Raw genomic sequence first — 576,716 nt, 5'->3', positions numbered from 1 at the left:
ATTTGCCACTCCTTCCACAGCTCTCCAAGCCAGGAGCTTAAACCAAAGTGCAAGGCTTGGCTGCCTGCTTTGTGCTGCTCTGCCAAGGTTTGCAGATGACTTCTGTGCCTGTCCCCATGCTGGTAAGGTGAAGCCAGGATGTGAGTAACATCCTATATGGAAGAGGTGTGCAGGTAGGAAAGGTGTGCCATTCTCTCATTCCAGGGAGAAAACTGGAAGCAGCTGCTTCAGGGTGTGGACAGCCTGTTCTAGGACTCAACTTTCTGCTCCCTCCCAGTTCTGCCAAAGTCATCACATTCTTGCAGGCTCTGCAGTGCACAGCTGCTGTGGAAAATCCAGCCTCGGGTACTGGAACCACCAACATAATTTAAATTAAATGTAGTAACATTATCATGATTCTTTCATTGTCAGACTCAGAAATACGCTTCACTTGTGTTTGGATTTATTTTTCAGTATTAAGGAATAACATATGTTAATTTTTTTCCTCTGATGAAGAAATACTAAGAAAAAAACAAGCAGATAAAATGAGGCAAGTATTTGTGTGGGCATGAAGAAGTATCTAGGTGTTAATTTTTTTTTTAAATCAGCACTTTAAATCCAGGGAAATCTGAATTTAGGTTTTGCTACAAGCAAATCTTCTTATGTTAAGATGAATAGCATACATTCTATAATTTCCTCTGGCTTATACTGCCATCATGAGTGGGGGGTACTGGGAAGGAAGAATGCAAATGCCAATCTCGAGACTTTAAAAGTCTAATTTAATACCATGAGCAATGCCTTAATCACAGTTATACATGGATCATAACCCATAAAATTATTATGGGGTGAGTGCATCACTGCTCCAAACTGCTGTCAAAGAGTGATTACAGGATTTTGTCAAACTAGAGGACATATCAAGGAGGGGCCCACAAGTCTCTCTTCTTGACTCAGTAATAGGCAATACCAGCATTAAAGTCAGGATGATGGACAATAATCTTCAAAAATCTACAGGTGACACCAAAGGGGAAAACAACTGCAAATGCTTTTTAAAAAGTGTCCAATTCAAAGTGATCTTGATAACTTGGAGATATAGTAGCCCCAAACCACTGAGGTGATATTCCGTAAAGCTGAGTACAAAGTACTGAGTTTAAAAAGAATGACAGAAGTAAAAATAGTAGAAAAAAAATGATCAGGATGCAGGAAGTGTGGAAGGGATGAGTGTTTATTGTGGACTAGAGACTAAAAACAAGTTGAATAATGCAATGCATATGCAGAAATTGGAAACTCATTTTATATTCTCAGCATTAGTGATTTCTCAGATGGAACACTGACATCCACCTGCTCAGAGAAAAGCCAGACAAATTCACAGAGAATAATGTTTCTAAGAAAAGACAAAGAACAAAAACTTTAAAAAATAAAAGTTGATAAATAATCTGATTTTTATCTCCTAAAGCACCAAGAATAAAGCATGACCTATATGGAAACTTGGAGGAAACAGTTTTATTAAGTGATAAAAAAAGGGAAAAAATGTGACTGGGAGCATGTTTTACAATATTTTAGGATGTAGAAGACTCCTACAAAGGAGGTAGGACCTTATGTCCATACAGAGTAAAACAAGAGATAGTAGGTCTTAACCAAAACTGGAAAAGTTGAAGACCAGCTTGCAGAAAAAAAAAAATTTAGGCTATCTCACTGGTTAGCAAGAAACAGAGATCTTTGATTGAGAGGTCATGAAAGGAAACTGGAGATACATAGGAAGTACCTGCAAAATATCCCTGAACCTGTCTCAGACCAGAAGAATATTCTGAATGGTATCTTAATATCCCAGTGTTCTTGGGATGTCCTGTGCAGGGTTTTTCCTCCCAATGACTCCATAAAGATTTTAACCCAAGGGTCTCTAAGCCTGAGTGTACCTCAGAGAAATCACAGATTCTGCAAATCTATTTCAACATTTTTAGCTTGAATACAAGGTACAAATCAAATTTGTTGCTTCCATCAAATTGTTGGTAGGCTAGCTCTCCTTCTATAAATGGTTCCTATAAATGTTTCTTCTTGGTATGTGAGGATTGGGTCCAGAGATTAATTTTTCTTCTCGACAGTTTGCCTGAGGTTTTGGTAGAGGAGATGTATGGAAGCAGGAACCACCTGGCCAAATCAAAGGGCAAATGCAAGTCCCAGCTCCTTTCCCTAATGCGTCTTTGCACTCACCTGTAGGAATGCTTTGCCAGAGATTTACATTCAAAGAACCTTTGGGGAATTTTGTGCTTGCATGTGGATACAAGTCTTTTTTCATTAATAGTGGACTGATTACTCCTAAATATTTTTACACAAAGTTATATGGCCCAACTAATTTTCAAGGAGACAAGTCACTAAATGTTTGAGTGAAAAATATCAAAATGAAAACATTTTCTTCCAGAGTATCAGTGCATCCGATCACAAACCACTGGTGGTTCATGTCTGTGGTAATCAATGCTACAAGTAATTTCTTGCTACTCTCAAAGTTCTAATGACTTAAGCATAACAAAATTTTAAAAGTAATTTCTGGGCAATTTGATAATGAAAAAAATCCATTATTGAAAAAGTTTGCCTATGTACAGTTGTGTATCACCAGCTGTTTCCTTTCATTTGTATTCAAAGGGCCTGCAGCCCTGCTGTTTAAATTACTCATGGTATTGGCTAAATGGATGGAATGGGACATGCTATTTGCATATTGATTTGTTTTGTATGGAAATAATTTTGATGAGTTTTTACCTTATTAGATTGTGCATTATCATAGTGTGTATATGAATACAACAATCTCAGATTGGGGAGAAGTTTTGAAAAATAGAAATGCAAACACATAAATTTTATTTAATTAAAAAGCATTTAATATTTAATTAATAAACTCTCATGAGTTTAGGGACTGGAAATTAGAAAAACACAAGATTTAAGAACTTGTAGGTATGAGGTGTGAGCCTATGTCCTCGATAGGTAGTCATCAGCTACCCTTAGCTTAGCTCAAAGACACAGGCTGAGGTCTTTTGGACTGCCAGCAAAGGGTTTTGCAGTCTGGGTGCTGGGTGCTGGGTGCTTAGTTCTCATCCAGCATGCTCTGTATTCCTGCTCATGAAAATTTTAAACCTTTACTTAAAGAACTAACCACTCCAGAAGTCTATGAAGGGCAGCATATTGATAGTAATACCTGGGGATCAGATTTGACTAACAAGTTGTTCTCCTGATTTCTTCTATGGAAATAAAAAAAAATAGCAGCAGTTTAATCTTGAAAGTAACTCATTACTTTATGTGTATAAATATATATCACACTTTTGGCATTCCAGAGGTAGATGCATTAGTGACTGTTTAGCTATAAATGTCTTTCCACATAAAGCCAATGAGTGCTTGCTTCAATGAGCACTGACTCAAGGCTCCTGGGGATTTAAGGACCATACCCACAGCTCTTTCTGTCCCTAGTCACAGTTGTCAGGGGGACCATCTAATGCTGTCATGTCCAAGGCACAGCCAGTCCGGCTAATTAGCTAGTCTGGCAGAAATCCCTCCTCAATGAAGTTTCAGTACAGCTTGTCTTACTTTCAAGAAGCAAGTCTGATACAATTTCGCCAGCAGTGATCATTTGCATGTTTGCAGGGCATTGTAAGAGCCATATTTATTGCTTTATAAGGCTTCTGTCAGACATCAAAGGGTAACTGACCAATTGCATTTTACTGTTTTGCAGAGATACACCTCAGTAAAACATCAGAAGATGGAAACTCCAGTCACACATTGTAGAAAAAAAAGAGAGTTTATTAATACTAAATAGATCCTTCCATTCTCTAGGCTTCCTAATTTTTTTTGTCATTAATGTGAAGCTTCAGCATTTATTAGTAGAACCTCTGCATTTCTATTGTTGTATTTTTTAACCGATTAACCAATCACATAACTGATGCAGAGTTCAGAAATACATATTTTGTATAATTTGAAGAGCAACTCTGAAGGTCAACAAAGTGCAAAGCTCAAAGATCTGCCGGATGGTCCAAGCAGAAGTACACTACTCCTGCACTTTTCGCAAATACATTGAAATAGTGGGATTTGGAATTGATCTGAAATGACCTCTTGGGTTCCAAAGAGGTTTCTTACACAGAAAAAATAAATTCATTGTTAATAAATCAGTATTGCTGTTGTACTCCATAGCAACATACACTTCTACCACTGACAATTTTTTGAGAGAGAACAATAAAGCTTGAAATTGTATATTACAAATTGGCCTGCTCAAAATCCAAAGGCCCATGCCTTTAACCTGGTAGAAATTTGTTCTAGAACCTCACAGTCTGCCCCTCCAGAAATTTATGGAAGTGTGCTTATGCCTCTTGGGGAGCACTCTGGTACTCACCTCTGATGACAGGAGAATCAAGAAGGGTGTTGATGGGTTGATGCTGGCTGGATGCCAGGCATCCACCAAAGCCTCTCTATCACTCTTCTCCACATATGGACAGGGACAGAAAGTATGGAGGTTCCTGGATTGAGATAAGGACTGGGAGACGTCACTTACCAAATACCATCATAGGAAAATCAGACTCAAATTTGGGATATTAATTGAATTCATTATTAACCAAATCAGAGCAGGATAACAAGAAATAAAATAAACCTTCTTCTCTCACTCCTCCATCTTACCTGGGCTCCACCTTCTTCCCTGCAGTGAGGCAGGGAGATGTGGAATGGGGCTTATGGTCAGTTCATCAAACGCGGTTCCTGCCCACTGCTCAGGGAGAAAAGTCCTTCCTCTGCTCCAGTATAGGGTCCTTCCCATGGGAGACAGTCCACCATGAATTTCTCCAGTGTGAGCCCATGCCACAGGCAACAGTTCTCCATGATCTGCGGCAATGCTCATGGGGTCAGTACTTCAAGGATAGGCTGCCTCATTATGGGTCTCCCACGAGGTCACAACTCCTACCAGGAGATTTGCTCCAGTGTGGGCTCCTCTTTCTATGGATCTGCAGGTCCCAGTCAGGACTCTGTTCCAGCATGGGCTTCCCATGGTGTCACAGTCTCCACTTAGGTGTTCACCTGCTCCAGCATGGGGCTCCTCATAGGCTGTGGATGGATCTCTGCATCCGTGTGATCCTCCATGGGCAGCAGGAGCACAGCTGCTTCACCACGGTCTGCTTCACCATGGGCTGCAGGGGAACCTCATCTTCAGTACCTGGAGCAGCTCTTCCCCCTCCTTCTGTGCTGACCTTGGTGTCTGCAGGGTTGCTCTTCTCATGTAGTCTCACTCTAGTCTTCTCTGGCCACAATTACATCTGTGCAATAACTTTTTTCCTTCTTAAATATGTTATTGCAGAGGTGTTACCACCATCACTGCTGGGCTCAGCCTTGGCCTGCACATTCTCCTTGGAGCCACCTGGCATTGTCTCTGTCAGACATGGAGCAAGTTTCCAGCAGCTTCTCTCAAAAACAGCCCTGTATCACCCTCCAATGTGTGGCCATACAAACCCAATATAGAGTGAAAACATAGGATGAACTGCAGGTTCCTCTTTCCAAAGGTTTCCGTGTTGGTGTTCTTCACAAACGCAGGGCTGCTTTGGAAAATGTTCAGGGATAGAATAAAGACTTTTGGTGTCTACTTTACCAGTCTTTGAAATCAATGGGAGCTTTGTCCACTTATTTCAAAGATTTTTAAACTACAGCTCTAAGTTAGTTCAATAATGGAAGTTATCTGCATTTTTGAAAGTACAGGGATTTGTGCCAGATCATCAGATGAGTTCTGGAGATACAGTCTAGTTATTAATGGTTCTCACCTAGAAGACTGTTTGGGAATTTATATATTATCACCTCAGAATGAAGAAAAGAAATTTACAATGGTCTGAAGTTCAGAAATGGCTAATATAAAGAAGTAGTTTTTTTTCTCTTTACCTTGAAAAGGCGTTTCAAAATGTGTTTTTAGTTTCAAATTAAAATATCCTATACTAGAAAGCAACCTGAGATAGTAGCCTGAAGCTATCAGAAAAATACTGAAATGTAACTCCATCTTCAGCTCTGCCATAATAATGTCATTTCAAGGACATACCTGCATGATGAAAAACTAGTGAAAGAAAAACTGCCAAAAGCTCTTAATGAATCAACAAATGAAGAGTCCAATTCTTCAATTCTAAATAACAGCACAATGATAGTGATCAATATAACAGATAATTCAGTGTGCAGGACAGTCTGACTTTTGAAGCTCATATTTGAATGTGGAAAACAAATTGGGACTAATGATTACTGTGAAGTTCTGTACATAACTTAGGACACCCAGCATGATTTATCACTTCTTATCTGCACCTGGTCTCAATGTAGGCTCAATCAATTTAGAAAATAAATGAACCAGGCTCACCTCACACTGCGCCTATCATGGCCAGACTAGTATGCTGCAGTCTGCACTGAAGACAAGCTATTATTTATTTCTCCTAACCAGCTTCCTCTTTTAATACAAAATCCAAAACATGGCAGTTTTTCTATGCTGACATCAGCTGAGGAATATGTGTGTCATATTCCTTATGTCATTCTTGTTTTCTAGCTCTTGTGAGGCAGTTTCATTGACCATGTGCCTGATTCATAACAGTCCAGTCTTCAATATTTCATTCAGTAGAAATATTAGGAAACATATCATCTAATATATTGGAGCTTTAAGACATTGATACCTGAGACATAGGCCTCAACTTTTACTGGCAAAAAGCCTCTAAGGCAGTTGATGAACTGTATATTCCAGGTTTAAGAAATGTCAGTAAATAGAGATAGTGTGTTTAAGTTCTCAATTATTTGAGCACTATGCAATTTTGCTTTTATATGTATTGAAAGCATTACGTAAGCCCTCACCAGAAAATGAGGCTGATATACTAGATGGCACATGGTGGGAAGGGCATAAAGTAAACAAAAGCATGAGCTGCAGCACACTGATGGCTCAGATCATGGAGGGGATATGACCTATGAGATTCCCCTTGCGAGCCACCAGGTCACTCAATGTGCAGTGCAGGCAGAAGGGCTTCCTCCTTCCCTTTGTTTCCCCCCCTCCTGTCTCGAATGAAATTTTGTAGGATTTGGGGCTCTTTTTTTTCAGTATTGAATTTGTAGGATCTGTTTCTTTGAAACCTTTAGGAGAAACTAAAATGCAGTTAGCATATTCTACATTTTGCTCCTGTGTGGTAATGCTAATTACATACTGTTACAGTGCTACCCTCCAGTGCCCAGCCACAAAAAGGGAATAGATGCAAAGAGATAATTTTGCCTTCTTTGCTGAAAATTGCAGTCAACATTTTTGTTATTTTTTGTAACATTATCATACTTGTTGCTTTCTAGCCAAGTAATATGATTCTACTGAGCTGTACACATGGATGTATGTGCCCATTGTAACTTCTATCACAAGAGGATGTCTGATGAGAGTCACAACTCAAATTTCTGCCAGCTTCCCATCAGGAGTTGTACGTGAGGAGTTGCAAGAATCAGTAGGAAGTACAAGACCATACAAGACCAGTACAAGGAGCAGGCAGACTGGTGGATGTACAGTGTCTCATTCTCACACCTGTACCCTGCAGTCAACGGAAATCATTTGACTGAATTAAATAGTGATATCAATACATCTGTCTTCTCTATTTCAATATGATTTCAGTAGGCTACTTTGCAGTGTGCAGATTTCTGTTGGAAGTTACAAACATAAAACATTATTGAAATTAAAGAAAAAGCAGGAGCCAGAAGTACTTTAAGTTTCCTCTTCCTTAAAGAATGACTATCATGCTCGTGATGAAAGACCACCATATTAATTGTCTCGAGACTTTTTTTTTTTTTGTCTTTTACTCTGAATTTTCCTACTGTGATAGGACTGGGATCATAGAATTAATCTTCAGAAAAACTGAACCCTTTAAAAGCAGTTGCAAATGGAGACAAGATAAGAAACCTATTAGTTTCTTACTCTGGGTTTAGATACAGCTGACATAATAGAATCAAGTTTTCCAAGACAGAAAATGAAGTTTCTTTGTGTGATAGAGGCAATATCAAATTGATTGAAATAATCTGACAAATGTTAACAAAGGGCTATATTCTTATAGCATCACTTTGAAGTGCAGTGTTTGTGCAGGCACAATTTCACAAAGGACTTCAGGTATGAAGACACAGGAACTACTGGGGGCCTGAAGAGTACTCAAATTTGATCCAAGAGAACAACAGTGTTTAACATCCATAATCTATTAGATGAAAAACAGTTTGCCATGCTTTGTGATTTTTCCCAAATAGTTTGTTTTATTTGTATATTCATTTTCTCAAATTATTTGTTAGGCAGCTTTCATATGTGTAGTTGAGCTATGTTTGCATACTTTCCATCACAGAAAATTTTGTACATCAATTGTAAAATCTTTTTGTTTGTTTGTTTTGGAGTTTACTACTTTGAATTTGTGACTTTAATATCAGCCACGTTTCAAGATACAGAACTCTTCAGAGTAGGGCTCAGCCCACTTGAGGTCTGCAGCTTTCACTGCCCATGCAGGACTCCAGGGAAGTGTTGAAACATACAAGTTAGACATGTGTTATAAATCTGGAACCTGGTGATACTTTAGTTCTCTGGATGGTGTTATCATTATCAAAGTTTTTTACTGAAACAGTTTCTTCTGTTTGTCTGAAGAAACACTGTGTTGTTGGTTCTATTAAATACACATATTTCTAGGGGCTTAAAAGTCCCTAGCTTCATACTAAGCAAAATTTTGTCTTAGTACCTGACCTTGCTTTAAATTCATAAAACAGCATGACAGTGCATGGCAGTGTAAGTACAGGAAGGACCTGACAAAAAAAGACAAAATACTGATCACTGAGGAATTTAATTATTCTGACATTTCTTCTGAGAGCACTAATGGGAATAGTAATGCAGAATATATATTTTTTCTATAACTGATAAAACAAAGCAATCAGATAAAATAGAATAATCAGTGGTAAGCATTAGGGGACCTTTTTATTACAATGAATGAAGAGTGAAATATTCATGTCTCTCTAACAGAAGAGGCAGATACTATATCTATTGTTCCTCTTGCACATCATCCCAGAATAATGTACCTCTAGATGTTTTGTTCTGCCTGATTTTCATTCAAGTGGTTTCTGCATATTATGATATAATTTAAAAATGACCTTCGTAAATCCCTTGGGAACAATTATTTTAACACTGCACAAAAATTACATACTGTAATGTCCTATGCTTCATGTTTGAATAAAATAATGCATCCTCATCAATTTAAGTAATATAACCTGTATAAAATCAAAGGCATCAGCGACTCAAGTGATTTTTTTTTAACCTAAATATTTGTAAGATAAATTTAAATTTTCAAAGAACCAGAATCATTATATCATAAATCTTCTCAGAATAATTTTCAGATTTTTAGTTCATGTGGCTCTTAGAGTACCTGCTATAATTTTTTCCATCTATATGGCCTTGTAAAATTATTTATATGGTGAAAATATAAATATTTTATTTTATCTGTCTAGCCTTCACTTTGACATCCACAGATTACTTTAAATTTAGATCTGATAGAGAGTGATATAGACCCAAGTATTTTGTGATATAAAATTAGATCTTGCACAGGCAGCCTAAAGAGCTATTTTACTTAGCGTTTGCTATGCTTGTCATTATTTATTCTAAATGTGCTTTATGTTTTTTTTCTTAAACCATTAGACACTGTCTTGCTAACTGTTGTGCAGACTGTCCTTCCCTTAGATTTTTCATAAATCAGCCCCTAAAATCTTGCTAATCCCTTTCATTATTTCTTTCCATGCTCCCAACACTGAGAGTACATTTCCAGAACAATACACTGTGAGTTGTGCACATCATCCCAGTGCAGGAGCATTTCAGGTCTTGGTTCTGCAACTCTGCTTAGACAAGCTCAAAACAGCCTGTACAAGTCTGGCAGAGTTTGTGAGGCATCATGATAACCTGGGTGGCATTACTTTGTTATAATATACGTGACAATTATGTGTAATAATACAGCAATTTACAAAGACTATTTTGGGTTTTTTTAGAATGATATTATATTAATTTCCACACTTCAGACAATATTTCATTTTCAGAGGAAGCCTGCAAAGTGTCTTGTCAATTGGCATGCTGAAGACAACAAATGGGGAGGAAAGGTGTGCCTCTGGAAGTATTTAGTGGAGCCATGGCTTTAGACCCCTCTCTGATTGTCAGCACGACACAGAACTGTTTGTTGGCAGCAGCTGGTACTTTTTGCAAGGAATATGTTCAGCTTTCAGTTCTGTTCATCTCTCCAGAACGATCAATATGCTGCACAAAGAACTGTCTTGCAGGCAGCCGTGAGTGTAGTAGGGATAAGTATATGACCACAATGAAGATGGAGAAATTATTGGCCTAAGCCCCATCTCTATTAAGCAGAAGAGATACAAGATCTTTGGTGGGAGAGGGAGATGCGAAGGTGGGCTGTAAATAATCAAAATTCTCAAAAGGTATAAAACAGGACAAGGCAGAAAAATGGGCAGAATGTACACCATGGTTAGGAAAGAGAAAATGAAAAAGGAGTCGTGTGATACAGGCTGCACAAACAGAGGAACATCCTAGCAGTAAGTGAGAGATGGGAATGGTGCAGCCTCTGCTTGGAGCAGCAGAGAGAGAAGGTGCAGGTGGTAACAAAATATTCCAGGTACATCCTCAGGAGATGGAGCTAGAGACAAGGTACAGCATTCAAAGAGGAAAGCGAGTTTGGGAGGGAGTTTTTGGGTTGCACAACAGAGTCCTTGAAGACGGTAGTGTTCTCAACCACTGGAAGCTCGGTGTGCAGCCATCATTTTATTCTGTCTCACTACTCTCATATGCATCTCAGTCATGACAGGGCACCCTGGTTCTGGTCTGGGAAAGAATCTAAATGGTAGTTTAGCTCCAAATGTAAATGTTCACTATTTTATTTGTCTTTACTGAATTAGCTGTCATCTGCACACCCATTCCTTTGATAAATTTGTTTCCTAAATCACAGAGCTGAATTGATGAAATTTTTGGAGTAGAAGCAGTTTGAGTTGAACTGTGATTCATTTATTTCTCATAAATGCTCATTATAGGGTGATAATTGACCCAATACTTTCCATCAAATTTGAATTAAATCACACCAGAAATCAGTTACCCAAATTCCCAAGGGTATTTTTACTTTGTAGGAAAATAATTAAAAGAGATTGCTCAAAGAACAATTCTGTAATTTGATATTTGTGAAAAGTGCAGGTTTCTCCACCTCGTTCTTCTCCACCTGAGTGTTTGAAGAAAATAATGAATGCAAGTATTTCATATGTGTAGCACTATTTTACTTTAGGAATTATGAAACAAATAATTTGTTTAGAGCTTTCTAAATTATGGAAATCCTGTGGAACCATAGAAATGCAGGGGAGGAGATTAAAAAATGCAAATTTCTGTTTCAGTTGTCAGCTCTGTTGTTTTGAGCATGGCCTCAGTTAAATTAACAGCAGCCATGAATCATCCAAATGCTGAACAACTTTTGGATGCAGAAGTTCCAGAGGGCTGGAGGTAGTGATGATTGTCTCCTTCCAATCTGATCTTGCTGAGATTTGGAACCCAGCCTCAAACGTCATCACATCATAACAGAGGATATCTTGAAAGGAAACTGAATGGGGACTTGGGCCACTATGGCCTCTCCGGTGTGATCCAGCCCTCTTCCTAACATGAGACAAAGACTTTCCTCACTCTCCTCCCCTCCTCTGATCCATGAATTCACTCTGAGCTCATGTCAGAGGATCTACTGGGGTGATAGAGAAGCATGGTACAAGAAACATGGGAAACAGATGCTGATGTCCCTGTTTCTTGAATGAAGAGGAAATTTTAATTTGTACATTCCTCCTGCTAGTTATGTTGGTTCTGCAGTAAACAAAAAAGCATCCAGGTTAATTACTTAATGCCAAAGTCCTCCCATCTCAACACATACAGTTCTGCAAACACAACTTGACCACTACTGTGAAAAAGAAATATTGTACTTGAGGAAAATAGCTCATGTTCAGCTGACTGTAAATCTGCTTCAAAGGTTACACTGTTCACTCTACCTTGTCAGTTTCCAGTTGAAACATTTTTATTGGTGGGAAGAAATATTTGTTTTAGTTAAGTTTATATTCAAGAAAGCATCCACCTGAACTTCAAAATCAAAACTTAGGGTCAGACTGAGAAAAACTAACAGATTTTTTTAGTTTGTGGGAGTTCCGTTCAGCACCTCTCTTTCTTTCTGCAAAATGATGTACTTCTCTCTAGATTTCTCTCTTCTTTGACTGAGTAGATGAGTTTCAGACAATTTCTCATTGTATTACTTGGCAGGTTTTCTATTTAGATATTTTTTCAGCTTTGCACATTTTGGATATCTCTAATTTCCCATGTACTATACCTCTGCTCTCAGAGGTATTTACAGTTTCTGTCCAATTGTTTTGAGGAAATATCATTAAGGTTTTTATTTGATCTAGTCCCTAAATCACTAAGGCTAACTTGCCATATTCCCAATACATATTTTGCCCTGCATTACTTTCCTGCTTGAAAAGTCCATTTGCATCACAGGTTTTCAGTTATACGCTGGTGATCTTACAAAGACTGAATAAGAATTAGTTTTGAGGCAAGTTTTAAATTATAACAAACTCGAGGAGTTTTCATATAATCTCCCATATTTGCTGTCAATTCTTTAAAAAAAAATCAAGTTTAGCTGAAGAATTTACTTTTTTTTAAAGCTTTCTGTTTCCACCAATGATTCATTCTTAGACTTACCTTTTGGTCAGTCACTGGAGACCTTGAAAGTGAAGACTATGATACAGTTGTTTAATTCTTAATTTCTTTTTGAATTACACCAATATTGCCTCTCTCTCTCTGTGTGTGTGTATATGCATGTTTGTTTGCCTGAATCCATGATATTCTCCTGTACTAAATCTGCCCTGGTGCTCCTGCAGATGGTGATGGCCAACAGCAGGTACTTTGGCTAGAACACAACGACAAGGCCAACAAGTAAAGTTGCTTTCCCATCACACCCTCTCAGCCTCCAGCAAGCTACTTCTCAGGGGCTTCCTGGGAGAGAGATGTCTTGAATTGAAAAGTCTCAAAGCTCTTCTCTCGGAGCTTTGTCCAATTGCTTTTTCAACTCATGCATTCACAAAATCCTGTAGCAGAAGTTTGAAAACATTAGATATGTATTACATGATGGATATTTCAGCCCAATTATCTTGGATAGAAGTATACCCAGGTACTCAATTAAACTGACAAGTATTTTCCTTTCATTTCTTGTCTGTTTTCCCTGTTTCTTGGCCTTTTCCCCCCTTAAAATAGCTTTGTTTTATAACTACTTCAAGGAGGTAAAAGCCCTGAGGAGAACCCAGCTGAGGAAAGCGATTTAGACAGTTTATGAAGCTGACAATATTAAAAAAAGTAACCCAGACAATTACCTGAAAGGAATCTATACTTCTGCTCCTTAATGTAGTCACACAAACATACTATTGAAGAATAGATTAAGATATGAAATACTATTAAGCTGTAATGAAATATTAACATTAGTTTTCACCAGAATATATTTCGTTTACTTCTTCTAAATGGATGTTACATGGACACAGCACTCAACCAATGACATGCCATAAATTATCCGTCCCAAGAGGGACACCAGACTGGGCCAGGTTTGGAGACAGCCTGCCAGCCACAGAGCTGCCTCCTGTTCCCTCCTGAGTTTGGTGGAAGCAGAGGCTACTTGGAAAGTTAAAAATATATTGTTGCCTCTCCCAGTGAATCAAAATAAGTCATGAACACCAGCTGCTGCTTCCTCACTTCCCACCTCTTCTGGTGCATATCCTGATCAAGCTGGAAATCTGGCCAGCTCTTATAGGAGTACTCCTATTTGCTGCCTGTATACTTGAGCTACTACTGTTTCCACCAGCTTTTGGCATCACAGTCAGCTCCCAGTTTAAACCTCGGAGCACTGAACAATCTCTCCTTATATAACATTAGCTTGGACTTGTTAATATACTGAGTTTTTATCTTGTCTGCAAAGAATGATTAATCAATTCACAGAAAACTATACCTGTTTGGAGAGGGAAATTTTTGCCCTATATTCTTGCAAATTATGAAATATTTTTCCATTGTCGGACTTGAGGTATTTCTGGGTAGGTGGCAAAAGGAAGGGAGAAATTATATGAGCAGTATAAAGTATATTTTAATGGGTTAGGAAATAAAAACAAATGAAACTTTGTCTATAATATTTGAGTTTCTTCTAAAAATATGTCTTGCTGTAATTTCTAGTTTCACTGGTTACAGGGATTTCAATGTACTCCATTTACTGCCTTTTAGAAAAAGATTACAGCAGCCTTGGGATAATTAGAAAGTGATGAAAAAGACCCTGCAGAATCTTCCTTTCAAATATTAAGTATACATGGTCCAATCAGATTAGCTTTAAAGCAAACCTCCAATGCTTCACCTTTTACAGCTTTTTTTATCTACCTGAACATGCAGATCTTCTTAAAGAGAGAATAAGTTTCCTTTTGTCTGAGTATAAAACCTTTTATGGTAATGAATGATGCCATACAGTTAGTAACATAAGTCCTTTATATGCACTTTAAATCATTGCACAGCATAAGAATCAGATCCTACACCAGGTTCTTTTGCCTGCATAACAAAACCAAATTTTTGATTGCTATATGCACTCGTTATGCTCTCCAGACATACAGTTTTGTAAGAGTCTAACCAGAGACAGAGAGTACAGGATAATCTGAAAATGATTAACCACAGGATGGAACTGAACCTGCACAATGAAAGCCAATGATACTTCCCCAAAGACAAATTGCCATTGTATTAAGGGACTGGAAAACACCCATTATTCTGGTGTGTGTGTGTATGGGAGACAAAGATTAATAAAAACACTGATTTTATTACTGGTATGATGTTTCCAAGTATTTAGAAATAGTAAACACCTATTTTATATTTTTTTCCAGGAAAAGATGAGGGCAAAAGTTTCATAAATCAGTGACTAGACTCCCAAGGACAGTATATGAAGAACATGATCATAAGTTAACCGTAAAATGAGTGAATGATAGAGATTAGAAACCACTTAAATTGATGGGCCACTTTATCTAGAAAGTATATGGAGCAGCAAGAAGTACTCAGAAGTGAATAAAAAAACCCCAAATGTATTGCTTATGCAAACATTTATGCAGTTCATGGGAACCATCAAGGATAAGAAGATGGCTGAAGTATTACATACCACCATTATTTCAGAAAGCCTTGGGATATACCATAAAACTGTAAACAAGATATATGAGAGGCTTCACTTATTTTTGGAAAGGCCTGCCTTTGAAGCAACTGAAATCTGGGTAGGGAGCTGCAGCAATATATTAACATTCACTTAGTGTCCAGTCTGTAAATTAAGTGGAAATTGAAACACATTCTCTATGACACAGTAGTTACATTAAAGAAAAGGAATCCACTAAACAGGCTTGTGCATTCAACAAGACATTAAGTCAAAGAATTAGTCATCTTACAACATCTGTCAGTTTAAGGGGCTGATGTGCTCTCTTGGGTCCTGCTGATTCTTTCTGATGTGATTACCTCGTCTCATTCTTGCTGCATACCTATAGAGGGATATCAGCTCAGGAAAGGCTTACTGGAATGAAAGGGCAAAAGGGGGGTACAAAATGAACATTTTCTTTTTACCATGAGGAATAGTATAAGATAAGGGAAGTCATGGTATAAGGATTTAATATTTGAATTTCTAGATTCTATCTCCAGTATGTCTATCAGCATCACCCTGTACCACACATTTGCTAATAGCTTATGAACACAACTCTCTCGCTGCAGTTAAATTACTTGTAATATATCAAGGTAGAAATAAGTCTTCAGGAAGCTCTGAGAAGAGGGAACAGAGAGCATGATAAAAAGGCAACGAAAATTTTGCTAGGAGCACTGGCTAGCTCTGAAATTACTTTCCAATTTAGTTGTTCATACATTTTTTTATAGATAAGCTGAAAAGTTTATACAGGATCTGATTCAGAGAAGACAACCTTGGGACACTTGGAACTAAGGCCAGAGGAGAAAAAAATCACTGGGTAATGAATAATCAATAAGGGTTTACTTGTAATATTCCAGTCACTATAATTTTTGGAGTAAGGGCTAGAAATATTGTTTGGAGGAGCAACAACTTTTTAATGAGGAGTGCACTATTTTTTGCCCACCAAATCTGACAACATGAAGGGAACTGTGAGCACTCAAGGCGTGAAAAAATACTCAGCTAATGTTGTGGAAAAGAAAAAAACCTGTGACAGAGACCCTGATGAAATGTGAATGGCTATGCCATCAAACCAGAATCTGTATAACAAGTCTGAGGTATGCAGGTTGGCACTGAACTAGAATGAGGTCTCAAGGACTTGGGTCTGGAACTTTCCTCATTTTATATTTTTATAGCTGGCTGAGCATACTTCAGTTGGCACCTTATCCACACCAAACTCTGCCTTGCTTTAAAGACTCGGACTATCGGTCTTAAAGACCCAGCTTTCTAATGATTTTTCCATCTGCTTTTCAGCAGTTTTATCTAAACCATGTTTCCTTGGCTCATTGGGGACATCATCCCTGTACATGACCAACATAAGTAGAACCTGAATTCTGTGATTACATTCTTACTTTTTGCATGGATTCCAATCTCTCTTTGCACACCAAATTCTGCTTTAGGGATGAATTCCAAGTGCGTGTTGAAACAGGCCTATTGTTTTGAAGGATTCTTGCTTCAGTTGTAGCAAATGCTAAAAGCTGTGTAGAGAATGGAAAAGAAACTGGGGGAAAAGAATGAGTAATGGTCTCCTGGCTGGGGATGTTGAATTTCCTCTAAGAGACTGGATTATAAATGTACATATGCCAAAAATTTCTCAGTGTGTTCCTGGGCATGTCATTCACCCAAACTTCTCACAGGTGTTCTGTGATTGTGTTTTTTACCCACTGTTAGGTATCAGTATGGCTGGGCTCATGATGTTTTGTTGCAGAAGTGCCAAGTAGTGACAAGTCAGACTGCAGGAAATTTTATTATTTAAAGGACTCAAAGATTTTGAAAAACAGATTTGTTCTAAATCAGTGTATATTCCTTAGATTAGGTAATTTCTCGTGGGTCAGTTTTTATTGAGCAAGGGATTTCACACTGTTTAAACAGAGTAGTTAATTTTGAGGTTGTACTATCATACAAGAAATCTATCAGCTTTTTAAACTTCTGAAGCAACATAAAAAAAAAAAAATCAAACATCAGTTTAGGCATTGGATATTCTCAAAATTCAGTGTTCCTGTCAAGAAGAAATTTCAGTGTGTACTGAAAAGAATCACATTGCAAAATCCTGCATTCAAGATAAATATTGATTTTAGAGGATGGGATTTCATTTGTTTCCATCACTGGTACTCTTCACAATGATAAGCCAATGGTATGTCAAAGACACATTGATTTAGAGTATAGATCTTCTGAAAATGTAGGGCCCTGAAGTCTCAAACTGGCCACTGTCAATTAATGGATTTTATTACCTTAATGGATCTGTGCCTTGGCTCTCCAGCCAAAAAGTGAGGATAGCAAACTCTTACGATTTTTCTGTGAATATTCAGAGATAACAGCAACTGTAATGGAAGCACCTAAGAAAATATTATTTCTAACTCTTAGTAGGATTTGGATGTTGTGCAATAAATAAGACCTGGGACCATTCTCTGTAAAACTGAAAGGGCCAAGTAGCTCATTAGTAATTAGGTATCCGTTTTTTTGTGCCCTGATGCAGCTGAAATGGCACAGACAATGCAGAGGATAATCATGCACTAAAACAATATCATAAATAATAACCCCAAGAAACCAAGTTGAGATTTTACAAGGAAGCAAATTCTGGTCTCTGCTCTGTGAGAGTTCACAAATTAGGAGAGATTGCAAAATATTAAGATTAATATTGCTGCCTGAAGAATAATTGCAAAAATTATTTCAATTAAGTTCAGGTTGCCACAGACTCTCCTGCAATTTTAGTAAATTTGAAGGAATATATATCTATAAATTATTTTGAGAGAAAATTGTATTTATTTATTTATTTATAGTATGCTTGCTTTTTGAACCAAATTTTTGCAGGCTAATTAATGAAATCTACACTCTCCTTATGTTTCCAGTGCCAGCAGATTTCAGGGGAATTCTTTTCTCTCTGCAAATCTTTATTTATTAATTCTAGGTCCTGCTGTAGGCAATGCAAAGCAGTTGCAGAATTTCTCATATGGTATAATAGCCAAAAAAAATTTTCATCTTATTGAAAAGAAAGCAGTGAATTCTGTCTATAACAAATCCTCAAAATGAAAGTTTTACCAGGTTTTTAAGTTGTAAATTGAGTATAACTGCTGAAGAACTGTTGAGAACAGGCAAAATCTTAAATTAAATTAAATGCAAGATACTCCTCTGTAAAGCCTCTCTACCTTCCTAATGAACAAAAAAGAAGAAACTTTCAGGGAATCCCAAAAAACCAGTGCTCAGATTTTCAATGCCATCCAAACCTAAGAGGCAAAGATCCTTTTTTCCTACTCTCCCATGTCTCTTTCTGAAGCAACAGAAAAATTCCATTTGAGCCTTAGCTAAGAGTTAAGAATACTCTCAAAAGATAAAGATTATTTTTACAAGAACATTGAAAATTTAAGGAAGATTTTAAAAGAAACTATATACATATTTCAAAAAAAAATTAACTATCAAAACTTTATTAATATAATTTTTGGTTTTATTACTAGTGTTATTAATACTGTGTTAACATTTTCAAATTTGTTAAATGAAAACCAGCTTTAGTAGAGAATATTTATGCAGAAGACCTTCAAAAATATGATAGACAATACTCTTCTGAATTTTTAAGAACTGCATGTATGTCTGTGGGGACTGCTTTAAAACTATAAAAAAATATTGAATGCCTAATTTGAATTACTTATTCATAAAAACATGCGTGTTTGGACTAACTTTAAACAGAACCTGAACTTCTGTCAAAAGTTAATTGACCAATATAAATATCTGAGAAAGAGCAATGAATACAGGAAAGACCTGAAATTGGAAGTATCCTGACATGGAGCACCTGTATCCCCCTGTAAGAACACAAATTGAAGAAGCTGCCAACACTGCACTAACAAAGGACAGCAGCAGCTCACATGCAAATCTGGGGGGTCCTGGACAGATGTTCTCTCTTTTCTGAAATTATGGAACCAGATAGATAAATTATCTTCAAATGAAACAAGGAAAGTTAAGCACAGTTCTTATGTTTCACCATCAGTTCTTTTGCTATCTCAGCACTCTCCCCAGACTTTTTCAAGTAAAGAATCAAGAAAAGCAAGGAAGGAGGTGACTGACACCATTGTGGAATGCTACCTGCTATTCTGCTGTAAATTTGGCAATATTAGTATCACCTTAACACCATCACCAAAGTAAAAAGAGCCAAAGAAATATTATTAAAATCTACTGATTACATTTATCTCTCTCATCTAATGATCTAAGCATTAGTAGAAAAATATCATTTTGTTTTCAACACTAGCAGAATTTCCTGCTGAACAGCAAAATAACCCAGACTATAATTTGTAGTAGATGTTACAGTAAATTGATTTTCATCATATAAGATTTTCTGACTTAAGGCAGTTACTCAGACAACTGAAGAACTAAACTTAAATATTCCTTTTGACTTTGCCTATCTTATTTAGAATCTTTTCATGTGAGTTTTATACATAATGTCTGAGAGGAACTGACTGACACTAAATGGGTTTCTCGTGGCTGACTGCAAACTGTGCTGCTACTCCACAAAACAGAAGCCAGGTCACAATTTGAGTGAAATGCACTTCATTGACTTAGATGGAAAAGACTTCCCCCTCTCAGAGGTCACATCTCCAAACTGTGTCTTTTATTATATCAGGGAACTCAGTAGCAAATGCTTTTGATAAAAAAACTGTTGGCATACCTTACTGATTTTTTGCTTTTTCACTTACAATTTCCCTCTAAACATGGAAAAGAAGTTAATTAACTAGTGAGTCACACTTCTGAGTGGCTTTTCTGAAAAGTAGTGTTTAGGACCCTGTCTGACACTTTCTGTTTCTCCACATGGTTAGGTGACTTCTTGGTATGGTGCTAGGTTAAAACTACACTTTGTGCTCTGCCAAGGCAATTTTAATGGGATATTGTCCATATGTAGCATACACAGGGGCTAACAGAAGGGCTCAGAGCAGCCTGGCTTACTTTTTACTTTATATGATTAACATTTTAAGCTGATTTAGTGCTGCTAGGTTCTGTGGGAAAAATCCCATTGCGCTCTGACAAGTGTTTCATAGCTGCTTGTGCTGACATCCAGCACTAATTGGTTTTTGGCACTTTGGAGGACGTTTGAATTCAACCATCCACTCTGTAGATTTGTCTGGGAGAGTACTCTGGAGCGCCATGCAGACTACACACAGATAGCCCCTAATTAGCCTCTCCGGAGGAACTTTCCCACAGGTACCAGGCTGAGCATGATGCTGTCTGTGTAAGCAGAAAGCCCCAGGCTGATTTAAAGTGTTTTTTCTCAATACAGAGAGTATCTCAGAATTTACTTTTGCTTCAGAGCTGGACTTCTGCTAATGAATACATTTAAAAACACAACTACTTTGTTTATTTGTTAGAGAAAAGTCTATCTAAAATCTTCTTGGTGCTTTAAAGGCAGGACTTTTTAGGTTGACTTCAGATCACCTAAACCTGCCAGGTAAGTAATATTCTATATCTTTACTCAATGCCACAGAAGGAGACTGACAATGCCAGTTAAAGGACAAGACAATGTGGGCTATGTGCATGTGGGAGGTGTTACTCACGATGAACACATGAGAAATTTTACATTTAACTTTCCAATGTAAGAGTAGTGCTTTGAGATTCATCTGGCTATGTCTAGAGCCATGAAGAGATTACAGGTATCACAGGGGGCTGTTCAGGGCATCTGCAAGAGGTTCCTCCACTCATCTGCCTTTTAGCCTGTCATATTACATGCTGTATACAGGCATCCTGGGAAGACTATTCTCCAAAGGTGTCTTATATGAACCAGTGTAAAGATTTATTTCTCAACTCTTCCCACCCTGTGTCAGTGCCAAGGCAAAGAATTCAAGTTAGTGAACATGACTTTGTGACTCCTAGAGGAGAGGTTATTCACAGAACAGGAAGAGGATAAGAGCTCTGGGATTAAACCTGTGCCTTCTGGCTGATATGCCATATCAAGGGACATAACAGAAGTAGGAAGTAAAGCTAAGAGTAAATGAGGGGGATTATGTTCCCATGTCACCAGCCTGCCTACTGAAAAATAAAGTCAAGCCTTTGGTTAGGCTGATGGTGGTTGCTCAAAGTGGTGTGGGTCAGCTGTGCAGCAGGTATTTGGCTTGAGGACATATCGAGGCACAGATGGGAGCAAAATTTTTGCATGCAAAATGTTCCACTTGTAACAAAGCCAAATTGTACTGCTTTTCACTGGGGAAGGGACACAGTGTTTATAGAGTAGCCAAGAGTGGAGGCCAGAAACTTCAGCATTGTCCTGCTGACTGTCCAGATCTTCAGTGATGTAATGGCATATATCTTCTCTTAAGAATTAGCTCTTTTGCTGCTTGATCTTCTATTTCCATCATATGTGTAGCATGAAGCATATGCTGTGGGAACAGAAACAAGAAACAAATCTGTTTTCTTCATTTTAGATGCTATTTCCGATTCTCTTCAGGGGAATGCAGCTGCAGATGCAGGTATACTCAGTAAGGGGTGTGAAGAAATGGAAGCTTCCCACGTTGCAAGTGATGGAGAGCTCTTGTTTTCCCCAAAGTCTGCAGATGATGAAGCAATAGCAGTGTGAGGAACTGAGAAAGAGTTTCTGCTTTGTTCGAACAAAATATTTTCATTCCATACGCGTGAATCTACTTAAACTCAGCAGAGAAAGCACAAATCCTAACGAAAACAAAGTAGAAGTATGGAAAATTCTAATTCAGACTTTAATTGTGCTGCATTTGCAACAGTTGTAATGTGGATGCCACAGAAAATTATTTACTTCCATTCTCTGAGCTGAACTTCTTTTTCATTCTCAGTTTTGCATTAAAAAATATGGATACAGTTTTCTTGTTCTGAATGCAGATATTGTCACTGAAATACCTCCAAATTCACTCAATTCACTGGGCACTGGAACAGCTGTTTACAAAGCAGTCTTTATCATCCAAAACCTCATTAGACAATCAGGAAAATTTTGTTTCTATTCACAGCTGGAAAAAAGGCATGCTTGCAAAATGTAGAAAAAAAATGCCCTTTAATAGAAGCCATTTCTTCTCAACAATATGACTGTTCAGAGTTAAGTGTTTCAAAGGAAATCTAAGAACCCTGGTATAGTTACTTGCAAATTGTACATTTTGCCCTTCTTTCCTTTTCAAGGTGTGTGGAGGACAAAGTCTCCTCTTTCCAAGTGGCAAGGATGACTCAGAAGGAAGGGTGTCCACTTAGGATCTGACACACCTGAGTCATGTGCCTTACTGTGTTGCAGATTTATTGCAGGAGTTTGCATACAGCATCCAGACCCAACTTGAAACTAATGTCAAAATGCAGCCCTGAGGCATCACTAACATAAAGTCCCTGCAGAGTTTTAAGCTCTGATAGCTTTTGCCTGTGCATAGGTGATATTCTCAAGTGGTGATTGGAACATTGAATACCTATGGAAAGGAGCAGCTGCAGAACAAAACTTTCTGGGATGGCTATGTGTGTTTTTAAATGTAATAAAACAATGTTTAGAGTATCATGCTGGCATTAGATTATCACTGTGCCTTATTAAAAGTAAAAAAGTTGACCTATATCTCCTATAAATTGAGAGATCAGTGTGTTGCTCACAGTCCATTTTTGGTGGTGTTCTGTTTGTTCATTTTTTTCTCTAAATAATTAAAGTATTAATTACGTCTAAGAATGAAGAAAGAAATCAAGAAGCTGACTCTCTAAGCCACTTGGCAGGCAAGAGAACTAAAATGAAAGTCTCATTTTATTCTGTGTACTTTCCAGCTGGCTGTTCTATACATCTTCACAGAATTACAGGATTATTGAGGTTGGGAAGGACCTCTAGAGACGAGTAAGAAGAGGTCTTTGAAATTATAGATTTTACTCACAGGCTATACCTAAACTGCAGGAAATGCAGACCTCTCATACCCTTTGTTCAGTCTACCTGCATTCTGATTCAATGTTAGGGTGAGATTTAGGTGTGTACTTTTTTCATCCTCACTTGTCATTTACTCAGGAGGAACCCCTCAGAATAGCACAGGCTGAAAGGACCCTGGATCCTCATTTATGAAGTGAGGAAAGTGCAACTTTACAAAACAGCAACACTTAGCATGTTTTCCAAGGATTTAGCCCTTATGAAAGTGTCAGAGGAGCAATCATTTCTGCTCAATTCATTTCTTTCACTTCATAGTAAGTAGTACATAACAAACTTAGTTTAATCTTTGAGCAGCCCACGTTTCATAACATGGAGGTTTTCTGTAAGTCCGGCTCTTACGTGTTCTGCTCTCCATCTGATTTCTACACTTTGATGCCACTGTACACGCAGTCACCGGGAAATGAGGGAGAGCTGAGGGGGGACATTTGTCTTCATCCTGCTGAGGAGGCTTTCCTGTGAGACTGCGAGCTGCAGCACAGGCACAGCCCTTCCCAGAGCAGCGAGGGCTGCCATGACCCTGCCTCTCCCAGCATCGCTGGAACACAAACAGCACCAAGATTCCTCCTTCCAAGGATAACCTCTTTTCTTCCAAATACAGGCTGATGATAGCTTCATATACGATACATTGTAAATCTACACATCACCGGCCAGAATGAAGTCCCAGAAGGGAATTCTTTTTGTGGGAAAAGAGTGAGAGAGCTGTGCTCTTTCTCAGGGGAGAGGAAAACATTTCATGCTGAGCTAAAATCTTGCATTTGTTATTTTTAGTTGAACTAATAAATGTTTCGTTTTGGCAAAGATAAAAGCAAGGACATGAGAAAAAAATACATGGAAAAAATACCATGGCATGTTGAGGGAAGAAATAGGTAGAGTATAGAAAGGCTCTAGGAGAGTAAAAAACCAAACACTTGCTTGCATTTTATGGGAATATTCTTTTTGTTGATTTTATTCCAGTACTGAGTAAAACTGAAAATAAGCACTATTTGTTTATGAGAGAGGGCTAGCACTCCTTCCAGTTCTTCTAGACAGCACATTTTCTGTCTGCAGTTACAAAATTCAGACTGAATATGGTTTTGATTTAAAAAAATACTGATGGGAGAAGGAAGAAGGAAGGAATATGACCACCAGTAATATTTGCTGCACTAAAGTGCACACAGTGAAAGGGATGTTGCCAAGAGATGTAGCAAATCTGTGTCAAAAGAGCTCATAATGAAATGCTGCAGAGGAAAAAACATCTGCTGGGAAGGCTGGTGGGAAAACTTCTGCCATAGCATAAGGTGCATAGAGAAAGAATGTTTGCTTGCTGAATGAGTACAATGAGAAAAGAAGAAAAGGTGAATATATGACTATAGGAGGGAAAGGAGCTTTGCATTATGGTCACTGATAAAACAAATGTTTGTCAGGTATGCATTCCAGAAAAACGTGAAGGCTTGTCCAGTCAGGCAATTCTAATTAGATCACCTGATATATTTCACAAATTGCATCCAAGAAACAGCTAAATTTTACAGTCAGGCTTTGAAAAATACATATAAAAGATTGAAAGATTGATTCAGTCTAAAATAATTATTTAAAATGTGCTATCTATAGTGTGTGAGGACATTCCATGAATGGGGAAAGTCTTCAATAGAGCAATTAATTGGTCAAGTAAATTTCTGGTCTTCAGGGTTAAAAACGTAAAAGTTCACTTCAATAGTTTCTTTGATAAAAAAATATCCTTAGTGAGTTACAAAATGGAAGAATTATATAAAAAGTCATAATTTTAATTTATAACAAGACCACAGCTATGGATTATTAACATAAGCAAGATATTTTTCACACTTTTACAGAGTCAAACATATGAAAATTGAAGCTTTATAGGTTAGAAGAATATGAAATTGCTTTAAAAAAAATCTTAAAGGTCTAAAGACCAAAAGTCATATTTCAGGACATTCCTTTAAAGCCATTCCAGGTTCAGAACTATTCAGTTTTCCAATTACAATCTACACTGACCTCAGGGGATAATTATGGGGAGACTTTCCAAAGTTGAAAAGATTACTAATGCTTGGAAAGATAGAAATAAATCAAATAATTAGGATGATACTCAACAAAAGAAACATTATTTCCCCAAACAGGATATATGGCCATTACAAATGAAATAATTTAATCAATCAGATACTTCCTGTTGACCCACTGGATAGAATTGCTTACGAATATAACAATCTATTTGAGTAAGAAGCTGTGATTGCAAATGTATAACATATGATGACCTAGTACTTGTAATCTTATTCCAGGCAAAATTCACACACTAATTTAATAATGCAAATTAGGTTTGTGAAAGAACTCATTCTGCAGTCCAGATTATGAATATTGAATATTCTTTTTATTACCAGGTGATATAAAAGGAGATAAAATTATAACAGGCGGGAAAATTTCTTGTAAAATCCAACATACATGCAATCTAGTGAGTGGAATGTGGCAGGCCAAGGAAGCATATATGATGAAAAAGTAGGGATATCTTAATGAGGTGCACCATTTTATTTTTCTGGTTTGCAAAGAGCAGAACAGAACCATGCAAATTTGAGATAATTGCTTATGATTTTAATTTGATCAGTGAAATATTTTAATACACAATCATATCTTGCATCCCACCTGTACCACAAGCATTCATTTAATTAAATCTTGTCAAAAGAGGAATTTTACCCTACTTCACTCTAAAAAAAGATCTGACCCCAGGTTGGAGACACCATAAACTAGAGAGCAAACAGTGGTATAGGTAATTAATATTTGTCAAAGGTAAAGACCACAAAATATTTATTACTTGGATGTCACTTGTTTTCTTCCTCCAGCAGCTCAGAGCCCATGTAGTTAAGTACCAGCAGAATGATGGATACACGTGCCACTCTCAGCATTTACACCCAGGCAGTGATTGATTAGGCATGAGAAAGGAAATGAGCAGATAAGTCTCACACCCAGACAAAGCCATTCAATTTAGGAAGCAATGAGAGCAAGAAGAAATTCAGTGGGTCAAAGTGGGTTTTTGATTAAATTCACAAAAATAAAGAGATAAAGAGCAAAGTCCATACTTTTTCTAAAAAGTTCAGAATTGGAGGAAAGGCATCTTTATGCTGAGGATGATGGGAAGGATTAGTAAATTAAATGTTTCTTGAAGACAATCAGATACAAAAAAAGAAGAAAAAAGAGAAAGTTTATGTAACTTTTTATTTATATGATGAAATAATAAGAATTAGTTTTTGCATGCTATAAAGACATTCTTTAGAATATTCTTTCCCCCCTCCCCTTATTCCCTTTGAGTTCATTATAAGCCACTGGAAAACTAGTAAATTTATGACATCAGATGAAATGCAGGTGTTTCCTTGAGGGAGAAATAATTATTGAACTACCACCTAGTTTTTAATATATGAGGGACTAGAAAAAATAACACTATTAAAATTTTTGTTTTCTATTTTTAACACTTTAATGAATTACAATTAAATCTAATACCTGGAATAGCAGCTGCGAGGAAAAAAAATAGTGTCTATTAGAGACCTGACTGTCTGCTCTATTTACAAAAAGCCTGAGGTAGCTCCCCAGCCAGTTCTTACTTAACCACAGAAACTTTTCTAACTGAGCCAGGAATTCCTAAACTTGACACTAAAGATATGTAAAGTGTATAGTAAAATACTATAATCCTTTTACCACCCAGAAATTGCATTTAAAATAATTAATAGTTTATTTTGGAAGGGTCCTCTAGAGGCCATCTGATCCAAACTACACTCAAAGCAAGACTAGCTTTGAAGGTTAGTCCAAATTTAAATTCAGATTAGGTTGCTTGGAACCTTGGCTGTCAAGCTGTTGATTCCAACTCTGGTTTACTCATTCCACAAAGTACAGCATGCATCATTAATGCCCTGAAGAAGTGTTAACACAAATTTAAAGTCTCTTAAGTGTTACTTTTAACTCTATTCTTCAGATGCAACAAAATTATGGGAGATCAGGAGGGAACAAATCTGTTGCCGAAATAATCACCAGAAGTCTGCTTGGGGTAATTCACAGTCATGCAGGATTTAAGTGGTAATTGTGTCCTTCCTGGCAGAGGACACATCACAGCAATACTGTGCCTAGCTCTCTAAGGGGGATTGTGAACTGTATATCCCCATCCTCTTCTCTAGAACCCTGTGCCAAACCTAAACTAGCTGAACCCCTTGTCATCTCCTGTAGCCCAACTGCAGTCACTCTTCAGAATGCTCCAGAACATGCAGGGAGAGGCAATTGCCATGATCACAGCACTCCATGTGTTTCTCTCCCAGAGATGCTGACATGCCTTTCTGGAGTGGGATGGCCAGTCTTTACTCTAGAAGTAGCTTCTTTTAGAGCATTTATCAAAATTTTAATTTAGGCAAAGAATGTGATCTACCTCCTTGATCTTCTGTGCCTATCCATGGAGTAGATTTTGTGTCTCAGCCATATTGCCAATAGTTAGCTCTCTTTAGATATACCTAATTGAATTGCTTTAAAATCCCTCTGTAATATATCCTGTGTCATCTGAATGGCTTCTACCGCCTTATTAATTGAAATTACTCCTCTCACTTACTGGGCCAGTATTTATCTTCCTTTACAATTTTCAAGCAACAGTACAAGAAGGTTGTTATTTTTAAAAGGGTCCAAAAACCTGTGTGCATATATTTCTGCATGCTAAGAAGCTATCTGCTTTCACTGGGTATCCACAAAATAGGAACTTAGCGGCAGTGCTGTCTCAGCTGATCTAAGGAGATCCAGCAAACATTTGCTATAGCTGTAAGGCTGTCCCTGGTTTGTTCTTTACTGACTGTCCATTCCTAAATGGACAAATGCTTGTGTTTTTAATTCCAAATGCTATTGATTTTTATCTGATATCTAAGAGGGTACAAAGTCCAGCGCCTCTCGGATTGTATCTTCAGCTCTCAGCTGGCTATATTGTGTGAGTTGTATTGATTTGAAGGAAAAGAAGCTAACAGCAGCATTGTTTTAAAATCAAAAGTAGTATGAAATTCTATTCCATTTCATGGAAAGAAAAGATGTGAGCTGAAAATTTATTTATTTATTTATTTATTTGTTTGTTTGTTTGTTTATTTATTTTCTACAGCAGTCTTGGTGAAAACAGAGTCAAACTGTGTTCTGTGAGATGATGAACAGCAATAGCTCATGCTCCAATCATCTCCAATTATTTGCACCTATGGAACAGGACAAGTGCTGAGGGTTACATGGGAGAGTACACTCTTAATGGACAAAATCTACTATTCTCTTAATGAATACAGTATTTGGTTACATGAAAGCTTTCATACTACTTCAGGTAATTAGTAGTGTGCTAGAAGTGGATGAAATAATAATTAGAGAGAAATAAACAATGCTGAGACTTCTGTTAAAGTGGAATAGCTATTTATGTTCTTTGTTCAAGCCTTATCACACATTAACTCTACTGAACAAAAAAATATAAGCCACTGATCTCACATGGTGCAAAGTACTTCATAGTGGCAGTGCTACCTTCTCATAGGGAATTCTGGAGGAAAAGTGTGAATGAGTGATGCAGCTGTAGTTTGCATCGATATCCAAAGCAGAAAAACAGAAAAGTAATTTACAGCCTCTGATTACATATGTTCTATGTAGAATTGAAAAAATCTGTAACAGAAAGCAGTTTTCAAAATGCTGATGCAAATAAGGTAAGAGTTCAAAGAAACAGTAAGAAACAGTCTGGATGATATTACTGGTGCCTGTTCTGCAAGAAATACCCTGCCTCACATTCTAAGCAGGGCTGCTTTCTGCCACTGGATTTAATTGGAACCATCTTGTAGGCAACATCAACTTCTGAGCTGGAACTTCAACCTCCCACTGGAAAAACACCTCAGCCAGAGCTTGTACAACTGACCACTTACAGCTCTGGGCTCCTGGAACAAAGTGCTTTGTGCTTCCAACCTACTGTCACTTCGTGCCTGAACCCAGCAGTTCCTTTAGCCCAGGCTGGAGTCAAGGCTGGGTGGCCCAGCCGTCCTGGGAAGGACACTCCTGAGGATGGAGCAGAGGAGCAGCACCATGTAAGCCCCAGCTCTCTGAACAACAACCACATTTTTTAGAAGAGAAGAAGCTGAGGCAATTCAGGAAGCATTGTAATATTTCAGATGATTTTTACCTTCTTTGTAGGATAAAGTGCTCATGAAAAGAGAAGACATTAGTGTTCACACAGCTCTGGAGAAGCTGGGAATATTTCAGCTGTTCAGAGAGAACCCCTAAACACATTTGGTTGTGAATATTCAAATTTCTTTAGCGGTGCTTTTGAATGTATTTATTAATTCTCACACAAATGCTTATAAAAGAATAAATTAACTAAGTGCAATTGTTTGTAAATATCTTTTGCACAGTTTCCTTGGCTATATCATATCCATATTAATATCCATAATTTTAATCTGCAATACCAGTTGCTTTGGCTCTTTCTATGTCAGAAAATCAATTGATTTATTATAGACACATCAACTGGAAGGCAGGAAAGCATTTACTATACTTTTTTAAATTGTTTCCATTTCCTATCTTATTTCATACCAAATGCAATAAAAAAAATTTTGCTTTTAAAAATAAAAAACTATAAATGCCAAAATAAACTTATTTCCCAGAACCATTCTATATTCTCCTGAACATTCATGGTATACCTCTAGATTGAATGTCAGATGGAGAGCAGGATGTTCAGAAAGCTCAGCTTTGCAGAATTTTTCTGAACAGTATTTAAAGATAAAAACAGAAAAGAGGAAATCTTAAACTAGAGCCTCCAGATCTAGCTTCTTCCTTCTGTTTCTCTTTCTGGACCACTCTGAAATATTCTTTAAGCTTGAGTGTTCTCAAGGTGTAGAGTCCCAGCTTCTGCAGAATCACAGAGACCTGTCAATTTTGAGATTGTTAATTTTTCAATTACAATAGGATACTGTCTGCTAAAAAGCATGTCTGTTTTTCCTCTCTTTTACTTTTATCAAAATTTTCTGTGTTGCTCTATGGTGCCTGTGAACCATTTCAAGACTTGTTCTGTGGTTTGTATGACTTAAGGACTTTTCCACAACATGCATCCTTTTTCCTCTGCAGAAAGCCTTCATTAATGTCTACCAGCTCAGTTGGTCACCTTCACAAACTTGTGTGTACAGACAAAGAGATTAACTATGGCCCATTTTCCCCAATGCTCCAAAAACATTAAAGGTTTCTTTACCACAACCTTGTGTTCTGCTTCCTTACAGACACATATCGACACATAACAGTATCATACTATTAACTTTCTAACATCAACTAGCTACTCTAAGAGTTCTCAGTCACTACAATGCCCTCAGTATTTCATTATCTGTGGAGTTGCGTTATGTATATGTTTTATTATCCCTGTATTATGTATTGGTTTATTCCTTTGTACCCCCGTGTGCAACTTGGTTTATCCCCAGTTTTCCCGCCTTGTCCGCCCTTCCCGCCTTCCCAGCATCTATCCATCACCCTGAAAGAGGCATTTTACCCCCCCCGGGTGCCTTGTCTATCACTCGGTGCCCCTTCCCATCCATCCAGAAGCTTCTACTCAGGGCACCGGGTGATTGGGCGAGAACCTGGGGCTCCCCCCATATCCTTCCCCCATTGGACCCCACCATATCCCCCCATCCCGGAGCCACCCCCTATCCCTATCCCCATTGGTCGTTGGATACCCCTCCCTTACAGTTTATAAGCCAGTGCAAGCACCTTGTGCTTGTTCCTGTTGGCTGGCATCGTTCTAGGACATTTAGCCCCGTTGGGCTACAATAAACTCGGACTTAGCCCCCAGCAGGATCCGCTCTTCATTTACCACCGCGAGGCTTGCTAGCGCTGCTCGGGACCCACAAAGGCACTCTCCAAACCCCAGCTGGGAGCGGCGGAGGGTGCCTCCATCGCCCGCCCAGGATGAGAGCTAGCCGGGGCTGAGACAAAGGGAACCGGGGCGGGAGCGCGGCAGCTGGCGCCCAACGTGGGGCCCCGTTTTCGCGGCGTTGGACCCTTGTTTGAGGATTTTAGGGTCGCGCAGACCTGAAGAATCGTCCTCCTGGCCGTCAGCTACCCCGGCGAGAGCAGACCCACGTTTTAGTGGGTGGCACTCTTGGGGACAGGATCGGCAGCTCTGGAAAGCACCTCCGGAGTCGATTCTCTCGCGGAGAAGCCCTGCGATTGGTTTTTCTTTTCCACCCTTCCCTCTCGGACCTCTGTAGTTTGTGAGTATAGGGGCCCCTGGGGCTTTCCCGGTCCTTTTTTTTTTGGTTGGTTCCTTTCCCCTAGGTTTTAGGGGAAGGATCCCTTTTTGGTGGGTTTCTTTTTCCCCGGGGTTCGGGGAAAAAATTCCTGTTTTTGGTGCTTCCCTTTCCGGGCGGGAAGCTTAAGGACCACGACAAAGCCGGAAGTGTGGTCTTTTGTTTTTCGTTCGTGTTTTCCCAATCGTAGGCGCTGCAGCACGATTTAACATCTAACAGCCATGGGTGCAAGGCTGTCCGTGCCGCAGAAGAGCATTTATTCCCAAGTTGTGGGTATCCTTTTAGTGGGGGGAATTAAGGTTAAAAAATCTGAAGTAAAACGGTTCGTTCAGTGGTTGTCGCAAACTTTCCCTGACATTTCGCCAGCTAAATTATACCAAGCCCCTTTTTGGGAACAGGTAGCGGGGAAGATCCTGCGACAGTCAGATCTCTCTCTCTCCATATTCACCCATTTGGCTCTCCAAATTCGCGATATAATTAAATATCGCTACGAAAGTCTGCCACAGCCAGCCGCAAACAAACCGATCCCCAGTTCGGCGGGTAGTTCATATAACCCTACTCCGCTTCCCTGTCCCTCAGCCCGGTCGCTGCAGTACGATGCAGCGCTCGCCGCTGCAGCGGGGTGCAGGGCAGCTGCTGTCGCTGCTCCCGAGGCTGCGGCTGCGGCGGGCGCTGCGGGAAAACTGCGGCAAAACTCTCCCTCTCTCCCGAAGTCGGGTATTATCAGACAGGCATCCCGGCATTGCCCGCAGGCAGATTCTGGCCCCTCTGAAAATACCCTAGACACCCCGCAGAGCGGTGCAGGCACTGTCTCTGCTTCTACCCGTTCCCCTTCTTCCCCGCGCTGTACAGCCCCGTCCCGTAGAAACTCCGTTCGTTTTCAGTTATCCCAGACCCCCGAAGATCCCTCATCCCCCATCCTCCATCCCCAAACCCCACGAAATGGCTCCCCTTCTTCCCCCTTCCCCAGGACACAAGATGGAGGTGACCGCGTGGGTTTTCCCGCCACTCGTGCTCCTTCTTCCCATGATCCCTGTCCTCCCCCCTCCCATAATCCCTTCCGGCAGACCAACCCCTTCTGCTCCCCGGATTTCTCCGCCCACCTCCCTCCTCCACCCCCCGTCAACTCCCCCTCCCTTGAATTATTCAACACCCCACCCCTCAGCTCCACCCCCGGGGAGGAGAGTCCCCACCAAACCACTCCTCCTGCTCCAGACCACGCCTCGTCCCCTGGTTCCCACGACCCCACTTCCAGTTCCCACGCTTTCGGTTCCGGGGGGGGGGAGCGTGGGAACCCCGATCCACCCCAGTCCCTACCTGCCTTCTCGGCCGCACCTGTCACCTGTACCCCGCGGCAGGGGGGTAGGCCCCTTGCACAGTGGTCCCCCATCCCCCAGCAGACCATCAAAGAGCTCTGCAAGGCCAAGAAGGGGTTCGAGATAGAAAGCGAATACTTCCGAGGCTTATTAAAAGCAACCCTCTCCTCCAAAGAATATGTCCCAGCAGACATGCGAACTCTCTTCTCCTGTTTAATTACCCACGGAGAATTCCTCATCTGGGAGTCCGAGTGGAAGCGGGAGATCAGAGAGGTGTTACCTGACCTCTGGGCCAATGCAGATAGCTCTAGGGATGAGGATGGGGCTGTAATATCGCTAGACCACTTGTGCGGGGAGGGGGATTGGAAAATGGGGACCAAGCAGGCGGAAAAAATCCCCAGAGAGGCGCTGCAAGTCAGCACTAGGGCAGCAGAAAAGGCGTTTTTTAAGTTAAGACCCAGCGGTACGGTTATTAACTTCTTGTCCCTAAAGCAGGAATCCCTAGAACCTTTTGTCGCGTTCGTGGATCGCTTGCATCACGCGATGGAGGCTCAGGTCCCGGACGAGAGGCTGCGAGAGGGGATGCTTGCCACAGTTGCGAGGCAGAACGCTAACGACGCGTGCCGGCAAGCAATCCTCAGTCTGCCCCTGGACCCTGAGCCTACCCTTCAAAGCATGCTACAAGTCTGTGCGAGGAAGGTGACAGTTCCTGCTAAAGACATTCCAGAGACTCCTAAGCCACCAACAAAGAGAGTAGCCTTCGTTGAAGCCGTGACACCGCCAGCCACCCCTTCTCCAGATCGCCGCCCTACAGGAGCACCCCCGAGGGGACAACAGCACCATCAGGCCTGCAATCTATGTAGGCAGAAGGGACATTGGGCTTCCCAATGCCCGCTGAGGGACGAGTTTTTTAGGTTTAAACAGCAGCGACAAGAAAAGAGTGCCCCCAACTCGGGGGGAAAACAAAAAAACTGAGTCATCAGCGCAGTCCCTCCCTGCGCGAGGACATAAATATGGTGGGTTCTATAACATCAGAGGAGGGGAGGGACGACTACCTGCAATGCCCACCTGAGGACATTTCACTGGACTTGACACACCAGATTATGGCTGACAAACCAGCCTATATGAGAGAAGATGTGGATTTCATTCCCACTGCTTGGCTGGGTCGAGGCCCGAACCAGCCCAAGCCGATACTTAACATCGTATCTGGTTTCTCCCCATATAGGTTGGCCCTGACTGAGGCTCTGCACCTAAGGGACAGCGACTGGCACTCCATCGCTGTCGACACAGAGGACCCAGGAACCTGGAGGAACCTCCACAGTAAGTACATCGTTCTTGGGGACACAAAATTCACGCCTCTCGAAGTCACTATTGCACCATCCCTGACATCCAGGAACACCGAGCGATTAGTGGTGTGGCTGCACTGCCCCCATCCTCCAGTCTTCCTTCCCAAGGGCCAAATCATCGCCCAAGCCATTCCAGCATCTGGGCCTCCGGCACACCCTGAGGATCTATGGAAGAAGTCAGCGAAGAAGAGCTACCAGGTGTGCCAGGCCCAGGTCATAGGGAAGGAAAGACCAAAGCTCTCCTGCTATATGCGGAAGGATGGGGAGTACAAACACCTAAGCGGTCTCCTAGATACAGGAGCAGACGTGACAGTCATTCCCGCACGGGATTGGCCGTCACGCTGGGAATTGCAAAACGTGGCGGGGAAAATTCAAGGTGTAGGGGGTTCTCAATTAGCAAAGCAATCAAAAAACATCGTAAAATTTGAGGGGCCGAACGGACAATCGGCCTATTTACGCCCGTTCGTATTAGATTACACAGAACCCTTATGGGGGAGAGACCTGATGGCCCAGTGGGGGGTCACAATTAACATCCCGACCCCCCAGGTCTTTTGGGCAACGGTCACTGAGGAGCGTCCTACCCGGAAACTTAATTGGCTCACAGACACACCAGTGTGGGTAGAGCAGTGGCCGCTCAATAAACAAAAATTAAAAGCGCTCCGAGATCTCGTGAAGGAGCAACTCGCCAAAGGAAATATCCAGGAAACAACATCTCCCTGGAATTCCCCTGTCTTTGTCCTGAAAAAACCTGGCAAAGACGAGTGGCGCCTCCTTCATGACCTTCGCGCCATCAACAATGTAATAGAAGACATGGGTCCTCTCCAGCCAGGGATGCCGTCCCCCACGATGTTACCAGAAAATTGGGAATTAGCTGTCATTGACATCAAAAATTGTTTTTTCCAAATTCCCCTACACCCTGATGACGCACCACGGTTCGCCTTCTCGGTTCCTTCCATCAACCGAGAAGCCCCAATGGAGAGATACCACTGGAAAGTTCTTCCCCAAGGCATGAAAGTCAGCCCAAGCATTTGCCAGTGGTACGTCTCTTCATTGCTGTCCCCTGTGCGTGCAGCCACCGAGGGCGTGATCATCCAGCACTATATGGATGATATTCTTATTTGTGCCCCCAACAGCGATCTACTTACACACGCGCTTGAACTGACAACCAGTGCGTTGGTTGCTGTAAGGTTCGAGCTGCGAGAGGATAAGATTCAAAGAATGCCACCTTGGAAGTACCTGGGTTTAGAAATAAACAAGCGGACCATTGTTCCGCAGAAATTGGCCATAAAAAATTCAATTCGGACTCTAGCCGACGTGCAGCAGCTGTGTGGGTCTTTAAACTGGGTGAGACCCTGGTTAGGTATTAACAACGAAGACCTAGCCCCTCTTTTCAATTTATTGAAAGGGGGGGAAGAGCCTAGTTCTCCCAGGGAACTCACTCCAGAGGCCAAAGCTGCTTTGCAGAAGGTTCAGGAGGCAATGTCTGCCAGGCAGGCCCACAGGTACGATCCGGGCCTGCCCTTCAGATTCATCATATTGGGCAGACTGCCACACCTCCACGGTGTCATCTTCCAATGGGCAGACACCCTAGGAAAGGGCAAGGATCAGGACAAAAGGGACCCACTCTCCATCATAGAGTGGGTATTCCTGAGTCATTCACGATCCAAAAGGTTGACACGGCCACAAGAGCTGGTGGCAGAGCTAATCCGCAAAGCGAGAACGCGGATTCGGGAGCTGGCGGGGTGTGACTTTGATCACATCCACATTCCTTTGAAATTAGAATCGGGCCAATTCACAAAGGCAATGTTAGAACACCTGCTGCAAGAGAATGAATCATTGCAGTTTGCACTGGACAGCTACACCGGAAAAATTTCTGTTTTGAGACCGGCCCACAAAATTTTCAATTCCGAAATCCAATTCACTCTGTCAACAAAACAAATTCAGAGCAAAAAACCCTTAAAGGCTCTAACAGTTTTTACGGACGCATCCGGAGGGTCCCACAAGTCAGTAGTGACTTGGAAAGATCCTCAAACTCAGCAGTGGGAGGCAGATGTTGTTGAAGTAGAAGGATCCCCTCAAGTAGCTGAGTTGGCCGCAGTCGTTAGAGCTTTTGAGCGGTTCTCTGAACCTTTTAATTTGGTAACTGATTCGGCCTATGTAGCAAGTGTAGTGTCTAGAGCACAGGATGCAATCCTGCAAGGTGTCTCCAACGATGCCCTTAGCAGGTTGCTCTCTAAGCTGATAAGGCTAGTCTCCCACCGAGAGCAACCGTTTTATGTGATGCATATCAGGTCACACACCGACCTGCCGGGGTTCTTGGCCGAGGGCAATCGCCGTGCCGATTCCCTCGCTGCCGCCCCCGCACAGCTGGCGCCGCTCCCGGACAAGTTCCAGCAAGCCAAAATAAGCCACCAGCTTTACCATCAAAATGCGCCTGGTCTGGTCCGGCAGTTCCATCTAACCCGGGACCAGGCCAAGGCCATTGTGGCCACATGCCCGTCCTGTAAGTCGCTCCCACTACCATCGGTGAGCGCAGGGGCTAACCCTAGGGGTCTGAAGTCCTGTAAGGTGTGGCAGATGGACGTTACTCATATCCCCTCCTTCGGGAGGATGAAGTACGTCCATGTCTCCGTGGACACCTTCTCTGGAGCAGTTTTCGCCTCTGCCCACACAGGGGAGAAGGCCAAAGAAGTAGAGAAACACCTGATACAAGCCTTCTCCATGCTAGGCGTCCCAAAACAGATAAAAACAGACAATGCCCCCGGGTACACGTCCAAGGAATTCGCAGGCTTCCTGCAGCAATGGGGAATAGAACATAAAACTGGCATCGCCTATTCCCCGACAGGTCAAGCCGTGGTAGAGAGGACTCATCAAAGCATCAAAAGGATGCTTAAACAACAACAGTCGTCAGCTAAAAATGAGTCCCCCCAGGTTCAGTTAGCGCAGGCCCTTTTTACCATCAATTTCTTAAACTATTCCTTCGAGTGCCTCAACCCCCCCATCGCGAGGCACTTTAATTCCTACGAGCAGAGCAAGGTCAGGGAAAAGCCGCCAGTTCTCATTAAAAACCCTGAGACCTGGCGGCAGGAAGGACCCTATGACTTGGTCACCTGGGGACGGGGGTACGCTTGCGTATCCACGCCCTCAGGCCTGAGATGGGTCCCTTCCAAATTCGTCAGACCATATGTCCCTAAGACCCAGAAGAGAAAACCGGACAGTCCTCAAGTTGGGTACGCCGCCCTCCGACGGCGGAAAAGGTCCCCCTCACCTGGTCCCCCCTCTTCCCTCCCTGGCTCCTGGGATTCTCTGTTCCCCTTTGAGTTAGACCTCCCCTACCTCGACTATTAATTTCAGTTGCTTTCTAAAGAAACAGGACTTTTGCTGCTGCTGAGACTCATTGTGTTTATTACAAGCTTTAACATAGTGATGAACTGAAACCCTTGAACAAAGAAGGGTTTCAAGAAGAAGAATTTCCAGAAAAAGGAAACATCTAGTTTCAAAATGAGCCCAGTGACTGTGAAGCCCCCGTTTAAAGACTTACTTTATCCTCTTCACCTTTCTTTCTTTTTAAACAAAAAAAGGAGGAGATGTGGAGTTGCGTTATGTATATGTTTTATTATCCCTGTATTATGTATTGGTTTATTCCTTTGTACCCCCGTGTGCAACTTGGTTTATCCCCAGTTTTCCCGCCTTGTCCGCCCTTCCCGCCTTCCCAGTATCTATCCATCACCCTGAAAGAGGCATTTTACCCCCCCCGGGTGCCTTGTCTATCACTCGGTGCCCCTTCCCATCCATCCAGAAGCTTCTACTCAGGGCACCGGGTGATTGGGCGAGGACCTGGGGCTCCCCCCATATCCTTCCCCCATTGGACCCCACCATATCCCCCCATCCCGGAGCCACCCCCTATCCCTATCCCCATTGGTCGTTGGATACCCCTCCCTTACAGTTTATAAGCCAGTGCAAGCACCTTGTGCTTGTTCCTGTTGGCTGGCATCGTTCTAGGACATTTAGCCCCGTTGGGCTACAATAAACTCGGACTTAGCCCCCAGCAGGATCCGCTCTTCATTTACCACCGCGAGGCTTGCTAGCGCTGCTCGGGACCCACAAAGGCACTCTCCAAACCCCAGCTGGGAGCGGCGGAGGGTGCCTCCATCGCCCGCCCTCGCCCCAGGATGAGAGCTAGCCGGGGCTGAGACAAAGGGAACTGGGGCGGGAGCGCGGCAATTATCTCTGCTTTTCATTAAGTTCTTCTGGTTTGGACAGATCTGTATTCCATCTCAAAAATTATTTCCTTTCCTCTTTTCCTTTCTCGGCCTTTCTCCACTTTGATATGTCATATAAGCTTTATCAAAATTAATCTCCACAGAAAACAAAGAAATCTAAAAGATAATTTTATATGTTGCAAAATATGTAGCCAAACTACATGATAAACTAAGTCTTTATGGAGTTGAATACCAAAAATTAGTTGTTAATTTTCTGCCTCTCCCTCCTTGCTTAGATTTCAGAGAGATTTTTAGCAATACATAACAGTGTCTCAAAAGACATATTCCACATTCTTTGTTACGTGTCTTTTAACCTCATACATCTCAGATTTTTCTCATATCCCCTCTGCAAAACAAATTATGTTAAAAGCAAAGCTTTGTTTCTGCCTGTGATTTTACAAATTTCTGGTGACTTCAGCATGCAGGACTGCAGGCATTCTCTCACTTGATTAGTTTTCATTGATTGTTTTGAAGGTCTTGCTTACCAGTAGGAGCACAGTACTTCAGTGCACAGTCATCTAAAGTAAGGCAAAATTACTGTCCATGTCCATAGGAAGGACTCTTCCATCATATGAGACACATGATCTTTTGGTTAAGGCTGTTATTGAAATCTGCTCGTATAAGAAATTGGTAGTGCACTCTTTTCTTTTTTTTTTTTCTTGGTTGGTTTTGGTTTTGTTTGGTTTTTTGTTTTTGTTTTTATTGGCTAGGAGCAGTATTGTGCCCCATTAAGAAGATACAAACTGTGCTAGGTTAACCTGTCTGGCATAAAGATGAAATTGTTAGGGGAAAATTCTTGGAGAAGGAGACCTACTAAGGGAGGCAGCAGAATCCCAACATACCATGGTGTCCTAGGGTGACGTTATGGTGTTTGTATCTCCAATCGTGTGTTCTGTTTATGTTTGATATTATGTTTTGTGATTTCAGAATTGACTCTGAAAGTGAAGGTTTGTTTTGCATTGTTATCAGCTGGTTCACCTCCCCCATGGTCTGCTGTCTAGAAAAGGCTGGTGCTGGCTGGCTTGCTTTTGCTTGCTTGCTTTGCTTGCTTCTGCTTTTGCCTTTGCTTCCTAGTTAGTATAGATAAGCAGTCCAATTCTTTCCCTGGACGGTTTCCTTTCCTTTCCTTTTCCTTAATACCATCCAACCAGCTCCGGACTGGGATCTGGAAACACCGAGGAACACCCAGAGCCTGCATTTTGTGATCTGTAGCAGCCATCCCCAGTGAAGGAGAGCAATCCCCAGCGTCCAGACCCGGGCGATCACCCCCAGGAAAGACTTTCTGGATTTGTTCATCTCTTCAGAGTGGTGAAAGAGTTTTGTTGTCATCTGGTGTTGTTATTTTCTTTGGTGCTGGGGAGTGCTTTGTTTGTTAAATAAACAGGTTCTTTTCCACTTCTCTCAGAGAAATTTGTTTTTCCCGAACCAGGTGGATGAGGAGGGGCTGTAGGCGTCTGTTTTCTGAGGCTCCTTCCAGAGGGTTTTCCCCAAATTTGCCCTAAACTAGAACACATGGGTTCTTGCAGTTGATACCAAGAGAGAACGTATTAAAAGCAACAGGGAGCTTGCATATGCTTCTTCCTTAGTGCTTCTTCCTTAGTAGCAATTTTTTTAAATTCCACATCTAAAGTGGAATTTAAAGTTATGGATTTGATTCTACAGTTGCTCTTTCTTTCAACCCTCAAACCCACATTTCAGTTTGTCTGTGCTCTGCAACCTAGTAAGCAGGTAAAACACCCAAAAAATGATGTTTGTGCATTTTTAAATAAGTTTCTAGTTTGCCATAACTGTATGCTACTCATTCATGAACTGCCTAAATATGTACTCTGATCTGAAATCTTTACTATCAGCAGAAAATTGCTTTAGAAATACTTCACTTAGACTCGTGAGTCTTGAGGACAGATAAGATCTGTGATATCTGCATCTTTTATCAGTTTTATATTTTCAAAGGTTCCTGCTTCACTCTGGCAAAAGGAGCCACTTTCACTAACTTTTTGAAACCAGACTGGCATGAAAATCAATGAGAACTAGGTAATCCAGGTCTTGGCACATGTTTAATAGTTTTAAGATCAGAAGGAACTTGGCCTTTACAAACCTCATTTCAGAACGATTCATTATGTTTCTTCCTGCTTCAGCAAATAGCTAATGTCAATCAGTCAAATGCACACCTAAATGTGCAGCTAAGCCATGAAAAATATATCTGTCAAAAGAGAGACTGAATATTATGATTTTGTCTATTTGTCTTTAAATACTAGTGTTGATGCAGGAGCCTTTCTCCAAATATTGCCTGAAATGAAGCTTTTATATTTTCTTGTCTTTTTGGACAGGCAATGCTATTTTTTCCATTGAATAGAAGCAGGGTAAACCAAGACTGTACTGAAAGTTACTGAGAGTTGGGTGTCAGTTGTTTGAAAGAATCCTTGGGAAAATATTCAGGTTTTTTGAGGGGCATTTCATGGGACATAAAGGTTACTGTTTCTGACTAAAAGAGGGAAATATAAGTTTAGTGAAGGAAAGAGTGGGGAAAGGTACATATTAAGACCATTAGAGTAGAAGGCATAGTACCATCAAATAAGGGGGTTGGTAATTTTCAGAGGTTTTTTGAAGAGCTTCAACTAATTTCTTTTGAGTGGAAGCCATAGCAAAATCCCTAGATACTTTTGTACAAAGTCATTTCCTGAAAGATTTTCATCGTACAAATTTTCAAGAACGGGTTTCAATCATTTACCATAGCTTTTATACTTGCAGGCTATCTTTGTGCCCAAACATTGCCTGTACAATCTTTTGATGAACAAGAAACATCACTCAGAGATAAATTGCAGAAAATTGTTTTTCCATTAGCTGATAATGTTGAACTGACAATTTTGATGGCTAAAGGATAAAACTAGGAATGAAAACAAGTGCTTCACGCTACAACAAAGAGCAAGTGAAAAGAAAGTGTCACTCTTCATTTGTTGAAAATCACCCATTTCTCACCAAACTGGATTTGCAAACACATGGATGTCAGCAGCTGAAGATTGAGCACTTCTATGCTTTCCATCAGATAATTTTTTTTATTGATGGAATTGGATAGGAGAAAAAGAATGGCAGCAAGGACTAATGTAAGATTAAAAAAAACCTTTTTGAAGCTGCTCAGAGGTTTTAAGTCTTCAAAATAATCCTGCTAGGAGGGAGTTAGTGTGCAGAAAACTGGCCAACAGCATTCTAAAATTCTGCCAGTGTGCAATACAGAAAGAATGTGACTGTTATATCTTCCCATAACACCTGCAGTGAAGATTATCTGCCGCTTTCTAGGTCAGAGAGCCTCTTCATTATTTAATATACTATAAACATTTTAACCTTCGTAAAGGTTTGATAAAGTATCCTTCATGTGGTGCCTGGCATTATTTTTTCTAAGTTTGAAAAAAAATATGACTGTTGTGTTAAATGACTAATGGCATAATATTTTGTCATTACCATACATCACAGGATTTTATTTTACAAGATTCTATTTAATCAATTAAAGAAAATATTTTAAATTAATCACATGAAGATACTAAAGTTTGCATATTTGTATACAACCTGAGGGAGAGCAATTTCAAATGGTAAATATTAAGAGTATGAAAACACATTTATATGCTTTCATAATTTAATTTTGTCGTATATTTCAGTGCTGTTTTGGAGCACACTGTGTGCAAGCAAAAACAATGAACAAAAATTCACTGTTTGAATCTTATGATTATACATTAATGCAATGAAAAAAATAATTGTTTCTTTCACTTTAAATTACAATTCCCTAACAATTAGTAATTTTGTCCTGTTTTGTCAGGTTCTGCCAATAGTACCTCTCTTTGCTGCTGTCTTAACATAAATTTTTGACTGATGTTTCCTCCCATTAATAACTAACTACTGACAAAGCTCAATCAGAAAGCATCAAACATAAGGCAAGATTATTACCTATGAACAAATCGACTATCACCACTTTCTATAAGTCTCTTTGGGATTTATCAAGAGTGTTCTTGTCCGTCAGACACAGAAAAAAAAAAATGTTCCTGGTTTCATTTTTATTCTGTATGCACTGTGGAGTTTGGCATCATAAACGAAAACTTCTCAAAGCATATTTAAATCAAAGGTAACTTTCTACTATTGCTGTAGTTAAATTACACTAATTCCTCCTTTTTTCTTGACAGCCTAGGAATGCTGAGAAATTACATTACTTTCCTTCAAACTATTAAAGTGCAATTTGCTGAATATCACATTTTATAATATTCAATGCAATCTGTATTATTTAATTGTCAGGAAAGAAGGCATTTAAAGCACAGACCTTCAAGCAACAAAGTCCAATGGGCCAAAGGGGAAAGAGAATTAGGTAGAAAGGGAACATAATTTGATATCTGAAATACTGACTGTGCATAAAAAGGTGAATAATTCTTGTCACATTCTCTGTGTTCCACTTGAGTTCCAGCAGCCTGAGTTTTATGTTATTAAAAAAAAAGGAGAAAAAACAATATTTTCAGATTATTAATATTTCTGAAGTATTTCAAACAAGTCAGACAGAAAATTAAACATAAGGTGAAAAATATACTGGAAACGAGATGTGATTAGAGAACATTATTTTTTTACAGGGAAGAATTATAAGCTTTAGGGAAGGGAGAAAGTTTGCTCATGAAAGTCCTGTGTTTGAGGGGGTCTACAGGATTAATTAATATCTGTTGATCATGTAGTCACGAAAGCATTGATGTTGGAAGTGACTTCTGGAGTTCAGCTGATTCAAGCAGGACTATTCAGAGCTGGTTGCACAAGACCATGTTGAGTTAGATGGCTTTTGAGAATCTCCAAAGAGAGAGGTGTTATGTGTTCCATTTCCTCTGGTCCTGTCTCTCGGCACCACTGAAAAGAGCCTGGCTTCTTCTCATCAACCTTCCTTCATGTGTTTATACACAGGTATACACTTATAAGAACCCATCTTTGATGCCAGATAACATTCACTGTATCACTCATCCTATTTTCCTATAAAGCAGACAGCAAAGAAAGTAATCTCCTTTAACAATAATCATTTAACATGGCAAATAAAAGAATTTTCAGGTAAGGATCCATGAAAAATACAGAAGCAAAGGTTTTGGAGTAGCTACTAAAGAAATTTCAATGCAAACACAAAAGCAAAATCTAGAAAGTTGGGGGCAAATGACAGATACTTGGAAAGAATTGTAATTATCAGTGAAAATATATGCAATGCTTGAGACCAACCATTAACCAGGCACGACAGTCCTGACATAAAGTAACAGCAGTTTCTAGTGATGAAGAAATAAAAGTGCAATAAATCAAAACAAGAGACAAAAAAATGCAAAGGAAGATGGAGATCAAACTAAGCCTAATGTCATGAAGCCTATTCTCATAGAAACAGTTTTTACAATTCTCTTCTTTTGTTCACATAACCCATTGGACATGAGCCATGGAAGGATACTAGCCTATTTCAACGATGTGTATAATTCCAACCCATTTTCTGCCCACAGGCAACAGTGGAAACAAATTTGTCAGCTATGAGAATTCCTTGATTTCCACTGCAGGCTGACTCTAAGTATAAGGATAGAAAAAATGAAAGCTGTTTGAAGAAATGGAGTCATTCTAGCTGGTGGATTCTCAAACTCTAAGTTTCTCTATTTCCTTCTTTAAACTTCCTGTCACAACCTTTAATAAAATACTCAAGGTTTTCTTTTTAATATTTATCTTGAGGATCAGTCCCTGAAATTGATGAAGAAGAAACAGGGTGGTAAGATAAAACCACTGAGAAAATATTACTTGGATGAGTGATATTTTCCACCTAATAAAATAAAACTTCGGTATCTGGTGTTTGGTTACTCAGGGAAAGAAATTATTGACTTTAACTAAAGAGAAGCAGGTAACCAAAGCACCATATGCCAGCTTGTTTAAATTTTATTTTTGAATTTGGGAATCCTTTTCTGAACAGTGTGATACTTGGCTCTTAAAAGAACTAAGGATTGTACTGTACCTTTTTTTAAGATTTAAGTGTAGACTGAATGCTGCAGAAATAGACAGTTCAAATTCTTGCAGTTCATGGAGGTTATGTTCTGAAAGACACATTTGGAACTTTCCTATTGATTCTATCTATTGTAAAGAAATACAAATAGTTATTTATCTATATATTAAAATTGTATAAACTGAAGAAAGTGAACCCATAATTTTGAAGTGGGCTGTGGCCACCAGCTTTATCACTTACAGCAGCAACACATCTCACACATACAGGAAACACACCTCACACAGGGACAGACTGGGCACTGAATAATGTAAAATAGACTTTTACAAAATTTACAAAGTTATATCAGGGATTTTTTTTGTTGTTGTTGTTCTTTCTGCTACAGAAGTTCAGAATAGTTGGTATGTGTCCAATTAAATAACATGAGAAGAAAAATATTCTGCTGTACTCATCCTTCCCTATGGGAAGACATTGAAAAAACAAACATATGGCTCATGCTAAGCACTTTCCTTCAGACTTTATTTCAGAAGTTTTTTAAGGAGATGAATATGACATAAAAACTTATGGAACAGAATATGTTTGATGGAAGGATTAGTGTGTAGAAACCACAATTTATGCTTAATATGTTTTTAAAATTCTGTATAAGCTAGAAGACACACTGCTATTAAAAAATAATAATTTTAAATACATGAGGAGTTGATGAGACTAAAATATGAAACAAAGATTGAGAGAAAGCATGTTTTAGCATTCATTCTTAGCATTTTCAAAGTCTGTGATGATTTCTTCCCACAAAGTTCTTTGTTTCCTGTCAAAACAATCAAATATGGATAATAGAATGAAAAAAAGTCTTTTAGAACACTGGTTTGAAAGCACACAGTAGTCATTTCCATAAGTAAGATGGATCTTCCAGGATACTGTCTTGAGTAGCCCTAAAAAAAAGGGTGGCATGCCCAGAGGACAATTTTGATATTTCAGATTCAGGATTTGGCTAAACACTGCTTGGAAAGCCCCTTGGAGTCTTAGAAACTTGTGCCCAATACAACAATCACTGGACTAACTCCTGGGTGGGTAGAAGCTGCAATTATTTGTAATAGTGTATTACTGTAGAGTCAAATGCCCTGTATAATGGGTATGGCTTACAGACACTACAACCTTGCTCCTTTAGAATCCTGCAGCAGCATAATACAAATGTATGAAAGTAAACCAGATTCTCAAGAAAATAAATGTTTTAAATAACAAATTTCTATAAGATAAACCAACCAAATTTAACCTATATTTAATTGCCCTTCTTTGGTTGTGATTTTGAATGTCCCCTTACAAGACTTTAAAATATCTACAATTTAAGAAAGACAACACTAGCAAGCAGATTAAAATAGTAATTTTGTACAAGTGTCACTATGCTGCCGTGAATATTTTTAAATTATCTGGTCCAATTTTCTGCGTGTAGCTCCCATGAATAGGAGCAAGTTTTCTGGAAGAATTAGGATTTTTGCTTCATATTTCTAATCTGCAAGTGGCTCAGCTTCTTCTCAGAGAAGAAAAAAGCAATGGAACAACAACCCAAGTCCCCCTCAAAAAATAAACAAACAAACAAAAAATACACCATAAGAAAGAAAGAACTTCAGAAGGGCATGGGTATTGTGAGCTAGTTAAAATTTAGGTCTCATATTTTTGTGTCTGCACCTGGGTGAGTGCACCAACACAAGCAGTGTGCTCAGATAAAAAGCTAGAGTAGTCACTGCTATATGTAGGGTCTTTGGTCTCTTCCACTCTTAGGAGGAATTCTCCCTTTCTTGTCTGTAAAATGTAAGGCATGTCAGGGGGAAATGCCTTTTTATGTAGTCATCCATGGAGCAGAAGTGAGTGAATTACTTTTTTACCTTTTTTTTTGCTGGGCAGTGACCTAAGGCTGCATCACATACTCTCTTGGGAAAAGACCTAAATGCCAAAGGTATGGACAAAGCTAGGATAGAATTTCTTAGTTTGGCTGAGGTGAGTAAATAGAGTTTTAAGGAGACAAAGGCAGCACAAAAGTCAGCAGACAAATGATTGAGCTAGAACATAATTTACCTGAGGATAGTATTACCAGGAATGGTAAAATCCCGCCCTCATGGTAAGAATTCTGAACACATTGGGCCATATTGTTGCTATGGTGGCAAGTCTGAGTACAGCTGATAATGTTCAGGGCTCATTTTCTCACAAGAGAAACATGGATGTTGATGCCAAAAGATGAGATGTTCAAGAAATTTAGGTGCCTCAAGAGGCAGATGGGTCTGGCTACAAAAGGCTCTAAAGACTTACACCCTGAGCATTTAAATTGTCATTTGAATGTCACCTTAGACATCTGAATTCCAGTCTGGATATGGACCTATGTCCATATTACTGCTAGGCCAATCAGAGTCTCTCTCAAACACATCAGTGCAAACAGAGTTACATGAAAGGCATCCTGATATAAGTCCCAGTCTGCCACAGAAGCAAGATACTGCTATTCAGCTGATTTACAGTATCTCACAACTCTGAAAGACAGATATTTGATGCAATAACTGCAGACATGTTTGCCTTTCTACTGGCTATGACACCGTGGGCATAGAAGGAAAGAATATATGTGATTTATTTGAGAAGCCAGTTGCCATCATTCTAGAGTTCTCTGATTAACACAGTGGTGTTACACTGTGGTCTTACACTGAAGATTTCAAACAAATTTGAGGCTGCCACCATACCACAGTAAAAAATTCCAGATTTATATGTAATAAGGCAAGAAAAAAATATTAATTGCAGGATCACTAGTATATTTCCAACAGGAATAAACAGATTTTGAAGGAAAAATAAGTGAAGCCATGGAGGTAAAGCAAAAATGGAAATAGAATTTTTTGCCAAAGCTACAATATACCACATAATCCAACATCTTCTTATCTTACTGTAACTGATTTTCCAGACTAAGAAAAACAAATTTAAATCAAATGACAATACTTGAACCAATCAAGTCGATAAATGGCCATTATTAAATTATACCCAGAAACTGGATGACATTTTCTTTTGCTAAGTTTCCTAACAAAGTTCAGGACTGAACTTTTTGTTTAGGACTTTAAACTTGGTTTTCCTGTAGTGGTCCTCAAATATTTCTTACATGGCTATTTCAATTAGCAAATCTAATTGCCAAATAAGTATGTGAGCATCAAGTAAAATTTCAGAAGCTTCTTTGTCAGTTGAAAAAAGATTGGGCAACTTAAATCAGGAAACTTAATGTTGTAGCCTAATTTTTCTGTGAACTTTGAACACTCTAAATAATTAAGACAACTGATGACCAAGTGGTAGGATTATATTATTAAGGGAAAATGTAATTTTGCAGATAGACCCCTCAGTTTCTCAAAAGGCATTGAATAAATGTGGTTTTCTACAAACAATGGTAAAATTCCCATACATTCTTGTAGTCTCATTAGTGAGTTATTAAGCTGCAGGGATGGAATTTAACAGCTAACGTAGATTCTACAACCCATGTGCTACCTCAGTGTTTTGGACGAAACAGGAGAGAGAGAAGAGGGAAAACTGGTTTTAGGTTTCTCTTGGAAATTCTTGCTAACTTAGAAACTAAGTTAGCAATTTTCTAAAATTATAGAGTTCCATCGGACACAGTTATTTCTAAGGTTCTAGACCCTTTCACACTTTCACAGTCTTAGACATCTCAAAGACGAAAGTATAAGGAGATCAGCAAGGTGATTAAACAAACAAGCAAGCAGACAATAGGTATTGGGAAAAAATCACCTATCTAGTTACATAAACTCCACTGAACAAAAGGTTGCTATCTCATTTAAGCTGTTAGGCTACTTTTTATTAATTGCTTTTTTCCTTCATCAAATACTAATGTGTTAAAGAAAAAATGTTAATGAAGTATCTTGGAAGTAATTAAAAGGTATCAATAGTTCTGCATTGTATTACTTATAAAATCAGGTTCATCATTGCAGTGATGCTGTAAAGAAGGAATATTAAAATACCCATTTTGCAAGATTACAGAACTGCAGCATTATTTATGAGGAAGAGACAACATGAATTTACAGAACAAACAAATCATAGGCAGTCACAAAATGAGCCTCTTCCTCACTTTGAATTGTAGATTATGTCAAATTCAAGCACTTATTAAGTATCTGAGCCCCAGTCTGTATGCCCACTAAACAAACAATACAGGCTGAGATAAATTGGTTGAGGCAGAAGAAATATCCCCACTGAAATCAACAGGCAGAGATGCAACACTTGTTGTGTGACAAACATTAATGTATAAGCACACTCTTGTTCCCTGTCATTGAGTCTGTCAGGCATCCCCCAGAGGCGCATGGAATGCTTGCTACTGCCACAGTACATAAAACAAGTCTGAGCATCCATGTTTCCCTAGGACACTCCATAATTAATACCTCATTGGAGGTCTGCAGGTCTGACTCTCTGACAGGGTTGGGGTGCTCCAGATTTTATGGACAATACTTGGATTCTCAAGTGTCTTGTTGTGAGACTGCTTTAGAACTGCTCTAGGACTTCCAGGCTACCCCAGCTGTCATTGTGCATTAGATTTCTAATAAATGCTTCTGATTAATGTCCTCCCAGACACAGCTTGTGAACTCTTGCTGCAGCACCACAATCAGTAACAGGCCCTATAGATTCACAGAGAAGACACAGTTGAGACTACCAACATTATCATTATATGGACAAAAATAAACAGCTCAGATTCTGTGCTATTATACTATTAATAAATTTAATAGTAATTACACTTGTCAGGTAAAGAAGTCATCCCCAGCATGCTCCTTGGGGCAATAAAGTTAAAAACAACACTCAAATATTCTGAAATTTTTAATTTATTGCTGCAAAATAAATCACTGTTACGAAGTAATAAAAACTCTATCTTACCTTGGAGAGAGAAGTAAAAAGTCTCGACAGAGAAGAGTTTTGTTGCTTGTTTGGTTGGTTTTTTTCCCTCTTTCCCTTCAGTACAGAGGCTTTATTTATTTTAACTGCACCTAACTACACATGTAATTGGTAATTTTATCCTGACCATTCTTCTAGGAGCATCTTTCTTCTCTTCCATTTAGTTCCAGTTAAATGACTAGTGTCCTGTGTATTTTAGAAGGACTGAATCCATGCAGCAAGAAGACATCAACTGTCATGGCACAGCAAATATAGAGTCCAATACAAACATGAAAGCTCTCACAAAGAATTTTAGATCATAAGGCTTGGCTCATTAATTGTTTATTCAGGCTAGAAGGCCATTCTGCAATTGTCAGATTGACAGATAAATAAGCACAATAACATCTGATAAATTTTGAGCACAGCAAGAATTGAAACTTTCTGATCTGGTTTTCATTTTCAATCATATTTTTCATCATTTGGTGGTGCCAGAACTGTTGTTGATTGTAATGACCTTAACTAGTATTGCGAAAAAATGTGTCTCTCAAAAAGAACTTTCATTTTATATAGCCATCTTAATTACTAGATTGAGCTTCAAATGCTAGATGTTAAGTAGGTTTTCCCAAATAGGTTTAAATCATCAGATTTTTAAATCATCAGTTGTTTAAATCATCAGCTGAGCAGATTATTTTCTCTACTTTCCCCCTGCTTCCAAGTAACTTCCCTCCTCCACAAACCTCTCTATAAGAATCACAGGGATTGTAGCCCTGAAAAAAATACTGTTGTCTTTTGAAACAAAGAAGTTTCTGGTGAAAATAAAAGTGCAAGTTAACAAAGAGAAGAATTAACATAATAGACACATAGATAGGTATGATCTCTCCTCAATGGATAAGAGTTAACAGTATATCTATAAACCAAAGTCCTCCTTCTTAAACCCATTAGAGTTCTTGAAGGGATTAAAAGAAAATGGATAAAATCCAGTTGTTTTAAAGTAAACTAAGCAGTGCAATGCTCTGTAAACCAGGAAGTAAGACCCTTACTTGCACACAAGTCAGGAAATACACAATGTGATGGACCAGACTACAAGGAAGTTCTTCAAGGAAGGAAAGAACGCCAACTTTAGGATTTGTGCTCTTCTTCATATTTATAAGCAAACTGGAAAAAAAATACATAAGAGGTGGCTAAATACATTATTGATACTAAATTATTTGAAGCAGCAAAACCAAAGAGGGCAAATTTTAAAGATGTCTTCAGAGAATAAATTACATTATAATAATTTGTATTTGAATTTTACTGTAGATAAGCTTGAAATGATACGCATATATAAAATGATTATAAGCTTTGAATTGCTGTTATCAGTCAAGACAACAAGAACCTTACAATTAAAATGTTTATTCAGTAGCACTATGGTCTTTTCTGTATTTCTTCCCACATATTTTTGAACGGTGCCTATGAGTGACATGGTTCACCAACAGCTTGAATTCTGATTCCTTCATCTCCATAAGGGTATTAACAAAGTTCAGAGAAGGAAAATAAATTACACAGATCCAGAATGAAGAGCAGGTCAGCTAAGTGGAACTGATCAATTTGGACAGGAGGTAAGTGAAGACAAACATGACACATGTCAGCAAAACCAGCAGTGTCACACAGCAGTTGGGTTCCAATTCAAGATCCAGGAGACATAAAATAAAAACAGTATGAGAAACTTTAAAACAAGCACAAAGAGAAAGTTCTTCCCACAAGTGAAGATAGATCTGTAGAAGTTTTTGACACAGGATGTTGTAGGTGCTATAGTTTTCCTTGGATTCCAAGAGACAGTTTGACAAGTCCACAGAAGAGCAATCTGTCTGGTGGTGTTAAACAGAAAAAAAATTTCTCTTGGAAAAATCCTTTAGAAAGATATTAGGGCTAAATATATAATATACAGTTCCCCTATTCCTTAGCAATTTCCTGTGGCAGTTGTTGAAGGCAAGAAATAGATCTTGGTGTGCTGTTTTTGGTAAACACAAACAGTGGGTTGCTCACAACAAGTGTTCCCATCAGTGCCAGATCTGTATTCGAATGTCCAGACAACCTGGAAGAGGCCTCCATACCCTCAGCTCTTGTGATTGAAGGAATGGTGATAATTTTTTCAAATTGATAAATTACTTCTGCATACCAGATTAATTTAACAGATCTCCATCTAATTCACCTAGTAACCTACTATAATCCTGAATTTTGTCCTAGAATTCATTTATCCCTAGGAGCTGGCTGGTTCATGAATCACCAAAAAGTACATTGCCACACTGACCAATGAGCATCCATTCCCTGTATTTTCATAGCCTTCTAACAGGCTGCAAATTTTGGATTTGCATATGTGTGTGACTTGAATCACTGTGATAAAAACTTTTTACAAACACTTTTGAGTTAAAAGTTTTTTCTTTCCCAAATGTTTAGCTTGTTTGGTATAATGAAACAAATAGTTTGAACCTAATAAGTCTTATGCAAAAAGGTAATGACATGATGATAGTTGTTGTATGTTGGTGCTCCAAGCCAGACATTTTATAATTGAGTTTCAAGTATTTTCCTTTAATGACTTTTGCTTTATTTCAGAAAATGCATAATGCTATTAATTTAGTTTTCTTCCTCAAAAAGGTACTGTGTAAAAAGACTGCTTTTTAAAAAGAAAAAAAACTGATATGAATATTAATGATTATTAAAGCTAGAATAAAGATATTTTGTTCCCAAAGACCCTACGGGAGGGGGAAAAAAAAGCATATTATATGAAACAATATTACAAGAAATATTGTTAAAATTAGTTCCAGTACTCTTTACTAGCCATTTGAAATGAACAGCACAAAAATATTTTCCATTTGGATGTATCAGGCTCGATGAATAGATGAGGTAGTAAACTGTTTGAATGGAAAGAGATTTTCTTTTCCATGGACCTGCTCTTCTGTGTGCCTGTGCCTGACAACAACACATCAGAAAGCAGCTTTAACAATCTAGACTGAAATGTTGAGTATTTTCAAATCAGGATGTAAATACTTAGAAACTATTCAAGAATTTGGTACCTGCAGTAAAGAAGACAGGAAGAGAAATTTGTTTTAAGACTGTAAGAAAGAAAAGATTAGATGTTTTCTCTGGTCACTCTTTTTTAGTGTCTTTATTTAACTAAGTACATCAAGTAAAAGAAAATTTACATACTAGACCTCCCTCCTTCCAAATTAGAGTAGTTCACAAAATCTTTTTAAACATAAATAAATCTAAAAAAAAAAAACCCACAAAAAAAACAAAAACCAAAAGAAACAAAAAAGTAAAACAAAATAAAAAAACAAAGGCAGACACAAACAATTCTGACAAAAATTGAAAAACCATTTTCTAGCAGTTCATGGTTTACATACCAGTGTGACAGAAGGGCAACCATTTTTGTTCTGATAGAAAAAGTGAATAAGAAAAAATAATATTAAAACATACATGAAACACTGCTGTGAAATACCTATTTTCCTTTTTGTTATAGCTGGAAAATCCATCTACTTGAATATGCAGAGATTAAAAATTACTATTCTACCTCAAAACTAGAGACTGTAGTTCAGCAGTTATCTTCAGCTTAATGTATTAAGACATTGTCAAAGATTGTGAGCCAAAATATGACTTGTTTCTGTTCTGCTTCCAATCAAATAGATGTTTGGTTCCTTTTTTCTCTTTTGTTGTTTTACACTGATGCTTCTCATTAGGTGTTAGCCTTGATCTATATATGTCATCTGGTGTACATGCTCTGCCATGTAGATGAGGTATTCCTTTGTAATTTACCATGGTTAGTCGTAATGTAGAACACAACAGGAAATAGCTTCCATTTGGCTAGGCACATTCTTCAGCTGTTTAAGTATTTGGGAATTGTTACCAGAAATGCTGATACAATTCCTCCAGAAAAATAACTTCTGCTATCTGTGTAATAATTTGGCTTGTACTTCAAGTTCTACTGTATGTTGAAGGTGACATACTATCATGACATATTCTGCCTTTGTTTTTTAAGAGTTAAGCAATTTCTTCACCTTTTTCTAATTGTGGTTTATACATTTGTTGCTTTGCACGACATGGAAATGCTGTGTAAGAGCCTGCACTGAACTAACAGACAAGAGATACACCACACTAAAAGACGTAATTCTGCCTCTGTATTTCAGTAGAAAAATTAACTGCAAGCATTCTAATGTAGCTTACAGGAGGTGGAGTTGGTAAAATTCCTCTTTACTACAGCTTTTGTCTATTTTTTTTTTTTTTTGTAAGGGGGGGTGTGTCTTTTCAGAAGTATTTGGTATTTTGTTTTTGTTTTTGTTTTTAATAGTGTAGTTTCACAAAAGCAAAGGAATGCAGTTTGCCAGCTGGGATGCAATGTTTTCATCTTTGAAACCTGTTTCAAAAGTGTAGTTTTATTCAGGCATCTACTGACCCACAAGCCACTATTTAAAAACAGAGTTAAAATTCTAGTTCTTTGTTTGTCTGTTCTAAAAACAGGGAAAGTGAAGGAAGGAAACAGGTTAATCAAAAGAAGATTTCCAGAGAATGTGAGGGAAAGATACACCACCTTTAGCATATTTCTCTTCTGAGGAAATCAACAATGCAAACCAGCAGTGAACCTGATATGTTATCAGACATTGGGTCTTGGAGGATGAAAGATGCAGCTCCTTACTTTAGGAGAAGCATCAAGGTCACTTCATGACAAGAGAAGAAATGAGAAAGATTATCATGACCATCACACATCTGCAAATCAGACTAGCCAGGAGCTTTAATTGTGAGGTTACTAGAGACAAACCAGCTTTATTGATCAGTAGCTACTCGGAAAGAGTGGAGTCATGAATGTAAAACCATAATCCTGATGGCTGCACCTCTCCAGAGGGTATAGTGAGGATTCATTTCAAGCTGTTCATGTCCAATTGTGATCGCAGAGGGAGTGTTAACAGTGGTTTTTTTTCATTTTACTATCAGTTTACAAGGCAAGGTATAAATTAAATTGAATATCTTCAATATATTTAAAAAGACAAGCTGGCTGTTGATCCCCTAGTTCTGAAATTTCTCTGTGTTATATGCCTGTACATGCCTACAATTGTAGGAAAAGGAAAGGGGAATCTCAAATCTAGCTTATTTTTCTTTAGGTTTCAAAATCTGAAATTCAAATGTGCCTGGATCATGTTCTTGTTTTGATTTATGACTGTGTAGGTGGGAAGGTACAGCTGCTCTGAAATTCCATTGATGATTCTGGCTTAAATTTAGGCTTTCTGAAATAAATGGATTTTGAATCAGGCCAATTTCTAACTGTGATTTTCAACAGCTGTAAAAATAGCACAACTTTAAGACAATAAGACACAGATGACAAGGAGGACTCAGGGCTGCCTTGAGGCTATGACCAAACCGAAATGAGAATAGCTGAATATCAAAAAATACCAGTCAAAGATCCAGTCTTTTCCACTGTCCAGTGGAAAAGAATATTGTCCTCATTTTGATGAAGGGATAGGAGTACCCTGAAGCCAAGTACAGAGATAGATAGCTGGGCTATGAAAACACAGAGATTCCATCACTTATTTTAAAGTTTTTTAATTCTGCACAGGTTGAGTAATTTCTCTGCAAGACAATACATGCCATGGGAATGTAAGTACAGGTTACAGAGTAGAGGGTAGTTCAGGCTGAGGAAAGAGAAAATATTTGTTTCCTAGCTTATACATTCCCTTATTTTTCAACATGAGTTGCTGCTTTTCATACCAAAAAATCCACCCCAAATCCTTCTTTGGTATCACAGTTCAGTAACCCTTATATTCATATGTAAACATTAAGGAATTTCTTAATTCCTTATTCAAGGACAGCAGTATTTAAATTCTGCAAGTGTAAGGAAAAATGTTCTTTTCCTCTGGTCTTAACATACCAGCTGAACAGTGGGATCTTTCCACTTTCCTCTGAACACTGACCTCCAGGTATGTGACAAGAATGTATCCTCTCACCACAGGATTCACAGAGTTGGTTGTGGAGCAGCCATGTCTTTTGATGAGTCAGTTACCAACAGACCTGGTTTTTATTCAGGTATCTGAGATACAGAATTAGGATGTCAGAAAAAATATCAAAGATCATGCCAGCCTTGGCTCTGTGATAGGATCTCTCATTACCAGATCAACAGCAAATCCAGGTGCTCCAGTATCACAGTTCTCACCTCTTTCAGCCAGGAGCTGATGTGGCATGAGTGCACACACTTGAGCAGCAACTTTTGTTTCAGCATTTGTCCCCTTAGTGCATGCACCTGAAGGTCAAAGCAGAATATGGCAGGTGGTGAGTTGTTAACCTAAGGGAAAGGACAGAGTTTTCCCCTTGAGCTGAAAAAGGCAGCCCTGAGCCACGTGGTAAATTTGAGACATGTTCCTGATCACTTGGACATACTGATGGTTCTTGAAAGTTATTGCTGGGCAGAGGTTATGCCACAGCTCTAGGAGAGGCAGAAAAGTCAGCCTTGGAGGATATTCTGTCTGCCATATGAGCCATCACTTAAAGGTCTCTAGTTCAAGGGTATTTAACAAGTGATGGCTAGTCTTCTCACAGTTGCTTGAAATGCAGGAACAGGGAATTTCTGTGGTTTCAATAGCAACTGCTGTGTGGTGTGAAGGGCTGGGTATTTCAAAACATTTTCATTGTGAAATACAGGCCCCTCAGGTCTTCAAAAAAATTATTTATGAAGATTTAAGACATAGAAACATAAAATATGCTGTTGGAAGGGATCCATGAGGATCATTGAGTACAACTCCTGGCCCTACACAGGACACCCCAGGTCTCACGTCATGTACCTGAGAGCATTTTCCGAGCAAGTTCATTTTCTTGAACTCTGTCAGGCTTGGTGCTGTGACCACTTCCTTGGGGAACCAGTTCCAGTGCTCTCTGTGTGAAGAACCTTTTTTTAATATCCAGTCTAAACCTCCCAACTTCATGCTGTTTTTTTCAAGTGCTGTCACTGGAGACAAGAGTGAAGATCAGTGATCAGTGTCTGCTCCTCCTCTTCCCCTCACAAGGAGGTTTTAGATTGTAATGAGGTCTCTGTTCAGTCTCCTCTGGGATGAACAAAGTGACCTCAGCCACTCCTCATATGGCTTCCCCTTAAGGCCTTTCACCATCCTTATTGCCCTCCTCTGGACACTCTCTAGTACTTTAATGGGGTTTTATATTGTGGCACCCACACTGCCCCCAGCCCTCGAGGTGAGGCCGTCCCAGCTCAGAGCAGAGCAGGACAATCCCGTCCCTTGCCCAGATCGCGATGCTGTGCCTGATGCCCCCCAGGAGGGTTGGTCCTGCTGGCTTCCAGGGCACTGCTGACTCATGTTCAACTTCACATCCACCAGGACCCCCAGATCATTTTCCATGGCACTGCTTTCCAACATGTCATGCCCCAGTCTGTCTGTACATTCATGGTTGCTGTACCCCCAATGCAGAACCCGACACTTTTCCTTGTTGAACTTCTTAGGGTTGGTGATTGCCAATCTCTGATTTGTCAAGGTCTCTCTTCAGGATCTCTCTGCTCTCAAGGGAGTTAACAGGTCCTCCCAATTTAGGTCCCTGGCAAACTTATTTAGTATTTGTTCAAGTCCTCTGTCCAGATCATTAAAGAAAATGTTGAAGAGCACAGGGCCAAGGATGGCACCCTGCAGAACCCCATGAGTGACAGGTCATCAATCTGATGTCATCTCATGCACTATAACTCTTTGAGCCCTACCCATGAGACAGTTGCTCATCCATTGTCAGCACTGGCTGAGTGCTGACAATACACAAGAGCGCTAACTGTTATAGCTGTTTTTTATTATTGGAATCAAGAAGTAGAAGAAAGATGAATGTAACAGTGTTGCTCATCTCTGATTTTACTAATTGGAATATTAATTTCCATGAGTAACTTGAAAATTTAAAAATACCTTAGGTCAAAGTAGTATTTGCATAAGAACAATTACAGTAACAATCATCACAGATAAACACAGCATAAGGATATGTATTTTTAATTAGATAGCCATTTTTTAAATATCTGACATAAAAAATATTTCTATTACATCTTCTAACAAAATCTAACACAGTTTAGATGGAACCAACCAATTTTCATAATTTCTTTTAAAAAAACCAAATGAAACTAAAGCACAAAACCATAATTCTTGCATCAAGTAATTCCATCAAAATCTTGGGAAATCCATTTCTGGCAGAATGCAGGAGTTTACCAGTCTGAATTCTTGAAATGAGATATTATTCTCTACAACAGAGTAGAGCTACTCTGCAGTAATTGAGTATCATTATATAAAACATGCTGAGATGCTCCAAGTTGTAATATCTGCTTAATTAACCAATTTACATAACTTGCTAGTTTAATCAAGACATTCTGAGAGTCAAATATATTTTCATCATCTTTCTTCCAGTTGAGCTGTCTCTCTAACTTCCCTTTTCCCAGTGAAAGTCCATTATCTACTAAGGAGATTAGCTAAATCCATTTTTTGTCTGGTTTGGGAAAAAAAAGCTCATAATGATACAACTAATCAAAGTGTACTGGCATAATGGAAGTGCATTCTACTGTCTTTTTATCTCGGAAAGTTTTATGGTAAGCTTTTTCTTTTGCAAGATATTTTTCTTTACTGAGGTCTTTTGTTCTAAATTTGACTTAAGCACCAATAATCCAAGCAAAGCATGATGGTTGTTCTCCATTTCTTCCTTGTCCAGTTCTCTTCTCCATTGTGGAAACTGCCTATTCTGGGCAGCTGTAAAAGAAAATCACACTCATTTCAGGTTTGGTGTGCTGGATGGAGAAGTCAAGTCAGAACCTGTGTTTCTCCCACTGTTCTGCACTCCCATTATCATGCAGAAAACTAGAGAAGCTGCAGGATCCTTTTGCCTACTACTAGACTGTAAAATAGAAATATGTAGTTACTATTTCCTTTTAATGCCCAAACTAGTGTTTACACAATATACTGTGTATTTTGCTTCTCCATGCTTCCAAAATTAAAATTAAGATTTAATTATATCAAATATGTCCAAAGTATCAATAAAGCTATCTCCATTAAATTGTAACATACCTTGATGTATTTCATGATGAGAACTGGAAAGGTCATGGCCTATGACTGCCTAGAGCATGAGACGCAGTTCACATCCCAAGGGAAAATCAATTTTTATTATTGTGTTTCAGTGCTTATTCTGGATTTAAATGTTACAGGATCTGGGTTGTTTTCTTCGTCCTCTCAAAATTTGCCATTAAGTGGCTGGAAACATCAAGAAATTCCATGTAGTTGAGTGCATGCCGCCTCTCAGTCACAGAGTCAGTAGGTTCCATGGAGCTCAGTTCAGCACTATTCAGCACAGTCTCCCATAACATTTACATTTCAGAGGATGACTCACAGTTTGGCTCCAAGAAAGACAATCTGTTAGGTGAGTCATTTTGCTGTAATGATAAGAAATCTCCAGACTCACCAGAAAGACTGATGAACCAGATTATACCAGGAAGATTCATGGGTCCCAGCAAATTTCACTGCCCCAAGGCAACAAATTTCTTTTTCATCTGCTGGCTGAAGAAATAGGGAACTGATGAATAATTGTCCTTGCTGATCAGTCTCAGTGACAAACTTCAACAAACAAATGGATTCCAATCACTAGTCATGTTCTTCATGCACTCCTAGAATGTCTGAAATCCAGAAAGGGAAATAAGCACACTGTACATAGTAGAGAAAGCCAAAAACTCCACTAGAATCCATATAAAAGTCAAAATCAGACTTTAAATACCAAGCTTGATGATTTTTTTTTCTTTTTCAGGTAGCACTCAAATCTTTAAAAACCTCAGCTGTATGTACAATTTTATCATGGTTTTGTATTTGGAATTAAATGGTGACTGCAGGGAAACTTAATGAGCTGTAAACAACAAGGGCTTTTTTGTGTGGTTTTTTTTTTATCTCTTGTTCTTATTGACCTCTTTTGGAATGCACTACAGCTTTTTCTATATGTTTTCAGACTCTTCAACCTATTCAATTCCCTTTGTGAGCAGCACCTTGATACTTGTACACAACTCTACCTCACAACAAGGATGGAGTTGCACAAAGCTGGCACAACAAGGCTTCTTCCAACACTTTTGGAAATAAAATTGTAGCTCTAGAAATTCCTTAAGCAACACCTAATTTACTTGGTTATATGAATAAATATTAGCTACTCCTTTCAATCTAACACTATGATTTAAATCTCATCTCTTATTCTGAAGATTTATGTAATCTGGATTGTGCTGGAACACCTTAATGGTCAGATACTTGTGTCCTAGACTGTGAAGAGACACTGCTAATGGTTGTTTCAGAAGGGCTGGAAGTTCACAGGTATTAAAAAGCACATTTTCTACTCATATATTCTTCTAACAGCAATTGCAGAGGATCACTAGTATTCACATCTTTAAAATACATCAGCTGAATCTACAGCAAATGTTATTTACAGGCACACAATTCAGCTGAACAAGGATCATTGCTCTGATGTCAACTGGAAAGACTGCAACAAACTTGGCCAAGTTGATTGAGAGGTGACCAACAAAAAGGTATACTTTGAAATGGAAACTACATCACTGGAGAAAAAAAAGACTGAATGATAATTGTGTTTTCCATTAAGAGAGTCTTTGAACAGAACAGGTGGAATTCAAATTCTGGAAGAGAGAGCAATTTTTGGTACACAGATCTATGTATCTTCCAAGGACTTCAGCTGTTATGAAATGTCACAGGACTGGAAAGAAACTACTACAGTGTGTTGTACTCACTACGCTCCCTAGATAATTTACATTCTTGGAAAGAAAAACAATTTAGTTGTTCAGACAGAAACATGACAGAGTAAAGAATAAGACAATATTTTTGAGCAACAGAATAAGCAGGATGGAAAAATGGGTATAAAATAAGTATGAATCCCAACTCTATTCTGTCTTAGTAGAGACTCTCTTAGGGGATATTGGATCGTATTCTTTCTATCAGTGTCAGCTTTACAAGCTTCACCACTGGCATCAAATCAAATGTTCAAATGTACTATAGGGCTTTGCGGTCAATCCTGAAGAGATTTTCCTTAAAGCTGCTTCTGCAGTCAGGTTTGTTATCAGTGCTCTGATTTCACAAAGTTTATTGTTGCATTACTGCAGACACATAGGAAATATTTCACCTCCTCTGTCCCAAAGGTGTGATCCCCTTCCCACAGGTAGTAGGGCCAGGAGAAAAACAAATTCTATGGATCTGACTGAGAACCATGGTTCAGAAGTTCTACTCACTTTCCTCTAGAATAAAATCTTGTATCACCCTGTAGCAGCAGCAGCAGCACCTGTTTCCAGAACATTTGAAAATTCAAGTTTGCAAATCTCCAACTTTGCATGTTACCTTTTCTATCTTGACAGGTAAATTAAAGCAGAGATTTTTTTTTACAAGCTAAAGCCTTTGAAGTGCTATGAAAAAGAGTCCCGTATCCAGTCATGTCTTCTAGACTTCAACATGCCTTACATCATGCATATTCAACAGGGTATATCTCTTCATATCTTTCTCTGGAGACGTTACTCTAACTCACATATTCATTCCTTCTGACTGGTAGTTAATCATATAAACACAGATTGATTTGGGTTGGTAGGGACTTTAATTAGATTTTTTAGTTCCAAACCTCTGCCATGAGGCAGGGACATTTTCCATTAGACCAGGTTGTTAACCTAACCTTAATTTTTATCAGCTTAAGGGCTTCACTTATCCTGCAGATGCTCATTCAAACTTACATTGACATTTTCTGGTATTTCCAAATGGACATCTGATTGGCTACCTCTAAATACCAGTTACCTACTAGAAGGCTTACTAGAAGCAGGAAAATTTTCAGAATCCAAAATTTTGACATGGGTATCTGTATTGCATTTGGAATTAAATGGTAACTGCAGGGAAACTGAATGACCTACAAACTGCCTGTTTTCTATTTCTTATCTTTACTGACAACTTTTTGAATTAATTAGGATATTTTCCATATGCTTTTGGACTCTTCAGTGTATTCGCTTCCCTGTGTGAGCAGTACATTGGTACACATATTTAATTTCATCCTATGACACACATAAAGATTTCTTTCAATGCTTTTGGAAACAAACCTGTGAACAAACCTCTAGAAATTCTGTAAGCAATGTCTATCTCATAAATATGAATTTTATAAAAGAAACCTTAATTATTGCTTTCTGTCTAAGACTGTAATCTAAATATCATCTCTTTCTTATTTTGAAGATTTATGTAATTTAGATTGCGTTGGTACTGTTTAATAGTCATGTCCTAGACTGTGAAGGCATAGTGCTAATGATATTTCAAAAGGGCTGGAGGTTCACTATTATCATAGTGAACCTGATATCATGTTACCACCAAAGCACATTCACAAAAAGATGAAAAGACTTTAAATTGAGCTAAGGTATTCTAAATCTTATATTCTGCTAACAGCAACTGCAGATAATTGTTTTAGAGGACTTAAGACAGCATGGTGTAAAGGTGTTAAAACTAAGGCCAGCTTGGTTGGTAGTGCCTTGAGAATAAGCTAACACAAGTTTAAGTAACCCTTTTTTTGGTTTGACACTTCTTTCTTATTGCCACCAGGCCGTAGGTAATGGAGAGCCATAATGAAAATCAGAAAACAATGGAGAAATAAAATTGGCTGGCAAAATCCTCCCAAAATCTCCCTTTATGATTCATCTCCACCACAATGGCTGAATTCTGTTGTCCTGGTTTTCACAGGAATAGAGCTCATTTTTTTTCTGTAGGTGGTGCAGTGCTGAATTTTGGATTCAATATGAGATGCTGAATAGCACATTGATGTTTCAGTTGTTGCTGAGCAGTGCTTACCCTAATCCAAGGACTTTTCTGTTTCCCACACTCTGCCAATGCGGAGGTGCACAAGAAAATGAGATGGAGCATAGTCGAAAGGATTGATCCAAACTGGCAAAATGGATACTCCATGCAAGAGAATGTCATGCCAGTATATAAACTGTGTGTTAGCTGGAAGAGAGAAGAAATTCAGGGATGAAATTTTGGCATGACTGAGAGGGCAGTTAGCAATTGTATTGTGCATCTCTTTATTTCAACCTACAAGTTTTTCTTCTGACTGCCAGAAGTGAGCAAATGGCTGTGTGGTGCTTAGTTGCTTGGTGGGGTTAAATCCTGACATATTTGAATTTCCGAAGGCAACTTTGCCATTTTATTTTACCCAGTTTAGAAAGTTATCCCTTACTGGCTCCTGATAAAAAAGGTTTCCTGCAGAATGCCCTTTTGAAATAATTTATCTGAAATTTTGATTTGCTTTAATTGGTAGAAAATTATAGTTACATATAATATTGTTGAATAAATTATTATCAGACAAATAGGGGATTTTTTATTAACTGCAACTAAAAAAAATAAATCACATTGTCAATTTTCACATCTGAAGGCAACTATCTAAAGATTGAACTTACATGAAGAGCTGTTCTTAGACAATTCAAATATGCCTGAGATGTTAATGTACCTTGGTATTTTGTTGATTCATCAGACTGGTTTTGATCTTAAACTGTGGCTTTCTCATTTTATAGATAGGATGATGAGTTGACCAGTTTTTTTAACTAGACCATGGAATAGATTTATTTTCTGCAGTAGATTTTGTTGAGGATATTAAGATATTGAATTGTCATGGTAACAAGAAGCAAGTAGTAGCTGGTGTAATAGGGACATGCTTGTATTAACCTTGGTATCAATATATACAAATGCATTAGATTTTGAATATTTCTGGTTCCATTTTTGAACAATACTATGAGGTAGTTTATGTTACATAGCAAATTTACAGTCTGTGCATTAAAAGGAGTAATAAATTTCGGAGGAACAAGTGGGGTTTTTTTAATATGTGGAGAATAATACAATTGTGTGTGAATAAGAGTATAATTGACCAACTACTACAGCAGACTTTGTCTGACATTGAATTAAAGTGTGCAACTTAATGTGTCGAAGGCACAAGATTTCATGATCTCTACTTGGTGATACAATCATCTGCAGGTGTGTGAATGGATGCATACAGGTTACCAGGGCAACCATCAAACCACAGCCATTATGCAAAGAGTAGATTTATCTCATTACCTTGTTAACAACATGGGGTAGCACAGAAATACAGGGGCACCGGCTCTGTTTGGCCTAGTTCATCCTAGGGAAGGGTTGTTGCCTGCTTCACTGGAGTAAAAAACTTTGGGCATGTCTGAGAGTCTCTTATCCCTCCGCAGGAATTCTTCTCAAAACAGGCAGAGAATGCACACTTGGCATAAGAAATGGTGTTTTCCCAAGATGACATCTTTAGCATTCCCAGATACAAGGGCACTTTGAACCTATTCCCTTGTCCTTGCCAAATCTTCTGGTTTTAAGCCTTTCCTCCCAATAGCAATCATTGACATGGTTAACAACTTGTGTACATACTGGTTAAAGTCTTATCTGCTTCTTTCTCTCCACTGCATAAAAGCCAGGAAATATATTCCTATCTTTTCTTTTCTGGATACAGAATAATAAAGTCTGCTTTCAACAGCTGTTCAAGACACCATGTGCTTTTGAAAGTAATGGCTGATAACACCCAAGGCTGTGAAAATGGTAAATTTGGGGTGACAAACTTGTTAATTCAACGTATGCAAGTTGTGTTAAACTTGGTAGCTTCTTTGTGTTTGATGTCATGCCTGCTCAGAATGTCTTTTTGGAACAGGAATTCTACACCTGGTCCTCAAAATACTCTTAGTTTTGCTCATCCAAAGCCATCATCAAATACAGAAAATATGCTCTGCATTGATTTCTAAAGCAAACATTCAGATAAACAACATAGAAAGTTACTTAACAATCTCTTAGATAAAGGTAGAGGCAAAACATACTGGCTATTTGTCTAAGGTGGAGAAGAAACAAATTAAAAATACACTAAAACTAAAAAGACTTTACACAGAAGCTGTGAAAATGAAAATTCTATGCAACATATGTAAGAAAATGTACATAGCTTTGTGCTACTTTTCTGACTTTGCAATCTTGCATAACTCTAGGAGGTACATTTTCTAGTGAAGACTGCCCAAAATCTTTGCTTTGTTGCCCTGTCAATTCTGATATGAGGAGGCCCTGCTCCCTTCTAACTTCTTGATAAAGCATAGTTTTGCACTCATCACTTGGACTGCCCATGCTAGAATTCCCACAAGAGGGAATGCATTCCCACTTAGGGCAGCATTTTGCCTCCTGAGGAAAGGCTGCAGTAAGACTGAGAGTATTAAAATGCAGGATTTCTCTTTTACCGTCTCATACTGTCTAAGCAAACAGAGCAGTGTCTTTACTGTCACTCTGCTAAACAATACTAATTTCTACTGCTGAGGGTAATTGATTACTTTTATATGAGCAGTGCTCCTTCTCTTACAAGCACTTATAAATTTCTATCAATATACCAAAAAATAATCTACTGATTCTGTCATTTATCTTAAAATTTGTGTTGCAAGTTCTTTCCCCTGCCACCTTCTACCAAATTTTAATTCTAAGAATCCTGTAGGGAAATATTTTCTACTAGTTGTGTAAAATTCTTCACAGAATCATGCAATCATAGAATATGTTGAGTTGGAAGAGACCTGTCAAGACAATTGAGTCCAAATCCTGGCCCTGTGCAGGACACCCAAGGAATCACACCATGTTCCTTCCTGAGAGTGTTGTCCAAAAGCTTCTTAAACTCTATCAGTCTTGGTGCTATGACCACTTCCCTGGGGAACATGCTCCAATGCTCAACCTCTGGGTTTAAAACTCTTTCCTGTTATCCAGCCTAGACCTCCTGACACAACTTCAGACCATTCCTTTGGGTTCTGTCACTGATCACCACACAGAGGAGATCAGTGCCTGCCCCTCCTCTTCACCTCATGAGGAACTTGTGACTGCAATGAGATCTCTCCTCAGTCTCCTTCAGGCTGAACAGACCAAGTGACCACAGCTGCTCCTCATACAGTTTCCCCAAAAGTCCTTTTGTCATACTTGTGGCCCTCCTTTAGAGAAGTAAGGATTTTCTTTAGTAGTTTAATGGTTTTTTTAAATATTGTGGCACTCAAAACTGCCTGCATCACTCGAGGTGAGGATGCCCCAATGCAGAGCAGAGTGGAGCATAGCAGGACAATCCCCTCCCTTGCCTGGCTGCTGATGCTGTGCCTGATGCCCCGCTGGACACACTTGGCCCTCCTGACTGCCAGAGCACTGCTGACTCAGATTCAAATTTCTGCTGACCAGGACCCCCAGCTCCATTTCCACAGCAGTTGTCCCTTTCTCCAGCCTCTTGTTCATGTCTATACACACCACCAGGGTTGACCTGTCCCAGGTATAGAGTTCTGGGGGGGGGGGGCGGGAAATGCCACTGAAATTTATCTTAAATATAAACACTTTCTATGGAAGGTCATAAGAATCAATAACATTAAACTAAAATATATGATATAAAAAAGCTGCCCTTCTTGAAAGAATGATCTGCTTGTATTTGCACAGAGCAGAATGGGAACACAAAGAGTTTAGAGATCTCAGGTAGCACTGCAATAGACAACAACATGTAAATCTAAGGACAGGTTCTGTCCTTCATCTTTAGAGAAATTTTTTACCCAAATCTTCATGTGCACATTGATTTTCACGTGCACATTGATTTCCAGTTCTCATTTTATTTCAAAGAGAGTCTTGCACTGTTGCCATTTGAACAAAATTCCATTCTGTCTAGAATTCACAGCTCCTGCACATGCAAAGATGAACACTGCAGAACTGACACAGAAAATCCAGAATCCACCAGACCTGCTACTATGATGGGTATTTAGTTTCCAGCTCTGCAGTGCTATGGATACATTGCATTGACAGCTTGTGAACAGATGGATTGCATAGGATATGCACAGCAGAAATGGATCTAAAACATACTATTACCCACCATCTTCAGGATCAGTTACACATTGTTCTGCTTGAAAATCAAAAGCAGAAATATAGCATTACCACTTCAGCTACCTGGAAAAATTAGTATCTAATCTTTCTTATTTGTTTCCAGATGATACCTCCTGCATCTCTCCAGCCATCCTGACTTGTTTTTTCCAGATATAACTGTTCTTTACTATCAGAGGATGGTTACTTTGTATAGGATTTTCTCTTCTATTACAATTTCTATACTACCTAGAATAACATAGATAACATACCTGAGATATTTATATACAGATACAAGCTACTCTGTAAAGCTACAATGATGCTTTTGTCATTTCTCCTTTTCCAAATCTATATTTCAGAACTGGTGATGATGATGATGATGATGATGATGATGATTATTATTATTGCTATTTTTTTGCAGCAAAAAGGATTATTTACGCCAGCATGGGCACATATCAGTATTTTATCAGTTGAAGTGTGCAGAAGCATTTAACTATAAGCAATTTGTCATTTGTCATTTGTTCAGTATTATTAGGAAACAGCAAGAAGTTTTATCGATACAAAAGGCCATTGAATGAAATATCTAAAGCCTCATAAATTAGTTCATAGCAAGTAATCTCTGATCTTTAGTGGATTCAATTCCCACTTCATTAATTGTTAATCATCTTGACAATAAAAATATCAGTTCAAATAACAAGAAGTGAATTGCAATAACTGCTCAAATGCCTGTTCATATAATAATGAAAAAACATAAGTAACTTAGCATGAAAATTAATTTAAAAATTCATCCAAAATCCATTGGTATATGTATTAAATTAAGACAAGTTTTCTTCATGTCAAAGAAAATTATACTCTACAGAAAATGCCTACAAATGAAAAAATATAATTGTGCTAATAGCACAGTAAAAAAAAAAAAAAAGATGGTCACTCTAGTAGTTTTGAATATTTTATCTAATTTTCTACTGTCATAGTAATAAATATGTAATTGTGTGGAAGGAAAGAAAAAATAGAAATTAATTAGGTTTGCGGCATTTCTGCTGTTTTCTATTTTTTGCTGTCTAAAGCAGGTCATGAAATTTTACAGCACAGTTGAGATTGATGCTTTTGTGAAACGATATTTCCACTCCTTATCTGAATGTGAAAGTCTATATTAATGCCACACTTGGAGCTAGGATTTATGCAGTAAGAACTTCAGTATGTTTGACGTTATGTTCATATAATAATACTTCTATGCACTAAGCTACACTACTAATAGTTCTTTTGAATTCCAGTAAGGAGACACCTTTTCAAATTGAGCTGACAGCTTCTTGATTCTTCACTGTCCAGCAAAGATACTGAGACCTTGGAGAGACAATAAACCATCAGTGGAGTCAACATTTCAACTTACTGCTGGAAGAACACCCTTTTTCTAGTGTAGCAAGTTTGTTAGTCTTGTCCAGTTAGTGCAGTGTGAAAACTTTCATGATAAATTCAGAGCAAAAAGTTTCTCTCTTCTCTCCTTGACTGCGACTTCTTAAAAAATAGGCATCCATTTAAAATATCATTGAATGTGTGGTGGCTTATGGCTCCTGTAGTGAAAGATACCTCCTGAGAGAGTAAAAATCTATTACAGAACTTGTCTCAGAAGTCAATTTTGAAACAGTCTTAAACTTTCTAGCTTGTCTAGAAACTCAGTACATAGGTTGTCTCGTTCATCTCCATTCTCATTTTCCTTCTATAAGCAAAGCCATATCTTCAGCATAGTGAACATCAGGCAGTGACTCACTTATTTTATTGTCTTTGCCATTATAACACAGATTTTCAGGTTGTCAGACTCATGAATAAACTGTAGCTGCAGCCTCTGAAGTTTCAGAAGAACAGTTTTTAAGTTATTATTTACATGCCACTTCAATTCTTAATCACACATAGCTCCAGAAAAACATTTTGGCATCATTTTGCTGCTCAAACATCAGGTTACATTTGGTACAGAGCCCAGTATTTCCTATCTCAGCATCCTTCCTGGGCACTACTCAGACACACAGATTGAAAAATACAATTATTAGGCATTTTTTGTATTTTGGAAGTATTCATTATTCCTTTCTGTTCTTCATTTAAGAATGTGTCTTCATTTCACAGTGTTATTCTGCCCTATGGGCAGATTCTAATTCTAAGCTAAAATATGAAAACAGATGTAAAAAGAAGGTATTTATTTCTTCTTCTGGGGTTATGCAGTCCAATACCCACTGTGAGGCAGACAATTACCAACTCAATCATGATAGCCATGGCTATGTCTGGATGTGTTCTAAACCTCCAAAGACAGAGAGAAATTAGGTCCTTTTCTGAACCATCACCAGTTCCAGAGTTGTATCACACTCCTTGTGAAATGGTGAGAGGGCACTAGACATATTGCAGGAAGTTTCAGGGTTAGAAGACCTGAACAGATGCTTTAAAGAGCAGCTTTTGCTGCCAGTTATGACTTGTCCAAAAAGTGCATTTCTAAGGCTGCAAGTGTAATCTAAAATGGAGGAGAAAGGAGATTTGTCATGCTATGTCTAAGGAAGACATGCAATTGCAAGTATAAAGAAGCAACAAGTGTTTTAAAATTTTCATTTTCTTCATCGTATTAGAGTCAGATAGGTCATCTGCATCTGCATCCACAGTAGTACGGACATTGCTGTAACACTGATATGGCAAACAATTATTTCAGTGCAAGTCAAGAATAACATTTTTTGTTGATTTTTTTTCCTACTGTCATTCATAGAGACCAGATTGTATACTAAGGGAAGAGCATAATTTATTTCAATGCATTTTTAACATTATCCTTTTTACTGCCCCATGTAAAAGTAGTAAAAGTTAGTGGAATATGAGAAAGTCTAAGAAAGAGTGAGATCCATATCTGAAAGATATGCAATCTGAGGTGTCTTATTGCATGTGTCCTATTCAGTACAGAATATGGGTAATAGGCAGATAATTTTTTTTCCTGTCAGTGGTCCATACAGAGCATGTATGAATGAGGGATTAAAAGAAACCTCAGTTAACGCTGGAAGCACTACTGCCAGGCTATGTCAACACCATCTTGTGTGATAGTTATTCATGTGATGAATCTCTTTAATTCTGTTCTTTTCCACAGAGAAATCAGTTTCAGTGATATTGCCTGGATGAACTCAGACATTGCACAACAAGCTAGTAAGCACATCTGAATTAATAGCTTATTTGCAAGTGTCAAGCTGCAAACGGTGTAGGCATCATCTTTAGCATTGATCATGACTAGACATCATATTTCTAAAGCAAATTTAATGTGTCTCTGGTAGCTGCTAACTGTGAAATAGTATTCTAAGCACATGCTAATAAAAATGCATCAACTCGTATGCTTTAAAATAACATCAATTTCCCTAGGCCTAGGGAAGACTAATACGCATAGAGGCTTCATATTTGGGTCCTATCCAGGATTTTTCTGGCCAAATGAAACACCACTAGTTAGGTTTTGAACTCTATGAACTTAAATTTGCCCTTAAATGAAAAAAATACACTCATGACTGAAATATTGAATAGGTGATTTTTACAACATCCTGGTAACACTCTTCACAGCAACCAAAATACTCATCTTCTGCTGGCAAACCTCCAGGCCAGCCCATACAGCCCACCTCTGCCCTTTCACTGGCACCTATTTTCTACACTCACTTTCAGAAGTGAGTGTTATCTCATCCAGACATATTTAACAGCTACTTTTCCTGTTATGGGAAACTTTATTTCAATAAAGGATAAGATTATTAGGTGAGGTGGTTTGGAGGAGTTTTCAGGATCATTCTGATTCTTCAAGGATTCCGAAAAGGAGGTAATTGTTCCTATTAGGAGTTTTTTAGTATGTCTTTCCCACATTTGTTTTTCACCTATGAGAATATATGTGCCTTGCCAATGAAGACAGGACTATTTTCCTCCTTTCAGTGATAGTGGAAGTCTAGTTGAAATTTAGCCACCACCATTCTGGATTCTTTTGATTGCCTTGTCAACCAAAAGTTCCCCATTTCCATGAGTTTCTTCAGCTCCATGGAAAATTGTTGCTGTTAATTTTGCTCCGAGAACAAGTTTGCATTACACTTCAGCAACTAGAAAGACTAATTTAATGATATAACATCAATTAGATGTCAGCTTGGCAGCCTTGCTAAGCCCTTTGAACTTAAATGAAGAGAAAACAAGCCTCAATTTGGTGACCTCTCAGTACCTCATGAGAGCAGACATTCAGCCATAAAATGGGGACAGATACCACCAGTATAGGGAACAAAAATAAGGCTTAAGAACTGGAAGCACAGAACTTGAAGAATACGTTTTTAGAAGACATTTCTCATTATGAATAGAAGGAAAGAATCAGAGCTGACCTGGCAGCCCTGCTGAGGGCTCAAATTGGCAAGCACTTCTGACAGGCAAGAATTCCACTGAAAAATAATTGTATGGGAAGAGGGTAACCAGTCTCAGTAATTAAGTTTTCTTCTGGGGTTCAACAAGTATTATTTTTTGCCTGCTAAATAAATTTTCTTCAAAGGATTGCTATTGCAGCATGCTTTTTTAATACCTCTGTACTAATAAATAATACCCAGTACTAAATAATAATAATGTTCCTTTATAAATCACAACTTTTCCCTTCAAATCATGGCACTTTCTTCTACTTGGATAAAACCCAAAATAACAAAATACTTTTCTGTGAAACACCCTTGCTCTTGGAGCTCTACCTCTTATAGACCTTCCCTCTAATAAGGCCAATACAGCTATTTTCTTCCCAAAGTCTAGTTTGTTTCTTTCCCTACTCCTCTGTAGATGTCCAAAGCTGTATACCCTGAAATTAGTAGCAACTTCTAGGAAGCCTAGTTAATATGCGCATTTGGGTTTTCATGTATTTTCCTTTTTATGTACATACATTGTAAAAAATTCAAACTGCTCTCTCAGTTTCCTGCAAGGACAGATAGAGTAAAACTTTGGTACAAAGAACCTTAGGACCACAGTGTGTTCATATGTGAAAATACACCTTTATTTACATCACCATCTTTATCTTGATATTGATATGAATGTACAAACCTTGAAGAAAAAATAGTACTATGATTCCAAACACTTCCATAAAGTGCAACCTTTTGTTTTATTTGTTTTATTTAGATATTCAAGAGATGTAAATATTTTTTAAATTTTGTTTAGATTTCTTTTATCATAATTTAATTTAAGGAAGCTTATTAATTCAGCTTTCTTATAAGAGTCTGTGGAAATTGGTTTAGAATTCCTTTTAGGATAGAATGTCCTAAAGTCTTGGAGGTATTTCCATTTCAGTCTTTTTCCATGACTAATATAATGAATATTTGATTAAACATTATCAGGCATTTTTTCTTTCTTCTCATGAGGGGGGAGTAGATATCTAACTGTGTGAAATCAAACTCATACCACAGGATCCAATGTAAAGTCCTAGAGAGCAGTGTAGGTCTTACATGTTTACTGGGGAGGGAACCCCATCTTGGAACTCATGTAGTTTGAAAAGTGTAAATTCTGGTTGTTAATCAAAATCATAGTGCTCCATGTAGCTCTCTAGCCAGAAAAGGATAAGCTAACACTTGTCTGTACATACAGAAGGATAATTCCTCAAAATAAACAGGATTGTTTGTCATTTGGATATTTTCTGATTTGGATAGATTTCCAGTATGGTGTCCATAATTCAAGCACTGGGAGATGGACCTTAAATCAGGAGTGTGTCATTTCCTTGAAATGCTCATAAAAATCACTTTGTGTTTGATATCTGTATATCAGGAAAAACTGCTAAGAAAGGTGAGGATACTCTTGGCTTACTGCTGAACTGGGTAGGCAGTCTGTGGAACTCAGTGATACAGCACCAATTTTTTAAATTTTCTTTCTTTGCACCAAAGACCTGACATTAGCTAATGTGTTGCCATTTAATCACCTCTGCTAGAGAGGTGCAAACACACAATAACTAAATATCTCTTTGATAAGTTAAAATGGGTTATTTCATCAAGGGCTGTAAAACCCCTAACAGGGCAGAATAATCTTATAGTAGAATATAATATAGCAGTAAAGACTATTACTTGATCCAACCACTGGAAGATGAAGGTAAAAACATTCAGTGCTGAAAAAATTTCTGGTTTCTGTACATAACTCAACAGTTATTTAGCATGTTTGCTGAAGTGCTGTTTGCTGGTGTTCAAATTGCTCCAAATTGGTTTATGGGATGGTAGAGAGTCATAATCTTCTTACTAGCCTAATTCATGATGAAAGTTTTTTAAACTCAAATTATGTAAGTCACTCACATTATATAATTAGATAATTAGTGCTGAACACATCTGATGTCCATGAAGAACCACAAGTCTTAAGAAAAATAAATTTGTGATATGGGTTACTTATATAATGTGATTAAAAATCCTAATGGATTCTCACAATTGGAGAAGCCTCAGACTGCATGAGTTGGTGCATTATTCTGAATCAAACCAGATCATTATGATGAAAGGTTTTTTCAACAAAAGTAAAACTTTCTTCCTTTCCTTCCTTCCTGCTATGGCTTCTGTCATATCAAGGAAAGGACTTATTCCCAAGAACAAACAAAATAAAGATGTATCTTCTTTCATAAAATCTGTATTTGGCTGGATAAGTAAGCAAAAAAAGGAGTATCCAAGCAGGTAGACAAAGAAAAGCAATGAAATTAAGAAATTAAGCTATTTCTGCAGTGCCATCTATAGTGCAACTACATTTAAGCCATCTATTTGTGGTTTTGGTCATGGACACATATCAACGCACCATATCTCTTCTGAGTTCATTTTCATGTTTCAGACATGTTATATTTGCAATCACAGCATGGAAGATTCTCATACATGCAGGACATAGGGAAGAGAGGGGATTTTAAAGTACAAATAATACTCTTGTACTTACTTATTATTATGCACATGATCTATTCCAGACAAAGAAGGATGTCTTCTTGAGTAGAAGTCTTTCTACCCACTATTAGCAGGAGTCTTTTGTAGCTATTCCATTGTGACAATGTTCACTCTGTCTGTCCTTGCCAGATCTTTTCTATTAAGATTTATAATTTTAATCTTTTGGTATTAAGTGCTAACACACTTCATTAGTAAGAATATGAAGTCCACGTGTGTATGTTTCAAACACGCAAAAAAAAGCATGTTTGCCAAAAACTTGATCATGTGTAAGAGAAAGACCACCATCAGTAGAATTAAACAGTAATGGAAGACTTTTGAAACAAAGAACTATAAATAAATTCACCTTGAAAGCAGTGTAAAAGAATAATGAAAATTCACAGCAGGAATCAGAGACTTTGGAGTGGAAACAGCAGCCACCAAAACTTGGTTCAACACTGCCAGAATTTGCCCCAGAGGGATCATCTCTTTGCTTTGGCCAGCAAGAACAAACTCCCTGTGAGACTCTGCAACTCATGCAGCAAAAAAAAGGGACACACACCTCGAGTTTGTCTTTGAACAAGAACTTATGAGGTGCTTTCTCACCAGCTGTGAATCAACAGGACACAGAGAGCAACACAGACACCTGTAAGGCCGTAGCATCCATGTCTCCCAGGAAAAAATGCAAGCAGGGTAACCAGTGCTTTTGAAGGAGCAATGGTGCTTGTAAACCAGAGGATGCTTTGAGGATTCCATGGGTGTGATGGTAGGTCTGTGAATATCTGTGTGCATTTATGATTATAAATTTTTGGGACTGCTTATTAAAAAATATTTAGACATTTTTAGGTGCTTGATATTTAAAGTGTCTTGTATTGTGATTTATATGTTGTATTACTGATATTGACCCTGAAAATTAAGATGATTGCAGGTTTTGTTTATGTCATTTATAAATCTATAACTTGTTTCTGTCCTGTTTCAGTTTAAACTAAATAAACTGAGAATTTTTTCTCTATGACATAGAATTTCACCAATTTTCCCCTTAACTAGCTCTGAGGACTTTTTGTATGAGTTTACTGATAGTGTAACTCAACATTACACTGTTACAAATATTAAGTATTTTCATGTTCTATCAGACACCACATTGTTCATATAGGTTCATAGCACTGTAAGTCCAGCATGCACACTAGGAATATATGAAAGCAGCAAGCTCCTCATTCCTCAGGCCATTTTCTGTGTTTTGAAATAAGAGTATGATGAGGATGAAACACAATCTGCTGTCCTTCATCAAACATTTTGGAAGCCTGTCCAATTGAAATTGCAGTTGTAAGCTGATATACTTTTTTTTTGGCTCCAATTTCAATATTAGATGAGGGGAATACAGCCATCAGCAATTAAAGATAGATCAAAAATTGAAACATCTGGGAAAAAAGTAAGTCTGCATCATGTTTAAGAGTTGGAATGTGGAAATACTGTAATCAATATAGGTGAAATGATTTATTTACATGAATTTCAGAGTACTTAGGGCAATAAGTTACACTGGTTTCAAACTGGAGCCCAGGCAAAACTTTTATTTTTAATAATCCCACGTTAGTTATAAACAGAGTGACTAATACTACAAAACACAATCACGCACAAAGACCTTAACATAGGTGGTAATACAGGACGAGGAACAGGAACCTCAGAGTATGAAACAGGGAAATGTCCAATATGAGTGAGGTCACTTCAACTTTAAGCATCTCTCATTCCTAGCATATTGTTTTCCTAAAACACAGATGACTCTTTGACGGAAAGATTAGAAACATCTGAAAGTACTGATGAAGTGGTTATTATGTCTCAGCTGAATGTCATTCCATTAAAATTGGGTCTATGCAGCATATCACTGTAAAGAATAAAAATACTGGAGTCACTGCTGAATAACAATCAGGTGTAAATTCTTTCAGGGACTCCAGATGACATACAGTTCTAAAGGCTGCTTTGTAATTGGAACAATTCTTGAACTGCTCTTCATTTGCTTAGAGATTCAAATTTCTGTAGCATCCTTTACATTTCAAGCACAAATCTTATCCTCATATTTAACTTGTTTTAGCTTCCAGGTAAATAACCTGATCTTCCAGTAAAAACTGCCCAAATTATCAACCATCAGAAACACCTGAGAAAACATAATTAATAGACTTTATGCATAGTATTTTATATATCCTCATGCATTATTTAGCTTGCCACTGGCAATAGCTCTGTGCCTGCATTTCTGTGGTTTATGTCTCACCCTATCATGTTATCGGGTGGTAAAAGTCCAAGGAGCAAAACTATAGAATCACTGAAATTTGGAAAAATAAAAAAGTCTACAATGGAAGGGATCTCTGGAGATCATCTTCTAGATTAAATCACCCACTGCTCTGTAAAGCACAATGCTGTATATTTCCAGCAAGGGATATTCCATCACTTCTCTGGGCAAACTATTCCAACATATAATTGTTCTCATGGTGAATGGACTTGTTCTTAGTCCAGGTGGAATTTCCTTTGAAGTAACTTGTGCCCATTTCCTGTTGTCGCTGTGGATCCTTGTGAAAAGAGCATCTTCACCTTCTCTACAACTACCTAGAGACAACTAGATTCCCTGAGTCTTCTTTTTTTTCTGAGGCTAAAGTTTTGCTGGTTGTCATGGTCTCCAAGACTGTGCTCATTTTGGTGGGCTTTATAAGGCCATTTCAAGATTTGCAAGAACTCTGTTCAACAGCAAAAATCAACCTGAGCTTCTGCTTGTTACCAACATAGTTGTGAAATCCTTGCTATTCTTGACAACTCTTTCCAGTTTGAGAGACACCTGAGCCCTGCCTTGCCCTTCTGGGCCACCACGCTTGCTGAGATCCAGCTAAGCAGCAAACAGAAAGTAAGCACAGGCAGGTGCTGGTCGTGTGTGGAGCCTCTGCCCCATGGGTCTCTCAGAAGCGCATGATGAGCCCTGCCCTGCCCTATCCCTCAACATTTTCTGTGTGTGGTCTGCTCAGCTCACCAGTGTAGCTGCTTCTGCTCTCCCTACAAAATTTAGGAAGAAATCACTGCCTATTTTTCTTCCCCAGCTGATGCCTTTTTATGTATAAGCTCTTTCAAACAGTAGAGTAATTCTCAAGCACCAATTTACCGGAGTGGGAAAACTAGAGAAGGCAAATGCCACATTTGTTGCTTGTAAGCTAATGGAAGTAGAATAGAGACAGGGCAGAAAAGCACGTGTATATTCATATGTACCAGACAAGAAAACAACAAAAAGAAATTTGTCTTTCTGTCAGAGAGAGTCAGCTAGAAATAACTATCCTGCTCTGCTGATGGCAAGTAACACATCACATTATAGTGGCTGCATAAGGAAAACGAACACAATTATACTCTTTAGAATAAAATCTCATATACCAAATTTAAAAAATTCCAGACTGGCTTTTACACTTTAAACTATAAATGTGCTAATATGACATACCCTTTTGCTTTTACTTTTTTGATCAAGGCGCTTGTGCAGATTGCTCTGGTCACCATAACTTTAATAGATGAAAAATGAAAGTATTCAAATATGCAAATGGCATAATTTTTAACCAGTTCTCAAAAGAAATAAACACTATCAACAGTAGTAATTATACTATTCTATATGTCATACAGAATTGCTGGTGGGTGTTTACAGATGAGCAATATAAATGATTATTTTGAATTATTGAAATTCTCTTTAACATCTGCAACACTGAAAAAGTCTGAAAAAGGGAACTGGTTCTAGTATGACAAATGAGTTGAAGCAGTTGTGAGTCTGTAAACTAAGTCTGCACACAGATTAAACACTGATTTCAGTAATATATGTACATGCAAATATGCTTGAACAACAGTGTCATAAAGGATAAACGGTGCATTATATTCAAGTGTGAAGGATTTTGTCTTCTTATTCCAGTATGCTTGTATTGCAATGTTGACTAAAAATTAGGCTGTGTACTGTGCATAGAAGCTATGTAATCTTTTGCTGTTCAGGCAACATGTATTGTAGAGTGCTGTAACCTGGCCATTATGGTCATTTTTCTGCAAGAGACAACAATTAGGAAGAGGAAGAATGATTGAATCCACAATCATTCTTTCAGATCGCAAAGACTTCCTACCCCATCAAAAGTCAACCTGCCAATCTCAGACATTTCATATCAACACAATTGTTAAATTTGTAGCATTTGAACTACACTGTTGTCACTATCTAAAAACACAATTAAAAAAGTATTTCAAAAGATTTTTTAAAAGTCAAAACATGAGATTCCATAGACATGCAAATCTGAATATGAAATGAGACTATTCTTTTTGTTATGCTATGTAACATCATCATCTCTGTGTGACTCTAAGATGGAATTTCAAATATTATCAACCATTTTAGAGAACAACTAATGCATATCGCTTTGCTATAACAACCTTTGGTATTCATCATCCCTGAAAACTGTATCTTTGTTACTCGAAGTGAAATAACAGGATGCAAAACCAGTTACATTCTTTTTCTAAAATAGGCAATGGGTGATAAAAAAAAAAAAATCTCATTTTCCTGAAGAGAAATTAAATGTGGAATATTCTTTGACATCAGCTACATTATTTGTTGTTATGATTAGGTATAGTACAATAATAATCAATTTTACAAATGTAAAAAATGCAGTAATAAGTAAATGGTTTTAATATAATGATTATAAGTTTTTAAAATTTGATCTCCATATTAAATTATATTAAGTATAAAATACTATGTGGTTGCAATCTATAAATGTTCTCAAATTTTTCTAATAAACTTGTAAGAATCTAATAAGATAGTAATATTTCGTGACAGAATTTTATACCTGGAGTTTAATATTATGTTGTACTCAAGCATGAAATCTTTACTTTAGGTATCTAACATTACTTAAACCAGTTTCAAGCTATAATTTACACATTAAAAAGCCTAGCTTGATTTTTCAAAATCAGGATTTTTTTTGTTATTTTGTAAGAAATGAGATTTATAATTCTGAAGATGTGGCATTCTCATAAATGCAAAACATATTTTTGTGTGTTCCTTGCTTAGATTTCAGAACTACTGAATAAAATTTTAGTGTGTATTTTTTTTTTCAAATTCTATGCCAAATTATTGATTTACATGCATAATTACTGCAGTCCCCTGCTCAAGGGATTTATGTAGAAAGTCCTTCTTCCTCAAGCACTCCTGCACCATCAAGTGAAGAAATATACAAGTCGTTTTTTAGGTCTTACTGGAATAATTTTGAGTGTGTATCTGACTGTGGAGTGATGTAAGAGATTCTCCTTTCTGCTGCTGTTTAAATTGAAAAGGAAAATGACAACTTTTATGCTCAGTCAGCCCTTTTGCTTTCCTCTCCCACCCAGCCTCTCAGCATTACCAGATTATTGCATGCTTGCCAGGGGCTCCATGCAATTCCAAAAGCAGGAAAATGTATTTTTTGTTTTTTTTATTTCTTCACCCCAGTGTTTTGCCATGTAACACTGTTTCAAACACAAATTGGGTTTCTACAATTTTTCTAATTTAGCCAGTTAATAACTATCATTGGCCAAATTGTCAGTTATTTGATTTAGTGGAATAAAGTCAATTTCCATTCAATCTGTTGTTATTCAAGACTTTACATTCAATTAATCAAAATCTACTAAGTCACTAATGCCCACTTTGAAATCTTTCAGACAATTAATTTAATTCCAATAATTTTATTATATTTTCACAATAATTCTTTCTCAGAGATCCCTGAAGGGTTCATACAAAGTGCTTTGATTAAACTTAATCTGATGGAATACTAAATTTTGATCTTTTGTTGCAGTAATTGGAAATTCAAGTAAGGATCAAAGACAGTGAGAGAAGTCACATGTTCCTGTTTTTCCATTCAGCAATGGACAAGGGCATTTTAAACCTAAGAAATCATAAGATAGCCACATACATGGAAAATATATATTATATAAAGCACCTCTCTGTTCCTTATCTTTGTTTTTAGTTTATAATTGTTGTATAAATATTATTTGTTAATTGTCCTTTATTTTTATTACATTTTTTTAAATCCGATCAGACTGTCATTTAATGAGTCAGTAGGCTGATGCAGATCAACAGAACTGTAGATTTAGTTTTTCATGACCTTGCTTCTTAGGTAGGCTAACTGGGTATAGAAATATGTATTAGACTTTATATTAATGTTTGAAATAGGTTTTAAAAAGCATAAAAAATTTGACTTTTAGTACTGCAGAAAATAAGGGTTCTTTTCACAAATATGATGAGTACACATACATTGGTCACACAACATGAACTGTGTGAGGAGAAATTATGACCATTGCAAATAAACAACATTAAATTATTTCTATTCATTACTTCTATTTAGTTCTATTAGAAGAATTATTATGTATACTATGTGACTTAAAGAAAGCCACTTTTTTTTTTAATTGATGCACTTGGTAGTTTTGGATGTGTTATAAAATCACATTAACTTTTTCTAAAAGTTTATCTAAAATATTTGGTAGTCAAGAATTTCACTCTGTTTGGAATTCACAGATATTTGCATGAATAACACAAAGCAAATAGTCTTTTTATTAGGACTAGGAATTCAGTAAATGTTTTTTTTTTTTGAGATAAAAAGCCTGAAGCCAAAACATTACATTTGAAGTACTCACCAGAATTCCATGCAATTCTGAAAAATATCAAGATAGTAGGATTATAGTTATTATATTAGATCTCAGGTAGGTTGAGAGATACTTGTGAAATTCCTAGGGTATCAGAAGCTGAACATAATAAAATAGGAGCTGGAGTAGCATATTTGCTTAAGAAACATGTTTGCACTGAGTAGCGTGGCTTGAACACCAATAAGGGGGAGGAAATGTTTTATTGTTCAACTTAGCTAAATATTAGTGAGAAATAAGAGCTAAATATTTTTTCAGGTCATATTGTCACAGCTCTGGGCTGTGGGAGGATAATATTCTCAATAGCTCTGTGAGCTATACAAATAAAAACCCTACAGGAGAAGGACAAGTTGACAGATGTATTCCACTTTCTACCTCCACAACAGAGAAATTTATTCCTGCTATAATGTGCACATGTCAATAGACATTTCTGAACCTAGGAACATGATGATGCAGAAGTCACAACAATGTAGACATAGCATTGACATTAACTCATTTACTATTCTATTTTTGATTAATAAAATACCTGTATATAGTTTTAAAACCACCTACAGCAGTCCAATGCTATACATCATTAGATGTGAATATACTTCTATACTTTTTACTGAAAGTCACTGTTATTTAAAAGACTTTGAATATATGTCCCAGATCTGTGAGGTTTGACCTGAATAGTTTATTTAGCTGTCTGGGAATTCTAACACTCTGCTTAATAGTACTTCAAAATTTGAAAAAAAACATCTTTGATGACCTGGTAGTTGCTCCCACAGAATCTCTTACATGTGAATAATTTTTAATAAACCGTTAACATAAATAGTTCGTAATAAACTGTAATCTGTATTACAAAAGCACTAATTCTTTTCCTGCCCTTTGTGGTTTTACTCTGGACTAGAACCGCCTATGGATTTTAGCTAGTATTTCTCTCATGATTTTCATTATTTGAGCTGAAACATTGCTTTGAACCAATTCATAGGCTGACACACTATTACAACAAAACACTTTAAATCAAGCATGGGATGAAATTAAGTTTTCTTTTCTCCTGGATGAAAAGAATATTTATGACAACAAGAAAGTTGTCTTTAAACAAGAACAAAAGACTTGTTTACTCAGCTTGAAAAAAAAGCCTAGAAACTTTTACCACTTATCTTACCCGTTAAATGCAAATGTGACATACAGATTTTTGAAAACACAGCAGTGCATAAATGACAGACTTAAAAATTATTGCAACTATATTAATGCAGCAAGTTCAGTGGAGGTATTAAAGACAACTTACTTTTTTCCAAAAACATACAGATTTGTGAGATGGTAGAATTTCTTAAATGAGATGTTGGTGACTGGCCTACCCCTGAAAATTATTGTCTCCATTGATTAAAAAAGAAGTCAACTACTCTAAGACTATAAATATAAATGCATAAGACTAAGAATATAAATGAATGGCCAAAAGAATTTTCTTTAATCTTTTTCTTTGTTAGAGGTATCCTGTGGAATTGCAATACCGTGATGATTAATGAGGACCAGTTACAGAACACATATTAGTCAGACCAAAGAGTCTTGGTTGAATGAATCATTCAAAGCCATAAGTAGCAGGTTTCAATAAATACAGCTTCTTCCTGGAAGATTTCTTGAAGATAGGACTCTTAAGATGATGGAGCCCTGAAATTCCAATTAGAGTCCCCAGATGACTTTTAAAATATTTTTTCATGTTAAACACATTGTCTTTTTAGAAGAGCAAGAGATGCATGTATAGCATTCTTATCTGGACTATAGCTCATGATAGAAAAAAAGCCCCTAAGGATAAATAAAACTGGCATCAGTTGATTTTCTTCACAGCACAGGGCAGAAAACAAGAAAGAGTAGAACGCACTGAATTGCCATGGGAAAAGTTAGAGCTGCTTTCACATTTGGCTTGCACTGCCCCAAAGGTATTTTTATCATAGATCATTTCTCACTTCAGTCTCTAAAGCCAGCTCCTCTCCACTGGATGTTAATGTGTTCAGCTGTCCCCAAAGCATATTTAACTAGGCCAAACAGTGTTTGCCTTTGAAGAGCTGCTTTTGGAATATTCTGGAGCTTGACTATGAACTTGTGGAGCTTCAGCCTTCATGATTTTGTTGTGTTTGATCCATTATGCTACAGTGGAAATATTATGGAAGCAAGAGATAATAACTCTTAATTCAATAGCTTTCCCATCTTCTGGAATTGTGATCAGCTTAATTATATGGCAATGAAATGGGAATGATGAGCATCTTTCAGCCTTTTTTATGTCTGCTGGAGAAGAAAGTTTCAGACACAAGCTTCTGAGGAAACCTGTCAACCCATCTGCAGGGCAGGGCACTCACCTCTGTCCAGGGAGTTATTGTTCTGTGGTTGCTGTGGTGCTCACCTGCTGCAGGGGAAAAGCTGGGTCCACTGTGCTTTAGGTTTGCATCTTGTAGTCCTTTAGATGTTGACACTACAGCCAGAACATCTGATCTTGTAACAGGAATTTAACTTTCTACAATAGGTCCTTAAGACGAAAAGAGTATACAAGAAAGTAAATGTAAACAATTTAATAATTAAAAAATTGCTATAACTAATCACATGGAAGTGTTTGAGTTGCAAAGCTTTCACAGGGTTCAGGAGCAGTGTCAGATTTTCCATGTTATTTCCATTGCAGTATTAAATCTTGTATAACTACATATATAAGGTTTTGTTTTCCAAGTGTGCTGGCATAAAAGAATGTCTTAACGTTTGGTCATTGTTAGAGACCAATTGCAATTGTGCATCCATATGTATACAGTCTAGCATTATCTATGTACTGGCACTTGGAAGTTTAAGAAAAAATGGAAACCCAGGTTTTGCATCAAATCCTTTAGCTATAGAATACCATTATTTCAATCCAAATAAAGTGATTTTATAGGTTAAAATTCCAAACTTTCACAGAAATCTACCCTAAGAGAGCTATTCACAATGTAGCATATTTAGGAATGGAAGGCAATTTGATTATAGGGTGCAGTTTGCAGTTGGGAAGGTGTTGGTAGCAGGGTGTCGTGGTTTGACATGGAAAGAGAATTTTTTCCGGAAGGAAGAGGTCAATTTAGATATTGACCAATTGAAAGTAGACACGCCTCTGAGAACACAGAGGGTTAAAAGCAGAATTCCCAGGGGAACTCGCTCTCTTTGGTTCCGGTCAGCGTGCAGTGCAAACCTCCCCTGCCCAGCCACAAGCTGGGTGGGGGAGGGGAAGCCCCCATGGCCTGAGAAAGGTAGGCCGAAGGCCCCAAGGGTGGTGAAAGGACTGGAACTGGGCTGGCCCCTGCAGATGGAAGGGTGGAAGAAATCTGGGATGTCTCCATTCCCCCCCCAAGAGTTTCTCTCCCGAGAGGGAGAGAGAAAGCCGCAAGGAAGGAGGAGCGGGGGGAGCTGCAAGGTGCCCAGTGTGTGGGAGTTGCTGGATGTCCGGGCATCGAGCCATCCTGGGAGTTCGGACTTTTAACCCTTCCTTGAGAAATGAAAGCTTCGTGAATTTTCCTTTCCCCTCCTCGGTTTGAAAGAGAGGAAGAGGGACACCTTGGGCCCTGGGATGTTGGAAGGAGCAATTCTGGATGGGAGGGGGACAAGGAGTGGCTTTTGGCTGGACTTTTCCATGTTAGCCACAACCTGAACCAAATCTTCTCCTTCAAGAGGGACTGTGTTTTGGGAGGATGCCAGTGAGTCAAGAGACCTGCTTCAGCTGGGAAAAAGACAAAATTGGAGTGAACAGAGAAAAGGTTAGGGGGTTTGTGGTGGCGCCCCCTTGCCCTGGAAAGGAAAGAGAAATGAAGAAGATCTCTGTTCTTGAGCCCTCGGCCCCAGGGGAAAATGGGGGGGACTGTGGTCCCAAACAATGAAAACTGAACTGTTGTTTTCTCCCCTCTTGGCAGGGCATCCTTGAAAGGAAAAATCCTAAAGGCAGTCTGACCATCCATGCATTGTGGTGAGAGCACTGTGCATGGAAAGGAGAAGGGTCACCATGGCAAACCTTTTCTCCGGGCGGTGCCATGTGTGACATGGAAACACAGGATGTGGAGCTGTGTTTCTTGGGGGGTCTGTGGCACAGGAGAGACTCTGTTCCCTCGATGGACTGAGTATCGATTGTCTGGAGGGTGGAAACCTGATTGGGGTCCAGGTTGTGTCTCACTGTGGTTTGTTGGAGTTGGGTGGTGGGGGGAGGAATGTTTTGCAAGGTTTTCATTTGATCTTTGTGTGGGTTTTTTTTCCCTTCTTTAGTTTTCTCTTTTCTTTAGTAGTAGTAGTTTGATAAAGTTTTTTTCCTGTTATTAAGCTTGGGCCTGCTTTGCTCTGTTCTAGATTCCACTTCACAGCATTCAAGGGAGGGATCACATTTTCATGGGGGCACTGGCATTGTGCCAGTGTCAAACCATGACACAGGGGAAGGGGGAGCATCTTGCAATGGTGGCCTCAAGTCAGGACTCTTTTTCTAGTAACTAGTGAGTGTTTTCCTTATCTTGGTTTTGACCATGAGTTTCCTCACTCCTATGCCTCCCCTTTTCTCTCCTGTCTCACTGGTTGTGTGGGGATGCAGAGGTGAGCAAGCACCTGAGTGGATCCCACCTGCCAACAACAGCCTGGGTCAACAACTCACAGACAGCAATTTTAAAATTCTTCTGCATTTTAATCATAGAATTAGTGCAATTGTTGAGTATTTTTTTTTTCTCTAATACATACAGTGCATAATATATTTTTAACTACTAATTTTAAAGGGCCAATCATCAATCCAAAATAATTTCCCTATCCATTAACTACCAGTCTTTTTTCCTTTTATCTCTCTGGAGTATATTAAAAATGCAATTTAAAAAATCTATTTTTTGCTGTTTTACATTGGGATTCCTGACTGTTCTGCTTAAGATTGCAACCTCTTGCTTTAACCTTTGTGCTGGCCTATTAGTCTGTTCAACCACAGCTCTAAAAGGTTGGATGATAGCCTTTTTACATGATAGGCAGTTCTATTTTTTAGCAGATATTTCCCTTTTCTCTTTTTCCAAACAGTTTAGCTCATCTCATTTTCTACCAGACTATCAGTATAGCAGCATAAGGCAGTAATGATTCTTAATTAAAATACAGAACTACCTGCGGTCTAATTTGAACAGAATCCAATTGTGAGAACAGAATTTTAGTAGAATCACACATTTTTGTATCTCAGAGTCAGTAAAGTGAGTTAATGTAATTGTCATTGATATGACATTAAGATTTTTAGGGTTTCCAGAACTTACACTGCTGCAACACAGAGATAAAATGTGACTTTAGTTTCCTAATGTGTTGTTACCAAGTTTTCAGCAATAAGTAGAAGAGTACAAAGCACACATGCACCAAAAAATATTGTTAAAATTTTTCATATGATATTTGCAACAAATCTCGCTTATAGTCACCTGCTCTTCTAAAAAATATATACAGCATGTATATTGATACAGTGTTTTTTACATTATAAGCATTAAAATTATACTCCTCTGCTTGTTGGAATGACAGTATTTTGTTCTGCTGAAGCAGAAGTTCCTCATAGCTATTTTGACTTATTAGATATATATTTAGATGAGCTTTATATATAATAGAATAGAATAAGATTATTTTTTATTTTGATTGGTGTGACTGATTTTCGTAAAGAGGATTAATAAATATCAGAGCCTATAAGATGTAAGAGTAGTTTTATCCTTTTAGCATAACAAAAATTATATTTTGTTTCATTTTGACACATGCAGTCATGATTACATAATTTCATCTGGAACATAAAATTTGGTATGTCGGCTCAAATCCAAATGCTGAAAATAACTGTAGATATACACCATAACCTTAAGGCAAACCTGAACTAACAAATCTTAGTTATTTATTCACAAAAAGTTATACCTTACTACTAGGTTTCTTAAACAAATTGTAGTTCAACTTATGGTTCTCACTTTTTAATTGATTTTTAATTTTTTTCTGAATTTTTCATAGTAAACATTCAAAGAATGGGGATTTATATTTAATGTATAAAATGTTTGGAAAATATATGGAGTATAGGTCAGATCCCTTGCTGGTATCTTAACATAAAAAGTTACACATAAGAAATAATTTATTCTGCATTTAGGCAAGAGACTATTATTCATTTTCACTTTGAAAACTAAACAGAAAATTGTGCTTTACTTCATGTTTTCGTATTCAAAATTAAAAAACAATGTAAGAAAAGTTTTGCCGGTAGAAAACCTGTTACTTAAATATCCCATTTAGCTTGATTACTTCACAATAAAGCCTTTTAAAGTACAAACTAAACGTCCTAAAAGTGTCCTGATCTCCACAGAGTTTCTCCTTTCCAAATATTTCTCCTTGATACTGCTTCTCTCACAATCTATCATTGACACTTCACCATAGCAAAAAAACTTCTCAAATTATTAGTGAAGGCCCCTTCCCTTCCCTTCCCTTCCCTTCCCTTCCCTTCCCTTCCCTTCCCTTCCCTTCCCTTCCCTTCCCTTCCCTTCCCTTCCCTTCCCTTCCCTTGCTGCCGCGCTCCCGCCCCAAATCCCTTTTCCTCCGCCCCGGCTAGCTCTTGTGGGGCGAGGGCGGGCGATGGAGGCACCCTCCGCCGCTCCCAGCTGGGGTTTGGAGAGTGCCTTTGTGGGTTCCGGGCAGCGCTGGCAAGCCTCGCGGTGGTAAATGAAGAGCGGATCCTGTTGGGGGCTAAGTCCGAGTTTATTGTAGCCCAACGGGGCCAAATATCCAAGAACGGTGCCAGCCAACAGGAACAAGCACAAGGTGCTTGCACTGGCTTATAAACTGTAAGGGAGGGGTATCCAACGACCAATGGGGATAGGGATAGGGGGTGGCTCCGGGATGGGGGGATATGGTGGGGTCCAATGGGGGAAAGATATGGGGGGAGCCCCAGGTCCTCGCCCAATCACCCGGTGCCCTGAGTAGAAGCTTCTGGATGGATGGGAAGGGGCACCGAGTGATAGACAAGGCACCCGGGGTGGGTAAAATGCCTCTTTCAGGGTGATGGATAGATACTGGGAAGGCGGGAAGGGAGGACAAGGCGGGAAAACTGGGGATAAACCAAGTTGCACACGGGGGTACAAAGGAATAAACCAATACATAATACAGGGATAATAAAACATACAAATAACGCAACTCCACATCTTCCCTTCCCTTCCCTTCCCTTCCCTTCCCTTCCCTTCCCTTCCCTTCCCTTCCCTTCCCTTCCCTTCCCTTCCCTTCCCTTCCCTTCCCTTCCCTTCCCTTCCCTTCCCTTCCCTTCCCTTCCCTTCCCTCTTGCCCTTTTTTTTTTTCCCTTGGATTTTTTTTTTTCCCCATTAGAAATCTCACATCTGTAGCAACTATATTAAAGAACAAACCCAAATAAGTGAGCACTGCACAGGTTCACATAAAGCAGTCACCCAAGGAGCAGCATTCACCATTCTGGTCAAGCTGACAGGCTGATGCAGATGTGCAATGCCCTCTGCCCTCCAGAAAATAGGAGAGTATACATTTGATAGAGTGGGGAGAGAAAGCCTCCAAAACCTCTGGGATAATGTCCTCCATAAAACTCTGTCAGAAAGAACAGCCTCGGATCAACAGACTGTGTGACCAGAATTATCTTGTAATGAAACTACTCTGGAATGCGTTTGTTATGCTTTCAAGCTACAGTTAACAGAGTGTTAATGTGGTGTCCTTTTGGATTTTTAAAATCAGTAGGTGCTTTTGCACAGACTTTTGGAGATGTGGGTTTACTGCATTGTTGTACTTTAAAAGCACTTGTGGGGCCAGATTTTTGTCATCTGTCCTAGTCACTTATTTGTGGTGGTTCCTAAAAGCATGGTGGTAGTTTATAAGCCAGACCACCACTTTAAAACATCCTGAGAAAAACCAAACAGACTTTCTTGAGATTGCCAAGTCCATTCAGAATACTTCAAGTAATTGCCAAGAGCTGGAAAGCTGAGAAGGATCAGAAGGGATATAGCTGAATTGCTTTGAGCAGACAAGGCATCCCAGAAGGCTGTTCCCTCTGGCTACTGAGCACAGCACAACACAAGAAATTACACAGCTGTAGAGCACGGGGTCTGCTGCCATTCTGGGATAGAGGGAAGGCCCTGCTACAGTCCAAGGCTACCACCTAGCACCTGTGTACCTGCTTCCAGCAGCGTCCTTTCCTGACAGCCTTCTGGCTGACCAGTTTGGAAATGTCTCACCAGTGTGATGGGTTTTAGTTCAGAGGTCTTACTGAAAAAAGCTTTATCTCAGCAGGGATTGTAGTACCTTGGTGTTGGTAGCAAGGCAATTTCTTCTGGCTCCCATTTCTCACCAAACCTGACAAAAGCCTGGTTAATGAGTCCAGCTGCTACTGAACTGGGACTGTACTCCCACAAGTCTTCTGCCTCTCACACTGAGCACTTGCAGTAACTTTTGCTAAAAAATACATTTCTACATGCTATAATGTCTTTTTGTGTTCTATGGCAACTCTCTTTCTGTAATTTCCTCTGTGTCTGTGACCAGAATCATCACCATGGCACAGAAATTCTCTTTGTTGTTACATCAGAGATTAATTTGTTTCCTAAAGCCTGTGACATGATTGAGACATTACTCATTAAGAAGCAGAGGTCTGCATTTTTGTCTCCCCTCTATAGGCACGGAACCAAATTGTTTTCAGAATATTCAGCTGAAATCCGTACTCTTAAATTAGGTCATTGCCCTGATAAATCCTTCCTAACTATATATCCAGAGAGCTGATTAAAATCCAATCTATTTGACATTATAATTAAGCCTCACATCTAGTTTACAGTTTTATAATTACAGCTCTGCATCCTGAGAAAGATCAGAGGTCTCTCTTGTTCAGCTGAGGGATCAGAACAGTTCTGCTGAGAGCATCTGAGGGGAGCCAGAACGGGTCTTTACACATATGTTGGAGATAGATAAATGCTGCCGAAAGAGACCCTTGTGAGGCACCTCACTCCTGTGACCTCCGGGCATGCCACAGGGTCAGGTCCTCAGGAGCTGGATAGCACTAAAACAGCTTTCTCTCGACGGCAGGATGACACTCAGGCGGCGTTGTTTCCAAGAGGGTTTATTGTAGGAAAGATGGATCGGGGAGCAAGGGGAGACAACCTCTCTGGAAGGGAGCTCGCACTGAGAGTCCCAAACTGAGTGCGGGGTGAGGAATATAGCTGTAGCAGGGAAGGCGGGTCAGGGTAGGAAACATCCAATGAGGGAAGGGTTCAGGGGCGGAGTAGAGGATGAGTGATAGGGCTACAACCAATGGGGACAAGGGGAAGGAGTGGTTACAGGGAAGGAACCAATGGGAGTACAGAGAATGAAGAACTTTCTAGAACTGGGGGATGGCTTACATAATGATGGACAGGAGCAAGGGGAAGGCACAACTAAAGATTGACAACAGGGGAGGCGGGAAGCTACATGCTTGTCACCTCCCATGGCAACCCAAGGGGACTATCTCCCAAGTCCCCTCCCACACCCTTGCTGATGAGCAGATCTGCCCAGACCTGTAGATGAGATGGGGAGACTGATTTTTTGATGTGACTCAGCATGTGAATGTCTGTGACCAGAAAAATGCAGGCTGATTCTTTTATATCAGTATGGTATGATCCAGCTCTCTACAAAAGTCTATTGTTCTTATTTCTCTATTTTTTTTTCTATAATTTATTTTCCTAGCCAGTTTTTGCTTTATCATGTTTCTGAAAAGCAGGGGAGGGCACAGGAAAAAGGGAGAGATGCCCATACAATTTTAAGGTTCTTGTGTCACGCTGAACTTACTTAAAATGTGCCTGGAGGAGATGGAATTTTTTACTTTTTCTTCTTCTGACAGCAGTGACTCAGAAGTTATTTAGAAAGTAAGTGGAGAAAACTAAGATACATGGTCACTTCTACTACACCACCCAGCAGAAAAGCACCCATCTTCCAGTAAGAGGCACAAAAATCCCTCACATTTTCCTTGTTAGACTTCCACTTTCATTATACACAGGTTTCTCCTCTTCATTCAGAAACTTACTTTGTTCAGTCAATGCCACTTCAGCGTCTGACATGACTAGATGCTTTCAACCTCATGCACTGGAAATACCAAACAACTTTTGCCATGAGCTGAAGCACACACTCCACCTTCTGCTGAGAGCAGTTAAAACTGGTGCACAAGAACAATCCATGTGTTGCTTCCAATAGACTTCTTTAAAACATTATTATCTTCAGAAAATTTCTGATCATGGTAGAAAGATATTTTTCACAGCTGTTATAAGGCAGACTGGCCCATACCTTTGGTTGCATTTTAAGTGTCCCAAGAGCCGGTGGTGATTTGCATTTATTGTCTGTTCAATTCAGTTGCTCAGGTTACATAGCATCATTTTATTAGAAGAACCTTTACCACTGTATTGCACAGCAGGATGAGGAACATGCACTGATCAAATATTTTTCCCATTCAAACAGATGGTATGATACTCTTCATTACCCTGTGAAGCTTTCCAATTCATCCTAATTTTGCTCTTTGTTTTTTAACTTAAAAAAAAAAAAAAAGAAAGAAAGAAAGAAAGAAAAAAGCAAAGCTAAATAGCATTATACTTAGTTATCCAGATAAAGCCATTTGTCAGTTTTGGAAATTATATTGCTTTTAGAAAGTGTGGTTCTTCCATGTATAGCATTTTTATTTGATTTCTGCTGTACTGTTTAAATCTTAAAAAAAATATTAAAATACTTTCGTGTACTTTTGTGATCAGTTGCTTCAGTGCTTCCAAACCTCTTTCTTAGTGACTGTGAAGAATTTTATAAGCCTATTTTGATGTGCAATGGAAATTTTCAAATAAAGCATTTGCTCCTGCTTTAATATGAAATTGCTGGCTCTGTTTACCAAAATACTGAATGTATTTTGGTGTTGCACTGAGGAGACTGGAAGTATCCTCTTATCAGTGCCTTCTCCAGTTGAAATCTCATTTCCTTTTTGATGCATGCTCCTATACAGTGATGCCCTTTTGTAAATGTATTTCTAAGTATTTGCAATTCCAGAATTATCTACCCTTTTTATCAGGCAAATATATATTTCAACATGATATTAAGTACTTCCTTTTCTAGTGGGAATTGGTTATACAGACATATATATACTTTTTAAATTTGGCTTTCTTTCCTGCATATGGTCAATCACGTTCAAATTCTATTACACAACACAGATTAACCAGTACATAAAATATACTTTGTATTACCTCTGTGATCTGCAAAATATTCTGCAGTAAGACAAATAGGGTTTGTTTTTCCCTTCTGCATGTCTTTCTCTTGTCTATTTTGACTGGTGATATGCACCTCTTGCTCCGTGAGAATCAAACCCATTTGTTTCTTACAGACTGCATTTTTTCTTTCTTCAGTCATATAACTCAGCTTGTGATTCTTGGGGTGTCTTGCATAGAGCCAGGAGTTGGACTCAATAATTCTTGTGTCCCTTTCCAACTCAGCATGTTCCATGATTCTATGATTCTCTTTACTTATCCAACTTCTGTTTCCCTCTATGAGGCATGAATGAATAAAATTCATGTGTTCTGTTACCTTCCTACTACAAACACAGAGGCAAAGTTAATGCAATGTCATCTAAAAGGACCATTTGTCAAAGTTTGTTGCCTAAGGTTAGTTCCATTCAGTCACCCTTTCCTACTGGGAACCCATGATCCAGTCAGTGCTGTCCCTCTCAAATCCAGGTCTGCACGGCAACATGGTAATTAGAGTTAACACAAGGAGTTTGATCCCCTTGTTGCCATTTGCCCTCCATTTACTTAGATCAGTCTGAGCTTCTCTTTTATCCTGCTTCCTCCGTGTTTTAGTGGACGTGAAGAAGCTTTGCCCTGCAATCAAGCTTGAAAGAACTGAGAAGAAGGATATTTAGCTAAGTCAATAATGATTCTTTCTAAACACTATTCCCTCCATGCAATTAATTTAACTGTAGCCTACTCTGAGAGGCTCAGACTGAGACAATTATTCTTACCTATGGTGTTGTGTGGCCAGGAAAACATTTAGAGGCAGTTGTATTGCGTTTGTGTTGGCTCTAGGCTTTTTTTCATATCAATACTAACGCTACTGGGAAAAGAATTAATTTCTTGCTAGGCAATTGTCTAAATTTCTAATTCAATGATTCACTAAAATTTTATGTATAAAAGTATAGAAATATGAGACAGTGTGTGTGGGGGGGTATGAATATTTTAAGTAAATAATTAGACTTGCATAACTTGAAGTTCTGTTGTTTGACAACAACAGATACTCATATTCACGTATGAGTAGAAACTCACCACACTTACTAAAATTCTGTGCCTGCTTGGTGAGATACCATTTTCTAAAATCTGTCTCATCTGTATCAATGTAACAGCATTCTGAGGAGAGCAACTAAACCCAATGAGTTCAAAAAACAGGATTACTTGGAAGAAAAAAAAATGTTGCTTATGATTCAGTAATATTCCCTGCACATTGACTGCTGAATTGGAATCCACAAAAATGGGTTATAATGGAAGCACAATGACAACATTTGTAGTGCCTTCATTTAACAGTTATAATTTTTCCTAAATACTAAAATGTTTTAGAAAGATGTAGCAAAAATGGCAAGAGAATAAGTCCTCAGTGCTAAATCTTTGTGCACTCCTACTATTATTTTAAATATATTTCTAATTGAATTTCAATGGGAAAAGCAGTTATATATAAGGCTAGGTATAACTCCTGATAGAGAAATAAAAGAAGGAAGTATGTAAAGTTACAATAAAAAAACCCAAAACAAAAATAGGAAGAAGATTCTAATAAAGAAAATGCTGGTGCTATTTTAAACACCCTATATATAACTTTGCTATTTATTCACTTTCAGACGGCAAAACGGTCATCTAATTAGTTTCTCCACTATCTGATAAACATTTTTAATGAAAGATGGACAGATAGGAGGACTAAAAACATTTTATCTAGCTAATGAGAACAACAAATTATGCATGACAGTCCAAGTGTAAAATAAATCCAGTCACTAGGGTCAAGTGTTCCCTGTGTGCACAAGATTTTCAAAGGGGTTATAACTAGGTAATTTCTATTATAATGAGCATTTTAATGCAAACCTTCTTTTCCTAATGATATTTCTTTATATTTGTGAATCCAAAGTCTTGTGAAATAGACAACTGTACAAAGTCAGCATCATCCTGAGCAAAATGAAGCAGGAAAGAGGAAAGCAGGAGAATGAGTAACATGTGAGCAACATCTAGTGGCTAACATCTCATTATGAAGCCTGGAGGCATTGGGCATTACTTTAAGCCTGTTTTAAGCCTGGTTTAGACACCAGATGCTTCTGTGAGGAAACAAAGCATATGAGGGAAAAAGGCAGCACTGCCTGCTGGTGCAACCTCTAAGCTAAAATTCCCGAGAGCTCTTCTTGACTCCTTCTTCACTTTGTGGCCTCAGGTAATAAACTGCATTTTAAGGATGAGCAAATACCTGCTCATGATTTTATTTTAGGTTCACTGGAAAGGGGATGTGGCACAAAGCCATTTTTTTTAGGGTGCATTATAGCAATGCAACTCCACTTCTTCAGTGGGATGGAACTCGCCCTTTCCAGATGTGCGGTAAAAAAAAGTCCCAGCCTTCATTTCTGAGAGTAATTTTCATTCTGTCTGAGCTATTGCTGAACTCACATATCAGCCACAGGCTGTACAAATGAGGAAAATTATCTTCCTAAAATCCTTTACTATAATCCTGCCTCTCATGCCTTCTCTTCATTGAAGATACAAAATTAGTGATGTTTAGAAGATATAGACATAGATGATTTAAAGATAGCTGTTTGAAATAAATTTCTGATTACTTCATACTGCCACATAAACAGGCAATACAAGTACAATAATAACCCATAATCTTGACACCTCATCCCACTGGAGAAACAGAGCAGTTGTAGAGAATGAGAGCTCAGTGTTGTTCTACCTAGCAGGGGGAAAATGTCAGTGCACAATCATGAATATTTTGTGCACCTTGTAATAGAAAAAGTATATACTGCATAACTACACATGTCCATGGACAACCCTTACAGCAATGTTAAAAGAATACATGAATACATGAAAGAAAACAGTATGCTCTATGCAACTATTTCATGCTATCTCATAAAAATTTTTCAAGTGTACTAAATAGCTGATTCTCAATGTGTGGAAAGTAGGAAATATGAAGTAAGAATACAGACATTTCAGCTAATAAAAAATCTTGAAAAAATTACATTTGTCACTTCATGATTTTCCCTTATTAAGTAACACTGGGTGCATAATTTATTCTGAAGAGTTATAGTTTTCAAGAATGTTAGTTTTTCCTACACTTTGTCATGATCTCATTCACAGTTTCTTCAAGCAATCATTTTCTGTTGCTACTGATCCAAATCCCACTCCTACACATCTGTTTTTTTCTAGCTATATGACAAAAGTAGATAGCAACATGTTTTCCTTTAGCCAGATTTAGCTAAAATTGTCATAAAAATAATGTCACTTCTCTGTTTAAAGTACTTTTTGTTTAAACTGTATCTCCTACTACCCCTTTTTGAGACAGAGTACTGCTGCAGTGGCTGATACGTGAGTCCAGGTATTATTTTAGTGTTTTGCCAGAGTATTTTTCATAGTTCAGTGGGACAGCTGAGCACTATTTTGTTCCCTTTCGAAATGCTGGAACCACAAGAGAAACAACGAGAGAGCAGAACAAGTTTGGAGGCTCCTTGTGCAAGTCATGAGTCTCTAGCACAAAGCTGGACAGATTCCCACAGGTCTCACTCAACCCTCATTAGCTATAGAGATATTATATTTTGTGGAAATGCAGACAGTCATTTAAACTGTATCTTCTAATTTAAAATGCAAAGGCCTCTCCTCATGCTGCTAAGCCCATCACAGTTTGGCAAAAACACACTTTGGAGAATACATTCTTTAATTTTACGATACATTGAACACACCACCTTTTATTCCATCTTACTCTGCTTTTGGGAAAAGAGCTCTTCTTGTCTTCAACTAATAAAAGTTATTCAAAAGCTATTTAGAAATTTTCTTTGCTTCTTGTTGTATGTCCTCCTGGCAAGCTCTAAGATGTGACCAGCTGCAGAAGACATTACCAGGTGACTTCACTAAACAGTTGTCATGCCCATGACGAAAGCTTTCCTGAGAAAAAGAAAAAGGAAAATACTTCTATCATAACTCTGAACTGTGAACTACAATCTTTTGACATCCCATTGTGTAATGGATTTAAAAGGATAACTTGGAATGTGGCAGCCCCAAGATGAACTTCAGACCACCCCTCCATTTCTTAAATTCTGCCACACTGACTCTCCAGGCTCATGAATCAGCCCATAAGGGAATATAGCTAGAAGCAGAATTCAGGACCTGAACAGACTCTCAAAACTGTAGTTTCCTTCACCTCAGACCCTCAGAATACATCATCTAATTGCCTCCTAGCCACAGCTGTCATTTTTAGTCCTTCACAGAAAAGTTCTGAGTGAACTCAGAAATGGGCTACTCATTTTTCCGCAGGCATCTGTCAGATCAGTGGACTTTATGCCATTTTGGAAGGCTTTTTTTAAAGGGTCAACAACCTTATCAGGCAGTGCCAAAGAAATATAATCGAAGACCAACGACACTAAATTGCAACAGATTCTAAATTACATGTTTTGCACTTTCAAAAGGTGATTCACAATTTTCTATCTCCTCAGCTGACATGTTTAAAATTGGTGCTTCAAAATGTCTGTCTTTTAGCACCCAGATTATGACCTTAAACTTTTTATTTGTGCAAAAAGAAAAAAAAAAGGGGGAAAGCAGGAGAAAAAAAAGATGTATCACCTGAGGAAAGACCGTGGTAAAATAGCAGGATAAAGAGAGAAACAGGAAAAAATATAGAAATGTTCAAAAATACCACAGATGAAAAAAAGGGGGAAAAGCAATTAAAATGGCAAGATAATGGAGAAGGTGAATGAAAATGCAGCAAAGGTAATGCAAGAAAACACTGCCTTATTGAAAAACTTTATTTACTAGAGGACGTACATTTTGCTCATGTGTTCATGTTCTGTAGTTAATATCGAGGTGAGATATTTGATATTTGAGACAATATTCAAGCAATAGAAATATGTCTTAGTTCCAGTTGTTTATCTTAGTTCCTATTATTTCTGTGTGTTCATTGGTATTTTTGAGTTTGAACGGTTTGAGATATGACAGAATAACCAGTATTCTTTTTAGGCAACTTGTTCCTTGGAAATTTTACCATGAAAACTGGTATACAACAGGATAGAAGGAGGAACTATGATTTTTATATCTAAATTATCATGATGTCATGTACTTCAGGAGAGTCAAAGATTTAAAAAGAAAGGCTTGGGAAATTTTCTTAATGTGTCTGAGCACTTCATGCAAGAGAGTAACAAAGATGGAGACAAACTTTTCAGTCATACCAGTTAAAAGTTGAGAGACAAAATGCATAATTTAAAATACAAAAAATTCCATTTAGATCTAGGAATTAATTGCCCAGAGACTGTGGAGTCTCCATGGCTGGGCATAATCAAAACATGACTGTGCAAGGCCAAAGAATAACGAAGTCAAGACTAGACAAATTCAGTGTCCCTTTCCAACCTCAATGATTCTGTGATATTAAGAGGCTGAGATATGGGTCTTGGGACAGTCCTGTTTGGAAATAGACTGAGTCTAGATTTGGCTGGAAAAACAGCAGAATAGAAGAGGAAAAAGAAAAGAATGGGAAAATAAACTACATGATAAGAGATACTTGAATTTGGATAAATCTTCAGAGTAGTTCTAAGAGATGATTCAAATAAAGTAACATTGCTATAAAAACTGAGCATGATTACTCTTGGTGAAGATATCGTATCCTAAAAGTCACGTGCAATCTCTGGTTTTGTTTCAGGGAACATCAGAGACAGGGTTGTTGCGTGAGAGGGGCAGAGCTGGAAAATGAAAAAGACCACATGGACAGAAGGAGACAAATTAGACAAATTTGGAGACAGGGGTAGAGGCAAGGCATTGACATAGGACTAAGGTCTATGTGTGAGCCAGGATTGGAGACAGGTTTCTTACAAAGTCTGTTCAAGGTCCATCAGGAAACAAGGCTGGAGACTCCAGGGGCTGGAGACAAGTACACTTACAGCATTGCTGGGGGAAGCAAACAAGGCTTAGATGTGAACTTAAATGGACCAACATGCAGAGTAGGTGTGTGTGGACACTCCAGATGAGAGCATGCAGGGGGGTTAAGGACCATTGGTGCACACAGAGCCCTGACATTTTGAGATTTTCTGGTTTTGATTCTCAGCTTTGAAGCCTTTATTTTCATTAAATACTGTGCTGATATCACAAACCCTTAAAAGAGCAACCAAAACACAGTGATTCAATCATGCTGATGTTTACCTTGATCACCACTAGAATCCTTACAATTACTAATATTTGTGTCACTGCTGGTAGATTTTTGACACCAATAGAGACAAGGGTCGGTTCATCCACACTCTGTTCTTTCCAGACATAAGATATTCAGTTACCTAGTCAGAACAAAGACCTGTGAAGAATTAAGCATATTCCCTGGAAAAAGAGCAGACATTTCCCTCACTATACTCAATTTATATCCACAGGGTGTTCATGAACTGAAGTTATTTTCAAAATTAATTTTGGTTAGTTTTTCACTAGGCCATCAAAAAGTGTATCCATGAGCAAAGAAAAAAGTAACTACTCTATTATTTAGTTCCAATATTGGTATAGTTAATAATGCACATGTTTCTTATAATCTTATTGTCAGAACTTGTATGATTCATTTTCAGAATAAAAGCAAATCTTCTCTTCAGCCTCAGGCAAAACATTGACACAGAGAATTCATTCCCAACCTTTACACTGATAAGAAACTGACATATAATAAAGGCTATCATGCAAATTATTTGGTAAGATTAAGTAGTGTCAACAACCCCCCTTCCCAAATATTTCAATTTGAACTATGGTTTGAAATCTTGAAGTTTCGATTTATTATCCCATTTCCTGAGCAGAAACATCTTGGCTGCAATAATAAAGTAGAGTTTTGCTTAGACAGCACTATAAGATTCTCAGTATTAACTCTAATACAGAAGCATTTTTCCTGTTGTGGATAATACATATCTTATGCAAATACATTTGCCACAACAGAATCCTTTTAGAAAAGTACTAAAAAAAATTTCAAGTCCAAGTCAATTATCAGTCATGTGTGTAATTACTAACTGAATTTGAAAGAATGAGTTAGAGAAACAACACAGGGATTTTTTTATCTTTCTGCTCTTTTTTTCTGCCATGAAAAGTTAATACAGTTAAAAGGGTCACACTGAACCAGGCATAAGAGTGAGAGATGTGAAAATAAAGACAAAGGTATATTGGAACATTGTTGTGGTATTTTTGTGTGTTCTTATTTTATATTCTGTTTAGAAAATGGTTCCTTTGCTTTTAGAAGGAAATCCTCCCGACACACACATTGAAACAGGTGATAGAGACTCCTAGAAGAGTGAAGAACTCAACCAGTTATGTGAATATCTATTAACAATATCATATGTTTTTGAAAGATTAATTCAGTGTAGGATTAAATATTTAACACCTCTATTTTTCCCCAGATGCATCTAAGGTAATAAACAAATTCTAAGAGTTTTAGCCCACATAACAGGCAGAGACTGATGATATATTTCCTGACACCACTGAAATTAACATTAATATTTATTATGCAAAAGGTGTAGTAACAAACTTTGGGTTTATAATCTATTTAAATTCAATTAAAGTGTCAGCTAATAACTAGAATTAATTATTTTGCAAGCATGCATCTACTCAAAAGGTCACATTCAGTGAATCCTTCTGCCATTCTCCGGCATTTTGCACACTGAGATAAAATACTGGGTGGCTCCATTTGTGATGAATATAGTACTGTTCTATAATATTTTCTGCATTTAGATCTGGTTAGTTGAGAAGTTCATTATTCTAGTTCACTTATTTTATTCAAGTCAACAGATGATTGTTCATGGCAATGAACAAGAAGGTAGGAGCAGCTCAAACTATTTTACTCCTCAGTAGATGCTTGACAGTAGTTTAGCCACCATCGTTGAATATTTTGTCTCTGTGTCTGCCAGGCTAAAACAGTATTTAAACCATGAAGAGACGAAGCCCACAATGAATAACAAAAATCAAAGGAACTATGGTTAATTTATGAGGAAAACTTCAGGTAATAAAATAGGTCCAATTCTTTAAAGGAACAAGATTGAAATGTGAGCTCTCTCAAAAATATCTCCAGAAGTTTAGACATTTCCTTTCTCATAATAAACCAGTGTGGAAGACGATTTAAGAAATATTTCTCTAAGGACTTGCATCATAAATAAGAAAAACAAACAGAATTTTTGTTTTGAGGAGACTGCTCTGTCCATGGATTATGCTTATGACAGTGCAATAAGAAACATGTTTTGGACCTCCAAGGAGAGAACTATTCAGACACCAGCCTAGGAACAGAAGTGGCAAAATTCCACCAAGCAACACTAAAAGGCAAAATGTCTGTCATACAGGAGGACAACATGGAGACAACAGCGAAAGGCAAAGCAAATCCTTTCATACGAACTCTTGATATTTTCTAGATAAAGGGTCAAGAATTCTTTAAGTTTGAAGATCTATGTGTTCATAGAAATTAAATATTATTCACACAATGCATCCACACATAGGATTTAACTAGAAATAATTAATGCCACACATGCTGAGTTCTGAGTTACCATCAGGTAGAAAATAGCATAAGGAACTAGATTATATGGTGGCTTAAAACTTTGTTTCATAATTCTAGCACCATTCAAGTGCAAAATTTATCCTTGAAAATTCAATACTTTTCTGTCTTGTATGGGTCAATCTTGTCATAACCCAGAATGAAAACACCCCATATTTGGCCTGTGACTAACCCTTCACAATGCTTTGTTTATCTCAGTGATGACTTCAATCCTTGCTGCAAACAGTACAGTTGTGCCTGAAGAGAGGTACTGGATGTTCCCATGAAGCTACTGACTGCTATCATAAAACTTCTTTGCATCTCCTTTTATGGGGTTTAGATCACTGGGTGACTAACAAACTAAACCTTGAATTCAAGGGTGGGGAAAAACACAGGAAGTTCACAGCACAAAAGCTGCACCATTTTCTGATGTAGAAATAAAAGGCACTTTTCTCTATCTTTGATGGCAAATATCACCAATAAAAGAATGTATATGCATGAAAATGTGTTAAAAGTCACAAATGTACATTTCAGTCCCTCTGTTTCATGAGCTATCAAAACCCAGTTTTGATACTCAGTCACTTCTCCCTTTGCTGCTTCTGAGCTGGCTGTGGCTTAAAGACACCTAAGACACAGTTGGTTGGGTTACCTTATCACGCAGCTGGACCTTTGAAATGTTTTCTGTAAATTAATTTGTTCAATTTGGAAGGCTGACTATATAAAATAAATGTGTGATATATAAAATTACTATTTCTATTAAAGCAAAAAAGCAATACTGTATATGAAAAATTTTGTTGCATTTCCAACAGTATAAATTATCTGAAAGCCATCAGGGAATTTCTCTTTGAAGGTTATTGTACATAAAATGCATTATTAACTTACTAAATGTTATTGAGATATGCAGTTAAAATAATGTGATTAAAAGACAGTGACTCTAAACTAAAATTGTCCTTTCTACTATAGAGTTATTTTAAAGTCTGTAGAGGCACTTAGTTTACTAGTAGGAAAAATTTTCATTATAAAAAGAAGATTTTGCTTCTCTCTCAGTTGGAATTATTCAGCCATGGTAAAGTCTTTCAAGTATTTAAGGAATAAAGAATAAATTTGAATCAAAGACATTAAACTGTGTTTTGATTTGACATTTTTAATCTACTGATGTAGAAGCTGATTTGTGGAAAATCATAGAATCACAGAATCATTTAAGTTGGAAAATACCTCTAAGATCATCCAGTCTGACATTATCCCAGCACTGCCAAGTCCAAAACTAAACCATGTCCCTCAGTGCCTCATTTACACATCCTTCAAATACCTCCACAATGACTCCATAACTTCCTTGGGCAGCCTATTCCAATGCTTGACAATTGCTTTGGTGAAGAAATTTTTCCCAATATCTTATCTAAATCTTCTCTGGCACATCTTGATGCCATTTCCTCTTGTCCTACCACTTGCTTTTTGGGAGAAGAGGCCCACACTCACCTCACAACTCCTTCCAAATAGTTGTAGAGAGCAATAAGCTTCTATGAGTATGCCACAGAGGCACCCTCAACACACAAGGAAAGCAACAGATCAACAGGAATGTTGGACCTTGCAAAGCTCTTGCTGCATCCTTGTAGTAGAAGATGCACAGTTATACAATTGTCTGCTTTCGTACCAGTGCTGAGCAAGCATCCCTCACACTTGTGACTGGTGGTACACGTAAGCTACATCCAAACACAGAGCCATGCACTGTGAATCCTCACTGTGCACCAAACTATTAAGGGCAGCATCTTGCAAACACACTCTTTTTGCCTTGCTTTTTGAGAGAAGGGAATCTGATTGAGTGACAAGAAAAATGTGTCACACTTCCCTGGGCAGGTGTCTTCCCAGGATGGTCAAGATGTCAGTGCTGCACTAAATATCTTGGCATATACTCACTCTTGATTCAGTCTGGAAGAAGATGCAAAGGGTGTTTAGTAGTCACAGGTTATCACACTTAGGCATTCTGGCAGCTTTTAGACTTCAGGAAATTAACAGACCTCATGGAAACTTGGTCATGCTTCTTTCCACGTAATCAAATCTTAAAAATCCCCTAACATCAATTTTCATTTTACTTATCTCCTGCAAAACTTTTGCAAAACTGCTACTTCTTGTAGAAGATTAGCTTTTGAAAAGGATGTTAAATATAATTTAGCTACTGACATACGACCTGAATGTCACCATTGTAATTATTCTGGTTTGTGTTTATATTGGGGTAGTACTAGAGAGAAACAAACACAGACTTGTGTCCTGTGCCACATAAAACACAGCAGTATCTGATTCAATGATCTTACAGTATAACCAATGAATTTCTTCATTTGTAACTATGTGTTGTTGAGTGACTCTATGGAAGATATATATGATAATACATAAAGTCAAAGAGGAAAAGCCTGGCATTTCTTGTATATACTTGAATAACTCTAATAACACGAAAAAATTACATTCAGTGATCTATGAAGTATCAATTCACAAGGGCTTTGAAACAAATCAAGTCTTTTAGGTCACCAGGGAAAATCCACTAAGTTGTATCCTGTTCCCTGCAGTAAAACATGAAATTATGGAATGAATTATTTACAGCTTCAGAGGTCTCCATCTGTTCTTATTTTGCAATACTAACATTGTATGCTCACTTCTTTATACCTCACTGGATCTGTTATCTGTCTCCAATTCTTAATAATTTACTTCCAGCTTCATAATCTGTTAATAAGTAGCCAATTCCCAAATTGATGTCTACAAGGCCTCTTCAGTGGTCCTTGCGTATATAAACCACTGGCTAACCATGCAAATGTTATAACCAGATAAGTAAAGCTGTAAATTTCTAGACAGCTTTGAAATCATTAGCCTTATTTATGACATTATTGTAACAGCTGTTAGGCATCTGAAACTTGAGAGCTGGTGGTAATTGTATAAAACACTAAGCAAGAACATGTTTTATTAAATCAAAACTGTATTGAAAAAACAGTTCAAAATATGTACATATTTTTATATTATGACTTGGAAAGAAATATAGAAGTTCTTTTTGTTGGTTTTGGTATTGCTAATAGTTAATTAGATATGTACAACATTCAAGGGTAATCTCCTCTTATCTTTTTAGCAGCTCTAATTTTCTCTCTCTTTCCTGACTCTTAAACAGGCCACAGCAATATACAACCAAAGCAAAAACTATTAGTTCTTTCAAGAACAGTACATACTATACATTCATTGAGTTCATCTAAAGTAAAGATGTTCACCAATGACAGAAAAGAAAGCAACCAAAGGTTCTTCATTAAAAATAAGCAATGAGGAATGGCAGATTCCAGGTTTTAAGCAGAGAAACATGATTTCAGCAATTTCTTAAAGTTTTTAAGACACCAAATGTAGGAGGTCATGTATCCTGTTCCTTTTACCCTAATCCTAGTCAAACATATGCCAAAAGCCTGAGTTTTAGTAAATGTTCAAGCCATTGTACTTCATCTGAACTTGTTTATTAAAGGAGCAATGAGCAATTGTTGATACTATTGTGGTCTCATGCCAGCCTTTGTTGCTGTTGCCTTTCATTGTCAGCAACCTCCTCAAGGAAAAAGGAATTTACATTCTTGGTTTTATTAGAATATCTTCTAGGGGTTGTGCTGCATGCTGTATTTCCCTGCAGCTGTCCCTGCAGTGTCTTGCATTGAGCGATGTGTATTTCACAAAATGCTTTTCCCAGTACTGCCACGTGAACTGGGCAGTTTTCAATGCTATGTTTATTTACTCCAGAGTTGTGTCTATGCCTTGATATGCAATTTAAATTATATCATCATCTTTTCGGATTCTTGTGCAAGGTTAACTGTTTTAACTGACTCTGAAAAACATCTGCGTCTTGGCAGTAGCCAGAGCCTACGTGTACCAAATTAGACTAGACTAGACTAGTGCTCTCACTGATATTAAATGTGAGGTTTTGTTTTGGTTTATTTTTTTAATGTTTACATAGCCAAACCAATTTACTTTCTGTTAATTGTTTTACATACATATGATTCACTTTTCAGGACATAGAAAAATTACAAATCCTTCAACCATTTAGCCCTTCAACCATTTTGTCCAATGCCAGAGTTTCCAGTCAGAAAAACTTTGGGATAGGCAGGCTCAGAGTTGCAGCCTCTCAGAGTGAAGTGAATGAACCAGCCCTTCAGATGCAGGCAAATTATTCTTATACCAGAACATTTTCAGGCATTATTTCATTATCATACTTGATTTTTTGCTTTTAAACATGTTCATATATGCTTTTCTCAATGGATAATTGTGAATGAAAGGCAGACTATGCAGTGAGTTTTTCTCCCTGTGATTGCTCTATCTAAATCTTGAGTCTTAGGAAGTCATGTTGTGCATGTTATTATATCAACAGATATGTTCAAAATCTTTGGCAACATGAGATATGATAAACAAACTTTAATACTTTTCTCTCTATTGTTAAGCATATGTTGACACAAATTTATTCTTTCATATAGCTGAATGAAAGTATTATTTTACTATGTCACAAATCATAGTCCTTCACCCCTATTCCAAATATAATAGAAATATTGTAAACACTGCAAGGCTGAATTCATCTCCATGTGGAACTTTTTCCCTACCTTAAAGAAGATATAATGTTAATTCTGGATTTTACATCTTATGGATCCCTCTCCATTTCCCTCTTCTATCAGTTACTTTCAGGAAATTTAGGCAGAGGAAATAACCTCTTCTAATTGTATGTAAAGAATCCAGTCTACCAGAGAGGTATATTTGTCTATTATTTTTTTTTCCCATAAATACTGGATTTTTTTTCCTTTAGTACTACACAAAGAATGGGAGCATTGAGAGGTTATTGAAATTTCTGACATTCAGTAAAGGTCAGAGTTATAGGTAGCTTCAGTACCATGTTCTGTCTTTAGTGAATCACCATGTGGAACTGCATGGGGCACCTCACAGAGAGGTGGAGACAGCAACCAGATGGGTGAGGATTTCATATTTAGCCAAGGCTAAAGGATTTATCCACAACAACAACCTTGAATCTAACACTTTTAACCACTACTACTCATTAGGAAGAAATGTTTGCACATGCATGTAGCCAGTTGATAATTTTTTAATTGATGTTCCATTGCTTCAAGTCAGGTATCACCATTTAAGAGAGAAACAGACAAGCCACTGCATCCTCCATCATCAGTGACCTAAATTACAGGTATATAACATGTATCTTTATGGACAACTGTACCTTTACACAGATTTTACCAAAACGCTGGTGAAAAGAATAAAAATATTCTTCATTCCATATGGTGTGTTTTTCGCTGTAGTTGAATACACTTCCTCTCCCAGTGAATATCAATAACGTAGAAAGAAGAATCTTCAATACTTTCAATTTTAATTAATTTATTGTTTAAAAGACCTCCCCATCTACAGACACCATTAATTTGGAAAGAACAAATAAAAACATGTTTAATAGGACCGATTTAGATAAAACAATCATAGCAACTGTAAAGTCAGCTCAAGCAATTTTAAACTCAGCTCAAGCTGCTTTGAAAGAGACAGTCACTGTCTCAGTAATGGTACAAAGTAAAAGGAAATAGAAAAAAATTACTGGGAAAAAGAAAACCATGTCTCTTATACATTTATAAATATTGCCTAGTTCCAAGCTATTTTAGAATAAGCAATTAAAATTTTTGTCCCATATATATATATATGTATATACATGTATATATATTACTAATTAGTTCATAAAATAGACAAATAGACAAAATATGAAAATCACAAATAAAAATATACAAAAAGAAAAGTTAAGAGTGAATAAAAGTTTCTTATTTGAGGATAGGGGTTTGCTGATTAGTCTTCAAAAACTAAATAACTGCATTTTAATGTTATCTTTCTAGTTAGTTATTAATAGAATGTAATTTTTTCAATAATTACTATATCTAGGAAGTCTATATCAAATGATACCACCTTTTATTAATTGTGAATGAGTCACCATCAGGCAGTGACTAGAACATGATAGTCATATATTCCTTGAAAAATGGATTTGCATATTTCATATATTGCATATTTGCATATTTCTCTATATTTCATAGAGATTTCACAGAGATGTTTAAAAATATCAACAAAAGCTAACAGGTTGGAGTGAACTTTAATGGTGAATAAATACAGAAAAATGATCCTCCTTACATACAGTTAATAGAAGAAGCTAATTTAACTGAGTAAATTATTTACTCATCTTCAGTCTTAAAAAGTCTTGCTAAAATGACATTATTTTCAACTCTACAAATTTTAAAATGATTAGGTTATTGAAGTTATGTTTCTATTCTCATTATACCTGTAATAAACTTCTCTTACACTCACCAGTTTTAGCTGGCCCAATTATTGCTACAGTCTGTAAATACAGCTCTTACATTTTGCTATCAAAAATTACACTGAAACCTGCATGGCTAAAAAAGTTATGCATCGTGACTTTACTGAAATGAAGCTGCAATGTCACCATAAATCTTCAGTATTTAAGATGAAAATGCATTCCCTTATTATTTACTGATGCTTTCCATATATTTTTGTCTAAAATGTAAAAGGAAGAGAAATCTAAGAGTAGATCATTTTACACCTGAGTTTTTGCAAAGAGAAAGATTATTCAAGTGATAATTAAAGGTAGTGAAACCTGGGAATTGTAAAGGATTAGGGATTCTGTAAAACTACTATTCTTATTAGAAATTGTCATTCAAACTCAGGAATGGGAAGATTCAGAGCATTTGTTGTCAATTACTTTTATGAGATCAGTCTTGATGGGAAGATATGCACATTGGAAATCATGAAAACTTAAAAGAGTATGAGAAAATTTAGAAACCCTTGAAAGTACAGTGCATAGTGAAACCTAAACCCAAAAATATCTAAAATACCTGAGTGTGCCCACATAAATAAAATATAGTAAATATCTGATAACCTGTTTTACTTCAGTACAAAATATATTGTCTTCTAGGATGTTACAGTGTGTTTTTGATGACAGAAATTCAGGCAGTGCATTTCTGTAGCATATCAGTTTACAAAAAATGCTTTTTACATCCACCTATTTTTCACCATTGAGCAATACAAGATGATTGATTTGTCTTCATAGCATTGGATGCAGCACTCCAGCTGAAATGTCATGAAAGGAGAGTACAGGGCAGAATCCCCTCCCTCGCCCTGCTGGCTACACTGCTTTGGATGCAGGCCAGGACACATTTGGCTTTCTGGGACAGGAGTGTCTATGGCTGGATCATTGCTGGGTCCAGTCTCTCATCCACCAGCATTCCCAAGTCCTTATGGGCAGGGCTGCTCTGATCTATTCATTCCCCAGCCTAGGTTGGGACCGGGGGTTGCCCAGACCCAGGTGCAGCACCTTGTTCTTGGTCCTGTTGGACCTCATGAGATTCCCATGGGCCCATTTTTTGAGCTTGTCTGAGTCCCTCTGGATGCCATCCCATCCCTCAGGTGTGTCAACTGCACCACTCAGCTCAGCGTCATCTACAAATTTGCTGAGGATTCAGTCAATTAGTTTTCCTATGTCATTAATACAATTGGTCCCCACATAGATCACTTATCACTGATGTCCATCAGGTTTTTGAGCTATGACTGCTACCCTCTGGATAGGATCACCCAAACACTTTCTTATCCATCTTACAGTTCACCCATCAAATCCTTCTCTCACCAATACAGAGGAAGGGACATTATGGAGGACTATGTCAGAGGCCCTACAGATGTCCAGATAAATGACATCTGTAACCTTTCCCTTGTCTGCTGATGCAGCCACTCCATCAGAGAAGGCCATTAGGCTCATCAACCAGGACTTGCCCTTGGTGAAGCTGTGCTGGTTGTCTCAAATCACCTCAATATATACTTCAGTCTAAATTCTAGGAGGTCCAAGCACAGAAGTAAGGCTGACAGGTCAGTAGTTCTCAGGGTCTTCCTTTATATTCATAATGAAGATGTATAAATCCATATGACCATATTCTGGGGCCCAAAGGCACAACTTCCTTTCCCCTGCTTGTTGACTGTTGGACAGCTGTTTCAACAGGTGAGCTACTGTTATATTCCTCTTTTTCAGGAGTACTTTCAGTATCAATCCATAAGCCTTACTTTCATTTGAGTCAGAAGTTTCAGAAAAAAAAATATTATTGTGTTGATGGTCTAAGATCATTAGATAGGGAGTTTAAGATCCTTTTGTGCTTCTAGACTGTCTTTGTGTTCTTCAATAATTTACACAGATACAACTTTGAACTATTGTTTGCTACCTGCAGATTGTGTTTAAATTACTTTATTTCACTCTTGCATTTCAAGTTCAGGACAAATCTCATTTTTTCATTGAAAATGTATTGAGCTGACTTGGATAGAAAAGTAGGAAAAGGGGAAAACTGGCAATAAGAAATGTACCTATTTAGGAGGCTAAAAAATTTTAATTAAGAGCTTGATAAATTGTTGAACATACTATGCATCATGTGCATATTATTTACTGAAGTAGATTGAATCATCCTAAGAGGGTGTTTGCATTTGAATTCAGCTCAATGCTTCATATTATCAAGGGGAGGAGTAAAGAGGCTTGTCTAAAATGAGAAATGGTGTAAGACAAGAGTGTTCTTAAAGTTTTGGGAGCTTTGATTAGTCTTTTCATTTCTTCATTGTCCTTGTACATTTGTCCTAATTTTCACAAGGTTTCAAATGGATAATAAAAGTACAATGAAAAAGATAAAATATTTTGGGGAATCTAAAGCAATGCAATGAGTGTATTTTTAAGAATTCAAAAATTTACCTTAACTGTGAAAGTGGCCTAAATTTTTTTACAATTGAGTTTAAACAAGTAGTATTTATAGTTTACCAACAGGAAAAAAAAAAAAGAGTGCATCTATTATTGTCATTATTATTATTACTTACCACCTTATCCAGACAACCTTTAGAAAAACAAGAGAAAACAAATTGCATGAACACGAAGATGTTGAGCCAAACAAGAGGCACAGGATGTCAATCATTTGCACATGGCTGATGATGTCCATCAAGTTTACTAGAAGTCTTTTCAATCAGAGGAAAAATATCAAAGCCTTGTAGTGATTGTAACTTGCATGGATTTCCCATTCTCATGAGCTAGCTCTGGTTTGGTTATTAAATTCACAGCTCAGACAAAGGTTTCTTTATATAAATATCAATCTTTCTATCGGTGGTGTGTGAAACCTATCTAGCAACATAAGGTATTAAGATCATCCATCAGCAGCCTTATAGCAATCAAAAAGGTTTCATCACTTTCTTCTGTTGGTTGACTTTTCTAAAGGCCAAATAGAACTCAGCTGGATATTCATATTTCAGAGAAACTGTGGGCCATTAACCATATCTCCATACATAAGGATTTGTATGAGAAAATGTTGACATTTGCACTGGCAGGAATAGCACTGATTAAAGCGTTTTACTTTCATTCCTAATATTTTCCTGAACAAGAAAAGACAGATTTTTAGAAACAGAGAATTGTCTTTCAAATTCCCTGTGTTATTGAAGTTCTTTGTTTTGTAAATTTGCCTTTTCTCAACTGTGTAACAGGGAAGAGAAATATTACCTTGTTAGCATGTCTCTCTGTCTGATGAACAAATACAATTTGATGTGTGCTAAAAGAAGTGTGAGAGAGAAAATATATGTAGGTAAGCAGTCACGTGCTCATAAAATAAATGATTTCTTATGAAATAAAACTGAGGAAGTGAAGAAGTTAAATACAAACCGCAAAGTTTTAAATTTAATGTCAATAATAAAAACATGCATTCATTCTCTCGTAGTATCTCACTCATTCTGTAATTCAGACCTGAAAGATCAACACATTTCTCACCATGTCACAGTCTTTTCTACAGAATAATTTACCACATCAGTAACTAAAAAATATAGTAGATCAAAGTATTTAAAGATATCACAATTTTCTTGTTCCTGTGATTGTTCATGTTTGACCAAGCTAATTATTCTTTGCTTCTTTCCAGATTTAAAGTAATTTCCAAAGCATGTTTTTAGAAGGACAGCTGCTAGAAGGGCAGAAGAAACAGCTCAGGAAATGCTAATAGGACTTAAAACCAGCAGCTTTTAAAGGCATGTGACCTGTCATACCAGTGTATCTGACTGCTGCATCTTAAATAAGACCGGGGGAGTAGGGCCAGTAGTTTGATTTTCTGATTTGACATTGAACTGATGACGCAGCTTCAATTCACAGAATAACCAAACTTATATGGCAGAGATCATCATATTTATGATTTACTGGAAGGAATAGGTGTTGCCCTAAAGTTCATTTCAATACTTCACTGGCAAAATATATCTTTATGTATAGCCAGATCTACAAGTTTTAAAAAAGAAAGACTCATTTTCAATTGCATATATTTTTTTATGCTCAGTAATCACTTGATTTTAAAGAACAACCAACTGATACCATTTTGTATAAACCCTGGAAAAAATTTGAGGATGGCACAGCGGAAAGTGACACATATAAAACTGCTAGAAACTACTAGTTAGTAGCTTACTTCTTCTCACTGTAAATTAAATACAATTCCAAATTTCTTATTAGACCAGCTACAGCCTATTGCAGTATCTTTAATTTTTAATATCAGATGATCAACATTCATGAAGAAAGATGTTTACATCAAAACTTAATCAAAGAACAGTTTTTTAAAAGTGAGTGAATAAATTTAAAATTCTACTAACTTCAATGATATTACTCTTTTCTTAGACATCCAAGGCAATAAAAAGAATTTAAAGCTGAGAAGCACATTCTTTAAAATGCATTATTTTGTCCTTTAAACACACAGAGATACTTGTGAAAGCTGCAGCAATGTAACTCTTCTAAATCTACATTCTCTATTTCCTAGCAGTACTGAGTAAATGAGTGGTGTGACATGGTAAAGAAGGAAAACTTTAGAATTTAATATTTTAATGTTGTCATTAGTACAATTCTCATAGCAATTAAGCTGCTGCTATTACCTAAGCAAAAAAGACTCTTACAAACAAATCCATAATATAAGTCAAAACATAATGTGGGTCTGGTCATGACTGAGATTTAAAACAGCAAAGGTGATCCATTTTAATGCAGAAATTTGCACTAGGAAAACCCTGACCAATCTAAGGACAAGGTTATGGGAGACAGATCCATTTCTACCTGCAACTTGATACAGCTTAAATTCACTCTCTGAATATCCTCAAAGGCTGTTGGCCATTACGGGTGAAAGCATGGAAATTGATGATTTTTATTAAAATATTCAAAAAGCACTAGACCAGAGAAAGGAATTGAGAACAGCAGTAAGCATGACTTCAAAGATTAATGATTAAACAGGTAGGATCAAAAGAATCTTTGCTGTCGAGCACTATTCAAAGGACTGGCAATGTTCTTCATGAAGTGACTTCATCTGAGAACTATGCTCAAATCTCCTGTTGAGTACCTTATTTTAGTCAATTTTGACCACCCTCTTTCATCTAGCAGTGAGCCAAAGAGGAAAGGAAGTGAAGGATGTGCTCTAAAGACTCAGCAATTGACTAGCAAAAGCCCATTGGAAGTGCAGCCTTTGTGTACACTAAAGAGTGATATTCTTGTGATTAGTTGGTTGCTTACATGCTTATTTTAATTCTTAAAATTCCAATATTTTGTCTATCAACATATCACATAAGAACTTTTCCTCTACTTGCCTCGTTATCTGATAATTTTTGTAGAATTTCTCATTCTGCAGGATACAGCTAAAATAAGACTACTGTTGCCAACATCTAATTTGTATTGACTGCACTTTGTAGAAAGGTTATGAAATTTTATGGTACTAAAACATTTAGTTAAGCACCTGCACTCAGCCTCCAAGCACTGTCTTACAGGTAGTATGAATTACTTTCTTCTGACATATCAGTAATTTTATTCCATTTTCTTGAATATCATTAACACATTTAAGTGCTGTAGCTAATAATGAAATCCTAGGACTGGGTATCACTGTGCCACTGGAACTACTGATCAATCAGTATCTAGGCAGAGATGAAGCCAATTTACTTTAATATCATTGAAAATGGTCTGTCTATACAAGATGTATGAGCTATTTAACAGCTTAAATACCCCCTCTATTGGATTAGTGTATTTTATCTGTTTTGTACAGAAGATGCAGTGCAGTAGTGTCTGAAAAATCAGGTATGGTATTTAGTGATATTTTAATACCTTTGGGGTACTTGTCTAATAGAAATTCCAATTCTGATCTAATTAGTTATGGGAATAAGCTAAATGTGGGAATGATTTTCCATTTTTAATACACTGAGCTCAGTAAAACAGTGACAGTAAGGGTAATGGGGTGAAACTGCTCATATTGCTGCTTTCAGAGGGTTCTTTTAATATGACCCTTTTCAGCTAGACCATGCAAGTCTTGTTGATAGCATTGTATTATTGTGACTTTATTTACTGCAGAATCACGAAAAAAAAGATTACTTTTTAAATAATTTCTTTCTTACAAAGAAAAATGCTTGTGATGAATGAACACCACATTGAGACTATTCATCATGTAACTGCTACAAAACGTGGGGGTTTTTTTCAGGCAGGGTTGATCTTGTACTGACATTGGTTCTATAATTTGTTGGAAAAACCCTTCAGGAGTCTTGCTCTTGCACACAGTGCTGGAAAACCTCTCTTCTACTAAGCCATCACTGTCAGCAGATCCTTCCAGGGTTGCACAGACAATTTACTCTCTGTGGGATTTGAACAGAATGGTAAAGGCTATTCTGTTTAAAGCAAAAGTAGAGAAAAGCAGTCCACAAACAAGGACAATTTAAGTTAGCTTCTAATTCTTGGAGTGAAAGGTACATGCAAAAATTGTCTCAATCTCAATTGTCTCAAAATTGCACTTGGGTTTAATGCTAGAGTTTTAAAAATCCAGATAAGCATCTTTGCAGTATTGACATTGATTTACAATCGCAACTTGAACACTGGTAATGAGCCAAAAGATTGAAATAAAACAAATATTGTGATTGCATTTCGAAAGAGAGAGACAGGAAAGAGAAATGGTCTGACAGGAACAAAATCAGAACAAGAATTGAAAGTAAAAAATCTTGCACATGGGGAGAAACATCCTGATGGCACTGCTGTGTGCTGGGGACATCCTGTTTGAAAGCAGCTTTGCAGAAAGTAACCTGGGGTTTGTGGTGGACACCTAGTTGAGCATGTCTGACCAGCAGATTGTTTGAGTCCCCATTCTTGGAGATATTTCAGATGTGTAGTTGTGGAACTTAGGAACACAGTTTAGTGGTGGACTTGGCAGTGCTGGATTAATGATTGGACTCAGTGATGTTTAGGGTCTTTTCCAATATAAATGAATCTAGGAGCCCATAATGTGCACTTCCCACAAAGAATCCTAATTGTGTTCTGGGCTTCCTTAAGCAAAGCATTGCCAGCAGTTAAAAGGAGGTGAACCTTCCCCTTTATGACTTTTGTTTCCAGAACTAAAGTTATAGGTGAAGGTATCCACTGAATTTGCAGGTGATTCCCTTCACATATTTTAATTTAGTGTTCCTGGCTTTCTCTTTTTATGTGCACGTTTATTTTATGGTAAAAAAACAAGATCATAATTTTACAATGACCATGAAAACAATATCCAACTTATTTTTAAGTGACTTCTTCATTATTCAGGAAGACTAATTATAACTACATTAATACCATTACAAAGGCTGTAAAACCTTTGGCTTCCTTGAAAAGTAAGAATAATAGTAAAAATATAATAGTAAAAAAAATATAATAGTAAAAAATAAATAATTACTTAATATATTATTTTTTGATATTCTAAAATTTTATTTATCTGCACCTTTACTGAAGAAGAGGATTCTAAAAAAAATACCAGTTGCTATGCAACTAATCAAATGGAGTTCCGTGCATTTCAAATGACAAATGTTATTGACCATTTAATATAAATGTTATATATATTGTTGCCTTCAGGGGAAGGCAAGGCGACCTGGTTGCAAGGAACAGCACGGCAGCCCAGTCTCCCCTGGGCCACTCGGGCCAACGACACACGCAGGCACCAGTGTGGTGGACGGTCGAAAGCCTTTATTATCTTATCTCATGGGTTTAAATAGTCTTGGGGGACTCTGCTACGTCAGGGGGGGTTGGTAGGGTCTCTAGGGTTAGTCAGGAGTGGAAAACTACTGGGTTAGGTGTGGTTACATTCTTTGGGGTAAATGGATAACATGTTGCAGGGTGAGAGGGGGATGGGGTCTTTCTTTCCGTCACATCCCGAAATCTTCCGTTCGCCTGTCCCTATCTACTACATCTCCCCCCTCCTTTTCATAAGTAACATGAGGTAGTCGTAGATATAGGCACTGGAGTGAGGTACAAACTTGTAACTTGGTAAGGAAAAAAGGGTTTTTGGTAAACCTGAGTAAATCTCGCAAGGTGAGTTTCGAAGGCTTTTGCAGCTGACTGTGTTAGCAGTTTTTGGTTTACAGCATTTGTTGCTGGCCTACAAACAGAATGTTTGCCCGTTCTAGACGGGCCTGAACAAATGAGACTAGCTTGTTCAGCAGGCATGGTCCTATGGTAACAGCTAAAAGCAGTATTGCCAGTGGACCTACCAGGGCAGAAATTAAAGTGGTGAGCTAAGGTGATTGATTGAACCAGGATTCGAACCAGCTCTGCTGGGTTTCCTTGTCTCTCTTTCTTTGAGCCAGTCTATCTCGGAGTTCTGCCATAGAGTCTTTAACGACTCCTGTATGATCTGCATAAAAGCAGCATTCCTCTTTCAAAGCTGCACACAGTCCTCCTTGTTGCATGAACAAGAGGTCCAGTCCTCGCCTATTCTGTAAAACTACTTCTGAAAGCGAAGAGACTGATTTTTCTAGATAGGAGATGGATTTTTCGATCCTCTGCAGGTCTTCATCGATGGTCATTTGCAGCTGAGAGAGTCCGTGCTGTTGGGTTGCGATGGCTGAGACACCTGTGGCTGTACCAGCTGCTCCCAGGCCGAGCAGCATTGCGATAGTTATACCTGTGATTATTTCTCTTTTGTGCAGTCTGTCAGGTTCTTCGAAAAGGTGGTACACTTCTTCATCTGAGTGGTATAGGACCCTAGGAACAATCAGAACTTGGGCACAGAAGTCAATAGAGTCATTAAATTTGGCAAGGAACACACAAGGACTCACTCCGGATCGCTGGCAAACCCACATCCCAGATGCGGATGGGACCACCCACTTACCGATCTTTCTGTTGGGCTTGACAACTTTAGTGCAGAAGTTGCCTTTCTGCTTTGCTAAAGTTGCATTACTAAAACATTTGCCTTGTCCTGTGATTTGACTCAGGGTGATTCCTTTGCGGGGAGTGTCCCATCTGCACTGGTGGGGGGCACTGGCTGTAGAGTAACTGAAGGAGGTGTCTAAAGCGATGCCTTCGTAGAAAAGGGGTTTAACATCATAACAAAGCCAACAGGAGTTAGTCAGGTTCGGTTTGGTTTTGTTTAGGGTTAGAAAGGTAGCTTCTAGCATATGAAAAATTTGGTTTGGATCGGACTTGGCTGTGCGGCTTATCTGGAATACATCTGCATGGCCAGCCGGGGTGTCGGTGACTTTTGGGGGCAAGGTTTTGGGGTGGGTTGTGTTTTTTCCTTTTATTTCTCCCCAGTCGGTAAACTGGGCTGGTTCGTATTGTGGCTGCTTTTCGGTGCGGCTTAAAGCTTTACTTGGTTTTGTTTTAAATTGCATTGGCTCTATTCTCTTCGTCTTAGAGTCCCAGCCGGCTCCTGGCAGCTCTTCCGAGCTGCCGGAGCTGCTGCCGGACTCCGAGTCGGAAGTCGAATGCCAGCGCACTTCCGGGGCTCGGTGCCGTTTTGTGCGGCTCCGACCCCGCTCCTCCCCCCGGGGGTGGCGCCGCTGCCGCCCCCCGGGCTCGCCCTGCCTCCTGCAGGGGGGGGTTTCTCCCTTACATGGTGGCAGCGTCAGGCGCGGCTGCCGATTGGCTCCGAGCCCTCTGCCGCTCTCCTCCTCTTTCTCCCGCACACGCACATTAGCAAAACTCCGCGCCTCTGGGCTCTTCGCGCTGAGACTGCCCGCGCCCCGCCCCTCCCCTTGGCTGCCGGCGCCATTTTCAAAGGGGTATAGACGCAGCGTGGGCAGGATCTCCTCCCGAGCCGCGGCTCCCGCGGCTCTGGCTTCCCCCGCCAGTCCCTGCCAAAAGAACTCTGCGCGCTGCTGCACCTCCGGTAGCGGGTCATCGACCGGCGGTGGCGGGGCGGATGGGGAAGCCGCGGATTTTTGGGAGGTTTCCGCGGGGGGTCCCGGGCCCCGTCCCGGGGAGGGGGGCGACGCGCCGGGCCCCCCCGGATCCCCGCTCCCGGGCGGGTCACCCTCAGGGGTAGTTTGCGTTGCCGCTCCTACCCCTAGTTTGGGTGTAACCAATAAACACGTATGCGCTGCGCTCCATGTCTCCTGCTCTTCTATTGCTCTGCGCAGGGCTTTCTCTACTTTTCCCCACGCCTTAAGGCATTTGCCGCTGCCTGAGGATTTCGTGTCCTCGGCCAGCGCGGCTGTGCATTTTTTCCATATATCCGGATGCAAAACATCCACAGGGCGTTCAATTGCCCCAAGCTCAAGCAGCCTTGCTATAGCAAGATAAAAGTCTTTGAGCTTGCACTCAATTCCCCATTGCTTATGAACCTCACTTACGACCCTGGCAGTGGCGTCCATGACGACTGCGGGTCCTGGGACGTCTCCCTCGCCGAGAACACGGTCTCACCGGTCTGGCCGCTGCTCTTGTCCAGGCGACACCCGCTGCCCGAGCGAATTATTCCCGGGCTTCGGCACCAGTTATGTTGCCTTCAGGGGAAGGCAAGGCGACCTGGTTGCAAGGAACAGCACGGCAGCCCAGTCTCCCCTGGGCCACTCGGGCCAACGACACACGCAGGCACCAGTGTGGTGGACGGTCGAAAGTGTTTATTATCTTATCTCATGGGTTTAAATAGTCTTGGGGGACTCTGCTACGTCAGGGGGGGGTTGGTAGGGTCTCTAGGGTTAGTCAGGAGTGGAAAACTACTGGGTTAGGTGTGGTTACATTCTTTGGGGTAAATGGATAACATGTTGCAGGGTGAGAGGGGGATGGGGTCTTTCTTTCCGTCACATCCCGAAATCTTCCGTTCGCCTGTCCCTATCTACTACAATATATATTTAATATTGTACATAAGTGGGTTTAAACTGATATTGTGATTCTTCTAGGCCAATTTATTTAATCAGAAGTACTACAGCGTCTCCAAGTGCAATTATTATCCTAAAGGAATAAAGCAATATTCTGATTTATAAACATGGAAATCTCAAATGACAGCAGCTGGAGTTCCTTACATCTGAAATTGGGGCTGCAGCTGATGCTGAGCACAGTCATGGTTTCACAGCAAAAAAATGTTAATACATGGTATTTGGATAAGTACTGAAGCATTCAGAATGACTAAATCTCTGGGAAATACTTAAGGAAATGTATCTTCCAGTTTTGTATAATGAGAAAAAGAATAATTTTCTTAATCATAGTCCTTACATAAATGCAATGAGAAAGAACCTTTTAATTAGTAAGAGCACTGCAGGAGCCTGTGGCTAAATACTGAGAGTGAAAAAGTGCAAACCATAATAAACCTCCTCTATTGTAGCATAGCTGATATTTAACCATTAAACCAAATTTTTTTCTTTTTTTTTTTTTTTTAACTAATGTTAGATACCTTTTTCCATAGTGTATAAACTGTGATAGAAATACAAATATACTCCTGGCTTAGACCTGATATCAGACTACATTGTCACAACAGTCCGTACTAGTTTTCCAGCCTGAGATCTGAGCAGCAGCCAGTGTGGAACACATATGAGGCGAGGTTCAGAATCCAAAGCAATTACACTTTCTTGTTTAATTTCCTCCCACCGCTTTGTGGGAAATAAATAAATTACTCTCTAGCTTCAGCTTCATAGTATTATGAAGTCCTTTTTGATTACAGTTTGGACTTGGACTAGGATAGAAACCAGGTGAATTACATCACAAAATCTTTCTGTGTCCCTCCACAGAGACATTGTAATATTCCCAGAAAAATTGAGTCAATTTCCTCTAAAATATCACCTAAATAACTTATGCTGTACTATAGGGTCTGTCTTTTTTTTATATCTTTTTTTTTTTTGTTCCTAATCTTCCATATTATATCTTCTAGAATCTAACTTCAAGAACAATTGAAGCTTTTAGTTAAGAAAATCTATCTTTTATAGATAAATTTAACTTCATATTAACTTCAATAGCTGTACCATGCCAAAGGCATTTCCTTTGGCATGGTAAAACTATTTCACCTCAACTTCATACACTACAAAATTAAAAGATTCATTATAGATAATTTTCAAATCAACATGGAACAGCTTATAAATATCTGTATTATATTAATTGTGATAACTTAGTGCTACTCAAATGGACAATGCAATTTTTAAAGGATTTATACAGAACAGTGGACACTGTATTTTTTCTGTTTAAAGGTGTTTTTTTCTGTTTAAAATATAGCAGTCTCATTTGCATAGTGTGAACACACCCAGTAATATAATATTTCTGTTGTGTATAAATTTTGCATTGAATAATACATTTTCTAAAATCTTATTTCTTACAAACATTTGTTTAAGGTCATGTTTTGGGATATGACTAATATTTATTATGTGATCTGAAGAAGTCAACAGGCAAGATGGGGCTAGAAAGGTACAAACACCACATCAGAGATACCTAGAGCTAACTCAAAGAACTAAGCATAAAACATTTTTCTCATATGTGATGTTTGTATAGCATCTTTAGCATCTAGATCTCAGATTCCACAGAACTGGCTTAGACCTAACGTATGAGCAAGCCAGAGTTGCTGACTCAGCAGCTGCCAGTCTCCTCCAGCCAGATGATTATTCTTTAGACAAAACTTAATTTGCTGTCCTGAAAAGGTCCTGAATCTTCTAGGACCACGGTGTTGATCTTGACATATATTTATCTTCTCTTTCTGAACAAAATTCCCTGTCTGAATCCATCAGCAGTTTTCAACTTGCACGTGTGAGGTGAATATGTGATAGGAACTCACAAAGTGTCTGTGAGGAGAGCTGGTAGGTCAATGGGAGTCTCCATTTTTAGCACCTCTGTGTCAAAAGGAGATGCAATTTCTACACAAGCATCTACAAAAATGTTTAATTAAGATATGTTTAGGGTACCTCCCTAATTTTTAGTGATTCAGCCATCCTTCTTGATTGGCTACACAGTATTTATGCTTCTATTAACTGTTAATGTTTTCAACTGGTGTAGTTGAAAATAAATCTGGCAGAAAGAAACCGGGATCTGATACAGAAAAAGGAATTCATAGCAAATACAGGGGAAGAGACAGAATAGACCAGGACTCCCCCCTTTTGAGACAATTTTCTGTTATATTTTCTTAGTCATTACATCAAGATACAGCAATACTTAGAGGTATGATATTATCCAAGGCTAAGAGAAAATTTTAGTTCTGTTCCCAATTCTGATTTTGCACAAGCTAACTAGATTTGTGTAGGAGGTTTATGGTGTTGCTGTTTGTCATCATGTTATTCGTGTTCTGCCCACAGAAAGACAGCAGTGATGTTCCTGTTCCTTGTTTAGGGCTAGGGAGGTGCTATAGCTGGCACAGGATTAGATTTTTGCTTTTTGTTACACTTACTTTGCAAAGCCAATTCAGTTAGCTGTGGACGGCTTGAATATCAGTCTCCAACTTTGTAGAAAATATATAAATATAAAAACTAGCTATCTATGTCACAGCTGGAGAATATGTTTAACATTGAACTTTCTGCCAGCACTTTGTGAATAACAGTGAATTTGCCTAAACATACAATTTTGTATTAACACAGTTTACTTCCTGCAGAGTGTTTACATACTCAATGTAAGTAGCCACAGGCTATTTTCAGAGCTATTAAATAAAGCATCTTAAAGAATTAAAAGAATAGATAACATTCTATTTTACTTTAAAAATTTAGACAAAAATGTCAGGTTTTAATAGGAAATGTCCTTTTTCTTATTTTATGTGTACAGATAAATCTACCTTTACATATTTTGGTCCCTTCATAATTTGTAGTGCACTGCAGAGAACATGTATATTCAGTTGGTTAGGCACAGCTAGAAGTAACTCAGCAATGAGTCATACTGGAAAGAAAAATTTTTAAAATCCACTGAATTGAATCCAGTTAAATCCAAATCAAACAGAACTAAAAGGAATAGTCTGACCTGGCACAGGCTGTACAAGGAAATATAAAAATGAAGACAAATACTCTTCAGCTTTCTGGTAGTAGGGAATACACCTCAATATTTAACTTTTCTATTGGTGAAAACCTGTTGATTTTCCTACTGAAAATTCAGATGTAAATAATGATATTTAGATAGAGAAGATTTTAGCACACTGTTGACAATTCCATTTAATCATGCTACTCTTCACAGTTTTTATTTCAAGTGTAAATAGAAGGTGTATTTTCCTTGATTATTGTCCTGTCTAATATGAATATTTACTGAACATCAAAGGAAAATAGTAACAATTCCCTGAAGCTGTGGTCTCAAAGGATATGGAATCTCTAAAGTGTTGTGCTTAGGATGTCATTGCAGCTTCTGCAAACATGGCAATGAATCCTTCTCCTACATCTGCAGATTTCTGCCTTAATCCATTGCTGACTTAGTAATAATAATGATACACAGTTATATGGCTACAAATATAAAGCTAACATAACTTCCGTCTTATTTTTCAGCTGACTTAGGGCATTTTTTAAAGCTGCTAATTCTCAGAGTGAAAATGGAGTTTGGCAGTGACCTGAACATGGGAGTTGAGTACACACTAAAATAAGTTTTCCAGCAATACTAACTTAGGAAGAATCACTGATTTCCTCAAGGATAGAGAGGCTGTACAGGGAGATCTTGATAAAGTATAGAGCTATCACCAACTGTATAAAATTTAACAAAGATAAATACTGCATTCTGCATCTGCAACTGTGTAATCCTGCATGTACATATGGACTGGGAGGCATGGCTGAAGGATAGCCTGAAGAAAGGGATCTGGGGATTTGGTTATACTTTTAGCTTAGTATGAGTCAACTGTTTGTGCTGGCAGCCAAATGGGCCGGACACATGCTGGAGTGCATTAAGCACAGTATAGCTGATGTTCAGGAGATGTGACTGTCCCACTATCCTGGGGACACAGCTTGACTAATATGTGCAGTTTGGGGCTCCCAAAATAAGGAGGACATTCACTAAAAATGTCCAAAAGAAGGCAATAAAGATGTCGAGAGGAATAGAGGGTATGGGTTACAAAGAGTGACCAAGGATACTGGGTGTGTTCAGCCTAGAGGTGAGCACACTGTGGGGTGCCCTCATTGCTGTTCAGAGCTTCCTCACTTAGGGGAGCAGAGAGGGAGGTGCTGAACTCTCCTCTCTGGTATCCAGTGATAGGATGCAAGGGAATGGCTTAAAGTTGCATTAGAGGAAGTTCAGATGAGCTATTAGGAAAAATTCTTCACTTGGAAGGTGGTTGTGCGCAGGAACAAGTTCACCAGAGAAGAGGTCACAACCCTAAGCCTTCCAGCATTCAAGAGGCACTTGAACAGTGCTTTAAGATACATGGTTTAACTTACGGGTTGCCCTGTGGGGATACAGGATTTGGATTCTTGTTTGTACATCAAAAGGTTTTTTATTTTTTAACCTAAGCTAAGTCACTCTACAGAATTCTTGACTCATTTATTTAGTTCTAATTCAGCACAGGCAAGTTCTTATCCTATGTATAGATTATTTACATCACTGAAAAATAGATCAGCATGCTTCTGTTTTTGTTCTCACACAACATCCTTGAACATGAAAAGCTTTAACTACTTTTCTGATTGAATACAAAGCTAGTTATGAGGCTTTTGCAGCAGCAGGACTTCTGGTTACAATAAAACAAGTCCTAAACACAGAAATTCTGAGGGATCTCTGCTGCATGGCTATAAGCAGAGTCCAGTGTTACTCAGCACAGTAAACAATATTAAGAACATGTGTGCTGTGCTAAAACAGTTGTTTACACAAGCCACGCGACTTTTTATTTCCTTTTCCTTGCAGAGCACAACACACTGTAATTACATACATATGAATCATGTTCTGCTTCCTTTTCTGCACTGAATCTTATGCAGAAGCCTGAGAGAGTGTGTCCTCTCTCACAGTGATCAGTAGCCACAATCAGCCAATGATGGAAAATCAGCCACTGAGAAAAACCTTTGCTAGACTTCCTATATGTGAAAGGGAAGGAATCTCTTAGGACTTAGAAATTTTCCACATCTTGATAGGTCTAGATACTTTGTTAAGCCATATAATTGTTGTGTTTGTCATATAAGCATAGTCAGTTTCTTTTGGCTGTACCCGAAGCAACACCAGTCATGTTCAGTGCCCACACTACAGTCAGGTCCTAAATGATCTGCTCATGGCCACATGGCAAGTTTGCATTAGTGCACAGAACAGAACTAAACAAGATTGGCAGGGTACTAAACATAGTTAAATTAAATTACTAATAGTAATATAGTTAATTAAATTACCAATACAGTAAGTTCAAATTCCAAATTTTACAAATTTTGTGATTTTATACATCAAAAAATAACTTTCCTTCTCCAAGTCATCTGATAAATTATCATACTTCAGAGAATCTGGTCTATGCCCTAAAAACAGTTCTGCTGCTGAAAGCAAAATTAGTAAGCCTGTTGCTGTTTTAGAAGTGAGAAAATAGGCTTTTCCTGCCTTTGGTGGATTGGGAAAATTAAATGATGCAAGTAGTTTTTTTACAAATTATTAAGCTACACATCTTTAAAAATATATTATGAAAGAAGAGCCTATAGATATTAGACAGGTAAATGAAGCATTCCACTGTCTTATTTTCATTTTCTTCATTTAATAATAAAAAATCTGAACAATGTGACTTTCAATTAACATTCACTGAATTTCATATTAGTCTCCTTCTGAGTGACAGAACAGTGGTGTCCTGACCTAAGGTAATAACTGGTAATGGAGAGATTTTGTTCTCTGTTAACAAAAAAACCAGCATATATATCCATATATATATAGATATACATATATACCTACATATCCAGTTTCATACCTTTGGTACACCACTGACTTCTCTGTTTGTTTGCATTGCCTTTTACTGTTGTTTTTAAATTCTTTCAAGAGCAGATTCATTTCAGCTTTACAAAGAACATATGCCAGAGTACATACTGATTGTTGGGCTGTATACTTTGATTACAAATCTGATTCCAGATCATTTTGCCATGTGAAAAGATTAATGTGACTGAGTAATATCTCTGCTGCTTAGAGTCATGCAGATCTTCAAGTTCTCCTTCACTTGTGACCTCTTTCTTCAAAAGCATCAATTTCTTAGACTTAATACTAAAAGCCTAGTCATAAAGTTCTCTGAAAGAATTTTCCTCTGGAGCTATTCTGAGATTTTTCCAATTAACTTAAAAAATGACTGACACTATAAAGGTCACATATTCCATCTCCTTTTCTGTAACACCACAATGTCAGAGAAAGATTTGCAACAGACACATAGGAATGTTTTGTTCTAGTATTTTTTTTTATGTTTCTTTTAATTATGTTGTAAGAAGTATCCCGTGTATGGAAGAAGTGACAATAGGAAAAAAAAAAGCAGCAAAAAAAGCAGTATAAAAAAATATTTTTTTTTCATGGCAGACACCTAAATTACTGATATTAGCTTAGCTTCCCAAGCAATTACTGTCTATAACTGCAGGTACACAATTGGCCCCAGTACTTTTTGAACTAATTGAAGATATTAAAACAGATGTCTTCCTACAGATGTTGCAGAAATAAGTTGAAGAGAAAACTCTCTTCCCAGGAAAGCCTATCTCAGTCATATCAGACATCAGAGAAATCAACTACCGGACAATTTCACAGTCAGCAAGACTTCATTAATGTTGTCATATATATAATTAATTGTTTAAGAGTGTTATTTTGCCTAAAAACTCTGAAAATATATAAAAAAATCAGTAGAATAATCTTTAGAAACATGGATTTCTTGCTGAGAACTCACATATGTGGTTGCTAATTAAAATCCATATTTGTTATGAAATGCAATGTTATTTGCATATTTCAGTATGTTTTCTTTTCAAATTTACAGCTAATTTGTGTTAAGTCCTTCACATAAATTAGGTTTCATAGGATAGTTAAAGCATCAAATTTTTTAGTTTAAAAAGATGGATTTGAAAAACTCAGGAATATTTCTGCAGTTGTTGCTGAAGTATTTATTGTGGGCAATCGATGCTGTATTTCACCTTTGCTTTGCTTTTTCTTACAATAGGATATTTTTCTTGTAGCCATGTTGTTTTTCTTCATTCTCACCTCATTCTCACCTAGTCTGGCTATTCTTCTTCTCTAGCTATTCTTCTTTGACAACACAAAACACCATCAGATAATAACTCTGTTGCTAGTGACCTTCATTAGTTCTTTTCAGAGATATTGAAGATGAAATCTCATTTTTTGTTTGCCAGTGGCCCCAATTAATGTATTTTGAAGAGGGTTTTAGACCTGCTTCAAAGAGAAGATAAGAAGAAAGTGTAGTGGATGTATTTCTCGAGGAGTTCTACTAGTTCCCATCATGTGTTCTTGGCACATTTACTGAGACCTGGTCACCAGATCAAGGTCTCTTAGTAGTGAAAGCAAAATGTGGCTTCCTTGACATATGTCAAGGGTCTGCTGTCAAAGCAATCTCAGCAGGAAAACTGGATGTATTTTGTAAGGCTGGTATAAGTTCCTATCAAAATCTGGCTGATGGAAAAGCAAAGAAGCATGGGATGGTGTCTGTGCATAACACTGCCTTATACCATTAGTGTGAACCTGGGAGTACTTAAGGGTTCTTAGGACTTAAAGAAATTATAGCCAATATTTGACAGGCTGACACAGCACTCAGAACAATAATAAAACACCTAGGAACAGCATTCTTTTTCCATCATTTAAAAATAAATACTGCAAAGATGAAGTGTTAGGATATTTAAAGGAACATTTTCTATCAAAAACAGCACAAGGAAGGATTCTGTCATCCACTGGAGAGACTCGTATTGTTACTTCACTCTCATATCACTGAATGCAATGTGCCATACATTACAAAAACAAAAAAACTCATAAGAAATGAAAAAGAAAATTGGAAAAGCCTCTATTGAAAGAACAACCTGCAATAACTGCTCTGAGAATCAGTAAAGCATATTCCTTCACTGATGACTCAAATTCACCCCTGTATGCTACATGGTTATAAGATTCCAAGTTTCAGATAAGCACAAGAGGCCCATGCAAAGCCATGAAAAAAAAAATGCTGAAAATCTAGAGAAAGCAAGGATAAATTCTAAAGGAGGCTCTACTTCTCTGAAGACACAAAAAAAGTGCAGCGTATTGCATTGGACGTGTTAAAAAAAAAGATATTCCTGTTGATTTTTTTTCAATGTGCCAAGGACAGAGAAATTAAAACTTAAATTAAATGATTTCTTACAGGTAAAAAATTAAAACAATTCAGAGGAAACATCTCGACTGTTTGTGCCTGCAGTGAATCATACCACAGAACTAGAAAGGTCATTTCAGCCATCACTTCCAAGCCCATTCTGGCTGTGGGGAGCAGCATGCTGATCAGTCCAGATTGCTCAGATCTTGCCCTTGCTTCACAAGGAAGCAGGCAGTGTCAGAAAACCTATCTCAAATCTTAACCTGGAAAAAACTAACTGCCTTTTTTCAGATTTAACTATCAAAATGTTCTGGTTACTGTATCACAAGCCCACCAAAGCATCTGTCACTTTATTAAAGCACGTCCAGATCAACTGCATTCATTTTAGAGCAATAGAACATTCTGCAGTCAGTGAGGGAAAGACTGAGATCAGGAATTACATTGTATTCCCACTTCCTAAGGAAATGAACCAGGAGAGAAAAGGATGGTTTTCCTCTGACTTTTAAAATTACTTTAGTGAGAATGTTTCTTAAATTTCTATGTACTTCTCGGCAGTAGTAAAGTAGTAAAGTTAAGTAGTAGTAACTATTTCTTTGATTAAACACTGATTTCAGCTTATTACATCTTTAATAATTACATCATTTAATACATTTAATACACATTTAATAATCTTGTGAAATTATTTTGACATTATTTATCGCAACATGTGTTGACAGAAAGTGCTATCCATCAGCCTGTCAATAGGATATGACAGAGTAATTTCTATCTGTCTGTAGTGAACTGAACAGGTTCTGACATGCTGGAAAGCAGTTTTTCAACTTAACACTCTGATTGAATTTAATATTAATAGCATTAGCATTCTGGCTATGCAAGGAAATATAATGACACAGGTTATTAAACTTCATGCTGGAGGGAAGGAGCTAATTGTCTATAGAAGCCAGGAAATAAGTTCACTTTACTACAGTCTATCATCTCTCAATAGGTTGCTGTATTACCCAAGAGTTCACTTTCATTTAGAGTATCCGCCTCAACCTCTCTCTCAAGGGACAATACCAGCTGAGTCTGTGTTCTGCCCTCAACAGGAATTCTTATATTTTTGCATATGAGCATTTGTTTCTTATTAGACAATTTAATGTTTGACACCCTACCTGTTATGAATCTTTGTCCCATCATTTACATGGGAAACATGTTTCCTAGGCTTTCTTCATTTTGATTGAGAATGCTGCTTAATTTAATGTCCTACACTCCAAAAATCACATGCTGGGAAACTACAAAATGCCCCTAGTAAAGCAGAAGTATTTGAAAGCACTTTTTCATTGTATATTGTGTCATTTATAGAACTTAATATCTGGTGGTGTAAAGCATTGATCTAAAAATACTAATCAGGAATTCAAATAGGCAAAGCTGTTCAACCTGTATTCAAAAAGCATATAACAGTCAACTCATTTTCCTTTTACATGTAGAGACTTCTGCTAGGAAAATTCTATATTTTGAACTGAAATAAGGAAATTAAATTGAAGGGAAATGACGTGACACAAAGGGCTATGTTTATAAAGAAGCCTGTAAAAATACCTACTTACCTCACAAGAGTACTTGAAATCCAAATACTCCCCAAAGTACTTGATATTCCTTTGTGAAATAATTTCTGCTTATTTTAATGCAACAGCAATACTTCTTGATGTTACTTGCAAGCTGGTTTATCTACTGGAGGTTTGTGGGTGCCACAGAGGTACAAGGCACAGTGTGAGATCCAGTATTGATCCCTGTGGAACCTCACTTGTGACAGGCTGCCAGCCTGAGAGAAACCCATTGATTTCCACTCTCTGAGTATGACCTGTTAGCCCATTTCCTACCTATCTCACAGGCCACCCATCCAATTTGTATCTTGCCAGTTTGTCCATGAGACTGCTATAGGAAGCAATCTTGAATGCTTTTCTCAAATACAGGTAAACAACATCCCCTGCTCTTTCTGTGTTGATGGAAGGTTTTCTGGTTTTTTTTGTAGAGGATGATTAAGTTAGTCTGGCATGATTTAGCTTTTGTGATTCTCCTTGCCAGTGTGTCTGAAAAGTTCGCTTTCTTTTATTAGCTGCCAATTGCATGTAGTGCACTTCATATTAGTCTCTAATTTGTTTAGGGTGTAGAAATCTCATTCTGAATGTTGTTATTTTCTTCTTGAGGTGACCTCTTGAGAATAACTTTGTGACTAGCAATACAGGCAATGGACGTGAGTGAGCATGACAACAAAAGGGATTCCTTGCTATAATCTAATTTCATAATTACTTTATTGCCAGGGAAATCAGTTCTATTTTCAGACTTTCCCAGCTATCAACTATATTAGGTGAAAAGTAGAAAGAGGATTCTACTAATTACAGCTTAATGGCTGAGTCAAAATTGTGTTGCACTTATCTGCCCTGCCTCTGGCAAGGGGAGAATGCTGCATAGGCTTTCTCTGCTAACAAATCCTTCAGGGTAGTGTATCCAGAAATAAAATAAATGGATCACTAATTAATAATTCTCACCAACCTCTAGGCCTTCAGTTTTGGGAAGGAAAGTAATAAATTGTTTGCAAATAATTTTTAATTGCTTATATTTTTGTTACTTTTGGTTGTCCACTCCAGTCAATTAGAGTCAGCACAGGCTGGTTGAATTTACAAGGACCTCAGGGATCCATAACAAATTCTTGACAAACTGTACTTGTTCTTTTCTTCTTGATAGGTGACTGAGGAAAGACTTTAACTTACTGAATGTGTTAACAGTGAAAATTTCCTTTAATTTAGCATTTAAAAGTCTTTTCTGTGTAGTGATATAATTTGTTTTGTCACAGTGTTACCTTTCCATTAGTGCCAAGAGCATTATAGCAGCAATAAGACTGACCAGATCTTGAGCTATAGGACAATTACATTGTCAGCAGTGGAACTCTAGATATTAGTGTGCTAAGAAGGATTGCAGACTTTGGGTTGTTCTTAAATCTGATGGAGAGTTTCTTTGCTATCTCAGATGCTGAAATTAGAGTCTTAAACTGGAAACTATACTTTAGAAAACCTATCTAACAACTGGTTACAGAGAAGTCAGGAGTTCCAGGGGCTATAGGTCTTCTTTTTCTGTATATATCAAAGCCTGTTTTATGTCCTTCATATAGGGGTCCTCAAATACTCAGCCTGGATTTGCAATAACTTCAAAAGTAGGACACAATGTTAACAACAGAAACTGTTTCTCAGCTAAAGGTAACTTATGCTGTCACTTAGCAGTTTATAACTGGAGTCAGACAACCATGGAAAGATTTACTCTGCAAGGTTACTCTGGACATTTCTAGCTCAAGCTCCTTCTCCAAGAATGTCTAAATTTAAAGCTATATCTGTTTGCTCAGGACTGCAATAGAGGTTAAGGTCTTCAAGGATGGAGATTATACAGATTATCTGTATAGTATTTCCCAGTGCCAAATAATTTTCATGGTGGCAATTTTTTACCTTATCTTCATCCAAACATATGAACAACTTGCCAGGTATTTATTTGTATTACATAATCATATCCAAAGGCTAACTGGCATTAAAAAGCTGTGTAAGAAAGAAACCTTTACAGTCCCACTGAGCTACAAGAGGAGTAAAAAAGAAAAGAAAGGCAACCAGTTGAGAAACTGACTTCCTGATAAAGGTATTTGTATTGGGAAGCAGCTGGTTGCTATTTAATTCCTTCTTCCTTAAAGAGATACAGAATCATATTGCCCTTTTTGACATGGCTATCTAATTCTTGATTCTGACTGTGTTTGTCTTCAAAAAAGAAAATCTGATCACAAATGAAAACTGTAAAGCTGTTGGCGTAAAATTCAGTGAACAGACAATATCCAATTCCTGTCTCCATCATGCCTGCAATTTGTCTTGTAACCGTGTAGGTGATTTGACATGGTGTTGATTTCCATCATAAGTCACCTTCTGCATTAAGCTTTTCTTATCCTGCGTGAACGATGCACTTGGCTTCCCAGGTAATGCTCAGAGTGTCATAAATTTGTCATACCTAACTTTCCTCAGACTGCAAGCATATAGAAAAATTACCAGTGTTTTTTACTATCTCTGGTCAGTCTGTTTTCTTCTTTGGTGCCCCTTCTAGCATAGTGCTAAACCACCTGAACATTGAAGCAAATATTAAGCAATCAGTGATATGATCTTATCAAGGAAATATCATCTCAGGAATTTGAACCTAGTAGCAGCCACAATATTGATTCACTGTTGTAAGCATGTTCTTGGTGCCTCAAGGTTTATTGCCATGTCATATGAAGTATCAAGCAGAGCATAATCATGGGCAAATCCTGTTCATTTACTGCTGCATCCCAAGTGTGTGAGTGCTGGCAGAACATCACAATTTTATCTTGTACTGATGTAGTTCCTTGGGTTTTTAACATGCTGCTCTCACATGGAATGTTTATATCTGCTTAACTACAAATTGACTGAAGCCACCTACCCCAGTAACACTTTATATCTTGGTTTTTTTTTTTTCCTGGAGTCTTAGAGATTTTAAATTTGAAGCAGTGACAGATCTCCTTGATGTTGTAAGGAATGTAAAAAAAACATCTAGAAAATATTAAGAAGCTTGAGGGATCTTAGGGAAGGCCCTTAAATTCTGCAAAATGGTTAGAGGAAGGCTCTGCTCCTTAATACAACTTTTACCTTTGTACTGAAATTAGTGCTTCTTTAGACTCAACATGCCAACTTTCTCTTTCACAAAGGGAAAGAAATGGAAAGTCCTATGGTTCAATGTGGCCTCACCTGTTGAGTTTTTCCATAGTTTTCAGCTTCAGCTGCAAGTCTGTGTTCTTCTTCCCCTTTCCTTCTTCCATCCTTGCTCAAAAAACATCTAATTAAATTCATTGCTCTACCAAGCAGCCATCCAGATCCTTAAAGAATAAAAAATTTCCACAACACTCTGATTATTTTTCAGTGACACTAACATTAAACAATGGCAAAAGGAAAACCACCATTCCACTTTACAGTGGCTTCCAGGACAATGCATTATCTGATTACTCCCCAAAAGAGAAGACATTGTGCCCATCATCTACCTATTTCTGGTGATCAGAGATATCTTCTATGGCTGTTCCAAGCCCCTGATGATACCCTGGTACAGGATTAATTGCAAGCTGTTTGTGCTGAGCATTGGATTGGAAGTGGGTTTCTGCATTTCCAAAGATAAAATATTGGCATTACTCAAAGTACAGGTTTATGACTTGTTATTATTCCTTTTGTTACCACTAGGATCTTCTTCTAAAGTGTCACAGTGCTCTTTGCTGTGGGTCAGCCCCATCCACCTTTATCCTGAAGAAACATGGACATCACACTAGTGCATTGTTAATAGAGATATGACAAATGGCTAGCTGCTGTCCTGTTTATGTACAAAAGAGGATATTCCAAAATCCCTTTCCTTCCATCCATGAGACAAAAAATTTTTACTCAGGTTTTCAAAACTCTGCCGAGATATGCTCTAAGTTTTCTGTCAGAGTCACCTTTCAAATAGTCTGCAGGTGTTTGCTATACACACCACACCAAACCAGGCCCTTGCCCTGTGTCCATTATTAAAACACTGCAAACAGCATTCCTTGCTGGTATTTAGTTTAGTGGCTTCCTAATTTCTTCCCTGCTAATAAAGATATGGACAATTAACTATTTCTCATTCTACCTGATAATTCCAACAGAATAACTTTGTTGTTTGTTCACCAGAGTGTAAGACTACTTAAATCTTACATTAATTGTGAATGATTGCAAATGATCTGGTTGCTGAGTTTAACCCACAAAAAAAGGAGGACTACTGCATATGATATTAGAAGATGTTGGATGTGACAGATAGCAGTATAAAAAGCTTTCAAATGTTAGATAAAACACTGTGAAAGATGACTGAACTTCACAGGTTGCTAAGGAAAGTCAATTGAGAAAAATGGCCAGAGACCTTTTGGATAGTGAAGCCTTGGTGTACTGCCTACTTGGGGAGACAGTATCCATGTAATATACATATTAGAAATAGAATTTACCTGGATTCAAGTTAAAAGTATCAGAAATATGAACTTTTGATGTAGTAAAATCAGGATCAATGGGAAGGAAATAATTAAGGGTGGGTTGCTTTTTTGGGAGGGAGGTGCAGTGCAGAAAGGATGGCACAAAAGCAGAGAAAAGAAGACTCAAAAAAAATGGAAAAGGGTTAAAAAATCAAATAATTTTATTGGTTTTCTCTGGGGTTACCTTTGGGACAGCCCCACTGTTATTCTGCAGGTAAAGCATGATAACAAACCAAATCTCTTGTTCTGGCCATGACACACATGTCAAAAACATTTCCCCAGTCAAGATAAGTGGAGCAGAAACTTTACCATTCTGCCAGGAAAACACCTGGATGATCAGATGGAACCTTAGTGTGTCACTCATGCTAGATCTGATGGCACTGACATCTTCTCAACTACTTCCAACAGTGTGATATGTCCTTTACATTTTTGTACTAGCTCCTCAGGGAAATCTGGGTGATTTTTTCAGTCCATTTCATCCTCTGCTTGGAAACCCTCTAGGAACTGAGCAAAGAAAACATGAAAAAGGTGAAGAATCACTGCTATTTTTTCATTTTATTGCCCTGGAATACCATTAAGCTCTGACATTTCCCCAGTGGTTTACTGGAAAGATACAGAAAATGTAACTTTCTCAATTTGCTTAACACAATATTTGTACAGCCAAGTTTTCCAATGACCATTTTCAACAAACATTCACACAGAATAAATACCTACAAGTTTGATATGCCATTCTATTTTAAATTTCCTATCAATAGAAAGTAGTCTAATGTCCTTTTTATCTTTCTCTTTTTTGGTAGATTTATTTTTAGTTTTTGGTAAATGTAACAGAATTACACTGTTACTTGTCATATATTCATAAAACATCTTCCCACAGTTCAACTGCATTTTTCCCCAGCAATGTAGAGACTTTGCTTATGTGGACAGCTTTGCTTTGGGGAATTTGCTTTTTAGTGCAGTTGGCTATGGACATTCATATGCGTAAGTTTAAAAGTTCCATGACCTGACTTCTATAACATGAAGATTTGTTTGTTACTGTTCGTGTAGAGATTGAAAAGCACTATCCCTACCTACAAATGAAGTTTCCCTGCACCTCCAGTGCTTAAACATAAGAAACTATACACAAAATTAAGAAAATATGAAACCAAAGGCAGAAACACTGTTTATTTGAAATTGTCTTATATTTTCTTCTACATATGATTTGCAATACAATCTCTAATTACATGTTCATATAGCATTTTAGCCTTACTTGGCACAAAAATTAGAACTGATTGTCTTTTTATTAAAAAGAAGTAATGAAATGTCTCTTAGTAGAATCTTTGCCTGTTTTGTTGCAGAAGCTAAAGGCGTGGAAATAAATGAGAGAGAAATTGCAGGTGCATAAGAGAGGATTAAAATCAATGACTACTGGCTGGAAAAGATTTCACTGAGCTGTCTGCCTTCTCCACCCTGGAGCTTCCTTCACTTGCATTGCTCCAGTGGCACTCAGGAGATATCTAGAATCCATGCATTCCCCAGAGGTCTGTGTGTACCAATGTGCAACATCCAAGATAAAGGAAATAAAAGGCCTGATAGCAAACAAACTAGTCCTAACATATTTTCTTATTGTAATCACCTTAATTTAAAAATATAGACTACATCTAAGAAATGTTTGAGGCAAAGGGCCTTTCAGCCCTCCTGTGTCTTTACTAGGGCAGTTGTTGCCTTGACCATTAGTGCCCAGAGCATGCTGACAGCAGCCCAGAACAAGAACGGAGTCTGCAGCCCAGAGGTCAGTCACACAGCACCAGCAGGGAGGCATTGGGATGGTAGGGACTTCACTCTGCTCTTCCCCTTTCTTCTACTCAAAGGTCTTAGTTGAAGCTGTGTCCAGTTTTGACTGGCTCTATGTTCAGCTTGGGTTAATGTAAATTGCAAATTGTCTAGTGAGCTTTCTCTGTCTAATCTGAAGTTTGAAGGAATTAGGATTCTTTAAAAAAAAGAAACTACCAGGAGAGAGACATATAAATTGCTATTTGTGTCCACCATAAAGTCATGATTGGATAAATTAACTTATTCTACAAAAATACTTACTAGCAGGGTGATGGTAAGACTAGAAGGTCTTCTGCTGTAGGATGGTAGAGGACTTACCAGAAGCAGAAAACCTAAGGAAAAACAGCATAAATTCTTCAATGTTTGAGATAGACCAGTGGCTGTTAGGAATGGTCTTCTTCCTCAGTGCATGGGATTAAGTCTAGATGATTTGTTAGACAAGGCCATTTCCACATCTTCATTTCTGTGACTTCTATTAATGAAGCTGCATGAAGTGAACTCTCTCTGAAAAAAAAATTAAATAATTAATTCAGTGGAACGCCAACTGAATATCCACACAGCTCAACACACACACATGTGGCTGTTTTCAGTTGGCCACTGCAGCAGATACAGGGTAAAAATGAGATGTGGAATAAACTCTCCTTGATATAGAACATCTTTAAGTTTCCTTCACCTAAAGTACATGCTTATACCAACTATCATTTCCAAAAAGACTTGAAAATGGTTGCAACAGGATTTATTTAACCCAGAGATGGGGCATTAAGCCTATGTCATAGGCAATTAATGTTACAGCATGTTGCAGTAGCTTAGACAACCACCAATGGAAGATAAGAAAATCCCAATAGGAATGTTTCCTAATAGGAATAAATAACAACTTTTTTTTTATTCACTTCAAATTCATTTATGCATTTATAGGTTCATTTATGCTCTTGTAGCTGTTGCTTAACCTTGAGCAATCTTGGTAACATGCCTTTTTATTTAATGAGTGTGTATAGAAGACCGAAGGCTAATGAGGTATTAATATGATTTATCCACTTTAAAAATGCTTAACGTGAACTATTCTTCTTGTGATGTATCAGCCTTATCTGGTTTGGTGTCACTAAAAAGGTCAACAGCTGTTGCATACCTGAGTCACATAAAACATAATTACAGCATCAGTGCAATTAACCCATTAGCTCTGTAAAACTAATACATAAAGATGTTACTCAGAAAGAGATAAGTAGCCCTGAAAATGGTTGCACCATTAGTTCAGAAACAGTTAATGGCTTTTTAAAATACAGCTCCTTATAAGGAGGTATTGATACTGTAAGCTCTTTCATTTAATACACCAGTACAGAGGAATTCATGTTGAAATCTATTTTTCTAGGCAAGTAGGTATCTTACAAAGTGCATGTACAACATGTTACTGTTAGAGGAGCTTTGTTCATAGTGGCTCATGGGGCATGACTTCCACATGCAGGGGCAGCTCCTCAGATGATGCAAACTCTTGTAATATTGGTGGCTCTGCCAGCATTATAGCAACAAGCAAAGACCCTGTCCCCATGGGTTTGGTTGCCCTGTAATTCCTGACAATAGCCAGCACACACACAGTCTGCAGAATTAAGGCATTTGATGTAAAGGGTGCACTAAGTCCCCAAGATTTAGCATGTCATGATATGAGACGACATGATATGACAGGACATATGAGATGACATGGCATGACATGACATGACATATAACATATAACACAGCAAACAGCCAATATATAATACATGACTCTCCATCCATTATCAAGAGATAATTTCAAAGAAGCCAGGCAATGAAAACAGTAACTGGAGTAACTGGTTGCATCAACCATAGACAAAAAACTGGGGTCCTGTGCTCTGAATACTGACTCCTAAACCCTCTTCCAGCTCACAGAGAAGCTCCCACAGTAGCAGAGACATCTACTTACAGTCAAAGTTGCATGGTTTATTTTACCCTACCTGTGTTATCTGAAACAGAATACAAGTTTTCACTCTGTTTTGTAACCTCTAGTAAGGAGGCTTACTGCTCACTGTTTTATGAGACCCCAACCTTTCTACCCTGTACTTAGCAAAGTAGATATTGCCATAAATTTCTCACTCTCTGTGTGCAGTTATTAACATCTAATAACATAACATCATGTTTATCTTTTTCAAGGACTGACGCAGAGCATTTTAATCTGGAAACTGCAAATGAGCTGTCATTTGTGTTACTAAAACTATCAAAATCCTTAGTGCCACATGTCATAATTCTAAGAGTCATGGCAAATTTTCTAAGTGGAATTGAGCATAATTATAACAATCAATGACTAGAACAAGAATATGGGGCATTAAGGGCATTATGAAATTAAAATGTGAAAATGATGTACCCCCTCTACAACTGTATGAGTTTTGCTTATATCTCATGCTGACAGGTTATATTTTTTTTTCCCATGCTTGCTACATGTTTGTTTCAGAAATATTTCACACTAGACTTGAACATATAATTTGCCTTTTCAATATCAAATAACACCAAATTGATCTATTATTTCAACAATACTGTGTTAGATACTCCCACAGTTTTAAAGCCCATTAGGAAAGTTTTGTTAAAGGATCTTGCCTTATATTCTTTTTAACAGAAAAAAAAATCTTTTATTTTGTGTGAGCATCTCATTTTTGAACAATTCATTTAATTGACTGTCATTCCCATTACAACCTGAAGAAAAGGGCCCTGTGAGCTACCTAACTGTGCCTGAGAAGGTCATAGAACAGATGCTTCCCAGAACTTTTGGTAAGGCCTATGAAGGTGATTTGAGACAGCCAGGATTCAACCAAGGGCAAGTCCTGACTGACCAACCTGGTGGCCTACTATGATAGAGTGACTGTATCAGTGGATAAGGGTGTGACAGGTGTCATTTATCTGAACTTCTGTAAAGCCTTTGTCTCAGTCCCCAGCCACAGTCACATCATCCTTCTCTCCAAATTGGAGAGTGATGGATTTGATGGATGGACTGTTCGGCACACAAGGATTTAGTTGGAAGTTTTGATCCAGAGACTAGTGGTCAACAGCTCAATGTCCAGAGGGTTGTCAGTGACAAGTGGTGTCTTTCAGGGGTCCATATGGGGACCAAATCTGTTTAATCTTAATCAATCACATGGTCAGTGAGATGGATGCACCCTCAGCAAGTCTGCTGGCAGGACCAAGTGGCATTAAGCTGAAACACATGATGAAAGGGATGCTATCCAGAGGGGCCTGGAAAAACTTAGGTGGGCCCATGCAACCCCCATGGCCAAGGCCAAGCAAGTCCTGTACCTGAATCAGGGCCATCTCAAGCACAAATACAGGCTGAGTGGAGAATGGATTGAGGGCAGCTCTGAGAAGAAGGACTTGGTTGATGAGAGGCTCAACATGAGCTGACAATGTGCATTTGTAGCCCAGAAAGACAGTTGTGTCCTGAGCTGCATCCAAAGCAGCATGGCCAGCAGGGATGGGGATGGTTCTTCCCCTCTGCTCTGTTCTGGTGAGACCCCAGCTGGAGTGCTGAGTCCAGCTCTGGAGCTCCCAGCATAAGAAGGACATGGACCAGAGAACTGGGGACAGTCCGGAGGAGGGCCATGATGGTAAGCAAAGGGCTGGAGATCCTTTCCTATGAGGAAAGACTCAGAGAGAAGGAGCTGCTCATCCTGAATAAGTCTCCAGGGAGACCTCCTTGTGGCCCTTGTGGCCCTTCAGACCTTCTATAAGCCTCTGCAAAAGGGGCTTATAGAACATTCAAGGTCAGGCTGCATGTAGATCTGAGTAACCTGATCTAGTTGATGTCCCTGCTTATTGCAAGGGGCTGGACTAGATGACATTTGCTGATCCTTTCCAACCCAAGATATTCTGTTAGTCTAGGAGTAGATCTTGATGCCACAACATTGATTCAGGCTGATTTTGCAGGATTTATATCTACACAAAGAGTTGATGCCAAGAACCTTTTAAAAATGCCTCCAGGGCAAGTTTTTCTAACTGAAACATTTGTCTTCTTTTCTGTAATTATGTATTATTGACCACCCTCTGTTTGTTGAAATACTTTGATTTATGGCATAGTGGAATGAAAATTTTCATGTGACTGTATATTCCCGGAAAAGATGCATCAAAGGAAAAGATGCATCACCACTTTTTTTACCAGAGTTCAGTTGGCTCATGATTATTCTCTGAAGCTCAGATATATGTTATATAAATATATTGGTGTTCAGAGATCTGGGAGGAGGTAGACTGATGCACAAGAGTTTTGCTTGGTACTCACAGAATAAATACTTGGAAGATTTCAAGCAATATATTGTAGAATGCCTCATAGAAGTGTTACAGAAGAATTGTGACTCTTTTGTCTCAAAGTTATTAATTCCTTGTTTCTTTCTGAAATAAAAAATATCTGGGTAAAGGCCTCCAGGATTGCTTCTTTTGATTAAAAACCTCTCTTCATAAAATAAATAGACTTATCTCAATATAACCTTCAATTGCCAAACTACCTTTGCTCCTAGTAAATCCATTGTTCTATATTTTTAATTTTCAGTCATTTGTGAGTCTTTATTCACTACAAAATTGTTTATGCATTAGTCAGTGTGCTTTTCTAAATAAGATAACTGGTCCTTATGCTACTCAATTTCACAGGGATTATTTAAATATAACCCCCAAAACTATTAATTGTATTATGTTCCCTATTCCTACCCTCCTGTGTATCTGTCTCCAGACTTTGCTTCATGACGTTGATGTGCCATGGGCTCTGGTTTGTAAATGAATGGTCCCAAGAATTTAAATCTCGAGGTCATTTTAGCAGTGCCATATAAGCACTGGCAATTATTGGATTACATAAAGTCACTGAAGTCAAGGAGGGCCTTAAAACCAGTTCTAGTATTTAACACATACAACATATTCTCTGTGGAAAACCTACATGACAGTAAAAAGGATATTATAAATCAGACCAGTGCAATTGCTGTTTCAAAATAATACAATTCCCAAAACAGTGCATAAAATCTCTGAAAAAGGCTTAAATAATTTCAGAAATTTCTATAACCAATGAATACATTCTAGCACACAATAAAAGACTAGCCTAGAGTATCCTCATGGTGTTTCACATTTCAATGTACCAAGATTTATTATGATAATTAGTAGAAACTACTCAAAAATTGGATCATGTTAGCCACATATCTGCTGTTGTTAGTGATCTCTTGAGTAGAATTGAATAAAATATTATTAAACATTGTACAAGGTGAACGGCTTAAGTTTCTAGCAAATACACAGGATACATATAAATATTTTCATATGGAATATTATAGAACTATATACAGTTTAGTCAATAAAACATGGACTTAAACATATGAAAAGACAAAATTCTTAGATTCCTTCAAAAGAGCACAATGTCATAATGTTTCCTCTTTAAATTTTAGCCTCTCAAGCACTACTGTAGCTCTTGGGACCTATCTAAAGAAAAAATTATAAAGAATGTCAATATTCATTTATATTTTCAATGTAGTCATACAAGCCTAATACAGTTTATGCAATGCTTTTGTCTGTATACAGAACAAAAGCATTGCACAAAAAATTCTCAGAAAATGCACACTTCAGGAAGTTCCCTGTAACTCAATATAAAATATTTAACTATGCTCAGTTGTTATTTTATCCCTGGGTCTTCATTATGATACAAAAGCAGAGGAAGCCCAAGGAAGCAAAGATATTTTCTACAGGTTTACCATGCATAAAATCAGAATAACATGTGAACTGAAGAAGGATTTTTTAATTACTGTTGCTAATTTTCTGGAAAGCTAATAAATATAAAGAAGTTTCATACTTTAAAAAGAAATCCAAACAGAACACACAAAATTAGAAGTATCACAGTGAAGCAATGTATTTTATTAAACTATTTTGCTCTAAGGTTTTACTCCACGAGCTGGAGGCAAAGATTGCTTTTGCAGCAGCCATTGAAAGCAATTCAATTCTATATTTGCAACAATATTTAACAGCAAACTCCCTGTTGCTCAGAAGAGTTCTGTTTAGAAGCACAACTGCTTCCTCTTATCAGTACCAGAGAGGTGTGGAATGTGATTGCTGCCTACTCTCTCTCTTTTAGCAATATCAAACTGAGATGTAAGTGGCTGAATTGACAAAGCCCTTGTGCTCTAGAGCAAATCAGATATTTTAATTTTAGAATAACTCTAGAGGTAGAATATGTTTCCTCTCTAGAGCACAAAGGCAGATAGAAAGGCTTTAAACATTGTGTTCAATTGTCTGCAAATACAGAACTTTTCTGTGGGAAACAATTTTTCTGATATTTATATTTGTAGTTTGAAAGAATTATGGGGACTCCATAGTCAGCTTGCCTTTTGCCCGTGTTTAATGTTTAGTGGCAATTTATCATCACATCTGTATTGCATTTTCATTAAATACCTTGACTTAACCTTCTCACTCCAAAATACTAATCTTCCATAAAAGTTTTGTGCCTGATTTAGTATTGCTCCCATAAAAACTGCATCCTTTCACTTACCTTATCATTCCTATGAGGCTGCTTCTTCAACATCTTGAATTTTTAATCATTTTCCTCTATATTAATTTCAGATTTTGCTGAGGCACAGCCCAGAACTGTGGCAGATACCATTCAAAACATCCATGAACAGTAAGAGGCTGATACCCTCTTGCTGTATACAGCTCATAGCAGCTTTGTGGTATTATCTAGGTATTCTACACAGCAAAATCATCAATCGCTTGCTATTTGGTATCACCTCTCCTTGGGTCTGTATTGCTGATCTCTTTTTCTTCTTCCCTGCCAAAGGACATCAATCCAGACAGAGGTCTGAGGACATTTTTCCAGTGGACTTTGATCCAGTCCAGCTTTAGATATTAAATGAGGTTTATAACAATATAGATGTTATAAAGAAGGCAAACCCTGCTTTTTGTTTCTTTTAGTGTTGAATCCTACCACAAGGCCTTCTTGCAGCAATCAGTTTCACTGTACACAGATATAGGAATTTCCACTACTGGGCACTAAACAAATAGCCAATTTCTTATGGATCAAAAGCCTTATTTTTCAGACAGCTCTGCTAACAAAAGCAACTGCAGTGGCAAGGATTTTTGCTAGCAAGACACATTATTTGAGAGATTTATAAGAATGGCTCACTCCTCATAGAAATGTGGAATGCACAGAAACATTAAACTACACATGAATTAGCTGTCTTTGCATCATTGATTCTCATGCTCATTTTGTTCCTCATGAACAGCTGAGTAATTTTGGGTTTTGTGTTTAGGGCTGAAAGATACATAAAACCCCCAATGAATTCTGAAGTCTAAACCCAGTCTTCTGAATTTCCTTTCTTTATTCCACACCTTTTGTTCTTCCTCCTAGCTTGGTTTAGGTAAATTTCATTAGTGTTCATTTGGCACCAATCAAAGTGCAAAACAGAACATAAAGCAATTGCCACAATAGTTGACTGATTATTTCAATTTGCTGTACAACTTGCATTAAGCTATGCCCTATTTTAAGATAAAGATGTGCATAGTCATATCTCCTCTTATGGGTTGTATTTCAATAGGAAAGGGTCAACATTAAAAGCTTTCTATGTGAAATCACAGGCATGTTAACACAGCTGGACCTCACTCCAAACCTCTGTGTTTTACATAATTTAGAAACTAAGGACTCACGCTTCCTCTGTTTAGGAAACAATAATTAATCTGTCTTTCTGCAGGATTTGTGTAGCAGAAGGGGCAAATGGCAGCATTTAATGTTCTTACTCCCCAGTGGGATGGGGGGGGTAGAATCTGAAGATTGAAAGTGACAGAACTCCGGTATTGGTATAAAGGCAGTTTAAAAGGAAAAGCAAAAGCCACACATACAAGCAAAGCAAAACAAATAATTCATTCACTATTTTCCATGGGCAGGAAGGTGTTCAGCCATCCCAAGCAGTGTTCCATCACACATAACTGTGATTGGAGAAGACAAACACCATCACTCCAAATGTCTCCCCTTTCTTTCTTTTTTGCCCAGCTTTATATACTAAGCATGATTCCATATGGTATGGAATGTCCCCTTGGTCAGCCAGGGTCAGCTGTCCCACCGTAGCCCTGACCAACTCCTTGTGAACCCTCATTCTTCTCTCTGGGGGGCTGAGGTAAGGAGCAGAAAATGCCTCGGCTCTGTGTAAGGGCTGCTCAGCAATTGCTAAAACTCCCCTGAGTTAACAATCCTGTTTTTTTAGCACAAATCCAAAGCATGTCCTCATACCAGCTGCTGTGAAGAAAATTAACTCTATCCCAGCAAAACCCAGGACATTTAGAACAAAAAATAGAAGAGGCTTTAAGGTAATCATGAGCTCACCTGGTTTTCTAAGATGTCTGTGATGGCTTTTTGCCATTTTCTGTCAACAGCAGAATAATAGGCAATACGTTGCAATGTATTTGCATAAAAAACCCAAAATCTTTTTAAGCAGCACTGGTACACAGTAATCTGATTTGCATCTATGTCAAGATGGCTGGAAGACATGGTAAGTTAAAGCTTCTGTTACTGCTTCTATCAAAAAAGATGTCAGGCTCAAAATTATGGTGCAGTTACCACTAAAAATATATATTTTTGCATATGTATGTATAATGTGTGCACATATTTTGTGTGCTTCTTTGTGATGCTCTTATGAGAATTCCTCCATAATCCTCAGAAAGATTTTCTGTTCAAAGTAAAATTCAAGCTCTGAGTACTCCTAGTGTTTTATATGGCAACAAAACTGTCTGTTTAAATGAAACATGAGGAAACCTTCATAGCAGGAGATTGCTGTGAAACACTGATGTATTCATCTGACATTTTCAGATATGTTGCCTGGGGTTACATCCAACTACTTCCCACCCACTTTTATTGACTGGTTTGTTCCTGTGTGACAAAACAGAGATAGCATTCAAAATACACAAAATTATATTTCTATTCTTTTCTGGTTTTAAGTATGAATGTAAGAACAGGTCTCGAGACAAGAACAGTGATGCTGCAGATCAATAGAAAATTCAAGAAGGTCTTTAATATCAGCTGTTTACCCATAAAACTATCAAAAATTCGGATTACTAAGGAATGAGGAAGAGTTTGATTTCTCTTAAAAGAATGAGGGGAATAAACATATCATATTTCCTCCTGTGTTATCTAGAGCATTTAGCCTTTCATTTTGTATGTAAAGAAGCCTTTTAATTTATAAGCATTAAAAATCCACTACTACCATTTTTGATACTTTGCTGGTATATCACGGAGACTTGGACTCAGAATTGTGATACCTATTTTCAGACATATTTGATGTGAATCTTCTGTTTCTCGTGGCCTGCAGTTTGCTCCATCTTTAGCCAGTGTTTTGAATGAATGTCAATATTAAGGAAATTTCTAGCTGCATGTATTTATACAAGACTAGGTGTAAACTAATACATAGGTAGTAGGTTCACAAAGGCTTCCTTGGCTCAAGACATTCCATGCCTCATAAGAACATGTAATCCTAGTTCTTCTAAATTTTCCTTGTCTTTGCCAGCTACTTCTCATTTTTTTTCCAGTGCTTTCATATGACAAACTAAGTCCTTTTAAATATACCAAGGAACAAAACAAGAATCTGGACTTCTTGTTATCCTCCACCCATACTGATAAGCATATCACTGCAAACATTTTCTTTAGAGGTGGAAATGTATCCAAAAAGTCAAATATCTGTTTCAAATAATATTTTATATTATTTATTTTAATAATATAAAATTATTAAAATAAAATGTAATCTTGACTGATGAAGGCTAAAATACTTCCTGCTTGTAAAAATTATTGCAATATTGGGTAATATTGTAAGAAACCAAAAATAATTAATTAACACTATTGAGAAATTAGTTGAGAAAGTGATGTTTGCCTCATTTGGGTAAAAAAAATACGTATAACCCAGATAGTTTATAAACTAGGTTTAGATGAACACAGAATGAATCAAAAATTCCACTTGAAAAATTAAAGGATATCCTAGAAATTTTAGTGTGTGTTGTTTAAAACTGTTCTATCTGCAGCTGTGCATTCACAAATAAATATCCAAATGCATCAGTGTCAGACTGAAGGATAGTCAGCAGCTCCTAATAGATAGAAAAGGAGACAATACTGGCTCTATATCTCTGGAAACTGAATGTTTTTATAAAACTGAGACATTGTTTGATAAAGCAGGATTGGTGGATACAAAAAATTAAATATATTATTTGAATTCCTGAGTATCTCATGAGTTAGCATCTCAAATAAGAGCAAATTGTACATCTTTACTCGTATTTATATTGATACTTATCTTATGTGAGGCTTCCTGTTGTTGGATGAAGAAGCATTGCTCTGCTTGCCTCTGAAATACACAACTGTGAGAACAGGAGGTGTGCTGTGGGTGGCAAAAAATGGCATTGTAATCACTGATCTCTTCTCTGAGGAAGGTCAGGCAGTGGAATAGGCTGCCCAGGGAAGTGGTGCAATCACCTTTCCTGAAAGTTCAAAAGGCGTGTGGATGGTGCAGCTGGGAATATGGTTTAATGAAGAACTCAGTGGTGATGGGTTAAAAGTTGGACTCAGTGATCTTGGAGGTCTTTTCCAGCCTTAGTGACTTTCCAGTTCTATCTCCTGCATGCTCAAGACTAATCTGGTCACCACTGGACAGGGAATGACAGGGCATTTTCTGTGCAGGCATATGAAACCTCATTTTGAGAATGTTAAGGGAGTCTGTTTCTTAGAAGAAGGTGGGAGTTGGCATTGCAGGGTCCAGCTATGCTCATAACTCTTTTCCAACAAAAATTACCTCCTGATTGTGGACCTATGAGTCAAATCATATTCATTGTGGAATAGCAGTCCTGTGGAACTTTCTTGGTTGCACTCCTCGAGGTGACAGACTAGATGTCTGTGGGAGGCGTGAACTCTGAGGTCTCTGCTAATGCCACTTTCTTAGCTACTTATGAAATGAAGCTGTGACTCAGCTGCCACTTAACTCATCTGACTTTTCTAAGAGCAGTCTAGTATGAGGGAGAACAATTGAAGCTTGGAGCAGATAAAAACAAATTCTAAGGGGGTCATAATTCTTGTCTCCATAGTCTTTATTTCCTACATGTATTTGTATTCTCTTTGGTGAACAGCATTTCCAGTTTCATCTGGAAAGGGGAAGGAAGGTCAGGTGTGAAGTGCCTATGACAAATCCAGGTCTATTCATCTGCAGGAGGCTCAGAGAGGTGTGGTGTGACCAACAGTGCTTAGTGAGATATCCTCAGCTGAATCAGACCATGCAATGAATGCTGTTTGAATGTGAGACACAAAGATGGCCCTCCTCCCAGAGACACATTACTGCTGTTACACTGAGCTAGTGTTTTAATTTCAGGCAGAGGGAAAGGTTCAGACCTTACACAGAACATTTCTAAGACTGCAAATTCTCAGAAAGGATCCTTGTCCTTGCATAAAAGGAAGGGTGAAGGACCAGCTGTTTCCCCACTTTATTCCTTGCTTGCGCTAATCAGTCATCTTGTGTCGGAGGATTTGCCCCTATCATTACCTGTTCTGGCCTGTTGTATCACATAGCTTCTTCTCAAAAATGTATAACCTAAACAATTGCAAAAAGCTCACACTTGTTATGGCTCTATGTGTGGAATCTCTTGACAAAGCAGCCTGCACTGTTTTAATCACTCACAGAGTCTTCAAGAAACTTGAATTGCACTGCAGCTTTTGCCTGCCCTTCTCTTGGTCAGTGTTTTGTTGCCTGGCTAAAGTAAAACCAGAGTCCTCATGCGACTTGGAGAACACACAGAGGATTTTTGCCTTTGAAGGAGAATGATGTTTGGGCTAACTGTGACCATGCTGATATTGTGTTGTAGCTTGGATTCGGTTCTGCAGGACAGTGATGAATTATACATTTTATAGGGAGTAAATTAACCAACAGAAAAATTTCTGGTTATTTTCTCTTGTTAAAACCAAGCATTTTTATCTTAATGTCAAAGTTAGTGTGCCTGTTAGGATCTAGGCTTTAATCATAACATGCTGAAGGAGTAGCCTGTTTCTGCTCTGGGTACCAATATTTATTACTGTGTATTTTTTTCTTCTCCTTATCTGTGGTGCTGCTGGTTTTCTGGTTTTCATACTACCAGTTTTCTTTAAACTGTAGAATCTTAACTGTAAAAGCCGTATCTCTGTAGGTCTCTATACATTTATAGATAGGTAGATAGATAGATAGATATAGACAGACAGACAGATAGATAGATAGATAGATGATATATATAGATTAGATATAGATATAGATGATATAGATAGATATCGATAGAGATACATATAGATATAGATATATAGATCCAGATCTAGATCTAGATCTAGATCTAGATCTAGATCTAGATCTAGATAGATATAGATATAGATATAGATAGATATAGATAGATATAGATATAGATATAGATATAGATATAGATATAGATATAGATATAGATATAGATATAGATGATATAGATATAGATATAGATAGATATAGATATAGATAGATATAGATATAGATATAGATATAGATATAGATATAGATATAGATATAGATATAGATATAGATAGATATAGATAGATAGATGATATAGATAGAATTCATCTGCAGAAAGCTGAAAGCCATCAAGTAATTGAACTAAAGCATTAAAATGAAGGGAATACCTCAGCAATTCAAACAAAACCTTATGAGAATCACTTTAAGAAATAAAAATGTCCATTTACTTTAAAATATGTCAGATTATTCAAAACCACCGAATAACTATCCCATGTGTTCTTGCTGTGACTGAGGGCCTTTTTTTTTATTAGAGTAACTTCCTTTATCTAAATGTTATGTAAAATATTGGGTAGTATGTTTTTAGGGCTTTTTTGGGTTTTTTTAACTTCATTATGACACATGTTCTTCTAAGAAGAGAAAGAACCGAAGCAAGCAAATCTCTGGAAGAAGGAGAGTAAGATTGTTTGGTCTCCCTGGAATAACCATGGGTTCTTCAGAAGAAAAGGTGGACACTTCAGAGTAAGTCTGAAGGGGAGGCTTACTTGGTGGGAGGAACTGAAGAGAAGAGGATGAAGAGAAGCAAGCACACCTATGAGAAGAGTAGCATCTCCATGAGGACTGAAGAGGAGTACATATGAATATTTTTTTTCCAGCAAGACACTGAGTTAACAGAAACCCAAGAGTAAAGGCACGCCCTCTAAGGGAGCAGCAGTAGAACATTGATTTATCAAACCTGCTTTTCTGTCCTGACTTAGTCATTTTGAGTTTTCTCTGCTCTAAAAATTAAATAAACTGATTTACATTCTGTTCATATGGACTTGGATTTAAAGCCTTTGTGAGTATAGAGAGACCCTAAGCTGACTATTAGCAAAAAGTGTAGTTCAGTCCACCTCATAACTCTAGCTGATTTGTCTTCCTGTGACACAGATCATTGCGGTTTATTAAATAAGGTTTTAAATAGAGTGTGTGTGTGTATTCACAAGTGTGTGTCTATGTTTTGTTTACATTACACTAGAAATAAATTGGAAATCTGAACACTAAAGAACAAAAATTGGTTCAAAAACAAATTACTGTCTTTGTGATTTTAAAACTTAAGAATTATCAGTTTTTCACCACATAATTATTTTCTATTTTTTACCATAGAAATAATGGTCTTGACCTCCTTCTAGGAAGCACTTGAAATTCAGTGGATGTAACATGTAAGGGTAAGGAATTATTGGTTACAACTACTATTAATACACTCCTAGCACTACCATGATACCAGAGATATTAAGTGAGCAGCTGTTTCAAGTGATAAATACACTGGCCCATATTTGATAAGAGTTTAATAAAGAGAATATTCTGTTATCTTTGCAATCCTCTTATTTTCCAAACATCAGTAATATACAAGCAAGATTTAATTGGTTGGCATTATAAAATAATGTCAGGTTCTTTATTTCCTGATGTAGAGATTTAAATTTTCCCCTCACATTTATTATTTTCTATTTGTTTCATTTCTATTTCCCCTTCTTCTCTTTACCTCTTTCTAAGATCTTTAAGCAGTCAGGCAATCAAAGACAAATTCTCAGGCTGATTTAAACTATTTGACATTAAATGGTAGAATTTGAATATATTCTGGAAATTCATGAGATGTCTAAAACACAATCAGACTTTCATATTTGTATATTTTATATACAAATATATATAATATATATGTATATATTATATATCAGACTTTTTATATTTGTATAACAATAATAAAAAAAATAGATGGGATGGGTTTTTTTGCAATGATTAATTAATTTGTTCCCATTTACTGACCACTTTATAATTCATCACAAAAGCAGTTAAATAGCAGTTAAATCGGCCCATCTTTTCTTTTTTCCCCACAAGACATTCCTTAGCACAGTTTGCAGGGTGTTTTAACTTTTGCAATTTTATCAAATAAATGCTTTTATTTTGCTTTTCTTCTGAATAAATATATTTTCACAAAATCACAGAAGGAGTGGGCAAGGTTGGCAGGGACCTTTTCATTCCTGTCTTCCTCAATAATGCATCAGGGATGCCTAAGACATAGTCATGATCTAGGTGTCGATCTAATGAGAAGATATCCATTGGATTTTTTGCTCACAGGTGCTGTGAATTGTGAGTGTCCACAGCCTGATTTTATTTAAATAACAGCATAAAGCTTATGAAGATATCCTTTAAAAACCTACATTTTAGGTTTTTTCCTTCTAATGATTCTGATCATTCAAGATTTAGATGTACTTGGTGTACATTTTCTAGCTTAAAATGCTTCCTAGGCTATTTACCTTATATTAAAAGTTCTGATGGTATAATCTCTTTATACAAAATCACAGTACAAAGTCTTTGAAAAGCAGTTAACAGAAGGAATAAAAGATAACTTTTTCGCACAGTATATTAGGAGCAGAAATCTTAGTTGCAAGTAACTCTGACTAATTGGAAAACAACACAGGAAAGGAGGCTCCAAAAGAATCAGGATCTTGCACAGGCACTAAATCAGTTCTCTGAGTTTACTATGACAGAATCTAGGAAAATTTCCATGCTTTATCCCTTTTTTCTGAGTGAATAATCAGATCATTTGCTGAAAATGGGAAAAAAATATAAAATAGGGTGAGAAACAAATTTATAAAATGAACAATAAAAACATTACCAATGCCAGATGGCACTTATCCAAGATATATAAAAATAAATTGAGCCAACAGTAGAAATATAAAGGTTGGCATAGTGTCTCTCATTTGAAATTGCCTTGGTCTGACTTCAATTTCTAAAGAGGCTTCCAGTGCAGCTCTGGGAAAAATAGATCTGTAAATTTGATGTCTCTAAGGACCCAATAGCAGGAAATTTAATAAAGCAGAGAAATGGTGAGCAATGGTAAATATTATCCAGTTTACAAAAGTCAACACAGATTTTTTTTAAAAAGAGAGGCTGGACAAGAAGAAATCATTGCTATTCTTTGAATTGTTAAACAAACTGGAGGAAAAACAAGTCAAAATGGATTTTGGAAAGATTTCTGGCAAAATACCTCACCTACAGGCTTTTAAGGAAATCAAGCAGTCATGGAATAAAATGGAATGTCCTTGTTAGGATAATTAACTTCTTAAAATAAGGAAAGCAAACAGAAAAAACCCAGATCATTCTTACTGTGAAGAAAAGCAAACGGAATTTCTGCAGGATTTTGTTACTCTTACTGCTTACTGTTTGTGGACGGAAGACAGAGCCCCCTTTTGCTGAATGAGAAGCCATGGGCTGAGCCCTCTCTGAGCACAAAGCTTTGCCTTCCATAAGCCTTAACCACTTTAACAATTATAACCTCATATACTGAAGTTCTGCTTGTCTCTCATATGACACCATATCTGTACAGCCATTTGTGGCTGCTGTATAATTCCTCTTCTTTAAAATCACTTTCTGTGAACAGACTTTGGCTGATTCTTTCTTTTTCAAAGATTCCTCTGTTGTTGAAAATCAATCTTTATTTTTTTAATCATGGAGGAATCTTTAACTTGATTCCTATTCTGAACTTATTTTATTTCCCCCATTTTCCCCCCTTTTTGTCCATTCGGATTTTTTTTAAAAGTTCAGGATATATCCCGATAGAAACATAAGTGGGTGTTTTCAGTGCTTTGTCACAGTCTTCACAATGACATGCAAGATGACAGAGCTGATTAGCACTGGTCAAAGTGTTGTCAAAGCAGTAGTGCACCATCTCTATCAGTGACTGGCTGTCAACACTGTTGGTTCATCCTCCCCTGAACTGAAGAATGGCAGTCTCAACCCTGCTTCAGTTTCCAGTTTCAAATGTTTGCATCTTGGGATCATTAGTTATGCTTCTTGGTATTTATTAATCTATCCAGAGGATCTGGTGATTTTCCCTGAAGACATGGCCAAGAATCAAATGTGCTTCTTTTCTGTGCTCTATGTTCTCATCAGGATACACATAATTTATCTACTGACCTGTGGAGTACTCCTTATACCTAACTAGTGGTAAAAAAAATAATCCCATTATATTTCATGTTCCTCTCACAGGTACTTTGAAATTTATTACTTAAAAACAGAAAAATCCTTTAGAAATCTTAGGTGATTATTCTTCTTTATGTAGAAGAAGATATGGTCTCAATATATAGAGCCTGACTGCTCTGCATATTGAGACCAGAAAGCAATCCTTGGTTATAGAAAAAATTTGAAATTGATCATAGAAGCATTAAAATCTGAACTTTTTCTCATGTTGGGAATTAACTATGATGTGTAGCAATCTATCCAGAGGAAGTAATTTCTGGGTAAGGCTGCAATTGCTGCCAAAATATTTCAATGAGAAAAGGTCTCCTAAATTGAAATATGATAGGTTTTTGTAAAATTACATCCTTATTTGAAATATGGTGCTGAAATATTGATATTCAGTATGGAGGACTCTTAAAATGGTATCTCTGTTGCTTCATTTTTTTAGCAAAGCAACACTGATAGGAAAGTGATGTTAACAGTTGACTCTAAAACTAAGGAAAATAACCGATTATTTCTAATACATTAAAATAAAGACAGATTCTGACACAGAAAGTACAGAGCAGCTTTGTGATAGTGTGTTTTAATGGAGTTTTTTTTATAGTTTATTTTTGGATTCATATGGTTCATCAGGTTTTGCCCAAAAAGCTGCTAAAATTACTGCAGGGGGAAGGTACTTGCACAAAAGCAGGCAGAATCTGAATTTATTTTATTTCAGCAACAAAAGCAGTTCATTTTGTAAAACAATGATGTAACTGTAGCACAGGATGAAAGGCAAGCTCTGGTTGTTTCATGGATGGATGTAGGTCCAGGAAGCAACACTCTAAGAGCTTCACCTTAATTTTAATTTATTCACATATTTAATCTATACTTACATTGCATTAACCTTCAACCACTATGTTATTTAACCCTGTCCAAAATCTCTAATATCAAACTAGATAGTCTTCTGCTAGATCTCCTCTGCTATAAATCACTGTTTTCCCTCTTTCTTCTGAAACTCAGTTGTGGTGCCACAACAAAGGAAAATATTCTACAGTTCCTCCAACTCAGCTTTTGGATGATGACCCAATTCCTTAATTAGTCAAATACAGATGCTATGTCAAAAGTAAATCATACTTTTTCTATATTCAGTATCAAAGCTTTGCTTTACTATTTTTACAAAGCCAGGGTCTTTTCTAACTTATGTCTAACTAAAATCATCTGTATGACTAGCAAATAAAGATAAAACCAATAACAACAAACACAAAACAATTACCTGAGGAAGGAAAAACTTTTTAGGCTGTAATATTACTAGACCATATGTGAAGTTTCAAGCACACAATGTATTTAGTATGATGTGTCCACAAGTTAATGTGAACCTGGGAAGTCTTTTAAAAATTACCTCCTTATTCATAATTTTAAAAATTACATCCTTATATCTTGGCAGAAATTAGAATCTCCTTCAGAGTTTTGTTCCTATTTTTTTGACACCTTAGTTGCGCACCAAAAAAATGTGTGGAACCACTGAATTAAAAAAAATATGTACAGATAAATACAATTTTCTGTTTTCTTTATGGAAATACAGATTTAGCTTTTGCAGCCTATGTTAGAAACAAATTACTAAGGCAAATTGGGGGAGGAGGGCAGCTTACTGAGTCAGGAATAACTCTAGGTTTGTGAAACTGCTACTTCTTCCCTTCATTCTGTGGACAGTGAATTTCCCTGGAGAACACACCTAGGAGATGCAGGTTTAGCACTCACATAGTAGATCAACATTCTGTTGTCCAAATGAGTCACTGCACAAGACTTTCACAGAAGTTCCACACAACTCTGAAAATCTTTCTGCTTCTCTGGTAGTTTGTGATCTCAGATATAAAAAGATTGTATTAATGAAAAATAAATAAAATGGCCTGGAGGGGAAACCATATGAGAAGCAGCTGAGTTCACTTTGCTCAGCCTGGATAAGAAGAGACTGAGGAGAGAGAGACCCCACTGAAGTCTACAGCTTCCTTGTGTGGGGAGCAGGAGGGACAGGCGCTGACATCTTCTCTGTGGTGACCAGGGATAGGACCCATGGGAATGGCCTGAAGTTCTGTCAGGGGAGGTTTAGGTTGGATATTAGAAAAAAGCTTTTCACCCAGAGGGTGGTTGGACAGTGGAACTGGCTCCCCAGGGTAGTGGTCACAGCACCAGCTGGACAGAGTTCTAGAAGGGTCTGGACAATGCTCTCAAGCACATGGTGTGACACTTGGGGTGTCTTGTGCAGGACCAGCAGTTGGATTGTGGACTTGTGGATCTCCTCTAACACAAGATATTCTATGATTCTTCGAAATTAATCACAAAATTATTAAATTTACTTTTGCCAAATAATAGAAAAAGCAATCTCTGTACATGATGAAAAATCTGATTGGTTTAGAAATTGCTTGCTTTTAGTTATATATTGGCAGATTATCCTATAACAAATGTTTTGTCCTAAATTTTCCACAGTACCGTGATGAAAGTTGACCCCCACTAACCAAAGAGGCATTCTATACCATATGTCATCATTCTCAGTATATAAAGTGGGGGGAAGGAGAAAGGGGGTGGGGGATATTTGGAGTGATGATGTTTTTCTTCCTGAGTAACCATTGCACATGACAGAGCCTAGTTCTCTGAATCTTTGCTGCCCATGGGAAGTGAGAATTTCTGTTCAGCTTTCCTTTTCTTTCCCTGTAAAACTGTCTTTATCTCAAACCATGAGTTTTCTTACTTGTACTTTTCTGACTCCCTCCCCCATCCCATCAGAGGGTAGTGAATGAGCAGCTCTGTGGAGCTGAGTTGCCAGCTAGGGTTAAACCATGCCACCCATTTACAAAACATACATGAATAGTTATTATATCTTTGAATACATTTAAAAACAACATAATAAGTCTACTTGGAGAGTATTTGGAGGTGGTCAACCTTTGAAAAGTTTTAGTGTCTATTTTGAGCACATGGAAACACATGACAACTTTTCTTTATGTAGCAGTTATGACATTTTATCTGGAGAATAACTGAAATTTAAGATTAATTTAAGCTATCTAAAACAATATTGATACATGATTGAGAAACTGGCTCATTTTAAGCACTCCCATTGATTAAAATAAAGCTAAGTACTTTAAGTAGTGCTGGCTGTAATTTGATTGTTATGTCTCCAAGGGGACATAACAATATATGTTATGCACAGCACCACAAAAGATTATAGAAACCATGTGTGAAAGGCAATATACAAACAAAGAAGAAGTGAATACACTCAGAAATTCAGGAAGACATTACTGTCAGATTTTACAATGTTCACCAACCTCTGTTGATAATGTCAGGCCCTGCTAGTGAAAAAGTGAAATGTCTTCATTCAGTATAAAAGAAAATTGAAGGAAAGTGGTATTTCAACTCTATCTATGACATTCTTTCTGTGAAAGAGATCTTGCTTCATTCTCCAAACTTCAGATATGGTTTTACCAATACGTACAGAGAAATGAAACTGGTACATATTTGTTTATTAGTTTGTTTTACTGGAAGGTGAGATACTTTTCCTAGTATTTTGCATTTACACCAAGGTAGTAACACACCTTTTATTTAATGGAGATGTAATGCACATTTAGCAACACTTTTCAGTCACTATGGTGCTGGGATATGAATAAACTTGGTTATTATCAGCAATGAATTTAATTTACAGAAGTATAGTTATGAGCAAGTAAATGCAAAATTGGGATCACCCTAGATGACAGGATCATAGCATAATTTAAATTGAAAAGGGCCTCTGGAGTCATCTGTCCTAAATCCCAGATTGCAACAAGCCTAAATTCAAAGTCAGATCAGGCAATTCAGGACCTGTACTTCTCCCTTTTAGGGACCAATTTAAACTGCTGTAAGGTATGATTACATGCAGGACTGTGATAACATGTATTGGTCCTGAAACTGTGGATTGGAGGTCAGGTAGCCATATATGGAATGACAATGTCTGGCCCAAAAGGCATATAACTTAAGCCAGCACAGAAAGCTGAATAAATAATCCAGGAGAACTGATTCAGGCAACTCAAGCAGTGCCAAGACTGTCAGCATCAGTAAGTAATTAGCAATGTGCCAGCTTTTTATTTCTGAACCCTGCACACAAGAGTTTAACACCATCACTTTTCAGTCTTGGCCAGAAGCAGGTTGATGGATGGTTTTTCTTGGAAAGGTATTACAGAGATCAAGATCTGTCAGTTACAGTCTAGAGACTGAAAGAGGTTGACATTGCAAGTAGTAATGCTCTGTAGTGTAGTGAAAAAAATAAGCAAATCTGATAATGCAATGATAAAGTCTGATTGTGGCTGCATGGGGTTCTCCAAATTATCACTCATTTAGCTATATCATATCCTAAGTGCAGTGGAAATAACTTGTGGACTAAAGGTGTTGTATTGGACCTTCAGATATCCTAGCACAATATGAGTGCTATTAATTTAATGCTCTCCAGTAAAGTCTTTGAAAATGTGAAATAAATTATTCTTTTTACTGCCAACTGGGGCAATGTGTATATAGATCTTGTGGGACTGACAACAAATGTGAATGTTGTTCACTGATGTAAATTTAATAACTTCAAAGTTATTAAACTGTGATTTATTTTGCTGCAACAATTAATTGGCTGGGCTCAAGAGGTTCAGTGCAATTTATTATTGATTATTTTATATATATAACTTAGTTTTGCTCTTGGATCTAGCAGTATAGTTTCACAATGAGTCTAATTTAAAACTATAAGTCTAAAATACCATTAATGTTTTAAGAAAGCTCTGAGGAATAGGAAAAAACTTGCAATTTTATTTTCCTGAAATACAAGCCACACACGAGAATTAAAATTAACTTTAAATTCAAACCATCCACTGCTGAATTGCTGCTTTTTTATGCATTTGACTCCTTTATTCTACAGAAAATTTATTTCTAAGTTTGCATTAGTTTGCCAAAAAAATATGTTATTTTATACAGCCTAACTATAAGGTAGTCAACACTGTATTTGAAGACCACTTTAAGAAATTGACTGGTAGAGTCAGCAACTTTATGAATTTGCAATACCATGGCTTTACTCCTCACACCTTGACGAATAACTCCACTTCATTGTGCAAGCAATATAATGAATTTCAAGAGTATTACTAATGAATAAATGAAGACAATTAAGAAGGACATGGACCTGTCAGAGAGAGTCCAGAAATGATCAGAGGTCTGGAGCACCTCTCCTACGAAAGCAGGCTGAGACAGCTGGGGAGGACAAGGCCCCAGGCAGACCTTACAGCATCTTCCAGTACCTAACGGGAATGTACAAGAAAGCTGAAGAGAGATTTTTCACAAGGACACACAGTCATAGGGCAAAGGGGAATGGTTTGAAATGGAAAGAAAGTGAATTTAGGTTAGATATTTGAAAGAAATTCTTTATTCTGCTCTTCCAACATAATTCCCATTTAAAAATATGCTGTTAACTTGGCTGAAAGTTACTAAAAGATTGGGACATGACAGAAGAAAATATTTTTATCAAATTTACTGTTTGTCAAGGGAGAAGAGAATGTCCAGTCAAAAAAATTTGTGAGTCCATTCAATTCTGAAATCCAGAGTAAAAATAGTAGCAGCATAAGTGAACTCAGGTCTAAAATACCTTTTTTTTTGTTTGCTGTTGTAACAGGAAATTAATTCAATTAGTTGGAATAGACCATGCGTGTTTAATGTGACAATTTGAACAGGGAATGCTACCTTTTAGCCTTGAGAATTCTAATGATATAATTAAGGTTGTTTATAGAAATCTACAAAATTAAATGATTGCTATGAAACACCATCCTTTCCAAGATAGAAGCTGGAATGTCTCCTGGGTCTGATAAGAGACAACAGTCTTTCATTTCTAGATCACTGCTTTGAACTTGAGCCAGGAAAACAACAATGAGGAGTTATTATCAACGAAAGACAGACAACACGCACTATGAGAGGAGATTATGGTTTCAGGCAATTTCTTAGGGTGTTGGTACCTTCCTGGGAAGCATGTTTTGCATGCAGTGCTGCTCTACAAGGATATTAAGATCAAGCTTCTGCCTAGCTGAGAGTACAGCCACTGCTCTGCAGAGAGATCATAGTTCCAAGTATCATCAAACATCCATCTTCCAACAAAATTAAAATCATTTTATAAAACAGAAAGTAATGGTCCCTAGAATACAAATTGTCCAGGTTTAGGAGAAAAGGTAATCTACAGACTAAACAGCCTTTGTGGAAGAAATCCTGAAGAATAGCCTGGTTACTGTGTCTGGATCTGACCTGGATCATGGCTGTGCTTTGCTGGCTTGACTTCCTTATTTGATTTCTTACTCATCATGAACTTGAGTCTCCTAAAGTCTTGGTGTGAAAGGTTATGTTGAGAAGGCCAGCATGATTCTAGGTATTATAGAGACTTCTCTTTAATGTCAGTTTTATGATACGGCTGGATGAAATACATTGCGTGCAGAGAGACAAACAAGGAGATTTCCTGTTCAGCGTTTCTGGAGCTCTCCTCACAGATCTGACCAAACTTTTACCCTATCCTGCAAGACACTACAAGTTTCTACCACGCACATTTTGAAATGGTAACATGTTGGCAGGCCTTTAAAGATGAAGGACTATCTTCTGAAGGAATAGCTGACCATCACATTTCCTTAAAATAGTAATACATATTCTAGAAAAATAAGTAGATGACAAGCAACACCACAATAATGCTGTTAAAGAAAACATCTCTTCACACTGTTTGCACTTTTAAGCTCAGACATGCCATTTAAAAAATAAAATCTTTACATTCAAGTGATTATTTATATAGAATTTAGCACACTTTTTTGGCATAAACATTAATTTTTTTTTTTTTTTTTTTTGCAGAGGCCTGTATTTATGGCTCTGAAATTAGCTGAGAGGAATGGCACTGAGCTAGTTTAAACTGTTACATTTTGTGATAGTTGTTCTCTTTTTAACAGCTGCTCTGAGTTATAGCATGCTAGTACAGACTGTATGAAAGGATCATTCTTTGACTGCTGCAGCCTCTGAAAAGACTGAATGGGTTAATAACTTTATTTCTCTTTACAGAATACTTTCATCTTGATGTCATTTAAACTATGTTTTTCCTCCTTCCAGAGCAGTATTCGAAAGTTGCAGGGGTTATAAATCCTTCACTGTGGCTTTTGAAGCTGGAAATGCCAAGGTGCATTCACCATTTACCTCAACAGGCCTGTTCATGGCAGCTATTACAAATGAGGTGAAATACATGTCAATGTCATGCAGCATTATTCTGACTTATTGCTGCAGTTGTCTCTGTAAATAACTGGTACATCATCAAAAGGGAATCTTTTACTATTTCTAGTATTTAAGCACTTGTTTTTAAATGGCATTTCAATAAATCGCTGGCCTCCTTCAATTGCAAAAAAGAATTACTGCCTGGAAGCAAATGCAAAAGAATGGCTCCAAGTTATCCACATTATTATATTGCTTCTGAGACCTTCTTTGGAGTGAACTGAGCTGCTCCTTCAGGGTCCAGACTTGGGATAGTTGTGGGGAAAGGATTTTCAGAACATCCACCATACAGGTGATACTGTTGAGACTGCTCAAGTCTTATTGCACTTGGCACAGTCCTCTCAGTCTATGCCAGCCAGCTCATTTGCCCTCATAGCATTGCTCCAGGGAGTTCTACCCCACATAAGCACATCATAATAAAACTGTATTTTGAGACATTACATAACATCCAGCCATGCATGGAAGCTGCATGAGGAGTTGAAGGGATGATGATAGAGGTTTCTATATTTCTTTCTGCAATTGCAGACACCCAAGAACTCTTTTGCACATGAGGGTCCCCAGACACTGACATATATACCCTACAGTACTCACAAACAGGATAAACAGTGGGTTTGTACAAGCAAATTTGTTAAGAAAAATTATTTAGTAGGAATATTGCCTAAATTGAGGTGATCAGGAATAGGGCTCAGACAAGCTAAGTGACCAGCAGACTGTTTAAACAGCATATTTTTCTACCTTTTCCCTATTTTCTCAAGCTTATTCCTCTTTGATCCACCCTAAACATAATTTCTCAGCCTTTGCTCCTTCCTTTAGGCTTTCCATAATGACTTTTGTAAAGTCCACGGGAACTCAAGCATCCCATAATACTCAGCCTTGTTTCCACATGCTTATCTGCTAATGGTTCAGCTTGATCCACTTCAAGGCTGTGCCTGAGTAGTATTTCAGTGATCAATCACTGTCTGAGCAGTTCTGGTTTTCGTTACTTTCTCAGTTATCACCTACTTGTCAGATTTGTGTATCTGTGTGTTCAATTTATCACCTTTCTTGCTATTTATTATTTTATTTATAATGAATAGTCAGGTAATTTATGTAGCAGATGGTCTCATATTCCCCATACTCTTACAATGAGCAATCAGCCTGAATGGTCTGCAAATGAAGTCAAGGATGCATCATGTATGATAACTGGGATTTTTTCTTTATGTGCTCTTTGATTTCCAAAATACAAATGGTACATTTTTGTGAAGTAATGTAAAATGTTGTATTACATGCTTTGTGAAGACTGGGTGGAACCCCTGTATGGCTTTCTGCTGTGCCAGTGAGTGAGCAGGCTCCTGTAGGCACATAACCAAAAATGGAGTACTTTTATGTTTATCTGTCTTCTCTGCTGCATGTTGAACTATGGCAACTGTCCGGTTTCAGTCTGGATATGCAAAAGCTGAAAGGCCAAATGCCACAGCAACTGGTCTGTAAGGAAAGGCAATATAATTCTCACAGGTTGTGTCAGATGCAGCCAGAGGTTTTTTCTGTTCAGGAGATCTTGATGTCCAGCCTTGCCTCAGCATTTGCCACCTTGTGAGCAGCTGGATGTTTGCACATGCCAAATTCCTCATCCATCAGCATGCCAAAATCCTTCTCCTCAGCCCCTGCCCCACTCAGTTTCCAGTTCCCTGCAAACCCGTGCTGAGGGCGAGCCCCATCCACTCTCTGTGTCATTGGGGAAGCCATTAAAGAGCCCTGGTGCCAAGGCAGAGCTCTGAGGGACACCCCTCATCCTCAGCCTACACCCAGATGTGGAGCCAGTGACCACAGCTGCATCCATCTGGCCCATTCCTCATGATCCAAACAGGCCACCCTCCAAAGCCAGGGCTCAGCAGTGCGGAGCTCAGGGTGTCATGTGGGAATGTGTCCAGAGCCTCACAGGGCGTATGGGCACGTTGGGGCTGTCAGAGATTGAAATGTTATGTTTAATGCCTTAACCATTGTATGAGGGAGTTTTGCCCATTATGGCAAAACTATATAAAGAAGCTGTGACCACCCAGGCCAACCCCTCCTTGACCTGACTGGAACTTCAGACTGTGAGTTAAGCCACCTAAAAGGAATCTGAGATAAGATAAAGGTGACACTGTTGTTTCACTGTTGTTACTCCAGGTCTAGGGACAAGTAAAAAAGACATAGGCAGACGAATGTATCTATCTACAAGAAAGCCAAACCCAGCAGATGTCCTGCAAATCAACCCTACCTGTGTTCAGGGTGGGAGAGGCCATAGCCCACGGGCTCACCTGCTGAGGCCAGCAGACACTGCCCCGCAACCAAGGGGGAAAGAGGAGAGTTTTGGGATGGGGCATAACCTCTGGTCACAATACACTGAGCAAGGGCTGTCCGAAGGAGGAGTCAGTAGCTACCATGAACTCTCTGACTGGAATGAATGCATGTGGAGCTGACAAGTCCTCCAAAGGAGCTCAGTGTGATCCTCAGCTCCTCCTTCCTATCCCAACTCCAGAGCAGTGGATACTGGTTGTCTACCTCCCAAACCTCTCCACACTGTGGGAAAGCTGATGGCTCCAGCAGCTCAGGCAGCCCACCAGACTCGTGCTACTGACCATGGTTTTGGCACACTGCATTTTTAGCTGCGACTCCTGGATGTCTTCTTCATATGACTTGTAAGAAGCTTGGCAGATGCTATAGCAGGCAGTGAGAGTTCTGCCAATGGCCTCCAAAAGTGCCAAACCAGGCTGGCAAAATGCAGCAGTGGCCAAAGGATCCGAGTTGCTAGCAGCCTGCAGAGCAACAGATGATGCAGCAGGGAGCCTGGCTTTGCTCAGGCAGCAGATACAGACTGCCTGGATGCAGCCCTGTGTGGAGGCTACTGGAGCACTCACATGCCACACAGGAAGCTAATTAGTAGTGAGCAAGTTCCAACTGAACTGGTAAACCACTTCCATGAGAAGGCACAAAGCTCTTTTTCATGTGGTACAGAGAGAGATATCCCTTCAAGTGCAATGCAATGTGGATAGAGCACTTCTCTCTAGAATGCTTGCAGCAATATAGACATGAACAAATCCACATAAGCAACCCAGAGGGGCAATGAAAACTCTCCAAGCTGAATACTGTCAGCAGCAGCATAGGCACAGAAATAATGCACTTAAAATGGCAAAGAAGAAAGAAATATCCCTATTTTTTCTTTTTTTTTTTTTTTAGAACCAAACACTTTTTTCTTGATCAGATTGAGACTCTGTAAAGAAATAAAAATGCCCTGTGTCAGAGGAAAATAAAGCAAACTAGATGAAATAATACCCTTATTATTTTTGATACTGAGTTGCAATTCCTCAGTACTGTTATAGCAGGATGATTTAGCTCGGTATAATACTCCCAGTTGTCTTATTTTCCTGTTAACAATGTTTGTTTGTCTCTGTGGCTGAAGTAACTCTTCACTCTTTCTGCAAGAGTGATGTATGGAAACTTCTGCTAGTCAGCAGTGACTGCTAGTGGAGAAAACACTAAGGAAATATTTTTCTTCATCCACACTTTATTATCTAAGACATAAACCAACATTTCCTGGTGAAAAGGAGCAGATAAAAAACACAAGAGGCAGGAAAAGACAGGGAGTGGCTGAAAAGGTAATTTAAAATTCTCTGCAATGTTTTTCAGTAAAACATGAATGTGGAGAAGTTACAACAATGTCCGGGATAAGACAAGTCAACATTCAGCCTTTACTTAAATTGGGTGTAGAATATCAAGGCACGCACTTCCAGCAGCCCTGGATTAGTACCTGGGCTGCACTGTGATATGACTATGACCTAAAACTTAAGGCTCTTAAAAAATGTAGCAGTTAGTAGCCCAAAGATTTTATTAATTTAGATAAAACAGCTTCTATTGCAACAACCTCTGCTGTGGAACTGGTTGATTTGGAGTTGGAGAAGGAGGAATTTTGGAGGGCTCTTGTTCTCTCCACCTACTGGAGAGCACAGTCACGTGTTTATTTCCTTTCCCCATATTCCTCCCTCTTCTCTTACATGTTTAGAATTAACTGCCCTTAATGTATGAAATCAGACTCCATGGAAATCAATACTTTTGCCATTGATTTTGATCATTTCCACATGCACCCTCTGTGCTTTTCTGACACACTCACATATTCAGTGTGGTTTAGGAAAACACTTCCACATCACAGGAGGAGGAACTCCAGTGTGCTCTTTGATGGATTAAGTAAGGCAAAAACATCTGTTGATGCACACAGGTGCAAGTGCGTGAAGAGGAAAACGTGGATCTTTCTGTTTGCCTGTGGTCTTTAGAAGAAATTGATTTGTGCCACAGTTATCACTAAACATCTTTGAGTTCTCTAAAGTTAAAAATTGAAAGGTGGCTTCAGTTTAAAGCAGAATTTGATAGTTTGACCTGATCTCCACCTTGCATAAATCTCTTAGCTAAACTTAAAATATAATTTTTCATACTGTCATGAAAATGACTGGTTTTCCCATACGTTTGTTTCTCAGTGATATTGGCTGAAAAAGAAAGGAGAAATTATATACTGATGTCTTTGAACACCACATCTGGAGAGGACTGCTTAAAATGTAGCATTGTGAAAAAACAGTTTGATTTGTGACACTGTTGCAGACTTTTATATTCACAAATTAAGTGAAAAATTATACTCCTCATTTTGCAGCATTCTGTTCTTTTAATTTTTGACCCACCAATATGAACAATGTTAATTTAACAAAAAACACAAAATAATTCCACTTTAGATAGTTGATATATATTGGATTTTCTGTAGCTTTCAGAATGTCACTCACAGATCTTCCTGCGCTGGTTCACAAAAGGTCAAAAACTATTTCAAAGATGAGATACTTAATGAAATGGCACAGACCTTCTAAGTGAAACCATTTCAGAGCATTCCTGTATCCTATTGAAAAAAAGAAAGATGTGCCTTGAGAGCAGACCCTGAGATTAGATATGGCATTCATTCCAAGCTTGCTTATATCATTCCTAAGGTTGCATAATGAACTCAAAGCTCTCAGTAAGGACTTTGAGCAGATACTTTGAATGTACAAGTTGTCCTGTTGTCTTCATCACTTCCCATCTGTAAAAATGTGAAGCAATACTGTTATTCCCTATGACTGTATAAAGGTATCACTTAAAGCTTATAAAGATGAATTCATTAAGTATTTGAAAATCATAGCAATAAGTGCACCAAAACAAAAAAAAACCTTAATTATTTCTGTCAGAGAGGGATTTGGACATGATTCAGTAAATAAAGCATGCAGCCACATGCTCAATGAGTATAAAAAGACATATAAAACAACTGGTTCCTCCCTTAAGTAGATCCACCCTCCGTTGCAAGGCCATAATCCAGTGATTGTCACAAAAAGGTTTTAGCTAACAGTAGTCAGCTGTGGACTAACTCTTGGCGAGGAAGGCATCTGCTCTAAAATTAGCAGCAAAATGTGTCTATAGACTTAGATCATATAGTCACACAAACAGGAAGGATCCTGGAATCATGGAATAACTTGGCTTGGAAGGGACCTCTGAAGTTCTGCAGCCCAGCATTCTGCTCCAGCTTAATCATGAGGACAGGCTGCTCAGGATCTTTTCCTCTTGAGCTTTTAAAATCGACAATCTCTTTAAAACCAGCAGGCAGCCTGTTCCAGGACCCAGACACTCTTGCTGTGAAATCTACATAGGGAATTATTCTTCAGAAACTTTCTAGCTTTAGATGCTAAATTTTGCATGTATGCTTTTAAAATATTTCCCTTTTTCAGTTTATATCCAAGGTCACTGTACATATGTGGGTAAGCTCTTTGAGAGGGAGCTGCATTTTGCACAAGCTTTGATAGAGTCCGTTCTTAATTGGTCCATTCTGAATTTGGTAATATCAACTATAAAATTAGGATGTAAGGTAAGCAAGCTAGCGATACATTTTACAGTGCTTTGGGTATTTCAAGCCTCTGTCCTTTGTTTCATTAAAAGGTTCTTTGCCCTGGAGATAGAAGTGACATATATCCTCTAAGAAATCACTGACAAAACAGAAGTATTTTAGAAAATCCCTTTGTTCTCCAATGCAGACAAGAAGGTTTTCCTATGCTAGGACACTTAGAAAGGTGAGATTGCATATATTTTCTATTTAATAATGCATAAGGAAAGAAATGCGATGGGGAAGAAAAGCAACTTTTCTGTCGTTAGATCTACCTAAAATCGCTGGGTAGTGCAGCACCTGTAGTCAAACAGCTGTTTTTTCAGAAGAAGCTGAAGTCTGCCTTCAACATATACACAAAATAATAAAGCATTCTTTCCTCTTGTCAAATCAATTTTATAGATTTAACATTCTTGGCTTCTAATAATAAATAATTTCTTGTTGCCTGATAGATTTATAAATGTTTACATATCTTGTTTTTCATTGCAATGCTTGTCTGTGGTCTTTGACTTGGTAGAAGTTGTTAGTCAGTTTCAAAAAACAGACTTGCTCTAAGGTTTGCAACTAGCACATCAGACACTTTACATAAAGTCTCATTTTCTGGTGTGTTTGCTTTTTGTGGGCCATTTCATTATCATGTAAATGGAGTAAGGCCATTTTGCAGACAATCTAATTGTTGGCATAATATGTCCTCATTATTTGTATAGTGGAGCAGTTCGCATTAGGCATTACCAAGTGAAACAGTTACCAAAATAACAGCATGATTTTTGAGAAACAGAGGCTACTTTTTTATCAAAGGCTGTGCATACTGGTTTCTAAATCCAGTCTAGAATCACCAACAGCCTTCAGCAAACTTAAACTGCACAGCTCTTCCACAGGCTAAACATGCACTCTGTGCCAATAGGAGCAATATCACTTTTCTGACCCATATATATTGAAGTTTCCATCCTCTAATGCTTTCAATTCTGCACAAGCTTTAACTCTTAAATGTTGATGTTGAAGACAGTATTATGCTATGCCTATATAGTTGCAGCAAAGGAATAAAGATAAATAAAGCACTACTAAAATAGCAAATGGAAACCAAACTGATCTTTTTTTAGCTAGTAATAGGAATGCAAAGCTGAAACTTTCATCCTGTTTCCAAACAGTAAATCTTATCTTTTCAGAAAATGCTGCCAATCTAGCATTGTTGAACTTTGGAATACAGCCATCCACACATAAAACACATTTGCACATTATTTTGGTTGGCTCTTGCTAAAGCCATATGCTGGGGTTTTTTTAATTAAAAATACACCTCAGAAAATCTTGCAGTGTTCACACAGAATAAAACATTCTAAAGGTTCTAAAATGTCAACAAAATACTAAAGTAGAATGGATAGTTTTATCCCCTCCACTAACATATATAATGTTGGCTGAATGAATTTTAACAGCCACTTTTTATGCATTTATAAAGACACTTCAGTCATTTATGTTCTGATATTTAAAGTTTTGATGCAGGAAGGATCTCAACTTCTCAACCCCACTGACCGAAAACAAGCAATTCATACTCCTTTGCCTGTTACCAGAGCTGAAATCCCCATCTGTGTAGTGCGGAGTATCAAAGCAGCTAAAGAGTTGGTTGTCATTTTTAAATAATATGCAAAATTACTTAAAGTAATTGAGTAGCTGAAAACTGAAGCCATAGAGATGGGTTTATATTTTTGCACTTTCAATTTCCAGATAAAATATGTATCCTGTAAATAGATATGTTGTGATAACTAAGAATAGATTAGACTGCAACTGCTATGATACCTCAAATATGAAGGGATTTGTTTCTTGTTTCCTTTCATTTTCGGCACTAAACTTGTGGAATATTGAACAGTACTGAATATAGATTTGACTCTTCTAGTCATCAGGAACTGATCAATCACTACTGAACTGTATGTATAACTGTATATATAACTGCAGAAGTATGCAGCTGACATCACTAGTGCCCCTGTTCCTCAGCCATGAGAGGGGACAACACAAGTTCCCTTTCCTTCCTCACGCAAAACCTCCAACATTTAAACAGACTTCTTCAGTCTTCCAGCAGCTTCCAGTTTGCCAGTCTCTTTGCTGGAAAAGGCCTGAAAATCTCTTCTTGAATTAAACAAAACATTTACTCCTTTAAAAGGACAGAGAAAAAGAACAAAAGAATGGACTAGCTATGTGGAGGGGCTCCATTTCGAGTCCTTTTTTGAGTTGCTGCCAGCAACAACTTTGCTGCTGGTACTGCTGGAGTAGTTGCAAGGAACCATGGTTCCATTGCCTGCACTGGAGAGGGTGAATGGAAAGTTTGTCCCTTGGAATGAAAGTAAGGAACATCTCTTTGTTCTATACAGGTCAGCAATCTCATGAGCATTAATCAGACAGTGATTATTTCAAATGAAGATTCATGTCTACAGCAACTCACAGCAGCACAGGAATCTAAATTCTGTAAAGAGCAACAGATATGTCGTTCAGAGGATGTGGACATATCACACACACTGCTACAATTACAGTAGACTTCTGTACTATCAAAGGGAGCAGTAATTTGGTGTTTGTTCTTTCCTCCTTTGCAGAGACTTCTGTATCCCCCTTTTCTCCCTGGTGCCAGTGACAGAAATGCAGGTGAACTCTCAGTCTTGTCCCAGGATGTGCGTGGGTTTGGGTATGAGCCACTTTCTATAGAGCAGTGGCAGCTGGGACCAGTCCTAGGCTTCAGGCTGACGCTGTTTGCCTAACATCAGCTTCCTCTGTACTGTCATAGCTGCTGCCTCACCTTCACAGGACTTGACTCAGATCCCATAGCGTTTCTGCAAATACCTTTTAGAGAATCTTCATCTTTTCTTCTAAATGTTCCTGTGCAAATACTGGCTGATTGCAGTATTTTTAAATGAGATAAGAAATACATTGCTATAGAGCCTTCCAGCAATTTGATTTATAGCAGTGTGAACACTTTGGTAATTGTGTATTATAATTTACTGGTCTGGATTACAGTACTTTACACTCATTAATGCTGATGAAAACTTTTTATTTGCAAAGATTTTCTGAGTGTTGTTGATTTTTCTTTGTTAATTTTTGATACAATTTTGAAAGGATGCTTTGATGCACTGGGAAAACTATCTGATGGGAAATTCCTTCTTAAAGTACTTTGTTTTTATGCCCTCAAACAGAAGATATAGAAACAATATTTTAGATACATTTTTTCACCAGGCATATTCTCATCCAAAAGGTTAGTAAATATTTCTAGTAAACTTTTGAGCTAAACAATGGTAAAAAATTAAAAGATCCACAATTATAAATATTTTTGCTAATCAGCAATGTGATCACATCAGATGAATTGGTCTCTTCCTGATTTGTGAAAAAGTGAACACTTTATGCTGTGCATTTCCATAGGTTGCAAATGAAAAGTCCTAGCTCAGCAGAAAATCGAAAGATCAATGAAAATGAATAAAGACGGGAATAAAAACAGAAAGGTTTAAGCAACACAAAACTATTCTGTACATTGATGGCGTACATTCAGATTCTTCACTGTGGTATCATGATTACCAAACAAAAGGGATCCAAGATGAATAATTTACCGAAGTAGAAACAGAAAGGTTGGAAAGCATAAAGTGTTCACTTTTTCACAAATCAGGAAGAGGATATGGAAATGCACAGCTCATTCCACCTGTTACAGTTAATCTAGAATATATTTGTTGGTCAATATTCCTCTGGAACTGGTATTTGTCAACAATGAACCCCACTTGATGCCACAATTTCTGCTTACCTGACCAGATATGTCTGGGACTCTGAAAAGACCCCAACTGCTATAGTCTAATATCCTGCCATCTGAAAAAAATTACTTCTTATTTATTGTCCGTTCAGCCTTGTTAACATATCTTAGAGTGGTCCAGAAATCATTTTTGTTTCCTCCGCCACTACCATTTATTAGAATTATCAGAAAAGTTGTGAATCCCAAATCATAACAAATGATCACATAGAAGTAATGGGTGCCAGTCTTTATTGGAAAGATGTGAAAGAGTTTGAAACTAAAGTGTCCAATTCATCAGGCAAGAACACAATAGTTAAAAATTGTTTCTGCTAGAAAAACTGGGAGATTAACAGATTTCTTCCTCTTCGAACAGTGATTACTGTTCAGTTTGCCCAGGCAGATAGCTTGCATTTTGCTCTGCAAAAGTTACAGTGCCAAACTAGGGAGAACTGCAAAAGCATGGTAAGGTCCGATAGGAAAGGCTCTGAAAGTTACTGTACCTGAAACATGTAGGAGTACAATCTACAAGAACAGCAAGCAGGGCTCTTGTACTTGGTAAGGCTTGAGCCAGGAAAATGTTCATATTGGAGTACAAGTGAGTAGGCTGGGGTGCAAAAGAAGCTGGGAGGGGTCACAGCTAGAGACAGCTGACCCCAACTGGACAAAGGAATATTCCACACCATAAAGCATCATGCTGAACTGTCCAACTGGGGGGAGTTGTCTGGAGAGCTGTCCTAGGGCTGGGGCAGGCTGTGCAGTGGTTGGTGGGCAATTGCAATGTGCATCACCATTTTTGTATACTTTCCTTTAATCATTATTAGCGTTTTCCTTTCCTTTTGTGTCCTACTAAACTGTCTTTATCTCAATCAATGCATTTTACCTGGTTTCCTATTCTCTCCCCCATTTCTGGGGGACAGAGTGACCAGGTGACTCTGTGGTGTTCAGCTGCCTGAAGATTAAAACATAGCAAAGGGATGAGCAAGTTCTGTGTCAGAAAAAGAATTCTCTCTAACATTCAGCACCAGGTGGGATTGCTGACGAGTCTGTGAAGCTGCAAGAGCCCTATAAAACAAATGTCTGTTGTGAATATCTTGGGGCATGACATAGCTGGGATTCATCTTGCCCAATTCTATCTGTCAAAAAGCATTCACCATTCAGTTTATCCTCTGGGAAGCTTTCATGGTTAGTGGAGGCAGACTTAGCACCAGAGATAATTTACCTTATGCTAAATGAAGTGTCTAGACTTTATGGAATCATGAGGTGTCTGCTTAGTTAAGCCAAAAGGAGTCTGGAGGAACAACAGAGTTTTGGCCCTGCTACTGCCTTCTATAGTATTATTTTAATGGTTGTAAGAAAAAGGAAAATGTTCACTCTTTTTCACAAATCGGGAAGAAGAGACCAATTCACATGATGTGTTCATATCACTGATTAGCAAAAATATTTATAAACGTAAATCTTATAATTTTATATCATCATTAAGTCCAAATGTTAGCTAGAACATTTATTGACCTTTTGGATGAGAATATTTATGGTGAAAAAAGGTGGAAGCATGTCTAAAATAAAAAGTATTACATTGTGATTATTCAAGACATTTATATCTTTAGATATCTATAAGCGACACGTTTGCTAAATTTTCTCACAAGTGAATGTAAAAATTAATGAATATGGTTTGAACCAGTTGTTCATTTGAATGATGGTTCATCAACATGTAGAAATAACGGAAGAACTGATATTTCTAAATCTTTAGCATACAGCTAAAGCTGTAAAGCTGCTTTCAGATTCTCTGAAAGACACAATTGTTAACAGCTATGTTTCATTACATGCTACTTGTTCATGTTTTGGAAAGCTTAACTTGTGCAGACAGAGTGAAAAGTTTGAGTGGAACTGTTGTGACTGTCTACATATAAAACAAAAACAAAACAATATTTTAAGACAACAATTTAAAATAATTCCAAGAAAATATAATAAGTCATGTATTTTGCATTTACAATCCATATCTACATTCAATAATGAAAATAAAGTTTATCATCCTTGGATGGTTTATTTGGCATGAGTTATTTTGCTGTCTTTAATAACAACAACAATAATATAATTAATAAGAATTTTGTAAAAAGTAGTGCAGAAAAACTCCAACACAGTAAGAAGGATAAGGTATGAAGGAGCTTTGATCCTAAGCAAAGAACAGAAATTCCAGCAACAACTTTTTCACTGTCAGATGACTTTACAAATTTGGTATAAATAGGATCACAATACCTTAACTGATACTCATATTAAGTACCTACCATTTAGAAGCAGCCCAAATAGGAGATTAAACCAGAATGTGTTAAATGTGGTACGACCATTGTATATGAAGTTCCTTGCCTTAGAGAAATACAATCACTTTGGAAAGAAAAGGTCATGAGCTTACCATCATGCTAATTATTATTGATGGGTTCATTAGCAGTAAATCTGGTCCCTAGATATAAGAGAAAATCATAAAAAATAGAGCACAACTGCCCTTTTCTTTTCCTTTTTCCTTTCCAAGCCAGACTGCTTAGATAGGTTTGCAGTCCAACAGCTCCAGTTCATGTTAATGAGTGTTGAGTCCATGCAGCTGTTGCTCTCATACTCCATTTCAGGTTAATAACATGGGAAAAAATTCCCTTTTACTAGTAGTAACTTAACACATGGCTGATGTGGGAGTAGAGGGAATATGTACCAACTTCTGACCTAATATTGCACTGGAACCATAAACTGTCAACTCTCTTTCACATCAACCAGCTACAACAAAAAAGCCCTTGAAACCATTAAAGTTTTGATTAAAGCATTGATCTAAATTAGTAGAAATAGAAGATTAATTAAGTGTACCCAAAATAAGATTATCTTGATATTCACACTGGGCACACAACTGGAAGGAGATGCTTTCTTCAGTATAGAATTAAAACAGCAAATTAGATTTCAGTCAGGCAGAAAGACTTACATATTCTAATGCAGGAAAATATATGCTTACAAAATTGACCATGGGTGTAGTAACCAATCTTAGACAATTGCAGTGCAATGGGCTGTCATCCCTTGAGTACTTGTCCTAAAGTTACTAGGAAAATCTGACTAGGCCAATGACTTGGAAAAATGCCATTAGGGCTTATATTTTTTGTGATGAGGTTTGTGCAAAAAAACAGTGAAAATAGGAGAGGATACATACCTTCCACAAGATATAAAAACTTCCTGGGATGTGAAACTCTGATAAATTGGGGAGACACACTACTTGGAAAGTCACTGTGGAATTTTTTCTATTGACATATAAACCCAGGTTTAAATCAATAAGAAGTGGTTCTTGGCGGTTTTTTTTTGCATTTTGGAAAGAATTAAATCATAAGCATTGTTATCATAAAGTGACCTACACATGACATCACTGATATGGTAAGAGGTGGAAGATAGCATGTTGGCAGAAACATGGCAAGTATTAGTCATTGCAATGTACAACACATTATCCAGAGGATGGAAAGATGAATTGCAACTGCATCTATCTGTATTTGATGGATGTTTTTGTTTTTCTTTTAGCAGTACATTCAACAGGAAAGGAGCAAAATGTCATATCTGACTACAGATTACTCCTGTGGTGTTTCACACATCTTAACACAAAGAAACAACAAGATTCCACAAAGACGTGGAATTATAAATTATGAATTTAAAATGCCAGTCATGTCACTCTTTATAAAATGAAATAATGCAGAGGATAACCTGATGTCCTGGAAACATTAGGGTTGAGATTCATCTGCTACAACTTCAGACAGATTTTCAGAAACTATCTGATTTATGTTGGAAGCCCACATTCAGATAAGAATCTAATTCTGAGATTCTCTCTTTCTATATCCAACAATAAAAGTAGTCCAAACAACAGAGTATTAAACACCTACAGTCTAATACTGCATATTGCAATGCACATTGCAATGCTGAAAAATTCTGTGTAGTCAGGTGAATGTCAGTCAAGGAGAATTTCTCTGAATTTCTTAATTTTTGAATTGCTTGCGTTCCATTAGAATTAGCAGAATGACTCTGGAAACCAGTATGAAAGGAAGTCTCTTCCACCTCAAAGTATTGCATGTAGCAACAGAGGAGACAATATCTTTATTTTCAATTCTCAGCGTACCATAAAACCATTAAGGGTGGACCTATCAGAAGGAACGATGGTGAAACATTGCAGGAAGCGTGTGGACCATGTCTTTGCACACAGAGGTGCTTCCCCATGGGCTCACGTGAAGCATGTGACTCATGGAGTTGCCCAGAGCAGTAACCCTAGAGATGCACTGCTAACTCCCACATATGTCCTTTGAACCAGAAGTTCCTTTGGTAATTTTAGTTTGTGTTGTATTGGGCAGCATCAGCAAGTGCCAATTATCAGAACCTGGTGCATGAGACATAATACCAACTGCTTCAGAAATATTCAGAAGTGAATAAGAGAGAGGGTTCTCTTTAATCATGTGGAGTAAATCTGAGTGAGATTTTCTATATCTGCAGTGTCAGTCACACCAGGATCACAGAGTAGCATCCTGACCACTAAACTGAACCAGAACACTGTTTATGAGACATAGAATTACTAAAGTCTGTACACAAATTTTAGCATTCCTGACTCTGAGCAAGCTTTTGCACTCTATGAAAGAGCCCTTCCAAGCACTGGTTCTCTGGTGAGCAAACATAATTAAATTTAAGTGTTAATTAACAAATAGTAAATACTTAAACTAATAATTATTCATTCTTATATCTTTACTGTGAAAAAATGTCGTAGGTAAACTATGGTTTCTTCACCAACCTGATTTGTATGTAGAGAGGTCAAAGAGGACTCTGTGGACCTCCTGTCACAATGGCTCAAGTAAGCCATCAATGCTGCTTCAGTATCTGTGTGTAGATAGAGCAAATGTGTGATGGTACCAGCACCCTGTGGTAGCTGTAAAATCTGCATTCTCAGGAGGCATTAACATCAATGCCAGAGGTTTGTATAACACCACAGTAACTGCTCTCTCCTATGTGTGTATTTTAATACACCTGTCAGGAAAATTTAGGTGCAGTTTTGCATGAAGAGGAATATTTCTGCAAAACCTAACACTACCAAAAGCTGAGGCTTATTCTCCACTTTTACTCTTGACTTACAGAGAGCATTTTTTCCATATATTATGTTGTGTAATTTCCATGCCTTCCAAATCTGAAGGAGAGATAATGTTCAGTTGTGAATAGCATTTTTTGTATTTTGCCTCGAACTCAGTAGAGCTGCTTGAGATTTAGATGGTCACAGCAATGCTTGCTAAAAGACACTGCTGCAATCTGCCTCTTTACATTCTAAAAGAGGGAAAAAACCCCACGTCTTGCAAATGCAGTAGCCAATATTCCTTGGTAATAAATTGGGCAACATGAAATTTCAGCATATACATGAAATAAGACTTTGGTCTTTCAATAGGCAAATTTCTAATCCATTTCAGGATCCCATTTTTTGAACAATGGCTAGGCTTCTGAGTATATAATATACCCTGACTAATTAAGAGTGTTACCTATGTTTATTGCTGCATTTTTTATGCCTGCTCTTCAAAATATAGTGCTGCAAAACAATCAATTACGTACAGCAGTCCAGGCTTCTTCTAAAAGTATGTACTACACTAAAACTTTAAGCAATTCAAACATGTCCAAAAATGCTATGTTCTTTTAGTTTACAAATGTCTCCAGAAATGTTATTTTCTTGTTGATTATGTTAGTGGCTGAGGGTTTATGTTGGCCACAATTTCAGTTTTGCTGTCATCTGGCTATATTCCTCCTGAAGACAGAAGGGATTTCATGTGATTAACACAGATTTCTGCAGGCTGGAAAATATCTTGATTGAACTTCACATAGTCTGCTTGGGTCCTTGCCATCAATTGCATTTCCAGTTGAGTTGATGCAGGTTTTATCATACCATCAACTCTTTAATAACAGTGCCTCCAAAAGTTATTGTTCTTTTGCTGAAACTTTTCATTAACTGGCCCTAATGGAAAATAGAGATGAAAATATTTACAGCACCTAGGTGCATACTTGAGAAATAAATCTTGCTCAAACCAAATTGTATATATCTGGCTTTCTTATCCATAATAATATTTTTCACTGTTTTTTTTTTCCTCCAAATATATGTCAATCCAGAAACAGAAAAATTCCAACTCATTATAGCCTTTATTAAACTGCTGAAATCCAAAAAATGCAGAAATATGTAATCTCTCTAATCATAAATACCCCTAGAAAGTATCACTAATAATAAACCTTAATGCCTAAATAAAAGAAAATAGGAACCCTGATCTTTTACTCTAGTCCTAAAATTAAACAAAACCCTAAACAGAAACCCAAAACCTTAATCTAACACAAATTTTAAACCTAGCCTTAATCCCACCCATCAACCTAAGACTAACCCCTCTCAAGCACAAAATCCATATTTTAAGTACAAACCTAATCCTAAATCCTATCATAATGCTAAAGCCAAACTCAATCAGAACTGTATGTAAATCTGAATACCAGTGGATCATAATGCCAACCTTAAATGTCCCTCTTTGAAGTGCAGGAGGAACCCTGACTCTGAACATAAAGCCAAACTATAATCCAAATTGTTGTGTGCAAGCACAGACATAATTTCTAAATCTAATCCTAACACAACCTCTAGTTCTGCTCTGCCCAAACCCATAATTACAATTTCAACCCCCAATATTCTTTGGCCACTCCGTTACCTTCACACCAGCAATAAATCAAATCCTCAGCTTGCCATGAAGCATTAACACAAAAACAAACTTAAACTGAATCATAACTCTAATGCTACCCACAAGATTATATTTAGAGCTTTGGCGTTACAGCATGAATGTGGGGCTGGGTGTTAAGGGTTAGGGATTTGGTTCTGGTTTAAGATCAGGGCTTTAACTATGGATTGATTTTTTTTCTTAGGATATGACTAGAGTTTGTGATAGGCTCTGGGGCTTGTGATTGGAGTAAGAAGCTGAAATGAAGGTTGTCATTACAGAGTGCTTTTTCAATGGAATGGGGAAAGTCATAAGAGAATAAATTTTAAATTGAAATGTAAATATACTATTCAAAGAAAAAAAAAAGTAGTGATTACAAATTACTGACTCAAGACAATTTTTAAGCAGGCATTCCTTAAAAACTCTGGGTAAAGTAGTTGAGCAAGTAAGCCATGTTGTTGTCAAGGCAGGACAGGAATGAAGAGAACTCTGATTCAGAAGGCTGGCTCTGTATAAAAGAGCGGTGCATTTTGAATAAACGGAGTTTTACTCTCACAGCCTTCTGAATTATAGTTCTCTTCATTCCCGTCCTGCCTTCACAACAACAAAGCCAGGCTCAAATGGCCAGAAAACCAGAACACAGTATTAATTTTTAATTATATTAGTGGGATCAAATAAGTACAGACCGATGCATCTGTTGCTTACACAGTTAAATTACTGGCAATCATGATAAAAAGATGGAATTAAAGAAGTCATAAGTAGATACTGGGCACTGGGGAAATCCAGAAAAGTTTTGTAGTGTTCAATTATGTATCATTTATCTCTAAAAAACATATAAGGAGTTAGAGGTGATAGACATACAATTCACAAAGTCTATGTGGACTTGCAAAGGGTATCAAAAAAGTTAGTCACGAAATGCTCTTCAAAAAATATCCTATGATAGGATAAGAAACAAATCCTTCACAGGACAGAAAACCAATAAAAAGATTGGAATCAGTTATCAGTTTTTGGAATATATGGAGGATCCATTTTTGGAATATAAGTGGAGTACACTCTATATCACCATATTGATGCATATTAAAGTGGCAAATTTGATAGCTGATATTTGGGGTTTTAAAGACAACAAATGAATGATCTTGTAGGACTGGTAGATACAGAAGAGTGAAGGAGCAGAATAACATTCAGTTATTCTGAATGGATGTAAAATGACAGAGAGAAAAAAGTAACAATCATACGCATTGTGATTAACCCTGCATACATGCTGAGTGGCAATTGATTACTGGGACTTAAAAAAAACTCTTCAAATCATTTCAGAAAAAAATTAAAAATAGACTACCACTACACTCTGCTCAGAAGGTAAAAAGGTAAAATAAATAACACAGAGCAGAAAACATGACAGTATCAATGTACACAGGAAATATCCACCTGTTCTTGGAGTATCCTGTGTAGTTTCAGTACCTCTCTGACAAAAAAAGATGGAGCAGATTTACAAACCAAAAGAGAGTGAGAAGGGTAACCAAAAATGAAATCGAAAAAACCAAATTAAATAGACAAGTTCTCTTCAGTTTTGTAAAAATACCAGGGTTGTGAACAGCTGTTCAGTCTCTTCCAGTATAGGAACAAGGTGATACAAAATACAACTAGATTTAAAAGTAATATAAAAAAAATATAATGCATAGTTAAACTCAGGAAGCATTTTCCTATTGAATGTTGTGGTAAAGTTGATAAGAGTTCACTAAATGGATGGCTCACACTTTGAGGAAAAGTTGATTGCATTGAGAAGTTCAGAGATGTCTCTAACTCAAGACTCTTAGGAAAATTTCTACAGTGTAACAAAATATGTACTTATTTTTATGGTCATGGCTACAGTTGGAGATAAGATTTCAGCCTAATTATACACTTTATCTTGAAGTGACACTTCTAAAATTTCACTTTGGTGGAATGGATGAGGAACCAGGCCAGAGTGGATGGATAACAAGGAAAAACAAAAATGAATCAAAGCAAAAGTAGAATGAAAAATAGATCATACAACGGAGAATAGAGAAGTATGAAAAAGGAACAGCAGAGCAGTGATGGAGAAAAAAATGGAATAAAACACAGAAAGCAATACAATTATCTTTCAACATGCACAATCTCTGACTGGAACAAATGTAGAGAAGTACTGCTGGCAGAAGTAAGAGAACAGGAGCATGTATTACAGGAAAAGTAAAAAAAATTAAAAATTTGCAGGTCCACCAGTCTGAGAATTGAATAAAGCTATTACTGTTCTACACAGAGTTCACCTACATCAAGAGCATAAGCTGAAGGACAATATCATGAGAATGAAAATATGCAAGTTGGCCACGTATAGATCAGGAATGGAAATTCAGTCAGAAGAGCATTGAGGTTGTGAAACTGAATTTGAGTTGAAAAAGCTGGTGCTATTTCCAAAATTGTGAAAAAATACTGAAACATGTCAAAACTGGAGACTAGAATTTGTAAACTCATAGTCTATTACAGTTCTAAGTCCCATGTTTAAAATGCCAGCAAAAAAATTAAAGGAAAAAATATCAGACTTATGTCAGGTTTGTTGGGTTTTTTTTTTTTTTTTGTTGTTTTGGTTTGGGTTTTTTTTTTGTTGTTGTTGTTGTTGTTGTTTTGTTTGGGTTTTTTATTTGTTTTGGTTTGGTTTGGTTTGGGGTTTTTTTGTTTTTATTTCTAGGATGGGTTTATGCATCTCTCTATCACATAAAAAAATAGATTCATGCAGTGTGGAAACAATTCAATTACCTAGTTTGGTGTCCAGCAATAACAGGCCATTACATTTCCTTCAGCTAACTCCCTCTTGAGAGCAATAAACTTTCTTTGCCCAAAAAACATTTTCTAGGTGAGTGTCTGAGTTCAGTTCAAGGAATTCAAAAGACTGAGAGTGCATCAGTGCCTTCAGAATTTGTGCCTTTGGATGACCATGTGTACAGTTAAACTTATTTATGCAATATTTCTAATTTGAACTTCTTTGCCTTAAGGTTTTTACTGCAGTATTCTCCACAAGGTCAAAAATCATCTTGGGAGCTAGTATCTTCTCTCTGCTTAAATATTTGTAAAATACAACCAAGTAACTTAAACATGGAAAAGATAAAAAAACCTGAACTAAGCAATTTGTTGTAAGTTATTCCTGCTAACCCACAAGTACTCCTTGTGTATCTCTTCTATTTTTTGTTATTTTTTCCAGCAATCCTCTTGAAAAATGCATAGCAGACTCATTTGTAGAAGATTTCTGTGCTGGGGTTTATATTTTGGAATCATAGGTCCTTCAAATACAGGCATATTGTAAAGTTATGTATTATTAATCTACAAAATTTGGCAAAAATTATCGTATCAATGTATTTTTGTTACATGCACCTGTTTTCCTGGCTCAGTGAGTGGTGATTTTTGGGGAAAACACTGAGAAGATGAGGGGAATTGGTGTGAATCATTAATGAAGTACATTCACCTGTGGAAATTTCCACATTCAAGAGACCAAAAAAACTGTGTGCAATGCAAGGACACATACAGGACACAGATACCAGCAACAAATCAGTCTGTGATGAAGATCTGAAAAACCTGTATTAGCATCAGAGTCCAATATTCTGACCAATTTGTATTATCTATTCCACACACTGAGGATTTAAAGTTTAACATCAAATTTACTGATTTGAATCTCTTTTGACATTGCATGGAAATTTGATTTTGCAAGGTGATACTTGCAACATGCTTGAATCACAACACAAGTACAAAAATCAGAGTATACAGCTGGAATAAATAGTTGAACCACAGTATTAACATAATTGTCAGTAATATGTTAGCTATCCTCAGCTGCTGGCAAGATGTATATGACAAGAATCCAGATCACATCTGTTATACTCACCAAAATCCTTTTTGTCTGTCTGTGTGGCTCATGCTCTGTATTGGGCACCTTATTAAATGCTATGTGACTATTTCTGCTCTTTTTATTAACCAAGGGACAGAAAACTGGTTGATCCACTCAGATTGTACTATTCTTCCACAGAAGTCCTCTTTGTGGTGAGTTCAGCTTTCTTTGTAGCCATGACCATTCACTACATCCCTGTCTGAGCTTCATGGGCTTGTCACCATCCACATCTCCTGTGAGCCTTATGTTTTTGTGGGTCATTAATCAGTCACAGGCTCTGGACAAATTGTAAGACTCAGAACCTTGTCTAGGAATTGCCCATTTTTTAAATATTGTTTTCTGCTTTGTGACCTGCATTTTCATCCTAAAACCTAGTCATCACTAGCTAATTAAATAATCACTTAAAAAAAAGGCAAATTGTGTTTTCAGATCAAAATTTGGACCTGAGGTGATGGCAGATGGGCTGGAGTCATAATGCTGGTCTTGTGGAACATGAACATTAATTCCATGAAAAGAGGTAAAGTTAGAAGATTAGGCTACACAGCCTCGAGTCCAAGGTGGAAGCATATATCTTATATTTGTGCAATGCAGTCATCTCCACATTCCTTCCTCATACCACCAAGTATTTTGTTCTCCTTAAATTAAATTAAAGCATCAGTAGTGCTCCTTAAATTGTTTTCAATGACATTGCTTTCCAAGGTAATATCTTCCATTTTAGCTCAGAGCATGGTGCTAAAAAACACCAGGGTTGTGGGTTCAATCCCTGTGTGGACCATCCACTTAAGAGCTGGGCTCAATGATCCTTCTGGGTCCCTTTCAGGTCAGGCTATCCTGTGATTAATTTCTGTGACTTGTTCAGATAGTCTTAATTAAAGTGTTTGTTATCTTAAAAGATATATAGAGTAATTAAAATTTTTCTACCTGGATAGTTCCTTTCCAGTACACCCTCTGACTAAAGAAAGGTATTGCACTCCAGGATAGCTGCTCGGTCTGTCATGGCAGGGACCATGAAGAAGCCCTCAGTGTCACCTAACTCAGCCATGAAAAACTCTAATGCCCTTTAAAGCTGCACCAAATTGTGCCACATTGCCATTCCACAATCCAGTGGATCAAAGGACACTTCTCTTTGTTTGTTAACAGGCAATTTGAGCCTATATGTAAAATTTGCTCTGCACTAGAAATGAATGTCATAATAGCCAAAACTGGTACAAACAGGCAAGACAGAAATGGTTTGACTACTGGAGGTGGCTCTGGTTTGAAAGTCATAAACAAAGCAGTGAGAAACTGAAAAAGAAATTTCTAAGATAACTAAAAAAAGAACCCTTAAAATGTATATTTTTACATTATGGAACTGCTGACAATGAAACAATCTGAAAAAATGTTAAAAATTTCTTCACTAACTGAAGGCAGACAGGATGTACTGGCAGATCACATTCCTGTGATTCTGTTCAATATATTAATGTAACACATGACTGTATTATATATAAACTGAACTACAATGACAAAACCAAGTGTCTCCAAAGCATATCATACTTATAAAAAATTAGGAATATTTTTGCAGAACTTCACATTCCAATTTACCCAAATGTGTTAGAGTTATTACCAAAATATATTACTTGATTTTAAAGGAGTTTTTTCCCTTCAACTTGTGATATTTTTTACTTGTTGCTCAAATAAAAGAATATAATCAAGTAGGAAATATATGCTGAAAAATGGATAAAAACCTGTCTATGGAAGAATATCACATGCAAAAATAGCATCAGAAACATAGCCCAAGGAGTGTTGAAATGTGTTTTCCTCCGAATATGCAACTATGAGAATAGATGTAATCCACATACCAGATGTTAAGCTAAAAAAAGAACAACATCCTTGAAGTGGATTCTATTTTTGCTTCAGTAAATATGTGGGTTTTCCGTATTTGAACTGGGACAAATAGCTTAAAAAGTCTTAAACATAGTAAGATAAACTATATAAATCAGTAAACTAGCATGCATACACCCAAAACTTTGAACTAAAATAGGAAGATTGCAATATAGTTGCTTTTAAGTGTACACCTTTAGATGACATAGGAATGTTAGCATTTTTCAAAGAAGTCTGCACCTGGCTAACTCACTGAATACCAAATTTGCTGAATGGGAACTTGGCTGAAATTATTACATCAGGCTTAAAAGGGTATTGTCAGTCTGTTGTGCAACAAGCTTCACAGAATAAATGCAGTTTTTAATTATTTGTTTGGTGTTTTTAAAGTAGGTAGAAATCTGCTCTTACAATCTGCAATGGATTCTTGAAATCAGAGCAATATTGAGCAGTCTGGATTGTTGAGAGAGAATCAGCAATATCTCAACATTTCTAGATTGAAATCACCATGGCAAGATACAAAATCCAAAAGAAATTAAAAAAAATTAAGGCTAATCAGGATGCTCAGTCTAGTTGGGACCTCATTGGGAATTATGATGTGATCAAACAGAGTTTTCAGAGTAGCTTCGTTTTGGCTGGAGCTGGTGTAAGGCAACAACTCAACAGCAACAAATTTCCAGCAGGGAAACTCTTCCCCACTGTCTGGCCAGCAAAGTCATCCTTAGACATCTTGATGGAGTGATGAGCATGTTCATGTTTAGTCTAATTGCTCTTTGCTCACAAAGGGCTTTGCAGGGATTTGGCACCTAAATGCCTCCTTTCCTTCTGTTTCTTTTCTCTGGCTCTCCAACAGCAAATTTATTGTGATACAGTCAAGCAATTATAGCTACAGTTCTTATTTGCTAGAAGTTCTCCTGTTGGAAGCTGAGGGATGTTGCTAACTGCTGCGCTGGGAAGGTGAGGAATGTGTAGAATGAGCACTATAATCTTCCTTTAAGTTCCCTCAAGAATTTGACTATACAGGTATTGAGAACATCCCTGCATTGCTGCAGGCACCCCCAAGGAAAGCACAGAGCGTCCGAGGACCGGCATTTTATGTAGAAGCAGCTTCTACAGTAAATGAAACAAGAGGATCAAAGACATGGGTAGATTTCAAGTCTACCTTTGCCTTGTTCAACCATAATGCTGGGTGTCTTCTGGTTTCTGTGAAGGTAATGACTAGCATAATCCAATATCTGGTGTATGAAGTATTTCTTTCCTCCTTGTAGCCCTTTTGATCATTACAAAAATACAATTTTCCTCCACCTCACTGTCATAAATTTTCAGCTTACCACCTACAATTCTGTCATGATAGTCTCATATCTCTGAGTGGCAGTAGATATGAGTCACATTAATCCAATGTATCCAGCTTTATGAACTTCTCAGAACCCATGTCTGGTGCCAATTTGAGTCACTTTGGGTGACTGAAGAGATGAAGGTAATGCATTCATGTCATCACAGTGGTTGTTTCCGTTCTGTTTGCACAAACAAGACTCTTGCTCATAAAGGCTGTCACCCCTGTCATTGGATCAGGTCTCTTTCCAGACTCTAAGTCCCAAGGGTGTTAGTGGAAGTATTACTTCCATATCTTAAGATTCTGCCTGATTAACCTCTCTGTGTTGTCTGAATCTGATTCTATTGCATTGAGCTGTGCAACTATACTTATGTTTAGACAAATAAACAAAAACTCAGAAAGGCCAGAAACCTTAGCAAAGTGTCCTGTTAGCTACTTCTGCCTGGGACAGAACTCAGTCTAACAAACTACAGAAGCCAAATAGATAAAACTGAAGGATGCACAGCTATGCCCTATGAAGAAAAATATTTAGGACCATTTTGTGACATTCTTTGAATAGAAATATTAGTGGAGGATAAAAAAAATAATGAAAGAAGCATGAATAAATGTTTTTACATTTCCTGATGCTTCATTAAAGTAAAAATCTGTTTCTCTGTGTGAAATTAATATTATTTTTTGAGTTCTGATAATCCATTGGGAAGTGGCAGGGAAATATGTTGATGTTAAGGAAATAGGATTTTGTTTACCTGAAATGAAATAATTTTCTTCAATTCTGAACATGCTTTGACATCTAAAGCTGTCAGAAAGAAATTAACAAGCAAAATAATTTTCAATCAAATCAACTAAACATTTTGTGGTTTGATTTTTTTTTTCTTCATTGAATATGCTCATTTAACTAAAAAGTTTCCATTCTTCCCTGGAAAACATACAATATCTCTAGAATGTATCAGAAATAAATAATAAAGGTAAATTGTATGTTTCAAAGGCACCAGAGTACTCATTTGGGAAGTTAAAGACCCAAACTCAAGCTGTTGTTTTGCATCAAGCAACATTGCCTTTATGTTGGCTGTTTGTTAGGCAGCCCTCTAACCACAATTTTTTTCTAAGATGAGCAAGTTTCTCTTTCATTAGAGATGTAAAATATATGGAGCACTTCACAGTATTTACAGAAAAGATAAATTGCAAAAAATAAAGGTGGACTACAATTTGATTACCAACCTTTGGCTCAGCTGCAGTCAAAAAGTTACACTAATCCAAGCTCTTCTATCCAGTGTATTTTGGAAGATATTTTTTATTATTGTTACCTAGAATTTTAGAAAAAAAATTCCCAGGAGAGCTTCTGAAAATTAGGCTTCTATGGCATTGCTTTGAAGGTCTTGGTCACTAAATTCTTAAAAAAAACAAATCCAAAAAACAAATACCCCCTTCCCCTTAAAAGAACAAAGACAATATTTTAGTCTTATTAGAAAAGAAAATACAATTAACATTACAAATTCTGTTTCAAAGAGGAGAACAAAAATTGAAGTAAACTTTTGGGTAAAATTTCCAGTTAAACCCTCATCTTTATTAAGACAGGTCTCTAACTTAAAACTAGGGATTTTTTTTTTACCTTTATGTATTTCAAAATATGCGTGAAACTGCCAAAAATTTAAGAGACCAGTAACTCAATACCTATTTCCCTATGGAAACTGGGCTCATCACACTGAAGTGATGCTTCCATCTGTTTTTCACACCATGCAAGCATTTTTCAAATAAAACACATACGAAATATCAAGGGAACAAATTCCATTTCAGCAGAATAAAACCTCACCAAAAAATGCTCCAGAAACTGAAATGTTGCCATATGAGCAACTCCTGAGAAAATTCTCTGCCACAAGCAGATAGCAGAAAATGATTAGGGGAAACTTTGCCATTTACTTGAATGCAACAATTTTTAAAATGATGTGACATTAATTATAACTCTCCAATTACTTTTATAAGTCCACCCAACTACATAAAACTTATGAGGACAATTAATTTATAATTTCTTTTCACATTTACATTTCTTTTATAAGAATTTTTTAAATTAAAATTATTTCTTGCAAGGGAAGATGCTACTTGTGTTGTCTCAAATGAGTAATTCAAGTTTGCTGTCTTATTTTCTTCTTTAACTGGCCTTTGCCACACCTCTTTGTCACCACACCTCTTTGTACATTACACTTTATGTTTTTCTGCTAAGGACAAAGATTAATAATTTGAAGGAGGTTGCATTTGCTAGCTCAAGAAATCAGGTTTTTTGCTGAGTTAGTTTAATGTATGTTGAATTACGACTTTCACATGCTCACTGGAATCAAGACAAATAAACAAAAGCACATTTTGAACATTCATCATTTTTCTAACAAGCTACAGTCACATGAGAAACTGTTCAGTATGCACAGAGTGGTTACAATTAATTTTTACATATTTGGTTAATAAGCCCTTTCTTCTTAGCATATTGTGACTACCTCTTGAATTAAGAACCATTTAAACATACTTACAGGATAGATGTCAAATATGAAAAGGGTAGACCTTTTATATTTTTCTAGTAGTACCATCTACAGCAAGTTACAGAAAGGGCTTGTTTGCCCTTGAAAGCACTAGTGTCCCCTTCACCAGGGACACTGCACCATTGAATGAACCACAATACATTCTAGTCCCTAACCACCCTCTGGGTGGAAAAACTTTACCTAATATCCAACCTAAACTTCTTCTGAAAGAGCTTTGAGAGGTTCCCTCAGGTCCTATCGCTGGTCACCGAGAGAAGAGATCAGTGTCTAATCACCAAGTAGAAATTGCTCTAAAGTAAGAAGGAATTATAGCGTGTTTTCCCAGATGCTGCTGAACTGTAAATTGTACTTTCCTAGGATACCTTTTTGTATCACACTCTCTCTTTAACCAATGAAAATAATATATTGTACAGGAAAAGGGGGGACAGAAATCAAAACGTGACTACTGCAGAGTGTCTACCTGGATATGGTTGTACAGCATCAAGGTAAATAACCTTCCTTTCTTTTGGTGAGAACCCTCTATAGTGATTTATAAAGCAGTCTACTAACAGATTGAAAAGAAAACATTTACAAAATGTGAGACCAGAAATGAAAAAATGCAGAGAATATTGAAATGCTGCTAAAGCTTTTATTAGTATTATTATTACTATTATTATTATCATCATCATCTTCTTTTTAGCTACTGTCATATGGAACTAAAATTTCAGTCTCTGCCCATTAACACTATAAATCACTTTAATATCCAGGTGAATATTTCAAAGATAAATATTTATGTATTACTATAAATTAGGTCACTATTACACTGATGAGAGTGACAAACATTTGAATGCCTTAAGTCAACAGGCCACTGGCATTTTTTTCATAATTTCTTTTATGACAGACAAGAAAAGATCATGTATTTTCTCCATTTACATTGGGCTTCCAATTTATTTGAGTGCAAATATGTCTCCAAACTCATCAGGTGGGCTTGGGAGTTCCTTGACATCTTTCACCCACATTGTAAGGTTCCCACTGATGTTGAAAGCAAGATCTAGATATTACTTAGATCTGATTTCCCTCTGCCCAGTCCTACCACTTGCTACTCTAAACATCTCCCAACATCCACAGGGGTGTAGTGCAGTGGTAATTCCATGTTAGTTTCCTAGCTCACTGCAATGATACATCACCAGAAGCAGCCCTCCAGAGACAAGATCCGTGCATCCAATGCTGCACAAAAATGGGGGTTCCTGGCTCTGTGGTATCAGATTTGTTATCTGTATTCCTGTTTCTTACCCTACCATTTTATTTGAATCTTATTAAAACATCTGTTTTATTGAGTTATTTGTTTACAGGCCCAAATCATTGACTTAAGAAAGAAACTATTTCAATTTCTCACCCTCTGTACTAGTGCAGACCAGTTTTAATCTCTGCATAAGCATATATGAAAGTGTCTCCAGCAGGGGTTCTGCTTAGAACAGTCCTTTTTTAGTGATGCTGTTTCCCTCTCCCTCTTCTCTCCTAGTGTGCCACAAATGCACAGCAATACCACCCATATTTGTAATTTCTAAAAAGCTGACAAATAGAAAAATTTCAGTAATCATTTGGATTTTCTAGCTATCTGAGTTCTCTTTCCAGACCCATGCTGAAATAAATAACACCCTTGTTCATTAGGGCTGGCAGCTAAATTTAAAAACACAAATAATCTTCAGCTAGCTATTAGAGGGTTCTTCTCTTTGTGATGAAAAGAAATGTTTCAGTTCAGCTCTGTTTGTGCCTGGCCATGTATCCCATTGGTCCTGATTCTAATCCCTGGGTCTGATTTCTCAGATTCAGCTCAGATCTCCCTCATCACTATGTGCTTACAAAATGATCACTGGGCCATGGTCATCATCACTAGACCTGATCCCGACTTCTGTTCACAGCTTGGTGTGGGACTTGCCTTTTCCCCATGGTCTTACCCAACAATATGGACCCTTGGGTGGCCCTGATCACTTTTCTCAGGTCAGTCCTGCCTGTCTTGGGGTGGTGAACCTCAGCTATCAAGGCCTCTGTCCTGCCCTGATAGTATATTTGGGTATCCATGTGCTGGAGAGCAGCTGGGTGTTCCTCCTCCCTGGCATAGCAGGGTGACAGTGTGTCATGCAGCTGTGTACTGCTTTGTTTGATCACTGTGTGAGTTACTTGTTATTGAGCATTTTAAAGGACAAAATTAAAACTGATGTATTGGCTGTACAAAGCTCCTGGACCAGAGGGGAAAAAAAGCACAGATTGAAAGTAAAATGAAGGCTCAGTTGAATGGTTCATCTAACATCATTAAAAAAGCAAGATTATATAAAAGTGCAGGAGAAAATTAATAAATACCATGAATAAAACTGGCAGGTTTTGACTGCATCTCAAACTTTAAATAATTGCTAGAGGCTAGAGGCTCCTGGGATGATTTACAATGAATACTAACAAAAAAGCTTGTCGACCTTAAGTAAATAAATCCATGACTCTAAAGGGTTGTGCTGGTCTGACATAATTCAATATGCATAGTATAAAAAAAAAAAAAAAGTGTAAACTAGTCAACTCACACCCCATAGAAAGTAATAGATGCTGTCAGATGAACACTGAAGTCAGGACATTATTGGTTCTTGAGAGAAAGTGACTTCCAAGACTCAATTTAAGCTTATTCTTCAAGCTCTCTGTAGGGCACTATTTTGTAACTATACATATTTATGTCTACTTTGCCATTTAATGGTATTTGAGAAACATTATTCAGATCTATACTGTTTAATAAAAATACATAAAAACATTCAATGTTTCAGCAAAATAATTTGAGTCTAACTGTCCTTTCCAGTGGAAAAGTGAGGGCAAGGATGGAAAAATCTGAGACATCTCAGAGACCTAGCTCTTCAAGGAAGCTGAACATTGTTTATTATCCCTGTGGGGACTTGTTTTGGAAGATAAACAGAAGGCTGGAGTGGCTCTGTGAACAAATGGGAGCAAGGCCTTTATCTTTGAAAAATCAGTATCAGTGCAGAAAACAGAATTTAGGATACTGTGAGTCTTGCACCATCTTACCTCTGACAGTAGGAGACCTCAGGAATCATACTCTTACTGTTCTCTCCTCAGTCTTACGCCAGAAAATGAAGGGAGAAAGTTAATGGAGCTAAAACTAGATTAATTTACATCAATTTTCCAGCTTCCATTTTAATAGTGTGTTAGAAGACGTATTCTACGTATCTGGCCAATATATTCAAAATGAAAACAAGGGCAAAATGCACCCATGTACAATAATAAAAGTCAAAGGTATGAGAACACCACTTACCTTTCATTGAAATCGTGTTTAAGAACAATTTATGTATTTGCTAGAAATCACCTTGAAATTCAGATGCAGGGTGTGAATTGCTAACAGAAATAGTAATTATATATACAATTCATATCACTTTTACAGACTATAAATCTTGATGAAGATGTTTGCTCACAACTTCAGCTCTAATAGATCTTTTCTTAATGTCTTTATTAATTTTGTCTTGTTTACTGTTGTAACTGTATCACATTCTCCTGCTCACTGAGATGAAACTACATCTTTTTTTCTTACTGCTGTTACCCAGGAGTATGAAACACAAATGATTTACACCTCATCAAACCTCACATTTTTCTTCTGTGATATAGCTAGTCATGTTTTCTTGCAGGTACATAATTCAACTTGCAGATGTCTCATCAGCCTCCCTCTCTCCTTGACATCTCTCAACTCTTTGTCCTCTTGGTGAAGGTGTTCAGTGCATTGTTATTCCCATCTGAGGAAAGTCCTTGGGAAGTGTCCGTTGATAGCGTGTGTAAGACCACTGACATGCAAAGTCATCCCTTTCTTTAAGCCACTATTCAAGAATAGCATGAGTCAGAATGCAAAGGTGATAATGAGAAATACTCATTACATCCCTTATGCATTAGAGACAAATCAAATTGCTGCATGTTCAGAGGATCCTGATCCCTGCAGCAAGCTCAATGCAAGTAATAGAGAATCTAGGATCATAAATTTGCATAGCTGGCTGTAAGATTTAACTTTTAACTACCTGACCTTAGTGAAACTCCTTAAAAAGTGGCCAGAATATTTTGTTGGTTTTTTTTTTTTAATTTCAACATTGAAATAGGGCATCCACAATGCTATACCGTATTTATTACCTGGCATGACTTAAAGGGAAGAAGAAGGCAGCACAAACAAACAGTAAAGGCTGAAAACAACAACTAAAATGTATGTTACTGACAAGGATTGATGGCCAAAACAGAGATGTCAGTGACTGTCACATGTAAGGAAAGGACAAATGCTGACAGGTGAGACTATCGCAACTTAGTCAGAAAATTACGATCTTCAGGATTTGTACAGTAACTTTTCCTAGGCATGTGATCTATTGTAAAGTCAATGCAGCATTTCTGAAGCATGTTAGATTGGAACTCACACAGAGGTAAGTGATAGAATCACAGACTGTTTTGGATTGGAAGGACCATTAAAAGCTCATCTAGCTCCAGCCCCCCTGCAATGGGCTGGGACATATTCCACTAAACCAGGCTCAAAATTCCTTCCCTTGAACACCTCCAGGGATGATGTATCCCCCCACAGGCAACCTGTTCGAGTACCTCACCACTCTTATAGTAAAGAATTTCTCCCTAATATCTAATATGAAGTTACCCTCTTTAAGCTTGAAGTCATTGCCCCTCGTTCTATCACTACATGTCCTTGTAAATAGTCCCTCATGTTATGTGTAGTAAATTTAATTCACGCCATTCCTTGTATGAAATATGTAATATTGGATACTTGTTAGATTATGCCTGTTGTATTAGTTCCCCCCCCCAACCTTTGCAGGCGAGACTGGGTGTATATTGGAAACTGATGTACAAGTAAAAGGATGTAGCTCAGCCAGGAGATGGGCCATGTCGAGACTCCAGGGGACTCCAGGTGCTGACCTTCAGGACTCCATGTGTTGATCATCGGGTGCTGATCATCACATAAACGCCCCAAGATGGATATCATGGAAATCCTCAGACAGATACATGTGAATGCAGCCTTCCCAGACTTCCCGTAAATCTCATCAGGGATTCACCTACTCCAGACACTGAATTATTCCTCCTCATCATCAAAAAGGAAAATCTTATTAACCTATGGACTCTGAATAGAAGAAAAGACTGATTGCTGAAATCTTGGCCTCAGGCGGAATTTTCCCTATAAAAACCGCTTGTGCCAGGATGGAGGTGTGTGGGCATAGGGGAAAACCTCTCCTGAGGCTGACTCCTTGTGGCACACCCAGGGCCGACCCCGGGCTCGGCTCTGTTCTTTTCTTATGACTGGCTAGATAAAATTTAATTGCAAAATAAATATTTTATTCTTTCATATTAATTTGGCTGGACAAATTTTCATTTATAACACTCCCCAGCCTTCTTATTGGTCTCTTCTAGGTACTTTAAGTCCACAGCCTGTATTCACACACAGAAAACAATGAAAGCAGCCTGGGATCAGCAACTTCAGGCCTGTTCTGAAATGACCAAGTCTTAGAGGGACAGAATATTTAGACTCAGTACTGTTTCAATGCCTAACCTCTGAAGATATTGCCAAATAGACAACAATGCCAGTTATAATATCTACTTATATAATATAGCATCTGTCAGCTGAAAACTGTCCACCATCTACATTTCAGTGAAGCTGAAAAAACCAAAAAGCTGTCACTCAGAAGCGTGCCTCAAAGGCAAGCCTGCCCAGCCTAGAGTGAAATGTACATTACCTTTTCTTCAGTGAGGTTTTTACCTTTTCAAATAAAGGCAAAAAATACTGCACCCACTATAAGCACACAGGGAAAAAAAAATGCATCAAACACTGAAAACAGTCACACAGGGCTTTGAAAACAAGAAGATAAAGATATGACAAAACTTTAGATGGCAAAGTAAGGAAATGAGAGAATCAGATCAACAGGGACTCAGAGACCAAATTTTATAAAGGGCTGGGTGATAGGTGGATTTGGAAAAGCAGGAAGCTGCAAGGTGGTGATACTCATTGAATGATAATATGTGAGCCTAAATGGGAAATCTGGAATAAAGTGATGAAAATACCTGATGAACTGGGGGAATGTTGAAGATGAAAATGCAGCAGCACAGGGACATCTCATGGTTATCCAATGTAAATGAGCAAAACATGGCCCTCAGATTTGGTTGTTCAAGGCTGTCAACTAGAACAGAGATGGAGTGGAAGAGAAGCTATGAAATAAACTTAAAGCACTGATTTTTGGTCATATTGAGTTAAAAATGATGACTCATCCCTGGTGAAATACTGGGGTTGCCACCCCCAGCATGCAATTAGAAAATATATAAATCAGCACAGAGCAGGTGTGTATGGATGAACTGTCAGAAATAATGCACTTAGTGGGACAAACAGAGAGTGAAGGATAATGCTTCCGAGTACCTCAGGGACAAGAGGACAAAAGAGATGCCATCAAGATAGCAGATAAAAGAACAAAGGAAAACAAAGTGAATGGACTATTATCCTGAAAGCAAATGGCCCACAAGCACCAGTAGCACTGCTAACTCTCAAAGAGAAGAAATAAAGTCAATTTCCTAAGATGGAATAGCAGCTAACACATTATGAGTTCTGCTTAGGGCAGTACTCAGAAACCCAGCAACAGACCAGTAAAAAATCAGTAATATCCATCTCAGTTGAAATGAATAAAGATAATGGAGCTCTGATTTTTGGGCATGAACAGGCATTACCAGAAGTAGATATGTATAATATACATTTAGAGGAGGGAAGTCAATATGTAAACAGCGTTCCTGAGAAACAAAATAAAGCATCAGATGAAAAGGCTGTACTTTGCCTAAAATATTCTTACTTGTTTTTAAAGAAAAATAAAAAAAGCAAAACTCAACTAAGTTATTTGGTGCTACAAATCAGTATTTCAGGAATTTCTGTTAATAAACACCTAATAAGTATTCATCCATTTATTTCCTGGAAATAAATGCAGCTTATAAGTATATACTATTGTTTACATAAAAATATGTCCAATTTTGTCCACTTGTATGTCAAGAGAATAAACAATAAAAGAGAAATTACTTATATGCCATAGAAGAGATTATATAGAATTATATAGACATTATTAATTAATACAGAAGGGCAAATAAAATCTAGTCTAGAGTTTTAAAGTCCATTTACTGAACATCAAAGTTTTGTTTAAGGGACTTCTAACTACAGTAGGCCACAGAGCTAAACTTTTAAATTTAGAATCACAGAATTGTTTTCATTGGAAAAGATGTCTCTTTTCACTCTGCTAGGTGCAGAACATTATTGCCAGCAGCTTTGTTTACTCCAGAAATGTTTGACAACCACCAAGCCTGAATTCTGCATCGCTCTAGGGCCTTCACAAAGTAATGGTTTTGGAAAAATGAGCAATACTTTTAGAGGAAACTTCTGGTATTTTAGGAAATGAATGCTAAAGGCCATTTGTGATACAAATACAGCTTTCTGTAGTAGTGTGATTGCTAATTTTGTGCAGGAAAAATCTAGAACAGCCAGAAACAGTTCCACCTGTCAGGTACCATATTATTTGTAACTTTTTGTGTGTTTGTGCTCCAAGTGCCTCACTCCATATACATTTGTTCTACAAGTGTTACATTAAAATCAACTCTTGCTTAGCTCAAAAAGCGTTCCAACATTACAGTATCTAAAAATAACTATTTAGTGTCTTAATCACATTAATAGAGAGAATTTAAATTAGAATATATCATTCTTATAAAGTGAAAAATTAACAGATTGAGGAGCAGCTTCACAGGGCATTCAGTGCTGAACCCTTTTCATTTAAATGAGCTCCACCATAACTTCAGCTGGAGCAACAATAAGCCTGCAGTTATTTGTTCTCAGTTAATCTCAGTTAAGATTTCAATAAGCTTTGATTGACAGCTTTGTTTGCTGAATTCCGCAGTACAAGACAGTAATCAATGCATTGTAGAACTAAGCTATTATTTCAGAAGCATCTGCCTCTCATATAAAATTGTAAAAATTCTTATAGAATAAACTATTTGTTTCATATGACTCTGGAAACCAATACTCAAGTTGTATCTATCTGTTCACATATATTTCATGTGACATCCTCAAAGAAAAGTGTTTCTTAAACTATGGAGTCTCCTATATTTTATTTTCATTATATTTAAGTAAACCATCACATTTCAGGTTAAGTCAATTATTTTAGAATGCAAGCTGTGGTTATTTATCAAAATAACCAAGAAATGCTAGGTTTGAATGTTTGGTCTATAACACAAAACTGATGGAAGATCAACATAAATCTTTATCACAAGGATTTTGCACAGAATGCTGAGCTCAGGCACACATCAGGGAAATTGCTACACAGGAGATGTACTGTGAATTGTAAACACAGTATCACCTGAAGCTGACAGCTTCAGGCTGTAGGCTTGTTTTCTTTGTTGATAGGACTTCCACTGGTGGCTTCAGAAAGACAACATGGGTATTATTCCCACATATCTACCTCAGGCAAAAAGTTAGCCATGATGCAGCATTTCTGCATTGTTTCTTTTTGAGTCAATTCAATCAGAAATTTTTAAAAAGCCATTTAACAAGCAGATAAGCCTCTGTATGTACTCCTAGTACTCAAAAGGCTGCTGTGGCTTGGGCCCCAAGGACAATGTTACCCCTGAATGGAGAGAAGGGCAGCACTCTCTTCTCAACTCAACTGATCTACTGCAAAGCTTTTATAAGGAATAGTTATCTTTTGCTGTAATAAGAAAACAAGAACAAGTTGCTTCTGTGAAATGTGTTTGAATATCTGGGCAATAACGACAACCCTGAACTCAAGATCAACCCTGAAATAAGCTAGAACCTGCTCCAAACAATAATGTTTTGAGTCTACAGTTGAAATAAGTAGTGAGAATTAAGATAGGGATTGGGGCTTTTTTCTTGTAAGTAAACTTTTTCTGCTATATAGTTCTATTATGTAGATAATGATAGAAAGAGTGATAATGCGGAAAACAGCACAAAGAATCTTCTTTCCTAATATTTTCAGTAAGGTCAGCAATACTCACACCTGGTTGCTCATCCAGGGGGAACAAAAGAAAAGAGAGATAATGTAGCTCAAGAAATTTAGAAACTCCTCCTTGAGTTCTTCATACAGGAATGGACTGATGGCTTACTTTGCCAGGATTTGCTTGATTATAAAAACCTCACGCAGCTGTCAGTGCTTGACTCAGCTAAACACACAGAGACCCTCAAGAGAAAAGAAATCCAGCAAAAAGGTTTTTTTGGCACCAGATTGACTAACACAAATATATTTTCTTAGCATTAGTAAATGAGTACTTTTTTTTTTAGCTGTCATCTAAGTAATTGCAACTTTGTATGCTAACTAACATGAATCCCCCCCAAAAGCCTTTTAGTCTAGCATAAGCAGACTGCTAAGGGAGAACTATCAAAGAAAAATGTAAGATTGTAAAATTGCTTTGGAAAAGAGTTCTATGTTGCCTTCCAAAATAAATCACAAAATTCCCAAATTAGAGGGAATTTTAGTGAATTATTTTTTCCCATAAAAAAATTTTTGGCCAGTCCAGAAAACATATTTTATGCATTTCTTACTCTCTTTCATTCTCTCTTTTTTCTTTTGTTTTTTTTTTTTCCTTTTTCAATCTGTGTGTTGCTTATAGGTGGATACATGATGTAGCAATTAGCAATCAGCTATTAGCAATGTGAGCTTTTTGTCCCAGAAACACTGCCTTTAATTTTTAATGGGTAGTTTTCATCAGTTTTGGTAGGAAATAGCTCAGAGTGAACAAATATTTTTATACATTAATGACTTTGTTGACTACAGTTTGGAATGGCCACATGTTCCCATAATTGCTGACAGTCTTCCTGCAGGTAAGGAAGAAGGAGCTTGAGGTATGACCAGCAACTGTTCATAGCAGTTTCTAAACTTCACCCTTCTTCAAAATAAAGTACAGAAGAGTGCCTTTGGGTCTTTAAAATCAAATAAAACTCCAAAATCTTATAAAGCTGTACATTATCGCAATCCTTCACTAGGAAATTCTATATGCTGGCAAACACTACAGATATTCAGAAAAACCTATGTCAAATTTGCATGTCAAAACCTCTATTCCTCTCCCATCTACCCCACAATTTATGAGACTTGGTTCCCTGGGTATATTCCTCAAACACATTTTTAAGATTTTATGGCAGATTTCACCTGATGGTTTCTCTGGAGGCATTGAAAAATGGGACAGCCTGAGTCACTTCAATTTTTCAAATTTGGTGTTAATAAAACTGAATAGTACAATTGCTATAAAATGTCTGGGGATTTTTCCTTTTTAATTTGTTTTGCTTAGCTAAATTAAGAGCAGCTAAGTTCATGTCCTGACTCATTTTTTCTATGCTCATAATATAATGCATTTGCATAAAGCAAAGAGGGAAACATTGACTAAACTTTCAGCAATTTTAAAACCCCCTAAGGACACATTATAATTATGCCAAGTGATACAGGGGCAGGTGCTAATATTAAATAATCATATTCATACCAGATGATCAATGCATTCATGTTTGGGTTAACCTGTCACAGGAAACCCAAGGAACAGACTAGTGGAATATTTTTTCCCTTTTATAATACAGATGTAGTTATTAAAGTCTTCCCAGCTACCACTGAAAGAACCCTTTTTTCCTTTTGTATCTTAAGAAGCTTTAAAATATTCAGTTCTCAAACACAAATAATTCTATAATGATTTAAAAAATATTATTTGCCTTTAGGATTCTCTGCTCTGGAAGATTCATTTTTCATCAGTCAGTTCAACTAAGTAGACATGGTCAGGAATATTGCATTGGTTTCTTGGTTTGCCCAGTTCATGTGTCTTCTGCACTCACAGTTCTCATATCTTCCTAATTTCTTTCTCAGCCTCTTTCCAAAACATCCTTTCTCTATTTCGATCTCATGCTGGTGAATTCAGTCTTGTCTGTAACCTAGTTCCCATTGACAGGAGAAATTCTTCCCCTTCTTATGTTTTTGCACCAATCTCTTTCATGAGAGCAGTAGTCTTATTGCATCTGTCTCCTCAGCAATGGGGCAGAACTAAAGCACCTGATTAAAAGGTTTCAAACATTCCTTTAGGTGACCATATATAAAGTTAATAAATTAATATAATTTTTCTAAGTTTATTAGACCAACTTAATTTCTTGAAACATTTGTGACTTTATTGGTACCACATGAAAGTGTAAACCATGTTGCAAGTCAGCAGCAAAGAATGTGCTCTGCAAGACAGTCACTGACTTATTTGAAAGGAATTGGGGATTATATTTTAGCATTAGGATATGGAGTACACAAAAGCAAATCCAGTTCTATTCAGATTGAAACAAATAATTGATACTCCAACCGTCATCATAAATAATCACTGTTACAATTTTTTCCTTAAAGGAATTATGTTTCTGACATGTCATCCCAATAGATAAATGCTGGAAGAACCTAGAGGAAGAAGAATCAGAAGGTTAACCTTGTGTCTTATTTTCCTGTTGATTTCTGACATATCCTCATGCTATGTAATTTCCTGTTTCGCACCACACGATCTTCTCACTAGTTCAGAGAAATGCTTGAATGCTTTAATCACTGAAGTATCATGCCATCTTCTCAATGTTGTCCTGCTTTCTCCTACTCACTCTTCCTACAGTTTTATTATTAGTCACTGTCTTTTCAAGAAGGATCTGTCTGGCTGAAGCTATTGTATGAGGCCACTATATATATATATTCCAATCTCATGCTTAAAGCATTATGTGACCACATCTCACCAAAGTGAGAACATCTGTGCTGTCAGGCAAGTTGACATAGATATCTGTCAAGTAAAACCACTGTACCATTTGTTTTTTTTCTAGATTCTTTCTCGCAGATTTTTCTTCATCCTTTGGTTAGGACCTGTCTGTCCATGAAATTACAGTTTATCTGGGCCTTCTGGCTTCCAATGGAGACACTTAAGTGCAAATTAGCCAGTCCTTGCAGAACTGAATTGCTTTATTTGTCTTACAAAGGCCGTATGGATATTACTGATTATAAGGATTCAATAATTGTCCTTTATCTAATTTTAGCTGGATAACTCCTTCACAGACAACCATCTTAATGCAGAATTCAGCTTGTAAGTACCACTTCCTTTCTACTTAGTCTGGGTGCCATGCCTATACTGTTATATCACAGATTCCCAAGAAATTTTCTTAGGTGTTAGAATAAAATTGCAGTAGAGTTACCTTTCTTGGAAGATCATTGACATAGCTTTGGTCAGGGCCAAGTTGAACACTCCAGAACAATTTCCACTTATGTTTCAGGAATTAAAATGGACAAATGTCTGTTTCAAGCAGTGATTGAAAAAGTGGTCACCTAGTTTTAGGGACTAGATCTCATTAGTACACTCATGGATAAAAGAATGTCCAAATTTTAATCACTGCCATAGGCATTGCAAATCTACAGAAAAGCTCAGATCAAGCATCAGTGGAAATTCATTAGATGTTTCTAGTGGAAGACTGGAAATATTGAATAGCAGTAACACAGCTATGCATCAAGCAAGAGCTTTGTCCTCTCCATCTGGCAATTGCATACTTCAATAATATGTGGAAACCAGCAAAGATCTGTATAGTATAGCTACCAGCTCCCCCTTCATTAAAGGCTTGTTCTGCATTGTATCATGATTCCTCTGTTGCATTGGTAAGGAATGTCTTCAGTTTCATATTTTCTCATCACTGGCTTACAGAGTTAGTGACAAATACCTAGCTGACAACAGGGATTTCCACTGTCTTGCCTTTTCTTCTCACTCAAGTTTCAGAGATGCTGATTTTTCCTTCTCCTGAGAGATCATGGACTGATTCATGTTATCCTGGCTACTCATTTCTCTGTTTTGTTTTGTTGGTAGTGTTTGGGGTTGGGTTTCTTCCAAGGGGGAGGAGGAGTAGTATGAAGAGGAGCAGGCAATCCACAGTCTCGTTTTCTAGTTTTCTTTCTGAGATTTTCTGAACTTTTTTATTTTATTACTTTTTCTAATTTTGATGGTTTCAGGTATTCATCTGAATGTCCCCCATCATTTAAGTTGCAGCAGTCCTTCAAAACATGAGAGAAATTTTCATACTCTGTCTGAATGCCTCAATTAATTTAATCCATGAGATGCATTTTAAAACTGTTTTTCAGCTCATGTTCACATTTTCTACCCTACTTGTTTGACACTCCAGAACTTGTCTTAGCTCCAACATATGCTATTAGTTAAAATTAGAACTTCTGCAAGAAATTAATCAACAGACTGATGTCCGACCAAAAAAGCTTCCTCACATTATAATATAATATGATTACAGCTTTTCTGAGCTAGAGAAAAAATGTGGACCAATGGAGGGAGAAGAAGGGGGAAGTGGAGAGAAAATAAGTTAGAAAGATATTGGAATCATACTAAACAAGTTTGGAAAGACAAACTGCACCAACCAGTATGAAATTCAGCAAATAAAAACAGCTGCCTATATTTGCAATTACAGACTTATGATGCAATTTCCTCTTAATGGCCCAGTTAAATTGTGAAGGAGATAAAAATATATTAGGTACACAGATAATAACAGATATCTCAGGCTGTAGATTTGATTTATATGAGGACTCTTTTCATCAATGCATTAGCATTAAAAGTCTTCACAGGAAATAGCTGCTGAGCTGGTAAGTGTGTCATCCATTCTCTACCATTCCATTTGGGAAAGATTAGGACTCACTTCTCTGGGTCACTACTCTTGCATTTATAAATGTAGCAGTGTTTGACCCAGTAAATCTATGGATATCTGTAGTTTTCTTATTTTTCCTCTAAAGCTCCCATACTACCAGTTTGGCCAGTGCTGGACTGTTCCTTAAGGTTAGTACATGACATACAAACTCAGATTTCATACAGATACTTATTCCATTGTAAGCACAATTCTAGCTGCATTTCTCATTCTGGGTTAAGAACGAATCACATAACTGGACACATCTCCCAGCAGGGCTCTAGAATATACACCTTTAAAAAGACTGTCTCTACAACATCCATGATTATATGCTGATTGCCACATAGATTGGGAAACGATGACTTCTGAAGCTCTCAACACATTTGTTTGGGCAAGCTGTACATAAGATCAGGTGGGAAAGTTGATGCAAAAGTAAAGCAGTATAGAAGCCTTGTTTCTCTGCAGCATTACAAGACTCCTCTGCAGCTCAGTTAGCAGTAGCCACACGGTGAAGTCTAAGCTAAATATCTCTGCAGCCAGATGGCCCAAGACTTGCAGCCATGGGCCAGAGTTCACCTTTATGCTTGCTGATATTTGAGACATTTCCATATTCTCCCATTGTGTTTCACAAGCAGGAAACACCACAGCAGAAGAAAATGAGACCTCTGTATAAGTTTGCTGAGACAGTGTTCCTGAAGACCAAATAGCCTGGGATCAAGCCAGTTCCACAGTGCTGAAGGAGGACCAGTACCTAATCTCTTCCTTCTAGACCTGCTTATCCTACCATAGTCTGCTTCCAATTTCAGGTTTGAAGGTAGCACCCTGAAAAACTAAAATTACTTATTCTGCAGCCATCTTGACAAGATTTTTATTTCCTTTAATCCAGCATGAAGTAGTCTAAAAATGTCTAGTTTGTTAGCTTCGTTTTTACAGATTGGTTAAATACCAGAGCTGGAAGCACCAACCTGAAATCTATGCTTAGCCTAAAACTCTAAGACTGTGAGAATGAAAGATTGATATTAAGATGAAAGAGCTGACACAATGAAACTGATATTGATGGTAGATTTCAATAAGTCCAGAATCATATTCAGATCAGTTTTCTTACAGTCACTATAAAGAATTTGCCTTCCAACAGCCATACTTCTGAATAAAAAGAGAAGAGCATCTATTACAATACAGGTGTTGATACCCATCTACCCAAAGACTCAACAAAAGCATTAAAAATTTTGATAAATTCCAAAATTCTACTTTCCTCTTCCTTCTATCTGTGCACAGTGTGGATGTGTTAGAAAATACTTATCGTTTCCTGACTACTTACTCAAGCATATGTTTAAGTACAGTAAATTTCCATTAAATTCCTTGCATGAGGTTTCTCAGCAGAAGTTATTTTTATTGTTTTTATTTTATTTTTCTGCCTTGTTTCTTTATTTGTTGTAAAAATTGGAAATTACAAGTTAATAATAAAAATGAATAAAGGATATTTGTGATCCATCTCAGGGAATCATATTTATTTCTGTGTTCAATTAGTTTAATGGTATTACTCTTACTGCCACTAGACATGACTCTTACATCTATAGGTAAGAACTTCATGCATGTAGCAGAAGATGAAAAAATTCCTCACTTAAGTTCATTGATATTTTTGGAACTTGTAGAGGAATTTATTTAGCCAAATTCCTCTCTGTTCAAATGACCAATTTATTGGCAGAGTCCCAGGTAGTAGGGTCTGCCTGTCTCATCTATTTTAAAACATCTGCAACATCTGTAGACATCTCCATATGATCTAGTCTCTTAGAACTCTTCCAAAACAAATGGAAGAAAGAGCTACTGCTATATCTCATCTCACGGTAAGCATCTGAAGTGTATCAGATGTACCATGCACCTCATGTCTTACTCTCTTTACAAAAGTAGTATAGGCAACTGTCTCAGGTACAATATCCAAAATTACATAAGTCAAATTCTTCCTTCAGATTGTTCTGCTGCAAGATCAAAATGGAGACTAACAATAATTCTTCTATCTGTGGATCATTTGATACATTTCAGTGTGCAGGTTCTAAATAATAGGCCTTTCAGATATAAAATGCTTGGAGCAAGCAGGCCTCTGAAATTAAACTGGAGTAAAAAGCTGCTGTAGGAAGATCAACAGGCTGTCCATCTCTGATGGCAAGTCATAAAAGAGGCTAGGAGTTATCTAGGTACAGAAGAAAGCAATGAGCTACCTAAAACCACCTGCAGATTCCTTCAGGTAGATGAACTGCATGAAGAACTACAGGAAGTTCTTTTACTACATATGGTTGTCTTTCTGATGGGCAGGGTATATACGTACACACACTTCTCAAGGGAAAGGATTGTTCCTGAACTACAGAATTGGAGGAGCTCTGTGGGAAAAGGGAAGTTTGGTAGCTTCTATGTAGACTCTGTCCTCCAACTCAGTAGTTCCAGTTTTGCTGCCAAAGTTGAAACTGGAGAGGTTTATCCATAGAGCTTCCAGGAAAATTAATGCCCACTGTCACTGTCAGGCAGTCATCTGAGGGACCATCACTGGCATAGATACAAGCACTATACTCATAGGCCCACAGTCAGTGAACATATGAGCTAAGTTCAGGAAGCTCTTTTCAACAGCATTACCAAAAAGTCTAAGATACATAAGTGTCTTCATCATTTGGCTCATAAATTACTCTTTTCCCCACAAGTTTAGTTATGTGCACTCTTCTGTCAAATTTCTTCTAAAGTCCTATTATACAAATCTCATTTTTCAAACAGCATGGTCATAATAAACAATGTCAACTTTCAAACTATGACACATGGAAGATCTGCAAGCCAGAATCCCTATTTATAGACCACCTGGCATCTGAAACATACAACAAAAACTAAAAGGTCAAGGTGAAGTCTCTTCTACTGTTGCATTTGGTGTAGTAGATAGGGACAGGCGAACGGAAGATTTCGGGATGTGACGGAAAGAAAGACCCCTTCCCCCTCTCACCCTGCAACATGTTATCCATTTACCCCAAAGAATGTAACCACACCTAACCCAGTAGTTTTCCACTCCTGACTAACCCTAGAGACCCTACCAACCCCCCCTGACGTAGCAGAGTCCCCCAAGACTATTTAAACCTATGAGATAAGATAATAAAGGCTTTTCGACCGTCCACCACATTGGTGTCCAGCGCGTGTCGTTGGCCCGAGTGGCCCAGGGGAGACTGGGCTGCCGTGCTGTTCCTTGAAACCAGGTCGCCTTGCCTTCCCCTGAAGGCAACATAACTGGTGCCGAAGCCCGGGAATAATTCGCTCGGGCAGCGGGTGTCGCCTGGACAAGAGCAGCGGCCAGACCGGTAAGACCGTGTTCTCGGCGAGGGAGACGTCCCAGGACCCGCAGTCGTCATGGACACCACTGCCAGGGTCGTAAGTGAAGTTCATAAGCAATGGGGAATTGAGTGTAAGCTCAAAGACTTTTATCTTGCTATAGCAAGGCTGCTTGAGCTTGGGGCAATTGAACGCCCTGTGGATGTTTTGCATCCGGAGATATGGGAAAAATGCACAGCCGCGCTGGCCGAGGACACGAAATCCTCAGGCAGCGGCAAATGCCTTAAGGCGTGGGGAAAAGTAGAGAAAGCCCTGCGCAGAGCAATAGAAGAGCAGGAGACATGGAGCGCAGCGCGTACGTGTTTATTAGTTACACCCAAGCTAGGGGTAGGAGCGGCAACGCAAACCGGCCCTGAGGGCGATCCGCCCGGGAGCGGGGATCCGGGGGGGGCCGGCGCGTTGCCCCCCTCCCCGGGCGGGGGCCCGGGACCCCCCGCGGAAACCTCCCAAAAATCCGCGGCTTCCCCATCCGCCCCGCCACCGCCGGTCGGTGACCCGCTACTGGAGGTGCAGCAGCGCGCAGAGTTCTTTTGGCAGGGACTGGCGAGGGAAGCCAGAGGTGCGGGAGCCGCGGCTCGGGAGGGGATGCTGCCCACGCCGCCTCCAAACCCCTTTGAAAATGGCGCCGGCAGCCAAGGGGAGGGGCAGGGCGTGGGCAGTCTCGGCGCGAAGAGCCCAGAGGCGCAGAGTTTTGCTAATGTGCGTGTGCGGGAGAAAGAGGAGGAGAGCGGCAGAGGGCTCGGAGCCGATCGGCAGCCGCGCCTGAAGCCACTACCATGTAAGGGAGAAACCCACCCCTGCAGGAGGCAGGGCGAGCCCGGGGGGCGGCAGCGGCGCCACCCCCGGGGGGAGGAGCGGGGTCGGAGCCGCACAAAACGGCACCGAGCCCCGGAAGTGCGCTGGCATTCGACTTCCGACTCTGAGTCCAGCAGCAGCTCCGGCAGCTCGGAAGAGCTGACGGGAGCCGGCTGGGACTCTGAGACGAAGAGAATAGAGCCAATGCAATTTAAAACAAAACCAAGTAAAGCTTTAAGCCGCACCGAAAAGCAGCCACAATACGAACCAGCCCAGTTTACCGACTGGGGAGAAATAAAAGGAAAAAACACAACCCACCCCAAAACCTTGCCCCCAAAAGTCACCGACACCCCGGCTGGCCATGCAGATGTATTCCAGATAAGCTGCACAGCCGAGTCCGATCCAAACCCAATTTTTCGTATGCTAGAAGCTACCTTTCTAACCCTAAACAAAACCAAACCGAACCTGACTAACTCCTGTTGGCTTTGTTATGATGTTAAACCCCCTTTCTACGAAGGCATTGCTATAGACACCCCCTTCAGTTACTCCACAGCCAGTGCCCCCCACCAGTGCAGATGGGACACTCCCCGGTGAGGAATCACCCTGAGTCAAATCACAGGACAAGGCAAATGTTTTGGTAATGCAACTTTAGCAAAGCAGAAAGGCAACTTCTGCACTAAAGTTGTCAAGCCCAACAGAAAGATCGGTAAGTGGGTGGTCCCATCCGCATCTAGGATGTGGGTTTGCCAGCGATCCGGAGTGAGTCCTTGTGTGTTCCTTGCCAAATTTAATGACTCTATTGACTTCTGTGTCCAAGTTCTGATTATTCCTAGGGTCCTGTACCACTCAGATGAAGAAGTGTACCACCTTTTCGAAGAACCTGACAGACTCCACAAAAGAGAAATAATCACAGGTATAACTATCGCAATGCTGCTCGGCCTGGGAGCAGCTGGTACAGCCACAGGTGTCTCAGCCATCACAACCCAACAGCACGGACTCTCTCAGCTGCAAATGACCATCGATGAAGACCTGCAGAGGATCGAGAAATCCATCTCCTATCTAGAGAAATCAGTCTCTTCGCTTTCAGAAGTAGTTTTACAGAATAGGCGAAGACTGGACCTCTTGTTCATGCAACAAGGAGGACTGTGTGCAGCTTTAAAAGAGGAATGCTGCTTTTATGCAGATCATACAGGAGTCGTTAAAGACTCCATGGCAGAACTCCGAGATAGACTGGCTCAGAGAAAGAGAGACAAGGAAACCCAGCAGAGCTGGTTCGAATCCTGGTTCAATCAATCACCTTGGCTCACCACTTTAATTTCTGCCCTAGTAAGTCCACTGGCAATACTGCTTTTAGCTGTTACCATAGGACCATGCCTGCTGAACAAGCTAGTCTCGTTTGTTCAGGCCCGTCTAGAACGGGCAAACATTCTGTTTGTAGGCCAGCAACAAATGCTGTAAACCAAAAAGTGCGAACACAGTCAGCTGCAAAAGCCTTAGAAACTCACCTTGCGAGATTTACTCAGGTTTACCAAAAACCCTTTTTTCCTTACCAAGTTACAAGTTTGTACCTCACTCCAGTGCCTATATCTACGACTACCTCATGTTACTTATGAAAAGGAGGGGGGAGATGTAGTAGATAGGGACAGGCGAACGGAAGATTTCGGGATGTGACGGAAAGAAAGACCCCTTCCCCCTCTCACCCTGCAACATGTTATCCATTTACCCCAAAGAATGTAACCACACCTAACCCAGTAGTTTTCCACTCCTGACTAACCCTAGAGACCCTACCAACCCCCCCTGACGTAGCAGAGTCCCCCAAGACTATTTAAACCCATGAGATAAGATAATAAAGGCTTTTCGACCGTCCACCACATTGGTGTCCAGCGCGTGTCGTTGGCCCGAGTGGCCCAGGGGAGACTGGGCTGCCGTGCTGTTCCTTGAAACCAGGTCGCCTTGCCTTCCCCTGAAGGCAACATTTGGTTTGCAATAGCCACTTAGTAAATAAAATAGGACTTTTGTCCAACAAAGATATTTAGAGAAATAGATCATTCTTCTAAGAGTTCCCTGCACACTACATGAAGAATTACCTAGAAATAAGGAAAAAAATAAATCCCACTTAGCATATACAATACTGTTCTATCCTGGAACTTGAATACAAAGTCATTAAACAGAGTTGGAAGAAAATGCTGGAAGTAAATCTTTCCAAAACCACATTCCTGAGACTTTAAGCAGCATCTCAGTCTCATGAAATCAACCAGCAGGAGCAAATTCTCCATAATCCCAGCAGCACTAAACACAGACTGCACAAATAACATCTCTGTGCTGGTTGCAATGAACTCTTCCTACAACAGATCCCTGAGCAGCTCTGGCTGCTGCTCTTGGACAGATGTAAGAGGTTTCACCCAGTGCACCAGAGGTTATCAAGACACATAGGAAATTGATTATAGGCAACTATTAGATACCAGCATGAACTGATATATCCAGGCTGTACATGACAGAAATACCCAGCTGTCAGTGGAAGGCATTTCCCAGGAATCATTTCATCTTCATCTTTGTGGAGATATTTTCATCTCCACAAAGGAAACATAACAAAAAAAAAAAAAACTCAGAACTCTCTTTATAACATATTATGATATCTTCCCTCAGCACTGACCTCCCCATATTCTACAGACTATACACTACATATCTTGTTTGCTTAAGTGATCGGTATCTGTTCACCTTTCTCAGCTTCTCTTTTTCTTGCTTTTCATCTCCATTTTTTTCTCCATTGAGTTCCTTCCTCCCAATGTTCCTTCTGCTTCCTATATAGCAATACCTATTTCTTACAAAATAATTGTTCTTAACATGTATTTTGTTTTGAAAACTGCTGCCACTATTTTGAGACCTAGAAGACACTTTGGGCTCATGTCAAAGGTAATTTTTCTTCCTCAAGAATATTAGCAAGTCTACTAAAAACCACTGGCTGCTCATACAAAAGCCTGCCTTGTCTCTGGATCCTTAGAAAGTCCTGTACAAGGGTAAAATATTCTCATTATTAATTTTGCTAAATAGCTAAATTTCCTATTTAAATTTCCCAAATGCTTTTCAGAATATACACCTTATGAAGTTGTCATTTGTTCTTCCTTATGCTGTGTAATCTATTCATGATGAAGTAGCAAAGAGACTACACTGAAATTTTTGCTGATGGTGTTAAGTTATTCAGTATAATAAAGATGGGAAATTATTATGAAAAACTTGATTCTGAATTACTGGGCAATAAAGCAGTATATTAAATTCAATGTAGATAAACAAAAATTCAATGCAGATTTGTAAAAACATCACAGACTTCATGGAATACTGGCTCTGATATGATGCTATTGTGGGGCTGGAATATGTATTTGGGTTGAGAAATATTATTCAATAGTTGTCAAGATAGGAAACTAAATGTTAGGAAAAATTAAAAAAGTAAAAGAGAACAAAACAGAAAGCATTATTAGGCTGTGGTGTAAATCCATGGTGCGCTGCTTTCTGAGATTCTGTGTGGGATTCATGTCTCTTCATTAAAAACCTACAAGGAATCTGAAAGGAAAAACAAAGTGGTGTTAACACATAAGGTTTTGGAAGGGTTTTTGTATGAGGAATGAATAACAAGATTAACTTTTGGCCAAAGGGATGACAGAGACAAAAATGGTGTGTTTACAAAGCCATGAGTGGTGTGGAAAAGGTGAGCAGACAAAAGCTGACTCTATCTGCTGGTATAAGAACCAGGGACAGCAAATATGCCTTACAACAGCATAAAAGCCAAAGGTAAGAGCTTTTCTTTGCAAGCAATGCACAGCTGAGCTTTGAAATTCCTTCCCTGAAGAAACAAAAGGTGACAAATATTGACATTTTCTCTATAAAGGATGGTAGAAAAATCCATTGAGGGATATGGAAAACAGAAATTACCTTCATTCCAGTAACCTCAGTGTCACTGCAGGCTGAGCATCAGGAGAACAATTTGGGGAAGCCTGCTGACAGAAACAGGATATTGATCTAAATGAACCTTCTATGTGAATCCATGCAAACACTCAATAGCTTTTTCTGGGCCTGAATCACTAAAATGTTTGTAAGAAATGTCCCTGCTGTCCCACAGTTGATAGGAGTTGGATGACTTTATCAGAATTAACTCAGAACAACTATCCTCTGGACAAGTTGCTTGTCACGGTGACCTTTTTTAAAGATGCAGTCTCCTTTAATGGAAATTATTCCAGATTAGCCAGAATTATCATTTTTCTTCATGGTAAAGCCCTTAAACTGACAGTTTTTGGACTGGTAGCTTTATACTGCCTGACTCTAAATGTCCAGCAGTCTAAATCTCTGAGGAGTTTTAGGCCAAAAAGTTTTTGAAAAAAGAGATAGCAGAGTTGTGCTGCCTTCTAGCAAAATACATATACACAAGTCAGATTCAGCATGTTTAAAGAGTTTCCACAAAATAACACTAGCCCAGGCATGCCTAACACCTTTCAAAATTATGCATGAGCTACAGGGGGGAAATCTCAGCTTGCTGTTCAGAATGTTTGCCATGTCTTAAAAAGAGAAAATGTCCCATGTGCATTTTAATTGATTAAACAGTCTATAATAGCTTCAAATTAAAATTCTCAACTTTCATTAATTCTTGAAATTATTAATGTTATTCATGAGCTCAAAAATATTATTCTACCAAAAAATCCCCAGACTTGTGAGCTCATTTAAATTAAAAAACACTGTTTGCATTATTCATGTTGAGAACTTCATTTTATTTCAGTGGGATTATTCATTACAGGAAAGATTGTATGTACAATCACTGTACTCCACGTGCAGTTACCATTCCCCAGTCTGAGCCTACTGCTGTCCACCTGCTTACCCACTCATGTGTCTTTACTATGATAGATGAAAACTTCCTTCTTTGTTACTTGCTAATATTGTCAGATATCTGGTGAAAGATATCATACTTAAAATTTTTTTAAAAGGTACAATTACAGATACAATCAATTTTCTGTGTTTGTTGTCTCCTGAAAATGTTAGGCATCCTGGCAGCACATATTCAGAGTATCAAGGCTGGAACTATTTTCTTTAGGAGTGCACTCAAGAAGTCTCTAACTAATTTATGTAATCAAAATCTCTGTCACCCTGCACGCCTTCTTTCTTGAGGTGTCCTACAACATCCAGTGTCTCCAACTCTTTTCTTCTTTTCTCCTTAAATAATGTTTCACTTTCTCAGGAAGATGTCAGTGACAAGGTAGCAGAAGCAGGAAAACATGGTCATGGTAGACAGCAAAGATATAAATTCTGCAGTGTCACATACAGTTAGATATTTTTCAGAGACTATCTCAATGGTGATGTGTAGTACTGCTTAACCCAGGGAAAAATACAGCTCCTATGTACTTCCACCCATCCTGGCTGCCCCAAATTAGGACCACATTAGGTTCTTGGTCAGTGTGTTCTGAACATGTCCATTAGCACTGAACCTGCACACTTGAGAAGCTGAGAAGCAGGTCTCCAGCACTCACCAGTAATTCCACTTCAGTCATCTCCTTTCAGTTCATGGCAGGGTTCACCTTCTATTTCTTGGCCTCTGACCAAAACCAGCTAATTACCAAAGCAGCATGAAGTGGGGATGATTGACAGATAACACCCCATGAGTGAATAAAAAGCTGCATTTTGAAAGGATAAAACAATAAAGATGTTTCAACAAGAAGATAAACAGCAGGCTTCCAGCAGAGAGTGTTAAAAAGTTCCCAGAACATCACACCAGAATTGGTTTTTGTCATCTGGCTTCACAACAAGTGACAATCACAGCTCAGGGTATTTGATTGACTCTAGCTCATGCATTCAACTTATGAAGCAGCATGCATTCAACTTGTGAAGCAACTGATATTTTGAGAACACCACAAGAGAAGGGGACAGGTAGCAGATGACTTCCAGAATCACTTGAAAAAATAAGTTTTCTGGAGGCAGTTGGAGAAAGGAGACATGGAGCAGAATTAAGTGTTCAGTGCATTTTCTCTTTGTAGCTACTTGGATATGGGTAAGAAATAAATTTGAATTAACTAACAGCCACACAGCAAACACTGTCATACCTAAACTTGTATATATAAATAAGGCTTTGTTATTTATGCATGCAGAAGCATTATATCTATTAGTACAGCTTTTTGTACAGCAACTTAAAGCATATTTAGTAATTTTAGTTAAAATTTTTATTTGTCTGGAATACTGATTTTATGAGGAGTTTCTTCATGGTGGTTTTAATGCTACTTATGTCATGTAACAGGCAAAATGAACTGAATTCACTAATTCAAGATGGCAAAGTCATCAGAAGTTACATGTTGCCACTCCATTCAAAGCTATATTTACAGAATTGTTCTATTCCTCCTTACTTATATGACACAGAGTAAATTTCATATAAATTATTAAATCCAAAACCAAGTTCTACCATTACAGCCAGTTTATTTGTCTAACATTCTATCCTTAATTATCTGCTGTGCCATAATGCCTGTAAAAATATGGGTCCCTTCCAATTCCAGATATTCTCTGATTCTATGAAAAGTTTTCTGTGCTATTTTGTAAATGGAAACTAATACCTAAAGAAGTCTCTATGTGTGTTCTTATTTGTCTTGATAAACTTAAATCATTATTTGGTCTGACATTAAATTTATCTGCAACACCATGATGAATATTTTGTGGCTGTCAAACTGTAATAGCATCCGACAATCTATCTTGATTCATTATATTATATTAATTATATTTATCATATTATCACAGCATATTAGAATCATGCAGTGGGCTAGTAATCAAATTAAATCACAGTACAGATTCCATTTTGGAGGATTATTTTCTGATTTTTAAAATGTGTTACAGGAAAACCACAGATCTGAAAATATAGGTCCAAATACAGCTCTGGAGAAATAAACGCTTTAAAAGCCTGGTGGTTTACTCAAAGCAATATTAAATTCCTATTTAATTAGCATCTCTGTGAATACATGAAATTATTTTGATACTTCACAACGATTGTCAGTAGTGCTTCAAACACAAATGTGAAATGTGAAATTGAGGCAAAAGAAAACAATAAAAGGAAATATCTTGTGAAAGCAATCAAAAATGTTATGTTGGTATAGAGCCATAATTTACAGCTGTGTACACAGGACTGAGGAAAAAACTCAGCTAGATTTCATGTTCATGATAACTCTGGGGGAAAACATAGGTTGCCGCAACATCACAGAGCCCGTTTGCTGTCAAATGTAGATTTCCTGTTTTGAGGACCACCCAAGTGCAAATATTTGCTTTTGCAAGTGCTTTAAAATATTGTCACATTGGTTCAACATATAAATACAGAAATAATTTTGCTTAAGCACTTTGTCTTTCTAAACAGAGAAGAAATATACTGGATTAATCACTTCATCCAGCATTAAGAGCAGGTCCAATCCAAAATTTGATGAGAAGTCTGGGTGTTTATTTCATGTTCTCTGTATGATGTCAGCATACCAAGAGAAGTTTAAAAAAAACACACTATATGTCTCACATTTGATTTTGAAAGTGGAGTAATAATTTACTTGTTAAGGGCTAAATATTATTCTTTGTCCAAAGTATCAGGCTACTAAATCTTAGGCAGTCCTCATGGTGTTTCACAGGTTTCTTTCCCAACATTTAGTCAAAAGCCTTGGCTGCAGTATTCTGTATATCAAATTTTTCTCTTCACTAACAAGCAAAAAGTGACAGAAAATGGTTTCTGTACCTCATATTATCTGAGCACAAAACACATATTTTTAATAGATATCAGGTTCAAGGTGAGGAACCTCTCAAAAGAAGCTCACTTGGATAAGGAGGAAATCTTTATTTTAATTGGAGTTCCTGCAACTCTTTCATCTGCAACATCCTAATGTTGCCATCCAGACAGTGCTAAAGCAGACATCAAAGAGAACCAAACTGAAAACAGAAGAGTGAGAAAAAGTAGAGTCTGAAGTAGGTCTATACATCTGATACATATTGCTTTATATCAACTGGACCCACCACCATTTCTAAAAATGATGGGGTTTATATGTCAATGTTAATTTGAATGCAAATACAAGCAGGCTAAGATTTCATTCCCATTTCCCAATGTTTTCCATTCAAACAAACAAATTTCATGTATATCCTTTTTCAGACTTTGAATAAAATATCTGTAAATATTATGTGCCTAGATACATGTGGTGTCTTGGATTGAAAGAAGTGTTATTTTATTTACACATAGTGAACCATGAAATCATAACTTAATTTAAAAGAAATATGTTTTTTAAATTGCAGAATACATTGCAGAATATATTTAGAGTAAGGTGAACAAACAAATTTATCCTGCCTATAGAAAAATATTACAATTCTACGCTGTTTTGTTCCTCTACATTGTTACTGATCACTGTCAGTGAATTAGAATAAAATTTGAAACAGCAAATTAAATCAACTATTCCCCCCTCTGACCAAAAACAACCCCAGTTAAACTGTTCTATGTTCATATAATTATGCCATTCAATTTTATTACCTTGTCTTATATTAGTTCCAGGAGTCCAAAGGAGGTTTTGGAAGCCCTAAATAAGATTTAGCATATAATATAAGACTTTTTTTTTTAAAGTAGGAGTCTTTATTTCACCTTCCAAGTGTGATGTTTGGACTCAAAAACCTCACAGTGGTCATTAGACCATAAATAATTTTCTTTCTTTTCCAGTAAAGCTTACATTAACTCTGTTCAAGGTTTAATCAACATCTGTTCACTTCTTCCTAGATCAAAGACTTCTGAAAGGTTATCAACAGCATTTTCAAAAGTATGTACAATAGAAAAAAAAATGTGAATTATAATAACTTCTTAATACTAGGCTTAAAAATCATGACCACAATTACAGTTCTCCATAATACATTCCTTAGAATTCACAAATTTACTCTACCCTGTTTCAGCTATCCTCTAATAGCTGCTAACAACCTATTATTCCAAACCTTGTGCCAATTCTACATCTATAAGTCACCAACCCAGCCAAGACTCACTACATCACTGGAAATAGTCTACATGACATAGGAAGCTAAGTGTAGAGGCAGTTCTTTGAGAATGTCTTACTGCAATCACTAAAGCTTCAGCTGCTTCTTGTGATGGTTCCTGACAGATTCAAGATAACCAAATCAAACAGCTAGGCAGGCAACAGAACTTTGTTACTGCAGTCCCACTCTTTCCTGTAAGAACTATTTGCAGTCCCCTTGTGAGACTGCTAAGCACAGAATTCTTTCTTCCTGCGGTATCTTCCGTTATTCAGAACATCCTTGCCTGAGTACTATTTTATGTTTATCCTCAAAGCAAATCCTAATGCAACTGGTGTACACAATCTTGTACTGTAATACAGTACTCAAAGTTAGAAGTTTTCATTTCTTTTTTTCCTTCTTTTTATTTCCAATAATGTTCACAATAATTTCTCAATTGAGTTAAAATTTCTGATATCCACCCCAGGAAATCTATGCTTCACAGTCTTCAAAGAAAATCAATATAATATTTAAGTTGTTTTTCAAAAAGATAATTTTTAATAAACATTCAAATTGAAACTTCTTTACACAAATTAAGCTGCTGAACCTTATTCTATGCATTTTTGCCTTCAAGAATATGCTCCAGAACAGCTTGTGTAGAAAACAGTTTTCCTTTTCTCTATTATTTCTAATGTATGTTTTTCCAAAATAAATACTTCATAATTGAAATCACATAAAATAGTTCAACTAAGAATTTAATGGTTTGAGAAAGTTATGAGAAAGGAAAAATAGGGTCAAAGCAGACAATGCAAACTCACATATAAACAACAGCTCTGTGCTGATGTTGCATTAGAGCAAAAACAGTATGTATTTCTACTGTGACCAGTGCTGCACTTTCTGCCACTATTGTTTTTTCATCAATTAACCATTATGAATTCAAAAGCTCTCTCACTGTCTAGAAAGCTGTGATGCAGTCCCATATTAAAATAAATTTTAAAACTCCCAATACTGCAGTTGTCATATTTGTTATGGTTTAATATCAATAAGGGTAACACCTTTCCACTTATCAGTGAAAATTATTGGTACCATTTAAACATTTCACTTCTCTTTAGAATCTTCTTTAATATAGTTGAGTACAGCACCAAAAAAAAAGATAAATCCTTAAGGAATACTGCTTCATTGAACACATTGCTACATTAGAGGCTTCTAAGGAGGTTTAACAGCCTATCTTCAATTTAAGGAATAAGAATTTGAATCTCTGTATTTATGAACCATCACTGACAGAGAAGATAGGATCACATTAACTAGAGTTTCTTACCTCACAATTAATTTAAAAATCCTTTAATTAATTAATCTTTCATGTCAAAGGAAAAATAGAAAACCATATTAGGTAATAATTTTAATGTGAACAATATTAAATTCCTTCAGTTTGGTCTGGACCACTAGAGCTATCCAGAAAAAGTCATTAATTGGAAAGTATAGGCTCATCTTCAGTGATTACAGAGCTATAATGTACAGCTTATCCTCTGTAGCACAGATATTCCTGACTCAAAAGCAGAAAGTTTATAAAAAATGCATATAGAAAATATCTCCTTTCAGGAAAAAAACATGTTGGTTGTGCAATTCCACATAATGTTCATGTTAGCAATTCACTGGTTCTAAGGGATGCTTGTGAGAAGCTCTGAAGCTAAGCCTAATAAAATGCATTTAATTTAAATCTTTCTTGTTCCCAAATTCACAATACCACATTTCCATAAGGCTGTCATGAGAAAAGGTTGAGTTAATGAAAAACTGACTGGTAAATAAAAGCAACAAAATATTTTTCCTAATTACTAATGGAATCATCATTGTGTATGTGCATACATTTTTCAGTGCTTTCATGAAAATATTTACAAGTTTTTGAAAGACAGCATTTGCATAAGAGTTTGTTATGCAATGTTTAATTGGAAATTTTCAGGGAAAATTGCAGAAAATCCAGGATTTACTACTACACTTTGGGACAGGTGAACTGTTCAGAAAAGAAGGAGAAAATACATTTTGCCTGTAGACATCCAAATGTCTGTCCACTAAGAGAAGTTTCAGAGTGCAGTGAGCAACGGATATAGATTTTTTCAAAGGAGCAAGGAGCAGGCATGCCATGAGACTTCCAAAGGGGTGGAAGGATGGAATTCCTGCAGAGAGACAGACTGTGCTCTCAGAAAGACACTTGTTTAAGAGTTTTAAAACATATCCAGGACATAGGATATTTCCTGCAAAAGCAAAACAGACAGAGAGTTGTCTATGATGCTCAATTTTTTTATCTTCTTTAAGTGATTTTGTGCTTTCTCTCTTTTAGAAAATCCTATGCTCTGTTTTTAATCCTATGCTCTGGGTTTTAAAACCTCTTTAGTGTTTTGATGTGTGCACAGTAAGGAGATGAGTTTAGAGAATTTAGCTTGAAGTGCTGTCACAAAACCACTCACCACAAAGCTCACATTATTTTTCTGAAAATCTTCCCTCAAATATCTTTATCTATGCTATCACATGATTATCAGCCAGTGGCCCTTTAGGTCTCTAGTTCTCCGCCTTGTCCTTCCCCCAAAGTTTGTGATGAATTATACTGTTAGATGGCCAAGAGAATATTTCATCCACATCTAAGAAATGAAAAACCCTTCCAACATCACTATAACAAACTCAGTAATTCTCGTACAAAAGGTAAAATCTTTGAAGAGATAAAGTACCCCAGGGAAGTGCTGGAGAGATCAGATACAGCTGGCGTGTCCTGGGTTAACTGCTAAGTGTCAGTTCTGCAGCTGCATTTATGATAATAGAAAAAAACAAAGCTCCAAAGGATCTGTAGAAAAAAAAAAAAAAAAAAGAAAAAAAAAAAGAAGGAAAGAAAAAAGAAAAAAAGATAAAATCCTTCTTGAACTCCAAGTTATCAGTTGCAGATTTGAAAGGGGAACTTCCCACACCTGGTGCCAATTATGTTACATCAAGCAAGGGATACCTCTGCATAGTTAAAAGACATATTCATTATTTGATTGCACAGGATACTGAGTAAAATATTTTATCTTTGAAGTTAAAATCTACCCTTCCTCCCTTCCCTGATCCTCAATCAGGGTCATACCACAGCCTACAGCTCCTAAAACGCCAGGATCAGGATGAAAAGAGTCTTCCAGCCTTTTCCTGTGCCCCTTCAGGACTTAAGAAGACAACAGCTCTGATGAAATGCCACATCAATAGAGAGTCACAGCTCAGGAAAGATGACCCCAGTACAGAGTTGCACTCAACAAGGCTTAAGAAAGCTCACAAGTTCTTGCTGAAGCCTTTCTGATGCTTTTTTTTATTTATATTGCTGGTTACTTTCAAGTGCTGATTATTTCTTTGAATTAATAAATATTAGAATTATTATAAAAGGTGGTAATTTCATCCCAGCTCTTAGATTTTATCATTTCTCATTTAAAAAAAAAAAAAAAAAAAAAAGGAAACTGGTGAATATTAAGAAAAACCTAACTGCTAAGTTGCTAAGTGGTGGAAAAGGTAACCATTTTGAGAATAAAACTATTAGGCAAACAATGTTCATGAGTTCACACTGACACAAATTCAAATGATAATGCATGCATTTATTTGGCACTCAGCAGTAAGAAGCTAACAGGGGCAGACACATAGCAAAGATCAGTTTATGGATAAACTCATTACAAAGTGTCCTTCAAAAAGAGAAAATAAGATTTACATTTATATCTGTATTAATCTAATCAAGGCAGATAGTACATAATTAAAAATCTGACTTAGGCCAGGAAGTCTATGTAAATAACCATATTTAAACAAAATATCTGCAAAGTTGGCACTCTCCTTATTAAGCTCATTTTTTCTACTTAGAAAAACAGAAATCCTATTGCAGACAGATTTTTGCATTTTTAAATCTCCTGTGTGCTAGGGAGGAATAGAAGGGTGGGTACTTAAGGAAGGGCCAGGGTGATCATGATTTCCTAATGGGAATGTTGTAGCAAAAGCTGCAGTTTTCTCTAATGGCAACCCTGCAACAAGAATCTACCAAACTAATATAATGAATGCTTATAGTAAATTTGGTTTAACAGGTTCTCATAAGTTCTGCCATTATCTCAACCTTTCTTGCCTCATGTTGGGTGCTAAAAAGGACAGTTTTGCTTTAAGCCAGCAGGAAGCTAAATATGACACAGCCTCTCACTTGTCTCCCAACCACCTTTACCTGCCCCTCCAGGGGAATGGGAGAGAGAACTAGGCAAAAAAAGTAAAATTTGTGGCTTGAGATTAAGATAATTTATTAGGAGAGAAAAGGAAGAGGGAAAATTAAAAAAAAATAGTTAGAATATACAAAACAAGTGATATACTATGGAATTGCTCCACACCCACCAACGGGTGCCAATCCAGTGACAAGCAGCAGCCCCCCCACCAGCTTTCCCAATAGTTTATAAATTTGGCATATGTTCTGGAATACTCCTTTCTCTGGTTTGGGTAAGCTATCCTGACGGTTCCAACTTTTAGCTTCTTGTGATCCCCAGCCTCCTCCCTGGTGGACTGGAGTGAGAAGCTGAAAAGTCATTGATTTTGTTTTAGCACTATGTAGCAACAATTAAAACATAAGTGTGTTTGTTATCAACATTATTCTCATCCTGAAACCAAAACATAGCACTCCATCATCTACAAGGAAGAAATTTATACCAGACAAAACCAGGACATTACTGTAATTAGGGACTTCCATTCATCCATTATCATTGAAAACAAAAAAGTTAATATAATTTCATTGGAGAATTATCTGGATAAAAATGCTCTGTTCCTGAAACATTTACCTTTGTGTGGCACTTATGGCCATAACTACAATTTTAATTTCAACCAAGACTGCTATTTGGCAATAAGTCTCATATCCTTTCAAGGGTAGAATCTCAAGAAAATTAACATTTGGTGGGGAAATCAAAAGTGCCCTTTACTCAAGGTGGTTTCTAAGCCTTAGCTGATGGTAAATATGTTCCCTGTCTGTCTCCTCAGGAAACCATGATACCAACACTGGATAGAAGCCCTTAGGTTCTGTTGATAAGTTATATATACCAAATAGTTTTCATCTCAAAGTATCACAAAATACTTTACATATTTTTTTGCATAGATCCCTTCATTCATCTACGAAATGTTGTTCTTTCAGAAGTAGGGTATGCAATTTTGTTCTGTTAGTGCTATAAAGAATATTTAAGAAAGTATCTTCATAAAAACTAATTACAAAAATTGTTACTTTATAGTAATCTAACTAGAGTGAATATTTCACTAATAGCATTGAGAGACATTTCAGTGGGCTCAAGGAAGAATGAAAATAATTTCTGTTAACATCCAAGTTTGCCTTAATGGATTCATTTGATGTTGGACTGAGATTACAGTCTAAGTGGGTATGGCCATAAGCATTAGATGCTAAAAATCTATCAAAGTGTAATATCACAGTGTCTTATACAAAAATCACACATTCATCATGCTCCTTAACTAGCCAAAAGCCAGCTCTACGGAGAACCAGACATTATTTTTTTTAATGGTGTTTTTCACATGTTGGAAAATACTGATCTATCAGAAATAGGGTAACAGTAAATAGTTGCACAGTTTAGGGTTTAGATCATTTGCCTAAGTCAAAATTGAATTAGATCAGGCCCTCTGCTTTAGTTATGTTGAATATTAAAGAAAAAAATTAGAAAACCCCAAAAATAAAGCTAGGAAGTCATAAAAGACAAAACAAAGTAGTCAGCCTTAGCTGCCCGATACCAACATGACTGAGTCTTCTTCATGAGAAGAAGAATACCTAGATCTCAGACTAAAGGTCAAATTTGGCAAAACTGAAATCCAAACCAGCAGATCATATTCCAACTGGGACTTATCTTCTGAAGCTCATCAGGTCTTCTGCACTGTCTTACTCATTTTTGCAGTCCTTGCTCTGCCCATTGAGCCAAGGTTTTGGCTCAGCTTACTCCACAGTGGGAAAATCCTTGAAACTTCAGTAAAGCCATATAAAATGGTAAAAATTATCTCTTTTGCAGCACTAGTTCCAAAGATGTTCTTATAATCCTGTCAAGAATTAGTAAACCTTAAAATGGATGAGGTAAATCATATTTTATGCTACCTGTTATCAAGACATATTTTTGGCAGCATTCATATAAGAGCTTGATATATTTTCTCCACTAAAAGGGAGAGACCCTCCATATCAATACACTTCCCACTTGCAAATCATACAAATTTATTTTCTGTCAGAGAAATGTGTCACTGGGGATTGAAAAATTAAATTTAATTCCACTTTCCTCATAAAATGGACCAAAAGATGCTTTAACATGTCCCTTGGTTACATAAAAATTTATTAGTTTTGAGAGGGAATGCTAGGCTTTGGTTTTGAACTGTTACTACATCTCTGAGTAAAATCTTTCCTTTTCTCCCATCTTTCCAGAAACATTCTCATTATCTCCACTTTCAGTCTCATTTCTCAGAAAATATTCTACATTGTTTCTAAGACAAGTCTTGAAAACCTTCAGGGATGGAGGTTCTCCCACACTTCTCTGTGTGCTCTTGGAAGAAATGTCCAATCTAAGTTATTCAACTTGCAGCCTGCCGTCGCTGTCCCTTACATTGCCTTCCACAATCAAGAAGATTGTGCTTGCAAGTCCCCTTCAAGAAGTTTTAGGCTGCTGTGAGTTCATTTACCATTTAACCTCTTGTTTACCAAACTAAACAAGCCCAGCTCTGTTAAATACTCCTCATACATCACGTGCTCTGGGCCCTGACTCTCCAATCCCCTGCTGGACCCTCCGCAGCTTGCTGACGTCCTCTTGGAAGGGGTTGTCCCAAATCATCCCATTCCAAGCCACTCTGCAGCAGATAACCTGTTCAGAAGGGACTAAAGGAAACCTTTTAAATGTGCCTGACACCACATGCTCAGTCACTACTTACTGAAGGAATGCAGATTTTGGGTTAGGTAGAATCAATTTCAGGACATGAAACAGGCAAAATTAAGGATATACACAACAGACATGAGGAAAACACAGAGAATATGATAAAAAAGAGGTCCCAGTCACAGTGTCTATAAGAACAGGAACAAAGGAAGAACAAGAACAAGAACAAGAACTCAGGATTTTTTTCCAGTGCACCATTGATTAGGCCCCAAAAAATTTCTTTCCCTTTGGCAGAGTGAAAACACTGCTTTTTGAAGAACCATTTGTTGCATGTCATGACTGTAGTCTCAGCAATCTTATTTTCCTCTCCTCCAAAATTTGGATTAGTAAACAAGATTTTGTAAAAAGTCATGTGTCTGTGTGAATTCTGCTCCCCCCTTTTTACATGGCCAGGTAATTGAAACTGCAGTGTTGAGTCAGTGCAAACTCAGTGCTGCACCTATAAAGTGTGAATGTCTCATGCTATTGACATCAAACTTTCCTTGGGAATTGTAGTCTAGCTAAAGATTGGCACAGAATGAAAATTGGAGATGGCAAGAAAGCTTAATTTCCCAGAAAGTTAAATAAAGTGAGCAATAAAAACATAGCCTAAAAAAGTTAGTTGCAAATAAATCATAGTACATGATTTATATAGTACATAGACATTTCTAATGTAGTTCTTTATAAGTTTCATTATAACAAAACATTAGCAGAAATCACCACTTCTGCATATGAAAGGCACATTAAAATGTTTTCTCTTGGCAATTTTTATGCTAACTATATAGGTATGGAAAAGAGACACTGTATCATAAAATCACCCTTCTTGGCTTTTCAAATGCATTTTTACGCAAAACCTTTTTTCTTCTTTAACACCTTCAGATTATTCTGCTTTATTATGTCAGAGAATTGCATAATTGTGCTCTGTGCAACACACACCTGATTCATATTCTGGGAAGATTTGAGTTTCTTTCATTCAAGACTGAAAAAAAAACATTTTCATACAAGTACATATGAATAATTCAAGTAATTAAATTAAATAATATTTCTGCAAGAGTTTGCATATAACACAATTATACATTCCTGTGCTTTATTTCTCTAGAAATAGTCTGGAGAGGAAAAGGCAGCAAAAGTAATGACAGAAATGGCTGGGAAACCAGAGTAGCTGTGAAGAATTTGTCTGTCTTATCAACTCCTAATGCGGAGTCCATTTTTTCTGACTATGGCTTCGTTTCTTTTCAATGCAAGTTGTTATAGTAACAGCTCCTTATCAAAGGCTTGTTTACCTGTTTTAAATATAGAAAGAACACTTAGATTCTACTCAGCTTTGTTGTCACTAACTTTTTCCCAGGTAGGAAACTGGTGTGACAAGTGCCCAGCTGCTTAAATTCTAGAGGCAGTGACACATTCACAGGCTGTACAACAGCTGCAGATAAATTGACCTTCCCATGTTGAACACCATCGTTACCTTTCAGCCTTGCTCACTAATCTGGAAACTGTGTTTTGACTAGAATGGGAGGTAGCTTTATATACACTCCTTCAGAAGGACACAGATCCTCTGAGTAGGGGAGGAAAAGATTCTTCACAGAAAGAGTGGCTCAGCATTGGAATGGGCTGTCCATGGGGGTGGGTGAGTCACTGTCCCTGGAGGTGTTTAAAAAAAGCCTTGATGAGCCACTCAGTGTCATGATTTAGCTGCTATGGTAATGTTAGCTCACTGGTTAGACTTGATGATCTCAAAGTTCTTTTCTAAACTTGTTTATTCTGTGATTCTGTGATTCTGAGTTGTCCTTTGTAGCAGAAAGCAGAGATGGAGATGTGATTGGGGGCAGATGACTGGGGCCTTCACTGGAATATCAGCAGCAAAGGGAAAACTGGGAAGTGCTAGGAATGCCCTAGCATTGAGTAGAATCCCTGGTGAGAAGGGGCAAGGAAAACATTGAAGTACTGAAATATCTTCTTCATTGCTTTATTATTTTTTTGCTAGAATTGTCCTCAGGGATATTGGGACCTTCCAACCCATGAGAAAGTTTAGAGAAATGTAGATATACCCTCAATAGAGCAGGATAAACTCAGGAAACCTTTGAATTAATTGGACATGCATACGCCCATGGGACCTGACAGGATGCATCCTTGAGTATTAAGGGGGGTGGCATCGTGAGGCCACTCATTATCATATTTAAAAGGTTGTGGGAAAGGGAAAAGTTTAATGGGTATTGAAAAAGCAACATCACTCCTGTCTTCAAGAAGAGGAAGGAAGATGAGGAGAGCCGCAGTCCAGCCAGCTTCACTGCATTACCTGGGGGGTGTGATGCATCAAAGCATCCTGGAACCCATTTCCAACCCTATTAAGCAAAATTTAGTAATTGGAATTGGTCGTCCTATGTTTGTGAAGTTGAAATGCCTGACCAACTACTCTTCTGTAATGAGACGACTGGCTCAATGGACAGGGGGAAACCAGTGGAAGTTGTTTATCTTGATTTCAGAAAGATTTTTGACACTATCTCTCATGACACTCATGACAAATTCTTCCTTTTCTCCAGATTTCTTCTCACTCTCTCAAAGATATGTATATATAGATGTGCTAAGATTTTACCCACAATCTGTAGAAATGTGTAGAAATTATTTCCTGTCAAGATGATTTTGCCTATTTTGTTTAGTTCCTCCCTTGCCATCATATTAATCTATAAGCACATTTAAAATAGATATTGACAGATGTGATAGACCATGCAATTTTTTTTTCCACAGCTTCTGTGTGACTTTTAGCTTGTAGTTATAGTCGCTGTACACATGCAGCATGTGTAAGAAGATCTGAGAATTGGGATGGCATAATAGAGTTGACAGCAGAAAGATAATCAAGAAAACAGATATTTTTCAACAGGCACTAGAGTACTATGAGCTTGCCAATAAAATCCACAGTCAGAGCAAGGCTGACATATCATACAGAATTACTGACACTCAAACATCAATAAAGCAGCAGCAATGTTTTAAGAAATACCCAAGATTTTTAAAATTAATTTCTAATTTGTGCCTAATAAGCTTTTATCTATAAAATAAAAGCTGCATTAATTTTTAAAATAAAGGAAGACTTTTGTGTTCAAACATTACAGTTCTTTGCCTTGTATTATAGAAGCTGACTTGTGCTCAGTCACATCACAGATGTTGTGCTCATATAATGATCCCACATGCCACATTATGCAGATGACTTTGTTGCACTTAACACCCTGACTGAACTATACACATCCCAGAAAATCTCAGAAGAAACACTTTTTTTATTTGGAAACTTCTGAAAGTCAGTGACATTAAAATCAATGGAGTGAAAAATATAGAGGAAGCATAGAAAAATTGGAAAGTTTTAAGAGGTTGGTGCTTTTAAGATAGTAGAAAATGGTCTATCTCTTGTCAGCTTCATCTTAAAAGTTATGAGGAGGTCAGTGGTGTGGAAAAATAAAGACCTATGTAAACAATTCCCCAAAGTAAGTGGGCTATAGAAAATCTTCTTGGAGTTTTTCAAGATTCCTCTGGACAAAGCCGTAACTGACCTGTCCTTGTGCTGGCCATGGCCCTGATGTAAGAAAATGGATGAGGTGCTTCCAGTGGTAACTTCCAGCCATGGAACATCTGTAATTCAATTAAATATGCCTGACCACTGCAAGCCATTGGCACTATCTAGGAAAAATAAAACAAATAGCAATGACTGGAAGGAGCACAAGGGTGGGAATGTGCTTCAAAATGCTTCAAACATCTCTCTCTGTTTTCCTAACTGTTTTCCTATAGCTCAAACTTCCTGTCTGTCATGGTTTGACACTGGCACAATGCCAGTGCCCCCATGAAAATGTGATCCCTCCCTTGAATGCTGTGAAGTGGAATCCAGAACAGAGCAAAGCAGGCCCAAGCTTAATAACAGGAAAAAAAAACTTTATTAAGCTACTACTACAAAAAGGAAAAAGAAAGGAAAAAAAGAAAAAAAAACACACAAAGATCAAATTAAAACCTTGAAAAGCATTCCTCCCCCCACCATCCAACTCCAACAAACCACAGTGAGACACAATCTGGACCCCAATCAGGTTTCCACCCTCCAGACAATCGATACTCAGTCCATCGAGGGAACAGAGTCTCTCCTGTGACACAGACCCCCCCAAGAAAACACAGTTTCACATCCTGTGTTTCCATGTCACACATGGCACCGCCTGGAGAAAAGTTTGCCATGGTGACCCTTCTCCTTTCCATGCACAGTGCTCTCACCACCAATGCATGGATGGACAGACTGCTTTTAGGATTTTTCCTTTCAAGGATGCCCTGCCAAGAGGGGAAAAAACAACAGTTCAGTTTTTCATTTTTTGGGACCACAGTCCCCCCCATTTTCCCCTGGGGCTGAGGGCTCAAGAACAGAGATCTTCTTCTTTTCTCTTTCCTTCCCAGGACAGGGGGCGCCACCACAAACCCCCTAACCTTTTCTCTGTTCACTCCACTTTTGTCTTTTTCCAAGCAGGTCTCTTGACTCACTGGCATCCTCCCAAAATACAGTCTCTCCTGGAGAAGATTGGTTCAGGTTGTGGCTAACACGGAAAAGTCCAGGCAAAAACCACTCCTTGTCCCCCTCCCATCTAGAATTCCTCCTTCTAACATCCCAGGGTCCAAGGTGTCCCTCTTCCTCTCTTTCAAACCGAGGAGGGGAAAGGAAAATTCACAAAGCTTTCATTTCTCAAGGAAGGGTTAAAAGTCCGAACTCCCAGGGCTGGCTCGATGCTCGGACATCCAGCAACTCCCACGCACTGGGCACCTTGCAGCTCCCCCCCTCCTCCTCCCTCGCGGTGGAATTGCTGACAGAACTGCCGCTGTCTCTTTCTCTCTCCCTCTCGGGAGAGAAACTCTGGGGGGGGAATGGAGACATCCCAGATTTCTCCACCCTTCCATCTGCAGGGGCCAGCCCGGTTCCAGTCCCCTCCACCCTTGGGCCTACCTTTCAGGCCATGGGCCTTCCCCTCCCCCACCCAGCTCATTGCTGGGCAGGGGAGAGGCTGCACTGTGCGCTGACCGGAACCAAAGAGAGCGAGTTCTCCTGGGAATTCTGCTTTTAACCCCTCTGTGTTCTCAGAGGCGTGTCCACCTTCAATTGGTCAATATCCAAACTGACCTCTTCCTTCCGGAAAAAATTCTCTTTCCGTGTCAAACCATGACACTCTCCTATTAAATCAGAGAGAAACTGCCTGCAATTAGTGAGTGTTTTACACAATTTTGTTACCAAGTCCAACAGAAGCAAGGTAATTTTACTTTGATGAACAGAGCTGTCTATAACCTGTTGTCCAGTTTTTCATGCTTTCATTAAAGGAAAATTTTAAAAATGCAGTTTATGCATTTTGGTGACTCTGAATAGCTAAGTCTTTAGACTTTAACTCCTTGTGTCCCAGCCTACTAACTATAGGATACAAACTATGACAAACATAATTCCGACTATGGTATACCTTGAATTGAATTTTCAATAGTGTCTTCTGAACAAAGCTATGAGGTTTTTCACAGGTATTAATCAAATTCAGCCCAACAACACAAATTCCTTTTGGAATTTGCCTGATAACACACAATATACACAACAGGGTGATTTTCACATAAATAAAGCGATATTTAAAAATATGTTCAGCATTTCTCCTCTGATGGAGACTATTGCTTATTTACTTAAAAAGTACCTAAGCTGCTGTTGAAAAGGAAAACTGTAGCCATTCAGGAATATTTAATATTCTAGGAACACAGCAAAGAGTAACTGCTGACACCCTTGCCAGTTTTAGAACAGCCTTTATGAAAAGGCTGTTCTAAAAGGCATGTCTGTCAGTAATTCCAGCATCCAATCTACTGAACAAAATCTAAATTCTTTAGTTTTTGGTCTTCTCTGCCTGTTGTCTGCGATCACTAAAGGTGATATTTAAATCAACAGTGGTTTCCAATCAAACTACAAATATTATCTTACATTATATTAGAAGATCAAGAACTTCTACTTCTCCTATTTATGGAAATGTAATTTGTCACTCAGAAACATTCCAAGTGCCAATCTAGGGAAAAAAATAAACATGTTCAAAGTGGGATACAAAGCGTACTGAAGTCCACAAAAGAATCTGGCAATATTTTACTTCTGGGCCTAATTTACATAAACTGACATTTTATTTTCTGGCAGATATTGTATCTGTAAATGTAGGCCATACAATTTAGCCAGTTTTATATAGCCACTAGGTATTAGAGATAATTACACCTGAAAATAGTTCTACTGTGACTTTTCATAAATACCTTTGAAAGGTAATGTCACAAAGAAAAAAATAAAAATTTAAAGACATGATCAGATCTGGAGAACTGAGCTTTCCCTCACTTTTATCCAGTGAGTCACTGTACAGTACATGTGCCATGGCATGAGTACCAGACATCTGGGTAGTAATGTCTACAAATATTTATTCTTTCTATAAAGAAAATTACTAAATAATACAAGTTTGTGTTTAAAAGTAGTACATTTTCCTACACACCTCACCATCAGAACAGTGTCCATACTAATATCTTCTATACATAATTTTGTCATATCTTATATTTGAAAGTTATAAGAGTACATACAGTTCTGTATTTGCCACAATTTGAGTATTTTGTGCTTTAAAGTATCAAGTGTCTTAAACATTTTCTTGGCGTTGCTTCCGAATTCAACATATTCGTCTAAAGAGCCTATCTTCTTATGTTTTTTCATTTTGCTAAATTTAAAGCACTTTTAAGAGTGAGAAGAGATACGACTACATTCCATAAATACTGCATCAGAAGCATGAACTCTGGGAGGAAGAAAATGCTTAAGTTAAAGGATGTTTTTGTCACAGGAACAAATTGTTCTCTGTTAATGAATAAATGTGTGCTTGAATCTAGAGATTTAATTCCACTTGAGTGAGCTCTGGGACATCTTTTTGAATTATATAAGGGAGAAAACACATACTTGGTGTTAAAAATTGAGTTTCTATCAGTGTATGAAAAAGATCAAGTAGTTTGGCTGTCTGCAACAGCAGGCAAATGTTCTCAGTGAGTCAAATGGCCCTTTCTGGTGTATATTCCTACTCATTTTTACAATAAATATAGGCAAGAAAACTTTAACCATGCAGTACTAGCACTGTAAAACTTGGAAAGCTCTTTATAATGGGAGACAATCATATTATTTTTAACCCAGTAAAAACTGTTTACTGAACAGAATTTAATTTCATACATAGTAAAATACTACCTTCCATCATTTTCTCTCCCAAATGAAATTTAACAACACCTGTAGAATCAAGATGGGAAATATTTTTTGTTGCCATGTGAGACCGGCACCGGGCGGGTGCCTGTGGGAGCACGGCAGGAGGAGGGGAGAAGCAGCGGCCACTTTTCCCCTTCGGCTCTGCAAGGCTCAGTTCTAGTGCGGGAACAGACAAAATGGCGACACGGGACTCGGGTGCAGACACGTGTTTATTGTGGGAGCGTGTTCCTGAGACACCGGGACACCGACCGAGGGCTGGTTATACCCCGTGCCAGGGGCGTGGGAAACATGAGCCACGGCCAATAGGACGGGAGGCAGGGGAGAGGGGCAGAGAAACCCCGGAGGCCCTGGGGAGGCAGGAGCGGCAATGGGAAAGGCAGGGGGGGGGGGAGGTGGTCAGGGACAGACCACGTGGTGAGGGGGAGTGATAAGGGAACAAAGGATCAGGACAAGGGACCACGGGGCAAAGGGGGGAGGGGGAATGAGGGGGGAAGAAGAGAAAGTTACAAATCCCACAACTCAATCTTTTGAATTTACATAAAGGAAAGGGAGTTCTGAGGTAAAAACAAATTAGCAACGTTACAAATTACTGAGAAAATGTAAGTCAAGAAACATCAGAAAGTGATACACCAATCATAGTTACAATGAATGGGGCAAAAATCTTTTCCACATTAAAATTTAAGATAAAGGATACAAAATTATCATAATACATTCTGTATCAAGGATGAAAGCAGGATTCATGACTCAAAGCTTGTGGTTTTTGAATTCTAGCAGAGCAGAATCAGGCAGCGAACAGTGACGTGGTTTCTCCAATTTGATTATTTGGATTGTGAATTTGGCATAGCATTGTGGGCAGTAATTAGAGAGGATGGTCTTTCCTTCTATAAGATATAACTCAATCCAAGAAGTTATTTCCAAATTGTTACAAGCAATGGGGAAAACTTGTATTGAAATAATAAGGGAACTTTGGGCAAGGTACATTTAGGAGATGGGATAAAGGGGTGAACCTGGGCACCACTGTTTCAGGGGAAAAAAAAAACAGTGGAGCTCTGGTCCAGGTTTCCAGCTCCACTCCCTTTGAAGGGTGCCCCCACCACAGCAAAGGGGAAAGCTCTCTTACAAAGGGAGGTCCTCTAACGGAGGGGCCCCTCCGGCAATCTCTCCCATCAGAGGGGGGCCAGAAGAAGGACTGAGGGATTAATCCAACCTCACCTCCCCCCTAATAGGGGCTGGCCTGCTGCAGGATGGTGCAGGGCCATTGGGGGAAGGGTGGGGCTAGTGGGAAAACATGGGCAGAAGAGAAGGATCAAGGCAGGAAAATGGGATCCCTGTAGCGTGGCCAGTGCCATCTTGGGAGGGGGTGCCGGGTGCACTGCATCTCGCCCGGGGAGGCACAGCCAATGTCGCCCCTAAGGGAGGATAACAGTGTCTGGCAGGGTGCTTGGGGAGGCTCGGCTGCTGCCATCCCCAAGGGAGAAGGTTTGGGGAAGTCCGTAGGGAAAAGGGAAGGGAGGGCTTAGCAGAAGCTGAAGGGGAAAACTACAGGAGAGGAGCCTGACATGGGTGGAAGCCGACGAAATGCGTGGATGTGAAGAGCCTCTCTTAGGATGTTAACAATTCTCCCATAGCTGATGTGTCACTGTTTACAATTCCGTCCCATTGATGTCCTTTTGAACCCCCTGCCCCCATAGCCCAGAATAGGGAGGAGAGGGTAGAAAAGGCAGCTTTCTGAGAAAGAGAAGGAGCTTTCCAGTATGAATTACCCCAGAAAAGACCAAGTGAGGCTGCGTCCTCCTCGGAAAAGAAAAAGCCTCCTGGCCACCAGGGACATGCAAGGCTACAGCCCCCATCTGGATACAGACAGTGGTTAAAACTCAGAAAAGAAAAAAGGTAGCTCAGCCGCCTGCCAGGGTCCCACCCTGCTCCGACCCAACTTACCCTCCGGGCTCGGGCAGTGAAATCTCTATCTCTCCCCTCGGTGGTGGAAAATCACGCTGAACTGAGGATGTATTCTTTCACGGTTTGGTTCTCCCAGAAGCCTAGGTGTTCCTGTTAACAGGAGCTCGTCCCTGAAACTTTGGGTTCTGCCACTGTCAGCCTCTGGTCTCCATTCAAATGCCGTCCTCTGACAGGCCACTCTTCGAGCTCAGTCCATCAAGCCTCTGCCAAACTCTCCTCTTTTTCCTCGGTAAGTCTACCCGGCTCCCGGCCCCTGCAGTCTGGCTGCCCCCACAGCATGGCCACTCCCGGGTGGGATAGACAGCACACCGGCGAGGATGGAAGAGGGTCCCCAGAGCTTCGGGTTTGTTTTCCGCCCGGCGCGTCAACTCCTCTTAGCGTCTGCAGAGCTCTTACGGTGGCAGAGTTCCTTTCTCTCTCCCCACTTTCACAAATTGATGGAAATAACCATCTTCTGCTACCATTTGTTGCCGTGTGAGACCGGCTCTGGGCAGGCACCTGTGGAGCACGGCAGGAGGAGGGGAGAGGTGGCGGCCGCTTTTCCCCTTCGGCTCTGCGAGGCTCAGTTCTAGCACGGGAACAGACAAAATGGCGACACGGGACTCGGGTGGAGACATGTGTTTATTGTGGGAGCGTGTCCCCGAGACACCGGGACACCGACCGGGGGCTGGTTATATCCCGTGTCAGGGGTGGGGAACATGAGCCACGGCCAATGGGATGGGAGGCAGGGGAGAGGGGCAGGGAAACCCCGGAGGCCCTGGGGAGGCAGGAACGGCGATGGGAAAGGCTGGGGGGGCAGGGACAGATGGTGTGGTGAGGGGGAAGGCAGGGGGCAGGGCAGGGACTGGACCATGTGGCGAGGGCGAGTGACAAGGGAACAAAGGATCAGGACAAGGGACTGTGGGGGGAGGGGGGAGGGGGAATGGGGAGGAAAGAAGAGAAAGTTACAAATCCCGCAACTTTTCTTTACTGTTAATCTATTTAGATAAAATATATATTAGAACCACAGATATATATCGCTGAAGAAGACAAGCATTTGAGAGAAAGAAAAGTCTTTTTCTGATCTAAAATTTTTGTGCTAAATATATTCTCTAAATGTAAAAAGAATTGTTTTGAGTTACCAGGCATTGTTGGATTATGGAAATGACACTACAAACTACCTGGGGAACCTGGGACAGAACTTCAGCTGAAAGTCTCTTCTAAGCCTTGTGTTCTAGTTGATTTTACTTGATTAATTTAACTAAATTAATTTTGAATGAGCCCTTCTCTCCAGTGAGAATCAGCTAATATCTTTACCCAGGAATTTAATGGGGAAAGATGCTTTACCTCTTACTCTGCCTTTCAGCCTCTTTGACCTGTCTACTCCTTTATATACTCAGGAATACCCTAACTGGGAACTTGCAGAACTTGCAGGACCTGTGCAGAACACAGGTTCTTTTCAGTTTCATACATCCCCACTGTTTGCTTGAATTACTGAAGATATAATTATTATTTTTATATAGTGCTGTTTGATATGAGAAACCCTTCAGGAGGCTCCACACAACATCTGCTCATTGTTCATGTGGTCCAACGTCTTGGAAGTATGTCTTAAGAAAAGAAGGCTGCTCTGTGACCAAGAGAAAAAACCTACCCAATACTGTTGTTTACATCTGTAGTTCCCTCACAGATTATGAAAATTGACAGTGCTGTGATCACTACTAAATACTATAATCTAGCAAGTCATTCTGTTAATTCACTGCCCCAGAGCTAGTATTGAAGCCCTTTCATGCTGTTAGACTCTGTACTGCTGGGTGTAACAAACAAATCAAAGAGAAGTTGCACATTTGATCTGTGAGGTTTTTTAAGTCAATATAAGCCTCCAAGCAGGGAAGCTAATTTGAACTTCTAAACAGTCACTCACACAAGAATTCATTAGCAGAGGTCTTGGTAAGCACTACATAATTTCTCGGATGTTCTTCCTGTCATTATCTTTGCAACAAACAGTCTGCCACTAAGGGGAAGAAAAAAATAGGTGAGAAGCTGATTCAGGGTGAGGAATCTTGAGAGAACATCTGGAAGGCTCTTTGAAAATTAATGGTTACCAGAACTTGTTGTCTTGATTATCCAGTATTTCCTGTCTTAAAACTCAAAAGTCTTCTGCTCATGGACTTAGAAATATGCTTTCTTAACACATTGCTGTTATCTATTATGGTAGATAGCACACTGGTTTTGCTTAAAACTCTGCTTCCAACTATTATCCTCCACTGGAGCAGTTAATTAGCTGCTTCATTTACAAATGCTTCCATTTGGCTTCAAACTGCATCTAAGGAAGCAATATTTTGTGGGCAAGAATTTGATGTCACTAGACACTCTACCTATTTAATCTTTTCTTGATTTGTTTTTCAACTAAATTAGCTGTGACTTAGCTGGCATGTACATGTAAGGATGTGACAGTGTCAGGACACATTTTCCTGTATGTCTAAGAGCTACTAGCAATTCTACCAGGCTAATTTTATCATAGGTAGAGTTAATAATAAATGCAGCATCTGTAAGTCACTAATCTGGATATGGAAAACATCAATTTCTTGATCATTTGAGAATATTGATGACACAAAGTTTTGTTGATGTGCAGCATTTCTGAACGAGCAAAGAGTAATGCAGACTAGCATAAGAAGTTGACTGTTTTGATATCCAGCTTCCTGGTACTTGAATGACTAGGTCACAATCTCTGAATTTCAGTTCATGAAGGAACTTGCCACTATTATTTCATGTGAATTATGGAATTATTGTACTCACTGCTGCTTTGAATTGTTTCTTCCGCAGACACAAGTGGTTTCTTTCTTCAGGCAGCTGTGTGCAACACTCTGCAGTGCCCTCCAGAGCAGTTGTGCTCTGGGACCAGTTGTGCTTGGGAGACTGATGTTTCCAGCCCAGCAAGACAGAGAAGACAGGGTAGAAAGGATCTAGCTAGCTGGGAGCCTTCTACAGAACCAAGGATCTCCAGGCAGTGGAGGAAAGGAGAACACATATAGCACACCAAGGTGGCAGGATTTAATAGAGACTATTCAATGTAGTCTCTGAATTGGCCTGAGAGAAAACCTGACAGAAAAAGCCTTTTGAATGCAAAGTTCCTTTCAGAGATGTTCATTATAGAGAAAAGGACAGCCTGGGCAGCCCAGCCCAAGCATTCAGCTGGGACCTATGGTCTCACTATGCTGCCACTGAAGAAATTCAGCCAGTATGGCTGTTGCCTCCTCTGCACTGTGAGATGGTGCCCAGCAAGCAGATTTGAAGAAGTGAGATAATGTTGGTGCTTACATCTTCACCTGTCTTCCTTCCTTCAAGGAACTGTACCAAACTTCCCTAATGCATCTAGGAATCCAGCATTGTGCAGCCCAGCATTATTAGCATCCACAGCTCCCTTATTCAGTCTGTCTGGCACGTGTATTTTCGAAGTGCTAAATGCAGTCACAAGTCAATGACCATTTTTACACCACTACAGAGTTAATGCCTCTAGAGAAGCAATGTTAATTCATCTGGAGAAGCCACACAGGCTGTGAAGCAATAAGCCAGCAGGCAACTTGCATGCTTGTCTAAATTTTGTTGTCTAGGTAGGAGCAAAGTGTCGTTTTTGTCTCCCACAGATGCAGCCTTCAACCATCATTTAACTTACTGTGATTAATTTACTGAGAAAAATGTGATGCTTTATGTTGCTGTCAAAAGTAGCCCTTGTTATTTTTCCAAGTGCTTAGACACCAGAAGTCTCTCCCTGATGATTTGTAGTGTTATAGTTCATCAGCAAATGAGACTCTCTTTGGCCCCTTTCCCCTGTGTTTTTAGCTGTTAAAAAAAAAAAAAAAAGAAAAAGGCTGAGATGCAAAGGGGAAAATCTTCTCTGAAGCTGATTAATGGTATTTATATTTGTCTCACACGTGGCCCAGATTTAGTCCCACACATAGCACATTTAATGTTTGGCTGTGAAAATGTTCATCTACATTTATTCCACTTAGGTGATCTTTTGTATCAGCAGTGTACCTCTGCTGTGATGGAAATGTCATGTTTTAATATAGCAGTATTCATGTGCTGGGTGTGGACAGGAGAATGGGGTGCTCTATCAGATGGTCTCATTTGTATTTGTTTATCATTTCAAAATTCACAATGGGCTGACAAGCTTCTGAGTTCAATTCTGGGGATGAAAAATCTGAAAAGGGTTGTCCATAACATAGATCCTGAAAATATTTCACATTCAAATTTTGCAGACAAAACTTGTACTCATCAACAAACCCTTATGAATGATCAACTTTTAAAACCCACAGAGATGTTTCAACTGTTTTCTAACAACATGTATGTCAGAGAGTCATTAGTGAACAGATAAAAGGGATGCAGTTAGTTAGATTTGAAGGTCTCAGGACTGAAAAGTATGAAATAAAAATCATAAATCCTGCAGCTGTAGTTATCAAAACTAGAATTTGCCATCATTTTGAAGTACAAAGTGAAAATGGAGAATGTGAAATAGGAATGATCATATCTGTGACAGTCTTTTGATCTTCAAAGCACAAAGGGCTTAAATTTTGCTGATGAATCTTGCTAAAATTACTTCATGTCATTCAAATTCTACATGACACAACATTGGAGAAAGGTTCAGGTGATATTGTTATGGAAAAGGGAGGCTTGTTAGTTTTCTGATGATCTTTTGCATGCAAGATGACAGGAAAAACAAGGTGCTGCTGATGGGATTTGCACTGACATGTAGGTTTTTATTGTTTATCATGATCTTGGTATTTCTTGGGCTTTCAAGAAGCCTTTGAAAATAAGGCTCATGTATCTTTCAGAAATATTGCCTTTCAGAGAAATTTAACTTCTCCACTTCAGTGAGAAAAATATTCATTCTCTGGCATTAAGTTAATTCTACAGCCAGATTCTGAGGACTGTGTTGATTTGCTACAGCGATCTGACCTATATCTTCTAGTCTTTTCTGTTGAAGTACTATTTTAAACCAGTGCTTAGAGAAAGCAGAGGCACGTGAAAATTGGCCCTTCTCCACAAAACTCTAAAGCAGGGATTTCTGCGTGTGACACTTGTGATCACAAGACCTGTTCAGGGCCCCCTAAACTGGCTCTGCTTTACTGCCTGTCTGTACAGGGCAGTCAAATGCTGATGGCTGCAGAAGGGAGAAGAGGGGCTGACCTCAGTAACCCAAGAACTGATGCCTCCAGCATGAGCACCCCAGCTCCTGCGGCACCACCTGGCACCCTTTCAAGAGAGGACTGTCTGAAATGAGCTCAAACAAGGCAGCATAGGGGTTCCTCTGCCTCTCAGGCAAAAGTCATTGTGCTGAAAGGTCAGTTCCTCCTTTCCTGAGGACTGAATCCTGCCAGAAAGGAAGAAGAATTCTGCATGTATTCCATATACTACAATCTCAGCAAAGAGGAAGGAGAGAGATCTGGAGTAGGGAATGGGAGCCATAACCTCAAGCCATAGCATTATGAGGACTTGGGGTAATGGCAATTAAATGCAAGATAGTATATATTTTCAAGGATAAATCAAACAATCTAAAGAAAATTGTTTCCAGCAGGTGGGAAGTACAAGTCACAATGAGTGAATGCACATAGCTGCTGTATGTTGGCAGCAAAGACTAGGTTTCAAGACACTCTGAATTTATCAGAAGGTATGGAAGAAGTATTTTTTTAAAGTCCTGTATCTAAGTTGAATTCTGCATATTCACGATCTATTTATTTCTAATGGAAATTTTTAAAAAGAAGAATTTTCAAAATTAAGAGCATCTGTGAGTTAGAGACCCACCAGAACTACTGTTGAAGAAGTTTTACAATCACTGTACAACAAAGGAAATGAACTTACATTTTTCCAGTGCACGATAAGACAACTTTTCTGTGACCAAGACAGAGAGGGAATAAAGAGCAAAGACAGAATCACTGCTATCATTTTTTCCCAGCAGCACCAATAGCCAGTTCTTTTGGATGAAAACAAAAGCAGTTAACCATAAAGACCAAAATAAAAAAATCCTTATTAACTAGAGGTCCTATAAAAATCTGGCTTCTGGAAAGAGTAGTTTACATTTAAAAAAAAAATTTAAAAGAAAGAGTATTTTGTGTGTATTTTTATTTGGATGTGAGTTTGTCTGTCACACAGAGGCATATAGTAAATATATAGATGTTTATTGAGGAATTTTCTAACTGATGTCATATTCATCAGCTGTATTTTCTTCTACACCTAAAACAAGCGTTTACTGAAATTTGTCTGTAACTATTACTACAGGTCCCATAAAAATTATTTTTTAAAATGATAATTCCAAACTTTTAATATCACCAGAAGACAGCAAAGAACACTGTTGCAGAAAATGCCTGTGAAAAAAAAAAAACTTTTTTATCAATAATTCTCTTTAAAATATTTTATGCATCAATGGAAAATTCTGTTTCCACCTGTCTGTCTTGATGGGAATTATTGTCTTAGATGTTGCCTACTAATTATTTGTCCACACACAAATTTTTTAAATCATAGAACTTTAAAATGAAATAAAAGGTCACTTCATTTATGTTGTTTCTAGTGCCTTCAGGTAGGGCAGGCAAGGGCTTATCCAAGCCTCAACAAGTTGAGCTCACTAAGCTGTGGCAGCTGTTTCACGGATTTTTCACTCATCAAATAGGTCAGCAAAAGTCCATTCAAACATAAAAATGAAGATACAAAACTCCTTCTTTCACTGGGAAAAAAACAGAGAGATCTTGAGTAAATAATGAGAGAAAACAAGGCAAGGCAGGAAGACCCCTTAAGAAGGAAGAGCTGGAGAATCAAGAGCAGCTGAGTGAATTAATTATGCAGGAGAGGACAGAAAGCTGGAATAACAATCCCAGCTCTTGGCTGAAAGCCTCAAGTCTCTGATGCCAAATGTCTAAATCTTTTGAAAGTCCCCAATACAGAATCCCAGCCAATACAACAGTCACATATTTGGACTTGACTGCAAATTCCCAACTGCTTTATTAAGCTGTGCTCATTTGACCTTTAACATTGAAACAGCAGGTTACAGCAAATGGAAGACTTCCTATCTTGCCAGTGCCAATTGACATTTGCTGCCAGGGCTGGTGACTGGGAATTGTTTGGTCATGAATGCATTCAGAAATTCAACATAGGAGGTAAAGCCACTTGCAGTTTGACATTAATCCTAACAATGCCTGAGTAAGAGCAATAGATGCTCACAGTAATAGTGTTACTGTATCAGTGATCAGATAGTGGAATGGAGTTAATTAAAATACCTGAGACCTATATTGTGTTAGAGAGACTGCTGAATCCACACTTCATGATCATCAGGCAGCTAGAGCTGGAAAATTAGAATGTGCCTAATAACTCAGCAGACTGAAATGTACAAAATCAGCAAGAATTTATTGCATTGGTCATTTATTTACATTTTTTTGCTCTTTATATATGATTTATTATATTTTTTGTGAATGTGTTCTATTTATATTTGAGTTATTTGAAGAATATATAAGAGAAATAGTTTTATGCTAGTGCTCTTAACATCTGTAAAAATACTCTGTAACAACTACAGTTTTGAACTCAGTAATGAGCTTACAGTGAACTTTTGTAAGAATGGCAGGTTTTAAAATGAGACCAAAAAAAGGTAAGAAGAAAAAAGAAAGGAATGTAGGTTTCCTCTTTTATCTAAGAATGTAGAATACTTTACTTTGTAAACAGAGAAAATAAAAGGTGGCAAAAAAACCCTCCTAAATTATAAAAATGGACAAACTAGAAAGTTCAAAACCTCATAAATCACACTTCCTGCTATCTATTGCAGTCTTTCTTTCAGTGTCATCAAGAACTTTTTGTACTGCAGGAAATTGCACAAACTTCTTCAGCCTTGAGGATTTCCCTGGCATACCTCAGATGTGGGTTTTATCTGCTGGCTGTGGTGCCTCCTGTGAAATGCAGGCTCCGGATCTTTGCCCCTAGCTGCAGGCTGCAAGAGCCCTCCAGCAAGAGCTACTTCCAAGAGAAAGGGCAATCTGAACTGGTGTGTCTGATTCACTTACTTGCTTTTTAAAGGCACATAACACACAAACTGAAAAAAAAATCCCAAACAAATGGATGCTCTCCATCACACTCTGAAATCCCTGGAATACAGTTTGCATTGTGGTCCAACATAAATAATCTTTGTAGTTCCCTATTTTTCATGCACACAAAGAGCTTTAAAAAAAAAAAAAAAGTGTCTTCTTTCTTATAGTAAAACTTTAGAGGAAAAATTCTGAGATGAGAAATAATACCTATTTACTGAGAGGATGGTTTGTCTAAAATGAACGTTTTCTTGCTACTCCCTGAGGATAATAATTTATACAATAAACCGACTGAACTGAATTGCTTTACTTCCATCATATGGATCTGATAAATTATTTTTTATTCCTTACCCAGACTGTTTGCTTTTGAAAACATAACCTAATACAGCATACACCTAAGAGTAATGTAGTAAATGTAGTAAATCTTAAAAGTCAAACTGCTTTTTGTATATTTAAGTATTCTATTATCGGGTCAAATATGCTGTAAACATCCGCTACTTCTTCTGGACATTATTATTATGCATGGTCTTGCAGAGAGCAGAAAAAAAGAAAATTTAGCAGGACCTAGAGGTAAAGCAGCCTGAAGGGTATCATCTCCTATGCCTTGAAATTTGTTTTCATTAAACAGTAGAATACCTGCAGAAACTCACAATGTTTTCTTTAAGACATGAATTAGCCAGGGAGTGGGGAAGAAGAATCCACTCACATAGCTGGGAAAATGTCTCAGATGCTTTTTCCCTCCTTTCAATTTTTATTAAAGTCATTTCAACTTTAACTAAGGGTCATTTCATCAAAATTAGTTCTGACAGGCTCTTAGTAATAGCACTTACAAGTACTCTGAAGTGTGCCATTTCCAATGAAAGACTCTCAGATTCCAGCACATTCAAGTTATTGGCACACTGCATCTCCCAACAGAGCCACCACCCTCCAGCTTGACAACAACCTTGATAGAATTAGGACAGAATCACAGAGGGGTGCACCTTGAATGCAATTTCTGCTCTTCAGGCTGCCTTGGCTTTCACTGCTGCCTACAATCTCATCTATTGCAAACCTCAGTCAAGCATCATGTAGAGCAGGATAAATGAGTAATGGGAAGACATGCCAGATGTGCTGAGGGATAGTGGAAGGGATTGGGGGAATGCTCTCAGTCCAGGAGACATTGTAGTACATGATTGACAATAAGCTAGGATACCTGGAATAGCAGAGTTGTCAATGCTCCAGGCAAGCAAGAAGCTGGGAAAAGAGGACTCATGAAAGCAGCTTATCAAGGAGAAGCAGCAGGACTGTAACAACAGAGAAAAGAATAAAGAACAAAGAAACATGGGGTCAAATACACACTAAAGCTAGAAATGAACTATTCTGAATTATTCTTTAAGGCAGGGAAATAGACATTTCAGATATGTTAGATAGGCATAGAATGTTTATGTCAAAAGATAACACCTAAAGACCTTTATTTTCATCTGTACTACTTCTGCAGGTTCCTTGAAAGCTTTTTCTCTGTTCCAAAGACCAAAAGTGAGAACTGGTGCAACATGACTCCACATGTTAGTTCAGTGGGTGTTATTTTTGATACTGGGTCTGCTTCAGCTCCTGCCAGTGCAACATCTAAACTTCAGGCTGATGACTTAAATGCTTGTGCTTTGTCACTCCTTACACAGTCTTCTTTATGTCTTCTGCTACAGAAGGCAATTTAGATTTCTCTAGTCAAGATTTCTCCTCCAGAGGACTTCAGAAGGATGACCAGAGGGACTCCAATGCTATCCGTGCATGATTTGACAAGCGGCTACACAATATGTACTTCAGCATCTCTTTTGCTTTCCATCTCCTTCAGTGGCAAAAAAAAAAAAAAAAAAGTTATCTCAAAAATGCAAAAACCCTTTGAAAGGTAGGATCTCATGTGAGTCAAACCATTTTGCTACACCATGAGCTCTCTTAATAGGTGAAGAAAAATGTGGCAACCAGGACCTGTGTCCCGCCAGGAATGCCAGGGAGGGTACGGTCTGCCGGTGCCGGATAGCTATAGGGAGGCTTCCACCGAAGGCAGGATGACGCTCCGGCTGCTGTGTTTCCCAAAGGGTTTTATCGAGGGAAAAGCAAAGTTGAAGATGCAGGGAGACACTGTCTCAGGAAGGGAGCGCGAGGTCCCGAGGGCAGGGTAAGGTATATATCAGAAATGGGATCGGAGGGTCGGGGTACAAACCAGCCAATAATGGACCGATACAGGGGAGGAATAGGGATGACCGACAGGGTGAGGACCGATGGGGACAGGGGGGAAGGGGTGGCTAACAACAGGGAACCAATGAAAGCATAAAGAACAAGGAACATTCTAGAACAAAGGGATAGCTCAAACGATGATGGACATGAACAGGGATAGATGATTGGCATCGGGGGAGGCGGGAAAATTATACAGAAGTGGTCTCCCAGGGCATCCCAGGTGGATTGTCCCCGGGACCCCCTCCCACAGAAAAGGTTTTATGGCAGCTTCCCTAATAATCTTCAATTACGTTAACCTGAATTCTTGAATATTGCACAATTAAGAGTTGCAAGTTTTAAATTAGATTTGTAAGTGCTTCAGCCTTCATTTTAACATGACTTTATGTGCAGAATCTCCTTCAGGAACTGCCAGGGCTCAGGTTCTCTCTGGTCAATGATTTCAATTGCCCAAAGTGCTGCCAATTTTTGAAAATTCTTTGACACCTTTTCAACAGTTCAAGGCAAGTGGGTGTTGTCAGCTCTCTGCATGGATCTGCCTGGGTGGAATATTAAACTAACTTGAGCATTTGTTTCTGGTCTGCTCTTGTCAAAATAGATTTGTGTGAGGAACTCCTCAGTTCTTAGCCTGTATGTGTGACACATTTCTTCAGGCAAGTGCTTTGAATGATCTGCTTCACAAACAGGGATTTCTGCAGATTCAGGGAGAACAGCATGAAGACTCGCCTTCTGGAGAAACTGGAAAAAATCTCAGTGATCATTACCACTGTTTCTGAGTACCCAAACAGAGGATGCAGGTATCTTACTTCATGTCAAGTGCTAACTTTTTACAGAGGCCAGGACAGTAGTAGGTAGTAGAGGGGATGGTATAACAGTCCAGTCTTTTTACTACTTTTCTGGAAATTAGCTCTTGACAGCGCTGGATTCTGAGTATATGACAGTCAAATTAAGAATTTTAAAGTAACTTGAAGGTAAAATTATTTCATTAATTCTTCTTTGAATTTGAATCCCTGGCCAGACAGGAATTATATTTTGAGTGTAAATCCATGTGTTTCTCAAGACTGATATACAATTTTATTCATGTTTATTAAGGAAAAATAAAGATATAGGACGTGATCCTGTTTCATTTTGAAGCTTTAGATGGAATAAATACCATCTAAATAAATACCATACTAGATAGATATTAGATCTCTTCCTTCCTGGAGGAATTCTATGTAATTCTCAATAAACCTGATAATTTTTGGATCTTCCGTTTCTGACACTGGACAAAATTTTCATTAAATGCATGTAAACCTTGTAAGTACTCTGTCCAAACTGATGCACAAGGGAATAATTTCAGCCTTCCACTCATTCCATACACTTAGAGCACTGTCTTGTCCAGGAGACAACATGTTATCCCCAATAAAGAGTTATTAAAGCATTGCCAGTTCAGATACAGATCTATTTATGAGTGAATGAGTCTGATGAAGAAAAGTTTTCTTCACTGTCTTCCTTGGATTCTTAGAGACATTCCTGGACAAATGACAGGAAATTAGAAATAATGGTGTGTATGACTCTAGAAGACATTAATGCCATATCTACAGCATAAGTCTTGGCAGGCCCACTTATTGTTTTCCATCGAATATATTTGTATAAAGAGGGATGATTTGCTGTTTCTAACACAACTTTTTGTGTTACTATGGACCTAAAGGAGTCCACTGTTCTACATTGTGGAAATGCAGTAAAAATTATAGCATTTTCTCAAAAGGTTGTAATGCAGGAGCAAGGTAAATACTAAGTGGAGGAATTATCACTATCATGTTTACACAGCTTGGATTCTAAACCTACACAATTTTCCAGCGACCACATAAGAAATGTGTGGCAAAGACACAAATTAATCAGGTTTTCTGAAAGACATACAAAAGCCTTACTCACAAGGCAATTCTGTCATGTTTTCTCTGTTTTTCATCAACTGGTGGCTTGTAAGTGCAGAAGTGTGCAGTTTACAAGTCAGGATTTTCCTGACTAACACTTAATAACGAAAGATGATACTTACCAAAGGTCAGCCAAAAAACAAATAAGTAAAGCATGTGATGACAGAAATAATCACTGGAGATAGAGAACTCTGGCATTAGACAGAAAATCCTGCCAGTGAATCATCCCATTAATATAAATACACATGCTGTACTTCGATAAAGCCTCTGTGTGTAGGGATAACCTTATTCCAAAACATATATCATTCAAACAAATTATTTATCTAGATATAAGGAGAAAGGCAACTGAATGTAAAATTTATGTGAGGGATTTTGTGTTTTTTTAATATTTAGGTTGCCAGATTGTCTCCAACAACCAACAGATTATCTTATTTGAAAAAAAGTGGCATATGGGAAATACAGTTTTATGAATTTCCTTTATATGTTAAATAAACAATACTGAAAAAATATTCTGCAATAGCTCCTACTTTGATTCTGAAATCTCCATCTTCCTATCACTTTGAAGCTTCTTTCATTTAACACCTCTGGGACAGACGTGAAAAAGTAGCACAGAGGAGACAGTGCTTCTGAAGTGAAACACAAGCTTCAGCAATTTTCTCCAGGAAAATTAGGGAGACCTAAAGAACAGAAAGAAACTTGAAAAAATGAGACAGGCTCAGAGAGAAACCACAGGCCTCTTCTGGTCGGTTGATTATGGTACCATAAATATCCAATATTGCTAGATTAACAGCACCTTTTCAGAAATTCAGGAATGTGTAAGGCGCAGTTTTGCACCAATAAGTCAGTAACAACCTGAGACAGAGAGCTCTGCTGTCTCTTTTATACACACTCAACCTCTTGAGGTCTCTTTGCTGCTGTCTTTCTATATTTTTGCTGTGTATATTTTTCTCCTTGTGCTCCATTTGTACCCTTCTAACACTTCTGAAGGAATTTAGCTAACATTTTAGCACTTAGATGAGACATAATTAAATAGAGACCTACCTAGTCTTCCTCACTGTCCTGAGGCCTGATTATGTGGTATCAATTCCTTCAAAACCAAGCTCAGAATCATTTGTGTTAAACTAGAAAGCTGAGAAGACACAAGTAGTGTACTGTGAGAGAAACTGAATTCAAATTGCTGGCATGTCACAGCTCAGCTGCAGTTACCAAGTGCTGATTCTGTGGTGACTTGCTGGGGGTCTCAAAGAGGATCCCTTCTTTCCTTCCAGCTCCCTTTGTACCCTGTATCCAGGAGCGGTACTTGATTAAATGAAGCTGGAAGTGCAATTCCATCCACCAACTATTCCTCACTATCCCCATAAAACAATTGCAAGTTTTGCACAGACTTTAGAGTGAGCAATCAAGTCCACAGGCACCCAGAGAAGGAGAGAAAACAAGCCTCAGATATCATGAGGCTGTCCTTTTCCAGAAAAAATAAAGGTTTAATCTATGTTTTGTCTGCTTATCATGAAGAAGAGGCAGACTACAAATCTGAGTACCACAACACTGTACTCAAACACATACTACATCAGGCTTTTCTAGCACATAATGAAGAGAACTTTAATGGCACTTTAATTTTGCTTCATTCTTTGTGTAAACATACATGGGTAAAGGAGCCAGTCTGCAGAAATTCATCACAAATGAAAAAAACAGGTTGTTTCTTTAGGACAAGGTTCTTCACACAGTTTATAAAACATTTATGTTTGGACATTTTAATTCAAACATTTTCAGTAGAGTGTGATCCTAAGACAGTGAGTATTGCCAGAAGCAGGTCACTTAAGTTAGAATTCACTTTATTTGTTGACCTGGGGTGAGACAGGGGAGGACAAGGAATCACTTTTGATAAGCTTGAGCTGTGCCTCTAGGATCCTGTCTTAAAAATATGCTGTTCCTTTTTAACTGCCACCTTAGAGAAAACTTAAAGCTTAACACTTGGCTTTAGGGCACAACAAATTTGGGGGTTATTTGCACGTTTAGGAGTCTGTTATGCTTCTCATTTTCCTTACTCTACCCTGTCTTTCCCTGAAATTCTTTTCAACACAGACACCCTAGGAAACCAGTATTTTTATATTATTTTAAATTATTCTTAGACTATATATCAAAAATATGAAATATCCACTTCCATTATTATTTTATTATGAGCTCAATCTTGATGTAAAAACAGCTCATTCTAAAATCAAATTTGGTGTCATATGCTTTGGATTTTGCAGATTATGTTGAAGCAGTTCCTAAGGCATGCCAACCCCCTACACTTTTCAAAACATTGAAGTCTTTCATAATTCTTTTGAATTTAAAAGAAAAAAGGGCATATCATGCATCTCAACCAAAACAGCTCTCAAAAGAACAGAGGTTAAAACCAAATTCTGTTATTTCTACTTTTACCTCTTGCTTTGGCTTGAGATGTTATTATTTTACATAATAAAATTTATTTTGCAAGTTAAATTAGGAAGTAAAAAAATAGATCAAAACAATAAACAAAACCAGTTCATAAAAGCAAACAAAACACACAAAATAAATATATAAATCGCCAATAATTTTTTGTTGTTAAAATACTCCATGATGCTCCATGACCATTTGCTGGACATGCTACAGTCTGTCCATGCTCTTCCTGCACTGAACAGAAAACCAGGCACAGCAGACCTGATCTGTCTCACCTATGCTGATCACCTTCCTTGGCCTGCTGGAAATGGGTCAGGCACAAAGGTTATAGTGATTGGGGTGACACCAGAGTAGTGACCTGCCACTAGTGGGGTTCCACAGGGCTCCATCCTCTGCCCTGTGCTCCTCAACATCCTCATAAACAACATGGATGCAGGACTGCAAGGGATAGATGATACAGAACTGGGAGGAACTGTCGACTCTCTCAAAGGCAGGGAAACACTGCAGAGAGACCTCAACAAATTAGAGGGCCTGGGCACTCACCAAACATTTGAAGTAGAATAAAGGAAAGCCCCAGGTCAATCCTGGGTGTAGAATCAGACTGGGAATGAGATGTAGGAAAGCAGTGCCATGGAAACCGACCTGGGTGTCCTGGTCTGTGGCAAGTTGACCATGAGCCAGCAGTGCCCTGGCAGCCAGCAGGGCCAGCCCTGTCCTGGGGGCATCAGGCACAGCATCACCAGCTGGGCAAGGGAGGGGATTGTCCTGCTCTGCTCTGCTCTGCTCTGGGGCAGCCTCACCTCGAGTGCTGTGTGCTACTATATAAGAAAGACATTAAATTACTATAAAGAACCCAAAGGAGGGAAAAAAAGATGGTGAAGGGCCTTGAGGGGAAGGTGTATGAGGAGCAGCTGAGGTCACTTTGTCTGTTCAGCCTGGCAGAGAAGATACTGAGGGAAGACCTCATTGCAGTCACAACTTCCTTATGAAAGGGTAAGCAGGCACTGATCTCTTGTCTCTGGTGACCAGTGACAGGACCCAAGGGAAGGGCCTGAAGCTGAGTCAGTGGAGGTTTAGGCTGGATGTTAGAAAAAAGTTCTTCACCCAGAGGGTGTTTGGGCACTGGAACAGGGCCCAAGGAAGTGGTCACAGCTCCAAGCCTGACAGAATTCAAGAAGCTTTGGACAATGCTCTCAGGTGCAGGGTGTGACTCTTGGGGATGGTCCTGTGCATGGCCAGGAGTTGGACTGGATGATCCTTGTGGGTCCCTTCCAACCCAATATTCTGTGGTTCTGTGAAACAACTTTCCTGATGCAGCCTGTGTGGCATGGGCACACAGCTGTCTCATGTTCATCATGTTCTCCATCAGGACTCCCAGATCCTAATCTGCAGAGCCAGTCACCAGCCACTCAGCCTTGAGTTTACAATGGTGCATGGGGTTGTTCATCCCCGCATTCAAGACTTTGTATTTCCTGTTATTAAAGTTTGTGAGAGTATTCCCCATTGCTAAACTTCATGAGACTCCTTCTGGCTTCATGCTCCAGCTTGTCAAGCTCCCTGTGAAAGACAGGACATTCAGCTTGTTAACTAATCCCTAACCTCCCTGCCCTGGCTCTGCATTACCAATCAGTGTGGTGAGAGTGCACTGCCCCATTGTCCAGGTCATTCATGATGTTAAGCCTGGTCAGACCCAGTATTGGCCCCTGGGGCACAACACTAGTGCCTGACCTCCAGCTGCTTTGTGCTGCTTTCGACAACAGTCTGAGCCCAGCAATTCAGCTACTTTTCAATCACTGTGCACTTGTCTGCTGTAATTCATCAGCTTGTCCAAGAGGGAGGTTATAGAAGGCAATGTTGAAAGCCTTTCTAAATTCAAGATAAACAACATCCAGTGCTCTGTCTTCACCTGCCAAGCCAGTCATCAAATTGTGTCAGACTGTCAGACCCCATTTCCCCTTCATGAATCTATGCTGACTACTCCCAAGCACCTTCAGACTGTCATCATAGTCCTTTTGAACCCACGGTGAGAACCCCTATCTCTTCCTGCAACTGCAGCCACAGAACCTCTGCTTCTTTCCCATGTGATGTTTCCCTGTAAACTTTTTCAGATAGTAAGACATGAAAACTTAAATGTTGCTTTACCTTAAAAGGCAAAGAAATCTGTTGTGAAAGGGACATCTGGGGATAAACTGGAATTTGCAAATAACATGTCCAGTGACTTAAATGAAACCTGATTTTGGTTAAAGCAGAAAAGTTACTTCTACATACAGTACCAAGAGAAAATTCCTCTGAGTTGTCCTCTCATTGTCTTAATACCAGAAACAAGTCTGCAAGTTTTGAAATTCTAACAACAGGCTAATAATTCTAATAATTGTCACACAGTATGTGGTCATGCATCTTTCTTGTCTTACTACCAAAAAAATACATTTATCCCATCCATTTAAAAAACTTCACTGGTATTAGTTTAATATACTTACTATTTCCCCCTTTGCAGTGGAGTAAAAAGGCCAATTTCTGAACCACCATGCATGTCTCTTTTAATGTTTTCTAGTTAAGCAAGAGATGGTAACAGTTGATTGTTCCCCAACAACTACAGTTCTTTAAGTAGAGAAAATGTATGATTGTGCAGGAAAAGCACCAGTACGTATTAAGAATGGTATACTACAAAATTTAAAGTAATATTTTCAGGAAGCAATGGAAATAAGGAGATACTGTACTTAACAAAACTGCTCCTTAAGAATAAGCAATACTTTTAAGACCAGTTCACCACATAAATCAAGACACTGCAGAGATGTTTAAATATAACTATAGAGGTTCAATAACATATAATGAGATCTTCAGTCATGAAACTTTCTTCTCATTTTTAAGACAAGCAAAAAATCACACATAATAAGTAGTGTAGACACATTGAAATATTACAGACTCTCATAAATTAGTTTATTTCTTGTTTGTCAACTAAATAATATGCTTAAAAGCACACATTTTCCTCATGTTCAAAAATGTCTTCTGTTTCAGAAGCTTAGAATTATTCTCCAAGAAGTACTTATATAATGACTGGTTTGCTATACTCAAGTTTCATTCCACATGCCATCTTGACAATTTCTACAATGCTTATTCCATACCTGAGCAGAAGCAGAACACCACAAACTACAGGAAAACAGCTTATCTCCCCCTTTCTATTGATTTCACAGATGTTGTAAAGTACATCTGCCCACAGAAGCTCTGATCAAGGCCTGATCTAGAAAGCAATTGCTGCTTGCCTGCAAGCCCTGAGACAAATCTGTCCAGCAGGGATGAGGAAATGTCAAGAGGCTAAAAAAATCTAATGGAAGTGAAACACTTGTACATGTTGGTTTGGTTCCAAAGGGAATTTGGAAGCCTTTCATCACATCAGCCTGTGAGTGATCTGCTGAGGAGGAAAGAGGCTGGCAGCCAAATTGGTCCAAAGGAAGAAAGGAAGAATTATATTTCATATTCTTCGAAAGCTTTATTAGTGTTGACACATTTCCACAGGGTGTTTCACTTTCTGTGTATCAGCACTCTGTGGTAGAAATGTACCTGCATGGAAAATTTCTGCTGATGCTAAAGCAGGTGGCTCTGACTGCATCTAAATCTGCTCTTTTCCCCTGCTTTCAAAAGGATTTAGAACAGATCCTGAACAATTTGTTAGAAGACCATCATCAAAACTATGAAACGTTCTAAAATTAAAACAGAATTTATTAAATATCATCTTCACTCTGCTACATTAATTATCTCTGTACAACTGCAATACTTTCGGAAATGAAAATATAAAATGTAATTTGAAATGGAAATCTAAACTTTGAAAAATTGTACTGATATATGTATAGACACATGTCCTTCCCTACCCTTAGCAGTTTTTAAGACAGCAGGACAGCAGGACAGTGTCACAGTTAACCCAAGATAATGCTGACTATAGTAGCAGTGCTCTGAGCAGGAGGTTGGACTATAGACTTCCAGAAAAGGAGGTTTTTCAACTAGGAATTCCCAATGCTACCATATTTTCACTGTGGGAAAAAGTAATGTTGGAAAGGGAACCACTAGTTTAAAAGCCTTTGAGTGGTTCTAAAAGAACATATTGTGAAATAATATCTTCTGAACAGCAAAGTAAAAGCCTCATTATAATAAAATATTTTGCTGAACTTTACTATAAATATAAAAGAATTGCATTCAAACACAGTATAAAATTAAACTCATATTATTTTCTTTAAAATATAAAACCAAACTGATTTCACAGTTTCACTTGAGTACAACTCAAAATGATTATTTGTATTTCCTTTTAAAGTCTGTGACATCTATCTTTTTCTGATTAGTACATACTTCTAATAAAAATTCCATTAAAAATTTGCACTTTTTTCAAAGCTGAATTTGCCACAGGTACAAAGAAATCAAACAGTTTTTCAATTTTTAGTATTTATCAGCATCAAAAAAATCCCTCAGCATATAGCCTGACTGAGAGAAAAGTGGGTTGTACAAAAGTAACATGGCTAGATAAAGTAACATGTTACCAAGAGAGAGATCATTATCTCAATAATTTTAAATTGAATAATGCTAACACCTAGCATGCAAGCTGAAAAAACAAAGGCCTGACCTGCCAATATTTGTTAATCACTTGAATACACTAAATCTCTTGTGCTTTGGGAGAAATACAGAATAAAATTAAAGCACACATTTAAATATGCAGAATTTTTAAGACCAAAGGGTGGGCTTCAAAAACATTTTAGTGTGTACCACAATGTAACAAAAAGACTATGAACTATATATTTATTTCTCTGTAACTCATGATGGAAATGGACTCCAACTGTAAAAGAATAAAAAAGACTTGATAAGAAAAGTGGGCTGTTTATTTGCTGGAAACAGCAGTGTTTTCTACTTCCTCACTTTAGGAGACAGACTGTTGAAACTCTCACAGAGTTGTCATAGTCAGCCTCAGTCACTTTCCCTGCAGCAGTGATGACAGCTGATAAGAATTACACTCAGTCATACACATTCTCTCTACATCTATATTATCTCTTAGCCTCTTGATCGGGTTGTCTAAGATCTAGTTCAGGCCCATTCCAAAAACCTCTAAAACCAGAGATTCCACCACTGCTCTGCAGCACTTGAGATGCTCCACTTGCAGCAGTACTTTCCTTGCCCACACAGATTTACAGAAATGGGCTGTAACGGATCTCTATCCCCTAGATTGTAAACTTCTCCATCAACATTTCATAGCTCTGATTGAATATAATGTTCTGAAAGGCAGAAGAAACAGCAGCACCTGAGACAGGGAACTAAAAATTTGGGAGATTATGCACAGGAATCATGACTGCTGTCTAAGAGATAAGATCCAGATGATAGCCTGTACTCAAGGGGTGTGTCCAACTGGGAATCATCAAGAATTCAAATCTTTGAATCGTTTGAGTTTGAAGGGATCTTAAAGATCATCTAATTCCAACCTCCCTGCCATAGGCAAGGAGACCTTCCACTAGACCTGGCTGCTTAAAACTCTATCCAACTTGGCCTTTGACATTTCTAGTAATGAAGCATCTCTGGGCAACTTGTTCTGGTGCCTCACTACCGTTACAGTGAAGAATTTCTTCCTAATGTCTAACCTAAATCCACACTCATCCAGTTTAAAACCATCCTCTCTTGTCCTATATCCTTGTAGTATATCCTATACTGCATTCCCCTGTAAAAAAATCACTCTCCAACTTTCTTGTAGGCCCCTTTAGGTACTGAAAGGCTGGAATACAGTCTCCCAGGAGCCTTTTGTTCTTCAGGCCAAATAACTCCAACTCGCTGAGCCTGTCTTCATAGAACAGGTGCTCCATCCCTATGATCATCTTAGAGGCCCTTCTCTGGATTCAATCCTCCTCTGGACTCAGTCTTTCCTGTGCTGGGGACCCCAGAGCTGGATTCAGCACTGCAGATGAGGTGTCACCAGAGCATAGAAGAGCAGAGCAGAGCAGAGCAGAGGGGCAGAATCTTCTCCCTTTGGTGAAACCTCACCTGCAGACTTTGCTGGCCATACTGCTTTGGATGCAGCCCAGGCTACTGAGCACTCGCTTATCTTATGACTGTCTCCCACAGTTCCCTTACTTGGCAGCACAGACCCTTAATAAGTACCCCTGTCCTGCCTGCTTTGAGGCTGTCTCCCAGTTCCTTGGCCTGGTGAGGGATTCCAGGCATGCCCTGTAGCCTGAGACCTGCAGAGAGGCATCCTTCTTCCAGAGCAAAGTAAAAACACCAATCTGTGTGTGTGAACTTCAGTGGCTATTCCAGAATTTTCTAATGAACACTTCAATTTAGAGAGCAATTGTTTTGCCATTGGAGAAGCTTTTGTGGCCAAGAGAATCAGTGCAGGGATGGATTAAGATACTTTCCCAGGATGGAAAAGGAGCACCTAGATAGATAAAGTAAGAATCCTGTGTCAGTTTCTATCCCAGGCCTGAAGGAAACGGTCAATAATCTCCACTTAACAACAGCATTCAATTTAAATAACTTTATTATCGTGTAAAGATTTTCAGTCACTTTACAAGTGAAAAGGCTGTTTCATGCAGACTTTGCAAAATGACTGAAAGCAATAAAGGCAGATGCTGTGATATGTTTGCAGCATGGCATCAAATTGGTCCCTTTATTAACTGGGAATATGTTATGCTGAGGTAAATATTGGCAAATTCTCCCTTTCCAGAGAAAACTGGTTGAACAGAATGAAATGCTGTGATGGAGCGACCTCTCCTCGAGTTATAGAGACCAGGTGATTATCTATGGCTGCAGCAAGCACAGACACATCTGTCAGACTTGTTGATTCAGTGGTCTGTTAACACTGAATACTAAACCTAAACAAACTCAACAGCAGTAAAGGCAGCTGATGATCACTGACAGCAGCAAGTTGACACTTGAGATCAGTACAGAAAAGCAGGCTTATTGTACAATTTTAATCCAGAAAAATGGCTTGTAAATTCTTCGTAAACAGATGAGAGGGAATTCCCACAATTCATTCTTGTGAATTAGTGTGGCTATCAATATCATAAATATTCACATAATATTTTCAGTGCAGTAATCACTTAAAAACTGCCTTTGAAGATTGTTATAAATTAGAATTTATTCAGCCAGATTAGAAATAAGGAAAAAAAAATAATTTTATTAGCAGTCAAATTCTATTTAGCCAGCCACGGAAAAAGACAGAGCCAAGCCCGGGAATCGGCCCTGGGTGCGCAACAAGGAGTCAGCCTCAGGAGAGGTTTCTCCTATGCCCACACCTCCATCCTGGCACAGGCGGTTTTTATAGGGAAAATTCCACCTGAGGCCAAGATTTCAGCAATCAGTCTTTTCTTCTATTCAGAGTCCATAGGTTAATAAGATTTTCCTTTTTGGTGATGAGGTGAATTCCTGATGAGATTTTATGGGAAGGCTGCATTCACATGTATCTGTCTGAGGATTTCCATGATATCCATCTTGGGGCGTTTATGTGATGATCAGCACCCGATGATCAACACCTGGAGTCCCGATGGCCAGCACCTGGAATCTGGACATGGCCCATCTCCTGGCTGAGCCACATCCTTTTACTTGTACATCAGTTTCCAATATACACCCAGTCTCGCCTGCAAAGGTCGGGGGGGAACTAATACAACGGGCATAATCTAACAAGTATCTAATATTACATATTTAATACAAGGAATGGCGCGAATTATATTTACTACACATAACAAAGATGTCTTAAGAAAAAACCACCACAAGTAACAGCTGTAAAACCTTTCATTCTTGGGTATTTTATTATTTATTTTATTCAATTTTGTTGTTTCTCTGCAGTATGTAAAAATCAAAAAGATATCACAAGTTGAAAGAACACAGCCCCCGTGAATCCATTGTTACGAGTCTGACAATGCAAAATTGTGAGATATGTTTTTTGGATGAGCTATCATACGCACGGTTAACATGGAAATGAAAGAAGCAGCAGCTGCCAGTGCTCAAGCAACCAGATTTATTACAGCTGTTTGTGTCCAAAGATTTCTTGCAGAGTTGTTTTCTGAAATGTGCATCACTCAGGGAGCACAGAGTTACCAATAGTTCTTACCAACCTTCAGGATCCAAATTAAGGGATTGTGAAGTGATTATCACACTCTTCAAACAGCAATTCTGAGCAGCAGAAAGCTCCAAGAAGAATTTACAAGCTTAAGATTTAAAAGCTGAAGTCTTGTAACTTAAACAGTTGCATTTGTTCACTGCTCCTCTAAGTGAAAGAAAAACTGCAGAAAATTCACTTTTCATTACATACTCAAACTTTTTTTTCACAAGAATAGTATGACTGAAGGTCCAAGAGGCCCTTTTCCACACTAGAACTGCTAAAGTCATTGCAATGCTGTGTGAGCCTTCTCAGCTTTTTGTGAAGTACTTGAGGAATATTTGAGGAGAACAGAGGTGTACTAAAGATCAGTTAGCTTGTGCTCAGTTAGCAAAACCTCATTGCTTTCAGAATCACACTGCGACATAATAGGTGCATGGGATCATCTGCCATTCAATTGTAGCTTTTATATTTTAATGTATAAGAAATGTTGTTACTTTATCAGGTTTTGGACATAAGATTTTACACAACTCAAGTTTTATGTTGATAATACTACAACAGTGTGAAAAATACTTTTTATTATTTCATTGATAGATCAAAATGCTTATTTAAACAGTGCTGACTCTAAGTCCAAAAGGCATAGTGAGGAAACAAGAAAGGGGAAAATGTCATTCGCTAATACACTTGCTTTAAAAAATATAAACAATAAAGAAATGCCAAATAATTAAATAAAAAATTGATGGATATATTCAGGTTATGATGTCCCAAGACTCCAATTTTGAATTTTAGCTGATTTTTTGTTATATTTAAAGTAGTGCAATAATTTCACTGCAATTCACACACAAATATTTAGTCCTTTCTACCCTCACAGAACTCAAAATTATTTTTTCCAAATATTGAACGTGTTTGTTTCTTATCCTAAATGTGAATGAAAACAGCTTTATAAGCTTTACACAAGACCTATGCTTAACACCTCCATACTTTATTTTTGTAAATAATTGAGAACACCTAATTTCCCAAGTCATATTTAAATCAATCTGGAATATGTAAATGCTTCTGAGTTTTAAGGATAATTTTCCTTTGGGCTCTTAGCCCAAACTTTTGCATTTCCAGGAAGCAAAAAGAAGGATACATGCAGGTAAAACTTCTTGCTGCTCAATATTAAAACATAAAAAATTATACACTATTGCCCAAGTAGCTGAAGGTAGATGAACCTTAACAATTATAGCTGGCAATAAAAGAGATGGATCTATTTAAAAGTAACAAAATTAGAACATATTTTAAATCTGGAATTTTCTAGTAGTCAAACTCTATGTACTTAAGGAAGTACTGCCTTCTCTAAACTGTCCACAGATATTCTGGCATCACATATTTCTTCTTCTTGTTTTATCCAAAACCATATCCGGGAAGATAATGGGATCCATTGTAACTGAGTATTTTTATTTCTGTTGCTTTTTCTTGTTGGGTTGTTTTGTTGGTTTTATTTTTTGTTTTTGTTTTTGTTTTTGTTTTTGTTTTTGTTTTTTGCTTTTGCTTTTGTTTTTGTTTTTGTTTTTGGTTTTGTTTTTGTTTTGTTTTTATTATATCCACAGGTAAAAAGCATATGACTTCCCATGCAAAGAAATAGGACCAAAAACTATTCCTCTGATGCTCTTCTGCAGAAATATCTCCCACAAGCTAGTGGTTGATTTTAAAATATTTGCTTGCAAAAGATTGCAGTCCTGTTAAGAGCTAAGATGAAGCTCTTAAAATGTTACTGAAGACAGACCAAATAGCCATGCCCAACAGGGCAGAGGGATTCAGACTACAATCTCATGCAGACCACACTTCTTTATTACTGAAAATGTGGAAATAGACATTGTGGGTAAATTTGTTCTCCCCTGTGTGGGAACAGGAGAGGTGGCCATGGTTTATTTTTACTAAATGAAGGTCAATGACTGATGGCTGACTTATTTCCCCCTCTGTTTCTGAAGTAATCACACTGAAAATTATGATCTTGCCAAGTGAAAAGGCTGCACCCCTGTATTCACCTTAGATGAGTCAGGGCAGACTAGTCCAGTACTGAAGGAACTCCAGGCAGTTTTATGCAGAACTTCATGCAGTACATGGCTGACTCTGATAGGGCAGTCTGGAGGAAAATTGATGTATGGCTCCGGAAGCACCTAATGCTGAAGATGGAATAAATAACATTTTTTGTTCCCTGAAGACTTAATACCAACTCACTGACTCTACATCACAGAGGTTTGATTTTTGCATACATTTGCATACATTTCTATGTTTATACATATATTTCTGTGTGACTATGCCTAATGGGCTCCTACTACCTAGGACCCAAAGCAAGTACTTCGTAGAGTAATAATGTTAACAGGTAAGTACTTAATAAGAAGTAAGATTTATACCATCCTTAAACCCCAGCCAAACAAAGATTATCAGAAAACCTGTTTATTTCATTACTTTTTTCTCCTGAAATAACAAAAATAATTAGGCCAATTACCATACAGAATATCTGGTATTTAACTGTTGGTATTTTCCAGTTTACCTAGTGGAATGGTTCAAATTCCAGCCCTCAGGGGCAGTAACAAAATTAGCAATTTTTATGCAAAGGATAAACTTCCCTGGGGTAGAATCTGAGGACACTTTGCTTCAATAACAAAATGAATATTCAGTCTTTTCATTGTTACCTGTGATCTGAAGAGTTGAACACGGGTGCTGACCAGCTTTGCCTTACGCAGTGCCCACTGCACGGGCAGCACCCCAGAGCTGCTTGTCTTCATGCAAAGATAAACAGAAGCTCAGAAGTGAAACACAAAAAATTAGTTGTTTATTCAATTTCATACCTTACATTTTCCCCTCATATTTTTTGTTTCCCAAAGATTAAGACAAAAACCTTGAAAAGCCAGGCAAATTGTCTTCCTCATTTAAAGAAAATTATATTACCAGTTTGTAAGATGGGTTTTATCTACCCAGCTGTGCATCCTTACTGACAGGATTCAAAAAACCAAAGCAACACTTTTTATTATCTCTCACAAAAGAAGCAATAGATGTAGACAAACAGATTTAAGTTTGAGCATTCAAATGCTTTTGTGCAGCAGGTACATGTTTTTTTTTTACTCACAGCTGGTCTCATGCCTGGTTGTTCTGCCTCAGTGCAATCCTGCAAGCACGTATCACACATGATACAGACAGTCTGTAGCTGCCTAATGGCATTCAGGATGCATTCTAGAGTGTATCCAAATTGATTTGCTTTGGTAGTTTGGAATTCCCTACAGGTGATCTGTGAAGAAACAATGCTTGGCTTAGGTAGTAACATATCCACGCTCTTCAGCAAACCATTCTCCTCTTAGTGAAAGAAAAATCATGGCTAATTCCATGTACTTATATCCTGATACAGATCTAAAGTCACCTACATCCTGCTGGTTTTTAGTTGTTTTTTTTTTTTTTTTTTTTGGTTGGTTAGTTTGTTTTTGCTGATCTTAAGTATGAGGCAGTTCCTATTAAGTCCCCCTAATACAGTCATTCCTGAATTAAGTGACCAAAACTGGACACAACATTCTAGATGTGCTCTTAAAAGTGCTGAGTAATGGGTTGCTTCCCTGTCATGGTTTGTCATGGAAAAAAAAAATTTCCGGAAGGAAGAGGTCAATATGGATATTGACCAATTGAAGGTGGACACGCCTCTGAGAACACAGAGGGGTTAAAAGCAGAATTCCCAGGAGAACTCACTCTCTTTGGTTCCGGTCAGCGCGCAGTGCAAAACTCTCCCCTGCCTGGCCGTGGCTGGGTGGGGAGGGGAAGCCCCATGGCCTGACTGAGGTGGGCCCAAGGGTGGAGGGACTGGAACCCCCTGCAGATGGAAGGGTGGAGAATTCTGGGATGTCTCCGTTTCCCCCAAGAGTCTCTCTCTCAAGAGAGGGAGAGAGAAAGAGACAGCGGCAGTTTTATCAGCAATTCACCGCGGGGAAGGAGGAGCGGGGTGGGTGCCGCAAGGTGCCCAGTGCGTGGGAGCTAGAGCCGGAGTCTGGGCATCGAGCCATCTAGGGAGTCCAGACTTTTAACCCTTCCTTGAGAAATGAGAGCTTTATGAATTTTTTTTTTCCCCTCCTCAGTTTGAAAAAGAGAGACACCTTAGACCCTGAGATGTTAGAAAAAGAAATTCTAGATGGGAGGGGGACAAAGAGTGGCTTTTGGCTGGACTTTTCCATGTTGGCCACAAACTAAACCAATCCTCTCCTTCAAGAGAAACTATATTTTAAGAAGATGCCAGTGAGCCAAAAGACCTGCTTCAGCTGAGAAAAAACAGAAGTAGAGCAAACAAAAAAAAATTAAGGAGTTTATGGTAGTGCCCCCTGTCCTCAGAAAAAGAGAAGAGAAAAAAATCTCTGTTCTTAGACCCTCAGCCCAAAGGAGAAATAGGAGGGAACTGTAGTCCCAAAAAATAAAAAACTGAACTGTTGTTTTCTCCCCTCTTAACAAGACATCCTTAAAAAAAAATTCTAAAAGCAGTCTGTCCATCCATGCATTAGTAGTAAAAGCACTGGGCATAAAAAAGAAAAGGATCATCATAACAAACTTTTTCTCTGGGCGGTGCCATGTGTGACATAGAAGCACATGATGTGCCAACTGTGTTTTCCTAAGGGGTCTGTGGCACAAGAGAGATTCTGTCTCCCTCAATAAACTGAATATCAATTATCTGGGGGGTAGAAACCTATTTAAGGTCCAGATTGTGTCTCACTGTAGTTTGTTAAAATTAGGTAGTAAGAAGAAAAATGCTTTGCAAGGTTTTCATTTTGATCTTTGTGTGTATTTTTTCCCTTCCTTTCTTTCTTTCATAAAAGCATTCATTTAAAAAATTACATTTTCATAGAAGCACTGGCATTGTGCCAGTGTCAAACCATAACATTCCCTCAACCTACTGTCTGTTAATACAATCCAGGAAATGGACCTTTGTTACCAGAGTACACTGATATATTCAGCTGGGGTCTAATAAGACCTCTGTGTCTTCCTCTGTAGAGCTGCTCTCCACACACTGAGTTTTCTGAGGCAGCTGTTATTCGGAGGCCTGAGAGACATTGCTGAGCTGGGGGAAGGTGATGAGTAATTGCCTTTGCACCATTGCTGTGGGGATGGTTTACCCACTTCTTTCCTTCACTTGTAAAACTGTTGATCTTAATTGATTAATTTCTTCACTTTTTTTCTTGCTGTTCTCTCTCCAGTCCTGCTGGGGAAGAAGTATTGTGTGGTGCTTAGCAGCTGACCAGGGTCAACTCATAGCAATTAGATACAGAAATACTGTGGATGGCAGTGCCAAAAGCCTTGCTGAACATCTACTGCTCCCTCCTTATCTACAAACTCAATTAGGTTATTCTAAAAGGAAATCACATGCCATACCTTTGTTAAATTCATGCTGACTTTCCCAAGCTTCTGCTCATAAGTGCATGCCAAGGAGACTCACTCCATTATTTTTGCAGAGAGAGGCTGATCAGTCTGTCACTTCTCTAGTTTTTCTTTCAGTTTGAAATGAAGCCAGCTCTCCTTCAGCCCATCTTTCCCACTCTATTCAGTACATCAAAGGCAAGAGAGAGTATCTCAGTATGATGCACGCCAACCAGTTCTCTAAGTACTTTTGCACGCAGCCTGTCCAGTCTTCTGGGTCTGAATGAATTGATCTCAGGCAATTCCTGATCTCATTTGATCTACGCCCACTGTTGGCAGCTCCTTCTCTTTAAGGAGAGAGTCCTGGAAGACATCGCTGCTGAAGACTGAGGCAAAACAGCAACTGAGTAACTGAGTACCTCCCACCAGTGCAGTTCAAATGGCACTAGAGCACCTGCTCTACTCAGCAATGTTTTCTTTGATCAGCCTTCTGCTATTGATTTAGAGTTTCCTCGATGGCCTCACTATCATTTGCAAGTGTTAATTCCTCATGTTCTTTGATGTCCTGTATAGCATTCTTACATGAGTGGGCAAGGTCTCTAAAATCCTCCTTTGTTCTTTGTTTTTGCTGAAAACCAAATCTAGCACAAATTTTAACAGATAAAGGCAATGAGAAAGAGTGGGTGGGAAAGGAGAGTGAAAGAAAACCAAATAAGCTCAAATGCTAAAATACTAAGGACAGGTTCAATCTTTTATGTGCATCCAAGAAAATTTGAAGTGTAAATAATTAAGTTGACTTGAAAAATCTTTTGAACTTCTGATATGTATTTATTTTTGGGAGAGCAGAAGGACCAATGTTCATAGAAGTTCCAGCATTCCAGTTCCCAGACTCTTTCACTGCCTAGATTTTGAGTCATTGTCCCCAGTGTTAAATGGCCATTGTTAAACATTACAATTAAGCCATACAAAGAAGCATAAATCCGCATTTGGATAAAAATGACCAGTCTTGGAAAATAAGTTGCTGCTCAAAAACATTTTCAAAATAATTGATTATTTTTTTTCACCTTATTAACAGCAGTATCACTACAAAATATTATATCTCTTAAAAAATAAACAGAGCATCAAGATTGATGAATCTTTATAAGATGTGACTTAGTGGCTACATGAGGAATTTGCCTTACCTTCTGTTGGAGATCAAGCCACTCATAGATCAATATATAAGACTTCTGCTACAAGGGTTTTAAAGAAGCTATTTCAGGCCTCACCTGAAATACATCATAAATCAAGAAGTCCATCTGTCATTGCTTCTGAAATGAAGCTAATTCTACCAGCCAAAAATGATAAATAGAAATGCTTGAGGTTAAATTTGTTAAACAGTCTCTAGGCTTGAAATCATTTTCAGCTCTTCTAAAATGGTTCTGAACTTAAATCAATGGACAGCCTCATTTTGCCTTTGCTCCTACTGTTTCACTTTAAAGCAATCTTTTACTTACTTTTGGACATTGTCATGATACTTTCAACTTTCCTTACAAAGGTCATCCCAATGGATATCTCTTAATTTGCTCTCTCTCTGTATGATACAGATATTATTGAGGCATGTCCACAGGAGCAGAAGAATAAAACAAAAAAAATTAAGAAGAGAAAAACTACCTGTGTTCTTTCTCTGACCCACTCAGGAAAAATAAAACTGTGACAAAAACGTAGAAGAGTATAAAGCTAATGACAAATAAGTAGAACAGATTGAATATAAAAATTTGCAGAAATTAGGTGTCAGGTATCAGCTAGAATAGAACATAGACAAAAATGGATCACAGTAATAATAATTCATCATGACACAATGAGGCTGTGTCCTGGGTTGTAAGATAAGCTTGTATTCCATTTGCCATCTGTCGAAGGCGAACCGGTTGGACAGGTTTTTTGTTATCTCTCTCAGAGACAATGGTTTGTGTATACACCTTTGACTGATTCAATGAAAGGCTGAAAAAATGTAACGCCGTGAGGGGTCCCACCCAGAGGGGGGAAGCAGCTCTCGCTCTTCTTCGCGGGACTCCGAGAGAAGCAGCGCTCTCGCTCTTCTTCGCGGGACTCCGAGAGAAGCAGCTCTCTCGCTCTCTCTTCGCGGGATTCCGAGAGAAGCAGCTCTCCCTCTTCTTTGCGGGACTCCGAGAGAAGCAGCTCTCTCTCTCTCTTCGCGGGATTCCCGGGGAAAGCAGCTCTCTCTCTCGCTCTCTCTTCGGCGGCACCCGCAGCGAAGCAGCCGGCGCGCGCAGAGGCGACGGCAGCGGAGCTCAGAGGCAACCCCGGCGCAGAGGAAGACCGGCCCCCGCTGCCACCAGATCTTCAGAGGAAAATTATACCCTTCTAAAGATCACCACTTCAGCTGCAACTCATCAACTATTGCAAGGGAAAGCAATTGTCCCAGCAAAACCTGATACTGGCATTCCTCAGGTTCTAGACTTTTTCTTTCACTAGTTTTGTTTGTACCGATTGCATTTTCCTTTTTAAATTGTTGTCTAGTTTTCTCCTAGTAAAGAATTGTTACTCCCACTCCCATATCTTTGCCTGAGAGCCTTTTAATTTAAAGATCCTCGTAATTCAGAGGGAGGGGGGTTTGCCGTTCTCCATTGCACAGGAGGCTTTGCCCTCTTTCACAGACTCCTGTCTTGTCTAACCAAGACAGAATTTGGCGCCCAACGTGGGGCCCGAGAGCATTGAGAGGGAAAAAGGATTAACAGTTCTTAAGTAATTTGGTTTTGTTGTGTGTAAAAACATCTTCAGCATCACCATGTGGTCTAGTTTACCTTGGTTTGGGTGGCATGTGATCGTAGCTATACTTTTCCCATTTGCAGACCCTTATCTAAAAATGGGTCCTATGACTAAGGCTACGGTGTCTGTTATCAAGTTTGGCTTCTGGGTTAATTGGGTGAAGAATTCATGGATCTTTAATTTCCTCTGGAAGGCAGGTACATGGATTCATAGCTATCACACGTTAACTGTATGTTTTTGGGGTTACTTTAATAACGGTACCTACTGCGAGGAAATAGCACCTGGGCAAACTTTCTCTCAACCTTTTAACCATCTTTTTGGGTCTGTTCCACCAGTTCTCAAAGGGTTAAGATCCTTTATAAGTGCTAATGATACCATACAATGGGTGGTGTTGCTGATAGTCCTGTTATATTTAGCATTCAGAGATAAGGGAAGATTAACCTGGATAACTACCCTCACACCTACACCACAGACTCGAGATGCTGCTGCTCCAGAGCCTGACCCTGCCCCACAGCCCACCTCAGAAATGAACCGCCCAGATTGGGTGAGGGTTCTGGTTAAGGAGATACGAGAGATGCTGAAGGAGTGCATTTCCCCAGCTGGTGAGAAACCGGCCCTTTGCCTTGAGGAGGGACAGTCTAATAGTACAGCTGTGGAACCCACTAATGTTACAACTGTCCAGGTTCCAGCTGAACCACAAGGGCAGTCACGGTCAGCAGCAGTGGCCCCGGTAGAAACAAGGAAGTCTAAGGTGAAAGCAGAGCACCCTGCAGATAGGGACAGGAATGGAGGAACCTCACAACCCACAGGGGAGCCAGAGATTGCTATCATCACCGAGTCCCTGACGTACGAAAGTCTTCGCAATCTGCATAAAGACATTGTGCGACGAGGGCGTGAGGCTTATGCTACCTGGCTACTCCGGGTTTGGGATCTTATGGGTACAGGTGTGCAGCTAGACGGTGGTGAGGCAAGGAACTTGGGACCCTTGACCCAGGACTCGGGTATAAATCAGGTTTTTGTAAGGGAACCAGGGTCCCTTTCTCTCTGGGAGCGGCTCTTAATGAGTGTCAGAGAGAGGTTTATCCACAGAGAGAGAATGCAAGAGCACCATCATAGAATGCGCTGGAAGACCCTCGAGGAAGGGATCCAACAGCTGAGAGAAGTGGCAGTATTGGAGGTACTCTTTAGGAGGGATGGACGACACAATAATGACCCTGACAAGGTCAGGTGTACGGGACAAATGCTGTGGAGTCTGGCAAATCTTGGGCCATCTCAATACGCCACCTTCATTGCAACGATCAATGCTGACACCCACCGGGAGACAATAGGTTCTGTTGCCAACAAACTTAGGAATTATGAGAGTATGATTAATGGCCCAATGCAGGCTCATATCTCAGCTGTGATTAAGGAGTTTAAAGAAGAGATGAGGGAGGAGATAAAGAAGGTTAATACAGCACCCGTGAGAGTCACAGGCCCCAGAATCAGCACCCAACAATCCCCAGCTAGAGAGAGAGGGTACACCCCAAGGGCTAATCTGTGGTTCTTCCTGCGTGACCATGGGGAAGACATGGGGAGGTGGGATGGGAAACCCACCTCTGTCCTGGCAGCACGGGTCCGTCAACTCAAGGAGGGAAACTCTAACCGGGGGAGTTCCACCAAAGTGAAGGTAGCCTCAACCTCCCGTGACCAAGCTTGTGGGTACGATCTGTCAGACCCCCTTGAAGGGACCTCTAGTATGTATGCCCAGGGAAAGAATGATAACCAGTGTTAGAGGGGCCCTGTCTCTAGCCAGGGAGAGGCACGGGAAAACCGGATCTTCTGGACAGTGTGGATCCGATGGCCTGGCACATCAGAGCCACAAAAATATGATGCTTTAGTTGATACTGGTGCACAGTGTACTCTGATACCATCGGGACATGTGGGGGCAGAGCCTGTTTCCATTGCTGGTGTGACAGGGGGATCACAACAATTGACTCTGGTGGAAGCTGAGGTGAGCCTGACTGGGAAGGAGTGGAAGAAACACCCTATAGTGACTGGCCCAGATGCTCCGTGTATCCTAGGTATAGACTTCCTCCGGAACGGATATTACAAAGACCCAAAGGGACTCAGGTGGGCTTTTGGAATAGCCGCTGTAGAGGCAGAAGACATTAAGCAATTGAACACCTTGCCTGGACTGTCAGAAAACCCCTCTGCAGTAGGACTCCTAAGGGTGGAAGAACAACGCGTGCCAATTGCGACCTCGACAGTGCACCGCCGGCAGTATCGGACGGATCGAGATGCCGTGATCCCCATCCACAAAATGATTCGGGAGCTGGAGAGCCAAGGGGTGGTCAGCAAAACCCACTCACCCTTCAACAGCCCCATCTGGCCTGTGCGCAAATCTGACAAAGAATGGAGATTGACTGTGGACTATCGTGGCTTAAATGAAGTGACTCCACCGCTGAGCGCTGCTGTGCTGGACATGCTGGAACTCCAGTACGAGCTGGAGTCCAAGGCAGCAAAGTGGTATGCCACCATTGATATTGCTAATGCGTTTTTCTCCATTCCTCTGACAGCAGAATGCAGGCCTCAGTTTGCTTTCACCTGGAGGGGCGTGCAGTACACCTGGAACCGACTGCCCCAGGGGTGGAAACACAGCCCCACCATCTGCCATGGACTGATCCAGGCTGCACTAGAAAAGGGTGAGGCTCCAGAACACCTGCAATACATTGATGACATCATTGTGTGGGGGAGCACAGCGGCAGAAGTGTTTGAGAAAGGTGAGAGGATCATCCAGATACTACTAGAAGCTGGCTTTGCCGTCAAGAAGAGCAAAGTCAAGGGACCTGCCCGAGAGATCCAGTTCCTGGGAGTGAAATGGCAAGATAGACGGCGCCAGATTCCCACTGAGGTCATCAACAAGATCACAGCTATGTCCCCACCAACCAGCAAAAAGGAAACACAAGCTTTCCTGGGTGCCATAGGTTTCTGGAGAATGCACATTCCTGAGTATAGCCAGATTGTGAGCCCTCTTTATCTAGTTACCCGAAAGAAGAATGATTTCCACTGGGGCCCTGAGCAGCAACAAGCCTTCACCCAGATCAAGCAGGAGATCGCTCATGCTGTAGCCCTTGGCCCAGTCAGAACGGGACCAGAGGTCAAGAATGTGCTCTACTCTGCAGCCGGGAACCATGAGTTGTCTTAGAGCCTTTGGCAGAAAGTGCCTGGGGAAACTCGAGGCCGACCACTGGGATTCTGGAGCCGAAGTTACAGAGGGTCTGAAGCCAACTACACTCCCACAGAGAAGGAAATCTTGGCTGCCTTTGAAGGAGTTCAAGCAGCCTCGGAAGTAATTGGCACAGAAACACAACTCCTCCTGGCACCCCGACTACCGGTGCTGGGGTGGATGTTTAAAAGAAAGGTTCCTACTACCCACCATGCCACTGACGCCACATGGAGCAAATGGATTGCCCTCATCACTCAACGCGCCCGTATTGGAAACCTGAATCGCCCTGGGATTTTGGAGATAATTACGAACTGGCCAGAAGGTGAAAACTTTGGTCTCACTGATGATGAGGAGCAGGTACAAGTGGCAAGGGCTGAAGAAGCTCCACCATACAACCAACTACCAGCAGAGGAGACCTGCTACGCTCTTTTCACTGACGGTTCCTGTCGCATCGTAGGGATGAACCGGAAGTGGAAAGCAGCCGTATGGAGCCCCACACGCCAAGTTGCACAAGCTACCGAAGGAGAAGGTGGATCGAGCCAACTCGCTGAACTCAAGGCCGTTCAGCTGGCTCTGGACATTGCTGAAAGAGAAAAGTGGCCAAAGCTCTACCTTTATACTGATTCATGGATGGTAGCCAATGCTCTGTGGGGCTGGCTGGGAAGGTGGAGAAAGGCCAACTGGCAACGTAGAGGAAAGCCAATCTGGGCTGCTGATATATGGAAAGACATTGCCTCTCGGGTGGAAAAGCTGACGGTGAAAGTCCGTCATGTAGATGCCCATGTCCCCAAAAGTCGGGCTAATGAGGAGCACCGGAACAACGAGCAGGTAGATCAGGCAGCAAAAATAGAGGTGTCAAAGATAGACTTAGATTGGCACCATAAGGGGGAGTTGTTCCTGGCTCGATGGGCTCATGATGCCTCAGGTCATCAGGGCAGAAATGCCACCTACAAGTGGGCACGAGACCGAGGGGTGGATCTAACCATGGACAGTGTTTCCCAGGTTATCCATGACTGTGAGACGTGTGCTGCCATCAAACAGGCCAAGAGGGTGAAGCCCCTATGGTATGGTGGGCGGTGGTCCAAGTACAAGTATGGGGAGGCCTGGCAGATTGACTACATCACACTGCCCCAGACACGCCAAGGCAAGCGCTACGTGCTGACCATGGTAGAAGCCACCACTGGATGGCTGGAGACTTTCCCTGTACCTCATGCCACTGCCCGGAACACCATCTTAGGCTTGGAAAAACAAGTCCTGTGGAGACACGGCACCCCTGAGAGAATTGAGTCTGACAACGGCACCCATTTCAAGAACAGCCTTATCAACACCTGGGCCAGAGAACATGGTATCGAATGGATATATCATATTCCCTATCATGCTCCAGCTGCCGGCAAAGTTGAACGGTGCAACGGACTCCTTAAGACTACCCTGAAGGCACTCGGTGGGGGAACATTTAGAAACTGGGAAATTAACCTGGCAAAAGCAACCTGGATGGTCAACACCCGGGGGTCTGTCAATCGAGCTGGCCCTGCTCAGTCAGAACCCTTACACGCAATAGATGGAGATAAGGTCCCTGTAGTACATATGAAAGGTATTTTAGGGAAAACTGTTTGGATTAATCCCACCTCAGGCAAAGACCAACCCATTCGTGGGATTGTCTTTGCTCAAGGACCTGGTTACACTTGGTGAGTAATGCAGGAAGATGGAGAGACCCGCTGTGTACCACAGGGAAACTTAGTCTTAAGAGAGAACTGGGTGTAAGATTTCATGGTGTGCAGATGGAAATAGAATAAGGGGTGGATAATGTCCTGGGTTGTAAGATAAGCTTGTATTCCATTTGCCATCTGTCGAAGGCGAACCGGTTGGACAGGTTTTTTGTTATCTCTCTCAGAGACAATGGTTTGTGTATACACCTTTGACTGATTCAATGAAAGGCTGAAAAAATGTAACGCCGTGAGGGGTCCCACCCAGAGGGGGGAAGCAGCTCTCGCTCTTCTTCGCGGGACTCCGAGAGAAGCAGCGCTCTCGCTCTTCTTCGCGGGACTCCGAGAGAAGCAGCTCTCTCGCTCTCTCTTCGCGGGATTCCGAGAGAAGCAGCTCTCCCTCTTCTTTGTGGGACTCCGAGAGAAGCAGCTCTCTCTCTCTCTTCGCGGGATTCCCGGGGAAAGCAGCTCTCTCTCTCGCTCTCTCTTCGGCGGCACCCGCAGCGAAGCAGCCGGCGCGCGCAGAGGCGACGGCAGCGGAGCTCAGAGGCAACCCCGGCGCAGAGGAAGACCGGCCCCCGCTGCCACCAGATCTTCAGAGGAAAATTATACCCTTCTAAAGATCACCACTTCAGCTGCAACTCATCAACTATTGCAAGGGAAAGCAATTGTCCCAGCAAAACCTGATACTGGCATTCCTCAGGTTCTAGACTTTTTCTTTCACTAGTTTTGTTTGTACCGATTGCATTTTCCTTTTTAAATTGTTGTCTAGTTTTCTCCTAGTAAAGAATTGTTACTCCCACTCCCATATCTTTGCCTGAGAGCCTTTTAATTTAAAGATCCTCGTAATTCAGAGGGAGGGGGGTTTGCCGTTCTCCATTGCACAGGAGGCTTTGCCCTCTTTCACAGACTCCTGTCTTGTCTAACCAAGACAGGCTGGCACACTGCAAATAATATATTTAATCATCTGTAATTAAGACACAATGGATTTAGTTTATGCTTCACGCTTAACATTATAATTTTTTCACCAGTGATTTCACAAAAAGACTCAAGTTACGGAGAGGTTGTGCCACCCACTCATGATCTGATTTAGGACAAAAGAACTGCATGCTGGTGTCCAAGTACAAATTTCTGCTCGTTGACAGTAGTATTTGTTCAGAGATTCCATATCTGTTCACTTCTTATATTCATATTTTGCCTTATTTTGAGTAACAATTTCCTCTAAAGCAATTAGAATTTCCCCCCCTAGCAAATCTGTGCTTTGCTTAGTTTTTTTTTTTTCTTTCTACAAAATAAAGTCAGACAACTCCTTTTAACATCACACAGGCTGCTATTTCCAGAAGCATTTTTCCCTTTTCATCATTCCCCACCTTAAAGGCAGCAGGCATTTTAAATACCATCAAAATATTTTCTCTGGTGCTGAAACTGCCCATGGTCACAGGCAGTTATGCCATGGGCTACAAATACAATGATGTTGTATTTGTGTAACATGTTTAGAGTGTTTGAGAAATGCAGGAAGATGTTGATATCCTCAGTAGCATATGACACAGGGACACACTCTCCCGAAGAGGTCACAGAAATCACTGAAGGCAGATGTGCACAGCACTTCCCAAAACAGTATCTCACCAGGAACTGTGAAGAAGAAACTGGCCAGAAAGTATGTATCCTTCAAAGCAGGTGACCGTGTTAGTTCAGCACATTTCCCATATTGCTGACTTTGGTGGAATTTTTATCTAACTTCAGCCACAAATTAAAGCTGATTGCAAGACAGCAGAGTCTGCAGCACCTGACAGCAGTGAAAGCATCCTCTGCATCCTCAGAGAGTAAGTCCACCTGTGGCAGAACTGCCTTCATTGTATTCCTCTGCTGCAGTTTGCCAGCAGAGATAAACTGGGCTGTCTGCCTTAGTAAAGCCACTGTATTTACTCTGAACAACCCAGGCAATGAATCACAGGCACCCTGTCAAGGAATCATCTCAGCCCTACCATGCAGTAAGGAGACAAAAATCTGAGAATGAAAACCATGTACACTGAAAACCAATACTCATTACACCTGCTTTAATGATCCTTCTCCTCCTTTCCTAAAAAAAATAAAGACTGATGAATATGCCAAGGGCAGATTCACAGCAAGAAAAATCTGTGTATGCTACATTGATCATTGATTGCTTATTTTCTGGCTTGCCTGAGGAATGATTTACATACACACCTCCCTGCATGGGTCATGATAAGAGGATGCACAAACGTTTTCCTGTTATCTTCCTCATGACTGGTGCTGGAGTGTGTATATCATGCATGTGTATATTCTGTTTCCCTTGACAGGGCATTATTTGAACCTGGAATTAAACAAAGCCAAAAGATGACATGGCTACCTCCATCATATTCACTTGGTGTTTACCAGTATCAGTGCTAAAGAAAACAATAGTATTCCATCCTTTTATTCTGAATGCTCTGTCAGAGAAAGAGAAGGGCATATCCTCTGCAGAGGTCAACCCAGAGTCCACATAAATTGTCCAGTATGAGTTCAGAAACAAAATAATTAAGAGACAAATAGAATATTCTATTAAAAATAGGATTTTATAGCAATTATTTCTGAAATACACAGAAAAAGGTTTTTTTATTGCTGACTCCTGGCTGCTTGACACTTTATTGCAACGAAAGTGCCAGAAAAGAAAGACAAAATTCCAGCCTTGACTATGCCTTTGGAATTATTGCCATAAAACAGAAAAAAATATTGTCTACCCCGCACATCAATGTTACACGCAAGTATCAACTATTCTCTTCAGATGTCTTAAAAATATAAGTGATCATCTGAAACTCACAATTACCTGGATCTCTTTTCAGACCAAAGCTGACTATTCTCCAGTGCTGCAGAGCCGCAATAAATGACTCAAAAAATAGCAATGTAATCATTCCTTGCACAAGCCCAGCAGTAAAAGTATAAAACAAAATGTGGTTTATTAGGCCAGCTGGCATGTATACTTTGTCTTTCTGAAGCCTGCATGCACCCTTTTTTTTGCAGCCTGACTCACAGTCAACCAGTTTATTTTTAATTTAGCTCTGCTGGGGATGAACTTCCCCAGATGTACTGAATTGCAGAAGTTCATACCATGCCTTGAATATTTTCTTTTAGGAGATTAATCTGGCTTTGGACCAAAACAAAGCAGGAGCACAAATCACATGTAGTCACATACCAGTGCTTAAGATGCTATGCTGAAAATCTTATAATGGAAAAATACTGTTGAATTTCAACCTAGAAGTTTTATTAGGAAAAAAATTGTAATTTTTAAAGCAAACATCAGGGAAAAGGCTCTACTGGATAGATGGCATTAGTGGTCCATTAAATCCCCTCCCCCAATTCATCTCTTCCAAATATGTGTAATATTGAACATCTGAGAAAGCACAAAGTGCCAGGAAAGCAAGAGACCACCGACACCACATAATGCTGTAGATACCAGAGGCATAAACAGCTCAGACTCCCCAGTGTGCAAGCTTTGGGTAACCTCTACAGGACTCCCTCCTTATTTGCAGATTTCCTGGGGGAGTATCTTCTCCATGTCTGAAGCCTGTGTCCAAAGCCATCTTACACTCCATGTAAGAGAGTTGCTAGCTGATGTAAACTGGAGACAAACACATGCAAAGGTCACTTGCAAGGGAGATTCCTGTTGGCTCTGTGCTCCATTCAGAGCCCCCTACTATATGGCAGCAGACTCCTCTATCAAACAGCACTGCACTCCCAGTTCTCCATCATCTGTCAGCTTCCTGAAACCTGCACTTGCCCCATCGTCCTGAGCATTGAAGGAGGTGCTGAACAGGACTGGACCCAATACTGTCCCCTGGGCCACTTTAGCATGCAGCTAAGCTAATCTCAGAAGATCAGCAGTTCAGCCAGTTTTCAAGCCACACCACTGTTATTTCTTTAGACCCGATTTCTTCAGTAGGGCAGTGGTAAAATCCATATCACAATTGAGCTCCAAAGCTTTCCACTGTTCTACCCTGAGTCAGGAAGGCTATTAGACCAGTCAGTTGCTATTTCCTCACCATCCATGGAGACTAATCAGATCACCAATTTCCCCTTAGAAATGGTTTCCAGGAGGATTTCTTCTATCACCTTCCCAAGGAACAAGGCAAAGCTGACTTTATTCAGATCTTCCTTGTGGTTCATCTTGAAGTGATATTTTCTTTCCTCCAGCCTTCAGGAATCTCTCCTGGTTGTCATGACCTTTCAGAGATAATCTAGAGTAGACTCACAATCTACATGTTGAATACATAAATAGAAACAGTGGATAATAACGTACTCACAGAATACAGATTCCCTCATTCCCCTAAATTTTGACAGCCTTGTCAGTTGATTAAATGAAACTCTACAAAAGTCTTTATAGTTAGTGAGATTAATATGAACAAGATCAGTTGTGTTTCTTCATGTGTTTGAAAGCCCCTAGCATGCCACAGGCACTGTAAGAAATGATGAATGAGAGAAATAAATACCATATCTATACAGCAGTTTACAGATTTATGCCCTCATTCTTATTTACCGTTTGTGCATTCATAAGTTTCTTTTTCTCTAGAAAAAAACAAAAGCCTACATTCTTTTGATGCCAATAAATGGAGGAAACTACCTGGAAGCTATTTTTTCATGGAAGCATTCATTTGACCTTTTCTGAATTAGTTTGCATATATTTTATTAGTATATATAGCTGTGTAAACTGAAGGACAGAGTTATCCAGACAGGCATTTCAAAATATATCTTACCTGTAACGCAAAGACAAAAGCTGTATGCAGATCTTAGCAATGCATAAATAAAAGATATATATTTATATTTGAAGATATATATTTATTTATATTTATTTTATATACTTGGATATACACATGCATGTCTACAAAGACAAAAAAAACATGCTTTATACACCCAATTAAAAAAAGAAAAAGCAAAACAACTACAAACTGCTGAGAGAATTATTATTCCCATGGCCTATGGGAAATGAAAGTTCTGAATGGACTTTGGTAGGAAGCTTTACAAGCCTGAAAAATGTTTGCATTTACCTTAAAATGCAATACTCTCTGTGTGCAAATTTGTAAGAGCCTTAACAAACTTGCCCATGGGTAAATAAATATAGCCATTTCTACTTAGGAATTACCTTTCTGTTCTGGAATTTTTCAAAAACAGCTTTAAAAAATATCCATGTGTTCTGCTTCTCACGGAAACAGATCTTTTAAAAATTAATGTGTGGGAAATTATTGGGCATCAAATAATTTATTTTAAAAATATTACAGTGTTCATCTCTCCCTCTCCCACTTGTGTTTGCCCTAGCTGTTTTAGGCAAGGAAAATATAAAAATTTTACTACCATTAAGCTGTGCCTCTGGGGCATCCATTGCAACACCTACCCTTCCCAACAAGCTTAGGAACTGTAACATGAAAAAAAGGAGAGATTCTGCCTTTAAAACAGTGTCTTGCAAATCCTACAAGCTGATACTTGACTGCAGTTTTGGTAGCTCATATACTGCTCCTTTCTCATCCTTGCAGAACAAAAAAAAGGTGACATAAAGAGAGGTTTATCTACAGGAACCTATTCCCACCATAAGGAAGAGAGTGCAGTATTACCTTAGTCTCAAAATAGTGATCTGTAAAACAGAGGAGTTTTTGCAGACACACAGGATGTACAGATGTACACATAAGTGCCTATTTCAACATCTGCCTCCAACCAAAAACAGAGTAGTTACAGCCCCATAATTCTGCTTTGGTCTGGTTTGGTGTTCATAAATCAAGGGCAAGTGACACCACTTTATCACAACATGTGAAAACATTGAGGAGTAAGTACTGGAAGTAGCCCTGCTGATCTTCCTGCAAGTTACCTACAATGCATTAAAAAAGAAAATAAGGAAACTTAATCAATCATCCATGCAACTGAGTTAAAAGCAGATTAGTAATGAATATTCCTGACTGATGGAGCTCTACAAAACTGCTGTTTTCAAACCAACAGTAGAACCTCTTTTAATAAGCACAATTGTCTTGGAGTGCTTTGTCAATGTGACAAACCTTTTCCACCAGAAGTAAAGCATTTATTCAAATGATAATGAAAGTGAATGTAATTTGTAGTAGTGCTGAATCAACTTTTCAAGACTGTAATTTGCATTTCTATAAAACTCTGATTCTTTCAATATGAAATATATTTGAACAGACTTTTCAGACTAAACAAATTGATACAGTGTTTTTTCCATCAATTCAAAAGCATTTTGATTTCTTTATGTGAAGTAATTCTAATAATACTGAGTAGCTTTTTATATTTACATTTTCTTCAACTAGAGAACAGACTCAAAATTAATTGTCTATAACTCTTATATTAAACCATTGTTGTCAAATAGCACCATTTTAACAAATCAATTTTTCATATTATTCTGCTAATATACATTTATCTCTTATTTACCATAACTGGCAAGGGCCTCTAGATTGTAACTTTCAGTGATGTAATATTCCTCCTATAATCACTAGCAGGCACACAGATGCCAAATTCTCCCATTTTCATTCCTCCATGACACTCCAAAACCCATAGAAGAATATAAAATTATATTGAAAATATTGTTGCTATTTATTATCTTAATAAATTTTTTTTTTATATTTTGCAGACTGCCATGTCTGAAACTGGAGTACTGGATTCAGTGTTGGTATTTCCAATTCAGATGATGCATATTAAAAGGATTAAAAGGATCCAGAGTTGGAGGCATAAATTTTTCCATTTGAGGAGCAGGGATAAATCTGAAGCTGTCAGATTAAGATACAGAATGAGAGCTACTCAGAAAAGAAAAAAAAAGTCCCTTTTATACAAAGGAAATCCAGTGAAACTGAGCCACTAATAAATTGGTTGTGCAAAGCTATCAACACACCAAACTGCTAAATGTATAAATATGCAACGAGAACATAAATTTTTACATTATAGAAAATAAAAGTTGCAAGCATACGACTTTGTGGGAGCCATAAAACTCAAAGTTGAGTTACAAGCAGGTCATCTCATATCTGCTGCTGTAAGTGTTCTTTTATTCTTTTTAAAAACTCAGCTACAGAATAATGGACCAAATCAGTCTATTTAGTACAATTCATCACTACCTAGACCTGCAGCTGAATTTGTCCATTTAAACAGGGTATTTGTGAGTCAGATACATTTAAAATTATCTCTGGCATAGTATTAACCAAGGTTTTAAAAAGCATGAAGTCTTCAGATATAGGCATCTGATATGCTATCTGCTGTAGACACTACTTTAGCCAAGCATGGAGCCTGACAAAGTGTTTCTATCCTCAACAGCACAGAAGTATTATCTTCTGGGAAACAGCATCAGCAAAGGTACAGCATAACAGTCAGAAAAAAATGCAGTGTGCATTTTTTGTACGGTTTACATGACAACACATCCTTGTATAGTAACAGTAATTGTTATTAGGCTGCATAAAATATTAGTGCTGGAAAAGAATTTGCATTACATTCAGTGCAGTTTTCAAAAAGATGGCATTTTCAGAGTATGAAATACAATAAAGTAACTAAGAGCAGTGAGACACTGGTTAATGGAAGAGTTACATCAAACCTGCATCAGTGCCAAAAACTGCAGCATTCCATGCAATCCCCTGCCCTGTGCAGCAATATGAATGAGAGTGAAGAACAAGCAGGAAACTGAAGAACACCTAACAAGCAGATTTTTTTTTTAATATATTGGAATAAATACCCTCCTTAAGTTTAGAAAATTTAGTAAAACCCACCCTGTACGCTTTTCTAAAAGAAACACTGAGTCATAAATCAGCATTATCTAATTACAGAGATAATTACAATTAACAAAAAAACAGCCTTTACTGTAAGCCTTTTCCATCTCCATGATTCCCGTATCTCAGAAGCCCTCCACATTCAGTGTCACCCAAAGAAACTTCCTCCTCAGGTAACACACAGTGATGTTTGCTGGGGTTATTTGAGCTTTGGGCTTTGCACCATGCAGTTATAAATTTAATAACCTGCAATCATTTTTGGTGGTCCTAAGATATCATAATAAAGCTCACATGCTTAACTAAGGATTAACTAAATCATCCAAATATTTTAATTATGGAGATTGATAAAGGAGAGGAGAAATGCATGGATACCAGCTGTATATTGACCCAAATGCAACACACACAATCAGAAAATGACACTCAGCTATCAGTATCCCAGAGGGTGCCACATAGTAACCTGCAGTATAACCAAAATGCTCACTGCAACTCCTGGACTGTGGGATGTAAGCCTGAAAATGAATACCTGTAAGACATATGGGGAAAGCTGAAACTAGCAGTCAGAAAATCATTGCTTTTCCTGTAATCTCCAAGCATTTTTGAGTGGAACAGAAAACCCTAAGCTGAGAATGCACATGATATAGTAAGTGCTTTTTCCAAACAAACTCCAGCCAACAGAAGGTAGTTAAAGATTTATCTTTACTATTCCAAAACTAGTAGATTTTACTTTCATTAATAGTTTTCAAAAATATGTAAAGCTGATTTATTGATATAAAATGTTGACATTTGCATTGTGTTCATCATTTCCATGAGTTTAAAATTTGAGTACTTTTGAAAAAGCAGCATTTCTGTTCTTTTTTTATGTGCTAAAGATTAAAAAATGTAGCTTACAATTACTATAAGCCACCTCTCTCTATGGAGTTTTTTTCTGTAGAGATTACATGACAGAAATTGATATAATCACTCTGCTGAAGAACTCCTGCACAAAATTTCAGTTGGTATCTTCCAAGGTTACTTAAATTTAATTATTGCACAGGTTATATCATAACCTTATTTCCAGGAACTTCACTGGAATGTTTCTTCTTTAAAAATATGATTTTATTCTAAGTGATCATCCTAAATTTTCAATTTTTGAAATTTACCTACGAGTTAACTAATAATCACTAGAAAACAACAAAAGTTGCAGCAAGTGATGTGCTTCTGATTATGTGTAAGTCAAAACACAACAATTCCCCCCAGGAAATAATGATTTGTCTAAAACATTCAGTCACACTTTGTGTTTATTTTAAAGGTCTAAGCATGACTTGGAATTGAGGAGATAACATGGATATTTAGAAGTTAGAAAAAACAGAGGGAAGATAGTAGGGCTCTGAAGAGAAGCATGAGTGACTTACTTTTACTTTTCCACCTATCTGTACTCCAGATGTCCCTTGTTAGAAAGACAACCAGACACTTCACTAATTTGCTTTCAGCCACTTTATTTTGCAGTGGGTGGCCCTATATAAGGGCAACTAATTCCAAAACACTGTATTTTCTGTCTTTAACTTAAGGAGATTAATTTAGTAATCTGCGAAAGTATTTACCAAGCAATATTCTTCCATCAACCAAATTCAATGCAATTGGTGGGTTTTATCATAAACCACAAACATTTCAGAGATGGGAATGAAAACAATTTCAAAAGAATTATGCAGGAAGATCTAATAAGCATTAGAATGGCGTGTTGCAAATTTTGAGACATGATGTAATGCTGTGATGGAAAAGCTAATTATTTAAAGACAACTTTGGAGCTGAAAATTTTCAGTAACCTTTCTATGCAACATTGTGGACATTCATTCCTTTTGGCAGTTACTGTCATTGTGCAAGAAGAAAAAATGCCAGCAGTCTCAGCAAGTATCTAGGAAGTGTTCAAGTAAATCTTGGCAAGTCAGTAATGTATTTCAAGATGCACAGATCAGTGTGTAACATATTTACGCTGTAGCTTCTTTATGTATATATTACAGGAAAAGATACATGATGAAATGTCAGCATACAATTATGCTTGTACAAGTGCAGAAGTTTTTAGTTTATACATCAACCTAATCTTAAGATGAGAAAATCAAGCACTGAGACAGTCCATTATGAAACTTCTCCAAAAAAACATACACTTCAAAGGCCAGCCTGGCTTGTTGTCATTTAAAAGGTTTCATGTTCCTGTTGGAAAGGTCAATAGAGAAAGTTAACCTTTGTGTGACTACTGACAGATTTTTTGGCAGTAACTTTTAGTCAAAACAGATGCGTAAAAGGAAGTATTTTGTATTACAAAGATATAGGAAAAGCTAAATATTTAGCTCCAAACATCCTGCAAATATCGTTTTGCTTCTCGAAGCATGGCCAGGATTTTCATTGCTTCCAATTTGTCAGCTTCCATTTCCATGCTTAAAATGTCTACTATGGCTTCACTTACATCATCAGCCATGTGCTTCTTATCTCTGAAAAATAAAAAATAGAGGAGGAAAATTGTGATTGTGTATTTTCCCATTTATCAATAGCTTCAGATGCAGGACAATATAGGAAAGAATCATTAAAAAAATCCCAAACAAAAATACAACTTTTATATTGTACAGCATGATTCTGAGTTTTCCTGTATCTGAGCATTGACATTAACTAGGGTTTCCCTCAATCAAACACTACATAGTTTTCAGCATGCTATAATTCATAAGTAAAAAACCTTGCAACCCTAGTTGAGCTGGCAGGGAATAATGGTTTCTTTAAGGAAGAATTGGAGCGGCTGAATGAGTTTTGATTCCTATGTCACTACAAAGTTCCAATATTAAAGACAAAAACACCCAAAAATTGGTACCAAACCCCTCACCTATTAATAATGCTATTTTCAGTATGAATAGCTGGCATTTATACCTGCAGGAGAGTGCATTAACATTGGGCCCTACAGTCAAAGAGTTTGTCCATTTATCAACAAACTTTCTAAAAATCTTGAACCTCCAGGTAAGTTAGCATCCACAAACAAAACCTCCCATCATAAAATTTATTACTATGACTAAGCTTTAGCATTCTTGAGCACCTAAACCTGGAACACAGAAGACTGCTATTGTCTCACAGATGAGCAGTTTCTCATCACATCTATGCATATATGTCATTTTTTAAAGAGAAATCTACTGGCTTGAAATATCTTATAATTTAATTGAATACTGAACAAAAAAAGGAAAATAAAATAATAAGCGACTAAAGCAATCCGTGGAACTGTGTGGTTACTAGCTGTATTTCAAGCTTATCCTGGAAAACAGTGGACACAGAGATAACTGTCTAGCCCTCCAGGAAGGCTCTTTCAGCATCATACTGGTCTTTTCCTTCAAACTTTCCAAAGCCTCAAACTTCTGAACAGTCAATTTCCACTCTACTCACCCACATATATAGAAGTAACCTTTCTCTTTCAGCAGGACTCTGGCAACTTCCTTAGCACAAAGCCTAAGGACATCTTGCACATATTTAGGTGGGGCCACTTCCGCAGTTGAAGAGTCTCTTGAGAAACAAACCTTAAGATGAGTTAAGGTTCCATTTTCAAGAAAACATTGGAGCTCATCTCTGAAAGGTAATAAAAGCCTGTTAGCAATGGCTCAGAGATAAGCATTCCCTCATGAACACAAAATGGATGTTAAATAGTGAACTTGCTTGAACAAATAGTCTCGATCCTGATGCCGACAACCAAAGAACAGCCATGTTTCTCCAAATTTCCAGTCTGCATGTTGTTCTCTGAGCTTCTGCCTAAAGAAAAAAAAATCCAATCCTTTTTTATCAACTGCAAAATCAGAAATATACATAACCTAATTTTCATTTAAAGTAATATTTTTAAAAAACTCTGTATCGGCAGAAACGTGAAACAATTTAGGTAAATCAAAGTCAAACCCTCATTTCATTTTCTTGACTACTCACTTTCAGAACAGCTCAAGATCAATCAACTTCAATTTTTTTTTTTTGCCACAGTTTCATATTGGAATAGTCAAGACTGACACATCCAAACATCTTAAAAAATAATCCAGACTGCTGAATAAGGTAATCACTACCTTTTATCCTTCATTGGAAACTATGTAAAACCACCTGGGAAAACTTAGCAGTTTTAGAAGGCTTTCCATTTAGCTGTAGATACCTGCTAGATATTATGAATAACAATTTATTAACTACCACATCATCAGAAAAATTATTTCATTTTCTTGAAATAATGCTGGAAATATTAGTTTAAAGGGGTTTTAGGTGCCATTTTCTAGTTACACTAAGAAAGAAATATTTCATTTATACTTCAAAAAAATGCAAAATACTTTTGAGAGGTAAAGGTATATTTGAGAATCAAAATTAAGGAGTACACAATGATTTGGTTAAAGCAAAGCATGGAGTTAGAAACATCATATCAAAATTTCAATTTTCTCTCAAATAAAATATTTTGAAAATTCCTATAGGACCCAAGAAACTCCATTACCTTGCTGGAACTAATGAATATGTCACACTAGAATATGTGTTGGTTACCTTTAAAACTTAGAACCATTCCCACCCAAATACTTCACTCCTGCTCTTCCTTTCCTCAGAATGATCAAGGTTTTACATATTCTTGGTGATGTGCTGTCACTTTTTGAACAAGCATCTCTGCCTTGCAAAATGATGCTGCTGTAGTTGGAGAGGGAAAATAAGAGATCCACCTTCCCTCACACACAAAATCCCAAACACCAAGACTACTGCTGAGTTGAAGGCTCTGGTGCCAAGCTCCTTATTTTAAAACACCAAAATGTAAATCACACAGAAATAAGAGAATACGGGAGAAAACTTGACATTCACTATGCCTTTTAATACAGATGTCATTTCTCAAAGAGGTGGATTGAACAACAAATTAAGCCTATCAATACTTCATAAAAACTATCATACTCTTACAGGACTTCCACCAGCAACACAAACAGATAAAGGATTTAATTCCTTATTACTATTTCTGCAATTCACCCAACTTCTCATATATCTGCTATGAACAGTAAATATAGTCAGATGAAAATGTAAGTTTTACACTTTGAAAAACAAATAAATACACAAACAATGCTTGTTCAAAATTATTAAGACTCCTTGTAATCAGACTACCACCATTACAAGAAGAAAAAAAAAAATAACTGCATTAATACTAAAACCCTCAGGCTGTATTTCTCCTCAACATAAAGGCTGCTCTCCAGCTAACAACTTCGTACATACCTATGTTGTAAGAAACCAATAAATGGTGCAATTCCTGTTCCTGGACCAACCATAATGAACGGCACAGATGGGTCTGCAGGTAAGTGGAAAGCATTGTTTGGACGAGGAAAAATAGAGATCTAAAATAAAATTAGGTAAAATATGGGTATTCTTAAGCAGTAAAAACACCATGACATTTTTAGAACCTTCAGAATATTTACACAGCATATGTACCCACACACCCTTTTAAATCCTGAGCTTCAGAGTTCATCTTTAATGCCACACAGACATTTAGAATAAAATCTCACAGAAGTCTCTGGAGGAAAAAAAAAACAAAAAACCAAAACAACAAAACCACACCATATTGACAAACATATTAATCCATCTGGAGGACTGATGGAACCACACACACATGAGGTGCTGAATATGAAAATTGATTGCACCACAAAACTGGGGAATAGTGTTACAGAATGCATGGAAAGTTTGGTGTTGGCATTCGAATGGAAGTAAAGCTAGTTTATAGCTATCAAAGCAACTCAACCTTTTTTCACATTTGGGAGGATTTGATTATAGTGAATTGAATTTGTTTATAGTGAATTGAAGCCTACTGATAAAGAGCCTGCTTTCTTAATTTTCATGAAAGTTTTACATGATTTCCAAAAGTATATGGGTGAGGGGAGGGACATAACAGCTCAAAGATCTTGGAAAATGTTTTATATAATCCCAGTGATAAACAGTAATTCTAATTTTCATATCTGTGTCAGAAAGGAAGTAGTATTTTCATAAGAGCTCCATTCCTATCCTCTGAGACACATCCAACGTAATCTATAGAAAATAAGAGATTACTATTTTAATTTCGAAAGATTATTCAAGACTCAGCAGCAGCCATGGCAGAGCTTCATACATTAAAGTCATAGCAAATATCTAATTTGTTTTGCACATTAAATATGAAAGGATTTGAATTTACTTTCAAGTTTAAAAAAGAAGACGGGCACTAGACCAAGTTATTTAAGCACTGCTGTGTAAATCTAAATGGTTTAGCACTGCTAATTTATTTTTTTATACTTTAATTCACTACAGACATAACAATGTTGAAGAGCATTATTTTTCTAGGTCCATGATGATAAAAAAATAGAATAATTCTCGCTGGTGGGGAACAATACTTATATATATACACACACACACATATATATACACTTCACACCACATTTGAGTAAGGCATTTATTTACCCTATTAATGATTCCAAACTGGTCATTCTTTTAAAACAGACTGCAAATGGTAAACACATTTATACTCTAAAGTATATTCAATTAATCTAATATATTTTTGCATAAGATAACATTCATCTGTTTTGTATGGTTATCCCATATATTTCTGCAATCTATTGCTGCCCATTTGTCTATGCTGAATTCTAGTTTGTGCAGTAGACAAAATCATTTCTAAACTTTTTCCACACTCATTTTGTAATAGTATTTTTTTTCTTTTTAGCCACCTCTTTGTCTTGTTTGATCTTTAATTAATTTCAAATCAATTATATTTTAAATAAAGAGCAGACGTGAACACTGGAATAAGATATAGGATGCACATATTAATCTTTGCATTAGTTTTAAAAAATGAAGATTACTTGTATGGTGTTTTCCCCCATTTTGTTTGACTGACACCTTGAATTATTGGCACAGTTTTCTTTCAACCAAATTATATTCTTGTTTCCATTTTTCATAATCAAATATAGATTAGGCTGCCAGTAGTTCTTTTAGAGAAAAGATATGTATATCACACATATCAATTATATAGTAGAATTGCTATTTTTTTAATAATTAGATTAGATCTAGTGACTTTGATATCAATTAATTACACAGAATCTCTGCCACAAAATGAAATGCGGGGAAAAAAAAATAAAGTACCTTCTCTCTGTAATATAAACTGTGGCAAACAATCACTGATACACATCAGAAAAAAGCACAGAGGACTGGCCCCTGTGTGATATTCAATAATTTGGCCTTTGCAAACTCTGCAAGACCTGACAAGAAGTGTGAATTTTACAGTTTGTCCCCTATTACCTGCCACTGTTTCCTGGAAATGACCAAGTGCCTCTCTCTTGTGATGCAAACAGTCATGACCATTTAATTACACAGAAGTAGTTTAGTCCATGTAAACATCCTTCAAGATACACTTAGGACTACAGAGGAGTGGAAAACAATTTTGGCCTTTCCGTAATGGGAAATTTCACAATTTAGGTTTGCATAGATAAAGTAAAATTTAACTTTAGTGTTTAGGAATCAAGTTCAGGACATGTTATACAGAAGTAGGGTAGAACTGCAAAATGAAGGTGCATGTTCCAAAGCACATGCACTGCATCACAGCAGCGAACAAAAAAACCTGCAGTTGTTTCAGACATGCATTGATTTAACAGTTAATGTCTCTAGAACTAATATTCATACCTTTTCAGTTAAAGAGCTTTCTCCTTTTGTATTCTGAGAGTTTTTACTGGGGTGCAGTAGAGGTGCAACTAACTCAGCAAGCCACCCTGTACATACTCCTTTCCGTGAGACTGGTCTACAGGGACTGGCAGGGAAATCCACAACATTAAATACAAAGCACAGCCTTCCTGGTTGATATAAGTTTGAACTGCAAAGACAAAAATATTAAAAACCAACCTCAAACCTGAGAGACAGCTGTACAATCTTGCAGCAGATCTGTCTGCAGCCCAAACTATTTAAACTGAATCAAGATTCTCAATGTTCAGCTAACTGCATAATACTTATATTTAGTTAGAAATTGTTTTAAGGCTGGACTCAAAGGCCAGTGTCTACAGAAGGAAATCCAAATTCCTACCAGATTTACCTGTGTGTGAACTTGTTCTTGAGAGCTTTACCAAAGCCCTGCCATACACCCAAAACAATATTCTTTGAAATAGGCAATGTGTTTTGCAACAGGGTCACAACTACATTTTCTCCTTCACTCCTCTCCTTCTTCCTCAGATTTTAACATACACAAACATATTTGAGAAAAACCCCATATCTAAATAACTAAGATAACACAATTTGAATATTTCATTACCTTGAAACAGAGTAGGATCTGGCTTGTAATTTAGGAAGATGTTCTAAAGAACAGGGAAAAAAAAAGTATCACTTATTTGATTCACTCCAATGAAGATATTGTATAATGAATGTTTACTATGAATGGTACTATTTACTATTAACAGATTACAAGTTATTTTAATTTAACTGCAATTTTATTCTAGTAACATTCAGCAATTGTGGTTTAGAAACAGGCAATTAAGACCTGAACTCTGTTTTGAATGCGTTTTAGACTTTGTGGAACATCAATTAGAAATCCTATACAATGAGACCATAACAGTTAATTTATGGGGTTTTTGGTCAAACAAAAGTGACTGTAAAGTATACAGAAGAGATGCCAGTAGCTAGCAGATGAGGTGAAGCTTGAAATTTAATTTTCCCTACCTTTACCTATGAGCTCAAAAGCTCTCACAATAGAGATTGCTTTATTGAAAGTTTCCTATATATAATGTCCTAGAAGCAGATGTGTCAGCTCAGTTTCAAACCACTGATTACCTTTGTGAAGTTTTGAAATCTCAGCTGAAAAAACAAGACACAGGGGTTCATGGGGCATTTTTTGAACAAGAACCCCCCTATATATATGACACACACACATTTATATCTACCTATGTATGTACATAAGCAGAACTACTCTTTTTGCCAGGACATGCACATCCTGACATATTTTAAAGGTGCTCTTCTACGTGAGAGGTTTTAAAGCATTTAAAGGTGCTAGTTGCTAGGAGGAGTTAAGAAAAGGTAGTGCAGTGAAATCACTTAAGACACTAAACCCCTTCAGCAATTTTTGGTTAGGGTGGACAAAATGACTACAGGAAGACAGAAAGCAATTTCTTTGACTCATATTATGAAACATATTAAGAAACTCTGGATTTTAATTTGAAAAATACCTGCCAGAAATTTCAGATGTATTTGACATAGTTACAGCTATAGTCCCATCCTTTCAGTATTTTATATCAGGAACCCAGTGAGTGTGTTAAACATAGCATAAATACAGATATACTGGGAAGACCATTCTATTTTAACAGGTAAAAAATGCAAGGAAATACCATGCAGGCAGAGAAATTAGGAGCTGTAAAAATATGTCTTTTTTAATTGCAAGCAATTGATGAACTGATTCATAAAGACCCTAATCCTACAAGCACCTTATGCTTACTTTTTACGTACAGGAGTAATGCAGAGTCAAAGCATTGGTGTGATCCTAAACATTTGCAGAAAGAAAGCCAAAGACTATGAACTATAGAACAGAGATTTGCTCCTCAACAAGAGTTTCAGCTTGATCACTATAGAAACTATATTCTTAAAGCAGTTAACTGAACAGTTACTCCCCTTTCTTTGGAAACGGAACATTTTGTTTGACGCATTTTCAGAAACCAAATCTAATTAGATCTAAATCAGTCTTTTACCAATTAACAGGCTAAGTGAAGGCTTGCAGCTTGGAAAAGCATGAAGTAAATCCAGGAGGCAAACATTAGAATCTCTAATAAAGCGAGTATAATCAGAGGCTCCTTGTCTGCTGCAAAGCTCTTGAAGCCTTCGTTTTTCTCCCGCATCACTCGTACATTCTACAAGAGCTCGCAAAAATGCCTGCAGGGAAGAAAGGAAAGAGTGAAGGGTAAAAAGACTTGTCAATTTGGAAAATCGATCACAAAACTGGGAAAAACTTGGGTTGCCTGGGGACAGGAATTAGTTTAATGGATAATAAACTTTATCAATTTTTTTTATTGCCCTCCTAATGTCTGCAACGAGTTCGCACATCAGAAAATCCTACTTTTCCTACTGAGCAAGGAAGAGACAAAAAAACAGGCACAAGTCATTCCACCCAAGAATTCCAGGTTTTTGAAAGGTGTTCTTATTGCCCCTATTTACACTTTAGTTAGGCAGCTCCATAACACAATTCAAGACAAAACACCATTTGCTAGGGTACAGAAGCCAGAAAATGAATAACAAAAGTCTTAGAAGATATATGACTATAAATAAAGTATGGTATTAAATGAGTCATGTTAATGTTGTTGTGGTGTTTTCTTCTATACTTTATGCCCACACACTGGTAGTGTAAACTTTTCTTAAAGGAAAGTTAAACTGAGCATTGTAAGATAAAGTGAAGACCAGATGTAAATAGTTACAAGTTTTTTTTTTCAAAAAAGGAAATGGAAATAGACATGGTGCATAAAAGAAAAGTGATAGAAAACACCAAATGCAATCAGATGACACATTCTACACAAAGGAATACTTGGAAAATAATGTGTGCTCAGCCATAGAGCTTCCAGACAATAGTTTTGAATATGGAGTCACACAAAGCACATTTTAGGCTGAAGACTTAATACAGCAGACAGGTTATAAAAACTGGCTTTAGTGATATTCCCAAGCCAGTACTCTCTGCCTACCCTTATTCCTAAGACAAATTTTCAAAAACACTAAATGCGGTTTTGAAAAGGTTGAAACAACATGAATATTCTCTTCTGCTGCAAAATCCACTAAATTGATTAAAAAGGTCCTCTGAAAAATTGATTTTCCTCAGAGACCTGATAACACAATTGTTTAACTTCATCTTTCACATAAAGTTGTCTTTAAAATATGTTTTGACAATACTAGAAATACAGATGCATTTTCAGTTCAAAACTTTGATTTTTTTACATGCACAAAATGAAAGGAAAATAATATATACATGTTGTGAGAACAAACACTAAAAAAGCAAAAATCTTCCTTTGAATACTGCTATGTTACTGAAATGTTAAAATAAAGATTTAAAATTTCACAGATTTAGCATAATATTGTGAGTTGGAAGGGGCCCACAAGGATCATAACACAAGCTCTTAAGTTAAAGGCCCACACAGGGTTACCAGCACCATGCTCTGACCAACTGAGCTAATGTAAAGGACACTGCAGTACATTTTCATACACCAATATGTGTATTTTAGCAACAGAACTTGACAGGTGTGGCTCCCTCTGACTAAAAAGACTGTTTACTTTAAAATGACTATGGGGCTAGGTTCAGTCAGTCTTCCCAGTTACCTGGCACCAAGTTATCTAATACTTTTCTACTTCCAGACTAGTCATGAATCAAAGATACCACAGAATAGGAATGTCTGCCAGATAAACTACCAGAATTGACTTTTTTCAGAGTAAAGTAGAAACAGTAGCAAACAAACTGACAATCCTTATTCACCAAGAGATACCATAACTACTCACAAAGCAAGGACAGATCTGTAAGAGACCATATAGCATAGAATCACTGATTTCTCTTTAGAAGAAAAAACACATAAACACCTTTTTGGGAATTGCTCTTATTTCCAGACACCAGGTTAGAATGAATCTGAGAGTGCTTCTTTCAGGGATGTGCTGTGGACGAGATGCTCCTAGTTTAGTAGGCGAAAAGAGAACAAAAACAAAGTAAAACATGCATGTATTAATATACAAAAGTGGCATCACACATTCTCATACTTAATGGATAACTTGTGCCGCCCACAAAGGTGCACAGAATCTCACAGTGAGAACTGATTTATCTATAAACCAGAACAATAAAGAGCCCCCTACACCACCCTGTGGAAATAAAGACACAACTCAGCAGAACCATTAAGACACCAAATGCAATACAAGAAAAGAATAATTCACACAGGTCCAGCCAGCAATACACAGGCATGCTTTGAACCTGAAGCCACTTCTTCTGAAGTGACTCAGCAGAACACATCCATAGACCTGCAAGTCCATTAAAAGGCACCTTGCAGCAGCACTAAGGTTTATCCTTGAGGAGTGCAGCCCTCTTGGGATGTAAAACAGATTGACATGCAGTGCTGTGCAAGGAGATTTTACTTTCAAGTGAGGGATTGTAAGGTTATATGATTAAAGCCTTATCTCCACAAACATGAAGAAGCACAGACTAAGAATGAAATGGATGAATGCCAATGCCATGCTGCAGTTCCCAGCCAAGGGCTCATCTACTCATCTACAGTAAAACCAGCAGCAGCATTCTTATACATTCTGGGTTTTAACACATCACTGTGAGTTCCAATATGCCTCCATGAAAGACAGTTGTGTTCCCCCATACTAACAGTAAAAATATTCAAAAGTATGTACACCAACTCATACCAACACAGAAAGGAGCATAGGCCCATGACCAGTCCATCGTGCCATACCTTTCTTTTTAGTGCCCTGCTTAACTTTTATACAAACAAAGCTGTCTCCTTTTTCACAAAGCCCCAAACTGTGAAGAAGCTTTTCCACTTCACTGACATTGTTGGGACATATTACACAGAAGGCATCTCCAGGCTGGTACTCAAAAGATGTATTCTGTTTTAAAACATGAAACATTTCTATTAAATCTTACTACAAACCAAGGCATTCCCATTCCTGACAACAACCTTCCCACTATTGTACTCACAATAAGTCAAGTATTTTTATTTTGCACTAACACTTTGCTGTTTTGAGCACATCAGAAATGATGTAGTCATGTTTTCTTTTCAGGCTTAACCTTACTAATTAGAAATAAGTCTTTCCTTATCTGGTTTAAATATTTGGACACTCTTTAATGAGAACTGCTGAGCGGCCCGAACAGAAGGAAAATAAATACGTATTAAGAGGTTGTGTTATATAATCAGCCCAGATCATTAATTACTGATGTTCTACATTTTCTGGTTTGAGAAGACCAAAGAAATGAAGTCCTCATAATTAATGCAACCTTTTATAGATACATATCATCACTAAAAGAAAATTTCCTAGTTTAACTATTTCATGAATTGTGACAGAAATGACCAGAATTGCTTTTATTTTTTGGAGGAAAGGAAAAAAAATAACCAGACAAGAGCACAGTGAAAATTTAAATCTTAAGACCTAGATTCTACTTAGCTCCTGAGATTCTTGTGTGCAACTGCTCAAACTGTTGTGTGCAACTCAAGCTTCTGCCCATTAAAGGAACACACAGAATTATACTTGCATCATTATGTTCCTCTTATGCATCAGGTGAGTGACCTGCATATACAGACTGGCAAGAATGTTAGGTGAAAAATGCAAGAAAATGCTTAAATTTTCACTGGGTGCTTATGGCAGAATGCATTTACACATATGGCACACACAAATACAGGCAAAAAAACCATGTCACTTAAAGAATCAGTTGCTCAAAACTAAATAGAATATATTTATAACTGAGATTTAGAGATGTCTCACGTATATTGAGACAGATTAGGCTAAGAGTGTCCAACAAAAGGTACTGCCAAAAATCACAATATCCCAAAAGTAATATTCCACCAATCTGGGAAACCACCCAAAAGCAACATCCTTTCCAAGATTACTTGTAAAGTAATATCGAACACTGTCTGCCTGCCTTTCATCTTAAAACCAGAATACAAAATATGATCTTCACTGAATAAACTAAACCATTTTTTAAACCAAGGCTGACAGTTTGAGTAGCATGTTAACAAGTCATATCAAATGAATGTCGAAGGCAGAAACAGTGCTCAAGAGCTAATAATTCCTATTAGTGAAACTGTTTCACTTGTGTAGAATACCCACCATAATAAACAGTCACAATTTACTATACAGTTTCTGAATATTCTTCAACTTGTATAAACTGAAAGATTATTAATTTGCAATATATTCTGTCTGCCTTTCTCCACTGCAAATTCCCTTCATAAAGGTATTTCACGCAATATGATATCCATGGAACAACAAAGACATTAACTTGACACTTTGTTCCTGTTTTGACTTCCACAGAGTCCTATTTTTCAACAAATAAATCAAACTTTACATTTACAAAATGTATCAGCATTTCTTTTTAAACAGTCAAATAAATAATTTTTCCTCCTCAGTTATTATACATAACACACATGGTTTTCACCCTTTATTTTAACCCACTAAAGAAAATGCCATCACCAACTTACTGCAATATCAAGCTCTAAGAGCAATGCAGTCTTTATTGCATCTTCCCTAGTGAGCTGAACTGCTTTCGTAACTGGCACTTCAAAGGTTGTTCCCTCTGAGGTAAGTGAAGACAGATGCGGATTCTGAAAAAGATGACACATAAACTTACACTAAAAATGCAAATCAGCTTTATGACATCCTACTATGACATACAGGAATTGTTGGTGCAGGTTGTTTTTGAAACAATCTTAGAAAACAACTCAAAAAACAATAAGGAAAAACATGAATCTTCTATACACATATGATATTTTGCTCTTTTTAAAATATCACAAAAATCACATCTAAGCAATAACTGGCATATATTCAATTACAACAAGTCAGAAGGCTTGAACAGTCTAATGGGCCTATGTTATTACCAAATGCAGTGAGATGTTTCAGTTTTCAAGAACTGCCTTGAAAATAGCCAAGTAGAGAATGGCATTTATGTTAAACCCCAGAAAACTCCTGCTTAATTAAAGGATTATTAGGTGTATAGGATAGACAAGTAAGAACAGAAGTTACATCATTGCAGCTTTACATCTTAAGGCTTTGTGGTCCGTTTGGGGATTACTATTACAGGCAACTTATAAAAGGTTTTTTAAATTAGAACTAATGAGCAAAACCCACTCTACAAGACAGCATCATGTTATAACATTTCTATACAGGTAAGAATGTGCCCCAAGTATGACAAATGGGCACCAAGAATAATTCCAGATCACATATGTCAAAGGCTGCCACTTGAAGATCACAATACAGCCCTCACTTCTCATCACTATAAAGTTTCTTTTGACATCAATGCAGACAAAAATAAAAAGAGGCAGGAGGGATACTAAATGCCTTTAACAATACTCTGTCAAATGTAAAGGAATCATCCCACCAATAAATAGGAGAATATTCATTAATCTGAAGATTTAAATTTAAAAAAGGAGACAAGAGAATCTCTTGAGACCAACAGTTGGAAGTTTCTTTGTTTTCTTAAGACTTTGACATGGTGATTAATAGCTTGGGCCATATCAAGTCATTGTGCATCAGCTGGACTGTTGTAATTGTCTACATTTGTATTCCCTCCAAGTCAAATTAGAGGCATAATGAAATCAAGATTTAAGCTAAATTGTATTATCTCACACTTCCCAGAAATGCTTTAGACCAACTCACTAGTCTGCTCTGCTATTAGTATGCAGAAACTTGCTAATTCAACCCTGAGACTCAACAGCCTAAGACAAAATCATTTAAGTAACTGGAGAGATCATGTACCAGGCCTTCTTTAAATGGCAGGGAGTCTCTGTTTGGAAACATTCAAACCTCACCTTGATGAATTTAAAAACACATCAGCTTCAGCTCTGCTTGGCAAAAAATACCTGCTGTTGCAATGTGAGATACCAAAAAAGGACATGAATTGTGTGATAACTGCAAAACCAAACATGACCCTACATAGAACCTACTCGTTGACAAAATCTACCCAAATATGTCAATAAGAGTTCCAAAGGAAAAAAAAAACCCACAAACATGCATTTGATTCTTTCTAGGGCTCAAGACGACCACCCTGCTTTATACATCTGAAATCTGGACTCTAATCTTTAATCTGTCACCGAGTTCCAGATTAGCTGGTTCAGCTTTTTCCATTTGCTGTTCCAAAGCAAGCTTTTTTTTCTATATAGAGAAAAGGCACCAGTATTAGAACCTGAAAAACTATTTCAGGAATCAGCCTGAATATATGCTGACTTTAAGAATACAGGTTCTTTTAAGGACTGTAGAAGCACATTTAACCCAACTATTACTCTTTAATAGAAGAGTACCTCTAAATCATAAACCTGAAGAATTTTAATTATTTTGCTCATTATTATTGAGCAAAACCAACAATATGAGGTTTAAAAGAAAAGCAAAATTATCCGGTGTTTAAATCCATACACCCTTCCATAACTATATTAGCTAGACTATGTGATTCTCTCAGCATTTCCATTAACAGTCTCAACAGAGAGCATCAGAGTCTGAGGATACTAAGGGGCTTTCATGATCATGAGCAGCCACACCAGAAGACTGGGACCAGAAATCCCACCTCAGCTCAGAACTGGTTCTTCAGCCCTGGCCACAGCTACATTACAGCAGCACTGGTCAGCAGCTGTACCACAACCACGCCCATAACTGGACACAGATCCTGTTGATCCAGGCCTGGATCTTGAGACCAGCTTCTTGGCTTGGGCCAAGATTTCCACAGAATTGCCCGATGATCTGCACTCTTGGCTGATCTGGGCTGCAACCTCCTGTTCTGCATTGCTTGGGTAGTGGGTAGCAATGCTGGATTTGTTACTACACACAGCTCCTGGCTCCCTGTCATTTAAAGAGCAGACAGACTTCACTGCTTCCTTGCATGGATAGCTGAAACATCTACCCTCTACAGGCTACTAGAAAAGTTTGAGTCACTCTTGCCAACTGGAGATGACTTCCAGCTCACGCTAATTCTTCTCTTAGGACAGCAGGTCTTTGTTCAATGTGCCTTCAACATGAAAAGTGTATCGGCTTTTGACCTACAGTTCATCTTCCATTTCCCACACTAAAATACCAATCAAGTTTTCACAATGATAAATTTCTCAATTACTAAGTATGCAGTACGATTTTGAGCAATTTTACAGCATCTTAGTGCATTCTGAAAGTACAGAAAATTTGAACAGAAACTTTACTGTGCACTTAACTACAGCAAGATGTTTTCACTGTTGTAAGCCACAGAGGACTTTGAATTGTTGCCTTCCTGACAGTGCAATACCGACTTATTATTTAGTTGAATTACATCTTGACATAAGTGTCCATAACCCATATGGTGGCACCTACATTCAATACAAATTGACTTTTTACTTAAAATTCAAAAGCCTCCTGCATTTGGGGACATATATCCATTATGTAAGCATTCACTTGCTCTTCTGAGCCTTATGTAGGAGTATACACTCATATTTCTACAAGTGCTAGAGGCTTCCGTTACTCAAAGGGAAGTCCTTACCTCATCCTGGGTGTCCTGAAACTCCACCTCTATATATTCTGGTGGCAAAGCAGGAATATTAAGAGCAGACTGAGAGACAGGAGGGACAGAATGAAGAAGTGAAGGTTCTGCATCTCTAGCTGGAGTCACAAGATTGATGTCATCCAATTTCTGTGACAGATTATCAGAACCCCTTGCTCCCTCATCTTCTATCTTCAAGTTCTGTACTTCAGAGCTTAGCTTTAGCTCTTGTACAACATGTGAAGCTGTAGAGAGAGAGCTGGAAACAGTACTGACAGCACTGTTCATGCCTTCTTTCTCTTTCTGCAATTGTAATGCTTCCTTGAGGGCAAGCCAAAGTCCGTCAATCCAAGGATCAACCACTAATTCCAAACTGGGAATGGAGGGGAAAAAAAAGAAGAAATGCATGGATGAATTATTGTGACTTCCTGGACTGTTAATTTACAAATAATGAAAGACCACAAAAACAAAAAACACTATTTACTTTCCATTTCTAATATATATCTGCAGCTGTTATCAAGATTACTTCTTTGCCAAAAAAAATTATTTAGTTGTTACCACTATGTAAATTTACAGAGTCTAAAATGTATAACAACCTTGCTTTTTTTACAGTTTCTCATTTTTATTTCTTTTATATGGTGAACTTTATGACAGAAAGTTGAAGGAATGGCAGCAGAATATGCAACTTTTCATTGTGCAACAGCAACATCAATAGCTTACACTAATAGCCCATTTTTATTATTTCAGAACACAAGAGGTAAGTTTTATGGCTGTGACAATGTTTGTGTTCAAAATGCCTTGCATCATCATGCACAGAACCAATAAAAGCAGCAGTTCAAAATAACTAAGCCAAGACTGCAGCCTACTGGCCAGAAAGAATAGCAGAACAGGGAGTTGTTTTCTTACATAATTCCTCTACAGCAAAGAGAGAAAAGTTCTTATATAATTATTCTAAAGTGATCCTCTGCCCATCCCCAGAAGAGGAAAAAAAAAAGAAAAAAAAATAGAAAATAAAAAAGAAACTACATTTTCAGACCTCTTTACTTTCTTTGACTTATTTAATTTCTACAACTGCTAAATACTATTTTTCATTACAGATGTTTCCTCACACTTTCAAAATGGAGTTTTACTTAATGGCAATTGAGACTGAAAAGGTGTACTATGCTGAGGCAGAACTCATTTCTATGAGGTGCCGAGTATCCAGCTTCAATGGAATTCAAAGGTTCAGAACATTTAGCTAAATGCCTACACAAATATTGCATCATGAAGAAATAAAATCCAAACCCATTAAGCTCTTACCCTACACAGTCATCTGCTAATCCTGTGTCGTAGAAGTGCTGGGCACCAAGTTCTTGAAGTCGTCGGTCTACTGTCCTTCCGCCGTTACAAAAGAACATGTACTCTGAATCTCCCAGACCTAGCAAATTCAAGGCAAGGGGAATTGTGTCAGTCAGGCAGCCTCCCAGGCTACACAAAGCCAGGACAGGCTTTTCTTGCAGGCAAACAGAAGAATCAGGTATGTTGGAGCAAGTCCACAAGAGGGCACCAAGATAATTAGAGGAATGGAGCACTGCTCCTAGGAGGAAAGGCTGAGATAACTGGGTTTGTTCAGCCTTGAAAAGAGAAGGCTTTGGAGCAATTTGAACACCTCGCTGTGGTCTTCCAGTACCTGAAGGGAGCCCGCAAGAAAGACATGGGGGATTTTTACAAGGACATGTGGTGACAGGACAATAAGGAATGGCTTCAAACTGAGAGTAGGTTTAGATTGGATGTTAGCAAGAAATTCTTTATTGTGGAGGTGGTAAGGTACAGGTTGCCCAAAGATGTTAGAGATGCCTCATTCCATGTTCAAGGTCACACTGGATAGGACTTTGAGCAACCTGGTCTGTGGATGGCATCCCTGCCCATAGCAGGGGGTTAGAACTGGATGATCTTAAAGGCTCTATCCAACAAAGGCCTTCTATGATAAAAATAATTATAATATCTATAAATACTTAAACACTTGCATATGCAAGTATATTATTCAGATGCTATATTGAAATATACATGCATGTATATGAATTTCAAAAAAAATTGTGTTTGCCCCAAAATAGGGTTGAAGAAGTGGCACCTCCTTCCCAAATGTAAGACAGAGAAATACTATGAAAATACTTTGCTTTCAATCTTTCACATGCCAGAAGAATATTGCTTTTAGTTTGAGGCTTTTAAAACATACAAAATTCCTCTAACTGGAAAAATACAAGGAACTGAAAACTGATAAACTACGTGTGAATTACCAAAATAAATTATCTTTCAGGATTAAGTTGTTAATAATATCAGCAACATGAATTGTATTAAAGGAAATTTTAAAATATTAGAAACTTGCAGGAAAAAAAAAAGGATCAAACATAGGAGTGATTCTAAACAAGAAGCTTTCCCCTCTTAACAGCCTTTTCTTCTTTTTTTTTTTTTTCCTTTTAAGAGGATTTTTCTTTCTCTCAAGTACAGTACTTGGAGCAAACATTTCATTGGACCAGTTTAGATGGATACCACGAATGTTTTTTAAGACTAATAACTTGTTAAACTTGAATCACATTGTAATTTAGACACTATAATAATTTCTGCTATAATAAAATTCAGGGTTAATATAATACTTATCTTTACACACACACATATGCATGCAGTCAGCTAAGAAAAACCTGCCCATTTCACAAACTGTTATGTGTAACTAGGCAATAGCATAACAGCTTCTCAAAATGCTACATGATTAGGATGCATATAGTTCAGACTTATTATACATTATATATCCAGTACAAATTTCCTTCTAATGGGTTCCTTCCTTATTAGAAACTTAGAAATTTCCTCACTCCCATCCATCAACTTAAACTTGTCAGGTAAAAATAATGTAGGTTTAAATAGACATTTCTGGAGTTTGTTTATAAATGAAATTTATAAATGAAAGCTGAACAAACTAACCTTACAATCAGCTCAAGATATATCATGTACTTTGCCAAATCAGTATTTTGCTTATCCATCTTTAAGCTGAAGGTATATTCATTATCTTGATGAGTACAGCGTTCAAAACTAAAGCATTACTGCAAATTTAAAGAGATGAGAAGATTTAAGGTTTTTACTTTTAAGAAGTTTTTATACTGCCTTTCCCTCTGTAGGGAAAAATGCCCAATGACTCACACAGCCAAGTAAACTAATCTAGTTTACTAATCTCTGTAGAGACTTGACATAAAATTTAAACTTCAAACAGTTATAGATAGCTTATATCATATAGTTTTTATGCAGAGAGAAAATTAAGCTATAAAAAATTACATTGGTAGCTTACATTCAGATAATTTTTGTGATGTTTTTCCTTTATTGCTCATAGAGGACATAATATAAAAATGCTGTTTATAAAAATAAATGTTTTATAAGCACTTAAAAAAGCCCAAATCACCTATTCAGAAATAAAAGAAATATAAAAATTATTCACTGACAGACAAGTTCTGCAATAACAGAAAACACTAAGTCACCTAGCAATCCATACTGGAGATGTGCGAAATGGTCAGGAGGCAAGGTCTTGTCTTGAATTTTCTTTACAAACTTGCGGGCAGTGTCTGGAGGGTCTCCTGTCCCAGTAGTGGAAATAACAATAACTACAGGATCCTTTTCTGTTTCCAGGTTATACTACAAACAATAGAACAAGTTAGAAGGTGCCATTTGATACATAATTGTGGCCTTAGATACTCTATCTCCCACCTTTCTTCTTCCCAAGTGTACACAAAAACCATTTAATCACATTTTACCTATATTAAGCCACAGAAAATCTTTCAAGTAATTACAAGCAATTTTGGGGATGCAATTTATGATCATATTTGGAGTTTTCAAGACTAGATTTGATAAAGCCCTGAAGAACCTGCTCTGACCTCAACTGACCCTGCTGCAAGAGGACATCATAAAGCCTCTTCCAATCCGAAATATCCTATGATCCCATTACAGATGTCCAAGGGCAGCGTTTTGAAACTAGTACATAAATGAAGAATACTTCACAACTGCACTCAGCTTAACTACACAGTTCTTACAGTATTCTTCAAATGGAAAAAGTATTTTTATATATATGATCACAGTCACACAGCCATAATCCTCATGATTCTACACAGATAAGTGGGGTGTGGCCATACAAACTGAAGGGATCATTTCTAAATACCATTAAGTATTATTTGGTTCTGTCTGATAACGTCCATGTTACAGAATCACAGTATCAAAGAATTAACTAGGTTGGAAAAGACCTTTGAGATTATCACACCCCAAAAAAAACCCAGTCCTTTTGGGGGAACTAAGGTAGCTCTGAAGAGTGATAATCAGACACCGTGCTCTATAGTCTGATTAATTTTGGCCCATCCACCCTGCCCCTAATTCACTTGTCTCTCCTTTGCTAATACTGGGCTCCCACATTTCCCAAAGTTTCATGGGGTTATTCCCATTATACCAACTTGACAAGAACTGCCTGTAGTAGGGACTGTGTGTCAGTTCCATAAATTTGGATCTCATGAAACCATTTATTACTTCTCATGTAAAAAGCACTCAGAACCTTTGACTATCCCATCTTTAGCAGGCTGCAGCACTGTGCCAATCAGTCGGGTCACCCCCACAAATTGCTCTCACAGCACCCTTATGTCTGTAGGTAGTGACCTCTGTGAAACACAGCTCCAGCCCAGTGTTTGGGAGTGACCTCTGGAGACCACCTAGTCCCACCCCATGCCCCAGGTATGACTAACAGACAGCACTGCAGTCAGTCAGCTGGATGAATTTTGAAAACTTCTAAGGGTAGAGATTTCCCTTTTCTGGGCAGCTTCTTCTATGCAGAACTTCTCCACCAGTGTCAAATCTGAGTTTATCAGGCAGCACTCAATGGATTTGGCCTCCTGCTGTCTAGTCTGGCTCACATAGGCTGCTATTAGAGCATTCCTTAGCCTCATTTCTGCCATAATAACCTAAGCTCCTTCTACTGCTCCCTGTGGGTTGCAGTTTAAATCATCTCCCAGCACTCTAAGTTTAATAAAAATAACAGGACTATGAGAAAATAGATTGCAAGAGGTGCTGTGTTTCACTCAGAGCAATTTCAAGACTGCAATTCAAAACTCCAGATTTTGAGGAGTTATGTTCTAAACACCTCCCTCAATAATCACTCAAACTTTATCTCCTTGCCAAACCATGTAAAAAATTACCTGACACCTACAACCCAAAAAGGCTAGGAACACATAGAAACAGACTAAAGTTATTTTATTTTTAGCAACGTTTCCAAATCTTTCCTGAAAAAGCTAAAAGCAGTTGCATGGTAAACTTAAATTACTACATGTCTTGCCTCTGACAGCGGCCTACAGCAGAGACCTAGAGAAGCAGAAGTAAAGAGAGTAAACATGCAAAGATATTCCCAGGGCACTTTGTCAGACTTCAATGAGTTGTGGCCCAGGAACCTTCCAAACACACCTTTTGTCTTTTACAAGTTCAGGCAAGCTCCAAGTATTCATAAAATCTTGAGACTTTCCAAACTGAACTCTCAGTTGTACAAAAAAAGGCCTTAAGGGTCCTGTTGCAATAAGGACTCAGATTTTCAAAACTTCCACAGCTGATTTGATAATACAGACCCACAACTTCCGCAGTGCATTGGCACAGGTGATTACTGCATTTACAAAGAAAGGCAAATTATTGAAGTAAAGAAAGTAAGGGTCTACTGGTATCACATGAGAATATACACTAAAATGAACTCCATTAAAAAAACCAAAAAAGATACAAGCTCAGAAAGTAAGAAGTGGCATATTAGAACAAAGGAATGATTAGCTCACTACGTTCTTGCTTACACCACTGCAGACTTTCATATGCTAAATTAGAGACCTTTTGAAAACTAAACATTTGGTGATACAGGTTCTGCAATAATTTGTGTCAGCTACTGTGAGGATTGCTACATCACCAGACCAGCAAGAACCTAACACAACTACACAGTTTTTTACTCTACCTTCTACTTTCTCCTATATCCTTTGTATTTCAGGTTTGTTTCACTCTTTCTTTTTCCTTCAAACATTCTCCTCAGCTGAAGATAGCAATGTCACTCAAGAACAGTGAGCAGCCTGCTCAAGCTGTGCATAGTTGCTGAAAGAAGAGGATGGGATCAGACAGCCAGGTTTGTCTCATCCAAATTAATACATATCATGACAAATGTACTTATTCAGATAATTCATCCAAGGCTGACTACACACAATGTGACCCAAGACGATCTCCATTTAGCCTCCCATTTTTTACTGCTCCTACCTCACTTCCACTTCATTTCAGTCTTCATAAAACATAATCACCATACCCAACTAAAGATTTATGACCTTATCTTACCCCTTGAGACACAAGTAGTGTCTCTCACTGTAGGTGAGAGACACTAATTGGAAACAGCCAGTGTTCCAGAAACCTGAGCAGTATTGGACCATTCACTTTTGAATGGCAAGAATTACTATTGCTAATGGCAAGAATTACTATTACTGGCTCTGTAACCACCTAGTCCATCCACAGCCCTTCACAAGGTCTGAAAATACCCAAAAGCTACATAAAGTCAGACTTTCTAACTGAAAACCAGGGAAAAAACCGGAAGCTTATATGCAACAAAATTTACAAAGCTGCAGAAGTTGCTTTTTTTCCTCAGTGCTGAATTTTCACATTCTCAATTATAATTAATTTGCAGCTCTGAATTGTCTTGCCAAATTTGGCAAAATACATTTATTTAAGTGGCAGGCCAATAACACGGCTAGAAATGTTCTATCACCTTCCTGAAACTAATCTCCAAACCTGTCAAATGCAGAAGAAATTAAATGTAAGAATCTAAGAAGAATCTTCACATTCCCTGCTGGCTGCATAAAAGTCTCTTTCTAACATTCAGCTCCATACTTACTGCACATTCATTCAAAATGTCTCACATTTTCAAGTGCATTGGAAAAACTTTTAGATGTTATTTTCTCCTCATCTCATATGAAATTCCAGGCTATCAAGTTCTGATTGTTTGGTTTTTGTATATTTTTGTTTGAGAGCATACAGTTAAGAGTACTTTGTGAAGGAAATTACAGTCTATAATGCTTTTAGTTACAGAACTAAGTTTTCACATTCTTACTCTTGGATAACAGCAAGTAATAAAAAGCCACTTCCTTGTCCCAGCCAAGCATTTTATTTTGTTTTAGAACATAAATTGAAGTGAGTCCTGTGGGAATTGAAATGAGTGCATATACTAAGAAGCACAAGAAGACCTACAAAAGCACTGGGCCATGCTGGAGACCACAGTTAACACAACACAGAACATCAATGCAACAAAAGAAATTTAAAAAAACCTCAAAAACAAAACAAAACACAACAACAAAAAATAAAAAGCAAACAAAACCAACAAAAAACAAACAACAAGGAAAAAAAAGCATCATTTCTTGCCGCGCTCCCGCCCCGGTTCCCTTTTCCTCCGCCCCGGCTAGCTCTTCTCTGGGGCGAGAGTGGGCGATGGAGGCACCCTCCACTGGTCCCAGCTGGGGTTTGGAGAGTGCCTTTGTGGGTTCCGGGCAGCGCTGGCAAGCCTCGCGGTGGTAAATGAAGAGCGGATCCTGCTGGGGGCTAAGTCCGAGTTTATTGTAGCCCAACGGGGCCAAATGTCCTAGAACGGTGCCAGCCAACAGGAACAAGCACAAGGTGCTTGCACTGGCTTATAAACTGTAAGGGAGGGGTATCCAACGACCAATGGGGATAGGGATAGGGGATGGCTCCGGGATGGGGGGATATGATGGAGTCCAATGGGGGAAGGATATGGGGGGAGCCCCAGGCCCTCGCCCAATCACCCGGTGCCCTGAGTAGAAGCTTCTGGATGGATGGGAAGGGACACCGAGTGATAGACAAGGCACCCGGGGGGGTAAAATGCCTCTTTCAGGGTGATGGATAGATACTGGAAAGGCGGGAAGGGAGGACAAGGCGGGAAAACTGGGGATAAACCAAGTTGCACACGGTGGTACAAAGGAATAAACCAATACATAATACAGGGATAATAAAACATACAAATAACGCAACTCCACAATTTCTAGTAACAGCAAACCTGACCTGTAAGTACAGAATTCATTCACTACTGCATACATAAAAAGTTTTCAAGTCACTGAATCATTGTTAGAAGAGAGATAAAGACATATTAATCTACAGTTCTAATAAGAAAAAAATCTGAAGATTTATCTTTGGCAGAAGTTTACTAAGCAGCTGTGAGTATTGGTTGAAATTAATGATTCACAAAGAAGAAAAATTTTACACTAGATGGTGTTTTTCAGGTGGGTGCATCTACTACCCTTCATCAAGAGCCACCTCTCTAGCATGTGAAAAAGAATGCAGTTCTTCAATACATATTTTTCAAAACAGCATGGAGTATCTCACCTTATCCATTTCACTCATACAGTGCATATCAGCTTCAAGTCCATGGGCACCTGCTTGCTGCCATATTTCCTCAGCTATGGCTTTTGCCTGCCCCTTTTGTGTTGCATAGAGGAGCAAAAACCTCCTTTTTGACTCACAGCACATGCTATTTTTTTAGAGAAACTGCAGGGGAAAAAAGAATTTAAAATGAATTTCTTATAAGCAGAAAAGAAAGATTTTACTTTGCTTATGAGATTAAAAAGAGATAAAGATAGCAGAATCAGTGTTTAACTTGGAAATGAGGCAACTGATCTAAAGTGAAGAAATTTCTCACAAGTAAACTTTGTAGATCAGGTTGCAAAGGATGTGTGGTGTTGGTCCTATGTTCTGTACTGCCTTGATGCTCCAGTAATAAAACAATACCTCTAATATCAAGAATCTAGTTTGTAAAGAATACAACATGAAAACATATAGTATTTTTATTATATTATTATATATTTTCCATCTCAAGTTAGTGACTGCTTTGTTCACTTTTCCAAGCTGTCTTTGAAAACAAAACATAGACCTGGTGAAGTCAAACTACCAAGGCTGAAGAAAAAAAAATTTAATTCTCAGTTTCTTCTTTTCTGAAATCAGTATTTTTTGCTGCAATGACTTTACACTTTATTGCCCACTATGTATTTTGGAGCACAAACACTGACTTTAATTTTGTATTTCAAAAGGGAGCTCCTTACACAAGTGCAACCTGACTCTGAGGTTAGCTCAGTTAGCTCCATTCACCTGTCCCATGAAAATTTAAATGCAAGAAGTTTTCTTCCATTATTTTGACACAGAGAACAGCACAGATTTAACTTCAGGCAGAAGTAAATAAGAGAGAGAAGCAGAATGTCTTTAGAGTGAATATTGCAAATTAATTTTTTGACAATATTTTCTCATTGCTGAGGAGGTGCAGTAGAACTCAAATACCTAGAATTAGTATGAGAAACTTTCAGTTCCCAATCTGAGGTACCTCTCCCATACCTGGGCCCAGTTTGCTGCACTTCACTTATTACTTCCACAAAGCATTCAGAAAACATTCAGTGTCCTAGCCAGACACACTGAGTTATGGAAACCTGTGGCTACATAATTTGAAGTATCTCTTTTTTCTCTTTCTCTCAAGAGGAAACAAACATATCTGAATTGTATAAGAAAATTGTACTCCATAGATATGGCAAGATATTTTTCCCCATAGTGCAGAAGGTTTTTCCTACAGGATTTTTAAAAATTATTTTGATAATTATAGATCAAAAGTAGCAAAACTAAGTGACAGGTTCTTAAGAATGCCTGTATTATATATGAATTTCATTAAAAATGTAATTACTAGAAAATGTTGAGGTTTTCATTGTATTTTCTTCTACTATGTTTTCCATTTTAGTTTTCATTTTAAATTAATGACATATATTATCTAAAATTATTAGTAATTACTTTAACAGCAACCTTTAAATAAATTCATTTACATAACTGGTTTCATGCACATGTGTGCACAGAAGGCGCATACAACAAAGCAATCCTCAAAATTATTTTTCACCTTCCTTTTCCAAAAGAAAAAAACTGTGCTAATTATGATGATTCATGTAAAATAGTGTAAATACAGTTTAAATACCCTCAGATCCTTGTATTAATACAGATTCATCCTGGTCATGTGCTGTGTTTTCACCTAACACTCTTGTCAGCAGGTGGCATCACCCGACCACAAATGAATAAAACCAATAAAGACAAAGCAGCGCTTCATTACTACACTCATACCTCAGAAAGGGAGAAAGAAAATCAGCTTCCCACAAAGACCACACCATAGTACAGAAACCTTCTATACAAGAAAAGCTGAGGAGTAAGCTGGCAACATTATAGACCAGACACTACCAACAAGTCTGCTAGAACAAGAGTTAGCTTGGGAAGCTGTTAATGTCTGAGAAGCACAAAAATTTACAACAGCAGGGGCAATGGAGAGGGCAACAGAAGAAATAGCAGCCAAGATGTAGTCTGACATGGTCAGATGGTGCCCTAATAGTGCTATGACCTCTACCTAGGTCAGGCAGAGCAGCCAGAATTCCTGTAAGACATTGTGAGTTTTCTACTCCAGCTAGTATAGGAACAATAAAGGGTGCAAAAAGTAGCCACACACATTTTTGCTGCATAGATGTGAACTTGGAGAGAGGTTTGTTCACTAGTGAATGGACCAGTAGCTTGCAGGGAGGCACAAAAATCTGGAGCAATCACACCTCTCACAGAGAGCATGTGGAAACAAGAGAACCCACACAGCCAGAAAAGCTGATGATGCTGGAGATGCACATGCAGATCACCTGAGACAGGGTACTGCGTGTGTATGCAACAGTGTGAATGAATCCTTGTAGCAATGGGAGAGAATACAATCAAACAAGTCTTTGGAATTAGATACAGAAAGCTGTTTAAATATTTGTGGCATTTATTAACATTTTCCAGGTACCTAGTTTTATATGTGTTGCATTGTTGCTATTAATCTTAAATACATAATTCAATTTGACTGACTAGCTTATTGAATTCCCTAGAAGTTAATTATGTCAACAATAGACCAATAAATTTCTTTGATCAGTTGATCTAAACTGCTCAAGTTGAAGAGTTTCACCTTGGGAACACATCTTCTCTCTGTCATCAACTGTAAGATCTTTGTGTACAGACTGCCAAGTATCATTGCCCAAAAGGAGAAAAATCATTCATGCCTACCTGCAGATGAACAACCATAAACCAGGAACACACTTGCTCTCAGATGAGGATGCTGCCCACACTGCTCTTGCTTTGCTGCTCTATACACGCTTCAAAGATGCTACGCCACTTCCACCTACGTGATACAAGTGCAACTGGAATAAATAGGGGGAAAAAAGGTAATTGTTGAGCTATCAAGCTTTCCTAAGAATCCCTGTAACTTTAATAATACTACCACGCCAGCAGCCTTTAAACACGTTGTCGTGCTGGAAGATACACATCAAAACACAATGTTTAAGCTGGGAGCACAACCTGTGATTTGCTGGATCACACTCAGAGCTTTACAGGCAACTAAGGATGAAATTCCAAACTACAGCTCTCCTGATCCAATACTTGGAAAAGTCAGGGAGCTAGCAGTCCACGGAAGATTAGCAGGGAGTCCAGCAGCTCCCTAAGGCACCAGAGTGTAGGCCAATCCAGGCAGGAATGCCGCTGGACGACACATGCCGCTCCAGCTGTGCCGCAGCTGCACGGCAAGGCCAGACCGCGCATGTCACGGACCAGCTCTGTCAAACATGAACTGCGCGGCCACGGACCGGAAACAAAAAAGAAACTTCAGTGCACACACTACTAACTATGTCATCGGTAGATGGATAAACTCCTTAGATCCTCATTCAACCTGAACTGCACACATGCAGGAGTTTCACCCTTCTGAAACTTAGAAGAACGTCTTCTTTCTGTCAGCAACCAGAAGAGCTTCACGCACTGCTCTGTGGCTTTAACCCAGGTTGCGGGACCGTGCCTTGAGCAACAATGCCATTCCCAAGCCGCTTTTAAAACAGCCTGCGACTCGCTCAGAACCATTCCAGGGCCAAGACAAATACAAAAGGAAACACAAACCCTCCGCCCCGCCCACCTGCTCCGCCCGGCCCCGGTGCCCCTCCAGCAGGGAGCGGGAGTACTTGCGCTGCAGGACGCAGTGCACACGGACACGGATCCCAGCTCCAAGCAAAGCGCCGGCCCGCGTCCCGCGGCTGCCCGGGAGGAGGCCGGGCCGGGCCGGGGCGGGGCGGGGCGGGCGGAGGCGCCGGAAGGTCCCGGCAGGTCCCGGCAGGCGGCGCGGTGCCCGTGATGGCCGCCGAGGCCGGGCGGCCGCGGCACGGCCGGCTGCGCGCCCGGCTGCCCGCCCGGGCGGAGCGGCGCGGCCCCGGCCCGCGGCGGCGGCAGTAGCAGCGCAGGTGCGGAGGGGATGGAGGGGCCGCGCCGGTGCGGGCAGAGTCTCCTGTTGTCCGCCGGAGTGTCCTTGCGGAAGGCGGGGCAGTCCGTCTCACAGGGATCGCCGCTCCCGGCATTTCTGCTCTCGCGGGTCGCGGTAAAGGGGTCGTACCCGTCTTTCCAGCCACCAAAAGGATTGGGGTTGTGGTTATTTTTTTTGCATTTTAGTGACCCTGGTGGTGTTTTCCAGACTACATATCTACATTTCCTCCCTTAGGTATCATTTCAGAACTCGCCTGATTCAAAATGGCTTTGATTAGCCGAAAAAGCTTCCAGTTGTATTCATCCAGCACACCAGCAAGCAGGTGTGCTTTGATGACCCTAAGCAAAAGGTTGGACTTCGTCCGTGGGCAGCGAAAACCCCAAGACTGTAGCTCCGTGGCCATGAGGATGCTGTGTGTCAAAGATAAATCTCAGTATACCTTTTGTAGGAAAAAACATGTACAAAACATACAGATGCAGCCACTTTCTGTTACTGAAGCTGTGCATCTTTGTGGAGATATGAGGAACTGTACTAAATCAAATACTGTGTGGATGGATGAAGAGTTATTTTTCAAGAAGTTGAACAACTTTTGTACATCAAAAGAGATTTTTTATTTTCTTAGCTCTCTAGAGGTCATGTCTGATATAATGGCCTCGGGAGCTCTACAGAAGATTTCTGAAGTTGAGGTGGATGAGAATGGTCTTAAAAACCCTGGACTGTTAGAGAATGAAGTTTTCAGGGCATTATGCTTCCAGTTTGAATTTGAATCCTCAAAACTGTCAAACAGGGGGCTGCTGAATGCATTGCAGGCTTTGATAAAGCTACGTATAGATCCGCAGAGCACGCTGATGACAAGTCTGCTTTCGGAGAGCGAGGAGCGGCTTGGCAGGGGACAGCTGACTGCTGAAAATCTGTGTGCTCTCGGAGAAAGTTTGCTTGAGTTAGAAGGCCCAAGTTGTGCGACGCTGGAACAAATTGTGAACCACATGCAAGAAAGAGACATTAAGAGTTGGAGTCCCAGGGAAATAGTGGTGGTTTATAAGATACTGCAAGTGACTGTGAGGGAAGAGAAACGATGCCAAAACTTGCTAAACAGACTGAACAGTGTCACTTTACACACAGTTTCCCAGCTGAGCCCAAACTTTATAAGTGTAATACTGAATTCACTGGTGGTTCTTCGTCAGACTCAAGCAGTTCCCTTAGTCACTGCACTGTGCAAATATTCAGTGAAGCATGTTCCCTATTTCACAGACCATGAACTGGCAAATGTACTGGAAGCTTTCCTATACTTTGGGCAAAAAGTGCAAATGTTTACAGAGGCACTGGAAAGACATGTCCCCAAGTCCATCTGCACTATGCATCCTCAAACAGTCAGCAAGGTCATGCAGTATTGCTGCAAAAAGAGGATCCTTTCAAAGCTCATCTTTGATGCAGTGGCAGAAGGTTTCATTTACAGTGCTGACAGACTGACCACTGACCAGATTGCTGCATATATTATCCCATTTGGGACCCTTAATTACCTGCCTCCAAGAGCTTCTTCCTTGTTTAGGAAGCTTGAAGCTGTGCTGCATACCCGCCTGAGGCACTTTCAGCCTCACACCTTGCTGAACCTGCTATATTCGTGTGTTCTTATTCAACGTTATCCAATAAATTTCCTGCCAAAAATATTTAGTCCCTATTTTCTGCAAAAGCTTCAAGGTAAAGAGCCGAATTTCTCCTCGGATGTTCCAAATTTCTTTCTATTATGTTGTTTGTCTCTTGTCAAGCATCTATTTTTTATCGATTTAATTTGTCAAGTCAATAGTGACCTAATTGAAGTGACGGGAAAATAGCAATCAGGAGGCCAAAAGGTGATGCTTCCTTGTCACAGTTACTGTTGTCTTACATGTATGTCATTTAGTTGAGTTTGAAAATTGCACTGTATAGTTTTAAAACACAGACTTGAATTCCCTTAAAATAATTATTTCAGTTAATCCTTCTGGTTTTCTAAAAAAACAGTGACCTGGTATTCCCTATGTTTGTCTTTTGTCTTATACATTATGCTAAAACATCCCCATGTCAGAGTCTGTTCTTGGCTCTAATTATAATATATTTCAATGTTTTTGGACACAAATCTATTATGAATAACACTTCATTTTGAGTTATTCTCTGTTTGATACTAAAGCATTTTTAGAATCATGGTAGAGAGATGTAAGCTATGCCAGAAAGATGACAGACTTAATAAGATATCAGCTAAGATTGCTCCACTAATAGAACTAAGCTTAAGTTTTCAAAGTGATTAGAAATTTTGGTCACTTAATTTTTCAACAACATGAAATACCTGAAGGAGTTAATTTTTACAAAGCAGACTCCAGAAATTATTTGGTTTTATTCACAACTTGCAGATTAAAAAAAAAAATAAAAAATGAGATTGAAACAATGAGATCCTGGGATTATAACTTGGGGAAAAGTGGTTATAAGAAGGAGATATTTATTGAAGACCTCAACTCAAATTTATTCTTCTGTGTAGAATGCCATGCATCTTTTGGATTCTCATTTTTTGGTGAAAGAATATGACAGTTTTAATTAAGATATTGCTAGTTTTGTATTTTTGTGTTGCTCTTTCCATAATTAATTTTCTCGTTTTTCTACCTGTGTAATTTCATACTGATCTTTCTGTTAACTTAAACAAATGCTGATAATTTTAATGATTAAGTAGCTTTCCTGCATATCATACTGAATAGGTTTTCCTAACTTCTGCATATGGTTTGTGTAAAGATACTTTACCTGAAAACCTGAATGTTGTTGTTTCAGCTCAGCCACCTGGTTTGAACAGAGTTGTTATGTCCCAGCTAACGCAGCTTTTTCTGACTGTCACCCTGGAGTGCCCATTTTATGAGGTACAGTACATGTGAAACCAGAAGTGATGTTAACAAGAGGTGATAAGGTCATTGGGGCCCTGTTTATACTTAGTTGGGTGTATTTCCCATAAAAAGCATTGGAATTGGACAAACCAGTTTTCCTTGATGAAAATATGGAGCATTTCTACCTGATTGAATGACTTGATATATTTGTATGAATGGAAACTGATGGAAAATGGAAAATGTGTGAAAGGAAAGCTGTGCATTTCTCATGCACATGATAGCGTTGAAGCTTCCTGAGGATGTTCTGGTGGTTGTTTGGGTGATTTTAAGATCCCAGCAGATCACACCTCAGACTGTAGGTCTCTCAATAGACTTGGCTATGAAATGCACAGAGTACATTTTGCTATGTTTATATGAGGTAACTACAACAATGTTATCTCCCCTTTTTGATTTGGTTTTCTGTCCCTTTCTAGGGTCCGAAACTCCTTTCTAAGTACCAAGTAAAGGCCTTTCCCATGCCTCAGAGTTCTCTTGATGTTCACCTCTTTAAAAGGGTGAAGACAGGATTACTTTATTTACTGAAAAAAAGAATATATTTTGCATCAGAGGTATCAACACCATATTTCTATATAGTTGGTAAGTATAATTTCTTTAGATTAGTAATTAAATATGTGTGTATGGTGTCAAAGCTATCATTTCATTTGTAGGCAGTCTAAATTCTGCAAATACAGGAAAAGTAAATTGGGATACCAATTTCTGTAAAAGATCTGAAATTTGGGAACTTTAAGTAAATAATCTTTACTCAGAGAAAGGAAAATGGAGAGAAAAGCAATTTTCACAGCCATTCTGCATTGAAAACAGCTGCTAACAGCTGCTTGTGTTCTGTGTATTATCAGCCCCTTATCCGTTAAACAATTTGTATAATGTAAAGCAAAATGAGGGAATGCCATTTTCCTGATCTCCCTGCTTTAGTGGTGAGTAGAGAAGGGAAGGTGGTCAGCTGTGTGCTGTGCTCAAGTGGGCTCCTCTCCCCTCAGCAAGAGCTGCTGACAACACAGTCCGTGGGGTTTGTGGGTTGTAAGACAGCAGTGAGCAAAACACAGTGTTGTGTGCAGCAGGAAACAGAAGGCAGTGATGGGGAAAGGCACGTGCCCAGGAGGGGGTGCAGGATAATGAGATGTTGAGGGAAGAGAGTCTTGGACACAATGGATGTCAGAGGGATTTTAAAAAATAAAAAAGGGGGATGAGTAACAGAGTTACTCTATGTGTCAGTTTTCATCAGGATGTTGAAGTTAGCAGAGGGAGAGAGTGTATCTCTCCCTAAAGCCCTCAAAATTCCAGAGACCCCAGCTAGCACAGCAAAGCACCACTTAACTGTGTTACAGTTTTGAGTGGACTTGGAATACTACTTTGTTTGTTAGCATCATGAAAGGCTGAACTGTTACTAATTATCACTCATTTGTGTTAAGTCTATACAACTTTGCCAGCCTCTGTGATTAAAAAAAAAAAAGTGATAGTATTATAGTTGTTTAAAAAAACAACTGTGAGAAGATACAGTAGAAAGTTTGTTATAAGAAATGGTGTTTAATGTCATTTGTCTTTTTTCATCTACACAAGATATTGAGATTAAATTAGATGAAGAAGGTTTTGTATTGCCTGCGGCCCAACTTGAAGAGGTACACAGACGGTAAGAGAATAAAAGAAACCACTAGTAAAATGTTGATTTATACCAGGAAAGAGCATCCAGGGTGAAAACATAGCAAAATGTAAGCTATTTGCAGTTTTGCCATTGACTTCAACAAAGTTCAGGTCTCACACTGAAACCACTGGCAGAAGGACAAGATTAACAATCTGCTTTTTGCTCATTGCTTTGTCACCTGACTATGCAGTGTCAGACAGTTGGTTTCTTTACTCAGTGACAGTAAGAATCAAGTCATCCTTATTTGAATTATAGTAATCCATTTTGATATTCTGTAATTAAGTTTCAAATTAAAACTAAGTTCTGAGTATATTTGCACAGATTTAACAGAGTTTGAGTTCACAAATTTACTTCCGCAAGGAATCCTGAATAATAAGGATACTGAGAAATGCATAGGTGTTTAAAAGTATATTAAGGGATACTGTGGGAAGCCTTGGATACAAAGTTAAGCAACCTGCCTGCATGATAATGGCAATGCACTGTGAACAAAGCAAAAGTCTTTGAAGTTAGGCTTTCTCCAGTGTAACTTTCTGTTGTGGTTTAAGCTGAAACCAGGACACATTTAATTCACAAGACTCCGAGACTAATACAGGATCTTTCCAAGACCCCATGCTTAAATGCTTAAGAATGAGCTTCAATGGTTTTTTTTGTTAAGTAGCAGCTTTCATAAAGTGAATAAAGTCACGGTATACTTAACATACTGAAAATTTAAGCAAGTTTTTAACAGTAGATATAAAAACCTTGGATTAAATTGATGGGATTTTTATCACCCAGAAGAAAAAATATTGTTATAATCCATGCTGCCAACCATATGTACTGGTTTAACTTAAAACAGATGTAGCTTAAACTCAATTTGAACTCTAATGGATTTAACAGGTAAATTAGTAAGTTAAATACATTTAGCTGCTGAAATGTTTTCTAGCTGAGGCAAGTTTTTTTCATTTTTCTTTCTAGAAGAATTCAAACAGGTTACTAATCATAGCATTAAAAATACCTCTCATTAATGTGCATGGTAATTTTTGTTCAGAGCAAATAAAAAAGCTTTTCAGATCACTAAGTTTCAGGGTTTCACCACCTACCCTTAAATTGAGTGATTTAAATTATTCTGAACTAGGAAACTCCCATCCTACATCTGATTCAACAGGTGTAAGAGGGAGGTATTGTCTCCTGATTCTTAGGAACTGCACTAGTTGTGGTGATTAAAATAACTGATTGTTGTGGGTTTGTTGTTTTGTTTTTTTTTTTGATATTACACTTATGCTTAATTTTAGAATTGCCCTGTGTGTTGATGGTCAAAATAGATTTTGTGCTCATAGCCACAATCTGTTGGGAGAAGAAGCTATTAAACAGAGACACCTTCAGTTACTTGGTTATGAAGTTGTGCAGGTAAAGTCCAAAGACAGTGGTTTACTTTTGCTCTAAGAAAACTAGTAAAAAATTATTTTACAATACTTAAAACTGTAGTTTAAATTAATTCCTAAAGCAGATGTAGTCTTGATTTTTCTATATTAGATTCTCTCTGCCTAGTTTTTGCCTTTTTGAGGGTGTACAGAACTACCTTTTTCTTCCTTGGATAAATTAGTGTAGTCTGTCTGTGTTTTTTGCTGCATAGTTGCTGTTTGGAAGAGTACTTCCTTCAGTAATTAAGATTCAAATCTTGAATTAAAGGGAAATGTTATCTAAGAGTTCATTAGAATTGGAATTTTTAATTAAATACTTTTTTAAAAGGTTTGGAGTTTAAAAAGAGGAGTTAAAAAAATAAGCTGATTTCTATTGTAAATAATATTTTCACAGCAGAGTATAACCTTTATTTTGACTGTCGAATTAATAGAGGTATATTTTTCTTGAAACATACTTTGAATGAAAACTTAGTTTCTTGAGATATTTTCCACTTATCATCACTTATTCTATAAGCCTAACTCCATAATATTTAGCTTTGTCTAAGCTGTAATAAATATCACTCTTTTTTTAATAGTAATCTCTCTTCAGGTCATTTATAGATCAATAGTACATTTAGGATCAAATCTTTAGTTTTAAAACAAAATAAGTATTTGATGTGTAGTTTTGCATCTGCTTAATGAACATCAGTCTTACCCTGTTGTTTATTAAAAGGTATTTTCAGCAATCATTTCTGTTTTGTTTCTAGATTCCATTTTTTGAGATAGAAAGTCTACAAAACACCAGAAAAATAGCAGATTATTTACAAAAAAAAATCTTTCCTTGTACATACGGACTCAGCAACTGACACTGGAGAATACTACTGGATAACAGGCTGACCTTCTATACTACAAAGCGTAAATTCTGTGCATGGAAGAAAAATTATTTTTTCTAAGTAACTGCACCTCAGAAAATGTGAGCTTCTGAGTGTGAAACCTTCCAATATTTGGAACATTTGACATGTAGATACTATTAAAGAGAATCATATTTTCTTAAGATTTGTGTCTTTATTTATTACAAGTTTACAGATATATGTGTCAGACAGTTAGTGCTGCTTTTCCCTTGTATTTTAACTGGTTCTAATTCACAGCTGCAAACAGCCACATGTGACTTGAAGGATACTGGCCAGTCTGGATATACAGCTTATACCTATTCTGTAGGTATATGCCTACAGAATACCTACTAATCAGGACTTTTCTTGACAGTAAAAGAAGAAATTGTGCAATTTACTTACAGCTGCTCATGTAATTTCCCAAGTGTTTCATAAAACTAAAATTTGAAGTAATTGCAGAAGCAGTATTGGTTTATTGGTTTTACTGAAGAGATGCAGAGTGCTGTTCAATAAATAGCAATGCCTTACAGAAAATGAGAGCATTTTTAATAAAAAGTATTTGCTTTACTTTGTAAAGTAACAGCTGCCACAGGATAATGGACTTGTACAACTGTCTCTATGGGGCTGCCCAATGTTCCAGATGTATTCTATTTGTAGTTTTGCCTTTGGTGGCAGTTTTAGCTAAACTGTCTAAATGGGGTCATGTATGCACTCCAGGGTTCCTCTGGGTTACATAAACTATGCTCTGAAGCTCAGAAGAACCATGTCCCATGACAGCCCTTTTTTATTTATGAACAGAAATTCTGGAACTGAGAACCAGAACCAATACCCATTTCAGCCAGAACAAGTGCCCTAACTTGGGTCAGTTCATTGCTTTGCAAATGATGAAGGGAAAACAGGAGAGTTTTAGTTCTGATTACATCATGTATTCTTGATGAACGGCCATGTAACACATGCTCATTAGCTTGTGCTTCCTCTCGGTGTGGAATTACTATTTATGAGTAGCAAAGCAGAATTCCCAGGATAACCTAGTTTGATTTTCGCTGTTGTTTTGATACAAAAAGGGTAAACTTTCACATCATTGGCATTATGTATATTTCACCAGTAGATAGAGAATGTGGCCAGTTTTTCCTTCCAATAATTTGTGAGTTGCAGGTGTCTGTCAATTGCCCCAAAAATCTCTGGAGATTACTTGATGCAAAATCCAGATCCAGAATATGCTTTACATTGTATACACTGTCCATTCTGTTTGTGTTAATTTGTTGCATGTATAAAACTCTTCCTCAAAGTAGTATGTCAACATTGACAGGTGAGAGAATGCCAAAAGTTGCTTTCCAATGTGTAATAGTAAGCTCAGAACATCAATAACCTAAGAATTTGTCATTCTTGCAAGTGAGAAATTGAAGGAGAGTTGAAATGGCTTTGCAAACGTTTATAAGGAATTTACCACTAATACAGAAGAAATTGTCAGGGTGTTCTTCTGACATTGAGCACTGAAGGAAGAAGTGAACCATTCAGAACTGAACGAGAAACAAGTAGTGGGAGGAACAACCTGTGAAAGACCTTAAAAAGTGAGTACAGATGATAAGGGTGTGACATCACAAAGAAACGAGATAGGAAAACTCAAACTGGTCTTTTGATGTTGGACTTCCTCTGCGGTGGAAGTGATGCTATTTCTCACATAGACCAGAAGGTGGTGGTATTCTCAAATAAATTTGATTTCAAATAATTTTTCAAACACAGATGGTTTGTAAATATAGTAAGGCTACTTAAAAAAAGCAATTTGTACTGACTGTCCCAAAGTAAAAATAACCTGCTAAGAATATAGCCACATTCCATCTCATTCTTCACTAATAATAACTTCAATACTGATTTTTGGAAAAGCATTGTGGTATTAGAAAACAGTTCCTTCTCCCTTTGTTCTTACTATGATTCCTTTCATTTAATGCTACTAAGTTTGTTTAGTGAAGTGTTTATTTTGAAAAGGAATGTAGCCATTAATGTCATTTTGTCCATAGTGTATTGAGTGTAGAAGAGCTGCAGGTCATGAATAATGAAAGTAACAAACACCTCTCAGAATGGGCTGCTCTGTGTGCTCTGCTTCTCACATCATAGCCAAACAAGGGCTATTGACTGCCTAATTTACTACTTTTTCAGGTCCCAGATTTAGAAGGTTTTGTTTCTCTTTTTTTTTCACTAGGTGTCTCACTGTATTTACAAATGACACAGTTTTCCTGTGTCTAAATACCTGACAAAAACTGTGTCAGTCACAGCTGTGGACTTACAGTCCTTTTTCTGGTATGATCACTCAGGCTGTTCCTTCTGAACAATACTGTCTCAGCTTTAAACAAGAACAGGATGAACAGCTCTTGAGAACCAAACAGATGCATACTCTGCAGGAGAAACTCCTCCTGAAGTTACCTTAAAATTTTAGTACTGGTATCAAATGTTTATGTACAAGGTATCAAGTATTTATGAAAGTACAAGGTATCAAATATTTAATCAGATTTAGACATTTGTGCTAAACATTCTTTTTAAATGGCTACTGCTCAAATCCTTATATTTTTTTCACCCTTTCTACCAAATTATTTGGTGCTTGTACTGCTAGTAATACTTAAATCTTTTTTCCCATTTTTGTCAGATTGGATACAGAACCAATGATGATTTTTCTTGTTAAATCAGTAAGATGCCATTCCTGGAATGAAATGAATGTATGAATTCAGCTAAACCCAGATTTTGTCTCTTCCAAATACTAAGTGCTCAGAAGCTCCTTTTAACTCAAGTTCCACGTGAAGTCTAGTGAAACTGCTAAGCACGTAAGCCTATACATTTTTGAAAATTCTGAGTTGAATATCCATTTCAGCTGTTGTGTACATAAAACAATGTCTCACAATTCTCTAGAAACTCTGTAAGGATTGAAAAATCTGTGACTACTGATACCTTGATGGACAAACTTGTTTAAAATGATATGTCTGTGAATGGTTAGGTAGATGCAGTTCCCAGAATTGCAGACAGAGCCTTTGACCCAATAGTTCTTATTCCCAGCGTTGCTGCCTAAAATGTTCTAAAATGTTCTTCTTGAGATTTTAATGAGAATGTAAGAAGGCATGCATTTTAATTAGCATGAGAAAAAAAGTGCAGCTGCTATTTCACCCTATTTTTAATCCATATCATTCTCATTAAATAAAATGTAGAGGAAAAGGCAAAAAGCACCATATTGCTCTTCAAAGTGTTATGTTTTTTCCCCAGATAAATGTTGCTGGCAGTGACAGATACAAGAGATTTCCCATGGATGCAGGCCTGTAGAAGGCTTTTTCACTGAGCAGTGCGGCTGCCTTCCCCATAGATTGCTGCGTAAACGCTATAAACCCTCGCATGCTCTCCGGTTGCTGGGTCTAAGGGCTCATGGATGTGCTTCCCATACTCTGAAGATGTCAGCACAGGAACAGTTCTTGCCATTTCCTGTGAAAACACAAAAATCCCCTTAGAAGAAAATCACAGGGTGAACAGAAAACATGGCAGTTTTCTATTGCTAAATGTGCTGTGGCTGGGGTGAAATAACTGAAAGAACTGTACAGCATCTGCAATATGCATGTGTATTTGTTTAGCTTACTATTCTATCCCTGCCCTAGTTTTTAATGTTATTTTTATCTTAGTAAAACATGAATGTGTCACTAGATGACAAGATGATAAGATATGGAGCTGTGGACTGTTTTTTTTTTTACACAAATACATACATACACATGTGATTACCGTGTGATTACTGGGTAACTAAATGATAGAAAAGCACAGATTTTATTTTTATTTTTCTTGTGCACTGAATTGCATGATTTTTCTGAAAAATAGAAGAGAGATTTGTGCCCCCTATTACAGGAACACCTACCCTGCTTGCACAATTCAGTGAAAGCACAGCATGTAAAAAATCAAAGGCTAAAGAAAAACCCTGAGCAACCACTAGCCCATGCAAGCTTTTCCTGAAGGAAATAAAGCATATACTACTTTATTTCTGCACAATGAAAGGTTTTACTAAAAATACTTGTAGCTGTAAGATTACAGAAATAACAGCTTCACCATGATTGAAAGTGGACTTGATGCAAAACTACCTGTCCAAGAAAAGATTTTAAGCTTGTTCTCAGTAAGCTGCACTTTAAGTGGCTGTGCAATCACTATCTGCAATCTGCAGTTCCTTCCTATGTTAGAGCAACAGGGAGCTAGAGAGTCAGAAGGGAAAGACTGAATTTGTTTGTTTTTCTTTCCCTAGCCAAAGGTCTCAGATTTATCAGGCTGCTTGTATGTTTGTACACTGACTAACACAGTAAGCCTTGATCTGAAATGTGTTTTTCTAGTCTTATAATATACATAGTATCTAAAAGGCGAATCAAAATGTAGATGCCACACCATAGTTCAAGTACAAGCAAATTACTACTTTGCTACAACAGACACAAGTCTGAGCAAATCAGCACTTATGTCCTGCAAGGATACTGGTGGGAGCACAGATTGGCAGGATTTCACAGCACGGCAGTCAGCTAGGAGACATTTCCAGCCTCATGGATAGAACCTGAGGTTCTTGGAAAGATGCTGTAAACACTTTTAAAAACTAACTAACTAACCAACCTACTCAATACAAAAGCTAATTTCAAAACAACCATTTATCTCCCAATTCTCCTGCCCACCTTACTCCACCCTGTTAAAAAATATTGAGTTCACCAACTTTTAACCCTAGCTGAATGAAAATCAAGTCAAGAAGACTGGCAGGCAAAATTAAGATCATTTCTTCCCCTGCCCTAGTTGTGGATAAATGCTGAAAAATGAGAAACTAAAAAATCTTTGTACCATCAAGAAAGACTTTGCTAGAAATTCAGGGTGTACAGTGCTAATGACAGACAGCAATATGTAACTCCAATAGTTTGAGTTCCTTCTAAATAAGTTTATTTAAAATCAGTTTTCAGCATCTTTGGTAGCACAGCACTGACTGTGCACACTGGCATTTCATCTTTGTGGATTTGGTATTCAGTGGGTTTCAGATTTTCCAACAGTTGGTTGGGAAGCATCCTGCTACCCGCCCTCGCAGTGCGTAATTCTAGCACTGTTAGCACTTGCAATCAGCAATGGCAGCCCTAAGCACACACTCCACTGCAGTTACTCAGCTGCATGTAGCTAATCAAGTTGCTGTAACTGTACTCCTGAATTCCCTGCATCCAGGTTACCTGCAGGAAATGAGGGCGTTACTAGCAGTGGTTTGCTTTTTTCCAGCTCAAGTAAAGCTGTGCTGGGTTCAGTCTGTCTGTGTTCAGTGTTGAACTAGAAAGATGTCAATTGTGGTATTTTTATTTATTATATTTTATAAGTTAGTTATTATTACATAAAGCCTAAGAAGGTCACTGTGATAAAGATGAATTAAGTATGTGATATGCACTTGATTATGGTTACAGCCAGTGCTGGGAGTCATGACATGCAGGAGGATCATGTTGCAGAAATAACTGTGAGTTTGATGTGTATCCATGCTAATTAAAGGGCTGGATTAAAGGACACCTGTTTGGACAGTCCCTTGTGTGCACTGCCCAGCACAGTTGGTATGAATTCTGGCCCATACAAGTTTGGTCTAGAAAGAAAGCCAATAGCAAAATGAGTTTTGTTGATACAAGAGCTCAGTAAAAAGCTGTAACTTTATATTGATGAACTTTCTACACAAATTTCCTGCTTGGTACTGGGGGAGGGAGGTTGTCTTTGTTTTGTTTAAATAAAAAAATTAATTTCTACTTGGAGTAGTCATTTACATAGATAGATTAGCAGTTGAGTTATTAGGCATGAGCAGGTGATGTTGATGGGCACTCCTGGGATTCCTTTGGGAGCATCTAATGCTTCCTGCATTAGATAGAGTTGAAGGGCATTATGGCTACACACTTGCACTGAAATGTCTGGCATATATAACTGCTAGTAAGATGAATCCCAAACAGTGGGCTTTGTCAGAAAAAAAACCCCAATTTTATTGCACAGAAATTAGAGTAATTTGGACTCTTGTGTCACTCTTCCTTCTTCCTTCTCTATAATATATAACCATCAAAGCAGGCAGCCATCCCTAGCCTACCCATCACTTTTACATCCATGAACCAGTTGGGATTTTGAGGTCATTAGTACACAGAGGTTACACTTCATTTGGTTTTTGACAGCCTCTGCCTCTATGTGCAGTTTTGTGTATGTATGCATAAATATAATTATAGACAGAGACGGTTGTATATATGTGTATTATTCAGATGCTGCATGCAAGAATACATCCACATTCATTTATGCATATGTATTATAGTATTTCTGTTTCCAGAGGAGTATTTACCTATCAGGCTGCACATCAAACCCAGATTCTGTTGGCCTCAAATGCTTGCCCATCCTTTCCCAGGCATGTCCATGTGTTCTGACTGAATACACCTGTGCACTAGCTCCCTATGAATTTCCTTCCTGCAGGGGAATCTGGTGTAGGTTTTCCTAACAAATTCATCAGCTTCAGAGACTTGGACATTGACAGCAAATGCTGGCATAGACACAGTGCGTGTCAGAGGATAGTAGGGAAGTCATAGCCTCTGAATCCAGTCCTCTCAGGGAAAAGAGTTTTTAAACATCACTGAAATAACTGCAGAACCACCTGAAGTACAACTCTTGAGGGGCACAGATGGTTCAGAATACACCCTGCACTCTGCAAGAGAGGATTTGCCTCTTCCCCTTAGCTTTAACTTGCATATGTCTTGTCATCTGTAAAAGAGCTAATTTGGGTGTCTTCATGGGATAATGCTTTCTCCTAAACCTGCAGGCTGATTTCCTCCTTCCAATTTTTTTCTTATCATATGACCTAGATTATTAAGGGTAAAACGATGCCTAGAGTCCCCAGTCATGTCAAAAGGTACAAAACATCTTAAACAAAGATAATTATGAATTTATCAAATGGTTACCTCCTCATTAATTTTAAGGCCACGAGCCTTTGCGTGTTTTCTGTCACATCGTGGAAGATACTGGTCGTAATCTTCTGGTATTCTAAAAACAGCATCATAGGTGAAAAAATCTCCTGTCTTGAGAAAAGGGGAAAAATGGCTAATTCACATAATTGCTTTACTTTACAGATTACAGAATACATGTAGTCAAATCATAATGCATATATTTCATTAGATGATGACAACTGTAATATTACTGACCTCATTAGGAAGTTTGGGCCAGTCCTTTTGAATGATTTGCAAAATTACCTAATGACATATGTTATCATTTATTAAGTTTGTTCAGCTCTGAAATTTCCCTTGTGGCAATTTAGTTCTTTTCCCCCACCCTGTAATCTGTTGTAATTTTGGAAATTATCTGATCTGTTTGAATTTTCTGCACTTAATATTCTCCTTCCTAAATTTGTGTATTTGTCAAATGATCTGGGCACAATTATGTAAAAGCAAAACAGGAACTTTCAAACACACAAAGGTACCCTGCACTGTAAACATAATTTAATTTCTGATTAGAGCATAATTGAGAAATGTGCCACAGAGGTAATCCTGTGATCCAGTGGTATGAATGACAAACATATGTCAGGCATTAAAATAAAGCACACCCCAAGCCATAATATTGTTGTTCAACTGTTGACATAGTTTGCATCCAAATAAGCAACATAAAGATCTGCTGTTCTAACAAAAGTGTTTGTGAAATCCAGTCAAGAAGTTCTCATAAATGGAATCAAAGCAATTTCAAAACAAAAAGAAAACTTTTCAAAAAAGCCACCAAAAAGAATACCCCCTACTGAAATATGCCGCCAGTTGTTACTGAACTTCATCAAGGGTCAATATTCTGTTAAAAATTTCAATCATCATTGGCTTTGTGCATGGCTGACTAAAAGAATGGTGCATTTTGTTGGGCTTTTTTTTTTGTCCTCTAATTTTACAGTGTGTCCAATTTAACATTTGAAAATCTCATGTACTTTGGTATTCTCCAAATATAGTCAAATCATGGCAGGTCAAGAAGGTTATAATGGTTCCATTAAAAGGAAACCATAGTTAAGAGTACTAGTGAAATACTGCTGTAATTTCAGGCCTTATTTATACAGGTATCTTCAATACTTGCTTCTGCCAAGAGGAGAAATTATTCTGTATTTAACCTATCTATCCCTTCACTTCTCAGAAATCATCGAGCTTCAGAGGATTTCAGGCACATTCAAGAGCACCCTGCACATGATTTGTCATCTCCATGATTATTTCTGTGCTTCCTTTCTTCTCCTCTCCTCCCCACGCTACCAGTTTCATTCAGTGGGTATTTAATTTGTACTCACCATCCAAAATGTTGTTTGCTCTTTGCTGGTATTCATGTGGCATTATTTGTTACTTGTTTCAGAGTAAGAAAGAGTAAGTGTCATTTGTTGGTCATGTCAGAGCAGATAATTCATCCTTTCTGGAACTCACAGACAGCCAGTCTGTTATATCAAAAACTAGCTCTGTCTCAGATACCTCTTCAAGATTTTCTGCTAGATTTGTAGAGACAACACTTCTTTGCTCAATACACTGATAACTTTCTGCTGCTGTTTCTCTCTGTTGTAAATGATAACTTGGTTGATCTGGGTGTGGTGGTGGTGGTGGCAAGCTGTTTCTTAAACCCATCAGAGCAAGTGAGTTACACAGAGCCGATGATAAATGTGCACTCAGGGTAGGCATCCTCTGTGTACTGCTGCTAAAGCTAAATGTTTTGCAAGCATTCATTAGTATTCCAGACACACATAAAATAGGTAATTGCTTTCTCCACATCTCAGAAGAGGAAATGCTAGGCACACTGCCTACAGTAACTTACGTAAAGCAATCCAGGGAGCAATTGTTGGCCAAGGGAATAAAAAGCAGGAATTTCTGGCTTCTGGCCATGCAATAAGCCCATCTTCTTCCTACTTCTCTCTGCTTCACTCTCTGATACATGGTTGATTTTAGGTATTTAAGCTGCAAAAAGGAATGAGATTCCTTTTGCTCTATAAATAAAAATATTCAAACTATCCAATTCCTAAATTTTGCAGAATGGGTTGAATCTGCTTTCTCCCCTGGAGAAAGGCTTGGGCTGTGAAGAAACCTATTAAACAGCTGTTATCACTTTTTGTTTCTATGCCACTGGAGCAGCTTTTTTGACAAACCAGGCCATTGTGAGTGTAAGATCAGACTATATTGTACAGAAAAGCTCTACCATATGGCTGCTAATTCTGTGCAGACTGGTGACTCACCTTTGGCTCATATCACCTTGCCAAAGTAATGCTGGAATCAACACAAAAGAGTCACAAGAGAAATCTTCTCGTCTTTTAGCAGGGCCACCTGGTCAATGCAGGAAATTTGCTGTTCAATACCCAGCACAGTGCTCTGGTCTGTACCCTGCCCACATGCCAGCGACACAGGACCTGCAAACTCTCACAAACGACCAGTCATTGCTGCCTGGTGCTTGGTGCATTCAGCAGCTTGCCACTTGGGTGAGGAGAGGACTCATGGGTTGTATTTATTGTTATAAATTGCCATAGCATTGCTATGTTACACTGACATAATAGGCATTTCAAAACTTTTTTATAATGTTATTTTCTTTTTGGGAAAAAAGCCTGTTAACTTCAGTAGATCATATGTCACTTCATAGAAAAGTTCACCACCCAGGAACTGTAGCTCAGCTGAGGCAGAAGGAGTAAGATTGCTTTCATTTCTGATTTTAAATACGAAGACAGAATGAGGAACAATGGTGACATAATGCAGCAGAGCGAGGAGTGTGGATCCCTGTCAGCGCACTTGAGTTACCACATGCTGAGTGGCAGTGTACCACCTTCAGAAGCATCCAGTTACAGAGGCATATATTGATGTTATTGCTTTGAGTAGCTCTACTGATTTTATTAAAGCTGACCACGTGGAAAATTTATGCAATGCACATGGAAAATATTTTCCCTCAAATGAAAACGGAGAAGTTTCTTATTAAAGGGCTCCCAAGAGTGTGTGTTACAACAAAATCCACTGGTGCTGCATCAAACCCTAGTGACAGAGATGCCTTTCCCAGTTTTTCTCCTAAAAATGCCTTACATTTCATTGATAAAAGTGGCCTGTTCATCCTCAATAACTGGCAAACAATGTCTCTGCCTTCTCTTGTTATCCAGTATGAAAGATGTTGCCCTCATTTGCCATCCACCAGTAGCAAACACACTTTGCAAAGGCCTCTGATGGTGAAACCTGTTATTTTAGCATTAGGTAGTCAGTGATAGAGATGTGCCACATTTCTGTATCAGAAAAAAATTCTTCACTGTGAGTGTGGTGAGGAACTAGAACAGGTTGCCCAGAGAACCTGTGGATGCCTAATCCCTGGAGCTGTTCAAGGCCAGGCTGGAGGGGACTTTGATCAGCCTGGTATAGAGAAAGGTATCCCCGCCCACGGCAGGGAGTTGGAACTGGATTGTCTTTAAGGTCCCTTCCAACCCAACCCATTCTATGATGCTATGACGACTTTTGGTACCTGTCTGGGCAGGGCATGAGGGCCGAGCTGTGCCCCGGGGCCAAGCAGAGGGTCTGGCCAGCGCAGAGACCCGCGGGGAGAGCTTGACCCTTCCCCCTGCGCTGCTCCCCGCCACCCCCCCGCGCTCCCTTCACGCCCTCACCTTGTGCTCCCGGCCGAAGTAGCTGAGCTCTGGAGGCCCCTCCCGTTTGGGCGGGACGAAGCTGAAGGCGGAGAAGGAAGCGAGGGCCGGCCGCCTCCTGCCGGGCGCGTTGCCGAGCGCCTCCCGCGCCAGGCGCGTGCCGGCGGCCGCCATGCTGCCGTGGCGCCGTTACCCGCAGCGCGCGGGAGCCCCCCGGCCGGGCGCGTGCCGGCGGCCGCCATGCTGCCGTGGCGCCGTTACCCGCAGCGCGCGGGAGCCGCCCGGCCGGGCGCGTGCCGGCGGCCGCCATGCTGCCGTGGCGCCGTTACCCGCAGCGCGCGGGCGCCGCCCGGCCGGGCGCGGGGACGCGGGCGCTCCGCTGAGCTCTGCCGCGCCTCGGCTGTGAGTTCCCACGCACCCCGTAGCTGCGGATTGGTGTCAGCCGTGTGCAGCGGCTCCAGCTCCCTGCTCCTTTGTGTTCTTGGAAGCTGGGGACGAAGGTTAGAGCAAAGCCTAGCCGCATAGGACTGACTTTTTTCCTGTGACAGCTTGCACTAGCCCTAAATCCCTCTCTTAAGTGGTTAAGCTGAATGAAGCCACACCACAGCATGGAATTTCCAACAGAATAAGGAGCCAGTGTTGTGAGGACCTTGGGCTTCTCTCTTTGGATCGTAGCTCAGCTAGTCGGGCACAGGCGTTCGCACGCTTCTCGAACTCGGTCAGGCTTGATGCTGTGACCGCTTCCTTGGGGAGCCTGTTCCAGTGCCCAGACGCGCTCTGCGTGAAGAATCTCGTTCTAATATCCAGCCTAAACCTCCCCAGACTCAGTTTCAGGTCCTGTCACTGGTCACCAGAGAAAAGATCAGTGTCGGCTCCTCCTCTTCCCCTCATGAGGAAGCTGTAACTGCAATGAGGTCTCCGAGACCTTCAGTCTCCTCCAGGCTGAACAGACCAAGTGACCTCAGCAGCTCTTCATACGGCTTCCCCTCCAGACCTTTCACCATCTTTGTTGCCATCCTCTGAAATTACCGTCCTTCTGAAATTGTGGCACCCAAACCTAAACACAGCACTCAAGGCGAGGCTGCCCCAGCTCAGAGCAGAGCAGGACAATCCCCTCCCTTGCCCAGCTGGTGATGCTGTGCCTGATGCACCCCAGGACAGGACTGGCCCTCCTGGCTGCCAGGGCACTGATTACTCACATTCAACTTGACATCCACCAGGACCCCCAGGTCCCTTTCCATGGCACTGCTTTCCAACATCTCATTCCCTGGGTTGTATGTATATCCAGCATTGAACCATCCCAGGTGCAGAATCCAGCACAGGATGCCTAGCCATTTCAGGCAGTTGGAAAATTCTCTCATATACTTACTTGTGTTGGGAACACTGAAAATAAGTCTTCTGGGTATAAATCTCAGACTGACTGTAAAACTGCTCTGCCCTAGTAGCATCTGGCTCCTAGTTTTGATATTCACCCCACGGTTATCCTGGTTTAATACATATATCTAACTATGCCCATGCTACTTCTGTGGTCCTTAGGGATCTGTGAGTGGCTTGGTTTAGTGTACCTTTGGTGTCTGTAACCACAGGTGTAGAACTACTGTCCTATAGGCACAGTATTACTGTTATTAATGCTACCAGTATCTTTTGGTAAGCACTTTCACAATAGCACTCTCCCAGGCATCTTGATTTTTACCAAACATCCAACATTTATTTTAAATCCTCCAATTTTCAGAGTACTGTAAATCTTCACAACTGATTGTTTCAGGCATCTTGGAGACAGGCAATAATTCAGGCCTACAAAAGTCTCATCTCTATTATGTAGCTGCTACTCTCCCTTTATAAATCCACTGAATTACACACACTCCAGCTTCTTTGCAAGTGTAGCATGGAGGCTTTATAATCTGAAGACTGGTGTGGGTGGTTTTTTTTTTTAATAAGTTGAGACAATTTCCATCTGCTTATCTAATAATGTCCCTCTACCAATTAAGATCCTCTTCTTTCTGTAGCATGGGCCAAATTAGCAGAGGGTAAGTGAGCAGTGGAATTGAAAATCCAACAGCTGCCTTACATCAGCTTCCTAAGCAGAGACCTGCTTGCCACCAAGCAAGTGCTTTTCTGTAGTTTAGTCTGAGCACAGAGAGATAGTAAGCCCATTTATGAAAAGCAATTCAGCTGAAACTGCAGCTATAAATAGAGCCATAAGAAACCGTTCACCAGAGATACCAACTAAGCTAGGCAAGAGCTCTGAAGTCAGATCTGAAAGATTTCTCTCCAGTTTTCTTTCTGCTGTTCTCATGTAGCTTGTTTTTTATTAACATTAAATTGATGGAATTAAATTGAATTATAGCATCCGGAGGCAATACAGATTATTACAAATATTGCAAAGTGCTTGTTACAGATTTGCCATACCACCACCTCCCCTATTTGACACAATTAAAAACAATGCTTTTCACTTAATTTTTCCTTCCCAGTGAAGGTATAAATCCTTTTAGAATTATTTGAAACTCCCAAAGGCTTTTCTTCCTGGTCACCTTTTGTAGACTCCCCAGAAGCAGGATATGAATGCCCAGGGTGGTCTGTTCCAGATGCAATCAGACTTTATTAATATGCTCGTTTGTGTTATAAAATAGCACGGAAGGTCAGTGTGTTTCCTTAGTAATTTCAATATGAACATGTAAACAATAGAGCAGTTTTAGTCTATATGGTGAAAACTATGCATTCAAATACAGCTGAACTAAGACCCCAAAATGTTAAAAGTTGCATTGAATTTGGTGTCTTAAGGATAAGAAGTTCAACTGCCTGCCCTCTTGGAGAGTAGTAATACCCCCTCAGGTTCCACTGCTAAGGTGTCTGAGTTTTGAACATGTTGGTATGTATTTTTATAGCCATAGCATATCTCAAAGGCAGGGTCACTGTTCTGAAATGTCAAACTCTTTTGACATTTCAGAATAACTCTGAAAAAACTTTCTAAAAGGAATAAATGGAGGCAGGGAGAGAGGACACAAAAGAGACAATGATAACAGGGGAAGGGAGACAGGATGGACACAAGAGGACAGGTGACATATAACTGGACAGGACACTGATACACAGAAAAAACAGTAGCTGTTTTCTTACTACAAGCTGAGGTACTTGTTTTAACCTTATGTCACTTAGAGCTGAGATGACAGCCTGCTGTCAAATTAAGGTTTAGCAAGCCCTCTCCTGTCATGTATCAGTTTGCCATGTGGCCCTGACCTTCAGCTGAGCCATGAAGGGGAGACAGTCTTTGCCAAATATGTTCCATTCAATGGCTCTTGAAAGAGGCTGAAACAAACATACCTTAAAACCTGTCCCATTTCTACTACCATAGCTTTGGGTCAAGCCAGTTGTTTCATAGAAGTGCTTGTTTCTTCTAGATCCTAATTACCGACTGAATGCCCACCTCAAATGGGAAGGGTCTTCAGGGGCATTGCATCCATCCCACAGGAGACAGTTCTCCAAGAACTTCTCCCATGTGAATCCTTCTCACAGTCTGCAGTCTGTCATGAATGCTTCAGCATGGGTCCCTTTCATGGGGTGCAGTCCTTCTGGAATGGGCTGCTCCAGTGCAGGCTCCCCATGGGGTCACAAGTCCTGTCAGCAAACCTGCTACCGCACTGGCTCACTGGCTCCTCTCTCCATGAGCTCACAGGTCCTGTCAGGAGCCTCCTCCAGCACAGGTTTCCTATGGGGTCACAGCCTCTTTGGGGCATCCACCTGGTCCAGTGTGGGGTTGTCCATGGACAGCAAGTGGATTTCTACTCCACCATGGATCTCCAAGGGCTGCAGGGACACAGCTGCCTGATGATGGGTCTGCACTACAGGCTACAGGGGAATCTCTGTTTCACTGCCTGGAACATCTCCTCCTTGTCCTTCCTTTCTGCCCCTGTATTTCCAGAGATGTTTCCTCTCTTCATCTGCTGTTTCTGCTGCATTTTTTATCTCTTCTTAAATATGTTATTCCAGTGCTGTTGTTGACAGGCTCAGTTTGGCCAGTGGTGGGTTGGTCTTGGAGTTGTCTGACGTTGGCTCGGTTGGACACGGGGGAAGTTTCTGGCAGCTTCTCACGGAGACCACCCCTGAAGTGCTGTCCCCTTCTCCTTGCTACCAAAACCTTGCCACACAACCCAGTATAGCTGACTGATATCTGCTCCAGTTCAGATCAATATTCTGTTCAATAACTCTCTTGTTAAGTAAAGTAGTATACATCTTTATACGAGGTGATATAACTTTCATAAAAATTGCTATTTCTAATGCTTTTTTGGAATAAAACATGAAAAATTCTAGCCCAGGAATATCAACCTTTAGAAATACTTCACATGCATTTTTTCCTGTCAAAACTGAGATTTTCATGAAGAGCATCTCAATGGCTACAAATAGATTTGAAAAATTATCCATCAAAAAAAATTCTAACAATTCTTGGCACAATCTTTGTTTTAAACAGGGCATCCTACAAAATAAATTTGTTCATATCTTCATAGTTGCAAACATTAATAAAATGCCCTTGTCTTACATTTTGACATGTCAAAAATTGCATTGACCTGAATAATTCCTGCTTCTAAATTTGAAAATGCTTAAAATTTACATGTAGCAAACTTTAGGGTGAACTATTTATAGCTGTTTTATATACCACTTTTGACAAATCCACACAAATCTGAATTACTTCAAAGAACAAAAAATGATCTCTTAGTTACATATTTTATTTAAGGCACATACATCTCATTCTACATTTTCTTCTCAGAATCATTCTGCTAATTTAGACAAAAAGTGAATAATAAAACAAAAAATCCCTAGACTTAAATTTTTTTGGGGTTCACCTGTAAAAAGTTTTGAAGGGTACTATCTACACCTAGAATCTGCTATCTGAAAATTAAAAATTAGTGTATGTTCATATATAATCACAACAAGAAGTAAAACTATTTATTAAAGTACAAGATAATAACATCTTTTAACAGTACATCTTCTGCTATATAAAGCTTCTTGATAACATAGCTTATTATTTATTCCAGTATGAAGTTTTAAAAACAAAACAGAAACAGCTCTTCTCTCACATTGTTTTAAAGACAAGCAGACTGAATTATCTGTGTCTCAGTGGAAAAGGGGAGGGTTTGTAGATATTTTGCAAAATGGAGGAAGCACATATGAATATAAGAAAATGGAAAATTCTTTTTATATAGCATAAATAATAAAGAGAGACACTAATTTCTCTCCTTAGAAACAGCAGCTAAATAGCATTAATTTGCAGGCAATACAAACTATTTCCACAGTTTATAAAAACATCTGCAAGTCTAATCTTTCTTCCTGTCCTTTGGTAGCCCTCCATGAATTGCAGCAAAGCACTGACTTTGAAAAAGAATTCCAGCAGGCTTACCAGGTGTTCCCATTTGATTCTCTTTTCCCCAGACCACAGTGAACCACTCTTATATTGATCTTTTGGCTGCTGCCTCACAGTGTGAAATGCATTTGCATTGTACTTTTGGAAGTTGCACTCTGCGGTTTACTAAGGAGCTGTGAATTATGTCACCAACATGGAAGTTGTAGAACTTGATGATTCTTACTGTTATGTGGAATATGTGGAATGTCAAATACTGATTTACATCATTATCATAAAGTTTTTCAGGTTATGGGCTGATACATGAGTATCATTATATCCAGTTAACTGAGGCTGAAATTGCTGCAGGAGGAGAAAATAAAGTTATTTTCTTAAGCGAAACTAAGCAGAAAAATAAGTCAGTATAAACAGTAGATGTAAAATGCTTTGGAAGACAACAGGTATTTATTAAATACAAATAGCTTCTCAGCACTAGAAAGAATACTCAGCAATGAAGGCTAGAGAGGAAGGTATGCACCTTTCTCTGTCTGGGCAAAGATATGTGTACCTTTTGCTCAATTTCTTGTTCTTTATCAGGATTTGGCTGCAAGAATCTAAATGCAATTACAAAATGACAGAAGAACACCAGTGAAATATGAGTGCTTTGAACATGGGCATTTTCAACATGCTCTTGGAGGGGACATATACATCTTTCTTTATATTTCATTAGACTAGTCAGCTCCCCAACATTCAGATGTTTTAACATTTCATAGCTTACAGAAATAAAATTGTTTAATTTTTATAAAAATCACAGAAACAAGGCTATGGAGTTAGGCACAAGGTTTGTTAATGATGAGCAAGAATACAAATGAAAGCAAAATCCTGAATGCACAGGTTATACCTGAAAGCTGCACATATATATGACAATATAATAGAATCAATTTGACATAAGGGTTTTCATCCACAGTAAGAAATTATTGCGTTGACCTGTGGTGATACCACAGTGATTTTAAAGGCCCAGAGTACATTCAAAGTCTAAGAAGGAGATCAATAACTTATTTCAGTGTTTCTAGGACAAATTTATAGTAAAGGCAAGGAGGGATTAAAGAGAAGTCTTAAGTGACATAGCTGACACCTAGCCAGTGACTGGGACATTGGGTTTGTGGTCATGTAAGCTATTTGAACAGTCTTTAATTCCACTGGAAAACATTTATCTTTACTTATTAATTAAAAGGAAGAAATCATAAAGACAACAAAAATGTTTTTCATGAGATTTTATTAGACTGAGTACCTGTCTTGAAAATTACTGTTTAAGTCTCCAGGACTGGAAGAAAAATTGTGTTATGTCGAACATAAGTGAAATAACTTGCATTTTTCTTTTAGACTTATTTAAAGGGATCAAAATTCAGATTGTCTGTTTTACATCAAATTAGGCACTTTGAAATCTACTCTCATTCCAATTCACTAGTGGGCAGATGGCTGCTGTGAGTAAACTGTGCCACATTCATTGAGACCAAACTGATGCCATGTATTTGTGATCCATAATTTTGAGAATTTCTGAAAGGATACCAGTGTTATACAAATGTCTATGTATGTTTCATGAATGAGCAGTCTGAATACTTTTTACATTTCAATAACATGCTAGAGGCAATAGTGCATAAGTTGACCTCCATATTCATATGGTATCACTCAGAAAAAAATCTTGTCATTATATGGTATTTTGTAAATAGTATTATTTTCTTGTTAGGATACTATGACTAAAATAATTGATTACAACAATGCAAAACTTAATTGTTACTATCTGTGCTTCAAAGGGGCATAGATAGTAAAATTGCCTACTTTTACTGTCTTTCACCTGGCTCATCTATGAAACCGCAAATGTGACACTTTTTAGTTCAGAGGGATTTAAATTAATTTCAAATATCCACAAAATAACATTTCACTTATACAAGTGTCCTAGTGAGTATAAATGAGATTTTTACTCTAAATGATAAATGAGATTGTTACTTTAAATATGCCACAAAATCCAGCATTGTGAAGGTTAACTGAAAGGCATGGAAGGGCAAAAGAGGTTGTCAAAATGCAAAACAGAATTTTTCTTTCTCTTGTACGGCTTCTCCTTGTTACTCTTTAAGCACTGTGGGCCAGTTGTTAAGTAGCAGCACCACTACTGTTTTCAGTATCCCCCACTTTGCTTGTATTTATGGATTTGAGGTCAGTCTTCTGTATCACTTAGGTAGTAAGTGACTGCAAAGTGCCTAGGATGCCACCCATGATAGAAGACAGTAGAGGTGATTTAGTTTCTGAAAGGCAATAGCAAGTCTAGCAGATATTATTGACCAAGGCTGTTGAGATAGCTGGCCACAGCCTGCCTCAACATCTAACTACTGAAATAAAAGGCAGTGGCAGCAGCAGAATACACGCAGCTTTAGAGTGACAGAAGCCAAAGAAGGAAGCAAAACTAAGAGACAGCAACAGTAAGACAAAGTACATATAAACTTTTAATGAATTAACCTTACAAAAGACAATAGCTTCAAAACATTTGACACGTTTGTACAAAACTATTCCAGAATTATTAGTTCTCTCTTCAGAAAGAATGCCAGCAAACCACCCAACGTGTCCCTGGCTATGAGATGCAACTGGTGATCACATCCAAATCATGTGTGGACAGAGTAAACTTATTTACAATACTGTATACTTTAATACCAGATTAGTGAATGCTATTGGGGAGCGACTGTATTTTCCAGAAAACACCATGCATCAGGAAATAGTATGCACCCCTAGCTTTATTGCCTTTTTTCCCTGCTTTTGTCACTAACATTTCCCTTTAGTCCTTTCAGGATGCACTACCTCCTTTTGATTCCTATTCCTTCTTTTCCTGTATTTGAATAACAGTGCAAGTAGCAGTACAATCTTCCAGTCCTATAGCGTACATCACAACTGTCCTTGAACATAGAAATATCAAGGTGCAAAATGATGGCTCATGGGACTATTCTGCAGCCATATTAAAATAAGTGCCACATACCAGAAAATAGCACGCATGTTAAGGGCCAAAATGTAGTTAAAAAGTGCGTGATACTTTCCTGAAAATATGGTATTGATGACACATACAAGCATCTTCAAGATGCCATGTTCCCTTGTGAAAGGGATCTTGTCATTTCTGTATGTACAAAGTATGTCTTCAGTTCTCCTTTTCCTTTTACATTTATTATTCCTCTGCAGGTGCTCATGTACCCCAGCGTTTGCAGGACGTTGTTTGTCTCCTCTGTAACCTGCAACAATACAGTAATACAGCCAGTGTTGATAACAAAGTAGAGCAGAATCTTCTTCCAGAGTGTGAAGAGAAAATAATGTTCTCTTCACCTTTAAGGGGTTTGCTGTAATACTCATAAAGCCTTTAAGGGTCTCAGGTGAGGTCTGAACACCTAAGCTTTAAAGCAGTCTGTTGCTGGATGCTCATTCTAATCACTTACATCAAGTATCAAATTTGGTATAACCACATCTGTACCCAGGGTTGCCAGCAGAGAGCTTGTAGATAGATAAATGGAACTAGGGACAATACACTTCCTCACATAGTACTTTCGTCATCTTCAGGTGCTTATTTTCACTTGAGTACACCCAAGCTTCCCCATCATTCTACAACTACTAAGGCTGTGTAAATGAAGTGATAGTAAGATAATGGTAGCATCACCTTTCAGAGCTGTTGTTGCCAGTTACTCACATAACTGTCTGTGAACCAAACTTTAAGCTATTTTAGGTAAAAGCCCACTAGCATAAAATCAAGGCTTACCTGTATTTTATCTAAGACACCAGTGCTGTCCATCCTGCTGGCCACATTTACTGTATTGCCCCATATATCATATTGTGGTTTTTGAGCTCCAATTACTCCAGCTATTACAGGCCCATGGTTTATACCTGGAAAGCATCAGAACTTAACATTAGCAATGAAGAGAAATGCAACAAAGCTGGTGAAGGCCCTGTAGTACAAGTCCTGTGAGGAGCCTCTGAAGTAGCTGGGGTTGTTTAGCCTTGAGAAAAGAGGGTTCAAGGGAAACCTTATTGCTCCCTACAACTATCTGAAAAGAGGCTGTAGGTAGGTGGGGCTTGGTCTCTTCTCTCAGGCAACCAATGACAGTATAAGATAACAGTCTCAAGCTGTGCCAGGGGAGATTTAGGTGATCATTAGGAGGAACTGCTTCACATTCAAGTGTGACTAGACATTGGAATGGGCTGCTCAAGGAGATGGTGGAGTTATTGTCCCTAGAGGTGTTAAAGAAAAGACTGGCATTTGATGCCATGGTCTAGCTGATATGGGGATGTTCAGTCATAGGTCAGACTTGATGATCTCAGAGGTCTTTTCAAACTTAACTGATTCTGTGATTCTGTGAAGACCACCAAACAAGGACATACAGTGCATCTGGCATATAGCAAGTCAATGAACACAGTATTTATTGCTGGATAGTGAGTACAGCAGCAAACAGTCATTCATCATGGTTTTATCAACCATTTATGTTAGGAGAATATTAGTTATAAAAATGCCAAAAGTCAGTTAATCTAATTTTACTTTTACAGCTCCCTTCCATCCTGAGTAACTTGCTATTTTCAACCACTGGCATCCTAATAATAACCTGCTGCTGCCTTTATTATGTAGCATGAAACCACACTGTGAGTGAGCAGCAGCTTCTGAGAAAACAGATATACAAGAATTTCTTTTAATTTCTTCTTGTAGTGAAAAGGGCCTCCCCTCTGCAATGGTTGATGGCCCAGTCAAGTTACTTTTATAGTATTATTTGCTTCTTAAATGTAGAATAAACTAAAGCGAATGAACTGAAAGAATTTGAAGCCTTGTTCTGAAGGCTGGATTGACCATAGAATTGTCCTAAAGATCCGCAATATAAATATATGTATTCAAATAATTTGATTAAGCATGAAGTAGAAAAATATGGTAGAACAATACAGTCCCTCTTTAGACTCTGGGCATTTTTTGTCTTGCAGTCAGTTTGTAACCTATATTATGTCTGTAAATGGAATGAGTTTTACTTTGCTAGGAAGGAAAGAAACCAGGAGGTAAAATCCATAGTATTACTGATAACCAGCATCAAATGTACTATAATTGTAACTGTACATAACAATGAGCAGGAGAGTTAAGTTAGGCCTGGTGAGAAATAAACTCTGAACCAAGTGAGTTATTTAATTTATAAAATTATCTCAATGGATCATAACTGATTTCTGTTAGTTCCTTTATAAAAACCATCATTAGGGATATATATCTGTGCAGTCAAATGAAAATGTGATTGTAGGATGGACATGGATCTCAGAGCTGGCTCATCTACTATGTAACATGTCAGCGGAGGCTAGCAACAAGTCTATCAGCCCACTTGGAAATCCTGGAAAACGTGACTGTAGAAGTTAAATTGGGAAAAGATGCAAACAGTACAAGATAACAAATGGAACCTGATATATGGTACTGTACAAGCTAGTTTGTACTGATAAATAAGAAATTCCGTTTGGTTCTGTAAGCCGGGCCCTGGTCAGGAGCTGGGCTGTGGGAGGATCAGACCAATAGCTGTCTAGACTGAGGAGTCTTAAACTCCCTATATAAGAATATTGTCAACAATAAAAGAGGCTGTTGCAGGGAGCTTGGAGGTGTGTGTGTTGTCCCTGTCTCCAACCACCAACCCCATAGAACATGTAAATCATTAAACATAATAAATATATATTTTTCTAAGTGCTCAGGGTTCAATGTACAAATGGACTTGGACTTGGCATTAGCAACAGAACCATGGATGGGTTTTTTTACTTCATAACATACAACTTGCAGAAAACACTAGGCAACTAAGACTGGAATCCACAAAAGGCATCTGCTGAGTAGCCCAGTCTGGTTAGCAGGGAATATTGAAGAGATATGTGTGGCCATAGTCCAGGAACTGGGGAAGTGCAGTAGGACTTTCCTACAAAATACAATGGGCAGGAAGGGACTTTTATTTTTTTACTTCCTTCCTGAACCACTGCTGTTGATGGCTTGAGAAATATCTCAGGGGCTCAGGAATCACCTTCAGATCCCTCCTTCTTTGAGGAAACTTCTACCAGTATATCTTAGGGATGTGTTCTGGCCACCCAAGCATTGTGGGATATGCTGCTCTATGTCCTTCCTGCTGGTGTTCCATCATTTCTGCGTGATGCACATGAATGTTTTTGGGGCGGCTGGAAGAGTAGTACTCTCACTACAGGTGAATGCTCTAACAGAGGGTGATATATCTATCTCTTTCTCTCATATCCAAAGCAATAATTAATCATTCCATGAAATGCAATACTGTTCAGCAGGAATGACAGAGAATATCTCATTCTGAAGTATCCTACAGCCTGGCTCATGGCCTAGCCTCACCCAAAACCAGGAACCAAATTAAGTCACCTACAACACAGACAAATGTTCCAACTATGAAGTTATATGGAAAATAACACACCAGCCTCTCTTCTGAAAGAAAGCAATACCTGTGCAAAACTTGCTGCAAAAGCATATCTGAGCTTGTCTCATAAATCCAGCATCTTGACTTGTAGAAGGGGAGGAATGCCTAAAATGTCATCTAGATGCTTTCCTCCCCTTTTTTGCCAAGATCAGAGTAGTGTGTACCATCTAAGTCACACTAGCATTTCAGGCACTCTCAGAAGATTATGAAAGATGAAACCTCTAATGAGTTGCAAAAAATTCAAACTTAGATCCTGGCCGAGCAAGGCTTTTACAAAGGACAGTTGGGTACAAATCCTTACAGGGGGACTAGGTCAGAAGTAGTTCTAAAATGTTTCTGTGGCTATAATTAGTATGGATATCAGAATCTTTCATTATCAGGTGTTGGGAAGCAGAGAAGTCATGTGAAAATGAAGATCTCAGTGGTGCCTATGTTGCATTATGGTGGCACAAATACCACATTGGGGCCTGTGTTTCTTTTTAGAGTTACAACATTTCTTCATTTCATGAAGCAAAGGAGTCTAAGTTCTCTGTAGTCTTTAGAAAGATTATTAAAAATCCAAAGTAAGTGTTTTGCTTTGCTTCATGGTCCTCACTTGAAAAGACCAGCACTGCTTTAAGCAGTTTGCAGATGTAGCCCTGGCACTCAACAGCTCTCTGTCTGTACTGAAGCTGATGGTATGTGCAACGTCAGCTGTGGCCAGAGCCATCAAGTTCTGTAACTCTCTGAGAAGGAAGCATACTTCTAATTTGCTGTCATTTTTAGCCCTAGCAAGGAATACGAAACATACTGACAAAGGAATGCACTAAGAAGCTCGTTTCAAGTCAGAAGACAGCAAGTTTTGCCAGTGGGTGGCACTGTGAAATAGACGAGGGGAGCCGAGAGGAAAACAAGCGGTACAGTAAGACAAGACAGGAGAATAACTGTTGGAAATCAAATACTTCTGACACATTTACAGAATTTATGGGTATTCAGTATTTGTTTACTGTTTTCATTTCACACTTTCCACGTTACATATTGCATTGTGAAACTGCTGTGTACTGCTATCAGGAAATAAACATTTTGGAACATATGGTTCTTGACCAGCTCTGAATTAATTTATTTTATCATTCTTTCTACTACTTACTGCAGCTATCCGTTTTTAAAAATACCAGGATGCACAAAAAGAAGCAATTAGAAACTGAAACATAAGGGATACCTCTTTCCAAGATAGATAACTAGTCATCTTTACTCTTACATGAATAACAAAGGCAAATGCTCTCCCTTGTGTAACAGTTCAAAGGAAAGAGTGCATTTTTGTGTGCTTGCTTGAATTTAGTACATGTAAAATATTTCAAACTCCAGCCTCACTTACCCATTATAGCTCTTATCCTCTGAAAAACCATTTATATAATTTTGCACTGAAAAGTCTAGAGTTTTCTTCTGTATTCTTTTTGTATTTATAAACTTCCAAAAATGTATGACTTATAACCTCTACAATAATTTTTACAGTTACCATAAAACCATTCAGCGCCATTTTTTTTTTTTTTTCAGCCCTTCTTTAAATAGGAATACTGCCCTTTTCCAAGTCTAGCCTTGAAATACTCTAGGGAGGTGATGGCAATACAACATAGGCTGCTTTTTAACAGGGTAAAGATGATGCTGTTTACTCTCATGGCCCTTTTGGTCAGTTCTACTACTACTTTATCAGCTGGTACTTCACACTGAATTCTCCCCCTTGTCCATGATGCTCTCCTAAGAATCTTGTAATACTCACCTACTCGTAACTTGAAGTCATTGAATGAATGCTTGTTTATGACATCCAGTTTTGCCACCAAGGCAAATGCAAACTCCACCATGGTTCCTATATGCATATACTGTCGTTCAGGCTCCTGAATTCAAAAGACAAACAAACAGTGTAAAATCTCTTGTGAGCCTTGGTTGCTGTGAGAATACAACCAAAATATGCTGAACACTTGAAGACACTGAAGCCCTTAGGGATGTCCTAGTGTCAGCAGGCAACTGCACAGAAGTAATGTGGAAGTAATGTAGAAGGTCCAGCATCGGTTAGATCAAACAATGGCTGAGAGATGGGATGCGTTTCACTTGTGTACAACCAGGCAGTCTAGAGGTGATAGCTCCAAACCATACCTAATCTAATATTTTGATTGTCAAGTGACTGATTAGCTGCTGTCTAATCCCAGAGGCACTCAATATCAATGTGTGCCTAGAATTTGTTAATTCATTTTCTCTAAGTGTCTGCTTCTATTGTATTCCTTTTTATAATAAATATGCTTGTGGACAGCCCCACAGAGATTCTTTCACTGCTGCACAGCTCAGCACCCTTATAAATGCTTAAGGTCCAGTGAAATTCACAATTTTAAGAATTCTTCCACTGATCTCATCTTGCAGATAAACAAGTACATCTGAGAACATTTAACACAAGAGGAAGAGGGCAACCCCACTCTGCACTTTTATTTACAGAGCTTATACCACTTATCAAGGCTGTAGACTTAATCTCTCCTCATACATAACAAAGTAACCTTATTTTAAGTGCTATTTTGAGTCCTTTCAAGCTGAGAAAATTGATTTTGGTGTCCCACAGCCCAAGGTAGGATTACAAGTGACGGATTTTATAAGATATGGACTCATTGATCTCTATGAGAAATTACTATATCTTCCCTATTTCTTGAGATAAAGGGACAGAAGAGATGGACAGATGACAGCTTCAGAGATGATTCATGGAGTGCGTGCATCAGCCTAGGGTGGGACAGTAGTGGTGCTTGCCGGAGCAGCTGTTTAGATAAATGAAGCCTGTTTCCTTTGGAGTTCACTCCTAGCTAAAACAGATGGTTTCCTGTTCAGCTGATATATTCAGACCCCTTACTTAGGCACTTAGTCTTGTTGGATGCTTGTTTTAAGCTGGGGGTGGTTCCCAGCAGTATGTCTAGCAGTCAGTCACTGCCACACTAGGTACTGCAGGATCTGTACATCTTTGGGAATCTGGAATGAAGGCTGCTGAGTTCTGGTGGATTTCTTTTGAGAATGTGAACTAAATCATCAAAGGAATGGTAAACTGTGGATCTCCTGATTGTGGAAATAAGTCAAATGATGAATTTCTTCCTCTGCATACAGCAGATTTAGTTGTGATTGAGAGCTATGTCTTCCATCTCCGGACTGCAGTTCTACATTTTCTTCATCCCCTTCACCTCCCTGCATTAAATGTCAGAGTTAATTTAAAATAATTCTTTGTCCTCAGGATCCTTAGGGTCTATAGTTCATGTGTAATTGCTTGTGTTTAGAAGGAACATGAGTTTGGCAAGAGCACATGAATCCTTAGCAGAGACTGTGTTGATTCATAATTGCCGTCTCTCTGTCACTAACCTGTAGTACTCTAAAGATCATGGCAAAAGCAAGGTTTTTTAATAAGTTATGAATTGCTTCTCTGATCTGGATTTCCACTGACTGCAGTTCTTAATCCTACCATATTAAGTAAACTAGCAATGAACATATTCTTAATGCTGAGTCTGAGGGTTCTATAAGTGTATAGTTAGTAAGGCAAATAATCTCTCCCAATTCACAATGTAAAACTTTAATTCTTGCAATCTTTCGTATGCTCCATAAATCCAGTCCTGATGCAGCACATAGGAATAAAGTGCTGTACTGTATTTAGTATAGAAGGCCTGTTTTAGCAAATACAGAGGTGGCATTTTCAAACTGCAATATGAAAAAAAATTCATGAAGACTACTAAAGTATATATTTGTCCAGTACAATACAATCTATGCTAATCAGAAAAAACTAGGTCACATTATTATACATAACCTGCAGATTAATGAACAAATTTTTTGCTTTCATTTGAATATGCTTTTTATTAAGCAGAAGTATGTTTTCCTGTACCTGACTCTGTTCTTGGTTGGGTGTAGCACTCAGTCCTGTTGCTGCCATGTAAGTGCTTCCAATGGTCTTTATCTTTTCAACTCCACTGAACTTTGGCTTTGACAATAACTGCAAAACAAGGACAGTAATTCATTATTCAGATCAGCAGCCCTATTACTCTAGCACCAATCAGAGAATAAAGTCTTAGAACAGTTTCTGTATGGACCTCAAATGGTTTCAGAAATATATACAGGATGAAAGACCTAAGGATGAATAAAACAATGGTTACAGAACTCCAAGGAAAGGGAATTTCTGTCTTCTAAAATACCTTTTTACTATAAAGGGATGAAATCTATAGTTGTGAGAATAAATTCCGTCTTATTTTACGTACAACTTTTAAAAGTCAGTAGATTTTGCTCATGTGATATTGGAACTGGATCACCATGCCAGCCAACACTTAAGCTTTATGCAGCTTTCTGAAAGTAAGCATCTATTCCATGCCAGTGGAATAGTTCATGTAAATAGGACTAAAATCCAGAGATTTTAGTTCATATATCCCAGTTTGTTTTGAACATTAGAGAATGGAAAATTGCAACTTTTACAATGCTTTGATTTGCTTGTGTATCAAATAATCAGTGCAGATCGGGTATAAAACAAAGTTATACCTGATTTTAGACATTAATATTTAGAACCTGTGGTTAATCCATAGCATGTAATATAATTGTCTCAAGAGCTGCAGTTAAAGGGCAAAAAAAAAAAAAAAAAAAAAAAAAGATTCTCAACAACATAGGATTATAGCAAATCAAAAGCAATTGAATATGATGTCAGATCAGTATCTGATTTATCTCACATAAATCTCTTTTTCCTTTAATAGTCCCTGTAAGTATTTTCTGACAGGTCTTCCACTCTCCCCCTCAAGTATGTTTTCTGTGTGTTGCATATTATGAGTTAGCAAGATTGAAACCATCACTGTTGTAGGTACATACATCATCAAAGTCCGCAATGATCTCATTTAGCAGCCTGAGACATTCCAACCCTTCCTTATTTACATCAGATTCTGTGTAAAATTCCTTGAAATCCGGAACAGAGGCAAACATGACACAGACGCAGTCATATGACTGGTGATACAGATCCTGTCCAAAAGAAAACAGTATAAAGAAAAAAAAATAACATACCCAGCTGTAAATAAGTTTCCTTATTAACATGCAGTATCCAGTATCTATAAACAGAGGTGCTGCAGTGGTTGGAATGCCTCAAGATGGAGGTTGGATAGTTTTTGCATTTAGCTGCATTTATTAATTTTAAACAACATATAAACCTGTTCATAAAAGAGAGTTAACATATAAAGCTGAAAATATTGTAATGATTTTTTTTTCTTCCAGAACATTAACTCTGTGAAAATAAAATGTTCACTAATTTATTATATAGAGCCCATCTCTGAGACTTCTTTTGAAGAGAATTTAGTCTGGCTTGCATGGCTGAAAATGTATTTTGTAAAACAATATCCAATTTATGATTAGCGGTTTGCTATTGTACTAACTGAAAAAACTGAACCAAGATCACAAACTCAATGTATTGCAAATGCATAATACAAAATGACCCGATTGATAGTTCCTAACCTAAAATGACAATATGCCTAAGAGGACAAAATAATTTTCCTTTCTTTTGCATATTAAGGAGCTGGACCAAAAAGAAATCAGTCACCTGAACTGAAACTTACTTATGGCAGTCTGCACTGCCTTCTGTGACCACTGAAATGAGAGCATCTCTACAGAAAGATTCTGGTGCTAAAAATGATCATCACCTACTACCCCCTTCACTTTCCAATGCCCTTGAACATTAGATGCTCTTCTTTCAGGACAAATTCACATGCCCCCAAAAAAGATAGAAAGAAAGAAAGAAAATTTATTAAACTAACACTTAAAAAAGAAATAGCATCTATACACAAAGGTAGACACAGCAGTAAACAAGGCTGTTATCTACTTTAATGTAAAACTACCTTCAAATTATTGAGTGAAAAGGGATTTCAATACTCACATGAAAAGGATTCATTCTGTGAGTTCAAGAAGCATAAGATATTATTTCCCTTTTTACTTAGTAAAGCTTGGGTTTTGCAATTTGACAGTCAGTGTGTCCTTTTGGAAGAATGTGGTGTGCCTGTACACAGATGTGCACAGACATAGTAGATCTTTATTGCTGATGTATAACTGAAAAATAACAGAACTATGGCAAAACTGCTGACTGCTTCATCCCATCACAGATGTGAGGGAAGTTTCTGAGCAAACATGGAAATAATGATGGACAGGAAGGAACATGAGCAGCTGGAGGAGATAAATCATTTATTACTAGATTTTTGTGCCTCCTGTATTTTCTAAGGATTTTATACCCATAGCATCGTGGAAGCTTCACCACAACTGTGTACTGTAGGGATGGAAATATATTGATTCATCGTTCCAGCTGTTATTCTCTTGTCGTACCATTATTAAATCCAGATTTCAGAGACTCTGCTGTGGGAAACATAAGGGTCAGGCCAGTAAGGAAATCTGGTCTGACTGTGAGAGTGTGGTGTGTGGAGAGTCAAGTAGGGAACCTATTGGCTCACTGGAGCTGCCCACTGTGAAGGGGATTTGGTCCCAGCTCAGGTGTGGCAGGTGTGACTGTCAGAGTGGCTCCTGGATGGTCAGACGGGAGTATTTCCTTAACAAGGTACAGAGACTACATTCTGTGGTTAACTCAGCTTTACTATTTCCTCAGGTCATCTCCCCTGTAACTTCATTTCAATTATAGTGACCCATTTGTCCTTCTTCCTGTCTAAGACTAGCAATATCCATTCCCACTAATGAATGCTAAACAACATAGCACCATCATGGAAAAAACAAGTGGCACTGTTTATAACCAGATAAGTAGTAATTGTGACTATCACAATAAATTTTAGAGAATTTCAAGGAGTCATCCCCATCTAGTTTATTTTGATCATAATAATAAAGAATGTTACAATTGAGTGCCCTAATTTTCCTGAGAATTCTTCTCTTGAAACAGTAGTCTCCAAAATGTGTAGTCAGAAAATACTATTCTAGGAAGGAACAGCTTTTCTTATTTTAACAAAAATAAAATCATCCTGTATTTTACATTCAATCATTTTCTTTTTCCTCTTTAATAACATCTGAAATTCTGCAAGTATGCACCTGTTACTGTCCCCTCATCTCCAGTGCCTGAAAATCTTCCTGGGACAGAGAAGGCAAACCAGTCAAATTCTATCCCTTGGAAGGGTATGGCAGTGAGCTTCTCTGGGGCAGAATTTTTGCTCTAAGTAAGGTGCTAGCTCCATCCTGTAGCCAATAAAGCATGAATCCTCTTGCTCAGTGATGGGCTTGCCAGTTAGCTTGCAGCACAAAAGCTCCCATGCACCTTTTACTAATAGGGAATCTGAAGGATAAAAGCATTAAGGAGAAAGCTGCAAAAGCCAGGTGCAGATATATTTAATCCTGGCCCTGTTTTCTCCTTTACATTTTAGATTTGAGCCTGTCTTTCAATTGGAAAATAACCTGTCTTGTATCCAGCATGCAGATTATAAGCAGAACCCAGCTCTGGAGGTTATGGTAAAGCAAACAAACCTTACTCTGAAGGACCCTTGCTTTTGGTGTATTAACATTAGTCAATACATATATTTTGTTATAAAAAGACCTTTGTTGGTCATTTGAAACTACAGTCCAACTGTTTCCAGTTAGCATTCATTCACTCACTTTTTCCCTTTTCATTTCTTCTGCCTGCTTTTCAGCAGCACACTTTTCCCCCCCTTTTCTCCATATACAGCTGCATGCATAAAATACCAAGGGAAGCAGTATTTTGAAATAGAATATTCATCCATTTTCTTAATTTCAGAATCTGTTTTGAACAGAAAAGAACACACATAAAACTATACTAACTTGAATGTTTGCAGCTAAGGAAGATGTGGACAAATTTCAATGTCAATTTTGTTGACTTATGTATCCACACGGAGAAAACAAAGGCGTAATCTGCCCTAATGTCTGTATCTACATACAGAACCTTGCTGATACTGAAACAAATCTAAAGATATGACAGAGACTTATATTCCTGAATACTTCCAGAGATTTGAAAGGGCCTTCCCTTGAAAACTATTGAAAGAAACAAAACAAGGAATAACTTGAGTTCAATTTTTTTTTTTTTTTTCCAATGGATGTCATTAAAATAATGTCAAATCATTTTTACTTCACCTGACGAGTTGGGGAGCTCAGGACTTTACAATTTCTGTGCTTCATTAAATTAAGTAAACTCATTCCAACCTAAGAATCTTAAGGGGTGACAAGATAAATCTGGTACCTGATACAAAGGTAAGCAGATGGTGTTGCTCTGCTGGGGAGAGGAGGTGGAGTAGCACATAATCAAGAAAGTAATCTCCTGATGGTTTGCTGTGTTTAATGCCTTAACTGAGAACTGGATCTGAGTCAACCTGGCTTCCAGCCAAAATCTTCACTGAATTCAAAGGAACCCCAAAGGAATTTTTGTTAGCTACCAAATGAATATTTGCAGGGAATACTAAAGTAGCAAAATGCGGTCCTGACAAGTGAAAGGGAAGGTGTTGTCCTTTTTGGCTCAGGAGATCAAAAATGAATCCCTAAATCTGCCCCCTGCCCTCTTTTGTCAGTTTTGAAACAATTATTTGGCAAGCAAAAGTAATTAAAAATCTTACATTTAAGATCTTTATAGTTGTTACTCTCTCTAAATTGATTTTTTTTTTTTTTGGCTTTATTATTGCTGTAAAGGAATATTAGGAGCAGATCTAATTTCCAGAAAAATAAAGATGGATCTTTTGCACAACTTTTCTGGTGCTTGGATTAGGTCCATTAAGCAGTGAATAAACAGGTAATCCAGTGTTCAGAACATCTTTCCAGAATTAACATAGCCACTGTTTCAGTGAAAAGGTTAATTTTCACTGCAATAAACAAGCTCTCCACTGAACAAAAGAAAATTCAGAACCTGGTTGCAACTCCATTCTGATCATGGAGGAAAAAGTATCTGAATGCATATGATTTAAAATTAAAGCCATGTTGATTCAGCCATTCTGTTTTTCCTCCTCCTCATCTATTTTTATCATCCTTCAATAGGCAAAGTGAATTGCCACTTAGGAAAATTTCACCTTTTTATTTCAGGGTATTATGGTGCATTCAGTGCTGTAAAGCAAACCTTAGAGGACGGAAAGGGGAAATGAAAGTGTCTGTAAATTTATATTTTCGCTGTAAGGACCTACTGTTCAAAACAGCGTTAAGTGGTATTTCCAGGGTACACAGCTTTCTTGCAGAGCAGAGGATATACAGAGACAGCTGACCTCATTCTTCAGGTTTCTTGCCAAGAAGTGTTCAGCTACGTGGGCTGGAAGCACATTTTCCAGAAGCACCCGATTTAGGTTCTCCATGGTTTCAATCTCCTCCCGCTCTTTTTTGAACTTGTTCTTCCACAGGAAGTCTAACCTACAGTAATATTCATTCTGTTACAAGAGGACACAGAAGTAAAGAAACAATAGGCATATTGTCCTGCTGGAGTACAGGTTTAAGAGACAAAATAAGCACAGTACACAACTCCTACAATGCTATTAATTTGGCTACTCAAATATAATTCCAGGTCCCACAGAAGTCAAACCCCAAGCATACACTTTGTGACATACATTTTATCAAATCTAACAAAAAGGCCCAGGAGAAAACAAGAAAAGTTACAAGGTTCCTTAAACAATGGAAGATTTATTTATCTACTCTTAAACTTGAGTATAAAATATTTTCAGAAATCAAACTCTGTAATGGAAATAATTTACAGTTTTGCAACTTAATATTATTTTGTAAGTGGAGAATTTAACTTACAATAATGGGCATTTCAGGAAGACCCTAACTTTTACTAACTTGAACTTACACCATGCCACCAGCCTGGCAAAAAGAAAACAGCCTATTGATATAATATACATTCAGTATATCAAATCATGATCAGACTATCAAAAATAGCCCAGTCAGTTGGGCCAACTCAGTTGAGTTTTGGTTTTGTTAGTTGCTTTTTTTTTTTTTTTTTTGTTGTTGTTGTTGTTGTTGTTGGTTGGTTGGTTTTACACTCCTTTCTTTAATACTTTATCCTGCTTTTCTTTTTGTCCCAGAGTTTTCACAGTAGCTTTCCAGTAACCACAACAATACCTGGAACTATATGAAAATACGCAACATCCTTGGAGTATCATTATGTTTGGAGATTCAATTTCACTAGAAAGGTGGTGGAAAATTAATAAAACTGCACTTTTGTGGAGCTCTCTCCACTTCCTTTCAATATTGTCAAGGTGTTGTCATGAATTCTATGTCATTATTTCCACAGTAAAGCCTCCTCAGGTCTGTTTCATTTGACCTGATAAAAATCAAGAGCTATTTCAACATAGTCTTAAAGGCTTAACACTATCAGGCAATCTTAATGAAGACTATGTTATTAACCAGGAGAATAGGATTATGATGGAAATCTTGCTACTGGTATTAGCAGTCAGTAAGCACTGACAAAAAAAATGAGAGTAGTCCTTCTGACTGGACAGGGGCACAGCTCAAAATGATTCATAGGTATTCTACTGAAACCACAGCTAAAGATAAGAGTAGAAAGTTGAAATTAGATGGTATGAAAATGATTTGGCAAGCTTTTAAAAGGCAATGAAAGAAAAAAACTGATGAAGCAAAACTGTATATGCCAAATACTTGCAGGATGAAAAAAACAGTAAGAGGAAAATTATTCCCCCACTTAAATGCACAGAGAGAAATTTACTCAGGTTTCCTTTGAATTGGTTGATAAGGGCCAGGTAAATATTTAATTACAAAACTGAAAGAGAACATCCATCACATGAAATCTCTGTTAACATACTCTCTTTCTGCTGATACCTAGAGTATTAAGGACAGAATGCAGACCTTAAATACACTGCAAAATATTCTGGATATTCTGACTCAAAGGGGACATGTTTCTGAAAGTAAAAGGGGTCTTGACATTTTAGAATGGATCATGCTGCATCACAGAAATCTAGACTTTGAATGTCAAATAAACAAACAAGCTGGATATTTTAAATAATTGTAAGTTACTAACGGATATTTGCAAACTATAAGCAAAAGAAGAGTGGGAAGAGACTTAAATACTTATACAGGCAATCACAAAGGTACAGAGAACCTGAGAACAGCTTCCGGCAGGAATTCAGAAATAGGATTTTATTGTTGCCCTGTCATTGTGCCTGTATTAAATGGCAATTATCAGTCCTATAAAGCTTGAAGTCATGAATAGGGATTTTTTTCAGAACCGTCCACATGATACAAAATACATGGCAGACACTTTTTTAGAATGTCTTTTATATATATATATTACATATCTATACATCCAAGAACTTGGATTAGTATAAATATAAATGCATACATAGATGGTAAATTCAAATGCTACAAATGGTATTCATGCAGATAAAATCCAATAACACCCTGGGATGTCAAAATTCTTGGCACAAATTGACAAAAGTGACATGGATGACAGCTGAAATTAGATATCCATACATTGTACCGACTTTGTAGTGAAAAGGTGAAGTTTTTAAAAATAAGTTTCTTCTTTAAAAGCTAGTATCAAAACCATAATTTATTTACTAGCTTGCTATTTACTGAATTAAACTTAGGCTGCTCCTAAAAAGATCAAAGAGAACTCAGAGATCAGAAAAGAAAAATCAGAATGTATTCTACAATTTGCTTTGAAATTAGAAAAGTCAGAATGTCATATGTCAAAAAGAGAAGAGCACTAGCTTATTAATTTACTTTGAATTGTGGTGGTTTTTTTGTTTGTTTGTATGATGCAAAACTTATCCTGATCAGTCAAGACAGACAGAGTGTTAGAGAACTGGCAAAGGGTAGAGATATAAGGTAAGTCTTTGGAAAAGAAGCAGGAACAAGAAAGGTACTTTGTGAAAAAAAAAAAAGAAAAAAAAAAAAAACACCAAAAAAACCCCAAAAAACCCCAGTAAATGCTAAGTAAAAGAACTATGTCTGCTAATACAGATATAATTGGATGAGCTGACATGCTTTCTGTAAACATTCTTCTCTCTACTACAAAGAAGCAAATAGTCATGTGACTAGCAGTGAAATTTGAAATAAGTTTTCGTTGAATTCTTTCAGAAGAGGCTCTTGAAGAGACTACTTTGTTCAAAAATAGAAGAATTCCCTCACAAAATAAAATCTTACAAAAAACCAGAACAGAGACAACAAAGAAACAGTTTTTACAGCTCCAGGAATCTGCCACAAGCACCTCAGCAGTAAAACTACCAATGAAATTCAGTGTGGATAACTACAGTGTAAGTAATGGAAAAACTATACAGCCAGCCTACAGAGTAATGGGACACAAAATATTTTAGGTACTGTTGAGAAAGGAATTCACAGGCTATGTCAATACTGGATTCAAAACAGATCATAAGAGAGATTTAGTGCTCAACAGTGTTTAAATGTGAGAACTCTCCTTACACAGTCAAACCCATACCAACCTGGATTCCCCTGGGAAGGGTGGAAGAATTGCCATTCTCAACATATTGCCTGCCTGTTGCTAGCCCATTATTAAGTAACTCTTGGGATCTGTATGCTGGATGAAATGAGTCACTTCGTCTCAGTGTCAGGAAATAATTGTCACCTATACTGGCAGAGCCATCAAAACAAACAGTTCTGCTTTTTCCCCTTGCTTTTGTCTGTTCACCCCCATTCTTCTGGCACAAGCATTGCTGTGGCCACACCATAAATCTTGAAAATAGATCTGCCTCAAAACCAACCATTTCTGCAGGATTAATTTTTAATCCTGACCATTTCCCTATTTTGATCCACTATACATCTACACAGTGAGCTGGGCCAGTACAAATGAAGAGACAAAAGGATAAGAATAAGTAGTGAGGGAAGGTCTGCTTCTTCCAGCGGTGATGCGAGCTGTGCAGCTAAAAGAATTAAGTAGGCTTATAAACCATGTAATGTTTAATGATATACTAACTCTTCCTCTCTTCATCCCCACTGATCCAGAGGCACTGATCTCCTGCTTTTGATTCAGGAGAGGCATCTTTATGACCAGTGGTGAGCATGTTCACACAGCTAGGCTTGAAGGAAAGAATTCACTTTTTGTTTGGATGAACGTTTTGATTACTCATCCTGGGAACAATAGAAGCTGAAGGGAAGTAGAAAGGCCATCCTTTTCATCAGTGACAATTATCTTTAGCATTTTAAAAATAATCAGATATCAAAAGAAGAAAAAATATGTCAGTTATCTGCAAAAATGCAATAGCTAACAGAGAAATTACTTGCACATTACCCTCTGTGGAAGAAGGGTAATGAAGAATTTGAATTTTTTGACACTGCCAAGATGGTTCAACAGCATCCAGCAAGTGCCATTCAATAAAAGTAGAAAAGAGGAAGTTTAAAAAAAGAACGATAGACACTGTCACGTGAATTTTTATCAAACTGTGAAATTCATTATTGGTGTTGGAAACACCAGGAAGATAAAATGGGTTAAAAAGGGATCAGATAGTGAAACAGAAAGCAGAATAGCCAATAGCTATTAAACACAGCCACAGAAATACCAATAGGCAGAAGGTAGGAGGTATACATCCCTTAAAAGGTCACTCTATGCAGGTTTGATTTCCTCCCCTATTCTTTTTCCAAGCATTTGCTACCAATTAATATCACCAAATGTAATTTAAAATGGCAGATCTTATGCCAGGTATGTATTAAAATTAGTTAATAACATTTTTTTGGTAATATTTAGAATTCGCTTGAGAGCATTTGAAAATGCAGTTTTTTCTCCATCTTCTTTAAGGGAGAATAAGTTAGAAAAATCAAAGGCAAAAGACTGAAGAGTTACAAGTACTATCATGACAAGGATCCTGAACGCTGAAAATGAAGTCTCATTTCTTAGTTGGTGTGACAGAGAACACCTGTAGTTGTGTGCAAAACAAACTTTCTTGTTGATGTGACTGAACCCACAAAGAAATCTTTCCCACTGAAGATGATGTTCCTTCTCTCCTTTATTCTTGGTAATGCATCCTCTGTCTCCATCTGAAATTGACAGGTTGACAGGGACTAAAGATTATCCACTGATGAGATGAAGAATGTATCCTTCTTTCTGACGAAAAGTAGCTGTGCTCTAGACCCACTCTGTCACCACCATCAAATGAACAAACTCTAACGTGCTGCTGGTGACAAGGCAGATGTTATTTCTAAATCAAGGATGTTCACCACTACAAGAAATACTGCAGAAACTGCCAGATAATAATTTTTTATGTAGTAACATGCAGGACCTGCATGGCAATTTAAATTACAGTCATCAACTTTTGAGGAATTGTAATGTAAATGAATGATTTAAGGACAGTCTGGGATAAAGTCCTTCTGAAGGCTGCAGTCTGTGAAGGCTCAGGCTGTTCATGAGATCTCACATGGACTGCCTCTTCCATTTCAGAGCCCTGCCTTGTGCACTGCATTGTTCTGGCACAATGGCTGGAATTGCATCTTTTAGCTGTGAATCCTTTCTGGGCCTGAGGATTTAGAGAAAGAACTGCCCTTGCATCTTCCCTTAGCTTTTATTACAGGGTAAGACCATTGACATCACATTTGTTCTGGAAAAGCACAACTGGGTAATAAAAAGAGTAGTATCCTGTTGGGTCACAGTTTTATTGCAACTGTGGCCTCAGCATGTGGTGCACTTCTGTGTGCACGCTGTATTGTTTCTGTGTCTGCACCAAACTGTAATAACTGTTGAAGAAAATAGCTTGCAATTAAGCAACCAGGGAGACAGCAGATGGATGCAGACAGATGGGAACAAGCTGGGAACTATGAGCCAGTATTGGTCAGAATGACAAGCAATAGGCACAGTACACTATCAGCATAATGCCAGTGATAGTTATTGGTGAGTTTTAAGGGCATATTGGAAGGCAAGAAAAAAAATAGTTTTATAGATGCTCCTGACACTCCTTTGCAAGGGTATGGGAGATAACAGGACAAAGGTGTTTCTCTGAGAAGGTGACAGCTGGCATTGTGTCCACTGGTGAAGTGTGTGTCTTACCTGTCTACCCAAAACCAGTAATGTGATGAAGAATATGAACAAGGAAATTGAGCCCATTGTCTTCAGGTCCTTCAGTATTCCTGGCCTGTAAAATAAAAGCATAAGTAAAGCAGGCTGCTCAAAAGTTAAACCAATATTACTTTGAGAACAAAAATAAGACCACAATTTATATGTTCTACTTTCTGGTACATAAACTAAGAACATTTAAATATGATACAGTATATTCTTTTATGAAATATCATTATTTATATTACGTAGCTTTAATTACCTCTACTACATTCTCTGCAAATGTGCCTACATTTTGAAGTCCAATAATAAGATGAGCATTTAGGAAAAATAATATCCTTTTTTAGTTGCAAATGGAGAGCATTTGTGGCTTATTCTACACAAACAGAATAAAAATAGATTTTTAATGCAATAACAGTATTTCCATTGTGGCAAGCTTGATCATATCCAATGAATATGAAGAAGCAGAAACTAAAGCATCTAATTCTCAAGATAACTTGTCACCTGAGGAGGCACAATCTAGATCTTGTACCGAGTTTATTAAAACTTTGCTTTGGCAAAAGTCACTAAAGGCAATGGAAAACAGTTCACACTAGAACTCTCCTACTCATGTCACTGAAACAAGAATCTTGGTAAGAGATTTAGGAAGGAAAATACCAACAGACATGGAGCTTGACTAACAAAATCAAAGCCGCCAGAAGCACAAGCTCAATCTAACTTGTCCCCTGGTTCTCCATACTGTCACACACATACTCTTTCCATTAATAAAATGGAAGCAAAGACTTGGGTTTGTTCATTTAATCTTTAGATTTAAGTGCAAAAAAACCTACACTTAAAAAAAATATTTTTCAATTGAGATCCTTTTCTATGAATGTTAGAGCATACAAAAAATTATATTGAAACTACATTATGAATATCCTGATTTTCTGCTGTGGCATACGTCATACACTTGACCTACACAGAAGAGAATCAACACTTTGTTTTGAAAATGAGGTAGAAATTGCAGCTGTCCAAAAATTATTTTACACAGCAATAACAAGAACTGGAGTAATAATTTTGGTCTTACATACTATCAGCTGTAACAAAGATTTCAGCAGTCTCACTAAGAACTTAAGATATAAATGCACAGACACAGCAAAAAAAAAACAAAAAACTGTTGGTCTGCTGATATTTTCAATCGCTAAGACTTCATTTGTAAACATTTCAGACAATGTACTAATTCTGGGGAAGCAAATTTTCTTCAGCTTGTAGCAAATATTCTCTAAAAGCCTTAATGATGTGCAGCCTGAGACCATAACACACTTGATGATGACTTCTTATAACATCCTTTGTGAAGAAAATGCAAATTAAACCATACTCTATTTCCTATAGTGTCTGGTTTAAATGCCTTGTCCAGACTTCTTTTATTCTAATGCTCCAAGATGTGATTAAATCAAATATTAACTGCAGCATGACAATGATTTTACATTGTGACTCAGATTACATAGCCAAACATGTGTGTTCCATGACATAAGAGCTACCATGGGTAGTATTTAACTTCATAAAGACTGGATTTAGCCACCTACCTTCTAAGAGGTGCCATTGCATACATGAATTTGCTGTAGTCATCCAGCATGGGCCCATGAGTGTGCAGAAGGATAACATTGTAGCCCACCAATGCAATCAACATTATTACCATTTTCAACTCATAATTTATCCTCAGGAAAACAGAACAGGAAATGAGCCCTAATATGCAGCTGTATATAAAATACTGGCAAAGAGAAATCAAATGGAAAATATTTAGACTTTGGCTCTTGAGTAGGAAATCATGCATAGTAAAATGCCCAGGCTACTTTAAAAAACAAATTATTGACTGACTTAAGTGCAATCTATCACAATCTGGGACACTATGGTTTATAGACAGCCAATAAAAAGAAATTTATACTCCCTAATTTTCACCCTTTGACACTTTAGATTTCCTCATCTACATTTGTGGGATACCACTGCTGGTGTTGAAATCTAGTGTAGGAGTTTGTTGCCAGCAGACTGACATAAGATTTACTCCTCTTCCACTGTAAAATTTTCATTCATGCTTGAGTCCCAGGATTACCCTGTATGTCTTGCTAGCATTTGGGTCAAGGTAAAATGCCTGAAGCAATAATTTCATTACCTATATTTGCAGTTGTTATAAACTGATGCAGTACACAGTTATGAATCTCATAGATATGCAATTTAACAAACTCTAGAAATACAGCTAGGATAGGAAAAATACAAAGCTATTAACAGGGCTTTTGCATAATATAAATATAAAAAATCCTTCTTTCAAATCCTGTGGAGTAATAACTGTATAAGAACACACTTAATTGCTAAAAAGAAAAAAAGCCTTTTCTTTCCTATGTCATATATATCAATAAAAAGATATATAGTTGAATTTAAGTTCCTGGAAAAATATTTTCTCCTAATACTTTCTGGAAATTGATAGCATTTAGCATCAAAATTAATGCTAAAACAGGAATCATCTCTAGAATCATTATCTTAGTCTTTAATATGCAACCCCTTTGCCAGAAATGCTTCCTGAAAATTACAGTCCTGCACCTTGCAAGGAAGTTTCTTTTCTGAAACTACAAAGCATTCTATTTCTAGTCATGCTATTTTCAGACTACTGTTGACTTGTTGATGGCAGCACTTTTGACAGAACCTGAATCACTGTATACTAATTTTGGAGGATCACTAAGAAGGATAATTTTCACAGCATCCATCAGACAGAATTTATCTGCCATCTCAGTCTTTGCTGCTACTGTAATTTGCTCAAAGATCTGGTTGAAATAAGAAATAAATAGAACTATTGTTCAAAATCACCAAAAAATAAATCTTCTCTAATAGCTGCATTTCAGAGGAGGTCACACTCCAAATTCATGACTACATAAAAATAGCAGCATCGTTTTTTGAGTCAGTAAGGCATTCTAGTGTTGAAATCAGTTTTCCAAAAAGAAAAAAGGAGAGGCAATCTTGAACCCACAGCTGGACACTGTTTGACAAAGACCCAGAAATTTTCAGGTGGAACAGTCCCTGACAGTGTTCCATAGGAATATATAGAATAGATTGAAAAATTCAGACAAGGGTGGATGAATTAGAGAAGAGTGGCACAGCAACACATTTAAGAATGCAGTGCAGTGTTTCAATAAGCACCAAGCAGATCTGGAGAGTCTGGCGATCCACAGAGCAGTGAAGCTGAGCAGGTGCAGGCCACTGGCCTGCTTAGTGCATCCCCCAGCCCCAGGATAACCTCAGCCAGCTCAGCCACCAACCCAGGAGCCTGCAGGCAGCTCCCTCTTGGTACCAGTGTGATGCACTCTCTGCAGCTTGGCTTTATCCAACAGTGCAACAGCAAGTTCTCATGGAGGTCCCTTTTGTCTGACAACTGAAGCAGTGAATATAATTGTTTCCTTTTAAAAAAATACTCCAATAACTCAAAAGAAGAAAATCCTGGGTAACCTCTCCACAGACAGAATCTGCACCTCATGCTGGATGAATCGAGATTGTCAGCATCTGAAGGGGTATAACTCCATCAATTCCCTTTTTCTTTCTTGTGCTAGCAAATAAAGGTATTTTAACCAGTACCTTACAGAGTCTGAGTGTCTTTCTTACTGGGATCACAAGTCTGGTGTCTTGCACCAGGGTAGTATGCACTTAGGATCCAGCCCAATGCATTTGGTCTCTTCTCTTAAAATATAAGACCTGCAGTTCTGTGGGTATAAAGGTCTTTACTGAAGGAAAAAGGAATTCTTCTCCCATATGTCTATATGTCTACATGAGGACAAAGTAATTTAAAAAAAAATTCCTAGTCAAATAAAATACATTCCAAAACTGCATCTTTTAGATGTTAGTATTATAACTTCTATTTATTTAACATGTGGAAATGACAGCACTGATACCTGACTATATTTTGTCCCAGAAGTAGATATACACATCAACTTCTATTACACAGAAACTACAGAAGCATCATAGCAAAACTAAACAAAACTAAGCACAAAAATGTTGCTATAATTTACTGAGGAATCTTTGCTAAGTCTTTTTAAAAAGTAAGCTATACTAATCAAAAATATTATTTTGGGGGGTAGAGAAGGAGGCAAATAAATTGCTTTGCTTCAAAATGAACTTAAATCAATTGGGGCTAAAGTAATTCCCAAAACTCTTAGGTACTCATTTTAGATTACAGAGTCAATAGATGTCAGGTTTACTATCATAAATCACATAAAGTTTACTGACATGAATAAAGCTTAAAACCAACACACATATTCAGAATAACAAATATTTAATTTAAGGAAACAAACTTTGTCAGCCTAAGTATTCAATATCTTATAGAATGGAGAGAAATTTTAATCCCAGATTAAAGAAAAAATTAAAAGTGGTAACTCAAAGGGAATTTACAGCTTTTTCAAGCTAAAATATTTGCAATGTCTGAGGATCAAAACAATGTGTATTTGAGAGATCTTTTAAGGCTTTAAAATGTTTAGCTAACTTTAATTTTTTATTTACAAAGGTCAGAAGTGAAATTTTAACATAATTTTTAAATGCTAATCTAGCAAAGACTAATTTTCATAGATGAAAGAATTTGTTTTAATACTTTAAAAGTTATAAATCCTGAAATCGGGACATGCCATTTTGGTAATGGTCTCATTATTTTGCCACAGAGATGAAATAAACTCCCTTCTCTTGCTGCCACCAGTTTATTCACCCAAACCCAGCTGACCTATTTTTATACAATGTATGGCTTGATATTTTCAACTGCAGGTCTTTTGTAATGCTTTTAAGAGTCACTGCTCTTTAGGACACAGGTCCAACTTTTTTGCAGCAATGTCCTTCCCCCTCCTCTTGCATGTGGCATTGTGCTTTTGCTGACACTGAGACACCTTCTTCAGATCAGCTCAGGTCTCTTAAGCAGTTTATATAGTGGCACATGAGAGTTTTATTTCTGTCCCTCTCACACCAGCTTTTCCGAAATATGCAATGACAGAAGTGTGACAATTTCACACTTGATGAAAATGGCAAGTATTTTCAGGTCAGACACGTGAAAATATTCCCACCATGGGAAACCTGCTTGCAGACTAACCTGGCTTTCAGTGAACAGTCTGTTTTGCAGATGTTGTGTGTCATCTTGATGTCTTGTAATGTGTTAGCATGGGTGAGTTAATCTTCTTTGTTATTATTCTGTTTCCTGCTTTTTTAATCTGGCATTCATTAAAACCTCTATTTTCAGAAGAAATAATCTAATTTAGCTTCCCACTTACTTCAAATGCAGTTGCAGCTGACTAAAAAAAAAAATTCAAGCTTTTACTGCAATCTCAAAAATGGGTGGGTGTTTAACTTCAAGCAGATCTGGTAACAGTCTATTTAGCCTAATTGTTGTAAACAAACAAAGAAATGCGAAATTAACTTACCGGTAGGAAAAAACAGTTATTTTGTATACACCACCGTGTCTGATTACTTGAATTAGGAAAACTTGCATTTGATGAATTAAGAATGGAGGGAAAAGCTATCACAGCGTTATCCAGGAAAAACTAGAAAGAAAATCAACATATAGTCCATTAGCATGACAGCTGTTTAAGGTCAAAATAGAGAACAGAAATGGAGAAGCAGAGAATGCTTTGCACATAACCATTTAACTTTGGTATTTCATTGTATTTTTATTTTAATTTGAAATGGGAAAAGGAAGATGACATACCATGATTACTTGTTTCTGCATTCTCAAATGAAAAAAAAACTTTGCTAACCTTCATCTGACACTTTCTACTTGAATAAAAGACAAAAGGCTCTTTGTTATATTACTTTCATATATCAGAAGATCACACACCCAAGAGACAATGAAAAAATAAACTCAATATGAATAATTCTTGGATTTACCTCAACTGAATGTCTTATTTAAACACAGGAAAAATTAAAGAAAGAATAAGAAGTCTTTACTGAAATTGGTTTACACAGATGGAATAATATCATAATGCTGACATTAATATCAGGACTAATGTAATTGAAACTGAAAAGTGGATCCATTTATCTCTTGGGTCATCAAATTCAGCCAGTAATCACAGAGGAAACCATCATCATACAGACCCCCTTGATGCAGTGATCCAGTGCTTTCTTAACAATTTAGATTTTGGTGACTACATTTATTCCAGTAGTTTGAATCTCTTAAGCTGTTTCTACATTTAACCACTATTCATGGCTAGTTCTCTTGTTTTTCTTCTTGTCATAATGTCATCTTTTAACTTTCACATAGCTTCTTCCTCTCCCTAGTATTTACAGTCCAAATATTTAGTGTCATATCAGGCTTAATTGTGCTCATCAATCTATTTTCTCTCATTTCTTCCCTAAAAACAAGTTCTTCATTCCCCCAGTTAGTCTAGTAGTCACCCTCTGTACATATTTCTTTCAATTCAACCTTCTGGGTGACCAAAACTGCCAACACACTTCCCAGATTTTATCAGTGAGTCATGCAATAGCACTAATACTAATTTTGCAGAAAATATATTATCATGCATCCTAGAGTCACAGAATTTTTAGGGTTGGAAGCAACCTCTGAAGACCATCCAGTTCAACACACATGCCATGGCACAGTCACCTACATCAGGTTACACAGGAATTTGTCCAGGTCAGTTTTGAATGGCTCCAGACAGGAAGAATTCACAACTTCCCTGGGCAGCCTTTTCCCCCCTCAATGTTAAGTCGTTCCTCTTGTTGAGGTGGAACTTGTTGTATTTTAATTATGGCCATTGCTCCTCATCCTGTTGCTGGACACCCCTGAAAAGAGCCTGGCACCATCCTCTTGACACCTGCCTTTAAGGCATTTTTATGTATTGAATAAATTGAATATAAAAGCTGAATTTATATATCTAGAACAACGTTCCTTTGCTCACAGCTACAAAACCTTAATAGCTCACTGTACCTCATGCAGCTGGGGCTCAGACAGATCTTGATGTTACAAGAGCTTAACACATTCTGCCCAGGGATATCACCCCAGCTATTAACATCATGCTCAGCAGATGTGAGGTAGCTTTCCTTCATCAGGACTCACCTAGGTAAATGCAGTTCATACTTACCATGAATTAAAAGCAGTCACATGGATGGTTATTGTGATTCAGCTGAGTTGACATTAAACCCACCTAATTAATTAAATTCCTGAACTCATTGCCTATCCATCTGATGAGCTTCCAACATGTATCAGAATTTCTTGTCACTAATTTTTCAGACCAACTATCATCTTGAGCTTTTTACTACTAAACTTCATCCTAATTCTTTTATTTTCTCAAATGCATACCTTTTCCCTTTCTAAAATACAAGCCTTACCTCACAGACAGTGACTTTTTACCTTAATTTATTAGCAAATTTCACAGTCTGTCTTACACACCAAATATGAAAATCCACACATAGTTGACCAGAGTAGAGCTCCAGAGGTCACCTCCCTCTCACATGCTGTTCTCTGCAGGTAGTCACTGAGTAACCCATCTCTAAATTCTTTCTCCACTTCTTGTCTTTAACTACTGTTACAGAGAAAACCTGAACTGCTTCACTCAGAGGAACTAAATGTGGGTCAGAATGGTTTCTTGATTTACTAATGTTAGATCTGGTCAGTCATTTCATCATAGTTCTGTACAGCCAGGTCTTGGAAACTTCCAAGGACAGAGACCCACAATCCCCCTTGGCAGCAGTCAGCACTGTTTGTGCACAATGACTTCTTTTATCTTTCTAAAGACTATCCAACCTCCCATGTCACCACCTATGTTGAGTGCCCTTTGATATGTTTTATAGTTCTGCAGAGAAGAGTCTGAAGCCATTCTCTCTCTTAACTCCCCTTCAACAGAAATCCAAGATTGTGGATTTGCAAAGGTTCTCAATACACCACCTACGAACAACACCAAGCTAGCACTCACCTGGGTTTATGCAGTTGCACTTCTGGGTTCCCTTGCTTTGCCAACATAACTGTGTATGTCAAACTGCATATAATTAACTTGCCATCAGTGAACTACAAAGTCAGGATGAGTGTTGAATCCTCTGAATCTTTTCCCCTCAGGGAAATACCCCACGCTGCTACAGATGAGGATCAGTATCAGAAATATAACAGATAAACCACAAAGACCCTACAAAATGTTAATGAACACCTACAGATTTTGAAACATCTTTTTATAACTGATCCCAAAGAGCTCTAATGACGTGCACATTAAGAGAGTTACATGCACATCTGCCTCTTCCCACAGGATGTGTGGGTGAAATGCACACACTCCCTTTGCCAGGAACGCAGGTTCCCCTGCTGGCACACACTGCTGAAAGGAGATGCAGGTACTTTAGTTTCATGTGCACCTGTGCAGCTCCCTGCAAGCTGTCAATGCACATGCTGGAAAGAGAGCCATGCAGGTTCGTGTGCAGGGACAAACCTGAGCAGTGGTCCCTGCTTGTCCCAGTTTGTGCTGTTGCCTGCCCATTTGCATGGCAGGCAGCTCACAGTATCTGACAGGCAGGCTGCTTTTGCTGGCTGAAGCAGAGGTGTGATGCCAGAGACGTGACTTATGACAGCGTCAAAATAGTTTTTTGACAGTCATCTGTTTCCACTCATAGCTCTCTGCCTCCTGTTAGACATTTCCACATTGCCCAGAGAGTGGAGTCTCCATCACTGGAGATGTTCAAGAATTGTCTGGACATAATCCTGTGCCGTGTGCTCTAGGATGACCCTGCTTGAGCAGGGAGGTTGGACCAGATGTGGTCCACTGTGGTCCTTTCCAACCTGATCTATTCTGTGATTCTGTTTCTTTTATACTTCTTTTCACACGATTTCCTTCTTCACTTAAGGATTTTCTTAAATTGCTTGGTTACTTTTTAAGCCAGCTGATGCTCACCTGCCTCTTTTAACAGGAACAACTTTGGAAAAAAGCCCTTCAGAAAGCTTTGAGGATTTACTCTCCCTCCCTGCCTGCAGCTATTTAACAACTTTTCTTAACAAGGGCATTTGCCAAGAGAACCACATCCCACAAACAGTGCATATGCTTTTTCTGTAAACATGAAATATTTCATTTCAGAATCCCACTTTTTGCATGTCCCCAGAGCAAAGATTATATAACATGAAGAACTCATATTATAGAAACACATATGGCATGCACATTTATATATGTTAATTAAATTAAAGCATTTTAATTTGGGTTTTGAACCTTGCACAAAGCATTTCTGACCTATAAATATTACCTGCATACACAGAACACTATAGGAAATATGGTATATCTATGCATATATTAATAAATATAAAAAGAAGACAAAAAAGGATATGGAAATATTGTCACCTGCCATGAGCCAAACAACACTTATTTCTGAATGATGTGTTTGCCCTTGTCTTTCTTGTCTCTCATCAGTTATCTATATCTACTATCATGCTCTGAAGATACATATTGTTCTTCAACATAGTATTTTTTGTAAGAGTAGGTTCAGCCCTACTAAGCAGTCACACCTACTCAAGTGACTCAAATGAAAGCAGTACTTTTTTATGAATACCAGGGTTTGCCAGGGAATGTCTGAGCATGCTACCATTACATTCTTATTTTAACTTCATACATTCTGAGTTTTTTCTTTTCTTGTGCTCACATGGTCTGCAAACCTCAGTTGTGAGTTTTGTGCCTTACATAATGAAAATACCTACTTTCAATGGGAGCCATGTGGTGACAGATCCTCCTCCCAAAACATGGGATAAGCAAACTAGTGCATCTCTTTTGTTGTCTGAAAACAACAACATAATACACTAGTTTAGATCTCATTAGAAGATAAGCCATCTTTCTCACTGAGAAAGATGAAAGTACTTGGATGTAGAATGCATATCAAAGCTTCCTTTGAAAAATGGCAGTTGGTCTGGCAGCTGAGTCAGGACTTTTATTCCCAGATCCTCACAAGAATGCCCCAAGAATAGTGTGAAAAATCACAAATTCTGGTATCATTCCCCCTCTTCCCAAGCTCAAAAGAAGAGGCTTAAGCACAGCCTAGGATGCTAAGTTCCTACCCAGACTATTATGCAATTTTTTTACCAAATAAAGGTGTTGCTGAGATATTGGTAAGTTGTAAAAGGATAATGAAAATACAGAGAGTACTGAAAAGCATTTAGCAGAACTTTTGGAGCATTTTGCTTATGAGTTTGTACAAGGCTTCTTAACATCAAAGTGTTCATGCATCTGGGATATTTGGTGCCTTGTAGCATAAATGGACCAAATTAAAGTTGCTCAGTAATGTCTTTTTTATTAATGTTTGTGTGCCAAGTAAAAATGCAAAACTATCTTTGTGCAACCATGTATTCAACTCCTAGCCCCCTGCAGAGGCAATATGTAGTGGCAAGTCACTGCCTTGTTCAAAGCTCCCATCAACAGGTAAAATGAGAAGTCTGCTGGCCCTTTACAAGCTCAAACAGCATGATTTTTTGTATTTGACAGCTATGGAGAGATGCTCACTTATAAAGGCAGTGACAAGCACAGCTCAATCTTTTCCCACACTCTTGAAAGAAACTAGAACTGCTGTAAACATGATTTCAGAGCAGTGTCTCACCTACTAGTGCATCTCTACTAATCTAGTGTACCTAGATTGATACTGATTTCTTAAAGCTCCTTAAATCCTGGAACAGATTTATGACTGGGCCCTGCAAGTATCACTTAAATGACACTACTTCAGCTGTGCTTTTTCCTTCCAAACCCCTGGCCAGGTCAACCTCTAGACAGTATCTGTTTATTCTTCTTGAAAGACATGCATTAGGCACCCTCCAAAACAGGCTCTTCAACGTGCCAGGCACTGTGGGGATGTATAATTAGAGTCTATCTGCCAAAGAGCTTGACAATTAAAAATACAAGTTCACCAACAGAGTCAGATGCACTAAAAGGAAGATCTATTAAATAAACCAATTTTCCACTATGAGAATGAAAGCAGTTTTGATCAATTATGTGTCATTATTTGAACACATCCATGACATCGATGGGGCAAATACTTCTATCTTTCAAGGCAGCTTGGACTCACAGACATACATGAACCAATGGAGCAAAATTACTCAAACCTCTCTCAGTATTCACATTCCTAAATATTTGTTCTTTAAGAGAAAACAGTCCAGTTGCAAAAATTCACAGGATGAAAAGACAGGAAAGCAAGTAATATCTAGAGAAGGGCCACAAAGATTATCAGAGGGCTGGAGCACCTCTCCTAAGCAGACAGTCTGAGGGAACTAGAGTTGTTCAGCCTGGAAAAGTCTCCAGGGAAACCTTAGAGCACCTTCTAGTACCTGAAGGGCCTAAGAAAGATTGGCACAAACTTTGTAGCAGGGTCCATTGTGACAGGACAAGGGGTAACTGGGTAGATTCAGACTAGATATAAGGAAACATATGATGAGGGTGGTGAGGCACTAGAACAGACTTCCTAGGGAGATGTGGATGTCCTATTCCTAGAAACACTCAAAGTCAGGTTAGCCAGGACTCTGAGCAATCTGATTCAGTTAAAGATTGTCCCTGCCCATGGCAGGGGGGAGGGTGGGAGTGAACTACCTGACTTTTTAAGATTATTTTCAACCCAAACTATTCTATGATTCTATGAACCTGAATCTTAAACTGGTAGTTAGAGTAATTAAGAGTTTGTGGAACAGGACAAGCCTGAGAACCTGTTGCTTGTGCCAAGAACCATTCATGCATTTGATGCAGAAGTCACTGAAACCAAGAGTTGTTGCAGGACACTTTTATCATTCACTATTCCTTGAGATCTAATGAATCCCAGAAAATTATAAGGCACAATCATTTGACAGACTGCATGCAGTCCTTCATTCTGTTTTCAAGTATTAACCCTTCACAGTCATGCAGTTCTATTGTCTCTCTGGGCCTCCTGTATTGCTCCATGCAGGATACTTTCTCCTGATCAGTTTACAGCAGGCCAGCTTGACAAAAATAGCTTTCTTCAGACAGTGATAGATGTCTTACTGTCTGTATAGCACCAGATCAAATGCTAACCCTCTGCCTTCAGCTCGGAACTATTTGCTACTTATTTGACATTAACTGATTTTTAACTTGCCTTTGCTGATCAGGACCACATATGTCTCAAACCTGAACAAGAGATTTAGACATCAGCTGAAACAGCTAACTTCAAATAAAATTGCAGCCCCACTCTTCTCCAGTCTCCCTTGGCCAAGAAGACTGAGTTTTATTTGGCATTTTAGTCGTAATGATAATTTATTAGGTGTGGCATGGTTAGACGCTTTTTACCTCCATTAAATATTAATGGCTACATTTTGCCTTTTGCTACTGAAATGGTTCAATGGAAGTAAATGCAGTTAGCGGACTCTGCTATTAAGTACATGTTGCTTGGAGATAATAATAATGATACTTCAGAGTCTCTCCCACAATTTGCTAATGTGAATTTCACAATCACATTTAAAGTCATTTTTGCTAGTCAAACTATTAAGGTTTAGTTTCAAGGTGGGAATTGTACTTAAAATTATCATCTCATGAATATCATGGAACATGATTATTTGTAACTCTGTAACATTGATTATAAGGCACTAAGACTTTAAAATACAGCCTATTAGGTATTACTATAACATTCAGTCCACATAAAATTGGACACGAGCCAATAAAATTAAAACCTTTGTCTAAAAATTATGACTTGAACAACTCCTTTTTTTTTGCTAGATTGTCTTTCACTGCTTGAAGGCCAAGTTTGAAGTGGGCTGTAAACACCAGTAGAACTTTAACCTAAGCAAAAAATCCAGTTGCTGACCATATCTCCTTTTACATTTTTTAACTTAATAACCATATGCATGAAGTCTAACTCAAAGTATACTTTATACCCAAGTAGATTATTTCTTTTCTTCTGCTATATTTACAGGATTCAAAATAAGAGAAAATCTAGACTGATCTTCATTTTTCAAGTTACTAAATGTCTCAGGTTTTTGCTGTTGTATAACTTTTGCAAGGCTAAAGGTCATAATTCAAAAAGAGTCTTCAGCTAATGGAGAATTAATAGCTTTTCAGAATAATTGTTTCCATTGCTAACCACTTTTACTGATGAAAAGTCAGTTTATATTCAGTTTTATATTATTTTCAGCTGCTGCTTCTTTGAGTTTCTCCTCTCCCAGCCTTACACACTTAATTTACTTAGGTGAATTTTAGATTTTGAAAATTAAATTGCTTTTGTGTTTCTCTCCTCTCCTTCAAAAAACAAACAAAAAAAAAACAGGAAAAAGAAAGAACAGAAAACCAACATTAACAAGACTAGAAAAATTCAAAGGTAAAATGGAGAGAACACTCTACCAGAAATTTCTAGTGTTCACATTTAAAAAGCCCACATTACATCATTTGGACAAGTTTAGTATTTAGTGTAACAAATGATTGATTAAGGCTTCCCTGAAATGTAGGAAAACAAAATAAAACAGTGTAGGTATTATCAATCTCTAAGTCCTTTATGAATCCTCAGCAACAAAAGTACCAGCAACTCAAGGAAGCATTAGAGTTGCAATTTCAAAAGCACTGAAATGTGAATCTCACTGACTTGAAACATGAATATTTATGCATTGATGTTGTGATGAAAACATTGCCTAATAAATGTTAGCATTCCCACTTTGCAGAAACAGAACTGAACTGGAACACTTTCACAGCTTTACAAACAAAATCTACTTTAGCCAACAGGACAAAACAAATGAAGACTTTTGATCCCATGTATTGTTCATCCCATTAGACAACAGATCCTTTGGACTAAATGAGATCATTAAGATTCATCCTTTAGGCAAACTAATGACAGATTTACTCTATAATTGCTATAGTTGCAAAGGAATAATAAAATTACATGGATTTTCTCTGTTAGGAGAGAAAAGCACAAGTTGAAATCACTTAAGTAGATGTAAGCTCTAAAGAATTTGTAGGTCAGTACTCTTGATGTTTTGACATAACGTTGAAATTTTTCTTATTTAAAAAAAAGACAAGCATGTGAAACTGATAATGTATATATTATGATAATTTTTTGTGTCAGCAGAGGAGCATCACAAAACTGACTAAAGCTTAGTTTGTTTCACACAAAGTCTTCTACAAATCCTGTGAGGAGATGCTTCATTTTTCAGCAATGCTGCATTTCTAAGTGATGCACAAATACTAAGGGACTTGCGTAATTCAAACCTGAGATTTAACTGTTTTCTTTTCATTATAAATAATATTTTTCTTTAACAAATTTAGCCAGGGTCTGAGCTCTTGTTGAGCATCCTGTTTGCAGAGGTCTCGATTACATAGTATGTTTTCTTTTGCTCTGCTTTACATTTCTGTCTCTGGCAATTGTTATAATGCAGATTCCTGGCATAGACACAGGCCATAAATTTAACATCTAAACAAATAATGAATAACAACAACAAATATTAAATGGACAGAAAACCATTAAAAGTTACCCTTTTTTTCCCTTACCATGTTGAATACAGCCATAGTTAATATCATAGCAGTGGTTGTCAATGTAAGAGTGATCCTTGGCCAAGGACGGTTTGCAATTATTCCAGATGATTTCAGGATCCACAACAATGAAGCTGATGCTTTCTTGCTACATTGCTAAGTGCAAACAGTTTGAAAAAGAGAGAGAAAAAAAAGATCTTTAATATATTTAATTAGGATAAACAAGGGTAGAATTAGGATATATCATGACTAGGGGCAGTATTAATCTTACAACATTGTAAAGAACTATTTCACTATTATAGTCTCATGAGAATTACAGATCATGATTAAACATGAAAATAAAGAAACATTTATTTAAAATAACTGCCATAATATCATTTCCTTTAAATAGTTATAATTTTCAAGTGCCTTACTAAACATTCAATACATATTACTAGTAATAGCAAAATACAGGGTTGACAGCAGTGTCATTACCTTTAACATCAGCAAAACTCTAAAATGAACTTACCTGCCTTGACTGAATTGAAAGAGTCATGTTTAGTATCCTCTGAAAACTTCAAAATGTAAATAATGACTCTGCAAAGTCATTGACACAGAATAAAGTCTAGATGTATCCCTGGCAGCCCAGTTTCCAGGCTTTTTTTCATTTTTTTGGAGTCTTATTTGATCATTATTTTAAATGGAAAATAACTCAGCAAAGCAAATCAACCTTCCTTAAAACTATCTAGAAGGCAAATAAGCATTTCATAAAAAACTGGATGCAAAATTTGACACAAAAAGTATTTACTGACTAGAAAAATGTTCTTATATAGTAACAAAAATTAACAATAAAAAACTCTGACTCATTTAATCTGCTTCTAAGAAGACATTGCAAAGTCTCCATTCATAGATGCATAGTGCCTAGAGGCACAAGAGGCTCACAAATAATAAACAACAATTTGTGACACATCCAATAAACATTAATTTTCCCAAAACTTTAGCAATGAGGAGATAAGGTTGCCTAGAAGCATAATGTGCCCTTTCCAAATATCAAATTCAGTTTTATGGAAACCTCTGTAAAAAAGGCAAGGGGAATTTAAGGAACAGGACAATCCCACAAAAATAATTGTTTTTTTAAATTATTACTACTTACTATTATCTGAGATGGCTTTGCATATTGTTTTCACTCTTGCCCCAGTCATCAGCAGAGATACAAGCTCAGGAAGTCTCAAAAATGAGAACTCAGGTGCAAAAAACAACCAATATAGGACCTATTTTACAGCACTGATCTATTTGTTCAGGTTCAATAGCTATGGCACATCATACTAAATTACACCAGTACTCTACACATGGGATGCATTCTGCATGACAGTCTTTATCATACTGCACATAAGTATTTTTCTCCTAATTATAAATTATTTGGACAAATCCACTGTATAAAGCAGAGCTTTTTTTACATATTGCTTCCTTTTACAGCAGGGAGTTTTGCATACTGAATTGGACAGATTCTGAATTCAGTTCCAGGAAGGTCAAAACAATCCCTGGAATCTTAAGGACGGACAAGAAAAGGGGGACAAAATAGGCAGCTTTTATATACACATTACTCCTCTCCCTTATTAGAAACCTACCCAAAAACATAAACTCAAAGGGCCTGCATTTGTGAACAAAAATTCCTACTCAAAAGCCTTTTCAAACTCCCCAACCTTGTTCTTCAGCCCTAACTACATAGCAAATTTCCAGAGAATTTGAATCCACACATAGATTTTACAAAAGTTTTGTCATCCCTCCCACTTCAATATAGTAAAAAGCACAAAGCATTGATTGCTGCTGTTGTTACAGAGGCGAAGTGTTCCAATGGATGCAGGGAATGGATCTGTGTGAAAATGAATCATTCAGTTACCTGCCTAGTCTGCCTAGCACCCAATCAGTCAGGGAAGCATGGATTTTTGGCAGACTAAAACAGTCATGGAATCATGCCCTAATTACTCTTTACCTTTATTATAGCTCACCTGGAGCTTTACTACAACTACATTGTTCTGTGATTTTCTTAGAAATTTAAAAGCAGCTGGATAAGTTTAAACTGCATTAGACAGAGAAAACTAGACAAGTGCCCTGAGAAAGTACTAGGAATATAAAATAGATAGGAAGTTATATATATATGTAAAGCTGTACACTGTTTTCCTTCTGAATTATATTACAGGGATCTATACTGTTCTAGGAAAATCTTTAGGATTAGAAATTCCAAGAAAATAAGTTAATGATGAAAATAAATTATCTGGTCTAAACAAGATATAATTTATTATGAATTTTACAGGGTTTATGTTACCTGATGAGAGGCTAATCAAATCAAACACAAATGGTGGCGATTCAAAAGGGCAATGACAGTTGATAAGTAACATCATCAACAGAAGCCACTGAATTTGCTGCTTCTAAGATGACTGAGAGAGGTTGCTGCAGTCATTATTTCTGATGAGAAATAATGACTTGGTAGGTTTACTAAAAAGCTTCAATGAAAAATTTTCCTTTCCAGGATGCCCTGCCTTTTCAGGGTGATTCCTGCCTAAAAGGCTAGCAGGCTGGCACAGGATAGTTAATTTTGCTGGTGGGCAGAAACTTGGAATTGTGTAAAACACTATGTTATATCTTAAGGGCATTGTGGGTATGTGGAAAACTTGCATGACATTTAGGTGACGGGACACAGGAGAGGAAAGGAAGGCATAAATGTGGATCAGAGATGTACAAATATAGGTAGATGATGGTGAGAAGGGATGAAAGGCAATGGATGCAGGTGAACACTAAATGAGTCTATTGCATATTGTTATTAAATTCTATCTCTAACCATCCTCTGTGTAAGTGCAGTCCTTATTCTGAGCCTGCATGTGTGTGAATGGTAGCACACTTCATGCTGGACTAGATGGCAAGGGGCACGGGAGAGAGATCACATAGGTGAGGCAACAGATGTGTGGGTGTCAGTAGCTGAACTGTCTCAGACCAGTCCCTGAGGAGACCCAAAGGGGTGTGGGGAAGTGTGTGTGTAACCATAAAGAAAATTCAAACAGTACTGGTAAGTAATTAGGAGATCTACATTTGGAAATACCCAAGGTTTGAGCTAGTCACTTTTTAAAGGGGGCAGAGCCTGGGCATGGATATTGCATTGACTAAAATTCCACATGCCAGATCCACAAGTAAAAGTGTGCCTGTGGATGATGACAGTCAGGAAGTATATATTCCATCAGTCCTGATCCTCCAGAAAGAAGGAGCTACACCATCAGTGTAGATCATGTTTAGGTTAGTGCTGCGTGTTGTTACGTGGGTGCTGTTCTGTCCATGGATCTCTGTGATTGGTCCTCTGTGTATGGTATATGCCCATTTTCCTATTGGGAACACATACCCAACCTCAGTATAGGTTGCATCTTGGACTTCAGTGGGAGTGGGATAGGAGGATTCCCTCCCTGGGTTTTAAATTCCAAAATTTGCTTCAGTGGGTTAGGAAGGAGCACTTCCCAGCTCCTGAACTCCACTGGACCCAACAAACTCTAGCAGCCCTTACTTTCAATGTCAAAACTTTAGAAACCACGGTGCAGTAAAAAATGCAAAACAATATTGGAATAAAGGTGCTTTTGTGTTTTAGTAGTGCTACACAATGTAAATTGAGTTTTCTCTATTCATATAAAAAAATTGTGTTATGTTAACTCTAAGGATAAAATTAAGTTTCACACAGAAAAATCTCTGCTGAAACCCATTATCTAAATACAAGAATGTTAGCATCAAATGACGGTGACTTTTCAAACTTTTCTACTTTAACATCAATGCATCCAGTTTTAAAAATTGAACTGTCTTCATATTTGAAAGTAAAAATTGAAAAAAAATTACAGCATAGAATTGCTGAGACTACTTAGCAATGCCCATGCTGAGAACAGTATGTATTGCTGAGAATTCCCTTTGTTTTCAAAGTACCTGGAAAACAGGTAGAGACTTATGTAACCTCTGTACTAAAATGCCTTGCAATAATTCCAATTTTTCTTTGCTCACAAGATTTTTGAACAATATCACCTGACCTTGGTAATATATTTTATCAAGGAGGAACTTATTGGAACTTATTGAACAGATTTTCTACATTTCTTTAAAAAAAAGTTTTCTTGCTACCATTAAGGGAAAAAAAAAAAAAAAAAAGAGCAACCTTATCACTTAGAAAAGGTCTGGAGAACAACATAAATTTCAGGAAATAATATATCATTCAGACAATGTGATCAATCAATAAAGAGATTCTATTATTTCCCTTGCTCTTGCTAAAATTACGAGACACTGATGGATCTAACCAGAAGAACAATGTGAGTTATGTTAAGAGTGCAACTTTTAAAATTAAGGTAGTTGTTTCCACTTGTCAAACAAAAGCACAGCAGAGTGATGTATCTCTTACCAGTCTGTTGAATGCACAGCTCTGAGTTCTGGAGAGGGAAGACCCCTGTTTATTTGTACATCTGCCCTGCCCACCTTATTTGTTAAGCCAGTGACAGTTCCGAAAGGAAAACTTGTGACAAAACTCTAAAAATCTTTAAGCCATTGAGTAAATATTCCTTGGAAAACATGAAAGAATACACTGTTGAATAATAATTCTCTGTGTCAATAACAAATATGCTGAACTTCACTTTTGAGCTGTCCAGATCCATCCCATATGTAGTATTACTGCAGCAGTTTAGTACGGCTGAAAATGTGGGGAATCCCTGGAAGCACAACTGGAGGGGTGGGGGTAATCATTAAAACCACTCTTAACAGCAGACATAGACAGGTTTATTTTGCTGATTCCATCATACATTTTTGTGGTAAATGTTATGTCTCCTTTGCAATTTTCTGAATAAAATGGAGAATGAGATTAAAGAAAGAATGTTGTTGAAAGCATGCAAGTAGGATAAAACGTCAGATCTCAGTAGCATTACAGAGTATCCCAGTGTTTATTTTAAGTGGAGCTTGCAGAATATGGTTCAGTGTTTATAATTTACTAACTAGAAATAATAGGTATTTGCAGTATGAGAGGTGACTAATGTATTACCTTTCATCTGAACATGTTAAATCTGATATGACAGCACAGCATGATAATGAGTAATAACTTTTTTGAATATTCAGGACATTAAAATGTATCCTGTGTTGTCCTTGCACACACAAAAACCTACTTCATCATTTAATAAGATGAATGCTGTCTTTCTGAGTGGGATCAAGGAACTGGTGCGAGAACTAATTGTGACAGCTATGTTGTAGATGAAAGACAGTGTTTCAAGAGCTGTCACACTTCTCCTTCACATGCGAGTTGAGGTTGGAACATCTTCACTGAAAACTTCTTATTTACAGAAAGCCACTGAATCACATTTTCTACAGTTCTATTGTTGTTCTTTTCATTTTGCATTCAAATACAACTCAATATTTTAAGAATACTGATGCTTCAAAGAATGCAATCATGAGAAACAAAATTCAGATTTTTTTACATGCTTGTTTTCACTCAGAGTTGAAGAAGACACCAAAGTTCAACCAAATTGCTGACAGCAATTACATTGACCTAAGCTTGGAGAAGAGGGATTTTGCTATATGACACAAGCTTTTACTTTACATACTTATTAATGCTGTTAATGTTGACAAAAAGGACCAAAGTACTTCTAAAACTAGTACTGTAACACCAAGCTTTTGAATTCCACAGGGGCATCTGTAAATCTAAGCCAGGAATTTTGAATTGTACAAAATGCATCCACGTGAAAAGTCTACTCAATTTGTACTTCATGCAACTGACTGGACAAAAACTACAATCCTGAAAAAAGAAATAACAGCAAAACTAAAGTCAGCATCACATTTTTAATTTCACCATACTTTGCAGTATTAATTATCCTTTACAACAGGCCATTTGTTAGAATGGCCCTGTGGTTCTATTCAGCTGTGTCATTCACAGGACAGAACATGACAGTGTGATGCCTAGAGAGGCTGATCTGGAACAGAGGCTGGACAGGGTTACGAAGGAATAAAGTAGGTACTTACTAAAAGGCCTTCAAAGGATACACCTTGGGCTGTATAAGAGCCCAGTCTTGGCTCTACCCAAGATGGACCCAAGATGGATGTAAAGTGAACAACTGGTCACGAGTTTTCACACTTTTATAAGTTTTGTTCCATTTACATACTGGGGTTAATTGTCCAGTTACAGCTTCAGATTATGAAGTCCCGTCCTCCTAGATTGCTCTTCTCAGTTCACTGATGTTTATAATTTTTAGGCCTGAAGCTAAAATGTCCCTGGTTCTCAGGCTGGAAAAGGCTTGTTTTATCTAACTAAACAGTGAAGAGAACTTGCTAACACTTTATATGAAGTTCAGAGTCATGCACTAAGGCAGTACAGAATCTGGAAAATGTGAAAGCTCAAATTTAGGGCATCATTTCCCTTCCACAGAGGCTTGACAAGACCTTCACCTTGTTGAGTGTCTATTCTAAAAGTCTACTAATAATAGGTAATTAATAATAGATAAATATCTAACAACAGTAAATACTAACAACGGTAAATGTCTATCAGTAAATAAAAATATGCCTTTAGGCAGGCAGAGTTCAGTCCTTGCACTTCCTGTGCTGCTTTTCTTACTCAAGAAAACATACAATCACTGTGTTATATGCTACTTTAAGATGTTCTCAGTCGCTCCCATCAAGGTTTTACTTTTTCTCAGAAAATATTTAAAGAGCCACTAGTTTTGAGAAAAATCAAACCTGAATCATATTTTAAGGACACTCAGGGCACTAAACTAGAGGAAGGATTTCTGAATGCTATGTTCTACATAGGCCAAGTCTCGATCTCCAAGTGAGACTCTACCATCCAAAAACTGTCTCACACAACAGGAGCTCTGATCTGAGCCCATATTCCAGTACTAGCACATCATGGGTATCAGTTCTCAGTTAATACATGTACAAACCATTGAAAACAGTCTGGATGCTCTCTGCTTTCCTGCTTTTTTAGTAACTGAAGGAAAAATTGTTTGCACACTAGGAAGCACATTTGGGTATTTGAAATTAACTTACAATCTCATAATGGGCAAAGACACTAAAGAACAGCATTGATGGATTTAAAAAGTTAATAAAACAGAATTTTTGGCCAAGCAGACATAAAGAATGTGGTTTTTATCAAGTTAAGAAATTATTCAGCTGGCTTCAATCATGTAACTAATGCTGTAAACTTGTAACTCAAGAAGCTGAGTAAGAAGAAAGATTTTTGTTTGAAATTAGTACACTTATAACAATTCCTGAAGTCTGAAAATGGTATTTAACTAAGTGGTGATGGATTTGCTGTTGCAGTGCTTCTGCTAAAACTCATCAGAATGAGTTTTAGGGTTGATGAGCCTCTTTCATGGACCCTGTTGTAGGTGCCAAAGTGTTTCTTTAGGTTCTTTTTGCCTAAACAACCCTGTTTTAATCTTCATTTACAGGCAAAGCCTTACTATTGAAGAAACCAAAGGCCCTAGATATTTACTCTATATCTGCATTAAAAGACATTCATTTCAAAGATAAAATTCCAGATTGAAAATAATTTCCAATTAGTGCTGGTGCTGACACTCCTCTCCTTACAGAGCTTTTAAATATCTTATGGGTACACAATCATTCTGACTGTACCTAAGTACCAATGCCAATTGCTTTAAAATAAAACACAAACCCATGCAAAAAAAGGTAAAGATTGTGTATTACTCTTTATACAGTGATGTGGTGTAAATAACATGCTCTCTTCTAGGAAGGACAGGGCTCATGTACTGGCTGCCCTTTATCAGAGACTTCAGTAACCTCAAATTGTTCTCATCTGTGAGAGCAGTTGAACATCTTTCTCAACTGTGAGGCGAGTTATTTTCTGCTGTTTGTTTTGTTGGTATCACATTCTGCTAATTCCATGATTCAGTTGGGTATCTAAGAGAGACTACAAACATGTTCAGATAAGACGATATTACTTCTATCTTCTCTGTTAGCTTAAGTAGTCAAACTGGTTTGCAAGGTATAAACATATGCAGCAAAAAACCAATTCATATTAATGAAATGTTACTGGCACAAAGAGAATGTCACATCAATTAAGTGCATATATGTCCCAGGTAATGCCAATAGATTTTTGAGACAGGACTTGCACCAATGCATAAAGAACATCTGCTTGAGATTAATACTTCTTTGGTCAGCTACCCCAGCTACCCCAAAGATCTTTCCTTCACATGCTTATTGTGGGTTTTTTCCCCCACTGAATGCATTATATTTTCCAATGTAACATTTGGGTATCAGATGTCTGCTTCCTTGCATTCACAGCAGGAGGTAAAACACATCTAACACTTACCAGGTCTGAGGCATTCCACATGCATTCTATGAACTCATCTGTACTTCAAGAAGATAAAAAGACACAGAAAATACATGAGATAAAGGACAATCACTGTCCTTTATTCCTCTATCTGGGAAAGAAACTCCTCAAGCAAACCTCAAAGAAAATATTCAAAATTAATTAAAAAGAAAGGCCTACATTTAAAATATGAAAAAATAAGAAAAAAAGAATGTTTATGACCGAAAATACTAATAATCTTTAAGACTATGAGTATCTCTGAATACTGTGACTATCCAAAAAACAAAAAAAAACATATAAAACATTAAATAGGTACAAAAAAGTAATTAGAACATAGAAGATATAAATTCCTTTCAAGTTTCAGGATATATGCTATTTTAGCTAGGATTGAGCAATGTTTCATGCCTATGGGCAAATGACTATTTCTGTCAGAATTGTCAGCTCTCCCTGCTGTTGGCATGTTTGCCCAAGAGCTGCAGGGGATGCCACAAAGACAGGCTCTGGAAGTCTGTAAAATCCTTATTTGTGCTACTACATCCTTAATTGTGCTGCATTGTTTGATGGAAAAATTCCTATTCTTCTCTAATGACTGAATTATCACTTCACCCCAGACTGAGCTGGGCTATGCTGCAGTGCTGCTGAGCAGCAGAATCAATTAATAAACTCAGAGTGAAACAGTGAGCATAAATCTCTTCTTACAATATTGCAATTAAATTCCATAAGAGCTAGTAATTTTAGTATTACAGTCTCAATAGGTTTTTTTTGTTTTGCCAATGAAATGAAACAGATACATTTGTACAATGTTGTTTTTTGTGAGACTCTGTGGGGCTACAGCCATTTGTAACAGGTGAAGACTGAGAGTGCAAAGTGTCAAAATACTAAGACAAGCATGTATATCACACTGATAACCACGTGTCCTAAACTGAACTTAGATTTTGCTGTCTTTACTGGCATTTCAGGTTCCACACTGTAAATCTTGTTACAGTCCTGTAAATATTTGACTGCAAGGTTTTGACGAGGTTCTGGTGCTCAAGTTGGTGGTAAGGCCTGAATCTGGTTAGGCACCTTGGGAACACCAGGGCAAGAAAGAGCCCAAAATGTTGGGCAGAGAGAGGAGGAGGGAACACAAGGAGAGAAACACAAGAGGGAACCCCAAGGCTGGAGGAGCAGGCACTCCATGCTGGAGGTGATGACTGCACTGCAGCCCATGGAAGACCCGTGCTGGAGCAGGTGATGTTCCTAAAGGAACTGCAGCCTGTGGAGTCCTTAAAATGGAGCAGGGTGGAACTGGGAAAGGAAGGAGCAGCAGAGAGAAATGTCTATGCACTAACCACTCTCCACCCCTACTTGTACTGCTTGATGGGAGGTAGAGGACTCTGGAGTAGGGGATGAAGGTAAATTTGGGATAGGGAGGCGTAATGGTGTGGATTTAATGTTTTGGCTTTGTTTCTTACAACACAAATCTATTCTAAATGGTAATAAATTAAATCAATTATCCCCAAGTTCAGTCTGCATTTTCTATGAAAGTAATTGGTCAGTAATGTCCCTGCCTTATTTCAAGCCATGAGCTTTCTCATCCTATTTTCCTACCTCATCCTTCTGAGTGAGGCAGAGAGAGTGAGCAGCTGGGTGAGTGTCTGGCCTGTAGCTAACTCACCACATTTCATCTCTCAAGGTCAGACAGGCACAAAAATTCTTGGGTTTTTCATGCATTTTTGGATGAGAGATATTTGGTGATTTAAAACTCTGTAATTGTGTGCAAGTGCATGTACACATAAGCAAATCCAATTTACTACATGTCTTCTATAAGGGAATCCAAAATGTACCTCTTTAGAAAAAGAGGTGTGAAAAAACCCCAAACAAACCCAAACCAATTCAGCCTTAGTATGATAAAGTCTGATTTCTTTTAACAGTGTCAGATATCAATATTAGTTTATTTGAAAGTTTAGACTTTTTCTTATAAAAAGAAAACATTTACAGTGATGGGTCAGATAGTACAATAAATATGCTACCAAAATATAATATAGGGTGGATAAAGCTGTGGTTATACACTGTGGATAAAGCTGCAAAAAAATGCTTGGATTCTGACACAAAGGAAGGAATCTTAGGGAGAGAAAAAGGGAAAGGAAAACCTACTACTTCTTTTGTTAGCTGTTTCCCACCTGTCACACTAAAAACTACATCCATGCACATGAAGGAAAGACAACACTGCATCAACTACAGTTGTAACTTTCTGAAATCTTCTTAGCAGCATAGTTTCTGTATTAGAGCAGCTGAACTCACAAAGACATAGACATAAATAACTCCTCTTCAAGTTGTTTAGGTTAGAACATGACAACTGGCAAGTCATCAGAAATGCAACGATAGATCTCAATTTCTATTTATAGTATTTACAGTACTTATGTGACATGGACAAAAGGCACTGAAAATAGGTGTTAGATATTATTCAAGTGGCTCAAATGTACAACTCTGACTTGGGATATTCCTTAGCCATTGCTTTAAATGGAGAAAAATGTATTTCTATTCTTCCTAAGTAACACTATAAATAAAAGCCGTAGGAGAATGTATGTGCCAGCCCTTCTTGATACCATTTCATTAGCCCCTCTTCTTCCTACAAGAAAAGTCTAGCTTTTTTTAAATTTTAAAAATTTCCTTATTCAAGAGTAGTCCTCTGACTTCATCATTTTACTCTCAATTTACTGTCAATAACAAACAGCAGTCAAGTATAACATTACATAAGAACTAATTTTTGCTGTTAAGTAATAGCAATACCTCTAAGACCTCACTCTAATGACTAAAAATATTTAAGAATATAATTGCATTATATTTCAGATTAATTCCTGAGCAGTGGCATCATCCCAAACTTATTGGAAAGGTAACTGAAATGTGTATCAATTATATTTTCTTAAAAACATGTCCTGGTTAATTACAAGCCTCACAAGAGAAGACAAAGAAATTATAAAAACCTACTTCCTCTGTTTTTTTATTTAACTACATTGTCATATTGCATACTGAAGTAATTGTCTTTCCCATGTACTTTTTTTATAAAAGATCTTTCAGTTTTCTCTATGTGAGCTTATGCAAAGACAGAGAAGGAGCAGTGGGGATGCCACATTCAGATTGCATTCGCTTTCTTACAAATCCTCCTTGTCCTTATTACATATATATATTTGAGAACTGAAAGGGAGATATGCTGAAAGGCTGAATGGTTTGCTCAAATAGTGAATTAAATTCTCAAATTCAGCATAATAATACATACACTAATACGTATTATAATAACACCTGGACCACATAGTGAAAAAAACTGGAAATTTACTAAAACAGTTTTATATTTCAAATGAAATTGTTATGGTGAAATATTCTTTAAACTCAGAAAATGATCTTATACAATACTTAAACAAATACACAGTCCTGTGATTTAAAGCAATCAAAAAATGAGTCACCTCCTGTAAGCACAATAGGAAAAAAAAATTTGAAAAGGCAATCTATCAAACAATAATGAAAACCTCTCAGATGATCCAGCTTCATATGAGAAACAGAATATTAGTGTCAATACAGACAACCACTGCATTGGCATTTTCTGCTTTTCAGATAAATCAGGACATTTTACAGAAAACCAACATGGACAAAACAATGTCCACAGAAGCCTGAGCATGCAAATCCTTTTTCATTTAACTGGTACTCTGCAAAGGCAGAGTGACTTGGCAAAATCAGAAAATGTTATTTCAAAGAAACCATCAACTAATGGATTAGATTTCCTTGAATACCTACCAAAAGCTGTCCAGCGAAACAGATAAACAAAATGAAGGAAAGAAAGAGAAATGCAGCCCCAAATGAAATTCCAAGAATAGATGTTCTAGAAGAAAAGGAAAACAGGTATTAATTTCTTGGTTACACATTTGTAACATGATATTTCTTTGTCTAAAATACTGATGATATGAAAAAGTACTATGTGCAAGTTGCAACTTCCAAACATCAGTACCATGGAAAACCAACTCAAACCCTCACCTGAATGGCAGACATTTCCCCTGCCATTTTCTCAATTCAGGAATGATTGAATTAAATTACCTCTGACTTGCAAAGTTATGACCATGAGAAGCTAATAATTTCTACATAAAGACAGAGTACATTAAGAGAAGCAATGGTTTCTTTTGTTTAAACTTTAGAAAGCTTGTATTAAACAAGATCCTTGTTACTTTAGTTTTTTGTTGTTGATTTTATAATAATATAAGACTCTAATAGATACATAAAATAAACTTGCTGGTGGTGTACATTCACCCCTAAAAGGCAGAAAAATGCACAGGGCAGTGATGTCCATTTTCAGCAGAAGCTGCAATATCTGTGATGCCAATCAACCTTACTCAGTGCTACCGTTCATCCTTTTCTTTTGTGTTATAGGACAGTCTAAATAGGAAGATCTAGCCAAAGCAGCATCCCTGGATACTCAGTAAACAGAGATTCAGTAACCATCTGTGCATTCCTTCATTCACTCCTTTATTCATTCATTCTGCAAACGAGGAAATCTCTCTATAGGAATACCACAGCAGAGCATAATTGCTCCATCAGGCACCATGTGAGAGCTTCTCAGCACATCTGCCTAGGGAAAGATCCAGTGCAACCTAATTATGTTTAATGACTGCTAAGAGAAGATCAGAAACTCTGGATCAATGGAGTTGTTTAAGCATGGGAGCTAAATGCAGTCATGAAGTCTCTCAGTACCTGTTTTCAGGTTTAACCCAGATTTGACACTTTTACAGATTTAAAAAATATTTCTCAACTCTTTTGAGCCTCAGCACACATCTTACTTTATCAGTTATTATATGCCAGAAATATTAAGAAACATTGTGATCTGTTTTAACAATAGTGTTATAAAAATTATTTTCAGAAAAGAACAAAAAAGTGTTAACACATCGCTAACCAATCTGATGCCATTAAAAGCATTTTGGAGAATGATTGATGAGCTTCCCTTCCAATCATTCAGAGAACTTGTTATATATTAAGTATTAATCATCAGATTTTGGGCTGCATCAACACAGCTGATGAAAAACAAATGACTGGTAACTCATAACATATATTAATCATGAAATAATATTTCTTTAAAAAGTCATTTGAAGATCATTATTGTTTATGAATACACATTCTCCAAGATCTTATTGAGACTGAGACAGTAAGCTGTACATCAGAGTATTAAAATTAGTTTGTACTCTTAGAAATTGAAAATCAAAAAACAACTAGGAAACTAAAAACAGAGCCGGTTAGGAAAGAAACAGGCTTATATTTTACATATGCATAAACACTTCCAATCATATATGTCCTTAATTAGCATTCAACTAACCCTTCCTACAGTTCAAAATATAACTATGCTTTCTCTGTTATGAAGAATACAAGAAAGGGGTCTCCACATCTTAAGAAATTACTCAACAAAGGAATAGCCTTATCAGTCAATTTTGGAGTGCATCCTTTTAGCAGAAGTGAAGATGTATGAGAAACTGGAGAGCAAGGGAAATAAAATTAACATGGCATAAAGAGAGCTTATGCAAAGAGTACTTAATCTCCCGGGCAACAGGCAAGAACAAAAGGTCTTTGTAGCAGGTTCATATAATCAATGATGTTATTGAGGGAGCACAAGAATTACACAGCAAGGTGAACAGGATGAAGAGAAAAAGACTTAGGGTAATAAAAAGTGGTGTCTTAGAATCCAGTTTTGAGTGGTGAAAACAGAGAAACAAACCCGTAGGATTTTTGCTCCCTGCACCCCCTTCTTTTCTGGGAACAGCAAGACTTCTGCTTCACTTAAGCTAAGACAAAATAGTTTCATGCTGCTCCTAGAAGGAAAGAAGTGGGCTGAAAATGCTACAAGGGGAAGCAAAATGCTAAAAATTATGTGCCACCATGAACACGTCTCATTTGAGGCAATGACCATAGGAAAGACATAATATAATTTCTTTTTTGTCACTGAAACCTTATAAAACCAGTACAGGTCTTTACAGTGAACTAACCTTGCTTTTGTTGTGTAGAGCTACCAAATGCATTGCATTGACAGATTAGGGCAAAATATTTAGTCAGAGGAACACCTGAAATTGCATAAGCCAGGTAAGTTTTTACCTCCCTCTTCTATGCTTCAAGGAATGGCCTCATTCTGCTCTCTGCTACAGTCCCCCACCAGAAACACAAACAGGACAGCCTTTGACCATAAGCTACAGAGAGACAGTTTAAAAGTGAGGAAACAATATGAGAACTTTTCAAGCTTCAGGTAGTTCCATGTCTAAATAATTTATGATCTTAGCTAAACTTGCATTTTTCTGGTTTCATTAGGAAATATCTGGTTTGGACAATTAATTTTTATCAGTGGTACGAGATTGGAAAAAAATATATTTATTTATACATCGTTGGTAACTATTTAACTGAAAACCAGAAATTTATTGGTGAAGATAAAGATACTGAAAAATGCAGAAAATAATGTGTTTTTTCTACAATTTTGTAACTTTTTGGGAAATATGTGGCTTTTGGCACATGTCCTTCAATGCAGAGAATTTCTTTAGCTTGTAGATAATTATTATCCAGGTTCTGAACTGCAAATTCTCTTGAGGTGATAAAATCACAATGAAGCCACTGCAACTGACAATTATACAAGCCAATATTGAATTCAGACTTTTTTGATATTTAATAGTAGCTATCTATTTCTTAAAGAAATTGACACTTACACTAAGCCATCAAAAGATTCAATAGCTATGGAGACTGTGTGGCAGTTTCCATGTTCAAATAATATCAGTTCAGTTTTATAATTCTACTTGGGTGTTTGTTTGATTTATTACTGCAGAAAAATAGCTAATAATAATGATTTCCTTTCACTTATACCATCTTATATTTTCTAAGCCTGCTTTCGGACAAAATTTCTAAGTACTACCTCTCCTATGAAGAAATTCAGTTGTGCCTGATCAAAAATATTATGTGAAGGCCTCCTGACTATGACTGTTAGTTTGGCATGACTCAGGAAAAAAGGACACAGTTTCTTGAACACAATGGCCTCAGAGAGTGAAGACTTTGCAAAGAATCTTAAATGTAGCCTAAATACAATCCCTAACTTGAATACTACAAGAAGTATCTCCTATTCAATAGAAATATACTTTCATCTGTGAGAACCCCAGGCTTGGACTGGGGTCTCGTGTGGTGGTAAAGTCTCTCCTCCAACCCGTGCTTCCAAAGAAAAACTCCGCAGCCCCTTGTTGTTTGGTCTCAAGGCAGTTTATTGTTAGTTATCTAAAAGATTGTCTTCTCGGGCTGTGGCTGTTTGGTCAGCGGCCCAGGCAGAGATGCACACACTCCTGACATCCTCTCTGTCTGCTGTCTTCTTCTTCTCTCCCCCCACCCAGGGCTGCTGCTATCTTTTATATGATATATTATGTATAACATGTTTACAATTATTCCCCAATACCTACTACCTATATTACAAAGTGATTTTCTACTCTAAACCAATCTGTGAGTGCCAACATCACCAAGAACATGGAGGCAAGGAAGAAGAAGGAGGAAGAACAGTATCAGCCCACTTTCCTCCATCTTAGAACTTCTGACCCCCATGTACAAAGTAAAACCCCCCCTGTACAGGTGCTAAAACCCCCCTGTACAATACTAAAAAAATTTCCCTCTGTTTTGTAACTACTTTTACTATACTGTCTAACCCTTTGTGACTGCTTGTTCCACCTCCAAAGTTGGTAACTCATTCCATGGCTCAAACTCAAAATCACAGCTGTTTCCAGCTGCCTGACAGGGTCTAAAATGTTTCTGACCAAGGCCTGGAACCTCTAAAAATGTCTGAGAGACATTTTGAGTTCCAACATTCATCAATTCACAAGTCTGCATTTCAAAAAACCAACACTTCCAATTCTATGCTAGTATCAATTCTGTTTGCTTAAATAAAGAGTGTAGGGTTGCTGTGAATTAATAGACATACTTCTCTCACTTGGGAAACCAAGAATTCTAGAGAGTTACTGGAGGCCTGTTCCAAGGAAATGTAATGGTAAAGATTTGCTTTCATTTAATGCCAACGAAGACCTACTCCTCATCGTACATTTCACCCCAAGAAGAGAATAGTTTTCATGATTAAATTTATAATTATCACTTTGTGTAAAGCTTATTAATAAAACACCACATCACTTTACCAACCCAAATAAAATTAAAACATTAATATATTTTTTCAGCCTTGAAGAAATGTCTGGTGATCTTGAAGAAATGACTTAGTACTTGCAACTTGCTGGATGTTATCCATTATCACATATCTCCAAATCTACTTTTAAGCAGCAGGCTGTGTACCTGCCCAGAAATCAATGATATTACACTACTGAAAAACCAGATTAATGGAATAGTGAATCAATAAAACACAGTGACAGATTTAGTTCATCACCCTGTCTTCATTAGACCACCATTTAAAAATCCTGGAGAACTTTTGGAAGAAAACAAAAAGGGTAGATAGAATTTTAAGTAGGAAATAACATTTGCAGCATCAGAGTATGTTCAATTTAAGTTGCATTTGTGATGACTACATACACTGGTGTTTTTTCAGCTTTTGTTGTTGTTTTTGTTTTTTTAACTTGCAATGCTAATGCTCCCAATTTTCCAGAAAAGATGCAGGTGCCTGTATAATACCTTGCCTTTCTGTCTTCCATTTTTGCATCTATTAAAATAATCCACAGACCACCTGAAGCTGAATACCATTCATGTATTTGTAATACTTAATTTTTCAATTCTGCTTTTACAATTTAATATGCAGCCCTATAAAAGGATCATAACACAACACTTTGGTAATGAAAATGATAAAGCATTTATAAATGTCTTTTGTTCTGGTGCTAGAAATACCAGAAATACCAGGAAGTTGGAGGATATTTTCCTTAGCTGAACACAGCTTCCTAGAGTTCACTGATATTATGATCTATTTTAATGAGATATTTGTTTAAGCAACATAGTAAGGATAGAGCAAGATGAATGTCTGGCCACATCTAAGATTGATGAAAAATCTAGATTAATTTTCATTACTAAAATCAAAAACAAAAACATCATTTTGCTGGCTGGGAGCAGTTGGATCCACTTTTGGCTTTTGGGATGTGGCAAAACATGAGTTTTCCTGAATTAATTCTTTTACTTATCAAAATACAGTATGAGCTTGTAAAATAAAATTTACCACATCTTAATTTCATATTTTCAATAATGCTCAAAGTCACACTCAAACATGTGCAGGATACTGCTGAATTCTTGGAAGAGTGTCCCTTGCTTTGTACCTCTATTTGAGAAATTTGCTGGGAAACTGCTGCAGTAGCATCTGAATAGAAGTCCATAAAACTTTATACATGCTACAAGTCCGCAGTATGGAAAGTCATCTTACAATTTCCTAACACTTCCTTTTGGATTTGAATTAAAATGTGAGTAAATACTACAGAACAAGACGAATCACTCAACTGTGGTTATAAATAATAATCTTGAAAATACTCAACAGGAGAAAGGACTATGAGTTAAGAATTATTATATGACAGGGAATATGAAGTGTTTGCTTTAGAAACAACTGCTATAAAACAAAAACCAACTTTTCACAGTGTAAACAATCAAACACAAAATTTAATTTTAAGAAGTCTAATAAAACATCCTATATTGGAATTGTCTTCCAGTTTTCAGTCTTTGTAGAATAATCACAAATATAAATCATATCATAATATATTAATTCTGATAAAAATATTTATTCCAGAAATGTGTTTTAATATTCCAAAGTTAATTTTATGACTAAACACTTTACAGTTATTAATGCTCAGTTTTCATTCTTAGTATAGCAGTATTGTCATAGTGCTACATTAAATAAATTTATTTACCACAGTTCCAACTTCGCAATCCATTTTGTCTCACTCCAATGCCCAACTGTCACACTTATTTTTAAGTGCAAATAGAAAAACTAAAAGGAATGAAGAATTTTTACTAATGTTTGGCATAACACTATTGACGATGTTTAAAATTAGAAACAAGCCTAACTTTGAAAATTGGTTGAAATCCCCAGATTTTTCTGTTCAATTTAATTTCCATGAATTGTCATCTGTAAACTAACAATTCCAAATTTTTTTACTAGTATTTCTTTTTTTTTACAGTAATTAGTAAATATACATAGGAACTAGTACACATTAAATATCACTTACTTTGGCAAAACCAGAATCTGTACAACAAAAATGCAGAAGAATATGAGACAGGCACAAGTCACATAATACTTGAATGCAGGCAGAGTAGTTGCTCGATACTAGAAGAAAATAAAAGCAAATGTTAAAAATACAATTGCCAAAGCAGATAAAATAGCATCCAACTGAATTTCCAGCTTAAAGATGCACATATGTATAAGCAGTTTTTAGCAACAGTAAATTTCCTGTTTTCAGTGACTTCACATCCACTCACACAGGGCTAGGGATTATCAGACATAGTATCGATACTTTTGCTTACTGAAGAACAGTCATGTCAAATTGTTTTTTCTTGTTCCTTCACTGAACAGACTATCCCAAACTCATTATAAAAATTTTAATTAATAAAAAAATTCCCCTACAAAAAAAAAAAAAAAAAAGAAGACCCACAAAAAAAAAAAATAAAGAAAATATAAAGGTTAAAGCATGAGTTAAAATATTTTTATGAATCGCCAAGCATTCTTCAAGGATTCCAAAATTCTTTTTTGATTAATTCCTCAAACTGATTTTCAATTATTGATAAATACTGAATGGGCTGAAACAGTTACAAAAAATGCAGTATTAATTGAGACAGGAAACTTCTGAACACACAAAGTAGCAAAGTATAAGCTGTGCTACAGAGCATAGCTAGGAAGCACAGTGATATTTACTGAACCTATATTAATACTTCAATTAAAATATTTTATGTCTTTGTTAAAAGGCCTCATATGTCCACTACTAACGTTATGTTACTACTAAACACTTGATATTCTTAGGAGAGAGTCAATTTGATCTGTTTTGTCATGAGAAAACTCTATTTATTTCTAATTAGTCTGTCTAGAGACATGAGAATTAAGCAATGAAATATTTATCAGAGTTGCTCTGCTATTTGAGATAGATATATCTAGGTTGAAACCAATTAAGTACTCAAAGGGAAATTATCTAAGTAGCTATTAAAGTTACTTACTCTATCCTAGTTTTTTGGTTGTTTTTTGTTTTTTTTTGGTTTTTTTTTTTTTCCAAAGAATAAAATTTCAAGATTTAATTACTAAAAAAAAAAAAAACCCAAAGATTATTTTCACAAAGTGTTGGAGATACAAACTTCAGAAAATGGAAAGTGCATGAGCTGTGCCTTCCAACTGCAAGCACACAGCTGTGTCTCTGTGCTTAATGCCAAGTTCTGCCTATGAAACCAGTGCACCAAACTTTACATGAATATGCAGAAACTCACTTTGGCAACACAACAGCTTTTTTTACTTTTGAATTGTATGAGAAATTCAAAGTAATTCTTATCACTTATCTGACTGAATTACAGGGCACAAATATGTCTTTGCTCGATGTGTACCTTGCAGCAAGTTCTGCTCTTCCACCCATCGAATATGTTTGTAGTGGTCCTGTTCAACAATTTTGAACCTTGAACTGCTAAAGTTTCACAGAATTCCAATCTACTTTTACATTTATTTCAGTGTTTCTCTAGGCATTTCCTAATGAAGGCAGGCTATTCACTCCTTAGGTTAAACAATTATTTTGCTTTATTATCTTTCTGTACTTTCAGGTCCCATAGGGCCAGAAAAGCTTCTGTTTAAATCAAAAGCAGACTCCTTACTATGTTCTTTAAAACCAAGACTGGACTCGTGAGTCATTAAAAGGAGACAAAAATAGATATTAAAAGGCTGGATCCAAAAATAACATTTAGCTCTTTGCTGTTCCACAGCATTCTACATCAAGATATTAGACTTCTACTGGAAGCATTGACTCAGTCAAATAACTTAGCTCCCAAATTTTCTTCCAAGTCATTGTTCAAAGTACACATAATGATGTATTTCTCTCAAGTTCTCTTTCAGAATTTATTGGTTACTAACAACCACATTAAAATCTCATGTGCTGCCAAACAAGGCTTTGATCCAATCAGTGATCCCCCAAACACTAAGAATGAGACCACACCAGGTCTTGCTTCTTTTGTCTTAGGAAGTCATCAAAACAGGCTCAGGAGCCTTGAAACCTTTACCACCCTAATGCATTGCCAAGCAACACATACCTTTGTCAGATGGCCATAACAATTATTCTGCTGAGCTGTGAAAGAATCTGAAAATCATTTTGAATGCTTTGAACTCAAAGACACCTACAAAAATAACTACATATGTATTTAACCACCACAGGGGACACAGAGGATACTTGCTGGACAGTATGAGTGCAACATGGTAATATTTCCTCTAGCTCCTTCTCATCAAATTCACCAATTTATACAGCCAGTTGTGGTCCAACCTACCTCTTCCTTCCCCAAAGGAAAGCATAGCTTTCTGCTCATGAGAAAGCAGAAAGAGGCAACTGCCCAGTCTTCCTGCTGAAGCTGCGTCAGTGCGTAGAAACACACTCAAGGTCCACAAGGCCATAAAACAATGACTGACTTATTGAACTTATTGAAAATAACTTACTTCTTTTTCCAGAGTCTTATTATAGAAAAGAAGTGATATCCTTTGAATGTCTTCAGATTTAAGCCACTGCCTAGAAAAGAGAAGGAACATTACCACTGACATAGGAACACAGTCCTGTCCTTTTCTATTACTGAAATGCAGCAAAATAAGAAAATAAGGTGGAATTAAGCAAGTTCATGTGTATTGCAGTGTATATGGTGACTTTCACTGACAGTAAAAATGGAGACTGAAAATCCCCTCTCCTTTATGGCTTCTATTGCTAAAGTACACATGAAAAAAAGCTCAGATTAACTATTGTTTTTCTGTTGATCATGCCTAAGGAGAATGGATGGAGAGATTCATACGATAGAATTCTAACAGTGATATTCCACTCATGTCCAAAATACTGTAGTATATCCAGTGGATTGAAGAGGACCTGAGACAAAAACAGGCCTTGACAAGGTGCCTTTAGGAAGGGAACTCATTCAAACTGCAGGAGTGGTGGGTAGGTAAGTTGCACTTCACAAACTCCTATTGCAAATAAAAATATAACAAAAGTTATTAAAAGAGGTGGAGGGCTTTTGTCTTTAACTGTTATGGTCTCTTGATCACAGTCCTAGAGAGGTAGATTTAGACCTTTTTGCTGATTATAAAAACTTCTTCCCTGCTTTAACATGAGAAATAGCATAAATACTTGCATTTAAATGACAAACCTATTTTAAACTAAGTTTATCTTGAAAAAAGCTTGACATAACTTTTACAATAGGAGCTGTTCTAATATGAAAGTCTACATTTATTTCAACAGACACTCGAAAAGATATAGAATATTTAAATATCAAGAGGGTTTGGCTGCTTGTACTTCAAAGGCACAACACAAATTTGAAAACAAAAAATTAATTAAACAGATTAGTTCTGTGGACACACAGTACTTGAGCTTGAACCATAGCAGCAGGGTCTGATATTTTTTTTTCCAACATTCCCAGCAATAACTTTAAATTAGGTTCTAAATTAGTAGTATAGCTAATACCTTCTAAATAAAAGGGAATGTCTCAACTAACAAACAGTCTGTAATGCAAATAAGTAGCAGCAGTGAACCACAGTGGAACATATCCTAAATTAAAGTCTGGAGAACAGTAATGGACAGAGTGGAGTGTAAGCTATTAGCTTTAATTTATGAAATGGAAAATATTTGTTTCCTTGCCTGGGAGACTGTCCCTGCTCCTGTGCAATTGGTTGCATTAAAAAAAGGGTCTGTAAACATATTCAGTTCTTGGAATGCTTAATTCAAAAATATATTTCCCTTTTTGCTCTGCAATGGTTTCCATCTATGTGTGATCACAGTCAGGTTTCTGAGAAGAAAGAGAATTGGAAGACTGATATACATATAGCATGATTTTGTTTGGGTTCAGCTGTAATCTACTGGAGAAAACATTCAGTTTGCAGAATATTTTGGATAAACTGTGAAAATGAAAATGAAAGATTTTTTCCATTTAGTTACAAAAATTAAACAAGAAGTAATCCTCTTCCCCAAATAGTTAACAAATTTCCTGTTTTTCCTTATGGTATCTGACAGATGGGTTGATTTAATTGCCATCAGCACACTGCTAAAAAGTTCTCTCTGCAGATCTACTCCCAGGGGCTCAATTTGGTTACACACTTGATCGCATGTGAAGTCAGGAGCGCCATTTAGAGCACGTGCTGCCTCACACTCCACATTACAAGCTCACATTTTCAGAAGCTTTTAGCTCTTCTTAAAAGTTCAGAAAAAAACTGTAGTGGTTTTACATAGCAGATGCTGAGAGGTCTGAGATGAGGGAAACAAATGAAGTGGAGACTGAGTACAGAGGAGGGAGCACAAAGTCACACACCTTTGGCACAGACATAAGGGCTAAAAATTGTGCCTTCAGCCTGACTCCCTGATGAGTCTGGAAATTGCCAAAGTATTTGCAAGTACATGAGGACATGTCTTTTGGGAAACTAGGTACCAAAGCTGAGCTTAAATTCTTTTGCAATTCCAGGAACAACACAGACATCTGAATTCTGCCTGTATCCACAGAGGGCTGTGGTTTCATAGGGCTTGTACCAGTTGACAGGGTATAGCAAGGAATTATGCACAGAACATAGCAGCACTGTCACATTAAGGAAAAAAAGAGCAAAGAGAGAATGTCCCTTTAACACAGCAACCTACTCACCAAAGAACAACTGGCTTTACTTTAGCAGCCCCCTCTGTAGGTACATATTTAGCTAGCAGATGGCCATCCCTCCCTCTCATGTCCTCCAGGAGTTCCCTAAGCACCAAGGGTTGAGATGGCTTAGCTAGGGCTGCTCATCCCCAGCCTGTGCAGGACAGGCACTTGGAGCCAGGAGTGCTTTGTTCAAGATACAGGGAAAAGAAACCCATGGAGAAAGTGTGATGTTACACCCTAATGGCTACGGCACAGAAGCTCTTTGTTCTTCAGTCACTCTTGTAATAATGTTTTTTAAATTTTCTTCATTTAGTCACAGATTTATTTGCCATATAATCCAAATGTTACACTTAAAAACATTTAGAAATGCCATTTTTCTCATAAACTTTCTTAAAACTTTATCCTTGATTCACAAAACCTTTTGTTTAGTTTCACAACCACTTGTTCACTCTAGCTAATGTTATTTTCATTTTACACATGAAAAATTGAAGCACAAAAATATGCACAATAATAAAGAAAACAAAAATGTGATTGATTTAGTGTCCTAAATGTATAAAATATATTATTTACCTATTTTGTATGCTTAGTCTTCACAGGTAGAAGTATTATTGAATAACTTTGACATTTGAGGAATTAGCACTTTTCATAACTTATATGTGAGTATTAATCAATTGAATCATAGCTTTTAAGAGATTTATTCAGCAAATCAATACAGAGCTAGGCAGAGAATCTAGTTTTGGAAGATGACATTCAGACTTTCTGATATATAAGATAATTTCTTATCTTTCTGCAGTTTCCCATGTAATTCACAAAATGCAATGAAACTTTTTCAGAAACTTTTTTAATCCCCAAGTTTCTCTGAATTTTATGTACTAATTAGATAAGACAGTGATTGCCTAAGATAAAAAACCATACAGTAATGTCACAACAATATTTTAATGCATTTATACAGATGCCTTACTTTTGACATTAAAACACCATTTTTAAAATCCTTTTATCAGAGCAAGTATACGTAAAGATACAAAAAACCTGCCCAAGTTTATATAGCTGTTTTAAGCAAGTCTAGTATAATAACATGATCTACCTATCACATCACCTACCCTACTTCACTGTGTTCACTCTATGACCTGTAAGTATCAACGCTCTTCTAAAATTACTGAAAAAAAATTCCTAAATCCATTTTCCTGAACTACCATTTAATAGGACTAAAAGGTGAAAAAAAACCAAAATGTGACATATGAACATTTAATACTTAGGTGTAATATTCAGCTGATTTGGATTCTGAGTAACAGAAGTGTGGGGGAAACATGTAATTCATCATAGCTATTGTCCACATTTTTGAATGGCAAATCCCTTATTTCATCAGAGAAATATAAGCAGCTTGAACACTTATTTTGGAATGGAACTGATGCCTTTCTAAACTTATCTATTCACCAGGAAACAGAAAACATCATACTCCTCCAGTTCTTCCTAGGACACAGAAAAAATATATGGCAGGTTGTCTTGCCCAGCAGTTCCACCACACCATCAAGATTAGCCTTCTCTAAGAAACCAACCAACTAATTGAGAGACATTAAACTATGGTTTTAGGAAAAGTTTCTAATCCTGAGGAATTGTTTCTGTGACAATTAGGAAGCATTAATTTTCACATCAGAATGAAGTGAAAATCATTCTGAGCCAGTAATTTCTTGTGTCTTACTTCTTTGCCCCCAGGTAAGATAAATCTGTAGTGTCACTTCCATGAGTCTACAGACAAACAGTTACAGAGTAAACTCCTCTGTTAGGAACATCAAGAAAAGTCAATACCTTTGTCACACCATGATTCACAGGCACTGTCTTATCTCATATTGTAGAAAATGTTACTTCACAGCCTATCTTCAAAGTGTGCAGGGCTTCCTACGCCAATATTAGCAACACCTTTACTGTTTTCAGACTTGGTGTGCATGTGGGAGCAAAAAATATTAAACACTGCCCTCTGTTGCAGAGTTACGTCAAAGTTGGAATGGACAAATGCAACAAAGGATAGAGAATAAAGCCATACTTTTGGGCATTGATTCCATCAATGGCTTGAATCATCCTCTCATTCAGTTCTTCCTCAAATCTTCTTTTCTGTGATTTTGTTCTGAAATGAAAAATGTGTGAATTTATGTCAAAAAACAGCTATCATAAACTTGTGAGTTCATAATCAATTTTTGACATTTATACTGCAATAGCAACTATAGGCATCAGGCACAATGACCTTCATAATAAGCTCCTAAAAAAAACATTATACTTCACAAATATACATACACACAAATCTAGAGCTTAGCTATTAGAGAGCACTTAAATACAAACACAAGAAAATATTTCATTAATAACCAAGAGCGCTCAAGAAATTGTGGTCTAAGGAAAGTCTTCCACAGTGTTATGAATTAATTAAAAATAATGGGAATATGCTCAAATTCATAAAGCATTCCTGTTTTTTGCCGGTTTCTTTTCTTAAAAAACCTTGTCAGAATTGTATGATGAGCACAATGTATTAGTGCACCGAGGCATATCCCCTACCAAAATCCTGCTGTCTTCTTTTCTTGGAAGTACTTTACTCTTTTTAATAAGAAAACTAAGTACTGACTGAAATTAGTTTCAAGTATATATAATATTACTCTGTTTATGAGCCTTGTAATTCATCTGCAATAAAAAAAGCTTCTTTACTTTTGACTGGACTCAGCATGAACCCAACAGAGGATCATCACAATGGGTTTACCTTTGCAAACATAAATTGCTGCAATCATCAATCCTTTCAGCAGTTGTGCTTTACTTGAAAAGTACATATCTCAAATATTGACAGGTGATGTCTGTATTTGAAAACTTAAATCCACTGCTAATTTAAAACCAGTGTTTTCTAAGAAGTCATTAGTCAGATCTGAAATTTGACTCTTTCCCCACAAAAATATTATTGACCTACAAATTGAACCCAGTTGAACATGAATTTTCCTCAATATCAAGCTTTTGGATTATTTCTCTAACACTGATAATTTAGTTCAAATTTCAAATTAATAGAGCATTTGTATTAGTGGACCTACTGAAACTTTAATAAACACAAGTGATTTCATGCCTATTCAATGCTAGTGAATTTCAGTAAGCAAAGTGCTTAAAACTCATTTTTCACAGAAACAATCTAAGAAAAATGCACAGACAGATGAGGAGACATTGTCCAACTACACTTAATCCTCTTAGCAGATCCTTAACATAAGACTATTGTGTAATGCATAAGAGCTAAGACTTTCACAAACAGAAACCTACAGTCAGGCTTCAAACCCCGCATTTGCATATTCTAATAAAATACTGATTTTCAAAGTGCTTATGATCACTGGAGCACTATCCTGTGAGAATGATTAATTAGCTTATCTAGCGTCCTACTTACATGTCTCACTATGTCTCACTATGGACTTTAGACACTAGCAATGGGAGAAATTCCTTCCATGATCTGGTATCCAGACCCATTTTTTGTGCCTTCTGAATCTATTCTGGAGTGGTGTTTAGAAACACAAAATCAAGAACACTTCAGAACTGCATTATTTCCAAATGCCACAGTCCAATGATCTTTCATTGACTCATAGAAACTCTTTGGACATACTGTCCAAATATAAATGTGAAGTTTTTGAATTAGACTCTTTTTATTAATATCATGCATGTTCAGTCAAAACTTGTTCACCTTCTGGAACTTAGCAATATTTTAGATAATTGCATAGTAACCAGAGACAATAAGAATTCAAAATTTAGGAGGTTCATTTAAATGACTTTTCAGTATTTATGATATCATCATCTTGTCCTAGTCATCAGGGTACCAAGCAACACCATGAAAACTTAAAGCTATTGTGATCTCGGAAATGTTTTGTGTAGCAGAAGCACTATAAAAGACCACAAAATACTTTCTGTATATCTACTACTGCTAACATACTAAAGGCTTTAAAATAATAAACCACAATGTAAATACAAAGCAATTAAACAAATATACAAAATGTTTCTTTTAGTACATATTATTAGGTGTTGTAAGAAAAATTATTAACAGCCTTTTCCATCTTCCTTATTCTTACCCATCTTTGGGCTTTCTCCCAGTTTTCCTGTATATAATTTTCTTCCAACTGGTAGAATACCTGGTTTGTAGTAGGTCAACAACATACCAACTCAGAATAAAGCTATTTGTTATCAGGAAGTGAATTTGCAATTCATAAGTAACAAGTCTGCCAAATCTGTTTCCATAGCCCTTCTTTATGTAAGAGGTATCAGCACTTACATAAAAAGGAGTCTGCATGAGCAATGGCCCTCAGTATTTGAAAGCATACCAATGTATATTTATTATATAGACTTTCTACGAATAAGTAATTTTAAAGATTGATTTACCTTTCTCTGCAACGCTGAAAATTATATTGCCCCATGGGAACATCCTAAAAACCAACCAAACAAACAAAAAGACCCCTATTAATTACAATAAACTTTAATAATATTAAGTTGCTTTTAAAACAGTGTTGAAAACAGGATGAAGTAAGGAGAAAAGTTTCTAGTGTAAATATTTTTAGCATTCAATTAAAACTGTCTAAAAGAAAAATGTAGCTAGAAGTGGAGTGACCTGGCATAAAACTCATCTATCAGTATATAACCAGGATAAACTAATACAGCAGTCTGAATCCAAGAGTGTTTTCCTTTACCACAAAGACTTCAATGCCATCACTGTTTGGATTTAACTCAAACTCTTGCCAGCTTCAGCAAAAAACAGTTTTAAATGTTTTTGGAAAAAACAGACCTGAGTGGCCAAATATAGACAATGGTCATTATTTTTTAATTAATAGCAACAGCAGCCATCTCAGGCACATTTATTTTGTGATTAATAGTGATGGCTGGGTACTTCCTATAATGAACCTGTCACAATCCACATTCAGATGCACTATATTTATTATAAAAAAGAATATGTCTCACCAGTACAGGAAAAAAAACTGAATGCCAATGTTGAAAACTATCAGAATTTACCCTCATGCATTCTCTTTTAAGAAGTAGAAGATAATGCAATGCACAAGCTGTAGATTTTCAGTATCTTACTGACAGCAATACAACAGTGCTAGTAAAATTAAAAAGAAATCTGCTCAGTGTAAAAGGTACAACATTGAAATAAAGTACTCTAAAACTCAGGCCTTCAACCACAGCTAATGACTTGTAGGAGCACCTTCAAAAGGTAGATGTTACAGTGAGTATGGATTTGGTTCCTGGGGTACTGTGAATAAAGTACACTTGAAGTATCACAGGGATTATTTTAACTTCACAGCCTTTGCTCCAGGTTTGGCCATTTTCCAAATGCAGAATGTAGCTAAACAGTCAATAAATCTCTAGGAATTTCCCTCTATTAAAGGATTTCCTTCCTAAAGGTGTTGCATTCTGGCTTTATGTTCAAAATATCTTTCCACAAGACGAAGAGCAGCACTGCAAATGCTGTGACTTGGGATGGGTCTGAGCTCAGGGGGTCAAATTTTGTACTTTATTAAGTGTGCCAAACTCCTTTTAATTCAGAGATGCACTTACAGGAAGATATGACTTTTTAGAACCTAATCCAAAACTGGAAAATCTTCCAGCAAATTCGCCTCATTTATGCCCTGTACAACTCCATGTATCTTATTCCAGCAGAAATAGCCATTTATTTAGCAGTGGGCAGCTTTTCCCTTTCAAATATTATTATATTGTATGAAATGACATAAGTAGGCCCCTACTGTTGTGCTTATCTTGCCGTTTTCAGTGGTCATGCTGTCCCTGTGGTGCAAGTGTGCAAATGGCTTGGCTGCTCCCCAGGATTCCAGGTACCGGGTCATGCGGACAGAAGCTCTCATTTTGGCTCCATCGAGAGTATGCCGAGGCCGAATGTGGTGCTGAGGGCTTCGCTTCTCTCCCTGGTTGACAGAGGACAAAAGGTGATGTTAGCCTTTGTGTTCACGACCTTTTGAAGCAGCAGTGCATCATCAAGCACCACACATCTCCATGATTAGGGACTTATAAATAGAGAGATGCTAAGAACCTGCAGCTCTTAATGATATTTCTGAGAAACATCAGAGACTTCTTTTTGAAGAGCGGGAAACATTTGCACTGCAAACATGATATATTTGTAGGCATCAGTAACAGTCCTCATCAATATCTTATTGATATTAGTGAATTATTCAATAAAGAGATTAGTGGTCCTGCTCAAAGACAAGTATGACTGGCCACAAAATAAAAGTACTACTAACCTTAGGATTGATTACGAAGTAAGTCTTAACATTATGCTCTTTCAGATATGGGTCCCTCACATCTCCGTCCCCATCTTCTACTTTGTAAGCTCCATTCAAATGTGCCAAGGTGACTGAGGTGATGTGAACACGACTGAAACAATATTTTAGAAGAAGGACAAAGTCACAAATACTGATCAAAAGCATAATTTAAACCTTATCAACCTTTTTTGCTTGCTTTTGGATACACCTTTTATTTGCTGCGCTTTTCTTTTGCAGTCCTTCTAATCTAAATTTTAGAAGTTCTAATGGGCATAAATATAAAGGTTTCCATCCTGAAAAAAAAAATGCTCCTTAAATCACAGGAAATACTGAGTGCCTCAGTTTTGGTTGTGTTTCTTTTTTCCTCAAGACAGCACCCATGCTGGCATCTCCATGAAGGCTGATGGCTTAAGACAAAATGCCTATGCATTTTACCATGACTGAAAAATCCATATGTCTGAAGGTTAACGGAGAAGACTCTTACCCTGGGACTCCCCCAGCTTCCATGTGATTGGCCAGGGTAACATCATGGGACCAGACATCGTACTGCCACTTCTGCAGCCCAATAACACCGCAGAGCACGTTCCCAGAGTGCACTCCCACGCGCATGTTAATGTCCACGCCAGTCGCATCTCTCACCTTCCTGCGGTTGAGAATAAAGCCTCTGTTAATATCCATAATAGGCCCTTGGCTTTCTTTTAATTTACCAGTCAAATTATGTGGATGGTACACCCCTCAAAGTGCTCAAGGCCAGGTTGAATGGGGCTCAGTGCAACCTGCTCTAGTGGGAGGTGTCCCTGACCATGGCAGGGGAGTTAAAACTAGATGGCCTTTAAGAACCATTCCAACCCAAAACATTCTATCATTCAATGATTCTATGAAAGTAGCAGTAACAACAGTAATAACATTTACCTCTTCTTAGCATTGCCTCCATTCTTTTAATGCTATGATTATATATTATCTTTCCTATTATCTGTATTTTCAACAGTTTGTAGAAATATCAATTTTCAAGTCTGTATTTGAAATTCCTTCTTTTATATTCATCTGAAATTATTTGGGAGGGCTGCAATGAATAGTGGAAATGTTTAGTCTCATGGTAGAATCTAAGGATTGTTTTTGTTCTACATGCTGCTTTTGGAGGTCTGGAGCTGCTGGTATACACCCTTCTATCTAAAGACTCTAATTTTTATATTGGAGGCCTTCTCATATCTGCCATATCTGAGAGGAAAGAAGAAAACCACAGGACCTCAGGATATTCCACAGGCTGGGGCTTGTACACTCTTTGGGGATATGGGCTCAGTGCCATTCAGGCTGAGGAGAACATAGGTGCAACAACCTTCCACATGCTTAGTGAGTGCTGCACCCTCTAGAACATTATACAGCAAATGAAAAGCTACCCTCACTGTCCAGACCACACCTAAACCTTTGACCTTTCCAGTCACAGAGTTAATCAGAGAATCACAGAGTAATGAGGTTGGAAGAGACCTCTAAGATCATCAAGTCCAACCTATGCCCTAACACCACAACTAGACTATAGCACCAAGTGCCAAGTCCAGTCTGTTTTTAAACATATCCAAAGATATTTTAAGTATCTGTTCACCCTATCCCTAATCTCAGAAGAGCTCTACACTTAAGATATCAAATTATCTTTGCAGAAACAGTTCTTCTGAATCACTGGTGGGTGACTGAGGTCAAACAACCAGAACATTTCCAGACATATATCACATGGGTACCTAACCACATTTGTAAAGAGTAATAAAAGTAATTCAGATATCTACAGGCTTAGACAGGTCTAAGAAATGGAAAGATTATAACTCAACAGGATTTATGTATTTAAACTCCAACTGATGTGGACCCAAACCTAGCCAGTAATAAGGAATGTGCACCCACACTTGGAGAAATTTGGGGTGCTAATGGAAGAAACAACTACAGAATAAGGAAACCAAATGGCTCCTGTATACAAGTTGGGTGCATAGTTCTAGCAGCATCTTCAATATCAGTGATAAGAATCATCAGCTCTGTACGTTCCAAATTATTGAATTAATGAGACAGTTTTCTCTTTTTTTTTGAAAGGGAACATAGAACGCAAGAGGCCTAATTTGATATGGTAAATCCTGCATTTAAGCAGCAATTCTCAAGTGGTTTTTTTTCTGGGAAATGAAAGTAACAGGACCATGACTAAAAGTATTTTAATTCCATCTGTCTCTCTCAAATGTTTATTGGTATTTCTTTTCACATTGCCATTTTACACTGCTCTTGTGTAGCTGACACACTTGAAAATGAACTGCCTGTAAATGGTCTTTTTGTAAGCAGTTTGCAAATCACAAACACCACTTTGCTCTGCACAAGGTATATGACACAAGCCTAGCACTTTAGAAAAAAGTGTTTTAAAATACTGGGCAAAATGGAAGTGGAACATTTATCCTCTAGGAGTGCTTGTCAAAAGACTGCCCTTCCATAGTCTGTGGAATAAAGCAAGAGGCAAGCAGAATAAAGTCTGCTTTATAATAAGCTGTCAGGATTTAAGCAGGGGAGCAACGACTGAATATCTTATTCTGTCTCACAAATTAAAGAAACCACAGGAGACATTAAATTAGCAGTGTAACTCCGGACCAAATAAGGGTTTACCACTTCTTCTCTCCTGATCTCCTTGAACAATTGCCATGACAATGCAGGCACTGAATGCATTCAGGAATGCAGGCTATCATGTCTCCAGAGGACGCCTTCATTACCTACAGAAGCCTATCTGAAACTTCCCACCTTTATTTCATTTTCTGCTCCCCCTGTCTCTCTGGTTTCCTTCAGCACAGAACAATGCCCAGCCTGGCTGGGCAGTCAAAATACTCATCAAGATTGTATTTTTTCTATTGTAATGTGAAATTTGAGTTTGAAAGCATTCTGCATTTTCCAGAGGCATGGTTGGCTTTCAGGTAATTGTAGCAACTTTACTCCATACAAGCAAGTGTTTAGGTCGTTAAGAAAACATTTACATGCTTTACCTGACCTTTATTGATCTATAATTCCGGACCAAGGTATCTAAGACTCACCTAGCTCTTTCTTACACACTTTAACACATTGAGCCTTAGGCATTTAATTCCCTGCAAATTTCCAGTTTTAACAGCATAGTTTCCTTTTGGATCAGACCTGCAGGAATCAAATCACACCTAAAAGAATTATTTTATTTTGTACCTAGCATTCAAAATGGTATAACCATCTTATATCCAACAGTATCTTTCACTTTCCTCTGAAATGGAATTTGTTTCATGCTATCAAATCAAAGGAAGTCTTTGAGAATGTGTGACTGAGAAACATGCAAATAAGGAAGTCACCAGACAGACGTGGGGTAGAGTTGGACCTGAATGGAAACAACAGATATAATCCCACACAAAAATATTTTGCCTTAACAGATAAGCTCTGTCCTTAAAGCATCCAGTTAAGGTGGCCAGCTCTCAGCATCACAGGCAGCACTGGCATTTCTGGCTTGATAAAGTGAGCGTCCCACTCCTGGGCAAGCAGGCTGCAGACTATAAGAAACATTGGATTCGTTCCAACATAATGCAGAGAAGCAAAGCAATTAATCAATGGGACTACAATCCAAGTTTTCATGGGAACAATCCATAGCATAGGAAAGTTGAATTGCTCAAAATGGAGCTACACAACATTAGGTAAAAAGACTTAAGACTTTGTAGTACAGATCACCTGGCAATTTGGCGGAATTCTTCCTTTTTTGCTTCAAAGAGAACAGGAACTGAAACTATATTCAGGTAGTAAAATCTATATAGAACTGCTAATATAAGTAGCAAATTACTTTATTTCAGTAGCTTACACACCGAGGGGGCAGTTTGCACCTCAGTGACTGAATATAACAATAATTTCTATCTGACAAAAAAGATATTTCAGATAGAGACAGTCAAACATATTGAGTGACACACTGTCAATAGAAAGAGTATTACTACTTCTCATTTTACAGGGCACAGAAATATGTCAGGAGATGCTTCCATACAAGGATGCAGCAATCACACGACAAAATATGGAGCTGGTTAATAATCAGCAATTTTCATTCACCTGCAGGCTGTGACACTTGACATAATACTTGGAAAGGATATGAAATCACGGGGTACAGATTCTTCACTCCTTCTGTAAGCAGTCTGTGGTAATCAGGCATCTGTCTATGGGAGCATTGTGGTTTCTGACTACAGCTATAAATTCAGATCAGAATATGCTTTACAAGTAACATATAATTTTCTAGTCTATAAGGCTGCTCTCACCAAGAACCTGATTGTACAGCATTTAACAATGAACATACTTGATAGCAGCCTGAGTAGAAAGTTATTTCAGAGAAGACTGGAAGTTCTGAAGTGTAAGGAACTGACAGATTGCTCTCTGAGCTCAAGTAAAACATTGTATTATGATGTGTGATATACTTTGGTTCTTTGTGAAGGGCACTTTATGGCTCAAGTTTAGTGTTGTTTTTCCACCACTCTGTAACCTTCTATATTATTTTCCTCTTAAGTAACAAAGCAACAACTTGATCAGAAACTCTATGCAAATACTTTTAACTCACTTTTCTCACACAACAGACAGTTGTTTTGAAATGCAAACCAAAAAGCTCTCATTTTCATTCAAAGGCTGGGGAAAATCCTGACATTTTTAAGCCAACCAACAAGGAGAGCCAGAACTTTGGGACTGACACCCTATAACCAACTGCTCTACAGAAGAGATGGTAGCTTTACTTCCTAGTATGCTAAAAAAGTAAATGGTTTAATTGTGATATTAAGTGAAAAAGAGAATGCATCAAGTGAAAGCAACTGAAATGCAACCAAATCTGTAGACTTTTATCTTATTTGGCAAGGAGAAATTCTCCCAAGTACCAGTTAAAAATTAGATTTCTTTGATCACTTTGTAAGGTACAGTCATTTTTGGATGAAGAAACAACATTTTAGAGAATGCAGCAACCTGCTTCCTGTACTGAGGTTAGTTTTACAATAGATTGGTAAAGCAAGGAGATCAAAATATTAGTTTCCAAAAATACTATACCTTTGCCATGAACACATAAAAGGGAAAGGAACCAAATTTGCTTTAGTCAACCTACCCATATAGTGATTGCCCTGGATTGAGTTAGAAGACCAGATAAAGAAAAGCCAAATCCCTCTTGTGACTACAATTACACACATTTAAGGATTAGAGGAACAATTTTGTATGGCTGTTGGGGTGTGTTTTAAGTTTCCCCATGTTATGGTTGCTCCCTTTCTCCCTATTTATGTTAAATGGTCCGTCCCTCCTTCTCCTTGTCCCCTTTCTCCTGTCAGTCTTCCCTCTCCCCACCCCAGTTATATAGATTCAAGCTGAGGTTGTTCTCTCAGACTACCAATAAACTCGGAGCAGCGGTACCCTCAGAAGGACGACTCCCATGTCTTTGTCATCGTTGCCTAAGGTCCTTTACCTGTCTGGTGCATCAGAATTCACAGGTCACACCCCTCACCCGTGGTGGTCATAGGGGGTGGCCTTTGTTGTCAAGTGTGCCAAACAACTGAGCTGGCCGCAGACCAAAGGAGGCACCGCGACATATGGCTACTTCATTAGTCATTAAGATCAACACAATTCAACATAATTATCCATTTCATGATGAGGTGCACACCACACATAAACCTTTCAAGGATGGGCCAATTTCTCACTTTGCTAAATGGACAGTGGTTAATGTGATCTAGACAAAAATATAAAAATTGGAACTTAAACTTACAGAAGAGCACGCCAAGTTTTAAAATCAAAGTCCAGCTTATTAGAAAAAATAAATCACACAAGAGTATTCACAGATACCCAGACGTCCACAAGACACACACTTCTGCCAAGTGTAGCTTACCTATGTATACTGTAATTTTAGTGAAAGACTGGTTTAAAGGGTTTTTTTAAAAAAAAAAAAGTTTAGTACTTACTTAATGGCTTCACACATGTCCAGTCCCATCTTCACACAATTCTTGGCATGATTTTGAAGAGATATAGGTAATCCAGAAACACAGTAATAGCAGTCACCTAAGATCTTAATTCTCATACATTCATTTTCCTGGAGGAAATAAAAGCAAATTGAGACAATGACTTTCAATTTGAAATACATAAATGAAGTGTTACTGTTGCAAAGACTAACTTAAACAACAGTAGGAATGTCCTTCTACTAAAGCTTGTTTCAGTAGAGAAGGGCTTGCTACAACAGAAATGCTGAGAGTTTTGTATGGTTGATCCCTCCACCAGTTATGGTCCTTAATGGGCAAAAGCAGAAAGTAATTTCACTGCAAAACATGTTCACACCTGAGAATAAAGAACTGAGCTAAACTATCATGTCCTCAATCTAAATAAAGCATTTTTGTTTGAAATATGAAATCAAAATATGTAATCTTCCACATTTATGTCTATGAAGTTATACTATGGAATGCTTCCAGAAGCTAGCAGTCATAAGAGAATGTCTATATTTTATACTCTAAGATCATGTAAAGATTTTTATTTTTTAAAAACTGAAATTTAATTTAATTTAATTTAATTTTTAAAATACTTGACAATAGTTTTTCAACAATAAAAACATGGGAAACTTTTATCTGTTCTGAGGTTTCTGATTTTACCTTCATACATGAAGTTTCACTTAATTTATATAAAAATTAAACCTAAATAAGAAGAATAAAAAAATCTGATTGTATTTGATTCTTTTCTGGAACAATAAAGAACCTGTGGCCAGTAATTAAAATTGATTCAATCAATATTGTCTCTCTTAACCTTCAGTATCATAAGTGTTTTTTTTGAGACCAGAAAACTGACTAATACTTTTCTATCTTGAGTATTGTAATCCTTGATATTGCAAAGAATCTATTTAAGGAAGTGTTCATCTGCCATTAAGCCTTACTGGGCTCCATGAGCTGTCCCTATTGGTCCTATTAGAGAACTATCTCGGGTTTCACAGACTGTCACTCTGGCAGAAATGCACTGTTGCACTCAGACCAGAGCCAGATCGTTTTCTTCACACGTTTCAAATCCAGTCTTCCTGCCAAAGTCTCAGAAATGCTGCATGAAGACCCCAAGAGGAAAAAAAAAAAAAAAACAAAAAACAAACAAACATTTTAAAGATGACTTTCTTATTCAAATTAACAGCAGAAGCCCATAGCAACCCACCTTGGCAATCTGATCAAACTTGCCAAAGAGCTCATTTAACATGTGCACCAGCTCCCCTGGCGAGCAGTCACTGGCCAGGCGAGTGAATCCCACGATGTCAGCGTACAAGATGCTGCAACAGAAAGGAACAGCATTTTGGTCACAGCTTCCTTCTGCTGTACTCAGATCCATCAGCCGGCAGCAAAACCTGAAAGCAAGGGCCCTGGACTTCACAGGGATATGCCCACACACAAAACAGCCACTACTAAATGTAGAGCAGTAAATATAACTACATCTATAGGTAAACGTATATTTACCTTTATGGGTGTTGTGTTCATAGGTAATATATACCTATATGTACCTTTAAAGGTATTATCTCCTCAGGTATGACATTTATAGGCATACCTATATTTATAGGTATTTATAAACATTCTATACATCTATCTCTTACAGGATTGAAAAAATAGAAATATTTTCCTAAAGTCACAAATCATCAGTATAATCATAGCAATATAATAGTTTCAAAGAGTATATGTGTTCACAAGTGAATATAAGCTTCCTCAAAATTCCTGCAACATTTTTAATAAATCAGTTTCTAAGAATGTAATTCAAATTAACTTGTTTAATAAAAAAAACAAAAACAAAAGAAACAAACAAAAAAACCCAAACAAAAACAAGAAAAAGAACCTTGTTAAGAAGAAAGAATGTTTGAAATGAAAGTTATTTATTTTTTCAGCTACTAGAAATTTTTAAATAATAAATAATTAGCTCTGTCAGCAAAATATTTTATCTCAGGTACTGTGTAAAATACATACGTGATACAGCTGCTTCTGTTTACATGACACAAATCCTGAGAAATTGTTCTAATTAAGAAAATTGCAAAATCTGAATCATACCACTGACATGAATTATAATTTTGACTAGAATACACAGAAGTGGGATTTAGTACTTCAATCTGAAAAATGAAGACATTATGAAAAAAAGCCTATTATTGTGTGGATTTTTCTCAAAAACTGGTTTGTATTAACACCTCTGTGGCTCTGCTGGAGCCACATTCAATCAACTTAAGGGGTGGTACATATTAAATTGCTGAAAAGCATATTTAAACAAATAACTTCTTAATTCCTCCCTTAACCCTTTCTTTCTTTTTTTTTTTTTTTCCTGAATGTTGTTGATACATCTTATTACAGTACAATACCTTACATTGGTGTGCCTTTTGACATACAAATTATGGAAGTTGTTGGTGTTTTCCAGCTGGCCTGCCTTTGGTCCTTGTAACCTCTGAATGATCTCTGCTTTCATTTCCATGGCAATGTGAGCAGGCAGTAAAGAAAGTAGAAGACGCTCCTAAAATTTAAAATGAAATCCACAGTTTTTTTAAGGTGAATAAATTCCGTATGGCATCAATACTGTGCAAGGCACACCCTATTGTCAATACCACAGAACATTTTGATGAGGCTTGCACTCAGGCCTGGTAGGAGTTCCAAAGTTAATCAGCACCTTGAGGAATGTGACAGAGACATACACACATTTCCAAGTAACACCTGCCTTCTTCAAGGTTTTGTGTATATTAGAAAAAGCTTAAGCTTAACATGTGACGATGTTATCCACAGGAATCTATTCAATATCTGAGTAGGATGCAGCAAATGAAACAAGAATCACAAGGCCAGTTCAGGGGACTTTCATGGAAATGCAGTTTGATTCAAGCAGAAATAAGCAACATCTTTCTTTTTTTCTTTAATGTATTTTAAATGTTCTGCCATAATTTTAGCAGTTAGACTGAATATAAAATACAGACACAGAATATGCTGAAAATGCATGCAAAGCATTTTGATAGGTACTCTCTCCTTTAGTATGGCATTTGACAATTTCTTTTCTAATTAACCTAAACACATATGGAATACTAAAAAACCCAAACCCTACATATTTTCTCTCATCATTTGTTATTAGGTCTTCCTTTTCATTTGATATTATGGTTCTCCTATTCTAGAGCTCTCTGACAATTCCATTTTGACTCTTTCACCTGTGACAGCTTTAGACTGATTTCCTACTTCTCTGGAAACCAGGACAACAAGAACTCGGCAAAAAAAAAAAAAAAAATCCTTCTTGCTTTATCATATTCCATCTTGAAAGCAAACATAAATTTCCCATTTTCTCATAGGCAGACCGAGAGACTCTGTCGGGCTAAGGATGAAAACCGGAAGCCTGAACCAGTGAAGAGCGGGAAGGCATCTGAAAAAGTCCCTAACAGAGTAAAGAGAGAGAAGCAGCTACACCAGAAAAGATGCTGACCTCAAAATGTGCATGATTCTCAGGTGTTACTCAGAATGATGCATGCTCTTCGGTTCAAAAGAATATTTTTGCAGACTTTGCAGTTCTATTCATGAAGGTACCAGAAGAACTGTAGCCATTAATCCAATCCTCTGCCTGAGATAATTACTCCTGTTCAGGTCTGATGACCTTGAGCAGAGCAAGGCACAACGGGGCTATAGACTCCTCTAATATTTGCAGCAACCTTGGCTATCTATCTCTGTCAAGTATAGTAATAAATTCACATTCCTCATAGCATTTGTGCACTTGTAAGCATAGCATTCAGTTACATGAGGCTCTGTGAAACTGATGCTGCTCATATTTGGCAAAAAACTTCTACTGCAGTGAATCAAGACAGAATCTTGCTTTGCTGCTAATTAATATTGAACTAATAATTTATTTATTAAATGCAAGATTAATTTAGTATATTTAGGCATTTTAGCAAGTTCACATCCAGGAGACTGGGGTATTTTCATTGCTTTTGTTCACTGGCAGTATTTCACTTCCACTGCTCCCTGGTGGAGATATTTTGCTAACTTGTAAATAATATCCTACAACCAATCAATTTTTTTCCACAATGAAAACCTACTCTTCCAGGTTGCTCTTTATCTAACAGTACGGGATTACTCAGACCTGTTAACAACTGTAATTATACTGTTAATGAAGAGGTGAGTGATCTTAGCTACAATTTTACATCACTCTACTTGTTTTATACCATGGACTGTAAATGCAAGCTGGTTCACTATCTTCCTTTGACTGTTATGATTCCAGACACACAGTGATCAATGTCTCTGCTTGACTGATCTCTGGACATAGTGACACTCAATGTCCAGGTTACTGCTTACATCTTTGAAACTCAGCAAGGATGGTAAAAGGTCAAAAAGCAACAAATGTTTTCAAGGAAGCAAGCAAAAATCCAAGAGAAAAATTTTCATAGAAAGCAGCATAAAGTCAATTACAAGCTAAAGAATCATATGAGGAAAAGGAAAACAGAATGCCCTCATTTTGTAGGGGAAGTCAGGAGAGATGGAATATTTCCCCTTATTTTTCTCTTCAGGCCAGCCCACTATTCCATTCTGCTTAAACATCCTGATGAAGCTATTCACCACACCAGAATTCCCTCCAAAGAATGTTTTTCTTCCTCCATTTTCACTGTACAAAAGAGAAGGTTGCAACCAGAGGTTGCTTTAGAGAATTGCAATTGGTGAAGCACACAGTAGAACACCTTGCCATACCCTTCAGGTACACATACAGCCTTCAGCCACCCTCTCCATCCTTCAGGCTGCAAGCATTCACACTTCAGTCCTGACCTTATCCCTTGTGTGATAATGTGGATTGTTCATTTTAATTTCTTTCACTAAAAGACAGATGTGAAAGAAGGTGAATCTCAACTACTGATGAACACTGTGGCTGGGCTGGTTACCTGAAGATCCTAAGAAATGCAAAGCACATGAGAACACCTCTTCCTTCCTGTTTTGTCATTGCTGCTGGCTCAAAAGAGCATAGTGCAAGGATCAAAACCACTTACTGATCAGCTTGTAGTGCATGATGTTCTGCACTGAAACTCCTGCAGACTGGAACAATGCAAGGAACACCACAAATCAAGACTGCTGCTTATGCTGGCTTTATATTTGGTAATATATTCTATTCTGTACTATTGTCTCAAATGGACAGAAAATCTACACATCAAAAACTAGTTGAACTGAGATACAAGACACTGACTTTTAGACAAAAATCTTCTTTATTTGTAGTAGACAGAGAAGCCACTCTGAGCAACAGTCTGTAAGAAAAAAACTGAAATAATTGTGAATGCATGTCAAGAGGTACTATTTAAAAGTCTTCAGACTGAAAATACCTGCTTCTGGTGAAAGAGAAACTGCTGGGCTATGACCGTAATGAAAATCTCCTCACAAATGTCCTTCCCTAGAATACTAATAACATGACCTTAACAATTTATACAGGGGATTTATGCACACAAGACTGCTTCCTGACTTATTCCCTGGGACTATGCTTTTCTCTCAACCATTCAAGTCACTTCCAGCTGATACCTTTCCAGTCCTAGGGCTAAAAGACGGAGCCCACTAACTACACTGAATACAACATTAAAGTGCTTTTCAATACTATAGGTTAACTACTTCTCCTCCACCTGGACCTCACTAGAAGGATCGCAAGTAGGCATCCTCCCTGGGTTCTCCAGCTGAAGATTGTCTGTGGTATACGTCAAACTGTTGAGTTCCTGTCCTCTCAATCTCCCATATTCAAGTTGATCTCTTTGTCAGAATTTTTCCTGAAACATACAGATGTCTTTAGCAGTGATTTTTAGTTACACATCACTCCTCTAAAGCTTGATAAACGCTGGTTGCTTTCTTAGCTAGAATAAGTTGGCACAGCTCAGTTAAAGAACAGAGCATCATGCAACAGCATGTTCTGCAGCAAACAAGCACAATATCGTTAAACACTAGGTACAGGTTATTTTCAAGAGTAAATTTTTCACAAATCAACCTCTTATTGGCCTGAGGCAATAATGCTTTATTTATTTGCTCATTCCTATTTTGTTATGCAAACTACCAATACTGATTCACTCATTTGTACAAGACTACACCATGATTAATGCTTTACTGAGCATAAATGTAAGCATTTATAGATTTAAAGGCCAAATATTCTTTCACCTAGTCCGATCTCTTTAATAATATAGCTAAAGGATGTCACTAAGGAAAAATAAAGGTAGTCTGATAGCACTCACCCTATTAAAATCAACTTTGTGCCTTGCTGTCAATGAAAAGAAACTGTCCTTCAAGGCAATTCACAGAATCTAATACTGAAATTCTGAGGTAGCAATGTTATCTATCTCTCTCTCTCTGTTGTCTAGAGAGAGAACTGCAGGTCCAAATTTTGGTCTTACTGGAAGAAATGTTCATCTTTGTTCTTAAGCTTTTTCTGATATTCAAGAAGTCTGCAGAAAAACTATATATTTGTAGATCAGTAAAGGACTGTAGGAATATTTTTGTCCTTATAATCCCATATAGGGATATTTTTGTCCCTTCCAATGTCATTTAGGGCACTGAATATTGAATTCCGCTTTTCTGTGGATTGGATTTTGTTTTCAGAATCCTGTGGCATATATCTAATTATCTGTTTAGTGAGTTTGACAAATTAGGTCAGTAAGTCAGTAGTAAGAGCTCCAGAAGCAATTAGCCTATGCACACATCCTGCTCCACTATAAAGTTAAGACATAAACACAAATAATATCAAATTTTAAGCTGCCCTTGAAACGTATAAATAAATAATCTAAAATAAAATAATTTTCTGATTCCTGATCACAAAATGATGGAACAGTCAAGAGTTGATAGAGATGGTCATCCAGAGGATATTTGTCAAAGTACCATACTGTTAACCCATACATCATGATCATCCTCTGAAACACACCTAAAAAATTAAAGAATTGTAAATTGTTTTTACTTAATGTTAACTTGGACTTCTAACTGAGAGATTTGAAGATTCCTAAACGTTACATGCTATTATCGCCTTAAATTTAGCCCATGTTAATAACCTCCATCAACCTCATTACTTTGGCTGAAGCCAATAAATTGATTTTACTTATACACAAAAGAAAGGTATTCAATCTTGTCTACAGAGACATCAAGAGATGGAGAATTCCCCAACTTCTAGTAGTTAACCACCTGAACTGTTAAGAACTGTTAAAAATGTGTTCTGTATTTCTTACTTTGAAACCTTGGACCTGTTATATCTTTCTCAGCTCAAGATTAATTTCCTTACTCTTATTCCTATAAACACAGATAACTGTCTTTTTGATCAGGTAAACAGGTGTAAAAATCTCCTCCTCCTAAGTATTTTCTACACTGTCTTCTCAAAACCCTCAATAACCTTCAAGAATTCTTAAGGGCTTCTTGACACAAATCCTAACATTTTGCTCCAGTGAACAAAGACATGCATACATTTGTTTCCCTCAGTATGTCCATGACTTACTCTGTGCAACCTTCTGTTGTAACATCCCCAGAGTTCCCTGTCTGCTGTTTCATGTCTCCTATTTTCTCCAAACTATTGTAAGAAGTTGCAGCCTTACAATATCCTAGCTATGGCCCATACTCTTTTAGAATTATGTCTCTTCAGAAAGTTACAAAAAACATTCTTGATTAATATTGTTTACAAAGTATTCAATATTATGGTATTTATTATCAGACAAGTATTTATATTTTCTGCAAATATTATTGTCTGTGAATGTCTTCACATACCTCCTAGATCATTAATAAAAAATACATAATAGCATAAACAATGCAGAACATAACACACGTGCCAGTTCATTGATCATCTCCACTGATAACTTCCAGTTATTCCACTCAAAATCTATTAAACTGTGCGTTCTTGCTGGGAAGTGTCAGTACTTTTATGTCGAACATCGCTGAAATATTTTGATTATGGAAAGTTACTTAACCCAAACCTGTACCCATTAAATACTAAAAAACATTTTCTTATTATTTGATTTCCTACCAAACTGTTGAGTGCATCATTCTATTTCTTTCCAAATACAATTCCACCACAGCAGCACCTTTTATTTCATACTGATTGTTTATACTTTTTCTATCTAGTGACAGCCCCTTCCTTGGTTACGATGGCTTTTTTCCTGAAAACTTCCAAAGCACTTTCATTGGCCTTGACAAACCAGACAAGGATCAAGGATTTTTCATGACATCTAGAAATCTCCTACATCTCTTGTCATTTTGATCTTTTTTTATATATCTAAATGCTGCTTTTGCTTGTGGCTAGTACAGGCTTTGTGACACAGATAACATCTTTCCTGATGGCAAAACTATGAACTCTTATCTGTTCTCGAAAATGCCACACCCCCCCCACCCCAACGCACTGATAACAACTTTAATTTCTGATTTTTTTTCTCCTTGGAAAATGAGTTTTTCCCCAAGCATAGTACCATAAAGCTTTTTGTTTTCATGACCCTTTTGGCGAAATTTCAAGCATGCAATGCCAAGAGCTACAATATCAACACCAGAAAATCAACACACACACAAGGGGAATGAAAGCATGATCCTCTCATTCCTCACTAGTTCCCCAGGCATCAAATGCAAATGCCCTCATGAATCTATTCTGCAGAAGACAAGCTTAGTTGTCCAGGAGCTACTCCCATGAGAATAGGAGGAACCCCAAGTGGGGGCTGCCAGTTTTCAGGCCCAAGGTGGCTGTCACGAGCTCAGAGGGTGATGATCTGTGTCCACCCAGGTGCTGGGACTGGACCAGGGCCAGGGTGAGGCCCAGGTCCGTGCCTATGGATATTCTCAGTTCAGACAGAGCGAAAAGGAGATGTTTCTACCAGGCTGGGCCTGGGAAAGAGTTTAAAAGGAATGTAAATAATTCTCTATCTCTCTTGTTCACATTGTTTATAGATATGTTCTGCCACTGTGCATCATTCACTGAACTCCAATGGTGTGAGATGTTTTTACTTTAAGACCAATGAAATTAGTCTGCATGATGCTCTCTATAAAAGAGCGATGTATTTGAAATAAATCAGTTGAGATCAGTTCTCTGCTCATCTTCTGAACTGGAGTCTTCTCTGTTCCCATCCTGCCTCAACAGAGACAGGTACCAGACATGGATCTGCTCCCACAGTGCTGCCTGGGAGCCTCTGCCTGGGAAGAGGCTCTGCCCTCCCCACTCAGTCCCTGAGCTCCAGCAATGCCTTCAGAAAGGGAGCAGTTGTCTTCAAATAATTTTGCAATTGCCAAACATCAGTGGCATGACTCGGTCACTTCACAAGAGCAGTAAAGCCAATGCAGGCTGTCAGCTTAAGGCAAGGGTTTGCAAGCTAAACATGCAGCACTGCACACCCCCAGTGTGCCCAGCTCGTTTGCTGTAGAGTAGCTCTGGGAATGCAGAGCTGCCATCCCACCAGTCACCTCCACATCCAAAAAATACTAAAGCTATGCAAAAGCACCATCACTGTTTCAGTGTAGGGAACTGAAAGCTTATTTAAATTCACAGGCTCACCACGTATTTGGCAAAGACAAATTCTTTCACAGAACCTAGATGTTTAATATTTATGCATAGATTACAGTTTGCATATGCAGCCTGTTTCTGACTAATTTTGCAAACCATGTTCACTACACCTTCAGAAAGTGTGCCTATCCTGGGGTTGTTCAAGTGACGAGTCACCAAACAGCACAACAATAGAGTAAAAGAGAACACTCCAACATACACAGCCAGACCTGCCTAATTAACTGACAGAATTTCAAGGTTTGTTTCTGCCTGATCCTGTTAAGTCGTGCTCTAAATTTCACATATTTCAAGAATGATGAACAGACAGAAGCAGCATTTTGCAAAGAATCAGTTTGATAAGTGTAACATGTTTATTACTGTATCAGTCTTTAATAAAGGTGAAGTACTATAGTGCTGGCAATTGCTCAATACCATTCTTTTAAACAATAAACTAACTCTGGTACAACTCCATATTTTGATGAGAAGAATTTTGTTATTTTTTCAACAAAAATGAAGAAAACCAAATTAATCTCTCTTTTTGCATATTTTTCTTCTTCCAAGCCATCTATGAGACATGTCAGGGAGGATATTCAAGAGTACTGCTTGAAACGTATCTATGCAGACCTTTTTCAAAGACCAAACCTTTGTGTTCATCTGCCCAGTTTAGAGCCAAACCTTGTGGTTAAAAGCACCAAATCCAAAGCAAAACCAAAAGCACTTCTAAGGCACAGCACTGCATTTAAGTTAGAAGATCATATCTGAAGCACATTGACAGCATCACTCCTCCACAGCCTTCTAGATAGCATGAAACTGATAGTTTTTACCTTTGCCATTGCCTCTAGTGTTTTAGCCATCTGCTTACAGATTACCAAGTAAACATGCAAGAATGGATTTCTTTCAGTATTTCACTGATAATTTACTAATATTTTACTGGATAGGCTACAGATAGCATACATTTGAAGGACTAAATGTTACTCACTACACAGAATAAAGATCAAAATCTATATTTTTAAGAATAAAGATTCTTATCCGGCACCTAGCTGCACTTGTCAGGAGCTCAAAAACACTTAAAAGTGGGTCAAACAGATCAGTGAGAAGCAGGGCCACACAGCAACAGAAATGAATCAAAACAGTCAATCTCTATCAAGAGTAGAAGTAGTTAAACATAGTTTTGGCCCATAAAACAGGCAGTTCAAGTAGAGATAGGAGTTTATTCAAGTAGAAGTAAGAGTTTATTTCACCCATAATTAATGAAAAGTGAGCCTACAGTAAGGAGCTGTGTTACTTCTTGTAAAACAGTGATGATAAATTTTAATGTTGCAACCTGTATATTTTAACACCTCTTTTCTGAACACCACTATTTATTCAACAGCTCACTTCCTAGCCTTGAAGACAGGGGAGGCTGACTCACACTAGGTGGAAATCAAACAGGCAGATGTCTGGAGTGTGTATGCTGTTACTGCATTCATAAAGCAGACCTCTTGTTTCCTTACAATGGTCTAAATAAAAGGGAACAAGAATGGTTTGCATTGTATTTCCATCTCAGGATTGACAGTTTCTTGTAGAAATCTCCCAACTGCTCTTTAATGATTATATTCACCAGCTACTAAATATAGAAAGTTTTAAATGAAAAACTTTGCTCCCCCTGAAAAAAAAAAAAAACAAAAAAATAAAAAACCAGAGTTTTGAAAACCAGTTCTCTTCATTTTGAGGAATCTGACCCAGGAAGAAAAGCAACAACTTACTGTATAGCAGATACATGCTAAACTAGTAATTAACACTCATTACCAGGCCTAACCACAAAACAAAATTTAGCATAAATCATAGCAAGGGTTAAAGCTTTCAGAATTAGCCTGGTTTCATTTTCTAAATATTTTCTGAATTTTATTCTATTATTTATTTATTCTTTGATTTTTCTGAACATTTCCCACATTGCTGTGTGTACAATTTTGGAAGTGTTTCCTGTGTTATGTTCCAGAGGTACATACACATGTAAGTTTGCAGACAGGAATTCAGGCTGAATCACAGAAAGACAGGAATGGTAACTACCAGACCCTGAAGTGCCTTGTCACCTAGGAAAAGCCTGTCCTCCTGGGACACTGTCTGTGTGTGCAACGCATTGAGAAATTTGGAATCCTAAAAATGCAACTGATAAAAAAATTAGATCTGCAGGAGGAAGCCACATAAGAAGAAAATTCCCAGAAGAGGGTGCTGTTTATGATTCTGCACAAAGAGCCATCAGGTCATTAGCTCCAGGCTGGAAGGAGGCACCTTAATGTGCCTGGAACTCTGTTGTGGGCAAAACAGTCTGCTGTCAGGTAATTTTAAGAGAATTAATTTATTGTAAACAAAAACAAACCTCTCACTGCTGATTGGGGTTTTGAGAAAAAAAAAATCAAAAATAAAAACAGTGAAGATAAACACTGAGATAGACACTTAACCATCTATGCTCTGAATTTCCTGGCCTCAGTTTTCCATCTTTTTGCCATGCATTATGCTGTGTCCATCACAATTCCTGTGCTGAGGTGGCAGGCACGGTAGAAAGCTGAGATAGAAATGCATGATAGCTTCTTTCTGTGACTGTTTGCTTAACCACTTCTGCTGCTCTATGATTAAAAGTTTCTGCTGCCCTTGCCCTCGACATCTCTGATCCAGTCTCGAACACTGATGGCCCGCAGTGCCCTCTGATGTGTCCCTGCTCCACACGGATTGTCCATGTGCCAGAGCTCCTCAGGGGTGAGAGTACCTTGTTTGGGTGGAGAGAGTCCTCTGCATAGATCAGCTTGTCTCCAGCCTCCAGAAGCTGCCTGTTTCCTTCTGAGCTGTGTTTGGGCAGGGGCACCTTTGGTCCCTAGTTAGATACTTTTTAATGCCAAATAGCTAAGATTTTTTACACAAAGCAAGCTTTTTCCATGACTGTTTCATGTGCCCCACGGTAGGTTGGAGACAGCTCTGGCAGACACAAAGTGATTCACAGTGACCCCTCCTCCAGCTCACCACCTCAGCCCCCTGCAACCCATGGCCACCAACACAGGCTCCATACAAAGCCACAGTGGCCAGTGGTGCAGAAACAGGGTGCCAGCTCCAGAGCTTTCCAAGCTTTAACAGGAGATCCACAGGTTAAACAGTGTTCCCCATGTGCAAACCTTCATCAAAACAGCTCTCTGCCAAAGCAAGACCTCAAGTCTCTTCCCACCTCCGCAGAGACATACTTATCAGTAAGAATGAGGCAGAGCCCTAGCAGTCTTTTCAGGTGACACTAATTTGCTCCAAGATGAAACCTTTTAAAAATCACTGAAGCAAGTACTAGATTTCCTGTTTCTGCAGTGCTCCAGGTGAATTCCCTAATCTCCAGGCTCCTGCAAAAGGCTGCTCTGCTTCCTCTTTCTCTCTCAGGGGATGTGCAATTCTGTGGAGACAATTGGCAAATGTCTCAGCACAGCAAAAACATGGGGCCCAGTTTGTCTCCTTGATTAGGGCTGTGTCTGGATTCTTGGTCTCACATGTTGAAGGGTTTAAAATAGGTCTAATTCTTACAAATTCCGTGTTCTATGTCTCTGTTTTTGGAATCCTGGTTTACACTCTGACGCCTGCATGTTTGTACGTGTGAAGATACATGCTGTAAAAAATCAATACCATAGCTGCAGCTGATTGATTTTGGCAGTTATTTGTAATGGCAGATATGCTAGGGATTAATGAAATCTAATCTATGATCACTGCACTTAAAAAGCTTCCAAACTTTCTAGAAATTTGAGAATAGTTTGTGACTTTTTTACCCATCACTGGTTTTGGTTATTTCCAGCATACATCATCAATATGCTCCATGCCTTTATGTAAATTGATTAATTTTGAAACACTGCATTTTAAAAATGGATTAACAGATATTTTCCATCAGAAAAATATGTTGACAATTAGTATTGTGTTGCTGTTAAAAGAGATAAAATTAAAAGAAACTAGAAGGTAATATATACTAAACTGATAATATTTTACCATGTAATTCACAGTATCATAATTTGCTATTAATCACTGAAACCTCAGCATACAGGCACATAATACCAACTGTTTAAGCTACAGGAGCCATAATTCCTAGAAAGGAAGAAAGTACAAAAAATGTACATCTTTATGTAACATTTATTTTCATATTTAATTCCTGCTCCAGTCCTCTTGGTAATTTTTTTTTACTGCTTGAAAAGTCTTTCTGTATGATATTAGCAATAGTTACAGATTATGTACTTCCTTTTTAGACTGGCATTGCTGTTCCCACTTTTTATATTACATAATTTTGAAGAAAGTAGCAAAATATGAGATTGCTATATGTTTTCAGCCACTTATTTTAAGAAATGCTATAAAATATTCTTTTTGATTTTTGTTAGCACATTTTTATTATTTTTTATTAATAAGCAAGAGGGAGCTGATTTCTTTTTCAATCCTGAGTCCAAGGTGCGCCTCAAAATATTTTCCTCCCCACAGAGCCTCATAGCTGTCTTTGGCAGCAGTGGCACTGCCAATTCCAGCACAGCCTAGCAACATTTCAAATACTGAGTCCTGCCAAGAAACTACAGAACATATGCTCAATACACAGATGTGCTCTGATGAATCAGGGCCATCCTACATATTCAGATCGGGTCATTGCAGAACTTGCTTGTTTGCAGGTTGCAATATCAATTTAAAAAAAAACAGAAAAAAAAAACAACTACCTTTTCTCTCCCCCACCCCGCCCCAAGGCAGGTGACCAGAAGGGAATGCTTCACTCTGAGTCAGGAGGATACATTTAAATGACAGCCACTTAGAGCTGCAGCAGAAAGAACATTTCAGAAGACTGGATGGAGCAATCAGGGAAAAAGAACAAAGAAGTGTGATATTACTCTGCTGCAGTGCACCCAACATCAGCATTTCCCACTTTGTTGACAGAAGTATTTCCTAGAGACACTGATAGGGCTTGCTGAGGTTGTTTCAATGATGGAAGCCACTTCAAGCAGAAGGGCTTTCTAGAAGAAGGCTGTAGGAAACTCTGCTCTACAAGGACTCAGTATGAGATTTATTTTCAAGTTTCGTATTTTCTCTGTTTCATCAGAAATTCTAAGCTTTCCTTGGCTGGAGAGTAAAGTTATTCTAACTTATGCTATGTAACTTTGCTGTAAGTAAACTTTTCTCTTTTTTGAGACTGGCAGCTCTTCCATCCAAGGACATATGAGTCATGCTCTGTCATACCAAGTGTGGTTTAAAGTTGGAATAAGCTCTCTCAGTGATCCAGCAGGTGAAGCCTCTACAGCTGTGCCTACTCTGGTATGGACTGCAGCCCATGCAGTGAGCAAATTCTATAAATCATTTGGGGCAAAATGTTGTTATGTATTTGGGCAGTTGGAGAGAAACTTCCATTTCAGAAGCTTATCCCTTAACTCATAACTGTTATTCAAAGAGGGACACCACACATACAGAAGGCAATTATTATTTAATATTTGACAGATAAAGCTCTGCATTTCATGTGTCTGGTGAGATACGAGTTCCTCTACTATTCTTCCATACTGTTTTCTTTTTGCAGTCTCCAAGGAGCCCAGTGCTTTGGTCTGAGACTTTGTGCTGAAATACTGACAGCTGTTTCAGAGCAAGAGCTCGATCTTTCTTGCACAAACCTACAGCAGGACAAAATTCACTGGATTCAGGGCAGTAAAAGCTACCCAGACCAGACACCTCATATCTTCCAGCACTTCTTCAAAGTTTGTTTTTCTCTCAACAATAAGGGGAAGGTGACATTTTGATAACAAGTTCTGCTGGTTTTAGCTATCTTTCCTCATCTACAGGTTCACATTTGCATTATTCAGGTGCTTGTTTCTAGTATCTAACAGAAGCATATTGAAAAGACAACTCCCCAGATGTACAGTGGTATGTGGTACAGAAATCCAACAGTATATGCAATACAGCATCTTCATGTCTCTGTTCCCAGTGCAGAAGAAGGGAGTAAACAGAAAGGAACAAAATATGGCCCAGGAAGAACTGAAAGACCAGCAATAAATCATATTTCTTCAGTGTGGCAAAGGAGACAGAAAAATAGATGTGCCAGATGCCCAGATTTAAAATACCTTCAATTACCTAAATCTGATGGTTCTGCTTTTTTTTTAAATCATCGACAAGAATATGTTGGGCTACACCAAAAGCTGGAGCCCAGGCTATGCTGCAAGATGGAATAGTAAAAATAGTGGCTACTGGTAAACACTAGACAGAAACACTTCTATGAAGAAGCAAGGAAGATGCCTGCTATTTATTTCATACTAACAATTGGCTCTACCCTCAATATCTATGTTATTTCATAAACAAATCTATCTAGTTATATTAAAGTGAGAAAGTAAAGCCCTGTAAATCTGTAAATCTGCCCCTTATGAATTCCAGTAAAATTATTCCTTGAGTATTCTTTTCATCTCCTAGAACTGTGCATAAACTACTGTCCCTATACCTGCATACTCAGGCTTTATTTTATACATGAACAGAGATCTAAAAATATCTTATAAAACAAAGCAAAATTATTTACAGATTTCCTTTGGGTAGCATAAAGCTCAGTGTAAAAGCTGACAGATCTTCACATTGTGCTGTACTATGTGACATTACAGCACTTCCGTGAATAACAGTATGCAGACTAGTGGCACATGCTCCAACAACAAATTATTGTTTCTGGGACTTGTAGATACTTTATGGCTGATAAGCAACTTTCACTGAAATGTTTATGTTTCAGAGCAATGCAGAAAGCTATTTTAAAATCTGATCAGGAAACAAAACTGAAGGGACATGAGGGATTTTTTAAAGAATCCAATATTTTAACTAATTCTCAATGGAATAAGTAATAAAATTTTAAGTCTTTGATCATGTAAAGACATTTTTCCTGTCCCATGACTGCTCAGTTTCTTCCAGACCCTTTTGTGAGGGATCTTCAATTCCAGAAATCCAGGCAGCCTGTTAAAGTGAATCATTCTCACTGAAAAGTTTTGAAACCTTCAGAGAATTCGTACCTTTTTCCTCTACAAAAGCCATCTTGACTTTTATTTCATCTATGATCCTCACCCAAATCTACCATTCTACTTCCACTAATATGCCCAAACAGACACTAGGTTTCTAAGTCAGTAGTCCCCTGGCCTCCCTTAGAGCTCGGCAAAAATTTGTATCACAGATACCTCCCTCTTGCCCTGAGCTCTCAGCACAACTCTGGGTGACACACTCCATGAGAGAGGTGGCTGCAGCATTTCAGTTGTTTCATCCCTGAACTTCTTTAAGTCTCTCTGCCGAATACAAAGACATGAGGATTCGTTACCACTTATTTTATTTTATCTATTCCTTGACCTTTCCTCCTCATGCTTTACCTTGAGGTAACTGTTGCAATTAGCCTTCCATTAGTGTAGAAAATCTCTTTCCTCCACAATGAGCACAGAAGCATTCAAAAAAGGATTCAGAAGATTTACTAGGGTGAATCACATGGCATAATTCTGAAAACGAACTTTGTCGGAAAAAGATAAATCAGTTAATTTCTGTTTAAAAATCACTTAGTGTTTCTTTCTAGTAATTGTTAAATATGCCTTTGTATTTCTTTTTAGCATTTTTTTAAAGCTGGTCTAGAACAAACTAAATTAATACTTTGTTTTCAGTGGTGGAGGAGAAGTAGTTTTCTTATTATTGATTTTTAGCATTTTAATGAATTTTCAAGGACGCAAAGCAGGAAAGTTACACAACACAATCATCCTTTAAAACATTTGCTATTTCTTTTTATATGTATTCCTTATCAACAGGTACTCGAATGCACCCAAGATGATTTACAAAACTTGCCTACAAGAGTGGGTAACTTTAGTGTGTTTAAGGCATGACTACAGATAGCTTTCTGAGTGCCTAACTCTTTCTCCTATTTGTACTATATTTGTACTATATACAATATATTTGTACTATATACTATATTTGTATATTTGTACTATATACAATTAATTAGTGTATACCAATTTACAAGTTCAAAGGTATGGCAGAATGTCTCAAATTTGTATTTTTCAAATTCTTAAAGGTGTGACTCACATAATAAAACTAAAATGAAATCAAAACACAAAATAACAAAATCCTACCATGTCATCTTCTCATTCTCATGTAATTCATTATAAAACAGCTCTCTTTCTACATCTGTTCATTTCAATAATGCAGTATTTCAGCAATGGATGTTACATATTCAAAATATAAGTTATCCTCCATCCTTCAAGGCCAGATTGGATGGTGCTCTAAGCAACCTTGTCTAATGGAAGGCATCCCTGCCTGTGGCAGGGGGCTTGGAAATAGAAGACCTTTAAAGTCCCTTCAACTCAAACTATTCTATGGATTTTAAACTATTCTCTTTAAAAAAAGGAATTAACACCCTGGCTCTACAGCTGAAAGGCAAAAATCTTCCTTTTGTTAAAAAAGAAATTTCATGAGCAAATTCATCTGCACAGATACTGCTGTGCACAGGGATATCAGATACGTGGCAATGGGGATACAATGGCAACACTGCACCAAGTATAATTATCACAAACTGATGCATACAGTGGGGTTATAGCTGTCCCTGCAGGGCTGTTTGTTAATCTGCTCAAGAACACATCTTTCACTGAAGGGTAAACAACCCTGCATCACTGTTAACACAGTTAGTGGCTCAGAAGAAGCTCCCACTGCACTTACCCTGCAGCTGATGCCAGAATGTTCCCAATATCAAACTTATCTCAAAAAATAAAAACGTCTTTAGAGTGTATTTTAATTTTTTAAAATATGTAGCTTTCCAAACTAAGAAACCAATTCATTCAGCAAAGGTGGGCTAATCAATCACATGACCAATTCAAGCAAACATTTTCACAGAATGAAAAGCTTGCATCGTGTAATATCATATATCATATCGTATCATATCATATCATATCTCATATATCATATATCATAGTTCATACCAAGCATACAATTTCATATCATATATCAATCTTATCATATCATTTTCTTTCCTTCCCTGCTTCTTAAAAATATGCCTTATTACCTCCCCAGGTTGCAATTCCAGCATTGCTTAGGAAAAGCCACCATACTGCAGTATTACAAGTGAGTTTGTGCATTTCTTGTCAACTAAAGCTAAACTTTTCAGTTATATTACCCTCTGTTTTTTCCTCTCAGTGAAAAAGTGTTTCGTTGCAGATACTTGCCTAGTTGTATTATTTTTATTTTATAAAAGAAAGTTTCAGTTGTTTTGCCTGGAAAGGGAGACAGTGAGTCACTTAAAAAACAATGATGTGTAGAGTCTATGCTTATGATCAAGAAAAGACAGAGGAGTTTTGCAATGGTTCTCTCTTTGAATCCAGAAGCAGTGCAGCCCTTCTCTAAAACATGTAATATACTAGACAAAGTCAGTGACTGAACCATATGCTGATTTTGTAGTGAATTTTTCATGATTATTAAAAAACCCAAAATTGCTTGAGAACTCCACAGTAAATCTCTTTCCCAGAAAAGGCAGTACTAGAATGCCTTTTGAAGCAGGCATGTGAGGACAAATATGCTGCAGAAATGAGTACCAGTGGGTAACTGGGGGAACTCTGGTCATGTCCTTTCATGGACTAAATGTTTGTCGCATCCTATACAGAGCAAATATGCTCAGCAAGAGGCTTTCCAGATCTGAAACCAGAGACTCAAGTGGTTTTGAAGTCTGCTGTGCCACACACATTATGTCAGTTTCCTCTTTGCCCCTGAGCCACAGCTTTTAGCTAGGATTTAAATAGGGTTTTCTGAATGTCTCAATCATTTTCAATGTGGATTGCATATCTTTGTGTTTTTAAATCTGAGAAGTATCACTGAACTGGATTAATTCATGATCAACCTGAAGCTTTCTGTAACAAGGTTTGAGGGATCCACTATAATGCTCCATCAGGATCAGTCATCTTCAGGAGCTTTGGGACACCTGTGGAAAATAAAAATCCTTTGGTGCATGCTGAATGCTGTTAGGACTTTCTTAATTTTAACAGTGATGTCAGAGAGCAGGACCACATTTTACTGTGATTTTGGGGGTTAAAAGGATATTGAATCTCCTCTGAAAACTTGCAATGTACTTTCAGTAGTGGCATACATTGTGGCCAGCCCTTCAGCTTCCTCCATCTCCTTGTGGGTATGAGGTTCACCGTATTTCTCATGGCTCTCCACAGTCCACAGCTTAATTGTCTAGTTGTCCTATCTCATGGATTAGGTAAGATCCCAAAAGGGCTGAAATCTGTATCCATTTCCATAGGATGCATTTTTTTACCATGTCACTCCAGTTCTGAATACACAGTTTACTCCTACTGGCATAGAAAATAATAGGATGCTTCTTCTGGAAATCACCATAAATTCTCACTATGACTAACAGACATTTATCACGTGGCTACATTTTCCTCATAATGTAGAAAAGTCTCTCTCTTTCTCAAAATGGATAGTTGTTTTCCTATACATACATGTTGTATTCGTACAACATACAATTTTTTTACCAAAGTCTCCACTAGCACCAAGCTGACTTGATTCCTTTTTTATAGTATATCTTAGACAGTATAGCCAAAATTTTGCAGATTTTACAACTGCCTGCATTTTACAGCATCCCAAACATGCATGGTTCTATTCAACTGTCATCAGAGTTTCCTGAGAATCACCTTCTGCATCCACATTTGCATTACAGGCATATTATACTACACTTCTGCCACTTCCTTTTAGGTGCATCATCATTCATATTCCTCACACTTGTCAACCAATTCACCTTCAGACAGTCATCTCTTAAAAATGCTAATGTATTCCATGCTATGCAATAAGGTGCTTCTATCTTTTAATGGCTAGATGAAAATTTTAACTGAATGGAAAAAAATAGGAAGAAACTGTGGTGCAGTGATTTATGCGAGTAAGTTAGAGTACATCTATTTATAGCATTGCACAGCTTTTTAATGATAGTCTGTTGGCATAATTAAGACTCCTTTCACAGAGTTTGAACAAAAACATAAAAACAACAATAATATTTAATTGCATTTTATATGCAAAAATCAATGGGGCTTCAGCTAAGAGCAATATCTTATTAATATGCTACTGATTCTAAATTGGGTTATGACATACTGTTTGTTCCTCAAACTCACTGAAGATGCACACATTAATTTACAAGAGCTCCAGAAAATGCATATGGGAAAGAAAAATGAAGCCTACAGTTTATACAAAATGAGGAAAACGGAGAGAAACTTTATCACAGGACACATATAAGATACGCAATCAACTCTCATTAGGAAGGCATATATTATGAGAGTAAGAAATGAGTATGTATAAAAGAAAGGCTTAACCTAAAAAGCTGGTATAAAAAGAAAACCAAAGGCTTGTGATTTTGATTGTATTATCTTGATAGAACAATGAAAACCTCAGAAATGCTTGGATATATTTGCAAAGTATTTGTATGTCACAATAACAGCACCAGGCATACTAACTCTTGCTTTCTATTTTTATAACTCCTCTAACAAGCTGAATGCAATTTTTCCCCACAGTATCAGTAAACAAATGTTCCTTCTTACTGTGAGGTGTCTGTGGAAGAATGTATTTTAAAATAACCTGGAAGAATAACTTAAAAATGCAGAAAGACTACTGATGCAATTTTATTTTATTTTTTTTTTTTGTAAATATGGAGAGAAAGTGGAGTTATTATCAACTTAAAATTCCATTCTTCACAGACCGATTTTGCCCAGTAATCCCTACACTTCAAAATCAGTGATGACGGGTTACTCCCCTGGAGTAAATCTCTTTACTGTAACTGTGCTTTTAAATAGTGTTGTCAGTGTAGACAGTGTTACAGCTGCACATAATCCCTGTGACCACCAGGCCTTTTTCTTAATTACATAAAAAAAGATGTGCAGCCACAGTTGTTGCAGCATTATCCACCCTGGGTTGCCTGAGGGCTCCCTTCAATGCTGTAAAGGGCAATATTAAAGGTATCTGTGATGGACTGACGCACAAACAAAACCAGATGTGACCTATAAAGCAAGGGGAATTTAACAAAACCTATTTATATAATTATTTTCCCTCAGTCCTCTCACATTTGAAAGATCACAGTAGCCAAAAAAGCTCAGAACTGGGAAGGAAGGCAGGTGTCAGGATCTACTCTGGCTAGAGCATTTCTAAAGGATCAAATATATGTAACTGGAGAAAGGCACTCTTCCAAACCTGATATTCCTTTCAAACATTAGGAATAGAGAAGAGCACGAAATCATTGAAAACCGTGAAAAACAAAGTTTTGGAGAAACAACTTTCTCTGAGCAAGAGAAAAAAAGGAGTTTTGTTCTCAAGAAGTTTAACACAAGCTGGGAGGGCCAAAAGAAGATTGAAATATACTGCAGAAAGTCTTATAAAAACTATGCAACTATATGCTCCTACCAAAAAGAGGGAATTTGGAAGATGCAAAACTATCAGTTCTGGGGTTCAAATCAAAAACGTTGATAAAAATTAATGCTGAAGTAGAACAGGTTTTAGAGCAAAGCGACAAAATGAGCAAGAAAAATTATTTGGGGCATTTAATTTTCTGATGATACCAAGTTGTTTGTAATAACCAGGAGAAAGATGGGACTGGGAATAGCTGAAGAAAGGTCTCAGAGCTTTGAGGCCATGGCTTCAGAAGGCACAAGGTAAAAATGTGTACGAAGAGCTGTCACCAATAGCTCCCTTTCAGCCAGCCCCACCTGCAGCTGTTATGGTCCCCAGGCCCCTTCTGTGAGACCTCTGCTTCCCTCAGGCACGGGTGGCAAGCTGGGGACCTGCAGAGGTGGCCCCTGGGGAAAGAGGTCAGTAGCTCTGCCACAGATCCATTGCAGAGCTGAGTCCATCAGCAAAGCTGGTTGAATCTCCAGGGATATGTGTGTGAAGAAGGGCAGGAAAAGCCAGGCAGAGAGAGGAGGAAACAAACGGAGTGAGATCCAGCAGAGAGAACACCAAGATCAGCAGAGGAGGAAAAGCTCCATTCTGCAGCAGACATCCATGCTAGAGTCCAGTGCCAGACCAGATGGATATGACTGATGAAACTGCAGCCAGTGGAGAGCTATCACTGGAGCAGAGGAAAACCACGAGGAAGAGACAGCAGCAGCAGAGAGGAGCTCCTATGTACTGACCATCCTTTATCCCCCTCCATGGTGCTTGAACAGAGCAGGGGAGCTGGGAGTGAAGTTGAGCCTGGGAAAGGTGGGAGGAAAGGCGTGGCTTTATTATCTGTCTCTTTTGCTTCAACTAGCCAAAACTATGTTATTGTCAGGAGATTAAATATGTTTTTTCCAGAGCAGTAATTGGTAAATTATTTCCCTGTCTGGAACTATAGGATTTCCCATTCCTGTTTTTTTTTTTCCTTATTTTCTCCCCCTTTCCTGCTGGGGCTGGGGGGCACTTAGTGAGCAGCTCAGAAGATGTCTGGCTGTGGGCCATGGCTAAAACACCTAAATATTACACTTTTCTCTAAATACTACAGGAAATTTCCTATTCCATGTTGAAAAAAAGGTTAGGACTGTTAGGCACCAGTTGAGTCTGACAATTTATTATCCTGTGTAAAGTCATCAATACACTACTGCTGCTAAAAGCAGAAAATTAAAAAAAGGCTACACACATTTAGCACTGTCTTACTGCTTGAGCAGTCACATTTGATGACTATAATGAGAAAACCGTTAACTACTGAACTTGAAAAATCCAATGAACATAGCAAGGAAGAAGAAACTTTAAAACAGGCACACAGTAATCTGATCTTTAGACTATCTGAGACTTACTTAAGTAGTTACATAATAAAACTATGAAGTCAATAACTAAAACAACCAAAAGGAAATAATTTTTCACACTTTATGCAGTTTAGTTGAAAAAGTGTGCCATGGGATTTGAGGATATCAGAATTGGTTAAATGCAACATCAATTCTGGTTCATTAAGTAACTGGGTCATACATTTTCTTGCACTCAGATCACTGGGGAAGCATCTGCCTAAGATTATCTATTCCACTTTTTCATAGGCATATACTTTTGTTTTGATTTACTTTCCCCTGTTTTAACCATGTAGGGATGCTCACAGACAACGTTCAGCAATAAATCAAAGCTTACTTACAGGACCTCTATGATTAATTTAAAGAACTGAGAAAGAACTTAGCTTAAAATTTTTCCCCCAGTAAGCTTATGCCTGCTATAGCATGCCCCACAACACATTATTGCCCATAACATTTCCTCAGCCCATACCTATGTGACTGGAACCTCCTGCTGTAGCTAGATACGTATGCTCTCATGTCTCCTCTCTCTCATATTTTATGAGCAGTTCCTTATACTCAAGGAGAGACTGAGAACATTCAGTAGTTGGGATCTTTTGCATTTTAGTGTTTTCAAAATAGATTATCCTTCTTTATGCAGACTATTTGTGGGGGGGGGAGTAGCCGGCAGGTTGCTGTACCTTTTTGATGTTTTCATTGAATGACCATCTAAAAAAATAGTACGAGGGAAGAAGGATGCTTAATACAGCTTGAACAGGACCTGCATATCAGATGTTCACAAATATTTAAAAGCACTACTATGATTAACCAAACAAGATAAATACAGTAGTAGAAGTCAAACTTCTATTTTTTTCAATGATAAAGCAGTCATAGTTTTCATAGGGCAAAAGGTATCTGTGAAACACTGTACAGGAAATAAAATGTACTTTCAAAGAAGAGATATACATGAGGAATGTAAGACTTGTCCCTAGAGATGAAAGGAAGCATGGAAGAAGACACCTATTTATTGGCAGAGAGAGACATGAAAGAAGGAAATTGAATAGTTAAAAGTATAAAATTCCTTTTGAGATAATTTTAACAAGAACATCTGAGAAATACTAAGGATGCACAAATGCAAATGACAGTAAAAGGAATTCTCCCTGATGAAGTTATTTACAGGATGGTTTGGGGTACTCAAAGTAATGAATTTGGAAAAAGTCAGCTGCAATTCTTTGCTCCATCAGATTTCATTACTTAGCGTGAAATAGAAAATCCAATGCATTGGATATAAATAACAGTACAGGAGAAAGGCAACAGTCACTTTATTAAAATACAGAGCAGCCTCAAATGCACAACAGCTGGAAGCAGAAGATTCTTACATAGTAAACAGAATTAGACTGAAAGAGCCTTCAAACACAACCAGTTGCAAAAAGAAAACTCTACATGGAGTTAAGGAGGAATCTAAAGTTACAAAAAGGCAGGGAGAACATATTTTCTTGCAATTCCAGGGTACAAGATTTGAGAGATCTTACAGACTTCTCAGTAATTGACTAAAGGGCATCGGTATTGCAGCTACTTTGTTTTTTTTTCTTAGATCAGTTTAATATCATACACAGACAGCTGAATTATGTTCATAACATTTAAAATATGAAACAATTTTAAACTGCAGTTGTTCAAAGCACAGGGGGCAATTTTCTTTTTCTCACTTTAGAAGGAAAAAGATGAATAGTACATATTTACATTAGATTTTGGTTACAGCAAATAACCAAAAATCACATCTCTATTTTAATTAAGTGCATTGTGGCTTATGCAACTACACTCTAAAAGCAGGAAAACTGCTAGAATGGCGTGGTCAAAGAGAAATGAAACCGTGGAAACAGTTCCAGTCCAGCACTGGTAGACAATGAACTGATTTAATTAGGGATTCTATGTGACCTCCAGCAATTTGATTTTTAAACAAACTTTTGAAAATGCAAAGGTGAAAGGACAATAGCAAATTATATTCCATGGTCCTCCTCCTCTGAAATGTCAAATTGTATTTATAAAAACCCATAATGCTGCCAAAGTATTTAGCATTATAGAAAATCACCTGGACTAGATGGAGAAAGTTAAAAAATACAAAATATCAGAGGCCAAGAAAACATGTCCTACAAGCCACAGTGGAGGAAACTGGGCTTGTTTGCCTTACTTTAGCACTTCATCACTTTAGTAGTAACTGAGAGGTGGCAATAGCCTTCAGGTGCACATAAGGTTCCAATAAAGAGGAGAAGAATAAACCTTATTTATATCCAATGCAATTCCCAGACATAGATTGAATTGTGGCTTATTAAGTTGGGCAAAAGAGAAAATATTCCCCAAAGATAAATGCAGAATAGAACACACCATCTAGGAAAGGTATTTGAAACTCCAGACACCTGCTGAGGATGTTTCAGGTACTCTGGGTCCCACCCAATATGCTGGGTCTTCAAGCAAGGAGAAAGATGAAGTCACCTTTTCATATTTTAGACTTATTTTTCTACATTGTAGAAAAAACATTTTGAAGTAAGAATAAAGCCTATAAATTGTATTTTGAAAACAGATCCAGAAGGGTCTCTACACTCTACACTTCCAATTCTGCTCATGAAAATTCTTTGAACATTTCAGTTAGACACAGATTTTAAAAGGAACAAATTAAGTTCACGGGACAGGTTTCAGTAGATACAAAAGAGATGAATGTAAAAGTAGTAAACAGTTAAAAAGTGGGTTTTTTTGCATTCTCTCTCACTTCTCTTTTTCATTTTTATTTCTTTTTGAATCTCTGCCATCTGAAAACACATTAAAACCAGAGGAGGAAGCTGGAAAGAATTCATTAGTGGCTCTGGTAAGGATTTAGAAAGCAAGTGTCAGGTTTCAGTGGAATAAGGAAATACAGGGAGAGGAAGTTCAAAGAAGGTGTTACTGCCATTGCTACCGCATTTTAATAAAGTTAAGTTTTCATCAAGATGTCACATTTACTTTCAACTATAATAATGCACAAAGCTTCATTTCAACTGGAACTACCTCATGAATCAATGCAGCTGTAATTTTTGGGTTTGTTTCCCTTAATGAGGCAATCAGACTTTTTTTTTAACAAGAGGACATTTGTCAACGATAATGACTGTTCATGTGATAATTTAGATTTATACAAACATATGATTTAGTGTTATACAACATTCTGGTTTAAAAATTAGTGCAGTAGCACAGATTGAATGGCTTGCAATCGAACTTCCTGGCAGATTCCTAGATGCAATTTACTGAGAAACATATTTTAATGTCAAGTATTTTGTGTAACAATCCTGAGACATCACAAGTTTCCAGAAAGCTACTTGATAAACTGGAAGAACAAATAAATGTAATGCTTGTAGCAAAAATCCTATTTGCCTCAATGTCCTTACACTTTGAGAGCTGTTGTACAGAACCATTCTGGAGGTGTACATATGCCCATGTATCTGAGGGTGGACATGCACCTTTTAGCTCAAAGACTAACACTATCACCTACCCTTCCACCTCATATAAATTCACATTCCTCTCAATGTGAGAGACCTTTAATTTAAAAGAAAACTAAAATATAATAAAACATGAAACGTGGCTCTAAGATTTGGCAAGGCATACAGGCTGTGAGCAACTTTGAGTTCAAGAACCTTTGCTTATAATTAAGTAGTTTTTCTTTCTCATTACCTTAAGCATCCACATGTACATTTCTTACCAGAACCTCAAAGAGAAATGAGATTGCCTGAAGAGAAGCCTCATGATCTGCAGGAAACAATTAATTTTCCTAATACCATCTTGGAGCACAAACAGATGAATCCAACAACCATTCCAAATTGGAGGAAAGGGTTTTTCTTCAGAAAATCAAGAAGAAATTGTGTTGTTGTTTGTGGTTGGGGTCCAGACAGACAAGTTAGAAAGCACTGACATGACTGCAGTGCAGCTGCAATGAACCTTAGAGAGGGACGAAGGGCGACAGCCACAGCAAAAAGCAACTCCTAAGGAAGGAGTGAAGAGACTGTATTTATAGCTTTCATAGCTTTCATAGCAGGTCTTGAACACAACCAACTGAGCCCCTAGAAGGTAACTGAGGGGTCTTGTATACTTGACATCTACCATTTGGTACGTGCTTTTGGTTGAAAGCACCTGGGAATAGTACATTTTGCAGAGTTGTATTTTCTCCTATGAAGTCTTTCAGATACAGAAAATTGCTAAAGGGAGGTAAGGGTTTGGAGTGAAGAAAGAAGGAGAACATTACAAAAAAAGAAAGGTAACTGATTTACAATATGAAGAGAGTTGGAAGTAACATCTAACTAGGCCATGGACAAGGACGTGAACTTCTAGAAAAGTCCTAATATAGCCCGATTCCAAAGAAGATCTTAAAGACAATGACCACACCTTTCCATCATAACCTGAGCACAGTAAAGCAAGGGGGAAGAACATAGTGACAGACAGGATTCAAATGTACCCAGTGAAAGTTGTTTGGTGTATGCATACTGTCACTGTAAATGTCCATGTGAACATCATTTAAAGAACAAAATGTATTAGGATTGACATAAAGAAGATATTTAGAAGTGATATGATTGTTAATGTTAGAAAAATAAGAAACTTTTTGTGAGCAGCGCCACACAGGGTATTTAAAACATGTAATGGAAATTAATTCAGAATTAAAACATCTGTTTAGAATACATAAGCATTTATGTTGGAAAGCAGTAGTTCTGGAAAGAATAGAGAATTCATGGTACTTAACACAAGGAACAGGATCTCCCAGCATGATGCTGCTGCTAACAAGGCCAATGTGTCCCAGAGACTTAAAAGAAGACTTTTTTATGGATCTTTATCTCCTTTATTGACAACAGTATGTTCAGATATACTTGCTATAAAAATGATACAAAAAATCATGAATGATTAAGACGTCACACAAATGAACAAATGCCTGGAAAGTCCTCATTACAGAGAATCCTTTAAGATGTTTTAAGTTATTTACAATACTATAGAAATAATCATATGACTGAGCAATTCTATGTTAATAAAAAAAAGGCCTCTGTATTATCAAAATCTGTGTGATCTATGTGTAGTTTCTGTAGGCACAATATACTGTAATCCCTATCTGTAGAGAATAATGTTTAATGTGGAGATCTGAAAAAGACAAAGCAAGGTTAGTAAGGACAAATGAATCTAGCTGGACTTAAATAACTTTTATCTGGAAATAAAATGGCAATTTTAAAATTGAGGCAATTAATTATGAGAATAATGAACAATTGAAAACTTTGGACTCGATGTCAAAAGACATTCTCTTTCTAAAAATAATGACTTTTCACCTATTAATTTTAGCTTTTGTAGTGTAGCTGACAAAATTGCAGGTGCCATGAGAAAAATTAACATTTGCCTGCCAGCTATGTATTTCATCCAAATTATCAGGATATCTGTGAAAATGTGGTACTTAGTATCTGCTTAAACTGCACATTTTCCTCATGAAACAAAGCAACATGACTCATCAGTTTATCTGAGTATGTTAGATGTAATAAATTACTGCAGATCAATACACAGAGAAGCAGCTGAAATCTCATCTAGTTCACTGCCAAATGGTAAATGACCTTTTCTCACAAAGAAGTCCTTAGGTAGGAAAAAAGATTACATGCAAGAACTGGAACATCTCTATTGATCTATGAAGTAGATACTTGCACAAAGCATTTGCTATGCCATTAATTTCAGAATTGTGGACAATATGAGTGTCTCCATGTAGATAACTAGACTTACCATATTGGCATCTCTTCCCCTTACAGTGAAATATACATTCCCTGGGGTGAAAGGCACATTTTAAAACATTTCAAAACATGACAAAGCTTTATTTCTACATAAGGAGTCTCTCTTATAGCTCCTATAAAAAATTCAGCAGAGAAAAACTGGGAAAATAATGGTTAGGTAAAGTGGTCATCCATCAGTAGTGTTTTACTATAAATTTCAAGGTAATTTCCCAGATCCCTGAAAAAGCACTACAAGGAAAGTATCCTACACTTGTTGCACCTCTGGAGTTTTTCACAGTAGTAAGCTGCCAACTACCCTCCTCACTTCTCCATCTCCACAGGGTAGAAGCTCCTAAGCACTTTTTAAGTAGTGAAGTGTTATGAAAGTGATATAAACAAGATGCAGGTTGCTAACGTAGTACCTGATCTTTTTTCAGGCAAGGAAATGAAGATTTTTTCTACCTCACAAAAACTCTGGTCAGCCAGGCATACGTGAAGCCTCTGTACCTTTCAGTCCTACCTTTGCTATAGATTTTTGATCTCCAGGTCTTGGTTGTGACATAAAACGTGAATTCAAAGTTTCAGATTTGTACTAAATATTGAGCCTTGGGGGAAAAAGTAATTGCAGACTCTTGTTCTTATAATATCATCATGACTATTTAGTCTATTTCAAATTCTTCAGTGACTGGACAACCTGAAGATAATGAAGTAACAATGGGTATCTATTTCATTATAAAATCACTCAACTTTTCATAACAAACACATATTCCCCTTGCAAAATTAGTATTATTCTCATCAATAATTAGGAGCAAAAATAGCTACATTTTTCCTGATATTACTTCTGCAAGCAGAGTCAGTATGAGAAACTAGGAAAAAATTTCAATAGTGTCTGATAGGACTTTTTGTTGATTCAAAAAGCATTAATTTGCAATTATAGGTTATGATTCAAAGTGATATTTACCTTTTCATTTCTTTCTTTCTGAAATCGTAGTATTTCTGAATGTCATAGCACTCTGTTATAGGAAGGACATTAAAGGAAACCTGAGACTCACTGAAAAATTCACTTTCAAAATGACCTCTTGAGCTTCATAGTCCCACATCTTGTTCCAAACATTGCTAATTTCAAAATTAGATGAAGTTGTTCAGGACTTCTGTAGCCCAGAAAATACAGTTTTACCACAACACCACAAGCTCTGTATCTGACACGGGGTCTCCAGCCTTCTCTGAGCTTGCCTTGCCTGATTTTTAGTTGTGGCAGCGGTTGTGTCGTGGCCATGTGCCTGCTGCCTCACCACATGCCTTAGCTCTGGGAGTACCTAAGGCATGACACTGTGGGATAAACAATCCCTCTGGGGTAACAGGACTTGGGGACAGCAGTGTACATCCTTAACTGGAATAAAATTGAAAAGGAATGGTGTTCAAACCACCAGTATTTACATCTTCCTAATGAACTTGAGACATCTGGCTGTGAAACACCTTCTTTCTGCTTTAGTAACACTGATATAATTCATTACAGGATCCAGAGGGACACATGAAGCATAATACCCAAAATCTTGTTTATGGACTAAAAGGCAACAAGCCTGATAATGTAAACACACACATACATACATCTGAAGCTAAGAATTTATAGTTAGTTTACATTTCTTTATAGTATAACTGAAACCTTAATGGTCTAATTCAAGTATTACTCTTGCTCTAATTATTAAAAAAAATAAATAAAGCAATACATCTATATTAACAAAGAAAAGTCCTAGTAGTAATAATATTGTTAAATTGTTATGCATACGCTTCTTAGTTTGCAACCCTTTTTCTGGTAAAAAAGTCTCATGCTTTAACTGTTCCTGTGGGTCCTAATGTGGATGGGTTTCAGCCTGGCAGTGGTTGTGAAAGACTTTCAGCAGCTCACAAGCATCTGAAGCCCTTTATGAGGAGGAATATGATGCTGATGTTGATGCTGATGGTTACTTCTTCCTCAGTCTAGGATCTCTTTGCTTTTAGATATCTGATCACACACATTTATACCTTGCTCTTCCTTTGCTGCTCTGCAACTCTATGCTCTTGCTCTTTGTTCCCCCTAAAAACACTTGTGTCCAGGTCCAGGTCTGTATTTCTTCAAATGACTAGTGGTGACTGGTCACTTACAGATCTTATAGATCTATACAGTTACAGATCTGGAGTCTGCAGTGCCCAGCCTGTGTACCATCTCCAGTCATCATGTGGTGTATTGCTCCCTATTTATTCTGTGTGTTCATTTCTTAAGGCTTCCACCATCAAATGAGGTCGGCAATTTTCCACCTTATGTTATGTGGGACTCGGGTTCAGTCAAAGGAAGAAAGTGAGAGTTTCTAGCCAGGCAAAAACCTGGGAAAGTGCTGGGAAAGATTGTAAATAATTCTTTATCTCTCTTGTTTTTCACATTGTTTATAGTTAAGTTCTATCACTGTGTGTCAAGCACTCTGAACCAATGGTGGTGGGTTGTTTTCACTTCAGAACCAATGGATTTGGTCCTTGCGGAACTCTGTATAAAAGAGTGGTGCATTTTGAATAAAATAGGAGTTTTACTGTTACAGCCTTCTGAATCGGAGTTCTCTTCATTCCTGTCCTGCCTTGACAACAACGTTACAGTTGTAAACATCTTATCCTTCACAGAGTAGTCGTTCATTACTATTATTTATATCATATCTATGTTTGTGCTGTGTCATAAGTAAGATTAATTACCTATAACCACCTTGGCATTAGAAATACTGCTGTTATAGTTAAGTAAAAATAAAGCTCCAGGAAGTTAAAAAAAATTCAGAGAGTTTTAACCCTGGGGCCTTGCAAACTCAGTACAGAGCCCATGTCAATGGCAGTACTGTATTGTGGGTGTACATGGTTACAGAAAATTGAGGGTAACACCAGAGACAATGGGGGATATACTTGAATATTTTTTGCATAACATTTTTAGCGATATTTATGCTTTTCTGTGTTAATTAGTGTGGACTGTGACTGTTATTATTATTGTAACTAGACTTTTTTTTTTGTATTTTCATTAGATTGTTAAGACTTTAATTAGCCTAATGAGATTCTGAGCTCTATATTTATCTTGTGTTCTCTTTTGCTCACAATAATTGAAGCATAAGATCTAACACAACTAGGACTTCAAAATCTCTCTCTGCTCACACATTCCAGTATCTCTCCAGGTAGACTTTCCCAGTGTTTAACCCTTCTCTTGGGGAACAATCTTTTATCTCATTCCATTTATCCTGTCAGAGCTCAGGCCTATTGTCTCTTGGCTTTTCACTGTGTGCTGTTCAGAAAAATCTGACCACAACTTTTGTGTAAGCTCCTTTGTTAATTGTCCTCTCCAAGCCTTTTCTTCTCCAGGCTAAATACCTTGAGTTCCCCAAGTCTCATCATCTGTCATGATCACCAGTCAACTAAGTACCCCTGTAGCCCTTCAGTGAACACTGTCCAGTTTCTGTTTCCATATTCTATCCATCTTTCCCAGGGTCCACCATGCAAAATACAACACTTCCTCAGAACAGGCTTTATTTCTAGTTGCATTGATGCTGACACATCAATTAACTGAAAGGACTGGTACTACAAACGTGTCTGCACACAAACACTGATGAAGTAATAAATGGAGTCTAAAATTTAAAAGACCAACACTAATGTTTGTTTTTTTCCCATTTACTAGCCTTGAAGCTATGAGGAAAAGGAAAATTAGCTCTTAGAAAAACTATTGTATATTCATGAAAATATTAGTAGCTTACCTTTTAAAATGCATTAATTAAGCTTGCAGGAATCTACATTTCATATATTAGTTCCAAATAATATATTTCAATGTTTCTGTTCTTTACTAACAGCCTTAAGCCTTGCAAATGTATGAGGCTACTCTGTTTGGATTAATTTAAAAACATTTTTTAAACATTTCAGTTCCTTTAATGAATGGCATTGCTTCACCATGTTTCAGTGAAAAAATTAAAATCCCACTCAATGATTTGAAAGCTCATTCATTTTCATCTGCTACCTGAGTGTTGTTTCTAAAACTATCATTATACTGCCTCCTTCTCAAAGACAGCATTTCAGAAAACTCACTGAGCACCAACACCTTACCAACAGCTCCCTGCAATGTTATAAGAACCTCTCAGTGTATATTCCTGTGCCTCACGATGCAAAGCCCCAGAAGAGAGAGAAGAGCAATTATAATGCTGTCAGCATTAAGATCTTGCACTCAGCACTAGTGAGTCATTACCCCTACAAACTGTCAGCCAGACTTTTATCAGGGAGACAAATAACATTATGAGAGGCTATTTTGAATACGTATCTTGGAATAAGGCTGCAAATTAAAAAGAGGTCAGAATAGTTCCACATTTCTCTTTTATAAACTCTGAAAAGACATAAAAGGGGTGTGAGAAACACCAAAGTGGGCTTTGAAAATACTAATTTTTACCACAGGAATTCAAAAGTGGCCCCTGCCCTGCTGGGAGGTGTCACCACCTGCAGCTTCCCATCCCTTTGGGGGCAGCCAGCCTTTGCTGTGTCCCAACAGCAGAAATGCACGGTGGTGTGGGTACAGTATGTCCAACTTGTACCACAGTATACACACCCCTCCCACCATTCCACCAGATTCTAATGTACTTTGATCTCACTTGAAAACAATGAATTTGGGGCTTCTCTTGAGTTCTCTGGCATAATTGTTGAGTGGTATTTTAATATACTTATCTACTGATCTATTGAAATGGTGTTCTCAAAAAAGCTATTCAAAGATGCACAAAAGAAACCCTAATAACTGAAAAACAACAGTAGTTTACATCTGTATAAGCCTACTCTCAAATAACATAAAAGGAAATTCAGACAATAATTTGAAACATAAATTGTACATCTTTCAAAAACAATTATAAAATAAGTGATGTCCACGATCTGGAAAAATGTGCAAATTTGACCTGGAGCCCTAACCATTTAGAAGTACATCCTACGCTCTGCACTTGTACAAAAGTAGCTTATGTAAAGTAAATTAAACTAAATTAATTTTTTTCCTGTTACAGAGATGTAGAATCAAGGGTCATGCTACAACCTTTTACAGGCTAATAAAGGCTTTGATCAAAACCAATGCTTTTCAAAATGCACCGTGCTCTTACTGTTTCATTATATCCCTGTTTTCTAAAAATAGTCACCAATATGATTGACTTGCTTCCTGAATACTAACAATGTGGATGATCTTTTGTATCGTTTTGGCAAAACAAGCAGTGTTAAAAGCAGAGTAAAGTGCATCCACTTCTGAACTTATGTCTGCAAACAAAGATGTGTGTTAATCCTGAGGAAAAAAATACCTTATGAAATGAATCCTCATTTTACCTCTTCACATTTAAATACCTAATGTTCCTAAGTGTGAGAATATGGAGGTACATGTCTTCATTTTTCAGTTGAAAAAATTTGACAGGCGATAAGAGACATCTATTAAGGGGTTGAGGGGATAAAGACCAAAGAAATCTATAGAAGATCTGAAGATCTCATGAGCTCTTTTTGAGCTCACTGGAGGTTGAAAAGATCACTGACTTCCACAGAATACTTGACTTTTTCAATGAGACATTGACCCATCTGTTACTAATCCAGCCCTGCAATACTTAGGGCTGTGTAGATGTCTTAAATAATTTGATAGATTTATTCCTAGCAAAACACAAATATGACAACACACACTTAAATATATATATATAACAGATTATGTACAGTTTCCTTGATATTCCATAAGAAGAACAACATTTATCTGTGAAAGATGGTTTTTTATTATTTCCATCTTGCTAGGCTACAGCATTTTTAAAACATCAGTACTACAAACCCCAAAGAGGAAGTATTTGTCACAGAATCCCTATTGTTTTGCTTCTCTTCACTGTCAGCTTCTCAATCATTTCTGCAAGACCTCAGAAGTGACAGTACACCAAAGCTACTTATTTATGTCTTTCCATAGAAACTAGTAACGTTTAGCAAAATAATACACATTTGCAGAGAACATCAGCTAGAACCATGTCTGCTGTAAGTACTGTTTTCTAAAAACAAAACATCCTTACTCCTTTGAACTCAGTGTCCAGTAACACAACTTGTCTGCTTCTTGCAGATAAACCAATGTGTTTCCTATTCTTGCAGGGAAAAGCTACCAATAGGAGAAACTCAGGCCCTTACAACTGAGCTCAACCCATTCCCTGCACACAGCCTTGGAGGCAGAGGTACAAACATAAATGACTGCTCTTACAAACCTCTCCTGCAGTAGCACCTTATGCAAATTTCGTATCTAATCATCAAAACTTGCTTTTACTGTACACTGTTCTCCTTAAGATTACTTGAAATGTTTTGTAACAACTTCAGCCAGTGTGCAAGCCAAGTGCCCAGCAGAATAAGGACAGCCCTCTGAACACATGACCTGGTAAATTCCCGGTGTGGAATTTCCATTTGCTTATTTTGAGAAAAAAGTCTTGGTGATGGATCTTAAAAACCTTAATTTAAAGCAGATACAGGCATTTGTGAGACAGACATGACAATTAAGGTCAGCTGGGACACACGAGGTACACACAAACATTTTTGTGACCACAGACACATGTCAGTGTCTCTATTCTTTGATCCTTAACAGTTCATGGAAGTTTGAGTCTTGGTGACCTTCAAAGTAAAATGCACCTATCTTCTTTACTATTTGATGAACTGATTTGTATTTCAAATTCCCATAAATGAGGCACCTATCTGTCAGGATGATAGGCACTGTACAGAACTTGTAAAGAGAAAAAGAACTATATAAAGCAATCAGAGAATTCTTTTATTCAACTGCTGCAATAAATGACAGTATCATTATGCAATTTCCCTAACTCCTCTTAACAAACCTGACCCCTAGAACTGTATCACATGATTCACAGGTATTGTGGATTCAAATATTTTTCAATAACAGTGCAGTAATATCTTCCTGCAGTGATTTGCAGGACTGGTCTTGGGCATAACGAATTGAAGATTCCCAAAAGCACACATGTACATCTCACAGCTCATTCCATGAGGACAACAAAAGAGACAGTGTGCAAACAGGATTTATACCATGTTTTTAACTCTCTTTGTCATAAAATATTTTCATAGAACAAGTGAGAAAAAAACATATTTTGACAACAGAAATAACTGTAACACTTCCCTACAGTCAGATGGAAATTGTGCACAACCATATTCAAAAGACTTGGCATATTTCATGAAGTTTAAGTAATTCAGTAAGTGTTTTCCCATTAAAAAGCTGGATTACATAGTGACAAATAGGGGGACAGTGTGCAAACAGAAAAGCAGACCCAGACAGGGATGTTCCTTTACCTGTTGCCTCTTCTCAAACTCCAGCTTGATACGGGACTTGATGCAGTTGCACGTGTCCTGATACGTCTGCTGCAGGGCGAGCTCCATGAGGTGTTTGTGGTACGCTCCAGCCAAGTTCCCACAGATAAAAATTATTACATTTGCCAATATCTAGGAGGGTAAAAAATAAAAAAAGTGTCAGGTAATTTATATAAATGTATTAACAAAACTTATTCCTAGCTTGCAATGAAAGATTGCTGCAGTTATGTATTTTGCTTTTGTTTTTTTCTAGCCAAGGTTAACCTTTCAAAAAGCCTTTAAAATTCGTGGCAACATCCAAAGTAATAATAGAATGACAGAATCAGTTAGGCTGGATACTTTTTAAATTTAGGATTAAACTGGAATGAAAATGAACATGTTTGCCTACTCAATGAGGTACATGTTTTCTGAAAAAAGAATTTCAGCTCATGTTAGAGCTCACTGCTAAGTATTAATTAGGTGGGATCATCACCTACTCATGTAAAACAATAGCTACAGCTCCTCATAACAATATTGGAAGCCATGTTATTGCTATGCTCTTTTAGCAACGTTTTCTTTTGCAGTGCCATATGATTAAGGGTGAAAAGTTTCACCTACACACATGAAAAGCCTGACCTGCATTTTACCTCAGCTGGATCCACTGCTATCCATCAGTCAGCTATAAATAGTAACCTTGGTGATGATAAGCAGTGTTTAAGGAGCAAGAGCTGACAGCTGTCTACTAGAATATACTTTTCCTTACTACCAAAAAATTACATTTGCCTAAAACACAGAACTTAAAGATTTAAGTTTAGGGGGTCACACTTGCAGCATCAGATGCCCTCTGCAAGAAACAACCCAAAAACACAAGAAATAAGTTTTCTTAAAAAATGCAGGCCTTTTTTGCACTTGACCTTTAGAAAGGACACAATATTATGTGGTGATGTTAATACTTTTAACTCTACCCAGCTTATTGCTGCAAATAAAAGAAACACATTTATTCATTCTAGCTCAATCAGAGCAAAAAAACCACAGTAAAGTAATGAAGGCAATTCCTAATTCAATAATAAAAGTAATAATAAAGATAATATTAAATTGAAGGTGAGATACAGCTGCAGCTTGCTCAGAGCAGATCTCTATCGTCTCTACTTGTGAGGCCCTAGTGCATCATCTACCCTGGATTACAAGCACTACATGATGTCATAGTACTCATGATCTGGAAGAAAAGGAGGAAGAAAGGGGGCAAAAATTTTGTTAACTCTCCACAGCTAATCTAATAATGAAGTTTATGATAGATTTCCCTGGTGATCATTCATGGGTTGGTTTACCTATGTACCAGGCAATCTTTTGTGAATTGCTAGTAGTGAAAGAGATCAGAAAAAAAAGTCCAACAGTGTGCTACAGTGGTTCAGAGAAAAATGATATATTGTCCTATTAACAGAACTCCATCTCCTTGTGGAATACATTTTATTCACAAAAAAACTCTCATGGAGTTTTAATGTTTCTTTAATAAATGAAAACTTTAAAATGAAAGATTTAAATATATGCTTGTATTTTCCTCAAAAATTTTAACAGCATTATATGCAATACTTGTTCCTCCATCTGTGACATTTCTGACATCTCACCTTTTATGGCTCCACAAAGCTAAAGGCAGGAGCTATTCACTTTTACTGCAAAAATGATCAATGTTTTCAGTTTGGTAGAACTTTTTTTTCTGTCCCTAAAGCTTTAATGTCATGGTATTGTAATGTTTCTAAAAGCAACATTTGAGTTCTTAAATTTTTCTAAAATAGATAAATCTAAGACAATGGCAAAAATGTACATATTTCACTTTCTCCAAAGAACTTCTGTTAAGAAATAGAGAAATAAGAAATAGTTTAAATTAAACATTTCACAACAGGCAATAATCTAAAAAAAACCCAAAAATATATGAGATTATGGTATACAGCAAAACATTTCACCTTAAAATATTGTATATTTCTTTGTAAATCACAATTGCTCGATTCTGCTTTGATGTCAGCAGACATGGATTAGTGAACAAAGATCTTGTGTGACAGATCACAGTTACACAGGGATAAGGGTCTTCCAACTGGCAGTTGTTGCTGGGTTTTAAACTGAAATCATGAAGTAGGAAAAAATGCCTGAAAATAAAGACTGCTGGGCATAGAAAATGCTGAGATACATAGTATGAAGGTTTAATAATGAAATTATCACTAAATTGAACTGGAACCAACAGTGTGCTGTCATAATCTCTAGGCAGACGTCACTCTTGAAAGCCTGCACACACACGTACTAAATTAATTGTCCAGCTTCATAAAGTCTTAGACCATTTAAGCAAAACTTCAGGAATATAATCAATCATTTTTTTTTAAAATATACTGTAATGGGTAGATGGAGGAGTAAATTATGAGTATCATCTTCACAGTCATAGAAAAACAGATTACAGTTTTATGACTGAAGTAGTTGAAGTGAGAAAATAGATGGAAACAAGTGAGTGACAGGCAAGGAAGCTAATTAACCAGGCTTTTTAGATACTCAGTAGGGTAATTCAGCCCACATGAAGCTCTGCAATGGCTTCTAGTACCTGAATTAAGCAGTTGGAAGACAGTGCAAGGTATCTCAGCCACTGCCATACATAGTGTAGATCTAACAAGTAAATGTGTAAGTGAATATGCAGGTAGAAACTGTGTTTAAAACACTCTGATTCTTTAGGCTAGCATGGAGTTCATTTGGAAATCTGTCACTAAGGGATAAAATTAAAAAAAAAAAAAAAAAAAACAAACAAACAAACAAAAAAAAACCAAGAAATGAATGAACTGGTTTCTAAACAGATTTTTTGTGCCTGTATTTATTATGGCTTAAGTGAATATTTCTGCTATTGAGCAAAATGCATCCTGCCAATAGAGAGTTCAATAGCAAGTGCAATTAGCATTCCTAAACAAAATAAGCAACATTATATACTTCTTGCTGAATATCTCTCCTCTCCCAAGTCTGCATTTTCCGCTGAATTGCAGCCCAGTTTCAACATGAGCTGGACATGACCGCCATCCCAGGTTTGTTCTGAAGTCTCATAGGCATTCTCCCAGAGAATTCTCCCAGAGGTTCAAAGTTTTCCTCAGTCCAAAAAAATTAACTGACCTTCCCACTTCTTAGCCAAGTACTCTAATCTATATGCAATCATATAAAAGATTTCTTCTGTTCAGGCATCTGTTCTGAGGAGATGCCATGCTGTGAATCCTACAAGTACCAAAAAACTTGGAATGAAATCGTGAGTCTGATCAATCTTCTACCTTGTCACTTCTCTAGGGTAGAACTCTGCACTGTCTTTTCCCCCATTTTTTTTTTCTCGCCTCATCCCTGCCTCCCCCCAACCCTGGACGTGTATTAGATAATAAAAGCTGTGGTGGATCTCCTGGTAAAAAATTCTCCATCTTTCTGTGATAACTCTGAAAACTGTGCAGATAAAACTGTAGCTGAGAACATCTGTAGAGAATTCAGGAATCAACGACACAATATGGTTAGGGATTTCTCCCAGGAGGACAAGCCCGAGCTGTGGAAAAGAATGTAAATAATGATGGTAACTCAACAGCAGAAAAAGACCAGAGTGACCTCAAAGACAGTATTGCATGAACCTGGTTCACACCTGTTCTGGTTTGAAATGCAATCTGGGACAACACACTTTATGAACAGGCACTGTATGACCAAAACCCCAAAAGCCCACAGTATACATAAATTCTACTAAGCTCCCATTCAATTCACCATAAGGAAACACTGAGCAACACACCAGAAGCTCCCATCTCTCTGTACAGTCAGAGTGGAGAGAGAGGCAAATCTATCTTATGGGCCATCTGCATCCCTTCAGATATATCTATTAACTGCACACTGTGCTGAAGTTTCTGTTTTATCAATGAATAAATTCCATGTCTACAGAAAGTGATCTAAATACGAGTCAAAAATGAACACAAGGAACACCAAGATACCACCAGGAAGCATCTCTAATCACTTAAGGAACATAATAATGGCTGATGTCTCCTCAGTCTGTTCTGACCTACAGAAAGCTCTGTGTGCTTCCTGGCAATGGGGAAATTTTACATTCAAGCACAGGTATTGTTTCAGTATCAGTGAATATCAAGTAATCAGATGTCTAGTGCTTCACTATCAAAATAAGCTGTATTTAAAAGCAAATGAAGACAAGGTAAAGTAGCTATGACTAATTTCTCAAGAGAGTACTACAGTTCACTGAGTTGCTCAAAAAAATGTAGTACCTCATATATAAGTTCAACTGATGAAAAGTACCCACAAAGGTATACACATACAAAGAAGTACTATGATATATAAAAAGAGAAGAATTATAATAAAGGCTGATGATTCTGACTGAAGCATAAATAATTTGTTAAATATCTTAGAAACTGCTGTTTAAATGCTGAATTTAAAAATTAGAATCCTCCATAGACTTTCCCTGCATTGAAAGCTTCCAGTTTATGAGTTACTTTGCCACATTTCTTTCCTCTTAGATATTTTACATATACTTCCAAAATATTGCATGAACAGAACTTTTAAGAACAACAACAACAAAACCAACACAAAGTATTAACAATTTTTTCAATAGTTAAATTTCACTTTTCTTCTGGATAAGAAAACTGAAAACATGAAAGCTGAGGGGTGGGCAAAATTGACTATCATTTATGATGTCTGCATGGAAATTAACATGAGAAAAAAGAATTCTTATGTCATTGCCTAAGTTCAAATTCTTTAGCTCTTCAAAGATGAATTGTCTCTCCCTTCATTTGATCTTCCATGTGATAGTTTGTGGTGTGACCAGACAAGCAATGGAACACATTTGTGCTGCTCTGGAAGCTGTAGAGCTTTAGACTCAGATATAATTTGGCTAAAAACAATGGGGTAAATGCTGGGTAGAACTGAAAAGCAGCATTTTAGAAAGAAATGCCTAGCTGCCATGGAAATTAATTATTCATTTGGTCATCATGCACTATGCCCAACACCATTATTTTAAGTAGGTGTACTCAGAAGATTCTCCAGCTATTCCATGCAAATCTCTTCCACATGGAGCTCTGGCCAGTCATACAATGTTGCCTTTTTCTTCTTTCAGATTTCCAGACCTATAGAAGTCCAACATTTGAATACATTTCAGTGCCAACAGCTTTTATAGCTATGTCACAGCACACAAATAGGATGTCAAATTTGAAAATGGGAGACGTTTTGCCATATGGCAACCTCTGTTTCAAAAACAAGGAACTTTGGAGAAGAGAAAAATGACAGGGCAAAAGTTTTTGTTGCTGACCTAAAACTAGTGATCATGTGGTGCCTGATCTACCAGCTGCTGTTACAGAAAGCAACACCTGGCCTTTTCTGTATTTAGTGACACCACTAAGTTGAGGTCTTTATTATGAAAGCTCCTGTGTTTCATGAAGAAATGTAGAAACCTCTTAGATTTCTATTTCTGTTTTAGAGATGATGGTAAAAGTTTATGAATTCAGGTAATTCAGGTACAGAACATGACTGGCTGAAGGACAGAGAAATTATGGCAACTGCATACTTACTTCTTCATGAATTCAAAGTAAAAAATCAATTTCTTTAATCACTGAAAAATTATTTTAATAGTCTGAAAGGTCAATGATATTTAAATCTGTAAATACTTATGAATGCCACAATGAGAACACAGTACAGATGAAAAGAAGAAACAGAAAGACCCAGTATCCTCAGATATTTTGTCAAGGAGAATGTAAAATATTTTACAGCAAGGTAAGTAGAAAAAAAAGCTGCAATATTGCAAGAAACAACTCATTTAAAAGAAAAACCACAAACCAACCAAAAAACCTTCTTTCAACTTAAGACTTCTCAAAATAACTGAGAAGCAACAACAACAAAAAAAATTTTTAATTACTCGGTATCCCAGATGGTTCCATATTTTCAGTGTTAAAATAAATTTGGTAAAGAGTCTCTCTGTGGAAGGGGAATTGATATCATTTTACAAGCCAGGAAGTTGTGATATTGTCTTCTAAGTGGTATTTGTAATTCTCTTTGTAGATCTTGCAATCACAGCATTGAGGACAGCAGCAGGATATTCCTTTTTTTGCAATGTCTATGTTATTTCTTATGATTTTCTTTTTATCATTATTGCAGATTAAACTTTCTCATAGCTTGAAGCTGTTCTGTGGAATGACTAGAATTATTTCCTTCAGCTCTAGGCATATACAGACCCTATCTATATGCCAGTGTAGATAAAAATATATCATAAACTCTAAGCTCTTTAATCAAACACAGGAGAAATAAACTAGAAACAAGAATCAGAGTTATGGTTCCTTTAGATCACTTCTGTGTAATACATATAATCAATATCATTGTCTCTAATTAATGACTCTTAGTATTTTGAATCTTTTTTTTTTTTTTTTTTTTTTTTTTTTTTTTTTTTTGCCAGAGGGGAATTTATGTTGTCCTCACTGAGAAAGAAACAGGCAGACACTGCACTCTCCTGCCTGCCTGCAGAGAGATCTTTAAATCTTTTGTATTTACATGTACCCCTGGGGTAATTTCATTTCTTTACTTCTAAAACTGATCTTCAAATGTTCCCTCAAAAAGACTGAAATAAATTTTTAGCTTCTGGATCTCATGTAGGGGTGAGTATTAGTGCTCTATAAGAAAAAAAAAAAAAAAGACCATAAAATTAAAACAATAATTAAAAAAAATCTATGGAGTAATAAATCTATCTTTGTTACGGAAATAATCCTATGCCTGATCTTAAAATGCCTTCAGTCTTTTCCAATAAATCAGGTTTACTCTTAAAAAAAAAAAAAAAAACACAAAAAACTACAATCTCTGATATAAGTACATTTACAGGACCAGCAATATACTGCCAAGTTTAATGTGTACCACTAGATTACTCCTTACTTGCCCTGATTGGAAGTACTACTAGGCTGTCTCTCCTGCACTGTCTAGCAGCCTTCATGAAGTTTATTTCTCATTATTATCTACCAAATTTCCCAACATTTCTTCATATATCTCTAAACATCTCTCCTTCTAACAAGTTTTATAGAAATTAATGAATAGATTCAAAATCTACCAGGAGAAGGAAAGACAAACAGATAAATGAACCAATGATCACATATATGCTCATTATTAATGTACTGATACACCTAAACCTCAATAACTTATTGTTGATTTCAGATTTCTCCCCTAATTTTTATAGTTTATACTGTATGTAACTGCACTGCATATTAATATGCTACATGATCTCAGTTATCAATATATTTGGAAATTAAAATCAATGGACAGTTTAGAATTACACAGATAAATTACAGTAGGAACATATACTCAGGAACATATACTCAGTGTAATTTTTCTACTACATTTGAAACAGTTGGCAATAAATATGTGCTTTGATCTATTTGGTAAACGTTTTGAAATGGTATTTTTTATGATCACTATATGAAATTCTGATTTATTTAAGCATGTTTTTTTTTAGGCAATATTTTTGTCTATCAGTGTTACCAATGACCTGATAAGTTTTTTAACTGGATACACTTAAGAATTTTTTCTGCTAGTCTGATGACTATGACAAACTTTAATCAAGCTGATTTTTCATAATTTGGCAGTCTTTGCTAGGAATAAGTGGTCTTTGGCTGTATAGTTCACAGAGAATGGTGTGGAGCAGAAGGGAGGATAATGATAGTGGTGTATAAATGAGGAAAGTGATGATGTATAGTTCACAGAGAATGGTGTGGAGCAGAAGGGAGGATAATGATAGTGGTGTATAAATGAGGAAAGTGATGACCTAGAGAGCTGGATTAAATGGATTCCAAAAAGTCCTCAGAGTTGGAGTTAGTAATTATGACAATCTTACAAGTGTTTTTAATGTTTTTTTAAGAATTTGTATTTGTGTTTTGAAATATGATGAAATCTCTAATCAGTATTTGGGCTAATTCTTAATTGGAAGTCATCTAACAGAAAAAATTGCTCTCAGAAAACCTGAAAGTTCTATTTTCTGGTATCAGGAAAATTCTGTCAAGAATAAGCAAGGTGGGACAAATAAAATACTAAATTTGGGTAACATTCAGGAAAGAATGAAGAAAATACTAAAACCTCTTCATGTTGTTGGTGCCAATTCATTCCATCCGTACATAAAACACATCATTTTTCTCTCCTTCATGCTGCAAAACTGTAAAGATGACATTTGTCAGGTCAGGATTTCTACTCCAAGCCCTAGGATGAAGCATCTTGGATACCCTGAGACAGTTTTTTTTCCTAAATCGCGTGGTTTGTGGGAATATATTCTAACACCTTAAAAGTTAGCACAGTACCTCCAATTCATAGAGCAGAATCAGTCATAGAATCCTTATGGTTGGGAAAGACCTCTAAGATCATAAAGTCCAAACATTCACCCAGCACCACCATGTCACCACTAAACACTGTCCCTAAGTGCCACACATTTTTTTAACTCTTCCAGGGATCATGATTCCACTGATTCCCTGGGCAGCCTGTTCCAGTGCCTGACCACCCTTACAGCAAAGCTTTTTCCTAATATCCAGTTTAAATTATCCCCTGGCACAACTCGGAGCCATTTCCTCTTGTCATCTTGTTTGGTACTTGGGAGAGGAGACCCACACCCATCTGTTTAAAAGCCCCTCCCAGGCAGTTGTATAAAGTGAGGAGGTCTCCACTGAGCCTCCTTTTCTCCATCATTTTCTATTCATGCCAGCATTAGTGACAGCCCCTCAGAGCAGCATATTAACTGCAGGCACCTAAAATACTACACAGCATTGTTAGGAATAGGCTATTACTCTCAAACTAGCTGAGAGCAATGATTAAACAAATGGAGGTACTTGTCCAGGGAAGTACAAGGAAATACTACCTTTTGCTCCTTTCAAAATAGAATGTGTTTATCTCATTCACTATTTATACAGTTTCATTTTTTGCCTCATGAAGACACTGAGACCTAAAGTCTCCCTGACCCTTTCTAGAACCTTTTTAAAGTTTATTTTCACATTTTCTATCTTATGGTCGACAGGAACCAGGGCCTGTTTCAGACCAACCTGTATGTGCTCTCCTCCACTAGTCCCTCCAAGAAGATTTTAATGTGATATTTTCTTCAGTTTCTTCTTCACTGAACAGGCATACAGAAATTGTTTCTCTGTGATAGCCTTGTCCTCCCTGAGTATTTTTGTAACCTGGATCTCAAATGTCCTTACAGACTCTCTGAAGAAAGTCCTTTTGTTACTCAAGTGCTGAAGCAAGGACCCAGCAAGCAGGGCAGGGGAATTGGTTTGGTTAACTGCCATAGCTCCAGTTGCTATCTAAAACAAATTACACACTTTTAGGTGTATGTTCTTCAAAATCCTATCTGACCAGTGTAACTGCATACAAAGGCATTTTGCAACACTTTAAAAAACACTTGCACAGATGAAATGTTTTCACTTTGGCTAATTAACTTTAGTGGTGCAAATAGATTCCGAAATTGCTGATAAAGCATGCTAATTAGCAGAATGAATAGCAGGAAAAAATTGCAGCTACAACAGGCACAATCACAAGGTGGATTGAGATAGCTCCATAAGGTATTTTATAGCTTGACTACTGTGCATCTAAGGCAAATGTTATTTTAACAGAATTACAATTTAAAACTGTTTATGGTTATGTAATATTCAACCTAAAATTTTTATTTCTATACTGTAATTTTCTTGCTCATAATTTAATTTACTCTTTCCTGTGTTCAAAATATTCTCTAGAGGTTTTTGCTTGGCAAATAAACCTACAAATTTTGTGCACAATACAAGAAGTGGCTTTTAGGTTATGATTGCTGGAGGGAAGATTAAATGCTAAACTACAAAGTTTTCCCTTCCAAAGATTGTATTTCAAAAATCAAATGTGTTTAATACTGTGAACACAAAGACAAATAGAAGTCACTAAAGTGGCAATAATGCCATCTACATTATATCTACATCTCTGCCTTACTACCAGATTTTGCATTTAACACACTTCTTACAAATTCCTTTAAAGTTTGTATACTACATTTCTACATATTTTAGAAACAAAAAGCTGTGAATCTATTATTGAAATATATCGTGATGCTTTGCAAAACTGAAACGCTTTCCTGTGTACAAAGAGACGTTACTAATAATATGAAGGAAATAATACAATTGCCAGATGATTGCAGTTACATTGTATTTATTAATTTCTGACTTCATTCCCAAATGTGACTGGAATATTACTGGGACACTGGATAAATTAGAAATAGTCACATGAAAATACAATCTCTTTTTGCAAATTCTGATGCACACGTAGCAGCAAAAATATAAAACCTATTTATCTTCTCTAATGTTTTTAGTCTCCTGTCTGTCTTTATAAAAGGTCCCCGTTTTGAACCTGGCATGTTCTAAGATAATAGAAAAATTACATCCTAAGTGCTCCTAAGCAGCAATGTGAACGATACAGAAGGTGCATATGACTTGCAGGACATTTTTCTGCATGGAATGACTACTTTTTTATTTTCCACATGAAAAATAATCCTGTACAAAATGCAAATTCCTATTTAAACCCCATCAGTTTCAGTTGCTGATACTAATTATCTTTTACAGCAAAGTAAGCTTCACCCTGCAACCAGCCTACCTTTTAATAGTACAGCCTGCCACTTGAAAGATTTGACAATGCATCATGAAGGTATGAAGTAATACTACATTAAAGAAGACCTGGGAGCAGTATTTCTCACATACCAACCCTTCTTTATCAGAGAAGGCTGGTAGAGCATCAACATATTGCAAAGTAATGTGCAGGTCTCAACACCACACTGAATAACTAGATTTATTTTGTTTTTCAGTTATGTTATTTAAAACACAATTTCCCAAAACTGTAAATCCACATACATACTAAGTTAATTTTTCTTCACTTAATGTCTCAAATTCAAGTTAGTGAATTTGGATATTACCCATGTTCATGTCTGGGACTGTATAACACCCCTTGTTCTGTTTTATTAATCACTCAAACATATTCATGGGAGTATTTCTCAGTTCTCCAACAGGCAACATTTATCTCTGCTTTCAATATCCCAATCCAATCAATGAATGCTGCTGCCTTGTTATTGACCATGTTCTGCAGAGAAAGGTTTCCAATATACTTTTCTCTTTGTGGAAAATACAAAATCACAGCTAGGAACCCACAGTTACCCAATGGCTCTAAGCCTACAAATTCACTCCTTTCCTTCCCCACTCCCACTGCTCATCAGATATTTCTGAGCTGTGGGATGCTGAAGAACAACACTGGAAAACCTAAGCTGTTCCAACTCTCCAAGTTCATTTCAGCATGAGTTAATCACTCTGCACAGAACTCCTCTCCAAGCAGTTTTCTGAGACAGCCTGCAAACAAGAGGATCCATGGAAAATAACTGTTACAGAAGACTTCAAAATTAACAGGCAGGTCAATCGCTGAATGGCCAGTTAGGTGGGCAACACCAGTAGCTCTGGCTTTTGCAAGAGCACAAAAATGGGTTTGGCCCCTGCCATCAGGGCTTCTTGAAGCAGAAGCATAAGAAAGAATATGATCAGCAGCTCACAGGAGAACCCCTAAATGCTGGCCCCAAACCAAAATGATGGGAGCCACATGCAATAGTCACAGGACAGAAAATATATATCCCACCACTTCATTGCTTAAAATGCCAAATAAGGGACAAAATGAGTAATCACTTAAAGAACAGGATTGCAATGAGTAAGGAACTTTGTTTCCTCTAGCCAAGGCTTAAAATTCCTGTGTTGTATTAGTGCTCCTTTATTTGGTTACTTTGCTTAGATTTTTCAGTTCCTTGCACTGAAGATTCTTTGATTTGCTGTCGTGTATACATTCAAAATTCACAATTCAAAATTGTGACTTTCGTTAGTCTTCCTACAGATTTCTTAATCTTCCTCCACCTCCACTTCTTTGCGCTGAATAGGTGGTGTAGACAGTGTCCTGGGGGTAACACAGTAATGGATAGTGAATTGCTCCAAAGTGGTCTTTTGCAAGGCACTCTTCAGGAGAAGAAATGAGCAGCAATATTATGGCTATTAGAGACAGCTAGCTGGGCAGCACTGCAAGGAAAGTATAGATGTACAAGCTGTGGATGAGGCCACCATTTTATCAAGGCAAATGAAGACCCAGTTGCAGAAGAAACCAGCAATGAATAGAAAAGAAATCCATGCTTTTCAGAAAATAAATATTTTATACTCTTAATCTGTTCCTACTATGAAACATTGTTCATCAAAAGTACTTCATACATTGACAAAGAAAACAGTTGTATGATTTTTTTATTGGTGTTTTGCAGAGCTGCCAACATATGCCAGCATGGCTGAGGGCAGGTGTATCCTCACTCCAGATACCAGCATGTACAGACCTTTCTTAATTAGCACTGTGATGAACATGCTTATTGCCTGCCAAGTGACAAAAAAAAAAAACGGTCTGTAGACAACACACCAAGAGAGTGCACTGCTATAGAGCCACAGAGATTATTTCCTGGAAATGTATTTTTTCCCTCTAGCACAATCTTAACACTCCTCCTTTCATGCCATCCTGCATTGGGAAGTTTCAGACTCCCAGATAATAGGAAACTGTCATTAATGTCTGAATTCATCCTAAAGAGAGAAGGTAGTTAATAAAAATGAAGTGCACTCTATACTAGCAAAAATTTATCACAGAAAGGGAGTTTCATTAGCTCTGAAACTGGAGAAGCATTCTGGGCCACTGTCTTACATTCAACAACACCACCACCAAAATCAGGACTTATCTATAAGGATAATTGTCCTCTCTTGTTAAGAAAAACTGGTGGGGATTTTTCCAAAAGCCATCTGCTATTTCTACATCAAAAACTCTCTTTTGATTTGTATTCTCTCCACGTTTGCATATCACAGAATCCAGATCATCTTTTCCAAGTCAGCATGCCTGGAGATGGCCTCAGATGCAAAAGATTCAGCACAGTATGTTTCTCATTAGTTTGTTAGAGACCTTTCAGAGATCCAGTTGACAGCTCAATTGAAGGACACAATGGGATGTAACCACAAGAGCTGAGAGAGCCTGCTAATATCATTACAAGGCCACTCTTAAGTGCCTTTAAAAGCTCATGGGGACCAAGGAAGGTTCTTGAGTTCTGCAAGAAAGCAAATATCACTCCTCTCTTCAAGGAAGATAACATCACCTTGATCCTTGGGAAGGTGATAGTACAAACCCTCTTAGAAACAACTTCCAACCCTATAAAGGACATGAAGATAACTGGGATTAACCAGCATAGAGTTATGAAAGAGAAATCTCGCCTGGACAACCTTTCTGTAATGATGCCAGTCATTACTGGCATTGTGGCTGAGGAGGGAATAGTTGATGTGACAGGGCTTTGAGTACACTCATAAACCCTTCCCAGCCTCACCTGGTGCTTCTGCTGTCATCCCCAGGCCTGGGAGCTCTTCACAAGCACAGCCTGGGGCCTTCAGCTCCTGCCTGTGCTGTGCTGGAGGAATGCTGGTCTCCAGCTAAGCTGTGCCTGACCACAGACATCCTGGAGCTGTGGATTGACTTGACCTCAGCCCTGCATTGTCACTGTGCATGTGCCCATAAATTGCTGGATGTGATCCTGACCTATGCATGGGCTTTCTGGCTTGACCTTGCACCGTCTCCTCACTGTGATTTTGCCTTTTATAGGTCTTGTCTCTTGGTCGAACCTGGTTACAGTCTCTGGGCTTGCCTTACTCAAATGCTGTAGGGTTGAGATCAGAGCAGTCACCCTGGCCCTATTGCACTGCTCCTTATTTGATTCCTTGCAAAGAGTTCTGAAAAGAAATGCCATTCAATTCAGTCAATTTTCACTAAAATAATATGATTCACCCATTAACTTTAGTTCACTGCCTTCAATATTTTCAAGCAATTTCACTGGATTCAGGTATTGAAAACATAATAAGAGCTTTATAAACAAGCAATGACAGGGAAGATTAAATTCATGAGATATATTTCTATTTGTTACACATTAAAATAGCACACTAAGGTAAAAAGAGGACATAATGTCAATGCTATCTAGCCTCTTTCCATAGTGAAGATCCATCAATAGGAACATTCTGGTCAATTAACACATCAAGTTTCATCCATGTTTCATCAAAGTATCTTTTATTTACAGAATAAATGTGCATTGAAGCATTTATAGCTTTTGAAAACATGATTTCCAGGTACTGTAATTACACACCAGGAATGTTTCATGTGGATTAATGCTGAAGAGTTGCATTTATATCATCACTTCTAGAACTCACCAATGTCTCTAAACTTGGGCTTCAATCATTGCTTTCATATATGCTTTTATGAATAACAAGTTACATCTGTGCATCATCTTGCAGAATAAATTATCTTACTATACTAAAATATAATTGTAACTATCAGCTTTAGCTGATATATGCAAAAGACTTTTCATTGTATACCCATATATTGGTGAAAATCCAAAAGTTCATGAACTGTCACATGAATTACTAACAAGTCCATCTTTTAAATTGCACAGATAATATAATACTGGAAACTAAGCAAAGTGCAGTTTTGACTAAAATCAGGGCTAAGTCCTAGGAAAGTTATTTTTTAACTTTCAGACTTATTTCCCTAAGAAGGCAAAATTACAAAATATGTTGAACCTTTTTTTATTAAGTGCCATAAAAGCACTGATACAGTCATCAAATCTTTCACTAATTTCCATATCACTTAAGGTATGTTTGCAAACAATGGAGGTAATTTTTATACATAAAAATATATTTAAACTTTAAAATGCAACATTTAGTTTGGGAAAACAAATGACCCATTTAATAACAGAAAAGACAAAATTTTAAAAATACCAAAAGTACCTATCTAATGTATCTATACCTATCTAATCATAAATATTCTTTAATGATCAAATAGTTAACACTGCTGTGAAAAAACCCTACAATATCAAGAAGCAACTCACATATAAAGTGGTAATTGATGAATAATAGTTGTTTCAGCTTAATCAAAACTCATCCTACTTAAAAAGCATTGTTTTATTAGTTTGGTAAAAGCTTAAACAAAACATCATTTTAGCAAATAATGAGCTGCACTGCTATATACTAAAAGGCAAACACAATAAATCAGTTACACAGCCTGCAACTAATGAGCATGACTGAGAGACACTGGTGTATTACAAATTGTACTACACATCCTTTCAAGGTGGATCTGTGTGGCAGACAGCTAACCACAAAACTGCAGACCAAAACCCAAAGCCCCAAAGCTGAAAGCCTTACGGCATAAATTTCTTTGACCAAGGACACCAAACTCAACAGTAAAGCAGTGGTTGTTTATCACTGCCAGCACACTACAGCATTAAGTGTCCCAGCAGCCCTTCCCAAATTAAATCACATGCTCCAATACAGATAACTCTCAATCCTATTACCACTTGCCTAGACTTAATTCTGTCAGATGTTCTTTTTGATGTCACAAAAAACATGTTGTGATGCTGTTACCCTCTCTGGGACAGAGCTGTAGCTGCACACTATGGTCATGCAATTCTATTTTGAGGTAAACTACTGACGTGTACAAAACACTCTTAGAGAAGAATTTCTTCAGGATCATGAGTGTAGTTTAGCCTGAATCCCACTACTGCCATACTGGAAACTATCCAGGCTTGGAACTGCTTGATGTAGCTCATAGCAGTGAACCAAAAATGTTGCTTTTACAAAGGACAACATGACCATACCTCAAGTATTACACACAGTAGTCATCACCACAGTAGTCATCACCTCCTTTCAAAAGTGGTGGAACAAGATAAAAAATGTGTGGAGAGAAGAGCTTGGAAAAAGTATAGTGTTGTCCTTAACATTCTTCCAGCCAGTGTGGTTGGTGGCCAGGCCACCCTTCAGCTGGAGCAAGAGGTCCCAAGAGTGAGCAGGGAGGGTGTCTCACCCAGCTGCCTACAGGTGCTAGCAGTACCTTTGACCATAGAACTACAGATGCAGCCTCACACACACAGGTAGGTGCAGCAGGAGTTAGGATATGATAATGTACTGTGCCAGTCTAATGAAAATGGATCAACACAGCCAATGGATTAACAGCCAATGGATCAACCAATTTCCACTGAAGTGCAACTGCTGCACATCTGGGTTTCCATCAGATTTGTGCCACGTGCTGTCAAAACTGCCAAGCAATGAGAGAAATTCAAAACAAGCCTCTGTATTTTTATTCCTCTAACCCACCAAAAGTAGCAATCTGATGCAGTTGTTCTGCATCATGTATGCTAGGAATTTAACTAACTCAAATGCTGCAAAGGAAAATGCTTTTTCTCTGGGATTTCCTGTTTTGAAAGCTCAAAAGCATCTTTTATAGAGTAATGGAAAGTGCTAAAAAATACTACAAAGTTACTGTTGCATTGTTTTCTAATACCTGAAAGCTCATAATCTTTTAAGTGTTTATGCACAGAACTTTTTGTTTTCAGGCAAAAAGAGTAATTGTCTGCTTAATGGATCTAGAACTGTAGCAGAAAACCACACTTGAAGTACACATATACATCACACAGTCACTCCTCCCATGCAACTTGTGTCACCTTCCCACCCCAAAAAAATAATTATTAGTCTTTGGAAATTAAGTCTGGAGTAAAATTCTGTTTGTTTACAAACAGTATCAAAGTTGTACTGCTACTAAGTGGAGTATCTTTATGTTTTGCTTTCTTCACAGATAATCACAGAATCACAGATAATCAGAAATACAATAGGTAAAAATAAGAGATGTTAAGCAGGTATTACAGGGAGCTATTAGACTAGCTGGGTTCCAAGAGCAGTTTTAGCAGATTATAGGCATGAAAATGACACTATCTGTTTTTTGTGATTGGTTCACACCTACTAAATATCAGATGAGAGGGGGCCAAAATCTATCCAGATTTTAAAAATCAATACTCAGACTCAGCTGAAAAAACAGTAAGTGCTTCTATGCTTTTAAATACTGCAGGTTTTACTAGGATTTTTGACATTTCTTGCTTGTTGAACAATATATGTGTTCAATAAATGATTAAATGAATGGCACTTATTTTAAGACTTTTAAAACAATTACCACAATGCTCAAATAATACTCAAAGAATTAAGAGGAATTAAACTAGTAAGACACAAAACCAGAATTAGAACAGTTCATTAATATATTTAATGCCTATGCACTGAAAGCATATTAAAAGTTACTCTAAAAGCATCTCAAGAAAAATCTAGCTGGATTTAACAAACATTTATTCAGCAGTCTATTCTTTCATAAATTCTTTAGAGGCTTGCCTGCTATTATATATTGTAGGCAACATTAATCTGATATTTAAATAATTCTCTACCAGTCTTTCAAGACTAATTTAGTATTTAATACAGAATCCATCACAAGCAACGTGCTTAGATTTAGTTCTTTGGTCAAAGGTACTGCAGGTAGCCAGTACCTGTAGACAGCTGGGTGAGACATCCTTCCTGCTCACTCAAGGGATAAATCTAAACAACAACCAGTAGTCAGTCCAACAAAATTAATAATAATAAACCATCTCACAACCCCCAAAATTATAATTTCATATGCTAAAAAAACATATAAAAATAAACAAACTATAGCACAGTAGCTGGAAATACACTGAAAATTTCTATTATGGATGAAGGACAAAATTAATCTCCTACCCCAACTAGAGACTAGTGTCAGATGGATAATTAAGGAACTGAGTTACTCTAAGTTACTGCCAAGTAACAGAAGATAGTAAAACAAAAAAATTGATAGAATTTTTGATAAATTATCTTGAAATACAAGAAAATGTATAACATTTTAAAATACAGAAATTGTTATATTCAGTCTATTAACTTCTTTATTAATCATACTTGGGAGAAATATTCAAATCAAATCGACTGCCTTAAAAGACTCAGATTAAAACATGATGCTTGACCAAAGTGGTTATAAAAAAACCAAGATTGTCATGGGCATGTCTAAGAAAATCCCTCACAGTTATAAACAAGGCTGCAAGATGAATCCTGGATCTAAACATTTCCCAAAATTAATACTTTGTGGCACATAAATAATTTTTATGCTCCCCACATTTGGAATTTTCTGCTTGTTTTAACAGCTTGATATTTGAAATATCAAAAATATTATACTCTCCATTAAACAACCTCTCTTCTTCACAATCCTTGTTTTTCAGAGAAAATTAATGATGCAAGACAGGAAAAGTAGAACAAATTTAGCAGATTACAGAGCTGCCAACCTGAAGCATATGCTGGGATGCTGTGGTGCCTGCTGTGGCACTCCCTTCCCCCAGGAAGGGAGTAGAAGGTGGTGCCCCACAAGGACACTGCCCTTGCCTCTGCTGCATTCCCCTCACTTCTGCAAGCCCCAGGCAGCCTGCCCCTGATCCCATGCCAGAGTGGGTCCCCAGGCAAGGAAGAAATTTAATTTACAGGCTGCACAAAAGAGCATGTAACACAAGTAATACAGAAGCTGCAGGGGAAAAAAAAAAAAAAAAAAAAGGGAGAGTAGGTGGAAAATGACTAAGTTTAATGTGCTGCATTTTGGATGAGACATGCACGTTACTGCTGTTAAAAATAAATAAACAAATTAAATACTCCAGATTTGCCTCCCATCTAGCATGTTTATGGTAGTTACAGGAACTTCTATCATATCATGGGAAATGTTTCCATAACTGAGGAAATTTAAATCACATTTGAATAAAGATGTTTTGGAAACAAGTTAACTGCATGTCTTTTCCTTGCCTGTGCTGTGCTCAGTTGCTGGCTTTCTGAGGAGCTACTGCAGCAAGGGACTATGAAAATAGTGTGTGACGTTAGCTGAGACATGGTGATTGAGTCTTTAATTCAGGTCACCATGACCTAGGTCATGGCAAACATCTCCCAGCCTTAATGATGATGGGAAAGTCCATTCACAAGTTGGAATCGCATTTCCTCCATGTTAAGACACAAATCAATCTGGATTTTAAAGAGCAGGTATAGCAGCATCAGAGTGGATACAGAAAGGTTCTTTAGAAGCTCTGTGTTAGATGAGCAAAACAGATTTTGCTTTTCTTCTTTCTGTGCTGCTTTCAAAGGTTGTCAAAGGCAATCACCATCAACACTAACTGCATGGGGAGGGAGCCAAAAGCCTTGATGAGAATTGTCAGGTGAGGAACATAATATTGATCTCAGAAACACTGTGGCACCAGATGATCCTTGCAGCTCCTTCTGGCTCTGTAATCTACACATTAGTCTTTACTTCTACTTGAACAGCACACTTTAGACCCTAAGGTACTTTCTGGCCCTGGACAAGTTAAGGTTATGATTTCCAGGCTCATGCTGAAGATACAACACACTTCATGTTTCAGGTGCGAAGTAATTAAATGCCTGCAGTGCAGGTGGAGACAACAAACAAAATTACAATAACAAAACCCATTAAGTTATATTGAATTTTTTAAAACTTTAAGATTATTTTTTTATGTACCATATGAAAGATCCTAAAATACATAATGATATTCATCAGATCTGTTCAGAATAGACAAGAATATGGCCAAAAACATGATGTTATTTTCCACTCCAGATCTGATCTTTTCCGTTGCATTAATTGTCCTCATGCTACAAATGTAACATAGGATGTTTGAGGTCAAACTGTATGACCCCACATATTAAAATCAGCATTTAACCACTAAAGAAATGGAATTAATGGAGGCATACAGCATAAAGATGACACTTCAAAGGACTTCAAATAAATCAACAGGACTTCAAGAGACAAAGCCAGAGAGACACACTGTTATGAATCCCAAAGCAATATAACATGGCACTTTGGCACTGATGAAATGTTATTACTGCTCTACTATTGGAAAACATAAAATTTTAAAGTAGTTATGTAACTGAATATAGCTTTGGATTTATTTTCCTTTTTCATCCAGTTCAACAAACTTCATAGAAGTAGCGGAGAATTAACTTTCTGTTAAATGTCTTTGAATTTCTCTACAACACTATAGGGAAAGGGGAAAACAAAACCACCCAAAACAGCATTAATCATATTTGCTGTTCTATTTCCAAGAGCTTGCTTATATAAGTGTAACAGTGTAGGAGACTTAACGACTTTTAAAAATAAATTATTAGTTTTCCATGTACACTGTGGTTTAGCACTGTCCCTTACCACAGCTTTCTCCACCTTCCTTAAACACTGTAGCTGGCAGCAAAAGAAAACTTAACCTCAACTGAGTCTCAATCTATCTAGGAGGTACACATACAACTTTCTTGTCCAAGCCTATTCTGTCCCTCTCAGAGGCAGCACTGTGTTCATGTGGTCTGTGCTTTAAGCTATGAGTACTCCAACTTGTCAGCCCATTGCTGACATCACGGCAAAGTACAAGAACTTGATGAAGAAACAGAATTTGTGGAAAGAAGGCTTCTATACTTGGGTTCAGACTTATAAAAATGTCTTGCAATATTGAGATGTGTTTAATTCCAGCTGGACTCACTGAAATAAAATGTGTCCAAGTATGGACACAAACATAATCAAAAAAACCTCATTAACCACAGCTGAAACACAACAGTAGAGTCCAGAGACTTTGATTTGCTGTTAAAAAAAACATGTAGATGAGGAGAAAAAAATATATTTATCCATATTATGTACATTATATCTATATATATAATTTTGCATATTATATATACACATATACGGGGACTAATATTGTCAAGACAGCATATAATGTAAAGCATTTTATTACTGCTAAAATGCTGAATACCACAGAACATACCATGAACTTTCCCTGAAAAATACTGGAACTAACTCATTTCCAAAATTGGAACAGATTTTCAATCCTGAGTTCAGGAAAATATGTATGAGTTTCAAGCCCACACCCACTGTGGTTCTACTTTGATCTATGTCTTGGATGCTTGTTAAGGGAAGATTTTGATATCTGAAACATAACACTCCTTTGAGACAGTGCTTATTGCTCTTTTGTGAACTGACTTTGTCAGGATGAGGCACAACATCCATAATGCATTCTGAAAATTTTCTTAGCAGCATCTACACAATTATCACTGCCTTCTTTTGGCATCCAGTTAATGAGACAGTAACTGCATTATCATTCAGATACACTACAATTTAATTTTTTTTTAAAATTCATTTCTATTTATATGTTTTTTTGGTGAATACATGTTTTTTAAAGAGGAATAGAGTTACTTAGAAAAGAAAGAAATATCAAATTTTTCCTCCTGGTCTAGGAAGGATTCTTTGCTTATAAGTACAGATTTTTATTTCCCACATCCCTAGTAATATGGGTATAGAAGTATAATTTTTTTTTCATATTCAGCTTCACAACTCTTAAATTGGAATTGTTAAAAAAAAATAATGATAATAATCCAATAAGCAACGGCCCTGCAGAAATAAACCTAGCTGTTCAGGTCTTAGCATAATACAGTATAATCAGAAACACTATTTTCTCCTTTAGAATTATTTTTAGTACAAGCAGACCTCAACATTTTAGCTTCTGACATGAAAAGCGAACATATTTATTTTTCTAACTTCACCCTAATTAATGCATAACAGTTCTTCTGAACCTCCTTCACAAGCTACAGAATCATGTGCATTTTGTTAAGCAAAATGCTCCAAGTCTTCCCCTCAAGATAGCATGGGTCAGGTCACAGATTTTTCACTTCCTTCACTACTAACATTTCAGCTAATTTTTGCTTGCCTTGAGCATCAGGCTAGTCATTTTTTTCCTCTTTATTCAGGGTCATCAGAATTTACAATGATCTACTTCCTTACTAAATAAGCATGTTATGAAGTCTTAATGGATTTTCTGTCTTAAGAGACTGTGCTTTCATACTGTGTAAGAGAAAACTTTCAGAACAGAGAAAAGCAGTAAGGAAGATCAAAGGTATGGAATGGCTTCTAAACAAGGAAAGATAAATAATTTTCAATTCTGCAGCCTGAGAAAGAAAGGACAGCGGAGGTGTGACAGAGGTTTATAAGATCTGGAAAGGGTGAACTGAGCTCAAATGTTCAGTCTTTTCCAGTGTAAGAATTTGGGGGATGCAAACAGATGACAGATTTGAAACAAGCAAAAGACAGTTCTTACAGCACAGGTAAGCTGATGAACTGTCTGTCACAGGAAGCTGTTAAGCAGGATGAACTATACCAAAGGATAAAAAATCCCACATAAATTAAAAATTTTTAAAGGCCCAGCTAAGTCAGCAAAAGAAGTAAAAAACAGGTTTGTAAGAAATAATAAGTAAAAAAATAAGCAAAAATGGATTTTAAAGCAAGGAGTGAGGGAAGTAGAAAGACACAAGTCTTGAGAGAAAACTTCCAGCAACTGACAATGAGAAATTTGAATTTGGAAAGCTAAAATAAAATGGTAGATTTCACACAATCACTGAAGGTTACCGTTGGAGGGGACCACAATGGGTGATATGGCTCAAACTCTCTGTTTAAGCAGGGTCATACTGAGCACATGGCACAGGATTGTGTTGAGATGGTTCTTGAGTATCTCTGGACTTCTGACTTTTGCTAGTTTATAGTCATTGCTAACCAAAGGGTGCCACTTTCAGAGCTATTAACATGATGACAAACAGTTCTAGTTTTCAGGAAGGGAAGACTTACTTAAGGGAAATGCAAAATAAGCCAATTTAACTGTACACATCACAACTGCAAAAAAGCATTGCAGACACAGAGGAGCATCACCTTGAAGCACTTAAGTCTAACTCTTCCCGAACCTCTCAGCTCCTCAGTTCTCCAAGATGTTTTGTATCAAATCATCCAAACTTAGCCTAGCATGAATGAGAATCTCAGCTCCACTACCTTCCTTGTGCTGTTTTCACAAACTAAATAACAGCTAATACAAATTTCTAATAAGAACATAAGGAACTGTGACAGATATTTCAGGGATGGAAAGAGCATTCATTAGTCTAAATACCTTTTCACAAATGATATTCAATCTTTCTCAAAAATTTATAACAACCTTTCTGGCTTGACTCTAACACTCTGAGCTCTGTATTCTTATATTTCTTTCAGTGATATTGAAGAGGAAAAATGTGCTCTGCTACCTGATCACTCAATGTCTCTCCAGGGACAGCATTGTCTGCTTAGGCAGTTTGCATCAGAAAATCTTTCCCTTCTCTCTGCACCCTCAGAGCATCTGCCTGCAGCAATCCTTCACTGCCAGTATCATACCAGTTCAGTAATTATGGAGCAGCATTTCCAACTTATTCTTCTTTATCTTTAATACTACTGTGATTGCCTGGAACCCTGACGCTGATCAGCAAATGTGTAGTGAAAAACCAGCTATGTCATCATGCAGTAATGCACGTCTGCAACTCCCAGAAGGAGATATGAAAGCTTAATATTTTCTCATGATGACCACAGCTTATGGATTCAGGGATTAACACATCCCACATGTGAATATGAAGGGAAGGGATGCCCAGAGGAGAAACTGTCCCTGTGTAATTCACTGTAAAGATATTAAAGTCAAATCTTCATCAAGTTCACCAAGAAAAACACTTCCTAGGCAAAAGTCATAATGCTGTTTATGAACATATGGAATTCCATTTGAAAATACGTGGCTCTGGCTTATGTTAGAGGTTTCTGACTCTGGTAGTCTGACAGAGGTAAAGCTGCTGCAGCACCACATCCTCACATCCATCCAGTCCCTCTCTCCAGCTGCTCCACTACAACACCTGGGAGGGACCCTGTGACACAAGGTTTCTGTTCTATGGTCTCCCCACACACATAGGCACATGTACACAGAATGGGTATTAGGAATGGAGGTTGAGAAGAAGACAGGACAAACAGCATCAGTCAGGGACAGGGCATGGCCAGATAATAGTACTGACCACAGCCTCATGGTCACCTGCTTCTGTTGCCTTGTTCATCTATTCTCCCATATTTGTTCCTCCTCCAAACCATTATGCGCCCTCCTTTTCCCCACTTTGGCTCCTCCCTTAAAAATCCCATCCTAAGTTCATCCCCTAAAAATCCCATCCCATCAGCTGAGTGCCCAATTCGCTCTGATTAGGTTATTGGGGTTCCTCTGTCACTGTTTCCCTGACTCCTTCATATTTTTGAAGATTAGCTTTTAATTAACATTGACGTAACAGCTGATCCAATCTGAGTCAGTGGAGTTTAGAAAGCACATATGATGGATGCCAGCCAAAGGTTGAGACAAGGGAAATATCCAAAATATCCAAATCCAGTGTGTAGAGACACATTTTTTCCAGACAGGACCAGCTGGTTGCAGCTGCAATGATTATTCCAGTAGTAATATGAGAAACATTGGAGTCACTGCTGAGGCTGCTCCAGCAGGACTAAAATGGTTCTCCAGCACACCTTCTGCTGCCTGTGCTCTCCTCCTCTCAGAGGAGGGAAAGGGGCAGAAATCAGCCACTCAAGACCCATCAGTCTCAGTCTCTCATTCAAGACCTGCACCAGGCGATTCAAATGCAGAGCTGGATTTAACACTGACTGTGCTGAGGAAAACAGAGTTGCAAAGTGGGATCTTTATTTGTACTCTGTTCTAACCTCACAAGTGCTTAAAGGTCACTGACAAAGCCCAGGACTGATGGCACAGGTAGATCCAGGGAGTATACAGAACATGTTTAAAAAGGTTACTGCTTGATCCCCCACTGTCCCAGGCAGGCCAGCTCTGCTTTTGTGCAACCCCAGGATTCGACTCAAGAATATTTTTAGCAAATGCAGCTCAATGGAAGCTGAAATAATGTAGTTTAGAGAAAATACCAAGATAATGATTTCAGGGACTATATGTGCACCATATAAAGAGATTCTGAAGTGACACAGTCAATACCAATAAGACTAGAATGGGAATCATCTCTGCATTCAGAGATCATTGGTGCAGCATCAATAAACTGAACTGAGGTGAGAAAGTTCCAAATATTCAAGGAAAACATTTACTGTCTGGCTGGATAGCAGAAAAAAAAAAAAAGAGAGTCATCTTTGATGACTGAACAGCAAATAAAGCAAAATCTTAGAGCAAATAATGGAGAATATTATTAAAGGTGCCTCATTATCCACCTTTCAACTTTTCAGTATTCTACTTCTCCTATTTATTAGCATTTATGCTTTTGTCACCATTTTTACACAGATAATTTAATGTATCTTCTCTGTCTCCTCCTTTTTGCTGTACTTTATTTTTTATGGTGGCCATTTCTCCATTTTCAAGACTTTTGAATTGTTATTCTATGCTTATTTTAATAAAATAAGGGGGGAGAGTGAAGGGGGAAGGCAAGACAAGCCCTTAAGATTTTAACCAACCTGTCTGTATTTGATGTTATGAGATAAATTAAATGTGATAAATGAGTGGACCTAAATAGACTGTTAGGGCAAAAGAACTGGGGTTGGAATGCCACCACTTCACTACCCTGCTAGACCCTGAGGACACCGTCACAGCAACAGCCTCTCCGGGTGTCACACAGGGAGAATACTATCTCCTCTCTCTGCTCCTGCCCGCTGGCCTGTGTGAGTTGGCTGGAGCAGGCAGACCACCTGGGAGCATTGCTCCTTGTCACTATGTCACTATTTGTCCTGTGTTTTCCAGAGGCCAAATTTTAATGACTCACTCCACAAACCAAGCAGTGTGCGTGTCTGTGTACATGGAGGTCAGCAGCAGTCAGCATTCAGAGATCATCAGCAAAGCCCCAGCTGACTTCCACCAGAAGCTAAAACTCTATCTCATCCCCTACATACTAGAGGAAACAGGATAATTGCACACCTCATATTTGCATTCAGAGTGTGAAGCTCTCTCACACAAGCTGTTGCAAACCTCCCTGAATAATCCCAACAGTTTTACTAAAAGAACATATGTGAGTAAATGCTCATCTGGACACAGTCTTTTCCTGTCTATAAATAACTTCAGCAGAATCTCATCTCTACATATCTAGGGGCAAAGTGTAGCAAGTAACACTAGTAACTAGGACAGACAAACCTGCTGTAGTTAACCTGAAGAAATATTACTGTGACAGAGAGGCTACAAAACTAGGACCAGAAAGAGTGAGAGAGTATTCAAGACAAAGAAGATTGTTTAAGTGACGTTTTGAAATCTTTGAAATTAACAAATTTCTTCACAGCAAAGCTTGATTTATCTTTTTGGAGCAAAACTCAATTTTGGCTTCTAAAACACAAAAGTGTGCCTGAGTTGAAAAACTCAGAATCTCATACTTCAGAATCTGACCTACTCATTTGCATTCATCAATGTTGCAATCATTTTCCCCAGTTTAAAACTGACCCAATGAACTTTCAAGTCCTTCTTTTCTTCCTCTTTTGTGGCAGCACATAGTGGCAACAACTCTTTGAACAACAGGCACTGGGATCTTGAGTATCTAGCATTTTGCATTCATCTGCTGGAGTCCTTTAGGGTGATTTTGCTCCTTTAGGGTTTCCTTCCTGTCCTGCTGAGTCTTCAGTCAATGATGCCCTATCAGCCTTAGTTCTGGGCATCCATAAGAATTTGAATCTTCTGCAGATGCATGCTATTTCAACATTGATAAGTCTTAATTATTTGTTAAAAGACTAAAGGGCTTAGGATTAACCATGCTATTGTATATCCAAAGACATGGAAGTTGGCCTCAGGTTCAGATGCAGACAAATCTCTGCACAGCTTTGGGTTTACAGAGCAGCACTTATACAGCCTGAACTCCCAAAGCCTGTGGACCTGAGCTAGCCTGGGACAGGCTTACTTCAGACCTGTGTTCCTGTGGCTTCTGAGCTGATAGACTGCCACATATCTGGGAGGAAATATATCCTCAAAGGAACAAAGAAAATAAAACTGCAAATAGATTCATGAACATAACTTCATGTTCATGACTTTATGTTCATAACTTTATGTATGATAAACTGTACCCTTTCCTGTTTGCACACTGCTGCAAAGTTGTAACTCATTCTGCCCCACTCAGAAACAGGTAAGAGCTAGCAGAGTCCAGGCAGGTGACCTTTGCAGCAAATATGCAGCATACAGTCTTTAGTATACCCAGAACCAGTTCTATACTGATGGCAGATAAACATAATTTATTACACATAACTAGAGAGAGGTACAGGAGAGACATGATTTCTTCTCAGGCCCACAGACAAATAATGATGCCACTCACTGGGTATGTAGGAACACGTATATCTTGAGAGGGGGAAAGAATTTGCAGTGCAATTTCCAAAGGTGCAATCTCTGTGAAGAATTAGGAATTGATTGATACAGAATCATAGATTCATCAGGGCTGGAAGAGACCTACAAGATCATCCAATCCAACTGGCAGTCCACCCAGCACTACCACTGTAGCCCCTAATCCACTAAACAATATCACCCATCACCAGATCCAGCTTTACTTTAAGGTTTACAGATGATGTCCTCCAGCTGTGTCTCTGCTGGTAAACCAGAGCAGAAGGTAGTTTTGAGTTCCATGACCATTGCTTCTGTACAACTGTTACCTTGCTTACTAGCACCACTTTGATCTGGGCAAAGCAGTTCTTTTCCCAGAGCCTTGACATGCCTTAGAGGACAGAATATGTCAGGAGTGTTTTGGAAGAAACTGACACCTGACCGCTGTGTTTGGGGAAGGGAAAAGGGGCAGGAGTTTAGGCAGGTAAACAAAAGCTGTGCTGTGCTACCAACTTCGGGGCCAGAGAACAGCTCCCCTTTTACCAGCAATATAGCTGTTGCTGCTAAGAAAAAAAAAAAAAAAAAAAAAACGTGGCAGAAGTTCACCTCCTTTGCTCCTGGCCTCCACATGCTTATTTTGGAGCATTAACTGATTCCATCAGAGAACCTACAAGATGGGCACTTGGAGCTGCAGTTAAGGCAGTTTTGCCTGCATTTTACTGAAACATGGCAGAAGTGTGCTGAGGGAAACAAGGGCTATCCAGGGACTTGCACGAGCACACAGTGCCATGAGTGCACAGGAGTGCAAGGTTTGGCAGATGACTGGAAGAGGAATGACTTCTACTTGACCAGCAGCTTAGCACTGGTGGATAGCAGGGGCTTAGATGACAAATAGAAAGATCACATCCTACTGCAGGCATCTACAAAGAGATGGGGTCTTGAATCACTGCAAGGTGGATTCTGACTCACCAAAGTCTTCTCTGCACAACAGGTGTTTGTGCTCCTGATCCATATTTTATGCTGCACTAAAAGTGCCTGACAGGATGAGGAAATGTATTCACATATTGATATTGAAAGACATTTTTCTTTTACAGAATCCTTCCAAATGATATGTAGAGCTATACAGTAATTCTTTGAGTATATGAAATGACAAAGCATCATGCCTAGAGTGAGTATCATTCACAGAATTTAATGTTCCAGCTGCATTAAGAAAAGAACTAATTCACAATAAATTTAACAAAAAATAACAATCTGTAAAAGTACTATGTAACTGAAAAGGCTGGCCAACATCTGTGGAAATGGAAGAAAATCAGCAAAACTAAGTCATATAAAGTAACTAGGATTCATTACCTAAGAAAAATTATCTGGATGGACAGTATTACAAAATTCTGAATTCATGGGTGTAAACTTTTACTGGTCAGTTATTTACATTAAAGTAATCTCTAGAAAGATCTGGAATACAACTGCCTTGCAAAAGGTAAGCTGTATAGGTGACAGTTTAGTTCGCTGCTTCAGCCTAAAAGTACTGGAATTTCCTAGCACCTGTTTTAATTTTTTTACAGTTTTGGAAGTATAGTAGCCTCAAGGCTGAGCATTCTGATGTAGACATTTTATCATTTCAAGGACAGACTGAAAGACTGGGATCTAGTTCAACAAATTAATTTATACTTTGGAAAACTAAAAATTGCTACAAAAAGTTGTCATTTTTAGAATAGGAAAAGCTAAAGTAGTATGAAAGTGATAAACAAATATTCCCTGGTGATAAAAATATTAACTTAAAGTTAACACAAATGTCAATCTAATCCTTTCAGTAAAGCTTAAAAATCAATGCTAACTGGAGTTATTTGAGAACTCATGGAGATATTTCCATTATTTAAAAAAAAAGAAGGCATTTATTACTTATCTTCTGAATTTGATTATTTCCTACACATCTCACCAAGACTATTTTCTATGTATTTCTTAGATGCTGACTTTGGGCTGCAGGTAAATCCTGCTTTTGAAAACCCACATGACCACCTGCACACATGCTTTCATTTCACAATACAATCCTAGGACTTTGCTGAATCTTCCATCACACTAAGTATTACAGATCTTCCCTTTACAGCCTAAGGGACTTTTTGGAAGACATTCATATTCTCCGTGTTTATGTTTAAATGCAATTATACATTCTCCTACATATCTATACTCTTGTAGGCAAGTGGCCTCTTCATAAGAACATCCAAACCATACAGATTGTCTTAAAGAATGAGTGAAACACAAAGTACATCTGCTGATTGTGAAAATTAGTTAAAAACTCACAGCAGATGGCATTTCAGTTATCTGCCTAGATAAAGCATAAAATCAAGAGAAAAGAAAAGGTGAAATAATAAAAAATACGCCTGCTGCATTGTGCAGTGCAGGACAGAGCCTTCCTCCCTCAAAGTGGCTCCCAGCTGCTGTACTGTGTGCTGAGCCAGACTGCTGCTAGGATGGGGGAGAGCAGAGGGAAAAAGGCACAAGGTACAGGACAGTGGCAGCTGCTGCTACACGGAGTACAAGGAATGGAGCTTCTCTCCTTCCATGGCAGCCACTGCCCTCCACACCTGCAGCAGGAACAACAGCAATTCACCTTGTGCAACTGAGCAGCAGAAAGCAGGAGTTGTTTAACCTGCTTTACCTTCACAAATAACACTTCCCCATCTCCTTCAAAATAAAAGTATTCAAGGAAAAAGGACAGATTCAGCCCCCAGTAACAGCATTTTGACACTCAGACTGAATGAAGTTCCTATGTGCTTTAAACTTTCACTGTACAGCTTTATAGCCTCAGGGGCTGTACAGCACTGGATGTACTTAAAGACATGGGCTTTTTTCCCAGACTTTTTTAATAAACATGATTTTTTCTTGCACTGTGTGATAACAGCATAAACCAACTTCTACTCTATTTCTGAGCCCTAGAGCTGTACATTTTCTTCTTTTATAAGCCAATGAATACTGATGCATTTTATTTTTATTTTTATTTTTGTGATGTGACATTCTATTACATAAAACAGTTTTTGCAAATATCATCACCTCTTAAATTTACTAAGTTAACAGATAAGTTTAAATCAGTGTTCTAAAAAAATTTTTTGCATGATATGTTGCAAATTATAGATGAAAATCAAAGCTGTCCATCTTTGAAAATCATGCTACATTTCTAATGATGAGCTTTTGGTATAATTTGTTTCAAGATGTGTAGTGATAAAGAAATTGATTTTTTTTTCCTTAATAAAGCTAACTCCCTTTATCAATTCACTGTTGTTTGGTTTCTTTTTTTTTCCTGAATAGGCCATAGCCACTGATGCTTAATTTTGTAAGAGTAGACTTCAGCTTAGCTGATGGCAAGTGCACAAGATCTTGTGGATGAAGCCATGTAATTTCCCAGTTCAAACATTCCTGAAAATAATTTTTTCATTTACCATTTATTTTTTTCTCACCAGAGAAAAAATAAAGACACACAAACAAAGACATTCTTAAACGTTGTTACAAATTATTTCCTTTTGATGTGTGCATTGCTGAACATAGTCCAAAGCCAATATGAAGTTGCATGTATGCACACATGCATTCTGCCTAGCTATAACTGTGTGCCTTTAAAAGCGACTCCTTTTACCGAGCTGCAAGAAGACACCAAAAAATCCTCTAAGGTAAAACACACTACTTAAAAAAAAAAATTAAAAGGAGAGTTTGTTGTGATTTAGCCAAGGTTTAGAAAACACTTAGCCACAGTTCATGAAAAATGATTGCAAGAGCACCAATATTGCTTGCTGAGAAAGAAAAACTAGAATACTAAAATAAAAAAATCAGACTCTTCACATAAATCATAGGGGAAAAGAAAAATGGAAGCTTATAGGATGTTTAATTATTTTGGTTACCTCTTTTTATAACAGATTAAGACATAAAGTAGCTCTAATGATAGTCTCAAGCCTATTTTAGAGATCAGACTGGTTGATTAGTTGATAATAGAACAGGAAAAACACAAGTATTTGATTAGAATCTGTTCTGCTTTGGGGAAAAACAGGTTATGTGTTTATAGGAAGAGATGGCAGTTAAATACTTTCCATTCCAGGAATAACTGAAAGGGATGTTAAAGTCGTGAAAGTCTTCTGAGCCAAATGCCTTTACATCAGAATTAGATCCATATTCTCTTAGAGCAGTCCTGGAGCACACAGAGCAACATCCTCTGCTTGGCAGTAGGATTCTCACCTGGAAAGAGGGGGCTCATCCCCAGATTCCAGATCGTGCACCTCCTAAAGGTTAAGATTAAATGTTTCAACAGAAAAAAAAAAAAAACCAAAACATACATACACAGGTTTTTTTTTTTTTTTTCATAAACTGAGGCTGGAACACAGGAGCCTTTTTCCCCCCTTCCCGTCAGAGATCCCGCAGCTGTGCATTTAATTCCGCGGAGAAGCGTGCGGGGAGGCTGAGCCGGGTGTTGCACTGTAGGGGCTGTGTCTCGATGTGCTGCTGGGCACGGCACACACTGACCCCTTTGTAGACCTGGCCCCTATTCGCATTTGGCACAGCTGCAGCTGCTCCTGGCACGCTCCTCTAAGGGAAATGCCCACGCTGCAAGAAACATGTTGATGAAGCACAAGCAAGGACTCAAAGAACAACTGTGAACGTGATGAAAGGCTTAGCTAGTGCAAAAGCAGGCAACTCGTTTATTTTACTGACAAAAGGGTTATGAGGCAAACTCATGATCGTCTACAAGCACTCTCATGGAAGGAACAGAAATTGGATCCTGTTGGGTCTGTCAGCCTACCGGCCAGAAAAATGAGATCCAGAAGCTGGATGACAAGGCTAGACAAATTCCTAATAAGAAAGATGAACAGAATTCTAACACTCAACAGCCATGGAAAAATTACGAAGGCTTGTGGAAGCGTATCTCCACCATTCCCAATTTTTAAACTGTGGTGTGTTTCCTCTCCCCGAAAGACATGTAGGTCAAACAGAGTCTACTTCATGTAACCAGCAGAGTCTGTTGAAGAATCCTCCTTTATCCCAGCAGGAGGCTTCATTTCAGTGCCTGTAATAACAACAGACCCAGGATCAAGAGCATCCTAAGCTTTGCAGCTTTAAGGAAGCAATTTTTTTGATGTAAAATCTTACAGATTACAAAGGAATGACAAAACCAGTCAGATAGGCTCTGCCAAATTTCAAAATGAGCAGATGCTTCAGGACATAGATTTTTCTCTCTCATAGACTGAAGGTATGATTAACTTTTGAATTGCTATGGGATGCCAAACAGTCACTGAAAAATGTTGAAAAACTGAAGAAGTTCTAGCAAAGGCCTATCAAACGCATTATAAGGCAGGAGAACCTGACATAAGAAAGAGATTGAAAGAATGTTTGTTCAGCCAAGAGAAAGCTCAGAGAGAATACAACAGAAGTCTCAAAACATAGGGAGCAATTCTAAGGGAGATGCAGGTATTCTCTACTGAAGGATATAAGATATATATACTATAATATCCTATATGAACTTAAGGTATATCACTGACAAATGTTATTTCTCTTTTTAGTGCAATCAGTATCTCTAGCCTAAGCCCTTATTTGTAGTCTCAATTTTCAAAAGCAAAGAGCACAAAACAACTTTTTGCTTACACTCCAAAGTATAAATGATAATAATTTTAAAATGTACAGAGGACAAATGAAATTGAATGAGGGAGCATCATTATGTCCTTCCCACAAATTCGCAAGAATGCAGTGCACTCAGTACCTCCAGTAACTGCCAAGTTATTCATAACACTTAACACATTTTACAAAGACAGAATAGAAAACTAGTAACAACACAGAAACTAAACATTAACAACAAATTTACAAATTGTGGCAAGACTGCCACTCTTTGTGAATGAAACAGAAAGTTAGAGAAGAGATGAAAGACAATAATTTTGCCTCACAGGCCATGAATTATTTCTTTTTATTCTGTAGAGGTGATATGTCTAAAAATACAACATCTTCTGAAAGCATGGTTTTAGATATACTAAATGTTAATAGTCTAGACAGGCAAGAAAAATAAATAATTTTTGCAAACAGCAACTTTAACCCAAAACAATTTTAGAGGAGTGGCAAACATTAATACTGCTTTAACAATGTATTGGTGCCCAGAATAAAAGCCATAGGTTAACAAAAAAACTGAAGAGTAAAATTCTCTGATTTTTTTCCACTACAAATATCAATAACTGTATTACTGAATTATTTAAATACTATATTAACTGCAGATAACCACAGTTCTTGCTTAACATGCAGCACAACTTTGCACCCTTCACAAAAAAAAACACTCAACGAATCCAAATCAGCAAGAGAAAATCAAAACTACCTTGCTCATAATTTAAAATTTCTACAGAGAATTACATCTCAGAACACATGTTGTTTACCAGACTTCAATTTCAGTATTCCATATAACATATTCCTGCAGCCATCACTGGAAAAAAAAAGTATTTTCCTGAACAACAAGTTACAAGGCAGAACATTTGTAAAATCACTTTCAGGCACAGTGTTTCCCGAAGTAAGCCATAAGTATCTCAAAAGGTTATTTGCTATGGTTATTTGCTAAAACTATTATTTGCTTTGTTCTTGATGCTATTCATAATAAATAGTGTGATGTCTGTCTTTCTTGTTCTATTAGTATGTTTATTAAAACATGTTTACTTTAAAGATTCAGTATCATTTTGATGAGAAAGTTAAAATAATTGTTTCCTTAACATAGCATAACTATACTAAAAACCAAACCCATGTCTTTGTTTTTCAGAATGAAATCTTATGTTTTCCTTAAAAAATAAAAATGTCTATCAATGTCAGCTGAGATCATCAAAGCACTACAACTAAAACTGTAATAATTCACCAGTTAAAAGATCTTCTGTAAAAGGAAAAACAACTTCTAATATTTGGATTTTTACAAATTATTAATCTGCAGTATGTAATGTGGTAGATTATCAGAGTTGAGTTACAATCCAAGATTCAACTGCAAACACAGATGAGTTCCCACAATGTCATGGAGTCTGGAGCCAGCCAGTCTTGTTCAGTCATTAGGATCAACCAGGGTGAGGCAGTAAAACTCCTATAAATGGCTGAGAGTTACAGAAGGAGGACAAGACCTAGAGCAGACTTGTAGAGGGCAATGTCTTCACAACAGAACTTTAACCCAGCAGACTTGAGCGTATTCAAAGGTGTGAGAACCCCAGCCTTGCTCTGGGGTCTCATGTGGTGGTGAAATTCCTCCTCCAACCCGTGCTTCCAAAGAAAAACTCCGCAGGCTTTAGCTGTTCGGTCTCAAGGCAGTTTATTGCTAGTTATCTGACAGATTATGTTCTTGGACTGCGGCTGTTTGATCAGCGGCCTGGGTAGAGGCACACACACACCCTGACATCCTCTCTGTCTGCTGTCTTCTTCGTCTCTCCCTCCGCCCAGGGCTGCTGCTATCTTTTATATGATATATTACCTATTACATGTTTACAATTATTCCCCAATACCTACTACCTACGTTGCCAAGTGTTTTTCTACTCTAAACCAATCTGTGAATGCCAACATCACCATGAACATGGAGGTAAGGAAAAAGAAAGAGGAAGAACAGGATCAGCCCACTTTCCTCCATCTTAGAACTTCCGACCCCCATGTACAAAGTGAAAACCCCCCTGTACATGTGCTAAAACCCCCCCTGTACAATACTAAAAAAATTTCCCTTCTACTTTGTAATTACTTATACTATACTATCTAACCTTTTGTGACTGCTTGTTCCACCTCCAAAGTTGGTAACTCATTCCATGGCTCAAACTCAAAATCACAGCTGTTTTTCAGCTGTCTGCCAGGGTCTAAAATGCTTCTTACCAAGGCCTGGAACCTCTAAAAATGTCTGAGAGACATTTTGAGTTCCCACAAAAGGAACCATGTCAAAGATAATATTTTGCTACTTGAAAAAATTCCTTGGTCTTGGAAGGCCTTAATGAGGTGAGGAGATGAACAACATTCTTTACAAACCAGAGGGGTAGAGCACCTACCACAGTGCAGTTGCATCACATATTTTTTCAGAAATTTAAGTTTTCACATGGTAAGTGCTACATAGCTGTATATTTCACCACTTGTGCGTGTAATTCAGGAAGACATAACATTCCTGACACCCTCATTATTAGAAAGCAAATTACCTGTGAATTAGCAATTTAGAAATCAAGACAGAAGTAAGTTTATATTCCAAGCACCCACTAAGGCACTCCTGGCTCATTTACCAGGCAACTCAACACACAGTTACTCATTAACTCCACAAAGCACCTACCTGCCAAACCAAGTGCTCCTTTACAACAGCTGTACCTGACAGACAGACGCTCAGCACAATCGTGTGAGATGCAGAGGTCACAACGCTGGCAACTATAGCATCCCTCATGTTGAAGGGCAGCATGGTGTACACCACAAAAATGATGAACAAGAAAAATGATACCTGTGCGAGACACCAAGACAAAAAAAAAAAAAGAATAATGTCAAATTCACTTTGGAATAAGATTTTTAAAATAGCATTTGATTTTGAACTGTCTTCAGCATAAAGTTACACACCAGTTTTTCACGGGAAAGTCATTGCTAAACACTGTAGAAAATTGATTTAGGAAGAATTAATTTTTAAGTCTAATATTCCATTAGACTTAAGAAGTGTGGTTTCAAGATACTAAATAATGGTTTCAGACCTAGAGAATATTCCAAACTTTTCAAATTTTACTTCAATTTTATACTTTAAAATTTTTATTTTTATAATACTCTGTTTACAAGTAAAGAGTTATCCCAGGACTGGTCAATTTTCATTGTGACCTGCATTATGAAACACTCTGCCAAACTCCTCACAAACCCTTAATTTCAGTACAGAGAGATTTTGTACATCCTGATGACCTAAAAATTCACAATATCATATACATTAAATTATGCGAAAAAAAAAAAAAAGCTTAAATTCAGCCAAGAAATTTGATGTAACAAGATTGTATTTCATAAGTATCTACATGACCTATGTCAAATTCATAAAGTCACTATATTTTAAGGTAATATATTTTTTTAATAATGAAAAACAGCTTCAGAAAATCACAGTCCATATGCAGAATCTCCTGTCAGTTTCTTTTAAAGGGTACTAGTGTCCAAAGTAACCTTATGGAAAAAATGCACAGCCAACCCATAACAGCAAAGGGGATTCCTTTGCTACACATAGGAAAATATATATTTGATGCTGTGCTTATGTTCCAAACCCCACCACTTATTTGAGAAAATGTGACTAGATTTGGGACACAGGTTTTGCACACATAAGTAAGTAGGCGATTCTGAAAATGTGCCAGCTGGTATATAATTATATCTCCATGTAAGGCTTTCCATCAGCTTGAGTTGACTTGCAAGCCTATTCACCATCCAGCAGTTCATACACACAGTAGAGAACACAGAAATCTCCCAGGCAGGTGTGAGCAAGAGTAATTTGCTGCTCACTTCCCTTCGTGCCAGTCTGCATTCTTTCCATCTGTATGTGACAACTACATAGTCAAAACTGAAGTCGAAAGTATGTGCCCCTGCAGGACAGTGGAGGCATTCTTTTCCATCATAGGGACAGAATGACAAAACTGGATGGAGATGTCCACTTCTGTTATCCATTCATCTTTCTCCAATCCCTCCATTAAGATAAATCCAGCTCCTTCTATTCATACCCTTTTCAATGCTGTCAGCTCTCCCATATACTCAAGAGTCAAATAGTTCCAAGGCATGAAATGAAAGAGAACTACAAAGGAAGTGAGGGATAACAAGAAAAACAGCAAGGAAAAAGCAAAGCTTTTGCTTTGCCTCTCTTTCAACCTACCAACAGATATCACGAGAAAACAAAAGTGTTTGATATCTCGTTGGTTTCAGTCCTCCCTAGAAGTTTTCACAGTGATCAGATGTTAGTAAAACCAACGGCAAAGAAAAGGGTGTACAAACTTGGTCTAGTAAGAGAAGGGTTATGCCAATATGACGGCTGAAAGCTGTCCAGGCCTAGAAAAAAATCAGCTGTGATATTGACAGAACCAACTGGGAATTTTAAAACTTGGGAAAGGTGTAGAAAGCTCTGGCAGGCTAGAAAAGAGAAACATAGCAGGTACTTTTGAAAGGCTGGGAAAAGGGTAAATCTCATCAGCTTCACTTTAATTCCTATGGAAATAACAGCCACTAATAATGCATATACAGCAATTCATAATCAAGAGTCCCAAAAGTTAAGAAAAACACAGGTAATAGCAAAAGTGATTTTGCTGAGAACAAATCATGTTAAAGCAATTACATCTTCTGTCATGAAAGCCAGCATCAGTATAGGGAAAACCCAAATAATGAGATAAGCAGCACCAAGGAATGTCAAGAGAATGTCTTACTGCAAGACAAAGATGAACAGATGCCAAAGGCAAAATATCCAACTAGCATGTAAGACCAGATGCCTAAAATATGTTTCCAGCTAAAGGCCAGGCTGAACAAACTCCTCTGGTGGAAGGTTGCCCTTCCCACGTCAGAGAGGTTGGAAGTAGCTAATCTTTAAGTTTCCTCCAACACAAACCATTCTGTGATTTTAACATTAAAAAAAAGTTTGAGGAAGAATCCCAGATCCAAGTCCTGGGAAAGGATTTCAAACACCCCCATTCTTAGTGATTTTTCATATAAACAAGATTTTGTTGTTTCCAAATAGGTAATTTTCTCATTACCTATGTGGTATTCACATATGTGTGAAAACTTTATTATTAGAAAATAAAAAATTATTCATCTTTAACTGGTTTGTCTCAAAAAATATAACTTGCATATTTTTTAATATCTGACTTTATAGCCAAACTAAAGGGTCCACTCCATTTGTGTGGTACATGCTAAGTACTTTTCCAAACTTACAAGTGGATGTAGGACAGTGTATGATGCTGTTGCTTTTCAACTTTGACATAAAACAGGCTACGAAGCATGTGTCCAAGATTTTGACATTCTGCAATGCTGCTAGTGATATCAGCTCTATCAGCTCCAAATTCCCTTTATATCTGTAAATAACTGTCTTATAAATCACCTCACTACTTTCCTTGGTCAAAATAAATGGATAATTTCAACATTCAACAATTACAAACAGAGAACACTTTTAGGAGGTTCAGCCACTGTTGACATTACATATTCAAATAGGCTGGGTTGCAGAGGAACTGTGTCAAAGAATACTCGATAAAAAAAAATGACCCATCAAGTCTTATAATTACATATATTTGCATATATCTGAAGCTTTGAAATTTGCTGTTGCAAAGCAGGATATCTATCAGTCATACTAAGGCAGAAACTCTCCTCCAAAATATAGGTAGGAAATGGCACCTATCAATAGCTCTTTAATTCTTTGTCACACTGCTTTTCCCCTATTTCTAGTAGTAATCTAATGACCCAAGAGAGCTCCTTTTGTCACAGAGGTTGCTTTTCTATTTCACAATGGCTGAAGAGTGTTTTCCCCAAGTAGCCTCAAATAAGATGCTTCTACCATTCATCTTGATTGCAGACATACATAGTATGTAAGACTTGGGACCTTTAAACGTGTTTCGAAACGCCAGTGTATTTAAGTTTCATATTGTAGGAGTTAACACACAAAGGCTTTTCAGCAGGTAGAGAGAGGAACAGAATTCTTGGTCTGAGTCACAATCTGCAGAATGATCACCATTTTTACTTTTTACTGCTCTTTACCATTGATCTTTATCATGAATGGTCCTTTCCATTATCATTTTCTAAGAACTGGCAGAATATTGCTGATAACAACATCAAAAAGCAGTGATGCCAAGCTCTGAAAGACCCCATTATCTCACTGCAAGACTTGCTAATGCCAGTGATCACAGCATTGCCTGCACTTGGTGTGTGTCCCTGCCAGTAAACACAGAGTTAATTTACAGTGCACTATTTTTGACACTGTTAAAAGTAGCCTGTTCCACCAAATTGTGCAACAATCACAAGGCCTGTTGCTGTTATGTTGGAAGCAGTCTTTCATGTGGGTCATTACTACAACTGCCTAGCTGAAATGTGCTTTTCGTCCTGATCTGAACTTACACTGATTATCAGATACCGGGAGTTTATGCTATCCATACCTTGGAGATGGGAGTGCTTGAGCAGTGATGGTGTGCATCACAGCATGTAACATTCACTTTTGGTTAACACTGGTGCAACATCTTACACACAAGTATCTGGCTTTCCTGCTTTGATCGAGCATTATCCAGGATTCTGGCCCAGCACTCTTGACTGTCAGAGCTTAGCAAATTCTGAGTGGGTTTTGGGCTCTCTGTATTTCTTCTCCCATACTTCAGCAGGGTGACGTTGTCATCTACTATGTAGGCAGTTCTTTCCACAGCAAATTAAAGGATGGTGGACTGTTGTAATGTAGCTGCCTGGATGGGTACACAACAGATGATTTTCCTGCAGATTTTGTGCAGCTGCTTTCAGAAGGGTGGCAAAAGTTCACATACAGATTGCTTCAGTGATGCCACTGGAAAGAGCTGGACACAAAATGGTAAAATGACACCATGGTGTGGGATATGATGATCATGAACTCCTACAAAAACTCTTTCTTGTCACAGAACACAATGCAACTATGACTAAACATCTTCAGCGTGCAAAATAGAAAGATTCAGGCTGCACAAAATAGAGAAGTAGATTCTTCTTTAAGTTAAACCCATTCTGAGCATTTTTCATGTTGGCAGTTTTGTCCCAGCAGCTCTAGATCTACATTGTTTATACAGCCTTTAGTCTGTCCTGTTGACTGTCAGCTAGGAGAACTGGTATGAAGTTGATATTTGGTGCTTCACTGACATTGCTATTGGTAATGTCACTAGTTTGAACTGATGACACAAACTACAGTGGACCCAAGCCATGAATCCATGCTGGTTTTTGTGGATACAACCTGTTCTGAGACATCTTGTATCCCTTGTGCCACCAGTTTCTACTCCTCAGTGGGGTTGCCTTAACTGTAAAGAGTACATGGAGTAGAAATTTTAATATATCTTACAAATTAAAATTGTCTTTCCTAGAACACAGGGTATCACAGGGGATGTTGCTTTGGCACAGAGAACAACTGTAAAAAAGATACTGATCATTCATTTTCTACAAATTATGTTCCAACAATGACTCATGATTTCCCACCTAGACAGCCTTTTTAACACTGATGGTTAATCATAACAGGCTTGGCATGAGTAAAATTCACTCAAGCTTATGTTACTCTGACTAGAATTTTTCCCTGAGGAGCATGATACCTTGGCACTGAATCCAGCCTGCAAATTTAAATGTACCATTTCAGTATAAATTAGGGAAAAGCACTTCTTTGGACACAGCCAGCAGTAGTGAGGCTACAGCTAATAAAATATCTGCAGCTCATTGGGGGAACTGCAACAATGATGGCTTTTCACTGTATAATCATAATTAAACTGATAAGACTACAAAACTAAGTAACCAGCCCACTACAGGATCACTTTCAGAGGTTTTTCAAGATCAGTTTCCACATTACTGTGTAAAAGGAACAAAAATCATCTGCTAATTGAAGACTTTTTCCTTTGAAGACACTTAGATTTCAGCCATTGTTTTCAAATGTTGTCTGTATACCCAATTGCACAGAAGATGCTCTAGCTTTTCTAAAGAAATAGCTAGGTTTAATAAGATTTGGTACAACCTACTAATCTTAAAATTTAGTTACAAATACTGTGTTTAATACAATGTATGTTTTATGGCAACAGAAGGGTATTTATAAAAGCTATAAACTGTATATTAAGAACTTTGTGTTGGCAGTGTAAACGTTGCAAATATGTAATGCTCTTTGCCATTGTAATTCTGAAATCCAGTCCCTAAATTTCTATCTGGGCAATATTCAAAGAATAAAACAAGCTACACACGTAAAACAAAAAAATTTAGAGTATGAATATCAGCTTCTGTTCTGAGTCATCGATAAAAAGACTAAAATTATGAAAGCATTGAATTAGTGAAGGTGGAAATGTTGCTCACCAAACCCTGAAACAGCAGAAGAAAGGGCACTTAATGGAAGTAGAGGGTTGGTTGCGAAAAGGTGAAAAGGAAGCCACTATCCTTAGTGGATAGTGATGTTCTTGAACTTACACTACCAGAATCAAAAAGAGATTAAACTAATTCATCGACACTTTACCCATAAACCAACAAAAAAAAAAAAAACAGGGCAGGGAAATGCACCCTCTGCTGTCACTAACAGGTGGAGGCTGGCCAAGGTGTGAAGGAATCTGAGCACACAAAGTGATCAATTTGGCATGCTGCCTTTTTGTAGCAGCTTCTCTTGCAACTCTTGGAGACACATTGCTGTGCTAGATGGATCATGGCCTTACCCTGCAGGACGTTCTTGTGCTCTGGTGCTGAGAGTCAAAAGTGCTTCAGAGGAAAAGAAAAAGATAAAGCAGTTATGACACAGTAGTCTCCCTGACTTTAAAATAAAGCAAGACAATTCAGAAAAATAACTGAAATCCCAGTGAGAATATAAATAGAAGCCTTGCAGAGCCATTCCCTAGTTAGAAGGGAACTGGGAGAGGAAAGTTGAACTTTGAGCAACAACAGGATAAAACACAAAAGAAGCTGAATATTAATTTGTATAAAAATAATGGTTTTCCAAGTGCCTGGTATGCCATAAACCTCAAGAAGATTTGTTTGTGATATACTCCACAAAATCATGTCCAGAATAAATTACTACTTCACTATTTTTACCAAACATAAAGTTTTATTTTCCAATAATTGTCATAGAAGTAGTAAACAACTCTGCAAATCATGCCTTGTTCTTAATCATAGAGAACTCTCAAAGTAATAATCCCTTTCTTTTGATCACAGGTCTGGGTTTAAATGTCATCAGGAAACAGTCATTGCAGCTTCTGCCAAAAAATTAACAACAACCATTAGCAAAATTGGACAGAATAAAAGCAAGTTGATTGCACTAAAATGGATATTTTAAAATAATTTTACAATAAGAGACCTTCAAATGTGCTCCTAAAGTCACATATTAATGTGATAGTAAGATGAAAGACTCCTGGAAAGGAAGGAAAATTCATATTTGAAATAATCAAGATAGAAACTGATTGCATGCTGTCTACTGTGTGATTGCCTTCTGTGTCACAGAAACTTTTCTTTCACTGCATGTGACCAGTAAAAGAGACATAAAATTTTGAAGGGGTGACAAAGGAACATCAGCAGTGACCCACCAAATCATAACAATTTTTCGTCCTTCCTGCTACAAAAAGAGGAGACTGAGCTACCATCATTTCTAGTAGATTTGAGATTATTCCTGAACACACTCAGAAAAGAAAAATTTCTTTTACCTCCTAGCACCTTTTTTTTACCATCATTCCTTTCCTCACTTAATTCTCATCTTTCTGCTGCATCTTTCCACACTTGTTTCAGCTACATTATAGTCTAAGCAGTCAAGAAGACAGATTTGTTCTGTTGCACCATTGCTAAATCCCTGCAAGCAGAAAGACAACTTCATAAAGCACCATATAGCCCAACAATGGCACCTGTTGGCAGTGATTTCACTCTTAACTGGACCAGATGACAATAAGCCATGTCTTTGTTTTTTCAGTGATGAGAAAAGTGAAAACCATCAGACATAGTGAATTCATTGTTCATCCTTGTTATCTTTCCCTCTTGTGTTTTACTGTGTTAAATATTAAGGTCAGAAACCTAGAATTGCAACAGTAATTCCAGATCATCACAGCAAGCATTTTCTCTAAAGGGACAGTTGATACCCTCTTTCATGCTATCTTACTAATTTTTTTTTGTTTGTTTGATCTAAGGACAGTGATAAAGATATAGGATGTTATTAAAACTAAAGCCTTGTGTTTCTATGCCATCATAAAAGTAAATGTATTTAATTCTGGCTAAGACCATGCTGCATCCTATTCAGAAGTCTAAACTGCAATTAAATTAACACATTTTAAAAGTAGAAAGATCCAAATAATGATACAATATATGTAAACAGACTCAAGTCCAAAGCAATGAACTCCATTATGACATGGACTATTAAGGAGGTAATTTTACAACACCCAAGCACCATACCTCAAATTTTAAAGTAGTTGAATAAAAACATACATTGAAAACATTTTCAGAGTTTGTATGAAGAGACATACACAACTGTGAAAGAAACATAAAATATGTAAAAACTTAATCTAATTAGAAAGGGTGTGAAAATCCATGTTAATATATGCATGCTTGCACATACACAGAAAATATGAGCAATGACAGCAATTAATTTAAATTTAAAAAATCAAAGGAGCTAGTACTACAGAAGAAGACTATACCACACTTCAGGCCATCCAAGGAGTCTTTTCTACATGTTAGACATAAAAGAAGCTTAACAGTGAATTTTATCAATTATTGTAAGAGAAAGTGAAACTGTTAATTCCAACAAAAGAAAAGCAGAACAATCAAATAAAAATGACTGTACTCTATCAGGAAAAAAAGCTAAAGGATATGTTTACATCATGCTAAACAATAATTGTGGTACATTTTTATGTTCCAATATATTAGCTCACAAGTATATAAAGCCACAGATACTAGTGCTGAGAAATTTTGAAACATCAGGTCCGATAAAACATGCTTCAGCATCTTATCAGAGTTCATGATTATGTATGTTTGTTTTCCATACTGCCTATACACCAGGCCAGCTCCAGAGAACTAAGGTAAAATTAGATTGGTAAAATGAAAAAGTTGAAAGTAAGAGCAGAAAATAAATAGTCAGTTTTTACACTGAGAGGACTGATTCAGAGGACTTGCACTTATTCAATGTCATCCTAAATGTTTAAATAAAGGAGTGGAACAGTGATGTGGCAATTATTGATGGGGTTTTAATACTGTTCGGGGTATTCAAAATCAGCAAAACATGGAAAAAGTTGCAGAAGTGATTCACACTGCTGTGACTGGGCCATAGCAGATGAAATCCAACATGATAAATGCAAAATAGGAATGAAGAATTTAGAACACCTCCAGAAGTGGGCTTAAGCTTAGTTATTACATCCTCTGACAAAGATACAAGACTCACTGTGAATAGCTCTGATAAAAAATGAATGATAGCCGGGGCTGAAAGGACAAATAAAAGGACAGCAATTATTAGGAAAAGAATAGAGAATCAAGCATCAGGATGACATTGTATGAATCCATGATGTGTGCATTTCTTGAATAGTTCATGCACTTCCTTCCCCAACTTGAAAAAAAAATCAAGGGAAAAAGAAACCATGTTGGTAACATCTACCCCCCACCCCCAGCATTCTCTTCTCTAGGCTGAATAGGCCCAGCTCTCTCATCCTGCCTTCAAATGAAAGATGTTCCAGTCTCTCAGTCATCTTTGTGGCCCTTCACTGGACTCACTCACTTAAAACTGTATTGCTTGAGCACTGGGGAGTCCAGGACTGGACCAGAACTTCAGATATGATGTCATCAGTGCCAAGCAGTGAAAAAGGATCACCTCTCTCAACCATTAGGATGGGCATAGCTCTTCCTAAAGGAGCCCAGGGCATGATCACACAACCATGTCCAGTACCACCCAAAAACATGAGGAATTATAACCCATGACAGTCCTGTGCCTCTGACATACTGACCCACGGGAACATTACAGACACCAAAGTAGCCTTAACAACACATTGAAAAGCCCTGGAAATCTGAGCTGATTATTGTCAGAGAATCCAACAACAGCCATGCTTGAAAATAAAGAAGGAGGTGAAATAGGAGCATACTCTGGCAACTCTGAGGAGCCATTTCCTTTACAGATCAGAAGCCCTCCTTTTCTTGAGATATTCAAGTGTCAGCAAAGGGCAGCACTCCCTGGTGACTGACATTTGCTGTGGCAGGTGTCAGAATGAAGGGAAAATAACCAGACATTGATACAGGGTCATGGTTGGGGTATGTCTGGTAGAAAACTTTAGATGAGTGAAGTGCCTGAACAAAGGAGACTTAGCACAAATCAGTAGTCTCATATAGCAGCTCAAGTCAGAAACTGCTGCAAAAGAAAAACATGATAAATTTACGTGACAGAAAGATGTTAACCTGACAAGATGGGTTTTTTGCAAATTATGGTTTAATCTAAGCATGTATTTTTAGGCAAAACAGAAAAGAAACACAAGACATTGCCAAGAAAAGGAGCCTCTTGATGACTGTCATGAAATACTGTGACTGCGTACAGAGTGGTAGTAGCATAATGTTAATGGGAAAGGAAGGAAACTAATTTCTTCTTTAGGAGAGCTGCCAAAATAGGACACAACACCTCCTTGGTAAAACTCATTAATCATATAAACAACATGCTAGAAGTGTATGACACCAAAGAAGTGGACAAAACCACATTCAGAAAAACTAAATTGTGTGGAGGACAAAAAAAGAGAAAAAAAAATCACAGCTTTTAGTTGTCAATGAGGCTAAAACAGGTTTTGTAGCACTTGCTCAAAAACCTGTGTTATTTTCCTGTAACACCACCTGCCTTTCCCAAAGACTTTGAAACCACCTGCTAAAACTTTCCCCCAGACTTTAATACAGGATGAAATTGCCACTCTGGTTTTTGCACAGTACCTATAGGACCTCAGTCTAAAGCTGTTCAGAGCTTCCTACTTGCAACCTTGGCTGTTATGCCCACAGGCCACAATATGAGCCATGCCAACCCAACCAGTGCTGCTGTGCTGGATTGCATGGAAAAGGATTGCCACTGGCAATGTCACCTCTTTTCTCCCATGCCCTTCTCCCCCTCTTCAGCTGTGGGGTTTGATTTATATTCGGGGACCCAACCGTAAGCGTGCAGGGATCTCAGCAGCCGCTGACATCAGCGTGTTCCAGCCAGCACTACCAGCACCCCATGCAGGAGCCATCATCTGGGAGTCTGAACAGATCCTGAAGAGAACCACATAGCCACAACAGGGCTAAGTGCTACAGGGAGAGCCACATGCTGAACTAGAGGTGACACGCACAAAAGGATGTTGATCTGGAGTGCACCAGATGCTTCTCCTCCCAGATGGCCACTGGGAAGTGTTTGTCTTTTCCCTTTTCTTGCTCTTTCCTATTTTGTTTCTCTTTCTTCATTACCATCAACACATGCCATCAGCTACAAACTCTGCCAATAACTCTGTACATGAGAACCTGTCCTAACATCTTTTACTCAACATTGTCTTCTCTCTCAACTTTTGAAGTTACAAAGTGTATTTCTAATGTCAGAAATCACTTTTTTCTACATCAGATAGTAGTTAAGATTTTGATGGCCACTAATGTGCCAGCCTCCACATGAACATCGGGGACCAACATCGTTAGCAGCCTGGATGCTGCTTCCTTAGGAAGGAAGTAGGGAAGAGGCAGTCCAGGTTCTCTTTCACTCCAGACAAACCTTTGCACAGGGCAAAAGTCACAGGTGTGGGATGCAAAAGTTGAATGGCAATGTAGGAATGGACACATATACCAAGCAATGATAATAGCAATAAAAATCATCATCACCTCTTCTCTAGATTTGACATGCAAAAATTCCATATATTTTACTCATAACACTCTCCCAAGCAAAACGGAATGAGAGAGAAGTTATTTATACTTTTTTTTCCCACTGCCACATTTTTCAAACTACCTTTTTTGGGAATGCTAATCCCTACTAGATTCATGGTATAAATCAAAGCTGTTAATTCTCTTACAGGGATTTAATTTCAATTGAAATTAAAGAAAAAGAGTCAGTAAAATAATTTCATGGTAATTTGTAGAAAATTGACCTGTTTTAATGACATAGATAAACCTACACTTGAGATCTGTCAGAGGTTTACCCTTTTTACATAAAGACTGAAAGGAGAAAGTGGATTAAACTGGAAAGGGGTTACACAGAAATTACATGAAGGTTTGAATTTAACCTGACAGACAGGCAGATTCACCATTAACATAAGTCATCTCAAACTTCTCTCATTGCCTGCCTCTGTCCTATTCAAGGTCACATGCTCTCCTCAGCCCAAGTTTTCTACAGTGAGCTTCTTTTCATTTTGAATCCAAACCTTTTTGTCATACTGTACCTGGGTCTCACTCTTCAGATATTTTTGTAGATTTTTTTTTGTGAATATAAGAATGTATGATAATATTGATAATTTCTTTATAAGTGAAAAATTCTCAGATGAATTTCAAACACACACACATACACACTATAATGGAATTGAAAAACAATGCATCAAATGAAACATCTTTTCAGTATATAAATAAATAAATATAGACTGCTATTACTTTAATGTAACATCTATATTTAAAACAATGTTATGTAAAATGTAAAGTATTGTAGCAATAGAGAGCAGCAGTTGAGTATTTCCTTAAACTGGGTGATCTTAATCTTTATAACCCTGATTTAAAATTTAGAGTCCTTCATATTGGAAACACTGCAATTATTTTTATAAAGAGTTCAATTGATTTAACGAGTAAGGTAGTCCCAGCTACTCATGAACTACTGATGTGATTCCATCTGTAACTCTTGAATGTTGCTGTCTTCTAATTACAAAGAAACTCGTTATGTAGCTGTAGGATTAGTTAAATTAATCCCAGTAGGATTAATACAGAGAAAAAGTTATTCCAATCTGTTTTAACAAGCACAGCATTTCATATCTCAGTGCATTGTAAGTATTAAAATTAGTCAACAATTAATTTACATGTTATTTTGCAGAAAGTTCTGCCATTGCTTGCTGAAAAGACTTCCTTGTTTCACACCTGCCATTTTACACTTTCATGGTACAAAGCTTTTTCTCTTCAAAAATCTTCAGTGGAACAATTTGCATGGAAGTCTGAATCCCCAAAGTTAAAAAAACAGTGTATTCAAAATCATAGAAAGCATTTCACAACTTCCAAAAGAATCAGAATACCACCTTTTTACAGTAAAATCTCTCTAGGTAGTATATACCACACACATCCAGAAAAATTTTCTGAATTAAAAAAGGAAATATTTGGTATATTTCTTCACTTAATAGAATCAGAGCAATTTTAGGTTGGAAGGAGCCTCTGGAGGTCATCCTGTCCAACCTCCTGACAGATAATGGTCAAATTACTTCATATAATGGGCACAATTTTCAATTAATTTATTTTTGTTTACCCAAAACTGTATGCGTTTTTATGGAGCGTGGAATTAATTAAAAGAGACACTAAACAGAGAAATATGATATAAAAACCAAAACTGCTCTTTAATATTCCTTTTAACAGTAGGAAATAACATCTGTGTTATCAATGATGACATTCAGTTTTGCAGGTGAACAGAACAAGGCAATTCCTCTAAAATGAGCAGAATACTTTTAATCTCCTCATTGAAATACCCAATCCCCAAACACTATTGAATTCAAACCCCCAAATTCAATGAAATTCGCAAACTCAGTGTACAAGAAGAACCTGTCAAGCAGAACCTGCCAAGACTAGATGTGTCACAAAATGGCAAAAAATATACGGTCACATTGTGCCTAAATTATCATACAATCTCACTTAAAGGAACCACGCAACTTTGCCCATTAAAAAAAAAAAAGGCAGGAAAACACAGGCAAGAATTTGCAGATACTGCAATGACAGAACACTGCAACACAATTCTGATATACAAATGCACTCCTTGCAGTTACTGCAATAATACAGTAGAGTTCTTCTCTCCTATTTTGCTGTCTGATTGTTCACATCCATAGAAATAGATGCAAACGCAGAGGCAGCCACAGTTACAGAAATGGCTAAAATTTACCTTCCAGTCAATGCTTGTGGATCATAATACAGAAACCCATGGCAACCATGCATGGCATAAGAATGCAGTCATACAATGATATTCTCATATATTTCTCGGAAGACTGGCCAACTCCAAGTAAGTGTGCTATATCAAATCCAAAGTCACTGCTGACCTGATTTTGTACTAACAAAGTCAATTAAAAAAAAAAAAAGAAAAAGAAAACCATGTAATGCACCTGACAAGCTGCTGGACTTGTCACCACTTTCTTGACAGCTGAAGTGAACAAATCTATTCTTGCAGCCAAAGTGAACAAATCCATTCTTGCAGTCAGTTCAAATCCCTGAGCATTTAAATAAGCCAGAGGAAAAAAAAAATTAAACTAGACATCAATCCTGAATCCTGCATTTCTTTCCCAGGCAGCCTATCCACTAGATTAACACATTACCATTACCAACAAACCTATACCAATATACATTCTTACTGAGATCCCTTCTCTCTGAATGAATACACTGAGCTGTGTGCTCAATGGTAGAGAGGAATCTGACTAGCACAAAGAAACCTTCACAAAGGTCAGAGGGAAATGTTTCCTCTGTTTTGCTTTGTGTTTTTTTCAAATAGAAAAAAAAGAAAAGGGGGGAGCTCTCTGGAAGCAATGGGATGTATTTTTTTCTTCTACCCATTATCATGCCATCTGTTGGGGCAGGTTAAAAGTCAGCAAATAAACTGGCAATGGCTCTGGCTAATCCACCCCAGTGAGCTACAGGTATTAATTCCACTTAAATGAGAGGATACAGAAAGATTGACAAGCTACAGCTGTTACATACAATGTAAGATTCAAAGACTGAAAAGATTGTACATGGACCACAAACACTGCCATGACCACTGAAGGAGAATGTTGCACCTCACATTAGGCTGGCAATTTGTAGGTTAATCATTTAACACAGCACTGTGTCTCTGCATGGTCCAGCGAGAGGGGACTTAATAATTCTCTGCCCTCGGGTAGGAACAGCTTTATCCAGGCAAGAAAGGACAAAAGGATGATGATGTAAATCTTAATAGAACTGTAGGCCTGATTGGATGTAAAGAAAACAGACATGCAGATCAAATTTCTGTTCCATGAATAAAAACGTAGAGCTTGCGTAAGAACAGCTCTCCTCTGCGTAAGAACATGATGCCCAGCCACACAATTAGATGGATGCTGCAAACAACCAGACAGAAAGAGAGAAGCTTCGGGGCTAATCTAAGGATAACTCAATCTAAGTGTGATCTTCCTTTACTTGTTGCATCCCATCTCAAAAACATTTGCAACTATGTATAGCTTTCTGTATTTCTATTTGGTAAACAAATTGCTTATTTTATGATTATTTTAACCTGAATTGTGTTACGGACAATTGGTAGGTTACCAGCAAATCGTATCCCTGCCAAAGTGGTAATCCATAAAAATTAGATACTGAATCTCACTCTCACAGTACTCAGTACAACTCCAGAGACTGTAAAAAGGAGTGTCACGCTCAATAAAATGTTTGGAAACTAGGCCAGCTGGAGTTGGTGTGGCAGAGATATCTTCTGGTAATAAGCACAGAAATACAAGAGTCTTCCAGCAAGTTTGGAATACCTATGAAGATAATTCAGTTTATTTAATCTAGTCTCTTGCATCTAGAATCATAATTCACATCTGTTTCTTTTCATGCTAAGGATGTCAATGAAAGCAACAGAGATGCACCAAAATGCCACGCAGGAAACAGAGAACAATTATTTTTAATATACTGGATGTTCAAATCCATTGATAGTTAAGTACCTCCCAATTTTACAAACTCTACTATTTTAAGGTGCAGCATAACTGTGTCAGGAACATGACTTAGCTCCAAGGAATCACAGACAGGTTAGATAAGTATAATTATCCTTGAAATAAGACAGCCTATGCCAGTATACCCTAACAGCAACAGAGCTATGACAGTCCTTAGGAAGAAAGGGAAACAGAGAACATGAGGTATCACAAGACTCCAGCATCCCCATACTCATACTTCTGAACCATCATGAAAGTACTTCTGAACTCCCATTACAACTTCTAATTATACACACCTCACAGACACTGTAATTATTTTGCCAATATGACAGGAGAAATCTGAAGCAGAACTCCGCAGCTCAGAGATGCAATTTTCTACACTTTGAAGTACTAAAGGACAAATCTCATTCCGCACTCAGTACATCTCTGCAAGAAGCTTTTTCATAAAGGAATAGTTTACTGAAAGCTTTAGATAAAAATGGAAAGAAGCATGAATTAAAGATGACAGCAATAAAATGTAAAAACAGACCACTATAACAAGTGAGGCTTTCAGTGGCCCCTTTCCCAATCATTGCTTATCTGAAAAGAGAGACAGTCAACTACATTTACAAGACAGGCAGTATTTGTCATCACTGTACAGAACTTGAATAAAAAGAAAATTTATGTACCCCCCTCACCTGTTTTTAGATGAAATTATTTTTATGGAAATTACAATTTATTTTTTTTACCACAGATATTGTAATTTTTATTCCTAACACATTTTTAGTGTATATAAACGCCATGCAAAAATTTCATTTCCAGATCAGGGCATTTTCATTTACATCTTCCTATGAGACACTATATTCTCTTCTATACCCCAACACACACATTCTTTGAGTAGGAAGCCCCTCCCAATCCCTGGTACCAAAGCCCAGCAGTACAATGTCCAGTGATGTTATTACAGACATGTGCATGGATTTTCCCTCAGATTACATCCTGGAGATTCATGGCCTAAATAATTAAATTTGCTTGTTCTTTTCACTCCTGACAATGTTACTGGAATACACCAGTTTTCCATTGTTATCATGTAAAATTACAACAATGTACTTTTTTCTCAGTAATTGCCTTCCTCTTCTTAAGTGTTATCAACTGTTATCAAGCATTATAAAATGAGAGTTTGGGTTTGTTTGTCAAAAGCTATACCCTCCAGAGTCAATTTATCTCTATTAAACTTTATAAAAGAGTACAGCAACTTGACTTGTCTCACAACACACATCCCACACATAGGAGGAAAAAAAAAAAGACACCATTGCTCTTTTGCTTCCACACTCAGGCAGATTTTTCCATACTAGATAATGGGAGGGAAAAGACAGAATTTAATCCAGATGGGTTTGATTAGAACTAGAAAATGTTGAGAATGCCAGAGTTCAAAGACCCCTTCCATTCTCATGCATGAAAAGCCAAATCTGTCATACCCTTTAAAACTTTATAATCAAATTCTTTTACAAGCTTGACTTATCTTAAAAAGATAGTCAGGCATCTTATATACTATACTTGCCATTCTTCATTAAATAATAAGGCTTTTTATTCCATATTTTACTTTTACACAAAATACTGAGTAGTAAAGCTTTTTGGGGAAGGAAGAAATACAAGTTTACTTCTCACTTAACTGATTATACTAATTGATAGCAGGAGAGTTAATTTTGATATACAAAAGTATGAGAGCAGAATCAAATTTGAAAAGCTAGGAACTTATTTGGATTCAGGAAGTAAAACAAACTTCTAAAGTTTTACAAGTTTTTAATTTCTTGACTTTGTATATTTCAGTATTCTCATTTAACTAGTCTGAGTAGCTGGCCAAAGTGTAAAAAACTCAAAAGTCAGAGAAATCATCAATATGGTGAAACTGAAGCTAAAAGAGCCACAACCACCAGATCTTCTGAATGCAAATGCATAGAGGAACAGATACCAAAACTTTTAGGTAAAAATATTATGACTTAGGATAAAATGAAATTGTATGTGTAAAATGAATGAGAAATTACAGCAAGCATTACCCTGAGGGTAATTTTATCAGCTAAGCTCTTCTGTTGCAATATAGTGCAGTGCTTGTCTCCTTAAATGCACTTCTATTTCTCCTGTGCTTTTACCTTAGGCCCACTAATCTATTCACTTAGGCACTAAAATAAATGAACTGCACATTGGTTTCTGAAGAACTGAACATTTTCAGCCTGCTTTATTTTCTATCTTCTCTCCTCACACTTCTTCCAGTTTCAGTGTGGAAATCATTACTGAGCCAAACATGCTGGTTTCACCTAACCAAAAGAATAACTGATCATCTGCCAGAAGACTGAAGAGCATCAATATAATTTTTAACATGAAGCCTGACAGGCAGCCCACTGAGATGTAAATCTTCCAGTGATCCACCCCAAATCAAGGCAATGTCTACATTACTCCAGTTACTTAAAACATTAAATGGTTTCATCTCTACTGCAATGTTTCACATGCTATGCAAAAAAATATTTTTAAAATATCCAGCTTATTCTGCATATGCTACCAGGAGTGGAAGTTTTATATGGCAAAGAACTGACAGGTTTTATAGCTCTTATTGAGCTACCTAAGATAGTTTATCAGTATCTACAGTCACAGTTCAAAGGTTCAATCCATTCAGTCCTGCTATGGACAGACAGAGGTTCTGATTGGTAGTAAGAAAACAAAACTCTCACTTTTCAAAAGGAACTAAATAACTATTTTTAGTTTGGGTAGCTTATTCTATATATAAAAAAAATGTCTCTGCATTTTCAGTGTAAAAGTATGAAGGACAATTATGTTCATGGTAAAAAAAATCCTGCTCTCTAATCCCAAATGCTCCATCCTCTATTCTCCAATGCCTGCTAATTTCATAAAAATAATTACAGAGACAGACAAGATCCTAAGCCTCCAAAGCAGAGAGATATCCCTCTTCCCAAATGCTCTTCATCCTTCATGACTACATTACATCTTTGCCTTTTCCACTCACTGGTTGGTTTGGGGCTTGTGGGAGAAATTGGGGATTTTGGCAGCAGCACAGATGGGTACTAGAAACAGTTAGCTCTGCTTTAAAAATAAAGGCAAAACCCACAGACCTAGGCAAAGAATGTGAAATAATTTGCAGAAAATGAAAAAAAGTAGGTAGCTGGGAAATAGCTGTAGTGTTAATGGACTATGACACAGTCAATGCAAAAAGAATATACATGCTTTTAATGGCAGCATATCGGACCTGAGCTACCTAGTTCCTGAACTCTTCTTTTTTTAATTCTGTTGGGGCCAAAATGATTACCACTTGTGAGCTTTTCATTTAATTCAGTGCCAGCTAATGCCGGCTTGCGATCACTGCTTTGGTTATCAGAGAAACAAAAGACAGCAAAGTGCTAAGCCAACTCTGCCCTGCCACAGGCCACCCATGGCCACTGTTCCTCAGAAGTGCCCTTCTTAGGAAGGCCCGTCTCTTCTTAGACTGACAGATCGTAGATTTAGAATAGATGTTAGGAAGAAACTTTTCACTGTGAGGGTGGTAAGACACTGGAACAGGATGCCCAGAGAAGCTGTGGATGTCCCATCCCTGAAGGTGCTCAAAGACAGGTTAGATGGAGCTCTGAACAACCTGCTCTAGTGGAGGGTGTCTCTGCCATTGGCAGAGGGCCTGGAACTAGATATTCTTTAAGGTCCCTTCCAGTCCAAACCATTCTGTCATGATTCTACACTTCAGAAGGATGCCCATTTTTGATGAAGTGTCTCCTTCCAGATGGACACCTCCAGCCATGTGTGTTGTCGGCAGCTTTTCCCTCCCCTTATCTCCCCAAGATCATCTCTCTGCCTGCCTCTCCCCAGCACCTGCAGCCATTTCAGTGTCTGGCACACAACAGGGTGCTCACCCTGTTTTCAGAGCTATCTGGACACCACTGTGACCAGGACAAAGAATCCCACAGCCTCTGCTGTATGTCCATGTCACATATCACCATATGCTTCCTCAAAATGCTCTCTTTGAAATTATGGTTATTGTTATCTTGCTGCTTGTGAGAAAAAAAGTCTTCTGACATAATTTGTATGTAACTCTTCTGATTTGTAAATCATTAAATGTGCAAATACATATTTACAGGAGTCTATACCTCTGGTAATATTTGAACTTATTTCTAAGGAAGCTGATTAAAAGTTCTTGAGCACTTCTGCACACAAGCCTTTTAGAATTACACAGCTGTCAGTAGTAGGCAGAACTGTTTATCACAAAAAATGCCTGCTCTTCTAAATATGCTGCAACACAGATACCTCTGCATGCACTATCAGAGTGCAGTGAAATTAAATCTAAAAAGGACACAAAGCCTTCTTTTAAGGCCAGAAATGGAAAACAAAGAGTGATATTAATTTAATTACAAGACTGAACAAAGCTAACAAATATTGCTACATATTCTTAATGCTACTTAATTAAAGAAAAATTATTAAACCCAGTATTTTGGAACATTTCCCTTCCCCACTTCTTTATGCTTTGAATTGCAGAAAAGCTTAAAACTGAATGGCTGGGCAGGCCAAAGTCTGCACCCTAGCTGTGCTCCACTGAGGCTCCTGGGCTCTGGTTGTGTTTGTTTCTCATTCATAACAAAAAGCTCCTCCTGCTGGATCATGTGAGCTAGTCTCACTGCCAAATGAGCCATTCCATATCAGAAAACCCATATCACAGATTTACAGAGCAGAAATAAGGGCAACAAGAGCATCAATGTTAAGAAAAGGCTAAGCAAAGCTAAGCACAACCAAGTGCAAAGTCACAGGTCTCATCCATGTAACTCAGTAATTATGACAAGTACCCACTAATGCTGTAGAAAGAAACTTAAAAAAATATTTTAACTTTTCGAGGTGAAATACTCTATCAGTGTGACCTTCTTTGTCCAGAAACTGAAATGAGCTATTAAAACACAAGCAAAAGCCAAGCTGCTTTTCAAATTTTCCTTTTGAACTTAGTAAATAAGGAAATGAAATTCCAAAAAAAATTTCACTGTTTACAAAACTAAGTCTGTTCGATTACATCAATAATAAACTAGGAAAATAATTTCAGACTTTTTTTCTTAAATAGCATTGTTCTTTTAAATGTTTTCATTGGAAAACCTAATATGTGCTGCTTTAGGCAGTTCCTTTAGAAATAAAACACTTCACACCTCCTGATGTGTCATTAAGTCCATCCTCTGGGGAGGTTATGGAAAAATAATAATTATTGTACTGCAAGAAAACTGTCTCAGATTTCAGCCCATTTCCTTAGCCACCAATTTATGTCTTAGTCACTTTCCTTTTATTAAATGTGTAAATCAATGGTCGCTATTTTTTAATGGGGATAGTAAATAGCTTTTTGATTTAAAGTGTCCACTTTAAATCTGGACCCACATCTCCACTCAATAAAAATATGCTCTTGAAATGCTAGCCCATATGTCAAAGGCCTGAAACAAATTGTACTTTTATTGAAAGGATTCTTCTTTAAATTTTCCACCATAAAACCTAACTTTTTTTATAAGAACATTCAAATCACCTAAGATCTGTCTTTTGAGTCATGAATTTTTACTTTGCAACACTTGAAATCTTACAGAAAGTTGTTTTTTTCTCTGAAGAATTAATATAAGGCAACAATGCTAGAAATGTAGCTGAAATTCCCAGGAACAGTAAATTCAGCTCTGCAGCATTCTCTCTGCTACCCCTTTCCCAATACTTTTCTCCTTTATTTATTTATTTATTTTTGGATTTGTGAAGCAAGGATAAACAAAGACACTGTTCTCAGAACACCAAGTCATTTGAAACAATTAAAAGTATTTCCAGCGAAAGCCATATTGCAGGATGATTAGTTACCAGCAGCTCATAATGTGGTTTCTTTCCTGTTCTTATTTAAACTGTTCCACAGCAACTTACTTCTTCAAAGGCTTGTTTAAGACAAGTATTACAGTGTCCAGTTGGTTAAACATGGCTTTGAATTGAGCAGCTGTACTGCTCAAAAAAACCCAAACATCTTTTTCTCTTTCTTGTCTTTCTCCAGGACCCCATTTACTAGATAAACAGATAAGAATGAGAACAGTGACAAGAAGACGCTGCGATAGCATTTCTAGTCTATTTTGTCTGCTCTCTGATATACTTCCCTGTTCAAAAAAGACAGCAAGCCTAAATAATACAGAAGCCCTATTAAAACCTGTGGTTGAAGTTGTGCAGAAAAAAGGCCACCTCCTACTAAATGCAAGACTGGAGAAATAAAGAGTCTTAAGGAGTTAACAGAGAAGAAGCAGAAGGAGGAGAGCTAAATACACTTGAGTGTCATCACTCCACCTTCATGAATATGATCATTTTCTTTCCTCAGGGCGAATAAGAGCAGCAGCATCCCAATGCTTCCAGTTCAGTGGTGTATTTATATTTCAGCAGCACTAAAAGCTCACCTCCCTGAACCCACAGTCCTCTTCCACAGCATACCCCCAAGCTAACATATGCAAGGAAAACTAGTGGACAACGTCCCAAGACTGCCCTTTCAGAGAAGTCATCTTGTGAGGGCTGCAAGAGTATTTTAGTGCATCTGTATTGCTGCAAGAAGACACTACTCATGGGAGTGAAAAGGATCCCCTGGACAATCCAATTGTTCTCCTTATTTGTGCTGACTTTGTGAATGCTGGCATTACTGACACTAGCACAACTGCCTTCCACTACTGATATGCAAGAAGAATCCAGTTGTACAAGTCTGGTAAAATGCTTTCTTAAGTATCAAGGTATTGCAGTAATCCTATATGTTAATGAAATGCCACTGTAATTTTTCTCAAAAGAAGATTACTAATGCAAAATTCTACTGCTCCTCCATTTTCAGATTGCTGCCTTCCATATATATCTTCCAGGTATAAGGAAGGAAGACGCAGCATTCAGAAATACTCATCCTGCCAGCAAGTTCCCTATTCATCTCTGCCAAGATCAAATTTATTCCAGTGAAAATATTCCTTATTCCACTCCTGAGACAAGGTCTTACCTAGAACTTAGGGAAATAAAAAAAAAAAAAAAAAAAAGTGTGCTGATTTGCTTTTGAAAACAAATCACTAACTACCATGGAGTTTGGTTTGACATGCTGTATGGCACCATCTTCTCTTTTATATGCAATTCTCTGTGTCTTGTACTATTTTGTGAAATATGGGAAATAGATAAACAATGGCATAGTAGAGTTGCTCTTTTGCAGGGTATGGAATTCAACAGGGCCTTTCATCTATCACAACAGTTTTCCCTATGTGTGGCAGTACAGCTGCACTAGTATTGCATAATAAGGCTATCATCTGAAAAAAAGACTTCATGAAGAGGGTGAAACTTGATTTAGAAGGGAAAATAGTCCCAGAAGGGTTTTGGAAGGTGTTTTTTTATGAAAAGACCAGGCTCGTTTTGCACATCCTGATTACTTCTCAAACTTTCCGTTCACAAGCGTATTACTGAAGTCCTTGCATCTTGAGGATCAAGTCTGTTCACACAAATCTTTCTGCTGCCAAACCAAAGATACACTTTATCTCTTATTACTTGTTTCCCAAGTAGTCACAACAAAACCCAACAAAACAAGAAATAAACAAAAAAAAAAAAAAAAAAACAAAAAAACCCCAAAAAAACTAAGACCAAACAACCAAAATTTTCAGACTGGCTTTGCTTCAAAAAGAAAAAAACTACCTTCCCCCCAATTTCTCATTTTACTACTCACATGATGATTACACTCGATATTGTTGTAGCTCTTCTCTCTGCATTCATTAAGACCAGAAATTTATTTCCCTTAGGTGATAGCTAGGATTGTCTGATGCTAGAGTCTATGGGTCTTTTACTGAGAATCAATCCTAACACACAAAAATTTAAAACATTTGCATTCTCTCGCCTCTTTCTAAATTTGCCTTTTACTTCATTGAGTTACCTGTAAAGAAACCTGCATTTCCTTTGCACTTGTCTTTCATATTTCTTCCCAACATTGTGAATGTTCCAAATCATAAGCGTTATTTTCCCTTTCTGGTGCTATCTTCTACTGAAGGAAAGTGGTATCTGCCTACTTCTGAAAGTGACTTCTCAGTTTACAGCATGAACAGAGCTCAAGCAATGCTTCTGGAAAAAATAGCAAGTGGGCATGCACAACATACATCTGTGTGAAAATTGCTGTGCTTGGTGGAAAAGATGGGCCCTGGAACTGCCACACCCTACCTAGGAAGATAAACCCATTCCTCCTGGTAAAACACCCTGCAATTCCCCCCTTCCCCATGTGTCTGAGTTTCCTTCCATAGGAAATGGCAACGTGGAAAGAATGATGTGCACCCAGGTCTCATTAAAACCTGCCATTTGGCCACTTGTGAGGGTTCACTTGTGAATATCAGACCTACAAGATGTACCACAGAGTAATTAAGATACAGTCTTTCAGACCTAAGCAACATAAAGGCTGATCTGCTTTCTCTGTTTCCATCTCTCTCTGTGTCTCTTGCTCTCTTTCTCTAAGGCTTTTTTCTAGCTCAAGAACAGAATCAGCAAAGAACATTTAAGAAATTGTTAGGCAACATCACAATCACCAGTCATTTGACAGAAACAGCAAAAATAGCCTCACAAGAGTCTTTAACAATCTGAACTATGTAGCACTGTTAACCTGCTGATAGACTCAACCTGTTGTCAAAATGAAAATTCTCAAAGCCAAAACTAAAGAGTTTATGGGAGGGTCCAGGAGGCCACATAGGAGGGGAAAGGTTTGAGGAAACATAGGAGGGAGAAAGTTCATAGCTCATCTCTGAGGTGGATGATCCAGCAGCTAACACACCTGCAGTCAGTCATACCAGCTGGCTAGGAACATCCATGTGGAATAGTATTTTTTTAAGTACTCCACAGACCATACAGAAGATATTACTTCAACTCACCCAGGCTTAATCATATGAAACCTTCTACTTAAGTTCTTGTCAGCAGTAAAAACACCAGTTATAAACAAGTTCTCCCCTTACCTACTAAAGGCGGCTGTCCATCAAGACTACCAATTTATTCAACTAAAGACTGGAAAAAAATTAACTCCACATCCACTGAAAATACTAAATTTATATTTTCAACACAATTAAAGAAATTACATCCTTAAGATAAACATGGTACAGATACCTGCTACACTTCTGCTTCCCTTCCATTACTGATGTCAGATGTGATCACATTTCTTATGCCATGTAGCACTTATTTTTCAACACTGACAAAAAATAAATAACAAAAAATCTGTAACACAAAAATCAGTCTTCTTCTAAGTAAAAGACAAGCAAAGCTCAATGCTTTGCCTGATTCACATTTATGCAATCAGGTAAAAAGGACTGTTTTCTGTTAAGCAGTCCATCTTGAAATTATTTAATGAACAGCAGGGAACATCAGGTTTTCTCTTATTCCTGATGATAGCCTGAAAATTGATGAAAAAAATATAAACTTATACAAAAAAATTCACGGGAATATTCTCTTTAGAAGTCATATTTTGAAAGATAATTGTTTTGAAATGAGAAACCTCTTTTATAGACTTTCCTAGAAAAACGGGAAGATCTAGTGCTTTGCTCAAAGCTCTCAGACATCTCTAGTCTACAGGCAATATATTTATAGGGATAGTTTATCTCACAAAGCCATTACTCACCTATTGGCAATTGCAGAGACCAAATTCATTCCCAACTGTTCAACATCCCCTAGCAACTTCAGGACCAGATTACATATGGGAACATAACATTGAGATCATATTTTAAAATTTTAAACTCCGCTCAACCCATTTTTTGGGTTTTGGAAAGACATATGTCTTTCTGTAGTCCTTTTCTACACTTTATACAGGGATTAAAAGCCATGCTGATTATACATAAACTTGAATAAGATGAGGCATGGCAGCATTTGTCCAGAAGAAAACCATATGCATAACACTTCTGCATACTGACAATATGAGAGTTTTGAGGAAAAATTAGCAATTATCAATCACTCAGATGGAAATAAATTATGTTACTGAATTATTCATGAAGAGCTCTAAAATAGTTTCCTCATCACTCCTGTTTTTTTTTTTTTTTTCTTCCCTCAGTGTCCTCTAGATTTAAATCAATATATACTAGCAACAGAGTCAGTTCTATCCAGGCAAATACCGAGCACTAACACAGTTCTCTCTGTTTATTTTGCTGTCTGGACTGCTGCTGCCCATGGTGAATGAAAAGATGCCTGTCTCCCATAAATGTTTGCTGTTGGCACAACTTCTTTCACTGACCCTGTTTTCAAGACTAATGACTTTCATTTCCAGTTCAGCACTTTCCAGTATGGTGTTCACTCAACAAAGCAACAGCAGTATATCAGTCTAAATACACTTGGTGTCTGGCCTTCAGTGCTCATGCAACATTAATTCAAATAAAAGGTAAAATATTTACTTCTAAGTCAGTCGTATTTTACACTGGGCTTTTGTTACAGAGGAACAGGTCCTCAGTGGGTTGGGGTTTGCAAAGCAGGGAAGGCTACCGTCTTAGGAGAGATTCAGTTTCTCAGTTTTATGAAAGAACATACATAAATTCAGGTAAATCAATGACCCATATGATTTCTCCAAACAATTCAAGTCTCTGAATGCACAAAAACCTCTCTGAAGTGCCTAGGAACAACTCTATTTTAAGACTGGCATTCTAAAATAAGCTTCAAATGGTATCTGCAGTCCTGTTTTCCTCTAAAAGCTGATATTTAAAATCAGTCAGAAATGTCAGACAGAATAATTGTTTAACCTTCAGACTTGCTGGCAGGTTTTCATTGCTTTCTTTCACATTTTTTTTAAGATAAAATTCAGATATTAAATAAATCTTTCCTTGGCAGTCCTGATTTTCACTACTGACCAAGTTATCAGCAAGAAAATGTCACCTGTTCTGTGAAAATAGGAAACTCAATACATCACATCATACAAATAATGTTTTTTGAATGATTTGGTTTAGTACTTATCATTAGCTAAAATGAGCAAGTGGATGCACAGATAGAAGTTACACATAAAATCTGTTACATTATAGTAAATTGTATGTGCTGCTCACACAGGCATAACTTGGCTGTGCAAGGGAGCAGCTACAGAGGACAAATCCAGAAACAACAAAAGAAGAAACCAATCTGGTTCTCATTCAGTATCATAATTTCTGTCTTGTTTGAGTGTTGGTGTTCATTTTCTCCTAAAATAAACACATTTGAATCATTAGTGATGAACTTTAGAACCTATGTATGATTTAATTCTGATGAATTCTGTCATGTGGCTTTTGCTTAAAACTGTAAAACAGGAAGCTTGCTCTGACATGAGGTTTCCAATAGCTTTGAATAGCTAAAGGGCAATCACAAATCCTCAACTTTTGATATCACCTGAAGCAACAGTTATTATGATAAGGGGAACCAAGAATTCCTCTAACCTGCTAAGATAAAATGGAATATCCCTAGGCAAAGAAAACAGGCTGGGGATATTAAAGATATCTGGCATTAGACAGAAGATATCTTTGACTTATTTGACAACTTTCCAGATATCTAGAAACTATCTAGACATTACACATCTATATAGATAGTGAGATATTTTGAATTTGACAAAATGCAGTTGCACCTGAAAGAGGTTGTAAGGAATTGGGACAAAACAATGGGAAGATGTGATGTTAGTCCATCATGATTGTAGTGACAGAAGGAGCAGCAAACACAACTGGGAAATACAGAAAAAGCAATATCCTTCACTATATGAGACACAGCTTATGGACAGAAGAAAATTCTGTGACACACAGAGTACTCCCTGTGTTTCAGGTTGATAGCTATTTTAGAATTACTGAAAGCTCTGATATATTTCTTTTTCTTACACTACTTTTAATTTTTTTTTTTTTTTTAAAGGGACACTATATACTTTAAAGTTGCACAGAACGAGGGCAGGTGTATGTACCCCAATATGAATATAGCTATGAAACCAAAACATGAATGTTCACTCTTAATTTTTCATCAGCTGAACTGAAAAATCCAGAACAAGGGTTTTCTAACATCAAATGGCACATAAAAATTCCAGGATCCTAGAGCTTCTACTGCTGTTGCCAGATGAAACATTCAAGCAGGAATGCTTTATAAACCCTGATACAGAGCTGTTTAAACTATTTTCTATAAGCTACAAATAGACATTGAGACTGGTATCTGAACCATCAACTGCTTTCCTCCTGCACCTTCTGACCCTGTTACTTCTGTAGCAATTCAGCCAATGTTACATAAGGCAGTACAACAGAAAGATCCTCTCCTAAGCATTATTCCCTTCACATGGGTAAATCAAATAAACAGACATAACTGAAAAACATGTAAAATTAATTATTCTAATCTACATTACATTGATTTCACAGCAGAATAGCTATTAGGATGTTTCCAGATTGATTCCTGATGTGCTATCTTGATAGTAGTTCTTGGACTAGATTTAGATTCCTTCAGTGATGAAAATGAGAACTCAGAAGTACTCAAATGAACATTTAGAAACAGTAAAGCGGGGGACAGTGGGTGGAGGAAGATCTGAATATGTGCCTGCTTCATCCCATTTATCTTGCAGTGCTGGTGTAGCACTTTGAAGTGTCAGTATGGGGGAAGAAACTGCATTACCCAAATACCATTTACATAATCATTTTCTTCGTCTCTAAAGTAGACATTTCTCTCTGTTGTTACTTTAACTTGTTCCTTGTAATCATACACCTCTGACAATAAACACAACATTTATGCTAATTTCCTCCATCATTCCTGCTTCAAAAAAAGAGATCACCTCTAGCAGAGCAAGTATTACCTTTATAACACACTGACAGGAAAACTGTACATTAAATGGCAATTCATTGTTTTGCTTCCATCTGAATTCCTTCCATGCCCTTGAGAAGAGAGAAATCCCTAACTAGTATTTACAGTTCTGAAGCTTCAGAGAGGGAGAGATACTCAGAGGCATCTGACAGGAACAGTGGATTTGCCTTCTGCTCCAAACCTGTATGTATTATTCCATGCATAAGGTTACTTTGTTTTTTTATCATATCTATCCACTGTCACATGATGGCAGATAAACAAATTGAGTGTTTCCATACTGAGCAGGGATTTGATATTATCCTTACATTCACCAACACTATGAGGGAGGTTTCGTGGCTTTTTTTAGGTGTCAGTGTCTTAGCCTCGATTCTGAGGGAAACCTTCAACACAACCACAACGAGGTAGAATTACCTTCTGTGGGTTGCTACATGTGTCAGTGCCACATCCTGAACATTTCACCAGCCAGCAGTTGGTGAGGTAACTGAGCATTTCTCCACTAGCACTGAGAACTGATCAGTGATGGTGGGAGACACAGAAAAAACAGTCCCAGGAAAGGGACTTTTCTCCTACTGTAGTATCTTTAGATTGAACAGCTGCTGCTATTTTAAGATTTATTCTGCTAGGAAGTACAAACACCAGGATCCCCATTTCTGCTCTCTGCCATACCATGCAGGCCCCTCCCCAAAAAGCCCCAGGTCACCATGCAGAGCAGCTGGCAGTCCTCAGCCCATGAGCCAACAGTGAGTAAACCAAACACTCCATAGCCACTTGGGGCTAGTGCAGTCTGGACAAAAGGGGAAAAGCAGAGAAGAAGAGGTCTGTCTGCAGTTGATTGCACCCAAACTCCACCTCCACATATCCTCATTCAACAAAGGTACCCTATTTCTTAGACCAGATAATTTGAATTTTACTGGTCTTCCTTTTCTCATGGCACTGATGGCACAAGAGCTCTTTATCACAGAGTTGTTTTGGTTGGAAAATACCTCAGACATCATCAAGTCAAACCATTAGCCCAGTATGCTAAAATCCACCTCTAAACCATGTCCCTAAGTGCCACATCTACATGTCTTTCAAATGCCTCCAGGGATCATGATTCCATCACATCCCTCAAAAGCCTGTCCAGTGCTTGAAATTCTTGTTGCTGAAGAGATTTTTTCCTACTATCCAACTATCTCCCTCTGATGCAACTTGAGGCCATTTCCTCTCTTGCCCCATCACTTGTTACTTGGAAGAGGAGACTCACCCTCATCTTATTTCAACCTACTTTCACCTAAAACCCATTGCATTCCTCCCATGCACTTTGTCTTCCACACCTATGGATCTCAGTAGTCCCCCAGCCAACCATCTGCACAGGTGTGCATCACACAGGCTACTGTGTTACCCAGTGTGTCAGCTGCCACATCCTGCTGCTGAAGGTGAGCAATCACACCTGTGATAACCTGATCCAAATGGGAATGCTCCAGTTTCTTTCTTGTCTCTTCCCTCAGACTATTTGATTACTTCAGACAATACCAGATCACATCTCTGATGCAGCTGCAAAGGCTTGTCCAGCTGGAGGAGCTGCCTGAGCTGGCTCCTGACCAGCAGACTGGCAGGCAAACAGTGGAAATACAGTTGTACAACACTACTGCCAGTGGTGTTTGTCTGCACTGCCCAAACACCTCCAGCAGCACAGGGTCCTTCCTCTGCCTGTTTCACACCACCTCCACATGATCTTTGCCATTTCATCCTTTCTCCGGGCTTGCCACCTTGCATACTCTCCTAGGAAATCAACACCTGGCAGGAACACTCTCTCCACAGCATTACCTTGATCCATTTTGAAGCAGTCCTTGGATGTTTGGTATCGCTATTGAACTGCAATAAAGCAGATGTTGCCAAAATGCCGCTGTGACAAGCAATCAATTCTGCTTCGCAAGGGCTCCCTGAAAAGTCTGAGATGTAAATGCTTCTGAAGGCACTAATCCACAAATACAAGCCCATCAAGGAATTTTCAGTACTTCCAGTAAAAATGTAGCTGTTTTTATAAGTACCTGAATTTGTTAAATCTTCACTTTTGACTGTCAGTATAGACAAAACAATACTTTTTAGCCATAAAACTCCTTCTTTTAAACAAACATACACAAGATGCCAGGTAATATAATTACTTATTGCATGTTACCTGAAAAAGGGCACTATTCCAGAGAAGAAAGAAAATGCTTTCTTCAGCCTCATAATCTGCAAGTGGTAAATTGATTCTCACATCAAAACACCTCAAGTGGACAGCTGAAATATTAAGCCCAGAATCTGAGAGTTCTTAGCTTCTGAGACCAAGAACCCAAGGGGGTTTTGTGTCCTCTTACTGTTTTTAAAGGGAAAAAAAAAAAACTTAATAAATATAACTTTATATAAATATAACTTTATATAACTTTATTTTAAAATTTTCAATAGAGCATGCAATTTTCCAACATACATTATCTCTCAGAAATCCAGTGTAATCAAAGGTGAACAAAAATTACTGTTGATATATTTAATAACCAGTCATTTTTATTATTCATGCAAAAGTAATCTGTTGAAGGCTTCATCAGAAATCTGAATGAAGTTGGTAACAGACGGTATCTGTATCTCATTTGAATGAGTCATTACTGTCTTTTAGGGAACTAGGATGGAAGAGACTCTTCTTCAGTCTTATGGCTAAAATAACTTTCCACTCATCCCACACAATATCCCCTTTAATGATCCCTGCTTAGCATTACTTTCATCACGTCCTATTAAATAAATGGGTACATAATGCAGCCTCCAAAATTCAACAAAAGTCAAATATCTGAAATAAAAATAAGCACATGGAACGCAAAAACTAATACTGCCTTACACAAAAAAATTACATACGAAGATTCCAAAAAAATAATAAAAAAAAAAAGACAAAATAGGAGTGTGACATACCGCACAGAAGGGCTTTGAACTCTTGCCAGTCTTGAATGTTCAGAAAAGGGACCTGATGCTCCAGGGATAATTTCCTATTTGAATTCAGGTCCCAACAAACACTGGAATTGTTCCAGCTGGCACCTCAGCTGCTCTCCCTTCCTTTAGAGCAAGCTGAAAAGCCATTATCCCAAGTGTGAGGCTATGTAACCTCTGCCTATATTTATGCGAACACCTTCTGATAGTCATGACAGAACCCTTGCCCAAGCACAATGGATCAATGACTGCAAAATACTCTCAACTGAGCTCTTCTGTGGTAGTTTGTCAAAATTAAAACTACTACATGTAAAAGTGGACAACGACAATGCCTTGTCTGGGAATTTCTAGCTATAGCAGTCTAATTACAACCTTAAAACATTGTTTTCTCACTGCAAAAGGTTAAACTGCAATGAAGACCTCAAGAACAGTCTTACAGGAGGCTTATTTGTAGCTTTTAAGCCAATTTTTTGGACTGGGGACAGAACGAAGTCTTCTAGGAGGAGACTAGATAGATTCGATCAAACATGCTGTTCTAGAAGAGATTCTGGTCTGGATGCATTGGTGGAGAGAATCACAGTTCCACATCACACTTGGCCCATTTTGGAAGGTCCTGCACACTGTGATGCACGTTGAAACAGATGCTTCAGCTACATCTAAATTACCTCAATTATCAGAGGCCGCATCAAGGTACTAACTAAAACTTTATAACCAGGTTATGTACTGTGTCAACACAGCCCACCACCAGTACTTCTCAAACCTCTTCCCATCACAGAACTTTCCATCACAGTATCACTAGGCAACAGGTCAGGAAGAAGCTTTCACAATCAGTGGTGATTATATCTTAATATTGCATAATTGGGGTACAGGAGTTGGGGTGTGTTGGAGGAGTGGGAGATTTGTGCTTTCCAGGAAAGGAAGTGGGAGTTCAGGAGCAAAGACATTTCTGGATAACAAGGATCAGGGTTTCTATAGGATTGCTCAGGCATCAGTGTTATTGTGGTTTCTTCACCCTACCAGTTGCCATGCACAACCTTTCCCCTAACTCAGGACTTCTGTTGTGAAAAACATATAGCCCTAAATATTAAAGTTTTTTAAAATTAATTTAATCTTTAAAATTCTCCAATACCTCTAGTCAAAAGAAAAAATGATATAAGCAAAATGTCACTAGTCTTAGAACTGATAAATGGGATTTGAAAGTAGCAATTTATTTAATTGTAAGAAGGAACATCACTAGAGTAATATCTTAATTGCACAGACACAGGTATAAGTGTTTTACTATGCAGTTACAGTTTAGTTTGTGGCTTCTTTTGGAGGATTTCAAGGATAGAATTTCTCAGGATGAAAGAAGGGTTAGAGCACTGCAGTTTTAAACAACAAATATTGGAAGTTCATTTTGCTGCTCTGTAGTTCAACAATGATTATTTTACTTTGCACCTAAGGGGATACTGAGAAGGTCACTAAATCAAATTATGTTATATTTGCAAACTTTTTTTCTCTTTTTTTTTTTTTTGTTTTTCTGAAATCTGAGTATAACAAAATGCAGAAAAATAAACTGGGAGAAAAACAAAAAACTTCACTTTTATTACCAGTAAGAGACTGAATCCATAACATTTTCAGCTACACATTTCATAAGAAGAACAATTTTAGACAAATACTTTTTGCCCAGAAGTCTCCTTGCTTTAAAATATATTCCAAAATTGTGACAAGTTTAATGTATTACTTCATATTGCATGACTTCAACAACAGACTGTGCCTAAAAAGAATGACATCCTTATGCATATTCTGCATTAAAATTAATCTATTCAAAACATACTCCCTCTTGCTAATGTTACTTTTTTCAAACACCTGGGGAGCTATATTAATATTAGTATGTCAAGTGTTAAATTGTATTTAAATATACATAAGATAAATTTTCCTGTATAAAGGTCTTGATGGTACGGTGTATTCAAGAAGCAATTTCCATAACAGCAAGAAACCTTACTAGAGTTGTATGCTTTAGTAAGATACAGCAGCCTGAAATACATGATCCCATTGACCTTCAATACTTCAAAATCATTCCAGTTTTTATAGCTCCTGTTGTTTGCCGTCCCATTTCTATCCAGTGCCACTGAGTATACAAATGGCAAGAGTTGAAAGTCTATTTTCTGTACAAACAAAATGCATGCTGCTCCATGCCCACTCAGCCTTCTGCTGACCTACCCCTACCTAAGGATTATTTTTCGTTCAGTTTTAACACAACGTTCTTCACCTTTCACTTCAGCCATTTTCCATTCATGCTGCTGGCCAGGAACCATCTGTTGTCCGGGACTGTGTGACCAACTTTCACAGCTCCCAGAGAGAAGGAAAACACCAGAGTATAGTGAAAAAGCATCTGTTAGTAAAACCAATAGGCACCACTTTCACACAAGCCATTTCTTTATCTGCATGCCCAGCTCTCCACACTGCACAAGCAGAGGTGCTCAGCTTTCATCACATTTCTAGGAGGCTTTGTCCCAACATTTCTGCTGCATCTGATGCTCAGTCCATGCACACCAAACACCCCATGGGCACTAGTCTCATCCCACAGAAACAGCTCCTGAGAGACACAGACACAATGGTGGTGGGATCTATCCAGATTTCAGTCCTCTCCCAGTCTCCCTAAGACTGCAGCCATCCTGAACAAATCTGGCCTGACAATCTCACTTTTGATAAAACAGGTAAAAAAAAGGCCAAACACTATCCCAGAGAGTCCTCATGTAATATTTGCAGCAAAATAGCAAAAGTACTGAAAACTGAAACCTGGCATTTTACTAAGTAAATCCTATTTTATTTATAAATTCATAAGATAGATGGTTGCTCAGCATGGTAAATAAAAGGGAATACAAACTCTGCAAAAGCACAAGAGGCAAAGTTTTGTTCTACATTTCTACATCGTGTGAAATCACTACTATGTGATTAAAACCTCCAGCTAAATAACACATCACAGATGCTGTGCAAATTCTATGGATGCAGAAAGATTTTCCTTTTGTAGCTTCAGTGGCCACATGTCCCTGAAATGTTCTAAAATGCCATTCCAGGAATGTTCACACGGCTTGAGAGAAGTAGTACTCACTGAAATACAGTGAAAACTAAACAAGGAGAGATGAGGAGAAAAGAAATTTAGGGGTTCTAAAGGACAGATTCTCTTGCTAGCCTCTCTGGAGAAACATGTCCTGTCTGCCCACATCATCAATGAGCATGGAATTCTTGGGCTAATCTAGAGGAAATCATAGTATAGAAAAAAGCATGACTGACACATTATAATGTGCATTTATACTGCATTCTTCTGCATTTGGGGCTTTGTCATCAGTCAAGATTTCTTTCCAGTCTTCATCTGACCAAAGAAACATGACTTTTCTCAATTTTCTTTTTTTGCACACCAAGCCAGCATTTTAATGGAATTTAATATACAAATTAATGTCATTCACACCACATACTTTCCTTCTGTTGTCAATACCCTGGGTCATGCAGTAGACCTGGCAGTTTATCTATATCAGACCTAACAAAGACCCAAAATTGTAACTGATATTCTTAAATAAGTTTCTAACTGGTGATAAAATTCAGGTTAGTGAAAATAAAAGGCACCCATACCTACCTAACGAAGACCATAGTCTCCTCTATGTGAAAGCCATTTAAGGCATCAATTTATACTTGTTTGTACAGGTGTGTAAGCAATATGTGCACATTGTTAGGAATCGGCATTAGATAACATATGCAGTCATAATGGATAATCAGAGTGTGTGGCAAGGGAAAAAAAGACAATCAAATATCTACCTCATTTAATAGCAATAAAATACTTTTTTAAATTTAGTTCTTTTTGGAAAGTAGAACTTTTTAGACATATGTATGTTAAATATGTTTTATTTAGATGTTCACCTTTTTTACATGACAGGCTTTTGAATCCATTTCCTTCATAACTAACTGTACATTATTTGAAAAAAATATTGGATGATTAAGGCTAACAATAGCATAATAAAGAAAATACATACAGTAGTTACTATCACATTTACTTATGATCAGTTAAATCTAAAATTATAAAAAATATTTTAAAAATTGCAGAATCTGGAAGATAAAGCTGTAATACTTTGCATGCTTATATTATCAAAAAAAAGAAAAAATGAAAAAAAGAAAAAAAAAAAAACTTGCCGCAGAGATTTTTTTTCTTTCCTTTTTTTGGGGGGTGGCAGGGAGGCAGAACTGCAAGTGTGGTCAAGAGGAATATAACTGAATTCAAACTGAGCTGTCAAATACCAGAACTTGCCACACTATCATTGTCATAATGATGCCTAAAAATTGTTATCTATGAAAACTCATCCATATTAAATGAGACAACAAATATTTTTATGAAGACTACAGCTGGTTGTAAGGCAAAAAAAAACACAGAGAGGTAACAAATAATAGATTTAGTAAAGGCTGTCCTCATTAGTAAGTGGGAGAGGAAACAGCCCCTTTCAAGGTTCTCTCCCATATTTGCCCTAAATCAGGTCAGCATCCTAACAAGGGAAATGGAAATGATTTCACAGCCAGCATACTACAAACTGCAGTGATATGGGGAAAAATCCTGTTAGCTGCTTCCTAGACTAAAAGAGAAGTGATCCTCTGACAATCTGAATACTCAGGTTCATTTATTTAGCACCACAGTTGTGCCTAACACTTAATAAAATCCACAGAAACAGGGAGCACCTGCAACAACTAAACTGATATCTTCTTATGCAGCTTGTAGGAAATCTTTTCACCATCTATTTTATGATTTCTTTGTTCAACAGTTGACTAGCTAAAGTTTTACAACACTAGAAACCTGCAAAATGAATCACATTTGAGACAAAGGCAAAAAACTGACCAAAGGTCAGGCTCTATGGTGATATGCCCTTTCAGCACCCAATTAAAAAAAATAAAAACATACAATGTTATGTGCAATGGCCATGTAAAGGTAATAGCTTTTCTACACCATGCAGGTATGCAAGGTCTATCAGCTTAAACCAACAGACTAATGCAGTGTCATGCCAAAACCTTTCCTCCTGGAAGTCAGACAAACTGTTAGATTTCTGAGTAAAATTCCAATAAATGACATTTGCATGTCTTCCTAAATTAAACCTGCAAGCAAGAAGTACTGGAGAGCTGCTTCAGTGGTTCTCTGGTAGCTCCATCATACAAGTAATTGTTAACTATACGTGTACTATGAAATTATTAAATAATTATTTCCTGAAGTCAAATCAATTATTAAGCACATAAGAAGTCATATGAAAAGCTTAAATTATTCACTTCCATTTATCACTTGGTCTTTCAACTTCAGCAACATCAGAATAATATGATGATATTTTAAATGAGCATTGCTTCTTTTAAGTACTTTCTGAAACATTAATATTCTTATTGATAAATGTTATTTCCCATCAGAGAGAAAAATCTTGCCACATTCAGTTCATGCATATTTATCTGAGTCTTACATTTCTATTGTACAGCAATATGTACATTTGCCTTGGCAAAGTTCATTCACATGACTTGCACTGCAATTATCACACTACATGTAAACTATGCAATAATTTTGATCAAAACTACAATCAGCTCAGCCTTTGTACTTAATTGTCCCCTCCAAGATGAAAAACACATTTCAAGAAATGGAGTCAAGGAAAAAAGAATTTTATAAGGTTCATTTGGTAAGTTCCAGGACACATCCAGTCCCTTCCACTTTATATTACATCAAACCTCTCTCAGAAATGTTATAATGAATGCCTAAAGAGATCAGAAATAGACCAAAATTATTATCCCCTGATGTTTTAAATTCTGAGACTACTTCTCCAGAACACTGGAAGGATCAAAGATATTTAAATAGTGAAAAGCCATGAACTTTTAAAATCCATAAAATGCATTTCTTTAGCTTTTAGATGAACTTCATGCACAGGTCAAAGGAATTTGACATCTCAGTAGTTTCCAGATGTTCTGTGGTCCAAAGAAATAAAGAACTAAAAGGATGCTCCTGAACCACTGAAGTCCATTCTCTTTGAATGAAGACACTGACTGATTCTCAGCTAAAGACAGCATCCCACTGTGAAACCAATTCATTATTTTAATCTTTATTATCCTGAGTATATTAACCTCCACAAACCAAGTGCCTCAATGGGTATGGGATAAATTCTTATTTTCAGTTTAATTTTCATTACCAGCTGGATTATTTTTATTTTTGCTTGGGTGTAGGCGTATGCATCACTAATTCTTTGTCTTCCATAGCTTCTCCTCAAATCTCCTCAATTCTGCAGCCATGGACTATCTGTAGATGGCAGTCACACAACTCTCAGCATTCTTCTCTGCAGATCTATACACAAGCCAAGCTCTTCTCACCTCCTCTCACAAAACTCTCCTTTCTCCTGGTGATCTTTTGCATAAAGGTGACTAGAAGTTTACATAGTCATTTAGGCAAGGATTTTTCTTTAGCTGGATACTCTGCCATCATAAACGAGTCTTTTCTGGACCCATGTCCAAATGACCCAGTGCTAATGCTTCCTCTCTTCATTCTGCTTGTCCTTTCTTCTCTTTCTACTGACAAACTCAGCTTACAGCTGTAACTTCTGCTGTTAGTCCCCAAATGCAGGCATCTTATATTTCCTATTATTAAATTTCATCTAGCTGTTATACTGCAGTCCTCAAGGTCAAGCTTTTCTTCCCCATAACATTGTGATCTTTTCCTGTAATAGGAATCCTTGAACTGGGTCATCAACAAATTTCATTATAGCAGTGACATTTAGTCACCCCTTCACAAGTAAAAAGCACTAATAAAGGGAAACATTCTCCACAGAGCTCTCTGAGAAATCCAGCCAGAAATCTTCCTCCTGCCTGACACCCTCTAAAGTCACAATACCTGCCAGCTCCTCTCACCTACATGTACCGTTACCTTAATAATGGTCATCTCCTTTAGCAGGGCTTCTAGTCTCCTGTTTGGTACTTTTTTTTTCTTTCAAATATACATTCCCTATTTAAAATAGCTGTCAGTTCTTTCTTCACTAACTGCTCTCATAATGCACTACCACAACATAGCAAAGTTTAACAATGGCATGTTGGGTTATGCCAACCGGTATTTCAGGGGTTGGCACACTACTGTATTATATTAATCTACTGTATTACTGATTTTAATAATTGGCAGGTGTGTCTAATAATTAATCTTTTTTTGTATCTTCTATATAGATATAACTATACCAGCCTTGATAAAACCACTTAAATACCTTGCTATTAAGCCTGTGGCTTTATATATCATTAAAAAAGTATTAAGATAAAAATAATTTGTTTTCTTTCCAAGCTTATAACTAAAAACATGGCATATTGTGGTGGATTGAGGGGTTCTTGTTTTTCTATCACACCTATTCCTAAAGCTGAGTACAATCTGCTTGGCTGATTGCTTTTATACAACCCTTCAGGTTTTCTTCATGTCCTTTTTCAGGTGAATATTCATCTACAAGGTACAAGAACCATGCTCCTACAAGATTTGGCTTCTTGCTCAGGATACTCATTCCTAAGAATCTGATTAATCTTGAACTTTAAAAAAAGTAAGTCTCGCCCACTCCAGATCCTGAACAAGTGGTATAGCATCAATGCATCCTCACTTTCCTGTGCTGCAGGGACTTCACTGACACCTGCCTTGCTTTCCTCAAATATCTAACAATATATTTTGTTTTCTACTGCTTAATCATAAATCATGTTATTGATAGTTTAGGGCAGGGCTGACTTTAGATAAGGCAAGGTGTGGAAATCAGTAATGTAATTCACAAAAAGACAAGTCTTCCTTTTCTGCTGACCCATTGTTTCACCAAACAGCCCAATACAGGAGCTGATTACCACAACCACAGAAACTTTCTGCAGGCCCTCACCCTTCAGCACACAACAGATATCCCCAGGTGCTAAGACAGTATTAAAAAAAAATTATAAATACTTGGGCATAAAATTTTGCCCACACTTCTTAAGCCAGGACTGCTCCAAGGCCAAAGCAAACCATTCCATATCAAAGATTAAAAGAAAACAAAGTACTTTAAATTCAGCTCAAAAAGTAGAATTTGGGCTAAAATAATAAAATATATATTCTAAGCACATCACTCTGGATATTTTTTTAAAACCATAAGTGTCAAATTCCGCTTGAAGTAATTTCTGTGCTGTAACTGAACACAGAGAAGGAAGAACACATCTGGTGTCTGCACTGTGCAAACATATTTATAATTAAATAGAATTGAATACCAAAATCCTGCAATGATAGAATTCATTAGACTAGTATAATGCTGCATAATCATTCTTTTTTTTATATCATCCACTGCATGCTTTAAGAGTTCTTTTTACTCACTGATATCAATGTGCTATGTCATATTTACCTACATCCCATATAAAAGGCTGAGGAAGTATTAGACATGTCAGAGGGTGACACAGAAAGGCAACTGTTGTACAATAGCTACACTGTCAGCGAAACAAGAAGAAACTAATTTAAATTCATTCCCCAGAAGGAAACTCTACAGACAGTACTGGATTTACATTTTGAAGGGAAAGGTGCTTCATACTATAGTAAGAAAGAGTTCTAACATAACAAAATCAATCTATTACTCCTTTCTACCAGCACTCCTTGCTCAGCCTGCCTGCCTTGCATCACTGGCCCTCCACCAACACACCATTCACAGATTTTGTCACGGACTCTGCTGAGCAAGCATTGCCCTTGGGTCTTCCCTTACTGAAAACATCTTCACATATTACTGCTCACACCTTAGACTTGGAAGAAAGTTTCCAGCAGGCAGTGGCTCTCTCTGAGCTTCAGCATGACTACCTTTGCTCTACTTCTTTCCTACCAAGCCAGGTGTCTCATGATTCCTAGCAGGCAGCCCAGTTTCCCTCCTGGCTCATGCAAACTGTAGCACATGAAGGTCAGGATCCAAGTTCCCCAAGCCACCAAGGAAAACCAGGGGCTCCAATACCACAGAAACTTTGGCTGACACCAATAAAGGAGGGTTGCCACACTTCTTTAAAAAATTGTCAGGTACCAAAGACTTTTGCCATCACTGTTTCAATTTTTTTCATGTTAAGTGACCCACTGTTTCCCTAAGACATGCTCCATCTCCCTCTGAGTGTACTCACTGTTCCTCATTGTTGACACAGAGGAGTAAGGGAGTCTGGGCTAAGTAAAGAGGTAAGTTAGCTACTAATGCTGATGATGCAAATATGCTGGCTGCTCTCACAGATGGGTTAGGGATGATGCCCAGGCAGTCCAGTGACAATAACAGTCTTTGGATCAGGCTCAGCAGGCAATTACAGAGCCAGCATGGAGCTGGCAGATTGGCACAAGGGACAAAGTAACTGCCACAGCCACACTGTCCCTCCCCTTCAAACAGCAGCCAGATACCCACCTGGTAAGAGTTTTCTCCAAAGCTGTACCTGAAACCAAAGAAGAGTCAAGGAAATGGAGACTGATAGGACAGTGAGCTATCAGTGTGCAGGAACAGCAAAAAGATAGCTGAAAACAATTACTATTTGCACATATTTCACATCAGCCTACATGTTTCTAATTAAAAAAAAGAAAACAAAATAATGGTCCTGATCAATGACTTCGTTTCCAGCCCTCTACTAATTGTGGGTTTTTTTAGCTATGTCCCTGCAGGCTAAGGAAGAACTGCTCTGCATTAAATATATATTGAGTTCCTAACCAAAATAATCTCTCTCAAATGGTATTTTTATTGTAAACAAAATTTGTGAAAGTTCACACCTCAGGTTCCTTAAGACAACAGAAAAAACTACATTGAGCAGCTGCAAACAGCCAAAAGGCACAAGAAAATCATTAAGCCAAAATTTAAAAGATGCAGGGGTGTCAATCAAAGGGCTGTCCACTAATGCCACAATAACATGCCCTTTCCAGTAACTGTGGTATGAAGAAAATCTGTCTTTCAATAGTTACTGGTACAAGTAAGAAATGCCATATTCTTAACAAGCCTAAGATTCAGGGGACATGAATGTTACGACATTTTTAAATTCTGCTGAACCAGGACAGAAGTTAGGCTGTCATTTGAAGTAAACTAAATTAAAGTAAATATATATAAACATGAAGTAAATTAAAATAAAGCACTTGTTTAGTAAGTAACTGTGCATGAACTGACTCTTTAATTTTCGTCATTTTCTAATTAGTTAATGTTGACAGAAATATATTTGAAACCTAAGTAATTTAAATTTTACATCTTGTCCCCTTTCTTTCATAAAAAGCATAAAGGAATCACAAAACCACTTCAATATGCCAAGTAAAACTGTTTAAAATTCATAAAATGTAAAATTTCAACAAAGAACCTGTTGATGATCAATGAGGAAGGATTCTTCCAATTTGGTTTCACATTTAAGAGATAGCACCATTTATGGACCTACATATTCTCAATGCAGAGCAAAAAAACCACTTTCATCACAGGAATACAAGGCAGTATTTTACTGCTCACAGATTTTTTCAAATGTTTGAAAACATCAAATTTTCAGTTAGTCTTTTCATAAGGCGTCAAATTCCCAGAAAGATTCCTGTATTTCCACAGTTTAGTTTTAACTGACACTAGAGAAGTGTCAGTTGCAAACACAACTCCAGGACTGAGACATCAATATCCCTCTTATATCTCTTTAAGTCCATGTGCTTTTGAAAATCTTTATCTTAGCTTTCAAATACCAAAACTAAAATTAGTATAATTTACAATTAATAAATAATATGACTAACTAAGTATTTCCATCTAAGATTGAAATTCTGATATGTTCTAGCATGACATGACACAAATGCCAATTAAAAAAAAATTTAAAAAGTAAGACCTTGTGAATTACCTAGATGAGCTATCGCAAAGACAGAAGCACTCCTAGGGTGAAATCCTTATCTAAAGAAAAGTATTTCATGTTCTGATGTTTTTTATTACATGCAAGTGTGACCTGGTTTTGTAGTTTAAACTATTGAAAATATATAAAACCTAAAAAAAACCCAAACCAGGTAGGAGGTTTCTTAGAAAATTAATTCCAGAACCTTACAAGAAAATGAAAATATAAAGTCACCCACAAAGGAAAGGGCTCCAAAAGTATTACCAACATGCACCAATAATTTTAAAAATTTGTATTTAAGAGCTTAAAAGAACTACCTAAAGTTCATTATTTGCCCAAGTCTTTGCAAGATCTGAATAAAAAGCCTGAGAATTTATTCCGAGTCTGTCTTAAGGACCTAGAGTGCATTCTGGAGCGAGTAATACAATTTAAAGGTTAAACTCATAGAATCAGCATGAAATCTTCAGAAGACATATTTATATGTTTAAAAGACTTTTTCCATCCTTTGAGGAGTTATAAAAATATTATATGAGCCATATTCCCATGTAGAACGGTTTGGAGAAAAGAAAATAATGTGACAGAACTCAAAACAATCGATCAGCTACAGCACTGGATATTACACATCATTTACTGATGTTTCAAAAGTGCTGCTATTAGGTTGCAATTATATTTTGCTTTTTCTTCATTACCAAATTTAAAAAATGTCAAGGGTATTTCACTTCTTCTCTACTCATCCATTTTTTCTAGACAAGTAAGGAGCTTCCCAGTCCTTTTTCTCATACATTGCTAGAGAATGCCTTGTAGGCCACAGAAAGACTACACTGAGACCTCAAACATTTTAAACTGAAAAAAATAGCAATAAGCAGTGTTGAACAAAACTAGCATTTCTGCCATGTTAACTGGACACTAGAATCAAATGTTCACTCTACAAAGAAGCTGGTGATTGAAATCACATATTCATGATTAAAGGAGCTTAAGAATATAACAGCAAAATCTTTTTAATATTTCCTAATGTATTTTAAGTATGCACATATCTGGTATTTATAAAACAGATAGAGGGCGTCTCAGCATGCAACCACTTAGTCACAAAAACATTTTGTGAGAAGTCCCACAAAAATGAATGTGCATGCTTTTCTATAGAATGGTTCTTGGAAATGTAACCAATGGAAGTAAATTAGTAATAATGACAGTCTTACCTGGTCCCAGGGACAGATGATTCCTCCAAAACACATAAAGAGATATCCCATGGCAACAAGACATACCCAGACCACCAGAGAAAATATACGAAGCAGCTTCTTAAATACAGGTTCTATGCAGACAAGGATAAATATAGCAAAAAAAATTGCTAGGGCTGTTGGAACAGTTATTAAAAATGCCACGTGGTCTTCAACTTCCTGAAAACAGAGGAAAATGAAAAGGAAGTTAAAAACAAATGTACTTAAAGGTCAGACATCAATAATATATTCTAAACTTACTTTATGTGGAGATGGCAGAAAGACATGACTGGATATCTAAAGTGAGTTAAAGTCAAAATAGGATTTCTTTCATGGCAAGAAACTGTTACATAGAGCATCAGCCTTGTAACTACTAACCACAATAGCACAACACTTCTTTTACTACTCTGAGTTGCAGCAGGCTGTGAGAAGTGTGTGCAGCACGAGGGGGCTGAGCTGGGAAGCTGGGTCCAAGCTCAGTCTGCAGTGGGTCCACAGCCCACAGCCAGCATCCAACAACTCCACCTGCACACACAGGACAGAGAGGGGCAAAATGCAGAATGGAAGCTTGCAAGAGCATGAATCTACAGGAGAAAGAAACTTCCCCTGAAGCATGGCATGCCCCTGCAGAACCTCTTCTCTGCTCTGCAGACTGAAAAGACCAATCCCATCAGGAGAGGTGCTGGAGCTGAGCCAGGCAGCCCCATCTGCCCCAACAGCCAATGCCACCACAAGAACATGATGGTGACAGCAGCAAGGACCCTCCTGAGACAGGTACAGAGGTCTGCCTCTGACACGCTCCTGAGAGCTGTGCTGCTTCATAGCAGGGATGTCTCATAGCAGGGGGGGCTCATAGCAGGGATAAGAGACTCCCAAGCCTCACAGAGGCCACTACTGCCCACTGCTGCAGTTTCACAAGGGCACCAGTGGCACAGCCAGGAACAGTCTGAGCAATACCAAGATGGATTGCAGAGGGTGATGGTAAGGCACTCTAGAATGCAAGTAGTTTTTTCACCAATCTTTACAAAAGTTCCCAGGGCAACAGAACTTCAATCCATTCCACTTCTACAAGTTTGATGCCAATACCAGAAAGAGATGCTCTGAGTCGGAAAGGGTTTTGCAAGTCAGCGGGAAAAGAAATTCCAGCCATTCTAGCCAGTGTGTTGGCTTTGGAGGCATGGGCAGTAAACAAGAGATGTGGTGGGATGGCTCCTATGATGGGAGTGTTGGAATGGAAGGATACTGACTCTTCAGGAAGGAGAGGAGAGGGGACACAAGGAAGGGGTGTTTCCCTCCATGTCAATAATGCATGGAGCATCCCCTGCTGGGCGATGGATGAGGAGCTGAGGTTGGGTTATAGGTTGGGTTAAAGGGACAGCAGAGATAGGCAACAGGGGGAGCCTGCTACAGGTCCTCCAACCAGGAAGACTTGAGAAGATGAGGCCCTCTATAGACAGACAGAAACAGCCTCATGTTCACAAGTCCTGCTCCTCATGAGGAACTTCAGCCACCCAAATGCCTGTTGAAGGGGCAACAAAGCAGGGCACGAGCAATCCAGGCGGTTCCTGATGATAATTCCTTTCTCCAAGTGATACAGGACAGGTTGGGTGGGGCTTCGAGCAGCCTTTTTTAGTAGAAGGTGTGCCTGCCCATGGCAGGAGGGTTGGCACTAGGTGACCTTTAAGGTCCCTTCTAACCAAAAGCACTCTATGATTTAATATAATTTGAAGCAAGTTGAGAAAACTGTAAATCACCCTGAACAATGCAGCTGTCAAAATGCCTCACAAGTCAACTAAATCCATAGCTCTATAAAAGCCTTTTTGACAGTGATAGTTGAAAGGTACTACATGTTTTGATTGTGCTTAAAGTATTTATCTGAAAGTACAGACTCTAGATTACATATATAAATTTTCTCCTAGCAACTGCTTACTTTGAAATGTACAAGTAATACCCAGAGCAAGAACTACAATATAATGTGAAGTAAGATTCAGAATATTCAATATTTAAATTTATATACGGAGCTTACTTGGAAGATACTATATGAACATCTTTAAATGATCTAATGATGGGTGCCTTAAAAAAAACAAATATTTGATTTTCTATTGCTGTACATGCTCAAAAGTACACCTGGTTGAAATACAACAGCACTATCTCAAAGTACAGTCACAGGATCTTTAGTCATTTCCCAGCTGTTATGAATTCTAACAGCCTCATTTGCAGCAACAAGGATTCCCCAAAAGCAGGCTCCAAATGCTACTCTTGCAACAGTAACCACAGACTTCATGAAGAAATGCCTCAGATACATTTTTCATGGTGAAATCTTCAAGAGAATCTGAAAGTACTTATTTAATGATTTTAAGACATCTATGCACAAAGTAACATTTCTTTTTCCCTTATTTGAAGTTGCTTTCTTAGTGCCCTATTAAATCTTGTTTATTGATGGGATTTCAACTTCAATACATAACACTTTCCTTAAAAGTATCTTAATATGACTTTTTTCCTTTCTTATGTATAAAATATTTGCTTCGATTAAATAAAAACTAAAACTTTACAAATAAATTTGTAAATTTACAAACATTTACAAAAAAAAAAAACCATCAGCGGGTGGGTTGGTTTTCTTTTTTTTGTTTTGCTTGGGTTTTTTACCTTGATCTAGTAAATTTTACAGCTTGATATGGAGAGACACTTGCTGTAAAAATCTGGCCCCTTTCACTGTTCCCATTTCTTCATTTTCTTTGCAGCCCTGCCTGTGTGTGCACCACAAACTGTGGCACTCAGATGCTCTCAGCTCCAGCTCAGGAGCACCCACCACCCTGGCAGGCTGAAACCAAGGAGAATGCCACAATATACCCTGCCCTGCCTGGCAAAAGTCAGCTCATCTTTCAATTCTTCTTATTTTTAATTCCCTTTTAAATTTATCAAGTCATACATTTAAGCAATTTTTATTGCAACACTAACAATCATGGTGTAAGCAAAAGAAGTGTCAGGAAATTTTAAGCGGTGATGCTAACCCTGAAATGTAAACACGAAGCATCCAAATATCAAATGCACTAAGGCTTTCAAGCTCTTGGGTAGTCACACTGAAAACAAAATTATGGCCTTAAATTTAGGCATAGGGCTAAGTGTCTGCGAGAGTACAGAGCTGCACAGTAAGAGTAAAAATATAAAACCCACCTACTAGTAGGAAAAGCTACTGATTTATATACCCAAATGTTGCGATTTTTGACCAATCCCACCTCATGAACTTATTTCAGTTAATTGATTTAGTAAGTGGCTCAAGCAATGTCAGCTCAGTCAACACCAAAATCCAGGTGGGATTGCCAAACTCTTGTTGCAAGAGACAGGTGTCACAGGCAACAGGACAACATCAACTTCCTTGCACCATCTGTCATACAGCCCAAGTCACAGCACCAAAGCAAACAACAAACTCCTGGAGTAAGCCAAGACTGTGGAAAAACACATATTTAAATGATGGAAAATTGGCATTTCAGTGATAAGGATCATGCTACAAACATACTAGCAAGAAAATCCAGATGCATTTCAACTGCATGCTTCTCCACATCAGCAAAAAAGTAATACAACTACTTTGTGGGAGGATTTGGCTTCATAACAGATCAACAATATTTAGATGTCTGTTTAGAGCACACGTATACTCATGTGGCTACATATATTTATATGCATTCTATAATTAGATCTATCCATCAAAACATTTGTTCCAAATTAACAGCTAATCAATTGCCTTTTTTTATGCATACACTGATCTCAACACTTAGTTGAACTATTTTGATCACTAAATCTAAAATTTACTTCTGCTTTCTTTCCTTCTGTAGTTGCCTACTACATAAATTTACATTTTGATTTAAATGTATGCAAAGAAAAGAAAATAGACCTCACAGTATCAGCTCCTGAGCACAGGTGACCTCCCTGAGCTGACACAGGAAAACATCCTTCTGCTGTCACAAGCTGCTTGCAACACACCATACCCTGTAGAAATTCTGAAGTAAAATTGAAATTTAAAGACAGAACAGTGTACATGTTAGGCAATTTATAAAATATATGAGAAAATAAACTTTATAATTTGTATCCTTTACAGAAAGCCTCAATATGTACAGGGGGGGCTTCACAATCTTGCCTTTAAAATACATGCTAATGTCAGCTCAAGAAAAGCAGGCCCTGTAAAGCAGAGGTTTATTTTGGAAACTACTTTGAACAATATTTTCCTATTACTTCAGAGGAACTAAATCTTTATAGAATTGAAACTTTAAGAGCAGGACATTTAGATCATGAAGCTTCACAATCATTATTTGCAATTATCAGTGTGTTTAGCAAGTGTGGCAAAATTCTAAAGGTTAGCTGTTCTGTTACTTTAACCACTTCCAAAAGAGGTGGGGGAAGAAGGAAAAAAAACCAAACTGAAACACTTTTTTTTTTTTTCTCCTAGTTTAAGAAATTAAAATACACCAGCAGTAATGGAATTAAAATATCAGCATGACACTTTTGAACATAATGGCTAAGCCTGCAATAGATGGATCTTACCTGACAGTTCTGTCTCCCTGAGTGTTTTCTGTCTTGCTGTCTTTTAATTACTGAAGAAATTAAAAAGTCTACTGTTAGAAATTTTTCAACCCCCACAAATTCTTCCAAAGTGTGATAATCTTGTTATCACCAGTAAAATGTGAAGTCACTTTCAATCATCCTTCCAAAACCCACAACTTTCTCTCAGTCTACATCTTGTACTTTCCCAGATAATGTCATGCCCTCAGTTTAATTTTAAACAGCAAAGCTTCTATAGAGCACTTCACTGTTATATATAAAAACATAGTCAGATTAAATAATCCATAAAATTAAACAAATAAGTATCAAATGCCAGTTTTAGCATAAAATCTTTTCACACAGTCCCTCATTCTTCTGAATACTTTTTCTTTAGTCTTTTTGTTTAATGGAATTCAACAGTAGTGTATATACAGAGGACTCCTGCTGGGTTCTGAAATATCACACACTTTGAATTAACTCAAACCATTTACTACATTAAACTCCTACTAAAATCCCTTTTTGCTGAGATCAATGAAACACGGTCTAAATGTAAATATAAAACCAAGTGATTAATGTTCTTCAAATATTGATTTACTTTTCTATTTCATACATCTATTCAATTTTCAGTATCTTCAATTTCATGCAGCTATTTTCAAAAATGTTGAGTGTTAGAAGAAAGGTTACAGGGCTCAAGGATTACTAGTTTGCTGACCTCTCAGTCAAATATCTTCCTTTAACAGGACTGACTGAAAGAATCTGTTGAATTGTCTCTGCAGCAAGAACTGCAAAAAAAAAACCCAAACTGTAAAACCTTTTCCATGACTAGAAACAATGATTTTCAGAAGACATAATGTCCCTTCTCTTTGTAAAACTGGACAGAATTTAAATTCTTTAATATCACAAAAAATATTTCTCTACAAAATCTGCAAAATTCTTCTGGCTACTTGTGACCCCTCTCCTGTAGTTTTGTATTTTAGTGAATTTGCTCATGGCTGACTGCACTGTGTGCCATCTGCTAGACAGCTGGAAAAATGTCCATTTTATTAAGAGGTGCCGTGCCCTGCTCCTGGCCAAGTAGCTGACTGGCTAGGATGAATCTAGGATTTCATCATTTAGGACAACAACAGAAAAGTTTCTGCCAGCAGTCCAAGGTTTCTTTTCCATTAATTCCATTAGTATTAGTCCATCTCCACTTTAGAAACAGTGCAGTATCTTGAAGGCCAGATGCTATTTCCAATACCACCCCATGTTTTCTGGATCCACAATTCAGAAAAACTCTGCCTTTTGTGCCCATCATGATTTATCTTTTGTAACATAAAACTTTGCTTGTTATTCTTGCTTAGCTGCCTGGTTAGAAACTTTCTTATGTCTTTTTTTAATCTTCTGTTGAGTTTTGTGCAGCGTATTCAAGGACATTAGCAGAAAATTTACTAACCTATATCTTTTAATCAAATTGTCTTGAAGTTTGTGTCAATTAAGCTTTTCATTTTCACTAAGGCCCTATGCAACTGCATGCCTAAATTTTTTTTCTCTTTGATTGAACATTCCCCGTCTGGCTTAGCAGATCAATGATAACAGCATCAGGCCCAAATCCAGTTGCTTCATGATGTCTGTTGTCTTGGGAAATTCAGTTCTGTCTATTAATGGGTCTGATGTGCAGTCTACACTTGCTGTTAGTGCACAGAGACCTTGACACTAGATGAATGTCAGTCCAGCCATTTGCACACCACATGGATCATGTGGCATTACAGCTGCCCAGCTGCTGTGTGATGTATGTATGCCACCATGAGAAGCAGTTGTGCATCCATGGTCCCATTCTACACCATTCTGTACATGGGAACATAATTGGAGCAGCAAGATTTCACCCAAACCCTTCAGATGACATTCTGGCCACCCGAAGCCTTTCCCCAGATTTAAAAGCCATGAACCATGTGTGCTGTAAATGTGTTGCCTAGATGAGAAGTGTGCAGTTTTGCAACAGTGCAGCATTTCTGCTGCAATCCAACAGGAACTGCTCTCTGGCATTACAGGCAATGTCCTTGTGAGCACACGGTGACAATACAGTGGCCAACCCTGCACATCTTGTGAACACCCATCTGACCACACACATGCCTCACTACCAAGCCAAGCAGTTTTGGTCAGTGGGTTTTTTTTGTTGTTTTTTTTTTTTAGTAAGTCCATCACATATAGATATTATTTATCTTCTCAATTAGTCAGTAGAAAATGATGGTATCCAGATTTTTCCAAGTTTGCCTGATAGCTCTTAGTGAACCTTGCCTGTTTCAGTGTTGTAGCAATGATTATCAGGAACACAGAGTCATACCAGAGATCAGAGGCTTCTCTGTTTAATGCAAAAAACATCAGACCACACAGAAGCTTTGGAAAGGCTCTTTGGAGGCGCTATGGATGTTGTGCAAATAACAGTAACATAAGAAGTTGGAAGAAAACTTCTGGAGATAAAATATTTGCTGCTAGTGAAGAAAGCAGAGAACAGTTGTAGCATTCTCAGAAATTATTCTCAAAAAAAAAACCAAAACACCAAACAAGGAAAAAAAACAACAACAAAAAAATCAACTGGCTGGCAAGTAAAAGTTCAATAAACAGCTAAGAAAATGTGTTCAAAAGAGAAATCAAAGAAACCAAGATATTTGGGAAATAGGGATTTTGTCTCTAGAAGGCAACTGAGCTAAACAAAGATAAGAATGAGTTTTCTACTGCTTTCAACATTATAGGGAAACATTCAAATTGAATGTTATAGATTGATAGTTACAGAAACAGAGTACATAGTTTAAAAGAAGCAGTAATGTCAAGGAGACCAGTGAGACTCAACTAAATGAAAGGTCAGAAATTGATTAAACTCAAGCTAAGAAGGTTTCAGCAAAAGAAAGGCAGAACAGACTCTCTTTTTAAAATATGGCAGGGAAATATGACACCATATGAAAGGATACACTCTTCTCTACAAGCCTAGGAAGCTAGATGGAAGAATAAAATTGCCTGTTGTTGAAGCATTATTTACACAATAGTCTTACTGAAAACTTGTGTAAAAAATCATCATCAGAATAATGAAAAAGTAGAAAAAGACTGAAAGGCATAGTATTCACCAGAGACTTAAGAAAGGCCTGTGTTAACAGTCTAAGAGAATTAACAAATAGTATAAAGTGGCTATGAGCCAAAAAAAGAAGAGACTGAACAGCAAAGCCTCATAAAAATAAATTACTTAGAGGACGGGTTATCATGCAGATATAAGGAAGGCTGTCAAAGAAGAAAACACAGCAGATCAAGGGATCCTTTAGTGACTCCCAGATGGACTTGCTGAGCATCACAACAGAAGATGGAAGCTGAGACCACAGTTTGTATCTCATGCACTGCTGAAAAACAAAACAAACAAGTACACAGACAAACAACCCAGCCAAACAAAGAAAAAGAATCTTGAGATCAGTCTGATCTCAAGAATTGAAGCGTCAGTGTGAGGCGTTACAGACAAAAGCAGAAACATGAAATGTAAAAAAAAAAAAATAACCACAAGCAGTCAGGATTCACCAGAAAGGGCCAATAATCCATCCGATCTCAAGAAAGGGAAAGAACCTGGTCCACAATATATTGCTATTGAGGGGCTTCTTTATAACAATAACAGATCTTGTTAAGCAAACAAATGAAAAACAAAACCTAAACACTAAAATTGAAAGAGGGAGCTATAAGCTTACAGATTAAAATCTTTGTAGGTAGCCTGAAGACATTACAAAACTCAGAGGCAGAAGGCAAAAGCTAATCAATTCCCTTAAACAACTTGAGAAAGACCAAAATACAATCAGAATGTCTCAACATCCAAATAAGGAAGCTTCTAAAATTCATCTTCTGTAAAGGAAAAAAAAAAAAAACCACAAAAAATAACACAACTACCTGGAAGGGGATGATAGAAAAGGATTTAATATAAAGGCTCAATTAATATAAAGACTCAATAATGCAGACCAAGAAAAGGTCTTGCTTAATAAGTCATTTTTAAGAGTATACAAATAAATAGTAAATTCTTTTTGAAACATGATCAGGAGTTGGCAGCCTGCTAAAGAACTTCCAAACAAATAGATTATGCAGGTATTAAAAAGAACAACTAGAGAAGAACAGACTGTAGCAGAAAGTGTTTTGGTTGTCTATTTTTGCTTTGTTTTTTATCTGTGTTCAGTGTGGGATAATTCTTATTCCAAAATAATCTATGCAGGGATGCAGGGGGAATAAATCAGAAAGTCTGTCTCAAACTGAAGCATTAGTGTAAGACATTACAGACAAAAGCAGAAACATAAAATGTAAAAAAAAAAAAAAATAATCACAAGCAGTCAGGATTCACCAGAAAGGGCCAATAAGACTCGAAGAAGAAAGAGCCAGAACTGTAGTACCATGTAACCTGCACCCAAAAGTTCCACAGTATCCAAAGACAGGCATTTGATGTAATGCCAGTCTCTCCTGAGACCTCTCTCAAAGACAAAGGGAAGTACCAGCACATCTGGCATCTACCAAGAAAAATTGCAAGAAACAAAGGTACCAAAGTCCTCAGGAATCCTAGGATATATGTTCAAGATATCCATAAACAGTTCGGCTGAACAGCAATATGGCAAAGACGGAGGTCAGCTATGAAGAAACACAAAAGGATCTCATAAGAGTCACTACAGAGCAAGAAAATCACAGATGAACTTCAGCAGTGATGTGTGTGCAGAGATGCACCTCAGACAGAGCAATCCTAACTTTATACACATGACAACAAGCTCTTGGCTGGCTACTAATACTTAGAGATATTGGTATTTATCATAGCTACACCCGTGAAAATATCACTTAGGTGCTCACCAGAAGTCAAAAAACAACCTGAAAATGCAGAACATAGGAAAACAGAATAAAGAAGAGAGAACATCACAATGCCTCAATGCATGATGAACACCATAATTCTGGTTCAATCACCATTTCCAAATGAATGCAAAGGAAGAAAAGGTAGTTTTCAAGAATAGTCAAAGCTGCAATACAGTGGTTAGACTCTGAGGGAGTAACACTTGGTTTGAAGGTTTCTCTGCATGGAGTGAGCACAACTGTCCTTTAATCCAGCTCTTTTGTTGTTTAAAGGTAGTGTCCATCTCAGGCCAACAGGAGCTCCACTGGAGCTATCTGCACGCAAAGATGTAGCCAGAACCATTAGCTCCTGACCATTCCTACTGTATCATATGCCATGGAATAGAGAACAGACACCTATCCCTGTCAAAAACATAATTTGTAGAACCAGAATGTGTGAGCCCATATATTTTATATTTAAAAATATGCCCCCGTGCAAACACCACGTACTCAGTCTGAATAGTGAGTGACTTTTTTTTTACATTCTCATTTGCCATAACAGCAGTTTTCTGCCTCTTGGTTTATTTTCCATCGATTTATGTCCTCTCCTCTGGTTAACCACATGTCAGATAAAATCTGTCAGTGCATACAACTATGTATTTAGGTTCAGAAGGCCCATGAACAGAGTCTGGGAATATGCACAGGACTGCCATGCCTTTAGGTCATCCAGCAGCATCTCAACCTTCTCTTAGGCTGGCAATTATCAAAAGCTTTACTTTAAAACATGTAACAGCAAAAGAAAACCAGAATGGTCAAACCCAATTACTAGTGGCTACAACACTCAGCTGGGTGCACTTCTAAAATTGTCCTACTCAATGGCAGTAGCTGGCAGCCACAGAAGATAAACCAGGTCCCAGAGAGCAAGGACAATTAATTACATCCTGCTCCCTTAAGTGTCCCCTCAGAGGAGGGGGGATACATCAAGCATAAAAGTGAGCAAAAATCTGTACTTTGCTGAAACTAATTATTTCAGGCTCCAGAGGTAATTAGAACCTACTCACATCATTTATTAATTTTAATGTAAATATAGTGATCAAAATACTTTTCTTGCATACTTTATTCTACAAGCATTGGTTCTGACTTCCTCTCAAAAAAAAGTGGGTTTACAACTCAGTCTAGCTTGCTTTTCAGATATTCTCAAAATCCTTCTTTATGTTATAAAAACATTTGTAAAGAAACTCTTTAATAAATGCAGCTATTAGTTATAAAAATAACAATATATGGAAGTTAAAATGTGTAAAACACTTAGGAAGAACATTTATTCTTTAGTTAAACATATTCAAAACATGTTGAAAAAGCTCTATCAGCTAAACATTATGGATAATACAATACTTCACAAGACTCAAAAACATATTTTTCAGATTAACTGCACTGTAACATGTATTAAAAGTGAAATTATGACCTTTCTTGTACCCATATAGATTCATGAAAGTCTAAAATACTCATTTAGATTTGTAGAAGTCATAAGTACTCATCTGACTCTTTGAGCCATTAAATACTGACAGTTACGAATTTTGGCTGTCACTTTTAAATCGAAGCTAAAAGGTGGCTTTCCCCTCACCATTTTCCTCCTGACATAATAACTTGAGAATGTGGCTGTAATCAAGAAAAATTGTCAAGACGCAACTCACTTAAGAGTAAGAATGACAAAATTTGAACCAGGGAGCACATGAGCTTCAGCACATAAGGAAACTGCTCATTTTAGGGGTCTGTTTAACAAAGAAAAAGGTACAGTTAGGCCCCTCTTTCTAATGGATCTTTTAAAAATACATTTTGCAAGAATATTCCTAAGATTTAATGATAATAGGGTAGCATGAAAAACAGCTTTAATATTGAAAGGCACTACTGTCATTTTGTAATTACTTTTCAAGTGTTTCTTAAGGTTGTGCAATTGCACACTAAACACTGTTACCACTATTGCAACAATGTTCTTAAAGTTTACTCCCCTAAGGATACTGTCCACACTCTCATGCTTCTCTCAGATCAACTACCTTCAAACCTAAGATATTTCTCATTTCATCTTTGTCTCCATGATCAGGACCACATTCTGCAATGGCTATTATTTCTATTATGATAAAATGTCAAATAAAGGTTACAAACATGTTAACTTACATTTAAATATAACTGCCAAATAGCATCTCAGGAGTAAAACTTCAGACTAAATCATAAGAAATAGAGCAAAACAGATTCTGCAAATACTGGCATTTTTGTGTTAGTTGAGGACTTTTTCATTAGTATTGTTGCCCTATTTCATTAAAGCACAGGTAATTTAAAATAAACAAAAAGAAAAAAAAAATAAATCAAAACCAATCTGGTAAATTATTTTACTGTTAAATAGATGTCACATTCCAACCTTCTAAAATCCCACCACCTATCACTCAGGTCTAAAAATTCCCAGAGCTCACTGGTACAGAAAACAAGCCCCAGTGAGAGTTTGTGGCAATTGTCTGGCATGAGTTATCAGGGTAGGGATCCCCAGTGGGGCTTACAGGACAAGCTATTGGTCTGGACAAGTTTCCCTACCATGCTCCTGGGTCTTGACCAGACTAGACAATTCCCAGACCACTGTGCTGCTACAAAGGACCATCACAATACCTGCAGCAAGGAAAGAGAATCCACCCACCTGCCAAGGCATATGAAGCAACTGAAGTGACATATGAGGAGCAGCTGAAGGAACTAGGGTTGTCTAGCCTGGAGAAAATGTTGTTCAGTGGGAACCTTAATACTTTCTACAATTACCTGAAAGGCAGAGCAAGGTGGGTCTTGGTCTCTCTCACCCAATAACAAAATATGGGAAAAGAGAAAATGGCCTCAAATTGCACCAGGGGAGGTTTAGACTGCATATTTGGAAAAATCTCTTCATCAAAAGGGTGAACAGGCAACCCGGGAAAGTGCTGAAGTCACCATTCCTGGAGGTACTTAAAACCATGTCGATGTGTCACTTAGGGTCGTGGCTTAATGGTGGACCTGGCAGTGCTGGATTAATGACTGGATTTGATGACCTTAAGGATGCTTTCCAACCTAAATAATTCTATAGGGACAGGAGCACTACCAAGCAGGTGCTGAACCAAGTTCAAAGAGCATCTGTTTCCCTAACACTTCTCTCAGAGGAAGTAACATGTCCAAGTCCTCAGGCTGAAATCATTGTTGCTGGAAAAGCAGCTGGGGGGAATCTAGTCTTCCTAGGATTTTCCTGCCAGACTGACCAAAGTACTAGCAAATTGGAGAATGGGATATGGAAATTTTACTTGGAATCGAAGGACAGCAATCCCATTTATCCAGTCAGTGAGCAGATCCCCTGTGTCAGCCATAACATTTAGAGTCTTTAAAAAGTCCCACAGCACACAATTCAGCTGTGGGAGGCAGGCAGAAAAAAGTAAGTTCTAACTACTTTTGCAAATCTTACTGAACAGCTCTGAGAAGCTATTTGGGGAACAGGTGAGCTAGAGCACCTCCCGTCCCAGCTGGTCTGTGGTGTATGCAACCAAAAGCCATTGCTCCTGCACTCTGGAGCACCTTCCACATAAGAAAACCTTCAAAACTAGAGCTGTGGATGGTGAAAGAAGAAAACGTTCAGACTAACACATCATCATTTGTGGTCATTTCCTCTGCCTCTCCCAGACACAAGCCTGGAACAGGGTCACACCAGAAACAGCAAGGGGTTTTTATACCATATATGCACCACCAAAACCAAGAGTTCTGTTTAGAGAAGAGATAAAGAAAATGTTTTTATGCAAGTTGGTAAAACAGACAACTGGGAGAGTAAGTGTAGACACAGCCTCACACTCCCCCGTACAGATGGTGCAACAGTCCCTTCAATTTTCAGCATCACCTGAATTAGGGTCAGTGTCTGAAGGTTGTTTATTCAAGATATAAAAATAAAAGACATGGAAAAGAAAATGTATTGAGCTGTCTTGAGTTTTAGATTTTTTTCATCAGGTTTGATGCTCAAAGAAAAGAAGTCAGGGAAAAATGTGCAGAACTGTGCCAATTCACTTATTTTTGGACCTAGATCCCCCAAAACAGAAGTTTAATGTTGGTATCTTCTCATCATCACAGATCAATGTGGCTTGAGCTGATTAAATTCTTTTTGAAATATGCAGAAGCTACTATGGCAGCACATAATTATTTGGGATCACAGCTCCGCTGTGACTGGAGAAGTTGCTCCCCAGCACACCCAGAAGCTTAAGAGATTTGCAGAACACAGCTATCTGTGTGAAGTGTCCATCAGTTTGAAGTCATGCATGGAGCAGCCTGGAAGGCTCCAGTGATCACTACTGTTATAACAAGAAGTTTTCTTAATCACAGTGTAAATACAGGGACTGTGATTTCTGGCTAAGGTCTTTAATCTAGAAGAGCCCTTGGAGGCTCAAAGAAATATATTCACCATTTTGCAGGAGGCAACAAATGGGTTGGCTATATTTGTCCACAACAAGGAACTTGAAACTAATATATAAAAATTTAAGGAAGATAGGCAGGCAGGTATTCACAAGTCCATGGCAGATCCACTGTGAAGTTCTCAGTGCAGGATTTGTGAATCCACATACCTGGCTTGAGGCTGATAAAGACAGCAGACAATCAGAGACCAATCCATCATCTGTCTTACTCCCATTGCACACCAGTAAACAACAGCTCTAGTGAGAATGTTATTTATCATGCCTGTCAGCTGCAGTAATGATTAGCAGTTGTGGATCCACCACTTTTGAGTCACAATTTGTAGCATTAAATAAGTTTTCTATTGCCAAGGTATTCATAAAACTTCAATTTATTAAGATTACAATTAAAGGCTTAGCATTTTTCCAATATTGCCATACTCATAGTTTTATCCAATTCTTATCCAGAATTTAGATTTTTCAATATGAAAGATGAAACAGAGGCATGCAAAGTGAGGTTGCCACCAGCAGTTCATTAACTTGATGGCTGTGTTTCCAGACTTGTTAGGGACTGGCAAATGAGACAAGATCCTAGCAGCAATAAAAGTGACCACAGATGTACTGCGAGTGTCATTAGCAAATGAAAGAAGTAGCAGCCCAGACTGATGCAGTACTGAGGGCTGAAACTGGACAGAAAGCCAGGCAATTCCCGCTTCAGACAGGAAGACACAGCAACCTTTCCTGCCTGACTAGAGAGATAATACTGCCTTCAGAAAGTCACTCTCAGAGAACATTAGAAGGAACATCTGGCAGGGATAGCAATATCCTAAGACTGTATCAAGTAACCAGCAACTACAGCTAGAAGAATATACTCCTATATGGTGTCTAGCAACAAGAAAAAAAGAATTAGAAACATGGGGTTTCCTCATGGAACATTTTAATAGGGGACTTGAAAGCAGAACTGGAACTGTGAAAGAAAAGGCATTGTAAATAAACTGATGTTTATTTTTAATTCCTTCTCATGTTGGTAGTAGCAGCAGTATGGCAGAAAGAGTTTAGGGAGAGGTAGGATACCACCTGAGCAGAACAACCATAGCATCAAGCATACAAAAAACTTCTGTTTGTCCTTCAATTAGTGAGGATTTTCTTACTTCATTACTTTTGCTGTGATTTTGCTTTCTTCTTGGGGGAATGAATATATCGGAGTTTGAAAACACTGTTAACAGATGCTTTGGCTTTACTTTCAGTCTGCAAGGATTCCAAGGTTTTCAGACCTTGGGTATTCCTTGGCTTTGGGAAAAGAGTTGGTACTCTTAAACTAAAGGAAGCTGTAAATTACACAGGGTTGATCTCAAAAGATATCCTAAAATTGAGAGTAAAATGGTCTTATAGCATGCTTGTATTATTCCATGCAATTAGGTTATAACACAGCATCTCAAGAATACAGATACAAAATCACGTCATCAGTGTGCTGACCTTTCGGTGTGGATGGATGAATTTTTCAGAGGCAAACCAATGAGATGAGAACATGACCAGAGGTACACATCAGCTGCTTTTAGAGAATGATGAAACAGGCTAAAACTACTTTTTCCACATGGACCTGGAAGACTTCCCCCCTTCATTTCAAGATGAGAGTCTGATCATGGAAATCTAGAAGGGCTTGGCTGATGTCCAGCTTTTACCGGAAACAGCAAGAATTTATTTCAAGAATAGCATCAATTAGAGGGGAGAAATGGCACACCTCAGTTCAAACTCCAAGAGGCTTACAGGACTCTCCTGATCTTCTCCTTTCACAGAAACAGTTCTCTGCCAACCAGGTTGGCAGCCAGAAAGTTTTTACTTACTCCTTCAGAATGAGGCAGCTACTTCTTCTTCCATGCAGGATCAGCTGATGGTAAGTTCAGTCAGTCTGATACCAGTAAACCAACTCCTGCAGAATGTACATCTGCCATGCTACAGGTACATCTACCTAGTTAATTGTATTCCCTCTTTAAGAACCATTGACTGCTCCCCTTTTTGCTAGAGAAGGTATTTGGATATGCCAGTAAAACAGATGTGCAGCCAACCCTTAGCTTCTTGAGAATTTATACATCCATGAAAAGGTTCACAAACCTAAACTGAGCCTACCAAGACAATTCTGAGCTTTTCAGTAACTTCAAAGAAGTGGTTGAGGGGGCAACTAATATCTCTGCTCTACAGACAGTCCTTAGGTAGCTGACTCAGTACAATCTCAGTGTGCTTTGGAAGAGGGAAGGCAACACCATGCCACCTTGCAGGAACACTTTTTGCTCAACACATTCTCCGGCTGGCCATGAAGACCCTCAAGAAACATGCATTGACACACCAGAGCCTACACACCAGCAACCACATCTTAAGAGCTTTACAAGGTCACACATGGCAGCAAGAATTCGGGAGGGAGATAAGGGCTGCAGCTAATGTTAACACCACACAGCAGGCTTACAGGTCCTGAGCAAGGGGAACAGGCCAGCCTGAAAGAAAACATGTGTATCTGGTACCAGACTGGTGAACCATAGGTTTTCAGAAAAGAAACAGAAAGAAGATCACAACAGGTTTAAATCTTCTCCCACTCACAGCACAAGTGCTAAAAGACTTTGATATCCCTGAAATGTAGGTTCTTATGGAAGCCTTTTTCTATGGACTAGGCAGTCTTTAAGTCTAGAAAAATGCACGGATAAAGGAAAGTTATAGCCTTCCAATAAATTGTACAATTTGGGCATCACCCTGTCTTCAGAGCTTTTCTTTAATCATGTAAGAAATTAATCACAATTACAGATATTTCAGGTAAACTCATATTTTACACTATGAATTTTAAAACGGCTCTTTTTTTCAATCCCCTGCAAATTGTAGTTATAAGAGACAAAAATGTTCTAGATACCACTAAAAATGGTCATAAGCTTTTAGTACTAAAAAGGGAGAGATGGGCGAATAATGAGTTTTTCATACATATTACATTGAAAGAACAACACAATAGTCAGAGAGAAAATGAATCTGACCTCTGGCATTTTTAAGTCCTGAAAGGCTTTTGCAGGTTTGGAAAAATAATTTACTCTCTATCGATTAAAGCAGCAGCTAAACATGGATGACTGATCTCATTTTGCCAGTCTGCAGTTCACGCCAGGTAGAGAAATACAGAGGATACTCTGACACAGGAAATTCAAAGGTTGATACTATCACTACATTATTTAAAACTACAAGCTGTGAATGGTCATCATTCAAGCTGACTCAAGTTTTATATCTAGTGTTGGGGAGATAGAGAATGCTTAATTCCAAAGGTCAAAATCACAATAGTTCTCTGAAACAAAGGCAAAATCTCCCAAGAAACCTCTCTTGGTAATAATAGCAGTACATTGTCTGAAAGAAAAGTAATCTGATTTCCAGGCACACTTTGTAAGTAATCTTGTTTACTGTAATTTTGCAACAGCTTTTATAAATTTTTCATCTGAAATCAGGAAGGCTATAGCTTGTATACTGACAGGTCGAAAGAGCTGAGTGAGTAAAATACATCCCCTGTGTGGCTGGCTTTGTTTGGGAACACTTAAGAATACTTTGCCACCAAAAAAAAGGCAACTCAGACACCATAGTGATATATATTTTTAACAACCAAATAAAACATTAAAATAGAAGGAAAGTGCCCTCTCACTTCCACTGGTTTCCAGTTTTGTTTCTTTTTTAAGACAGCCTAGAACATGAAAATGGTTCATGCTTCATGAATATCCATCCTAACAATGTCCAATCCCACATTCCATGTTCTAAGCTGTTCTGTGAAGCACAAGCAAGAAATCCAAACTGAGTGTTACTTTGAGCCATTTTGGAGTTTGTTCTCCATAGTAGGCTTAAGTAATTTTCAGTGAAGTCTTAACCGCTTTGTACAAAACCTAAAGGAAACAACTGTTAAGAAATATTTCCCTTAACTTCAGATGCATAGCACAGATCTGAACAGAACTATCCCACTTCACTTCCACTGGGCCTTCTCCACAAAATCAGGTCTTCTGTCAAAATCACACCAGTACAAGTTGTGCAAGATGAAAGATAAGGATATTAATACCAGATTTTGTGGCTCAGATACTCCTAACCATATGTCCCTTTAATATCATCAGGCACAAAAAAATGATTAAAAGTCCACAGCTCTATAAAACATATATCCTTCATTCAGATGCAGGAGAAACAGATCTAAACCTTCATGAATACTTTAACCACAAATGCAACCAGAAACTAGACTATAATAAAGCACTTTGAGGTAAAATTCTGGGCAGGGTTCCAAAGGATTTTGTCCAGCATCCTGTGTCTGGAAGTCTATATAGGCAAGCTTTCCCTCTGCCTGAAGTTACTTTCATCTGTCGACTGGAAACTTGGATGAAGCCCACCTCTTTCTCCACTCACCCATCCAGTTGTTAACTACAGGAAGATAAAGGCTCAGGAAAGCAGTTTTTAAAGTATTTTTTTTTTCCTCTTCTGGTATGTCTGGAATTCCAAATGCAGACTGAACTATTAAATTCACTCTTTCTGAAGAAGTAATGCCTGGCAAGATTCAGCCAGTTCACAGTTTTGTTTCCATAACTTTCAGCAGTCCTTCCATCTGGGTCCAGTTTTATGCCACCTTCACTACTGCAAATTATTTACTTCAAGACATGAAATTACCGAAATAACCACACACAACTTGTAAACAAGCTGCAGACCATACCATAACTGAAAAGTACAAAATTAAGTACTAAATACTGTCAAGCCTGAATTCTGCCACCTTGACTGTGGGAAAGTACAGTTTACATATCCACAGTTAACTCTGTCCAACAGACTTCCAATTCCACCTTCAACAGTCCCTTCAGCCCTGATAGACAAGCACCCACATTAACATACTAGAAAGTGATAAGTAGTCAATCCTGTCTTTTGCACACAGAGCTTCAAAATTTAAACCTTTGGACATTAAACAACTGAATTATGAAGCATCACCACTACTGGCCTCACTTTTACAACTGTTTTCTATTTAGTAGGAATGGTTGAACGAAAAGCTTAAAATGCAACTAATACAAACACCAAAAGGAAATAAACCACCAATTGACTCAAAGCTTAGCTAATCCTGCAGGCAGTTCCTGCAGGTTTTAAGACAAAAGTTTGGTCAAGCAAGAAAGCAGAGTAAGCAAACACTAGCCGCAGTGCCTCTAGGAGAATCCATTAGATTATACCGACCTGCTCATCTTTGCCTTTGGAGATAACAAGCTCTACTCAATAAACATTTAGCTTTCCAGAAGACCATAAAAAATTCTTTTTTTTTTTTTTTTTTTTTAAGGGAGGGGAATAGTCTGAGACCACTCAAATTTCCATTTACTTCAGAAGTATACAGTAATGCAAACAGCCTGCCTCTAATCATCAACAGCAGGAAAACTCCGTAAAGGACCAAGAATTTTACTGCCCTCTGCAGCTTTTCCTTTGCAAGGGCAAAACGCCACCCATTTCAGAGGAGATAAACTGATACCGACTGTCACCTGCTGCTGTGACACATTTTTCTTCTCGAAGCCTGGAAACCCCACACTGAACACGCAGAAAAGACATCCGACCAACTTTACCTTCCTTAAAAACGAAGGCTGTGCTGTTCCAAAAGCTTTCTTGAGAAAATGGGTCAAATGCTAGAAAATGATATCATAGGGGATGGAGGGGGCTAGCACAAGGAGGGGCACAGCCCCTGCTTACTTGCACTAAAAATATTACTTCAGCTACAGGTACCGCCTGCATTTTTGTGCGGCGGCTAAAACCTTGCCACTACAAAGGCCACCACGGCCAAGCCTCGAGTTGGAAGAGAACGGAGCCAAGGAATTAAGTGAATTAAACTCGATGCGCTTGTTGACTCAGTTTTCGCTCCATCAGCCGCGCGGCCGCTGCTCCAGCGTCGCCTCTAAATATCGGGCAGCAAAGTTCGGGCGGGGGTTCCCCGGCCTCCGCCGCCACCTCGGCGCCTCCCGCCACCAACTTTCCGCCGCAGGAGCTGCAGCACCGGCTCTCGGCCGCCCCGTCCTGTCCTCCTCGGCTGAGAGTGCCGGGGACGGCAGGGCGATGCCAGCGGGGCGACTGGAGAGGGGATGCCGGGCGGCGGCAGCGGGGATGCCCGGGAAACCCGGGGATGGAGCGGGTCCCAGACCGGGAGGGCGTCTCTTACCAGCCCAGAGGCGAAGAAGACGGCGAGCAGAGCTAGGCAGGCGCCCATCACGATGAGGAGCAGGAAGACGATGAGCGGGTGCTGCTGGCTCATGCAGTAGTAGGACTCGTAGAGCCAGTCCCGGGAGCGGGACTGTTCGCCGCTCGCCCCGCAGCCGCCGCCCGCCTGCTCTGCCCTCTCTAGCAGGTAGCGACGTCTCCTCCTCATCATCGTCGCTTCTTGCCACACCGGGCAGAGCCCGCGCAACTCCCTCAGAGCCGCCGCCGCCGCTGCTGCAGGAGGCGGCCGGGGAGTGGAGCGGGGCGCGCTCCCGCGCGGGAGGCGGAGAGGAGGAGCCGCGGCGGCGGCATGGGCACGGTGCGCCGGGATGCCGCGGCCGCCGCGCAGCCCGCCCGGGGCTTGCTGCGCCTCCGGAAGGCGCCACCCCGCACGCACATGCCTTGCCCGGCTCCCCGGGAGGCGGGGGCGGCAGGCGCGCTCCTCCTCGCCGGGGAGGGCAGCGGGCGCTCACCCAGAGTGAGCGCCCCAGGGCGGCAGCGGCAGCGGGAGCTGCCTTCGAGGACGACCGTGAAAGCCGCCCCTAGCCCGCCCACCTCCGCACCAGAGCCGGGAGATCCCCCCGGGGGTCGGGCCACCTGCCCCGGCCTCCGCCTGCGTGGGGTCGGGAGCCCTCGCCGCCCGGAGGGGCGCGGTGCCGCCGCAGGTGCCGCTCCTGACGGCGGCCGTGGGGCGGGGAGCGCGGCGTGTGCCGCTCCCGGCCCGCCCCCGGCGGCCCCGGCCCTGCCCGGCTCCCGCGGGGACGGCGCTGCCTTCCCCACGGTGTGCGGCAGCATCTCACGGCTCCGAAGGGAGAGACATTTGGAGATTGCTTTGAAATCGCTCCCACGGGCGGAGGGCTCTTGCAGGACTGTTTCACTGGGTACCTTTTCCGGAGGCGGAATCCCCTTTTTAGAAATCATACTTCGATTTTTGTCAAAACGAGCATTCAAGTTAGAAAGAAACATGACACATTTTTCGCCAGCTTACCATGTTCCGAAGGATTTGTTTAATTCCTGCCAAAGCAGAGACTGGAAAGATGCTGGACGTCTAACACAATAAAGTTACATATCTGTCATGCACAGCATTTACAGGCAGTTCTGCATCCCCAGCCCATTCCTTCCCTGACTGTCCCTCCCCATAGGTTAAGTCGGTCTCTGCCCTCTCTGATCTATCCTCCAGCCTCTGTTGTTGCTTTGTCACATCCTTAAATTCATAGAGGCTGCCAAAATGCTCCCAGGAGAGGAAGAGAACAGAGCAACACAGATGCTAATGGGCCTGAATGTCCCAAGGGTGTCTCCTGGTTATTGGAGTAATGCTAGAAACAAGAGGGACTGGGGAGTACTATGCTACTACAAAAGGTGAAAAACTGGAGCTGACATAAGCGGTCATAAATTGTCATAAACGAGAGATATAAATAGAGGGCTGACTGTTAATCAGCTGGAAGAGAAGGCAGGTAACTAGGATTATATAGACCAAAACTATATGGACTGTGAACTAATTTATATTTAACTTCTAAATTCTGTGCCATTCATTTTTCTATCCAGGAAAAGAAGAGATGCATCCTCCTCCATGAGTGTAACAATGCAGAGAAACCAATAGCACATACAGCTCCAAAGCCCTGTCCATATATTTGCACCTCAGGTTTTTAAAAGGGATAAGGCTTGAGTTTTCCTGCCCCCTGTTCCTCTCAACTGGCTGGATGGAAGAAAAGCTGCTTGTTTTTCACTCTCCTTCCCCTGAAGCACTTTCTGGGGCAGGAGGAACACATAAAGGAGACGTGGAAAGTTACAACTGCACCCACTGTTTTGGGAGAGAGAGGGTGAAAAACTCAAAAGCAGCAGTGGTAAGATTGAAGGATGAACACAAATCTATGTGGGGAGAACATTCTGGCAGAATTAATTGCTGGGAAGGAGTCAGTAGAGGTGGGTGTGAGAATTTTTGCAACATGAAAAGGCTTTACTTGCAGTCACTTCAAAAATTATGGAGTTGGCCACCCTCACTGTCACACACACATATATAGTGAGATAAGCATAGGGAGTTTAAAAAAAAATCAAGAGTCAAACCAGAAATACAGCATAAAGCATCTCAGAAAAGTAGATCTCAGAATTTGGTATTTGAAGGTGTTTTGATCTCTCAAAGGTGGAAAGACCAGTATCACATACACACTTCTTTAAAATTTAAGAATAATTCCATGATCCTGTAAGTAATCATAAAAATGCAAAATATCTGAAACAGGCAGAATGAAGTTCTCTGTTCCATGAGTATAAAAACCATCCTTGCAACAGTATTTGAAACTTAGACAGTAATAGAGACGGTAGAAGTGGTTGTCTTCTTCCCCCAGCTGATTCTGCTTTAATAGCTTTCCACTGCCTTCCACCTCCCTGAACCTAAACAGGAAAGGCCATTCCAAAGAGTTTACCATGATGATCATGTAATTTGTTTTTTCTTTCAGTAAGATCTTATGCCTGTAGCAGCTAATTCCTCATTATATTACTCTCATGCAATTTCTCAGGAAATAAAATTATAATTGCACAGCAAAAACTTAATTAACCCAAAGGTTGCCCAGTGGTGTCTCATGCCTTTCCAAAACAATGGGATAAGCATAAGTCCCTTCTGGAAGACCAGATATAAGGTGTTTCAACAGCTGAGCAAGAGAAAGTAACATGGTAACAAAAGGAAGCAAAATGATAATGTATAAACATCACCTCCTAAGGGTGCAGGGGCAGACAATTCCTTGATGTTACAAGGCAAACGGGTGAGGCAGAAGGCCAGCTTGGCTGAACAAGGGTCTTTTTTTGGAAGTGAGATGAAAAAGGAAGGCCAGTGGAAGCAAGGTCAGGTGACATGGGAAGAAAACCGAGATGCTGCTTGTCACTGTAGGGAGAAAATTGGTGTGGCCAAAGCTCAACTGGAACAACTCCGCATAATCTACAATTCCGATTCTACAATTCTGTGATATGTTTCCATTGGAGCCTTGTGTTTTCTTGTCCAGCTGATGGACTCCTCTGCTGTACTTTCCCTCTCCAAACTATAAACATGCATCTTTCAATTTAAATTTCAGCTAGAAACGTCCTACACCTTAATGTCTAAAACCCTCATCAGTTCTAAGAGCAGATCTCTAGATTGAGGCAGTGGTCCAGTTAAAAAAAAAAAAACCCACACTGTCATGTAAATAAGGACTGCAACATCCTATATATGGACAAGTCAATTCAAAACTGTGCAGTATCCAAATCTGAATTTGAACTTCTAATTTGAATGCTCTACTTTTTATTTAACATATTAACACTTCTTTTTCTCCCCACAGGATGCATTTAATTAAGCGAACATTATTGCAGTTGAATGACAATTATGTCATTGCTAAAGTTGAAATGCCATATGTTTTTAGAGACCAATTACCCTAGGTAGCTGAAAATAAGCATCCTTACTTGGCTCAACCTGAAAATTTGCTATGCCTCAGGGAAAAGGAAGGTACAGTGAATTCTGTAATATGTGGTTGAAAAGCAAAGGACTTTCATAAAAAAAAAAAACTCTTCATGTATTCTACCTTATTACTCTAAATAGGGAACAAAAGCAAAGCTAGCACTTAAGATTGTCAGAAACTATCTCCTGTGTACCCTTGGGACTCCAACAACATGAAAGAATTTGTTCCTTAGCCAGCTGGTGTCTAAGCATCTGTTGTACCCCTCTGGAGAAGCAAAACAACGGAGAACAAAAGGTTGAGGTCCACAGCTGCTTGTCAAAGCAACTGTGAGCCAGAGGCATTACACATTGCAGTAGCAGATTAACTTGAAAACTTTGTCCCTTCCAGCCTCAATTGTTCTGTGATTCTGTGTTATCATAGCTTACTTCCAGTGTCAGGGGATCTTAGGGAAAGATAAATAACAGCAGGATATACAGGAGAACCTGTTGTTCCTACATTCTTCTCTTTGCCCCTTTGCCCCTCTGGCTCAATCACCATCCCATCTTTCCTTCACTTTCCCTTCTCTGTTGTCTTCTGCATGAGTGTTCTAGTCAGGGATACAGCTCTATTAGCTCCCAGTAGAGACAGATCCTTTGCTCTCAGCTACTCTGTTCAGCTGTAGGACAATCTGAGCCATGGGAAATAAATTGCAGGGAAAGCTGCTGAATCCCACAGTCCTGCAAGACAGCAAGCACATAAAAGAGCCATAGCAATTGGCCTGAGCAAAACACTGCCTCCAAGTCCACTGGTGGTCAGGTTGCCCCCCTTGGCAGCCGTCCACCAAAGCTGTCCATTCCTGAAGCCTTGATGCTGTACTGCCAGAGCCCAGCTCCACCAGGGCACCTCACACTGAGCTGAGATTGCAAGACAGGTTGTCCTACCAGTAAGGTTTCACATAGCCAGTGCTTCAGTGGCACTTCAGAGCTTGGATGTGGCAGCAAGGCAGCCAGACCTGCTTAGGGTTGCTCTGCAGAGCCATCTCTGCCGTAAGATCAATGTGTGAATACATCTGATGTGACCAGGGTCTTAACAACTTTATTTTGTCCACTACTGATGCATAACTTTTGATGTTGTTGTTTAAGACTGAAAACTGCTATTTTTTACTGATTTTTTTCTCGACTCATTTTACTTAGTTCAGTTAACAGGACTTGCTCTTTCAAATCTTATAATGGCAGTTGTGTGTTACTGTTGCTCTTCAAAAAATGAGAACACAATTTCCTACAGAAATAAATTGGATTTCACACACCTGGAACCAGGTGAAATTAACTTTTGTTTTAGATACAGACTTGCCTGAGTCGTTTAACATTGTTGTTTAAGGTGCTAAATAACAGTCTGACTGTTCTATAATTCCATGTGTGATTTTTCTCCCTCCCCCTTTTTGAAGACAGTATCTAACTTTGGACCATTCTCAGCCTCCATAAACTTTTAAGAATGTTTAGTAAAAAGTTCTGAGGTTATTGAAGGAACTACTTGAGATTCAGATTATCTGAAAGTACCTCAATAACCTCTTTTCTTGGATTATTTCCTCACAGATGGTGACTACTTTGGTCATCTAATCATAGATAACCTTTTTATTGAAGATAGAAGCAAAATATAGATAAGATTTTTAAAGGTTTTGGACCATCTGTTCTTAGCTGAATGGTGGGCCAACGATTTCCAGTCTTCTTTCATAAAGCATGTGACGAACAAAAAATTATCCAGAAGTGCATCAGCATTCTCTCTGCTTATACCTTGGCCTTTCTTATTTGGATCATGCTATTCTTTACATTCAGTGTTTTAATATGACTTAGTTTCCAAATTCTATATAATACTTTTTCTGTTTCAAGGCATTAGCCTTCAATTATATATTTCCTCATTTTTCATATTGGGAGAGCTTGTATTTAGTGGTATTATATAGGAAACCACCTACTGTTCCTAGATAACCTGCTTTCAGGTGGGAGATCTAGGGAAGGTGGGAGGAAAGCAATAGAACTTCGGAAATGTAGAACTTCTCAGGTGGTTTTATAAAATCACAAATTGATTGGACAAACTAGAGACAAATACCATAGGCAGCTCAGGAAAGACCTATTCAATATATAACTACAGTCAGAACAATTTTAAGGCTTTTGAATGCATAAAGAATAAGATAATAAATAATTTAGAATATACAATAATACCTCTATACTGATCAACTATATACCTTCATCTTGAGTTTTATTACCCTACTTATCCTAGCTCATAAAAAACATTGCAGAATTAAAGACAGATTCTTCAGAGAACAGTTAATCAAAAAGAAGGAATGATCTCTTCTATTTAGCAAATATATAGGACTGTTATCTACACAAACAAAACAAGGAAGCATACTAATGCACATAACATTACTCTAGAAAAGACTGCTTGGAAATTTTGTTTTCTTTTTTTTTTTTTTTAAGAGAAAGGTTATACTGAAAATTAATTGAATTAAATGCAAAATTAGTAAATGGCATATGTTATTTCACTGTGGTAGTTAATCTGTCAGAGCAGAACTCTGTCACAAGAGGCTTCTAAAACAAAAATTTCGGAGTAACAAAACTGGTTTGATTTTATACATCTGTCAAAGTAAGTTTGATAACTGACAATAACATAAATTACAAGGAATATTATGCTGCTGTTTCATGATTAGCATCAGTGCAAAGCAATGCAGAGATAAAAAATACAAAGGCAGATTATGTCAAAATGGTTTTCTTGAACCTTGTAGTGAATAATGATGCAGCTATTTTTTTTTCTATTCTCAAAGACTGGTTATTAACATGGGTTATTCTTTGTTGTCATTCAGTTGGGGTCAGTGGTGTTCCAATGAATTTAATTGATTAAAATAAATGTTGATTTCCTGAATAAAGGGCAAGACCATTGATTCAAAGCCTACTGAAACCCACAACACAGTCTACATATTCTCCCTTCAATAAGGAAGGCATATATATAGTAAAATTATTTTTGTTCTAGACATTTTATTATGATCTTTACTCCATCTGTACAATCCACTGAAAGTAAAAAAAAATGCACCTCATAAGTGCAAACTCATAAGTGTGCAATGCTTCAAAATTATTCCAATTATTAAATCAGCTACAAAGTATTTACTGACCTATTCATGTTAATCAGGTTAGCTCATACTACAGAATAGAAACACATAAATCTAAATATTAAATGAGCAGCTGAAATAGAGAAATGCACCTAGGTAAATTAATATCCAAGAAAACCATATTCATATGTATATAAAAAAAACAATTTTGCAAAATCTCTGTGTTGCTTCAATTTTTCCCTCAGTAGCTGTCACTGTTATGTTAAAGGAATCTTCCTCCCAACAGAAGCTGCAAATAGCAGCACAAATAAATGGCCCAATCCTGCAAAATTCAAGGTATTAACCTAGTTCTGAAAATACTTAAAAGCAAACAAAAGCCTGTACATATTAATTATGGGATTTCTGTGAAACTTTTTGAAAGTTTGGAATTAATTAGTGAAATCAGTTTTTGCAAGATGGCATGACAAGTATTTTCCCTAGACAAAAAATTTCCTGCTTTTAATTTTATAGTCTTCTTGGCTCCAAGAAAGACCATCTCGACTCATGTTTTTATAATTATTGTGGTATTATTTCTTTAGTGGCCAAAGTTTTGCTTAGACTGAGAAGAGAACTCTAGGAAATGTTATCAACAAGTTGATATTTAAATTGGACTAGACTTAAACACAAAATTACAGGAAAGTTGAACATCACTCCAGATTTGGACCACAGTTAAATTTTATCCATAATTTTTCCACTTGCCAGGGCTAGACTCTCTCTCACTCATACAGAGGTCCTGCATTTCTTCCTCTCCTTCTTCGTAGCTTCAGCATGTTCTCATAGATAAATGCTGCATACTTCTTTTGGAGATGGAGCTGTCACTGCCTGCTTTCAGACCTCTGTTCTGCCACTTAGTGACCTTAGTAAAAACATGCTAACCACAGATGGCTTCCAGAATCGTGTGAAGCTGGGTGAGGTAATGGTTTCAGCTGCATATTTGATAAGAGCACCCAGCTGACAGCAGAAAGTTGTAAGAATTGGTAACGTTCCAGGACCCAAGCCTGCAGAGTTCTGCCAAAAGTAATGGATACCAGGATTTTGGAGAAAGTGTTATTTCCGGTGTGAGAAAGGAGACACTGAGCTGCTGCTGAGGATAAGAGGTCACCCTGGCCATGAGATCCCCTGGTATTGAATGAGTGACAGATCAAAGTGCTGGAGTCCAGGAGGTTGGAGAGATTTTCTGAAGGAAGGCTTTGGGTGTGTGGGCTGAGTCAGGTCCTGGCACAGTGTCACACCTTAAATAGAGATTGTGGGTTGGCAGCACAGCCTAACCCTACTTAGCACTAAGGAGTGGGGAGCTGTAGAGTAAATGTCATTGGCAAACCCAGTCCAGCCCTTTGCTTTGCTGGGGGAAACCTACCTCATGTTGGGAACACTTCTCTTGTAGCTTTGGAGAAAAGGTATTTATATCAATCAACAAAATAGTCCAGCTTTAGAATTTTTCTTCAAACCTGCTGATGGATACACAACTGCATATCCACAATGTGTACTTGGAGGGGAAGCCTATAAATAGCTGCTAAAGCACTCCCTCAGATATTTGAGCACCATCTTATCACTAAGTGACTTTGTGTTAATTTTTCTATTTTTTGAGATCAAGACCTCAAAAAATAAAGCACCAGAGACCTATCCATTTCACTTTCACTAAGAGCTTTCTCACTTCTCAGGGCTGAAAGAAAATTCACAAGTGAGGTAGCAAGGGACCTCCAAGAGGTTATCTAGAGCAGGTGTCTCAGGAGTGTGTCCATCTCCAAGAATGCCAACTCATCAATACCCTTGAGCAACCTGTTCATGTCTGATCATCCTTACACTAAGAAAGCTTTTTCTAAGGTGTGTTTGGTTTTTTGCATATTGTGCCCATTGCCTCTTGTCCTTTCACTGAGCAGCACTAAGAGTCTGTCTCCAACTTTTATGTTCTCTGCCCCCTATCAGGTATTTATACACTGTTACACCCCCCTGAACCTTCTCTTCTCCAAACTAAACAGTCTTGAGCTTTTCTCTGAAGAAAAATCCTTAAATTGCTTAATTGACTTTGTGACCTTAGATTGGACACATTGGAACATTTGTCCAAAATCCAACATCAGTCTGGATTTCTCTTTTGTTTAAAACACAAATCTGCAGTTTAATAGCAAGTTCCTGTAGAGTGAGGTGCCAGGGAGGGGATATAGGGATCAACAAGGAAATTTCTAGGGATTTGGGAGGAATGGGGATGGGATTGACATTTAGGGAAGGGTAGACAACTTGGGATGAAACCATAAACAAGGGAAAAACAGGGACAAACCAAATAACACAATACAACAAGTAGAAATCAATCAAAGGCAACAGTGACAGTGGAATGGATCAAAGGATTCCACAGGTGTAGGAGTATTTTGGGAAGTAATCAACATATAAAGAAAAATATATTAATTAGAAGGCAATCAAATAATGAATAAAATCAAGATAAAATCATACAGTCACAGAAAATATCCAGTTATAAAACAGGTCCTTCATATGAAGCAAGTTTCTTAAAAAAAAAAAAAAAAAAAAAACAAAACCCCAAAAAAAAACCAAAAAAAAAAAAACCACCAAGAAACACTCCAAAACAAAAGTTGGCCATTACCTATGCAGCTGAGATATTTAGAAAAGAATGGAATTTTTAAGAGTAAGTTTAAGTGCAAGTAGAAATCACAAAAGACAATCAGAATTCCCAGGAGCAAAGTGTGAAATATAATTTCCATGCTGATATACTTGGAGCAAGAACTAAAAAAAATTAATGCAATTTCATTTAATTCACAAACTGATTGCATTGGTCTGAAAATTTGAAAATATCTAAAGGAGAGGAGAATGATAATTTTCTCAATAAAAAAAGAAGAAAAAGATAGAAAATAAAAAAAATCATTTGCTATTATTACTATCTCATATGCTAAAAAATCCTGGGTTTGCTATTCCATGGTAGTTTTATGTCTTAAAGAAAAGAGAAATACAGGAGTTTTCTAGATCTATGAAAAGCTCATCTTTTAAAATAAAGTATATCCAGTCATTGACTGTTTGGGAAAAAATTAAAAATATAAAATCTGAACAAATATTTCAGTTACAAAAAGTCACAGTAATACATTGTGAAGGTCAGCACTAGTTTTGCCTGCTGTCAATGCATAATTAAGCTTGGGAGCTGCTTTCCTACCGGAAGTACTCATTCATGTGTTCCTTTTATTACCAAATTCACAGTTCTGGTTTGAAAAATGACTTGCACCTGATTTTTTCAATAAGGCTAATGATGTCAGTTATAGAATAAGATGGGATATGGTATAACAGAAATCAAGACCTAAACATATTATTCTTCCACCGACCCTATTTGATCTTAAACTCAATTTATTTTAGGCTAACAGGGTTTAGTAGGGAGAAGAGGAAGGCCATTCAGGGCCATGTGTTTTATCTACATCAGTTTTCATGTCTGAATCAACACCTATAAAATTGATATTAAACATAGATTGGAGGAATTGTCCTGATTTAAATGAGATATTTCCTTATATTGTGCATAAGCAAAGTGTAGAACTCTTCGTTGCAGGATGCTGTAAATGCTAAATACTTGCCAGTGTTCAAGTAGCAACTGGAGAAAGATGTGTGCTGATGGAGGAAATTTGCATTAGGCTCAGGAACAACTTCCCCTCCATAAAGTTCCTGAGCAATCAGTTTTTCCCAGCCTCAAGTCTGAAAGGGGAGTCAAAGGAGACACTACTACACATTTTGTCCAATTTTTATACACCTTCCTGCTGCAGGCTTATAAGCCACTTGGTTTGGTGATTTATGTTGGTTTCAAGCATGGCTACAAAAAAAAGTCCATAAAGTTTCTTTTGCTTTCTGATCAGATGACTGTCATCCAGATTTTGGTAGCTGCAGCAGCCAAACTATCCAGCTTCCAGGTGTCTGCTGCATGTCTCATAGTTTTAATCCTGTTTTATATATGGTGTTGTCCAGCTTGTTTTAGCTTAATTATTGCATAGCTTTGTTCAGCTATGTAGTTCTGCTTCTAAAGGTATCATGACAATACAATGTACTAAAGCTAAGTAACCCTAGTATATCTAACCCCAGTGTAATTAGAAAACATGAAAAAATAACTGTGAGCAAACCCAAGGAATGAACTTTCCACACTGATTTCCTCTTAACAAAAAGTTGGGTCACTGACAACTTCCCTCAACAATCCATGGGAATGGTGAGAGCCTAAAGGGTTAAATACTTTGATTTTATTATATTACTAATGATCTTTTTCAGGATTAAGAAATACAGAATATAAATGCCTGTAACTGGACTGCTGTATTTGATTAGATTGTTACAGCACCACACCAGCAGTAAAGCCGAGTCATGAATCTTCATATAAGCTGTCATCTCTTATTACTTATCATGAACTTCAGTGATAACACTAAGCATGTACCACTGGCCAGTGTTGGAGACAGGTTCCTGGGATGGATGGATGTTGGATCATACTCCAACGAGTAGGACCTTTGTAGAGAACAGGCTTTGCAAAACATTATCTCAATGAAGTACCCAAACTATTCTCTTAGAACAATTCTGAAGTTTTCTCATCTTGGAGAGCAGCACTCTGCATGCATTATAATGCTCCTGCTATTATAATTGGAGTTTCTGGAGTGTTTAAAAAATCATAGAGGACAGTCATTAAGACTGGTAATAGAAAACAGATATCTTTTCAACAAACAGATCAAGGGATGCAATTTAAGTTCTCACCCACACTCTACTCTCATCGAAGGTTCCAGCTGTACAAAAACAAGAGTTAAAATCAGTACTACAAAAACATCACACAAAAGTGAGCTGCAAAGTCATATCCTTTCCCTCTTTCTACTTTTCTTAGAGAAATACCTGTTAATTAACTGATGAATCAAAACAACACAGCCCTTATTTAGGGAGGCAAAACGCATCCCAAAGCTAAAAAAAAAACTGCTTTTGCAGATGACTTCTGGCCAATAAAGATGGGACTATGTTGTCAAAGAAAATTTTAGGTCAGGTATCCTTTTCCTCCTTCTCCCCCCAGATTCCTGTATAGAAATAGCACAAGCACAGTTACATCACAACAGGAACAGTCTTTCTTCTCTAAAAAAGACAGACATCCATAACAATGATAAAAAAGCACAAAAAAATATTAGTCTTAGCATTGTGCCAGCAGCTTTTAATATGAAGAACTAGTTAGAGGTGAAGCCATTTAAATTACACAATTACTGCAAGAAACCATAATTTAAAGATAAGTTCATTCTTCTATTATTGTTGGGCCAATTCCTGAGTCTGTGTAAATACTGATAAATCCCATTGAAATAAGTCTCAGTCCTCAAAGGCACCAAGCACCTTGATACAAATAATTTCTGGGATACAAATTTTTTAAGGGATGTTCAGCATTCCTAGGAGTGTGATTTATAGAACTCCTCTGATCAAAAGAAAAGTCACATCCCTGTGGCTTTATGTTTTCTTTCAGCCATAATGAATTCCAAAAAAAATAGCAGAAAACCTTATGCAGGAATACTACAAATGGATTTATGCCACATCTATGTTAAGTAGCACTCAATTTATAAACTCCTAGAGTGTTCCTTGGCAAACAGCTTTGTTCATTTGAATTACAGCAAAATATTGAATATCTGAGAACATGCTCTTGGTGATCACAGCCATTAATTACAGAGTGAAAAGCTGAATTTCCAGTGTCAAGGACATAGTTTAAGAATTTTTTAATGCAGGTGGGATAACGGGTAGAAAAATAATTGCAGAAAAAGTACATTTGTGAGATGTAAATGCCACATAAGGTAGAGAATCTCAGAAATGAAAGTGGAAGAGGTAATTAAATATTTTCTTCTGTTTATATCAAAAGTAATTAAACAGATTAAATGAAAATGCATTAAATTTCTGGGGGAAAAGACATCACTATTTTATATGCCAGAAACACAGTGAGTGATATAAACAGTCCTTGATAACATCCTAATGCTCCTCACTCTCCCTCTCTGATAAGGACATATTTTGAGATAAATATGCATTTTAAGAAAAGCAACTGTGACTTAAAAGATTTAGCTATGACAGATCATAAAGGATTTGTACCAACACACCACCCGCTCCCCAGAAGATACTGGTGATATTAATTACACTTTATCCTTTAGCTCTCATTGTAACAGAAAATGTGCTAAATACCTATTAGCTTAAGGAGCAACTAAGTGAGCCTGGAAATATGTTTTCATTAACACTGCATGCCTTCTGATGTTGCAAACCAGGGTGAAGCATCAGTAGCAGAGAAGATGTGAGAAAGACTAAATGAATGATATATCTGGTACAGTGCCAATGGATAGGGACTAAGTGTCTTCCTGGAAGACAGTCGGCCTCCTCACTGGCAAAGGGAATCAGACATGGGAAGGGAGGAACATGTCTTGTATGGTTGAGTCTGAAGGTCTTCAGACCCTTTGAATTTTGACACCAAATCCTGGCTTTGTGTGGACACAAATTAAAAATGAAGTATATTAAGTCTTTGACACGAGAATAAAACTTATTTGATTTTCCAGGAGATGTCCTGGGTTAAACTTTCTGGTTCCAATCCTCATTGGAACCAGAAAGTTTAACCCAGAACAAATATTTATCCTTACTGAAATCCTATTTGGATAAATATATTCTCCTGGTAAGACAGGCATTCCTAATATAATATATTTCATGCCATATTTATCAGAGGTAGCCTTTTCTTTATCCCTCATCTATAAATAACTGCTTCACTTTTTTTATTACTTAAAATATTGTTTCGTTTTGCTTAAACAGGGGGATTATCATAACATTGTTACTGTTATTATAAGCAAACCAAAAGCATTTATGTAATCACAAAGATGAAAAATCAAGTGCAGAAAATGCCAGAGCAAAGGCTGAAAGCTTTATCCACCCTGCAAGTATTTATCTGTATCCCTAGGAAACCATAACATACTATAAAACAATGTAGAATATTTTATCTAGTATAACAAACTTATATATGGAACATATATTCTTCCTCAGTGTGTTTCTTTATAGATTTGTGTGATCTAGAAAGATCCCATGTGTTAGAAAAATTGCAGAATAGCATAATATGGGAAGAATAGTATAAATTTTAGAAGAGAAACATGCTTATGCTTGAAGCTTTTATTCTGGGAAAAAATAAAGTGAGCAAGATTTATCATGTGAATGGGTTTCTAATTTAGAATGGCAAAAATGAAGTTGTAGACTGGTGCTGAATAGCTGCATGAGAAGGAAATATGCAATAAAATTGTACTAAGTGTGAAGAAAAAATATAGTTGATATCAAAATCCACAGCAGTGTGAATTATAGATCAAGAGCTATCCAGTCTACTGGGCTGTGGAAGAGTAAACCCTGCAACTTCAATCCTTTGTTGTAAAATTGTTGGCAGAAAGCATAAATTCATTGTGTAACAAAGGTAGACCCAGAAGTGTTGAGAATTGTATATTTCATGTAGGTAGTGTAAACATTCATCTTCCCAGTGTCTGAGAAGGCACTTATAGGAAAAGGCAGCAAATTTAATTATTCCTGGGATCAGTACAGTTCATGTCACTGGGAAAAAAATCCAGCAACAAAAGGCACACAGCATCTTTTATAAGGATCAACTGTGATGAATTCATAGAAAATGTACTTTCTGTCTGGGGAAAAAAAAAAACACAGAAGAAAAATCTGTACCAGTTTAAAAAAATGAGTAGAAAAATAAAGAGAAAAAAAAAAAATGTTGCATGAAATTATGTGTAGGAAATGCAACAGTAAAACTTGTAGTGAAAAATAATTACTTTAATTACTTGAGTTTTAAAATCAAAGCCAAAGGCCTACTGAATATGAAGGGATGCTATGACAGGCCCTGTGGAGACCCAATGATTAGGCATAACTTTTTTTCAGTCAGTTGAAATCAGATAGCTATCAAAGAAAAGATAATTGATTAAAAAATTCTGGGTCTATTTTGTAATAGAGAGGAAATATCTTGGTAGAAAAGATGCTTTCAATCCACCTAAACCTGATGTAATTTCATCCTAGGCACTGCTCGACGATATCTGATTTCTGTCCATGACTACATAACAGACTTCAGAGAAAAAAAATAGCTGAGTAAGGCTTTTAAATCCATCTCAGATGGTATTCTCATAGACAAACCAGGGAAAAAAATACACAGATTAAATTATTATAGAGTGATTACAGGATTGCTAGTGTTCAGAAAGTCTCCACTGAGGGAGCAGCTATTTCTGTCTCAGTATCTGAATGATTGGAGCAATCTAGAAAGATCCTGTGCAAGTCTGTCCTAAGACTGGTTCATGTTTTCACATGTAGCCTGGGGATGAGAGAAGTGAATGGTTTATTACATCTGCAACTGAGATCAAGAAGGAAGAGGACTCAAGTTATATATATGAAGTGAACATGAAACTTAAGCTGCTGGATATGTGATACAAAAAAGTTGAATTCTGCTGTGCAAAGTGAAATAGATGGGAGAAATCCACTTCACACAGAAAACAAAAATCTTCTGGTCTGGTGCAGACATGCAAAAAGGAATCTAAAGGTTGTTGGTTCCCCATTCACCACTGGGAAGGCAAAAGCTAGAGCACTCTTCAGAACCTGGCACTGCTGTCACAGGAGGAGCTAGACCAGAGAAAAGATAATCTGTAGCAGAAAACAGATTGAATAAAAGACTGGAAAATCCTGAAGGCAGCTGGGAGAAAAAGAATTAAAATCCTCTTGAAACTGAGGGAATAGTAGTTTCATGTGATGAACAGGGAGAAAAATAATGGATTGTAGGTTTAATGGGGAAGATTTTAGCAAATCTGTAGGACTTTTTTTCTCTAGAAAGATTCATACATCACTGGAACAAGTTAGAGAGGAGCTGACAGGATGTGAACAATGATAAATGATCCTATTCTGGACAATGGAATGGGCTAAATGACCTCTTGAGGCTTCTCTTCCAGTCCTATGATGACTGCTGCAATAGTGTGACCATGTGTTCCAGTTTAGGGCAAATTTGGGAGGAAACTTCCAAAGTGGTCCCTCTAGAAAGCAGATTCAAAAGGCCCCTCTCTCAACTGGTTTGGGAAAATATTTTCTTGGATAAAAGTGGAAAAAACCTGTTTACACTAGTGATAACAAGCAAAGTATTCACAAGATAAAAAATGAATAATATTAAAAAATAAAACCTCTCAGTGTTCTGAAGAGATGACAAATTCAGAGAGTCCTCTTCATAGAGTGTAGCTCAGCTTGCTCAGTTTCATATTCGTCCCTCCTGCACTGGAAAATGTCACATCCCAGGCCCCAGTGGGCCACAGGTGCGAGCTGCCTGTGTTTTTCTGGGTTTTCAATCCAATTCAGTTCCAAGAAAAAGAAAAGGCATAGTCTGGGGAACTTCTCTTCTTCAGCTAGCTAAAAAAAGCCTGACTAAAAAGCAAAGGACAGCTCTATCCCGCCATCTCTCCGTGATGCAGACAACACAGTCCAGGAGAAGGATGCAGGGAAACAAGTGCAATTTCTGATAACAAATTCCATGTTTCTTCTCTGCCCCCTTTCACTCTTGGAACCAGCCTTAAAGGCGCAGAATTTAATATCCATAAACAGAACAGATGACTGGTGATACAAGCATCATAAAGCCACCCTAGGACACCATGAAATTCAGGTAATGGCAAGTTCTGTACTACATGGTTGGTTCTAATACCTGGAATCTTTAAAGCAACCCTGAGATATGTGATAAACAGAAACACTCTTTTGGAAAAAGCTTGGTTCAACACAGACTTGATTTGCACAGACTATTGGCCTGTCTACTAATGCATTCGTTGTTATGTAGACTTTAGAAATATCTCACCAGGTGGTGCTGTTACACATAACCTTCCAAGCCTTACCCTACCCCCCGGGCACATGGCAGTCTTGGGAAAGCACCTGTGGGTCGTGCAAAGTTGTCCCTAGAGGCAGAATTACGTTTATGCTTTGATATGGCTGAAGGAGTTGTGGAAAGAGGGATTGTCTACAAGGCTGCTTGGAAGGCTTAATTTTGGACAGTGTAAAGGATATGGTGAATTTTGCATGTGTATGTAAATGTGTCTGTGTGTATATTTTATAGATATATTTCCTTTACTAATCTCTCCATCCTTCAAAGTCCTGGATATGACATACAGCCTTTGGATATAACATACGGAAGGATCATACAGCCTCTGAGCAGAACACTGCCATCCATGAGTCGTGCATATACAGCTGTAAAATCTAAACACAAGCTCTGCAAATGTACCATGAAAAGCACAATTAAGATTAATTCATTTAGGGATTATTTTTATTATACAGCACAACAACACAAGTGTTCTGTGTTACATGGATAACAAATATAAGCCTTATATATATTTAAATTAAACCAAACAAGCTTTGAGAGACTGCATAATTCTGCTTTCTAAATAAAGAAAATGTTTATATTGTCCTCTTAATGTTCTCCTTTATAAGATGAGGACATGATAATATATTAATAAAAACACAGGAAACATACAAACTTTCACTAAAACTATGAAAAAGAAAATCATAGACTCTTTAAATGTAATCTAGAAGCAACTTTAATGGTTATCTAATCCAAACAGGTTCCTGGTCAAAGGAACCACACCCAACTAGATCAGTTGTCAAACCACGACACCAGGGCCTAGTGCAGATGAATGGATGGAGATTCCACAATCCCTCTGAGCAATTTCTTTAAGGGCTTAACAGATTTCATATGCAATTGCTTTCCTTGAATCTAAACAGACTCTTTTGTGTAGCATCTTAGATCTGTTACCCCTATGCAATGCATTCTGCATTTTTGAGAGGAGCCTGGCTCCATGTTCTCTATGCCATTCTATTAGGAACTATAAAAAATAAGTAAGAAACTGTCTTGACTTCTCATCCTAAGGCTAAAAATACTTGTCTCATTCTCTCCCGCATGCATTACAGCCCTCATCAGCTCCACTGGACTCACTCTCATATGCCAACATTTTTAAGAAGCAATTTGTGCTTCTGTGCTTGCTGCCTGTCCCATCCTCATCTATCTCTGAAAATAATCTGCCACAGCTTTTTCTACATGTGCTTATTGGATATTCAAAACAATAAGATGCCTCCTCACCTTTCTCTTCCCTTGAGAGTCAAATAAATTAAAACTCAATGCCATTTCACACACCATGTGCTGCTGTCCCATAAACATTTTGATGACTCTCCACTGGACCCACACCACGGTAGCAATGTTCTTCTTGTACTGGGAAGCCCATAAGCAAGTCCAGCTGTGAATAACCCACACAAAAAGTATCATCACCCTTGACCTTCTGGTCACAATACACTCCTGCTATGTTGCTGCCCATTCTTGCTGTAGGAACACCTATAATAAACATTGCTGCCTCATGTTTATTTTACATCCTTCTTTCTCATCCCTTTCCTGCAAAGCTGCTTTCTAGCCAGTTGGTGCCCAGCCTGAATTGTTGCACACAGTTACTCCACATAAAATTGTGGAACCATAAATCTATATTTGCTGAACTTCATGAACTTCCTCTCAACTTACATGTCCAGCTCATTGAGAACCCTCTTAATAGTAGTCCTGTTCAGTGTATTGATCCCCATCTTTTTCAGTCCTTACCTTACCAAACAGACTACAAGAATACTGTGTGATACTATATCAAAACTCAAGGTAAATATCCTGTACTTGCTATTCCCTTCTCACAGAGTCTGGCGTGGTGCTATTATAGGTGGGCAGGATTTCCTCCAGCTACATCTATGCTGTCTTTTCCCTATCACCTTCCTGTTGTACATTTGCCTGCCAGGCAAGTTTGTTTGCAGTTCTGTGGACTGATGCTAGACTGAAGGTCTGTTACTCTTTGGGTTTGCCTTCCTGATCTTCCTGAAGATGGGTGTAATATTTGTTTTTTTTCTGTTCATAAGGAACCTCCTTTATTTGCCATGACTTTCCAAGGATGATAAAGCATGGCCTTACAATGACTGTATTCACCTCCCTTAGCAGCCTTAAGTAAAGTCCATCTAATGCTGTGGATTTGCAAGTGCAAATCTAATTTGATTGCTTCCTAATTACTTCCTGTGCTATGGATAATGCTACATTCCCAGAGACTCTGCTGGTAGGCTCAGTGACACAGGAAGCCTGGGAACAGCCATTGGTGAAAACAGATAAAAGGCATTGGGTACCTTGGCCCTTTGTGTTCCCTTGTATGTTGACAGACACACAGAAGTTACCATGCCTGTTCTTTCCATCTGATTTTCATTTCCACTACAGCTGAGCTTTGGCTTTCCTAACTCCAGCCCTGCTTGTCTAGGTAACATCTTTATATTCCTTCTGAGTAACCTCTGCACATCTCTGCATGTCATGGAGTTCCTTCTAATGGTTGAGCTCAGTCAGGGGGTCATTGTTCCTGCTGACCTTCTGCATGTGCAGAGAATGAATGACCTGTTGTGTTTTGAGGATGACACTCTTGAAGAACTACCAGCTGTCCTGGGTTCCTTTGCCCTTCAGTTCAATTTTCTATGGAATTTTTGCTGAACAAATCTCTGAACAAACTGCATTATAACACCTCAAAGTCCACAGGTCTGATCTTTCTACTGTTTTGCTCAGTTTTCTGGGGATTTTAAAAGCCAAGATCTCATGATTAATGCAGACAAAGCTTAAAATCATCCTTCCCACTATCTGGCAAATTTGTTTGCAAGTAGTAAGTTATACAGAGCATCTCTCAGTGTTGTAGCTACATTATAACATCTATCTAGGATGGAAACTGGGGGTTTTTCCTTTCTTTAATTGCTTGTTAAAAACATATTTACCTTTAAATTACAGACAGCAAATAGATCAATAAATATTTGATCTGTTTCTCTGTACAAGCTTGAAATAAAAATGATCACAGGGTAATTCAGGTTGGAGATTACCTCAGGAGGTCAACTCCTGCAGGGTCAAAGCTGCTGACCACAGAAGAGGGTGAGCTGTGAGATCAGACCATGTTACTGAGGGCTTTGCCTGGTCTGGTCCTGAAAGTTTCCAAGGCTGGAAACAGCACACATTTTTTTTTTTTTTTTTCTATAATCCGATCCACTGCTCAATTGTCCTCATAGTGGATTTATGGTCTGAACATGTCTTGATTTAACTTATGCCTGGTGTTTGCCATCATCTCATCCCTATGAGCAGCTTGGCTCCACCTTTCAAATAACTTCCTCATGGAAACCATCAGACTGCTGTTAGGTTCTCCCAAACCTCTCTCTTCTCCAGGCTGAATGAGCCCCATTCCCTCAACCTGTCCTCATTTTATGCCAGCAAGTTTACCATTTCCAAGTCAGTTTACAGCATTCTGTGATATCAGTGCCAAACTCTCAAATGTCGTTCAGGAAACTTTTAGAAGCTACTTGGAGGCTGGAAATCCCACTTTGGTAGCAGACACTCTGGGACTCTGGCATTGCACAGATGAACATAGCAATGGCTAAAACCCCTGTGGGAACCCAAATCTCTGAAATAGGGAAAAAAGTAAAGAAAGGGGGAAAAAAAACTAAAAAGGCAAAGAAGCACAGTACCCTACCAAAATTTTCAGAGATTAAAACCTAAAAATATTATGGAAGCCATCATTATAAAATAGTAAATACAGTAAAAAATTTAAAGGCTTTGTGTCTTTTTTCAAGTTAAATGGTGTAGACAAGCTTCTTAATTTCTTAAAGGTAAAAGGTAGGCCATTAAATGTATTAATAATATCAGAGATATAATTTCACTGCAAAGAAAACTCTGACAGAGAGATAACTGTGTCCTTTACCATCTCATATATTTGTGAATTTGTGAATTGCTGTAGTAAGTCCAGCTATTTATAATTTCACCATAGGACAAATTTAATATTTTCTTCATATAAATTAATATGTACTTTTTAATTAACTCCTCCTCACACATGGTAATTTTTTCCCCCTACTTACATCTAACTATGTTCAAAGTATTATATATGATGGCATTATATCTTCCCGATGATGTATTTTATCACAATAAGCAAATGTTATTTTATTCCTTTGGATACAGAGAAAGTAAAATAAAATATATTGTATTTAAATGGTCACAACTGGTTCATGACAATAGTGATTGAAGACTATCCAATGGCTTAAAATTAATTTCTCATACTGCTGCTTAAGTTGGATATAAATAATACAGATTTTTGAGTAATCCTTTAGCTGAGGAATGAGTTTCACAGATCTGTAAATTTATATGAGCTGTGTGACTCAGCACTTCTAAACGGTTGAAACTCTTTACCTGCAAATGTTAAGGTATGTTTTTGGGGTTTTTTTTTCCAATTGGTAACTTCTGTGAATTATTTTACTCTTTTGACTGAACATGAATCATGTATCACAATCTTCCTTTTGCTTGAACGCTTCTATGTTTACTTCTAGAAGATATCTATATGTATATGTAGAAAAATAAGTATTTGGATATATGCAACAAGCCAAGATTGTTCTCACATACAGAGCAGGCTACAAAAACAACTGGATCTGCAAGGTACTGCAAGTTGTCAGGAAGGTTTCAGGAATTACACATTGACTCAGTAAATTATTAGCTGATGGACAGAAGAGTGAGAGAGAGTATGTCCTCATAGAAGAAAAAGGTCTTACATTTAAATGTTGAAATGAAATGGCTGGTAAATGGTTTTATGTAGTTTGAAAGAGGTAAAAAATTCATAGATCAAGAAAGTCCTGAAAATCCTAACTCAAATGTACCCAAAATGCTGTTTCTGAGCAGTCTCCTGTAATTCTAAATAGAAAGAATTTTTTTTCTCTGATGGTCAATGTCACCATAAGAACTTAGAATTCTGGAGGCATAGGAGTGTTAATTGGCTCACTTAGACTGATTATTTGTCATATCTTTTTCTCAAATGTTAAGGCAACCTAGAGTGCTGCAAGTCCAGTGCCGCACTGTCTTTGTACAGATTGACACATGATTTACCAGACCTCTAAGAAAGTGTCACAAAAAACTAACTGCACTTAGTAGACTTTCTTTTGTAGATTATTGTTGACTAGAATAAGAGAAGAATTAACAATTCTGCCCTGATATTAAAAATGCTATAGAATAGAAATAGTTCATATGAATATCTATTCTAATTCAAGCATTTGAGTAAGGCAAATGTCTTACTGACAACTGAAAGCATTCTAAAATATATATATATAGCTTTTTACATACACTTGTGTTAATGATAGCTCAAATGTAGAGCTATTAGATGAAAGAATAACATCAAAGCAATCCATAATGGCAATTCTCACTTGGTTTGAAGCTGACTTTGCCATAAGAGCAAGATCCAACAATAAACATGCGAATAATTATCCAGTTGAGCAATTGGGAAGTATTTGAAAATTTCTAGGCAAATAAATCTTGGCGTAAAAAACACTCTGCTATTAATTTGTTTGCACTGATGGTTGTCTTAATGCTTGCTATTTAAATGTACAAAACCACTATCTGAAAATGTTTGGAGGGGTTTTTTTAAAATTTCATTTTCTATTGCCATTTTTTACTGATTAATATGTGGAACTTATTGCTTTAAAGTGGTTGCCCAGTTCAGAGTTCCTTAAATCAGCAACTTAACTTACTTAAGAAAAATTAAAAATTGTGGCTTAGTAATTAAAAATGTTTTCTCAAACCTATAAACATATATCCTTTTGTTTACTCAAGTGAGCTCCTCCACTTAATTTCTCAGGATTACTCACAGCAATGATATTAAACATGCATATGGGGGATTAATAGTATGAGTTCTGTGGACCCCTTCCAATTCTATTATCTAAGGTTTCTTTCAAATCTCTGGCCCTGTCAGTATCCTCATTCACCAGCTTGCTCATCTGGGAAGTATATAAAGGAATCAAATCTTATTTGTTGAGAATTATATTATTGCTTTAAAATGAAGGAAGGCCAACATGGATGTTTTGTTATTACAGTATTTATCTTCAGTTAGCAAGCCGTCATTAGTTATGGTAAAAGTTAGCTATCTTTAATTATGGTAATAGTATGAAAATTAATTACTGAAATTGGTCCCTAATGCCTCTTTATGATGTTTATGCTACCAAATTAAAGATTTTTTTTTTTTCTTTATTTCAGTGGTGGCTGCTCTAGATACAGTGAAATAATATTAAAGAACAAGCTACATTTCCTACTGTTATAGAGGGCATTTTTCTTCCATAACTTGAGTCCTGGTTCCAGCCAGGGCAGGGTTAATTTTTACAGTAGCCAGGAGGGACATGGCCAGGACCCTGAGGTTATTCTATATTACCTCATGCCTTTCCTAATCCACAACAGGACATCCACACACAAAGAGTGAAATATCCTGTCCCTGGCCCTACATAGAAACTGTTTTAATGGGAGAATGCAATGCAGGTGGTATAAATCTCATGACAATTTGACATTGCAGAAAGTCTGAAAGAATTTTTCAATATTAGTTTTAAAATAATTGATTTTTAATTTATCTTTGTTTTTTTTTTTGGTAGCTTCTAGTGTTGCAAGGATCAGCATGTTATGCTGGGCACTGATTTTCATAGCAATGCAGTGGGAATGCACACGTCATTCACCTGTCTGTTTGGAAGCTGAGGAAGCTTTGCCCCAGTGTTTCTGTTTAGTATGAAATGTTTCTGAAAGCTGTTCATGCTAGTGAGGCCAGGGTCACAGCTTTGGAGAGAAAGAAAGTGTGCACACAACAAGACAACAAATAATGGAATCCTTCGTGTCAGTATGACCCAGTCAAAGACTGGATGCTGCTGACAAAAATCCACTTAAGGATTCTGGTTTCAGAATTCTGAGCAGGCCACGGGAGATGCCTGGGGGCACAAGGAGGCCAAACTAGGGTGTGTCCCAGGGGAGAGGGATGCAGGGAAGTGAAGATGGACTCAAGTCTTGACAGCTCTGACACCCTCAAAGCAGGCCAATGTATGTGTCCAGGATGGCAAGTCAACCTCTGTCCTGACACTCTGGACATAGGACCATGTCAGAAAACTTCCAGAAAACACTTTTATGATTGCCTGATGCAAAAGATGTTATAAAAAAACAAGAGAACTGCAACCTCTTCAAATGATCATATATTTTACTGCTTCTATTTCATCTATGAGATGAAGGCTGTCATTTTCCTCTTAAGCTTTCTCTTCTTTAAGCTACGAAGTCCCACAGCTTGTTTAATTTTTTCAGATGATATATACAACACTTTAGCTGCTTTTCATTTTTATCATCAAAGTTCCATTAATTGCTTTACATCTTTCTGGAAAATAAAGCTTTCCTAGTAGAATAAGCTAATCTAGGCCTTATGTTTATACTTTCCTGTTTATAGCCTGTCTTTTTATACTTTCCAGAGTGATGTTTATCTTTTTTCACACTACCTTGACACTGTGATGTCAGTCTTCTCATCATCCTCCATAGTCTCTTGTATGTTTTTCTGCATAATTGGTAGGGACATATTTCAATTCATCCCATCCATCTTCATGATGTTTATCACTCCTGCATAGGATTACTTGTCACCACCTTCTGCTGAATTTAATTTATTTCATAACTTTCAGTAATTTTGTAATTTTTTTTCATTAGCTTCACTGGAGTCAGAGTAAGCAAAAGTTGTAATTTCTTCTTTGTCCAAATACAGCAAGAAGTAGTGGACCTTTGCAGAGGATATTCTGATTAGATATTCAGGAAAGAATTTAACTGCCAAGAACAGCAGAAGTGTGGGATAGAGTGGGTGTAAAGTCTTCATTGCTAAAGTCCTTTCAGATCAGGATCGACAGGCATCTGTCAGGAGTGAGTAACACTAAAAGTACAAGTACAAAAGTGCTTTATGCCAGTAATGGAAGAGATGAGGCTGCTTCCAATAGTTCTCTGCACAGAGGAAACCAATAATTGCTTGCAGTTGTATGAGGCTGCAGAATAAATTAACCATAGGCAAGCGAAAGAAGTCTTGATAAAAGAACAAAACTACATTTTAATTACATTTGTTAACATGTGGTCTTCAAATGTAATTCATAAGGATGAGGCATCAGGTGCTTGGAAATATAACATGTATGTAGACAGAATTTATTATTTGAAAATTTAATTACATTTATATAAAGACAAGGAATCAAAAATTATCTTTCATTCAAGGTGATTTTTTTCTACAAGTAATGCTGTTAAATATTTTTAATTTTTTATTTAAAATCTTTTAAGGGATGCTCAAAAGTTTGCTTCCACTTTTGCAAAAAGACATTGCACACCTGTTTGTGGTTTTTTCTCTTTTAGATTTAGAATCTCAGTTTGCAGTTGGGCAGAAGTGGCAGAAAGTTTCAATACCTGGTGATACAATAATAAGTTATCATAGCAGTATTTTCTGGGGAACAAGAACAAAATTCTTCACATGGTAAGAACCATGCAACTATCAGCAGGTTGGGTGGAAGGGGAGAGCAGCCTGTCTTCTACGGTTGGTAATGCTTCAAGTGTAGTGTTTCCTTATTATACTCTGGTTTCTGCAAAACAGCCTGTGCTCCCTGTGCTTCTGAAAACAGTAATTCAAAACCTGCAAGCCTACTGCAAGCAAAGTTACCCCACAGAATCAAGAAATTAACCTGAATCTCACAATAATTCATTTCTTATTAATTAAATTTTAAATTTTATTTATTCTAGGAAAAAGGATCCTTTTACAGGGTTGGATCTTGCAATAATATGAAATATACAATGGCAAGAAAGAAATATCATAAGACTAACTGTAAGTAAAAAAATACTGGTTTAACTAGTTTGGTCATGATATAGTAACAACTAAAAATATAGTGAAATTATTGTAAATACCAATGCAGAAATTAACAGCAGTCTGGTTTGTTGTTTTGTTTTGTTTTTTTTTTTTTGCAGAGATTCTTCCCTCAAAGCTCTGCAGCAGAGAAAGTGTACCATTGAACAAAGGAATACTGGGTACAAATTCATACAGCTTTGGGCAAGAATGTTTATTTTAAAATAGCAGATTTCTCCAGCAACTAGTGTAAGTCAAGTCAAATACAATATTGAAACCTCAAAGAGTAGGTGCAAAATGGGACCTTTACATCTTAAAATTTCTCTTTAAAGATAGCTTAATTTTCCTTTAAAATAATTAATTCCCAAACATATGATTGAGACCAGCCAGAAGAATTTCATGCAGCGTTGCTGTAGAAGAGCCAAGCTGAAAAAAACTGTAAAACTGTACTGGGAATAGACTAACACACAGGGGGATATATGCTTCTAAAAGGAACATAACAGTATTGTAATTACTTTCTCTTCAGATTATGGGAGATTTCAATGCAACTACTTTGGCTATATTTAAGCCCTTAGGCCATTTTCCTAACAGGGGTATAATGTTGCATAACATACATTTCAAATTTCAAATACATGTACATTTATATGAGCAACACAGTGTAAAAACCAAGAACACTTATTTTAGTTCTGAAGGGTAACTCTGAACGCATTTGAATACTGCTTTTCGTGACTGCTGATGCTGTTTGTAAGTGGTGCCCCATCAAACAGAGGGCTGCCAAGCATGTGATCCCATGTGGTGAGTGCCAGGGTCTGCTGGTAACAAACTGTTGAACTGAAGAAATGGTTTTATGTACTAGCAACAACAACAAAAACTTATACCCCTCTTTCCCTTATCCCACCCCACTGACACTCTGCTTTATGAAACAGCTGCAGGATCTGAACAACCTCACAGAAGTTGTCACAGGTCAGCTTTTATCTTGCATGTGAGAGGTTAACCTAAACCCAAGAAGACAGAACTATCACAAGGAGCTCTATCAGGAGAGCAGTGGTTTAAAATAAATGACATTTTTAACACACTCAAGGAAATGTAAATGAGCAAAATGACTTTGCAGCACAGGAGTGTCTGCTGAGCAAGAGAAGTACAAGAAATATAATATAGCAGACATAAGAAATACCTGAAATTGTGACTTGAGTAACTAGAAAATATTAAGAATTTGTCTTACATCTTTAACTTCTGAATCCTCCAAATAACTGTGCCAGTACACAGCATCAAGAAATTAACAGCTCATATGTGACAGCTGTTAGTCAAAGTACAGGAACAGGAATCAAAAAAAGAAGCACAGTTATCTTTTTATAAGACAGTGTTTATCCAGAAATAGAAAGAATTAAAACACCAGCAAATAAATAGTTTTGGCTTGGAAAAGAGTAACATCATACCACCACTGAACTCTTCATGCAATTCATGCCCACTGTAGAAATTTCATAAAGTAAAAGAAGATAAGTAATTATTAGAAAATGGTATGTAATTTGATTTATTATTTGACTAAATAACCAAACCTATGAGTAGATCGTTATAACTCAACAACACCATTAAGGACAAATGAGAACTAGGATCTGTGTTTCAGAGGAGTTTTACCGTTTATGCATATCTTCAATGCATATTCCCTATGTTGGATCTATCAAGATAACTTTTATTTCCCTTTTAATTAATAGTACTTTGCATCTGGCTCAGTCATGTAGAATGAGATTGCTAACTTTTACTGAACTTTCAAAAGTGTGGTGCGTGTATAACATTTTGTTTGTCCTTATGAGTCTCTTTTTCATTCCAGTATGTCCACAGGCTTCTTGCTACATGTTTTTTATTTTGATTAGCTGCAAAAATAGGGGCCATATGCTCCTCCTTCCTCCCTTTTTTAAAAATAATCAGAGATAAGCATATGTTAAAAAACACAATTTAGTGTTATGAACTGAGAGGTGGAAAAAGCCTGAAAAACTCATCAGCTTGCTCTTGCCTCCAGTTTGGAAAAACATCACCATTGGAATTCTGAGTGCAAGTCTAGGTACACCGGATCATCAACTGCAAGGAATGTGTTATGGAGTGCTTAGAAAAGTGGTGTTGAGCCAGCCACCAGCAATAAAAGTCAAAATGGGTTCACAACAGGAAAAAGAAATTGAATTTTATATCCTTCTATGATAAATCTTAGCGAGTGAAGAGAAGGCAGTGGCCTGATTTTAATAAGTTTTTTTGTTCCTCACAGCATCCTTCCACGTAAGTTATCCAGCTGTGGGATGAGCACAGTGCTTGAATGAAGAGCTGGTGAAAGGGCAAGGCTGACAGAGCCGTAGTGCATGGGGCTGCAGCTGTGTGACACTTGGTCACCAGCAGTGTTCCTCTGGGTTTCACTCTTGGCCAGTTCTGCCCAGTGTGCTTGTGAGCAGCCTGGGAGCAGGAGTTGAATGCATCACTAGCACGTTTGCTCATGAGACTGAACTGGGAGGTGCCTTTGACTGTCTTAAAGGACAAGATGCCTTGCAGAGGGATATAGGTAGGTTGACACACTGGGCTGTATATGATAAATGGGATGAAATTTAACAAGTCAAAGTGATGGATCCTGCACCTAGGACGGAAAAACACCAGACGCAACTATAAACTGGGAGAGGAGAGGCTGGAGAGCAGCCCTGTAGGAAGGGAGATCTGAGGGTGCTGGTCAGCACCAGCAGCTCAGTGTGAGTCAGCAGTGCATTCTGTGACAGCCCAGAGCCCAAACCTCCTCCTGGAGGGCATCACACACAGCATCACCATCCAGCCAAGAGATGTGGTTATCCTGATGTACTCAGTGCTGGCACAGCCCAAGCGCTGGGTGCAGTGCTGAGCTGGGCCCCACCATTTAAGAAAGCTGTAAAGGCCCTTGAATGTTCCCAGAGGAGGATAAGAAAGCTGATGATAGGGCTGGAAGGAATGTCCTGTGAGGAGTGGCTGAGGACTTTGAGCTTTGGTGGTTTGGAGAAAAAGAGTCTGAGTGGTGATTTCGTTGCTCTCTACAGCTCCCTGCAGAAGGAAGGGGAGAGGGAGGTGCTGAGCTCTTCTGCCTGGGATTCAGTGATAGGACTCCTGGCAATGGTTCAGAGCTGCACAAGGAGAGATTCAGATGGCATTAGGAAGCATTTCTTTACTGAGAGGGTGGCCAAACACTGCTGAGGTGGTCAAAACCCAAAGCCTGTCAGTATTTAAGAGGCATTTGGACTGTGCCCTTAATAACCTGCCTTAAAACTTTGGTCAGCCCTAATGTGGTCAGGCAGTTGGACTGGATGATTGTTGTAGGTTCCCTCCAACTGAAACAGCCTGTTCTATTCTATTATAATAACACTGTAATTTTAAGACAGATAATTCATTATGATTTCAACTGCAGTTAGCTGCAGATCGTGAACTACAAAGTTACCTTAGTTAGATGTTTCCACCAAGACCATATTTTAACCCAGAAAGATATTTAATGAGCTGCAGTATGGCAGCATAGACATGTATCTTGCTCCAGATTCATCCTTCCTCTTTTGATGTCAGTTCCATCCCCACAGCACTTGTATAAAACATAGAAGTCATATCAAAAAAGATCTTGACCTAACAGGACAAAGCCATGTCATGAACAATGAAGAACAACTAATTTCATAAAGAAAGATTACATGTCTGGATGCTATAGCAGAGCTCACATTGGCTATAAAAGATAATATGGTAGTCCTTTTCAAGGAGAATTTCTTCCTGGCACATCACAGAGCAGACTGGAAATCCCCGAGGTGTGTAAGGTAGAAAGAACAGAACAAGAAAAAGTCTCATATATAATCTCATTTTAAGTAGCTTTCTTTTCTTTTTGTCTCCCTTTACTTCACCAATAATGTGAGATGTTTCCAGTTACGAAGTTTACTTTGAAGGATGAAGAAATCGCAGCACTTTGGAGATCACAAATAATTTACTTTTTTGTCTTACTGTAATTTGTCTAAAGAATAATTTTAGGTTTTTGATAGTGGGATATTCCTCAGAGAATGGCCTAGTGATTATATAGAAATGAGCATTGCCAAGTCTTTCTTCTGGAAATTCAGCAAGCCTTTCCCAGCAGAAGCTGTGCTTGCCCATGGGGAGGTTGTGTCACAGATGTTCTTGAGGTAGAACATCCATCCTTGGTATCACCAAGATCTCCATCCCTGCTCAAAAAACCTATTTCCCAAAAGGCTGTTTGTATAACCAATCCTTCAGTAAATTGAGTTTTAAATTGAGCTGTGCTGTATAGCTGGAAAAAATATGGCAGTCATTAATGTTCAGTTAAAAAACACTGAACACTGAATAACGAATATGGAATTTCAAAATTTTGTTGGAAGAGAACCTAACATACAGACTGAACAGCATATATTAAAAACAAATATTAGTTTACTATTTAGAGTTGCCTCTAGTCTGTAGCCTTCTCCTATTGTTTCAGATTTTGCTGACTGGTATATTTTGCTATAAAATACCTTCTTTTTTATATTGGTTCTGAACATGGGCTCACTCCCAAACTAATTTTCAAATTCCATTGAAGACTTTTAGCAGCAAGTGTTGGTGAAATGATTTTTATTATAGCCATTTTACTGATTTTTAGAGGAAAAATAAATCTATAGTGGTGGTATGAATGTTCATTAACTAGCTGGAATGAATTAAACTACTGTGAAAGACTGCTAAATTAAATGCATTCAAGTAAAAGGAAGCATAACTCAGAGGCTCCAAGCATCTGCCTCAGATGAAATAGGCATCAAACACTGGAAGCAGCAGAGCCTTGTTTCTCTGTGAAAAGAAATTATCTTAAGCCTTTACACTTAAGAAGTTAAATCAATGTACGGGACTGGCTACAGTTAAAAATAATTGACAGCCTATAGGACAAACAAATGAGATAATACTAAACAAATAAGGACAGCCTAATAAATTACTGAAATGTATGCAGCAGTGTGAAGGGGCTATTTTCATGGTTGTGGAAAGGGCAGATTTGTTTAGGGGAGTAACTGACAAAGATCTATGAGAACAGTGAAGGAACAACAAAATGTAGTACATATATTTTCCTCATTTTTAGAAAAAATATTGCTTTATTCTATTCAGAAATAAATAAGAAAATACTTGCCTCTTTTAAAAATGCACTGAGCTGTAACATGCATATAAACAAAAATAAAGTAAAAATTGCAGAAAATATACAAATATTAAATACCAAAATACTGCACAGAGCAATTCCATACATTTTCCCAAATATTTTAAAAAAATGGCATAAGAAAAATACAGAGAAAAATCTTTAATTAAGAGGATCTTTTTATTGGCAAGCTAAAGACCTGTCTTCATTCTGAGCACAGACCTGTCACTGCAGTACATTCTGGGGAGTAGTGTATCACAGACTCTTAATCAAAGGTCCTTGTTCTGCATCTAGATTTTTCCTGGTGTACTAGCTTTGTGATACAGCATCCCTTTTGCACTTATTTTTCTTTAGCTATTGCCTGAAAATAGAAAAACTTACATATATTAGACACCATCATCTTTTGTTTCAGCCACTTGAATACTAATTTCTGAATACTAATAAAGGTTTAGGTAAGTGATCTATATAAGACTCAAAAATCAACTTTCTTTCCCTTGAAAGTTTCTAAAAGAACATACTGTTTGCCATAACTTCATCAGGTGTATATTTCCATATTTTCAGACATGATAAACAAAATTATTTTGTAGAGTTGTATGCTTAAGGAGACAAAAAAGATCAAAGCTAAAAGTCATGATTTCAGAAGGGCTTGGAGGAGATAGGAAAAATCCCAGATTTTGTCTTTCCCTCTTATTCTAGCAGAATTTTAAATTCAGAGAAAAGAAGATCTGCATTTTGGTCCCTTCCTACCCTCTAATTTTTTTGCTGTCTGCAACTCAAATATAAAAAATAAAGATGCTCATTATGCACTGCATTTGTCTATTTAATCTTTGAAGCATGATGAGGTATGGGGAAGAAAGTCATATTTATCTCTCTAAATTTCAGAATTTTATTTATTTGATTCATTATCTATTCTATAGACGCTGAATGAACACAGGAATGCTTTCAAAGAGAAAATAAGGACTTCTTCCAACTATTTGAGGGTAAAATAATGATTTTTATGTATAGTCTTTGAGTTTCATATTTCCTTGGTTGGAGTGTTTTAAAGGAAGAGCACATATTTATTTTCTGAAAAGATTAAGAAAGTTATCCTAAAACCTTTCAAAAACTATTGGGATGGCTGACAAATTTAGCTAATTTTTCTTTTTCTGTTATCTATTCTTGGGGCATGGGGGCAAATATTTTTCCCATGTCATATACTAAAATATCTGTCAAATTCACTACTTCTGGTAATTTATAAAACACCATATAATATTTAGATCAGAGTATTAAATCTTCCAAAAAGGTATTTTATATATATATTTTTTTATTTGTAAATGAATGCATTTTGGTGAAAGGTCTTAATGCAAGTATTCAATCATATGTTAAAGCCAGTAGTGCTTGCAGTCTGTGTACAGGGCACCCTGACTAAGAGTTCTGCTTCTGTTACTCAACATATGGGGATGGAGATTTATGGCTGAGTTATCAGGAATGTTCAGTCATCATATTTTTCTAAAATTTCTTCTAACTCTAGCTGTAAACATTTAGCATCACGTAAATCATATAGTATAAAGACTTCTGTATAAAGATAATATTATCAGATTCTTAACAGACCCTGTTATGCCATTAGCAATACGAGGCAGTGGAGGAAATAATATGAAAAGTGCCATTTCTTCTTTCTCAAAGCTTCAGTTATTGTATTATTTTCTGTCTCATCTAGAAATGATTTGTAGTGAGCAGAACTTAAGTGACATAAGGAGCAGCAAATATTTTTCCTTTCCAACAACACTCTGGAAGAGAGAAGTGTTATAATTATTGGTGAATCAGAACAGCACAAGCACGCTGTCTTCAAATCATGAGGAAGGAGATGTCTGGTTTAGGACTTCCTTGGGATTTCACTTCCACAGTAATTTTCATTCATTTCCTTCTGCTGTTTTGTCTAGAATCACACCCCTCCCTAAGCTTTCCACAGATAAATCCAAGGTGCACTGGAGATTAAGAATCAATACTCAAATGGGCTCAGATGTTCTCGTGCCGTAGAACTATTTGACTCCCTTTGTTTGGAGTTTGGAAACATGTGCTGTCCATTTTCCAACTGCTGCAAACATTTTCCAGAAGAATGTTAAGACATGGGAAACATGTGCTGTGTGGCCAGCTGCAAAAGCCATGGATGTTTGGGCTGACTTCCTACCCCAAGGAGAGTTGTGAAGTGAGGGTGAATAGAAGTGGAAAGCAGTGCAGGGTGATGAAAAGTGTGCAGTCTTCAGTTCTGAATAAACCTGCCACACACCTGTAAGGCTCAACAGATGTGCAGCTTGTGTGGGTTACAAATTCCCAGCTGCTTGTTGCCTCTCTCCCAGCACTGGCAGCTCTGGGATCCCGGAGAAGCAGACCGAGGCACTCCCAGCTCCAGCAAATGAAGTGATGCTATTGCCATAACCTGAAACTTATATGTCCCATTGGAGATGAATTTCCTTCATGAAATGTGCAACAGCAGTTGATAAAGTGTGCACAAGATCAGTACCGACTGCATTTTTCTATTTTATGTTTCAAATGCTGAAACAACTGCTTTGAGAGAAATATATCTTGCTTTTGTTCCTCCTATTCTGAGACATAGCAAAATATTTCCTTATTTTTAATTGTCTTTTCTTATGTTTTGCTGTCTTTCCAATGCTGGTGTCCCTTCATTCATATAAAAGCAGCCAGGATTTTACATTAGTCTTTCTACAGCTTGGCTTTCACTCTGAAATGTTCAGATCTCTGTGGAAAATGTAAGAAAATTTTGTAGTAAGTTGTCAATATCTCCCTCCAACTTTTATTTTTCCAGAGGACTTTTTAACTGATTTGCCATCTAATCATTCACTAATTTTGCCTCAGTGGCCACTTTGCTGGGACTGTTTAGAATAACTGTAGTCAGCGAAATTTTGTACTTTATAATATGATTCTGGATAATTTAAAAAATGCTCTGAATGTTTCTCATGCCACTGTGACTTAGACTGCTTCAAGTCATGTTCTGCCAGCAGTGGTTCAGTCTTCAACCAGGCATCTCTGTCTCCCAGTCTGGTATTTCACACCATTAAGAAAAACATTTGAAAGCATAACTATGTATGCAATATTATTAGCATAGATACAAGTAAATCAGTGCTATTAATATTATTACTTTTAACTATATGAACATTGGAGCTGGAACATAACATTAATAATAAAAGTCATAGCAATTATATTACAGTTTAAAAAGTATTTGAGATCACATTCATTCACTGTGCAAGCAATTAAACCATGATGTATTGAACTAATGCTTATAACAAGCACATTGCTTGTGTTTCCTGGGTTTTCTGCAGCAATATCCCAATATTGCTTTTACTCAATTTGTTTGATTCAAGTTTTATATCTTAGTAAACATGCTGTTAAAGCTCCTGCAACCATGGAGTGTTGACTCCTCCCTTCTATATATGTCATCCTATTTTGAAATATTTCACTCAGTGTCACAGCAATCTTTTTGTCCAAGGCTATGGCAGACAGCAATTGCCCATAACCTGTGAAATAGGTTTATACAAATCATCTCTTCCACCTAAGGTGGTGTGATATGTAATTCCAGAATATTCAGAATGACAAGCATTGCATCTTTTCTTTTTTTTTATTTCCTGTGAATTGCAAGTATCAAGACAAGCTTTGTCTGCCTCTAGAAAATGTATGGCTTCAGGTCACTCCTGTGTAATTATTACAGTTTTTAAATACTGCAGTGAACTGATCTGGAATTCTGTGATCCCCTCAGTAGCCCGTCTCAATGTTTTAAATACAGGTTGTCCATACCATAGTGTAGTCAAACCCTCATTTTGTTGTTTGCTTTTTTTGCTTTTTCATGAGTTTTTTGTTTACCTCTATCTCCACATACTTAAAGGCACAGCAGTTCTGGGTTCTAGATATTTTCAGGAGCAGGTCTTATTCAAAAGCTCTCACAGAAACACAGAATCACAGAATGGGTAAGATGAAAAGGGACCACCATTGGTCTCATCTCGTCCAACCTCCCTGCTCAAGCTCATCCTAGAGCACATAGCACAGGATTGCATCCAGTAAGTTCTTGAATAGCTGCACAGCCAAGTTTGTTTAAAACTGTTATTTGAGTTTTGAGGGTAATGACAACAAAAACTCCAGACTTTGGATAAACATTCTTAGGTGCCATAAAATAAAGCTTTTCTAACCATGCTAAACATGAAAGGATCTCCTTTGAAAATTCTTCTTTCCATCATGGGCTGTTATTTTGATTTTAATTCAGTACCCTGAGTTTCCTGATAACCTTCCACTGGACTTTCACCAGGACAGTGATGTATTTCTTTCACTAGGAAGCCTACAGACATGTGCACCAGTCCAGCTGTGAAACCCTAAACAGGTTTAAACAGAGGGGAGCTTTAAACCTTTGGCTCGCTGGCTATGCTCTTGCTGCCACGGCTGTTGGGCATTCCCTGCAGAGGCAGACAGCTTGCCCATGTTCACTTAAAGTCTTTGTTGTACACCAGGATTCCCCATCCCCTCTCTGCAAACATCCAGCTGGTGCCCAGCCTGTATTGCTGTAGAGTGATTCCATCCCATGTGTGAGATTTCTGGAGCAGCAGGTTGCTATACAAAAATCCTAGGAAAACAGTCGGAAGGCTTCACCATTTTTTTGATTAAACATTACAAACAGATGACAGATGCTAATCAGAGAAGAGAACAGAAGATGCCCAATATCTTTAAAGATAGTTGTTGGATAAGGGAATCAGCAACGGGCAAGATGTCAGTTTTCTGATGCCTAAAATATTCAATCTGAAATGAAAAAAATTTTGATGCCACTTGTAGTGCTAACTTATGTTCCTTATGCTGTGTTTCATTTATAATTGTTGAAATGTCTGGTTTATTTGCATGAAAAAGGACTCTACACAACAATACCAGCTGTTTTTCCATTGGTTAGTGGGACAACTCCAGAAAAGTTTTAATTGTTGTTGATATTGGACTAGAACTAGCTTTATGTGGAGTTGGAGATTAGTTCACTCTAAGATAATAGATAAGAAATAAATGTTACCTGCATAAGGGTTCTCCATCTTCCAAATCAATCCCTTTCTTCTTCCACTGTTTTAAAGAAACTTGTGCTGAATTGTTGGTTTTATCAAGAAAACCTTGATAGAATAATCAAACATACAGGGATATAACTCTGGCTATAGCCACTCCAACGACTTATAGCACCCAGTTATAGATTAATTTAATTCAAAAACTATAGGCTGGGATCTACGAGAGTTGAATGGCTAAAGCATAAAACATTACAAAATGCAAATTAAATTTCCATAGAAAAAGCCAAACTTCAATTACCACAAGAGTTAGTATAAACACAGCAAAAGAGCACAGACTAGAATTCTAATTAATAGGAGAAATCAGTATCATCACAAAGATCTACCTGTCTCTGTTTCAGTCTCTGTTTCCACTGGAGTTTTATTGATTAAATATTCATAAGCTACCCTTTTTGCCAATTAAATAATAATAATATCTGTCATAAGTTGAAAGGTCATTTATCTAAAGAACCTCACTTCTGATTCACTTCTTTCATGTCATGTCTTTTATTTGAAACAGCTCTTCTTTCCCTGACAGCAAGTATTGAAAGCCAAAATTGACTGAAATGTCAAATTTTCAATCTATTAAAGAGACTACAGAAAATATATTACAAAATGGAGTGTGTTTTATGACTTAAAGAAGCTTGGGGAAATGTGCTTCCACATCTGAAATGTGTTTAAAGTTTACAACAATCATGTTCGTAAAGGAAACAAAATTACTTCCTTTTCTATCATTCATAGAGATATTCTACAACTTTTACAATTTTCATGTATTTGATTGCAAAATCCTACAGTACTACCTTGTAGAAATATAAATTCCCTTTCCCTTCCCTTTTTCCCTTTCCCTTTCCCTTTCCCTTTCCCTTTCCCTTTCCCTTTCCCTTTCCCTTTCCCTTTCCCTTTCCCTTTCTTTCCCTTTCCCTTTTCCTTTGTTTTCCTTTCTTTTCCCCTTTGAATTTCAAAAGAGGTGCATTTTTCCAAGTCCCTCAGACAGATATTTGAGGACAGTCTTTATGAGTAGGTTATACAACACTTACATCTTCTGTTGTTGGAAGAGCTCATGTCTGGATGACGCAGTTCCACACAGGATTGCCTGTGCCTGATTTAGGACCCTAGCCCAGAGCTACACCAACACAGGGCACTTTTTGATAGCCCACAGGACAAGCTCAGGGCTGCTTGAAGTGATTCTTGCAAAGACACTTCCTAATTTGCCAGTGGGACCTCAGCGGGATGCTGCTGATGTTTTTGCCAGGAAGATGTGGGTTCCTGGTCAGGAGCAGGAATCAGTGCTGGAAACAGAGCCTGATGCTCATAGAAGTACTGGTTTTATTAATTATTTAATTATTTAATAATTATTTAAGGGTTTTTACTAATTATTTTAAATTGTCTTAAAAATAAAATAAACCACATCCAGACTCAGAAACGTTCCTGTAAGATACCACATGCCAGAAATTTGCCATTGCTCTCAATTTCATTGAGGAAAGGAGAGGTGCTTTGTTTAAAAGCCTCAGGCCTTTCCTCATTATCTGATTGCTTCCTGAGTAGAAATAATTTTTCTTTCATCTCTGGCAAATTAAACTTTAAAAAAAAAAAATTCAAGTAAGTAACTCCCTAAGATTTATTTCCTCTGTATCAGCCATCAGTCTGTTCTCTTGCATGTCAGACCAGTGCCCATGAGCAATCTGATCTCATACAGTATAGTCAAGACAGATTTTGAAGCAACTTAAGAAAAAGGGACAGGCAATGTATCATTCCCTTTGCAAATGTATGAGATGTGGAAGTGGAAATGCCAAAGCATTTTGACATTAACTCTTGATTCAAACTGACTTTCATGACTCATTCAGTTGGTGAGTGAGCAAAGAGACTGTACCAGTAAAGGAAACTATGAACAGCTTATTTAAATTAACATATGTTTCCTCAGTAAACTGTTTCCTGTTCTGATTGCAGGTAGGGCTGTGCTAACTTTGCCTTGCCATGAGCAAGCTTAGAAGCAAAGAAAGTGAAAACGTGGCTGAAGAATTACGAATATCAGAGCACTTCTGCCTGGTAATTCACACTTAGGCTTCTGCCAGGGAATGTCACATCTGTGTGCCACATGACACTGTGTTATGCACCCTACTAAGGTTAAACCCTGTATTCTGTGAGCAAAGCAGCTTCTTCCACTAACCCGTGAAACTCTCAGCAAACAGTCTTCTAAACGTTGTTCTACTACCTCTAAAGCGACAGTGCAACAATGGGAAAATCCAATGAAAGATGAGCTTCCTTGTGCTTTCTTTCAACAAATTCTGAGTTATGCTTAGAATCTGAGACAGATGTGACAAATGCAGACATGCCAAACATAGGTTTAATTTACTATTGCTGGGGTGAGTTGACCTTGGCTGGCTGCCAGACCACACCCAGTTGCTATCTCACTCCGTGTCTTGAACAGCACGTGGGAGAAATTAAGATGGAAAAGCTCCATGGGATGAAAGACCAATCTCTGTCACTGGCAAAACTGACTAGATTTGGGACAAAAACTAAATGTACTTTATTGACAATTAAAAATAGATCTGGATGGTGAGAAGCAAAGACAAAAACACCTTCCCTTTACCCTTTGCCTTCTTCTCAGTGCCAGCTTCAGCCCTTCACTCACAATTCCTCTACTTTTTCCTCTCCAAGCAGTACAGGGGATGGGAAACAGGGGGCTGTGGTCAGCCCATAAACAGCTCCTCTCTGCTGCCCCTTTCTCCTCACACTTTTTCCTGCTCCAGCATGAACTCTCCACTGGGTGCAGGGAGATTCACGGTCTTTCACAGAATTGCCTTCTACATTCAAGTTTGAACTTGCAATATTGTGTCTGCTGATGCTTGCTCTCAATGCAAAGGCCTGATAAACAGTAATGCAGTTATGAGGGTAAATCAAGGATGCCTAATGAGACTCAGATCCTTACAGAAGGTGGCTCATTGTCCCAGCACAGGTCAAGTATGCTGGCAGTGTGGCCACTGGCATCTACACACGCTGCAATGCCACTGACACACATCACCTGGCACGGGGTCAGAGCTGAGCTGGGCTCGCTGCTCCCACACTGAGATTCAGCCTCTAAACCAACACATAGGCCTGGGCTTTCTGAATCCTGCTTTCCTCCCCATGTCTCTATTTAGTGTCTTCTACAATGCACAATTTCCTGCCTAGTCTTTGAGGACTGCGATGCAGCATTTGGATGAGGAAGCTGTACTGAACTGATGGGCTCATGCTCAGTTTTTACTTAATTTTCAGGTATTAAACTGATGCTCTCAAATATGGTAGTGCTGTGCCCCACTGGGTTTCAAGATTGATGCTTTCACACATATTTTCTCAGCATTTGGATGTCTAGGGTTTCTTTTCTCTCTTCCTCATATTTTTCATCATTACAAGTTCTTTTACTTGCATCTTTTTCTTACTTAGAGTTTTTCCTACTGTTATTTACTCAATGAAGATTCATGCAGCTCTTTTAAAAATGTCTCCTTGCCATATCTAGTAAGGTTTTTTTATACTACTCTGCTTATAAGGTGCTTTTATTGTCCATTTCTTTTTAGCCATAAAGACTAATGTGACATCACTTCATAGTGTAGAGATGGCAGACACTCTGGCTGCTGAAATTTCCGGCTGCAAATATACCCAGTGGAACTGTACTACAGAATATCAGGTTGAAGTTCATATCAGGTTGAAGTTTATATCAAGTTGAAGTTTTTTTAATTAAACAGTGGGGGAGGGGAGTGTGTCTACTACTTAAGAATAGGTGTTATCTTTTTGTCTTTATAGAAAGAAGTACAAGTCTCTGAGCTACAACAGCAAGTTCAAGTTACCTGTTGCTTATATGTTCAGGTAGGCAATTTCCACTTGTGAATGGGAAGTACAGCTAATCGAGCTCTTACACTTTGAATGCACATAAGGTAATATATTTAAACCATTCTGAGCTGGACACTCTGTTGGTCTAAAGCAGTACAGCTGTTTTTTTATCAATAATCATCTCCTAACATCATGATAAGGACCTTTATTTTGGGGTTCTCCACAGTTTTCTGGAGGCGTGATATATCTCCATAGAACTTATCACTGCAACGTAAAATTCTCCTTTTAGAGGTAGTTTGTGCTCTTTATCAACAATGGTGGAAAGGCAAAGGACAGAATACAGAAGCCTCAGGGTGGTTATAATATTTTGTAATGAGAAAACCTGACCTCATGAATGAGAATAGAAAAAATTTACAGAATGCAAAAAGAGAAAATTTACAGGAAAGTTATATGTTAAATATGGAAAATGTTCTTCTAGATTTGAGTACCATTGTAGGTACCATCTTATTGAAGTCATGTTGCAAGAAATAGTCAAAATGTTCTAAAAAGTTTATTTAACTCACACTGCTCTTTTGCATTCTTCCTCTTATCTGCCTCTTTCTGTACATTATATTTGTCAAATATTTGGATAGCTTGCTCTATTTTTATAACTCCTCCCTCCCTCCCCCCACTGAAATACTTTTCTGGCATCTGGTCTCTAATAATCTATTAAAAGGAGCTTCACCCAACCTCATGCCATCTTCCACAGGGATGGATGGCTTGTTGAAAAAGAAGGAGGCCGGAAGCTTGCATTCTACTCCACTCAAAGAATAAAAAATGGAGTGGTGATGACACAGCTGGTGGTTTTTATTCTCACCTCTGCACAGGCACTGTCTCTTCTGTTTCCTATGTGGGCAGGGACACATTGAAAGAATAAAGTGACAAATATGCTGGACCAGCTCAGCATTTGTCCTCTGTTCAGTCTGCTCTGTGAAGAGCTGGAACTCCAAGAAAAGGCTAAGAGCAAGTGCTACCTCTCAGTACAAGATCTATGCTCCCAGACTTCAGATACTCCAAATAGTGTGAACCCTAGATAGATGTGAGGTCATTGATGGGAAACTTTGTAAATTTCTTCTGATATACATAAATTACTCTAAAATAGGAACCATTTTACAAAATTGAATTGTGGAAAATATCCATCTTAAAACTCATATTAACCCCCTTGCAAACTGATAGGTAAGAGTTTAAAAAAGACCCCTCTTCATTCAGCCCCCAGGTACTGCAGAACTGAAAGAAGCTGGGCAGAATTCTTTATGGGAAATAACACTTCCTATTTTCCTCCTCAGAGATTCAAAACAGTAAATCCTTTTTTCACAGGCAGATCCTGACGGCACGGATGACTCCTGAGAACATTAGAACAATTGTATCGGGTCAGAGCAGACATCCGTCTAGCCCAGCATCCTGTCTGGTGGTGCCTCAGCGGATGCCTAGGAAAGTGTATGAGAACAGAAGCTTATAATGATGCTTCAAACATCTGGTGATTTGCAGCACAGAGATTTTTATCATTGAAAAAGTGTCTTGGAAGTAAGTGAGTGAGTGTTGGTAGACTTTTTTTTCCAGCTTTTTTTTCATACTTTGTTTTCTTTTGAATAAGCTTTCAGACTCCCCAACCTATTGTCAAGTATTTCCACAATCTGGTGACACGATGTGTCATGAGCCATGTCCTTCTATGACTTTTAAATCCATCAACACTACATTTATTTGAAGGTCTCTAGGTCATTCACTACTTGAAGTTTCATATCAGTCATTTCCTTTCCAGGATAAAAGATCCTTTCCAGGATTTTTGGTTGTTCCTTGTATAGAAATTACTCCACACTTTTGATCACCTGTATAACCTTTTACCATTTCCACTTTATTATTTTGAGATCTGGAGCAGAATTGATTTCACAGAATCACAGAATTGCAGAATAAACCGAGTTGGAAGAGATCCACAAGGATCATGGAGTCTAACTCCTGGCCCTGCACAGCACCATTCCCAAGAGTCACACCATGTGCCCAAGCATATTTTTCAAACAATTCTTGAACTCTGTCAGGCTGGTGCTGTGGCCACTTCCCTGGGGAGCCTGTTCCAGTGCCCAACCACCGCTGGGTGAAGAACCTTTCTCTAATGTCCAGCCCAAACCTCCCCTGGCACACCTTCAGGCCATGTTTTGGGTCCTGTCACTGGCCACCAGAGAAAGGAGATCAGTGTCTGCCTCCCTTCCTCCCATCATGAGGAAGTGGTAGACTGCACTCCACTGACTTTCATCTTCCAGCACCAAGAAATGTAGGCTAGTGCATAAAGGTATTAATGTCAATGTACACAGACAAACCTCATTTTGAGAAGCAGAAGAGTGGGGCTGTTCCACAGAGAAGGCAGGCTGTGAGCCGAGGGTGACAGGCAGCAAGGCGGACAGGTGTAGTCCCCTCACTTACAGGAGTATATCTCACACCAACCAACACTGAAAAGTGCGTGCAAAAGCAGTGACAAAGATTCAGCTGACAGACCTGTGGGTGCAGTACACGGCCCTAGCAATCAGACAGGGTCAAGTCCAGCCAGGAAGTCGCCATCAAGGCAGGGATAGCAAGGTACACAGGTGCAGCTGTAACATAGCTCAGGGCTTAAGCTGAACTGCAGCTCCCAAACTAACGGATGCAGACCCCAGAAAATCTTACAGCTCCTTCTTGTGTGTCCCTTGCACAACACTGAGATCTGGGGTGCTACACAAGTACTTTGCCAGAGCCAGTCATCAGCTCCTGTAGCTGAAATCCAACCAGAGCAGAAGAGGTGGCAGAATTTCTGTGTCTGGTGCAGGATATGGACAGTCACTACATAGAAATGATAAGCTGGAAGTGAAAAATTACTTGTTTCAGGTGGAGAAGTGGAGCTGTTGTCAGCATGCGACACTTCTTTTAAATTCTATATGTAGCTTTATCTTTTTTTTTCATCAAATGTAGTAATTGTTCTTTGTCAGTTTTATTGTTTAAAATATTTGAAATGTTCTACACGTTCTCTAAATTAAGTGAAAAAAAATTACTACATTTTTGTACTGTTGATCTGTTTTGAATTTGCTTTCTTCTCTATTGTTTCCCAATTAAAAATATACATCCACTCCAGTCTGTGATGCACATTGCTCTAGTTTAAACATGTACAGGAAAACATATTATAATATCTGCAACAGCAGAATGTAACTGACCATCTAACAGTTTCAAAATTGGTAAAACCTGTTAGAATTAGATCACGGGATAAGCATGTTAGAGTTCTTAAAACTAAACAAGTGAAGAAATGTGAATAATCTTTTCAGATATTTAGATAATTTTTTCCCTTAAAGTGAGTGGTAAAATACTGTTAGCTTCATTAAGAGTTAGAATTTAACCCAGAAGAATACCACAGTTAGACAAGTCAAGCACAACAGTAGTTCTGAAGCCCCTTGTTAGATTCTGTGTGTGAGATGACCAAGACATTGGATGTCCCTACTTCTGTATGGATGTATAAATACTCAGATTTTGTGAACACAGTTTAGATATTTTGCTTTGATCTATCTGATCATCTTAAAAAGGAAACTAGGCTTGCCTTCAAATCACATATTATACAATAGTGCTGCTGCAGGTCAGGTCCCACAATTACCTGCACTGCTTCATGGTTCTTCTGCTGAGCCTGTGAGTCACAGGTAATGTCACTTAGCACATTAGCTGCCAAAACGAGAACTGTTTGAAGAGTTATCCTGAGGTCATGAAAGAGGCTTTGTCATAGAAATAGCTACACAGAGCAATTTTTCCATTTGCAACACTTGTGAGGTAACAGTAGCTGGAATAAATGAAAAAGATTGCCAAACGGTCCTGGACTGAAGGAATGTACTGTGTGACCTACCAGCCACACATAGGTCTTCAGGAAATGACTCACCACTGGGAGCAACAAAAATTCCAAGGAATGGCCAGGGTCAGGGTGCACAGCAAGATATGTTTTGATCTCTTTATATAACTTCTTCCTTCATAAGGATTGAATGCGTCAAAAATAAAATAGACTCAAAAATTGTGCCATCCCTGTGGTACACATATAAATCTTTAAGTTGATTGAATATGACTGTTACTATCAATTTTCATAGACATCTTTCACAGAATGATAAAATGTTTCTTAGCTGGTGTTGCAAAGTCACCACTTCTATTTATACTGCAGACAGAAGGTTAAAAAAAATTAAACAGTCAGGTTTTCCATTTTCTCTTAGTCACCTTTGAACAAATCTTGCTCTGGGAGTGACCTGGAGAAAGCTTGGCTAAAAATAATTTTTAGCTTGTTATTTTCTCTCAGTCTTGAGCACCCATGCCCACACTATATCCAAAAGTGTAAGAATTTTAGTTAAGATTCTTTTTTTCTAAAATACAATTGAAATTATGTCTTTCTAACAACAACAATATCTTCTTTGTTTACCTTATAATATTTTTTCAAAGATTTAATATACTATATCATCCTCCAAAACCAGTAGAATTTTAATTTAAAGATTCATCCCCTCCTTCAGAAGCTGATATTCTCAGGCAATCATATAACCCAGGCATTAAGACAAATATCAGATGTTAAAAGTTTGCAATTAACAAATGAAATAGTTTTAAATCTTTCATCTCAGTGGTGAAGCAAGGTGTCAATGCACACATTTTTACGAAAAATTAATTATAATATTTGCATTTTTTAAGCTAACACCACATGGAGCAGAACACCCAAGAGCCAACAACCCCTGTGTATTATTTTCTTTGAAATGTCTCTTTATTCCAGAAGGAGGAAAATTCTGTCTGAAAACTATCATGGCTGTTCTGATTATAAGGTGTGATTTTTTACATGTTAATAAAACTACATCTGAAGTGTAAATCAATATTTACAGATCAGGTGTTACCTGGACATTAATATAAATTAAATTTTTGTTTTATTGTGAAATATATATTGCTGATAGTCAAAAAAAAAAAAAAAAAAGAAACCCACAACAAAATGAAATATTAATATGTATTTATTTTGGAGGCATAAATACACATATGCTGTAATAAAGAAGCTTATGACTGACATTGTGTTTACCAGTCTCACCAGTTTGTGATGTATTCACTTTGTCAACAATGTGTATTTGCTCAGGAAACACCAGTTCCTGTCAGCATCTGGGTATTTTACTGACAGCACAAGTGAAGTAGCAAACAGACATGTCTTGGAAATTACTGGTCTACTGAAATGCCAATATCTCCTCTTTCCTAGCCAGTATTCTAACATTCAAATCAGCTGCAGCTGAAGCTCTCATTCCTACTCAGTAAAAGCTCAGCTTATTCTCTTCTGCTTTTTATTCCTATTTCTCTCATAGCAAGGCCCTGTTTTAGAAGCTAGTGCATTTTGATTTTTACAGTGAAGGAGATGAGAGGTGCTTCTGCACAGCTCTTCCTCCCTCTCTCCCATCATATCCCTCCCAGTTCACTTCTCCTTTGGCTTGAGAAGAATTTCATACTCCCCTTGCTAAATTAAACTCTCCATAGCCTTTAATTAAACTTTCAGTGCTTTTGTTAATAGCCATTTCTATTTGGGTGTAACTTAATGATAATAGCTACCCTGTAAAAATATGCTGCTTTCAAGGATGAAATGTCACCATCTAATCTTTCCTCCTTCATTTATTTTTGTCTTTCCTTTGCTGGAATGTTTCTTATCAGCTTGCCTTGTCAGAAGAAACAAACTCTTTCTAAAGACTAATTTTCTTCTTGTGAATATTAATGACCTGGCCCTGGAGAGAGGCTCTGCACAGAACCACATCTGTGCTTTGCTTCTCTTAGAGCTGAATAAGAAAAAAATACAGTTCAAATCTGATGAATTTTTTGCTTGAAAAAGTGCAGACATGATAAATATAGACTCAGACATGAAAGGCCTGTGAGAGTCTTAAATCCTACATCTGATACATTTAGTTATTATTTCTGAAGCTGTTTTATCTCAGTCCACTTAAATTGAAGTAAATTGGATATAACTTCTTTTGCTATATCGAGAACACTTCTCTTAAAAAACCTTTAAAAATGTGGAAAGTTTAAAAACTCTTTCTTTGTCTCTAGTTTTCATACAAATAGCTGTCGTTCTGCTAGCTGTGAATACAGTCTGCTGTGACACTTGACATTCTGGATGATATGAATATTTGTGCTTCTGAAATTACAGTAATTCTATTATTTAGCACATCTCTTGTTAACATATAGGTAATTCTCAAGCAGCTGTGTTAGATCACCAACAATATCAAATGTTAACTGTACTAAAAATAATCTATTTTCTTCATTAAAATTATACAGATTTTAAAAACCAACAATTTAGTAAAAATGCATTTAATTTCTATTCCATTTTCAGGAGTTGTGACAATGAAGAAAGTAGTACTCATATTGTATTTAATAAATTTTGTATTGTGTTATGACTAATTATTCTATTAATTATGGAAATGTAATTTCATTGGGAATGGATTGTAATAAACTGTTTTTCACAATGATGAGAAATACAGTGTTTTTTAAGCAGGGATTCTTTCTGACCTACCAAAACCAAAAAATTTATAAACAATATCTTGATGAAATCCATGCCTGGGGCCTTAATAAAAGCAATTTAATGTTCATCCAGCTTATACAGAAAATTGGATTCTGCACTAACATGCCTAAATACAGACCAAACAAAAACCTAAATATATACTAAAGGGCTCAATGTTTAATCTTCAATTTTTGGAACAATTTTAGTCATTATTAATGCAGAAATGTCTTCCAGTTGTCCTCCAAAATTCCTATGCATACTTAGCAGTCCATCTCCTTATAAACAGTTTTATTTGTGTTTGAGGAAAGCAAATACATGTAGCAGATGTGATCAGAGGCAGCTCAGATTTTCTGATGAAATGTTTTACTAATGCAACAAGCTGTTTGTACCCAATATGGTTCATTCTGGTAAACTTTTTAAGTCCTGATTTTTCATCAGAAAGCTCACAGCAAAATATTTCATTTCAGCTTGATTTGATTCTAACCAGAATACTTTCTTTTTTGCCTTCTACCTTCTGGTCTTTTCTTGGGGTTAGGCTACAACATTTTTAGATCATCACAGGACTGGTGGGATTCTTGGTGCATAGTGAACACTGGACACTGAGTTGCCTGGCCACAATACCTGAGACATTGCAAATGTCTATTTTCATACAGTAATCCTTTTTCTTCTCAAGGGTAACATTCCACCTGGGAAGATACAGATGAATGTTAAATTTAAATTATCACTAACATTAAAATAACTTGACATTAAGCACTTCAGGTCATTTTTCCAAGTCAGGAGGAAGTTCAATTTGAAGGATTTTGAAAACCTTTGAAGTGAAATTGATGACATTTATTGCCTTAAACTTTTCAGAAATTTCCATCAAGTTGTTTAGATTCCCCCACAGAAATTTGCTGTATTTAGAGAAGGAGAATCCGATCTGAAAAGTTGTCTTCCAAACTTTTTTTTCTTCCTATGGCACTTTACTGTAGAGAGCAGCACATGTCATCCATTCAAGAATACAGAAATATTGGAGTAGTGGAGGTAAAAGCAGAGCTGACCATCTTCAGTGAAGCCATTCCGCCATCCATTCCTGCAGCATCAGGTCTGCAAGGAGAAAGAGGGAGAAAATTCTTGGCAAATGCTAAGAAAGCATATGTAAAGGTTTTTAGCCCTTTTAACCCTTGACTGCAGAAGGTGAGGACAACAGAAAATTATTTGCACAGAATTTGGGAAACTGGGAAAATGCAATTACTACCTGCATTAACAAAACTCTCCCAATAAGATTTAGTTTTTTCCTTGCTTGAGGAACTGGGTTAGACGTTCCAAATAAAAAGCATTTCTTTATGATAAAAAGGATTACAAATCCATAAGGTATTTGATTTTTGTTGGATTTTTTTTTCCTAATTTCAGGCAAATCTTAAAATTTCTGAAGAACTTGTTGAGGATTTTTCTTCTATTTTTTTAACTTATGTTTTTACATTTTACACCTGATCTGTACGGCTGAGCATCCCATCTGGACATAACACCTACAGATAAATCATGTCTAAATTGGACCAACAGAAAATGTAATGGAAAGTTATGCAATATAGCCACATATTCTGCCAGAAAAGCAGATTTAAACAGGCATTTCCTAAAGTGGGTGGAGTAATATATTGATGCAAAATCAGAATACATCAAGCCAATTGAGACGTGAAAAACAGTATGAGACCTTAATTCACATGCTAACTTTTACACTGTGTGACCCAAGTGCCAATTAAAAAAAAAAAACAACAATTGCAACACAATCATTCGTAATGAGCAACAATGTCTGCATTAAGTATTTAAAGTTCTAGGAAATACTTTTCTTTAAGAATATTTTACCAAGCATGACAGATAAATCAGAAATCAAGACTGCATTATTATAGTAAGTTCCCACTTGCAGCAGTATGACTACAATCTCATTTTGCTCAAATATCAGTGACTGGTTTAAATTGCAAGTCTGAAAATTTTCCTGATCATTAAAAGTGTCTCAATTATATAAATTAAAAATAATCTTTTTTTTCCCTGTTTAATAAAGCCATTGCTGCTGGGGTAGGAGAGGATAAAAGACGTTTATTGAAGTTAATTTCTTTACCATTCCAAAGTACACAGAAACTTCCATATTAGCCTACCCAAAAGACAAATACATATGAACAAAGCATCACTGTTACTTTAAAGATAATATATCTGTAGATCCACCTGTGCCATTATGGGCTGTATTTCAGGGTTCTGACATAATTTTCTTAAAGTTCTTCGAGCACATCATAGGGACCTTGGTGGAGGAAAGCTTCTGGCTGGAAAGTCCCTGCAGCACTGGAGGGACCTTGGAGAGATTTGCACTGCTTAGAGCTCTTTCTATTCTCTAGCCAGAGATCTAATTTAGGGTTAAAGACACACAGTGTTCGTGCCATTCAATTCTACTTGCCACCTTATTTCTGTCAAAAATTCAAAGGCTGGACTTAAACTTGAAAACTGCACAAGTTAGGAAGACTCTTGATGGAGCTAAGTGGGTGCAAAGAATCGTCTATCAAGTTTTTGACTCTGGTTTGGAGCTGTTAAAGATGGGAACAAAAAAAAAAAAGGAAAATAATTGTGTAATATATCCAACTATGATCCTGATTTATTCAGAAAAAAAAACTGGCAGAAAATTGGGAAATTGTGTACTGGTTTCAAAATGAGAAATAACTACACATTTTCTGAAGCAAAATAAACCTAACACTCAGATATGTTTTTTAAATATTCAGGAAAAGGGCCAAAAATTTTGATTAGGCATCTGATGCATTTGTCTTTGTGCAGCAAGAGAAGCAACCTCTTATGACTGTAGAGAGGAACCAGTGCCAGCAAGACTCTCAATCTCTGCTTTTTGCAGCTCAGGAACTGGCAGCAGTGCTCTGTTCCTGCTGTGATGTTCAAGTGACAGACACGGCCTGCCATACATCTTAACTCCTATGCTGGCCTAAAGAATTGCTATTTGCTCCCCGTTACTGCTGGTTTTTCCAAAAGTGATGTTTTTCTCGTGGTTCACAGCTGCAAAGGGGCAGCAGAAGGCTTTGTGCTAGTGGTTGTGATGTTACCTGAGCTGCAAAACTAACATTTCCTCTCACCACCTCCAAGTTCTCCAGAAGCAGAACAAATACGTCACCCAGTCCCTCCAAGAGATTTTTCCCATTCCCAGAGCATTCAGTTACTCCAAGTTATCTTCATGCTACAGCTACCAAGCAAGCCTAGCTAAGACTGCCTCCCACAGCCAGATACATCCCACACCTATAGCAACTCATGCTACTAGCCACCTACTGGTCTACTCCCCATATGTCTGCCCATTTCTCCAAGGAAGGCAGCTACCAGCTTTCTTGCTCCACATTTATGGGCGTGCTCTGAATCCTTGCAAGTTGAGTTAATTAAAGGTGAGCACTTGGCACATATTAGTCTGCATACATGCCTCAATGAGTTTGAGAAACTGTCCCATGTGGAGCCACACAGAATATGGTAGATCTGTTAACAACAGAAAACAGACGGTAATAGTGTATTCCAAAAGATCTTAAAAAAAAGCTTTCGACACAGGAACAGGATTTCAGCTGCTACAAATGCTGTTGGCCTGGATTTCGAACAAATTGTTGAAAAGCATCCTCAGATCTTCAGCCATAAACAAACCCCTTTCCAGATAAGCTATCTGAAGTTCTGCTCACAGCTCTTCCTGGGGCTAGCAGGGAGCATTTCTTCTCTCTGTTTTCCTTGGCCAGGTTGATCTGTTAAGCGAACCTTCTATTTTTGCTTCTCCTTGCCCTTTGGCTTTTCTTCAGTTTCCATTAACAGCTTGGATAGAAAGAAGCTGAATACTTTCTTACATTGTGTCTGCTTCCAGCTCTGATGTTTAGAGACACTATGGGACCTCACAAACTGGAGAGTGGACTTAGAGGATGCTCTTTCCAAGTATTATCTGGAGGTGACTAGACCTCAAATGGGCCACCTCTTGGTGCTGTTGCTGCTGCTTCTGAAGTTACCTCACTACGCTGGTTTGCATATGAATTGGTACAAGAGAGGACAAAGGGAATAAGCTATTAACTGAGAAGAAGATGGATTATTCATGGCTCTGACTGATTTTGGAGTGGGCTCAATGTGCTGTCAATCGCTTGTGGTAAATAGCCAAAAAATGAAAAATGAGCCTTTTTTAGGCTGTGTCAGCAGTATCAATCACAGCAGCATCCAAAAATCAAGAAATAGATACAGCTCATTTCTGACTGCTGATGTTCAAGCAGAATATATTTTAAATGCACATAAAAATCAGGACATATCAACTTAAGCTCATTTGCCTACTCATGCTTGTTTCACGTGCTAT

At 37.9% G+C, this 576,716-nt stretch overlaps 4 protein-coding genes across 12 annotated transcripts; 1 reads left to right on the top strand and 3 right to left on the bottom strand.

Moving 5' to 3' along the window:
* Window positions 1–270,154: 270,154 nt before the first annotated feature.
* On the bottom strand, window positions 270,155–298,013 carry MTRR (5-methyltetrahydrofolate-homocysteine methyltransferase reductase). Of its 7 annotated transcripts, none has more exons than XM_021546860.3 (16): window positions 297,874–298,013; window positions 296,979–297,112; window positions 294,261–294,422; window positions 289,361–289,514; window positions 287,157–287,274; window positions 285,858–286,230; window positions 282,847–282,969; window positions 281,107–281,260; window positions 280,241–280,329; window positions 278,377–278,557; window positions 276,954–276,996; window positions 276,335–276,521; window positions 273,914–274,032; window positions 272,360–272,452; window positions 272,093–272,272; window positions 270,155–271,161 (listed from the first exon to the last, which is right to left on the bottom strand). In XM_021546860.3, the coding sequence occupies exons 3-16, from the start codon at window positions 294,402–294,404 to the stop codon at window positions 271,017–271,019; spliced, it is 2,103 nt and encodes a 700-aa protein (XP_021402535.1). In that variant the 5' UTR covers window positions 294,405–294,422; window positions 296,979–297,112; window positions 297,874–298,013; the 3' UTR covers window positions 270,155–271,016. The 7 variants fall into 7 exon arrangements, with proteins under 7 accessions (XP_021402535.1, XP_021402536.1, XP_021402540.1 ...); XM_021546861.2 differs by having other exon boundaries at window positions 296,979–297,093; XM_021546865.3 differs by lacking the exon at window positions 294,261–294,422.
* A 130-nt stretch (window positions 298,014–298,143) lies between these two features.
* On the top strand, window positions 298,144–305,190 carry FASTKD3 (FAST kinase domains 3). Of its 2 annotated transcripts, XM_021546871.3 has the most exons (7): window positions 298,144–298,195; window positions 298,450–299,913; window positions 301,009–301,094; window positions 301,532–301,694; window positions 302,676–302,745; window positions 304,029–304,143; window positions 304,904–305,190. In XM_021546871.3, the coding sequence occupies exons 2-7, from the start codon at window positions 298,479–298,481 to the stop codon at window positions 305,000–305,002; spliced, it is 1,968 nt and encodes a 655-aa protein (XP_021402546.2). In that variant the 5' UTR covers window positions 298,144–298,195; window positions 298,450–298,478; the 3' UTR covers window positions 305,003–305,190. The 2 variants fall into 2 exon arrangements, with proteins under 2 accessions (XP_021402546.2, XP_077641286.1); XM_077785160.1 differs by lacking the exon at window positions 298,144–298,195 and having other exon boundaries at window positions 298,386–299,913.
* Window positions 305,182–315,808, bottom strand: CFAP90 (cilia and flagella associated protein 90). Of its 2 annotated transcripts, none has more exons than XM_021546872.3 (3): window positions 315,642–315,808; window positions 311,968–312,084; window positions 305,182–308,488 (listed from the first exon to the last, which is right to left on the bottom strand). In XM_021546872.3, the coding sequence occupies exons 1-3, from the start codon at window positions 315,792–315,794 to the stop codon at window positions 308,342–308,344; spliced, it is 417 nt and encodes a 138-aa protein (XP_021402547.2). In that variant the 5' UTR covers window positions 315,795–315,808; the 3' UTR covers window positions 305,182–308,341. The 2 variants fall into 2 exon arrangements, with proteins under 2 accessions (XP_021402547.2, XP_021402548.2); XM_021546873.3 differs by lacking the exon at window positions 315,642–315,808 and adding an exon at window positions 313,829–315,459.
* Window positions 315,809–323,437: 7,629 nt separating this feature from the next.
* On the bottom strand, window positions 323,438–526,896 carry ADCY2 (adenylate cyclase 2). Its single transcript, XM_021546893.3, has 25 exons — window positions 526,584–526,896; window positions 506,619–506,816; window positions 463,725–463,886; window positions 428,371–428,520; window positions 394,456–394,604; window positions 393,279–393,390; window positions 392,057–392,184; window positions 386,608–386,766; window positions 386,103–386,235; window positions 385,593–385,769; window positions 384,238–384,281; window positions 381,896–381,976; window positions 377,690–377,759; window positions 375,243–375,340; window positions 368,842–368,926; window positions 356,784–356,921; window positions 347,784–347,903; window positions 343,929–344,113; window positions 342,358–342,442; window positions 336,620–336,778; window positions 332,259–332,405; window positions 331,294–331,401; window positions 329,173–329,287; window positions 324,740–324,864; window positions 323,438–324,221 (listed from the first exon to the last, which is right to left on the bottom strand). The coding sequence occupies exons 1-25, from the start codon at window positions 526,791–526,793 to the stop codon at window positions 324,069–324,071; spliced, it is 3,291 nt and encodes a 1,096-aa protein (XP_021402568.2). The 5' UTR covers window positions 526,794–526,896; the 3' UTR covers window positions 323,438–324,068.
* Between the last annotated feature and the right edge of the window lie 49,820 nt (window positions 526,897–576,716).

This window comes from Lonchura striata, chromosome 1 (assembly GCF_046129695.1).
Source record: "Lonchura striata isolate bLonStr1 chromosome 1, bLonStr1.mat, whole genome shotgun sequence".
NCBI lineage: Eukaryota > Metazoa > Chordata > Aves > Passeriformes > Estrildidae > Lonchura > Lonchura striata.
The sequence above is the reverse complement of the archived record's forward strand: the minus strand, read 5'-3'. Positions and strand labels throughout refer to the sequence as shown.

Coding starts and splice junctions, on each gene's coding strand:
- CFAP90 (XM_021546872.3), bottom strand. CDS start 315,794: ATGGCGGCCGCCGGCACGCGCCTGGCGCGGGAGGCGCTCGGCAACGCG. Junction 312,085..315,641: donor ACTTCGGCCGGGAGCACAAG/GTGAGGGCGTGA, acceptor CCTTTTCTCAAG/ACAGGAGATTTTTTCACCTA. Junction 308,489..311,967: donor GCCTTAAAATTAATGAGGAG/GTAACCATTTGA, acceptor GTGTTTTCACAG/GAAATGGCAAGAACTGTTCC.
- ADCY2 (XM_021546893.3), bottom strand. CDS start 526,793: ATGATGAGGAGGAGACGTCGCTACCTGCTAGAGAGGGCAGAGCAGGCG. Junction 377,760..381,895: donor GATGGAATCAATGCCCAAAA/GTATGGCTTTAT, acceptor TCTCTTTTCTAG/GCAGTGGCTTAAATCTGAAG. Junction 324,222..324,739: donor GTGTCTTAGATAAAATACAG/GTAAGCCTTGAT, acceptor GTATTGTTGCAG/GTTACAGAGGAGACAAACAA.
- FASTKD3 (XM_021546871.3), top strand. CDS start 298,479: ATGGCTTTGATTAGCCGAAAAAGCTTCCAGTTGTATTCATCCAGCACA. Junction 301,695..302,675: donor ACCATATTTCTATATAGTTG/GTAAGTATAATT, acceptor CATCTACACAAG/ATATTGAGATTAAATTAGAT. Junction 304,144..304,903: donor TTGGTTATGAAGTTGTGCAG/GTAAAGTCCAAA, acceptor TTTTGTTTCTAG/ATTCCATTTTTTGAGATAGA.
- MTRR (XM_021546860.3), bottom strand. CDS start 294,404: ATGTGCTGTGAGTCAAAAAGGAGGTTTTTGCTCCTCTATGCAACACAA. Junction 276,522..276,953: donor AGATCCTACTCTGTTTCAAG/GTAATGAAATAT, acceptor TTGTCTTTGCAG/TTCAAACTTATATCAACCAG. Junction 274,033..276,334: donor AAAGCTCTTTAACTGAAAAG/GTATGAATATTA, acceptor ATTTTATTTTAG/ATCTCTATTTTTCCTCGTCC.